At 45.6% G+C, this 524,856-nt stretch overlaps 3 protein-coding genes across 11 annotated transcripts in view; 1 reads left to right on the top strand and 2 right to left on the bottom strand.

Annotated features, from left to right (window-relative positions):
* Positions 1-38,518: 38,518 nt before the first annotated feature.
* On the top strand, positions 38,519-151,932 carry MAP3K4 (mitogen-activated protein kinase kinase kinase 4). Of its 5 annotated transcripts, none has more exons than XM_080805528.1 (27): positions 38,519-38,765; positions 76,070-76,260; positions 89,322-90,685; positions 106,892-107,134; positions 109,572-109,718; positions 115,418-115,575; positions 118,966-119,082; positions 120,459-120,558; positions 120,658-120,741; positions 122,261-122,527; positions 123,925-124,074; positions 126,005-126,166; positions 126,788-126,921; positions 127,543-127,621; positions 128,380-128,446; positions 132,663-132,759; positions 133,563-133,706; positions 137,118-137,218; positions 137,841-137,921; positions 140,980-141,171; positions 142,208-142,278; positions 144,401-144,517; positions 145,375-145,534; positions 147,254-147,376; positions 148,277-148,383; positions 149,785-149,964; positions 151,387-151,930. In XM_080805528.1, exons 1-27 carry the CDS (start codon positions 38,623-38,625, stop codon positions 151,405-151,407), a joined length of 4,800 nt encoding a protein of 1,599 aa, XP_080661654.1. In that variant the 5' UTR covers positions 38,519-38,622; the 3' UTR covers positions 151,408-151,930. The 5 variants fall into 5 exon arrangements, with proteins under 5 accessions (XP_080661654.1, XP_080661653.1, XP_080661656.1 ...); XM_080805527.1 differs by having other exon boundaries at positions 128,380-128,458; XM_080805529.1 differs by lacking the exon at positions 38,519-38,765 and adding an exon at positions 75,684-75,755 and having other exon boundaries at positions 128,380-128,458.
* A 6,848-nt stretch (positions 151,933-158,780) lies between these two features.
* On the bottom strand, positions 158,781-276,195 carry AGPAT4 (1-acylglycerol-3-phosphate O-acyltransferase 4). 2 transcript variants are annotated; one of them, XM_080807240.1, is made up of 9 exons: positions 275,871-276,195; positions 241,412-241,676; positions 186,750-186,919; positions 171,933-172,094; positions 171,199-171,352; positions 167,886-167,988; positions 165,411-165,486; positions 160,659-160,857; positions 158,781-159,373 (listed from the first exon to the last, which is right to left on the bottom strand). In XM_080807240.1, the coding sequence occupies exons 2-9, from the start codon at positions 241,587-241,589 to the stop codon at positions 159,279-159,281; spliced, it is 1,137 nt and encodes a 378-aa protein (XP_080663366.1). In that variant the 5' UTR covers positions 241,590-241,676; positions 275,871-276,195; the 3' UTR covers positions 158,781-159,278. The 2 variants fall into 2 exon arrangements, with proteins under 2 accessions (XP_080663366.1, XP_080663365.1); XM_080807239.1 differs by having other exon boundaries at positions 275,991-276,115.
* A 46,331-nt stretch (positions 276,196-322,526) lies between these two features.
* Positions 322,527-524,856, bottom strand: part of PRKN (parkin RBR E3 ubiquitin protein ligase) — a 1,287,019-nt gene continuing 1,084,689 nt past the window's right edge. For 2 of the 4 annotated variants that reach the window (XM_080807235.1, XM_080807236.1), the window contains exons 8-12: positions 517,336-517,397; positions 502,667-502,816; positions 363,011-363,094; positions 330,598-330,715; positions 323,399-325,782 (exon numbers count right to left, since the gene is read on the bottom strand). In XM_080807235.1, coding sequence (XP_080663361.1) covers positions 325,670-325,782; positions 330,598-330,715; positions 363,011-363,094; positions 502,667-502,816; positions 517,336-517,397 — 527 coding nt within the window. In that variant the 3' untranslated portion in view covers positions 323,399-325,669. Of the gene's footprint in view, positions 323,112-323,398; positions 325,783-330,597; positions 330,716-363,010; positions 363,095-501,820; positions 502,817-517,335; positions 517,398-524,856 lie in introns of those variants that run through there. The other 2 variants (XM_080807237.1, XM_080807238.1) reach the window with 2 other exon arrangements.

Genomic DNA, 524,856 nt, shown 5'->3' with positions numbered 1-524,856 from the left:
TACATAAACACACTGAAAAGGTGGAAAGCAGTCATTGAAACTAGTGATCAAGCATTCGTTATGTTACCATTATCAGCTGTCAGTAATTAAAATGCAGATAAATGCAAAAGACCGAATCCAGATACCCTTGCTGTCATACGTTGGAAATTGCTCTTTTGCACAGATTACTGGTATTTTTTATTTGTCTTTCCTACAAAAGTAGGAAACAAGTGTAAAAAATTGCACTTACGAAATGGAAATTTCACAGCATTCTGCTATAGAAGGTGATCAAAAAATGTTTCAGTGATAAGGACTGCATGGGCTGGACCAATCTTCCCTCCCTCCCTCTTGTAGATGACAGTCTTCCAGACATCTGCAGGCAGCTCCCAGACCAAGCATCCCCCAGGGTAACAGATCTCCCATGTTCCTTATCAACATCGCCTAAAGATGCACCTCCTTAAAGAAAACCGAAGCCTCTAGGCATGGTCTGGAGAACTAAGACAGAGCCCCAGGGGTCTTTATTATGGATCCCATAATTGGGATACCCAATTTCTATGAATTTTGCAGATATTTTTTAAAACGACCATTCATTTTAAACCAGTATCTCAGTTGTCCTGTGTGTGAACTGCCCTGAAGCTAGCTCTCCATCCCCAACTGCGTAGCTAATTACAGAGTTCATTGTAATATGTTAATTTAAGAAATGTTAACTATACCAAAGAGTACAGAATTTACCGATTTTCCCACAATCTAGAATGAACGACTGTGAACACTTCATCCTTTGAACATTATTTTAAAAAGCAAAAGATGAGATCCTCTCTGTTCTCCTACCCCATCTCTGGGCCCTGGGCCATGATCTCATCTTGTTCCTAATCCAAGCCCCACAGTGCTGTCAGAATGCAGTGTGTACCCAACCAATCTATTGTGGCATGAACATTTTTCTTTTAATTTGGTTTTTAAAAACTCAACTTTTGTATATGTACATAGTTTAGAGAATCAAAAAGTTCTGAAAGAAGGTCTGCATTCCCCTCTTTCCAAAGGCAACCCCTCTGAACTCCTTAAACGGATTCTATTGGCACTTACCTTCAGATGTCTAGGTAATATTCCAATCCCGGTACTTTTAGATTTTTTTTCAGTTTTGATCACTATCTGTTAACTTCCCACTTTGCAACATTAGGATTTAACTCACTTATCAATATCACAACACACCACAACACACACACACACACACACACACACGTGCGTGTATTTCTTTTTCCCATATACTCCCAATTATATAATTACATTGTAATTTTGGTTATATAAATCTTCAGTGTTTGTACCTTTTTTAAAAGATTTTATTTATTTGACAGAGAAGACACAGTGAGAGAGGGAACACAAGCAGGGGGAGTGGGAGGGGAGAAGCAGGCTTCCTGCTGAGCTGAAGGCAGACACTTAACGACTGAGCCGCCCAGGTAGGTGCCCCCGGTGTTAGTATCTTTAACCACTGAAAAAATGCTATTTTTAAGTGGGTCACGTAGGATACTTTTATGTTTCTCCCTAGAATTAATAATTGGCTTTCGGTAAATTTTTTGTGTATTTTCAATAATTCCACCCCAAATTCTCTACCAATTTTACAAATCTTTCCCATATACACCCAAATCGATTAGGCGGTCTAGTGACTTTCTCTCCCACCTGGACTGGTGGCTTGGGCCTGCTGCACACTTTTCCCTTGATCTCTGTATCTTGTCATCCAGCCCCTCCCTTTTCCTCCTTATTTGATCCCCTGTTTCCTGGACCCCGTATCTTCCTCTTTTTCTCTTTTAATTACTTCTTCGTTTTATTGGAGCAAACAAATCTTCCGGTATCATCCTTAGAAAAGATGCATGGAATTTTTTTTTTAATTGAGATAAAATTCACGTAACAAAATTGACCACCTTAAAGTGAAAACTTCATTGTCAGTTATTATATCATAGTGTATCTCTATTGCCGGGCAATCACACCCTCTGTCTGGCTGTAAAGCATTTCTGTCACCCCAAAATAAACTTCTGTATCCACTGAGCAGTCGCTCTCCATTTCCCCCTCCCCCGGCCTCAGCAGCCAGCAACCAGCAGCCACTTAGCATCATGTTTTCCAGGGTCAGCCATCTTGGAGGGTGTATCAGTGTTTTGTTCCTTTTTATGGCTTAATGATATTCTCTTGTGTCACAATTTGTTTATTGGATTATTTCCACCTTTTGGCTATTGCAATAGTGTTGCTATTAACATTTGTGCACAATTCCTTGTTTGAGTACCTGTTGTCATTTAGTTGGGGGATATACGTAAGGGTAGAATTGCTGAGCCATATGCTAATTCTATTTAACCTTTTGAGGGGCTGCCAAGCTTTTTTCATGGCAGCTGAACCATCTTACATTCCTACCAGCAATGAACAAGCGTTGTAACTTCTCTATCTTCTCACTAGCACTTGTTATTTTCCATTTTCTTAAGTTATAGGCATCCTCGTGGGTGTGAAGTGATAGTTCATCGTGATTTTGATTTGCGTTTCCTTCATGACTAATGATACAGAACATCATTTCATCTACTTGGTAGCTATTTGTGTATCTTCTTTGGAGAACCGTCTACTCAAATCCTGTGCCTAGTTTTAAATTGGGTTGTTTGTCTTTTTGTTGTTGAGTTGTAAAAATTCTTTTATTTTTTAAGATTTATTTATTTGTTTTTCGGTCAGAGAGAGAACGTACAAGCAGGGGGAGAAGCAGGCTCCCCTCTGAGCAAGGAACTCAATGAGGGACTTGATCCCAGGACCCCGAGATGATGACCTGAGCTGAGGGCAAACACTTAACAGACTGAGCCACCCAGGCGCCCCCCTCCCCCACTTTTAATGTTCTTTATATATTGTGGATACTAGGCCTTTATCAGATGTATGATTTGTAAATATTCTCTCTCTTCTGTTGGTTGCTTTTTACTTTGTGGATAATGTTCTTTGATGCACAACAGTTTTTAATTTTGAAGAAGTCCAACTTATCTATTTTTGGTTTGTTGTTTGTGCTTTTTAGTGTCCTATCTAAGAATCCCTTCTCAGATTCAAGACCATGAAGATTTACCTCTGTTTTCTTCTAAAAGCGTTATGTTTTTAGGTCTTGTGTTTAGATTGTCTGTTTTGAGTTAATTCTTGCATATGGCGTGAGGTAGGGGTCCATCTTCATGCTTTTGTACATAACGGCCAGTTGTTTCAGCACCATTTGTTGAAGAAACTGTCCTTTCCCAGTTGGATGTCTTGGAACCCTGGCTAAATATCAATTGAGACAGTAGATTTTAAATATCTTATATGTCTGAAAATGTCTTAACTCTATCTTTACACCTAACTGACAGTTTGGGTAAACATTTCATTTAGGAGATTAAGGGCTGAAGCCAGTGCCTATGTAGATTTCAGGAGAAAGTTCCCCCAAAGGGGTGAAAGGTAGAACCCATTCACTAGTTAATTCTGATGATTGAGTTTGTTAGTGATAATGACAATACATATTAGGCTGTGAAATGCCTCACTGAGCACTTAGAAGGAAATAGGTGATCCCTCTGAGAAAATCAGGCAAGCTGATCCTGATGAGCGGCAGGAAATAGTAGAGGGAGAACGGCTTTTGGTATCAGACTGTAATCTAAACCATGAAGCCATTTAGTTAACCGCTTTATAACTGGATCTTGAAGTTGAAAATGGAAATCAACGTCAAAACGGTCAGTTCCCTGGGTAGGTGTAGACCCTAACTTCCATTGTCCTTTGCTTGTTTGTTTTAACTTTGATTCGGGGTCTCATAAGGTTGTGCTTCCTTGTCGTGCTGTACTGGCCACCCACCACACTGCCCCTAACCCTTTCAAGGAGGGCTCCTTCGGGGTTGACCCAGGCCACCTCATGATTTTTCTCCCCATTGTTCGTTGCCTCCCTCTGCCTCATCCTTGTCTTCCAGGGCTCATCCCAGTGCTTCTCTTCGGAAGCAGGTCTTAGCATTTGTTCCATTAGAATGAAGAGGCGTAACACATTATGGCAGTTTACTTCTCTTCTTGCAATTTCTTCTTTAGAAAATCTTCCCATTTATTTCCTTCGAAATGATTTATGTGCTCTTGCTTTGTTCCACTCCCCTGGGACACCCTGGCTTGTTTATTTTGTCTTCTTTTGTCAAAATACTTTAAGCCGTTCCTCACGCTGACTCCTTATTTAGGTATGATTGACGCTTCTCTCTTCCCTGGACTACTTTTCCATGTGACCTTTTGACAGTCTTTCCGGAAAGATTTTCTTTTAATACATGCTTAATATGGTCTCTTTGTAGATTTTCTTTCTTTTTTTTTTTTTTTATTACTCCCTATTTTGATACATTTCCCCCTGTGCTATAGAAGGGAAGGTTTTGGTAATAAAAAGAGACCTTTAAAAATAAAATCAACAAGAGGACAGCCTTCCCCATTTCAATAAGAAAATTGAGGGCAGCAAATTCTTGGAAGGTGTATAGAAAATGCTACGGGGGAGTGGTTTATATACTTTTTTTTTTTTTTTTTTGAGTGAGAGAGAGAGAGAGAGAGGGAGAGCGCATGTGTGTGTGTGGAGAGGGGCATAGGGAGAGGGAGAGAGGGAATCAAGCAGGCTCTATGTCCAGCATGGAGCTCATCTCAGGGCTCGATCTTACCACTCTGACACCATGACCTGTGCTGAAATCAAGAGTCAGATGCTTAACCAACTTAGCCACCCAGGTACCCCATATGTACTTTTGATTAAAGAGATTTGAAGCCTTACTGCCATAAACTATTGACTATGGACTGCTTTGCCTTTTGGGGTCAATATAACTATCAGTATGTTTTGAATATGAGAATTTTCTGTGACCTTAAGTATGCATTGGAGCAAGTATTAAAACTGTATGTAATCCAAGGCTGTCAGAGAAAGATGAAAGCTGTATGATTTCACTCATACGTGCAATTTAGGAAACAAAACAAACGAGCAAAGAAAAAAAAGAGAGAGGCAAACCGAGACAGAGACTCTTCACTGTAGAGAATAAACTGATGGTTACCAGAGAGGAGGGAGGTGTGGGGATGGGTGAAATAAGTGATGCGGATGAAGGAGGTCACTTCTGGTGATGAGCCCGGGGTGTTGTATGGGAATGTTGGATCAATATATTGCAATTCACCTGAAATTAATATTAAACTATGTTAACTATACTGGAATTAAAATGAGAACAATTTAAAACATCAAACTGGAAAAATAATAAAATAAAATTGTTCTTGGACACTTAAAAGAGAAAAAAGAAAGAAAGAAAAAACCCAACAGCAAACCATATGTAATCTATTGGCTATTTCACAAATGCATTTCCCAAAGCAAAAGAAGAATTTTATTTCTAGTCTATGTTCAGATCTTGTCTTACTTTGCCTGGACCTACAGCTCAAAGATCACTTACAATGTCAATGTGCCAATATCCAGGGGAAAGGTCAACATCGTTATCAGTATTTCTAAACAATGACTGTTATAGATCAAATAGTAGGATTTTTTTTTCTTTCATATCCTTAATGAAACCAACTCCCCTTGTATCACCAAATTTGTGTCCAGTCAGAAAGAGAGGACTTGACATCACTTGTCAAAACTCTCTCAAAGGCTAATTTATTTGTTTTTAGGAATCTATGACATCTAAAAATTTCGGGTGACTTCCATTTCTTACTTTCATAGGTTGAATAGTTATTGCCCAGTAGTTATGGGATAAATAAGTATAGCTTCAATTTTTGTTCATTAACCAGGCTGTGAAAATGATCAGTTAAATCTGAGAGATATTTTTACAGCTGTTTTTTTTTATTAACATAAAATGTATTATTTGCTTCAGGGGTACAGGTCTGTTAATCATCAGTCTTAACACAATTCGCAGCACTCACACCCTCCCCAATGTCTATAACCCAGCCACCCTATCTCTCCCCTCTCACCCCCCAGCAACCCTCAGTTTGTTTCCTGAGATTAAGAGTTTCTTATGGTTTGTTTCTCTCCCCAGTCCCATCCTGTTTCATTTTTCCCTCCCTTTCCCCCATGACCCCCTGCCCTGCCTCTCAAATTCCTCATATCAGAGAGATCATATGATATCTTTCTCTGATTGACTTATTTTGCTTAGCATAATACCCTCTAGTTCCATCCATGTCATTGAAAATAGCAGGAGGTCAATTTTTGATGGCTGGATAGTAGTCCATTGTATATATATACCACATCTTCTTTATCCATTCATCTGTCAATGGACATCTGGGCTCTTTCCATAGTTCGGCTATTATGGACATTGCTGCTATAAACATTCAGGTGCATGTGCCCCTTGAGATCGCTACATTTGTATCTTTAGGGTAAATAACCAATAGTGCAGTTGCTGGGTCATAGGGTAGCTCTATTTTCAACTTTTTGAGGAACCTCCATACTGTTTTCCATGGTAGCTGTACCAGCTTGCATTCCCACCAACAGTGTAGGAGGGTTCCCCTTTTGCCTGCATCCTCGCCAACATCTGTCATTTCCTGACTTGTTAGTTTTAGCCATTCTGACTGGTGCGAGGTGGTATCTCACTGTGATTTTGATTTGTATTTCCCTGATGCTGAGTGACGTTAAGCCCTTTTTCATGTGTCTGTTGGCCATTTGGATGTCTTCTTTGCAGAAATGTCTGTTCATGTCTTCTGCCCATTTCTTTCTTTCTTTCTTTCTTTCTTTTTTTTAGATTTTATTTATTTATTTGACAGGCAGAGAGGCAGGCAGAGAGACAGAGAGGAGGAAGTAGGCTCCCTGTCAAGCAGAGAGCCCCATGCGGACTCGATCCCAAGACCCTGAGATCATGACCTGAGCTGAAGGCAGAGGCTTAATCCACTGAGCCACCCAGGCATCCCTTCTGCCCATTTCTTGATTGGATTATTTGTTCTTTGGGTGTTGAGTTTGATAAGTTCTTTATGGTGGTGGCCTTCTGGCTAAGTGCATTATTACTAAGTGGTATCTTAATTTGGGGAAGAATTTTAACTCACAGATATAAGGCTAACTAAACTGGAAAGACACATTTCTGGATCATCATGGTCTCTTTTTGTTCGATACACAAATCAAGATTTACATTACACTCTGGTTATACTGACAGTGGCATATCCCATCAGCCCTCCATGGATAATTTTTTACCTCTCAGATATTTTTGTATTTTGATTGAAAGAAAAATACTAACAAAATTATACAAAATATTTATTTCCATTATTTAATGATCCTAGCCAAAGTCACTAATAGACTCATTATAGCTAAAATCTACTGTAAATATTACTTCCCCAACTTACCTCATACCATTCCTAAAGCACATATATGTACCTGAGTCCTCCCCCCTCTCTTTCATTAACACAAAAGGGCCATCCTCAATTAATCTACAACAAAGGAGGCGGGACTATACAACAGGGAAAGAAGGTCCCGCCAATAAATGATCCTGGGAAAACTGGACAGCTACATGCAAAAGAATGAAACTAGATCCCTTCCTTCTACCACACACAAAAATAAATTCAAGATGGATTAAAGACCTAAACGTGAAACCATAAACCTGAAACCATAAAACTCCTAGAAGAAAACATAGGCAGTAATCTCTTTAACATCAGCCGTATCAACATTTTTCTAGTTAGGTCTCCTCAGGGAAGGGAAACAAAAGCAAATATAAACTATTAGGTCTGCACCCAAATAAATAGCTTTTGTGCAATGAGGGAAACCATCAATAAAAAGTCAGCCTGCTGAGTGGGAGAAGGTATTTGTAAATGATATATCCAATAGGGGTTAATATCCAAAATATATGAAGAACTTACACAGCTCAACACCAAAAAAACAAATAATCTGATTAAAAATGGGCAGAAGAGCTGAATAGACCTTTTTTTTCCCCCAAAGAAGACATGCAGATAACCAACAGATACATGAAAAGATGCTCAATACTACTAATAACCAGGGAAATGCAAATCAAAACCACAATCAGATATCACCTTATACCTGTCAGAATATCTAGTATCGAAAAGACAGGAAGGAACGAGTGTTGGCCAGGATGTGGAGAGAAATCAACCCTCATGCACTATTGGTGGGAATGTAAATTTGGACAACTATTGTGGAAACCAGTATGGAGTTTCCTTAAAAACTGAAAAATGGAAATATCATACCTTCCAGTAATTCCAGTATGGGATATTATACCCAAAGAAAAGGAAAACACTAATTCGGTAAGATATACATAGCATTATTCACAGTAGCCAAGATACGGAAGCAATTTAAATGTCCATCAATAGATGAATGGGTAAAGAAGATGTGGCATAGATGTGTATATATATTACTCAGCCGTAAAAAGGAATGAGACCTTGCCATTTCTGACAACATAGATGGACCTAGAAGGTTTTATGCTAAATAAGTCAGACAGAGAAAGATAAATACCATATGATTTCACTTATATGTGAGATCTAAAAAAAAAACAAACCACACACACACACACACACACACACACACACACCCAAAAGCAAAAAGCAGATACAGACCCCAAAATACAGAGAACAGACTGGTAGTTGCCAGAGGGGAGAGGATGTGGGAAAAATGGATGAAAGGACGTGGGAGGTAGAGACCTCCAGTTAGGGAATGAGTAAGTCATGGAGATGAAAGGTATTGGAATTGCCATTTATAATGACAGACGGGAGCTACATTTGCAATGAGCACAGCGTACCTGTGGAGTTGTCCAATCACTATGTTGTACACCTGAAGCTAGTCAACCATACTTCAGTGAAACAAATACAAAACGAAACAAAACCAAAAAGGACCAGCCCAGGGCAAAGTAAAATCCTGGACAGGTAGAAATGAAACAGCAAGGGAACATCTGCAAATCTGGTATTAGATGCCAGAGAGCACTAGATACCCATAACTTAAAAAGAACACAGATTTAGGTTTCTAGATACTAGATATTCTAGATACTGAAAGAATCAGATTCATTGTTCTTGATATTTTGTATATTTTTTGAAGTTTTACATTCATGTAACAAAATTAGTATTTACTATGTATACAATTTCTTGAAAACATTTCAACAACAATTTACATTTTAGTTTTTGTTGAAGAACTCACTAAAGCCTTCTTTTTTTTTTTTTTTTTTGAGCCAAAGTTATCATTTTCCAACCATGTGGTACAAAGTACGGGTAGGCAAGTATGAACCAAAACACAATCACACAGCCCTAATATTTAAGGGCAGAAAGCTTTTTTTTTCTTTTCTTTTCTTTTTTTTTTTTGCAAAGACCTATTTTTAGGTGAATTCTGCACCAAACTATACTATTTCATTTTTTTAAAGTTTAAAGCAATACTTCATTTAAAAGATGTTTTTTAATAGATGTTTGAGCCTTCTTGAGAATAATCCAACTGTTTAGCTGACTCCCTCCCCCCCCCCTTTTTTTCAAGGGAACTACAAGGAGTAGATTCAATTTGTCACATAAAGGATATACTTAGAGAAGACTGGAGTTACTTCTAGTTACCAAGTTCTTTGCTATTCAGGTAACAATTTATCACCATTTGACAAGATACACTTTTTAAATTTGGGCTTGAGAAGGAAGGTCAAAATAGCTCTGGGCAGAAAGGAAAGGCTCACTGTGGAAGCTTGTAACATCTTGCCATGTGATAATTTACTCCACGCCCGTATTATAAATAAACACCACTGGAGTATGGTATAAAAGTCCTCCAAACACCCACTGTGCTGAAACTCAAGCAAGTGTGCTGTATATATTAAGAGAAATGGTATACATGTTTGCATTTGTAGGGGTTGGCTGCTCATTTTTTCCCCATAGTGATTGTATAATTTGCAATTTGAAGTTCAGATTTACATCCAGTTGGAGAACAGTCACTTTTCATTTATAAAATGTGTAGATGACCATAGGTAGTTCACTCTCTCTGGTAATCATTTGAAAGTCTAGCTGGCCTCGGTTTTCTGCCTAAACGTTTTCTAAGGTTTCACTCCTTCCAGAGACTTCCCTCAATGTCCCAGCAGTGTTTACCAAATAGGAACTAATTTTGAAGATGGCGGAACCTACTCAGAGAAAGGAAGGTAAATGGGTGTTGTGTCGGTTATCTGCTGTTTTGGGGGGGTGACATCCCCAGGCAGTGTGTCATTTACGGAGCCGGGCCCAGGTGCCTGGCTCCTACATTTGTTGGACATTCGAGAAACAATGAGGCTGTGACGCGGGACTAGTGCTGTGTTAGTTTTTAGTGCTTAACATACTTCACCAGAGTACATACTGATTTTCTCTCTTTAATAATGAAACAGTTGTTTTCTGATAATATAGACAGCTTTAGGTGTTATGATCTTTCTAGCCAAACCCAGTAACTTTGAGGAAACTTAAATCAGCTATTCCACTTTGGGGAAACCAGAAACCTTTTCTTTTACTTCCACATATATCAGTCTGGACTGCCTGCCCCTGGGCTGAGCATTGCCCACATGTGATTTCTGCAACAATCATTCTTGCCTTAAGCAAACATGTATTGACATCCTGTTGTGTATCAGGACTGTGCTAGGTGCTGAGCATGCAAAGGTGAGCGAGGCAATCCTTGTCCTCCAGGAGGTAAAAAGCTAGGGACGGAAGCCATAGACAAATGACCATAATTCCATGTGGATGATGCTGGGTATTAGGGAACAGAGAGAAGCATTCCTAAGTTAGCTGCTGGGAAGAGGGAGCCAGGGAAGTTTTCCAGAGGAAAGATAACTGAATTGAGTCAAAGAGGATGAACATCAGCGTGTCTCCCACCAGGATGGGCGGAGGTGGGGGAGGGGAAGGGGCAGTGACAGCAGAGACAGCCCTGGTAAGTGACAGCAAAGATGCATTAAACTGCAGGCTGGGGGCCCCTGGGTGACTCAGTGGGTTAAAGCCTCTGCCTTCGGCTCAGGTCATGATCCCAGTGTCCTGGGATCGAGCCTCGCATCAAGCCCCGCATCGGGCTCTCTGCTCAGCAGGGAGCCTTCTTCCCCCACCCTCTCTCTGCCTGCCTCTCTGCCTACTTGTGATCTCTGTCAAATAAATAAATAAAATCTTTAAAAAAAAAAAACAAAACTGCAGGCTGGACTCCGAGGAGGTCAGAGCAGTAGGACCTTGTTGGTCTGTCGAGTGAAGGAGACGAAAGCTGGAAAGAAATTGGAAAAGTAGGCCAGGCTGACTCCTGGATGCTTTGGGGCCAAGTTGATAAGCTTGGACTTCATCCTTAGCTGGGCAACAGGGAGCTGGCAAAAGTTTTCAGAGTTGCATATTAGACAGATTAATGGACAGAAGACAGAACTGAAGAGAGCAAGACTGAACCCCAGGAAAAGTGCTTTGAGACTCTGCTAGAAATTGGGGTGAGACGTGGACTAGATGGTGTTAGGGATGGAGGAAGGAGACAGCCTCGAGAACGACAAGCATCCAATCTCCAGAACGTGAGGATTTCCTGGACGTGAAGGTGACAGAGCCAGAGAAGTCAAGGTGCCTCCCAGCATTCTAGCTCAGGAGTTCGGATGGATGGCAAGATTAGCAATAAAGTAAGGTCTGTTCTGAGGGCAGATGATGAGTGAGGCTTTGTCTACACCTGCCACCCACCTAAGCACATATGTGATTTTTAAATCTCCCACAGTGAGCACGATTTTTGCTTTCACGGGGTACCATGCTCCCCTACAGACATGTCATTGTACTTCATTTTTATTACTTGTTTAATTGTGATCTTCTTACTAGATGGCAGGAGCCTTGAGGATGGGGATCTTCACAATCATTCCCACAGTTAGCAGGCTGCCTGGCACATAGAGGCATATGTATAAAAAGAATGAGTTCAGTTTTTAGATCATAATTAAGTGTAAGCCATACATTTTCAGTTAGTTTTCTACAACCTTTTTCTTTTCTTTTTATTTTTTTTTTCAATGACAGCCCTACTATAGACGCCAGTCAGCCTGGTGTCCAGCCCCTGCTCTGCCCTTGCCAGCTTTGTGGTACTGGGCGAGGGATGTACCCTCTCCTGGGTGTTGTTTTTTCATGAAAATACTCAGGAATTTGGATAGGTATGATGGATGAAGTCGTCCCCAATCCTAATGTTTTACAAGAAAGGGAGACTTTTATTGAACTGGCTAAAAAGAGAAAAATAGTAATACATTAAACCTTTCATTGAGCAGGAAAAAAAGAAAAAAACAGGAAAACAGAAAGCCCATGCTGTGAGTACAGCTTACCATTAAATTGTTCACGCTTTTCCAATCTTCTTGATGTATGTGGACTTACTGAATGAAAGAAAGATCGACTCTATGATACTTGTTCTGTGTCTCCATGTGCTGTAGCTCTTGCCCTAAGGTCTTATGGTTCCAATGGTTGAACAGGTTAAGGAACAGTTTCGACGACACCATTGACGTTCATGGTGTGTCCGACTCTCCCCCCAGCATCGCTGGGTGTGCTGCAAACCCTCTTTGTCACCAATGTCTCTCTGTCCCTAAGAATCCCTGCATTGATTCCGCTTCTAAATGGTTTCCCCTTCTTGCCAAGCATCATTATACTCCGTAGGAAAGAATGCGAGCTCAGAGGCGTCTTTGTCCAAAAAAACTTTGAAGGCAAATTCCTTGAACTTTCGAGACATTCAGCAGACAGTAGCTCCTTTCCTCATGGACGCATGTGTTTGACTCTGGCAGGAACCTTTGACATATTTTTCCATAGTTCATTTATTGGGACTTCCTAGAGACATTTGACTTTTGAAAATTTAACTAGATAAGGAAGTATGGTTTTAAACCAGCTTGAAAAACCCTTTTGTCTTTACATTATATATTTGATGATAACCTTTTTTTTTTTTTTTTGATGATAACCTTAAGACAACCATGGGTATACCTTGTTTACATAAAAATGTGTGCCGAAGTGATGTGCACAGTTTCCGTGACTGGAAATTTACTAGGCAAGATGGTTGGTTGCAGGAAATTGTCATGCTGTTTTCTAAAGTGAAAATCTACTTTGGGGCACGTGGGTGGCTCAGTCGGTTAAGCATCTGACTTTGGCTCAGGTCATGATCTTGGGGTAGGGCTCCCCGCTCGGTGGGGAGTCTGCTTCTTCTGCCCTACCCCCTGCTCATGCACTCTCTCAAATAAATAAATAAATAAAATCTTCAGAAAATCTGCTTTAGAGGGAAGTCTCCTGACTTACCTGTTTACTAATCCTGTAGATAGATCGAGTAACTGCTTTTCTTGACCTTGACTCTGACCCTGGACATCTCTGTTTCTCCATCTGGATGACCATTATAACATCCTGACTGGCACTTTACTTCTGTCCTGGTTCCAAATCCAGCAGCTGGAACGATCCTTACATTGTCCCTACAATCCAGGAGCACTCATCTCTCTGAGCACACCAGGCACACTTCTCTCTCGGGGTCTCTGTGCTGGTGGGTCCTTCCACCTGGAGTCTCTTCCCAGACACCACTGCCCTTTGGTCCTTCAGGATTTCCCCCCTGTCTGACCGATATATTGAGGCTGATCGAGACCACCCGATTTAAAACCGAAGTCTTCAGTCCCACTCTGCACACTTCATGCTCTTTCCCCGCTCTGTTTTGGGCCTTACCACCTTCTGACATACCATATTTTTGCTTATTGATTGTGCTTATTGTTTTCATTAACAAACCATAAGCTAAATGAAAGCAAAATTTTGTGTGTTTTTGCTGGGTGCTCTATCTCCAGTGCCTTGCACAGTGCCAGCACATAGTAGGGGCTCTAACTATTTGTGGAATGAATGAATGAATGAATGAATGAATGAGTCAGTTGGGTGTTTTTCATGCTTGCTCTCAAGGGAGTCCATTTTTTATCTTCTGTTTAGTTTAAATCTGTGTGGTAAGGGTAAAATGAATCCACGTGTATGTTTTTAAAAGTATTTGTGACTAGCTTACAAGGACATTCTTTATGACATAAAGAATCACAAGGACGGGGGGGCGAACTCAGGGAGGCATAGAAGATTGTAGATGGAGAGCACAGACTTGGGCTTCGCCAGAGCATTTGCTCTCAGTGTTTGCCTCGGGGAAATGTGCACAGTGATGCTTGGCATTGTAGGAAGGATCAGAGATAATACATATCGAGTGCCAGGTCCATAGTGCTGCTGGCCACATAAGAGGAATCATCACAAGCTTCGTGTCTTCAGAGCATCCTGGAGATTGTCTCAGCTGTTCCAGCGACTTGAGGCTTCTCAGCACACAAACAGACAAGCCCATCTCCTGGCTGGAAGCCCTCAGTCCACCATGCCCCCGAGGGGGCCCCTCTGGGACGGAAGAAGAGCACAGCACAGAAGCTCTGCACCCACACTGCTCTTAACAGAAAATGAGTGAAGGAACAGCTGCTGGAGAAAGCCCAGGATAAAGCGGGAGCTTTATACGTTTTATACGCCTAGCATTTTCCAAGTGTGCAGTGCCTTTGATGTTTGCAAGATAAGGCAGCGACAGTCCCTCATCAGTGCGGAGTTCCCAGTAGCTTGCCTGTGGGTACAAGGTGTCCTCGATGCCAGAAAAGTGCTCTTTTTACCATTTATAGCTTTCCTCCATTTATGCAATGAATATTTGACTGCTTGACACGGTTCCCGGCCCTGGGAATACAGTGGGGTCTCTGTCCTTGTGGAGGGCACATTCTAGTGGAGGGGGGAGACCGTAAACAGACAGCAAGTAAACATGCAGCGTGCCAGGTAGAGATTGCTGCTCTGCAGAGGAATGAAGCAGGATGAGAGGCATCACTGTTATCTGATGTTGGACAACCACGGAAGGTGTCGCGGAGAAGGTGGCATTTGGGCAGAGGCTGCCTCGAGCTTGCAGACATCTGGAAAGTGTTGCAGGGAAGGAACAGCACACACATAGCCCCCAAAGCAGGTCCGGACATTGGAAGCGTGGCAAGGAGTCCAGAGAGGCTGGAGCAGGTGGGAGAGTGAGCAGAGGCCCAGGCCACCGTAGAAATTTCCAGGTTATTGCAGAACTCTGACTGGTACTCCAGGTGAGATGCAAGCAGTGAGGGTTTTGGGGAGAGGGGTTTATTCTGTTGCTGTGTTGAGAAGACTGAAGGGAGGCAGGGGGAGCCGGCGGATCAGCTGGCGGCGGGGCCCAGAGCCACGGAGGCGTGAAGAGTGGTTCAGTCTGGATGGAACTTGCAGGTAGAACTGCAAAAATCTGGCTGAAAGTTTGGAAGTGGGGTTCAAGGGAAATAGAGAATTCCAAGCTTTTAGCTCAAGCCACTGGAAGAATGGCGTTGCCATATACCCCAAAGGGAGAGATCGCGGATGGACCAGGGGTTTGTCGGTCTGAGTGCTCCTTTGAGGGACACAGGTGAAATCAGGAGTTCCATCTGGGGCTTGTGAAGTTTATCCGATATCCAGGCGGAGAGGTCCACTCATGCATTGACTGGTGTGACTCTGAGAGGAGCCAATGGCCTGTCTGGGTCAGAGACATGCATTCGGCTACATCAGCGTAGAGATGCTGTTTAAACCGGTGAAAGGAGATGGAACTCTCTGGAAAGAGGGTGTAAACAGGGAAGTGGCGATGGTCAGAGACCTGTAGCACTCCAACATTTGCCAGTTAGCGGATGGCAAGGAACCAGCAAAGGAGGAGAGAGCGTGACCGTGGGGAGGAGAGCAGGGAGAGAGAGTGTCCAGGAAGCCGGGGAGGAAAGTGGAGGGTAGTCAGACGCTGCCAGTAGGTCAAGTGTCCAGAGGTCTGAGATGTGAACAACTCTAGCAAAGTGGAAGTAACATCAGTGGGCGGACAGTCTGGTCTTTCTCTTTCTCAGTGTCAAAAGTCCTGTTAAAACACAGTAACAGCAGGAGCTTGATCTTTTTATTTTTGCATTGTACTTTTTAAAAAGTTTGACTTCTAGAAATATATGCTTCATGTGAGAGCAAAGAAGTATGAAAAGCAAAGGGAAAGAAAAAAAATTGCCCATAATGCAACCATTCATAGACAGTTTTTAATGCATTTTCCTCATATATTTGAGACCATACTATGAATATATATTTGTGAATATGTATGCTTTTCTTTTATAAGCTTAGTATTACATCATATATTCCCAGGTCATTGAGAGTGCTGTGTAAACATTATTTGCAGTGACTGGACTGCACAGTACCTTATTGTAGATCATAATTTAATTATTCTGCTACTTCTGGACATTTAAGTTCCCAAATTTTTTAATATTATAAATAACACAACGTCTTACGGGCTCAGTTGGTTAAATAAATGTCTGCCTTCAGCTCAGGTCATGATCCCAAGGTCCTGGGATTGAGCTCTGAGTCAGACTCCCTGCTCAGTGGGGAGCCCGCTTCTCCTCTCCCTCTGCCTCTTCTCCTGCTCATGCTCTCTCTCTCAAATAAATAAATAAAATCTTTAGAAAAAAGGAAAGAAAAGAACATCTTAGTTTTCATCGGAGGCTAATTCTTAGGCTAGCTAGCCAGAAATGATAGAAGTCAAGGGTGTAAACATTTGAGAACACTTGCTGAGTATTGCCAAGTTGCTTTTGAGAAAGTTTGTGGGAATATACACGCCCACCCAAAATAAGTGAGAGGTGCTTTTTTTCTACCACTTCCTTCTGGCAATGAGTACTATTAATTGTATTAGATTTTTTTTTCTAATTATTAAAGCAATGTCTTTTACTGAAGAAAACTTGAATCATCAGAAGTGAATAGAGAATTTTAAAACAAACAAACTAATAGAACATTGATACTTTTGGTGATGTCTTTATGCTTATTCATTTTTTTTTTCAAAATAAAACCAAGATGGTTTATTATCAAGGGGAATGATACAATATGTTTTTATATAAGATTAAGGGTAGATTGAATATACAAATAAAATACTGGGCAGACCCATACTACCATTTCCACATTTATGGGGATCACTTTTCCCCTGTCACCATTAGACCTACCCCCTAAATTCTCTCAAGCCAGCATTTCCTAACATCCTGAATTGCCCATCAGTAGGATGGGGGGCTTACTCAATTTTGACAAAATGTGTGTATATGTATGTTTTTGTCTTCTCAATTTGACATTACTTCATGAAGCATTTCCCGTCTCATTATTTCAAATTCTCGTCTGTGGAATCTGAAATTGGAAACAAACATCTGATTGCTAGGTGTTTGTATCAATTTTCGGTATCATAAATAATGCTTGTGTGGAAGTCATTGTGTGCATCTTTTGATACCTCAGGGTTAAGTTTCTAGAAACGGAGTTACAAGGCCAAGAGTGAATATGTATTACAAGTGTCCCTCTAGAAAGGCCAGACCAATTTTTGCTCCTCCTGGCTTTGTGAAAGAGGAATGCTCATTTTACCATGGCTTCACCAACATTGTGTCTTAGATGTCTTTCTTTTCTTTTCTCTTTTTTTGACCATAGAGTTAAAATTATCAATGATGTTTGCATTTTTTTCAGGAGTTTATAATGGCTTTGTATACCTTTTGTTCATGTCTTTTGTCAATTTACTTGTTAAAGTCTTACTTTTTGGTTAGTCACTTCACCAAACCACCAGGACAGTAAGATTTTGTCAGATCTTGTAAATATCTTCCTCTGCTGTCTGCATTTTGGTTTTATAATGACATTATATGACCAACAAAGTTGTAATATTTTACACAAATTGACCAATATTTTCCTTTTCTTTTAAATTTAGAAAGTTATTTGCTATCTGAAAGTAATACCTATCTGTAGATATATATATATATATATATATATATATAGTTTAACTCAAAATTTCTAAATTTTAAATGTTTTAAAGTTACTTATCTTTATGTGTAGTTAAAGGTAAGACCCTTAACTGTCTTTTTCCCCGGAAGCAACCCAATCTATTCACCCAGCTCAGGAATTCCAACTCTATGTCCTATATTCAGCCTCTCTTTAGATGCTTCCCGAACAAGGCAGCATGAATAGCAAATCGTCTGTCCCAGCAGTTCAAGTTGCCTAGGTTTTTTTGGTCCCAAATCTCCTTCCATGTAATTTCCACGTTAGCCAGGATAGGAGAGGATGTGCTGCAGGAATCTACAGCCCCTGGAAGGCATACCTGCCCCGCCCCCCGTATTGCATGGACCAGAGCTGGTCACGTGGTCCTCCCTAGCTGCGCCAGGTGAAGAAAGCCCAGAAGCAAATGGAATGCTCGGGGGACCCGCTCCTTCTGTCTCAGCTTCCTGCTGCATGTTCTAGTGTTGACCTCAAGGACACAGCATAAGACTTTCGTACACGTGCTTTCAAGCATTTGAAAAGAGCAGTCACATTACCCCACACATACATACCCCCCTATGCACACACCCTGTGCCCTTCACAGGTTCTTAGGAAAACAAAACCCTAATCTTCTGGTCATTCTTTCTATGACTTAAGTTCTTGCTGCCTTGTCAGCCCAGTTACCTTTTCTGGAGGCATCATGACCCATTAATGTCACTTATTAATACCCCGAATGTCTTGTCATTTATAGAGATGTGTGTAATAGTCTTGTATTCTTGAAAGCAGAACCACTGTCTTCTTCTTCTTGAGATCCTCTGTGTACACCTTCCTTCCCAGCCAGCGCAGGAGAGGCGTAGAGTCACCCGGATGGCTGACTACATAGTATGCTAATGGTTCCTGTTGACTCAAGACCGATTTGAGAAGTTGTGTCCCGGAGCCATGACCAAATAATCAGTTTCTCAGGATACTCTGTTTTATGATATAGTTTGCTCCAGCCGTGCAGTCACCGCCAATGTCTGTGTTTCTGCACTTCAGTGCTTTCTGCTGCCACATGCCTTCGCCTCGGCCAGGTGAACCATGGCTGCCAGGAACATCCCAGGGAAACAGTGTCACTGATCTGATAGTGGGTGTCAGATGGGTGAATGGGTGAAGACTGAAGTGTTCAGTCTCTGCGGGCTGAGAGTGGGGACCGGAACAGACCTCTGAAGGCTCTGTTCTCCAACTCCTTCCATGATGTTGAGATAGGAGAAGTTGCCTTCATGGGTCTTGTGCTTCTTGAACCTAAAAGCTTTCCTTTGTGCCACCTTTGCCCCACACCCAGAGGTTTCACTGTCCCCGAGAGGCAGCCGGTGACAGTGGGCCAGAGGGCTCTGCAGGACTTCTTTACAGTGCTTCTGATAAGAAGATTGACTGTGATGTCATATGAGAAGGTTTGCAGGACAATACAGAGTGGACTTCTGTATTACCTATTACCTGTGCCTTATCTGTCTTCACAAACTATTGAAAATGCTGCATAGAAATACCTATACCTGGGGTGCCTGGGTGGCTCAGTCTCTGCCTTCAGCTCAGGTCATGATCCCAGGGTTCTGGGATTGAGCCCCACATCGGGCTCTCTGCTCAGCAGGAAGCCTGCTTCTTCCTCTCTCTCTGCCTGCCTCTCTGCCTACTTGTGATCTCTGTCTGTCAAATAAATAAATAAAATCTTAAAAAAAAAAAAAAGAAATACCTATACCTTACAACCCGTTAAGTGCTATGTTAAAAATCTGTGTGATTGCTAATCTTGCGTATGACTGTTTGTCATACATGTGACAGCTAGTCACACATGTGATGGCTGGTCACACATGTGACAGCTTGTTATACACGTGATGCTAGTCATACATGTGATGACCAGCCATATATGTGATAATCATACATGTGACAGCTAGCCACACGTGATTCCTAGCGACACGTGTGATGGTCAGTCATATATGTGGTGTAGCTAGTCACACATGTGATCATGTGCTGGCTAGTCATACATGTGATGGCTACTCATACCTATATATTAAATCCTTGTCTGGACTCAGAGACTTGGTTTTTTCTAAGACATCTATGGGGACACTCAAGGATATTTGAGCCTAAACTTCATGTGTCTTTCAACATACCTAGTAGTTTCCAAATACACGTTCAGCCGCTGCCATCTCCTGCCTCCCTTTGCCTTTATAATCGAATAATAGGACTCTTTTTCTGGAGTGAGGATGCCATGAAGCCTCTCTTGAATCCAGTCAAGTCAGACCCATGTCAGACTATACTCATTAACTGCACGATGAGCAAATCTTACAAAGCCAACAACTCCATGTGTTCTCCTAAAGGTATTTTCAAACTATTTCCAAAACATGTTTTTATTCCAAGTAATGTGAGTAGGCCTCACAATTAACTAATTTCCAGCCAAGCCTGAAATATCCAAGGTTACTCCCCAGAGATGACCGGGCATTAAAGAGTGGGGACTCTTGTTTTAAAATTCAGCTGTGTTGATTTTACAATTTCAGGACTGGAAAATGGCCAAAAGACCGGATTAACCTTCTTTTCAATCTTTCCTAAGAATTCTCTTATATCTAGGATGCCAAGAATGCATGTTAATTCTGTTGTGCCTGAGGGAGGCCCGCTGCTCTCAGTAGAGTTAGCTGCAACGGGTAGGAGTTAGGGATGGGAAGAGCGAAAAAAAGTCAATGTTTAAACCCAAGGGTAACACATCGCAGTCAAGTTCAGGACTACCCAGGGGCTTGTGCGAGGCTCAAAAAAAGAGGAAGGAAGTTCCAAGACACATCTGCTGCTTGGGGCTTAGCCCCTGATCACTTGTGATTACTTCGTTTTCAGTCCATTCTCTCTCTCTTTCTTTTTTTCTTTTTTCTGAGAGAGTGCGCTCATATGCAAGTGGCGGTGGGGGACCAGAGGGAGAGGGAGAGACCATCTTAGGCAGGCTCCATGCCCAGTGTGGAGCCCGACGCAGGCCTTGATCTCACAACCATGAGATCATATCTGGAACCAAAACCAAGAGTCAGACACTTAACCGTCTGAGCCACCCAGGCTCCCCTGCAGCCCATTCTCCTGACTAAAATTCTAGTTCCTATTATCTTGGCCTTCAGATTTATAGGTTGGAATCCTAATAGCTGTAGCTTTGGTTCTCCATTCCCGTCTCTGGAACCTTCTCTCCTTGTGCCACAGGACTCTATCCCTCATCCATCCCAGCTCTGAGGAGGGGCTCTTCAGGGCTGCAGTCCCCAAGTTTAAAGTGCCTGCTCTTATCACTCAGAACATTGCCGAGAAAACTCAGATACAAGATCTGTCACTTGCTTTCTCTCTCTCTCTCTCCCTCTTATTTTTCCCCCTTTGCTCGTTTGTTTTGTCTAAAGTATTATCTATTCTTATGCTTAAACTTTGATATTGACTTCAAAGATCGTTTTGTATCTGCATATGCTTTTTTTTTAATCCCACAAACTTATTTGGCCAAAAGTGATACATTTCTACCTTGATCCGACAATGCCAGTTTTTAGCAGGCAGAAGAAAAGTTATCAACAACTGTGTGTATTCTCCCATCTCACTTCAAGAAAAAGTATGTGTTCCTCTTATGGTGTGCATCAGATCCACGGTGGGTGTCGTGCTACATTTTAGATTCACGGGGTTCTGAATCTTTAACGATTGGGTCTGAGTTTTAACAGTACTTTATTTCTCGGGGCGCCTGGGTGGCCCAGTGGGTTAACCACCTGACTTTGGCTCAGGTCATGATCTCAGGGTCCTGGGATCGAGCCCCATGTCGGGCTCCGTGCTCAGCAGAGGAGTCTGCTTCTCCCTCTGCCTCTCCCCCTGCTTTTTCTCTCTTGGATAAATAAATGAAATCTTTTAAAAAATGCGTTATTTTATATCTCGGAGAGCTTAACACAATGTCTTCCTGATATGATTAATAAGCTGATATTTGCATTAAGAAGAAATACAGAAATAAGCTATGAGAGCCCTTTCAGGACAAGGTATGACTGGGCAAGTACTTTGATTTAGTTCAGCTCAGCTGGAAAGACATAAGGGAAAGGATCTAGGATAGCAGATTGGCTCAGTGAGTTACCAGATTGCATTTTGTTGGTAGTGACAAGGATGGTGTATATGGTCGATTAAAATGAATTATTTTAAGGGCTTGGTCTTTTTCCAAGTAATAAGTGTTCACATTGTTATAACCCAGCAATTTGTTACATTTGTAATGCTGTCAAGTTGCCTCTGAGTTACTGTTGATTCATATCAATATGGGTCTGGTCTGCAAGGGAATAGCTGTATTTTATAATTTTTTTGCAGGTAGATCAGAATGATGCTAATACTTGTTAGTTCTTTCTCTACGTGTTTTGTAGTGGGAAGAACTTCAGAGTCAAGTTTACATGGGTTCAAATCCTGGCTCTACTACGTTGAGTCACATAGTGACATAGGTAATGTCTCCAAGCCTCAGTTCCTAACAAATGAAAATGGGTTAGGGACACTTATTTCCAGGATATTTGGAAGGCTTAGATGCAATAATGCATATAAAACGCTTACACCGTGCTGTGTGTAAAGTGGCTAACAAACACTAATTTCGGCAGCTAATGAAGCTGCATTTAATTTATTTGTCTTGTCCAATCGTCTTCTTCCTCTACTTCACACATGGGCTTTAATTCCTAGATCCTTCTGAGCTGACTAGCATATTTTGTGATTTCATTTGTCTGCACGGGGCAAGACAAACTTTGCAGTGTCATCCAGGACAACACCTTGTAGGGATTCCGCCCACTCACGGGTCCTTGCCAGCTAGACACACTTGCTGGCGGCACATCCTTCCCACCCTGCCCCGCCTCCAAGGCCATTACGGGTTGGACCAGAGTTGGGCATCCGACTCAAGGTAAACAAATCTGTGAGCTAGCCAGTGACATATAGTCTTAAAAGTTGGGTTGGGCCCAGACAGTCATCTCTGTAGGGCATGTGAGTTGCTGAATGCTGGGGTAGCGGCTGGAAGGATGTCATGGGCGAGGGTCAGGGCCGTGCAGTCTGAGGCTGTAAGTGAGAAAAGCTATGATTGTAGCAGAGGATGCTGGCCAGGAGACAGAGTGGCAGTAGACCACGGAGCCGCCAAGCTTCCGTGGGGTTGTGCATCAGCCCCTAGACCTGCCCTCTGTATCCCGTTCCACTCCATTTTCCTTATGTCCTTATGAGCCCCACTTTTCCTGAGTTGATTAAAGCATGCTTCTGTTCCTTGCAGCAACTCTCTGCGAGGCGTCCGGAAAATATACAGTCCTCCAGTGAAAATGACTTATCCGTGCCAGGTCTCCTGGGGAGGAATTCCTTCAAAATCACTGGCTTTGAGGGATGATTAAGGACACTATAGCATGAAGAGTCAGGTGTCATCTAAAGGCTAGGCTTAAGACTGTGATATTTTTAGAATCAGATATAACGTCAGAATAGAGAATAGGAAGGGGGTTGGAGTGTTGGTGACAGCTGTCCGGTTCTTGACGAATGAGCTTCCGTAAGCCATGTGTTTACTCATCTGCCTGTGTGGTCGCAGGGGTAGAGCATCAAGAACCCAGGCTGCACCGTGCCAGCTGAGTGACAGCATCCTCATTTGACGGGGCAATGAGTCGCGCACATTAATTTGTTATCAGTCTGTGTCAGGCCCAGGTGTTGGGGGAGAATGGGAAAATGAAGCACCAACCAAAACAAGAGTGCCTCCTGCTCGTGTGTTTGCCACCCGCCTGCGTGTCAAACTTGATAAAATGCATCGACAAGGGCCCTGCCAAACCTTAAAGAAGGCAGCTGTGAGGTCTCATCCGAGGAACTCGATCGGCCACCCGAGCAGGGTAGCTGATGGCACCGAGTATCAGTGTATGCTGAGACAGGGTGTGGGCTGTCTCCTTCCATGGGCACTTGGCCTTTTGGGTGGCTCACGGGCACACGCATAGAGATAGAGAGGGTGTACAGGGCATTTTAGGAGAAGCAGAAGGGTTGCCGTCCATGCTGACACATTCGTGCATCCACTTAGAGTTCTAAGTGATTTGAACTGTTTCTTCTCATTTATTTTACTCCTTTCATCTTTGCTAGATATGTTCATTTGCAAATATGGGCTTATTAGCACCTGCTATGCAAAGATCCAGCAGAGAATTTCAGATAGTATCGGTAACATACTGTTTGACTCTGCATTTCTTCCATTTGGAACTCCATAAGATCCCAGTTTTGTGTTTTCCACTTGTGAATCGCACCGTTGGAAGGCAGGGAGGGGAATGGCCTGTCTCATAAAAGGGACTCGAAATGTAGTTATTGAATGAATTACTTTGTGATGTGTTGGTCTTCAAAAGGGATTGGATCCTTTAAAGTTAGTTGTATGTAATTGAAGCAAAGAGCATTTAGAAAGTGAATGGACTAAGAATGCGAGTTCATATGCTTGCCTTCGTGTTGATTAGCTGGACCACGACCCGGGAGCTGACCTCTGAGCCTCCACCCTAACCTGAACAACGCAGGCAAGGTAACTGTCCCACAAGTTTCTCCTGAGGATCGAAGGAAGGAGTGTATGTGAGATCCCCACACAAACTGATACTCATGGTCATCGTTACAAGCATTACAAGAGCCAAGTGGCTGAGAATGAAGGCTTTGGAATCAGATCTCAGCTCTAGTCTCAGCTCGACCGTTGTCCTGCTGTGAGGCCTGTGGAAGTCAGAGGGTGCTCTGCCCAGCACACAGCGAGTGGGTGATAAATTGGTATTATTATGAACAATAAAAGGCAATTATCATTATGGCTGTTATTAGTATTAAATTACTTCTCTACAAAGACATACAAAACACAAATACTCAAATCCATTGAGAAGGGAGAGAAATTTTAGAGGAACTCGGGATGAGAAAATCTCTGTAATCGAGCACCAAATTTAGCTTTGGGTTTCCTGGCAACTAGTGCAACAAAAAGAAACAAACAGTTTATATAATTATTATTATCAGTTATAATTAGTCAGTCGGTGCTGTGGTGTCTAATATGGTAACCAGGAACCACATGAGGCGATGCTTGAGTGTAAAGATGGGCCCATCAGAATTGAGATGTTCGGTAAAAGTAAAAAACACTGGGTTTGGGGGCACCTGGGTGGCTCAGTGGGTTAAAACTTCTGCCTTCAGACAGGTGGTGGGCACCAAATATAGCTCAATAAATAGGTATTTGAATGAATGAATAAGGCCTCCCCCTTCCCTGTGACATCACCTCCTCCATGAGACACAGTTCTCTTAAGTCTCAGAACAGCAGAACATACAAAAATATGTGAAATTTGGGGATAAACTGTTACCTGAATCTGGGTTGTGTATGTGGTACGAAGTCTGCAGGAAGAACTTGGTCCAAGAATTGAAAATTGTCTGCTTTCCTAAGCCTGGGTGTGTCAAGGTAAACAGAGTTAAAATAACTAAAGAATTGGCTATTTCCTGTGGGTAAAAAGCATCTCTTAATTTTTTGGATATGCTTACGTATTTTGCAGAAAGGTATTACAGCTTGTTTTGAATCTGAGTACGTTTATTACAAAGAATAAATGTTTCTTGACAAGAGGTAGAAGCGTAAAAGAGCAAATGAATCTGATCTGTAACCCCCAATCTGATCTCCACAGCCTGCTGAGTCCGGGAGAGAGAAACTGCAATTTAGGAAGATAAAATTTAAAATTTAACTCCAAGACATAGAAAGATGTATCCATTGCAAAAAGGGCCAAGACCATGCTGTCTCTCTTGTAGGTTTCTCAACTTGCAGAGAGAGAGAAAACAGAAAGCATTCCAAGAGAGAATTAGAGGGCTGATGACAGGTTTGGGAAATAGGGCTAATGAGCAAAGAATGGGGTCATGTTTTCTGAGGCAAAGAGAGGAAGTCAGTAGTGCTTGAGGGTGGGAGGACATTACTGCGAAGCTTCTAGTACGTGGTAGGATTCCCTCTGTACGGATGCTGGGCAGAAGGCATGGTCTGATGCATCAGTTTCCCATTTAAGGCTCAAAGAATTTCTTCACAGTCTGAGCTATGACCGATGGTCTAGGCAGCAGGGGAATCGGACGCTTCATCCATGGCTCATTCTCAAAATACTAGTTGAGAAAAGGAGACAGAGAGGGTCAGACACTGGCTCTTGGTCACATAGGTAGACCCAGGGTCACAAAGAAAACCCCTCATGGCAGACCCAAGGCTTTCCTCAAGACTGTGAGACAGTTTGCAGAAATACGTTTTGGGTGTGAAGCTCTCTACATTGCAGTGTTTATATTCAGACTCAAAACACCTTATACCTACTCAGCATAAAATACGAGGCAGTGTTTCACGTGTCCCCGAGGCCACTTTTGAATAGTTGATGGAGGCCTAAGAAGGTCCTGAGTTGACTCCTGAGGTCTGCAGCCTGGATGACCCCAGGCCGTCCACACCCTCACGCCGCTCAGACCAGACCGTGAATCCTTCTGATCAGAGCAGCGAGATTCTGCAGCTTAAAAGCCACCGTACTTGGCTTCAGCGAACTACAGTACCTTATCCCGGCACAGACATCTCTGGAACACCACTGTTGCTCAGGATTGGAAACTGCAAGGGACTGACGTATTCGCCACCCAGACATTGGTGGTTTTTAATAGCTGCCTCTGTGCCGGCTTGGTAGAATTTAGAAATTCATTTCCAGCAGACCTACGGGGCTGCTCCCAGCACCTTCAGAGCCACGATGCGCTTTGATTCCTGAGTGTGGAAGTGGCTCTTAGGCACATTAAAGTGAGATAAAAATGGATTTTTTAGAAAGACATGTGGAATTAAGGCAAGAATGTTGTCAACATCAGAGAATGCAAAATAAATGTAAATCTTGGTCCCCCAAAAGATTGGGGGAGCCGCCCAGCTCGGGGACAGATGCACCACATACAGGACAATCGAGTCAAAAGTACAATCGAGTCAAAAGTAAAGGCTGTACACCAGGAAGTGACGGAATGAGCTATGAATATGGGAACCCAGGCCAGGAGAGATGGGCCACCTGGAGAGGCCGAGGACCTTGTCGCAGAGGAGGTGGGGCCTGGGCCAGATCTAGAAGGGTGGGCAGGGAGCAGAGCAGAGCTTACTGCCTGACATCGTTTCTTGAATGTTACCCACACTTGTTTGACCTCCCAACCAGATTGCACACTCCCGGGAAAGAGTGACCTTTCCCTCCATGACCAGCACGGAGCTGTGCATACAGTAGGTGAATAATAATCTCCCCTGGAATGAGTTGTCATGAAGGTGCTCAGAAATCCAGGGCGGAAGGTTAATTTGCAAGGACTGAAATGGTTACTGTTGCTAATAGGACATCGCTTTAAAAATCTTTAAAAGGATTTTGTGACTCTCCTGTAAACATTTCGATGACAGTCATCACGATAAAGCCAGAGGTTTCTTTCTAATGCTTATCTTAAATTATTATTTATTTTATGCTCTGATGTTGACAACGTTCTTTCTTAAACTCCACATGAGTATTTAAGAAAACCCACTTTATCCCCATCTCGAGTGCCTAAGAGCCACTTCTAGGGAGGCTGGTTTGCAAGACATGTCCTAGATAAATTGGCTGAAGAGCTTTTATAACCAAATTTTAATAATTAGGAGATGACATCATGGAATTTGGAAGCCTGATGGCTGTGGGCAGTGGCCTGTGGACCCCGGATAGGAGGAGTGGCCCAGGAGCGTGTGGAGATGTGTGCGTGGAGACAGAGTCGGCGAGTGACAGGCCTCCCTGTCCCGTCTACCTCTCTGCACTCAGGTGACAGAGGAGAGGCAGGGAAGGGGACCAAGGATCTGCAGAAGCTTGTATCCGCAGGACAAAGGTCCTCTTCACACTCATGCATTATTCCTACTTTTCACTAACTGGCTGCTTTTATCTCAGATTGCTAAGCACGCTGGTTTCAGTGTTTTCCAAAGAGGAAACGGGAGCAGACCCAGCGCGCAGATAAAGCAACCAGAACACTCTCCCACACATCTGGCCTCGTGCGCCTGAGGTGTTAGGCCCGTTCGTAAACACGCCATGGCCATGACCTAATAATAACAGAAACGCCAGTCCCTGGCAGGCGGCAGGGGACATGAGGACGTTTGGCCCGAAAGCCTCTGACGTGTCCGGGCCTCACGCTCTGGTTCTGCGTCCCCCAGTTCCCGAGCACCCAGCCGAGCGGGACCCGGGGAGGCTCTGACTGGGGCTCGGGTGTGAATGAATCACACCGCAGGCTGCCAGCTCGGAGAGAGATTTACAGTCTCCAGCCTGAAGGGCTCCGAGTTTCAGACGCGGGCGGGGGTGGGAGCCCCCCCCGACGTGGCGCGGGCCGCAGGCCCAGGCCGACCTCGTCCTGCGGGGCTGCTGCTAGGGTTACTGCGGCCACTTCCAAATGTGTTTTAATCTGTCCTCTCATTGGGATACTCTGTATTGTGCTCAGATTTTACAACTGAGACTCTATAAACTGCGAAGAATCACTCCAGGGCTGTGGTTTGCACACGAAGTACAGACTGACGTTTGAAATCCTGTACTTTCTACTCCCCAGCCAGGGGCCCTCCCTTACCACCACGTCCTCGTCTGGACTGCCTGGGCCCCAACCCTGCACGCACCTTGGCTCCCCGTCCTTCCCTGTCCCTCGATGCCCTGCACCCTCCTTTCTACCCATGGATCTACTCCAGGGCCACCTCCTGCCCCAGGCTGTCGCTCAGCAACTTCCTTCCAGAAAGGCCCACAGGTAGTGCTTTGTGACAGACGTGCCTGGTAGAATGGACACTTTGGCCAATCTAGATCTGCACTTGATCGGTCAACCTGAGGTCTTAAACTCGCTTTGTGGCACCAGGGAGATTTGTTTAAAATAAAGATGGCTGGGGCCTACCCCATGGGTTCTGAGTCACTGATTCCTGGATGGGGCCCTGTGATTTGCATTTCTGTTTAGCGCTTCCCGTGCTGGTGGTATAAAGATCCTGCTCAGAGAAACACACACCTAAGATGTGCCAACATGCCCCTACCTCCCCTCCCCTGCTTCCTTCTTTAGCCCTCTCTCAGTGCCAGACTTGGTGAGATTCCTATGTGATGGCTAGTTTTATGTGTCAGCTTTGCTGGGCTGCAGTAACCAGATAATGTGGTCGACATTATTTTGGATCTTTCTGTGAATGTGTTTGGGATGAGATTAATATTAAAATTAGTAAACTTTGAGTAAAGCAAATGGCCTTCCATACTGTGGGTGGGCCTCGTCTAATCAGTTGTCAGCATGCATAGACCAAAAGTCTGACCTCAGCTGAGCACGAAAGAATTCTGCCAGAAGGTGGCCTCTGGATTTTATCTGCAACATTTGCCCTCCCCTGGGTCTCCAGCCTTCTAGCCCATAGCCTGGATATGAGACTTGTCAGCCCCCCTAATCTTGGGAGCCAATTTCTTAAAATCTCTTAAAATCACATATGCAGGGGCGCCTGGGTGGCTCAGTGGGTTAAAGCCTCTGCCTTTGGCTCCGGTCATGATCCCAGGGTCCTGGGATCAAGCCCTGCATCAGGCTCTCCGCTCTGCGGGGAGCCTGCTTCCTCCTCTCTCTGCCTGCTTCTCTGCCTACTTGTGATCTGTCAAATAAATAAATAAAATCTTTAAAAAAAAAATCACACATGCAAACACACACACATGCATGCACACACACACATTTTTCCTATTGATTCTATTTCTCTGGAGAACCCTGACTAATATACCCTGTGAGAATGTGAACTCAGCTCCTCACTGCAAAGTCTATGCAGTCAAAGCCCAGACCAGTCTCGCCAGTGTGCAGAGAGCATGGCCTGAACCCATCAGAATGACCCAGGAGCCCTGGAAAATGCTCGTCCCCAGTCTGCATCCCCAGAGACTCTGTCCCAGCAGCGCTTGGTGGGCCCTGAAGTCTGGCTCGTGTTCAGTACATGACTCTAATTCATGTCTAAGTGTGCATTGCAGTGGTGTAGAGCATGGTCGAAGGCACAGAGGTACATACGAACCAATCCATCTGGCAGGGAGTTTGCAAGCCAAGTGGATTTTTAATGTGGAGTATTTTAGAGTGGCAGGGACCACACTGATCCATTGCACTGGGTTGAACAGCATCACCCTAAACTCTTGTCCTGGTGAGAACCTCAGTATATGACCCTATCAGTGATAGAGTTGTTGTCGATGTAATGAGTCAAGGTGAGGTCAGACTGGAGTAGGGTGGGCCCTTCATCCAGTGTGACTGGTGGTCCTTAGAAGAAGAGAAGAGACCACAGAGACAGAGAGAAGACAGCCTGCCTCTCTACAGAGAGAAGCCACGCCTACCTCAAGCTAAGGAATGCCGGGGATTGCTAGCCATGGCCAGAATCCAGGAGGGAGGCCTGGAACAGATTCTCCCCGTGAGGCCCCAGGAAGGAAGCAGCTCGGCAGACTTCTGGATTTTGGACACCTGGATCAGAGCTGGGACAGAATAAAGTTCTGTTGTCTTAAGCCACCCTGTTCGTTGTACTTTGTGAGGGTGGCCCTGGGATACTATAAACAAAGGAAAATGGGTCAAAATATATCAAGCCTCTGTTTGCAAACCTCGGACAAGTGGGAGCACAGGTCTGTGATCCATGGGGGAAGGCAAACACACGGGATGCGAACTCCCGACGCGGTCCGTCGAGGCTCAGCTGGAAAGTTCTGTTTGCGGTACCGGGGTCCCGGCCAGCAGCTGGATATCCAGCCCCTTTGCCCCCGGTATTCCCAGCTCTAGGCTACACAGTGTTGTTCACATTAGTCCCAAAGAACATCGTGTTTCCTAAGCCCATCCTGCAGTTGAAACTGCGGATCTACAGCAGCGGATCTGACCCTGGCTAGACGTTAGAGTCACCTGAGGAATTTCCTCCACCCATGGACGCTGGGGCCCTCTCCCAGACCAGTTAAACTTAGATGTAGAAGATGGGTGGGACCCGAGCATTAATGTGTTTTTCAAACTTCCCTGAGTGATTCTGCCATGGCTCTAAAGGGGAGACCCATTGATCGATACCTTACTTTCCAAACCTCTTTTACTATTCCTGCAAGAACCTAATGTAAACAGATTTTTTTCCCCACATAGGTGACTTATAAGTTGCTCGTCTGCTGTGATATAAATGCATTCTGCCCTGAATTATCCCAAGCGGGTGACATTCATCTCATGGCTATTATCCTGTTGGGTCCTCCCACCTATACCAGGCACTTGCCCTCAGCGGGCCACCACGCAGCTGCCTGGCGTTCCCACAGTGATTTCCTGGAGGGGCTGCGGGTTCTCCCAGTCACTGCGTGCCACCTCAGAGTATCAGTATCCGAGGGCTGTCCAGCAAAGTGCCATAAACCCAGTGGCTTCGAGGAACAGATGTTGATGCTGTCATAGTTCTGGAGGCCAGAAGTCCAAATCAAGGTGTCTATAGGGCCAGGGTCCCACGGAAGCCTCTAGGGGAGGATCCTTCCCTGCCTCATCCTAGCTTCTGACATTTGCCAGCAATCATGGATTGGCTTGTAGATATGTCACTCCAATCTCTGTCTCCACTGTCCTATTGCCTTCTGGCATTGAATTAAGGGCCCGCTGTATTCTGGTATGGCTTCAGCTTCAGCTTCATTTACATCTTAAATGCATCTGCCAAGATCCCATTTCCAAATAAGGTCACATTCACAGGTATTCACAGTTCAACCCACAATACCACGATCATCATATACTTGCTGTTTGCCCCTGACCAAGGGGCTTGGTTCTCTTTCCTTGAAATTAACACCTCCACCTCCACCTTTTCTTTCGGTCATTTCTTGTAAGCACAGTTCTGTGATTTATCCAAGCAGCCTTCTATATCCTTGCAGTTCCAAGCATGACCCACCTTCGGGCAGCATCCAGAGTGCTTGGGAGTTTGTTAAAGATGCAGACTCTCTGTTCCTGTTCTAAACCTACCGATTTGGCAATCTGCAATTTAACAAGCTCTCCTGGTGATGGGCATAGACTTCAAATTTTGAAAAGTGGTGGTCCAAATAACAAAAATTTTTCTTTTTGTTCACCTTCCTTTTACACTGGTGAATGGTCCTGGTGGCTGTGAACACACAATGTCCTTTGTTTAAATAGGAGAATTAACAATTACACGTTCTTTTCTTAAACATACTTTGATTATACTTCGTAATGCACATGAAGTGAAAATGTTCTGAAGTTATGATTTCAAATTCTGTGATTAGTTTAATCAAAACGATGCTAATCAAACCTGAATTGTCAAGTAAACCGCAGTAAGAGAACTCCTCCAGGGGAGTCATCTCCAGCATTATACTACCCAAGTCTGATGTGGAGGGGAGAGGATGATTAATCTGGAAAAAAATTTTTAGAGAAATTTTAGAAAAAATTTTAGAAGAATTTAGAAATTTTAGAAAAAAAATTTTTGTTGTTGTTGCCATTTTTGGGGAGATCCACAAAATAGTTCTTCTCAAATGCCAAACATTTATTTTGTGTTGTCTTAGAACATTGGGTAGACGTGTTAAGGAGGCAGGTTTGGAATTATTACAAACACTGATTTCCAAAAAATAAGAGTTGTCAAAATACAGACTAGACTGTCTTACGAAACCAGGAAATTCAAGCCTTGGATACTTCTGTGATTAATGAAGAGAAAAATCTTGTGCTGAGAAGATGGTTAGATTAGGCGACTTTGAAGAATGTTTTCTCTGATTTGGTTTTTTTTTTTTTTTTTGTGAAAGTGATGGGGGACGGGGAAATGAAGAGGGAGAGAGAGAATCTTTAGCAAGTTCTGTGTCCAGCGTGGAGCCGACAGCAAGGGGGGGAAGGGGGCGCTTGATCCCACAGCTGTGAGACCAGAACCTGAACTGAAGTCAAGAGTTGGATGCTTAACCAAATAAGCTACCCAGGGGGCCCTGAAGAATGTTTTTAATTCAAAGATTTCATGTTGTTGCAAAACTACTCTAAAAATGTAAACTTCAGAAGGATTGGTCTTTGGCTTTTTGGAACTTCTTTCTGGACTTGGTTATAAGTCCATCATCTCCAAATGTTTTTGATATGCATCAGAGTTATATATCAGTAAAAATTAGTGTTTTAAATTCCTTTTTAATATTTATCCATGACTACTGTTCTTTTACTTCAACCAAAAAAAAGTAAGAGCATTTTTCTTTCTTTTTTTTTTTTTTTTTTTTTTTTGGTGTGTAAGTCTGTATACCCAGACAACCAAAGGGGTCATTAAGAGTCTTCATAAGATTCAGTATAAGAATCCAGGTTATTTCTGTTCTAATTTTTTCGTGTGATTTAAAGCTTCACATAATATGAATTAACATTGCTTTTTACCCCCTGTACTGAATGTCTATTTATTATGTAACTTTTCTTCCTTACTGGGGTCCACCTTGATTGTCTCTGACCCTTTAGAACATCTGTTACACTTTTAAAAAAATCTGCCTTATGATGCTTCTTAGAGTCTTTGTGTACCCAAATAGATCCATCCATCTGTCCGTCTGTCCATATATTCATTTATCCATCCAGTTCATGTTTCCAACATTTTACTGAACATGTACTATATGCTGAAGAGACAGTATAGCAAGAAATAATGCTTGCTCTCCCTAGAAGGTCACAGGCGAGGAAGGACACATGTAATTAACCAATGCAGTTAGTTGCAGTTAGGGAGGAAGACAGTGCTGAAGTAAGGGTTCACCCAAGGTGTTAGGGGCCGATTGTCAGTTTAGGACAGACTGGTGGTGGAGCTCTGAAACGTCTTCCCAGAGTGGTTTGGGAGAACTTGAACTGCATTTGGAAGGACTGACTTTGGCATGAGTAAGTGAAGAGCAGAAGCCTCGGGCCAACCTTCTCGCTGGTTCAGACGTCCTTTCTGTGTACCTGGTTCCATGTCATGTGCAAAGTATGCACTTACGGATTGGAGGGATCAGAAAATCATTCAGGAACTGTAGCTTGTGGTTTCATAGTTCTCTAAAGCTCGCACCTGGACGTCTGAAAGAGGAACGGAAGGGAGAGGGTCAGGCAAGTTCTGGAGACATGTTAGTGGGGAAATGAGAGAAATTTTTGGCTAGCAAGAAGAGTTGGCTTCCGCAGGGATTTAATTGCTTAAAGCTATCATTGGCGGGACTCTGGAGAGGTGAATTGAGAAGTCAGAACAGGGATGAAGAAGTGTGGGCTCTCTTGACTTTTACTGCCTGCACTTCCAGAAGGAAAAGGACTGGCGTGCTCTTCAGGCTGGGGACATCTGGAGCTCCCCCCCCACCCACCCCGTTCTCTGGCCTAACTTTTCACTTGCTGGAGGACGCTGCCTTTTCCCCTGGTGGTCTCCTTCATACCTTTATAACCACTGAAAAAGAGAGAGAGTTTTTATCCTTTGTTTAATGATTCAGAGTCCTTGGGGGCTCATCTGAGACCCTTTGTTCCTAATGAGGAGAATGTCTGAAATAAGGGATGATTTGGGTCCTGGTGGAGAAATCACAAAAACAGGCAAATCACCCATCAGAAAAACCAGGAGAGATTTTACCTAACTTCTCACTACTCACCAAACAAGGGTGAAGCTTAAATGTTACAAGGACCATTTAAAAAGTACAGTAACTAATTATCTTTTGTATATATTCAGTATTTTTTGTGTTTTACTGGTCAGGTAGAAATTGATGTCATTGTATCATTACAGGAAAAAGTATCTATGTGCGTAATGCTCAGTTTACAGAGGAGTGAAGTTCTTACTGCTGTCTCAGTTGACTTTCTCGGTATGTGTGCTGGAGTGGAAATGAGTCAGCCCCCACTGGTCCCCAGCAGATTGGGATGTCTGCACCCTCGTCTTTCTGCCTCTGCGGAGCTGGGCAGAGCTGCCAAGGAGCCACTGGAGAGGACAGGGACTGGCTGGGGACGTCCGTCTGGGCTTCGCACAGGAATTCGGGTGGGAAGCTCATGAATACCACGGGGAGGGGAGGAACTCATGCTAAGTCAAGTGTAGCCCCATGCTCATAACAATTTGAAAAAGCTATAGCCTCAAAATCTCCTGGTTTTGTTTTTTTTAAACAAAGACATGACCCTATTTATAGCACAGCTTGGCATATAAATTTGGCTTGCAGCAGCTTTTTGAATCAGCTTGCAAAAAAACCCGTGAAATTGACTTTCTGCTCACATACCCACCTTGATAAGATGCTAAGGTGTTAAGAGTGGTGGTCTTTGAGACCCTGAGGTGCCACAGTGATGATGCCCTTTACATGGATCGTCTTTGTCATATCTTTGTTATAAAAAACAGAACCCCAAACTCTAGATATATGTATATCTTTAATAATAAATATTTATATAATATTTAATATATACATATATTTTATACATTATATATAAACTATATAAATATATATTTTATATACATATATACATATATATATATATTAGTTTGAGACTTCAAACTGGGCGTGAAACTCGTGGCAAGCAAGTTAAAAATGTTACATAGCTCAACGTAAACTGGATCTTTAGTAAAACTTTAATCTCGCTTTTGTAACCCATTTTAATAGAGGCATTTAATAAGGGCCACGGGGAGTCAGTCTTGAGGCCTGAGAGTGAGGGGCGATCCTCTGTGGATCCTCTCGTCACTGGTTTTGAGACCATGATGAAAGGCAAGGAGGCCAGTCATGTGACAAGAGTGATAAATTTAGAGACCAAAATCTGATTGCAATAGTAGTTCATTAGGGTTAAAAATAAAAACACCTACATCCTGAGCACAACAGTATTTACTGGCTTTGATGAGTTATGGAGCACAGTGCTGGACACCGGAGACAGCCAGATGAAAGCTCGGTCCCCTTCCCTCCAGCACTGTTCACTTGGTGATTCGGAGTCACCACGAGGGATCGCAGAAGAAGGATCCTAGCGTGAAGGAGCACACTCTCAAGTGGGAGAAGGCAAAAAAGGAATCTGAGGGCTGGAGGGGGTGGGTGCTGTGGGGGCCTGGGTTGGGGCAAGCCATTCCTGTGCTTATCTTGACCATTCAGCTTGTTACGTGTGGTTTGTATACAAGATGCCTTACACGACGGCTTATGTGTAAATTTGTCTGGTTCCTGTTGAATTAGAGAGTACTCTTAAGTGGGAAGTAAGATAGCCACAGGAAGTCACTCCCTGATTCATATTTGTGGAGTATTTTTGTGCCTTGGGTGTTCGAGTGTGTACAGTAGGTCCATCAAATTCAGTTGTCACGCTTGGTTGGAATACCAATGTCGAAGGATATATGGTACAGGGCTGTGTACAGGAGAAGGATTTATCTGTATAATATTTAAAACTTATAATGTGCCTTCCAAGAAGGGTTCTGGCCCAGAAACTTACAAAGAAGAGAACCAGAATTACAGAAAGCTGGGAAGTACTTTGTTGAGCTTTCTTCACACAATGGAAATGAATTAGTGACCATATATCTCCCTCTTGAACAAATACTTTTAAATTATGATTTGAATGGATGCCAATTCTCAGCCTGCCAGAGTATTGAGCTCTCACTCCCGCCCCCAGAATAGCCCCAGGCAGGTGGAAAGGACTGTGTGACAACATAGAAACTACTTGGACACAATCCTAGTCCCGAGACCAACTATGGAGCTTTTGAAGAACCCAGAAGTTTCTTTATGGACTTTATTCTGACAGCAGTGAGACGTCAATAAAATGAATTAGGTAAGAGGGTGACATGTTTGGATTGAGATTCGGAAAGATTAGTGTGACTGCCGAGTGAGGACAGATTGGGTTGGGAGGGGAGTGCTGGAGCAGGGCTGGGGGCGCCTGGAGGCTTGCAGTGATCTCCGGGAGACATGGAGGTGGTCCGAATTAGTGAAAGGAGACCAGTGTGTGGATTCCACAGGGGACATAGAATTTGACAGGATTTGGGACCCACCAGTCGGGGGGCTGAGGGAGTCATTGTTCAGAATTGCTGAAATGAGTTAGCACTGAATAGGAGAACACAAGTAACAAAAACAGGTGGATGCCTACCACCAAATTACCTTAAGCGAAGAAAAACTTCACTGCACTTAAGTTGAATATTTAGTAGAGTTAGGTGGGGTTTCTACATGTGATGCCTTCTGTGACTAGCGAAATGAAAATTTGTTTGGCTCACGCTAAAACAGGCAGCATCGTCAAATGGAAATTAAAACAACAAACCTGGGACGCCTGGGTGGCTCAGTGGGTTAAGCCTCTGCCTTTGGCTCAGGTCATAGTCTCAGGGTCCTGGGATCGAGCCCTACATCGGGCTCCCTGCTGAGCGGAGAGCCTGCTTCCTCCTCTCTCTCTCTGCCTGCCTCTCTGCCTACTTGTGATCTCTCTCTCTCTCTCTGTGTCAAACATATAAATAAAATCTTTAAAAAAAAATAAAACAACCCATGTCTCTCAAATGTTGGTGTGTATATCAAATATTGATTCACATGCTTGCAGGTCTGAAGATAGGCCACAGGCTTAGATAGTCCTCAGGAATTATTTGTGAACCATGACTTATCCAAAATATTAAAATACTTAGATGTGAGTTGATGAGGATAAAGTTAACTGGTTTGGTCACACAACTATTTCAAAAGAAAATCTGAAATTCAGTAAGTAAGAATAATTGTATAACCAAATCATTTAACCATCTTGACCAATCTTGGTAAAACATTTCCCTGACCAACTCCTTTCCCAGCTGAGGTCTTCACTGCAGGTAGATATCACTGGCTGATATGCTGTATGTTATTTGTTTGTTTTTCTTTTGTTTTCTTTCCCTTCCCCTTGATTAACTAGGAGGTTAGCTCTACCAGGACAAGATTTAGTCTGTTTGGCTCACTGCTGTAACCTCAGCATCTAGAACAGTCCCTGACACATATATGCATCTGATAAGTGTTTGTTGAACGGATGTTGTTGAATAAATAAAATGAATGTCAACACAGACTATCATGATACAAGAGATTGAAGCAGAAATTTCTGTAAGGTACTTTGAGGGCAATATAGCTAATTTCACAACGGGCCTTTAAATATAACCGTATTTCAAGTTTTGTCTTGACCGGTTTTCTTACCAACATTTATTCAAAACGTGTAGTTTACGTATTCAAACTCTACCGCATTGAGTTTAAAAAACCAGCACATTTGACTGACGAGAAATATACTTAATTTTAAATGATGCTATTTTTGAGTTAACTCTGGACTTGACTCTGGGGGAAAACCTGTAAATACGTGCAACTTAAAACCTGAAGCCTCCGGTCCTCTCTCAGGGCTCAGGACGCACTGGAATTTCAACAGCATCGCTGTAACTCTGGAGCAATCCTTAAAACTCTTCCCTCACCGTAGCGGCACCCCCGCCCGCGTTTCTGGAGGATCAAAACCACTTTGTGATACTGAGGTGAGGTGAGAGCAGTGCTCTTTCCAGCCCTGGCGGTAGGAGGGTAGCTCTCCTGTCCTGCGTTTCCGGAGACTTTGTTCGGTCTCCGAAATCCCGGTTTCTCGTGTCTGTCCAAGGCTGCACTTTCAGCAGCGCGCCCCGGAGCCCCCACGCCCGCGTGTGGCCGCGAGCGTCTGCGTTGCAGCCAACAGTATTTCTGAGGATGGCATCACCTCTGGCGGTGATCCATTTGCTTTTAAAGCTCACGGCCCACTTCCAAGCCTCTGATCGCCGCCTAACCCAGGCCGCGCGGCCCCTCCCGGGTCCTCCGCGCACGCCCACCGCCCGCCGCCCGGCAGACCCGGCGCACACAGACCAGCGCACACGCCTCGCGAGCGAGACGAGGCGACCGCGGCGCGACAGCGGCCCCCGGGTCAAGGGGCTCCGACGTGCCTCGCCGGCCGCCGCCTCGGTCGCCCACGCCCGCGGCCCCCGGTTCCCCGCGCCCCTCCCTTCGCCGGGTCCCCGCCTGTCCGCCGCCGCGCCCGCGGCCGCCGCCGCCCTCGGAGGCTTGTCCCTCGCCGCCCGCCGTAGCCCGGCGCTGGCCGGTCGCCGTTTCCAAGATGGCCGCGGCGCGAGCGGCTCCTGCGGCGGGCTAGAGGCGGAGGCGGAGCCGAGTCACTCCCGCACTTCGGAGCTCCGGTCCGCCGCGCCAGGCTGCAGCTTACTGCCCGCCGCGGCCATGCGAGGCCCCGTGCACGGATGAGAGAAGCCGCCGCTGCCGCCGAGCTGGTCCCCCCGCCCGCCTTCGCCGTCACCCCCGCCGCCGCCATGGAGGAGCCGCCGCCGCCGCCGCCGCCGGGACCCGAGCCTGAGCCCGAGCCCGAGCGCTACCGGGCGGCGAGGTGAGTGGGGCTGCCGCAGCGGCCCGGCGCAAAAAGCGGGTCCCGGCCTGGCCCAAGCTCGGTCGGAGGCCGAGGGGGCGTGGGGGCCTGCGCTTCCCGCCAGGTTTTGAGGGCTGCATCCAGGCTCCCGGGCCGGGCCAGAGGGGCGGGGTGCAACTCTGGACCGAGGGCACCGCGGCCGACTCGGCCGAGGGACCCCTGCCCGGGCACCGCGGGTCCGCCCGAGCGTCCAGCCTGCCGGCCCTCCCTGCAGCTTCACTGCCCGCCCCGAACGCGGCGGGGCGGAGAGCGAGGTGGGGTACCCCCGGTTCTGCGGGAACTGTGACCTCCTCCCCGCCTCGAGCTTCGGGCCAGGGGCCGTGCTGCAACTGCTTGCATCGTTGCTAAGCGAAAACGCTACCTCCTCTTTGCCCCAGTTCGAGTAAAGAAGTAGACGCTCGTGGAGCAGACACGCTCTGGCGGCTTCCCTGCGTTCTCCTCCTGCCCTCCTTTTGCACCCCCTTCCTTTGCCTGCTTTCTCTCCTGTGAGAAACTGCACTTCGTCTCTGCAAACAGGCAGGTTGGTTTCTCTTTCTGAGGGCCCTTTACCGCCTTTGGTACTAGCGATGTGCAGATTGTTGCTCACACGTGCACATGAAGTAAAGGACTGATTTCTCAAACTTTGCCACCGCCGGACGCTCTAAGATGGAACTTCGGTACGCAGAGCGTTTGTTGCATTCTGTTCCTTACAGACTGTAGTAATTAATTTTATGTCATTTTTTTTTCTGTCTGGAAAATCAGACTCACCGTAACTAAGAGTCTACCTCTTCTTATGTGCCTATGTTTGTATCTTCTAATGTCCTCTTACCCCGTCCTTTGCATCGTAGAGTAAACTTGCAAACTGCTGCCCCCTGTCCCTTATAATGAAAATACTTGCAGAGTTCCTCTTGCATCTTAACTGTCTTGCTCTGTACTTCCAGGAATAAGGCAGATAAGTGTCCTCTTTATTTTTCCTCCTTAAAACAATTTAAAACAAATTCTGTAGCTGTCGTTAGAACGGAACACGGGAACCATAGCCTTGCTTGCCGACCCAGTCAGTTCAAATGGGTTTGTTTTATTTTTATAAAACTTACTTTATAAGCTGTGAAAAACATCGTTCTTCATTTTCCTAACTTCGGAGATACTTCTGTGAACTTTTAAGGAAGAATTTCTCTAAATAATATGACACAGTGTAACGGAAATTCATTTTGTTCCTTTTGAGTACGTCTAACATTTTTAGAAGTTTTGTCAGGTAGCTTATTGTATAAATTTGTTAGTAGATTATCTTTGAGCATTTTGACTCATTTAAGTTCTTCTGTAAGGAATAACAGTGAACACTTCTTAACCACTTAAAATGTGCCATTTTCTTTGCTTCCTTAATTTGTACAACCATCCTATGAAGTAGGTCCTGTTACCTCTCTTTTACGAGTGAGTAAACTGAGGCATAAAGGTTAGGTGTTTTGTCTTAAGTTCTCACAGCTAGTCGAGCTCAAGTCTGGCTGCACATTGCACACCCTTAAACACCTTGGAGAAGAGGCATGATTTTATTACCCAAATGGGCAGATCAGAGGTTATAAATCTGTTTAGCGGAACTTTGGGAAAAAATAGATGTGAACCTTCTTAGGTAAAAGTGAAAAGCGCACAGAGACGTGGTAATGTGCCAAAAAATCACTTTTTCCAACGGTAAAAAGAAACCGTGATTTTTTTTCAGCCGGGTTTTTTCTGTCTTTGTTATGATAAAAATAGGTCAGGATAAATGGGCTTCATCCAACTTTAAGGGAACAGCAGTGTGTGGAACAAGAAGATCTTAGAAATATTTTTCTTAGCAACATTACAGTTAATTTTACAATAGCAAATCTGTAAAACAGATTACTTGACAATGCTGTGATTTTGTCTTATACACACCCTCACCCTCATTGTACCACCGCCTCTTCAATATGCAGCACTGACCCGTGACACACAGATAGACAACACATTTCAATGCCGGAGACCAATCAGGTGGTGATTTATGCTACCAGGTTAACTGGTTTTGGGACAGACAGAATAAACACTTTCTGCCGCCTTTGTTCGTGTACCTTACGTTACCGTGTCATTGATTAGGAAGGGTGCTCTAATGCCTGGGTCTTTTGTAGCGTGCAGGTCTGCACATGTTGGCCAGTGCACCGCTGTGGCAGGTGCCGGCCCAGCACATCTGCTTGGTGTGTGCTGACGTGAGAGTTATGCAATCACTGAGGAGGACAAAACAGGCTGAGAGGTGATCGTACTCTGTTATAGTGTGCTGCTCATTGTCAGTCATGGATACTTTTTGTCCTTATTTTTGGTAAAGAATCGGAAGGGTAGCAGTTGTTAGTGATTTAACTTAGTAGTAAACATTTCTTATAATTTCTTTTTCAGACTTCTGGGTCATTTGTAGGCGGATCCTGAGATTACAAGGAGAGCTGTTAAAACTAATTTGGAGCAATTTATTTCTGTGATTTCTTGAAGCTGCACTTAAACAGAACCTGGATATTAAGGCTGATAAAAAGCCGCTCCTATCTGTAACTTTTCATTTAGAATATTTCTGTTGAAATAGCCTCATTGTTCTCACTTATTCACCTCAAAAAGTACATGTTACATGAACTTATAAAATACCTTTTTTTCCCTAAACCAAGGTACTTTAATTTACTATTTATATAATACGGTTCTTGTAAGTTAATATGAAAAAAATGTGTTTCACTAGTCAAACGGTACTTGAATATTCTGTCAATCCTAGGCAATTTGATCTCTCTCTCAACCTGAATGTCCCCTTTGAGCCCACATGTTTCAGTCTTGACATTGGATGTCACCTATTCTCCCTAGCGAAATCCACCTTCTGGTGCCGCTGCAGACTGCCTGGGCGGCGTCAGGGATGGGCGTGGCTTGAGGCCATTACAGCGGGAGAGCCCATTGGCGGGGGCGGCAGAGGGCAGAGAAGGCCTGACCGTCTGGCAGCAGTAACAAAGGGCTCCAGTGATGGCAGAAGCTTTCTCGTGTTCTGAAGTGGGGACAGCTTGTCTCTCAAGAAGGACTTTGTGCTTCCCTTTCATTGTCATATTATTAGAAGTTGCTTCTACTTCCTTGATGTCTTCTCTCGGTGTCTTGTCAATCTTGTTCTGAGCTCACCTGAGATATGGGGGATATAAGGTCTTGACTGCTTACTGGATACATTTGCTCTAATAACTTCCTGTTACTTAATAATTCCTCATTCCTTGATGATTATCTTTTTACTCATAACATTCTGTTGTCTCAGCCTTCTTATTTGGGCGGTGTGTATTCATTTTAAAGACACCTGGGTGCTGCCGATCAGTGGGCCGTTGGACATAGTTTCTTCGAAGGAAAAACAGAAGAAATATCAGACAAGGAGTTTGGGCAGTGTCTGCTTTTTGACACTGACATTGCCTTGGCAGGATAAGATAAGCAAGGCCCAGGTCCTGTGCTTCACCTGCTTCTCAGCTCTGTCTGCACCTGGTGGGCCAGTGTATTCTGCTACAGAAAGCCAGAGTTTAGCTAAGAAATTGATCGGTGAACGTGACATCAAGGGAAATTAGTTGAATGATTTTTGCGACTAGTGTTAACAGACCAGGAAGGTTGGCTTGTATACCTATGAGATGTATCCCCTTCTAGTAGGAGAGGCGTGTGACAGACTCTTAGGCTTTCATTTCCTTAGACTTGAGAGGCTGCTTCAAACCTCCCCTCCCCTGCTCCTTGTCACTAACTTCCCTGTTAGTTGGGTTATAGTGTGTTTGTTTATAATCTTCAGTCTTGCTTTAATTAGGTTCGGCCATACCTTGCTCCTCTGTCCATTCTTTGAGGTATATTATATCTTTGTCCCTTAAAGACATTTGTTAAACCCTCAGTGCTAGATTTTTACTAGTGGTAAGTCACAGAAGGTCACCTAACTGTCTCCACCCACCCCATAATCCACCCTCTTGCCGCCACCCCCCATAAAGAATCCTGCGGCATAGTTTCTGAGAAAGGTGTGGCGGAGATGTCAGTGGTTGGTGCTTTCATAAAATGCTTTTTGACTCTTGTGAATATTATGTTCAAAAAAAGATCAGGATGGTATGTGGTTTTTCTGGATTTAAATCATTGAATTGAAAAAAATTTAGAACAATATTAGAATTCTGTGCAGCTATTAAAAACTATGTTTTTAAGGAATAGTCAGTGACATGGAAAAATGCTCATGACAGAAGTCCTTCTAGAAAAGTCTTTATAGGTCAGTGGGACCTCAGTATCCAGTTTTTAAAACACTGCGAGTGGTTCTAATGTCTATATACTCATCACTGCATTCAGTGAGAACAGATTATAAAACAGTATTTGCAGGACATGGGAGCCAAAACTCGAGGTGGCTGCTCAGATGGTATATATTTCTCCACCAGTTATGTCTGTCCTTCCTTTGTCCTCGCTCTCCCCCATTGCCATCCCTTTCTCTGTCGGCTCTAGCTCCCTGGTTCAGGTTGGACATGCCCTCTTTTTACGTGTTCCTGTCTGTAGGGGTGGACACCCAAGCCAGGCCATCAGGATTCTTTCCTAGGATTTTTAGAATTGGAGCTGGAGGAGAGCAATGCTCTTTTAATAACCAAAATACATATAATGTGGAGTTCTGAGCCTGGAGCTAGCTCCTGGAAGCTGTAGTCAAGCTCATGGAGAAGTAGTTTGGTCTCAGACAGTAACATTAACCCCAGAGAAAAGGCAGACAGGCCAGAAGAGCTCTTTGGCCAATTTTTAAATTCTAGATTCACCTCCATTTTTTTCTTGAATCGGTATGTGAGTTAATAGATTCTGTATTTTTGCTTAAACTCTGAATAATCTGAATTGGGCTTCTAAATCCCAGCAAATGCTCATTGTGATCTCATTTAAGAAAAGTGTATATGTGCACAGAAAAAAGATTGAAAGGATCCATACTAATTGTTTCCTAAAAACTTTTTGTGGTTAACGTGTTACATGTTCTTTTATAATCAAAAGCTAATTATAGAGCGTAAATTCTTAACTAGTACATTTATAATTTTAAGTGTCCTTTGAATTATTATTAAAATTGAAACTGATGAGATTCTACATTTTATAAAGAGAATATGGTTGCCAAATTTTAAATTAAATTATCTTAATTACTTAAGTTTTCTTTTTTCAAAAGTGTTTTTAGTATCTGTGAACTAACTGAGCTGACTATATTGAGGTGGTTTGCTTCAATTATTTAGTTCATCCTGGGTAACAGAATTTGTAGATTACAAGTAGTGTCAGCAATAAAACAAAGGGCTTGCTTTATGATGGTCTTTCATATTTGTAGTACTACAGTTTAGGATCTATGACTGTATCTTCATCATGTATGTTATATTAAAATGCTTTCCCCTTTTTAAGAGGCACATGCAAAGCCACTGTATTTTAAGAAGAAAGTAGGTGTGGTAGCTACATTCTTTTATATCCCACAGACCTCAGACTCATGTAATGGAGTGCAATTTGCCTTTAGATATTTATTCACTAACAGCATAGGCAAAATGGGAGTTTGTTTTTTGCTAGTAAGAATATTCATTTGTCGTATTTTGCAGAGATCAGTAGAAGTATTAGTCTCATGGATCATTTGGATGCCAAATGTTTATAAAGTAGCAGGGAAAGCTATTAAGAATATATTAGGTATTCTATCAAAAGCATTTCATAAGTGGATTTCGTTTCAGCATAATTTCAGAGGAAATAAACCTTCTGTGGAGAAAAGTGGATACTAAGCTTTAAAGCTGATCAGATTTGATGTTTTCATTGAAAGCCTTTTGTGCATGTGAGCAGGCTATTTGAGGATACTGCTGAACTGTAGAACGCTCTGAATAGGACTTACTAGAGGATAGCTAGTTTAGGGATGTAAAATTAATAGAAATTGTCAACCTTTTTACTCTCTCAGTGGGAATATTTTGGAAGAAAATTTAATACATGTATTTATTGTATCATTAGAAATCCTAAAGTCTTTTTTATGTAGGAACCTAAAAATGTAGGTGTAACTTGGGTTTCTTTAGTTCTTATTGAAATAAGGAATTAAGTGCTTACAGTGCAAGTCTTATGGCTGGGAGGATTGTTAGTGTTTATTTAGTCCAACCTCTCAGCCATTGCTTGTAGAATTACAAGAACTGGAGCTGGAAGGGAGTTTGGAACCCTGCTCTGTATTTTAGAGATGAGTAAAGCAATGTAGAGAGGCTGCTGCTTCTCCAAGGTCACAGCTTAGGATCCAGGTCTCCAGGCTCTTGCTTCCCTTTCTTTCATTGTCGCACTGTGCTCCCCTGGTTAGGTTCCAAAGCTAAAGGTGCTCTTCAGCCACCTGACTGCCTAGCTGAGCAGCCGCTCACGCCCACGTGGCTAGTTACTCGCCAACTGTGGAATACTGTATTTTCTGGACTAAGTAGACTGTACAGGATACAACAGTGATGAAAGATTCATTTTCAGAAAAAAAAATGCAACCCCCTCCCCTGCTGAAAAATTGTCCCAAGCTCATTGTATATACCTCTTTTTTTTTAAACCCACGAAACTTTCCCAGAGTGGAAAGGAGCCAATGGTGAAACCTTTTGGTTTATCTTGCTGTTCTTTTCTGTACTCAGTCTTTAGATTAAGCAGACAGTAAGATTGTAATTTCTGTTCTGTGGTAGTGATACTGAACTCTGGCTGCGACTGTGACCTACAGTAAGAAATAAATGTTACAACAGTATGTGTGTGCTATATAAGCGAAATAAAAATTTATCAAGTAATGTTTGACCTTTTAATCAGTGTATGATGCACTCTGATAATTCTTTTCTGTCCTGTTAAAAAAAATTGTCCACAATGATCCATTAAATTGATTTTATTACCCACAAATAGGTTGTGACCCTCACTTTGAAAAACATGGCTCTACCAAAAATAAAAACAGGCGCGGTTGAACTTTGTCCCTTGTCCCTTGAGATTGAGTCAGGAGAATGGCACAGTACTGATGCACTAAGTGATCCTTTTGAAGAAGCTGGGCAAGGTTATGATCTGAATATTTCTTTCTTGAAACAGCATTATTTCCCGAAGACAAGAATAATAAGAGTGCATCTTACCCTGGCGGCTCAGGGCTGTTCTCTTCGTTGCTTATCCTTAAAACACATTACTGTAGGGATGCCTATGTAGTTCAGTGGGTTAAGCATCTGCCTTTGACTCAGGTCATGATCCCAGAGTCTTGGGATCGAGTCCTGCATCAGGCTCCTTGTTCAGTGGGGAGCCTGCTTCTCCCTCTGCTTGCTGGGGTGCGGGGTGGGGGGGCTTGTGCTCATGCACACAGGCTGGCTCTCTCTCACAAATAAATAAATAAAACCTTAAAAAAACCCACAGGAACTGTAAAGATGAGTTTAGAATTTAGGATTAATTTTAAAGTAAAATTGGGATTGGAATATATGAATACCTTAGGCTGTGTGTTTTTCTCTAAAACACTGATTTGTATTTAAATTTTTTCAAATAGTGTGGACCCTAAGTGGGGGGAGCCCCATTTTCCTTGCTGTTTGTGTGTGTGTGCACGCGCGCACATGTATACAGCAGTTTTTAGTGCCGTGAAGTCTATTTTTAAGAGAAGACGACCTGGAGAGCTGTCTTTTGCCCTTCCTTCTTTACCCTGTTAATTATTCCTCCTGTGCTAGGTCTTCTCTTAAGCATTACTTAATTCAGTCAACCTTTCCTTGACCTCCTCCTCCTCTCCCCGGGATTAAAGGAGGTCCTTTTATTATAAGTCTGCATGGCCCTTGTGCTTTGCCACCCCAGAGTGTGTCACCATTTGTAATGCTGTATTTGTGTGAATGTTTGTTTGTTGTGCCTTGCCTTCAGTAGACATTCAGCTCCATGCAGGCAGGGACATTGTTTTGCTTATTTTTATGTCCCAGTTCCCGGTACAGTGTCTAACAGTTAGTAGGCTCTCGGCCGATACCTGTTGGGTATCGGAGGCGGTGACTATATTGGTTAGAGCATGGATTTGGTAGTACACAGATGGGCTTTGGATCTTACCTTTGGTTGTTAGCTGTGTGCATTTGGAACGTTACGTAGCCTCTCTCAGACTCAGTTCCTCATTTGAGAAATAGTAGAAATAGTAGCACCTACTTTTTAGGTTGTTAAGATTCGGTGAAATAATGGCCTTTTATATAAAGTACTCAGTCCTTACTAGTTATCGTGCTTATAGATCTCTTTTCTTCCTTTTTGGCTTAAAATGAAAAAAGGGGAAGTCTGTTATAATTAATTTTCTTAAAAAGCCATCATATGTGCTTAGAGACTAGCTACTTTTAAAAATAGCTGTAATCATCTGCATTATTCCTGAAATATTTGTTTTTTTCTATGTCTGCAGAAGTCATAGAAGGAAGAAAAAAGATTCAGGAACATGAGTTTTCCAAAATTCTTTCTTTTGCTTCAGTTACTTGATTTTTTTGCATATTATTCCTAAAGGGGTTTGGAATTCTGACTTGGCGGGTCATAAACCATGCTCTTAGAATCTGAAGTGTCCCACTACCAGTGAAGTGCCTTGTTTAGGTTAGTCGGCACAGCCCAGTCTTTTTTTTGGAGGGGGGGTTCTTTTAAGTTATTTAACTTGATGTATCTTTATAACTTAGGTCAGTACTGTTCATTTTTTAAAATGTTGCATGCTGTATTTAAGAGTAATATTTTTCAGATTGATCTAGCTGCTGCCTCAGAAAAGCAAATAAAATTTGATTAATAAAACTAACTTAATCAGCTAGAAATCTCTCAGATTATAAAAGCAATACATGTCTGTTGTGAAAAAATCTGAAAAATTTGGAAAGTACAAATAAGAAAATGACCAACCATAATCTTACCACCTAAATATAGTTACCATTAACATTTTGGCATATTTATTTTCTGGGTTTATCTATGCCTGCAATATATATATGTGTATATACACTCACATATGTATATACACATTTGTATATACATTTTTTCTCCATACAATTTATCTTCAAAAGCTACCATATCATAAGCACCTTCCTATGGGGTGAACATATTTACTGACAAACAGTATTCCTCTTTTTTAAAAAAAATACTTTATTTATTTGACAGACAGATCACAAGTAGGCAGAGAGGCAGGCAGAGAGGCAGGCAGAGAGAGAGAGAGGGAAACAGGCTCCCCGCAGAGCAGAGAGCCCCATGTAGGGCTTAATCCCAGGACCCTGGGATCGTGATCTGAGCTGAAGGCAGAGGCTTTAACCCACTGAGCCACCCAGGTGCCTCAAACAGTATTCCTCTTAATGTATATACCATAATTGAAGTGATTGTTCTTGAATTATTTTAATATACACATTTCCACTTCTTATTAACGATTTGATAAAAGTCTTTATATGAACTTTTCAGTAGTTTTGATTATTTCTTTAAGATGGATTATTAGGTTATAAGATATTTCAAGTTTTATGACTCTTTTTTTTTTTTTTTGAAGATTTTATTTATTTATTTAACAGAGATCACAAGTAGGCAGGGAGGCAGGGAGAGAGAGAGGGAAGCAGGCTCCATGCTGAGCAGAGAGCCTGATTCGGGGCTCAGTCCCAGAACCTTGAGATCATGACCTGAGCCGAAGGCAGAGGCTTAACTCACTGAGCCACCCAGGCGCCCCTAAGTTTTAAGTCTTGATACATTATGACATCTCTGTTTTGAAGGTACTAAGTTGTTTTACTCATACTAATGTGAAAGATAAGAATGCACTGATTAATCTCAATCACAGAAGTGTAGTTTACCAAATTGCTGTGAGCTTAAGAGAAAAGAGAAAGAAGTTCCTTATGTATTCAGAAAATAAAACATGAGTACAGCAGCAGTATTCCAAACAAAACCCACAGTCGTCCTTCATCAGTGCATTTGGTTGTAGGCAATTCTGGTTCTGTCCGATGTGCAGTTAGCAGTTTTATGAATCCACCTTCTTGACTAGAGTTTGAGAAATCCTGACTCAGCCCACTGGCATGGTCTCAAAGTTGTTTGAACATGCTATCCGAAGCCTACACCCAAAAGTACCTGGCATAGTCCTTTTCCCCGGGCTTTGGGACAACCTGTCTTTGTTGAAGGTGGACACTCTAGCCTAGAGATGATTGCCAAGTGTGCTTTCAGGGAAACAGCAGAGTTAAACAGAAACCTATCTGTGGGTGATGGAAAATGCAAAGTGAATCTGGTTAATTTATTACTGCTAATTTTCAAAAGTGTAAGATCCAGTAGGGATTCATGATGAGATTAAGGCATTTGATAAAATTTGGGTGTTTCTGTGACATACAAAACAAGATAAAAGTCCAAAATCTTTAGACAAAATATTTATAAACATAATGATTAACTCTGCTGTCAAGAAAGAGTGGATATTGTGTCTAATTTATGAAAATGGAAAACATATTTATAGAGAAAAATCGTCATGTACTTCACATACAATAGTCTTGATATAATATGCCAACATTGTACTAACCATGTATTTGGAATATACCAAGAATATATCAAGAGTATTAAGTAAAGAGATTCTGTAAATCTGGAGTAGGTCTTAAACATCTGTGTATGTGTAAAACTCCATGGGTAAGTGATAACAATTTCCATTTGAGAACCATTGGCCTAGAAGATCCTAGATTCAAATTAAAGCAGTTGTGACTAAGTGAACAACAATAGAGGAAACAACTGAATTAGGCCTGAGAGTATGTCTGTCGTCTAATATCCAGGGTAGCTCTAGCAGCCTGAGAAACAGAAGTGTGTCACAGACAGTGCCGGCATTGACAGTTCTCTGGGAACTTCTCATACAGCAAACCATTTTTCAAATATTTCTGATATTTTAACCTGGACACATTTAAGCATCTGCTCTGATTCAGTAACTCACCAATAGTAATGCATCAGGTAAGTCTATTTCTAGCCGCTCTTCTTTTACAAGATGAAAAAGCAAATCCTTTGTGATTTTCCAAGGCCCCTGTGGGAAATCTCAAAGACAGTTTAGGTATGAAAAAAAGTCCCATTTAGGGTTTAATTTTGGGAAGGCAGAATATCAAAAGTTGTCAGGAGTTTTGAACATTTTAGTTAAGATAGGATTATGGATTACCAAGAAGTGATGCTTGAAATATATATTTGACCAAAGTGACAGTGAAGATTTTAAAAGTAAAGAGAAAGGGTAGCATGATTGTAAAAGACCTTTCCTACAGGAGAAGCTTTGGCTTTCTTAAACGATGAAGGACATAGTATTCAGGCAGTTCAGGCAGTGTGGGAACATTCATTAATGGAGACTGTCTCAAAGAGGAGGGAGAAAACTTGTTTTATGAAACATGGAAATCAAGGAGAAGATAAGTTGGGGTCTTATTTCCTCCTATGTGAGGACACGGTGGCCCTTCTGGGTAGCCATTCTTGGAGCACAAACGAGTGGGGTTTCTTACTCTTTGCTCTCGTCCAGGAGCACAGGGCTCAGATAAGATCGAACAGTTACCACAGGTGATGTGTGTAAGGGCCCAGCTCGCTGTTGTGTTTTATTTATAACATTGAGTATCTTCATTTGCACTGAATAGTGTGAAGTAATTTACTGAATTGTGTATATCTGGACATAATTTTTATAGGCTCGAAAAATGCTAGTTTTTTCTCTTCTTAAAAATTTTCTTTGGTTCATATTTATTTTGGTGCTTTTGCTCTTGAATAGACTTCATTTTTATCTGCTTAATGTTTGTTCATTTAACTTCTTGAAATGAGCTTTGAAAGATTAGTGTTTCATCAAATATAGGATGTCCTTGATTGTAAGATGCACTATAATTTTATATCTCATGGAGGGAAAAAATATTGCAGTTGAACTATGACACAGTGCAGTTTTATATCAGTTGTAGGAAGCAGTGTGATATCAGAGATGTTAAAATGTAGGAAAATGTATGTTTTAAAATTAGTGAAATAGGAGGAGGTCTCTACTTTTGCCATTAAAAAAAAAAGTTTTTATTTGTTTGAGAGAGAGAGAGAGAGAAGGAATGCTCACGTGGGGTAGGGGGTGGGTCAGAAGGAGAGAACCTCAAGCAGACTCTGTAGTGAGTGCCAAGCCTGACATGGGGCTGGATCCCACAACCGGGAGAGCATCAAAATCAAGAGTCAGATGCCCAGCCAACTGAGCCACCCAGGCACCTGACTCTTGCTATTTTGAAACTTAATGTGTTATATATGGTAGTATATATACAGAGGAACCTGCTGGCTTCTACAAGATTCTGATAAATTCACAAAGAATAAAAAGAAAGTGGGATGGGATAGAAAGAAAGTGGAATGTAGGGACTTATTACGTAAAATTTGGCACAGTCTCAGTCTACCGGTAGGAACCTTTGCTGCGTAGCAAGCTCTGTGCTGACTCCCATTGAGTGTTTTCTAATGTTTCTATTCCAGGAAGCCCTTTGTGATCATAATTAATTTAACCAGTCCTTTGTTGGACTTTTAGGGTGTTTCCATTTCTTTTGCTATTATAAACAACAATGTTACGAGCATTCTTTTTAACTCAATCTTTATGTATATCCAGGATGTTTTATTAGGATAAAATTCTGAAAATGCGGTTGCTGTAAAAGAGTATGCATATATATATATATATATATATTTAGTTATAATCTGCTATTCTTTAAGTACAGAATTTTATACAGTCGATTTATTATAATAGAGGCAACTGTACAGGCTCTTGGCAGAATTTGATAATACAAAGATCAAAGAGAGGAGTTGACCAATTAGGCAGGACGTGGTAACTTCCTCAGGTTGTTTAGTTTTAAATTTTTGTATGCTGTTTCTTGTTGTATAATGTCACACAGATATTTGTGTGCATGTGCAATGTATAGCCTGACCAGTTATCCAGAAGTGAATGTGCCCTGCTGGCGATCGCCTGAGTGAGGAAGCAGACCGGGAGCGGCATCCTGGGAATCTGCTCTTGCCCCCACTCAGCCACTTTCCTGCCCCTTCTCGTTACCCAGACCCCTCCTCGTATTACAGCTTTCATGCCGTACACTGTGGGTGAGATTCGCCTGTGGTGTTTGTTTTGGGCAGCAGTGGTTCTTTTGTTCTCTTTGTAAAATGTTCATCCCTGTGGATGTATCGCAGTGTATTCATTCAGTGTTTTTTCAGCCATAGTAATCATTTTTTAAGTGTACAGTTTATTAGTGTTTTAAGTACATTCATTCACACTGTTAGGCATCAAGTCTCTAGAACTCTTGATCTTGGAAAAGTGAGACTGTGTGCTTAGGAAGTCACAACTCCCTATCCCCCCTCGCTACAGCCCGGGTGACACCCATGCTACTTTCAAGTCTACCTGCCTATTCTAGGCACCTTGTGTAACTGGAATCGGACAGTATTTCTTTTTGTGACTGGCTTATTTTACTTAGCAGAATGTCCTCGAGCTTCATCCATGCTGTGGCATGACAGAATTTCCTTTTTTAGGTCCAGTAATATTCCTTTGTATGTATATATCACATTCATCTGTCCGTGAACACTTGGGTTGCTACCATCTTTTGAAGTTTTTATAATTTTAGAGATCTTTGATTTATATTGCCGAATGCTCCTCAGGAAATTTGTGTTAATTTTCACCAGGAACATGCAAGTTTTTTCTTGCCATTACAGTGAGAATTTTTGTCTTTGCCAGTATTTTGATTACTTGTGAGGTTGAACACTCTTTTTTTTTTTTTAAAGATTTTATTTATTTATTTGACAGAGAGAGAGAGATCACAAGTGGGCAGAGAGGCAGGCAGATGGGGAGGGGGAAGCAGGCTCCCTGCAGAGCAGAGAGCCCGATGCGGGGCTCGATCTGGGATCATGACCTGAGCCGAAGGCAGAGGCTTAACCCACTGAGCCACCCAGGCGCCCCTCTTTTTTTTTTTTTTTTTTTTAAGATTTTATTTATTTATTTTAGAGAGAGAGAATGAGCACACATTAGTGGGGGAAGGAGAGGGGCAAGCAGACTCTGCTGAGTGCAGAGCCTGACACGGGAGGTTGGAGGGGGAGCCCTGAGATCATGACCTGAGCAGAAACCAAGAGTGGAGTGCTTAACCGAGCCACCAGGCACCCCTGAGCTGTCTTATGTCAATCGGTTACTTACATTTCTTCCTGTTGTATTTTAAAAATTGTTCATATATCTTTCTTCTTGACTGTGAATTACTTGAGGGTACTAGCTATCATCTTACACCTTCTTTTTATTCCTGAAGTGACTAGTACTATATCTGCTGCATGAGATGCAGGATGTGTTTAGTAGATGAATGAATACATTTGTATATGAATGTGTTGGGACCTCCTAAGACTGTATCCTGAGAGTACTTTTTGGTTTGTTATGACCTGTTATAAAAACATTTCTTAAACTAGTTGCATAGTAAATTGTCTCAAATAGTATTAATAACTAGACTCAAGATTTGATTAGAAATTTTCTCTATTTTAGGCTTTTTTTTTTTTTTTTTACATTTCTTAGGTTAAACCAATATGTATTTTTTTCTCAAATAGGCAGCTTTAAAAAGTTCACTTTAATTTTTTTTGAGAGAGAAAGAGAGGGGGGCATAGGGGGAAGGAGAGAAAATCTCAAGCACGCTCCATGCCCAGCATGGAGCTTGAGGTGGGACTCGATCTCACAACCCTGAGATCATGATCTGAGCTGAAATCAGAGTTGGGCTGCTTAACCAAATGAGCCACTCAGGTGCCCCTAAAAACTTCACTTTAAATAAAAGTCTTTTTGATCCATTAAATTTCTTTTTCCTACGTAGTCCGTAGTCCATCTAAGTTCATTGTGTAATTGCCTACCCCTTTATTTTCTTTTGAGTCCGATAAGCTTGACGGTACTATCGAGCCTAGGTTTAGGATTATGTCACTAATCACCTTGCTGTATTTGCTGTCATTAACTCTTGTAAAGTACTCAACCACTAACAGTTTAGTTATTTGCAAAGTTTAAGAAAGAATCTATCTTGCCACGTAGAGGTGTCTTGTAGGAAGCATTTTATTAAAGCAACTTTGAATTCTCTGCTCTGGAACTTCGGAGTTCTGTGCATTGAAGGCTGTGAGGTGGTTCTGTAGTGTGGTTGGATTATGCTGTTTGTGCCTCTTACTCCTGGTGTGTTTGGAGCGGATGATCCTCAGAGGCTCCTGAGGCGCCTCTGGAGTGGGAACTCTAACACTCTGATACATTTGCTTAGACGCTTCGTAGGCGTGTAATTCTAGGAGTGGTTGCAGGAGAGCGAGTACATGAGGAGAACCCCAAGGAGAAGGATGAGAGCTTTGGCCGCAAGAGGTAGAAATGCAAAGAAGGGAGACGAGGTGGGTAGAAATATGCTTCCTGACTCACAGTAGCAGTCCTTGTCCTGATAGACTTACAGAAGGAAAGTCTCATGAGGACTTGTAAAGTAAAATACTTTAAAGGAAAGTTTCTTTGGCAGCATATGCCAAATAAACTCCTTTAATGAGGGGTTCCCAGACAGGTGTTCAAGTTATCAACCTGCAGTGAATTGATAAAATGACAGGGTAGTATTTTCTTTAAAATTAAACTTATTTTTCAGAGCTAAATTGTATGTTTTGGAGATGATGGTGGCAATAGATTTTATGTATTTTCCAAATCTTTCCTTGGCAAAGCAAAATGGTGGCAGCCCCTTGGTTGGTTGCTTTTCCACCCCCCCACCGCCCACCCCCATTCGCACACTTCATTTTGGAAATCGTGTCTTGAACTAAAGTAATTTAGAAATTGGTTGATTGCACTCACGTGTCTGATGAAGTAGGATGCGGAAGTGAATTGGGGAAATACTTCAGGAAGCATCAGGAACATTTGCCATGAAGTTCGACTTTGGGGCTGACTTTTTACTTTGTGACAGAAGGCACTTGGCTCCTGGGATATCCAGGTGTTATTTAACAGGAATCCAAAAGGAGTATGTATGTACTGAGGGATGATTACTAAAAAGGGAGACTCATGAGCCTGAGTCTGTGAATGAAATTTAAAAACTCCACCTTCCCGTCGTGAATAGTAGTCAGTGGTGTAGTGTGTGGCTTCAGCTCGTCTTAACCTTCTCGTCTTGTACCGTATCTTCACTTCCCTTGAGACTAGCTCATAACTCAAGTACCTACCAGGTGTGAGGCCGGGGTGGCCAGGCCATGGGGGTGCAGTGATGGGTAGAATTAAGATATGATTTGATTTAGTGACTGGGCCCTCTAGGGCCTTCATTAGACCCAGAAGACTTTCTGAATTGGAGATCTCCCCGCCCGCAGATTTAGCTAGAATTAGTGAGGCCACAGGTTTCAGTTAAATCACATTTGTGAAGAGACCGTCCACTGCATCCCCACACAAATTTGCCATTCATCAGTAGCCGAATTTCAGTTTAAGCTGGAGGTGAAGGCCAAACAGACCTCCCGAACCCCTTGCCTCTTGGAAGTGAGAGTCTCCATTCACACTGACCGTCTTCCCAGTTCCTGGATGTGTTGTGTTCTTCCTCGGCTTCTTGTCTTTGCCTAGATTGGTTCCTGTGTGTCAGTCGCTGGTTCCTGCCTCTTCTGTTAGAGTCATTTCGAAAGGCACTCATCTTGTGAGTATACCCTGTTCCCCCAGGCAGGTAATACTTTCATTACACATAAGCATAATGTAAGACATGCCTTGCCTTCAAGGAACTTATAATCTAGTTAAGGAGAACAGATAAGGTAATGAACATTTGATAATTCGTAGTCTGGTGCAGAAATGGTAATAAATTTACATCTGTCATCTGCTTGTGTGCCATCATTCAAGTCGTGTCACGGGTTGTTTTATATAACGAGTACGACAAGCTTGTGAGGTCGATGTGCGATTTTCAGATGAGGAAAATGAGACTTTCAGAGACATATTGGTTCAGAATACCTGGAGCCGGGACTCATCCATATTTGTTATACCTTAGAGTCCGCGGTTCTCTATTTTATGTCCTGCCTCCGTGGGCGTAACTGTGAGAGGACGTGGTGAAGGCTCTCAATAATGGTTTGCATTAGTAATAAGAGATAGCACAAGAATGATTAATTGCCCAGTAAATTATGCAGGGGTGGGAAGAGGTCTCTTTAGGCTGAGGTGGGCATGTTATGTTATCCAATTGTATTGTGAACATTTGCCATTATCAGTAAAAATACTGAAACATTTTTAAATGGCTCCATCATACTCCCTTTGGTGGTTATCCCATAAACTGTGGAAGTTGTTACCAGTTTCTTACTGTTGTAGATAACACTGAATGAATTTCCTCGTACACAACTCTGCTCTTCTGGGTGCTTTTATAAAGTTATTTTCTGAATGTAGACTTCAGAAGGAGTTTGAACACTTTTAAGAGTTTTAATATCTGTTGTTAAACATTTGCTTCTGGAAAGATTGTACAAATGTACAATGTACTATAGGCCACCAGTAGTGTAGCTTTGAGTATTACAAAAAGTCTGCTAATTTAATAGTCCAGAAAATGTTATCTTTTAATTTGAGTGTCTGGTTGCTAGTGTAGGTGGAACTGTTTTCATATTTTATTGCTATTTAAATTTATTTTGTTAATCATCTTTTTGCCTTTTTTGCTTATTTTCCTGTTGGTGTCTTAGTGTTTTTCATGCCAGATTTAATGAGCCATTTATAAATTAAGGATAGTGTGTTTTTTTCTCCATCTTAGCTTTTAGTATGGCTTAGCTTTTTAAAAAAATATATATTGAAGTTTTAGATGTTCACAGTTAAATTTTTTTCTTTTCAATTTTCTTCTATTTCTGAAATCTAGAAAGTCTAACAGGCAATTAAGGGAAAAGAACTTCAGACCCATTTTCTGGAAAAATACCATAAAATATCATTTTCTGTAATATTTTCTGGAAAAATACCACAGCTTTCATGTACGGTAGGCTGTAAAGGAGCTTATAATGTGAGCTTTATGTATTTTTGCATCATTATAAATCTTATTCTAGTAGCCATGCCCATAGTAGATCCTGAGTATCTGTTGATGGAATGAATAAGAATTAATTCAATGAATTATCACTGACATGACTTTAATAATTTCACTGGCACCTTTTCCCCTGGATTCTCTGTATGCTCTTATTTTCTGAGAATTAGTGAACTAATAAAAGACAAAGGAGTGCCCTTTCTTTTGGGCTTCTTAAATAAGATTTCTGTTGCTTTTTGCCCCACTGGTACTACATCCTATGTACTTGGTAAGAGCTTTGTTCCTGGAGTTGGTATTTGAGTGCAAGTTAATGTAGAGCCTGTCACAAGATCCCTGTTTCCACTTGTTTTAGGGAGAAATAGATTGTGTTCCTTTCAGATCCTGCCACTTTGCTAGTGCTTTTTCATTATTTTTCCCAGAATTTGAATAATAGGTGACTAAAATGAGTTAATTTGGTTATATGGAGATCTGTACCATAAGTTGCCCAAATTTATTGCTATTCACAGTTTCTTCAAGAAATGAACAGGTGAGGCAGCTCTTTCTGCTCATGGGTCCTGTCCCTGTGCTTTAATAAAACCACCTTAAAAGAAAAAAATGAACAGGTGAGATAACCTTTCTTTGTATTAAGGTGCTGAAAGGTTGTACTAACCTGAAAGTATATATATTTGAATTCTGGACTATCGAGAACATTGTGTCTCTGTTATCAGAAAGGACTCTAACCAGGACTAGAATTTACATGGAGCATGAGAGAACTATAGGAGTAGGGATCTTGCTTTTATTGTTTTTTTAAAAAATAGCTTTCTGCACATCAGGAAGTTTCTGGTTCACATTCGGGTGTCATTGCCCCCCACCCCCACCCCAGCAAGAACAAAAGAAGCAGCAGCAGAAGAGATAAAGGAGCTTGATTGAGATATAATTCATATACCATATAATTTGCCCATTTGAAGTGTCTAGATCAATTGGTTTAAATACATTCACAGTTTAACAAATCTGTGAATTGTATGTAACCACCATCACAGTGAATTTTAGAGCATTTGAATCACCTCAAAAAGAAACCCTACACCCATTAGCTATTGCCACCTTCAAATCCCCATGCCTCCCAACCCCAAGTAACCATTAATCTTTCTGTCTCTGTATATTTGCCTATTCTGAAGATTTTATATAAACTGAATGATACAACATGTGGTCTTTTGTGACTCGCTTCTGTCACGTAGCATCACGTTTTCAAGTTTCATCTGTGTTGTACCATGTATCAGTCCTAATTGCTTTATGTGGCTGAAGCATATTCCCTGAAATGGGTGTACTACATTTTGTTTATCCGTTCATCATTCCGTAGACATTGATTGGTTTCCACCTTTTGGCCTTCATGAAATAATGCTGCCATAATCACTCATGTACAAGTGTTTGTGTGGACACGTTTTCGTTTTTCTTGGATATATACCTCGGATTGGAAATTCTCCATCAAATGTTTTCCAGTCTGACTGTGCCATTGGACGTTCCCACCAGCAATATATGAGAGTTCTGATTTCTTCACATCCTTGCCCACACTCGTAATTATCTGACTTGTTGATAAGAACCCTACTAATAATGGGTGTCAAGTGTTATCTTATGGTTTTGGTTTGCATTTTCCTAACGGTGGTGAGCATCTTTTCAGATGCTTGTTAGCCACTTATATATCTTCTTTGGAGAAGTGTCCATTGAGATCCTTTCTCCATTTTTAAATTGGGTTATCTTTTTTTTTTTTTTTTTTTTTAGTTAAAAAAAAAATAGTCATTTGAGACAGACAGAGAAAGAGAGTGAGCATGGGCATGAGCAGGGGAAAGAGGCAGAGGGAGAGAGAGAAGCAGCTTCCCTGTTGAGCCGGGAGCCCTGGCACAGGGCTGGATCCTAGGACCGGGAGATCATGACCTGAGCAGAAGGCAGGCACTTAAGGATCTGAGCCACCCAGGTGCCCTGGCTTATCCGTCTTTTTATTATTGGGTTATAAGAGTTCTTTGTATATTCTTGATATGTCCCTTATCCGATATATGATTGGCAAATATTTTCTCTCATTCTGTGGATTGTCTTTTTCACTTTCTTGATAGTGCCCTTTGATGCACATTTTAAATTTTGATGAGGTCTAACTTATTTTGTCCATTGTTGCTCATGCTTTTGAGTCACATCTAAGGATCTATTGCCAAATCTGAGGTCCTACAGATTTACCCCTATTTTTACTCAAGAGTTTTATAATTTTAGCTCTTACATTTAGGTCTTTGATCCATTTTGAATTGATTATTGTATGTAGTGTGAGTTAAGGGTCCAACTTCATTCTTTTGTGTGTGGCAACCTGGTTATGCCAGCATCAGTTGCTGTAAAGACTCTCTTTCCTCATTGAGTAGTCTAGCCCCCTTGTCCAAAGTCGTTTGACCCTAGGTCCAAGTGTATAGCTGGAGTCTCGGCTCTCTTCCATTGATCAGTCTATCTGTTGTGTGCCACAACCATACTGTCTTGATTGTTGTTAACCTTTACAGTAATTGGAACAGGAAATCAGGAAGGTGAGTCCTTCAACTTTAGTCTTTTCTAGGATTGTTTTGGTTGTCTTTATATTTTTAACCCCTTGTATCCCTGTGCCTAGGATAGTGTTTAGGATATAGTAACTTTTAGTAAGCATTTATTGCAGAGATGGTTTAAAGTAACTAATTCAGCTTCAATTTAAGTGTAAATTGATTATCTCTGAAAATAATTTTCCAGCTGTAGCTAATACTTTTTCAGCGTATTTTATAAAATACCTTAGTTCCTTATTATGTCTTTCTCTGTTAAGAAAAGTTTTTAGTCATGAAAAATATTATGGGAGTATGTAGCTTTCTGAAAGGTCCTGTATGCACTGAGAAAAGAATCATAGATGAGGAGAAAAAAAAATCAACAAAGATTTTAGTGTTACCAATACAATATTGAGCTATAAAGAAGTATTGAGACTCTGCATTTAAAATTGCTCTTGCAGAAGAGGAATATATTTGTATACCTAAATATAAGCTTTCAGCAATTGAGTGGCTTCTTGTCTTAATAAATTAATGTATTAGAAATTTTGTTTGGATGATTCTAGCTAAGTCACACAGATTTAGTGGCATTTTGTTTTTATTTATGATTTTTTTTCCCCCTCAGCAGGAGAACTTAAAGTAACAGAACTACTTACAGTTTTTCTGATGAACACCCATGAAAAACTGCCAAAAATGCTATATATTTGTTTGGTGTTCCGGTACCATCTCTAATTGAGAAGTATGTCATTTTTTGATAGATTTGTATATTAAGAGATACCAGTTTTGTCTTTTAAATCTTAAGTTTTAGATATTTTATATTCCTTTTTAAAAATTAGGTCTACCAAGAATCTTTCTGATCTTAAGTAAATTATAGAAACTGAGACCTAGAGCATTTTAATTACTACAAAATAAAGGGTTGGATTTGATTCTTTGTAAATGTTTTAACCTCCAAAAGAGATAGTGTTCGCCTTTCTATATTTATTTTTGTTTGTAAACAAAATTTTCCCTCTTTGTTTCCTAAAGTAACAGCTGTATGATTCTATCATAAAATACTTAGGTACATTATAGAGTTAGTCACTTTGAAAGTCAAGTATTGCTTTTCCTTATATATATTATGGAGTAGATGGTGTATCATTTCATTATAACACTAAAAACATCCACAGAGCAATTTTTAAATTAAAAATTTACAAATATATTGTCTTTTAGTGGTATATAATAAACTATTTCTATTGTATTTTAAATAAACTTAAATATGGAGCAAGTGTTTTCAGACGTTGGGACAATAAAACTGTATCCAATTGTCATCCCTGAGACAAGGGAAACAAATTAAGTGAGTCCTGTAATTACCTTGTTTTTCTGACAAGAGGTTGTTCCTGTCTGGTGCAGGCAGGAAAATCCCAGGCAAAGCACAGTGGTCTTCTTGAATTGAGGGAGCAGATTGGAGTTCAGGGAGACTGAGGCAGTTGGAAATTGAGAGCAGAGTTCTGGAGAGGAAGCGGTGATATTGAAGAGAGCTCCAGAAATCTGCGTCAGGCCCCTTTGAATACAAGATGCACTTGCATAGGGTAGAAACTACAAGATTAAGCAAAGAGCCATTGGGGAACTACGAGCTGAAAGGTTCCCAGAACTCACATGGGACTTGGAGGCGCTTGAATTCCCACTGGTCACAGTGGAGTTCATCTTGTGTTGATCACTTGGGACATGCAATAAGGATTTGGAGGATTCATGTCTTAGTAGTGGGGTGACTGTTCTAGAGTGAAGGCACATCTGGAATTACCCTAAGCAAGCTTGAAAACAGATCTTGAAAGGATAAAGTGGAATTGGAAATAATAGCTTGTTAAAAAAAAAAAAAAGGCCCAGTACTCTTTAAAGGAAGACAGAAAAATCCAGATACTCAATCACATAGAATTATGTGGTTATTATGTCTAATATCCAACCAGAAATTACTAGACATGCCAATAAGCCGTTAAAGATGACCCATAACCAGGAGAAGTATTCACCCAATAGAAACAACCCCAGAAATTTAAAAAGTGATAGAAGTAGAAGAAGGGATGTTAATATGGTTACAATTATATTCAGGTATTTAAAGGAGAACATGAACAATGGAGAAAAAAATAAAAGATACGAAAAATACCAAATGGAACTTGTGAAGGTAAAAAATATAATTTCTGAAGCGACAAATATACCAGATGGCATTTTCAACAGACTAGACACTGTAGGGGAAAAAGTACCGAACCTGTGAACCTAGCAATAGAAACCATGCAAAATGTAGTACAGAGAGAACAAAGACCAGAGAAAATGCACAGAACAACAGTGACTTGTGAGTGCATATTAAGCAGTTAGCATATGTGTAATTGGGGTTCCTGAAAGAAGAACGAGGGAAAACTGGAAAAAAATGAAGAAATAATGACTGTAAATGTTTCAGATTTGATGAATACTGTCAACCTATTGCTTGGAAAAAATCTGATGTGCCCCAGAGAGGATAAACATAAAGGTAGCCATCACTGGAAAAATCACTGCTTAAATCTCATGTTCTTCTATAGTTTCTGCCCTTGTCAGTCTTACAACTTTATTCTTGTACTTTTCTTCTGCTCTCGCATTTCTAGTATCATATCACATGAAACATCTCCTTTTCTCCTATTTACTGAACCATTGTATTCCATATTTACTTAAAATCTTCTTTTTTTCCCAAAAGGCTTTCCCTTTATTGTATTTAGTTATAGCTTTGATTATGAACCATTTAAGAATTAATTTATTCCTAAATTAATTGTGTTACTAAATCAAATGTTAATTTATTTTAATTAACCACTTTTGCAGGGAGTGTGGGCGATTGTGTTATCCTAAACCTAAAACAACAATGTGTCACAAAAGATTGAAAATCAGTTTCTCATTTGGTTCACTTCATGACATTTATGTGATTTTTAAGTCAGTTTTGTGTGAAGCCAGTATTTGTGGTTGGGAGGGGATTTGTCTGTTCTTGGCTACTGCAGAAGTGACCTTGCAGCTTGAATATTGATCTTGAATCAGTTACGCATCTAAAGCCTTTATCCTTTGAGTATCTAATACATGTCAGGATGAGATTTTTTTGAGAAGAGAACCCTGCTAGATGTGTAGTAAATATTGTCTAGGCCATTGCTTCTTTACATTTTTTGGGTCATAGATTGTGTTTGAGAATCTAATGATTAAACTGTGGACTTTTGACTCCTCTCAAAAATGCACATAATAAAAATTTACATTCAGTTTCAGGGGATTCATGCTCTGGTGATTGAGATATAAAGAAATATAGTTTTGATACGGTAACTTTTTGCATTTCCTATATTTTTTGTACATGTTGCATTTAATTGTATACTGTGAGACATTTCTTTCTGAAACTGTAGGTGGTGTTTATTTTTGGCATACACAGGACTTTTAGACTCCACATTTCCAGTAAATTTCACGTTGGCCTTATGTATCCAACCACAGTTACCAATTATGTTCTCTTGAGTGAAGAAAGCTATATAATTAAAATAGGAGTTTTTATTTTTTTCTTCTAAAATTGTTTTAGACCCATTTAAATTTTTGCCTAGTTTACATAGTTTTTAATTAAAAGAAAGTTATATTTTTCATGAGACACCTTTGTGTGTGTATACATCTTTAATTATATCTTTGGGGCTGGGTAGTGTTTTACTTCTTAGTTGTTAATGTGCCATTTCTAAGGATTTCATAGTCCCTTAGGGCATAGTTCTTGTCAGGTGAGCAATTCTTTTTCCTCTTTTGGTCTTGATTATTGAAATAGTATAGACAGAATAGCTGTTTAGGTTGATTTTAAGTCTGAATAATTGAGAAGCCTGTAGTTGAAAAAGTCTGCGTAGTGCTGGAAAATTGTGCCTGTTTGCACACCTCTCTAGTAGTGTCTGGTGATGTGGTAGATTCTTAAAGAGAAAGGCAGGTCTTCTCGTGTCTCTCCCCTACTTAATGTCCTTCTTGGCTGCACGTTTCTGTCAGGGCGAAGGGCATGGCGTGATCTGACAGCTGCCTGCTCCCGTGGGGGCTCCTGTCCACTCTGCCCACTGTGCCCCAGGTCGCCGTGGCCTTGCAGTTTCCCCAGTGAGCCCTGCACGCTCCTGCTCAGCTCCTTCTCCTCTCCCTCTTCCAGTCCGTGTCTTTAGAGCTTTCGAATCTCAGCTTCGGTGTTCCTTCTTTAGAGAGGTCGCCTTTGTTATTATCCTCGGTTCTCGAGGCTCGATCCTGTCTGCCAGTATGCTTTGTAATCTTCTCCAGTGTTATCGAGGACTGCACTTTCAGACTTGTGTGTGTGTCCTTAGGTGCTACATACCTAGTTCTTTGTATAGCCTGAAAGCTCTGGGAAGGCAGGAATGGTGACTCTCTGGTTCAGGGATGTATTTTTCCTCAACTCTTAGCACAGCACTTGTCCAGGACGGCTGTTGTTGAATGAGTGACATGGCTACTGTCCTGGAGGAGCTCAACACTTTGAGTTGCTGACACATCTGCACACACAGTGAAGTGTGAAACAGTTAATGTGTGTTTTGAACTCCATCTAAATAGACCAATCACTACAACAAAGACCCAAGAAACAAAAAACCCAAAGTGAATACAATAACATAATACACATTTACATTTTTATATTGACCTCTGTCTCCTCTCTTGCACAGAATTCTGTTCTGAATGAAAAAAAGTTGCTAATTTCTTTCTTTTTGTTTTTTTAAAAAGATTATTTATTTATTTATTTGACAGAGAGAGAAATCACAAGTGGGCAGAAGTAGGCAGAGAGGCAGGCAGAGAGAGAGGGAGAAGCAGGCTCCCTGCTGAGCAGAGAGCCTGATGTGGGGCTCGATCCCAGGACCCTGGAATCATGACCTGAGCCGAAGGCAGAGACTTAACCCACTGAGCCACCCAGGTGCCCCAAAATGTTGCTAATTTCAAATGCTTATTCTCTAATTTAAAAGGCTTGTTTTTCTGTTCCTTTAGGGAGCAGTTGTATGCTCTTTTTTAGACTTAAACACACACGGGTTTACACAGAACGGATGGAAACACTAGCCTGATCTGAAGAATGCTGTGTTAGAGGACTAGTGTATTGCTTTTTCACGGATTACTGAGGGTAATTCTTGGATGCGGTAGGGAAGGTAATTAGCTACCTGAGGATTTGAGTTCTACCTTTTATTTTAATTGCAGAAATAGGTAGGGCAAGCAAAACCCTCACTTTGTCTTTTTTCATTTAAGTTGTAGTCACACTGTGGGTCCGCAGCGGAGTTGAGACTCAGTATCTTAGCCAATGCCTTTATTTATATGCGAGGGAATTTAGATGGGGAGTGGTTAAAAGACTTCAGCAAAGATGTGAGTCCTACAGCTGAGCAGAGAGCCAGGTCTTTCAGCTTGTCCCCATGCTCTTTTCTCCAGCCAGTAGGAACCTCCTTCCGCAGGGGGTAACCCTCTTTGTCTGCCAGTGGGAGATGGCAGACATTCCAGGGACCAGGCTGGGGAGTGCGAAGGGTCTGGGCATGGGGTTAGACTGGGACTCCAGTTCTGGCCCAGACCCTTTCCAGTTGAGCACACAAGTTACCTTTGCAACTGATTTTCCTGTCCTGTAACATTAGGGATTGCTGTAGTACCCGGGGGTGGGGGGGGGGTTATAGGGAAGATTAAATGAGCTAGCATTTGTAAAGTACCTAATTGACTACCTAGTATGTAATAGGTATTTGATCATGAGTAACTCTCATAATCAATGAGAATTGGCTTTCTGGGCAAAGATTCTTTCTAAAATGGATCCGTAAGGCTCTGGCAAGGATTAAGTGAAATTATACATAATGGTTAGCATGTGCCTGGCAAATGGTCAGAATTCAGTACCCAGTGGTAGCAATTAAACAGTTAGAATGGAAATTGTTCATTGCTGTGTAACAAATTATATAGCTGATTAAAAGCATAAATAGAAATAGGATGCATTTCCCCATTTTGGAAGTTACTATTTTAGGTGGCATTTTTCACCTGTCATTTGAAATTTTTTTTACAACCACAATCATCAGTTATAGTGATAAAGAATTGCTTAATTTTATAATATTACATTTTTCCTTTAGCCCTGGTTCTTAGTTTTTTGTGCCTGTATAGTCACACCAAATTTATTCAGCATTGTCATGGAACTGGCCCATATTATGCTATTAAGGTAATTGATTAATTCTGAATTTTTATTATAGAATAGTTTAGATGTAGAGACAATTGCAAAGATTGTATAGAGGATTTCAGTATTTCCTGTGCCTCATGTCTTCTGTTGTTAAATCTTACTGTGTACAATTGTCACAACTAGTTAGCTGGTATCAACACAGTCTTCTTTTTTTGTTTTTTAAAGATTTTATTTATTTAGTTGACAGAGAGAGATCACAAGTAGGCAGAGAGGCAGGCAGAGAGGGAGGGGGAAGCCGGCTCCTCGCTGAGCAGAGAGCCCGATGCGGGGCTTGATCCCAGGACCCCGAGATCATGACCTGACTTGAAGGCAGGGGCTTAACCCACTGCGCCACGCAGGTGCCCCTCGACGCGTTATTTACTAAATTCTGTGCTTTATTCAGATTTTGTTCCTTTTCCCCTAATGTCCTTTTCCTGGGTCCCGACCCCATCCAGGGTGTCCCATTACATGTAGTCATGTCTCTTTAGCTGCCTCTTGGTAGTTACGGTTTCTCACTTTGTTTTTGGTGACTTTAACGGTTTTACGGAGTACTAATCTGGTGTTTTTTTTTTTTTTTTTAAAGATTCTATTTATTTATTTGACAGAGAGAGATCACAAGTAGGCAGAGAGGCAGGCAGAGAGGAGGAAGCAGGCTCCCTGCTGAGCAGAGAGCCCGTTGCGGGGCTCGATCCCAGGATCCTGGAATCATGACCTGAGCCGAAGGCAGAGGCTTTAACCCACCGAGCCATCCAGGCGCCCCTAATCTGGTGTTTTTTTTTATCATGGTTTGACTGGAGTTCTGGGTTTTGGGAGGATGACCACACAGATGAGGTGCCTTTCTCATCGTATCGGGGCACATGTTCTCAACATGACTGTTTAGTGTGTTGTTCACCTTGATCACCTGGCTGATGGCTGGAGTGTTTGTCAGGTTTCTCTACTGTACAGTTTGGTTTTTTCCTCTACTTTTCCATGTTCTGCTCCTTGGAAGTGAGTCACTAAAAGTGAAGCCCACACTTAAGTGGTGGGGGGTTAAACTCCACCTCCTTGAGAGGAGAGTGTCTACATAAATTATTCTCATTTTTTTCTGTATAGGAGATTGGTCTCTTCTTCCATTTCTTTTTTTTTTAGTAATTATTTATGTCAATATGGGCTCACGGATTCATGGTTGTAGTTGGCTGTAATTCTGTATCTTTATTTTGTGACTTGAATTTTTCCAGCTTTGGCCAATGGGAGCTCTGCTTCTGTGTCCTTCTAAAGTACTCCCATTTGGTTTGGTTTTTGTTTCTTGAGCACTTAGTCACTTTGTTTTGTTTTGTTTTTTGAGCACTTGCTGGCACTAAAAGGTTCTCCAGGCTCATATTACATCTCCCCCTTACCCCAGTCCTGGACCCAGACATTTCTCCACCTTTGGAGCATGGAGTTGGAAACCAAGATCTGGTCTCAGATAAATGAGCTTTTTCTTGTGCTGAAGTCAAAGCAGAGGTAAGAGATTTTATGTCCCAATTGTCCCAGTTGCTTTCCTCACTTTTCTTTGCATTTTACTTCACTGAAAACCCTGGGAGAATAGATCTGTCGTCCCCACAGGTGGAGTTCATCTTTTGAATGTGTGTATATGTCACAGGGCATATTTATAGTTAACTGTTTAAAAAAATCCAAATTAGAAAGAACCATAACTTGAGCTAAGGAGATTCAGATGGCTCCTCTGCTTCCTACAGTCAGGAGCTCTTCAGTTACTTGATTTCTAAGAATGACAGGGAGTAATTCTTTTTTTTTTTAAAGATTTTATTTATTTATTTGACAGACAGAGATCACAAGTAGGCAGAGAGGCAGGCAGAGAGAGAGGAGGAAGCAGGCTCCCTGCGAAGCAGAGAGCCCAATGTGGGGCTTGACCCCAGGACCCTGAGATCATGACCTGAGCGGAAGGCAGAGGCTTTAACCCACTGAGCCACCCAGGTGCCCCATCAGGGAGTAATTCTTGACAGGAAATGTTTTATTAATTTTTTTTCCATGAATTCAAATTAGAATAAGGGAATTAAAAAAAATGTTCTCAGTTATAAGAGTGGGTAGAGGGGCATCATAATTCTTTTGCTACCTTTGAAGTTTTAGACATTTTTCTTCTCTTTAAACTCTATAATGTTTTGCGTGCACTTGGCATAGGAGAGGACCCTTTGCTGATTTCCTCCCAGCTTTGATCCAGTTTTTCTTCTTCCAACTTTTCCTGTTTATGCCCCCTAGTTCTCTTTGGTTAAGCCTAAAACAACCTTTTGAATGTATTAGCACTTTTTTATTTTATGGTGCTTTCTTTTAATTTTTTTTTTTCATTGGGATTTCATCATTAAATGCGTTCACAGCAAGACTGATGTGTGCTTATTTTCACTCTTTGTATTGAAAGGGCATCCTCCCACCTGTGCTCCCTGCGTCATTCCCCCTGTAGAACCTGTTGTACTGCTGGAAGGCCCCAAATAGGTGCATCTCAGAAGGGTTTTTGTTCCATTTTGGTTGTCTCCTTGCTGATCTCTATACATAGTAACTAGTGTTGATTTGCAGAGTTTTGGAAAAATAATGTAGGTATAGATGTACTCAGCGTATTTTAGGAGCCACCAGAATTGGTAAAAATAAGAAAGCACTACTAAAATGGTCTTATTCTTTGCCCTCTTGTTTTTAAGTCTTCAACTCTTTGTAGCAAAATTGTAGAAATAACAGGAATAATCACATTCATCTTTTCATCTGTAACATGACTCCTGTGTGTTTAGATTTTTTTTTTAGTTTATTTATTGGACAGACAGAGATCACAAGTAGGCAGAGAGGCAGTCAGAGAGAGAGGAGGAGGCTGGCTCCCCGCTGAGCAGAGAGCCCAATGTGGGGCTCGATCCCAGGACCCTGAGATCATGACCTGAGCCGAAGGCAGACACTTTAACCCACTGAGCCACCAAGGTGCCCCACTCCTGTGTGTTTAAATACCTAGAGTTTCTGTCTTTCTCTTTGTCTTTCTTTCTTTTTTTTTCTTTCTCTGTCTGTCTCTCTCTTCTTTTGGTTCTAGTTCTTTTTGAGTAGTCTTCTGTTTAACCAGAAGGGAAAGATGATAATATGAAGTCTTTAAAGCATTTGTTGCATTTATTTGTGTGGTTTTATAAGACTTTATTTTATGAAAGCTTTCATATGAAAATATTTTTTAAACAGTGTATAACTATTTTTATTTCTTAATGATGAGCAGAATTTATCCGTGTGGAATAATTGTTCTTTATGTATATATTTGTTTTTAATCTTTATGTGTTGTTTTTTGTTCTACGTAGCTTAGGACTGATAAAATATGCCTTGTGTAAATCCGTGAATGACACAAAAGACTTTTGCTAGGAGATCTGAGTCAGGCAGACCTTATCCATGCAACTACCTAACCCTTTCCAAGACCTGACCCTATCCATTTCTTTTATAAAACATATTTATTAAAAAAACAACAGCAACCATATTTATTGATGCTCCCAGCATCATGAATGCTTATGGCTAATAGGCTACTCTGTAGAATACCCGTGACTTTCTGTTTCCACCAGTTGAAATATATGCTTATCAGTAGTTCCTTGTTTGTTCCTAAATCTGTTTAGGTCTGTTGTATGTTTTAATTGTTACTGCATAGTTTAGTAAACTCTTACACAAGTATATGAAATGCGAATGCAAAAGAGAATTGTGGTTTCTATATACATGGAATTGCAGTGCTTTGGAAAGTCTCAAGATAAGTCACAAAAAGAAAATTGCTATCAAATTTCTGTTAACATTTAGGAAGAAACATCATGAAAATCCAGAAAAACCGTCCCATGAAAGTCTTTAGATTCTTGTTCTGTTTTAAAGAAATAGAGAGTGTAGATCATAGGTACTGCACGCGGTTGTGGTGTGTGTGACTCATGCCTTCTCTCAGGAACCACACTTTGGGGCAAGGCTGTGACTCTCATCAAAGTGGTGATGGATTTAATCTCATTCATGGACTCAAAGTGAAAGTAAATGTTTAAGTTTTTAATGTGTGGTAGTTATCTAACAAGCCATACCGAAGCTTAATGGCTTAAAGTAAAAACCATTTATTATCTGTTACAGTACTGAGTAGTTCTGCTTCTCATGGTGTTGGCTTGGGTTCAGGGACAGCTGGAAGATCCAAAATAGCCTCACTCACAAGCTAGCAAGTTGGTGCTGGCTGTCAGCTGGAAGCTCATCGAGACTTTGACCTCCCTAGTTCTCCTTCGTGCAGCCTCTCTACCTGGCTGGGCTGGCCTTCGAAGACCGTGGTGGTCTCAGGGTAGCTGGGCTTCTTCCCTGGTGCCTAGCTTCCCCTGAAGTCCCCAGCTATAACTGGCCCAGCATCACTTGGACTACATCTCATTCGTTAACGCAGGCAGATATATAATATATAATATATAATATATAATATATAATATATAATATATAATATATAATATATAATATATATATTATATATATATATGTATATAATCACCTCCTCAGATCAAGAGGAGGTGATTATAGGAAGGTGGGAATACTGGGAGGTCATCAAAGTGACAGCCACCAGAGACGTTTCAGTTTTTTAAGTATGCATGTTTCATTTTTAATGCTTTCGATATGTATTTTTAAAATTAACTGGCTGACTGCAGGTCCCAGTGACATTTGATAAGAAGACTTCTAATAAATGAACGTGTTTGCAAGCAAACTTATTTATAGTAATTTGATTAAGACTTGTATGCTCACTAATTAGAGTGGGGACATAAGAATTTCAGCCCATGTGAATCTGATTACAAAACTATTATTCCTATGCTATACTCCATTGCAGCTGTTTTGGATAGTAGATAGTTATCTTGGCACCTAGGGTTATAGTATCACAATAACATTATTAGCAGAAATCAACCATTGTTTCATTCTTGCAGCCTTTAAAAAATTATATTCTTCAAATAATTATGATTGCATTTTAATAGAGTTTAGATAATGATTAAGTCTAATGTACCAAAGATAATATTACTTGCCTCACAAATTCACTTATTCAGCAGATAGTAATGGGCACATAGTGTGCACCAGGCACTGTTCTAGACAGTGGTAAAACGATAGATGAGGTCCCCACCCTCATAGAGCTTTGGGTCTAGTTGGGGGGGGGCATAGTTCTTGTTCATTTCCATGGGACATCTTTTTTTTTTTAATCTACTTCTGTTTAAAAAAAAAAAGATAAATTTTAGTTAAAAAGAAAATGTCTGTCTTGAAAACTAAGTAGGTTTTCAAGATCTTGTACTCTGAATCAGTGAAGAAGTGAACTGGCAAATGTCGGATGAGTTTGAGGTTTGACGACAGTTTACTTGGAGGTTAGCTATGAATGTTCAATGAGAGGCTACCAGTATATATCAGCTAACTTATTAATTGGCTCTTCCAATATGAACCAACCATGCAACCTCAAATTTAGCTTAGCTCCTTTTGATATATACCACGGGCCAAGCAAACTATACAAGCTCTTTAAAAAGGAAACCTAGAAAATCTACCGTCTCTGCCTCCTCCTCCTTCCCTCCTCTTCCCTCAGCAGCAGAGGTCTTCCTCTCATCATTATTTAATAGAGAATAGGTTAATGAGGAGGTGGATGGAAGTGACAGAGAGGACCTCACACAGGTGAGGACTGCACTTCATAAGTGACTAAAGTATCTTATTTCTAAGGACTTTGCTAAAGAACGTCTAATGAAGTATTTTTTTTTTCCTTAGGGCTTTTGCAAAAACCACGTATTTTTGAGCTCCTCTAATCCAGCTTCATTATTTCATAGATGAACTATTTCAGGCACCATGTGGCTTACCTACTGTGTCAGAGCAGAACTGTGTAACCCCAAGTTACTTGAATTTTTGTCTTGTCTTCCACACATTTTCCGTTGAAAAATGACACCAACCCTCCCCCCCCTTAGGTTGAGTTCAAGACATACTTTTGTTAGACCAGGTTCTATGTCAAGTGAATAGTACTTCAGTAAAGTTTTATGTTAAAAGAGTGAGACATTGTTTTATGTGACTGTCAGAAGTTTAGCACTAGAAAGAAATTTCACATTTCTGTGTTTTTCAGCACAAATAAGGCCAGTGTTTCAGGGCAATTGATGTAGACCTTGTACTACTTTCCTTATCTGAAATAATTGGTACCCTCATGGAAATATTCTGAACTAGTCAGCTGACCATATTAGCTCATCTCACATGAGCTAATACAAAAATGAGGTTTTAGATGGTTTTAGTTAATTGAAATGATGCAGGTTCTTTTGAACTTACCTCTAGTGCTTATATTCCTAGATTTTATGTATAATTTATTTTTTTTAATAGAAAAAAAGAGAAAGTTTTGCTTGATTTTCCTTCCCACTCCCTATTACATATTGCTTCTAGGTTAAGACTCCCCAAACTAAATTGTTTTCCTCTGGCTCCTTTTATGATTTTTCTCTTCATTATTGATTTTCAGCAATTTGATTATGATATGCAGTTTGTGGAGCTACTTGGATCTGTGAACTCTCAGTTTACTTCAGATTTGGAAAATTTTCAGCCCTTAATTTGTAGATCTTTTTCAGTGCCTCCCTTTTTTCATTTTGGATTCTAATAACATGTGTTACACTGCTTGATACTGTCCCATAGATAACTGATGTTTTGTTCTTCTTCTTTTTCTTTATTTTTTCCTTAATCTTTTCCTCATTCATATTGGATAGTTTCTGTTGCTGTGTCTTCAAGTTCATAGATCTTTTCTTCTGCTGTGTCTCATCTGCTTTTAAATCCCATCCAGAGTATTTTTCATTTCAGATACAGTTTTCATCTTTCCAAGCTCTGCTTGAGTAATTTCTGGTCTGCTTATTGATCTTTTTCCCTCGTTTGGGTCATAGTTTCCTTTCCTTGGTAATTTTTGATAGGTTGGCAGACATTGTGAGTGTTATTTATTGAATGCTAGACTTTATTTTACTTTCTTTAAATATTTTTGGGCTTTGTACTGACATGTGTTAAGTTACTAAGTTACTTGGATGGAATGTATTAACATTTCCAATAAGTGTGAATAGCATCTTGATGGAGTTAAGTAAAACTTAAGAAAGTATTAAATGCATAACTTCACCTTTATATAATGTCTGTTCTAAAATTTATTTTAATTTTGAGTTATATAGTATCTGACAGCCCCATATGGCATTTTTTCTGCCTTGTTTTCTATGTGGTATAATGATTAAAGAGTGAGGAGATATACTGTTTTCTCTTATTTTAATGCATTGTTTATGACAGTATTCCTCTTTGCTTCCATGTGATTCTTTATATTTGCTGTTAGGATAATTAAATAATTTGGAAATATTCTGAAATCAGTAGTGTTTATTGTATCTGTGTGAGGGTATAAAGACTTTGTTTTATGATGGGTGCAGGTTTAAAAACGAGATATTCAGCTTCTGTACAAGTATTACAGGGACTTAGTCTTCTACTTTTATTTGGAGAGTGCAGCCAAATGAAATTTTCCATGTGTAGAGAATAACTTGTCCATAGTTGGATGACAGCACAACAGAAATATTTTTTCTGTTTCCCCAAATTAAATTTTTCATAAAAGCTAACGTTTTTACTGTGTGTGCTGTTTTTGACTCGTTTTATCTCTTAAAGCACCAGACTTATTTCCATCATATGTAGATTAGACAGGGGTACTCACTTGAAAAATAAACGTCATGACTCTGACCTTAGTTTGGGGCCCTGCCATTGGAGACTTGGCTCACTTAAGTTTGGACCTCTTCAGTCCTCCTTCAAAAAATCCTCCTCCACTTTTCCTTGCATTTGATTAATTTATTCATCCACACACTACTGCTGGATACTAGTGAAACATACCATTTTATGTGCCTGTTTTATATTTTAATGTTTTCCACATAGCCATTTATTTCCATTGTTTTGTTTTGATTATTTTGAATATTCACAACTGAATTTCCTCAAGTATTTAGAATGTTGACTTTACAAATTAGATATTAGTCTTTTTCTTAGTTTTAGAAAGATTATGTCAGGTATGCAGTCACCTGTCTACTAAGGCTGTGACTTAGCCTTAGGTCTTCTGTCTGCTGAGTTCACTTTTCTCCTCACTGCAGAGAGCATGTTCTCAATGAGGTCTTGTTTGTTCCTTTATCTGACTCTGTTTTTCTGTTTAGCCTGGTATTCCATGCTGTCTGGCCTTGATGGATGGAACTGGCTAGATGTTTGCGTCTTAGGTTTTTTTTTTTTTTTTTTTTTAAGATTTTATTTATTTATCTGACACAGAGAGAGAGAGATCACAAGTAGGCAGGCAGGGAGAAAAGGAGGGGAAGCAGACTCCCTGCTGAGCTGAGAGCCCGGTGCGGGGTGTTGTGCGGCGAAGTGGGGCTCAGTGAGGGACAATGCGGGGCTCGATCCCAGGACTCTGAGATCATGAACTGAGCTGAAGGCAGAGGCTTAGCCCACTGAGCCACCCTTAGTTTTGTAGTGATTACCATTCTACTATATGAAATATATTATTGTGCTAAACAACATGGTTTAGAACCATGCTGAATGCGCATGGTTCCCTGCGCCTTAGTTTTGTAGTGATTACCATTCTACTATATGAAATATATTATTGTGCTAAACAACATGGTTTAGAACCATGCTGAATGGTTTTGAACACTATCCTAGAAACTTTGAGATACAAAAGTAATGAAATACATTGTCCTTCCTTACCATGGTCTTTATCCTTGTGGGGAAGAAAAAAGTTATAGAATTTAATTTGAAAGAATTTAAAAGATGCTATAAAATGTTAAAATGGTCTCCAGTCCTATACAATGCTGAACTCAAAGATATACTTCTCTCTCTCTGTTTTTTAAAGATTTTAATTTCAATTTTAATTTAATTTTTTTTTTAAAGATTTTTGTTTTTAAGTAAGCTCTGAGCCCAACGTGGGGCTTGAACTCACAATGAGATCAAAGAGTCAAATGCTCTACTGACTAAGCTGGCCTGGTACCCCCACTCTTAATGTTAAGCAGATGAGTAAGGAACTCAGGTGCTTTAGTGGGTTGCAGATGGGTCTGGTGACTTCCAAGGCTTAGAATAGGAAGAATAGCAATCATTGAGTGAACCCCCAGTCTATATTACCGTTTTGTTAAGCCTGCATTATTGAATTTAATCCTCATTGGAATCTAAGTATTACCCTTGCTTTGTAAATGTGCAATGTGAAGATTTTAAATAATTTGGCTAAGGTCCGCATAACTAATAGCCAGCACAGTCAGGATTTGAACCGAAGTCCCTCAGACCACAAAATCTGCAGTAATCATTCCAAAACTGTGCTAGTAAGCACTACAACCTGGGGAGATGAGATTAGCGACCTTGTCCTGCATAGCCATGCCTTCTCATCAGCTGAATCAACTGTTTCACAGTGAGTGTGAAAGAAGTGGACGTAGGGAAATTCAAGTTCATCTGGAAGTTGTATTATTTGTTGTATGACTCTGTGATACTTCAGTTATGTGGTTAGCCTAAGGGAATACATGTATTTAAAACTTACTTTAACTTTGCTCACAGTTTTGTTTGTTGTAGTTAGCTTTCAGGGTATGTCATTTGTATGTCTTAATGTGTGCACATATGTGTGGACGCACAGTACTCAGTGGCTGGAGTAGTCTTATCTGGTTAAATCAGTTTTGACCTGTCCGAGGAATTCTTTATGGATTTCAGTGCTGGAAATTTATATAATTCTGCAGCATTTTTATTTTTTGAAAGTTCGTTTTCTAAAGTTTTGTCAGTGTAATTCAATAAAATGGTGTCATCTATTTTAGAGTGGTTTTTCTTTTTCCATCTTGATTTTTATAATAACTTTGATTTTTAAATCAGGATATAAGTTGCCAGGAAGAACACTGGTGATAGCTTGGATATAGTTTGGAGTTACGTTTGTAAAATATGAAGTGTATTTTAGAAAGAATATTCAGAATGGGCCAGACTGTGATATATATATTTAAAAGGAACTTCATGATTGATTCCTTCTAGTTTGCCAGGATTGTATATGTTCTGTTTGTATCAATAAGTTTTTGTTGTTGTTAGCTTTGCAAAGATAGAACTATATCAGAATAGTGATATTATTTGAGAAGTTGGCTGGGGATAGAGGATTGGAAAGAAGCATTGCCAGAGAACAAGTTGAGGAGGAGTTGCGTTTTGAAGGTGAAGACAGACTAATTCCTTTCTCTTATTCTACCGAGTCCTTCTCTCCTCCCCCGTCCCCGCACCCCCTCCTCCCCGCCGAGCTCTGCACTGTAGTGGTTCACAGAGAACATAGAAACACTGACCTGCCCTAAGTTGTCAGAAGCCCCTGCAGGGGAGCGCCCCATGCTTCCTGTTGTGTGTGCTTTGAAGAGAGGAAGTGCGGCCCTGCGGTCCAGGGCAGGGCTGAACTTGCCCACTCATCCCCGAGCCTCCGGGGGCCAGCACACAGCTACATGCTTCGGTCTCTCCCAGTTGTGTCTTCTGGTCCTACTCTCCTTTTCCTCAGTCTGTAAGTTTTTAGGTTTAAACTCATTTCTGTCAGAATCCTGTGAACACCAGGAGCTGCACACCAGCTCTGCCCGTGTGACACTCGGATGGTCTGGGGTCAGAGCAGAAGCTGTCACAGACGTCCCTGCCTTTGGGCGAAAAAGTTCTCCTGTGAGTTCCACAAGTACCGATAGAGGAGAAAGACCACATTGCTGAGGACGAAACGTAGCCACAGAAAAGTTTTACAAGGAGTTCTTAAAAGAAGCTTCAGGAAGTTTAAATTTGAGTTCACGTACAGCATTACTGAATATTTTCTCTGCTTTCTGTCTTTCATAGGCCAGAGTGCACACCGGGAGATTCAGCTTGCAAGAATTCTGAGTCTGATGCAGAGGACTTTTCAGATGAAACCAACACGGAGAACCTTTATGGCACCTCTCCCCCCAGCACACCTCGGCAGATGAAACGCATGTCCGCCAAGCACCAGAGGAATAGCGTGGGGAAGCCTGCCAGTCGATCTGGTGTGAAAGGTGAGTCTGGTACTTACAAAGATACACAGGCCTGGCCCTTGCAGTGCATAATCTGTGTAACACGTAACTACTGATTGATCCTTTCCATGATAATGTTTTTCTTTTTATATTACATTTGATTTTAATGCTGCTTTTAAATTTTACTTCTTAATTTTGGAATTACTGCCATTAGCAGTGTTGTTAATAAAGGAGAAAATCATCCACCAGAGATAGAAAGGTTTGTCCTGTGTAATTGCTAAAGCTGGTGGTGGGAGGCATTTGTATTCCATTTGGTCAGTAGAAGAGACCAAGCGTGCCTGAATCTGTGCACTCATCTAAGACGGCTGCTGATACATGAGTGAGGTGGCTTTTTTTAATTCTTTGCATCTCTAGCTTTTGTCTTCCAGATGTGACGTACTGGGCAGTTTGGGAGAGGCAGGGCCGGGCTTCCCTAACCGGCCTGTGACCTGTGCTCTCTGGCAGTAACCCTGAAGCTGCCCTAAGTGTGCACAGCCCACTGCTTGCTAACAGTACCTGGATGGTACCGCGCACCCCATCACCACGGACAGAACCTGTGTTCTACTTTTCTCTTTGTTTGACGTCTCAGAGTCCAGATAACGTTCTGTTCCTAGAAGCTGGGAGTGTTTTCTGTTTTCATTTCATACTTCCTCCAACATGTCACAGCTGTTCTTTTCTGAGGTACATAAATCAAATCATGCTGACCTGCTGCCTCCTTGTTCCCTCCTGTCTGGCTTAGATCCTCAGGTCACTGAGGCCTGATGGTTTTAGGATTCCCCTATTAATTTCAGCAAGCCACTTGTCCTGAAACTGATCTCAGAGCTTTTTGGAATTCATTCATCTCTTTCTGCATAAAATACAGATTTTATTCTTTATCTTATCTGAGAAGTTTCCCCTATCACAGGCTCTCCCTTCCTGACATCAAGTTCATGCCCATTTCTCCCTTCCCTTGGCCCATGTTCTCCCTTTCTGTTTGGTCACGGTCCCCTTCCCACACGTATCTTCCACACGTTGGCCTCTTGTGGTCGTAAGGTGGGCAAGTTCACTCTGTGTCCCTGTTGTAGCCCTTCCTCAAGAAAGAAGGCAGGCAAGAGAAATCGATTCTATTATATTTATTTGCTTGGGTGAAATCTTGACCCAGGAAGAATTCCTAAGCAGTAGTAGTCTTTCTTTTCCACAGGGAAGGTGATTTTTTTTTTTGCCTTCTTTTTTTATTTTAAGGAGTTTTAAAATTTTCAGGTTAGTTAATTGTTTATTATTAAAGATTTTATTTATTTTAGAGAGAGAGTGCATGCACAGGTGGGGGAGGAGCAGATGGAGAGAGACAAACAGACTCCGTGCTGAGTGTGGAGCCCACTGTGGGGCCCGGTTCCAGTGTCCTGCGATCATGACCTGAGCCAAAGTCAAGAGTCAGGTGCTTGACCAACTGAGCCACCCAGGTGCCCCAGGATTTTTTTAATTTTTATGTAATCTCTGTACCCAGTGTGGGGCTCGAATTTACAATCCCAAGATCAAGAGTCACATTCTCTACTGACTGAGGCAGCCAGGTGCCCTAATTCTTTACTTTATTTGCACTAGGATATTAACCTATGACCTGTACTTATTACCCTGAGAAATTAATAGCTTTCCATTGCAATTTATCATCTTTAAAATCAGTCTTTATTCATTTTCTCAAGGATGTCTGTAGTAGCTCCTTATCTAAAACTAGTGTCACTGAAGTAGCATCTACAGAATCACTGTTAGTTAATACAGATTCACTTCAAGCTGGTAAAACTGAGACGATGCCAGTAGCATATCTGCTTTTTTCTTTACTTGATGGCCCATACTATTTTAGAATAGGAGTTGAGGGCATAATTCTCACATTTTATAGATTGAGAAACTGAGGTCTAGGGTTTTTAAAGCAACTTGAGGCCAGAAGGCTTGAGATGCGGACAGGACTATTTTTAGAAATAGTTCTCCTGGAGCTTGATTTGGACTTTTTCCCAGTATAAGCAGCAGATACTAAGCTTACCTGAAGGCAGTACTTGAGTTAACTGTACTGTCTCTTACTAATCAGAAACCCAGTCACTAGATTTTTTAAAAAATACTTATTTATTTCTGGGACGCCTGGGTGGCTCAGTTGGTTAAGCTGCTGCCTTCGGCTCAGGTCATGATCCCAGGGTTCTGGGATCAAGTCCCACATCGGGCTCTCTGCTCAGCAGGGAGCCTGCTTCTCTCGCTGCCTCTGCCTGCTACTCTACCTGCTTATGTGTACTCTCTCTGTCTGTCAAAAAAATAAATAAAATCTTTAAAAAATATATTTATTTATTTGAGAGAAAGAGAGAGAGCGCGCACGCACGTGCATGCATGGGGGTGGAGAGGGTCAGAGGGAGAGGGAGAGAGAAATGTAAGCAGACGCTGTGCTGAGTGCAGAGCCTGATGTGAGGCTTCATCTTAGGACCCCGAGATCACTACTGAGCTGAAAGCAAGAGGTGGGACCCTTAACTGAGTGTGTTACCCACGTGCCCCCAGTCACTAGCCATTTGTTGAGCTCCTACTGTCCTTCCAGGGTGTGTGGGAAATGGAAGATGGAAGTGTGTCTCTTCACCTTCAATCTCTTCCAACTGTTTATTTCATAAAATTACAGACTTTGAGGTCCGGAGGGGGTCTTGCAGACCGCTTGTTCCAGTTCCTGCTGTTTTTCAGGTGAAGAAATGGATGGCCATATGTCTTCTGACTTGTACCTGTCTAACGGCAGACCTGAGAAACCAAAATCCTTAAAAACGTACTCTTTTTTCTTACTGTAAAAGATTATGTGTTATGGGAAACTTAGAAACTACAGACAAAAAGAAATAAAAATACCTATAAACCCAACACACGGAAATACTAACTCTCACCATCTATGGTGAAAGCCCCATCTCGCGTGGGAAGCGTGCAGGTAGACAGCAGCGCAGGCTCAGGCGGTCGAGTTGGGGTGAAGGGTGGTGAGGAGAGGCTGCCATTGGTGTCCCCGGGAGGGAGTGGGAGGAGGGAGCGGGGAGCCCTGGGGCTGGAAGACTGCTGAACAAGTGACATTTGTGCTGTGACCTGAAGGCTGAGGCCAGGAGACCCATGTTTCAAACTAGTGGGTGATTCATGATAATATATTGGTCCCTCAGTATTTTCTAGAGCTTTTAGAATTAGTTAGGTTGGTCAGATTTATTTTAAAAGCTTTCCAAGGGAATATGAACTGGTGCATTCTTTCTTTCTCACTGCCACAAGCCAGGGCTCTCTGAATCATACTATTCACTTTAGAACTGTAGTCCAAGTTGGACTCATCATTTTAATAAATGTCACCAATAATATTTGCATTTTCCTGGTTATCTATTGCTGTGTAACAAACCACCCCACAACTTAGTGGCATGAAAGAACAACCATTTTATTGTGCTCATGATTCTGTGGCCCACATATTTAGGCAGGTCACAGCTTGTCTCAAACCCATCATGTCTAGAGCCTTAGCTGGAATGGCTCAGTTGGCTGCAGATATTGTCATGGCCCTAAGTGTGAGCTTGAGTTCTTCTCCACATGGTCCAAGATGGCTCCTTTACTCACATGTCTGGCATCTGGGTGGAGAGCTGGCTGGCATTGTTTTTTTTCCCCACGTGACCTTCCACATGGCTATTCTGGGATTCTTCACAGCATGCTTGTTCTGGGTAATTAGGATTCTTATGTGGCAGTTAGCTTTCCCTTAGAGCAAGGGTCATGAGAGATCAAGGTGAAAGTTGTAAGGGTTCTTAGCTTAGGAAGTCATACAGCACCACTTCTGCTGTGTGCTTTGGCCACACAGGGCCACCAAAAGTCAGTGTGGAAGGGGACCACACAGGGCATTTCAGCAGCAGGAGGTGTGGTTGTGGGCTGTAAGGAACCAGCTCCTACCTGCATTTGATATAAAGCTTTGGGGAATTAGTTTCTGGTCATCATACTGTCTTTGTGCTTCCAGCCCCTCTCCCTTGTAAATGGAGACAACATCATAAGCATTCCTGAAGGACTAGAAGGACCCAGAAAGGTAACTGAGGGCACTATGTTGCAAGGAGGTGAGAGTAACCATTAATTTTTTTTTAAAACAATGGTAGCCATTGGGGCACCTGGGTGGCTCAGTGGGTTAAAGCCTCTGCCTTCGGCTCAGGTCATGATCCCAGGGTCCTGGGGTCGAGCCCCACGTCGGGCTCTCTGCTGGGCAGGGAGCCTGCTGCCCTTCCTCTCTCTGCCTACTTGTGATCTTTCTCTCTATCAAATAAATAAATAAAATCTTAAAAAAAAAAAAAAACAATGGTAGCCATTGTCGTGAACTGATTATATGGATATGATTCTTTAAATATTTTTATTATTATAGGCTCAGAATAGTTACTACTAATCTACAGTAGTAACTAACTACCATAGATTGATTTTTTGTAATTGGAAATTCAGCCCCAGGCCACTTTCTAACCAGCTGGCTGTAAATGGAGAGTTCCCATGAGACCCTTTTTAGGTTCCATAATTTGCTAGAACTGTTCACAGAACTCAAAATACACTTTACTTGTGTTTGTAGTTTATTATAAAGGATTCAGGAATAGCCAAATGGAAGAGATGTATAGGACAAGGTGTAGGGGGGACTTGGGCTTTCCAGGTCCCGCTGGCATTAGCCTGTCACTGCCTGGATGTATTCACCAGCGTGGAAACTCATTACATTTCCTTGTTAAAGAGTTTTTAGAGAGCTTACTCTCCAGACTGCGCCCTCCGGCCCCTTTCTGGGAGGTTAGGGTGGTGGATGGGGGGTGCTGCATGTTCCAGCCCACTAATTATTAGTTCCTAGGACCAGCCCCATCCTGAGGCTACTCTCTAGGAGCACCCCTTAGCATAAATACAGATGTGATTGAAAGGGGCTCCTTTTGAATAATTACTCAGGGGATTCCAAGAGTTTTTAGCAGTTCTGTGCCAGGAATCTGGACAAAACCCAAATATATTTCTTATTATACCTTGGTGAGCAGCTACTAGCAAAGGTATGAGGAGATGGCAGCTTTGATACAAGGCTAATGGGAATGTAAATGTCTTAATCCTTGTGGGAAAGTAATTTTGTTAACTCAGTCAAGTGGTGGTTGGTTATGTCCTTGACCCTGCATATCCACCACTGGGAGTAGACTCTAGAGAAGTTCTGCAAATGGATACAAATCCTGTACGAAGATTTCACTGTGTCATTCATCGTTTGTAATTTCCAAGCATAATATGCAGTTGGGTAACCACCAAGCAGGGTAACTCAAAACAAGTGTCTGTCTTAGTGATTATCTGAGCTGCCAGGGGACCGAGGAGAGAGGAGACCCTGGCAGGGAGGTGAAGGACATAGGTGAGGTCGCCATTGTTGGTATGGGATGGAAAGGGGGTTTGTGTGTGAAGGATGAAAGAGGTGAGGTTGCCATTGTTGGGGCAGGATGGTGGTGTGTGAAGGACGAAGCAAAGTCGCCATTGCCCAGGTGGGATGGGGCTATGAAGAATGAAGGCGAGGTTGTCATTGTTGCCGTGATTTCTTCCTTGATGTTGGTGGACTCTCAAATGATTGCCAGTTTAGAAGTGTGCAAAAAAATATTTTCTCCAATTTTGGCATTTCCCTGGGAATGTTAAAGACATTTTTGTTTTTGAAACATGAACTTCTGCTTTTAGAAGCTGTGATAAATATGATAGCAATGTTATGATGTCTAGGTATGAATGGTTAGTTCCTTATTACCTAAGAAAAGTCAGTTGTGTGACATCCTGACTGACGTAACCTACCAGTTAAGCTCTTGAATTAGCTCACTGACCAGGCGTAATTTCATACTTTGATGAGTAACAGAATTTAATTGAGGTGGGTAATGATAAATAACTGCCAAACCATAGCAATTAAGATCTTAATTTTGTACAGTAATTAGTCATATACAGCTATTCTTAAGATCGGTTTAAGGGAGAGATGGTCATACTATCTCATCCTTAAATTTTGTGCCTTTTAACATAGCAGAAGGAAGTAAATGTAGTTCATCTCACAGTTTAAATAGGTAAAATAAGAGTTAAAACACTCAAGCCACATCCTTTTCAGAGTGAATCTGCCTGTAATCCATATCAGCTCTATTTTGCCAGCAGTATTATAACATACTGCAGTAGCCAGGCTATAGAGAGAGAATGATTATCTCAAGATATTTATATCGGAATTTGAACCTATGTGCACATATGCATATACACATACTGATTTCCCTATCATAAACAAGTACCTCAAAGTATGTATGTACGTGTGTGTGTGTAAAAGTCTTGTATTTTCGCTAACAGTAGTAGGATTAGCGACTTGTTTTTGAGTGTAATACTACTGTAAAATTGAGCTGATTCGGTCCGTAGAGTTGACCCTTGAACAATGCTGGGCCAGGGGTTGGAGGCCAACCCCAAGCAGAGTCAAAATTTGGTGTATAACTTGTGACTCCCCAACAACTTAACTTGTAATAGCCTACTGTTGACCGGAAGCCTTACCATGACATAAATAGTTGAATAACATATTTTTTGTATGTATTATGTACTATATTCTTACAATGCAGTGAGCTAGAGAAAATAAATTTTTACTTTTTTTATTATTATTTTTTAGAGAGGGTGGGGGAGGGGCAGAGGGTTAGAGAATCTTAAGCAGGCTCCAGGCCTAGTGTGGAGTCCAGTGGAGGGATCGATCTCACAGCCCTGAGATCATGACCACATCTAAATCAAGAGTCAGACGCTTCACTGACTGAGCTACCCAGACAATCTGAAAATGAAATTTTTTTTTTAAAGATTTTATTTATTTGAGAGAGAGAGAGAGAGAGAGAGAGAGAATGAGAGCGTGAGAGGGGAGGTCAGAGGGAGAAACAGACTCCCTATGGAGCTGGGAGACCGAGATGGGACTCCATCCCAGCACTCCGGGATCATGACCTGAGCTGAAGGTAGCGGCTTAACCAACTGAGCCACCCAGGTGCCCAAAAAGGAAATATATATATATTTTTTTTTTAAAGATTTTATTTATTTATTTGTCAGAGAGAGAGGGAGAGAGAGCGAACGAGCACAGGCAGGCAGAGTGGCAGGTAGAGGCAAAGGGAGAAGCAGGCTCCCTGCTGAGCAAGGAGCCCGATGCGGGACTCGATCCCAGGACGCTGGGATCATGACCTGAGCCGAAGGCAGCTGCTTAACCAACTGAGCCACCCAGGCGTCCCAAAAAGGAAATATTTTTAAGAAAATCTAAGAAAAAGTACATTTACTGTATATGTAAAAAAAAAAAAATCTGTGTATAAGTGGACCATGCAGTTCAAACCCTTGTTGTTCAAGGGGTCAACTGTATGGTCAGTCACATGATAGTTCATTGTTAACATTAACCAGAGTGGACTTAAATCTCTGTTTCAGCTCTTTAGTCTAAACTCAGCATCACAGTCAAAGTACTGTTTCAGGCTCTCCATATACAGACTCACTGTTGCAGCCACTCGCTTGTTTTTGCCTTTGTGTCTCTTCATGCTCTTCTTCTCTGGCTTAAAAGATACTCTTGTCTTTCTTGCTACCTTCGTTTGAGGTTCATACATTCTCCAAAGCCCCCAGTCAAGTACGTGGTGTTATTTAAAGCCTTTACAGATGAGTTACCCTCTGTAATCTGTCCTTTATGCCACTCAGTGTCTAACCTTTCCTTGGGCGGTTAGTACTGGTCTGTGAGCTCCGTGACAGGTATTAAGAGTGCTGTGACGATACGAACATGGCTTAGGATCCCTGTCCTAATAGTTACCATCTGTTGACGTTTCATGGTAGTCTTCACAGTGTTGTGAAGATTATGATAGTCTCTGTGCAGCTTCTACTTGAAAATGAGGGGGTTAAGGAAAGCGTTTCCCAAAATACGCCATTCTAGCCTGGTTGAATCAGACACTGGGAGTGGGCCCAGGAGTCTGCATTTTAGCAAGAACCTAAGTGCTTCTTAATGTTGACTGATATTTGAGAACAATGAATTCGGTCTCTAAGCCCCTGCAGATTGCTGACATTGTTTGATAATCCAGGACATCATTGCTCTAATGATCATCTCCCACTTAGAGGTAAAGAGCAGCTATCGGTTTATGCTTACTCATTTGAGAACTTGAGGAAGGCGGGTGTGTTGAGTGTGGATAGTACTCATAGGGGAGAGCAGAAGTATTTCAAAGACTTGGTAAAAATATATTTTATTCATATTCTAAGGAGCCAGTTCTAGATATGGATGGTGGGAAAATTCAGTTGAATGTCTCATGTCTGTTTAAACAAGTGAACCATATTCCTTGTCATTGGTTGCTTTTGGTTTCATTATAAATTTTTTTTTTCTTTTCCTTTTCATGTTCTGATTAGGCGGGAATTATTGATGATTGGCCAAAGGAAAAAGTAACTACTTTGGAAGATCGCTGTAACTGCACTAACCAAATCACACCACTTAATTTATAGCCACTCAGATCAGTTATTCCATTAGTCTTACTGAAGTTATTATGAACTAGTTTTGTAACACTATAATAGGACTTGTCATGTAATACATTCTGTATACTTTTAATTTATTGTCCTTTTCAGAAGCTGTTTATGGTTGACTTTTTATTAATTGCAAAGGGATTTAGTATTAAAAGAAAACTAGATATAGAAACAAGCTTGTCCATTTTTAATGGCCTTTCAAGTTATTATTAAAAGTTTTATACTCATGTCAGTTTGGGTAGAGACAGAATATAAAGTGCTTGGGAATAAAAACTGTGTCTTAGTTTATAGATTTCTTTTTACCCCCAATACCATAGTACTTTTCAGTCTCCCTTAACTGATAGGTCCCTTGGGTTTCATAGAGGACTACCTGGTCCCTGAATGCTAGGAAATACTCTTGTCTTCCGTTGTCCATCACAAATCTATTATTTGAAAAGTATAGCTACTGATAAAATAAATAGATTAATTTTTTCTTTCCCATAGTAGTTAGACTAGAGGTTAGGTCTATTTTAAGTATAAATTACATCATTTTAAAACACAATATGTCAATTTCCATTTGTGAATTTTTTTTTCCAAAACCAACTTGGTTTTTTGTTTTGAAAAAAAAAAAAAACACAAAAAACACAAAAAGACTCTTATGTTCCATCTTGTGCCTTTCCTGATTTGCTTTTCTTTACACACATTGTAAACCCAAATAAGCCATTGCTTTATATAAACACAAAATTTTAAAACATTGTATAATACACCATTTTGTATGCTGTGAGGTAAGCTTAACAAGATTTATATGTAATCTGCAAAAATTAGTTTCTTAGGCTACTAAAACTTGATTCTTCTTACCCAGAAAAATGGGACCATGGCATTTTTTCCCTCATCTTAAATCCTTTTATTTATTTATTTATTTATTTATTTATTTATTTATTTATTTATTAAAAGATTTTATTTTATTTATTTGTCAGAGAGAAAGAGCACAGGCAGACAGAGAGGCAGGCAGAGGCAGAGGGAGAAGCAGGCTCCCCGCCGAGCAAGGAGCCTGATGTGGGACTCTATCCCAGGACCCTGGGATCATGACCCCAGCCGAAGGCAGCCGCTTAACCAACTGAGCCACCCAGGCATCCATCTTAAATCCTTTTAATTGAAGTGTAAAGATCAAGGTGGAGAAGTTTTATTTTTTAATACTTTCATGCTTTGAATATTAGTTTCCTAGAAAATGTAGCATAGGTTTGGGCATAATGTTAATAGCCCAATCTTCTGACGTTATGAAAAACTATCCCAGCTACTCTCAGCAGCTTTGTTTTCCTTAGAATCTTTAAATCATGGATTAGAAGAATATTTATGAATTATATAGGCCAAGTAATACATTTGCACTGTTTACTGTTACTTTCAAATTATAAACAGTATGCAGACATTCTCTGGCCATTATCAGTAATGGTATTCTGTATTGTTTTATTAGGATCCTAAATCCTAAACTAAAAAAAAAAAAAAACAAAAAACCTGTTATTTGTTACATAAATATTTGATTTCTTTGATTCAAAACCATTTATTTGTATGTGTGTACCAATACAACCTTCTCTTCTAGGTCTGCATTCCCTCTCTTCTGTACACGTTTCTTGGATGTTCTTAGGTATTTTCCTGGTATTAAATAACATGTGTATATACTGATGACTTCAAATCTGTGTCTTTGGATTTCTCTCCTGAGCTCAAGACCCACATTACTTACCTACAAACATCACCAATATAGCTTTCCATAGGCACCTCCAACTTCACGTACTAAAAACTAAACTCATTATCTTTACCTCTAGCCTTAAACAGTGATACCACATATGTCATTTTGTGTTTCACTGTGACAAAGTATAGTATAAATTCCTGCCTTGAAAAATAAAATATTGTGGAATTAAATTTGGAAGAACTTGTTAGCTTTGCTTTCAAATAACCATTGTTTCACCAAGTAGAGATGAATAGTGTGTATGTGCTATGTCAATAAAGGTATAAAGAACACAATTAAAACATCAAAGAGGACACAAAGTCCAGGCTTAGGCAAATTTTTTATGAATGAATATTGATAGGCATTTGTAGCTAGAAACAAAATTGTGAAGAAATTTCTTGAATGGATTGCATAAAAAATTTTAAGACCTTAGAAGTAAGGTAGATTAAAACTACAGATAACAATTCTATCATTTAAAAATACTGGTAATTAAAAAGTAATAACCATTTTTATATTAAAATATAGCAAAAATCCCAGTAGACAGATAAAATCCTTTTTGATGGGCCATAAAGGAAATTAGTGCACATGCGTGCCTGTCGAGTAGGGGGAAAGGCAGGGGGAGAGGGAGACACAGAATCCTAGGCAGGGTCTATGCCCAGAGTGGGACCCCAATATGGGTCTCAGTCTCATGACCCTAAGATCATGACCTGAGCAGAAATCAAGAGTCATATGCTTAGCTGACTTGAGCTACCCTGGTGCCCCTAAAATTCTTTTAAAACTATTTTGATTTAGGGGCACCTGGGTGGCTCAGTGGGTTAAAGCCTCTAACTTTGGCTCAGGTCATGATCCCAGGGTCCTGGGATGGAGCCCCGCATCGATCTCTCTGCTCAACAGGGAGCCTGCTTCCTCCCCTCTCTCTGCCTGCCTCTGTGTCTGCTTGTGATTTCTGCCTGTCAAATAAATAAATAAAATCTTAAAAAAAAAAACAACTATTTTGATTTAAATTGATTAGAAGGTAAACTGGTTTAAACAGGTTTTCTTTAGTGAATTGATTCTGGGTTTATTAGTTTGTAACCCCTGTAAATATAACCTATTTCACCAAATCTAAGGCATACTATAATATGTTTTAAGAAGAAAAATGCTTACAATTGATGACACAGTGTGTTTATTTTAAAAATTTTTTTCAATTTTTTATTATTTATTTGAGATAGAGTGAGAGAGAGAGCACAAGCAGGGCAGGAGAGAGGAAGAAGCAGGCTCCCTAACCCACTGAGCCACCCAGGTGCCCCGACACAGTGTGTTTTTATACTTAGAATTTTTATTTTTTATTTAGTGAAAGAACCCTTTTTATACTTCTTGATATTTAGATACAGGTTTTAAAAAAAACTATTATTTATGTTGTGTGTGTGTGTGATTTTATATATATATATGTACATACAATATGTACTGTGATATTATATATAAAATAAATATATAAACATATTAAATATATAAAATAAGATGTAAATGAAACCTATTAGTGAATACGTTTCTAAAACTATTCATATCATCAATTATAAAACATATTTTAATTTTGGAGATGTTAAAATACAAAATGTGTGCCCTAGATTCAGGGACATGAAGTATATCTTGGGTGTGGAGGGGAGACCAGAATGGGGTTTTAGGTTTGGGCATTACCAGTATACGAAGTAGAAGTGAAGATTACCCAGGGAGGGGGAGAGTAAGGCAGAAGAGATCGAAGAGTGAAACTGAGAACAGCATTTTCTGGAGTGAGCCAGGTTCCAAGGAGGGAATTTGTAAAGGAGTGATGGGAAGTAGAAAAGAACCCAGAGACTGTTGCATCTAGAAAGCAAGGGGCTGAAGGAATTTCAGTAAGGTAGAGGTGGTTAATAGTGGCAGAAATGCCAAACAGGAGGGAAGGGGGTGTGTATGTTCATTCCAAAGCTTGGGATTAAATTAATAGCACTTTTTTATAATTGTTTGATGAGAAAATGTGATGTTTACTTTCTTTGCATTAATTTTGAATGATTTCATATGCCAGTTGAGGCAAATGATACTGAATTAGTCTGTATGTCTTCAATTCTGTTAATGCTAAATTTAAAATGTTATTGTTCATTTGTGGGAAAGAAACCGAGCAGTAGAATAAATTAACATTTTTACCTATTATCTGTCTTTGATTTTTTTATGAGGATAATCTGAAAGTGCCTTAAAGATTCTTTGCTCAGTCTACTTCATTCTACAAATGAGAGAAGTGACCCAGGAAACTTACGTGGTCTGCTCCAAATTAATACATTGAGTTCACAGCAGAGGCGGGGATGGGATGGGTTTTCTTTTTTTTTTTTTTTTAAAGATTTTACTTATTTATTTGACAGACAGAACACAAGTAGGCAGAGAGGCAGGCAGAGAGAGAGAGAGGAGGAAGCAGGCTCCCCGCCGAGCAGAGAGCCCGATGCGGGTCTCGATCCCAGGACCCCAGGATGATGACCTGAGCCGAAGGCAGAGGCCCAACCCACTGAGCCACACAGGCGCCCCTGGGGTGGGTTTCTAAACCATGTTTCTGTCAAATCTACTGTGCTCTTTGTCCCTTCCTAAGTTGAAGGCGGTCAACTTGTGGCGATTTCACTCTGTGGTTAACTGCACTTTTAGTGTAGAGAAATGGCTTGTTTTAGATTTGTAATGGAAGATATTAGAGAGCATAGCAAGTATAAATAAGCAGGGAAAGGTGGATAGAACTTTTTAGAAATTAAGAGAGAAATGTATATATTTTGAATCTTTTACTTTTCAGCATATAGTTACGATTTTTTTCTCCAGTAACAGCCTGAAAAATAAGTACATGTGAATATGAGTTTTCTTGAAGATGTTGAGGGTAGTTTCATGTCTTAGAGTTAACACGATGATCTGTTTATTTTCTTTTCAATAGAAAAAACGAATGCACCAAACCAGCCTCCACACAAAGACACTGGAAAAACGGTGGAGAACGTGGAAGAATACAGCTATAAGCAGGAGAAAAAGATCCGAGCAGCTCTTAGGACAACAGAGCGCGATCATAAGAAAAATGTGCAGTGCTCGTTCATGTTGGACTCAGTGGGTGGGTCTTTGCCCAAAAAATCAATTCCAGATGTGGATCTTAATAAGCCTTACCTCAGTCTTGGCTGCAGCAACGCTAAGCTTCCGGTATCCGTGCCCATGCCTATAGCCAGAACTGCACGCCAGACTTCTAGGACTGACTGTCCAGCAGATCGCTTAAAGTTTTTTGAGACTTTGCGACTCCTGCTAAAGCTTACCTCAGTCTCAAAGAAGAAGGACAGGGAGCAAAGAGGACAGGAAAATACATCTGCTTTCTGGTTTAACCGATCTAATGAACTGATCTGGTTAGAGCTACAAGCCTGGCATGCAGGACGGACCATTAATGACCAGGATCTCTTTTTATATACAGCCCGTCAAGCCATCCCAGATATTATCAATGAAATCCTTACTTTCAAAGTTAATTATGGGAGCTTTGCCTTTGTTAGAAATGGAGCTAGTTTTAATGGTACTTCAGTAGAAGGGCAGTGCAGAGCCCCTCATGGAACAAAGATGGTGGGTTACTCGACGTACCACGAGCATCTCCAACGCCAGAGGGTGTCATTTGAGCAGGTAAAGCGGATAATGGAGCTGCTGGAGTACATAGAAGCACTTTACCCATCGTTGCAGGCTCTTCAAAAGGACTACGAAAAATATGCTGCGAAAGACTTCCAGGACAGGGTGCAGGCGCTCTGTCTGTGGTTAAACATCACAAAAGACTTAAATCAGAAGTTAAGGATTATGGGCACTGTTTTGGGCGTCAAGAATTTATCAGACATTGGCTGGCCAGTGTTTGAAATCCCTTCTCCTCGATCATCCAAAGGCAATGAGCCAGAAGATGAGGGTGATGACACAGAAGGGGACTTGAGAGAGCTGGCAAGTAGCGCGGATGAGAGTGATGAAGAACAGCTCTCAGGTCCGAGGGCCCCGGAGCCCACACAACCCGCTGACAACAGTTGCAGCATCCATTCGCAGGACTGCGTGCAGAAGAAGCTTGAGAGGCTTGAGTCTGAGGACGAGTCCGTTGGCTGGGGAGTGGCAGACTGCAGCGCAGAAGCAGGCTTTAGCAGACATTGTCTGACTTCTATTTATAGACCATTTGTAGACAAAGCACTGAAGCAAATGGGGTTAAGAAAGTTAATCTTAAGACTTCACAAGCTGATGGACGGTTCCTTGCAAAGGGCACGTATAGCACTGGTAAAGAGTGACCATCCAGTGGAGGTAGGTTTCTGGTAGGCATTAGTATGATCTTGGCCTTAGTTCCATCCTTACAGTGTGCTGTGTTGATTATTATGTACTTCCGTAGTCTTGATATTTTTAAGGTGTAAGTGGTAGTTACTGTAACTTGCAGATTTAAACATTTCTATAAGGCACTGTGATAAATGTGGAAAGGGATCTGTGAAAACTGTATGAAATTTAGTGAATTAAGTGTAAGGTGGTGTGGGGAGGAAAAAAAATCCAGCTATATAAATATAGGATGGAGAAAGACAGACTAGGTATAAATAAAGAGGGAAGAAAGCCACAATCATGGGTGACCACAGGCTGAATATGAGTCAGTAAAAAAGTCCACATGATGCTAAAATATTTTTAAATGAATACGGCATCCAAGGTCATGGATTTGGTTCTTTCTCGAGTCTTTGCAGTAGCTTATTCCCTTTTTGAGTAGCAGGTCCAGTTTTTGGCCACTGTATTTTAAACTGATAAGAACAGATAGTACACATGATTTTAGCCAAAGGAGATGTGAGTTGTAGAGAAATGTCAGAATGATCAAAAGGAAAAAAAAAGTTTACATATTTGGCACAGCTAGCAGTTAGCATAGATGATAGAAGTTTAAGGGAAGCCTTAATTATCAAATCCACATTTTGACAAGTGAAGATTCTTGTGAGAGGAATATGCCTCCTAGAAAAAGCAGTTTGAAGACAGTGCAGATTTTGTTTTGATAGCTTGATCTCTCAAATTCTTTACTGTTAAGGGTGGTCAAACTAGAAAGGGGCATGCTGTTGGATACTGTTCTTGAGAGGAAGAAGAGCAATTTTTCTCTTGTGGTGAGTTTGCATATTCATCTGGCTAAAAGCAAAAGCACCCAGATCTTTGAGATCCTTTATACCTGTCTCTGGTTGCTATTCTCAATTTTAGTAGCTATGTACATATGTATGTATGCACCTTTTATTTTTATTTTTTAAACTACAGTTTAGTACATAATCTGGCTTGCTTTGGCGTGAGAGGTGATACAACAGAGGGCATTTTTTTTTTTTATAATGGGAAACATTGGAAGAGAACATCAGTTTATAAGATTTTTATTTTTCATGAACTAGACCATGAACCCCTAGGGGAAGGGGTCAGACATTCATATAATAGAGCTGATGTTTGCAAAAGGAATCTGTACTTTGTAGCTATAAGAAGTTAGTTTATTTTGAGTATTTTTTTAATTTGAGTATTATTTGAGTATTATTTTACTTTGAGTATTATTTTAATTATAAGTTTTAAGTGAATTTATATATGAGATCTTTTTTTTTTTTTAAAGATTTTATTTATTTACCAGAGAGAGAGAGAGAGAGAGCGCGCGAGCGCATGTATACGGGCACGCGTGAGCACATGAGCAGAGAGAGGGTGGGACAGAGGGAGAGAGAGAAGCAGAGTCCCTGCTGAGCAGGGAGCCTGATGCAGGACTTGATCTCAGGACCCTGGGATTAATGAGATCTTCTTCGAATAGTATTTTAACTTTGAATGATTTTTTATGTACATCTTTTTATTAGAGCAAATGACTGTTTCCCCCCTTTTAGTCCAAAATAACTATTTTATACGATTTTATTATAGTGCAGGTTTCAAAATCAGTAGAACAAAACTAGTTATGGAATAAGGATTTGCCATATACTTCAGATGGTGAATGACTTACTTGGTTTAGGTTTTTCGCTGGAGTGGTTCAGTTCCAATGAGGACACATGTGGGCAAGACAGGATTGATGATTAATTTTTATTGTGAAACACTGTTTTTGAAGTAGTATGAGCCAATCATCTCTGATTCAGTGGATCTCATGAGAGAGAGGGACTCATGGTAGGGGCCCTGGGAGGCATGTGGGGGCTTCTTAAAACTGCTTTAAACTCTGACCCCCAATTTGTCTCCCTCTTCCCTGGGAACCCTCTATGATAGCGAACTGTCACTACTAATGGGAGAGCTTTGCATCCCTTAGATGTGTTGGAACAAGAAAAAGATTGGGATGAGTGCACGATATTTTCTATTAGAACTCAAGTTGAGAACAATGGTAGATCACCCATAGTTTTGAATTCCTCTCAACGTTGTATTCCTTCAGTTTGACCAGTTGAGATTTAACTGAAAAGGTTATCCTTATAGAGCATACCAATTCACAGCTCATAAGTGTGTGATTTAAAGACTGTTAGAATTATTTGCAGATTGTTTGCTTTTCAAAACAAAAATGAAGTACAGAAGGCCCTATTTTAAGTTTTGTTTTATAAAATATTGTGTTTGTCAGATAACAAAAGAGTAACCAATAGCTGAAGTAGAAATTCCATCCAAACTAATAAAGATGAGGCTTCAAGGTTATAATGAACTCAGTGGTAAAGTAAGACTTATTTTTATTTCCATTTCAGGAACATAATCTCTGGAAGGGGAGGGCTGTGTGTGTGTGTGTGTGTGTGTGTGTGTGTATGTGTATGAATGTATGTAGTTTGGGTTTGTCTTAGTCTTTGTATGTCTTAGTATGTTGGAGAAAGAGCCACAGTTTTTAAAATCAGGTAACTGGATTCCATTCCTTGGCGTTGGTGTGGGTCTTCTCACCACATGACTTTGTAAATGACTTAGTCTTTCTGACCCTAAGTCATTGCAACTGTAAAATGGCTATAATACTTTCCTACCTACCTCACAGGGTTGTTGTGAGGCTTTAAAAAGGTATTTGTATAAATGGTAAAATGCTATAGAAGCCAGATATAAACTCTTAATTTTTAGAAGCTTTGTTAATTTTTTTTTTCTTTTGAAGCTAACTGTTAAGTCAGTATGGGCCAGACTATTCTATATTTTTATTTTTTAAATGTATTTAACCTTTTAATCTCTGTCAAGTACTCCTACATTTGAAGGGCCTGCGTTTTCAGCAGCGTATCGGCTTTAGGTTTAAGGACAATTTTATTTTCCTTCTGGGTAGAAGCATATTGACCAGCGGGCACCACACATTGCACCTGATACCTGTCCTACTGTTTTGCACTGTTGTTTTGGCTTGTGTGTTAATAGCAATGAGTACAGGTGAAGGATTTCTTATCTGTGTCTTTATATTTTTATTCTTTATGATTAAGTTACTTGCGATTCATGTTTATAAATAACATATGATCTTATATTTAATTCCCCTTGGCTTATAAACATGCTTTATAAAGTGATTTTTCTCTAAAATCTTATTATATTTCAAGATCTTTAAATTTAAAAACTTGGAATCTTGGGATAGCTCTAGATTTATGGAACACTTGCAGAGATAGTACGGAATTTTCATATGTTCTTTATTCATCTTCCTCTAATATTGGCATCTTACTTAACTTTGCTATATTCGTCAAAATTAGTATATTGACGTTGGTATAAGATACTGTTGACTAGTGTGCGGATGTTATCTGGGTTTCTGTTACTGTGCTAATGTCTCCTTTCTGTTCCAGGACCCAGGCAAGGACGCCACCTTGCACTTAGGCACGTCTTTTCGGTCTCCTCTGATCTGTCGTAGTTGTTCAGTCTTCCCTTGGTTTCACAGTCTAGACGGCTGGTACAACCGTCCCTGAATTTGGGTTTGTCTGGCGTTTTCTTAGGCTTGGGCCGGAATGCCGCCGAGTTGAAGAGCCCTCGTGGCATTGTACTGTCCCTGGTGATTTTAACCTGGGTCCCTCAGTGAAGGTATTGTCTGCTGGGTCCTTCCACAAGTTACCAGTTTTCCCTTTCCCTGCTGTACTCTCTGATGTGAGTCACCAATGAGCCACATTAAAGGGGACGGCAATGAATCTCTCCCTCTAGTAGGGAGTTTCTACATGTCTTATTTGGAATTCTTCTGTGTGAAAGATTTACCTCTTCCCTCCCTTTATTTATCTCAGTGGGAAGTCATAAATATTTATTTTTTCTTTGGGTTATAATCCAGTAGTATTGCTCTTTATTTTGTTGCTCAAATTGTTCCTTTTTTAGCCGCTGGAACTCTTTCAGTTGGCTTCTGTGTCCTTTTGACGTGCCTGCATCTTTTTTTGTATGGCTTTGCTCCTTTTTTTTTTTTTTTAATTTTATTTATTTATTTAACAGAGAGAGACACAGGGAGAGAGGGAACACAAGCAGGGGGACTAGGAGAGGGAAAGCAGGCTTCCCGTGGAGCAGGGAGCCCGATGCGGGGCTCCATCCCAGGATCCTGGGATCACAACCTGAGCCGAAGGCAGATGCTTAACGACGGAGCCATCCAGATGCCCGTGGTTTTGCTTTCTGAGCAGTTTCTTACTCTATGGCATCGTCCTTTATTTTTCCTCTTGGGGTCCTGAAATCAGCCATTTTCCCAAGGAGCTCTGGTTCCTTTTATTGGAGGACGGCATTTAGAAATGAAGATCTGGGCACTGGATATTACTGTTGGGGTGTCACTGCTTCCAGGCCCACTCAGGTAGAGTTAGAAAATAGAGGAGTGTCTCTCACCCCTTGTGTGCACAGCTTGATGGTTGCTTCTCTGTCGATTGGTCAGCTGGCTGACTGATCAGGTGATCTCCTTGCAGACAGACTACCTGTCCGTCTACCTGAAAAATAAACAGAAGTTCACACTGACGTCTCAGACCTAATCCGGCATCACCAGTTCATCCTAACTTTCCTCTCCTTAGTTGTAATTTCTTCTCTTGTGGCGAGAAACTGGCCCACATTAGTACCGGTTTTCACGTATCTGTGCCCCTAGGGCATACATGTAAAGTAGTTTCAGAATTGCTAACCAGGACCCCCGTGAGGAATAAACTTGCCAACCAGAGTCCAGCCTTTCAGTACAGTTCTTTTTGTCTTTAGTCTTTAAAAGTCACTGCAGAATTTTCCAGAGTTAGCTAGGTCAGCACCTTTTTCTTCACCCTCTTCAGTAAGGTCATATCATACATCTGTACTATAGTTAGGTTCACTTAATCTCAGTCTGCATTCTGTCCAGGGATTCCCCAGTGTTCTAGTTGATTTTTTTAAGTTTGCCGTGAAGTTTACTTTTTGCGTTGTACAGTCCTTTGGGTTTTGTGCATTTAAAATGTTAAATACCCGTAAAATATTTGAGCCATAGATTATGATATGGTTATTTTATGCTCCTTCCTTTTTGCTTTACCTTATGAAATTTATACATTTTCAGAAGAAGAGACAGATAAAATTTTTACTTAATGTAGTGTTTAAAAAAATTTAGTTTCCTGATTGCATGTTACCATGCATATTACCTCAAATCCTAAGGAAGAGTTTTGGGTATTTTATAAATTACTTTCCTTTGAATTAAAAATGATGTGATTATTACAAGTTTAGTGGCCAATAAAATATTGTTTGTTTTATGATCCAAGAATAATTAAGCTAACTTTTTCCTATGAACACAACAGGTTGCCTTCTATATTTAGAGTGGACAAGGCCTGTAGAAACTAGGATATAAAACAACAGTCACCCTTTATCAAGTCTTCCACGTGTTAGGCACAACAACCGAATAAAGTGGTGGTGTTCATTCTCTGTCTTACAAATAGGGAGAGTAGATAACTTGCCCCAGATCACGGGAGCTGTAGATTGTCAGAGGGATTCAAATCCAGGATTCTGGGATACCAGACTTTAAACTCTGCTAATGGTGTCCAAACCTGGCTGCATGCCAGCATTATCCAGGGAGCTTTTGAAAATTCACGTGTCTAATACCCTCTCTGGATGCAGGGCAAATCAGAATCTCATGGGGTGGGACATGAGTGCTGCGATTCTTGACAGACCTCCAGCGTGCTTCCTATGTAGCTGGACCGGACCAGCACCAGTGCAATTCTGAGTAAGCCCACTGAAAATACTAAGTAGGCTACAGTACTCATCTACCACCGCCTTCCAGATCAGTGTTCATTAGTACAGTTATTATAGTTAATTGTTTTATTTGCTTCACATGTCTGATTTCAATAGTAAAGTTACACGGACTTTGTAGTTGAGTTAGTGGCAAGCTGATAAGCACATACTTGCTCATTTGCCGATAGGTTTCTGTTTCCAGAAGAAGCACACTTACTTGAGGGGAAATGGGAAGTTGTTCTATGTTATTTTTGACTGCAGTGAGCCAGAGGAGTCACACCTGACGTCAGATGGAGAAGAGCAGAGGACAGAACGCTCAGGTCACAGCGGAGGACTGCATCCTATGAAGACAACACACCAGTAGCAACAAGACTAGTGGCTAGCATTAACTGAATGCTTGCTATGTGGAGGCGGGTTGGTCAAGTGACTTGGTTGAGGTCGTATATAGCCTATATGACAGAGCCAGGATGTGAACCCCGAACTGGTTGTGAAGCTATGCTTTTAGCCATTACAGTATATGCCTCCTGAGTTATATTTCGTCCCACCTAGTGCTTTAAGTATTTTTTGACGTAGTGGTTAGCATCTGAATATAAGATTTCATGTGAAAATCTGGATTTTTTTTTTTTTTTGCTTTCCTTAAAGTACTAGGAGGAGGTCTATCGACCCTGGGCCCATATTCGCACATGATAGCATCTGGCAGGCTGCGGTTGACCACAGTGCCCATCGTTTCTTATTCTCTGTCACCCTTCCCTAGTCCCCCATTGACATCACCCACCTGGCCCTGTAAGCATTTCAGTTAGTGATATGACCGCTGGTGTAGAACCATAGAAACTTTTGAAGGGCAACAAAAAGTTGATCCTTAAACCACACGGGGGTTGGGTGTGCTGATCCCTTGCACAGTTGAAAATATGTGTATGATGTTTGACTTCCCCAAAACTTAACTGCTAATAGCCTGCTGTTGACCGGAAGCCTTGCTGATAACCTTAGCAGTCGATGAGCATGTATTTTATATGTCATGTATACCATATATTGTATTCTTACAATAAGGTAAACTAGAGAAAAAATGTTAAGAAAATCATAAGAGAAGATACATTTACTGTACTGTATCAAAAAATAACCACATGTAAGTGGACCCACAAAGTTCAAACTCATGCTGTTCAAGGGTCAACTGTATTTTGATCTGTTCCTGTATTTTATAAAACAATTCACTTTCTATTGTTTTACTTATTGAATGTGTATATAAAGAAACAGTTGCTGCTTATCTTGTACTCTGGCTCAGAGTAGTAATTCTCTGGCTTGCATCTTTTACTTTTTGTGCTTATATAAATATATATCTTTGTTATATAATGCAGGTAATTTTTAAAAAGTTTTTATTTAAATTCCAGTTAACATACAGCGTAATGTTAATTTCAGGTCCACACCCAGTGCTCATCATGACAAGTGCTTTCTTTTTTAAAAGCAATAATGCTGTATTCTATGATTTTCTTCTTTGGGGTCGTCCGCATATTTGTATATGTAGCTCTACTTCAGTTCCAGTTAACTACTACACATTACGCCGTCATCGGAATGAATCATTTGACTCTGTTCTTTAAATTCCACTGTCTGCCTTTGGCACCATCAGTCTGTTCTTTGTATCTCTGAGTTCAGTTTTGTTTTGTTTTTAGATTTCTCCTCCAAGTCGTATCATATGGTAATTTTGTTTCTCTGTTTGACTCATTTCAACTTAGCAAAATGTCCTCAAGATCCATCCTTGTCACGAATGGCGGGATTTCTTTCTTTTTTGGGTAACTAAATAAGATTCCTTTTTGTATATATAAAATCTCACACCATTGATAGGCACTTAGGTTTTTCCATATATTGGCTACTGTATATAATGCTGCAGTGAACACAATGGGTGCAGATTTCTTTTTGCGTCAGTGTTGTCATTTTCTTTGGATAAATACACTGAAGTGGGATTGCTAGATCATATAGTAGGTCTGTTTCTAATACTTGAGGAATGTCTGTCCTGTTTTCCATGGTGGCTGCATCAGTTCATATTCCCACCAGCAGTGCACAAATGTTTTCTTTTCTCCACATCTTTACCGACATTTGTTAACTTATCTTTTTGATAATAGCCATTCATTAAGTGTGAGGTGGTCTCTTTGTGTGTGTTTTAGGATTTGTTTGTTTGTTTATCTTGAGAGTATGCGCAGGCAGGAACTGGAAGGACAGAGGGAGAGGGAGAGAGATTCTCACGCAGGCTGTGCTTGGGGTCCTATCTCAGAACCCTGACATCATGATCTGAGGCGAAACCAAGAGTCAGATACTCAACTGATAGTGCCACCCAGGTGCCCTTCTTACTGTGGTTTTGATTTGCATTTCCCTGATGAGTATAACCATTTCACTCTTAATAGACACTTTTTTTTTTAACTTTATAAGTGGTGTAGCCACAAATACTGTGTACATTCCCGTTTATGAACTTACTCCACTGTTTTGTAAGAACGGTTAATCAAAATGAAATTACGGAGTCATTGGGTATACATATTTAAGTCTTTGATAGATATTGGGAAGTTGGTCTTCAAAATGGCTGTACTAATGTATACTTTGCCCAGTAGTGTAGGAGAAATCCCATTTGTCCTCATTTTTGCAACCTTTATCAGTAAAAACTACAATTTTGTTTTAATCTTAATTCTTTTCATTTTTAGTGACATTGAGCCTGTTGGCAAGTTTATAGGCCACATGCGTGTTGTCTTTGACTTTTCTTTTATTCATTTCGTTCATTTTCTATTGTTTTTTAAAATTATAATCTTGACCTGTTGGAGCCGTTTTTATTTTATGGATATTATTTGTTTTTTATTATGGCTGTAAACTGTTTTTAACTTATTTATGAAGTTTTTCACTAGATGTAAATTTAAAATTTTTATTCTAGTTTTGAACACTTTATTTTGTGTGTAGTAAGAGATTATAAAACATTGTGTATTTTCCCCTTATTTTTACATAGTTCAAACGTTTTTGTTATGGAAAGTATTAAACCCATGCAAAAGTAGACAGAATAATATTATGAGTCCCTTTGAATCTGTATTCCAGCACACTGGTTATCAATTCATGGCCTGTACCTCTAGCCACTTGACACCTTCTCCCATCACTTTGAAGAAAATCTTGGGTGTCATATTTTATCCTTAAATAGTTCAGTATGTTTCTCTGAAGGATGAGGGCTTGTTCTAGAAGTGTACCACAGTACCGTTATCATGCCTAAAACATAGCATTAACTCCCTTGATCATCAGAGATCAAATTAGTGTTCATATTTTGATTGTGTCATAGTTATCTTGGTTTTCTTTAAAAAATATTGTACAATTTAAGTCAGTTTTCAAATAATCATACAACATAACAGTTCACTATATTTTTTCCAAAGATTTTATATATTTATTTGAGAGAGAGAGAGAGAGTTTGTGAGCGGTGGGGAGGGGCAGCGGGTGAGGGAGAGGGGATCTTAAGCAGACTCTGTTGATCACAGAGCCTGATATGGGGCTTGGTCCCACAACCTGAGATCATGACCTTAGCTAAAACCGTGAGTTGGATGCTTAACTGAGCCACCCAGGTGCCCCCAGTTCATTATATTTTTTAAGTCTTTTTAAATCTGTAGCTCCCCCTCCCTATTTTTGGCCTTATGTATATTGAAGAACCTGGACTTTTCATCCTATAGCGGTTTTCCTACCGTCTGAATTTTGGTGATTGCGTATACAGTTGTCCTTTTTTGTGTTTCCTTCTTCTCTGTGTTCTGTGTAAACTGACTGTAAGAACTAGTGGCTTGATTAGATCCAGGATTTCTTGATTGATTGGTTGAAGGATGGTGTTAATACTGCTTCATGGGGACATATGTATGACTGTCTCTTTGAGACATCAGCAGTTAACGATCATTGTCTAGATCGCTTACTTCAATAAGGATTGAAAAGTGATATTTCTAATTCTCTTTTCTTCTTATTAGCGTAATTATCAGCTGCATTAAGTAAAATATTGCTACAATTTCTTAGTCATTTCCTCAGTCATTATTTGGTTACCCAGTGGAATAATTGAACAGAAGTGGCAGGGTAAATATGCTTGAATTTTTCCCTTTTATTTACCTTTTATCAGAAAAATGAGTTGGCTTATTGGTGACCAGTTAGTGCTTTTTTATTAATATGATTTTGAACTCATGAATTTAAACCCATTTGATATGTTTCAACCCATCGAAATCATTATTATAATCCATTAAAGTAATTGTAATAATTGATGTTCACATTGTTCCATTTTGGACAGTGGGAACATATTCAAGTTGGCTGAAGTCCTTTTATCACAGCCCAGGTGAGGAGTGTTTCATAACTTCTTTGATAGCTGATGTAAGAAGCTATTTTAAGCTTATGTTATACATCTGCTTGAGATTGGGAATCTGATTTATCTTCAGGGAATTCTTGTTCCTTTTGTTGGGAAGTGCTATTCTAGGACTATAGTACTGGCATTGCTCATTGTAACAGAAGTTGTTGATCATTGTTTTAGTTCTCTTCAAAAATACTTCCCAATTTCATACTATTTTGAATTTTTTACGTAATCTCTCTTGACTTTTCTTCTACAGTGAAAATCTCAATTTGTGGTGGTAATAGAAATGATGGCAATAGAGTCTCAGAGTAGTAGATTATTAGAATATGATGACTATATTCCACAATACATATACAATAATCTCAGAGTAGTACCAGCAGCAGTATGATTACTGAAAAAGTGTAGGCCCCCCCCATCCTTAGGGCTATACCCTTTGGGGGTATACCACCAAATTACTGTGTTTTCAAGATAATTCAATAATTCTTATGATTCTGCCACTAACTAGACGTAGAATTTCTTCTTTCTTTGGTTGTATATTTAAAATAACAGCTTTATTGAGACAGAATTCACATACCATGAAATTCACCATTTTGAAGTGTTCACTTCAGTGGTTTCTACTATATTCAGAGTTGGATAACCAACCACCACTGGCTACTTTTAGAACATTTCCGTCTCCTTCAGCTGCCACCTCCACAGTCCTTCTGCTCATCACCCCAGCCCTGAGCAACCACTTACCTGCTTTCTGTCTCTCTATATTTGCCTGTTTTGTGCAGTTCATATAAATGGAATCATATATGTAGTCTTTTGTGACTGGCTGCTTTCACCTGGCATCTTGTTCTCAAGGCTCACCCATGTTGTAGTATGTAGCAGTACTTCATTCCTCTTTATGGCTGCATAATATTCCATCGTGTGGATGGGCCACACGATCTTATTTCTCCATTCATAGATCTTTGATTTGTTATTTTTAGGTATTGCTTTTTAAACTTAATTTTGTAGGAATTATGAAAAATACTTGGTTTTAAGAGAGAATCTGTGGAATAATTTTCAAGGGAATCTGGTTTCCCTGATAATGATAAGCTTAAAAAAAAAAAGCTGTTATATTCTTCCTTTTTTTTTATATAAGCTGTGTATGCAATTTTCTTTACTTTTAATATATGACCAGTTTATTTTTACCCCTTAAGGTTATACTTATATTAATTTCCTTATTGCTCTCCCCTGCCCCAACATTTTTTGATTGGTATTCGTTCGTTCTCAACCATTAGGATATTGGAATTAATCCTTTTCTTTTACCTGGGCTTTCATTTGAAGTGATTTGCTCTTACTTCCAGTGAAATGCTACGACATTGCATATGCCCTCCCCTTTCTCCTGGGGTTTGATGGGTGTGGCGTATCTGCAATATGGCCATTGTGGACTGAACTTTCTCCCTTATGTTCTCACCTCCTCTTTGCCCCACAGGAGTGTGTGTGTATGTTTCCATTGATGGACATAGAGACAGAGATAAGAGATTTAGATTTAGGTTCATTGTTTTTTACTTTTTTTTTTTTTAAGGCTCTTGTTTTGGTTTTGTATACAGCCTCCTGAGTCATTTTGTTTGTAGTAGAGTCCTTGATAAGGGCTCATAAGACCATTGTTTTCTGAGTTCTTGGCTTTTCCTAACAGTTTGCAGCATTGACTTTTGCAAGTTTGTTTAGCCATAACATCTTTGGCTTGTATTTTCTCTCCTTGAAAAGTTTAATATATATTATTCATTGTCTTCTGGCATGCAGCATTGAGGTTGCAAAGTCTCATGGAAATATGATTTTTTTTGTTTCTGCTTATAAGTAGAGACTTGTTGGTCTGTTTAATTAATTTATAACCTGGATGTCCAAAGGATTGTCTTTTTTCTTTTTCTTTAAACTCCAGTAGTTTACCTGGTGTTGGTTTTTCCACATTGGTGTTTTTGACTACATAGTGCCCTTTTAGTATATGATTTCAGGTTTTGTTTGCTTTCTATGTTTTTGTTTGTTTTAATTTCAAGTGCTTAATGTTTTAACTCTTTTCTGTTTCATTAGTTTGGTTTTCTTCTCCGGGAACCACTGCTGTATGTGTTTTGGATCTACTTTGCCTCTCTGTTAGTGGACATGTCTTTCCGGCAGGCTTTCGCTGTTTCTAGGGTTATTCTGCTCCTTATTTCTCTGCTCAGTAACCCTGTACTGGATTCTGCCACAGTCTTTTTGTTGCTCATTTTTAAACACATTTGTTTTCATGAACTTTAAGGAAAGAGAGAGGTTAGAAAGTGCTAGGGTTTGTAGCTTTGAGCTCCTTCTTCTGAATTGCCAAAACACGTGTTCTCTTTTTTCGAGATCTTCTGGTGCGTTGCCCGCCTACTTCTGGCCCTTCTTGTTCTTTACCTCTACTCTGCTTCCCTGGTCAGTTGGATTTCAGTCTAGCAGGTTCGTCCTGGAAGGGGATTTTAGCTGATAGTTGTAAGAGTTTGGGAGGCCTAAACCACTTCAGCCCTTTCAGACCTATGGCAACCCCTTGACCTCACTCATGACTTTGTGCGCAAATCACTGTTTCCCTCAAGTCCTCAAATAGAAGTAGTGAACTTTCTATTGAATAGTCATTAGTGATTGTGGCACTTGTCCCTTTGGGCCCATCAGATACCCTATTAATCCCCCGTGTTTCCCTTGCACAAGTGCTGATACTACAGGGTCTGGCACGATTCACTTCCCCCCATCTCTTGTACTTTGTAGTTCATGGAGATGCCATTGGACATGTGTCTCAAGGAGTTTTGACTTTGTTGTCCTCATTCTCTCTGTTCTTATGGGGGAACTAAGGGAAATCAAACTCCTGCTGCCACCACTGTCTTTCCAGAATTTCTGTTTCTGTGTTGACCCTGTACTAAATTGCCAATATTTGGTTATTTTTGACTGACTAAAACGGCAGTTTTATATGGCTTAATCTAATATATGGGGCACCTGGGTGGCTCAGTCAGTTAAGCGTCTATCTTTAGCTCAGGTCATGATCTCAGGGTCCTGGGATCGAGCCCCACATCAGGCTCCTTACTCAGCAGGGAGCTTGCTTCTGCCTTCTCTCTGCCTGCCTCTCTGCCTACTTGTGATCTCTCTCTCTGTCAAATAAAATCTTAAAAGAAATAATGTATAGCTCTCTGTTTAGGTTATTAAACCTGTATTAACATTTGGAGTCCTTCCATATGTATATGTTCAAACATATTTTTGTATTTACATTAATACATACTCTAGTTTCTCATATCATTAAGAATTTCTCATATTCATTAAGAATTTCTAAAATAGATGTATAACTAAGAAATTATGACTATAGTTATAGGGGGAGATAAGATGTAATTATTTTTCAGTTTTCTTTAACATTGGGTTATCCATTTTACAACTTCTTCAACTGCTGTATACTTTTTTGTGTATTGATTAGAGATAATTTGATACGTTTCTCTGCTGATCTGTTTACAGTGCTTCTCTGTTTTAAATAAAGTAGGTTTATTAGTAACTTTTGTCATCATTTAGGGCAGTTCTTCCCTTTTATTCTTTTAAAAAAATTTCTGGGCTGTGTTTACTTTTGCATGTTACTTTCTTCTACATTAATTTCATTGAATGAATTTATTAACCTCCCCAAAGTGCCAGCGGGGTTATGATGTAATTACATTGCGTTTTTATTGATGTCTCGATTATTGAGTTAGCCCAGGTTTCCTGAGTTGATCACAGATTTTATACCATATTTAATCCTGTATTTCTCACTGGAAATAATAATAAACAGATGACATAATAGCAAATAATGCCATTCTTGTACTTTATTGACCCTTTCCTCTCTTCTTGTGTTTTTTTTTGAAATAATCGGGAATTTAATACTCGGGTTTTTTTCTTATAGTATGCTTTAAAAAAAAAATACGCCTTTCTAGAACTTGATTATAGTCTTCCACCAAGTTATCATCATGGAGTTGTATCTGCCTGTGTAACTTCTGCTAATTTTGTGGCTTCTCACTTCTTTGGGTATTTTTGTCTTGGGATCTTTATTCTGATTTAAGTTTCATTTGACCAGACCCTGCTGTACTTCCTCAGTAGTTTTTAGTGAAGTTCTTCAGTGAAGATAAGTGAATTGTACTTTGAGTTCTTCCCTGTCCAAAGAGGTATCTTCTTTCTTCTTCGCATGTTAGTGGTATCTTGACTGTGCACAAAGCTCTCCTGTAGCTCCTCCTCCTGTTCTTTCTGGCCTCCTGTTTTATCCTCCCGTGAAGCTCTTAGATCTGACTTCCCTGTGTCTATTTTTCCCTCAAAACTTCCATTCCTTTTTCTTTCGCTCTTTGTCGTGGTGATAATTCCTGTAGTTAATGTCTAAGTTATTAATTTTTACCACATTCATTCTGTTTTCACTGCCTTTATTGAACTTGTTTTGGGAATCTTGGTTTGTTAAATGTTTTCCAGAGGACTTCAGTGCGATTGTGCAGTAGAGTATTTTATGTGTCTCTCCTGTTTCCTCCATTCATGAGTGTTGCTGTTCCGATGCTTTGCCTTGGTTCCCTTAGTTAAAACTGCTTTTGCCTCTTCAGTGCTCAGTAGTTTTTTAATGTTTAATGTCTGTTCCTCATTGGACACGGATTGACCCATCGGGCACCGCCAGTGGGAACACGTTTCCTCCGTGGCAGCGTGGATCTGGCTGTTGGGTCTCCCACGCAGTGTTGTCAAGTAGGGATTGTTCTCTTTCCCAGTGAGCCTGTAGCAGATGGGCGAACAGGCTGGAACACCAGAGAATGCCAAAAAAATTCTTTAGAATTTTATCAGAGAAAGTTTGCAGAATTTTGTAGAGCTTTGAAGAAGGCTTTGACCTGAGATCATTCTGTACACCAGAGGAAAACAAGCGTTTATTATTGCCTAAAGCTTTTAAACAGACTGTCTTAACCCTAACCACGTTGACCACATTTAAAAAATGATGTATCATTTAAAAAATTCCTGGCTGCTGCGGGAAACTGAAGTATGCATTAATTTAAATGCAGAAGTATGTGTTGAGCATAAAAGGATATGAGCAGAGGAGACCAGTTAAGAATTCACTCCATGAGAGAGAGCATAGATAGGAAGGACATGGAGGCAGAATAGCTATAATTGGTGATGTTTTAAACTGAAGAGAAGTTGAAGGGCATCTGGATGGCTCAGTTGGTTAAGGGTCCGACTCCTGGTTTTGGCTCAGGTCATGATGTCAGGGTCCTGAGATCAAGCTCTGTGTTGGGCTCCGCCCTCAGTGCTGAGTCTGTTTGTCCCTCCCCCTGCTCTCTCTCTCCCTCTCTCTCAATCTCTCTCTCTGGGATGGATAGATAAAATCTTAAAAAAAAAAAAAATTGACGAGAAGTTGAGGTTTTTGAATTTGTTGGCCTCTATTTTCTCAATAAAAAGAGAAGGGAAGGTCTTTGGATATGATTGGTCAGGATGATGTTGCCAGGGGTCTAAGGACAGTGGGGAAAGCTCCACATCCCCTGTCTTAAAAGGAAAAACACAAGGCATTTGAAGAGGGTAACTGGAAGGAGGGATGAGCAACTCCGAGATTCCCGGGAACATTGAATATCAGATATTTGAGTGGGACCAGCCAGGTCAGTTTTGTGAGTTTTTTTCTATCAGCATCATTTGGTGTAGCTCAGGAGAGCAATGGACTAGAAGAGTTGGTTGAACCAAGTAGTTTTTGTGTTTATGTAAACGGCTCCCTGGTTTTGTAATCTTTTCTCCAATTTCAATAATTTCTGGTTTTCTCAGTCTGAAGATAATTATGGCTAATAATGTACATAACCTAAAAAATAAAGTGTTCTAATCATTTTAAGTGTGATGATAAAATGTTTGATGCAAATGATGAACTTGATTCTTTTTCTGCTATGATTTTTTGAGAAAAATATGATAATTTGGTGTCCTTGTTATGATTTCCTATTACTTTTAGAACTTCTTGGGTCTGTGTTGAAAATGTTGAATTATTCTAAAGAATATTTTCCTGCAAAATTGTGATTTTATAGATCGTCCGCAAGCTAGAGAATAATACTTGATAACCGCAGCCTTAGGACGTGGTTTTGTATGCTCTCTTAACCTTTGTTGAATTTTTGTTCTAGTTTTCCGAATTTCCACACCCCATGTGGGGTTCCGATTATGTGCAGTTATCCAGGAAGCCACCTTCCTCGGAGCAGAAGTGCAGCACTGTGTCGTGGGATGAGCTGAAGTCCATGGACTTACCTTCCTTTGAGCCTGCCTTCCTGGTGCTCTGTCGAGTCCTTCTGAATGTGATACACGAGTGTCTGAAGTTAAGACTAGAACAGAGACCAGCTGGGGAACCATCTCTCTTGAGTATTAAGCAGGTCTGTTTCAAGCACTCCTTAAAAATATTTAGTGATTACTGTGCTATTCTGTAGGCTTGTAGTTTTTATTTTGGATTGAGGATTTTTTTTTAATTGTTGCAAATAATGAAAATGTTCTTTGTGTGGAGTCCTCAGAGATAAGATTGTGCTTCAACCTTTCTGCCATCACTTCCTTATTCCAAAAGGATTTAAAAGTACGGTGATGAAATGACATAGTCTGTAAACATCAGTCTTTGGAGGCTGGAAACTTAAAAGTCACCTGTTAGAAGTAGTTTAAGTTCCTTAAGTTTATTTATTTTTTGTTCTATTTAAGCTGTGTGGAAACAGATAAATGTCTTTAGAGTATGCAATGGGGAGATGTTTGGACTTTTTGCTTGCTTAGACAGTTGCATGGTTTAAATAGTAATGACAGCTGCTGCTTTCTTGTTTTCATTCATTTTGGATGGGATTCTCTAGGGAGTTTGATACTCCAGAGGTAACAGGAGTGGCTGGAAGCTGTTGTAACTAGCCCAGTGAATGCTGCAGAATGTTTTTTTTATGATATTACCATATCCACTATGCAGAATAAACATGTCAGATTTCGGCAAAAAAAAAAGGAAAGAAAAAGGTATGTTTTTGTCGATTGTGCATGTCCGTCCTCTCATGATGGAAGGGCTAGGAGCTCATCGGTGATGACCGATGGCATCTGGGGACAAGCACAGGCCATATGATAGGCACAGAATAGCACTTGAATTTGTTGGTTTAGCTGGGAGGCAGTGACTTGCGGACCTCATTGTCCTCGCTTCAAGTTTCCGTCCAGCACCGACCAGAGCGCGAGCGCACCACTTCCTCACTCGCTCTGCTGCTCAGCACCTTGCTTCTGGCTATTGTCCTGCCGTCCCCGCTGGCCATGCTTCTCACTTGTCCACCTGACTGCAGTGGTAACTTAGGAAGTTTGGGTAAAATACTTCCCTTCCTCACAAAATGAATACTTGAGGAATGTAACCTGGTAAGACAAGGCAGAGTTTACCTTTTGCTGATGGGGCTATTGTGAGGATGAAACAGCACTTTATGTTAAAATATTTTAAAAAATAAAAATAATACTTAGATGAACGTAGCTTTACTAGGATCAAAATAAAACAAATTTTGGCTAAAATCATTCATAGATTCGGTTATAAGCGAATGTCACCTAAGTGACATCTTTTTTTTTTTTAAAGAGTTTATTTATTTATTTGACAGAGAGAGAGAGATTACAAGTAGGCAGAGAAGCAGGCAGAGAGAGAGGAGGAAGCAGGCTCCCTGCTGAGCAGAGAGCCTGATGTGGGGCTTGATCCCAGGACCCTGAGATCAGGACCTGAGCCTAAGGCAGAGGCTTTAACCCACTGAGCCACCCAGGCGCCCCTAAGTGACATCTTTAACGGAGAAATTTACATCTGAACAGAACAGCTTTTAATAAATTTAACTCTAGCCGTGGATCTCTTATGTGGGTAATTATTTTTAGAACCTTTTAAGGGGGGAAATTATGTTTATAAAAATGATCCATATTTATTTTAGAATATTTGAAAAGAACAGAAAATGATATAGACAAAAATGAAAATTATCCTATTATGCTGCCACTCAGAGATAACCACTGTAACTATTTTGGTATATTTTTCTCCAACTGTTTTTTCTACAGAAGTCAAAGAAAAAAATACATATATATGAATTTTTGCCCTTAAATATTTTTAAAAAATAAGATTTTAATGTCTGCAGGAGTGCTCTGTTACATAGGTTCATCATAATTTATTTATCCCCATCATTTTAAATAATATTATGATAATACATGATAACTATTATGATGAAAAGACTTTAAGGGCAGTCATCCCATGTCAGCCTCCCATTCCTTTCCAGCATTTCCTGCTGGGCCTGCCATGCTGGCACTCAGCTCTTTGTTTAGATTTGTTTTCCCTTGGCTTCCATCTCATTTCAGCAATCGATCCTAGGTTTGATGGTGATTAGAGGCTTTTGATGGTAAAGGTCACAAATCACAGAAGTTGCTATGCTGAATTATTACAAAGATTGTCGTGCTCTGTGGCACGTATGTATATTTGAATCTCTATTATGTTTTCAGACAAAAATCATCAGTTTCGTTTGGGGATTTTTCTCTCCTACCCTTGTCTTATAGAATGCAAACTAGTACAAAAATAGATCTTTTTCTGTGCTTTATTTTCTACACAGATGTATTAGTGGGGGCATATGTTTTCACAAATCGGTGTTTGCCCGTATGATAGCTTCTCTGTGTATTCATGCTATATTAACTACTTTTCTTTTCAGTATTCAGTTCTTGATCAAGACAACTAAGATAGTTACATAAACAGAACTGATAAGGAATTGGAAAGCGTGTTAGGGCTTTCCGAGGTTGCGAGGCTGAGGGGGATGCGCTGAGGGCTCGTGCAGTGACCGACTTTGTGCCCCGCAGCTGGTGAGGGAGTGTAAAGAGGTGCTCAAGGGCGGCCTGCTGATGAAGCAGTACTACCAGTTCATGCTGCACGAGGTGCTCGACCACCTGGAGGGGACGGACTGCAACATGGACGCCTTCGAGGAGGACCTGCATAAAATGCTGATGGTGAGACCCCCGGGGGTGTGGGGAGCAGGGATGCAGGGACGTGTGAATGTGTGTGTGAGAGAGAGAGCAGAGCGCGAGCACGTGAGAGTGAACACGGGGGCGGGGGGGGGGCAGTCTCCAACCTGACCTTGTCATGTAGTATTGGATTAAGTTTGTTTCACCTAAATCCACATTTTAACAAATCCTCAGTGGTTTTTGCATTAGAATTTTTGATGAAGTTTACCTTAGTTCACTGTTTATCGTTAAGAGTCTTCATCTTACAGCAGAATGGCCCAAAATGGAATCATAGTCCGGTCCTGTTGTATGACAACAGGACATCAGCAAATTGATTGTTGTATCACAAATGGCATCAGCCATTTCTGTGTCGCTGCCCGCGCTAGGGCTGGGGAGGCCGGAGTGGACAGTAAGAGGCTTGTCGTCTGCTGGCACCAGGGCATGGGGGGTACTTGCACCCTGAATGCTAGGTGCCAGGGTGGAATCCTGCTGAGGTGCAGGGACGACTTGGAGACGGGTCCTCCCAGCTGGCCTGGGGACATCTGGGAGCTCTCAGCTGAGTCAAGACTTAGCGGAGGAACCACGCACATCTGGGGAATTGTAAATACTGGAATTTGGCGGTCGCAGGCTTACTCTGATTTCTTCCCAAGAGGAGTTCCCCAGGCTTCTCACACCACAGGTGTTGTACTTCCTGGTGCTTTCTAACCTCTGTCCTTTCGCTCCTATTAGTCCCTCCTGGTAGACATGTCCCGTTTCCTTATCTACCCGCTTAAGACTTACTTGCAAGTTTTACTTTTCTCTAGAAAGCTTTATCTGGCACCTTCAGCCTTTAATGTGCATTTTCCCTCCCCGCACTCTCACGGCAGCTGTAATCGGGCCTGTGCTCTTGGCGCTCGGTGATCTGCTGCTCTGCTCCCAGCTTCCCCAGCTAGCCGGGAAGCTTCGTAAGCCAGGGCTCGACGTGGCCCAGAGTGCCGCTGCCCCGCAGAGTGGTAGTACGTAACGACAGGCTGGCGGCATGAGAGATGATTCTGCCATGTGGTGGGTCAATGACACAATGTAAAAATGACAGTGGTTAAGGGCGTATTGTGTTTGGAATGTTTTTTTTGTTTTAAATTTTATTTATTTATCTGAAAAACAGAGATCACAAGTTGGCAGAGAGGCAGGCAGAGAGAGAGAGAGAGAGAGGAGGAAGCAGACTCCCTGTTGAGCAGAGAGCCCGATGCGGGGCTTGATCCCAGGACCCTGGGATCATGACCTGAGCCGAAGGCAGAGGCTTTAACCCACTGAACCACCCAGGTGGAATGTTTTAAAGACCTGTTTTGTGTTATGTCTCACTTATCCTGCCTTGGGATGGCTCCAGCACACCCAGATACCACCCCTACTTCTAGGCTAGAGGAAAGAAAAGAGCAGAAGGAAGAAAGTATCCTCGCCAGCTCAGTCCAGAGCAGTGACGCTCTCTCAGGAGCCACCGCTCATAGTTCCCCTGTGTCGTGTTGGCCAAACCTATTGCCTGCCTCTTGACTGTCGTGGAGGCTAGGGATGCAGATACTTAGCTTTCCAGCCTCTATCGTGGAAGGATAAAAAGAAGAACGAGGGTACGAAGGGGATTTACAATATCTGGCATATCACAAGAAATAGTTTTGAGTTTGAAATTATTTCCTGTTTGAGGGAGCATCTGTAAAAGACCAGAGTGTGTAAAATGTGGCTACATTTTGAAATACTATTTATTTCTTAGGTCAGAAAAGTCTTTTGTCATTGAAAAGTCATGGTAAAAGCAAAAGCAAATTATTTTCTCTCTCTCTTTCTCTCACAGTGGATGGTTAAAGTAGGAGTTGAAAAAGCCAAAAAATGCTTTGCTTTCTGAACTGTCTTTGGTGGTTTTACAAAGGCACCCACAGCACCCTTTTGCATGCGGTCACTGGGGCAGGAGGGAAAGGAATGGGGCAGGTGAACTGTGCAGGTGAACTGTGCCCTCCAGGTCCTTCAGCTTCAGTGTCCGTGGTGAACCTGGGGGCCATCTGAAGTGTAGGGGAAGGAAGTAACTCCTTAGAGCCTCAAGTGCTTAGGATTTAGTCTTGGTTTTGCTGCCAATGAGCCATGTGGGGCAAGATCTGCCTTTGTTTAATCTAACTAATTTCACAGATGAAGAGCTAGAAATTACCAGTGACTTTAAAATTGTGTCTCAAAGTATGCTCAGTGGCTAGTGGCAGGTGCATATTTTGAAAACTGGGGGAACCCAAACAAAATTGGTGTTTTCGTTAGGAGGGAGGGAGAGAATGGCCTTTGAATGATCAGTTACATTATGTGTACCACAACACCCTTCTCTGGAGCCTTACCAAAAAAAAACAGCAAAAAGAATGAAGAGTAAAGAATGAAATTCCATGTTTAGTAAAGGAGGAAATTAACTACACTGCTCTCCTCTCCTTACCTCCAGAAAACTCTTAAAATTATTTGCCTTGAAATTTGGGCTAAAATGAGGGTGGGCCCAAGCTCTAAATATCTCATAGCCCAGCCAGGGATTCATTAGAGCTGGGATATCTGGGGTGTGAATGGTCAGGAGAGAAGCAGGAGGAGTCCCCATGGAGGACTTGTCAGGGGCAGATCTGCAAGACAGGGGAGCAGAAGTGGAGACACTTCCCAGAGCCGCCAGAGCATGTCCTGCTGGCTTAGGAGGAGTGTGAGCTTCCCAGGGTGAGGGGAAGCGGAGGTCAGCAGGTCGCCATGCGGAATCTCTGTGACTTCGGGGGATTTACTTTGTGTTACATCATCACCCTGACTGTGTGCAGGTCTGGGGACGTACCTTGGTGAGCGTTCGCTTGAGGCAACAAGCCATATTGAAGCTGTCCGCTGTCTTAGCTCATTTCTCTGGGCCTGGCCTTCAAAAGAACCAAGACAGTAAACACGATAGAGATGTAGGAACATGTGAGCGATCGAAGGAAGCCACGTTAAAAGAGCCGAAGAGGAATGAAAATGTGACACTGATGGATAAGATGTGGCAGTTGCGGAAGTCGCAGGAGGGAGGGCCGGGACACACGCAGCTGGGGTTCCTGCTGAGGCCTGGCTCTTGAAGTGGGGTTCGTAGTGAAGGCTGCGGGTCCAGGGAGAGTTTTTAAATTGATGTTACCAGAGACCATGTGAAAGCCTTTGGGACTGATTTTGTTAAGGGAAAGAAATGAACAGAATTATGGGCATATCAAAGAAGAGGGAAATCTCTAGTGCGAGGTTCCTCGGACGCCGTGAGGAGGTGGGTCTCCAAACACAGGTGTCGAGATCGGGAGGAAGCTTCGCTTGGCCACTGCTAGGAAGGAGAGGACGGCATGTCACATGTGGCTGTGCGTTTTTGGTATTGAGAAGATGAGAAGTTTCTATCTCGTGCCTTTTTCCTTCGCTAGGAGGGGTGAGATGGGTGAGGGTGGGCACCGGCTCTTCGAGAAAAATGGTGGAGTTTCAAACTGTCCTTATAGGAAGGAGGAGAGTGGGTGGAAGGGGGCACGTAAATGTTACCAGAAACGTACACCCTGTGGTTGGGATTGTGACAGGTAGAGCAGTGGCTCGTCCCTGGCCCGTGACACTCATGTCCTCAGCTTCCTGAGTGTGGGCGTGGGGCATGGGCTCGTCAGGCTCATCGTGCTTTGGGGGTTTGGCAGGCAGGTGAGCTGAAAAGAATGGGCGAGGTGGCAGCGTGGGGGGTGGCAGCAGCAGGGGCATGGGAAGGGTGACCGTGTGGGTTCTAAGCTGAATAAGGAGGAAGCGGGTAGAGCAGGGGGTAGTAACCTGGAGAGAGAAGAGAAACCTGCGGCCTGGAGTTCAGGTAAGGCTTAAATTTAAGAGAACAGTCGCAGAGGTGATAGTTGGACAGAAACCTGGGAGGAGGACAGGAGGTTTTATTATTTTTATTTTTTATTTTTTATTTTTTAAGATTTTATTTATTTATTTGACGGACAGTGATCACAAGTAGGCACAGAGGCAGGCAGAGAGAGAGGGAGGAAGCAGGCTCCCTGCTGAGCAGAGAGCCCAATGCGAGGCTCCATCCCAGGACCCTGGGATCCTGACCTGAGCCGAGAGCAGAGGCTTTAACCCGCTGAGCCACCCAGACGCCCCAAGGAGAGGAGGTTTTAGAGTCAGCGTGTTTGGATTGATGATTTGAGGCCTAGAGGTGATTCTGTAATGACAGGTCTGGGGTGAAGGACAGTGTGGTGGCTGAGCCTGGGACGGAGAGAAGATGATGTGAGATGTCGGATGTGATGACGGAGGACGGACAGCTGGAAGTCAGTAGGTGACAGTATGCAGAAAGGATTCAGTGGTGTATCTGGTGACGTAAATCTTAGAGGGGCAGTTATTTCTTTTGTTTTGGTTTTAAATAAGACCGTAAGAGCAGTGGTTCGAAAGGCACCGCGGTGCACAGGACGATGCCAGCTGCTAGCAGCCCGTGAAGTCCGTGGTCATACGGGCGCCCCGTGGCAGGGCTGTACGAGACGAGGGCTGTCTTCAGGAGACAGCCAGATTTCAGGGAGGCCAGGGATAGGAAGCAGCACTCCCGAGAAGCCAGAGGAGCGTCCTGGTCTCATATTTAAGAGATTTATTTTATTTGGTGAAGATGGTGGTAGACCCATAAATTGTAGGTTCCACGTGTGCGGACACCGGCATTCTGAAGTGTTCATAAAGGACCCCAGGCTGCGGATTCCCACCGTGCAGTGGCTGCTGGAGGCCCAGAAGACCGTTTTCTTAAAATAAAGACCTGAAGTTTGCCTACTGAAACTTAGTACTGGATTTCAGAAAGCATTCATTCCAGCAAACTCTGAGAGGTAGCCTGGTGAGATAGCTGAGGTCTGAGACTAAATACAGAGCCCTGGGAGCCTCCGGGCAGAGGAGAAGCAAGGCAGCTCCGGGTGGGAGGGGAGCGGGGGCAGCAGGAGATGAGGCCGGCATCAGGGCTCGCCGTTTGAACAACACGCAGCGTTCGACGGTGGTGGAAGAGTGATACGTTCAGTGTCCCGGGACAGGGAGTGTGTGGCTAAGGTACTGCATGCTCAGCAAGTTGTCCTTTCGGTAGAAGAATCCAGTGGCAGTGAGGATTTGTAATCTAGCAGCTGTGACCCTGCCTCGAGAAAAGCTGATGGAGAGAAACCCCAGTATGCAGCGGATACATCAAAATAAGGAGTTAGGAACGGGAAGGCTGTTAGGAACTGGGTATTTTGATTAGAAATCATAATTTATATGTCATAAATCTTGAAAAAACACTGTCGTAGAAATCTGGGCGTCAGGACGGGATGGTGGGGAAAAGTGTGTTCATTCCCTCTCAACACAGAAGATACTGTCTAACGTTAAAATAAGGAGTTAAACAAGTAACAATCCCAACCTCTTAAAGGAATAATGTTCACAATATATTAATAATGAATGTTTTGGGGTGCTATTATTTTGATTCTTTTTTTTTCACTTCTGTGTAGATTGTGAACATTTTATTTTGTTGGTGATCTGTAGAGATTGGAAATAATGTGCTGAGTTGCCGGGCAGTTGCATTGTGCAGTTTAAGAGACATCCCCATTTAGACGGCAGTTCTGCCGTCTCTTCTCTCTGTGCTCCGTGCTCGGCGACCTCCTCACCCGGCTCTTCTGATCTGTAGCTTCCAGGTTAACAGAGGTGAAAGTCGGAGCTGCTGAGTTCCATTCTCAAGTATCTCCTTTATGTTTTTGTATTTTAAGGTGTATTTTGATTACATGAGAAGCTGGATCCAAATGCTGCAGCAGTTACCTCAAGCATCCCATAGTCTAAAAAACCTGTTAGAAGAAGAATGGAATTTCACCAAAGAAATAACCCATTACATCCGGGGAGGAGAAGCACAGGCTGGAAAGCTTTTCTGGTAGGAACCCTTGTGCTCCTGCGTGCGCCTGCTGGCCTGTTTGCCTGTTCAATTATGTGCACGTGACAACCCGTCCTGTGTGTGTGTGCGCCTCTTCCCTGGGTTTTGGGGTCCTTCGAGTGGGGATGCTCAGCTGGGGGCGAGTTGCCCCATGAGGACATTTGGCAACGTCCGGAAACAATTTTGACTGTGGTGATGGAAGGTCGGACTGATGAGAGGCCGCAGACACGGCTAAACATCGTGCAGTGCATGGGGGAGCCCCCCAGACCAAGCATATTCCACCCAAAATGTCAGTTCTGAAGTTGTGGAGCCCTGCCTTAGCGTAAACCCTCTTAGGCCTCTGAAGAGTAGCACAGGACTGTAGACCTGCATGCATCAGTCTCGGTGGGGACACGGGGAACCCAAGGTATGCATTTCCCGAGACTGTTCTAGGATGTTCTAGTAAACACAGAATCTCCTTATGAGGCACGGGTTAGACATGTAAGCAGAGGAAAACCCTGAGGGAGGGGGTGTGGTTGCAGGTGTGTGTTTGGAAACGGAACGTCTCTTGTCCAGGAGTGGACGGCTGATGGTGGGGTGCACCTCAGTGGCCCTTGCCGGCCCCCCCCCCCCCCCCCCCCCGCTGCCGGCCCCCTCGGCTCTAGACTCGGCCGTTGTCGGTGTGTGCCGCCTCGTCCGCCGTTGTAGTGCTGCTGTCTCCTTTCCGTGCGTCCCTGGCACCCAGCCTGGAGTAGTTTCCCCTCCTTGCTGTGTGTCCTCCGTGGCCTCGGCTCGCCCGGCTCTCTTCCCGCTGCGGAGGCGCAGTGTCCTTGACTCCGCCATCTCTGTGCCCTGCTCAGGACCTTGGCTCCCCCTTCTGCCCTCCCATCTGTTCGGTTCACATCCTCCTCACATCCTCTCCGTCTGTATTTCCAGGGAGCCGCGAGCTTGCTGTTTTCCAGAGCTCTCCAGCCCCTCAGGCCCTGACTCCCCGGGCATCTGCCTTTCCTGTCCATGTTGCATCCCAGAGTCAGTCTTCTGAGGAGGCGCCTTCCCTGTCCATTGCAGCATCTCACCTTCTCTCAGCCGCCTGTTGTCTGGCTCAGCCTGCCGTTTCTTCTGTGTGCACTTTCTGTCCCCAGGCTGGGCCGCCTGCAGAAGAGATTGTTTTAAAGGTCACTGTTTATTTGCGCTACAGATTCAAGCGATGGGATTTCCCTGCCTCCCCATTGCCTCCTGTGAGTCTCCTTGTTTCTTTCTGTGCGGTGGGGGCTCTGGCCTTGGCCTGCACCAGCCTTGCTCCGAGCAGCTCACAAGCTTTCCAGGCCCCCGTGAGGGTCTGCTCCCGGGCACGGTCGTCCTCGCTCGGCCCAGCCTGCGGTGTCACCCCGGCGCCCATCTCCTTTACGTGCGGTTTCGCCCAGGCTCCGACAGTCTCCCAGCCATCCTGACTGCTCTCTTTGTCTCACACGCCACCGCTGATCCTTCAGGAAAGCTCCAGAATCTGACCCCTCCGCACCACTTCCCGTTGCCACTCTTGCCACGCTGTTCCTTCTCACGTGCCCGCAGGCGCTCTCCAGGAGTCTCTGTGCTCAGCTCTTCGTCCCTTTGGTCTGCTCTCAACACCACAGCCAGGGGGCTGGCTCACACGCACCTCAGACCATTTTCCCCTGTTCCAAAGACTCCCTGGCTTCCCTGCTTCCTCAGTGAGACGGGGAGTGCCAGACGCGGCCGTGTCTCTGGGCCGCTGTCGTCCCCCCCTCCCTGGCTCTCCTGGGCTGCTGTACAGCCGCCGTGGCTTCTGGATCGTGTTCCCAGGCGGGGCATGCTCCTGCCTCGGGTCCTTTGCACTTGGTGCTCCCTCTGCGTGGACTGCTCTTCCCCCACTTCCTTTAATGACCCATTTTGTACTCCCTTTGGGCCTTTGTCTTAATGTCATCTTCCCCGTGTTTAACATGGCAGTTCCTTCTCACCAGCACTTCTGAGTTCTCTGCCCTGGTTTATTTCTCTCCGTAGCACTTGGCAGTATCTGAACTATATCTTTCTCTTTTGTATTTCTTGTTTTATCCTCTGTTCACTGGAGGGATTTTTATCTGTTCTGCTCCCTGCTGCTTAGTACATAACCGATGCTCAGTGTTTGTGGGGTAAACCCGTCATGGATATCCCTGTATACTGTCGTTCTTGACAGTGGGCTTGTGATCGGTCACTTTCCCACCGGGTTACTTTTAAAGCCCGGCCTCTTTGCCCACCAAATAAAGGTCGAGTTAGCGTGACACACGAGGCCTTGCCCGTGTGGCCCCAGTGGACTTTCTTGGTCTTACTCTACCACCTCTCTGCTCCTTTCACATCGTGCAATTTCTTTTTACAGCCAGGTCTCTTGCTTAACACAGCTTCATGCCTTTTGTTCATATTCATTCTTCTTCCTGGACTTTCCTTCCTCTCCTCCATTCCCTTCCTGACCGAGCTCCTCTTCCCACTGCTGATGTCCGGTTTCCGTTCTGCATTGCCTGCGGGCCCGGTGCAGCCAGGCCTGCTCCTGGGTTCGGTCTCCTCTGATGAGTCCTCTGACCCTGTTTCAGTGTCTTTCTACTAGCCAGGAATTCCTTTCCTTGAGTGAAGAGGTCAGTAAGCTGCTGGTGAATCTTTACTCTACTGATTTAGTTTTGTTTTATACACTCAGGCTCACATCTTAACCCTAGCATTTAGATTGTGTACTCGACAAGAAGCATCGGCAGTAGGGAACATTTCACGCTGATGGACGATGGAAAGCTAATTGTGAGGGAAATTTGTAAAAACAGGTGCATTTAAGAAATTCACTTTGTTTTCTTGTGCTATCCTTTAGTTTATTAAGCTTTTAAAAACAGCTTGCCTTAGATCTATATTTGAGACTATTTTATACCATTTTGGACGTTTAAGATGAGAATTACACTTGTATAATAATTATATAGCTGCTCTGAATATAATTTAAGGTGTTTTTTTTTTAATTTTATTTATTTATTTGACAGACAGAGATCACAAGTAGGCAGAGAGGCAGGCAGAGAGAGGAGGGGGAAGCAGGCTCCCCGCTGAGCAGAGAGCCCGATGCAGGGCTTGATCCCAGGACCCTGAGATCATGACCTGAGCCGAAGGCAGAGGCTTTAACCCACTGAGCCACCCAGGCTCCCCTATAATTTAAGGTTTTAAGGTTTATGATAAAACCATAGAAATAGAACAAATGTAGATACTTGCCCATAAGTGGGAGAGCTCCTCTTTTTCACATGCATCACGATTTTATGTAGAGGAAAATTCTTACTGTTGTTGATTGTCAAACTGTTTAAACAGTAGGTGACCCTCTCAGTGTCTTTTTCAAGAATTAGAATGAGCGAGGACAGGTTTTCTTCCCTGGTTTACTTTCGTGTCCTTGTTTCCTAGTGACATCGCGGGAATGCTGCTCAAGTCGACAGGAAGTTTTTTAGAGGTCGGCTTGCAGGAGAGCTGCGCGGAGTTCTGGACCAGCGCGGACGACAGCAATGCCTCTGATGAAATCAGGTGCGGCCCCGCTCCTTCCCTTCCCATCCCTTACTTCATGGAGTTCTGCTTGTGGTGATGAGTCTAGAACGGGCCCCATTCAAACCCAACCATGTTGGACCTGAGGCGTTTCCATAGGAGACCTAAGGATTTCTATTGATTACTGTTTTATCTTTTCATGGGCTTGCTTAGGATTTTCCTTGAAATTTTCTTGGAAGATGAACTTAGAATTTAGTTAGCCTAATGAAAATAGTGACTTTAGAGAAAGGGAGAGACAGTGTAAGTTGACTAAAAATGTTTAGAGCGAATTCATCCCTGTGTCCTAGAATGTCTCTAATTCAATAATTATGTTTCTGTCTCCCCCCACCTTTGTAGCAGTCCACTAATACATTTAATGGGCACTTGGCACGTTTCTGTTTTTATGCATGGCTTCTTCCTTCTGTTGGACTTTAAGCTTGAGTACATGAAACCATGCCTTACACATCTGTTGCATTTCCTCCAGTGTCATGAGATAGTATTCAGGTTGGATCAGGTTCAGTTGCTGTTTCTTTGGGGTTGTCAGCCATACAGCTTTTCTGTGACCAATTACGAGCTGTATTGTATGATTCAACCTTAGGAAACGCTCAGGGGGAGCTGACTTCTCTAGAGCTGAAATGTTTGCTCTCGTCATCCAAAATTTGATGAGAAACACATTTTGGGTTTCAGAACACCTGAGATGTCATCATGCTAGGGTTAAAGCAGGAAGTGTCCACACAGATTCTTAACCTGGGACAGTGCTGAAGAGCCGAGAATCAGAATGAGTCAGTTTCTAGAAGGTCCTGCAGTTTTGACAGCAAACACGGTGAATTCTGAATAAGCAGGGAAAATTGGAGATCAGAGATGGTGAAGTAGAGAATGGCTCTGATGGTGCTCTGGTTGTTTCCGCGCAGTGTGCAGTGGTTGATGGGGCTGACTCTTCACCACAGAAGTCCCCGAACACCATATAAGAGAGTTCTTTGAGGGAAGTTCTTTGAGGGAAGCCAGTTGTTAAATGTTCACCAGCCTGCCACAGCGTGTATATATTCCTTTTTAGTAAGATCCTGAGCTGGGAGTCAATGTAAGAACTTTTTCTCAAACTCCAAGAAATTATTGTAAGGAAATCTTTTGAAAATTAAGCTTACAGTTAATTGAAGGTTATTGTGTGTGCCTTATTTATTTGAAGAATATAAGTACTTTCTAGAAAACCACAAGAGAGCAAGCTTCTGAATATTTCAAGTACATTCTCAATAATCGCTTGCTCCCATTTATCCAAATCTTCACTCTTTATTAATGTGATTTAGAATTTGCTTCATCTTTATTGCTGTCTATTTCCTAATGTACTCTAATGTACTCTAACTGGATTTTAATCAACTTGGCAGGAGATCGGTTATAGAGATTAGTCGAGCACTGAAGGAGCTCTTTCACGAAGCTAGAGAAAGAGCCTCCAAGGCACTTGGATTTGCTAAAATGTTGAGAAAGGTGAGTTAACTATCCCAATTGATTTTTTAAAATTGTTCTTTTACCTTATTTTTTTAACAAGCTAACCCTAAAGAAGTTTCTTTGTTACTGTGATCCTAGGACCTGGAAATAGCAGCAGAGTTCACATTTTCAGCCCCAGTTAGAGACCTTCTGGACGTTCTGAAATCAAAACAGTATGTTAAGGTAAATATTAAAGATGGTATAATTGGAATATTTTGCCTTTCCTGTTTTTTTCTAAAGCAGGAAAACCTTCTCTTCATGGTCCGTGTAGTAAATATTTTAGGCTTTGCTGGCTATATATCGATCCCAGTAATAAGACTTTCTCATAATTTTTCAATGAAATAATCAGAAAAACAAAGTTTTTCGTATTTACTAACTTACTATTAGAATAAAGTAACCAAATATTTATCATACTATATTAAAATTAGTTGGGATGCCTGGGTGGCTCAGTCATTAAGCATCTGCCTTCTGCTCAGGTCACAATCCCAGGGTCCTGGGATTGAGCCCGGTGTTGGGCTCCTGCTCTGTGGGAAGCCTGCTTCTCCCTCTCCCACTCCCCATGCTTGTGTTCTCTCTCTCGCTGTCTTTCTCTCTGTCAAATAAATAAAATCTTTTTTTTTTTTTTAAAGATTTTATTTATTTGACAGAGATCACAAGTAGGCAGAGAGGCAGGCAGAGAGAGAGGAGAAAGCAGGTTCTCCGCTGAGCAGAGAGCCTGATGCGGGGCTCGATCCCAGGACCCTGGGATCATGACCTGAGCCGAAGGCAGAGGCTTAACCCACTGAGCCACCCAGGTGCCCCCAGATAATTGATTTTTTTAAAAGATTTTATTCATTTATTTGAGAGAGAGGGAGAGAACATGCACATGTCGGTGTGTGTACCTGGGGGGGAGGGACAGAGAGGGGGGGAAGCAGACTCTCCACTGAGCAGGGAGCCCGATATGGGGCTCGATCCCAGACCTGAGTCGAAGGCAGATGCTTAACTGACTGAACCACCCAGGCGCCCCTAATAATTGATTTTTAAGTCGTTGTTTTGTTTTTACCCTCACATTTTCTGAAACATTTCAGAGTTTTTACAGGGACTTCGGCCATCAGTGCCCCACTCATCACTAGAGCCCCTTTCTGAGTCCTCATCTTTGCTACCATTTGTTTGAGACTTAGTACTTACAGATTCTGTGTATGATATTATTCCTGGAAATTTGATCCCAGGCCCACAGTTTTATCCTCCCTGCAGTTATTGTGATTTGCACAACAGTGTCATGTATGTGTTCTTTATTAAAGTGATCTTTAAAAGGCTTCTTAGGATGTCCCCACCAAGAATGATTAGTGACTCCGTACTAACCTTTTTTGCCTTTTTGCTTAGTCAGATGACCTTCTGTAAGCATCACAAAGTAGCACTGACAGGTTGTTTTAGGCTGGCGTTCCTCCCCTGATGGGTGTTTTCTTGCTTCTTGAAAATAAAGCAGTTAGAGGATGCTCAGTGAGTGGAGAAGCCTTCCCAGGCCTCCAGCACAGCACTCCTGTGCTCCACCCCAGCCTGCCCCAGTCCTGCTCCAGTCACAGGGGACTGGGGCTCCCTGCAGTGTCCTCAGCGCTGGCCTCCCCACACCCGCATGTCTTTGTTTAGTTCTGTGTATTTCAAATAACATTTTTATAACATGTGACATTCCCTAGTCTAAGACGTGGGATCATTTCTTCTGCAGGTACAGATTCCTGGCTTAGAAAACTTGCAGGTGTTTGTTCCAGGCAATCTTGCCACAGAGAAGAGCATTATTTTGCAATTCCTCAATGCAGCCGCGGGAAAGGATTGCTCCAAGGAGTCAGATGACGTCCTGATTGATGCCCATCTCCTGCTCACCAAGCACAGCGAGCGCGCTCTGGATCCGCAAGACAGCTGGGCCACGTGGGAAGCACCGCCGGTCAAAATCGTGCCTCAGGTGGAGACTGTCGATACTCTGAGAAGCATGCAGGTGTGTGTCACTGCCAGTCCCATATCCGCTACTCCCACCCCTACCTCTGAAAATATTTTAGGGAAGATAAGTTTTTAGCAGGTCCTGAGGGATTGGTTTAACTGCCATAGTCATCTCAAGTGTAGACTTCCCCAAAATATGCCTCAATGTTTTAAAAATTTTGTATCACAACTTGTAGTAAAACATTCCTTCAAATTCTGTATGTTAAATTGTATTGGATTATTGGAAATATTTATATCTTTACTTAGTTCAGCCGTGATCTGTATGCTCATGATCTAAAAGAAATTCTCTCCCTCATTTAATTTGCAATTCAGAAATTCTGCTTCGTCACGTACTCTGGTTTACTTGTTATTAGTTAACATTCTTGTAGTAAAGGCTCTTACCTACCCACCCAACAGGGATCCCATGGTGATCTGTAAAACTCATTGATTAAAACCCAGAGGAAGGCTCTCATGTTGTCTGTGTTCCCCTCGGGACAGTGGTGCTGAGTGCTCGAGTGAGCCTCAGACTGGCCTGACCAGCGTTGAGCACCCTGGCTTACTGTCCTCTCGACTTTACACCATCTCTCGCTTGTTCTCCACGTGTCATCAGATGGTGCTCTGGCCACTCAGTTGTTGAAGCCAGAATGTGACAGTTAATATAGACTCATCTTTTTACCCTGCCCGTTCATCACCAGCCCTAACACACGCAAAGCGTTTCCTGTCAATGACACTTTCTCTGCAGCCAGAGCCATTGCCATGATCAGACTTTGTCATCCCGGTCCTGACCCAGTCCGGTGTTTCACTTTCAGTTCCCTGCTTCCAGCCTCACTTTCCCTCCTCCAGGTCTGTGTGTGTGTGTGCACCATGTGCACACGTGTGTTTTGGTACTCTGAGATGATCATTATAATATGTAACTCTGATCACATCACCCACACTTCTATGCAAGATACTGCAGTGACTGTCACTTAGAAGGAAAAGATAACGAAGTGTCGATTTTGTCTGTCTCACGGAAGGTGACTCATCTCACCCTCTCTTATTCCTGCATTTTCCAGCTTCACAGGCCACGCTCCAACCCACCCACGCACATACACGAACACATGCACTCACACATGCACACACACACACCGCTGCAGGGGTCTGAGTTACTCGCAGTTCTAGGATGTTTGAGAGGCGCCATGCCTGCACGGTTCCACGGGATTCTTCCACATTATGGGAAGACCTCAGACGGCAGTGCCCACTGCAGCGCATGGCTCCCACGGCAGGGAGTAGCTGTGCTTGCAAACTCCTTTCGGACCCCGGGGCTCCTGGCCTGGCCGCCCTGACGAGCTTGGCGTTGTTTTCGGACTAGGGATTGACCTAGAGAGGGAAACCGTAAGTGGGTCTGTTTTTAAGCCCTGTGCTTGATTCTCCTCACAGGTGGATGATCTTTTACTAGTGGTCATGCAGTCTGCCCAACTCACCAGCCAGAGAAAAACTTTCCAGCAGTCCATCGAGGGACTCATGACTCTCCGCCAGGAGCAGACATCCAGTCAGCCGGTCATTGCCAGAGCTTTGCAGCAGCTAAAGGTATGTCACCACCACTCCGCCTGAGCTCCTTGATTCGAGTGCGACAGTGTCATCCACCCAAGGGACCTGAAGTCTTATGTGGTTGTTAACCATTCTCCCTCTTCCGGTACACATTGTCCCGTGTCTTCACTACAACCTCCCAGATCTCTGTTGGAATTGTAGAGTGTTGGAATTGGAAGGGATAGAATTTTGACCAGTTATGTGACTTCTGAATGGCCACATGGTTGGTTAGTAGCCAAGCTGATACTGGAATTGAGGTCTCCTCACTCCTAATGCAGGTTTCTTTCTTCTTTAGCAGTCGGGAGTGTTTGCTAGAGGTACTCCAAATCTGTAATGTGTGACCTAGGAGAAGATTTGTTTCTTTTATTTAACTGATAATCCAGCCAAATTAAATGTAGTAGAGTAAGATGCTTGTAGACAGGCACTAGGCGTTCAGAGTTCAGGGCAAGCCGGAGCCTCACCTGCTTTCCTCATTATTTCCTGTTTCTGCCATGTCTGCCTTGTTTTCTGTTCATCGGTCTTGTTCTGAACCACACGTACCACAGCCCATCAGTTATGCCAACTTCGTCATGTTAGGGCTTGACTTCTTGAAGAAGAAGCACTTCTTGAAACCATCAGTGGTTTGATAAGCGATTGTTTCTTCTGCTAGGCTGACTTGTCTCATTTACCTAGAAGCACGGTCTCTCCATTGCCATCCCACTTGAATGCCAGTGCAGGGGACTTTTGTCTTTTCTTTTAGTTTAAGTCCATGGACTCTGGAGAGTGCAGAATGCTGTAAGATACTGATTATTCTTGGGCATAAGGAATTTGGTGAATTCAGTGTGACCTGAACTAGCACACTGAAGTACTGAACGGGGAGACATTAGATCCTCGTGGTCGCATCTGGGAGTTGACACCATGGGGGCATTTCACTTTGGAGGATTTCAGAAGATAAAAACTGGGAAGGAACACTTGGGCATCGGCGTCCCTGGGTCAGGGTACTGGGAATGCTCGCTGACTATCCAGTAGTCTGATCTGACTAGATCTTTTGTGTATGGTGGAAAGTCATGGGAGATAAGGCTGATAAAATCAGGTGGGCAAAAATCAGGCTATTGAGAGCTTTGGGATTTTATTTTTTCTAAGCCTCAAAGAGTATTTGAATGTTTAGGAAGAATATTTCGGAAAAGCCTGTAGGGGGATTGCCCAGTGGAGACCATGTGTCTGTATGTGTGTGTTTAAGGGTGAGTGGAAGGGGGTCCAGTTTGGGGTGATTATAGTCCTGCTTAAGGGAGACAGCACAGCCTGAACTAGGACAGGGTTTTCCACCCTCTGCAATATTGATGTTTCGGGTCAATAATTCTTTGATTTGGGGAGTCGTCCTATTTCGTAGGATGTTTAGCAGCATCTCTGATCTCTACATGCTAGTTGCCAGTAGATTTCTCACCCCATCTCCCCAAGTTTTGACAACCAAAATAGGATTGCCCATGTCCCCTTGCGTAAGATTGACCCCAACTGAGACCCCAACTGAGAACCCCTAAACTAAGGAGTGGCAGGGAGACATGAAGGGCGATACAGTGTTCCTGTTGGATTGAAATCCTGTTCAGTTGAAATCATACTTCAGCAACTGCCCAGGGGAAAAAGCAGCTGGTGGTTGATAGGCAAAATATTAAAGATGAAAGCATCTATTCGAAGACCACAATGAGGCATTATCATTTCAAATGGATATTTTTCCTCTTTTATTTCATAAGGTGTTAAAGAATACATAATACAAATAAAAATGAAATAAATAAAAAATATATTTCCCTTGTTTTTGAATGACCAGAATAAATATGGTCAAAATATATCATGGTGGTTAATGTCTATGATGATGAAAGAAATCTTCCTCTAAAATACAGTTAAGTACCAGGTTGATTTGCTTTGTTTGGATTAATTATGGTTTGGGACTCTTTAGAATGATGCACTAGAGCTTTGCAACAGAATAAGCGATGCCATTGACCGAGTAGACCACATGTTCACTTCAGAATTCGATGCTGAAGTCGATGAGTCTGAGTCCGTCACGTTGCAGCAGTACTACCGGGAAGCAATGATTCAGGGCTACAACTTTGGGTTCGAGGTAGGTACAAAATTAAGAGGAAAAGCACAGTGTAATTTCACAGTTGCTCTGTAACTTACTGAAAGCGGGAGGAATCTTGTACAGCAAATCAGATTACTGGTTGTAATCCCAGCTTGTCAGGAATGTCATCCTATCCATTGCTGAGTATTGCAAATGTTGGTTTCCTTTTAAGTTGTCAGCAGTTTCCCAGTTTTTATTTCATGCTATTGTGTGTAAGCTCTCTACTTACATTTTAAAAACCTTCTTGAAGAGATGTTTAATATCATGAAAGTACATTCGTAATTTAAACTTAAGGGTAAAACATTGGTGAAACTGCATTTTAAGACATAATATCTATAACTCTTCATACTCTTTTTAAAAAAATTATTATGATGTCCAATTAGCCAACATACAGTACCTCATTTGTTTTTGACAGAGTGTTCAATGAAGAGCACTGGCTGTTATACCCAACTAATCAATTGTTGAACTTTTCATACTCTTGAAAATATTTGAGTTTTAATTGGTTTTTGCTTTTTGTTTTTAGAAAAATGACATTTTATTAAACATGTGGCATTGTAGTGTTTAGATATTTGTATTTGCATCGTCATTACTTCTTTTGATATATACAAAATCTTCTTACAGTATCATAAAGAAGTTGTTCGTTTGATGTCTGGAGAGTTTAGACAGAAGATAGGAGACAAATATATAAGCTTTGCCCGGAAATGGATGAACTATGTCCTAACTAAATGTGAGAGTGGTCGAGGTACAAGACCCAGGTAATGACCTAGTAGATGTTTCCTAGAACTGCAAGTAAGTCAGTACTTCTGCTGCAGAGAGAGAGAGTGTGTGTGAATCTTGGAGCAGCTTGTGAAGCTGGAAAATGCGGGAATAAGAGGGATGTGGGCATGGTAGCATTTCATATGTATATTTTATGTGAGATTTCTGAATAGATGACACAAAAAGGAGCACTTTGAAATCTTAGATGATAGGATTTTGCTTTGTTTTGTTTTTAAATGAAACTGTTACCACAGAAAGCCCCATAATATTTGGATAACTTAAAAAAATTTGTTCCATAATGAGTTAATTTTTAAGGGAGTTCACATTCTCCCTGGACAGGTCTTCTGATTGCTATTTTTTTTTTCCCTTCCCTCATGAAATTTAAGCCTTTTTTGAATGTAAATGGAAACAAATCGGTAACCAGTGCCTTTATTAAGAAGCCTTTTGTCCTTTTTTTCTCAACACATGCTATAAATTTACTCAACCCCAGGCATTTACATAAAGTCAAAAAATGTGTTTTTTCTTAGATAATTTTCCAGATTACTTTTCAGTATTGTATGGACTAAAACTACTACAGTGTTTTCTTGATTTTGTGACTGTTGAACTTCCTCATGTAACAGGTGGGCAACCCAAGGTTTTGACTTTCTACAAGCCATTGAACCTGCCTTTATTTCAGCTTTGCCAGAAGATGACTTCTTGGTATGGAATATTCTGGAGTTTTATTATTATTATTATTATCATTATTATTGAAATAAGTTGATCACTGTTCCTGATTGTGTATTTTTGTATAGTTGTCCTTAAATATTTTTTTTTCTAACTGTAATGATAATGCTGGAAGGTAAAGTACTTGTAACAACATAGTAAAATATTCCATGTTCTTTTCTTTTATAACAACATTGGTCAACCAGCTGAGTCAGAGGATAGCTGTGAAGCCTGGCACTTCTAAAATATTTGTCAGTTTCACATTTTATAAAATGCTGACTTGTTAGTTGGTGCTTTTTAGCAGTTTAATGAAGAACAAGGATTAGCTGTTTCATTTCGGCATGCTTCATTTGAGAGCATGCCAGATGTTAAATATTACCACTGTTATTCCAGTACATTCCATCAGCTGAAAAAGACAATGGTCAACATGTGAATTCAATCCTGTTAGCCTCCAAATAGTAGAAATGATTATAGGAGAAGTCCCTTGCTCGTGCATATTATTGCCTTATGGGAAGTTGAATGCTAACTTGCTTTTATTAATAAAAAGTGAGTGGCGTATATTATTATTACTATTTTAAATTATGTACAGTTTATGTTTAATTTTTATTTAGACCTGTTGTCTTCCAAATGAACTTTGAAAGTATTTACTAAGGATAGCACAGCATATTTCTTTTAATAGATGGAAAGCTTAATTGTGTTGCTTGCATCATTGAGAGAATGTACATTCTTTCCTTTGTCCTCTCCCACTTTCCTAGAGTCTTCAAGCCCTGATGAATGAGTGCATTGGCCATGTGATAGGAAAGCCACACAGTCCTGTTACAGGTTTGTACCTTGGTAAGACGGCCGTTAGAACATTTCCTCTAGTACCTCCTGGTTTGGGCAGACCGATCATCTTACAGGTGCAGCCCTTCACGCTGCGTCGAGAAGTTCTTTAACAGTATCGAAGAAGATGACAGTGACTAGGCATGAGGTGTGTATTTGGGGAACTCTGAACAGTTCTGAGTCCAGCAGGAATATGAAAATGCCAGCAGAGGATATGCACTGCCCACAGCGGTGTTAGCTACACAGTTTAATTAATAACTAATATTTTGCACACCAACAATGATTCTGTTCGCCCCCTTAAAATCTCTTCTTCTGGGAAGGAAAGACTTGGAGAGATAGCTGTCTGTTGGGGAGCAAGGGCCTTTCCTGCTGCAGGTGAGTGAATGTAATTGCTCAGCCCCTTCTGCGCCTCAGCAGAATGAGTTTTTCTCCTCCACAGCTAAGAATTTCCCCACTAACAGGGTAAATTTTTAATTGGTTTTACTTAAAAAAAAACAAACAACACAAGTTGAAGTTATGCTATGATATACTTTCATTATAGTTTTCAGTGACAATTTAGCGTCCAGTTTTATGGAGTATGTTGAAACTTTTAAACAAAATATATCCGAAAAAGACTGTGCCTCCCCCCATTCTTGAGATAGTAAGTAAAAGCAAAACTATTTATATCCAATAAACATCCAGAAATGAAAGCATAGAAATTTTGAAGCAGTTTAAATTATATAAAGTAATTCATAAATGGTAAACTTACCGAGCAGGAACTATATATTAAAGGGTGCTTGCTAGCTTCAGAAAATTTCGGAGACCAGTGTTAGTGCTTGGTTTCTCTATCTTTAAAATTCGCTTAGTTACTCATTTTATACCTTTTTTTCCTCCTGTCTGTTATGAAATGAAAATTATCATTTGCACAACTCTTTGAACATTCTATATAATGTTATAATTTTATAGCATTCTATATTTTTTTTTTAAGATTTTTATTTTTTTTATTTATCTGACAGACAGAGATCACAAGTAGGCCGAGAGAGAGAGGGGGAAGCAGGCTCCCTGCTGAGTGGAGAGCCCGATGTGGGCCTCGAACCCAGGGCCCTGGGATCATGACCTGAGCTGAAGGCAGAGGCTTTAACCCACTGAGCCACCCAGGCGCCCAGCATTCTATATTCTTATGGAACTTTTGATTAATCATATTATCCTAAAAACTTTGGTTTTCTGATCTCCTAAAATATTTCACTAAGAATATATACATGATCAATAATTCAGTAAAAATCACCTTTTTTAAAAAGATTTTATTTATTTATATGAGAGAGAGTGAGAGAGAGCATGAAAAGGGAAAAGGTTAGAGGGAGAAGCAGAGTCTCCACAGAGCTAGGAGCCCTATGTGGGACTCGATTCCAAGACTCTGGGATCATGAGCTGAAGGCAGTCACTTAACCAGCTGAACCACTCAGGTGCTCTAAAAATCACTTATTTAAAATTCTTAACTATCATTACTTTAAAATTATTTATCATTTATCATTTTATCATTATTTATCATTTACCACATTTATCAATTTATCATTACATTACTTTAAAATACTTAACTATCATTACTAATATAATGATATAATAACATTAATAATATTATTATAATATACTTACTAATCATTTTCATGGTAGCAAAATTGCAACATAGAGGGGTGCCCGGGTGGCTCACTCGGTTAAGCGTCTGCCTGCAGTTCAGGTCATGATCTTGGGGTCCTGGTTTGAGCCCGGCATCAGACTCCCTGCTCAGCGGAGAGCCTGCTTCTCGCTTTCCCCCTTCCCACCCCTTGCTCTCTCTATCTCAAATAAATCAATAAAATCTTAAAAAAAAATTACAAGGTAGAAAGAGTATGTAGAGAATGTATATGTAGAAAAATTTCAAGGTAGAAAAATACTACGGAGGAAAGCAAAAAGCAGTCGTGCTCCCAGGGTTGAAGGGTAATCACTGCTAAGGCGGGATCACTCATTACTCGTGTGCCTCTCCCCCAGCTGCTGGCGGGATGGCTGGTTACCGCGCTCTCTGGCGGCCAGAGGTGCTCCCTGTCTTCTGGGCCACGTGGCTTGGTGGAAGGAGCACCGGCTGAGAGTCAGATTGCCAGACGGCCTGGTGGCCTGGGGCTGCGCATGTGACATCCATCGCTGAGCCTCGTCCGCAGGTGCTCCTTCAGATGCTAATGAGGGCTCCGCCAGTGTTCTGTGCGCGGGGGCAGTCTGCCTCCGGTTTCGTGCTGTTTCCTCAGCAGGGCACTTAGTGAAAGGGAGAGCAGCCAGCTGTCCTTCCCGCTGCCTGCTGTCCTTCTCTCCCTCAGCGCTACCCTCGGAAGCCCCAGCAGCAGCCTGGTGGGCAGCCTTCCCGGGGTTCCGCGCGCTCCTGTGGTTGTGCAGGTGCGTGCGGCCCTGCCTCCTTTATGCTCCCGGCGCCACGCGGGCGTAGACAGGGCCGCCGCTTCTACTGCATGAGAGTTGGCTCCTGTTGGATATTCGTGTCTTGCTTTCCTTACCTGACGACTGTAGAAGTTTCTGTCTGTCGATGGCTGGAGATCCGTCTCGTTCTCCTTACTGGCTGCCTTGTGTCCGTTAAGGGTGTGTTACTAGTTCTTTGCACCGTTTCCTTGTGAACATTCGTTTGGTTCGTTTTTGCCATGAGAAACATCTCTATAGTAAATATCACTAGTGAAATTAGAGCGTCTGTTTTATGTTTATTGACCGTTCGGATTTTCTTTTGGTGAAATGTCACAGTTTTGCAGCAGTTTGTTACAGATACTCTGAGAAGAAATTCTCTCTCTCATACATGAGGAATGGGAAATTTGCGTGCTTGTGTTCTAGCAGCGCGTGTTTCTTTTACACCTCAAGGGGGAAATTTTGTAGTGATTTTTGACTCCAAAGTTCCCACTATGTTTGCTGAATTAAAGACATCACCTTCCTTCCGTAAACATTTTTATTGTTTTTTTTCTCTTTTTACCTTTGTTATTGGAGTTCTTTCATTTACTATTATAATTGTTGGTATAGTGAGCCAGAGACACAAATTGCCTGAATTTTTTCTTAATAATGGCTTGATTTTTGCTTGCAAGTTTTCTTTTCAGATCTCTCCATTTTGGGGACTTCAGTCATTCCTGTGTTATGTTATTGACAACAAACTAACTAGAACCATGAAGAAGGAAGTATTTCCATTTAGGATAAAGCATATATAGATGAAATAAAACATATGGAGTGAAATCATTCACATGAAGAGAAGAGACGACTCTTTAAAAATTAAGGAGGGTTAAGACCTGAGTCAAAAGTAAGAGGACACTTGTAGGAGCAAAACAGACAAATTGTAACACGTGTGCTACGCCAGTGGTGTCTAGTTCCGGGAAAGAATTACCAGCGTTTCTGTAATCAGTAGGCAAGGGCCTTTTAAATTTTTTTTTTTTTTTAAGATTTTATTTATTTGACACAGAGAGAGACAGAGAGAGATCACAAGTCGGCAGAGAGGCAGGCTGAGAGAGAGAGAGGGGGAAGCAGGCTCCCCGCTGAGCAGAGAGCCCGATGCGGGGCTTGTTCCCAGGACCCTGAGATCATGACCTGAGCCGAAGGCAGAGGCTTAACCCACTGAGCTACCCAGGCACCCCTTTAAATTTTTTATTTTAAATTTTATCTAGTCTTTAAATTTTTATTTTAAATTTTATCTAGTCTTTACCAGAATATTTAAACAAAAAAGAGAAGAAAACCTGTTCTAAAGAAAGAATAACCCATTTAAACTGTGTCTGATCCTCCTTATTTGGTTTAAAGGAATTAAATAAAACTCTGTGTATTCAGGAAGTTGCCTGTGGCCCTCCCTGACTCGGAACCCAAGTGAAGTGTCAGCACGGGCCAGAATCTCTCTAAGAATGTAGCCAGCATCAGATTCTTTATTAGAGAGATGCCTCGTCTCAGTCTCCAGCTGGGTCACATTGTTTCGCGTCCATTGTGTGCTTTCTCTCCAGGATTTCAGAAATGTTTTTGATGGCTCAGAGTTTGAACGTATAATATACCTTTTATTAGTTCTTAAAAAGTGCCATATTCCACCATGTTTGTCTACGTGATAATGACTCTCTCACAGAACGGGTTTATTTTGGCCACCAGCGAAGTTAAGTCCCATCCTGTTTACGTGTAGTGACCTGCTTTGGCTTTTCCCATTGACCATTTTAACAAGTTGCCTTTGTCACTGTTGTCACTGGCAGCTATTCATCGGAACAGCCCCCGTCCCGTGAAGGTGCCGCGGTGCCACAGCGACCCTCCTAACCCGCATCTGATCATCCCGACTCCAGAGGGATTCAGGTATTTGGCGCCTGCCTAGCCATTCACAGTCTGGATTCTTCTCTGAGGCGCATGCTCCCGCTCTGACAGCTTCTGGACGCTTGCTCTGACCACTGAGCGGGTTTTCTGTGTTCTCATTCATACTGTTTTAAATGCTCTGAGTTGCATTTTCTCGAAGATAGACCACAGGGCCTTACTTTGCAAGAGAAAAAGACATGCAACTGTACCACAGACCTGTGCCTTTCCAGGTGCCCTAGGTTCTCAGCTTGTTCGTAACCTTAAGCTACTAAATGCTGGCCAGCTTTGGAATAATTCTTTCTTTCTCTTTCTTTGAAAATGACCTTACGAAAACAGATTTGAGTGTGCATAGCATAATAAACGTTTGAAAAACAATCCTAAACGTCAGTGTAGAAGTGAAGAAAAACTGGAATGATCTTTCCAGTCTTGACTCTCACGTGTGTCTGTAATCTCGAAGCGACTTAAATACAAAAGCGAGTTCTGAAACTCCAGTACAAAGTATTTCCCTTGAATGTGGTGGCATTTCTGCATCTGGAGGGAGTGAGCCTTTTCTCTCCCCTGTAGAATCACTTTTTAAACGTTAATTTTATTTGGCAGTATTTGCTAGGAAAAGACCACAATGATTTTTCAAGGTAATTAGTTTTTTTCTTTTTTACACCTAGACCTGAATCTCAAAGGAAAATTTGCATTTTATATTTTTAAGTATTTTTTCACTTCCTCACCCTATTTTATTCTTAACTGAAAATCACTGGAGAGTCCAGTCCCTTTTCTCGGCTGTGTTCCTGAAGCTTCTCTTCTCATCTCAGCACTCGGAGCGTGCCTTCGGACGCACGGAGCCACGGCAGCCTCGCTGCTGCTTCTGTCACTGCGGCCGCCGCCGCCGCTCGCCCCGGCCCCTCGGGCAGCGACTCTGCACCACCCAAACCCGCCAGCAGTGCCCATGATACCAGGTAGTCACCCCCCGCCGGCGGCATGCCTCCTCGGCCCCCTCCTGTGCACTTCCGCAGTGGGGGAAAGTGTCACCCCCCGCAGGCTCGAGCACCCAGCAGCACGAGTAGATAATTTGCCTGATTAATATTTCCTCGGAGCTAATATTAACCAAAATGACCGGACTCCCTGCCAGTAACAACTCTTCGGAGAGAGTGTCAGACCAAAGAACCTGCTCCCCACCAAAGGGAACATGAGACTTTGGGCAAGTAGTGCCTTGAGGGGTCAGTCCCAAGGTAGCTCAGAGAAGGCTTCTAGTTAACACCATTAGGCGGGGATTTTTTAGAAGGATCACTTTTCTAACCAGATTTTCTAATTTATAGAATTATTGATTAGATATAATTTATGAAAATGGAAAACTGAGTTCACAGGGTTTGTATCTTATATGGAGGACATAGCCTTACTGGACAGAACTATCAGACACTTGGCAAGCACCAGAAAGTGTCTCGCTTGAGTCTTCGGTATAGGTAAGGAGTGAGTTGCACTTCTTCCCATTCTAGTTAGTTTTGACAGAGGATTTTGTTTAGGTCTCATATTCTTTTTTTTTTTTTTTTTAAGATTCTATTTATTTATTTGACAGAGATCACAAGTAGGCAGAGAGGCAGGTGGGGGGTGGGGGAAGCAGGCTCCCTGCTGAGCAGAGAGCCCAATGCAGGGCTCGATCCCAGGACCCTGAGATGATGACCTGAGCCGAAGGCAGAGGCTTCAACCCACTGAGCCACCCAGTCGCCCCAAGGTCTCATATTCTTAATGGAGAAAGGACAGTCGGTCACTCGTAACTCTCCCCTTGTGTCTGGCAGAGGGGACACACCATAACTCTTCTCATCTTCCGCGAGAGTCAAATAAAAATGTGCAAGTTAAGGGTAATCAGAGAAGAAAAGATGAAACTGCGATGAGACTCAGTGCCCTGTATCTTGCTCCAAAGAAAAAACATTAGTATGTTGTTGGCAGAAAGATGACATACAGCTTTAGAATTGAAAGAAACACTAAAATGTTGTTAGACTGACTTTATAACAGTATAAAATTTCTACAAACATTTCCATTCTGCTCTGTTAAAAAAACAACTGTTCCTAATTTGTAGTGATGAATGTTTATAACCTAAGAAAAGTCAACGCATTTTACAGCTGTCAACCAAAACAATGAACAGTTACCATTAAACAGGTTCCCATTTATCTTCTTCATTTTACTGTTGAGAGCATTTCCTGGCAAATGTTTCCACATATGCCCTCCTGTCTCTGAGGGAGGCACCGAAGCAATCTTTTTGTACGTGTCACACGGGGCGAAGGGAAGCCACTTCCCATCATGTGCAGACGCCGGGGAGGAGAGCGCTTCCCCGTGACCTGCTGCGTCCGCGTTTGCACACCATTCCTGTAAAACTAGAACGGGGAGGAATGCCCCCTGCTTTTTTCGAGGTTCTTGAACTATGGCTCAAGGCATTTGTGAGCTGGAGGTGTATGGTATGGTAAGTGTATAAAAGTATAAAAGTGAAGTATGCGTGTGGTCGGCCTTCGTGTGCATTTTGTCTTCGGCTTTGTGGAGGTGGTTTTCAGTCCGTAGTGAGTAGCATTTCGTAAGTGTTCCTCGTCTTTAGGATGATTCTGGACGCATAGAAATTTTACCACCACCCTTGTGTGCCATCTTGAAGGCCATTTTTTACAAAGGAGTCAAGTTCTCCTGACTGTCCGGTGGTGTGTCTGTGACGGTGGGCTGAGGACGGCAACGCCACGTGGAGATGCACGTAGCCGATGGTGGTTTGCCTCAGTCCCGTGTTCGAGCCCGACTCCTGTTCAGTTTGATTTTGGGCCTCGGCCCCTTTGTGGGGGGCCTGTGCAGCGGCCCCCGAGGTGGATGGCACGTGTCCCGCCGACGTCCTGGTACAGCCCGGGGTTTGTGAGTGTGCTGTGGGGGAAGCCGGATGATGGCCGGGACTCCCTGCGGCCCCTGTGCGGCCCTTCCTGTCGTGGAGACCCGTCAGCCCCGGCAGGTCTTCCTCCGCCCCCCAGCGTCGTCCCGTGAATGGTTTGATTTGATTTGGTTTGACTTGGGAAATTGTTCGGGCTTCAGTGATCTTACCAGGGTTGATAAAACTTTTTTATGGTGTTTGGCTTGTTGGAGCTGGCTCTTGCTGCTTTGTGAGACTGGTTGGCAATTTTTCAGAAATCTTGCAAGCCGGTTGTTACACCGCTGCAATTGTGGAACTCCAGCACACTGTTCCCTTTAAGTATATATTTACCCTGGCAAAAATCTCTAAGGATGTGGGCTTGGCTCATGTTGTGTCTGGGAAATCAGGAAAATAGAGGTGTCGAGTGACCTCTGCTTGGCACCGCAGTCTTTGGCGTGGCGTGAGGAGTCGCTTGTCTCTTCATTTCAACATCCGTGACTTTTCCATGAAGTGGCCTTAAGACTTTCTGATGAACTCCGTGGCAATAGAGGATGTCCCCCTCTCTTCAGACTTAACAAGTATTATGCCAGATTTGAGAGTTTAGGGAAATAGAAAAGCATTGCATACTTCGTAATTTGTGAACGTCTGTTCAGTAGAACCCTGTCGTCTTAAATCTATTTAGCATCTGATGGAAGAGAGCATAAATGCTACAATAGTTCATATTATCAGTTATACACACAGAACACACGAAACTTGTTACCAAACTCAGGCCATACTTCTCTTGGTTTACTTGAACTATAATTTTAACACTTCCCTCATTTAATTCTGGGTTTTACTCTTTACGGATTCATTCTGGATTTCTAAACACTCTTAACTTTATTCTGGAAAAGCAGCAAATTAACTTTGCTTTCTACATGCTAAGCTTCCTGCTCTTCTGCACCTTTGCTTGGCGACCGCTTGAAAAATCATGAGGGGTGCCCTTGCATATTCCTATGAAGAGATTTGTAATCTTTTGAATCATGTAATAATTTTAACACTGTAAATAGAATTAAGTACATAAATCCATAGTATGATCAGAATTGTAAATATTAGCCCTGTTTGGCTAATAATTTTGATCCATCCTGGGCTTAAATGTGGAGCTTTCCACATATGCCAGTAGCGCCTGACTATAAATCTTGTTTGTACTTTTGTTGTTTTTAACTTAAAACAGAGCATTACTCAGTCAGGTTCTTGTGTGTCAGCAGCAGAGGATAAAAATCTGACTGTCCTGCCAGCTCCAGAGAAGGGTTTCTCAGTAGCAGCGCATTCACTGTGGGAGCATAATTCTGTATGTGGGGGCTGCCCTTCGCATTGTCCTGTGCTCACTAGATGCCAGGTGTCCCCAGTGGGCAGAATTGCCCCTAGCTGAGAATTACCCCTCTAGAAGAATCTCAGGTCTTTCCTTTTAAGTTCCATTGAATTGACTGCTCAATTTTTAAAAATCCCGAAACAGGGGTTCCAGTGTCCCTGAGAATGACCGGTTGGCTTCTATAGCCGCCGAGTTACAGTTTCGGTCCCTGAGCCGCCACTCAAGCCCCACCGAGGAGCGCGACGGTGAGTAGTGAGCTGCAGACTCCGGTCTCGACCAGCTGAATCCTCTGCCTCAGTTTACCACTTTCTATGGGTTATGCCTTAGAAAGAAATGAAGAGTGAGAAAGAGGTGACAGAGTTCCCAGAGAACATTTGATGTTCAACATGTTGGCTTTTTACTCTAAATGCCTTTTTAACTGTACTTGCATTTTCTAGGTCTACTTTTGTTGCTTTTTTGAAAAAAATTATTTCTGATACTTTAATTGCCAAGCACTCTTATTTTCTTCCAAAATACAAACCTGCAATAGGTTTGTTGGTGATCCGCTGAGGCTTTACTATAATGCTGGGCCTCTTGAGTGGGGTCCCCAGAGAATCTGATTTCTGCTCTATATTCTGATGTCTTGTTATTTGTGGAAAGTTTAATGTGGCTAAAATCATGTAATGCCACTGACAACTTCTTACTTTGGTGTAGTTTCATAGAAGTGATTGTCAAGACAGCGTCTCACACTCACATCAAATAGAAATTAATTACCAAAAAGGACAGGTTGATGGTAACTAATCATTGTTGTGTACCATTTCAGTCTTGTTCTCGATTATGTAAGATTCCATAAATGTTAATTTGTGTGAAAAACACACATCTTTGCAGAACCAGCTTATCCAAAAGGTGATTCAAGTGGGTCAGCTCGAAGAAGCTGGGAACTTCGGACACTGATCAGCCAGTCGAAGGGTAAGGGAGAGAATGTTGGACTTAAAATGCTTAAGGATAAAGTGAGAAGTGTCAGTTAAAATATGCTTTAGATTTTGAATTATTAGTCCTTCTATGTTAACATTTTGTGATCTCTTTTATATGTGTGACATTACTTCGTGTGTGTACTGTGTTTGTAAGTATTTCCTATCTCTTTTAATAAATTATAAGCTCCTTTGGATCAGAACATGTTTTATTCATCTTTGTATTCTTCAGGCAGTCGTGGTGGTTAACCCGTACGTCACCTTGGGTGGGCCCTTAGCATAGTTCTTTGTGCATGGGGGGAATATAATTAATATTTGTGAAATGAAGAAGTGGTCATGTCTTAATGCTGTATGATAACATGTTTGAGAAGCCACGTAGTTTGGCTAAGATGGTAACTGACAGAGCACTGACAGATATCCAACAGAGCTGGGACCCAGCACACACTGCCTCTGTCTCCAAGTCTGGTGCTCTTACCAACAGTCACCCCTTGGAAGTATGTTGTCCATCAAAGTCGGGAATAGTCGGGGGATGTCATGGAGGGGTGAGGCTTGAGCTGACTCTTGAAGGAGAAACTGGTCTGCATCAAGCCTGGAGGAAAAGTACAGAATAAAAACACATCTGGAGGGAGGCCCAGTGACTGTGTAGCTGTAAATGGAGGTGAACTTGAAGGGGCTGGGGGAAGACGCACCATGACCAGTCTTCAGTGACAGCTAAGTGATTAAGGCCTATCCCACAGTCCTGCAGCCTCTTGAGCACCTGGTGTGTTCAGGGAGTGGGAAGGAGGAGCTGGGAAGACCCCGGGGTGGAGGAAGCTGCTAGCCTCGAGTGGGGAGGAGGTGGGGAGGTGGGCTAGTGAATCACTCAGTTATGCAGAGTCAGATACCAGACTAAGGTGGGATGTTCAAAAAAGGAAGACATCAAGAAATGACTGCCAGGACCGGGGCAGGTGAGATGTGTACGGAGGGTTAAGGGCACAGAGATCCATGTGCTGGAGCCTGGGTGACAGGCAGGAGAGTTCTCCAGTGGCTCCCACATTGCCAGTAGTTCCCCCGCATGCCAGGTCTTTGTGATAATTTCCAAATCAAATACTTTGTGGTCAAGAGAACTTGGGAACTCTCGGGATAGTTATAATTCACATTAACAAAGGTGGAGAAATCTTGAAAAATTTTTACTGTTTAAAAATTTTTTGAAAAGCCCCTCCCAGAAATATTTGACAGTGGAGTGCATGGGCTCATAGCTGTAAAGTCTTGTTGTGCCCAGGAGACCTGATACATTCTATACTGAGGTAAAGAAAAGAGCGATTCATGTTTTTAGGAAATGGTTGTAGTAGGAAATTACAATTACAGTTAGAACATTCTAAATCTTGGGGAATTTCTCTTCTCAAATCAACCTCCCAGCCATCCTTGTCCTCTGTGATCTCTTTGTTGGCCAGAAAATTCAGGCTCTTAGATAGCAAGGGTACAGAATGAGGAGTATGTCATTGGGACATGTCTGAGGCAGTGCTGCTCACAGGACGGGTGTGACCCATCGGTGGGTTGTAAAGTCTGCATTAAAAAAAAATAGGACCGAGTCTCAGTCACGTGTGTAAGAGGAATGTCGTTTCATGAAACTCTTGTTTAGATCTCTGTGTGTGTAAGAGTTATTTTTCACTGTAAGTCATGATAAAATAAATCAGAGACTTATCTTCTGGAGATGTGGAGCCTGAGAAGGTAAGGAATAGTAGTAACAGTAGCGAGACCTTACTGAGTATTGCTGTGTCCTGGCCATGGGGCTTAGCGCTTTACGTGCGGGGTGTCACGGAACGCTCACAGTAGCGCTTGTGCCGGAGATACTGCCCTCATTCTGCAGAGCAGGAATTTGATGCATGAAGAAGTCAGATCACTTGTCCATTGTCAAACACCTAGAAAATGGCAAAGTGAGGATTTTCCCCGGGCGTTCTGGTTCCAGAGGCTTTGCTCTGGACTCTTTCCAGAAAGGGACAACTGAATTCCCTTCTCATCAGAGATGGCTTCTGTGGGAAGGTTTGGCATTTCAGCGGAGCTGTGACGCGTGAGATGTACTCCCCAGGCACGGTGTGGGAAGATAGCATCTTGGCCAGGAAGGTGTGAACACAAGCTCCAAGTGAGAAACGGCTTGGGGTGTTCTGTACGAGCCTTTTCCGTTTGGTTCTTCTGGGGCCTGCGGTAGGAGAAGAGAAGGACAGTATGAACTGGGAAAGATAAACTGGGTCCAGAGTCTGCAGGGCCGTGAGTCCTATAAACAGGGCTTAGATTTTTGGTAAATGGGTTGTTGAGAACCGTGAAATAATTTAAGTAGGAAAGGGGCATGGGCAGGTTGTCCCTGTTAGTAAGACAATTCTGGCCAACAAGAGCGTATTGGAGGGCGCCTGGGTGGCTCAATGGGTTGGGTCTCTGCCTTCAGCTTGGGTTGTGATCTCAGGGTCCTGGGATCGAGTCCCAAGTTGGGCTCTCTGCTCGGTGGGGAGCCTGCTTCCTCCTCTCTCTGTCTGCCTGCCTCTCTGCCTGCTTGTGATCTCTGCTTGTCAAATAAATTAAAAATAAAAAAGTTATTTAAAAAAAAAGAGTGAGCTTTGCACAGTGGCAGTATCGTAGCCAATGAGGTTTATCCGAGGCGCGATTATTGCTAATTGAAAAAAAAAAGAGTGTATTAGACACAGAATAGCCTGGAGGCAAATGGGAGGTCCCTGCAGTGTCTGTCTGAGCAGCTGTCTTGGGGGAGGAAGTCATTGGCTCTGACGGACTAGCCTGGATTTTGTGTGTGCGTGTGTGTGTGGGGTGGGTGGTGTCCTCTGCAGCTGTGTGGTTGGAATGGACTGGAACGCACCTGCTGGGTGTGCGTGTATGTGTATGTTGTCGCATCCTCTGCAGCTGTGCGGTTGGAATGGACTGGAACGCACCTGCTGGTATCTGACTGGAGGATGCTCGGCCTCGCCGTGCTGAGTGCTCACGTGTGTTGCTCCGTTCCTGTTGTTATTTGCGGGCCTTTGACTCGCTGCTGGTGACCAGAACTACTGAGTCTGTGATTCTCCCTCCAGACAGTGCTTCCAAACAAGGACCCATAGAAGCGATCCAGAAGTCAGTCCGATTGTTTGAAGAAAAGAGGTATCGAGAGATGAGGAGAAAGAATATCATCGGTCAAGTTTGTGATACCCCTAAATCTTATGATAACGTCATGCACGTAGGCTTGAGGAAGGTGACCTTCAAGTGGCAAAGAGGAAACAAAATTGGTAAGGAGATTGAGGAACCTCGATTGAAAATGGCAGTAGTTACACGTCTTTAGGCTAAACCGTAGAATTGATCCTTTTCTCTTGTGACATGGCATGTCTTTTGCAGAGGTTCTGTTCTTTAGTTTGTGTAAATAATGTGTCTGTAAAATGTGTTCTAAGAGCAGTACAAGAGGAGATTTTGTAAAGATTTTTTTAAATGGTTCATTAAATTGAATCATTTTGCTTGATAACTCCAGAAGTTGCCAGTGGAGAACTATGTAAATTTTACCCGTTAGCTCCCATTGACGTTCTTGCGGCCTTACTCCTGCCAGCGCATTTTGAAGAGAGACCGGGTACAAATAGAGACGGTCTTTCCTAAAACACTGCCCGTTCATGATTTCCAGGCCAAGTGCCTCTTGTGAAATAACGCCGGAGGATTGTGTGACAGAAGGAGCCTGACCATGTTTCAGACCCTCCCGGCTTTTCATTGCGTCTCTCCGGGGAGTGTTTAGGTCTGAAGAGGCCAACACAGTTGTAACAAGAGGACTCTGTGAGCCCCTGGAAACCCTCAAGGGTCTGTAGAGCTGTCAGGGCAGAAAATACTGAAAAAAATCAAGTGCTTTATAAATTTTATCAATTCTTGTTACCCGTCTTAGCCATATATCCTCTGAATGTCCCCAAAGATGTGTTAGTCGGATCCGTTCCCACACATCCCTGGCCGTGCAGCGATGAGGTGTGGTTAGCGGTGGCTGCGCTTCCTCCTGACCCCCAGCCCTGACCTCCCTGAGGGCCGGAAGTGCGCAGAAGTGTGCACCTTCACGCCCCTTCCAGGGTTTGCCAAAGTCACTTGTACTCTAGATTTTTACAGGTAAGGCACAGCCCAGAGATTGCCTTCAGTCATCGGGGAACACTCAGAAACATTTTGGGTCTTGCAGTAGTAGATAATTGCAGGTCATGTAAACATAGATCCAGACCTGGGAAAGATTATTGTACATCCGAGTGACTTAAAATGGCCTCGCTTTGGTGACTGAGAACAGCGTGTATGTTCTGTTCGCAGGGGAGGGGCAGTACGGGAAGGTCTACACCTGCATCAGTGTCGACACCGGCGAGCTGATGGCTATGAAGGAGGTGAGTGGCCTGGCCTTGTGGGGGCCTTTTGGTGTGGCAGTGATTTGGGGAAGATGTTTGTCTTCTAGGCTCTTGGCACCTAGAGCCAGCTTGGTGTCTCCGTGTTGAGTCGTGAGGCAGATGCCCTGCGACGCCAGAGTATCTGGGCATCTGACTCCAGGAGGGAGCCAGTGAGGATGCTCAGACCAGGGGCACAGGTAATTCTGCCACCACACAGCTGTGCCAAGTGCCGCACAGAGCGAGGTGAGCAGAGTTAGCCAAAGGCCGAGAAGACCCTTGTAACAGCGTCTTAGCAGGGAGCTGGGGAGAAGATACCATTTGTGATCAGCTTCAGAAATGAGTAGCGTCTCTTGGGGCGCCTGGGTGGCTCAGTGGGTTAAAGCCTCTGCTTTCAGCTCAGGTCATGATCCCAGGGTCCTGGAGTTGAGCCCCACATCGGGCTCTCTGCTCAACAGGGAGCCTACTCCCTCCTCTGTCTCCCTGCCTGCCTCTTTTGCCTACATGTAATCTCTGTCTGTCAAATAAATAAACAAAATCTTAAAAAAAAAAAAAAATGAGTAGCGTCGCGACAGCTGGAGGGAGGATGGGGGCGAGCAGGGGAACCTGAGGAGGCCTGTCAGGGAGACAAATACTATTGAGGAGACCCTCTGGGCCTCAGGGCAGAGGAGCTCGTGGGGCAAGAGGCCTGAGCCACCATGGCCCTCTCTCTCTGAGCTCCTGTGGTGTTTCTTGTCTTCCCTGCGTGGAGAGACACTCACCCACTCTGCCCCTACCACCTGGCTCCTGCTGGGCTGTCAACTTCTTCTAATTCTTCTTCTTCTTCTTCTTCTTCTTCTTTTTAAGGTTTTATTTAGGGCCCTTGGGTGGCTCAGTGGGTGAAGCATCTGTGTTCAACTCAGGACATGATCCCAGGGTCCGGAGATCGAGTCCTGCTTAGCGGGGAGCCTGCATCTCCTTTTCCCTCTGCCCCTCCCCACCACCCCTGCTTGTGTGTGTGTTCTCTCTCTCAAATAAACACATCTTTTTTTTTTTTTTTTAATTTATTTATTTGTTAGAGAGAGCGAGCGAGCACAGGCAGACAGAGTGGTAGGCAGAGGGAGAAGCAGGCTCCCTGCCGAGCAAGGAGCCGATGTGGGACTCGATCCCAGGATGCTGGGATCATGACCTGAGCCGAAGGCAGACACTTAACTGGCTGAGCCACCCAGGCGCCCCAGTCATAAACTTCTTTTCTTTTCTAATTTAAATTCAATTAATTAACATATAATGCATTATTAGTTTCAGAGGTAGAGGTCAGTGACTCATCAGTCTTACATAACACCCAGTGCTCATCACATCACATGCTCTCCTTCATGCCCATCACCAAGTCACCCCATCCACCCACTCTCCTCCCCTCTAGCAACGCTCAGTTTGTTTCCTGTGATTAAGAGCCTCTTATGGGCTGTCTCCCTCGCTCATTTCACCTTGTTTTATTGTTTCCTCTCTTCCCCTATGCTTCTGTTTTGTTTCTTAAATTCCACATATGGGTGAGATCATATAATTGTCTTTCTCTGACTGACTTAATTCACTTAGCATAATACCTTCTGTTTCCATCCACATTGTTGCAAATGGCAAGATTTCATTTTCTGATGGCTGTGTAATATTCCATTGCGTGTGTGTGTGCACGCACGTGCGTGTGTATACATCACATCTTTATCCATTCATCTAGTCGAAGGACATCTGGGCTCCTCCCATAGCTTGGCTATTATGGACATCGCCGCTATAAACATTGGGGTATAGGTGCCCCTTTGTAAACTTCTTAAGGGCACAATCATATCACAGCTTTTTATCTTCCAGAACCTATATGCTTGTGCTCACTTATTGAATGCTTAATGTTTTTGTGAATTCAGTTTGCAGTTACGAAAATGATCCCGTTAGCTGTTCTCTCACCAAATATTCTAAAGCAGGCGTGTTTCATTCATGTAGAAGGACAAGGCAAAGAAAGACTTGAAGTCAGGTTACAGGCGCACTGACCGTAGTCCTGGGGGTCCGGATGATGGAGCTGTCTGGACACCCCCGTGGTTAGAGGTGCCTTGTTTCTGGTTGGTGACGGGACTGACGCTGATCAGCAGTTTTCTCTTTACAGATTCGATTTCAACCGAACGACCATAAAACTATCAAGGAAACTGCAGACGAATTGAAAATCTTTGAGGGCATCAAACACCCCAACCTGGTTCGGTATTTTGGTGTGGAGCTTCATAGAGTAAGCCAACTTTGATGACACGGTTTTGTGTGAGCAATCAGTAAGGGCACAGTCGGAGTCCTGTTCTACATCGCAGGTCTTCTCATTTCAGAGCACAGTAACTTTGCCTAATTATCAGGAAATCTCCATGAGTTACATCATTTCTGCCTTCTCTCTGAAACTAGAGGAGTTCTTCCTAAAATGTAAGTTGTAGACTGTAGTCGTTAACCCGACATTATAAAGCACTGAAACCCATCCTGCCGATGAGAAGGTTCTCCTAAAATGCCCCTTACGCAGCGTGTTACTTTTTCCCCCCCATTTTTCACTGATCATGCTGATTTTTCTTTTACGTGTACTAAGGAACTGTTGTGAAATGAGGAAGTTAAAACTTCAATTCGTTTCCCCCCTTGTGTTTAGAAATAAATCCTTGGAGGGGAAAGAGGATAACTTGGAGCATCTCGGTGGAGTCTGAACTTCCAGGGGAAGTTGAATAGTGGTGATTTTAATGTTTTCACAAATAAATTTGTACCTGAAAAGGATGTGTTTCAGTACTTAATAATACATTGGTAGGGACAGCCCTGTTGGTCCCTGTCTGAGATTATATAGCAGACTTAATTTTAGAGGATTATAGACAATTTATCACCTATGACTTGGAGAAGACACTCTTATCCCAACCAGCTGTATAATTCCAGACAGGAGGCAGGCAGACACCTCTGTGTAGGCGTGAGGAATGACCGTTACGACACAAGTTCAGTGTTGAGGATGATGAGTGTAGCGTACCAGGAGAAAGATTCCTTTGGGGCGTGACCGGTGACGTTGTCCAAACTCTTCCCTTTGGTGTACGTGTGAACACAGACTGCGTCTTCTTCCTCCCACAGGAAGAAATGTACATCTTCATGGAGTACTGTGACGAGGGGACATTAGAAGAGGTGTCCAGGCTGGGGCTTCAGGAGCATGTCATCAGGCTGTATTCAAAGCAGATCACCGTCGCCATCAATGTCCTCCATGAGCACGGCATAGTTCACCGTGACATCAAAGGTAATCCTCCCCTCACCTGGCTGCCGCGGAGCCTGGATTGCTTGCCTCCCCACAGAGTAGATGCTGCCAGGACACTCGATCCCACTCCCACATGCCATTTCTCTACAAAGAAGTACTGTTACTGTGAATGTGCTTCCATAAAGAACCCAGTGTGGACAGGCCGTGTAGGACACATGTCCCCATCCATGAGCAAATGACCCTGTCTTTCTGCATAACAGTGTTTTCAGTGAGGTCTGTTTCTCAAGAAGGAGATTTGCTCTTCCTATAGGCTGATTTAGCCAACCATGCATTTACTAGGCCGTCCGATCGGAGCATCCTTGTCTCCGGGTTAAGACTCTGATGCATTCCCATGTGAAGTCTGAAGTGCTCTTCTCTTCTGGCATGAGAGGAGTAGTCACGCTCGTCTCACAGCTGTCCCTCTGGCATTTGTCCCGACCTTTGTATTTTGGGAAACGGGGGATAATCAGAGGGACAAATTATTTGTTTCTGATGCGCCCTAGACGGTAGGGTTCAACTCTGTCACGCAGTCCGAGGCCGGCCTAGACACATTCACTCTAGAATTGGCTGGCTTCCAGCCAGGCACTAGACCCAGGGCAGGGCTGGATCACAGCGGAGCCGGCTTTGGTCTGAGTGTAAGGCTCGGCTGTCCTCCCTCCAGTGGACCCCCCTGAGTCCCCCACACCCACCAGCCTCGTTGCCTCCCCGCCTGCCCGGCTACCGCATTGCTCTGCTGCCTGGGATCATTCTGAGCATTTGTTTGATTGGCTCTTTATCAGGCCCCGGCATGGCCTGTTTCCAGGTGTTCTGCCACAGACACCCGTACTCAGTCTCTGAGCCCTATCACGAAATGGCACCTTCCTGTGTCATCGGCCATGGCCATAAAGGGAATTCGTCAGGGTCCTCGAATCGAGTCCATTCACTTGTGTCCTTGTGGTATTTTTTACGATTCAGTATGGCAAGTGTGCATGTGTGGACTACCTCCAGAGCCATGACGTTCGCACCGCCCAGCCGACGGTGGGGACCGTCTCCTCTGGGAGCACTCAGGCGTTGAGCACTATCCATCAGATGTCAGCTCACTGTGGGGCTGTCTGTCTAACTCGAGTGGCTCTAATGCTTTCTGAGAATGGTGCCTTCGGATACATGGTGCCAGAGATGTGTGGTTCCGTCAGGGTGACAATATCTTACAGCCTGGAGCTGCCTGGAGCCGTGAGCAGTGACCCGAGATGCCAGCTAGAGTCTGGGGGATGCATGCGCAGTGCTTTGAGACATAAGGGGGCTCCGGGGCATCTCTGCTCTCGCGGCGCGAAGTCAGCCCAGGGCGGCCGCAGCCAGGCCCGCAGAGGATGGCTGTGTGTGCCCTGCTCTCACTGCACGTTGCTTCCCGTCCTAGGAGCCGCTTGCGTGTTCGCGACACTGGCCTTCAGACGCGGCCGCCGCAGCGGTTGTAGCTTCCGTGTACTTCCTGCAGAAGGGTCCCCTGCGCTTTCCGCGTTAGAGTCTGTTCAGAGCTAGCCGTACTGATGCGAAAATGTCTTTGCCTTGTATTCACGTTCGTGAACAAGGCTTACAGGCTTTCTGTGGCTGTGCTTTGTAAGTCAGCTCTTATAAATCTTTACGTTACTTAGTTTGCGACTCCTGTTCCTGGGAACCGGGGCTGCCGTGTATTAGAAACGCCCTCCGCGTGTCCCCGAGCCCGACGAGCGCCCGTTTGTTTGTTAGGTGCCAACATCTTCCTCACCTCCTCCGGACTCATCAAGCTGGGCGACTTCGGGTGCTCAGTCAAGCTCAAGAACAACGCGCAGACCATGCCGGGCGAAGTGAACAGCACGCTGGGGACAGCAGGTGCGGACTGGCTTGATGTGTCTTTGCCGAGGTGACTCACTGCAGCGCGCCTGCCGCCTGGCTTTCCCGGCAGCTCTGTGGCCAGCGCGGCCCCGGGAGGAGGGAGGGCTTCTGAGCGAGGGCACTTAGCCCTCCCGCCGCCAGCACGTGTGACGTGCACACTCGCCTCTCCCGCTAAAGTGCGAGGAGGGAGGAAAGGCCTCTGTTTCTCCCCAGAAGACCTATTTCTGTTGTTCACATGGGGTTTATTAAAACAGTTCTAGTCAAAACATAAGAGTATGTTAAATACAACAGTATGGGTTGGTTTTTTTGAGAACATAACCCTTTCGTTGTCCAACACTTGTGACAATTCATGTTTCTCTGGAGGAGGCAGGAAGTTCAGAGCATTGTTGGCACTTTTAAAGGAAAAGGAGTGGGTGGGCACGCCCAGAAGTCAGTGAGCGTCTCAGCACATGGGACCACGCTGCCCGTGCAGCCGAGCCCGCGCCTGGCAGGCCCCCGCCACTCTGCTTTATTGTGCCTTTGAAAAGGGACAAGTCCACGTGGCGATGATTTGTTTCGATTGTTCAGTGTCATAGAATTTTACATCTTCTTTTGCACATTAAATTTCTTATTTTATTGTGAATACAGTTTATCTGAAGATTTGCCATTCAAAGAATTGTCCTTTAGATAATAATTCAGTCCCTGAAATGTCCATTCAGAAAATTGATTTGAAAAATGTCTGTTAGTTTCAATGTTTCCTTTTATGTAACCCAGAGAAGGTCCTCTCTGTTCCCTGCAACAAAGCAATTGTTTCATTTATGTGGAGTGTCACACAATATGAATTTCTTGCTTGGCCCTATGACTGTGGGGTGCCGTGTTTATAACCCATTCCTATCACTGTGTCTGTGACTTTTAAAGCATACATGGCTCCTGAGGTCATCACTCGAGCAAAAGGAGAAGGCCATGGGCGTGCCGCAGACATCTGGAGTCTGGGGTGTGTCGTCATAGAGATGGTGACCGGCAAGGTAAGCAGAGCTTCCTTGGAGGAGAAACCACGGAGGGCACTTCACGTGAACAGAGCTGTAACCGTGGTTTTGTTAGCTATTATAAGCATACCATGGACACACTTTCTGCTAATTAGAGAACGAGACTAAATATGAAAGATGTGACCTGTCAATAGATAGAGTAACGTGAAGACAAGTGACAAACTAGGAACCAAATATTTGTGAGATTTATGACTTAGAGAACTTTTAGGCGAGTGAGTAAAAAAAGTTGGAAGCTCAAGTGAAAACACGGAGAAGCGAGGAGCTACAGAAAGAAATGGGAGACTAGAAACTTCTGTCCCCAAAAACACTAGCATGTGAGTGCGATGTCACTCAAGGTTGCCAGACTTGGGGGCAGCCGAGCTGTCCTCCTGCGAGTGCACGGATGAGCGGAGTGCTGATCCGGACGGTGGGGCTTCTGCGGCGATGAGGTGAGCCGTCCAGCCAGAGGATGATGTGGGGGAGCTGTAAACGCACACCACCGGCGACAGTGGCTCCTCTGAAGCCCCACACACGTGAAGTGTGACTCCAAGCATGTGACGTTCTGGGCAGGGCAGAGGAGGACCGGCTGCTGCCAGCGGCCCTGGGAGAGGGAGGAAAGGATGGCTGGACAGAGCTCAAGGACGCTCAGGGCAGCGAGACTGTTCTGTGTGCTTGCGTATCTGAAAATAGAAAAATGTGTCTTCCGATGAAAGTACTGCTAAGGAACAACTGTATACAGATATCTAAAGAGGCCTGTGTGTGTGTGTGTGTATGTGTGTGTGTAGTGTGTGTAGTGGCATCATTTATAAAGCAGAAAATGTCAGAAACCTCTCAAGTGTTATTAGTAGGAAAATGTATTCTACCTTGAGGCTGCTGAACAAAGTAGCATTTTATTCTTAGGTTTTATGAAATATAAAGTAACCAGAGCTTTGCAGTATTAGGATTTGATGTTCGTTATTCAACAAGGTGGCATAGTGATGTCCCTAGGAAAGAACTGTGGAGTTTCATATGTTTTGTTGACGGTTTTATATCATTTTACATATTACATATTTTACTTGCTTGACGGTGGCTTCTAGATAATTCTGGACTAATAGAACATCCAGATGGGGTCGGCAGACTGTGCTGAGCAGCTGGCATTGTAAATAAGGTTTTACTGGCGCTCACTCACACTCATTCCTTCATGTATCTTCTGTGGCTGCGGTCAGGCTGCAGTGGGAGAACTGAGGCACTGTGGCAGAGATCGGGCGGCCCGCAAGCCTAAAATACTTACGAACTGGCCCTATAAGTAAAAGCTTGCTGGCCTCTGGGTATTAACACTGCGATGCTTGAAAAGATTGGGCAGTTTCATTTTTTTATGGCCGTGTAATAGTAAATCTGCTTTCCCCTCCCCCCCCTTTTTAGAGGCCTTGGCATGAATATGAACACAATTTTCAGATTATGTATAAAGTGGGAATGGGGCACAAGCCACCGATCCCTGAAAGATTAAGCCCGGAAGGAAAGGACTTCCTCTCTCACTGCCTTGAGAGTGAGCCCAGGATGAGGTGGACGGCCAGCCAGCTCCTCGACCATTCCTTCGTCAAGGTTGGGCAGATCCCTGTACCTTTTTCATGTTCGAATGTTTGAGTTCTGTTTGTATCTGGCACCAAAGGAAATTTGGAAACTTAGATATAAAATATCTGCATGTATATCTGAAATGGAAAAGAGCTAAATGTATTATGCCAGGGAATTTTGTGTATCTTTTTTTCCCAGAAAATGTTCATTGAGGTTCTCTGCTTGATCCGTCCTGGTGTGTTTATGGTACACGTGGGACTGTGACGTGGAATTTGAAATGGGACTGGGTGAAAGCCATAGTTTCTGCTCCTCAAAGCATAGGGCTTAGTAGTGACGAAGCGTTGTGCTCCAAGCTGGGCCGAGGGTGTATACGCCATGCTGTCGGGCCACTGAGAAGAGCGATCTCATCCGGCCAGGCAGTCTCAGCTGTCGTGGCTTGTTCTGGAATGAGGTGTCTGAGCTGTTCGGGAGGGCGTGGGGAGGCCAGGCAGGGAGGTGTGGGTACGGCAGGCTAACGAGGGTAAGACGGTTGAACTGTGTAGAGATGGGTCACAGGTTGTGGAAGATGGTCAAAGGCTGCGGAAGTGACCAGGAGCCCCGTGAAGGAGTTGTAGTGCCACGATAAGCGTGACACGATTAACTGGGGTTTTAGAGGCAGAGTCGTCAGAAAGGCACTGATATGGCTAGTGGGCTGGGCAGGGGAGGTCAGGGGCGAGTTATCGGTGGTATCTGGGGGCTCCAGTGGCCACAGACTGAAGAGCTGATGGGATGAGAAAGGCGAGTGAGGGGAGGGGTCTAGGACGACTCCCAGGCCCCCGCTTGGGTCCCCATAGAGAGCCCGGCGGCCCAGCAGGGTGCAGAGGCAGCTGGCTGAGGGCCGGGTCAGGGAGGCGGGGGCGTCCTCTTCGGTAGATAACGGTTGAGGCATGTTTGGAACGTCTGCTTCGGGCGGGATTCCAGACCCACGTGTAGGTGACGTGGGCTCACGCCTGGGATTGAGCGGGGCTCGGATGCGGATTCAGGAGACGGATCATTGCCGGGAGAGCACTTCCAGGAGAAGCGGCTGAGAATGGAACCCTGGGGCGAGCAACGCTGGAAGGGCGCTGCCGGGGAGCCCCTGCCGGAGGGCGGGGAGGTGCAGGAGAGCGGGGGGGGGGGGGGGTTGTGGAGTTCAGTTAAGGGACAAGTAACTGGATTTGCTACGTAGATATTAGGGACTGGTGGTTAAAAACACACTCATTTCTTTGTCGAGACAGTTTGTGTCGGTCGGTAGTGTACAGGTGCATTCTGCAGAGTGCTCTCAGGGTCCGGTTGGCAGACGTCCCAGGGTGCGCTAGTGGAGCCTCCCGTCCCGGCCGGCTCCGAGCCGGGGTCCTCGTGGCGGTGGTGGCTTGCCTGTGAGCCACGTGCCTGCCACGGATTGGCTTCAGCTCTCTCCTGCCTCTCTCGCAGGTCTGCACAGATGAAGAATGAAGCTAATCGGTCTGCGGCCTGGTAGTGTGTGTGCTCGGAGAATTCTCGTAATCACTACTGTATGTAATATTTACATAAAGACTGTGCTGAGAAGCAGTATAAGCCTTTTTAACCTTCCAAGACTGAAGACTGCACAGGTGACAAGCGTCACTTCTCCTGCTGCTCCTGTTTGTTTGACGTGGCCCGGGCCCCTTCCGAGTGACGGTGTCTGCGAGGTAAAGACGCTGCATGTTAAGTGCCATGACTACTGTACACGGACCATCGCCCCTGTCACCTGCTTCTCGTGGGACCGAGAATCGTGACATCAGTGTAGGATTTTGACCTTCCTGGGTTCAAAAGCAGCTGTAGTATTATCAGGTGTCCCGGGCCTTGTTGTTAAACTCTTGTTTGTCGAGTGCACTGACTGTGAAACCTTACCTTTTTTTTGTTGTTGGCAAGCCACAGGTTTGTTATGCAAAGGCTGATTAATGAAATTTAAGAAAAAGGTTCTTTTTTCAATAAATGGTTTATTTTAGGAAAGCTCAGTTATGTTGTCTTTTACTGGTTATCAGCTTCAGAGCCAACACGTTATCTGAGACCAAGGTCTGTCCCTTTTCTTCGTGTGTTCTTGTATAGTGGGGGGTGCGACCGGACGTGCTAGAGGTGAGCCCTGGGTTCCCTGGTTGGGAGCCCTGCAGGATCTGGGGTCTCCTCACTGAGAAGCCGAAGGGCGAAAGGAAATGCCACCGCGGATGCCAGAGGCCCCTTTAGATTCTCTTACGATCCCCAGGCAGTGGAGGTCCAAGGCGAGTGAAGGCCTTGTTACCGTGCACTGAAGGCTCTGGACCTTTAAACCAAGATGTGTCAGTGCACGGTCAGTGTCAAGTGCTGCTGAATGACGTCTTGACAAGAAAGCATCTTTTTCAGAACGTCAACATTTCAGCAGTTTTCCAGAATAGCCCGAAGTACATGTCATTGATGGTTTCTTCATCTTCTTTTCACGATTACATTTTTAAAAGATTGACCTTACGGCTTCCCAACCTCTTCTGAGAAGCTTCCAGCCTCACTCCTGACCCCTAGCAGCTGCCTCAAGGCAAGGAATCTCTCGGGCACGACGCGCTCACCTTCCCTCCAGGACACTAGATCCTCTCCGAGAGGTGAAGAATTGTGTAGACACTGAGAATTTGGTTAAGGTCTCTGTCCTTTCAAGCAGCTTTTCGAGGTGTGATGCGCACGGTCTTGGATGCGTGCAGTTTGGTGATCGTCAGCGTAGCTGTGCAGCCGTGCTTCCCGGTCTGCCTGAGAGCATCCCGCCAGAGGGAAGCCCCGTTTCCTTCTGCAGTCAGTCCCCACCCCTGCCCCTGGCCTCAGGCAACCCCTGAGCCACCTCTGTCTCTCTAGATTCGGCTGTTGTGCACATTTCATCTAAGTAGAATTTTACCGTATGTGGTCTCTGCTGTCCGGCATCTTTCACTCCGTGCGGTGTTTCTGAGGTCTGTCCGCGTAGGAGCACGCGTCCGGACTTGATTCCTTTGTGTTGCCGACTGCGCCAGCGTGCAGAGATGCTACATATTTTATTTCTTCATTTCCTAGTTCTGTTTTTTGTTTATGACGAATCGTGCTGCTCTGAGCATTCTTATGCAAGGTCTGCAGACAGACATTTCGTCTCTCTCGGGAGTGGGACTTCTGGGTCACAGGGCAAATCCACGTTCAGTATTTTAAGAACCTGCCAAACGGTTTCCAGTGGCTGCGCAGTCCTGCATTCCCAGCAGCGCCGTGTGAGGGCTCTTTCCCTCGTGTGGTCCCCCCCGGGACGTACTTCTGCCTTTTTGATGATGGCCACCCTATGGGCAATGGTAGTTCTCTGTGGTTCTGGTCTGCCTTTCGCTCGTGATGGTGAGCATCGTTTCTTGTGTGTGTTGGCCATTCTTTGTTTGGTGAGATGTCTGTTCCAGTCTGTTGCCCATCTTTTAATTGGGTTATTTGTCTTCTTACTGAATTATGAGAGACTTGTATATGTTTTGGATACAAGTCCTTTACCAGAGATACGAGCTACAGCAGTTTTGTCTCTCAGTCTGTGTTTTGTCCTTTCACTTTCTTAAGGGTGTCTTTCGAAGCACAGAAAGTTTTTATTTTAATTTTGAAGTCTTGCTTATTAACTTTTTCTTTACCGCATATGCTCTTGAGATCATATCTAAGAAGTCATTACCAGACCCAAGGTCATGAAGATTTACACTTGGGTTTCTTTATCAGCTCTTACATTTAGATTCATCATCTATTTTTAGTTAATTTTTGTGTACGAGCTCGGTAGGGTTCACTGTGCACTTCAAGTAACTCATTCCCTAACTTCAGTTGTGAACAAGACAAAGTGTGAGTTGCTGTGCCAACCCCGACTGTCCCCGTCACCGGCGGGCGGCTTATGGAGCCTTTGCCTTTTTGCCTCAGGTACGCTTAGCTAGTGCGTTATTGACGCCGGCCCACTGCGGCGGGGGATGGGGTTCTGCAGTTTTGGGATGTTATTTTGTAGAAACTTTAAAAGTCTGTGCCACCCTGTGCTAGTTCATCTACTATGTCAATATTCTCCACTGCTTTCCTTCCTCCTCATTTGCAGACACAGAGATGGAATGGCACCCTGAAGCTCCATTGGTGACTTTTCCTAATTCCCTGAAATGTTTGGGAATGATCTGGCTAAAGACTACAGACTTTAAGAAAGAGTGTAATTGGTGTCGTTTAATTTACTTTTCAAATTCAAAGGGATTATTACTCAGGAATCCTAACTTTGTACTGTTTCTTTCCTTAAAATTCAGAAATTTCAAAAATACCTAGTTCCTTCAACATGTAAATCAAGACTATGCTTTTGTTTAAAAAAAAAAAAAGTTAAAGGTAAAAATTATATGAGTCTTTCTCAGTGGAATACTTTACTCACATAGGCCTAGGAAATTTTTCTAGATACTGAAAAGATCTAGGGTGCTTAATAAATGCTTTTCAAACAATTCAGAACCTTCCTGTTAAAACAGGACAAGCTCTGCAGGGGCTGTGGACTGCCTGGTTTGGAACTGCTTATCCTTCCCAGAGAAAAGCTTTGCTTTTGTCACGGCTAACTCTGGAACTTGGACATACTGACCGTGTACAGCGTTCTGACCAGCTGCCAATGTTCAATGCCTCATTGCACTTAAGAAAGGGTCTTATTTGTACTTTAGGAAAGGGCATCAAGAGAAGACAGGGGCAGCCCAGTTATTAAAGCACCCGAGTCGGTGCTCGGTTCCCGGTGCCCCGTGCCCAGCCCTGCCCTGTGGCCACGCCACTCAGAGGAGGAGACACATGCTGACCACGGAGGAGAAGTTTCTGATACTCTTTGCTGATGCAGTACCTGTAAGAGACAGTGGCTGCGAGTGGTTTATCATGTCGTGGGTCGAGGGAAATGGGAATAAGTGCTTGGTCCTCCCCCATCCCCTTGAGTCCGAAGCGCCTCTGTGTGAGGACTGTGAGCCTTGACACATCGGAAGGGGTGGCTTTCGTGTACGTTCGTGGGAACTCTGGAGGCAGGGCTGCGGGAGCGTTAGAGATCGGGATACTCGTTCGTGCCTGGGTGACGGGTCAGGCTCGGGGCCACCCGGGCGCCTCTTGGAGGACAGAGGGGCTGGCCCTGAACAGGGGCTTGCCCTTGGGTCTACCATGTTGACCAGGGAAGTGAGTTGAGCCTCATTCATCCTGGCCAAAAAAAAAAAAAAAAAGTTTTAAAAACGTTTTCTGATGAAATATCTGAAGACAGTTTTAGGCAATCACCTGACTCTGGCGCAGCCCGCTGCGCATCTGCACAGCCACCGGGTCTTTCTGTGGCTGCGAACGAGTCCGCACACGAGGGAGCTTCCGCAGCCGGCGTGCCCGAGGGACTCCCTGGCAAAGGCCGCGCACGGCCGTGAGTCTTGACCCCGGGGGAAAGGGCTGCTCCGTGGGCCATTGTGTCAACGCGGAGTCACTTGTCTGAAGAGCCACTGACCTGTCTCCCCATTTCACAAAGGCAGCAGCTACCGGCCGTCTCGCACAGGCGGAGAGGAAGGACGGCCTCGTGTCCCGGCGCGGAGCCCACGGGGGAGCGCCGGCTCTCGCCGCCAAACCTGGGCGTCCTTCCCCCTCCGTGTCTCATTCCAGCTGGAGACCGTCGAACCGTGTCGTTCAGGGGAAGAGCGTTTATTAGAACGAGGGGCAGGACTGTGAACCCGCTGGCGCTGCGCTGTGGGATGTGGGCAGCGCCTGTCAGCGTCACAACGGACACCTCGAGTCATTCTCCACGAGCAGAGCGTGAGCCTTGGTTCGACCAAGGCCGAGACACGCTTGCTGAAGGGGGAAGCACGGCCGCCTAACGGGACGGCCTGCGGGCCCGCGGGCCCGCGGCCCCTTGAACCGAGACTCACCCCGCCCAGCCCGCCGCAGACACGGGCCGCAGACACGGCCCCGGCCCCCACGGTCTTTCCAACACAAGCTACGCTCACGCGGCACCAATACTCGGCCCACACTGGCTCGGGAAACCGACGGGCCCCGGGCTGTTTGTTCTTCACGCTTGAGCCCAGCAGATACATGGACGGTCTGCCCAGTGCTCTGGGGCAGGCTGGATGCAGCCTTGTTGAGCAGAGAACAGGTGCCCTGCAGAATTTTCACGTTGGTCGGTGTTTACGAGTAAGTTCTAAAGCCTCTGTCAAGCCCAGTCTGTCCTGCACGGGGGCTAGTCGGACCACGGTTTGGCTCCGCCAGGAGGGAACCCAGAAGCCGACAGGGTCCCTTCTGGTGATGGGCACGCCATCCCTTCCTTCGTCACCCTTCCCGGCTGATTATGGTTGGATCTTACATCTGAATCACTGCTGTTCAGGCCCACTGACAGGTCTGTTAGAAAAAGATGGATGTGCTTAATTTTTAAACGCCAGCAGCTACTTGTACAGAGTTTCGCATGCATTTATTTAGAGAACAGAGCGGTCGAGAGATAACTGTAGTCCTACTGTGTGATCATAGGAGAAAGGTAGTGTTCTCTCGGGAAAAAACTCGGCAACATGCGAGACCAACTGACAGAGTGCGTTAGTTCGTCCTCCGCAGTCTCTCCTGCTCGCTCAGCAGTCACCGAATCGGTCTGCTTCCCCAGGGGCCAGCTGCATTTAGGATGCCCGGTGTTTTTAGTAAAGAAGGTCACGCTGGGGGCTTAGTTTCCTGGAAGTGCCTCAGACTCCCTGTATCAAAGCTGCAGGGAAGTCTGGAGAGTGGCCATCGCTGTCCAGAGTGCAGGAAAACTACTTTTCCCTGCTACGTTGGAGCTCAGAGCGGGCTCTGAGCAGGGCTGCCCCAAGCTACCAGGAGATGACAGTGTGAGGACACGAAGCTCTCCGTCCATGACGCACCGCTAGGGACTAGCACTCACTAAAGGTGGCTTAACCTCCGTGGGGTTTTAACTCTGTGAGGCCTGCGCCCACGTTCAGGGGTCCAGGGCTGGGTCTTTCTGGGGCACCATGCTCATCTCTGCCATTAGAGCAGCAGGGCAGAAGGAAAGCCAGCTCCCCGTGACTCCTAACAAAAGGCTTCTTCGTGGGAAGGCCAAGTAGCTGAGAAGATGACCGGATCTGTCCCCAGACTACCACATTCTCCTGCTACCCGAGGCCCGGGTGAAAAGGAGTGCAGAGGAGTTCTTTCCCAGGGCAGTATTTTGCCTGTGTTCCTCGGCCCTGGCCCCATAGCGCTGGTCAGCGGCCTGCCTCTGCTCGCATGTTCTGTTCTAGGGCAAAGGCAGTATATGTTACTAGCACTCAATCACTACATTCATGGGGCGAGGACAGAAGAAGGACATGTTTTTGGACACCTCGGGGTCGTTTCTGAGCATTTTGCAAAGTAGCAAGGCGGAGGCAGCTTTCTAATGTCTCCTCCCTTCTTGTGTTTAGTGCTTTCGGATTCTTAACGTGTGTTCACATATATGGCCTCATTTTTACCCTTGAAACAACCCAGGAGGCAGGTATGATCACCCTCACTTTACACATGGGGAAACGGACTCGAGGTAGGATGGCTCACCCAAGGTCAAGTGCCAGGAGGGGGGCCCGCACCGCTGTGGGCAGGACTGACCCCTGACCGCCTTACTCAGCTCTGCTGTGGAGCGAGGAGCCCCCGGGTAGAGCGGCCCCCACCTCCGGGTACAGGTGGGCACACGGGGACGTGAATACAGACGCCTGAGCTGCACCCACGGCCTGAAGCAGGGTGAGCAAATGCAGGGGCTCATCAGCCCTGCTCTCGCGGGGGCTTGCAAATGTCAGCTCGGGCTCTGGCCTCACCGGAACTCCCTTCTGAAGGGTGAATCTCAGCCGGAATACATTTCTCTCTTCGTTTCAGCAGCCTGAGAGCGAGGGTGCTTCTCTCCGTTTCTGCAGTTCCTGACAACGAGGGTGCTTCTCTTGGGTGCTCTCCTAACTCCTTGGATTACCTAGTTCCGTTGTGCTTGGTAAACACTTGGTGAGTAAGGGAGTAAACCTTGAAAAACAGGATTCGGAATAGATTATGCCCCTCTGTTGGGTGGAACCGTCTCTCCCTTCTTCTGTAAGCGCAGCGAGCAAGAGCTCTGTTCCAGCCGCGTGCGGCTGTGCATGGGGGAGAGCCTTCTGCTTACCTCGTGCTCCGAAATCCCCACCTCTGTGAGCACCATCAGCGCGTGGCCTGGGAGGACAGAGCGTCCCATGGCTAAATGCTCTTCGCCGGAGATGTCACTGCTGGTCTTGCACGTTGTGCACGTGGCCTCTGAGGACTGGCAGCAGTTCGCAGAGGTCGTGCGTGTGGCCGTGACTCCAGAGAACACCTGGCGCGTCAAGGGGCGGCCCTCCCTCGTGGTGTGAGAGTCTGGGCTTCCGGAAGAAAAGCGGACGCCCAGGGGATCCTCGTACCCCGGGGTTTGCTGCAGTCGACCCTTGGCTCCTGCACGGTGTTTTCAAAACGTGCTCCTGGACTGGTTTCTGCCTGCTGACTGAGGTGAGCTGTGCACGTGAGGTCATTTCTCAAACGGCTGCCAGCGGCCCACGCTCTGTTTTTCCGCTCAGCTTCTTCAGACTTGGCCGCCTCTTCAAGACGCGGGCCAGGGAGACCCCGTTGCAGGCAGATCGGAAGACCCAAGGCTGCCTTACAGGGCCTCTCACTGTGTCCCCCAGATGCGCTCAGCTCGTCCCCCAGCACCTGCCGTCCCCTTTAACCACCACCCCGCCCGGTGCCTGCACCTGTGTCGGCGGCCAGGAGGGCCCCCTCTAGCTGCCCCCTGCGTGCTGAGTCCATCCCGCTACCCCCCGGGCAGTGCTGTTGGGTCACTGCCGTCTGGAACCCCAGAACCACGGCAGAGGGTGGAGTGTGGGCACGGAGCAGTCTGTGGGAACACATAGCACAGGGAGCCAAACACTTTAATGGTTTTTTGGAGGCATAATTTAGTCATCTTACCTAAAGCGCCTTTCACTCTTTTGCAATCCAGTACAGAAAACTCAGCACCGAAGAATGAAGGGGAACTCTCCGTTCCCCGTCCCTGCCCTCCCCCTGTGCCTCAGATCCCCTCTGAATGATGATAGAATAAGGTTCACACTCAGCCGCACACCATTCTCACTTATATGTATCCTCTCCCTTACACTCACTCGCATACACTCACACACACACACACACACACACACACACACACACACGCTCACACGAAAAGAAAATCAAAACCCACTAAAGCATTATGGGGGGACAAAAGATTTAAGAACATCTTCCTCCCCATCTGGCATCGAGACAAAACGCCCTGCCTTCCCAGCAGGGGCTCACCCCGCTTCGTCCCTGGGTCCCACTAAGGATGGCTGGCAGCGTCCACCAGTCCCCAAGGGCCCCTCCGGGCGCTAATGTGTCTGGGGTCAGTCGCTCCGTTTCTGCTTGCTGTCGATGTTGCCATAGGCAGAGCCCTTGTCGATTTCGGTCACACCAATCATCCATCGGACTCCCATAGAAGCTGCAGAAATGAGAAGAAATGGGAAGCACAGGGGTTAGGAGGAGCCCACGGGCGACCCCAGAGTGATCTGCGGGAAGAACGCTGAGATGCCAGCTGTCTGCAGACCCCCAGCAGCAGCCGAGATCTTGCCGGCTAATTTGGGGGCCCCTGCATGATCCCACTGTAGTTCTCCTGGAGCGCGGGTGTCGGACTACGTGACATTAAAACAAACAGAGTGAGGCTGTTCTGCTGGTGGGTTAATCCCTCCACACATCAAGGATGCTAAGCCTCCACCGCACTGAGGCTTACCGAATTCCTCTGCTTGCCACGCTGGCCTCCAAGACAAAGGCTTCTTTTGCGAACGCAGGGCAGGAACTTAGAAAACACCCTGCGGCAAAGCTGGGTAACCGACCAGGAGCATGGAGCGTGCAAGAGCCCGGACGTCTCCTTAGGGCCTGGCTCTGCTCTCGGGATAAAAATCAGAGCAGTGAACGGGGAAAAGCCCCTGCCTTCAGGTGGGATTGGCCCAAACAGAGAGCACGAGAGACCCTCGTGAGTGCCCAGCGGAGCCACCAGGAAGCTGGACAGCAGAGCCACGGCCACACGCTGCAGTCAGAGATGGCACACTTGGTGAGCTCCTTCAGGGCAGGGAGCACGTCCGAGCCCCCTGAGGAGCCCAGCACCGAGCACATATCACACATTTCAGAGCGCGTGAACGGCTGAGATGGAGCCATTCCAGCGGGGCCGGCCGTGAAGTGGGCTGCCTCCCCCGGGGGTCCTACCAAGTTTGCCTCTGGCTGCCGCACCTCAAAGACCAGCGACAGTGCGCAGGGAACCCTGGGACGATGAAGAAATCAGAGGAGTTTGAAACCCCGGGCCGATGAAGCCAGTGTGGGTTAACGGGAAAGTGCTCCCGGGCCGCTTTATTCGATGTCGGTGCGTGTGGCAGCCAACTTCTAGAAGCGCACGCTCTTCCCCAGAGGGGCCGGGACCTGCTCTGAATGGCCAGGGGCCTTTGCCCCTTGCTGCTGGGCCCCAGGAAGGTTTTCCTGGGGAGGAGGAAGGAATGAGGACAGTGAGCAGCACTGTCCGCAGCGCTCCCTTTCGGGTGGCGGGGGGGCTCTGGGTGTGTTTGACCGTGAGGCCTGCAAGCCAGTTTTCCCAGTGAATCTGTAGGCTGTGCCTTCTGTTCCTAGGGGCTGCGACAGCTGAGATGGGTTTACCCCCGGTTCTGCCTCCAGCTGTCCCCCCATCAGATGCTCCTCTCGGCAGCATGGCTGGCGTGGGTCCCCTGCTCTCTACTCACCCACAAAGAAGACGAGGACGAAGCTGGCCAGCGTGAGGGAGGACCCGCTGCTGACCATGTTGATGAGGAACCGGAAGAAAGGGTAGAGCAGGAGGGAGGCCCAGAACAACCAGTTGACGAGTGTCCAGGGCCGCCGGGGGGGCACCATGGGGGTCTCCGGGAAGGTGCCCGTCCTGTAGTACTCCTCCTGGAAGGCATCCTGCGGACAGAGAGGCGACCCTGAGGCGTTCTGCTTGTGCGTGACCCCACGTTCGTGCAGGCCCTTCTGGAGGCACCGGGGCGGGGGGAGGCAACGTGAGCTGAGCAGAACCAGGGGGTCCATCACAGGTGCTGATGTGCCTTCCCAATACCGAAATTGGCGGTCCCCTCCCCACAGTGACACGGCCCTGTCACTAGACCCGGCGTGGCAGCTTGAGCTTCGGTGCCAGGCCAGCCCAGTCCCATCCTGGTCTGCTCCTCGGTGCTCACCTGCCTCCGGCCGGGTGGCTGGCCTCTGAGGCCCAGCTCCGGTCGCCCAGATGCAGTACTGCCTGCCGCCCGCAACGGCCGGTGGAGAACGAACGGAGACACCGAGCCTGCCCTCGGTGAACGCCCACAGAACATGCTAGAACCCGGAGCCTCGGCCAGAGCCATGGGCTTGCCTCCTGCACCAAAGCCACGACAGCGCAGCCTGCCCAGCGGCTCTGTGCAGTACTGCCGAGACCCCTGGCCTGTCTCCTCCGGTGCCCGACCTGAGGCGGAATACAGAAGCCCCCTTGGCGGCGGGTTCCGGGGCCCCCGGGGACGCCTGCGCCTGCGATGACCACGTGCGAGGTTTCATTCCTCGATGAGGTGCCGCAACAGCTGAGCACGGACACAGGGCGCAGCTAACAAAATACCGGGACCGAGGGCGTGTGAACGTGGCCCCCCTCCCGGCAACGGGATGGAGGAGTGAGGGGAGGGGTCTCGGCGCCTCGAGGCTGCCCGTGACCTGACACCTGGACCGCCCGTGGCCACAGCTAACTGAGCCCACGGATGAGGGGACCACTGGTCCCCGAGTGTGTGTGTGTGTGTGTGTGTGTGTGTGTGTATGTGACCGATGAGCCTGCAGGGGTCTCGGGGGAGCACGGGGTGCACCAGGGAGCCCCAAGGCCGGGCCTATGCAGCGAGCGCCGTCCAGCTGCTCTCGGGAGACCCCAGGCGCTGCCTGGCGGCCGTGGGAGAGAGTGACACTGTGGGGCCGGGCGGCGGGCAACGGGGGCAGAGGGACCCGTCCCCCGGCACCGTGTGGACACGAGGGGCAGCGACTGGCAGCCACGGGGAGTCTGCGCGCTTCTAAATAACAGCAACGGACTAAAATATCCTGACAGCATCCTGGGGGCAGACGGCGTGCGTGCGGAGCAAAACCCATCTCTGGGGCACGCGGGGCCCCCGTCGGAGCCTGCTGATGTCCCAGCTGTCCCCAGAATCAGGTTTCCTGGAAAAGGAGCTTCTGTCTATCTGGAACTTACACCCGAGGTGCCGAACTCCCTTTAACAGCCTGAGAGCGATCTCGAAAATACACCATACTTCTCCTTCCCCCAGTCAGCAGGTACCGAGAAAGACGCTTTTTTTCTCCACTGAGGGTCATTATTAAAATGAGTCCCAGAGCGAGGGCCCTAACTCTGTCGAGGCCTCCCGTTTTTACCTCCCTGCCATGAACCTGGGTGGTTTTTCTCATCCCAGGCTGGGGCCACAGGAGCCCGACAACTCGATGACAGGGCCGCTTTGGACTCCCGGATTCTCCACGTGGAAGCCTAATCCCCCGTGGGCTGGGCTCGGAGGCGGGGCCTCTCGCGAGGACGGAGCCCTCATGACTGGGGGTTGTGCCCTTGTCACAGGGACCTCAGGGAGCCCCCTTGCCCCATCCACCACAGCAGCCCTGGTGGGGACCCCCCCTTCAGGCCCCTGATCGCCTGGCCTCTGGAGTGGTGAGAAGGAAATGCCCTTGGTATTGTGCGAAAGCCATCATGAGCGTGGAAAACCCTTCATTCTTGCGCTTGAAGAATTTCCTGCCGGCTGCGGCACCCCGCACAGCAGCGCCCCGCCGTGGCCCCCGTGAGCCCCACACACCCACAGGACAGCTGGGCCACTGCTTCCTTCACCAGCTTTTCCGTGGGTACCGTTAATGGCGAATTCCTCATCCCTTCAGCAGACTTCAGACGGCCCGCCGGCGGGTAAGTACGTAACTTGAATCGGGGATGAAATTCAGACTTGCTTCAAACCACATGATGGGGTAACCATGATGGCTCTGGGAAAAAGTGACCGGGGCGCTGCCGTTGTCCCCAAGGGATCACACGAGGGCATGGATGGTTTCCCACCCCGACAGCCAGCAGCCGTCCCGGGTGCTGACAAGTCATCAACGTTGCGTCTTTTCCAGACGCTATGTCTGTTCTACGTCAAGGTTGGCCCGGTTGTCGGAGCAGATGCCCTTCCTGTTTGAGACCGTCAAAATGGCCGTGGTCGATAGTGGATCTTTTTTATGTCCCTGCCTGAACAGAATGAAACGTTGCTATGTCCCTGTTGGGGCGCCCAGCACCTCTCCTGCATTTTGCTGACACTTGTCCGTGAAAGCAACACTGGAGAATTGGTACCTTGAAGTCCCAAGCTCAATGTCAGCCGAACTGTCTTCCCACACCATGTGTCTGAAAGATGATGCCCAACACAGAAGTCCACGTGATGGGGCGCCGGGATTTCCGGTGCGTAAAGCCCCAGGCCCGTCGAGGCTCCTGAGGGGACAGGGCTGCCCCAGGAACGACAGGATGCTGGAGTTTCTTCCCGTCTGTCCGCAGTTCCTCTTGGAGGCACCGCTGCCCCTTCCCAGGAGCTGCTCAGGGTGGTCCCTCCGGGATAAAGGCCAGCCTCCCAGGTCTGCTCACGACACAGTCCGCGGGAGCGAGACAGGGCCTGGCCTCCAGCACCTGGCTTTAGCTGCAATCTGGGCAAACCACGTCATTCTCTGGGCCTCAGTTTCCCTCTCACGGGCATAAGGGCTCTGCCCCAGATGGTCGTTTCAGGAACCCCTTCCAAACTGAACCCTATCATTTTAGTGCATACATAGTTTAGAGGGAAACCTCTGGAGAGACTTTATCAGGAAGGAGAGGTGCCTCTTCGCCGAACGCCCGAGTGGTTCGGGTCACACGATGGTCACACTCTCCTGCCTGAACCCAGCAGAGAACGGGCCCGCGGAGAAAAACCTGCCTTGCTTTGCTTTGGTGGGTTTGAGGCCCGCGTTTGTCAGATTTGTTCGTGTGCTTCTTTACGCAGGCTTTCCTTTCTGAGGCCTTAATGCATTTTTCTGCTTGCTAATAGTGCGACGTGTCGTATGCCGCCCGGATGATTAAACCAGAGAACAGCACAAGGGAAAATGCCGCCTCGTGCGTGAAACCAGAAGAAAATATATATTGTTTGCGTGTTTCCAGCAGGCCCAGGCTTGCGGCAGCACAGAACCTTCCTAACTGGTAACCTGGTTTAAAAGCAGCCGCCGTGCGTTTCCAAGCCTGCAGGCCGTGGGTCAGAGGCGGCCTCCTAGGAATACGCATTTCTAGGCCCCCTCAGACTTACGGGGTGAACCTGTGAGGCTGAGGGACCTGCATGGTCCCTGCTTGGTGACAGATAGCCCAGTCCCCGTGTACTCTTTAGAAGAGGAGACTGGATGCCTATCCCTGCAACCCGTCCAGAAAAGGCCCCCAGATGGCCAGTAATTCGAATGGGCTCTTACAGGAACCGTCGGAAAATCACCTCCTCGGGAACATGGGAGCCGCTTCCTGCTGCGAGAGTGTCAGGATCTTGATCCCCCAAACCGAGCACATTTGTGAGAAGCCTCTACTTCGTCCGATGGGGGTCATCTGGAAGTCTCCGGGGCCAAGACACGTTCTCAAAGTAAGGCTTAAAATGCTTCTCCGACTGGAGCAGACGCCCACAGAGCTCTAGTGACGATCCTCTCTAGGGGAGTGGGGAGAGGCAGACCCCCCGGTCGTACCGATGGAATTTGGCAACAGGAAATCCGCATCCCACTCAATGTGTGCTCGACTCGAGGCCGGTTTGGCCTCAAAACATAGGACGAATCAGAAATAAGTCTCTGTGGGCAGCAAGACGCGGTCATAAAAACGCCTTCCTCACTAGCTGGACACGGACCTTTTCTCCTTCCTGAGACGAAGCAGTGAGGGTCGTAAGCATGCGACCCCCTCTGCCCTGCCCCTGCCCCTGCCTGTGCGGCTGAGGAGAGGAGCCAGTGGAGGTGGGGCCCTGCTCAGAGGAAGGAAAGAAGGTGGGGTGGGGGCTGACCTCAGCCGAGGCGGAGTCTTGCAAGCCTCCGTCTTGCCTGGGGAGGGGGCGGTTTGAGACCCTTCAGGCAGTCACCTTGTAGGCCCGGCAGCCATCGGGATCATACACGCTTCCTGAAAGAACCCTCCAGCCCTCAAGACCCAGAGGCTACTTTTCCTAAGTAGACCCGGGCTGTTGGGCGGCCTCGCTTCTTTTTCTGTCCGCTACACCCTTCTCCCTTGCCGTGAAGCCCCCTGAAACCCATTTTGCTCTATTCTTCTCCCCCCCCCCCCCCCCCGCCAAGCGGAGTGTCAGCCCCAGGGCGGTAACTAACCGGAGTGTGGGGTCTCACACGGAGGGAGAAAGGCTCGTCGCCACTACCAGCTCCCAGAGGCCCCCGCGGTGCACCCACCTCGAACGGGTCCTTGGCTCGCGCAGAGCCCCCCGCCCCCACCTCGCTGCACTGACCTTCTCCTGGTAGAGCTTGTGGAGCCAGGCGGAACACTCGTCCTCGTCTTCTGGGACTTCTTCTAGAGGAATCCGCCTGCAAAGCAGAGAACAGCTAGCAGGGAGGAGACAGACTGGGGCCAGACGCCCAACCATGGCTTCAAAATAACAATACTTAGGGGGCGCCTGGGTGGCTCAGTGGGTTGAAGCCTCTGCCTTCGGCTCAGGTCATGATCCCAGGGTCCTGGGACCGAGCCCCACATCGGGCTCTCTGCTCCGCGGGGAGCCTGCTTCCTCCTCTCTCTCTGCCTGCCTCTCTGCCTACTTGTGATCTCTGCCTGTCACATAAATAAATAAAATCTTAAAAAATAATAATAATAATATACTTGACACCTCCGGGCTCTGTTTCGGGAGCCTGGGTCACGTGGGGGGTGCGGGGGCACAATTCAGGCGGCAGACGGGGAAATCCATACCCATGGTGGGGAGCTCCGGGCCCAGGTGCAGTGCGGGTCCCTGAAAGGTCAGCCTGCTCCTTTGCTCACCTTTGCTTTCTGTTCACCAGAGGGGGAGTGTGAGGGTGGCTCCGGGGCTGGGGGCCCAGCCACTTGCCAACAGCCCCCCTGAGCAAGGGGGAGTCACTGGACCACATTTCCTGGTCCCTGTTGCAGATCTAGTTCTGTGTGTCCGCCCGTGGGGTGCTGGCTTTCATGAGCTCTGGCCTTTTTCTTCACCCCGATGCCGTGCGCAGGAAATCCTGTGTCCCCCGTGACTGCCAGGGCTGGCTTCATGCCTCTCTCTGGCTTGGGACTACCTTAGCAACGAGGTCCATTTCTAGAACCTACCCATCACACCACGGCCTGCTGAGGGAATGTGGGCGTCCATCTCATAACAGACGTGGTATCGCATGGGGCTAAGTTTTCACACGATGAAATATGACCCCGTCAACTCCCACAGGTCCTCCCACAAATGCCCAGCTCCTTCGCTCTTTCTGGCTCACTGGGGAAACCAGATATCTAACTGCATTTCTCGAAAAAGGATGGGGAGCCTGCCTACCCTTTATTTGGATGGTGGGTGTTTACGGCCCTTTTGCTCTTTTCAAGAACGTCCTTGACATTCCTGCCCTTCCTGCTTTAATGCTTCGCATCGAGGCAAAGCACGAGAAAGGCCGTAGCGCTTTGCAGGGGAACCTGCACTGGGAGAAGCATGGGGAGCGGCACGGCCCTCCCGGCTGTGAGGGCGCCGGCTTCCGTGGCCCCCGTGGTGTGGTTTTGGCTCTTCACGCCCCATTCTTGTGTGTGCTCCAGGGAAGAAGTTACCAGAGAGGCGGCCCCGGGGGCACGATCATCTCCCACGCTCCAGGCTTCCCCCAAATACCTGGGGCCCAGCTGGCCACTGAGTAGAGCTCCTGCCAGGTGTCTAAGTGCTCAGGGGGCAACGCCTCCTCTACCTCTGGGAGAAGGCCTCCCTCGGGAAGGCTGGTTTTCCCGCCCTCATGTGCCTTCGACTGCAGAATAAGGTGGACTGTCGACTGCAGCTTTAGGAAACAGGGATAATTAGGACGCTTCTCCCCTATTCGAAAGCGGGAACCGGGGTCCTCTCTGGCTAGAAAGCTGTTTAATTCAGGCTGTCAGTCCACCGAAACATCTCTCCTGGAAGGGCTGAGCCTTTCCTGCAGCCCCATGGTGATGATCAGCCCCTGAATTGACATCGTCCTGTGTTGTACTTTCGTATCTGTGAAGTCTTTTGAAAAAGTAATCAGAATGTTCTAGAACACTTGGCTGGTTCCCCAAGAGCAGCCATGTCAGATCATCTTTGTTAGCCTTCTGGGAAGACAACCTAGTGCACAGGAAACCAGGACCGTCCCTCAGCCCTCGCGCTGGGTTTTATGCTCGAGTCCCCGCTGCGTTTGGCGGATGGCAGCATCTTTCAATCGTTTCCCACTCTTCTCGATGGCATTGCAGAAGCCCAGGGTGAGGCCCGTTCTATAAGCTGATACAACGGGCTAAGAGAACGCGTGTGTCTAATACTGTGGGAAGTCTTTTCAATAATAGCTTGGGGTATAACACAGAAGTAAGATATCACTGAAACGCTTTCCATTTGTTCCTAGACCTCCCTATAAGTTATGCATGTTCTTGTCTGTGTATATCTGTATATCGCAGACACATCCTCCAAGAAGAAGGGTCAGTATAATAATCTCTTCATACTCAGTCTCAAAATAACTATAAAATGCTGTCTTCTGTCTGTCCAACCTGAGCTCTATGATGAGTATGAATTGGTCCGAGAGAATCAGAAATTAGAGGCTTCCCCGATTACTGACATGAGCGCTGTGTGTCTTGAGTTCCTAATATAAATACAGTCTGTGAAGTTCACTTCATGACAGATTATAGACAAGAAAATACTAAACAGACTTTCCTGGAAAGAGGTCTGTAGGCCGTTTGTGATTTAATTACTTTGATGGGCTCTCTCTGTTTTGGAAAGGAAATGGAACCAACTTACCTGACATATAAATCGGCATGATATTTCTTCCCATTTAGGACCCCCAACAGTGTTGGATTTTCATTATTTCTGAAATTGAGTGTACAGTCATATACAGCTGAAACTAAAAAAAAAATAAAACAAATACAAAGCAATATATAGCGTGTGAACCCAATTTTGTTTTGCAGATACACATTGAAAACAACAATGAGATTTACTAACTGGTTATCTCAGGATGGTGGGATGACGGGCTTCTTTCCTTTTTCATGCTTTTCTATACTGTCCAAATGCCCTACATTGAACACACATCACCTTTTGTAACCAGAAAAACACTATAACTCAGTAACTGAGACGAGTTATTACTGAGGTCGGAACAGCTTAAAGCAATACTGCAGTGTCCCGTCTAGAAGTTCTCCAACAAGTACCAACATTTAGACAGGGTCAGACATGAGATTGGCCAGTCTAGAGAATACTCTCTGAGAATGTGCCTGAGTGGATGGTGGCATAAGCATTTTATAAGCAATTTCTCCCCCTAGAGATGTAAGATAGCTACAAAATTAGAATAAGACGCTGGAGACATCTTAAGGACTTGAACCAGAGTCCACTGAAACAGAGCTGAGAAACAAAGAAGAACATGTGAGGTCAGTGCCTCTGCCCGACGGTGAGCTGACCCGTCGGCATGAGTTATGTCGGCGTGTACCGCAGGGCCGCAGGGCCTGGCCCGGGCTCCAGAAACGCTCAGTGGGTAGAGGGTGGGAGTGTGTGAATGACCATGAGTGGACAGAAATACAGCGTGGAGATGGGATGACAGGACGGGACAGTGGAAAGAACACGAGTTATGAAGCCAGCCTGGTGCCTGTGGGATCCTCTCTCGGACGTGCCGCTCAGCCGCCCTGAGCCTAGCTCCCCCGGAGAAGGGGACCCATGATGCCTTCCTCGCACGCCGGCTGAGCTGGCAGGAGTCTGCGTGTCCCACGGGGCCTGGCCCTCCGTGATAATAGATTGTGAGCCCGATACTTCACGGAGAGCTTTGCCTATGTGCGGTTACTATTCATAAAGCGGGTGGGAGGGTGACAGCAGGGTCCTCTTGGTCTAGTTGGGGATATGAAGAACCAAGATTCAAAAACCAGCCAGAAAACCACCATCCATTTTCTTCGACCTGCTGCCTGGCCCCAGGTGGGGTCTGCAGGAGGCCCGCTGCCAGCTCGTTAGTCCTAGCTGAGGAGAGGCGGGGGTCTCCCTTGCTGGCTCGCAGGAATGCTGGGGGTAGCCCCCAACCCCCGGCAAGCCAGACCACGGCCCCTTCCTCTCCTGGGACTGGAGGCTGGCTGTTTCCCGGTGGGGGAGGTGTCACTCTCCACGGACAGAGTGGGGCTGGTGGAGAGCAGGCTCTGTGTTCACCACATTCTGTGGGCATTACAGGAAAAGGCACTTAGGCTGTATGCGGGGTGGCCGTGGGGTCACAGGTCTGAGAGTAAGGAGTTTCCAACTCCTCCCTCCAGACTGGCTCTTACACAGGAGCCTGATGTACACTATAGAAGGGGCCTACTTGGCCAATCAAGGACGGGTTGGGGGGGGCAGCGACAAGGGGTCCCCAGACAACCGCCTAGCAACTAATGATTTGCACAATTTCCTCCTTTGCCAGAGGGGCAACCTCAAGAGCGGAGATAAAACGGCCCAGCGCTAAATCCACCTGCCTGCAAAGCCCTTGAGGAGGGGAGCCCGAGCCCCAGCCTCCGTGTCCTAGCCCAGCCACTCGGAACAAGTTCCTTAAATTCTCTCCAAGCCCCAACTTCCTCGTCTGTATACTGGAAATAAGCAGTTTCCTTCATTAGATTTGGCCAGGCCCTATGCAGCGAGCTTGCATTGGGGGCGAATCAGAAGTGCCCTTGGAGGGCAGGTCCTTATTTCGGGGCAGGGGACACAGCCTGCCCTGCTGCCTGGACTGCTGCAGCCTGGGGCCAAGCTCAGCGAGGGCCCGAAGCCCACGGGGTTACAGGCCAGGCCTCAGGCTGAGTCCTCTGCCCGTTTTCTCACTGAACCCTTCTTAGAGCTCTTACAAGTGTCCGAGGTGGTGCGCCCAGGGTCCTGCAGCCCGCGGAGTGGGGAGCCAGCTCTGACCTGCTGGGCGGTGCAGGATGCAAGCGGCTGGAGGAGGGACAGGCGACAGACAGGTGACCTCCGCCCGGGGTTGCTAGGGCCGCAGGGAGCTCAGTGACGGGCAGGTTCTATCTTTGGGGTGAATCCAGAGGGTGCATCCGGGGCTCTGCAGACAGACAGCTGGGAGGCCGAGCGGAGAGAGGGAGCGGCCTCATTGCCGCAAGCCGCCGCAGGGGTGCGGGGGTGCGGAGGACTAGCGGGGAGATGTCTGGGCAGGAGACAACCGGGTCAGCTCGGGGATGGCGGGGCGGGGGTGTGGACCGCGGGCAGGGGTGGGGGTGTCTCGGCGCACCTGCCCTGCTACCCAGCGGCTTCACGGCCACGGGCTCGGGCACCCAGAGGAGGCGGATTTGCACGCGGTCGCCCGGCCGGGCAGCGCCGCAGGAGACCCCTCGCCCGCCACTCAGATCCCTTGGCTCACAACAGGGAGAGGAGACCTGGGGGCCCGAAGACAGACGACCGCGCGCAAAGAGAGGCTGCTTGACCATCCCGGGACTCCCGCCAAGGCGGCGCCTGGCCCGGGGGGTGGGGACGACATGGGGACACCCGTGTGACCTCGGAGCTGCCTCGAACCCAAGGCCCGCCGCCCTGCCGGCCTCGCCTCGCCTCGCAGGGCCGGAGGAGGAGGGCGGGTCTCTGGGAGGCGGGCGGGCTGCCGGGGGAGCGAGGAGCAAAGCGGGGGCGGCCAGCCGGGAGAGCCTGCTCCCCGACTCTCACCCCCGGGACTCGGGGTCGGCCCGCGCAGACGGTAAGGTCACAGAGTTCGTCAGCTGGAGGCAGCTGGTGCCAACAGATGGGCAAGAAATGCCAGACAAAGCAAAAGGACGCCCAAACCCTGGGCTAACGAGGTGTGGGGTCAGGCGGAACCCAGGTGTGGACCCCGGTGAAGAGGGACCCAGGGATTCCCCAAGGTCACCACAGCCTTGCAGTTCCGGTGCTGAGCAGTAGAGGGCAGTGTTTGCTCAGTGTGCTGGCGGGGGGGGGGGGTGCCCCCGGGGGTGGGGGGAGAGACGGAGAGAGAGAGAGCAGGCAGCAGCCTGGATCCTAGCTAACCATCCTCTGTCCCCTGTCTGCCTCCCAGCTACCGGCCACCATCCTCGGGTGAGCGCTGCCCGGGGTGCTGGGGTTGGGTCTCCTCGCTGCGGGGGGCGGGGGACACCGGGATCTTCCTTACCTACATTTCTCAAACTCCTCACGGTGATGGCGAAGCCTTTGGTGCGAGGCAGCAGGTGGTACTTGAGGCTGGGCAGCCCCTTGGCTTGGGCCACCTGCATGCTGATCTGGTGCTTCTTCTCCGTGAACCGAGTGCCCTCACAGTGAATCAGGAACTGGAAGGAACAGCGCAAAGGTCACGCACAGCCCTCAGTCCCCGCCGCGGCCCTGGGTCACGCTCAGTCCTCCATCATCCACCCCAGTCACACGTGGTCCCACAGGAGCCCTTATGGCCAGAGGAGGGCTGGCGCCCGCAGCTACGGCGGCCCCCGACCTCGGCGTGGGGCCCGGAGGCTGGGCCTCCTCTCTGAGCCTGCAGGAGCTGTGGGGACAAAAGCTGACCGTGGAGGATCGTAGAGGAGAGAGCGCAGGTGTGCGTGAGCATGAGAAGAGCCTCTGAGTGTGAGTGTGACAAGAGCACGCTGAGCGTGTCTGCGGCGAGAGCATCCCCAATGTGTGCGAGCAGGACAAGAGCATCTGCAGTCCGAGTGTGACAAGAGCATCCTGAGTGCGTGTGCAACAAGCGTGTTCTGAGGACTGTTTTTGCCCCCGTTAGTTCAAAGAGCCGGAGCGGGTCGCGTGGGACGGCGCGGCCAGCCAGCAGGGCAGGTTGGCAGGACGGGCGTGGGGCCTGTCCGGCTGCTCACACAGGAGTGCTTTGGGGCTGGGGGCGTGGCTGCTCGGGGTGTGACGTACAAAATACTTCTCAGGGTAATCCCGGAGGTGCAGCAAACTCTGTGAGACGGTCTTGCGGTCCTGCTCCCACTTGCGTGTGCAGAAGACCATCTCCGTGAAGTACCACATCCAGCCAATGATCGGGACGTAGGCCAGCTCCTTCTTGGCCAGGACTTTGGAGCCCTGAAACAGAGATGGGGGCCCAGGGTGATTCATGGAGATGTTACTAGAAAAAGAGCAGCGAACATGCTCTCCAGAGGCCTAGCGGGATGGTTCCAGAGCACCAGGAAGCAAGAAGCCACAGACCCTGAAGCCTCCGCCCTGGTCAACCAGAGGCCAAGGTTGTGCGAAGTCTGCACAGCAGGGAGGAGGGGAGAGGGACTTCGTGGGGGGTGGGTAGGCATCGGGGCGGCGTTGGGAACAACGAGGGACACTGAAGGATCTCGGGGATGCTCAGGTCATTTTCCAAGCCGGTCTGGCTGTTTTAACACCGAACTCTCTCTGGCTCTCACTCAGTCCTCGGCCACACTGGATCTCGCCAGCAGGGCGGACACCATTCTCCTTTCACAGACTAGCAAATGGGGTCTGGAGGGTTCTCTGGGTCGTGGCGCTGCAAAATGGGGGAGCCTGGTTGAGCTGAGGCCCCCAGATCATGGTGGGGGTCTCCACGTGTCCCCTTCCTGGCTCATCTCTAAGGCTGGCAGTGGGGCTGGGACGCCCACCTGAGACTGCCCCAGGCTGACTCACGACGCAAGGAACTGGCCCACCCAAGGGCTGGCCCCTGGGGCTGCTCGGCGCAGGCCACCACCCAGCTGGGCCAGGCTTCATGGTCTGCGCCGGCCTGGAGGAGACCAGGCATCCGGGGCGTTGGGGCAGGGGGTGGCGGTGGGGAAAAGGAAAAACTGCTTTTCATCTAGTGGGTTGGGTTCTGTATTTTTCACCCTTAATTTTGGAATTGGCCAAGATACTTTCTGAGATGGCTGTCATTGATCGACGGCACAGGTGACAGGGGCAGTGATCTGGACGGTCAGGCAGGCTTAGCGGTGCTCTTGGTGACAACTGTCTAGTTTTGCCCTGAACCTAGGAGGCCTGTCACGTCTGCAGCCACAACGCAGCTGCAGCTCGGTGAAGAGTGATGGGCAGGAGCCCGCCACCCACCTGCGCGGACTGGGGAAGCCATAAACAGCCGCTCGCTCCCTCTATGTTACAAACCCAACGGTAAACACCTTCCCCCACGGCGGGAAAGACAAAGCATAGACACCTTTCAGTTAGTGTCTCGGAGTCTGGATGGGTTTTGTTTTTATTAGTCCCACAGACCCAACATGCAAATTCTCTCTCGAAGAGAACCAAGCCATCAAAGCCGGGGCCTGTCCCCAGAGGACCTCGAGGCCAGTCCCCGCGGGTCCGAGAACTCGCTGGCGGTACCGGGCGGGGGGTGGGGGGGGCTTCCTGAGTGCCAGGCATGGGCAATGCATGTATAGAAATCCTATTCCATTTGATATCCAAAGGCATAGACCCCCCCCCCCCATTTTATAGAAAATCAAGCCGAAGCTCCGAGACATTCAGTAACTTGCCCGGAACCACGGAGCCGACAGCTGGGGAAGCGGAGACTTTAGGCCACGTGGCCTGCCGCGGGGCACAGTCCGTGAGAAACGGACACGGAGAGCCGCCTACCCCACGGCCACTGTCGCCTCCTCTTTCGTCTACAGCCTCGGTTCGGCTCCAAAGGCAACATGTTCAGGCCGTGGGCGTGACCATGAGGGACGTCACCTCAGCCTGCTGTCCCCCGGGCCCCGTAGCTGAGTGTGGGCCTCTGACCCAGTGTTCCTGAGGTGGCTCAGGGCTCTGCTGCGGTGCAGGTGTTCTGGGGCTTCTGGGAAGACTTTGCTCCACGACAGACAGAGAGACGGCCAGGAGGCCCGGCCATTTTCTCTGTCATGAACATGGTGGCGGAGTGTGTCACGGCTTTGACATCGCGTGGTGACCCTGAGAGAACAGGCTAGAAATGCCGAGGCCGTTGGAGCTGCTGCGCCAACCCGGGAGGCGTCGGGCTACAGCCCGGCCAGGGGTCCAAGGGAGTCGAACGTCTTCATGGCCAAACCATGGGGTTCCTGCACATCTTGAGCGGACGAGGGCCTGTGACAGAGATCAGTCACGTCACGGGTAAAAATCTTTCCTACAGTCGGCTTTTTTCTTCTCAACATGGAGTTACTTTAAATCCTAAAAGCATGAACTAATTATCCTGACTGGTGCTTTCTTGCGCTATAAATGGGAAGGAAGTGCCTGTCACTCAGAGCACAAAACCAGACTGCCTTGGGAATCCCCACTCTGCCCAGAGGAGCCATTTAAAAGCCGATCAGCGTGTGTCCACCGCCAGGTTTCAGGTCGTGGGAGGCCCCGGCGGCCTTCCCTCGCGCCCCTCCTCTTGTCGGCGGGGATGTTCTCAGGCTCTCTGCGTCCATGCCTCCGTGAACTCCCTACTCTCGGCCCGTGAGATGAAAACAAGATAGAAAATCCTCACCGGTGAACTAAACTTACCTCCTTGGCTGGTTAGGACTGTGTACAAAAATTACATATTCCTGAACTCGTTCCAAAAATACTTTGCAATGACACGAAGGGATTCTAAAAGATGATCTGTTCTATAGCCAAGAAGGGGATCGGATCCTATAAGGTCGCAGCCACGGGTCTAGGAAGGTTGAGTGGCCTCATGTGGTCCTTCCTAGCTGTCTGGTGGGGAAAGCACTCTCAGGGGGTATTTCCTATTAATGGAACAATCCCACCAGACCCCAGTGGGTCTTAGTGGTTGGCCTTTGATAACCCACCGCTAAGAGGAAATGGAACTTTGACAGTGATGTGGGATCTATGTGTGGACCAAAGAGATGAGCTCAGGAGTCTTCGATGTCCGTCGCTGTCTGACTGTGTGGGAGAGAGCGCTGCAGATCACCTAAGTGCCCCACGGTAGAAGAGCTCACTGAATTATGTACAGTCTGAATGGCAGACTGTACGTACAGTGTATATGTGATATTACAGAGCCGTTAGTGTATCCCGTGAGCCAAAGCAGCTCCCCCACCTGTTTTTATAAATAAAGTTTTATTGGAACACAACCACACTCTCTCTTGTGTACCCACTGCCCATGGCTGCTTTCACGCCGCAACAGCTGAGTCGAACAGTTGTGACAGAGGCAATACGGCCCACCAAGCCGAAAATATTCACTACCCTGCCCATTACAAAGTTTGTCAACCTTTGATTTAGAGCCACTAAAATTTATTTCCAACGAATATTTAATTGCTGGGGAAATGCTTATTATATAATACTAAATTTTTAAAAGGTCTGGAATCAAAGCTGAGTCTAGAGTCTGATTATGACTACATGAAAACAGGAAAATAACGGTAGCTATAGGTGAGCGGTCAAATCAGAAGGGATTTTTTTGTTGTTTTATTAGATTTTCCTGTTTTTCATCAACAAAATGTTTTGCAGTGTTCCTCTAACAATGCCCCTTTTAAGAAGTAGTTGACATCGCACATTTCAACCATTTGCTTCTGGAACGTAAGTGAGACTAGATCAAAACAGCCCATTTGATGATGATCAAAAGGAACAGAGGAGATATTCCTGTTTTTATGTTGAATGAATACATCTTTCCACCTTAAAGTTCGGGATGTTCTCATTAGGCCTGACCCTTGATGTCGACTATGTTTATTTGTTATAAGATATGTTTTAAAATATTAAGGTAGAAACTTCTGCCTTTTGAATCAAAGGTCATTTGTTTGATCTCCTTTCCTCAGCGGGGATAACAGGATTTGGAAAGCTTTGGCATCACTCCTTATTTTGATCAGGCTCTACCATGGCCCAGCTGTGTGACTTTGGTCCAGAGACTTAACCTTCCTGGGCCTCAATTTTGCACAGCTGTAATATGAGGAAAGGAATTCTTACCTCCAAGCGTTGCTGTGAAGATTTAATAACATATGGAAACATATACAAAGGTGTTCAGTTGAGGACCTGACAACAGGTGTTCGATGTATAGCTGTTATTACCACCACAGTAAGCACAGAGGCTAAACGTCCCTCTCAATTCAACCCATTTCCTAACCCACGTGTCAGCATATGGTAGAAATCTGTAGGAATCCCAGCACTCCCTGATAGGCGGTGTGCCGACAGATTCACAGGGGTTCCCTCATTTAAGACCAACAAACTAGAAACTTACTACTCCAATATGCTTACATTCCTCCAGGAAACTCAATATGCCATCGAGAGCATGACCCTCCCAGGCTAAGCAAAGGTTTCTATGTGTGGACGGCAATGCCTTCAGGAAAGAATGTATAAAAATAATTATCAGTTTCATTTATTCTGGATTTATTTTGAGGGTAGATCTGAGAGGATTTTCTGAGAAGATGTGTTTTCATTAGTCCCACAGACCCAAAATGCAAATTCTGGATTTATTCTGAGGGTAGATCTTAAGAGAGTTTGATTTACCACAGGCCCATCTGGACATTAGCATGTCTGGAAAATAAAAAATGTTCATAGGAAATACAACTTCCTATGAGGAATCCACAACAGCAAGAGCCTGGCCATTTCTGGTAGTTGAAGGGCATCACTGACATGATATCACTTTTGTGTGTGTGTGTGTGTGCGTGTGAGGTGTGTGTGTTTCTGAGAGAGAGAGTGGGTGTGTATGAGAGATTGTGTGAGAGAATGAGTATGTGTGGGTGAGAGGGGTGTGTGTATGAGAGAGATTGTGTGAGAAAGAGTGAGTGTGTGTGAGACAGACTTGTATGTGTAGAGAGTGTGTGAGTGATTGTGTATGAGTGTGTGTGAGAGAGAGACTGTGCGAGAGAGTGTGTAGGAGAGAGTGTGTATAAGTAGGTGTATGAGAGAGAGACTATGTGTTTGTAGAGCATGTATGAGAGTGTTTATGTGAGAGAGTGTGTGTGTGAGGGAGAGTGAGTGTGTGTGTGAGAGAGACTGTGGAGAGAGAGAGTATGTGTGTGAGAGTGAGTATGTGTGAAAGAGATTGTGTGTGTGTAGAGAGAGACTATGTGAGAGAGCATGTGTGAGATAGTGTGTGTGGGGGAGTGTGTATGTGTGAGACTGTGTGTGTAGAAAGACCATGTGTGTAGAGAGACTGTGTGTGTGTGTGGAGAGATGGTGTGTGAGAGTGAGTGTGTGTGAGAGAGAGAGAGAGGGAGAGAGCAGTCTTACACAGCTGTCCAGTCAATCTAGCTGAGCAGCCCATAACTGCAGTTGGGACCACCCAGTTGCTCAGGGGAACAGCAAACGCCGTGACCCCTCCAACACCCCATGAACCTCTTCAATGCCTCCAGCCAACTGGTCAACCCCTGTGCAGAGACCGCGTGGTGCTAGAAAGAACTGTGAACTGTGCTGAAGATGCACTGAGATCCAGTGATTCCGACCCTGAGATGATGCGGCTCGCGCCTCGCTTGTGTCAGCTCCACAGCCTCCATGATGAAAAATGAGCAGAACTGGGACTTTCTAGTTAAGGTTTTTCTCTAATAGGCCCCCTGCCAGCTACTAAGATGAAAACGTTTAGTGTTGATGCTGAGTTCGTAGGACGGCTGGAGCTGGTAGGGCGTCCTGCTCAGCCACCTTCCCGTGATGCTCCCGCCTCCTCTGACCGCTCCGGAGGTGCCGGCAGAAAACACGGTTAGGGACTAACATTCACCGGTAGGATGATCCCTGGTCGACACGCTGCTGGCACAAATATCTCCTTCTGGCTTCCGATCACGTGGCCATTCCTGAAGGTTTACGGGTACGGTCACAGTTCGTCATCTGGATTCACCCAAGGTCATTGATTTCTACTAAATATAAAATGGCTGCTTGGGGTCTTTTAGTGGCACTAGGAAAGCAGACTAAAACATCCACACTTTAACCCTTTGAATTCTTCTCCACCATGAGCTGGGCCCCATCCCTGCCGAGGACTAGCAAGTCAGCCAACGGTTCAGCCTCTTTTTTGATGTGTGATATGTGAACTTTAACCTCAAAACGGTTCTGCCCACGCGACAAGTGTCTGTTAAATACCTCCTTTGTGCCGGGCCCTGGGCCAGGTGGGGACGCCAAGATGAAGGTGATTATTCATGGCCTTGAGATGCTCAAAGTCTAGTGGGAGGAGAGAAACAGAAAGCTACCAATGCCTGTGTTACTTCTGCCCCTGAAACCTGTAAGCTGTTGAGCAGACATGGTCTGTGGCCAAGGAGGTGGGTCCAAGCCTGGAAAAGACGGGGCTGGAGCGTGTCTCTGAAATGGAGTCCCTCACCACAGTAGAAGGCAGGGGATAAGACCGGAGCTCAGAATCACGAGCCAGGCGTGCGCACGTGTGTGCGCGCACGCCATCTGTGCCCACGAGAGTAACATACAGGTGGCCTAATTCTGCTTGTGTCACTCTCTCACTGTCTGTCTCCCTTCTCTGATGCCAAAAAAGAAAATGCTGGGGACCTTATGCTCCCAGAGAAACCTCCAGAGTATCAGAAAACAAAACGAGCGCAGTGCCGCAATTAGTCCCGGCCACGGGGGACATGCATAAGACAAGCGTGAAACAAAACCGCTCTCTGAGGATTCATCTCTGTCTGCCTGGGAACGAACGTGGACCGTTTATCGAGGTGGAGCAGAGCCCTCCCAGCTCCCCGGCCCTTGATAGCCACTTCCCCCACCCAAGTCTCCATCCCCTGACCAAACCCCAAATGCCTCTTAATTTGCCTGGTGTGCAGATCTGGAGAGGGGAAAGGGCATCTGGGGACAAAGGAAACTCTTGAACGTTGGGTACTTGTCACACTTGACTCTGCTCAGCACGATCAGAGCTTCTGATAAAACCAGTGAGAAAGGAGGCAACGTCCACTTCCCCCTTCCTGAGACAGATCCTCGCGTCCCCTTCCCAGCTTCTGTTCCGAATGGCCAGCCTGAGTCCTTCCCGGGGTGGCCTTAGGCCTGGGCAGAGGGAGAGACAGAGCAGAAGGGAATTCCAGGGGCGCGGCTGGGAGACCAGGGCCCTGCAAGGGCAGAAGGTAACAGAGCTCCCGCCGGCACCTTGTGGCCGGCAGGTGTTTGCTAAGCCGTGGAAGGAAGCCCAGGGAGACAGGGAAGTGGGAGCGCCCTGGGCACGTTAGCAGATGGGTTGTGACAAAGAGGGAGCAGTTACAGGGGACCCTGCAGAGTCAGAGCTGGTTCCAGGCTCTGAAGGTCTGCTGCGGCTCGTGTGAAGAGTAGGGAGGAAGCCCAATGCTATTGCTGCTTGAAGCAAGTCTGGATGTACAGTCCGTTGGTGTAATCCAACCCCGGTTTGCTAAAGACTTTGCCAGAAGATCCTGCTTCATGAAAAGGACCAGGGCACCTGGGTGGCTTAGTCAGTTAAGCGTCCAACTTTTGATTTCAGCTCAGGTCGGAATCTCAGGGTCCTGGGATGGAGCCCCACACTGGGAGGGAGTCTGATGGTTCCTTTCCCTCTGCTCCTTCTTGCACACTTTCTCTCGCAAATAAATAAATAAAAGCTTAAAAAAAAATTAAAAAAACACCTTGGTGTGTCTAACTCAGCACTACACTTTAAAAACTAGAGTGCACACCAGCATTTCCAGGGATCTGTTCAGTTACGAACTCAGGACGCCGCTGTACTTGCATTGAGCTACTGACCTCTTTCCTTGGCCGGTGCTGCACCTGGCTGCCGGATCTGTAAGGCATCTCACGCCCTCACCCTTCTCTGGGCTTCCTTATCCGCCTCACGCCAGGTCCCAGCATGCCTGGCGGGTGACTACTTGGCGGCCCACAGTGGCGTCCCCGGCCACTATCAGTGTAGCGGGGGGTGCCGGAGTGCAATACGGATGCTGCTGGTTAAGCCACGGAGGGTGGGGTGGGGGCCAGGTTTCCACGCACTCATAGGATCCTGGCATCGAGGGTGAGGCAAACCCACCGTAATGGAGCAGAGGAACCAGAGCCGCGGGTGTATGTGATGGAAAAGAAAACACAAGACATTTCCCCACATCTCGGGGTGCCTGGGGGGCTCAGTTCATTAAGTGTCTGCCTTCCGCTCCGGTTGTGAGCCCAGGGTGATGGGATCGAGCCCCACCTCAGGGCTCCCTGCCCAGTGGGGAGTCTGCTTCTCCCTCTGCCTCTGCCCTCCCACCCCCCACGCTTACTCTCTCTCTCTCTCTCAAATAAATAAATGAAATCTTTAAAAAAAGAAAAACACTTCTCCACATCTAAAAACCTCTCATGTCTCTGTAGCCAACAGGAACTTGACAAACGTGTGTGAAGGAACGGCGACAGAACGAGTGTAAGCTCACTTTGCTTTGCATAAGAAGGATGCGGGATAATACTCCATAGTGTATATGGACCGCATCTTCCTTATCCATTCGTCCGTTGAAGGGCATCTTGGTTCTTTCCACAGTTTGGCGACCGTGGCCATTGCTGCTATAAACACTGGGGTACAGATGGCCTTTCTTTTCACTACATCTGTATCTTTGGGGTAAATACCCAGTAGTGCAATTGCAGGGTCATAGGGAAGCTCTATTTTTAATTTCTTGAGAGGATGAATACCCAACTTTTGTAGCAACATGGACAGGACTGGAAGAGATTATGCTAAGTGAAATAAGTCAAGCAGAGAGAGTCAAGTATCATATGGTTTCACTTATTTGTGGAGCATAGCAAATAACATGGAGGACAAGGGGAGATGGAGAGGAGAAGGGAGTTGAGGGAAATTGGAAGGGGAGGTGAACCATGAGAGACTATGGACTCTGAAAAACAACCTGAGGGTTTTGAAGGGGTGGGGTGGGAGGGTGGGGGAACCAGGTGGTGGGTATTAGGGAGGGCACGGATTGCATGGAGCACTGGGTGTGGTGCAAAAACACTGAATACCGTTACGCTGAAAATAAAAAAAAAAAAGGATGGGGGACGCCAGTCGCACGGGAATCTAGCTCGGTTAAATCCCGTTTAGTAAAACATTTGCTCTCTCTTCGGTCTTCCGCACCTTATCCTCTTTTTCATTGTAAGAAAACACTCAGGGAAGGGAAACTCATGAGGGTCAAGGAAACTAAGCATTATTGCACACCTGCTTTGTGCAAGGCACCTGAACTAGGATTATATTCATTAAACAATTACATATATTCAGTAAGCCCTGTCTATTCACTAAACCCTTATAACAGCGAAACGGGAATTATGAATCGAGGTTCAGAAAAGTCAGATAACCTCCCCAAGGTCACACAAATGCAGAAGCCAGGGTTCAAGTCCACATCTGTGGGACGCTAAGACATTGGGGTTTTTTGCCTACACATCTCTCCCTCCCCTGCCACCCTTAGGAGATAATTGTTCTGGAGTAAGCAGAGGGGGAACGAAAGAATTGCTCTCGATATCTGAGCCAGAACGCACCGTTTCGTCTTTCAGACTGTCTGCTTTTCTGCTAAGTTTTACATGTTCGAGAACAAGACAGAGGAAACCCACGGTTTGGGAGGATGTTACAACTGATGGCGGTTTATAGGAAATCACATTCGTGTAGCCTTTCTGAACAATTCTGCGTTAACATTTTTCCTGCGAAAAACCTTTAGGGAGAAAAGGGATCCTTCCACGATCAAAACTGAAGAAATGCTGGTTTTTGGAAACGCGTCACCTTTCACAGAACGTACCATGTTTAACGTCAAGGACCGGAAGCGTCTTGGCAAAATTAACTCGGAACCCCAGCGGCTGGGGTGCTGTTCTCGTTTCAGCTCCTGGGAGCTTTTCTGGGGTTTTAGGGTATCTGCAGGTCATTTTACTGAGAACCCAGGAGAGTTCGGCAAAACAGCAGCAGCCCACAGCCCTCAATAAGTCTGAAACCAGCCCACAGTGCCCTTGAGCGGGGGCCAGTGAAGTGAGCGGGACCGCTAACGTGCGTGCTTGGCCGGGCCCAGACGGGAGGAGCCTGTCCGTGCGGCCCAGGAACACGGCGCCCGCCTGCTTGCTCATGATGGGCCGTGTCACCCATGGTCTCCCCACCTCCGTCCGGTGCCTCATCATCATCCCTTCACCTCAGTCTCCCGCTGATTCTAATATCATGCCCTCAAGGACTTGTTCCAACGTTATCACCTTCTGGAAGTTTCCCATGTCTCTGGCGGCCAAAAGTCCATGGGCTCCTAAGCACCAGAACATGACACCAGTTGTGAAACTATCGAACTTCCTCCCCACAGTCTGGTGAACAGAGCTGCCCCCAACACCAAAACTCGCCCCCCAATCTTCCACCTTCACCACAGTGACCCCAGCTCATCCCCCAGCCCTCCAGGCCCTCCTCACCTGACAAAGAGGGGGGACATTGGGAATGACAGGGGTCCCCAGGATGGTGCCCTAGGGCCGACTGGTCTGTGGTTAAGTACGCTGGTGTTGCCCCAAGTGAGCACGGTCAACCCAATGTCATTGCTCCCTTCAACCCCCTGTGTCCTGTGACAGGCACTTATGTCCCTTCTTCACTTCTCCTTAGATATTATAAAGTCACTGAAGGCAAGGACTGTATTTTCACACCCATCTTCGTATCTTACAGCGTCTCGCAGTGTTTTCCACAGAAAACACACACACACACACACACACACACACACTCAGGGCTCTGGCAACAAACACAGGGATGGGTGTGGAGGCAGGTGGCCGGCCCGGTGAGCCTTCTGAGGAGGCCACCACCCCAGCCGGCGGCTTGAGGGCGACCTCACGGGGGACCCTTGCCAGGACCCGCCGCTGAGCTGTGCCTGAATCCCAGAGCACGCAACCTGCGGTAAGACCCGTTGCCTTCGGCGGCTCTGTTTGGTGGCTTGTCACGCTGCCATAGATATGACATATCCGGCCTCTTGAACGATCTGAAGAGAAATATTGCAGTTGGCCCCCAGGTCAACCTCCAGGCCGCACCCCCACCCCCAGCAGGTGATTGTCGACCGTCGGGGCCGCTGTGTACCGAGCGCTCGCCGGGGGCCGGTGCTGCTCGAAGACCCCACAGACGCGATCGTGGGGAGCCTCCCGGAAGCCGCAACCGCAGTGAAGCGACGCAGATGTGTTTCACCTGCCGCGATACACCGATACGCCGGAAGCTTCGGAAACCCTGAGGCTCAGCACCGCACGCCACAGTTTAGAGGAACGGACTCTCGACTGTCCGCAGGCCGTGCCCCTCCCCAGGGAGGAAAGAGTCGGCGTGTTCTGCGAAGGTCACCACCAGAGCCTTTGGCGCCCGGGCCCAGGCCACAGAAGGCCAGTTCCGAGGAGAACCAGGGCCTCTGGGAATGACTGTGTGGGGCCTCAGATGCTTGTAAAACTTCTAAAGACCTTTTTCTCCCTTTTAAGAAAACCCTATCACTTTTCCCCTTAAAAGTAATTTCATATTGAATTACCCGATTCTCAAGAGTTTTGGCAAAATTTCACTTGTTTCAGTTTAAACTCACTTCCTCTTGGGCTGTTGCGTGTGTGGGCGGAAACTGCCCCGTGAGGAACCTTCTCCTTGGCCCTTCTCCCCTGAGAAGCAAGGCCCGCAGGGTCCGGAGAGATCTCAACGTCGCGCGCTAGTTTTAAAAAGGGATCAATCAGGTGCCTTTCCTGAGAGGGTGATGGAAGACCAAGGGGACCGCTGAACGACGATGAAACAAGCTGCGGTTCCGTGTCCTCCTAAGAGCGGCGGGAACGGACCGGCCACCTTGGAAAGGGCCCGAGCCGCTCACCCGGCATCACGGCCCGTCGCTGGACCGCGGCTGCTCCAGCAGCGCGCGGGGACGGAAACTGTGCCCTGCCGCGGGCACAGCGCATTCCCCTGGGAGGAGGGTCTGGCGGCTTCCCCCTGACTTGGCCCAGCCCCCAACGCTGACAGAGGTCACCGATGTCCCCTTCGTCCCGTCCGGGCAGCCTCTCCTTGGCCAGCGTGAAGCGTCCTCAGAACGTGTAGCCACAGCACGGGCTGGTGCACGGAGCTTGGCGGAAAGGGGAAGGTGGCCGCCTCCTGTCCCTGTCTTGACCCTCCCTCCAGTCCTGGCCGGGACTCCGGGGCTCCAGGGAGCACATTAGCAAGAATCCAGAAAATCTGAAGCCCCACTGGGTAGGGCTCCCCAGGGGAACACCTTTCACCCCCATCTGAGGCTTCAACCTGTCTACCTCGCAGCCTGGCGGTCTCCTAAACCTCCAAACGTCTAGAACAGTCTCAGACGACAGTGCTCACACCCCTCCACCGGCAACCCTGGCTGCTCGGTTTTCAATAGTAAGAAAGGCAGTCGGGTGACCGTGGTGCTCACTTACGGAACCAGAGCTGGAAGGGAAACGTCTCTGTGCTGTTGGCCAGACGGCTGTCCCGCTAACCACCGTGTGGCCCTCCACAGTCTCGGCGCTGTGCTCAAGCTGTGACTCCATCAAGGACTCGGAAGTCTCTGACCTGAGACCCTAAGTGGCACAGAGGTAGCGTTCCCGCTCCCTGAAAGCTTCTCCATCTCTGGCCTGTGTCCCCTCTCCTGGCCTGGGACCTTCTCTCAGACCTGGGTCCCCTCTCCTGGCCTGGGACCCTCTCTCAGACCTGGGTCCCCTCTCCTGGCCTGGAACCCTCTCCTGGCCTGGGACCCTCTCCTGGCCTGGGAACCTCTCTCTCTCTCAGACCTGGGTCTCCTCTCCTGGCCTGGGACCCTCTCCCTCTCTCAGACCTGGGTCCCCTCTCCACGTTACTCGTCCCGTGAGCACGAGGCAGGAGGGCACTCTTTCCATCTGTCTGTGCCCGTTTCCCCACGGCCGCGGGCCTCTGTGAGCTGCTCTGTTCTGCCTTCACTCTGTAAGTTCCTGCCGGGTCCCTCCCTGACCCAGCGAGGGTACTGACCGCTCTCACTCCTCAGAACGAGCCCGTGACGACCACAAGCCGGGAGGGAACCGGAGGCCTGCTCCCCGTCCCAGCTGGCCCTGGTCATTTCGGATGTAAAGGGCCCCGCAGTTTTTCCTCCTGACGCCTCTCGGGGTAAGGAGCAGAGCTCTGAAATGAGACTTACTAGTTGCTATCCTGGAACCAATGATTTAGGAGTTTATTGATGAAGCGTAAACAGTAATAACGCGGCAAGAATTCAGAATGGGGTAAACGCAGTGAACGGCGCCCAGCAACAGCTCACGGTCATCGAGCTACCAAGGCAACGTGGACGGGCCGCCCACAGGGCCTCCTGCCCCGGGCCGGGTGTGCGTTCACACTCGGAGTCCGGGTACCTCTCAAAGCCACGTGGGAAGCCCGGGAAACACCGCCTGTCCCTCAAGCACCCAGGGAGAACCAGGGCTGTGGGACGCCAGCGCGCCGGGAAGTCCACTCTAAGGCAGGAGAACCGACGAGCTAGCAGTCAGGGTGCAAAGACATGAGGTGCCCGGTCACAGTCACCCGCATCCGCGATGGGGTTCGGGTGGTGACATTTTAGGGGGATGTCTCCTCTCGCACAGAATAAAACCACAAAACTCTACTTGAGCTCTCTGCCCAGGGTCTCTAAAATAGAGAAAGGCAGATGCTAGAATGTTCCGTCTTGTTCCTGAAAATACACGTAGCGCACATGCGCGCACAGATACCGAGTTGGAACTGGAAGAATAAATAGGGAAACAAAGAACAGTGTTGGCAGGAGGGCCTGCTGCTTTCCTAGAAACCCTTTCAGTGATTCACCCACAGGCCATGCGGCTTTCTAGAAGTCTCCAGGCAGTAAACAGCGATGGAACTCACTGCTTCCATTTCTTGAAAAACGGCTAAAGACCTCCCTTGCCTTTTGATAGTTTAACAGCATCATAAGGACTAGCCTTGGTCCCAAAGATGTGAATGGGACTCGGTTCTAAGCACGTTTCCTTCTCTCTCCTTTTGCCCCCAATTTAAAAGTGCCTCAGTGTTTAAAAGCAGATACAAAATGTGCCCCAAGCTATACAGTCCTCCTTCATCAAGGGTCTCTTTGGCCGAGTCAAAGGGGCCCCCCATGCCACTGGCCACTCTGAGACTCCACAGGCTCATCGGGGACTGGGCCCACGGAGCCTCCCCACTGGGTCAGACCCGGGGACTCCGTCACCCCAGCTCGTCTGCTGGTCTTCTTCCTCCTCCACTCTGAACACCTGACGTGGCCCACCTGGCCCACCAAAAACGTGACATGAGCAGACGCCACAGCTGTCCGCAGGGGTGGCTCCCCGTGCAAAACATGATCCCCAAGTTCAGGTGCGAGCTGCCCCCACCCCACGTTGTAAGCCCCGTTGCAACAGCTCCCCACTGAGACAGCTTCGGTTCGGCTATCTGATCCAGGTGTGACCAGTACACACCTCGACGTTTCCGAGGTGACAAAAGTCCACTAAGGAAGCCCAGCCCCAAAAGCGTGCGAGAAGTCCAACTAGTTGGAGGACACAGAATTTCATATTTATTCTGAATTCTGCCATTGAAACTCTGTGGCTTGGGGGTTCCACGTTCTTAAGCCCACAAAGAGGGAAAGGCAGGGGTGAGCACTGTCCCTTAGCAGAGATGAAGGACACGGAGTGGCCTCGAACCATGAGTCCGATCCAAACCTACTTCTACCGTGGGACCTCGAGCAGATGGTTTAAACCCTCTGTAACTCAGTTTTTTTTTTTTTTTAAAAGGGGGTCTATATAGCATCTATTCATAAAAGTGTCTGCAAGGAGTCAATAAACGGATTGCGTGTAACATATCTAGCACGTGATAATCGCCGAATCAGTATCATTATTGCTCATTAGAAGACGTTCATCTTGATTCCAAGTGGGAATGCAAAGCCATGGGTGCAGAGCATTCTGTCCGGTAGAAACCGTGAATGCCTCTGTAATCCTGAATGACGGAGAGCAAAAAGGCAAGTCATAGCGGTGAACAGGGGAAATGCGCGAGGGGGGAAACGGGAATCCGACTTACCCCTAACACCCCAAAGCGTTCGGCCAGGCTCCAACCACAGAGAAAGTCAATCTCAAACTTGTGGTTCAGAACCACGATGGCATTTTCCTTTCCATACTTGGGGTAGGCCTGGGGGTCTGTGTGGATGACGCACTCCGTGCCCGACCACCACTCCAGCAACATCACCAGCTCTGGAACAAACCACAACAACAGACAGACGTTTATTTCGCGCATGCGTGGTGAGCAAAGCTCGGTTCTGCTGGGCTGGGCTGGAGTCAGGCTCTCCCCTCCCGGCTGGGGCAGAAAGCAACTTCTACGGGTCAAGGTCTGCATCCTTGCCACCCAGGCGCCCATCCTTGACATGGTTTAGAAGCAGAAGGGGAATGAGAAAGACTCCACTGCGGGATCCACGGAAGGAGAGGAAGCTTGGAGAAGCCAAAGGACTTGCATTCCTTGATTAAGTGCCTTGGGGAGAAGTCAGTGAGGAAGCCCGACTCCATCAAGAGCTCGTGCCCTCGTGTTTACGGCGCTCTGAGAGGTGGCATGAGGCGATGCCCAGAATTCTGAAGATCCTGGGAAATGACTAATCAGGATACTTACAAACTCCATCAGAGAATACTAAATAACTAATTTCTCTCTCTCGTTCATGATGCTCGTGTGCACCCAAAATAATGAAGACCCAGAGTGTGGGGAAGCAAGGCTCCCTTAGAGCCGTTATACTGCGGGCCTGAATGAAACTTAAAAATACTCTGTGTAGGAACTTGGAAAACAGCAGTGCTCTCTTCAGGCAATAACGACCAACTGGACTTTATTCTTCAGTGATGGCTTAGAGTCCCGGTGACCCATTCCCAGCCTGGTCGCTTCAGGAAATGCCTATCTATATGGTATAAATTGCCCAGAAAAAGAGTTGTACATTGGGTAAAAACTGTTATCTACATAGAAGTTTTAAGGAGAATTTGGAAAGCTGAAGGTGTTCAACAGGGGGATGGGTGGGTGTGAGTTCTCTGCCAAGGTCGTAGCCTTGTTGATCCCTGATTAGCGGGGTACACATTTAGCAGAGGACTCACTCACCCCCCACCCTGTCCACACACGCGCGCGCACACACACACACATGCACACGCACACAGACAAGCAGGTGCAATCCTGACTCCAGGCAAACCTATGTTTTAAAACCTTTCTCCTTGAGGTTGGAGACGGATACTTTCTAACAGGTGCACTAGAACTCTCTAGAAGGCATCACGGGCTAGTTTCTAGGCAGTCCTAATCTTTAGAATGGATCACTTCACGGGTTCTGCGAGGATTCAGGTAGACGACACAGTGGGGACAGAACACACAAAGCATAGAGGAAAGTCCCAGCAAGTCAGCCATTCGGGATCCAGCATCATCATTCAAAACGAACCAACACCCTCCCCTTACTGGACCATAAAGTAAGTGTCTGCCTGTTCCTTGGAGAAAATGCCAAGTCCGCAGTCAGTTGTCCCCCAGGTGGTGACATCAGTGGGACCTCACGTGGTAAGGTAAGTGCGTAGGGAGGGCGGGAGGGGCAGGCAGCACCGCTGGCCAGGACTAAGGGACAGTTTGTTACCACCCGGCAGAAGGACACTACTATTGCTGCGCTGATCTCCTCTAAGAGACAGGATGGGCAGGACCAACCTACTCCACTACTAGCCACAGAGCACTGATAAACCCCAAAAGCAGAACAACACGGGAGTCCGCCAGATAAGGGTGACCATCCCTGTGAATCACATCCCACTGTCGTTCTGCAAGTAGCTCCCGGATGCCTCTCTGGGCCCCACCGCTCCCCACCAGCGGCGAGGCGGGGCCGATGCACACCTGCCCCAGCACCATCCCCGGGACCTCAAGCAGCTTGTGGTCCAGCGTGAGATCAGCTCCCGGATGACGAAGCACAAACCCTGGGTGCAAGGACTGCGTCGTCTGGTTCTTCTGACGCTGGCCTGAGTCCAGAACCCAGCACAGCGCCAGCATATCGATGCTTGCGTAACAAACCCCAGTGACCTACTGTGTGCAAGCACCACGCCACGTGGAGGTGTGGCTTGGATGCCTACCCTCCTGGAGCCGACCGCCTGGGGTGGGGTGGGGGGGGCAGTTTTCCATTCATAAGGTGGAAAGGAAAGACTTGTTCATAGGACAGATGGTTGCTGAATGTCGTATTCATGCATCTGGGGGTCAGACACACCAGGCTCCAATCCTGGGGCTTTGCCACTCACCACTGGCTCATTTCTCAATGTCCCCTAAGCCTCCCTGTCCTTGTCTGCAAAATAGGGATATGAAAAGCTTTTAGACTTTCTGCCAAGCTGAGGTTATTAAATCAGATGATGCCGTCAAGGCAGCCAGCATAATGCTGCACATAGTAGGGAATCGGTAAGTGGCCAGCCTATTACTAGGATACACAAGGCTCTGCAACCATGAAAGGCAAGAGGGAAGGGGTGGGGGAGGAGAGCCAGCCAGAGCCAGACTGAGAGAGAGGCAGAGGGAGAACATTACAGCGGCTTCTGGACTGGAGTGGGGAGCGATGATTTATGGCTTCATAATGAAGGCAATGGGAAGCCGCTGGAGCATTTTTAAACAGGCGCACAGCAGCATCTAATTTGCATTTTGAAAAGCTCGCTCTGGCTGAAGTGGGAACAGATTGAAGAGCCGGGAAGAAGCAGGTGGGGGTGGGTGCTGGGGCCCAGGGATGGTGCCAAGGCCCCCCAGCTAACAGTGGAGAAGGAGGTTCTCAGGGCACTATTAGCCATATAACTGAGCACTAAATCTCACCGGGAAGAAGAGTTTTCTTTCCTTTCACCAAAGGCTTTCAATTTCTTTGTTATTCACAATAAATAACATTTATAGAGTCACATTGTGAAAGAATTTAAACATCCAGAAGTATATAGAGGAAAAGGTGAAATTCCCTTCGATGGCTTTGTGACGTGTCAATTAGGTTAGGCTGGACTACATTTCCCAGACTCCTTTTTGGTTTGTTTGTTTGTTTCCAGTTACGGGGGGCCATGAGGGACAATCCTGGGAGGTTTGACAGGTGCAAGGAAAGTGTAAGTCACTCCCGTTGCTGCTGATGGGCTGATTCACCTCCTCAGCTCAAAGCGGCAGCCGAGCGGGGGCCCTGCATGTGCCCTCCCCTCCCTGACACCCCCTCCTGCAGCCTCCCTGACTCCTGGGCCAGGTGTGTGTCTGCTGGCCCGTGCAGGACCCTCATGCCATCAACACCAGACACAATGACAACTGACCTGGGATTCAGTCTGTCCTCGAAGGGTTTCAGAGGGTGCTCGGGGTTCCAACCACTCGATCTCCTCGTCTTACATCCATCACACCTTCCTGCCTGCCTTCCTCGGGGCTTCAGGCTCCAACATGAGCTGCAGAGACCACACCCCCAGCTGCAGACACAGCCTGGCCAGCCCTGTGGTTGAATAAGGACCAGTCCCTGCAACCCGTCGCTGCACAGGCAGCCACGGAGCTCCCAGCATTTCTGCCCCCCGTGGAACCCTGATGAGGCAGGTCCTCCTCCCTGCCCCCAACCCGCTCCCTTGTCCAGGGTTAACCATTAGAAAGAGTCTGGAAGGAAGCCTCCTAGTCCTGCTCCTAGGCATTTACACAAAGATGCACACACACACACACACACACACACACGCACTCATGTGTTTCCCACCCACAAATGGGTTCATACTTTATCGACCTTTGTAAAATATACATATAGTGATTTTCTCCAAATGGTATATTCTGGATCTTTCCCTGCTGACACATATTCATGGTGATATTAGCAAATATTGGCTGGGCTCCAGCCGCGTGCTGGGGACTGCTCCAAGGGCTTTGCACGTGGTATTGTGTGAAATCCTCACGTTAACCCTCTGAGGCTGGGAAGCACTATTATTATCCCTGTTTTAAAGATAAAGAAACAGAGGCACAGAGACTTCTGTTCAATATATGAAACTGTCGTTTTGGTTTTGTTTTGTTTTGTTTTTTTAGGTCAAAAAGAGCCAGAATGACGGCATCATAAAGGGTAACACAGGGGCTGCAAGGCTGTTGATGCTGCAGACATACCATGATTAATTTGGCCATTCTGCCACTGATTAGCATTTTCCCCCTTGCTTTTTTACTGTTATAAACACTGCAATAAACACCCTTGAAAATGCACGTTTCCGACAAAAATATCTGTGAAAGTATTTCTCCAGCATAGGTATACACAAAAGTAGAATTATGGATTGAAGAGTACACATATTTAAAAATTTTACAGATATTTCTAGATTGCCCTCCGAAAAGATCTACTGATCTACGCTTGAACCAACAGTGCAGGAGAGGGTCTGTGTGCTGCCGCCTGGACTGATACTAAGCTCCTTGCAGGCTGGGGCCACACGTGTCCTTCAATAAGTATCCCACATGGAGCAGGTGGTAATGCCAATGACCTTGTGACATCCTGCAGGCAGCACCTGGGTCTCCTCCTCTCCGAGTCTCAGGCACCCTGGTCCCAACACCCAACATGGTAGATACTCAGAAAGCTTTTATCTTTAGTTGAATGACTTCCCAGCTGATGCTTTCGTTGGATGTTCTTATATAGGGAATGACACATGACTTATAAATATCACCATGAATTAAGGTTTTCTTTACCCTGTGGTATGGCTGCTCCCATCTTCCTAGCTGAAGGGCACCTGCCTGGTAAGGCTAGTCCCATGTGAGGGGGACATCTGTCATTTGAGTGAGATGCACCCCGCATCATGGCGCCCGGGCTTGGGGTGGGCACGGCACCCCTGGTCCTCACACATGGGGTTCTGCGGGGTCTGCCAGCAGCAGCCTCTACAGCCCACCTTGCCTGCTCCCACCACCTGCCCATGGTGGCAGCAGATCCCAGGAGGGCTCCGACCCTCTCCCTCCGTAGAAACGGGAGGCCCATCTCCTTACACTCAGGAACCTCCAACTCAACTGAGGAAGTTGCCAAAGGGCACCGTGCAAATGATTCTGATCAGGACTTTGGGCAGGTGACTGTCGTCAAGGACGCCCACGAGGAAGGAGCATTCTTCCCTTGTGGATTCGGGGGAAAATCGCTTGCCAGCCGCTGTGGATTGCACACCTCTCAGCTGGCATTTCAATGCTGGGAGTCAACGACAAACGCTACCAGAGCAAATAGGAGAGAAGCAAAATAAGGTCTTTGCCCCCAAAGCATTTGCCGTCTCATCCGTGTACCCAAACCAGCCCTCGTGAAGCAACCAGGAAAAAGCAATAGGAGCTGTGAGCCACCAAGAACGGGGGCCGGTCGTTGAGCAGTTAATTAAAGATAGCACAGCTAGGAATGAAAACAATGCGCCCGAGGAAAATGGAAGCAGAGGCAGGGGGGCGGGGGGCGCCTTCTGACAGCGGCAGACGAGGGCCCGGAGGCTGCTGTGCTAACGTGAGGGCGTTCTCCGTGAGCTGGCGACGTTCGCGGGGGCTCCCCGGGCCTGGCTCAGACCACCGTGACGCGGCAGTCCTGTCTTGGCTATTAGGGTCTTGGTGGACATGGCCCCTTAGGGCCCATCCCCTCATGTCCCCAAGCACGGGGAGGGTGTTCTGTCCGGGCCCCGGAGCCCCAGACTGTAGGAAGCCACAGGAGATGGGAGAGCTGAGGCCCCTGCCCAGGAAGATTGCTTGGGAAAGTGGCTGGGATTTGACTCCTCCAGGTCAGGTGCTGTCAGGTAAAGAAAACATGCAGACCTCCAGGTTCCCAGGCCTGGCCCTACTGTGTGCGGTGACTGTTTGGTGAGCCAAGGAACCTGTCGCCCCGAGGCTGAGTGGCCCATGGGGAACGAATGGCCATGAGACAGAAAAGGCAAAGAATGGCAGAAAACTCTGGAGCGTGAAGAAGCCACTCTTGCCCCTCAGGAATGTCCTCATGGAGCACCTCATTACCGAGAGCATCTGGGGGATGCCTCCCATTTTTCCTTGATCAGACTGTTCCTGCTCTCCAAGAAAGCAAGTGGTGACTGGGTCCACATGGGATGGATGACGGCTGCAGGGGCGTCATGCACAGACCACAAGGCGTCCCCACCTGGCACCCTCAGACCCTGGAGTCCCCTCTCACCTGCTTGCTGGTTGGGCACATATGGCTATAGGTTAGAATCAGCCTTTATTGGTGGCAATGAAAAAACTTTGGTCCCTGACCTCAGAGGGGCCCCAGGGGGTGCCCTTCCTTCTTCTTTGCTGCCTCTGTCCCAACCAAGAGTCCTTTCCATTCTGACCTGGAAATCCTTTTATCCAGGGGCACTGCCTCAGGTTAGGGACTTAGCATGCTTTTTGTTTGGCCTCTGCAGTGGCCCAGACGCCATGGTGACAGCGGGCTCTGCACTCCTGGGGCCGCTGGTGGCTCTGCAGTGGCCCAGCCAGGAGCCCCCACTGGGCCCTGAGCCCCTCTCAGCTTCCTCACCTCGCTGGCCGAGTGGGGTGACACCCAGGAGTTCAGTCACTTCGGGACTCACATTCTGTTCGGGTCCTCGAGAACATTCCCATATCACCATGATGACAGACAGGGCTGCCCCAGCCCTCAAGCCCTTTTACTTTGACCTCAGAATAGATCTAGATGGAAAGATATGCATGTGTTCAAAGAGGGAGGAGATGCATTGGACACAGGAAAAAGGGAGGCATCCCCCACACAGAGTGAAATCCTGTTTCTAAAGGTAGGCGGAGAGCGCGCCGGGGTGGCTCAGCTGGTTGAGCGTCTGCCTTCGGCTGGGGTCATGATCCCTGGATCCTGGGATTGAGCCCCTGCTTTGGGCTCCCTGCTCAGCGGGGAGCCTGTTTCTCCCTCTGACTGCTGCTTCCCTGCTTGTGTGCACTCTCTCTCTCTCTCTCTCTCTCTTTCTGTGTCAAATAAATAGGTGGCATCGTAAAAACAAAACAAACAAACAAACAAAAAAAGTAGGCAGGGAAGCTGGTTTCCTCTGGTTTCCTCTGGTCCCCAGCGCCTTGCTACCTTATCACTAAAACTGGCTTCCGTCCCATCCTCCCTCCCCTCCCCTCCCCTCCCCTCCAGTCCCCACCTGAGCTAGTGCGAGCCCTTCCCTCCACCCCGGGCAGCCTCAGCCTGCACGTTCCTTCCTGGCAGGAGGGAAGGGACACCCCGTTCACCTGGTCCTCCAGGGCTGCCAAGTGAGCCAGCAGGGCCTTCGGGGGCTGTCAGAAACTCTCAACAGACAAGATTAACGACCAAGCTTTCTACAATATGATGCAGCACTTTTTGATATTTTTGTCCTATTTAAAAACTTTCAGATCGCCCAGTTTTGCGGTCTTCATTTTTTCCTGTAGCGACTCCCTGCGGCCTCAGCCAGTCCTGAATTCTACACCAGGGGCCACACCTGGCTCCGCCTGTTTTTCAGACTCCACTTGGGGGAGGGGTGTGTGGTGCAGAAAGTGACTTGCACTGCGAACGCCCCATCTGTGGCCTTGATTTCTGGGGCCCGAGGGACGACCAGAGCCCGGCAGGCGGCTATAGGGGCCCTGGGTCTGGAGCCCAGAGTTGTTTCTGTTGTCTCTGTTCAGCTTAATCACAGATCGGAAACGAGAGGGAAAGTGTGGAGGGAGGCAGAGAACCTATTTGGCTGTTTATAAGAACAAGGAAGAGGAGGAAAATGGGGGGTCTGGGAGGGGACATGCTCCTTTTCACCCGTCCTGCACCTCTCACCTGGGGGACATCCGTCAAGTCACAGGCACCCACCCGGCACTCTCTAGGCTCTGGGCAAAAACTGGAATAAAAATATGAAACTGAATAATTTGGGGAGCTGAGAAAACAGGAAGGTCTGTTCTCAGCTGTGGACCCCAGGGGGTCTTGCTACGGGCACGGAGCAGACACACACTATAAAAAGGAACAGACTTAAGTGACCGAACGCACCTTTCATGTTATGAAATGCTGGGATTTCTGATCGGAGACCAGATCTAGGTACTGGTCCCCGTCTGTCCACCTCCAGACCCTACTGGGCAGCTGCCTCCTCCGCACGCCCCACTCACCGCATCCCTAACCAGCTGCAAACGTGGCTGGAGCCGGTTCCTCCTGCTTCACACTTCCTTCTTCCCCACTTTCTGTCTTCCCACCACTTCTTATCCAGCCTTCCAAGGCTCAGCACAGGCCCCTGTTTCCAAGAAATCTCAGATCCCAGGCCACAGACCCAGGTCTTCCAAACTTCCTGATGCTAAGTGTGCACCACTCATTGGGGCACCTGCTCGGACTTCCTTCTGTCTGCACCATTTCCAGGTAGCGTGCCAGCATGTGCCTTCCTGCCGTAGGCAGCTTTCGGGGCTCCCTACAGGCCACACCAGATGGGGAGCCTGGTGTGCTCGCTCCACTTCAGTCCACAACCTGGGGGCATTCCAGCTTTCCCACTTCCATGCCCAGACCATCAGATGATGCTGAAGCAAGACGCCCATATGCAGACACACAGTACACCTGTGCTGTCAACGTTCGTGGAAAACAATGTCTATAAAGGCTCCGCAGAATGGGGGAGGAGGAGGGAAATTTGGGAAGCCAGGCAGCAGGGCTCTGACCGAAACTGATCTGTTAGGAGAAAGCAGCATGCAAAGCCATCTCTGTCATCCCTGTCCCCCGCCCGGCCCCCACGAAGTGCCTGTTTCTAGGCAGGCTTTGCCCTTAGCAGGGTACGGAGGGAATGGACTTGAAGCTCAAATTGTAAAAAGGTAATGTTGCTACATCATAACTTTCCCCTGAAACCTTGAGCACGTGGCAACAAGAGGCCAAAAAAACAGACGCCTGAAGGAGGCAGGGCGAGGGTTGGGGGGCTGCCGCCCCTCCCTTCCCCATCACACACACGTCCTTCCAAATGAAGGCGAGGGGAATTGGGCAGTGGATTTTGAGCCAGGGGTGGATGGAGAACAGGCAGTAAAACGCTCCAAGACTTTAAAGTACGAACAATGAGTAAATAAACGTCAGGGGTGGAAAATCAGCTTTCTATCAAGCGGAGTCAGACTCTGCTTCCAATTGGGTCCACCTTTAGGCAAGTCCAAACGTCAAGAAATACAACCATCTTGAGTGAAGAGTATAAAAGCCAGGAGAAGCCCTATGCTTGCCACCCCCAATCAAAACCTTCGGGGGGGTGGGGGGAGAGGGGAAGGAAGGGTCTAGAACCCAAGTCCCACTGCTCCACTCTGATGCCCTGACGCCTGGCTCCTGGAAATTCCCTTCAGGTGAGCTGCTCAGAGATCACTGAGCTGAGGCACTGGTGTCACCTGATTTCCCAGTCCTGGAAATGTGACTGACCTTACTTATCCAGTCTTCAAATGCTGAGCCCACTGGGTGCCCAGAACAGTTGGAGGTGCCTGAATGGGGCAGGGAGCAAGCAAATTCCAGCAGCGGAGACACACACGCAGGTAGAGAAACATATAACCTGGAAGATGGCTGTCAGGTCTGTGGGCGGCAGGAGGGGAAGGGGGCCAGAGCGAGGTGGGAAGCCGATCTCTCAGGAGGGCTCCGAGGAGGACTTCCGGGCTGTCCCAGCAGTTTAGTGCAATCATGCCGTGATCTAACTGCATACGGCCTGTGCCAGACAAGGGCTGGTTTTGTACACGGGGATGTTTCCAGTGCCTGGAACTGGGAACACACTTAAGAGGTGACTGGCAGCCACGGGGGGATAACGTCAGCGGGTTCAGGGTGGGGACCAGGGACAGCGAGTGGGCTGTGTGATTAGCCAGGGAGAGGGCAGAGAGTGTGGGCATGTGGAGGGTGAGTTGGGTTCTGGCAAGTGGAACAGAGAGGGCCTGCGGGAGGCTGGATGGGGTACGGGAGAAGAGAAGGTTAGGGAGAGAGTCTAAGGTTCCTGCCCTGAGCAGCTGGTCTGGCCCTCCTGGGGACAGAGCTGAGACACAAGGGTCGGGGAGGGAGGGGCCAGTGGTGGGGACACGGGGGCTGGGGTTGGGACACATCAGTCAAGCGAGGGGATCCTGCAGTCCTGGCTAGGACTGGTGTAGTGGTAACAGGGCTATCCTACCCTGGCCTTTGAGCCTCCCCCTGGCACGGCACACCCTTGGGTCGCTCCATCCCCATTCCTTGCCCCAACTCTTCTCCCCCAAACCTGCCTGTCATTCCCCTTCAAACGCTTTCCCACTCAGTCACCAAAGGAGGTTCCGACCCCTTCCAGGTGCTGGGCAAGAGGAGAAATCGAACTTCAGCAGGTCGGGAAGCCGCGGTAGCTCGGGATCAGCAAACACCATTAGCAACCAGATTTTGTTCTCTAAAACCTATGCTCCACTGTGAGGAGGCACACGGCCCGCAGTGAGGAAAGGCACTGCTGTGCGAACTCCTCTTGGAGGACCACCGAGTCCGGATCTATCCAGCATTCCCCTCTAAGCCCCAGGCTCCCACGGAGGGAGGGAGGAGCGGGTGACGCCCCACCCTGTGAGCACTCATGCAGCCAGAATGCGGGACCTTCCGCAGGACAGAGGCAAGGAGGGGAAAAAAGAAAAAAGAAAAAGACATAACAAGTGGGAGGACCCTATTTAAATCCTGACTTGAACACTCCAAATGTTAAAAACAAAAACAAGACGGCTCGGAAATCACTGGAGAGACCTGAATCCGGATGGCACCGCGTGATGCCGAGACGTGTTAATTTTGCTAGTGGAGATGATGTTGGTTTTTTTTATTTTTTTATTTTTTTTTTTTTACAGTGTCCTTATTCTTTATAAAACACACCTTGTGGTAATTCGGAGTGGCATTTCAGGACACACAATGTCTGGCATTCACCTGAAAAACCACAGTCTCTAAGATGAAATACTTAAAGTCACATCGAGGTGCCATGAATATGGGGCTTCCTCCCATTCCTCTCTACTCATATTTATTTATGTGTTCTGTAATTTTAAAAAAAGCGAAAGGAAACATGTTCCCTCTCCCACACAAGAATACGAGGAGGAGGCAATGAGTGCAGGGTCAAGGGTGTTCCCCAAAACACTCTAGTCCTGCCTCAAGCATTCATGCCACTGCTCTAGAGGCAGCGAGGAGAGAGAGACAAAGACAAACATCTTAGCAAGACATCCACGTGTGAGGTGCAGAGCAAGCCCACAAACGGATTTCCATTTTTTCATTTTAATTTTGGAGAGGGATGAAGAGTAAATTACAATCTGAGAATACTTTGCACTTCAATTCCGTTCTATTAAGCGATTTAAAGGAAGGTCTAATGTTCTCTGAGTGAAAGCCTCCATCTCTCTGCTCCCCCTTTGCTCCCTCCATGGAGTGGAAACGAGCTCTCATGATACGCTGCTCCTCCCCTGTCCACGCTGTCAACACGTCAAGTCCAGGCCGCAGAGGCTGGGCCCCTGAGCCTCACCCTGTCCCACAGAGTGACTTTGGGGAGCTCCAGTGCCCCATCTCACCCTCCTGATGTCTAAAGTGGGGACAATGGCACCACTAGCTTGTGGTGACGCTCCTGTGTCCGTGCTTGGTAAATAAAAGCTAGGTGACTGCTTGGTGACAGTTATTGGCTGTGGACCATGTTTCTGACCTTGATCGAGTGACTCCGTACTCGCTAAGCGTTTTTTCTGCCAGGTCCCTGTAAGTCATGGGGAGGAACGGGCAGAAATCTTCCAAACTCTCTTACAGAAGGGAGGTCAGTAACACCCAAGTGAAATGGGGATTTACCAACACTTTTCGAAGGGTCTGGCTGACAGCCAACTCTTAAGGGAAAAGACCCTTACCCCTCTGCTTCCTCTAACCCCTCACACACAGACCCCTCCCTATTTCTCTGATTCAAGCCCTAGTGCCCTTCAAGACCAGATCAAATCCCTGTGACCCCAAATTCTGAAGTGCCCGTGACTCATGAAGGGGTCTCTGTGTCTTCTGCTTGGTGAGATGGCAAGTTCATGGGCTTCTGGTCTCTTCTGCCACCTTGAGCTATGACCAAAATGGGCCATTTATGTTTCCAGAGGTGTCTGGAAGCTTAGACTTCTACTACCTGTTCCTAAGGTCTCCATCACAATGGGTCTCCCAGAATTACTTGCTAAGTTGTTTTAAGGAAAGAAGGCTTTCTTAAAACCAAGAAGTTTGAAGGCTGTGGTCATACTGAAGTGTTTACCTTCCCATACACACAAAGATGTTTTACCCTCGTTAAGCCTCAGGACCGGATGTTCTCCCTAAAGACAAGGGGCCTTTCCCTCCAACCTTGAATGGAAGTCACAATTCCCAAGCTGGGTGTACACTATGTGCGCGTGGGCAGAACCCACCCTCCACACTGAGTTTCTGCCAAAGAACCGGGAAATAAGGCAACAAGATGGCATTCTCCGCATAAACCTATAAAGACAAATGTTAAGGACAGTGCAGAGGTGAACAGAAGTCACCTTAAAGAGAACAAAGGGTCTCCTGGCCAACGCTCAGACCCCAGCTTTGGGTAAAGAAATGGACACAGCTGCAGAAAGAGTGAATCGACCAGAAGACATGCTGGTCACGCAGAAGCCAGGCCTGCCCACGGGGCTGATACCCCCCTACCACTGCATACCCATGGAGTCCCTTTGCTGAGATGGCAGATGTACCCATCTGCCTCCTGAATGTGGTCTGAATTCCAGTGTACACCAGCCTTCAGGGCAAAAACGTCCTGATCAGCAAACGTGAACATCCGCTTCATCTTACTGTCTCCACTAAGAAATAGACTATCAGCTGCATTCTTATTTTCATACGTAAGTGTAGCATAAGATGGCTTAATATTAGTTCATTGGAGCCTGATTAAAATAATAATAAATCAAATGTCATAGCCCGAAACACTGAGGATCAGACTCTGGAATGTGGTAAGTCTTCCAAGTACAACCAGCCTACGGGGAGGTCCATCCCTCCTCCTGCTATCTCTAGGGCTCCTCTACAAACAAACATTTATTTATGGCCAGGAATTTTAACTTATGGCGCACTCATGGGCCATCTGGTCAACCCACGACTGTCCTCCCTGCCATCCACTGTCATTGCCCTGGTCTCCTGTCCTACCTCACCCATGTCTGCTGCTATCCAACCTCTTTTCCATTCTCAGTGGTGCCCTGTCTCTCTCCCGATGGCCTTCTATCTGGTCTGTCTGCCTCCAGCGTCACAGTCTCCTCTCATCCAGTCTGTGCCCAATGCCCGCTTAACCTTGTCAACATGCTTGTTGGGTCCCCTCCATCCACAGAGGCAGTGAGACTCCTTAGCTGAGTCCTACTGCTTGGTCCACCCTGGCTCTTCCTCTACATCCTACCACACACCTTGAGCTAAAGTCAAGTTCCTGGAACCACCTAGAACTCTATACCTACCCCCAAGGTCTGGCCTCTTCCTCAAGCTCATCTCATGGCACGTTAAAAGCTTCTCTGTCGACCGGGTCTCAGCTCAAAGGAGATCTACCTGGGAAGTTTCTCCTCACACCCCCCAGCCCCTTCCATTACAAGTAACTTGTCTCTTCCAAATTCCCCTATTTAGGGACTCTGTTCTAAAGTACACTGAAGTCCCACAGACCTGCCTTGAAATCTCATTCCATCGCTTTCCAGCTTTGTAACATCTGCCTATTACTTAACCTCTCTGGCTTTCAGATCTCTCTGTGAAAAAGGAATGATATACTGTCACTCGAAAAACTGCAGTGAACATTAAATAAGAAGAATGTTTGCCAAAGAACCTCCAGGTAGTCGTGGTGATGGTCAGCTCGATTCTCTTCTTTCTCACATTCCGGAGGCTTCCCTGGTAAGTATTTATCCCCCCAGAGAGTACGTGTTCCCTTGGGGGAGGGTTGAGCCTTGCCCATTTGGTTGCTTTGTTACCTGAAGCACACAGAACAGGGCTTGCGCAGACAAATATTTGTCACTCGCCATCCTGGGTAAGGTTGAGTTTCAGGTAAGAGGAAATTCACGAAGATCCAGATTATGTCAAAAAATCAGTCGAGGGTGGTAGGGTCCTCTAGCGCAGTACATTTTTTTTAAAGTAACATTAAGAAATTACTAATCACGTTAAGAGCATTTAAAGCAAATTTTAGAATCTACTTGAGATAAATACCTGCTCTTAATTTTCATCTATTTGCTGCCTCCTCTCACCTCCCCTCATCGAGATATAATTAGGCTTATTTTCATAACTCCGATTCATCATCCACAGAAAAATACATAAATCGTAGTTTTGAAAAGGATACAAAAAAAATTAAGATGCTAAAATATACACAATTCTCAAAATAATTTGTAGGGCCATGTGAAGAAGAAACCATTCTGGAATTGTTTTTTTAAAACACCTTCTTTTCGGGCACCCAGCTGGCTCAGCGGGAGGGGCAGGCGACTCTGGATCTTGGGGTATTAAGTTCGAGCCCCACCTTTGGTGCAGAGATTAAAAAAATAAACTAAAAAAAACCCCAAAAAAACCCCAAAAACCTTTCTTCACATGAGACACTCCTCTCAGCCTAGGAGGCCACAGGGTACTTAAGTTTGCCTTTTCTAGTATAGGACCAACTTCAGTGGGGCAAATTTTAATTATTGAGAATAACATATAAATCGGGTATTCTTTTCTCAAAAGGGATAAATGAGGCTACCAGATAGTTCGGAATCTGTCCTAACATCCGTTTCAAGTGAAACATCTCACTGTGATTTCAACGAGGTAAGTCTGTCCCTGTTAAGGTTGTCGGACAGAACACAAAGCGCCCAGCGCAACTGAATTTCAGATAAACTACAAGTTATTGTTCGGCATAAGTAGGTCTCGCGTGATAGTAAAGCAAAGACACACTTCTAGTAAAGTACGAGCCATGGATTATCTGGGGCGTACTCATGTGAGAAAATTCTTTGTTGTTTATCTGAAATTCAAATTTCACTGGGCAGCCTGAATTTTTGTTTGCTAAATCTGGCAGTCTGAGTCCTTACCACCGTCGCCATGGCAACGAGCACTGAGGAGGGTCTGGGAAGGCGGCTCTGGATGGACTAGAAGTCGTCGGGGCGGACCGGCCTCCACGGTCCCCCAGGCTCTCGTGAACCTCACCTCGTGGGACCCTGGTAGCCATCTGGGAGATGGGCCCGACTCCCTCATGCTACAGATGACAAGACGGAAGGGACAGGGCTCCCCAAGCTCACGACCGACTCGGGGGGAGCAGGAGTCCTGCTGCCACTGGGGATTCCTGGCGGTTGGTGGCAGCGTTTTCTCACCTGTCTGGCCTCATGAATATGCAGAACACGTGTTTCGGAGAATCTTAGCAGTTGTTAAATAATAAACTTGTGCTTCAATCATATCCCGATATTTCAAAGGTCCCTGAGAAATCATTTTCCTGGGGTTTGGTTGAGCTTTACCTAATCAAGGTTTAAAGCCAGTGAGTGGGCACGAGGACCCGTTACCGAGCCCTAATTGCCCAACAGCCCTGGGAACACCAAGGCCAAGAAGTAAGAGGCTTTGGCGCCTGCGAGCGTCCCCGGTGGTCCCCAGCAGCTCGGCTGTGACGGCTCATTGTTGCAGCCGGCAGGGCCCAAGGCCAAGTGAGGCAGGGGCTCCAGCATCCTGGACTCAGGAGAACGGAGATGAGGTAACCCCAGTCCAGGCTGACCTGGGGGGTGGTGTGTAGGGATTGGGGGGACAGAGGAAGGACGCAAGGGATGGAGCAGGGGATAAGAGGGGAGTCGAGGGAGGAGGGAGGAGGGGAGAGCACACAGCAGGTGCAGGCAGTGAGTTGGGCTTGTCACATACCCTACCTTGTTTCTTAGCCCCAGGCCACCTGTCAGGGTTTGTATTCTCCACGTGATGCTGAGACGGAGGCTCACGTCTATAACCTGCCCGGGGTCTCTGGTTTGTTCACTTCCAGGACCAAGGCCGGGGGGCTGGTGGGCGCAGCCTGGAGCTCCCTCCCTCGGCTCCCTCCCGCCCACGATCCCCTTCCAACCCATTCAAGGTCCCCTAAGCAGAGGCCAAATGGCAACCTTGGCACTGCCCTCCAGAGTCTCAGTACGCGGGCAGGCCTGGGCTCTGTGTCCCATTTTGTCATTTGATCCGTGCTGAGATGCGTGTTTGTCCTCATCGTAGCACGTCTGGGAACAGCGCCTGGAAACAGGCAGCAGGGAGGGGGAAGGGTGCACAGGTGGAACACAGGGGAGTCTTAGGGCAGTGAAACTGTTGTGTATGATAGTGTCTTGTACCACACTAATGTGAGATGCTAATGGTCAGGGAACTCTGTGTGTGGTGTGTGCGTGTGCGTGTGCGTGTGTGTGTGTGTGTGTGTGGCGGGTAGCAGAGGGTTACATAGGAGCTAACTGTACTTTCTGTTTTCCCATAAACCTAAACCACTCTTAAAAAATTAAAAAAATTTTAAAAGGGCATGGTGTGTTGATCCTTTTCTATTTCTTGCGTAAAAGAATGTTCTAGAAGACACATAAGCTACCGTTTGTGTTTCTGCCCTTGGCATGTTCTCTCCTGCCTTTCAGCTGGTGTCAGTCCTCGATGGCCCATCCACAGAGTCACTGAGACACTTTGCCAGGAAGAAAGCAAACCGAGGTTCTGTCAGACGCCTGGTCTTACGATGCTGACCAAGACGGTAGAAGGAATCCCACTCCACCCGCACCTCCAAACACCTCAAATCTCACTGCAACTGTGGGGGCGAGAAGGGAAAGATCAGCAGCTGCCAAGCCCTAGTAGGTCCAGCAGGAAAAGGAATGATATCAGCATGACCTGAAATACCCATCTCTGGGGGAAAGGCAGGCAGAAAGAAAGCCATTATTAGGAGAGTCAATGGCATTGGCTCTTGAGCCGTAATTTGATCTGTTTTATCCAATAGACTCCAATCTAAGGCTGTAATGGTAGTCAAGGCTTGTTCTTTGCTCTTGACAAATATATTCAGAGGCAAACAGTCTTCTCAATCTAGATTTCCCACAAATAGAACTCAGTTAGACTCGCTGTTACTCTTGGGTTTAAAACTCCCCAGCATCACTACGTTGATTTCTGAATCCTTGAAGGACACAATATTAACAAGGCTAATGCCTGGATTCCAGATATCATAGCATATTGATTAAGTGCTCATTATGGGCTACGCATAGCGGCAATGTTGACAAACATTATCTTATTGAACGAGGCAGTTATAGTAGACCCTTTTTACATACGAGAACACTGAAGTATAGAGGACTTGAGTAGACAGCTAGGGTCACAGAGCCAGACTCAACCTAGGCCCAGTGGACTCCAAACCCCACACTCTTAACCACTTTGTTGTATGCAGATTAAGGGGAAGAAATAGGTAGAACAGTAGAAATGTGGTACTTAGGAGCTGAACAAAACTGGGACAATTACACCATCATAGTATAAACTCGAGTGTAGAGAAGCAAGACTCTGATCAAAGGGGCCAAGCCTCCAGACCACGGAAGTTAGGATGCCAAGCGGCAGAGAGAGAAGGGGACAAACATCTCAGGTACGCGTGGAGAGGTTTTCCACTCCCAGCAGCTCTGAAGGCTGGTGAAGCCAGAGCCAGACAAGATTAAAGATGTATATATACATTTCCCACCTGTCACAGTCCTGGAGACATCGATTGAGTCATTAGGGTAAGGACACAGTCAAGGTTAAATTGCATTTGACTTTTGTCGATGGACGTTTGAAATATCAATAACCGAGATTTCGTCCGATACAGGTTACGTGAGCTGACAGATTGCATCTGCGTCATCCCAGAGGGTCAAGATGTTGTTGCAGAAGAAAGTTTCAGTTAATGTGGACACCATTAGGCCCCAAGGAGGTTACTGTTCCCTCAGTAAGTTCAAACTCAGGAGTTAGCACAGACTGGGCTGGATCACTGACTCGACCTCTTCTAGGGGATGACCTCTTCAGTCTTGAAGGCAGAAATGGTGCTTCTGCCTTGAGGCCCACAGCCTGCACCATTGGGACCAGAGCTGTACTGTGTATGGGGTGGCGCACTGCTCTCCTTCCCGGACTTCTAGTGACCATCCTGTTTTATGCACTCTGCTCACCCCACGTTTCCAAGGTGACTTTCTTCTCTCTCCTTTCTCACCTTCAAAATGACCAGAACTCTCCTGGCTCCTTTCTTCCTTTAGATGTTGCCTGGTATGCCCTGCTACCTTGATAGCACTTTGCTACTTTGAAGAAGATTTTCAAAAATACTTTTTATTCAGTATTTTTAGTTGGTTTTAATTTTTAGTTTAGGTTTTAGTTTAATTTTTCATTTTAGTTTAATCTTTATTCTCGCAGAGCAAGAGTGGGCAAAGTAACCTTAGCAGCCATATTGAAAACGGGTTTGTTCTCTTCAAGGCGGTTCAAGGTCTCCATATGTAAAACGGGGTTAATAATCAGTGTCTATAGCTGTGCCATCCAGTGTTTTATATGGTAACATTTTGAAATGATAATTTGAATGTATTATGGTAATAAGATATATTATTAAAATGAATTTCACCTGTTTCTTTTAGTTTTTCAATGTGGCTACCAGAAAATTAAAGACTGCATATGTGGTTCTCATTATACTTCGTACAGTATTATACTTCTGTATATTATATATGTGTATATATATATACACATATATAATATGTATATTATATATATATACTTCTGTATATTATATATAGTATAGTATATACTATACTATTATACTTCTCATTATACTTCGTACATTATACTAACGTACAGCACTAATCTGAAAGATAAAGTTAGAGCTCCTTAGTGTGTTATAAAGAACCTTCATGCGTGGTTCCCATGTCCTAGATCAGCCTCACTCCCAAGCTTTGTCACCATTCCTGTGTGTGTGTGTGTGTGTGTATGTGAGAGAGAGAGAGAGAGAGAGAGAGAGAGTTCTCCACAAGACTATTATTATTTGAGTAAAGAAACATTTTTTCATCTTTATGTCATCAGACTTGGTGCCTATTACAGAGTAGAGGTCCAGTGAACATTTGAGTAATGAACGAATGACAGACTTTCCACGGTAAGTGATCTGATACTCTCCCCTTTCAGATGGGAGCCTCTCTTCACTTCTCGTTTCTCTATGCAAACACCTGCCCTCCTAACACCTGTTTACTCACCTGACCTAGGAGAAGTGGGGTAATCCATGACTGGTGAGTTTAGGGAGGTTAAGCAGGAATTCTTGACTTGGCTCTACACTCCGCCCTCAAGTGAGCATTCCAACACTCTCTGGGCACCGCTGTCTTTGATCTTAGGAGGCTGCCCTGGGCCAGCACTGCCTGCCCAATTCTGGGACTTGGTCAGCGGGCCCATTTGGATTTTACAAAGCTAGAGCTTCCAACAGGCTCCATCAGGGACAGAGGAAACATTCTGGCCACCACCCTCCACGTCTTTGCTTAAGTTCTTCGGATTATTCAGGAAAGGAACTGAGAAGGATACTATGTATTGGGGCCTCTTGGAGATCTCAACATTATCTATGACCAAAATGACCTAAATTCTTTTCTTCACAAGAATAAAATATAGTTTAATTTGACCTTGCTGGAAACATTTGGAATTTAAAGCAAACTTCCCATTTAACTCCAAATCAAGTTGAAGAGGAACTCAGGATGAGAAGCTGGCTACTATTTTCAGGGTAGGATTCTAGCTCTTTCCAATGGCAGTCTTCCCCCCGAAAGGGGAAAAAGTCATTATCCAGAGAAGACAAGCATGCCAGGACAACAACTAGGCTGGACGGCAAATTGGAACAGACACTTTCCAAACAAACATTCATTGTGGTGTGTCCCGCAATGAATACATAGTCATCCCTACCTCTAGAACCATCTAGAATTACAGGGATTTCATGATCGTTAGAATTAGCATCTCGTCCAGTAACCAGTCATCTTTAAAAGGCCAAAGGGGATTTGTAGACGCACTTGATGTCAGTTCCCTCAGTGTATTCCCGGTCTATGCAGCGGAAACATACTTGCTAGAACCGCATGAAGTAGTTAGAGACCCAGAGGAAGACAAGAAACGCTGGGATATCTAATGTATCTGGCTGTGCCATGCCTCAGTTGTCTTTGACTGTTGTGAATAAGCAATAATTCTAGGAAAGCCACCCTCTATCTCTCAGATCTGAAACTTCACACGCATAGAAACTTCAGACCTAGGGAAGGTCACCACTCCCGACAGGCTCATTCAACACTCGTGGTCACCCCCAACGGCCTTCTCATGGCAGGTGCAGTGGGCAGTGAGCGGGTCAAGTCTCTCCCATCAGGCATCAAGGCAAGTCTTGAATGTGATGCTGCTCAAGGTTGAGTCCAATCGCATTTACCCCGAAGCATTTTGATCATGATAAGGCTCTGCCCACTCTTGCATGGGGACCCAGGCACCCCTCCCTCTCTTACAAGGTTTCATAATTCATATGCTGCGACACATCCTGATAACCAAGACTGCCTCCAGGTATCAGAGTTTTAGGACTAGCGCATCTTAACAGGTCTCAAGGAAACCACAGTCACAAAACAGAAGGAAAGTCCTGACTTCCTTCCTGAGTGGTTGCGTTCACCATCTTCAAACACTCTCTTTCGAGGAGCTGGAGAAATGCAACAGAGGGGGACATGGTAAGGTACACTGTGCACACCGAGCGCTGAATATTTAAAGCAACATTAAGAAAAATCCAGGAGCTGGTGCATCTGGGGGGTTGGAGGAAAATTGGGAGAAGTAAGAGAAGGGAAAGTCTGAAAAGGTGGAAGAAAGGGGTCTGTGCCAAGTACAGCAGGGAAAGCATATCAAATATCACAGGGCGATTGTGTGGGGGACACTGGCTCTGAGCACCCGGACGTGGAGTGCAGGACCTGTGTCCCCAGGCAGGTCTGAAGCAGCAGGGGTAGGGCAGAATACCAGAGTAGAGGGTCAGAGTTCAACTTCACGTGTTAAATCCTAGAAGCCAGGAGAAGGGACACTGGAAAGGTGACGGGCTGGGAGAGTTCCACCGGGACACAGTCCCTGAGCAAACATTTGAGGGGCCCTCCCTGGGTGGCCAACCGTGCTCCAGGCCCTCGGAAATTCCTCCGTGAAGAAGAAAAATAAATAACCGTCCTCTTAGAGCTTGTCCACGAGGGAGGAAACACTGAGGGAGCAGGAGTGGTGTGCACACTCCGGGAAAATATGGTAGGCTAAGGCGGTGGGGGGGATGGCAGGAGGGAGTGGCCAGGGAAGGCATCAGGAGGCAATGCCTTGCGAACCTATGTCAGTAGCTGGGGAAGGGTCTACAGCAGAGTGGACCAAAAAGGGGAATATTGCCGGGGTCGGGGGAGGGGGTTTGAAATGGGGGCGGGGGGAGTGCCCGATGCATACAGGGGTCCCAGCAGGAGGGTACAGAGCCTGGAGCAGAAGGTGTGAGATGGGAGCGGTAGGAAGTGAGTCAGTGGACGTGGCCAGGCCAGGCCAGACTCGGAAACCACAAGAACTCTGGGTTTTACTATAAATGAGATGGCAGGCCGCTGGGGGGTTTCAGCCCAGGAAGGACTTAAGCTGACATGATTTTAAAGATGGTGTGAGGTTGGGAAGGAGGAAATGGAGAGGTTGAGTTTGCAATAAGAAAATGACTCCGTGTTTCTTCAAATGGGAGAGACAAAGAGTCAAGGTTGGGGCTTGGAGGGGGGGTGTCTGTGGGACGCAGCCCTCTGGGCAGTCCTGGCACACCAGCGGGCCTGTGTGGTCACAAGCCTCTTCCAGAAAAGCTAATCACAACTGGTGCCATGTGTGCAGACTTTACCTACACCCAAAGGCATGTTCCCATACTCTGCTCCACGGAACCCCAATTCAGTAACACTAAGGGGTGACATTAACAAGCGTTTGGGGAGGTGGGTCATTCGGAAAAAAAGAGACATATCGGTGTCTTCACCACAGCCCTGTCAGGATGGCACACTTAATGCGCTGATGAGACCTTTCAGAGAGGGGTCTCGGCACTGAACTCCTGTCCTCACGCGAGAGGGCTGCAAAAGAACACGTGTTCCCGGGCATCATGAGTAATTCCTGATGAAGGTGAGTACACCTGTTTATCTCGATTTCCTAATGTTTTATTCCATGTAGTCTTGGTAAAAATTCCCAAGGTCTGAACCTGGTCGCCCTCTCTCGAAAAATCCCTCAGAGCACCAGGCCCGCTCCCTCCTGCCTCGGGGGGCCGGCCGGAGGGGGTCCCGACCCTGCCTGACCCGGGCTCCTGTTTTTATCTCGACACCAGATCAGGAGTTTCCCTGCGCCTCTTGGCTGAGAGCGGTCATCTTGCAGAAGCTCCTGGAAAGACTGGGAGAGTGGAGGGGAGGAGGGCGAGGAGAGTGTCTGACGACCCGGCCCTTCCTCCCGGTGGAGGGTCCCGGCAGAAGGCGCCGGCCGGACGGTTAAAGCCTGCAGGCGTCAAGTTCTGGGAATGCAGTGACTTACCTGGGCTCGCCATCAGTCAATATTCATTAGCGATTGACTGAAATTTGGTCCTGGCCTCCCTGTCAACCAAAGTGAACAACCGCGCAGAGTTCACCGAAATTCAGGCGAGCGCCTTGTTCCCTCCGTTTTAATGTTTTCTCTGTCCAGGGGAGGGTGTCTTCTCCACTTCTGTATTTACTGCTGCTCTTCCTCGGTTTTCCGCTTCTTTCTTCCTCACTCGCTGTGTATTTTGTATCTTTACCATTTCCCTCCCCCCTCCCACGACAAAGAACTGAGTATGTTTCCATTGCATTTACCGATTTGCTGGGGGAGAAGTTTGTGTTCCGTCTTCTTCATTTTAAAGGCGGCTCAGTTAGTTGAGAGTCCGACCCTTGATTTGGGCTCAGGTCATGATCTCTGGGCCATGGGATCGAGCCTCGCTTGGGGCTCCATGCTCAGCACGGAGTCTGCTCAAGAACTTGGGGCAGCCCCTAGAGCACCGGATCCCTGGTGCTTTCTCCCTCTCCTTTGGCAGAGTGTGTGTGTGTGAACAGGAGAAATGAGCCAGAGCTCCTAGACGTCTTCAAATGAATAGGGATGATATAGCTTGTTAAGGGAAAGATAGCTTATAGTGTCCAAGAGTCTATATTTTAAACTCTAGAAGATTCTCAGACTAAGATCTTCAGAATTATGGCTAATATTAATTCATGCTCTGCAGCCCTGAAAGTTGTTTTTGAAATCCACAGGGCAGTAGGCCTCGGGAACAGATTGTCTACATTCTCAACATGGTTCACTGGCTTAGTACAGAACATCTGGATATGGCATGCCTAACAATGCAGGTTTTAAAAAGATTCCAGTTTGGTAATTGCAGAGAAATTTCAAAAAAAACATTAATTGGTGTCTCTTCTGCATAAATAACACATTACAAGACTAGGCATCAGATTTGCAGAAACACATCAAGCCCTTTCCATCAGATGGCAAACGGCTCCAGCAGGCAGGCGTTTGGCTGCATTTGCTCCATGCGTCTTCTTGGCGTGCCCACACCTCCTGTTGCTCTCGCCCTGCTCGGGGCACGGGGCTGCGGAGATCAAAGTGAAGGCCCCAGCCCCACGTGGACACCGTGTCTTAAGGTTCCAGCCGTGGTGGTTGGGAGAGCAGGTTTAAGTGTTCACTTGTCCTGGCTGTAGTACCCAGTTCTGGAATCAAACCCTCACCTAAAGTTAGGTGTTTCCATGGAGGTTCTTTGTTGATGTGGACATTGACAATTTCTTTTCGAGGGAACCTGGCTGGCCCCTTACTGGACACAGCAGCTGGCCAAGAGCAGCAGAGGGACGGCCATGCTCGTCACCATGACTGCAGAAACTGCCTGGGGTTATGCCCCCCTGCACCATGCGAATTCTTGCATGAAGAATATATGTCTCTTGGCCTCCGAGAACACCAGCTTGCCCCTTCAAATCTTGGAGAGCCGCCAGCCTCGAACACGGGCAGAGTGATATGGGGACGGAGAAAAAGGCAAAGTACCGCAGAGTGTTTCTGGGAAACCCAACCTTGAACTGGGATGAATCTAGGCATAAGGGGAGAAAGAGGAAGGAAGGAAAGAAGGAAAGAAGGAGGGAAGGAGAGAGAGAGAGAGAAGGAAAGAGAAGGAACAAAAGAGACAAAGAGAGAAAGAACAAAAGAAAGCGAGAAAGGAAGGAGGGAAGGAAGGAAAAGACAATCTTCAGCTCTGGAATTAGAACCTGGCAGGAGACTGTGGAAGTGTGCTTCATTTCTATCAGAAAATCGCAGCAGAATAATGCTACTAATATTAGAGATAACACTGGTAAATTTACCACTCCTATAGAAGACATTCAATAAGTATTATTGAATTTTTAATTAAGCTCTGTGTACTGAGCACTGTAGTAAAGGATTTACAGGCCAGTAAAGAATGGGGTGGCTGATTCAGAGAGTCGTATCTTAAATAGTACGCCCTCTCATCCCCCAAATAACTGTAGTAAAATTCTAATTATCTGAGAAGACTTGCATTCTCTTCCTTTCCTCCCATCTCTGCCCAGTGTCTTATCACACTGGGACTGGACGAGGAGAGAAAAGAAAATGTGGGTCTTTAAGCCTATGTCACAGTGCAACATAATCTCATTCTTTGATTGCTCAAGAATACTCTGAATTTATCTGTGCCTCTTGTCCTCCTCAGTAATCACGTTTATTATGCTGACTGAGTATACAAGAGGTCACATCTTTCCTAGCAAGGGATCAGGGACAAATTCTTCCAAAAAACACAAGAGGAAGGAACTCTTCCAAAATCATTTTATGAGGCCAGCATTACTCTGATAGCAAAACCAGACAAGAATGTCCCGTGGAAAAAAAAATTATAGACCAATATCCTTGATGAATATAGATGCAAAAATTCTCAACAAAATATTAGCAAACCAACTCAGTAATACATTAAAAGGATCATAACACCATGAATCAAATGGGATTTACTTCAGGGATGCAGGCTTGGTCCAACATTACCAAATCAATCAATGCGATACACCACATTAACAAAATGAAGGATAAAAATCATATGATCATCTCAGTAGATGCAAAAAAAAAAAAAAAGCACCTGACGTAATTCAATATCTATTTATGATTAAAAAAAACTCTCAAGAAAGTGGGCATAAAAGGAAAAGAGCTCGACATAAGAAAGGCCACATATGACAAGCCCATAGCTAACATCATACTCAATGCTGAGAAGCTAAAAGCTTTCCTCTGAGATCAGGAACAAGACACTCTCACCACTTTTATTCAATAGTATTGGAAGTGCTAGACAGAGTAATTAGGCCAGAAGTAAAAGGGATCCAATTGGAATGGAAGAAGTAAAAAAGAGGTGACATGATAGTATATTTAGAAAACCCTAAAGACTCCATCAAAAACCTGTTAGAACTAATAAACGAATCTCGTAAAGTTAAGACTACAAAATCAATACACAACTCTGATGCATTTCTTTATACTAATATTGAACTATCAGAAAGAGAAATTATGAAAACAATCTCAGTCACAATTGTATCAAAAAGAATAAAAAACCTAGGAATAAATTTAACCAAGGAAGTGAGAAACCTGTATATTGAAAACTATAAGACAGTAATGAAAGAAATTGAAGAAGACACATATAAATAGAAAGCTATTCCATGTTCATGGATTGGAAGAATTAATATTGTTAAAATGTCCATGCTACGCCCAACCAATCTACAGAGTCAATGAATCCCTACCAAAATTCCAACAACATTTTTTTTTCACAGAACTAGAACAAACAATCCTGAAATGTGTGTGGAACCACAAAAGACCCCAAATAGCCAAAGAAATCTTGAAAAAGAAGAACAAAGCATCATGTTCCCTTTTTCAAACTATATCACAAAGCTATAGTAATTAAAACAGTATAGGATTGGCAAACGAATAGACATAGGTCAGTGGAGCAGAACAGACAGAGCCCAGAAGTAAACCCACACAGATACAGCCAATTAATCCAGGACAAAGGAGCCAAGACTATACAATGTGGGAAAGGGCAGTCTCTTCAGTAAATAGTGCTGGGAAAACTGGGCAGCCAGATGCAAAATAATGAAACTGGATCATTTTCTTACACAACACATAAATTACTCAGTATGGATTAAAGACTTTTGAAAGTGAGACCTGAAATCTATACCCCAATGTTCATAGCAGCAATGGCCACGGTTGCCAAACTGTGGAAAGAACCAAGATGCCCTTCAGTGGACAAATGGATAAGGAAGATGTGGTCCATACACACTATGGAGTATGATGCCTCCATCAGAAAGGATGAATACCCAACTTTTGTAGCAACATGGACGGGACTGGAAGAGATGATGCTGAGTGAAATAAGTCAAGCAGAGAGAGTCAAGTATCATATGGTTTCACTTACTTGTGGAGATAAGGAATAACATGGAGGGCATTGGGCGATGGAGAGAACTGAGCTGGGGGAAACTGGAGGGGGAGATGAAGCATGAGAGACTGTGGACTCTGAGAAACAAACAGGGTTTTGGAGGGGAGGGGGGTGAGGGGATGGGTGAGCCTGGTGGAGGGTATTAAGGAGGGCACGTACTGCATGGAGCACTGGGTGTGGTACATAAATGATGAATCCTGGAACACTGAAAAGAAATTTTTAAAAATGCCCCCCCCCAAAAAAAATCCTAGAGGAAAACATAGGTGGTAAGCTTCTTGACATTGGTTTTGGCAATGATTCTTTGACGCCAAAAGCGCAAAAAACAACAAAAGCATAAACAACCAAGCGGAACTACATCAAACTAAAAAGCCTCTGTACAACAAAGGAAACCATCAGTAAAATGAAAAGGCAGCCCACCCCGACTGAGAGACAGTATTTCAATAAATAATTTATATATCTGATAGGGTCTATCTAAATATACAAAGAACTCCTGTATCTCTAGAGCAAAAGAAACAAACAAAATCTGATTTAAAAATGGGCAGAAGAGGGTGCCTGGGTGGCTCAGCTGGTTGAGCAACAGCCTTCCTACAGGTCATGATCCTGGAGTCCCGGGATCGAATCCCGCATTGGGCTCCCTGCTTGGTGGGGAAACTACTTCTCCCTCTGACCCTCCCTCCTCTCATGATCATTCTCTCTCTCAAATAAATAAAATCTAAAAAATAAATAATAAATAAATAAAAATGGGGAGAAGATCTGAATAGACATTTTCCCAAAAAAGACGTACAGATGACCGAGAGGCACATGAAATGATGCTCTACATCATTCATCATCGGGAAGCTGCAAATCAAAACCACAGGGAGCTACCACCCCACACCTGTTAGAATGGCTACTTTCAAAAAGACTAGATGTAGCAGGTGTTGGTGAGGATGGGGAGAAAAGGAAATTCTTGGGCACTGTTGGTGGGAATGTAAATTGGTGCTGCCAACTTGGGAAAACGGTACGGGGGATCCTCAAAAAATTGAAAATAGACCTACCGTACGACCTAGCAATTTCACTTCTGGGTATTTACCCAAAGGAAAACGAAAGCACTATATGTACACGCATGTTCTGTGCAGCATTATTTACAGTAGCCGAAATAGGGAAGCAACCTAAGTGTCCATTAATAGGTGAATGGGTAAAGAAGATGTGAGGGGGGGGTGTGTGTGTGTGTGTATTTTTTATAATTTACATATACTTACAGTAGGTACTGTAAATATACATATATTTACATTTTTACAATACAATCACTTATGCATATTTACAATACATATTGTAAAATATTACTCGCCAATAGCAAAGCACGAACTCCTACCATTCGCAACACAGATGGGCCTCCAGGTCATAGGCTAAGACAGAGAAAGGCAAATATCATGTAGAATCTAAAAATAAATAAATATAAGCTCCTAAGTACAGGGAACAGACTGGTGGTGGCCAGAAGTAGAGGGTCAGAGGTGGGAAAAACAGGTGAACAGTTTGAGTTTGCTTGTTTTTTAGTTTAAGTATCCTGAATTTTAAAAATGAGTAAAAGAAGAAGAAGAAGAATCGGGGACAAACAAATGACATGTGTGAATTCCAGAGGGATCCACGTGCCCCTGGACTGTTTGGTGCGCCGCCATCCCATGGCTCTCCTCCCCGAGAAGGCCATTCCGTTCGGCCATCCTTCCTGATCCATCCAGATTCATCCACGTGGAGATCACTGACCGCCTTGCTGGAGAATGACGCGTCCCTGTCACAGCCGGGATGACACATCCAGCCCGCAGACTGGTGAGCCCAAGGCGAGACAACCTTCCGGAGCCAGAGACGGGAGAGCGGCAGCTCCCAGCAGAGCCTGTCCCCGGCAGCGTGCCGCCAGGGGACCGGCTGAGCGGAAGAAGTCATCAGACACGGAGCAGTGATACAAAGGAAACCTTGTCCCGTGGATCTACCCGGCCTCCTGCGCGCTATCGATCCTCCAGGTCTTCCTGGAGAAAATCAGCCGGCGGAGACGTGGGTCCTGGAGGCTTTTCAAGGCAGACTTAATTCGCCGCCTAATCAGATAAGGCGAAGGTTAGGAAGTCATTAAGGAAAAATGACGATTTGCCTTGGGACTAGATTAATGAGCACTGTGGTCCTAAGGGAGATGTCAAAGTACCAAAAGAAGAGGAAATTACAGAAACTAATTTCCTTTTTTTTTTTTTAGTTTTATTTTTATTCAACGAGGACCTCAGGTTAAAAATAGAACATAGAAGTAAGAAAGTCGTATGTCACCACCAGGCAACATGGTTTTCTGTTCCTTTTACGAGTCCCTGGTTCCCCAGGCTGCTGTCTATATCTCCCCTGCCATGAGTTCTTCCTATGAGGTGCCGGGGGCCCTGGAGCGGGGACCCCATGTCTGTCCCCTGCAGGGGGGCTTCCCAAACTTTCACAGGCCATTGGTACCATCTACAGATGGTGACCTGGCCTAGAGTCTTAGGTCTGGGGCACGGGCAGGCTTGGAGCTGCCCTTCTACCAACTCCAGGGTGGGGTGATGCTGAGGCTGACCTGGGGGAGACGGGGGGTGGTGAACACTGCACCCCAACTAAGCCCAGGTCCCAGTCTGCCCCTTAGAATATATTAGCTCTCTTCGGTCTCCGAGTGGTCCATGAGGAAGGCCCCATCAGGCAGACAATTAGTTAGACTTGGGTCACTATCCCCCATAACTCTTTCCCTACTTCCGTTGTTCCTCTGTGGTACATCCAGGTTTCTATGCCGTAGCCTGCCGTTCCCAGCCTGGGCCTTTGAAGACTCAGCCCATATGCTTCCTCCACCAGGAAGCCTTCCTGGTCCAGCAAGCCTAGACAAGGTGGCTCTCCTATAAGCACCAAAACATACTCCTCTAGATGCATTGGTTATCTACTGTTTTGGAACAAGTGTACCTCCAAACCGAATGGCTCAGAACAAGAAATATTTATTATGTCGGACAGCTTCTGGAGTCAGGAATCTAGGGCCGACAAGACTGAGGGATTTGGGCTGGAGTCTCTGGGGAGGTTGGAGACAAGATGTCAGCTGTGGCTTGACTGCTCACGCGGCCGACAGCAGCGGCAGTCCCAGTTCCTCTCACGGGCCTGTCTCAGGACAGCTTGCGTGTCCTCAAGGTATGGTGTCTGGCCTCCCCAGAATGGGAGTGGGGGTGGGGGTGAGGGTGGGTTGGTGGGAGGGGGGGAGAGGGAGAGATGGAGAGAAGGGGCTGGCAGAAGATATACTTTTTTTTAGGACTCGAAAGTCACAGAAGCTCGTTTCCACCACTCTGTTTGCTAGAAGAGAGTCACTAAGGCCAGCCCCCACCGGCCAGGTGGGCACCGGGTCGCACTTGTTGCAGAACGGATTGTCAAAGACATATTTAAAAATTACTAGCCTGCGACCGGTCGAGTTTTCCACAGAGAGCTGTAACAATGTCTCCTATGCCCCATGCTCTTCTAGAACGGGGTCGTTCCACCACCGAGAGGGAGAGTCCAATTCCCCGGGCCCCCAGTTCTGAGAGGGCTGCTAGTGTGCCTGTGACCAGCAGAACGTGGTGGAAGTAAGGAAGGACTCTCAAGGCCAGCTCATAAAAGGCAGAGCACCTTTTGCCCTGGGAGCTAGGATACACATTCTGGAGCCTTGAGTGACCAGCTCAGAAATCCTACCACCTTGAGGCTGCTTTGCCACAGGGGAGGCCAGATGACCTAGAGAGAGCGCTCAGCGGACAGCCCCAGCTGAGGTCTTGGCCAGCAGCCGACGTAAGCCCGAGATGAGTGAGTAGGACACCCCCAGCTCTGGAGTCTTCTCACCGAGAGCCAGCCCCCCTGGACCAGAGTACAGCCATTCCCACTGAGTGTTGTGCAGAGTCATGGCCTGTAGCATCGGTAAGTGTTAATGGAATGGTGGTTTTAAACAGCTACATTTTTGGGGTTCTGTGTTATACAGCGTTTAGTAACCAGAACTTGTTTTGCATCGTAGTTGTCGATGCTCTCTCTCCCTCTCCCCTGATGAGACTGTTAGACTGAAAGCTTTTCTAGGGCACAGAGCTGTGTCTTACTCTTTCTTATAAAGCACCCAGCATAGTGCTTGGCATGTCATAGACACTCAACAAATGTTTGTTAAATGAATAATGAAAGGCTGGAAAGTCATGGACTTGTGCTGGCTGGAATTCAGGGGACCCACGGCCCCACGTCCTGTAGGAGACGTCCCACGAGCTGCCTGCCCAGCTCGCTGCCCAGCTCCCTGCTCCCACCAGGTTGCGTTCTTCTGTTGTATTTTCATCCCACCCTTCTTCTGACCTTCGAAATTCACCACAAAACTATTTAATCAAGTCCTCCTTCGACGGCTGTGCAAAGACTTGCATACCATTAACATAAATAAGCAGTAATCAGGGCTCATAAAAGCGGTTGTGGCCTCCAAGTCAAAGATATTTCCATTTAATTTTGATTCTAGGTTCCATGACTGGAAAACAATTTTGGACTTTTAATTCTCAATTCCAAATATATGGGCTGGGATGATGTGTTTTGAAAAATTAAATTTTTCCTCAGTTGTAGTCAGAGGAGTTGAACGAATTTGATCTCCACATTAATACATTTATACAAAAGGGATTGTGTATTTATTAACATTTGTTAATATGTATTATGTAATACATAATGTATGTAATATGTATTTTGTATAGTATGTAATAGCATATAATGTGTAATAGTATGTAATAAGTATTATGTAATATATAATGTATGTAATATGTATTATGTATAGAATGTTTTTTAACATTCCATACATATATGTATATATATATTCTCTATTGATCTTTCTACATCAATATAGAATATATATACACATATATGTATAGAATATATATATGTCTCTCCATATATATTTGTTAAAGATTTTACTTATTTATTTGAGAGAGAAAGAGAGAGCTCATGCCAGCAGGGGCAGGGCAGAGGCAGAGGAGACAAGCCCCTTCTCTGCTGAGCACAGAGCCCCTCGCAAGGCTTCAGCCCACAACCCTCGGATCGTGACCGGAGCAGAAACCAAGAGTCAGAAGCTTAACAGACGGAGCCACCCAGCGCCTCTTGAATATATTTTAAACATGTCTGTTAGTTGAGAAAATGCTCTTTAAGTTGGCCTGGGTAGAAGGCTCTGATTATTGCGTTCTCAAACTGCCCTTCGTTGACCCACTGCCTTTATTTATTATTTTATTGGATTTGATAACGACGAATGCCTTCCATCTGATATTCACACAACCACGTTTGCAAGTGGCTCGGGGCTGGAAGGGAAACACTTCAGTTACTTCTTCACCCTACCCAAACTTTCCTTTTCCTTCTGTATTTACGCTGCCATCAAGGACAATCACCTAGGAACAGCACTCGGTTCTCATTATCCCATTATGGCGTGATTAAGTTTGACTCTCCTCAATTTTACAAATGCTAATTCAATCTAAAAAAGCAAACAAAATGTCAGTCAAAACTGATCTACAGTTGTTTGTCACCAGCAGCTGTTTTAAGAAAAAAAAAGTAGTGCCCTCAAATTCAAAGAATTTGTGTGCTATGGTGTCAAGTATAGTAGACACACACACACACACACACACACACACACACACATATATATATTCTGATGTAGTTGATAGAAGAAGGAAGATTTTTTTTCCCCCAGAATTAAGCACACACTTGCAGTGAAGTAAAGGTGTGAAGAACTTCTCATTCCTTCCCTCTCCCCTGCCCTTCACTATGCGTGACTACTACAGAATCAGCTATAGAAATGAGTGAGTTGTAGTTAAAAGGAAAAAAGAAAACAGGATCCCCCCGCCATACCTGAAAGATTATCAAGTTTAAAAGTCTAGCCAGTTTGAATGCCTACACAGCACTATTGATTAGAAAGTGCTGGAGGGAGACCAAGGATGGCACTGGCCCTGACCTCAGCCTGTCGACTGAGCAAGAAGAATCTGACACGGGGGCAGAGAAAGGATGACGGCTCTTCACGGAAGGGTGTGTGCAGAAAAGTTTTAGCTGTGGACACTCTGTATTGTGAGGCAAGTGTGAACGGCACAGCAGTGTGGACCTGCCCAGGGTCAAACAAGTCATGATCCACGGGCATGACGGTTCCTAAAACATACACCTTCCACCTGCCTCCCTCCAGGCTGCCCAACTTCAGACAGTGGGCACGTATGTGCCATTGACCTCTAGGTCCTGGACCAAGCTGCTCTCCAGGTTCAGCCAGAGAACCTGAGGCGGTGAGGTCAAATGGCCAGAGCCAGCCAAAAGAGGAAGCAAGGGCAGTCCTGTGTCTCCTGGAGCAAGGGCAGTCATGAGTCTCCTTCCAGTTTCCTGATGCTGATGTGACAGCATCCTCTTCCTGCATCAGCTGCGGTCAATCAGTCAGGCACTCTCAAAAATGACCAAAAGGGACACGTGAAAGTCAGACACTTGAAAGAGCAAACACGCCCCAGACAGAGGAACAGAGGCCTTGAAGCACATCTTATCAATGGCAATGAACCATGCATCCCGCTTATTTCTACTCAAGACATCCGACTTATTATGGAAGATCAGTTCGACGGGTACCTAGCGTCTGAAGCAGGAAGCAGTAACGGTTTTCAGGGGAGGGAAGAGGCAGCATGAATCTTCCTATTGGCAGATCACACACACACAAAAAACCCAAAACAAAACAGAGGAAGTCAAATCAATTTTGAGGAATAGCCTGGGGGGCGGGCACTGTAAGAGTTAAAATTATGACAACACAACAACAAGCACGCCAGTGTGAAACGCTCTATTCTTCGCTGGTCTCCTTTTCAAAGTTGTTTCTCCTAAGACAGAGCATTTAAACAGTCCTTCCAGACTTGTAGTTCTGGGACGAGGTAGAAGAGACACACTTCTTCCAGTTCGGCTAACTGCAGGTCAACATACAGAGGCTCTGAAAGGTGGAGAGAGGAGGGCAGGGGCCTTCTTGGGATCAGAGGGAGAACATGATGGCCAGTTCCCTGGTGTTTATATGGTTTTTTTCACATGTCCCAGACTGGGTGCTGTAGATGTTGGCAACGTGGAAATGCTAATGGGGTGTAGATGAAAAAAGCACCCCACCCCGGCCTCCTTTTTCTAGCTAAGGGGCCAGGGAATAGGCAGTCTGTAAGGCAGAACACTGTCCAAGCACACGTGGAAAAACCATAGCCCCACCCTGATTCACATCAGCAAAGACCTGGGTAGGGATGGGGACCACTTTCTGGCTATAACAGAGTTTTCCTCCCTAACTCCCCCGCCCGCTGGGTGGTGTCTGGGAAGGCTGACTGGGGAGTGGGGACGTTCACCATCCTCCCTTGGGAATGAGCCTCTGAGGCCCCCACGCGAGAAGGCACTCCTCCCCCTCCCAGCCCAGGTGCTGTCGGGGAGGCCTGGTGGGAAGTCTGACCCCCCTCCTCTGCTCCGCACCAGCAAGGCACCCTTCCAGCGTTCGGGGCATCCGTGGGACTACGGGGAGGACCCGGCACTTACCCTCGAGAGCAGGTGCAAGATGGCAGCCCTTCCCCCAGTAACACGGTGTCAGGGGACACCTGCTGAAACGGGTCTACAAGAAGATGCAGGGTCTAAAACATGATGCCCCAAATGTGCAGGATACAACTAGAAATCACTACATGTTCCAAGAACCCAGAGTGTCTCAGCTTTCACGAGGAAGGACAACCGACACCCGTGAGCACCGAGATGCCACCGACATTTGGCTTCTCTGACCCGAGTTTTAAAATGGCCATCCTGAACCCGGGTCCTGAGCAAGGATCCTGAACAACACCCTCAACAAGGAACCGTGAATGCACTCGAAGGAAAGAAGAGCAGAGTCTCGACAAGTACATAGAAGACACAAAGAAGAATCAGATGGAAATTCTGGAATTGAAAAAGCAGCAACAAAATAACGAAGTCAGTGGGTGGGCCGAGCGGAACAGAAGCAGAGGAAACGAACACACCAGGTCAAAGACAGAACAACGGAAATTCCACTCAGAACAAGAGAGAGAAAATGGGCTGAAAGGTAGTCTTTCCAGTTACGCGGTGGAACATTCCAAGGAAATCCCACTTCCCTAGAAAGTATAAAGCTATTATCCAGACACCGTTTCGAACGCAGACGTGAATTAGGCTCATGTTTCCACAAAATCTATGCAGACTGAGTTGATCTGATCTCTCTTCGGCAAAGAAAAGCGAGCAATCAATTAGTGATTCTAGAAATCTCCTGGAGGTAAAATGGCTCAAATGTCTTTGGCTGCTTAGCAATGTCAATGGAATCAGTCCCAGGAGAGATAAAAGCCCCTCTTGCTCCGGGGTGCCCTGGCTACGCCCGTTTGTTCGCCAGTGGGTACCAGGACCCTGCCCAACTCGGGGCAGATCTGAGCGAGAAAACAAAACAGCACAGAACAGAACAGAACAGAACAAAAACCTCCCAGGTCACGTGATCAGCCTCCAGGCTGTTTTGGTACCAACTGTCATTCAGGACACTGGGCTTTGCTCTGAAGGGCTGTAAAGCTGGGTAAACACATTCTCTAAGAAGATAGCACAAGTATAATGCCATGAATCGTTTCTTTCAACAAGTATTTATCAGTGCTGCTAGGTGCAAAGCACTGCTCCCTGCGGCTGGAACACGTGCCCGAACTCCAGACAGAGGTCCCTGTGAGGAGCTCAAATGCCAGAGACGGACGTGAGGGGCAGGCTGGGTGCAGACGGACACCATCAGCAATCGACGTAAAAAATAAATTAGTTATTTCAGAAAGTTCTATTCCTCTGGTTAAAAAAGAAAGAAAGAGAGAAATGGTAGACTAGGATAAGGGGGATGGAGAGGGAGAGGGCGCTGGACATGGGCGAGGGGGACGGAAGTCACTGGGAACAAAAATGGTGGCCTGAGGACAGAACAAGGAAAGCCGAGGGACAGGCAGCTGGGGGCCGGGGTGGGGGGATTCTGAGCAGCACCCGGAGCCTGGGGTGAGAGTGCTGCCACCGGCCAGGAGGGGGAAATGCCGTCTTGGCTTGTGTAGGAGCTGGCGCCTGGGAGACGGGGGTTTAGACTCAGCCAAGGGATGCCCTGAGCTGTTTGACTTTACATATGCTACAAGAGGTAGAAGCACGAGAACCGAAAGCCGCGGCAGCCACCGCTTCTTCGCCTCTCAATTCCCCTACACACAGCCCTGGTCGCTCGTTCAAACCCAGGGGAGGCCGAGTTCCCACCCCAATAAGGCAGGAGCTGCCAGTGTAAAAAACGGGTGTTCTGGAAGCCAAGCGCCCATGTTCCATTTCAGTCTTTCTTGTTTGATATGAACATCAGCCGCCAAGGAAGTCACCGCGGGACTAGAAGGGAAGCGGCCGCGTTCGCACAAACCTCTCTGCGTGTTTCCCGCGTGGCCCTTCCCTCCCGGGCGCGCCGCCCTCGTGCATTTCTCCATCTCTGCGACTTGGGTGACGCTCCTCCTTCTTCCGACCTTGGCCTCCCTCGCTGTCCACAGGGGGGGACGCCACACGCACTCCGGTCTACAAAGGCACGCACACACACACACACACACACACACACACACTCACGCCAGACGGCGCTGACACCGCTGAGCTGAGCTGGTTTTTCGGGATCTAAGATGAAACCCAGTAAGGGCGCACGGCAATCCCTCTCCGCCGACCGCATCGGCGCTCACTCAGACCCACCAATGCCCACGGTGAGCTGCTGGGGTGCAAAAGGAACTACAGCTCATCATGCAGACTTTCAAGAGTCGTAGCTACAGGAAAAAAAATGCGAAGAAATGGAAAATAATGATACGGACTCAAAGGGAAACTCTTTGTGGTTGGTTGGCTTAAATAAAGAATTCTCCTCCAGGTAGTTACATAGGGTGCAAAAGTCAGTATGAAGTCCATGAATTTGGAATTTGGAACCATCAGACAGCGGCCGGGGCGAAGTGGGGAGCTTCTCACAGCCCGACCGCAAGGAGCAGGTCACAAGCAGACGAGACGTGTGATGGGCCCTGCCACCGGGAATGTCATCGGAGTGGGAGAGCAGCGCTAAAGGGTTCCCCGCAAAGAGGGGACAGTGTGTCCATTACTGGGAGCGTGTGCACGCACCCCACGGGGAAGGCTGGCTCTGTCAAGGAAACAGAAACGCAAGCTGGATGGAAAAAGTTCGGCTGTCCCTAAATCAGCCGGAAGCCTGCTGGTAAGAGGTCAGAGGGGTGCTTTCCTGAGGTGCGACCCCCATGGGGGTGGAAACCTGCGGTGTAGACAGCGCTCGCTCTCCACGGAAAGGCACAAGCAGAAATCCCGAGTCGGCCCCGGAGCCCGGCCCAGAGGGGATCGTCCGCTTCCTCCTTGGCTGCCTGACTTGAATTCATCCAAGAGCCCACATCCATCTCTCTAACGTCGGGGCAGCAAAGGGTTTAGAGACTGCTCATTTGCAAGGAAGATGTCGCTAAGCCCCTAGAAAAAGTCTTCACAAATTTAGCAATAAAATATTCTAACGATGTTAACAAAGGCAGAAAGAGGAGGGAATCATTCTTTCAGTTTCCTTTAGTGCCCATCTTGATAGTCTGTGTCCGGTCCAACAAGGGGAGTCTGAGAGCACAGGCTGGGAGAGACCTGGGACTAGACCCACACGCGGACAGGGCAGGGTGCGGTCAGAGAGGGGGCTGAGGTCGGGGGGCCACTCAGGCAGCAAGAGGCTGTCAGAGGCTAGGCGACTCCTGGAGGGTCAGCAGCCATGCTCATGGGGGGATGGGGAGGGAGCTCCAAGGGAGAGGGAAGGTGTCCTCCGTCGTCTGCCCCCACTCCTAGGACAGTGAGCGGCACGAGCAAGCGCTCAGCAAATGTTTGTTGAGTGAATCAATGAGGTCAGTCGAGGCCCAGATACAGAAGAGGGATTGGAGACCCCACGAGGATGTGCTGAAGAACAGAAAAGCCAGAAGCAGAACAGGCTGAGTGGGGTGTTCAGATCCCAAGGCGACAGTTGGGATGGAAGGAGACAGGCGGAAGCCTGGAGACGAGGTGAGGCAAGGACTGGGGGGGGGTCTGGGGTCATTCAGCCCTGGGGCTTCTGAGCCGTCATCTGGCTGCAGAAACCGAACCCCCCTGGCTGGCCTGGGTCCTGCGGGTCAGTGGGTGCACCTGCCCTTGGGGAGCGGGGTATGGGGGGACGTCACTTCTCTGGCCTGCTCTCCGTGACCCTCTTTATGCCCCATTTCTGGCTGGCCACACCCCAGAGGAGCTGCCAGACTGTTCAGTCCTGGGGCCAGCAGTGTGAGCCTGGGGCCTGCCCTCGGCCACCAGAATCCTTGCCGGGGAAGGACTCGCAAGAGTACATTTCGAGCTGTGCTGGATCGGATTGCAAGCTGGAGTCTTCCAAAACTAGGCTTTTGGAGACTCCCAAACCTGTTCTCTAGCTTCCTCAGGTAGGACTCAGATAAAGGCAACAGGGCCAGCTAACTGCAGCCTCAAAAAAATCGAAAAAGCGGTTCACATTCAGCTTCCCAGGGACAATCGGTCCTTTAGCGAGGCTACAGCCGTGGCCTTTATATAGGATTTTAAATACTGACTTAAATCCCCAAAAGGGAATATCTACAGACACTTCTCATTTCTACAGACCTAAATACAATTTAATACTAATATGGAAGGCGTCTTCACGGTTAGGCACGACACACTAATCCTGTTTAGCTTAGGAGCCCTCCCCTGCATACCCCCGAGCACTGCTCTTCAAATCTGCCGCTTTGGTTGTCAATGACTCCCCAGAGCTGAGTTTCTGTATATCTAGGGGTTGGAATGTCTGTCCGACCCAGTGGGCAGATCTGTGCTGGATCTCAGGCTCCTGGAGGTCACAGCTCATTCCTTCTCTGCTGCTTTGCACACTCCTGGATCTACACAATATACGTAAATCCCCAGTGACTGTGGTTCAGCCCAGGCCCTCCTGGGAATCACACAGAAATATCCTGGTTCCTTAGCATGAGTGCGGCTCTCAAGTCTGGCCTTCTGACACAGAGAGCTATGGAGGGCCACTGGATTCCACCCCACAATAACTTCTTTCTGAGCCTTCAACGTCCTTGGCTTTTAAGTTCTGGCGTGGAGCACACACACGCGGTACAGAGACGTTTGCCAGAGAGAAAAGGCCCACTCACTTGAACCACCAGGTAGAACCATCTCTCTCATCTCAACCACAATAAAAATCCCAAGGGTCCTCCTGGTGGCTCAAACTCTTCAAGTCTCCATATACGGTCACCTGCCCACGACGATGTCCCCTTTGTAGGTGCATGTACCCGTTTTTTTTCTATGGATACAGCATTACCGCTGAATATACGCATCAGAGCGGAGGGAGGAGACAAAATCAGTTAATGTGTGTCCGTAGGAAAACCTCGGCGCGCACCCTTGCATGAAGGGCTGTCAACCCTTCTCTGCCCCCAGAGCTGAGAAGCTGATCCAGCTCAGACGAGCTTGCCTCTCTCTGCCGCTCCTCACCCTGTTGACAGGGATTACAGAAAACAAACAGACAATGACATTCAACGAGAGCCAAATCCACGAGGCTGCCAAGAGCGCGCTTGCCTCCGATCGGACAAGGCTCTCTCGCAGCCTGACGGAGACTGTAACATGCTTGCCCCAAAGCCTAGACGGCGATACCGGTTTCAAAGTCTTCCGGCCCCACGTCGGGATGGTGGGCTTGGGTGAGAATAAACTAACACCCAAGGGAAGCAAAGCGCGACACTTTCAGGGCTCTTGGAAGAAAGCGATGAGCCGGAGAGGCCACCCGAGCCCCGTCTCTCTGTCCTTGGGGAACCGTGTGAAGCACACAGCCCTCTTACCCCAGGAGGGCAGACAACCCCTGCCCGCCAGCGAGAATGCTCAGGCTTCCACGCACGTAGTCAAACGGCTTTCGCACAACCCCTCATTCCCCGCAAACCCGCCTAGCTCCACTCAAGAAAGCTCCAGGAATGCTCGGGCAGCATCTGGGACCCCGGCTCTCTCTTTTAAGGTGATTTCTTCAGTGACAGCACCTCCTGCCTTAAGTAGCGTGGGCTCCCCTCCTGCACCTGCCGCACCGTCCTCAGGATGCGCTGTGCTGGGCTCCCTGGCCTTCCCATCAGCCTGGCTCGGGCCTGACTCTCAACATTTCTGAGCGACGAGCGGATGGAACGAGGAGGCAGGCCAGGGGCCAGAGTACAGCAGGCAGAGGTGTGGAGTCGTGCAAAGACACGAGTACCCAGGAAAGCGCGGTCCTTCTGTTGGGAAGCCAAGGCATGGCGCTGAGGGGGGGGATACGCAGCAGAGGACAGAGATAGGGCACAAGGCACCTTGGGTCAGAACCTGGGTCGCAGTCCTCTGCGTGCCCAGCACCTAGAGCACAATGCCTGGGAGGTGCTAACAGTAGGTACTCAATAGATGTTTACCAGATGGACTCGAAGGGCCTTCCATTGTTTGCACGTTTGCTTTTCAAAGACGTATGGGGTGTCAGGTGGGGTATGCGCTGGTGGGGGGCTGAGATGGAGGCCTGTGTTCAAGGCTCATTGCAATGGTGCCGACAATATCCCAGTCCAGGATGAAAGCCTTTCCCTCGTCTATCCAAAGGGCCAAGCGTGTGTGTGCTAACCCAACGGGAAGGTGCTTGACTTCATCTCACCACTTCTCCACCAATCCTGCCCCTAGTCGGAGATACCTCTAGTCGGAGATCTAGTCGGAGATCTGCCCCTGTCTGCTTGAAGCTATTCTGCGTGAAGCGTTGCACATGAACAATCACGTATTTATGAGCATCCCACCACCCTGGGGAAAGCGACGGCCTGGCAGGGACACCTGCTCCATTTGGCCCCAGAAGATTTCCAGTGAGAAACGACCCACAGTCTTGGAACAGGGCAGCTTTGGTCCCTCTGCCTAGCCCTCCCTGTCTAGGTGTGGACAGCACTGCCCGCTCCCTGCCCCACCCCGGGCCCCCCCTGCATGGGTCATCTGGGGTCCCTGGTGCACAGACCTCTCTCCCCGCGAGGTTGCACCTGGGTTTCAGGGTGAGTCCCCTTTTCATCTTGGTTCCCCCTCCCTGCTCACGTCTGGGCCTGTGCTATGCCGTCCCCTGCCAAGGCCCTCTGTCGACTCGTCCACCCCTAGAAGCCCACTGTGACGGCTGGTGTCTTTGACCAGGTGGGTCCTCCTTTCTTTGAGTAACAGAAGCCCATACTCAGTGGGGGGCACGTGACTTGCCCAAGGTCACTTCCGTACTCCTCCCTGTCCAGAGTGATGGTGCAGACAGAGGTGTGCTGGAAAATGTTTCCCAACCAGCTCTCCAGGGGAAAGACAAGAGCCCAGTGTACAGCTTTGCTGCCTCCGTGGTGTAAATCACCACCAGAAGAGACGTAATAGCAAAATGCAATACACTAATTAGGGAGCGGCGAGATTTGAGTACTTATTACCTTTGTCTCATAATATGATACACTGTAAGTTTGTGCTGCTGTGGTCATAACTGACTTGGAGTATCTTAGCAGCTGGCACCGGGGACTGTAGGCTCTACTGGTTACAGAGATGGGCTCATGACTCGGATTGGGCCAGGCCCGTAGCTGGGGCGAGGGGGGGCTCTCTCCTCCTCGGTAGCAGAAGCAATTAGAATGAGAGTTTGAAGCTCCTGGCAGCCATGCTGGGGGAAGAAAACCCATCTACCAAGAATCAGGGCGCCCAGCATAGAGGAGCTAAGGGAGCTGAGTCTGGTGGCCGGTGGATGCCGATCCCAGCACCCCACTGGCAGCTGGGCACCATGAGCTAGTAAAGTCCGGACAGCTGCTGCAGCCCTAAGCAAGTGGGAGTCTGGGCACATGTACCTTCTGCCTCTCTCCTCACCCCAGGTTCCTATTCTCTGAGGTCTGGCTGGTGTCATTCCCTTTCTAGAGCCTTCCCCGACTCGTCCAGATGAGAGTAACTGAAATCCTACAATACTCAGGTCTCTTCCGTATTACTCAAGAGTGAGTAACATGGTCTTCTGTTCCCTCCTGTGTGTTATATGAGATTAGTACTCCAGAGACAGGTTTGGGCTCATTCAGTAATTATGACTTAGAGACAGTGAAATGCAATGAGTCCAGCTGGGTCCTCCAACCCCCACAACTGCAGGTGACACGAACATACTTTCAGGATCAAGTGGGGCGTTCCATGTGCACAGTGGCTCATTCCAGGCCAGGGCGGTCCCCTAACTTATCCACACGACCGTCACAGGGAGGGCTCTTGCTCTGTGCCAGGAGGGGGACAGCCGCTGGGACGACTCCCAATCCAACGTCACTGCCCCTGGGGAGCTCACATTCCCGACAGCAATAAGGTAAGTCAAGACTGAGAGAAGTGCCAGGGAGCCCCACGGAAGGAAGTGACTCACCTTTCCAGGGTTTGAGGGAAGAGCCAGCACGGGCTTCACAAATGGTGGGTCTGAGACAGAGCTGCCTAGTGAAGACCTGAGGTCCTCAGTCACACACTAACCAGTGCTCTGCACCTGCACCTGCCCAGTGCCTTTGCTGGAAGGCATCGTCTTATTCTTCACATGTGGCATTCCCCTCTTTGGTTCCAAGAAAACAGTCCTGAGCTCCACACACATTATTTTGGTGAAAATGACATGAAAGATGACTTTCCACTTGCCCATCTCAGCCAGGAACTGCCCCACCCAGTCAAGCCCTGGCTTAAATGATCATGAGAAGACCAAGAAAAGGACCTCCCGTTGCAACGTCGGCCAGACACAGTCAACCTCGAAATGAAAGTCTCCCGTTAAAATAATTCCTGTTGAATGCACACAGCTCCTTCATCCCCACCGAGAAAGGACCACGAGGGGAAGCAGGGCGCACGAAGGCCCGTGTTTACAAAACCCGGGACGATCAGCCGTGGTGTTTGCACAGAGGACGTGTGAACTGAAATGTCACCGTAGAGGGTCTGTCAAAAGATAGCCCTTTGGGGGCACCTGGGTGGCTCAGTGGGTTAAAGCCTCTGCCTTCAGCTCAGGTCATGATCCCAGGAGGGTCCTGGGATTGAGCCCCGCATCGGGCTCTCTGCTCCTCGGGGAGCCTGCTTCCTCCTCTCTGCCTGCCTCTCTGCCTACTTGTGATTTCTCTCTGTCAAATAAATAAATAAAATCTTTAAAAAAAAAAAAAAAGATAGCCCTTTTGCAATGAGAGGTGGCGAATTCACATGATAAAAGGCAGGTTAAGTAAAAAATTAGTGCCTGGGAGTGCACACAGCTATAGTGTTTCTTGTCTTAGGCCTAAGATCACCCACAAGGAGCAGACAGTGAACATTAGCTCATTTCTTAGTTCTGGAGACAGGTTTAGGTCCGGGTTCCTGCCCTTGACCAAAGTTATGGAGATGACCTTGTCAGTTTGCCTGGGGTTGTCCTGACTATAAAGCTGGAAGTCCCACAGCCTGGGGACCCTGCCAGTTGGAGGCAAACTTGAAAGGCTGGTCACCCTCAAACCCTCAGGGCAGATAAGGACCCACACAGGGGAGGAGGAGGCAGAGGGAGGAGCCCTCCCCTCCGTGCCCATCATGTTCCTCCCGGGAGCCATTATCAGGCAAAGTGGTCACCCAAGTCGGCCTCCTTTTTAAGGACGTTCCTCCTCCTGCCCAGGGAACTGATGCCACTCCAGCCTCCCCCTCCTTTAGGGGGTAAACATGCCTTGAACGTCCAGCATCTCTCCATCTGGTCCACTTTCTCTGAAACAGGGCCCCGTACGCCCATGTTAAACTCAGAGGCCTGCCTCATTAGAAAGCCTTCGACGCTCTCTCTCAGCACCCAGGCCTAGGCAGGCGCCCTGCAGCCCCGTCTACGGGGTAAATGTTCCTGACTCAGGTTCTTGACGCTGGGAGGGACTCGAAAGGTCATCTGAACAACAACTCCATGCACACATTGCCCTGCGACACATTGCCCCCTGAAGGGAAGCTCTCCCAGGCTCCTCGGGGCTCACAGGAGGGGCTCAGCGTTTCCCACCTGCCTTGCTGGTCCCAGACAGCTCCTGTCCTCACAGGTCTTTGACCGTGTTGTGGGCACCTTTCTGCACATGCCCGACTCCTTCCTCCTAAGGCTGTGGGCCACATCCAGTCCCTCCTCTACATAGCGTCCTGCAAGAAATGACATAGCGATGGCGCCTCCCAGGCGGGTCTTCCTTGGCCCCTAGCGTGTCCCCTCCCACGTCCCTCCACCACCCCAACCACGTGGTCCTCCTCCCCCATTCCAGGTTATCAGAGCTCTTTGGAGGACACACTCCACACCGTCTGGCCCACGCCTGCTGACTAAGTGCGTCCTAACAGCAAGAATGCCTTCACCCTACATTTTTATAGCATGTGAAATTCTCTTTCTCTCTTTTACAAGTGGAAAAACAAAGAACCTGTCACCAAGGGGGTTAGGCCAGCACACAGGAATCCAGGACACACAGTTCCCAGTGCAGCTTCCTTTCGGGAACGCCAGAGCAGGTCACTCCTGCCCCCACCCCTTCCCATGGCCCGAGACACAAGTCATGCAAATAAATCTACCCGAAAACAGCTACACAGGGACTATGAAGGCAGCCTGAGAATGGGAGAGAAAACCACTCAACTCAATGCTTTCCACGGGATGGCCTCTCTACACCGCGACAGATGGGGGTTTCGTATGTATTTTATGAATTACGATAAAACACCGAGGCATTTCTAGGATTTTTTATTCCTTCAAAACAAAATGTGGAGGTGGGCGAATACTTTTAATTCCTTTCTGAAGACCTGGGAGAGACTGGCCTGAGAAGGGATGCCTCAAACTGTTTGGAAATGCTTCCTCTCCCCTCTGGACCCAAGATCAACTGAAGTAGAGGAAATGAGGGGCTTTGCCGCTCTTCTTTCCTTTGCTTTGGAACTTATGTCTATGCAGCCCGTTTCTCCCTTGCCTCAAACTCTGTGCTACTTAAATTCTATCTCCAGTATGCTGGGACCGAAACCCATAGGCTCAGGCAGTGGTCTTCAAATGCTTTGTGATTATTTAAGTAAAAAATTAAATATGCACCATTAGCACATGCAAATGTTATGTTTAATAAAATTCATAACATATTTTAAGTGTCTTTTATCTTATTCCTGTATAATGATAAAGGAAACATCAATCAAAAACATGAATTTCTCTCTATACCCTAACGGCCTGTCTTGTTTACCTCCTAGGGAAGACCCACCCCACTTTGGAGACCGCGCACCATCGTCTTATGAAGTTACGAGACACCAAAGTCAAACTTATAACCTAATTTGAAAGCTGTAACTTAAGTCACAGGTGAAATTTAATGCTTATGAAAACAAATGGGAACCTTGGCTGAGGAGTAATTTATTTATAAACCACATCAACAGCTAAGATGCCTTGCTCAAGGACGAACATCTGCTCAGACAATCCAGGACCACATGTGTATTACCCAATTTGCTGTTTCTTTACTACCCTTACTTGAAATTTGAGCTCTACGTAAAATATAAAGTAATTTCTTATACAAAGGATTATATATGTATGTGGGTGTGGGCATACTTATATATCCCTCTACTATGCGTAAAACACATATGCACACACATGTACCCAAACATACATTTAAGATAACAGAAATGATGTTACTCAAGTTAAACACGGCATCCTCTAACGCAGTGACATTACTCTTAGATACTTTAAGGAAACAGTCAACAAAACCAAAAGACAGCTGACAGAATGGGAGAAGATATTTGCAAACGACATATCAGATAAAGGGCTAGTGTCCAAAATCTATAAGGAGCTTAGCAAACTCAACATCCAAAGAACAAATAATCCAATCAAGAAATGGACAGAGGACATGAACAGACATTTCTGCAAAGAAGACATCCAGATGGCCAACAGACACATGAAAAAGTGCTCCACATCACTCGGCATCAGGGAAATATAAATCAAAACCACAATGAGATACCACCTCACACCGGTCAGAATGGCTAAAATTAACAAGTCAGGAAGCGACAGATGTTGGCGAGGATGCGGAGAAAGGGGGACCCTCCTACACTCTAGGTGGGAATGCAAGCTGGTGCAGCCACTCTGGAAAACGGCATGGAGGTTCCTCAAAAAGTTGAAAATAGAGCTGCGCTATGACCCGGCAATGGCACTACTGGGTATTTACCCTAAAGATACAAATATAGCCATCCAAAGGGGCACATGCACCCGAATGTTTATAGCAGCAATGTCCACAATAGCCAAACTATGGGAAGAACCTAGATGTCCATCAACAGATGGATGGATAAAGAAGATGTGGTGTGTGTGTGTATGTATGTATGTATATGTATGTATGTATATATATATATATATATATATATATATATATATATCTCCTATGCAGCCATCAAAAAACCCGAAATCTTGCCATTTGCAATGACGTGGATGAACTGGAGGGTATTATGCTAAGCGAGATAAGTCAATCAGAGAAAGACAATTATCACATGATTTCTCTGATATGAAGAATTTGAAAGGCAGAGCAGGGGGTCATGCGGGAAAGGGAGGGGAAAATGACACAAGATGGGACTGGGGAGAGAAACAACCCAAAAGAGACTCTTAATCTCAAGAAATAAACTGAGGGTTGCTGGGGGGGTAGGGGGTAGGGAGAGGGTAGTTGGGTGATGGACACTGGGGAAGGTATGTGCTATGGTGAGTGCTCTGAAATGTGTAAGCCTGATGGTTCACAGACCTGTACCCCTGAAACAAATAATACATTACATGTTAATAATAATAATAATAATAATAATAAAAAGTTCAGTGTTGCCTATCAAACTCCATTTCCTGAATCAGTTACGTGAGGTAAGACCATTGGGATAGTGGAGGCGCTTCCCATCTCCAGGAGCATGAACAAGATAGCGGTGCTATTTCTTGACGAATGGAGCTGATAATACGCCACTGTGGTCAGATCACAGACCCAATCCTTTTTTCCCCCTAAATAAACACAACGGTGCTGGTACAAAGAGCTAATTTGGCAACAAGCTTTGCGTGGGAAAGGTCCGCAAAGTAAAAGCCCAGTTCTAAATAAGATGGTTTCCGCAGCAGTGGCTGGCTGTGGGGGAGCGTCACACTAATTAGGAAGAGAAGACGCTGTATCTGAGCGAAGCTGGGCGGGCACCGTCCTTGATCCTTGAGACCACAAAAGCCAGGCACATGGGAGCCAGGACAGAATGCCTCCCTGAGATTGTTTCATTTGCTATGACTTCCTTACGCAAGGCAAAGAGAAGGCGGAGAAGACGGACTGCCCCCTTTAATAGCCAGAGCGATGGTTACTAAGACAGACCCAAGTATTGCATCATGTGTAAGCAATTCCCTTTCCCTGACTTCTGAGACCTTTCTCCAGGTTTGAAGGGCCGTTTAATTCTATTTTTCCCAGGCAGATGGCTTTGGTGGTTAGCCAAAGCGGTTCTGGACCTGAATAGTGTATTCAAAGTGATAAAAATAAACACCAGTTGGAAATACAAGACAGACAGGATCAAAGAAGAGAGCAGCCCCCATCTCCATTCACTGGCAGATCCGCATGTCAATCATGGCTGGACGCGCGTGGGCCCACCCCGTCCCGGCGAGCTTGTCCCTGTCCTCGTCATCTGCTGTTACCAGCCCCACCTGACTCATGGGAGGTCCCTGACTTTGAGAGGTGGGAAGAGGGATTCCTGGGATTGGTCCATGAATGAGAGCAGGGCAGTCTATCTGCATCCTCTCTGTTTCCTGCGCTACCGGTAAAGCAAGCCCGGGTGGGTGAGCAGAAGCCCGGTGAAGGCGAGGAGGGCGAGGAAAAATCCCGGGGTCCGCACATCCTCGCGCCGCAGTTTCCCTCCACCCGTAAGCTCACAGACAAGCCCAACCGGAAGAGACTTAGAAAAGGAAAGTGTACTGGTTTTCCCAGGCTGTTGCAACAAAGTATCCCAAACTGGGGTGCTTACCACCCACAACACTGCCTCCCAGTTCTGGAGGCCAGAAGCCGGAGATCGAGGTGTAGACAGGTCGGCTCCCCGCGCGGCTGCCGTGCAGAATCGGCCCCAGACTGCCCCCTCGGGTCCTCTCCCCGTGTCTTCACATCGTTTTGCTCTGTGCACGTCTGCAACTGTGACCCAATTTCCCCTTTTATAAAGACACAATCCTAGTGGATTAACGCCCACCCCACTGATCGCATCTTAAGTTTTTTATCTTCAAAGACCCTGGTTCTAAATCAAGCCACTTTGCCAGGCCCAGTGGGTGACAATTCAACCCGTAACCCCAGCATGTGGCTCTGGGGTCACGCTTCCGTCTTACTTCCTTTCTATGGACTCACTACTGTATTCGCGATGGGGTTCACTATGTTGTACGCAGGTCTGAAAAATAAGAGAGCAGGGCGTGAGAATCCTCACCCTGGTCCCCAGGACTCCGGCCAAACCCCATCTGTATTGCAAAGGGCTCCTTAATATCTTCCCCCTCTACTCCTTCCCATAAGCCATTCTCTGTTTAGTTCTTTTGGGTGTTTGGGTTTTCCTTGTTTTCGTTTCTTTATAAGGCACGCTCGTTGTATGAAATACAAGACATTCAGAAAATATAAATGCAATAAAAAAAATCATCCTTAATTATAATTCCTAAAAATGGCACTCCGATAAACTGATTTCCCGTCTATATTTGTAAGGTTGGTATTTGACTCTATACTTTGGCACCATGCTATTTTTACTTCATATTATATCCTTGGGGTGTAACATGGTTCAAAGAAATAATGACCCAGCTGGGTATCTGTCTATAGAAGATTATGTGTGAACAGATTTTTCAAAAGGAACAAATTAACAATTTCTCAAGGCACATTTTGAACAATGCCGCTCAGAGCAAGACAAAAATAAATCCTGACGTAAACTAATGTTCACAGTGCTTGGAATCCCCCAAGCACAAATACTTGGAGTTCGTCTATGGTACTGGGGGCTTCAAGTCCACTGCTCACCTGTCCTCCTGTCCTCCCAGCCCAGTGAGGCTGCTGTGGCCTTGTCCCTTTGGGCCCCGGTCTGTGGATACAGGCTGGTCTCAACATTTGGTAGGTGCCTCTCCTTTTAACACGGGATGGCCTGAATAAACCAGCTTCCTCCCTTGGTGTTGCTAAAACACGCTTTTCCCTCAGGCTAGACCTCTTTTCCTCTTCTTGCCGAGATATTGCAAAACCTCCTCCTTCTGTCACCCCTGGCCTGTGACGTTGCTTCAGTAGAACATGGACCCTTTCACAGGATGGACTGTCCCTTCCTCTGTGTTCCCTGTGTACCTCTGTTCTAGCTTTTATCTCCTGCTCCACAATGGTTTGGGTCCCACGTCTTCCCCACGAGGCTGGATCCCTCTGAGGGCAACCATTGGGTCCCCTTCATTCCTCCTGGGGATGCGTCGGACCCCCAGAATGAACGCCAATGCATGTGTGTGGAAGAACACTTGGCTGAGCGTGACAGGTGCCTGAGTGGGTCACCTGGGACCAAGAAAGTGATTCACATGCCCAGGGGTAATCCTAGCAGATGTTTGCTGGACATTAGCCGTGGGTGTTAAAAACTCTTGTCACGTACTCTCTTTGCTGTAGAATACGGTAGAAAAAAATGCATTTGGGGACCTCAGCTCTCCTAATTACTAGCTGTACTTATGACCTTAGACCAGTCACCTGACCTCTCTGAGGTTCAGTTAATTGAGCCACAAAATGGGGGATTGCCTGCTCAGGGTGATTATGGGCTTAAACCATGTAATGGATACGGAAGATTTAGCGTGATGCCTAATACATTATCAACCCCAGAGACTGCAGTGACTGCAATGATTAGGAATGAAAATAACTTCCTCTTGTGATTGCATTTCTCTTTTCCTTCCTCCGTAGCACCAGGGAACGTCACTTACTATAGCCCCCAGGGGGACATTTGGCCTCAGCTCGGGAGCCGGGCTCCTCAACCCCCCGGCCACACCAGGTAGCACTGCACTTAGGGGTCCCAGATTGAACCACAGCCCCTCTACCTCCTGTGTTATCCTGGGCCAGGAACCTCTCTGCCCTGCACATGGTAGGGGCTCAATACTTGTTGGAAAAATCGCCAGGGGAGGGGAAAAGCTACTTAGCGGAGGATCTCTCTTGCTTGATCCTTCTCCTCTCGTGGATCCAGTCTTGGACTCTGTTGTCATCACCTGGGTTGACAAGGAGGTATCGTCCTTACAAACAGAAATTAGGAGGACAAGATGCTCTTTGCCCATTCCGGAAAGCACTCGGTAAACATCACTGCGGACGTTTTGAAATCTGCGGGTCAGGCCGTCAGAGGGCGACTGCGGGCCAAGCCAGTGGTGTTTTCGCCCGTGAGAGCTGGGGGTGGGGAGACCAACACATTTCGGGTGACAGTGAGGAGGGGAAGGGCTCTCCTGAGAGAAATTCGGCCTCCCTCCCCACCCCCCGCCCCGCCCCGGCTCTGTTCAGGGATCTGGGCTTTGCCTTCGGGTCAGATTGCTAACCTCCAGGCAGCGCTGCGGCACTCATCACCAGTCTTCAAAAGCCCTTCCCTCTGACTGTTCATCAAAGCCACCATCGGATCACACAGCGGCAGGGAAGCGCAGAGCGCCAACTGCACGCTTTTCCGCTTACGTGGCCCTGTACCGCCAGTTATCTATGCGCTCCGGGAGGCGCCCACCCCCTGCCACCTTCTAAGGCCTCGCCAGAAGACCTTTGACGTCGGCGTCCAGATTTCGGGTCGTGGCTCCCAGCAGAGCTATCGGCAGCTCCTACCTGGACCCACCTGTCAGCAGGAGCCCAGACTGCATGAGTGGGAGCAGGACAAGGGGCTCTGGGATTATCTAACCAAGACGCTTGCTGATGTCCCGGAGAAGGAACTATTGCAGCAAGTGAAGGAGTTAAACCTCTCCAGGACGGAAGAGACTGAAAAGTCAGTTTGGATTAAATGAGAAAGGCAGCCTTGCCATTAATCAGGCTGGGAAGAGAGACAGGGATCCAGCCAGCTGCCGAGGTAACAGGACACAGCGTTTCTCCCAAGGTCATGTTGGAAAAGGTCACAGCGACCCTTTTTCTGATGGATCACTCGCCTACCAATGACACTTGCTGGCTGGGTCAAGAATGTGCTTTGACTCAGGAGGACGGAGCTGCCTCCCTCCCTATCTCCAGGGTCTTCAACTCCATCCACGTCCCGGGAATCCCGTGGCTTGGGACGGACCGTTCCTTGGGCATCTTGCACCTTCCAACCTGCCTGCACGCACGTCCCTTGGCTGAGGCTGTTCTGAGAAGTTACTGAGCTCATATCCTTCCAGAGAGGATCATAGACCGACTTCTGCCAAGCGCACCATACGGCTGAGCCCCGCTTCTCGGGTCACAGCTCCGAAGTGGCTCAGATATCCCGGAGTCCACTGCTAATGCCTATTATTATTACAGCAGGAAAACCAATGTCTGGTTCAAGGTAGGACACACGGGTGGTGGTGCAGGCGGTGATGACGAGCTCACTTCTCTCTTCCTGCTCGATTACTGGCAACTACTAGTAAAGTGGCCGATAACCAAGTCAGGGGGAGCACCAGGGGTGCTGAAGACGGAGGAAACATTTTCCCAAGTGCAAAAACAAAACATCTAGACCCATTATCAGAAAAATCTTGGAATCCTGGGCCATTGCACCCCATCCCGTTTATTCAAATGTAGTTCATGTTTTGAAGTTACCTATCCAAGGAGTTACCTGCCCTAATGGGAAGAAAGAAGAGGCAGGCTGTAAGCAGGAAGGCAGACGTTTTCTTTTGCATCCTGGCACTCCACATGCCCACTGCCCCCTCGCCACCACGCAGCCTTGCCCCTGGAGCTGTGCGTCGGACAGACACTGAAAACGATGAGTATAGCAGCCCGGAGGAATCCAACAGGGCAGCTCAGCCACACAGCGAGTCAGCAGCAACAGGCAACTTGGCAGCAAAGCACCGGGGTTGGGGCGGGGACGGTGGGGGGGGAGGGGGTAGGCAGTTTCTCCACTTTGTGTTACCAGCAGCCCTTTCCTGGCTGGATCCCTAAGGTCATCGGCAGTCCTCCCTGACCTCCACCCCAGCTCCTTTTAAAATCTCTGCCATTAATAGGTTCTTTTCATCTTTCTGGTTTGTTTTTTAACCTGCAGTGTCAGAGGGGAAGAAAAACAAGCCAGCCGGTCTTGGCCATCTTTTACTAAAAGGCACATCCTGTGCAAAGGAAAGGTAATTCAATTCTGCTCCTTGCTGGGCTTCCCAACGTCCCTTTCTTCCGGCTCCTCCCCTTGCCAGGCTGGCTCTGCCCTGCCCGTCCTCACTCAGCTGTCCTGCTGTCCTTGCCTCTCCTGCCTCCAAATCTATGCGGAAGTAAAGTAAAGCAACCACCCCAAACCCAGCCATCCAGATTAAATACGCTTTCCAAGTGGGATGCCTGATGTTAGTCCCGGTGTCCAGAACGAAATGCTCTGTGCTGTGTGTCTTGCTGGTAAATGAGCCGTCTTGGCTGCATTTTGTCTCTGTGTGTCACTCACATCAGTGTGGCCTTTCCCAGGCCGGCTTCACCACACCAGGGCTGCTGACTGCTTCGGATTTACCTGGTATAACAGCAAGCTCTTAACAAACATTTGAAGAGAACGGGATGATGATAGAGCCCTATTGGTAAAATGTGAATGGGAAGGGCGGTCCGAGTCTCCAGGAAACAACTTATTCTGCCTTTTTTCTTAAAATATCAGTGGCAAATGATGGCTGCTGCTGATTTTCTAAGCTTTAGAGTGATTCATACACCAGAAGACACAATTAAACCCCACGAACAGTTTTCATCTCAAGTGAGAGAGGAGGAGGAGGGAGAAGCCATGGAAGGAGCCTGGCCATCTCTTTGTCCAGGCTGCCGAGGAGCCCGCGACCCATAGCCTGTGACCATCACCGGTCAGCAGTCTGTCTGTTACATGTCCTCTGTCGTCGTCCTCGCGAAGCACTCAGGTATAAGGAAATCTACCAACCACAGACGGCACGTGAAAGGGGAAAGAGGAGAGTAGCTTTGCTGTGTAGCACATTTAGGGCAACAGGGAAAGAGACTCTGGGAATAGGATGAGCCCTGAATTTGTATGGGACTCACTACAATGAGGTGCCCACAAGCCGAGCCCAGGTGGCATCACCCTGCCCTTCTACCACCCGCTGTCTTCCCAGGAGCCGGGACCGCTCCTTCCCTTCTCTGTTCCCAAGGCTATAAAATGGCTCCGTGTCTGCTCAGACGGCCCGTGGAAGCTCTGCTCTGGGGCTGTGGGCACAGACCACTGCGGGTGTACCCGAGGGAGCTGCCAGGCCTTCCCATGAGGCTGCCCATCCTCCCGGGCCCCCTGTGTGGGGACGTGCTGGCAGTCTTGGATGCTTCGTTCCCAAGTTTCATTTGGAATTATTTTAAAATAACTTTATCAGTTTGTGCTGGATAAAAATCCATTTTGCTTTCTGATTCTGTTGCCCATCTGAATTTCCACCAGAGGCAAGTAGGCTAAAGCAGCCTCAGAAGAACTGGACATGATCCTGCCCGTAACCTTGGTGTGGCCTCACTATCCACTACAAGCAAAATTCTTGGGAACTCGCATCCCGAATTCTACCTCTCCCTCTTACTCCTTGACTCCAAATGAGAAACCCAATTCTGAGCCACCTGGTTGAAACTCGGTTGGGGTTAGGACAGAGCTAACAGACTTGATTTCAAATTGCAAACTGACAGATTTTGGAATCTCATAGGTGTGTACAAATCACATAATTATGGGTTTCGGTGAAAAGTACAATCAGCTTTGCTTTGTTAAATTTTGTTTAAGTAGATACCTATTTGCTAGAGTATAAAAAGCCACTCGAAATTGAAAGGTATGGGACACCTGGGTGGCTCAGTTGGTTAAGCATCTGCCTTTAGCTCAGGTCATGATCCCAGGGTCCTGTGATCGAGTCCCACATGGGGCTCCTTGCTCAGCAGGGAGCCTGCTTCTCCCTCTGCCCCTGCCCCCCACCCCTGCTTGTGCTCTCTCTGTCTCTCTCTCTCTGGCAAATAAATAAATGAAATCTTAAAAAAAAATAGGAAGGTAAATGTCAGACAATCACCACCTTCCCTTGACTATGCAAACTCTTCTCTCTTCACACAGCTACAATTTAGGCTCAGGCCACCTCCTACGGCCTCTGTCCTGCTCTGACAATTGTCCCTTTTCCAGATGCCTAAGTATCGCAGACCCATGTGAGAGTACGATGTATGACAAAGAAACTTGCATTATGTACTCTTGCCTTGAATGGCCGTGCACCTGATATGCATAGACACGTGGAAGAAAGATTCCTTTTTCAGTTATAACTTGCCTCTATGATCTTAGGAATATTTTCAAGACATATTTGTGTAAAACACACTAACATAAGGGGTCAGCACTGACACCACATCAAGTTCTGAGTTGGTGAGAGAAATCATGAGTAAGGATGTTTCTATCATTTTTTTTTTTCTCACAAGTTAGTATCTCGAAGTTTAAAAAATAACTGATTGGATCAGTAGTAATCCATTCGGATAATCGTATGCAGCTTGTATTGTTGTGATTCAAATTCAAATTTGATTGTTTCATTTAAAGGGCTTCAGAAAGATACCAATAATTTTGGACTCTTGGCATAATGTCACAGAGCTGAGATTTTTAAATTGCTTGATTTGAAAGATCTCGTATTTTTTAATACATTCATACCTACATCTATAATTGGTAATGACGTACTGCATTCTCTACTGTTGAGACTAGGTGAAAGTTGAGGTCAATCCACAACAAAATTCATCTCTAGGCATTCCCAATATTCTGATTTATCCCTTTTCATTTCAGTTTTAAAATTCAGGCCAGGGGAATGAGTCATGTTTAAAATAGTCTAGCGTAATCACACACACACACACACACACACACACACACATCCATGTATATAAAAATGGAAACATCTAAATCAGGCTGGTGGACTGTGTCACTGTTGGTTTTCTTGTTGGGACGTCATCCTGGTGAGATGCAAGGGGTTCCCTCCCCCTGGGGACAGCTGGCCGAACGCTATACCGCAGCTCCCTGTGTTGTTTCTTACAATCCCACACCCATCTACAGTTCTCTCAAAATAAAGAGGTAAAGAAAAGATGCAAGAAAGAGAACACTATGTTCCATTGTCATTTCGTTTTAAAGAATATGAGTATGTATCATGGGTCTAGACAGACACTCAGAGACCCGCCTGCATTCGTGTCCACGTAAGAGCCACACATACGTAGCCATCCCCTTACACACACGCATGCTATTTCCGAGAGAGTAACTAAGAAATCGTTCACGCTCATTGCTTCTGAGGGGGAGGACTACAAACCCAGAGGCAGAAGGCCCGTGTACTTTCCACGGGAGAACACCCCTCCGTGCCCAAACAGAGTGGTGGGCTACTGACATGACGCGCTGAGAAAATAATCTGGCTCAGAGTGAGGACGAGACAGTCATCTCCCGAAGCAAACGAGAAAAGAACGAGAAGCAGCTGAGGACGCAGGGCAAGGCCGGGGGGGGGCCCTTGAAGCCCCACGTCTGACCCCGCACCAGGGAGGGCGCAAACAGAGAACACGCAAAAGCTCTTACGGCTGGAGACGCAGTAGGACAGTCTGCAGTTGATCTTCCTGAAGAGCTGCTTGTTGACCGGCCAGAGGAGGAGAGTGAAGAGCTGGATGGTGTTTATTATGAGCCCCGAGGCGATGAACACGTAACAGAAGACGAGATGGCACAGGAACTGAGACTTCAGCAACCCGATGAGGTCCATGGCGCGCGGTTGCTTTTATCCCGACAAATAAATACTCGCAGGAGAATCTTTCCAGAGGGGAAAAAGGCCCAGCACTCGGGAAATTGTCTAGAATACAAACCAACGATACATGTTACGAAAAACCGTCTGTGCTTTTAGAGTCAGGGAAAAAAAAAAACAAAACCGACTCTTAAAAAGATGCTCTGAAAAAAAAAAAAAAAAAAAAAGATGCTCTGAAGATTCAACATCTTGTATGCGAGCTGGTTTATTTGTATTCAGGATTTACATAGAGCTCACTCACGTCGGGCCCAGTGTCAACTCTTAAAAATGAATAGTTCCTTTAATCGCCCTGATGCCCCGCGAGGTAGTTGCTGCTGTTAGAGGGGGGGACTGAGATCCTAGAGGTCAAGCCACTTGGCCGGGGTTCCTCAGCTTCCCCGGAGTCCTCCTGCTCAGCCACTGGGCCAGCCCCTGTCCCTGGGGCTCCCGGCAGCGCCTGTGTTTCTGGGCCTTCCCTCCTGCTGCCATCTCTGCTTGAACACCCTCTCCCCACCCGCTTCCGCTTCTCAGCCTCTAGATCCCGCGCCCACCACGTCTCTTCTCCTGGCAAGCCTGGCCTGCGTGAGATCGGGCTGGTCCCTGGCGTGGGCTCTCCCTCCCAAAGTCCCTGTGCTAGCATGCCATGGGGTGTCCTCTCCTGGCACTTGTCCAGTTGTTTGCCTTCCCGCACTGCACTGTCACTTCACCCGGGGACACAATTACCTTGAAAATCATCATTTTCTCCCCAACCATTGGAACAGTCATAGGCATATAGTTGGAGCTTAATTTGAAAAAATATATAAATATAAATATATATATATGTATATGCAGGTGGAACACTTTAATGAAGGTGGGCAAGGAAGGGACTCTGAGATATGCGCAAACACAAATAACCAACGATGCAGGCAAGAGAACCGCCCCCACTGCACCCCTGACACACACATGCACACACACACACATACACTCACACACACAGGCGTGTGAACACACACACGTGCACATATTCTAAAATCAGAAAGAAACTCAAAACACGCAAAGCAACCAGACTCACAGTCTCCAACCCCAAAATGGCATAATGATATGACTTCACGGTGTGGCGAATCAAGCCTGGGGGCAAGCGTAAAGGCAGGACGTGCGAATACTCTGATGGGAAAATAAATAAAGCTGAGGCGGTCAGGCATCGCAGCCTTGTGCCCCTGCAAGCAGAATCTCACCGCAAACTTGCCCGGAAATGAGCTCAAGGTTTAGGATGAACCCCCTGCGGTCACAGCTGGGAGACCCTGGACTTCCCTGCGGTCTTTATTAATAACACAAAAGAATCTGTGTAACGGTTTCACATCTACTTCACCATTTTAAGCCTCCCATGAATCCCATGAATAATGAATATTATTATTATCCCATTTTTCAGAATAAGAAACTGAGATGACTCAGGGGTTGGGTGATTTGCCTACAGTTGTTACAGACCATAACTAACCGTAGCTCTCAGTTTTACTCCTAAGTTCTTTCTTGTGCACCTGTTTGGGCTGCTTTGCTCCTGGGGTGTGAACCGGGGGGTGGGGGGTGTCCTCTTGGGCTGTACAGAGCAGCCCGGAGATGACCCCAAACACAAAAATTAGCGCAGCCTTCCCTGAAGTTCAGAATCACAAGCGAGGCTCCAAGTGCGGAATGGGGCTTGTGTCTGGCCACCCAGACCGGTTTTGAAGATAGTCTTGGGCAGGAGAACAGACATAAGGTACATTCTTCCAGAACATTTACACTTGCTTAGACAATCTGGAAGGTACACAGTCCTCATGCATAGTTTCCATACATTTCTGATGGGGGGAAATGAAAATTAACCTTAGGCCTGCCTTCTTTGGAGTCAGCGGACACACCCCACCCTCCTAGAAGGCCTGCTCTCGGGCACAAAGCCAGGCTCCTGCAGAGACCGATGCACCACATCCCTGACCCCTCTCAGGCAGCATGTCCCACAGACATCTCCAGGTTGTCCAGCTCTTTAAGACACACCCGGTTCTAACACACCCTGCCTCTCGCTAACGAGTGGGCATTAAGCCGGCAGCCCACTCTCCACGCGCTTGACTCCGAGGAGCCACAGAAGGAGGAGTGATGTACATCGGCTTACAGTTTGGCAGCAGCGATAGGATGATGTTGAATATTCATGTGCTTTATTCACTGTCCCTACATTAGCTACTAAAAGCTTCCACACAATCTGGCCAGAAGAAGGATGGGTCTTCACTAGGATTCTGGGATCTAGGATTTGTGGAATATTCGGCAAATCCTCTGCTATGCTGACTTAACACTAAGAAAAGGAAGTCAATGGGCAGTGGAAATGCAGGGGGTAAAATGCAGTCTTCCTCGGTTTCCAGGCAGGAGTAGGGTGTTAAAAAGGAAACGTATTTTTGCCTTATAAAATTTTTGCCTTATAAAAGACAAGGGACCACCATGCCACTGAGTAAAACCCTTACTCGTATCACATGGAGTGGGGCTCTAACGCCATACCGGTGATGGTTCAGGGGAATCACAGGCAGGTGGGTTTCGGGTGGTTTGGTTCTGCCCACACTTCCTCAAACTCCCTTCCTAGATTGGCGTGGTGGCGGCTGAGTGTGGGTTCAGCTGTCTGGGTTTGAAGTTCTGCCATACCTCTTACTGGTCATGTATCTTCAGGTAAAATCACCCCTCTGAGTCTCTCTTTCTCTGTCGATAAAGAGGGACCAAGATTCCAGGGAGGTGGGACCCTGGGGGGCTCAGTCAGGTAAGCATCTGCCTTCAGCTCAGGTCATGATGCCAGGGTCCTGGGATGGAGTCCTGCATGGGGCCCCTAGCTCAGCGGGGAGCCTGCTTCTCCCTCTGCCCCTCCCCCTGCTTATCCACACTCCCTCTCTCTCTGACAAATAAATGAAATCTTAAAAAAAAAAAAGGATTCCAAGGAAACTATTGCTTTTCTTTTTTTTTTTTTTTAACTTAAACTAATTCTCAATTGTATAGGCGAGAGCAAAATACAGGACTAGCCAAGGAATTGCCTAAGAAAGGAAAGGTTAGCAGTGCCATGAGGTTATTAAACAATTTTACTGACTTTGTCCTAGGACTGATTAGCAAAAGAGACATGAGGCTAAATTATTTAAGGAGGCGTCTACTGGGTGAATATGTATCATGCGTCTTAAGTTTATTCCAGATGGAAGTCTGGGGGACCACCCTACCTGTATTGAATAAAAGAGCTTTTTCTGGAATGTGGTAATCAGCCAATTTAGTGCCATATGGGGAGAAGATGGCATAAAGATTTTTCCAGTGGCGAACGAAAGTAGAGTGAAAATATTTTAAAATATTTTGCCTCTTTCCCTCTCAGATTGGTGACTACCTAGAATGTTAGGGGGAGAACCTTTCCAGCAAATTCACTTCTGTCGTTTATGTGAAGTAAGGAAATGACAAAGAATTTTATTTTTTAGACAATGAGAGCAGTAATCGATGGAGTTTACAAACCAACAAATAACCATGAAGCAGTTGCCCTGTCCTGTTTCTGTGAACAGAGATATTTCTCATCATCAAGGGCAGCCGTGAGGAAGCCATGTGCCCGTTATCTGTCGTGGGTTCTTACACAATGAAGAGTCTGACTCGGCTCTCCCCGGTACTCACCCGCCAGCCCTGAGCGCCGGCTCCAGGCACGTCAGGTGCAGAATTCAAGCCCAACCCTACCGGGCATTCCCTTCCCACCTGTGCACAAGTGAAATCCAGCTGCAAGTGACCAACACAGGTCAGGTGTGAGGAGGGGACAGAGGGAAGAAGCGATGTGATTGGGGCTTGAAGCACAAGCTGGTTGTGGGTGAGAACAGAAAGGGGGGGGCGGTACTTGCCAGATATTAAAGCTATGGCCAATCACAGTCCGGTGAGTGCGGGGGACATCGAGGAGGAACTGCTGACACACGAAGACATTTTAAAGGAAAGCATAGAGAACAGGGGAAAGAAATGCCAGGAAACCAATCTGTATACATTATTTGAATTTTTCCGAAGGTCAAGTCTGACCCATGAGCTTAATACACATCATCTGAAAATTACCGAACCAGCGTTTTAAATATAGATTAAAAGCTCCCGTTACCGGGGTTCGTAATAGGTTCAAGGAGAATAGGTCACTCCAAATTACCTTTACTTCCCAGCCACTGAGGGTTTAGCAGATTTGGAATTTAACTCATCATTTGACAAAGTCTCTGGCAGTCCTTGAGGGCACGTGGTTACCCATGAGTCAATGTTAAATTGGTTCCCAGCTGCTTGAAACATCTGTCATTAATGTTGGAGGAGGCTCCTTATTCAGTAGAAGGAGTCTCCCTGTGTACCACCAGGACCTAAAACCTAAAAAGGTCGTTCATACAAGGATGGGAGAGACCTAGGGGTTACGCATAGGGGATGCTGAATGACCATGAATCACTGCACAGCAGACACGTTAAACCAGCGAGTACAGGCCTTTGAAGAAAGTAAGAATATACTGAGTGAAAATGGCTAACAAAGAAGCATGATTCAGGTTTGTAAAATAATAATGTGTATTTTATATCATTCACATCTCCATCTATTTCTATAGTCATAGCCATCTATTAATAGTGGCTCGTTTCTGGCAGAAGAATGATGGTGGTTTCTTTTTTCTCCTCTGCTCTATTATTCTTTTCGCTAATGAGAAGGAGATCTTCCCCTTCCCGGGGCCAGAGAGGTGGATGGACCCCCTTCCCAGCCTGCCTTGCGGTTAGATGTGGTCAGATGATGGACACAGGTGGTGCACGAGGGGAGAAACCACAGGTGGCTGGTGGAGAACAAGTACATCGCTCGCAGACTCGAGGAGAAAGGACAGGAGTGTTGGCAGCCCCTGGCAGGGGAGCACAGAGGTGATAATCCAGCCCAAGAGCCACAGACAAGAGAAATTCTGCAACATGGAGGCCACCGGGGGCCACCTTGCATGCAGGCACAGGTGCTTGGGAAAGGCCATACAGCACAACCGTTAGAGACCAGGAAAGGCTAAGGGGACCTTTCGAGTCAGGCAGCTCCGGCTGGAAATCCAGGCTCAGCCCCTTGACGGCTCTAGAAATCACTCCCTCGTCGGTGAAATCAACGCAAGGTTGCTGTGATGATCAAAGCTAATCAAGAAATGTAAATACTGAGCAAACAAACCCAAACCTATTTTTTACATTCCAAACGAACGTCAAACCCTTAGCAGAGTGCCTGGAACATAGGGAGCGCCCAAATAACGGGAGAATTTTTCCATGGTTGCAAGAAAATAAGGAGGCCAGGGGGAGCAGCTAAGATGTATCACTCTGGCATTTCTGGGAAAGCAGTGAGAGATAAATCGACTTAGTTTTTCTCTCACTACATTTCCAGAGCCTGACATTTTCTTTAATTTACCTTCAAGTGTGTTAAAACATTTCCTCCCCCAGCTGTTTTAATTCTAACCTCTCCTTTTCCTCGAGTGACTCAGACACGGGAAACGATGCGTTCACAAAAGCTCCCGTAGTCTTTACCTTCTTAACTCTGGAACAATCTTTGCCGGCGTGGGGATGAAGAAGCGGACCTCAGAACAAGAGAAAGTGCAAGCCACAGAGTGCTCGCGGCTGTCTCTAGCCGGGAAGTGAGCGGACGCACAGCCGCAGCCCTGCTCACAGCAGCCTAGCTCCGCTCCCAGGGACTCCCGAAGCGAGTTCTGTGTGGTCAAGCAGATGGTGCCATATGCCGCTGACCTCCTCCAGTGGAAACATAAGCAAATAAAGAAAGCTCGGAATGTCCCCAGGAGAGAATTCAAACTGCATCGTCCTCCAAATAGACACAGAGAGCTTCCGCGTAAAGCGCTCACTTAGGCGACAAACAGGAGACCCTTGGTTAAGACGGACAGAGTCGGCCTTCGTCGATATTCCGAAACTATGAAATAAACACGACCTTCATTCACACTCGGGAAGAGAGAAAGGGGATTAGCTCCTGCGCTCGCGTGTGTCTGAAGGGCTGGCCTGTTTGCTGCGTGTACATTACCGCACGGAACCAGGTCGGGGTTTTAGAAGAAGCCGGACTTTCTTCTAAAGAAATCAGTCCAAGTGAATTGCTACAATAATACCCATGACCAACTTAGCATCATCACCGAAATCAAAACAACGCCTTATTTAGGCTCTTTTAACTCCAAACACCGGAACAGGTCACAAAACAGAAAAGAGAGGAAAGATTTTGTAAATACTAAGCCAACAAACCAAAACCTATTTTTTACATTCCAAAGGAAAATACTAAGACTCCACGCTGAAACAGCGGAGGTCACGTGGGGCTCCTAGCCTCAGTGTGAGAACCACCACGCGGGCTTTTTAGAGCAACCTTACACATCTTCACACCGCTTTATCTAGTAACGCGGCTTCTGAGAAAATGCTCTTAAGGACAAAATTAACTTTTAGAAAAATTCTCTCTGCCTGAAGATCTTCAGCAAGCATGATTTATAAGCACCTAAAATTAGAAACTGCTTACATTTCCAACATGAGGAAACAATAAAGTGAATTATGGGAAATGCACACGGTTGAATAAGTATCACTATAATAGGTTTGTAGTAAAATGAGTGTATTTTCAATATGCTATTATGAGTTAAAGGACCCAAAATTTATATATATATATATATATATATATATATATATATATATATTTCACAACTTTAAAATCAAGTATAGAACAAGTGGAAGCAAAGAAAACCTTAGGAAAACACTAACAGCAGTGGTTTTATGTATACGCCCCCCCCCCCCACATCCAACACACACACCCCCACACACACTCAGACAAGTCAGCCAACCTGGAGTCTGGGCTTGGCCTGACTCTTTCAACATCTTCCTCCTTAGGAAGAAATTGAGTATGTGAGCTCTGAGATCCTTTACAGATCGAACTGTCTCTGGTTCTCATACAGAAAACCGATACCCTCACCCACCCGAGTTTCCTGTTATTTCAATGAGGTCTCCTCATTCAGGGGATCCGGCTCCTTCCCTCTTCCTGAGCTCCTGCACAGAGGGGGCTCTCAAAGGGGCTCGGCTGACCAGATGAAAAGAAGAGGAAAACTACAGGGATTGGCAGAGAGCAGCGTGGACTAAGCAAACATGGGGTGAGCTGGTGAGTTCGTCTCTGCACCAGCATTTTCGGTCGGCAAGGCAGAGAATGCCCGGGGCCACCGGCGGCCCCGGAGAGGGGCATGGATGCAGTCCCCGGGAAAATGAGCGAGGTGTGTTCTGCTCTTGGAACCGTCAGATTCCACCTTCTCCGTGAGGCTGAATGAATTTCGCAGAGCTCTCCAAGAGGGCAGCGACTAACTTGTGGAAGTCTGAGGCAGACACTGAGCACTTGGTCCTGACAAACAAGGATAAATTTAGTTTCTGGATTCCTGAGACTTAGACTGGCTCAAGGCCCAAAACACGACAGGAGAGAAAGTGTTCTAGACCAAATGTAACTGTCTCTGGGACCATCTCTAACTAAAATAGCGCTCAGCTAAAGAAATCATCCTCATCACATGGTTTGGCGGAAGCCTATTACAATTAGCTTCCGTTAAAATTTGATGGCCCAGTCCTCTGTCCAACATCCCTGTCCCGTTCAGGATGTCCGTTAAACCAAACCAAGCTCCAAAGAAGTCGTCAATCACGCTCAACGCTTTCCTTACATCCTCTGAGTGATAACCCAAAGCCTCTGTCCCCGAAGTCTAATTTTAGGATGATAAAAACTTAAGTCTATAGGAAATCGAGGCATCTAAGTTTATATTTCATAGTTGGTTCTGAGTAGCTTATATGAGAAAAAGACATTTTGAAGAGCTTTTCTGTCTAATCCAAGAAGACCAAGACTCAGGGGCAAACACCGATGGAGAACGTAGGCAACTTTTTCTGTCTGGAGAACAGAGATGGGAGGAAATTAAATTAGATACTCTCTAAGGCCTTTTGGAGCTGTAACAAGTACGAGATGAAAACGCCCAGAGGCAAACAGGAGATTTTCTGAGTAGTAACCGCTGCAACGGGACCCGCACACCAATGTTCTACACACATGACGTCATTCCCTGGGACACAAGCCTACAGGGGAGGCGCTGTTCCCCCATTTTACAGATGAGGAACCGGTGTTAGTTAGACTAGGGAGTGTGTAAAGGTCAAAGAGTAAGTAAATGTCTGAGACCCAGGCTCGGGCTCCGACCGCTACCATGCTGCTTTGGACCCAGGAAGCCCGAGGTAGCGAGGCTTCCCATGAACTTGGGCCTTCAGAACACCACGCCATATTCAAATTCACGGTCCCATTTTGGGTGTTGGGGTGACCCTGAGGTGTGAGCGACCTCCCTGCTGGTCGGTCCCCCCACAGCTTCAGTCACACCTTCTTTCCGGAGCCGTGTCTGCCCTTTCGAAACCTCAGTCCAGCTCTCCTGTGGTCACAGGGCCGCGGGGGGCTCTGACCTCAAGGATACATGCCGTCTCAGGGAGCCACCCGGCTGGCCGCACTCCTGACAGCCCAGAGGGTGCGAACTGTTTTGCTGGGGACTCAGTGGAAAATGCGTTGTTACATGATGGTCAGTTTCTGGAAGTTTCCCGAACGTCCAGTACCATGAAACCAAAAACGGAGGTGAAATGAGGGCAAGTGATCTTCCAAACGGGGAAGCATTGACATTCCTGCTTTAAATAAGAATATTCCAATTAATAAGCAAAGCTTTTCAAATAGAGAAGGGAAGCAGGACGGATGTTTGCATGGAAATTGGTGTCTCTCTTCCGCGGTTGCCGCTGCGGGGTGGCGGCTGCCGGTCAGTGACACACCCGTGACGGGGGACACGTGTGGAGATGTGTGGAAGCTGAGGATATCCCGGGCACGTAGCCCCTCAGGCCTCTCCGAGCGGGGAAACGGCCCGAGACCAGCTTCTGGGCCTACAGAAGCAGGCGTGAGGCAGATGCAGCACCAGCTGGCACCAAAACACAAAAAGGAGAGCTTTATTCGGTATATAAACCACCTCCTACTCCAGTCCTCCCGTCACCAAGGCAACGTGGTCAGGCCTGCGGTCTCACGGTGCCCACTTCTCTCCTTCCCACGCGGGCCGTGACAAGCGGCGTGGCCAAGCCAGCCACGGAGCCGCTCTGTGGGCAGACGCTGGGTTTAAATCCCCACTTACTGACTGCGTGACCTTGGGCTTCTCATCTCGGCCTCAGTTTGTGTGTCTGTGTGATGGAGGTAATAATCCCGTCCTTACAGGAGTGGTGAGATGGTTACATGCAGAACGCACAGAAAGAGAGCACCCAGCTCCGCCGGCAGGAAGGAGCTCCTTAGTTCAAGCCGGCCGGTGCTCCCAGGTTGCCTGGCGTGTCTCCTTCCCCTTCAGCTGCTTTGTCCATGACCCCAAACTATCTACCATCTCGTCTTACTAATCTTTCCACTGTGGTTCTCGAAGTTTCTTCTGCTGGTTTTAAGCAATCTCTACACCCAACATGGGGCTTGAACTTACACACCCCGAGATCAAGAGCTGCCCGCTCTACCACTGAGCCAGCCAGTCCCCCCACTTCTGTTTGTTTTAATAGGAGTCCTTGTCAGGACCTTTTCTGTCATCCACACAATCCGGGATGACCCTGAGGTGAAGTGAGTCGTAAGACCCCCCCAAAGTCGACTCACGAGTTTTAACTGATTTTGTCCCCTCCTGTCCTCAAGTAAGATTGTTCAAAATCATTGATTCTGAGGCCCTCTTTAGTTCATTAGCTCTCTCAACTGTATGGGAGAAAGAAGTTGAACTCATGATACGGATTTTTGCCTTTACGTCGCTGAAGAGAAATAAAAAGCGGTGTTAACAAGATCAAGACCACGATCGTCCCGGTGCCCTCTGAACATACCAGTACTTCCCCGGCGATATGGAATAAGTTAAGAATAAGCAGATAAAAGGTATGTCTGTATCCACCAGGAAGCAGTTTGCAGGGGGCTGACTTCTGAGCAGGATGAGGTTGGGGCCAACTTACGGTGCAACTTAGGTCACCAGCGAATCATGGTGCCTAAATTTTTTTCATAAAATCTGATCTTTAGTATTTCAAAATCAATCAAAAACAAATAACAAAAAGTCTTTAAAAGAAGACTTACAGCCAAATTTAAAACTTCGTTGGAAATTTCCTTACACGTATTTTATAATTTAATGTTTTCATTCTCGATACCCATTGGGGGAGGGGGTACAACCCTCATCTCTTCAGTATTTAGGAGCTCTCACCTTTAAGCAGGCTCCAGTTTGGCCAAACAACCCCACATGGTCTGGAAGTGGCCAGGCCACAAGACCGTGGGGATAGGGGTATTGACCCTCCAGAGATAGCCGAGCCCATTGTCTGGCATTGATTTTCCAGTAAAGTTGATAAGATCACATGAATCTCTCTTTACTTATTCTGGCCTAGCCCACCTAGTCTGTCTGGGTCGATGGCTCCATCAAGAGTGCCCATTAGGCACAGAACAACATTGTCTGGGGCCATGGGAACAGGGCCTGTAACCAACAGCGGTCACCAGCCTCTGACAAATGGCCCAACTGCCCTTCCTGGGGAAGCTCCAAGCATTAGATATGAAGTGATAAGGCCGGGAAGTTGTGAGGTGGTAGTAGCCGAAGCCCGAAGGCTACAGAACAAAACCACATGGACGTAGGATTCTCTTCCACACAACAGCTCACCTAGTCTGTTTGCACCCAGACGAGGGAGCGCTATGTTGATTGGGAGCTTCTCTTGCATCGGCTTGTATCAGCTGGAATAGAGCCCTCATGAGTTCAGCGGCGGTCAAAGATGAAAGTAGAGAGAGGGAAGCACCAGTGTTGACTTGGGTCTGCGTTGGACTCTGGGCCATCCACGTGTCCTCCTCGGCGTGGCCGCTCGGCCTCCAACAGTGCCAGCTTCCCCATCTGTTGGTGGGATATGACCACTGACCACAGATAAGGGCGGTGGGAGAGTTCAGTGAGGTAAGGCATGTGCACAGGCTCTGTCGCGCTCGTTTGTGGCTCAGAAAATGGGAAATGGGGCTGCTTCGCCCTATTGCATCAACCATGGTGCTTGGGATTCGTAGAAACGGCCATGGCGTTAATACCCTGGGGTTTTGACCAGGGAGTAGGGCTTAGAGGAGGCAGTCCGCTGGCTCTGTCATTATCACTGGGGCTCATTGTGTGTATTGGGGGAGGGTTCCATGAGGGTCCACTTGGGGGAACCAATTTTGGGTGAAATAAGCAAGTGGCCTTTTTCTTCTGTGCCTCGGGCACCAGTGAGTGGGCTCCTTACTCTGCTGGATCCCTCTCTGTCCTCCTCACGGTTCTTTACACACCCTTGATCCTTGGGTTCTCAGAGGCCCTGTTGCTGCCAACTCTTCCTTTTCTGGTAAAGAGCATGTGGAAGGTGGGAGATCAATAAGGCTAGATTTTAAATCTTGCATTTCTTTGATTTTCATAAAGGGATGCCAATGAACCCAGGCAATTTCCCTGACTTGATTCATGCGTAATGGACCTGAAGAGAGACTTATTAGAAAAGAAATGCACTCAAATGCTTTCCTGACATGAATCATTTATTGAAGACAGAACTGCTGGCTGTGAGGGCCCAAAATAAGTTGACTTACAGTATCCTTGTTGCTAGAGAGGTCTGAAATATGACCACAGAATATTGAAGTATTCAGACAGGAACAACGCTTTTGGGGTCATTACGGACGGACTATTCCTCGAAAAGTTTCATTAAATAACAGCAGCGATAAACCGCGAAACACAGCCTCTTCTCTGTCTTTTTCTTTCTCTGCTTGGTGAGAGCAGTGAAGTTCTTTTCAACTTCCATGAGGTAGAATCCGGGACAGGTATTCTTGGATCTGAGCAAACATTCATTAACCCATTGATAGCTTTATTCATTCATTAGGTTGCCCATGAAGCTACTCATTCATCCATTCAGTTGAAGATTCACTGACTCATATGTCTTGTTCTAACTTTATACCATTGCGTTAGGCTTCTGAAGGTAAGGACAGGGGATTCTCTCAGGCCCCCTCTCTGTGTCCTTTTTTTTTTTAATAAAGATTTTTATTTATTTATTTGACAGACAGAGATCATAAGTAGGCAGAGAGGCAGGCAGAGAGAGAAAAAGGAGGAAGCAGATTCCCCGCTGAGCAGAGAGCCCGATGCGGGGCTCCATCCCAGGACCCTGGGATCATGACCTGAGCCGAAGGCAGAGGCTTAACCAACTGAGCCACCCAGGCACGCACCCCCCCTCTCTGTGTCTTATGTGGGTCAGAACTATGCTCGACAAACTACAGCACATACTGAGTAAGATTTCCCGGCCCAGGATGAACCCTCACCCCACCCATTTCTTACAGAATAAATAGATGCTCAATAAATGTTGGTCCAGTCTGCATCTCTAGATGACCTAATGTAATTTGATCTTCATAGCAATAACTCTGAATCGTCAAAAGCAAAATGCAAAAGCGACAGTATGAACTGACACTGTCCTAGGTTTCTTTCCCATTACAGAAAGCACAGGGCAGGTGACCTAACAATTTATTCTCCTTGCAAAAGCCATGCAGATAACCCCCATGATTCCTCCCTAAGCCATCACGTTGTGTAATGAGCATGGAATCCTCTTCTACAAATGCTAAAATTGCATGAGGCCATATATCAAACTGACATGAAAACAACTAAAATGAAAGCAAATTACCTGCTTAAACCTCCTCAGGGGAGCTCAGATATTGGTTGGGACCAGAGTGGACTGTTTTTTTGTTTGTTTGTTTTTTTGGTTAGTTAGGTTTGGTTTTAAACAAAGACTCTTTAATTAAAATACAAATCTAAAAAAAAATAAGAATACAAATATAAATTAAAACACAAACCTGGTAAAAGTAAAGGAAATTATACTATGTAAGTCACTGAGTCATAGTCATGGAATATTTTTAAAGATAATCTCCCCCCCATCATAACAGTAATTCACATTCATTATAGAAAATTAGTAAAATTCTAAAATGTAGAAATTTTAGCACCTATAACCGTCAAAGACGGTGTCTTTGGTGAATGCACAGACTTTTTTTTTTTCTTTGCTAGGTACAACCACTGCAGAAGCCTTTTTGTTTTCAAACACAGTTGAACTCTTAGGTTGAATCAATTTCATATGTCCTTTTCTTCCGCTTTAGTGAGATAATTTTCAATGTCCATTTATCCCAGGATAACTCTTCAGTTATTTATTATCTTACTGCCTCATTGTTGTCTGTTTAGACTTCTTTTTGCCTTTTTAATAATAAATAAAGCAATGATTAATAATTTGGGGAGTAACTTTTCTTCTGTTTTTTCAGTTATTTCCTTGGCATGGGTAGGATTTCTGGGTTCAAGGAGCAGTTTAAGGTATCTGGTAAATATCACCAAATCCATTTCCAAAAGGTTTGTAGTCATTTACATTCTTCCAGCAAAATACAAAAATACCCATTTCCTCACGTGTCTGTCAAAATAAGAATTCTCACGTAAGAACGAGGAAAACAAGACTCACTCTTCATTAAATGTGTGTCTCATTGTTTTAATTTGCATTTTTCAGGGTGATAAGTAAAGTTGGATATTTTTAACATTCATTAAACTATTGCTTTTTCTTCCTGACTTTCCTTTTTATCTACTACCCATTTATCTCTTGCATATTGATTTTCATGAGCTCTTCATATATTAAATAGAATAATGTCTTTCTTAGTCCATTTAGAATGACCATTTTTCCCAGTTTGCCTGCTCTTATTTTTAGCTCATTGGAGCTTTAAATTATTATGAACAACTATGATTTCTTTCATGAAGTTCGAGTTGAAAATGCATCCTTCTATCCTTAGTTTCCACCCTGCAGAAAACCTAGGTCATTGTTTTTCCATAACTAATTTTTATTCTTCAGTATCTGATCTGACATTTATTTTTGGCTATGATAATCCATGAAGATCTAAACAGACTTATTACCAAATATCGAACCAGTTGGATCCAAGGCATTTAGTGAAAGATCCTCCCTATTCCTTAAATTCACACTATAATTCCAACCCTTAAATACCAATCAACAGAGAAGAAAGGAACTATAGGGGTCAACTCCAACTGCTCATCGTAGAGGTCAGACACGGGCCATCGACAGAGTCAGGTGACTGGCCCCATCGCGCACCAGCGTAGGGACAAAGCTCGGAGCACTCCTTCTTCCCTGGCCCTCGACCAGGTGCTATTTTCTCTCTCAGAGGCAGCAAATCTTACTATGTATCACAGGCCAGCCTTTACCAATCACTCCTTACGATTCCATAGGAAACTGGGAAGCTCTACCTTGGAGCTACATTCATGCCAACATAATCTCAGACGGGGATGAGAGAAACCAAGACGGAGGCTGAAGTCACTGCCTGGGCCTTACTTGTCCCATTCCAAGGTCCCAGAATTACTCTCAGTGCTTCTAAGGGTCCTGCTAGCTCAGTATTGCGCTTATCTATCTAGAGGATGTTTCTGCAACAAGGAAAATAGTTCAAATTTGTAAAAGGACGTGTTACCCACTAGAGATTAGGGAATGGAAACCCTAGCACAGCACGGAGCTTTAATTGTCTTAACTGGTGCATCTCAAGAATCCAGAACAGGAATGCACCCAAGACCGGAGGGGACAGCAAAGCCTCACAAGGCCCCTGGGCCACTTTCGGCTGAAGCACCAACAACCTCGGGCACAGGGAACACTAAAGGGAGTCCAGGGACACAGGGAACCGCGGGGCCTCCTGGGACACAGGCAAACCGCAAGGCACCCTGGGACACAGGCAAACCATAGGGCCTCCTGGGACACAGGCAAACCGCAAGGCACCCTGGGACACAGGCAAACCATAGGGCCTCCTGGGACACAGGCAAAGCGCAAGGCATCCTGGGACACAGGGAACCCTAGGGCCTCCTTGGACAAGGCAAGTTTGCAGGGCATCCTGGGGCACGGGAAAAATTGAAGGGAGTCATGGGCATCAGCCAGTGACTGAATTAGGTCCACCAGGATGGGAGAATCCTCTTTCCAACTGACGCTTGTTTGATGGTTATTTTTGGAAATTGTAAGTTAAAGTTCCACATTGTGAATGCCCAGATTTGAGGAATTGCTTAAAAAACTCAATAGATTCTTTGTGCCCTGATTAAACCAGACTTTAATTTTACCTCTGCTTTTAGGTTATGAGCTCCTTCAGTGTCAGGAACCAAATATATCGGAAGAGAATGAGAAATCACTTTGAATTACGAATGAATAAATAGAAAATAATTGTAAAATATTAAGAGGAAGCGCCAGCCGTTTTGTGTCCTCTAAAAATTCTTCTCTGAGCAAGTAATTACATTGTAACAGAAAGACTTAGGAGGGCCAGGAAGAACACTGAGAAAGTATATTGAGTGACAAAAAGATGTTTATAATATGCACAATCAACAAAAATATGTATGGCAGGAAACAAATTGTATAAGACAAGAAGAGTGTCTCTCTATGCTTAGGCAATAGTCTGGATGATAAGCCACCAAACGTTTTAAAATTTCTGAAATATTTTAAAAATACAAAACATACAAAATGTTTTTACCTTATTGATGTTTAGTCATGTTTGCTTTGTGGGTTTTTTAAAAGATTTTATTTATTTATTTGACAAAGAGAGTGAACCAGAGAGCACAAGTCAGAGGAATGGCAGAGGGAGAGGGAGAAGCAGGTTCTCCACCGAGCAGGGAGCCCGACGCGGGGCTGGATCCCAGGACCCTGAGATCATGACCTGAGCCAAAGGCAGATGCTTAACTGACTGAGCCACCCAAGTGCCCTGCTGTGTGTGTGTGTGTGTGTGTTTTAAGGAATAACCTATTACAGATATTGAAGTCACTTCTCCAATCTGAGGTTGAAATTCGTGTGTTTTCTTCTGTGTCTATTTTTCTAGTGTATGTATCTGTATTCACAGACAATATGTAAGTCTTTAGTTGTAAAGATGTATATAAATAATATTTGAATCCTTTTATGATTTCCTTTCTACACTCACCATTTTTTGAAATTTTATGCATCCAGTTGTTCTAAGTGCAGAAAAGTATTCTTTTGTATGACTTAAAGAGTATTAATGACCACTGGCATTGGAATTGCTACATTAGTCTAACAGCACACCTCTAGCTTTCCCAGATATTAACAAATTGCTTTACAAAATGGTCGGACAATTAACACCCCAGAGGATGTTCTCAGTTAGAGATAATGGAAAACAGTAATTTTCTTCTTTATGCCGGTAAATACTCCTGGTAGAAGAGTGTCGGGGTAAATCATTACTGTACTTGGGTATTGTATTTTAGTTAAAAAAACAAAACAAAACAAACAAAAAACCTCAAACTTTTGCATCACACTTTTCAGACTTAAGTATGTTGCACATTACTTGGTATTGACAATGCTCTCTGATTTATCAGTGTACCCATTTTATAGATAAGGAAATGGAGGCTCAAGGAAGTTCTATGATTTGTCTAGTTTGGGCTTCCAGTTTCCTTTTCTATCATTCCCAGCAACCTACTCCACAAAACTATTGGGGGTGAAAAATAAGACAACTGGTTTTAAATTCTACAAAATATTAAAAGGTAATTTATATATACGTACAATTCATTGGTTATCCTTTTTCATGGTTATGTCCCTCCTCTGTACAGAGTAAGAAATAATTAAATATCAGGGAATATGGGGGGGAAAACATTCTTACAAAACTTCAAGGTACCATTTCAACAGGCCCTTCCCACAGACAGAAGTTTAGTTTAGCAATGGTTTATTGCTGGAGACTTACTCCTTTAATCCTTGATCTAAGCTTTATTCAAACAGTAATTTAATTCTTAAAGATCGGTAAATACTGACTCAAATGAGAGAATAAAAAATGGATTCAATACAGAAAGCAAGTGCTTCTTGGTTTCGGATAATGCTCTTCACAGGACTTCCTACTTTCTAAGAAAACAAATCCTGGCAGAGTGGAGAGTTCTGGAAATACAATGCCTGAACCAAAAAAGCTGGTGTCTTAAAACTGTTCAGAGAAAGGTACACACTGGGGCACCTGGCTGGCTCAGTCCACAGAGCATGCAACCCTTAATCTCAGGGTCATGAGTTCAAACCCCATGCTGGGCGTGGAGCTGACTTGGAATTAAAAAAAAAAAAAAAAAGAAAAAGAAAAGTAAATAAAAGTAAAATAAAAAAGAAAGTAAAAAAAAAAGTAAAATAAAAAAGAAAGCAAAAGAAAAAGGCATACACTGCTGAACACACCCAACAATTTTTACTATCCTGAGAGCAGTACAGAAGTACATCAGGTTGGACAGGACACAGCCCTGATTCCCCATCATAAAACCCCACGTAATCACCACTACCTGAGCTGTACCAACAGCCTTTCTGACAGTTTCTTCTTCATTCCTCCTCTGTGGTATCTCATGCATAACATTCTCCTGCATCAAGTCTCTGATAACATTTTGAGATAGGCCTGAATAGCAAAGGGACTTGGCTTTGAAGGTCTGAGACATCTATGCAAAATATCCTTGTTTCCTTAGACTCCCAAAGATTTTAGGAAGTGAATGAAAAGCACTGGCTCTGGTTTCCCAGATGTTCAGTGGAGTTCCCATATGATCCCCAAAATCCAGTCCTAGTATGTACCCCAAAGAAATGAAAACATGAAGTCCACCCAAAACCTGTATGAATGTTCATAGCAGTATTGTTCATAATAGCTCAAAGATGGAAACAGCTCTAATGTCCGTCCACTGTTGCATGGACAAACAAAATGGTTGTATCCACACAATGGAACATTACTCAGCCACGAAAAAGAATGAAGGACTGATACATGTGATAATATGGGTGAACCTCAAAAACATTATAGCAGGTGAAGAAACCAGTCACAGAAGACTACACACTGTATGGTGCTGTGTATATGGGAGATCCAGAACCGGCAAATCCACAGAGACAAAAGGTGCACTAGGGCTGGAAAGGAGGAGAATGGGGAGTGACTGCCCCTGGGTATGGTGTCTTTATTTTTTAAAATTTTTTATTTTTTTTGAGATGATGAAATGTTCTAAAAGTAGATCGTGGTGATGACTGCACAACTCTGAATAGATCACAAACCACTGAATTGTTCACTTGAATGGGTGAGCTTTATGGTATGAATTCTATCTCATACAGTTGTTTTAAAAAGCAAAACAAACTCCTGGCCCTACAGATGACAAAACATAAACATAGTCAGTTTCACTCTACTTGTGATATAATCACACATGTCCTGACATTGTGGGGGAAAAAAGGAATGGGTAAGTCCTTAGAGGGGAATTTCAGCCTGCAGAAAAAAAGGCATCCTCCCCTCACCCAGGGAACAGAGCAAGATGGCGGTGGCCAGGTCTGTGGGTGTGATGGGAGTGCCCACCAGAACACTGCAAGGATGTGGATTGTATCTTCCTAAGCTGGATGATGTCTGTGACCCTAGACCATAAATAAAGGTAGGATGGGACTTCACCTTTGATCCTAAGAGAAGCCTGTGGGCAAAGGCTGTAAGGATATTTACTACCCCTAAGTCTTCCAGTCAGTCTCAAAGAGCAGAAGCAATCAACCGTAGGCATGCAGGCCAAGAGAAGCTATTGCCACCAAATAGGGTAATTAGGCTCTATGCTTAAGATCCAGAGAAAACCTTCAGTAGGTCAAGGGTTCTAAATACCCGACATTGAAAACTCTGCTTATGTTCCTTACTATCAATGCGACCCACTAAAGTACATAATAGGCTATATTTGCTAGGGCAGACTCACTGTGATTAAATTCTGACGAAATTTCAGGGCTCAAATATGTGAAAGAGATTTTACTGGAGCTATAAAGTCAGCCGCCCTTCAACAGCCAAACGGAGCAGAAGCTAACAATGCTTCCCAGGAGCAGCATTCCCTGAGGCAGGGCTGGTGTCTCGTGGCTTACCCCATCCCCCAGGAGCCAGCACGGGGCTGTGCGTGGTAGACACTTAAGGAAAGAGCTTGTGAACGAAATCTGGTGAGTTGCCAAAAGTTTCACTTAGTTAGGGAAACCAGTGGGGAGATAAGTAATTGAGTAGAAAAAATGGGCTCATTAATGGGCAACATTGAAATTTTTACATTTTTTTGGCTGGAAGACAAATGAGTCAGGACAGAAGTCAGGAATGTATGTCCCCTATTGTCTAGTTTTAGGTGGGAGAGACTTGCTGTTTCCCCAGAGTCAGAGCTGTTAACTCGATCAAACTACAGCGTCCAATTCCAAACACCTGCTGCACTATTCTGAGAGAGAGAGAGAGAGAGAGAGAGAGGTTGAAGGCCGGGGCGGGTGGAGGCAGCTCACCTCTGGCTTCCTCCAAGCCCTTCCTATGCATGTTCGTGTTTCTCCAGTGGGATTCTGGGGGTAGGGATGACATAGCGAGGAAAAAGTGACTTATTTCTAACCCGTACTTTGGATCAGGAATAAAAGTGGTAAATTTAAAACTGGATGGATGCTGAAAACCACATATCCCTCACCAGGTGAATGAATAAATGAGACGTGGTCTAGCTGCACAATGGAGTAATGCTCAGCAAAACAAAGGAACAGACTACAGGGCCGTGCAACACATGGACAGGCCTCAGAAAACCCTGCTCGATGACAGAAGCTAGACAGAAAACACTAGACAGTGAATTATTCCATCGATATGCAGCTCCCGTTAAAGGAGAAACTACAGAAACAGAAAATGGGTTGCTGATCACAGGGGCTACAGGGACAAGTGAGAAGCATGCGCGAAGGGACGGGAACTCGCTGGGGGTAAACAAAGTCTCTATGCTGGATTTTGGTGGCCATTGCACAACTGTATAAACGTCCCAACTCATTGAACCGTACACTTAAAACGGGTGAATTTTATGATATTAAAGGAGATCTCAAAAAGTCATCCAAAAATTAGATGAATGAATGGAAAAAAGAAATTTAAAAAAAATGGTTGAATTCCCAACAATGAAAAAGAATGACAGGCCAACCCTTTGAATATGAGGAACTGATTCAAATTAATTTTCTTCATGAAAATTAAAAAGGAATGTGGGCAGGAATGAATGAGAAGGAGATATAAAATAGAAAAAAAGAAAGACAGCCTGAGTTCCGTCTTCTATTTCATAGTGGAAATAAAAACAAGCCTGTTTTGTTGTCCCATTAGTTATTGAGTCCAGCTGGTCTCCCAAACCCCAGCTTCACTATCATATGCACAAAGATGTTAGCATACATTCTGTTATATTTTTACTTAAATAAAAATAACACCTTTGCACCACCATTTTCCCAACTGACTCACCCAGTAATGGTAACAACGGAATGAGTTAAGTCAACTCAGCATAATACAGCTTCAGTGGCTGCAGGCTGGCTCCATGTGATTATTTATTAGTTACTAAATTGAAACATTTGGGACAAGTCCTACATACCAGAATAAAGGCTCTAGTACTTACATCTCCCCACTTATGGAAATAGGGAATTTTACTTGTCTCCAGTCTTATGATACTTTTCCAATTTCCCCACGAGATTGCCAAGATCGAGAATGAGAATTCAGAGATGGAAACCGTAAATTCACTGCATTCCTTAAAAAGTGATTTGTCTTGACGGAGATAACTGAATTAACATGGCAGCAACTTCACTGTTGTATTTCTATATGCTTCCCCATTGGAAAACAAATTTCCTACAAACAGGGTTGGCAGAATGTCCACGAATACCTGAAAGTGTCTAAGTATCAATTTTTAGAATTTTGTTACTTAAAAAGCTACCTTCTACTGAATATAAAATTGATGTTTTTGGTAGAAAACATGAAACATCCATTTTTTTTCATGTCTTGAGTCAGAAAGGCAAACCAACCTATAGAAAACATACACACACACATCAACGGACACAGCAGACCAAGAACCTTTCACGATCACCAGAAATGATTTCTCTTATTTGAGGCAACTTCAGTCTTGGACTTCGGCACCTTCATATGTTGGAAGATGGTTCTATTTTCCTCCCAAAAAACCATGGAAACGCCATCCACAGAGAGCCATTCTTCAGACTGGGTTTTAGTAAGATTCAGTTTAAGGCTTAATCACATGGCCAGAGGTCAAGAACTTGGGGACAGCATCAGCACAAGCTTTGCTAAGCAACAACCATCCGTCCTATACCGAGATGACCTGACATGACAGTGGCCATAGCCATCGCCCCTCCGCTCTGGGCTGCTGGTGATCACGGATTTACTTTTCTGTGGCCATCTTGTCTCACGTGGTCCTGCCTTTGAAAAGCTGCCCAGATTTAGGGCAGAACTGTCCTTGTCCCATTCTACCTGGCATTCACCAACACCCAATAAACCTCCCTAGACTCAAAGCCACACGGACGAGATCATTCGGGGGCCCAGGGCAAAATGAGAATGGAGGGCCCCTTGTTCAAAACATACTAAGAATTTCAAGACGTGACTGCAGAATCTCACACCAAGTGCAAGTCCCTGTGTGACCTTGCCGGTCACACACCCACGAGGCCATGCCCACTCGGTGGCACCCTGACCGTCCCAACGGCAGCTCCTCAAATCCGCCCAACTCAGGAAGGCATTTAAGCATTGCCAGAAAGTAAACAAAAATCTCCAGGAAAGGGGTTCATTTAAAAAAATACGTCAGTAGCTGACTCCATAGCTTAGAGCTGCAAGCTACCAGCCAGAGCCCAGCACCTGAGCTCACAGAGCCGTTACACTTGACTCCCACCCTGTTCTCCAAACTGCACGGGCGGGTGGGCCACCATCAAGAACACCCACAGCCACCTGACACCGTACGTGTGTGGGACTGGTACTGAACCACATCGCACGCTAGCAGAAACCTCTCCTGGGGAGGGAGGGTCAGTGGCTTCTTTTACAAAAGCCCCACCGGCGTGGCCGCTTGCAGCTGGGACGCTGTTCAGGATCAGGGGTGACAGTCCCTCTCACTGGAAGGGCCCCCTCCTCAGAGGATGCCTTTTGTTCCTCCAACAAATATTTACCGAGGCACCACCCCTGGCAGAGGCCTCAAGGAGCTTGCTACAGGGTAGGGAACAATGAGGAGAGAATTTTAAATGCGAACAGCCAGTCTCCGGGAATTGCAGTGTGTTTTTAGAAGGGAAAGTGAGGGCAGGCCAGGCGGTGAGGTCAGCACAGTCTCCCCTGAGGGCACACCTTCTCTCCCTTCTCTTCGGTCCCCTCTACCTGATGCCCTCCCTTCCCCCCTCCTCCCGGCCTGTGTTCACTCTTCCAAACCCTGCCCGAGACTGTACCATCCCACTGCTTCCCCTTAAACTCGAGACGCCTTTTTCCCTGTCTTCTCATGGCCCCTTCTATCTTCACTGTGAAGTCCATGGTTAAAGGACTTAACCACTGCGTGGTAATTGTCCCTTACCGCATGAGTAAATGATGTAAAAGATTCAGCACAGTACCAAGGCCGTGGAATATCGGTAAATGTTTTCCTGTGCGTATCTGTCTGCCTTCCTACGAGCCTGAATGCCTTAGGAACTTGTGTTTTCATCTGGGATCCACAGTGTCCACATGTGGACCTGGCCATGGCAGGGGGGTAATAAATATTCATAACACGAGTGACCTGAATGGCCAGTCACACCCACCACACCGTTATAGACAAACACCCAGCTTATGGTGTATTAATAAGTCGACCATAGAGTCAGGGGAGCGTAGCTGCCATACCACACCCAGATTAAGGCATCATCATTAACAAAGTGGCATCCCCTACAGTCAGGTGGGATGTTTTACTTGCCCAAAATCCAGCTAAAAATGGAATGCTACCACGCTGTATTTGATGTGGGACACCTCAATAACTTAACTTGACCTCTATTCTAGGAGTCTGTGTTGGTCAGAGATAACAGAACCTACCAGACTCTCGCTACTATAGTTACACAGAGACCATTTGCCCCTTGCTACACTCCTCTAGCATGGAACCTTCTGTACTGAGGATCTGAAGAGGCTGAGTCCTGCCAAGTGTTAACCTTCACACCCGAGCAGGGACACAAGAGCCAAAGAGCTGGTTTGCCTTTATGGGCTATGCGACCCTGGGCAAATGACTTAACCTCAGTCTCCTCATCTGTAAAATGGAGATGATAGGTCCTACTTCATGGGGTCATGGTAAGGATTCGTCGTTTCTGGAACTCTGCCTGGCACATGAGAACCTTATACGTAGCTAGCCAGCATCATCATCCTCATCGCCTTTGTCCTGGCTCTGGATTTCCTCCAGAGTCACTGTCTTCCTAGCCACCGTTTTTCTGTCAGATGGTTCCAATTCTCCCAGCCCATCAAAATCACCTAAAAAACATTTTTTAAAAATCGAGGAACCAGAGACTCGATCTGCAGGTCCAAGGTGGGCAATTCTAACAGACAGGCAAGGTTGAGAACATGGGTGAGACTCTGCCACGGAGACCCTGAGACCACACTGAAGTGATGGAGACACAGCCCCTTGTTCACAGCAGCGTGATACTCCCTCCGCACCCTCTGCACTGCATGCCCGGCTCTGCATCCGAGACTAAGGACGCGTGCTAGCTCAGGATGCCCTCCCCCAGCCAGCTCCATGGTGGCTTGCTCCTTCCTTTGATTTACCTCCCCTTTCCTTCTGTCATAGCCTGGGGTAAGAGCCAAACAGGACACTCCATCTGGCACCTGGAGCTCAGAGCCCAGCTTCCCCGGGGGAGGGCTGTGGCCAGGAGCAAGCAGCTGGCCACCTCAATGTTATCTGTCGCCATTTCCTTCCTCACCCATTTCAGCCAGGGGCCAACTTGTTCTGAATGAAATAATCTTCTGGAAAGTTAAAATTTAGAATGAAATTGCCCAAAAAGAAAGTGGACAAGACCATTCTTTGCTTCTGGTGGCCATCTTTCCAGCGTCCTCTGGATTGTCCTGCTTTCGTAAACAGAGGACGTCGGATGCCACACCAAGGGCTCAGGACCCCGTGTCTACTGGACATGAGTGACTCTCAACCACTGACAGTTTTTTTAGCTGACTCTTCTTTCGTTTCCTACCCTGCTATCGATTAGTGTTTTGTCACCATTTGCCTAGGCCAACAGGTAACCGAGCCTGTCAAGCTAGTCACTTGAGGATTATACTTGCTGTGTGAGTAGGTTCAGGGGAAAATCAGATTAAGTCTCACCAAGTACACAGGCTTTCAATCATAATTTTTCCCACCACGCACTGCAGATGTGGGGCTATCCGCCATGTGGTCCAATCTGTCACCAACTAGAAATTCCACCATCTCTTAAATGCAGTGTGCTTTGGCAGACTTGCTGGTTTAGGCTGCATTAGACAATAAACTCCCCGTGGTCACAGAGTACATTTTCCCTTTCAGCCCTGCCCCGCGTCACACGAATATTCAAGTGGGAATTTCACCGGGATGTATTGTAGTGCTCCTTATGCGCACACACCATTGGACCCTAAGACTCTGACGGCATGATTTCCATTTTCAGTGAAACATTGGGTCAAGTGATAACAGCATATCCACACTTGATAACATGGTTTTATTTGTTCAAGTAATCTCTATACCCAGCAGGGGCTTGAACTCCTAACCTCGAGATCAAGAGTTGCGTGCTCTCTTGATTGAGCCGGCCAGGTGGCCCAAAAACGTGGTTTTAAAAAGATCATGCACACACACACACACACACACACAGGAGAAGCCTACCCGTCTTCCTTATTATTCTCAAATATATCTAATAAAACTTGGTTTGCTTGTGCCTGGGCAAAGTACACAGTTCAGATTTTTTTTCCTCCACCACCACCGTCTTGTTGTAAAGAGAAATAAAGTGGTTTATTGGGGGTAGTTAGATTCTGGGCTCTCCTCTTTCCCTCTATTGTAACAAGGTCTGCCTACGTCCGGGCTTCTTATTTAAGGCAGGAGGTTTGGGTTGGCTTATTCTTCAACCCCTAGAAGGCATGGGACCCTTAAAGTGATGGGTACCTTGAGGACAGCTTGGAACATTTGAATCGGCAAATTTCACAGGCCTGACTGTTCTGTTCAAATTTCAGAAGATAACCCCAGTGAGAGAAATCCTTATGAGAACAGGAGGTAATGTATCATAAACTGGTGATAAGATAAAAGATATCTATAAGCAGTAGGAGTTAAAGCAACTCCTTGGAGAGACTGTCAAGGCAATGGGAGAGAAAGAGAGATTAGAAAGAACAGAATGGGAGTTGGGCTAATCCAGAGAAGGGGTTATTCCAGTAAAAGGGAAGAAAGTCCAGAAGGGTGGGTGACCAGAGCCAAAAAAGAGAGGGACTCAAGCAACCCTCCATCAATGATACCATCAGGAACAGAGAGACAAGGAAGAGTCAAGGCAAGCCACTCCCCATGGGTGACTCATGGCCTGCCCCATCCCATCCCATCCCCAAGACTCTGTTTAGTGACAACAGTAAAGAGGAGAGGCAGTGGAAGGGGCAGCATGATAAATCCACGGCTCCTTCCCACAAATTCACTGAGAGATCATCCAGCTCAGTTTTCCTCTAAAAACTTTGCGCAGGGATGTTCCCTTCAGCCGAGGAAGCCAACGGAAGAATCGGGCGCAATGGCCTAACGTCATCCAAACCACCAAGCGTGTTTTGCCCTAAAAGTTCATGTAAATGTTTTGTGTTATAACATGGCATATTCACGTTCATTTTTTTTTAAATTAAAATATATCTTGGATCTTTCAGCAGAACAGATGCTTGGGTGACACGGACCCGGTTTATCCTGCGGCTCTGCACATGTGTTCACACACCCCCAACATGGCCCCACCATGCTGGTGGTTGAAGATGTTGGCCTCTACCCCAGCCTCCTCCCTGACCAGTTTGGGAAATGAGGACAGAAAGGCCATGCAAGGCTACCTCCCAGTGTTGGGGCCAGTGCAGACCCAGAAACAGCCCCTGGTCTCAAGGAGGCCAGGGTCCCACAGAAAGTAAGCAGGTGGACAGGGTTGGGGACCCAACCCAGGCTTTGCCACCCCACACTGGTCCTCCCTTCTGCCATGCTGCTTCTCATGGCCCCTGAAAAGGCCCCCATCTCTGTGGCCCAGCAGAAAGTTTCTAGAGAGGGAGGCCTGGCCATCTCCAGATTCTGGCTAATGCAACGCTCCTGTGGCCTTCGATAATGGAAGGCCACCTAGAAGGCCAGTCTGCTAATCCTCTCCCTGCCCAGAGAGGCAGGCAGGGTCGAGTCACATGGCGTACCCATTCTTAGGAAACTGCAGCTCACGGCTTGCCCAACACCCAAAGGACACAACTAGATCCCAGCCTGGCAGAGCACATGTTCCAGAAAGGCACATCTTCTCTGGGGAGCCAAGCCAGAGCAAAGCTGTTAAGACCAGACTGTCTTAAAGACAAATCACAGTTCAGTCATTTGAGAGGACAGAAGGAGTGGGGTGGGAGGGATGAAGTCCCAATTTGGCTAAAATTGGACCCAATATAAATAATTAAAACAATCAGGCACATTTAAAATATCTCTGCGGTCCTCTCTCCCTGTTTCCCCTACTTAAACTTTAACCCCACTCTCCCACCAGAAATGGAGGCCAAAGGAGGAATTCAGTGACACTGCAAAACTTTCATTATATCACTGGGTCTTAAGAAGCTTCTTAAATTTCCACATGATGCTGGGGTTCAGGGTAGAATTTCTGCTCATTTATGTGAAGCTACAGAAGGTCCTTTAACCCTGACAGAAGGTCCGGGGAAGTTGTGGGAAAGAACGCATCATGCGAGTATATGCACTATTTTTTAAATTCCTGTCTTATCGTGTAGGCAGCCCTCCTGTCTGGTTGATGTTTGTACCCACAGCGCTTGGCCCACGGAGGGCTGGATACAAGGGTTCAGTAAGGAGTGCTGTAGAGGGCTCCGGAATCACATGCAAGTCTGGAAGGGCAGACTCACCCGCGCTGTGACCACCCTCCCTCCCCAAGCCCATTTTTGGGTCCTGAAAGGGTGACAAAGGAAGGGACAGGGGCCCAGGTTTCCAAGCACTGGGCTGGGGAGCCGGGCCTTACCTGAAGCAGAGGCTGGTTCCAGGACACGCCGGAAAGGGCCCTCCAGCCTAAGTGAGAAGGCGGCGCGACTTGAAAGGCCTTCACAATTGGGAGGGGAGGGAGTTAAGAGGCAAATAAATAACCAGTGAGACTGGGGTGTGGAGCTCCCTGGTTGGTCCAGAAACTGGAATGAATCAGGAAATCCCGGCAGACAGACCTGAAGCCGGTTAAGGGAAGCGCTCTCACAATTCTTTCTGGAGATATGTTAATCCATCCGCCCAGGGGGTTGTCCTGCCCGCCTGGGGAGTTGAGGCCCCCCAGGCTGAGAGGGGCTGGGACCACAGGAGCAGAAGGCCATGGACTGGGCCAGACTGGAGTACTTCATGGTTACACGTCTGCCCCTCATTAATTTTCTTAAAATTTTTCAATTCTTAGCTGTCAGTTTAAATGAACAAATTGCCCCTTGGGTGGGGGCGGTCCTTGTGAACCTGGTGAGTGCAAGTCAGTCCTGAGAGATGGGCTTGCTTGGACCCTGGAGCCCGCTGACCCGGTTTCTGAAGGTCAGATGTCCAGAGTTCCCCGAAGTTCTCAAGAGCAGGTGATCTGCCCCACCAGGGGACGTCTGGCAATGTCTGGAATGCTTCTGGCTGTCACTCCTGGCATGGGGAGGGGGGGGGGGGTTTCCACTGATAGACTCAGAGATGTGGGCAAACATCCCGCAGGGCCCAGCATGGCCCCACAACAAAGCATTACTTGGCCCCAAATGTCAACAGCGCCCAGATCAAGAATGTGTCCTAAGGAATGTCAGCCTGGGAGGACCTGGCCGGGGTGGGGGTGGGGCTCAGATGAGGCAAATCTGACCCCTGGCTCCCTGTCCCACCTTTCCAGAGGCTACAACACCCATTCCGTGCCAGGTACTCCGTTCCGTGCTAGTAACAGTGCACTTAGGAAGCCCCCGCCACCAGTAAGCACCCAGGCGGTCCTTAGGATCGAACCAGAAAGAGCAAACTGCCATTTAAGGCATAGCGGCTGGAGTGACGTTTCATGAAGGACGGTGATGGGATGGAGGACGAAGGTCGTGAAAACAGAGGCCAGAGGTTGGGAGATAGGCACAAAGGGTGGTGCACGTCTGGGGAAGGAAGCCGCTCACCACCTTAGGTCCGTGCAACGTGCCCTTCCTCGGAGAGCAGAAGAGAGAAAAAAGGAGCACAGAGCTGGGCTCAGGAGGAAGGCGCAGATGGCACCGACGGCGTGCTGGTGGCCGCGGCATCGTGGGAAGAGGCACCTGGGCCGGACAGGCTCTCGAAAATGTCATCAGCCCGGGTGAACCCTTGCCCACAGCAAGGTGACAGACAGCTCGTGAGCGGGCCGACGGAGATGGGGGAAAGACCCAATTTTCCTCCCAGTCCATTCATTTTGCCGGTGCTCGGTTCACCGTTTGCCGGAGAGAAGCACAGGCAGTGTCTTTCCAGCTCAAACTCTGCCTTTACAGGCGAGGATAGATCTGTGGACAAGCGACGACAGAAAAGGAAGTCTGCCTCTCCACTCATGGCCGTCGGAGCCATTCAAGCCGCCAGCACAGGTGCCCTCCAGAGCAAGTGCTCAGCAGGGTTCAGTCCGTGGTTAAAAATTAGTTTTGAGGGGCACCTGGGTGGCCCCGTTGGCTAAGCATCTGACTCTTGGTTTTGGCTCCGGACATGATGTCAGGATCCTGAGATCAAGCCCCACACCTCGCTCAGTGCAAAGTGGGCTTAAGATTCTCTCTCCCTCGCCCTCTGCCCCTCCCGCTCTTGCTCTCTCTCTGGCAAACAAACAGATGAGTCTTAAAAAACAACTCATTTTGAGAACAGTTCATATTTAATTTGATGTTGTGTCCTGCACTGCCCTTCGGCTCCCTCTGAACCACAGGGCCCGTGCCCTTCCCCACCAGACCTCGTCTCTGGCTAAACCGGAACAACCAAGCTCCCTGAAAAACCACAGCAGCTGGTCTTCCAGGCTCTGCTCCCAGCTGTTCCCCAAGTTCAAAACCATTACCGTCTCTTCCAGTCTTTCTGCAGCTCCCAAACACTAGGATGAAAGGAGTGCAGGGGAAGGTCTGCATGGTAGAGACCTGATCAGGTCAGAAATGACTGCTGCACGTCTGCTCAGTCCGCGGCACCGTGCTGGCCCTGGGCACAGATGGACGAATGTAGCACCAACGGCACGGAGTGGGCAGTGGTACTCCGCTGAACAGTCTTGGTTCAAATCTCGCCTCTGTTCCTTAATAGGAAACAGGTGAATAACTCACTAATCCTTACTTTCTGCATCCATAAAATGAAAGTGGTAATAGTTCTACCTGCTTGATTTGTTATGAGGCTAATGTGAATGGAGATGGGAGGTCTCTGGACTAGACGAGCACGCAGAAGTCCTCATTAAAGAGGGCTGTTACCGTTCTCAGAGGACCTACAGGTTGGCTGTGTTCCCCTGAGCATCTCCGATGGCTTCCGCAGGTGGCCTGCCATCCCCCCAGCCCGAGAACTGATCTTCTGCAGGAATTTCAGGGATCAGCTTCAGACTCCTCTGAAGCCCAAAATGTGCCTCTTTCCCTGGAGGAACCAACATAGAAATAACCATGGTATAGCGGCTCGGTATAACCCAAATTCAGAAGGGAGAGATCTGTGCCAGCCAGAGTTATCTGGAACGGCTTCATGCTGCGGGGAGAAGCTGACCTCATCAGAGATCAAACTACCAAACAAGAAGGGGGACTTGCTAAATGTTTTCTCTGAAGCTCAGACAAGCAGTGGGGGTGAACTTGGGTATGTTGGCCGTATGATTTCCATGCTGAAGGCAGAAATCAAGTGAGAGCAGAGTGTCATGACATCAGGAAATACGAACAGGATCAGTACTCCAACAAGGTTTTAACATTCTTTATTTTGGCTATTTTGATTTGAGGTGTTGAAACCTACTTGGCTTTGTCATAAGAAGACAGGGACTTGCAATGCACTATGGGAAATCTAGCTCTAAATGACAAGAGGCTGTCTAGCAAACCCATGGGCATGTAATTTTGAGAACGGAGGGAGTTTCTCTTTTAAAAATGCTGTACTTGGGGGCGCCTGGGTGGCTCAGTGGGTTAAAGCCTCTGCCTTCGGCTCGGGTCATGATCCCAGGATCCTGGGATCGAGCCCCGCATCGCATCGGGCTCTCTGCTCAGCAGGGAGCCTGCTTCCTCTTCCCTCTCTGCCTGCCTCTCTGCCTACTTGTGATCTCTGTCTGTCAAATAAATAAATAAAATCTTTAAAAAAAAATGCTGTACTTGAAGTCCATCTGGAGGGAGCTATAGTCCCATGGAAGTCTATAAGTAAGTCGCTATGAGGGAACTTTGAGAGATTAAGGCTCAAGTTATGTTTCCAGAAAGACAACGGGTAAGTCCTCTGGACTCTATTCCCCTATAGCTCCAAGGTGAGAAATCCCACCTCTTCCCGTCTCACTAATCGACAAACATTTCCTGACACCAGCCATAAACTCAACCAGTGCGAAAGATACAAGAAAGTCAAAAGAGGGACAATGGTCAAACAACTAACCACTCTTCCCTTCTCCGCCCAGCACAATCTATATATAAAATTGTTCAATGAAAGAAGCATGCAGGGCCATTAGCCAAAAAATGCCTCTCTCAAAAATAACCGTCCCCGGTTTGAGGGACTGTTTCCACATTTGTCTCCCTGTTCGTTTCTCAGCTTCTTTAGGAAAGAACTGGTTTCCTATTTATTGCTATATCCGTAATTTATAGTGCCTGACACATGATAGTCAATATCATTTGTTAAGTGAATGAATAAAGGGATGGATGATGTAAGCGCGTATATATATGAATGAATGAAGGGTGACCGGAAAGTAGGATTTAGGATCACAGGACAAAGTAGAACAAACCAGACTGGAATACCAAAGTGAAGACAAAATCGAAAACAGGTAGAAAATCTTTGGTGAGGCAAGAGTACATCTTGGAAAACAGAGGAGACAGGTTAGATAGATCGTTCCATGATAAGGTTCACTAAAAATTGCTTTTACAATCTTTTTCCTTACTCCGTCATTAGAAGCATCTCCCTAAAAAACCCTTTAGATATTTGAAAACTGTAGCTATTTACTCTGTATCCCAGTTTTGCTCATAGTTGTGTCCATGGCCCTTGGCAGATACAAGAACACAGTGATACAATGATACAACGAATACTGTTAAAAGACTACAAGATACAATGAATGTTGTTAAAATAATGAGTTCCTGATGTGAGCTCGCTTTCCACAGCCTTAACTGTGGCTGTCCCTGGTCCATACCAGGAAGCCAACTTTCAGAGCCCTAGCACTTGCTTTCCAAATGGATTCTGTCTTGGACAAAGACTGGAATTAGAGTTGCCCAGGCTCTGGGTGGTGTTGGGTGATTATTAAGCCAGGCTTGATCACATAGGTCTCCCAAAACACATGAGCCTCAAAAACCATTCAGAACTGTGACTGCAGTCTTCACATAACCCGTTAGACCTCCTTTTGAGAATAGAGCAGTTTGCACAAAATGTCGCAAACTGGCCACACGTTCATCTGAGCAGCCGCAATTCAAGGTGAGGGCGACGGTAGGTATCATCAGGATGATGTTGTAGGGGCAAGTGGGGTTCCCTTTCCTGGATTTCTTACTTGTTTAAGGTCTGATTTAAATCAGAAGTCTGGCCTTCACCTCAAAAAGAACTGGATCAGGTAGGATTCTACCACCTACTCACATCTTCTTTCTTCTTCTGGTTTAAACAGAATTCTGTCCCCGAATCTATATTCGCCAGCACCGAAGATACCAGCCCTATTTCCACACTAAAGACACATTTCTTCCCACTTTGGACAAGAGCGGAGAAGCCTCCTCCATCTCTCAGCCCCCCCCCCCACCCCGTTAGCTGGGACAACTCTGCCTTCTCCCCTTTGACTTGTCCATCTCCTCTCCCCCCAATGGTCATGTTCTTCTCAGACCCACCGCGTCTGCTCTCCCGTCTCCCTCCTGCCTGGCCGCCTGCTCTCCAGCACCTGTCGTCACCCCGGTTTGGTGGCTCTTTAACCTGGGGTCTCGAACCAGAGCCTTGCAGACAGTGAGGTCCCAGCCCATGGCAACTGACTCCAACTTCACAAGTCCCTTCTTTGGCGTCACATCTACTCAGCCTCCTTCCTGGGACCCTGAATTTGCCTCGCGTCTCCAGCTCCGCCGACCTTCCCCACGTCAAGGCTGCCGGTTATGTTCTTAACCTCCGCTCAGGGTCCGGTGACAGGACGGCATTTATTTATTTATTTCTAGCTGCGCTGCCCAAACGATTCCTGCCCTTTGAACTCCATTCTGTAAGGCTTTTTTGTTGTGAAAGTGCTAGGTCTGGAAACTCCATCACACACTTTGACCCACACACTGGCCATCTGCTCTGCAGGGTCATGGGGTAAATCTACATCCTTGAGGACCCTTTTCAAGCTAGAAAAACAGTAAGTTAGCAAGACTGCTTTCCGAGCTCTTTGCCAACATCGAAAGCCTACAATTCATGAAAGCCTACAATGCCATGTGTACTGGCATGCGTTTTCAAAGCGAGAGTCATACGCTTTTTAAGGACACCTCTCTACACTTTAGCTCCTTTAACTAATTCTCTGGGCTTTAACTCTGTTTGGTTCCAGTTAGTCTCGTGCCATGCTGGGCAGTTCCCATCTTCAGATAAGCTTTGTATCTATAATACTTGAGATCTCTTGCCCTGTAGTTAAGTTTGGTAAGTCCTAGATCATAGCATGTTTAGGTAAGGATCTCTGCCCAGAACCTCATTAAAACCACCCTTTCTTCCTGTTTCCATGCTGAGGGGTTCCTCTGAGGTTTCTAAGTAATGCTTTTGGCTCCAGTAGCAGGAAGGCACTACGAGGGCTGAGCGACCTTCACATATCTTTATTCAAAATTAGAGATAATTTTAAGAATCGAGGATGAGATGACTATCGATCTGTCTCATAAAGGCTAATTTGTAACTCGGGAGCCCGAATCAGGGCAATGGTGTCCATTATTAAATATTTCCTCAGATACACTGAATAAAAGCCTCAGTTCGACTCCAACCTGTTAACGGGCCCATCTGGAGTGTGTCTTTCTAGCAGATGGGTCACTGATTCCAATCCTGCTTCACTTTGCTCCTTCCTGGGTAGATGGTACTCTTCTCTCATGCTGTATGTTTTTCCTGAAAACCAATTCTTTCTCTCCCCACAGAGGAAAGTAAGATTTGGTGGTTTTAACTTAGGACTTTGACTTGTGCCTGTTGTCCCTGCCCACACACACACACACACACACACACTCTCTCTCTCTCTCCCTCTCTCTCCTTCTCAAGATACTCTTTCCAAACTGCAGATACCTGAGGAATAATCACAGCTGGGTTAATGCTTTCCGAATTTTGAAAAAGAGAAGGTCTACAGAGCCTCACCTTCATGAGAGCCAATCGCGTAGGGGACCGTATCTGGGCACGACACGCAAGCCACTGAGAATCCTGCTGCTGGTTACCTTTTGTTACTCACTCATACTTGTTGAACTTAGATTTTTATGCCCAGTAAGTGCCGGCTAGAGCAAAGAACCCTCTTGAATATTTAGACCACGAGGCAAACCTGGGAGGCAGATAATCACGCATCTATCAGGGCTGATGGCCAGACCTCCTCTGAAACTTTTGTCAAGGATCTCAGCTCCTCTACAGAAGTGAGTGCTCCGCCGGGCTTAGTCTGGTTACAGCATTAAAATCGCATCTAGAGAACTGTCCTGGTTTTCTAGAACAGACCAGAATTGGGGACTCGCGCAAACACCAAATCATTCCTTCTCTAATTCCTAGAGAGGGTGGAGAAATTCAGAGGCCAAAAATTAAGTAAATAAAGAGGTAATTACAAATGCCCGTTTCCTTGACAACACCCCTCCCCCCCCCTCCTGCCATAGGGAAAAACCAAAATGAAAGTGACGAGGGGTAACCGCACAGCCACGCTGGGTCTCAGCAAGCCCAGGCAATCAGCGGCCGGAAAGCAGCCGGCTCGGACCGAAATACGAATAAATCCGTTTATATCGGGGCTGCCTTTTGTGTAGTATTATTTTTGTGGTTGCCATAGAAACGCCAGGGACGGAAGAACGTGTTGCATGACACAGGAGACCGAGCTGTAACAGGAACCTTTCTCCCCACCTTCGTCTATTGCAGAGAGAACGCTCTCCCCCCAGGGGAGGGGGCCGCAGGGGTTGGGGGGGACCTCAGCCCAGAACAGCAGCTCGAAATCCCACCGTGGACAGGCACGCTCACCCCGCGGAGCACAAAGAACGGGTGCGGACCCCTCTGCCTTCCAGGCTCTGCGCCCTCCACGTCCCCACTGTCGCCTCACTTCCTTCTCCACCTCCCACTCTGCCTCGTCCTGTACCTACCCCTTCCAGAGGTTTAGTGAGGTCCAGCCGAGGAGAGGAGAGCAGTGATAGAGAAAGAGACACAGACATCCGCCACGCCCAGAGGTGAAGTCGCCTGGAAACAGCACGAACAGCACATACCTCCTTTCTGGCGGCCCCTGGCACATGGGCTTAGAAATCAGAAACTGAAAGGGAGCAGGCTGGGGTGCAGAAATTGCCACTAGTTTATGGGAGCTGTAAGTCAGCCAACACTGGAAAGAAAAAGCGAGACTCCACCCATGGGGTGGACCCTTCAGGGGGAGAAAAAAAAGTGGTCCTCAGCTGACGTCTCTCCCCACCCCATGTCACTTCCTTTTAAAGCTACAATTTAGCAGTTACGGGGAGGGAAGATACGGGCTGGTGTAACATGAGTCACTCCCTTCCCCTTCCAATTAGTGCGAGGAAGTGCTCCGGGTGGCTCTGCGTTTGAAATCTGTGGCTCGGGAACCTGCCCGAACCAGAAACAAAGCCCGCTAGGCGGCCCTTTCTCCTCCTGCCCGCGGCTCCCCAAATCCTGTTGCATCCCCGGGCCGAAATGGCTTCTCCAGCCTCAGCCCGGACGGACTCGGGCCCGGGCTGCGTGGCGACCTGGAAATCGTCCTCAGCTGGCTCGGTTTTAATTCAGCAAGTCTGCGATCGCTTTGTTTTGGAGGATGCCCGCACTCTGCCATCCCCCCTCACCTCTCGCCGCCGCGCCGTGCTGGGAAGGAGGTTGCTCTCCGCCCAGGAGGGCTCCAGAGCACCTTCAAGGAAATAAAATGCTGAAGACTCAGGGGATCGGAGAGACGTTAAGAACCGGCAGAAAGAAGCTCTGAAGTCCGTGTAGTCTCTCCCTGCAGAGCAGCCCCCCAGGATCGATCACCCCTGCACACAGGCTCGTGCTCGCGCGCGCGCGCGCGCACACACACACACACAGGCACACTCGGGCACACTCAGGCATGCACGTGCACGTGGCATTTACATGTAGTGTGTTGGGGAGGGTCTGGGCAGACCTTGATGATGAAACAGTGTCATCCCAACTTTAAGAGAGGGCGGGCTGTTCAAACTCCAGAAATGCCAGGTCTCTAACCTTCCCACAACATTATTTCAACCTCCAAATAGCTAAAAGGTATGCCCTTCAAATGTTCACCGTTGGAACTGTAGTCGCCAATAATATTTGAGTTTTTAGGTATGACTCCTGCGTTCATTCCCAGTCTTTGGATGTTTACGATCTACAGGGAAAAATCAAATGCTCATGTATAACTAGACCACATTGCAGAATTACTCAGACCTACCAATTGCTAAAAGCAAAACAAAGCAGTATGCCATCAGAACAGAGAAGATGGAAAAGTTTTTCAGTTATGGTGGGGGGGGGGGAGAGGGCATTCATAATTGAGGAAAGGGGGTTAGGACTGGGTCCTATAGGGTATGTGGGATGTTGATGGTGTGTGGTGGGAGGGAGGGAGATGGGGCGTGGTTGCGGCAGAGGATGAAGTACATCAAAGACATTACAAAGGAGTCTGGAAGGGGATCTGAAGAGAAAACCCATTTGTGACAATGGTTTATTTTAATATCCACGTGAAAATTAATTTGGCCATAGAGAAATGCTTATAAAAGATGTTTGCAAGACCTTTCTTACAGCCAATGCAATTTTGAAGAGTTGTCATACCTTTTCAAATTATGTTTTAAAACCCATTTATTTCGGGGTGCCTGCGTGGTTGTCGGTTAAGCAGTGACTCTTGATTTTGGCTCAGGTCTTGATCTCAGGGTCCTGGGGTGGAGCCCTGAATCCAGGTCCATGCTCAGCAGAAAGTCTGCTTGAGGATTCTTAGGGCACTGCAAACTGTAAGGGGTGAGAACAAGAGGCAAGTTCAATCAGCAAGACTGTAAGAAATTAATGCTGATCAGTGGAGAAACTTAAAAAGGCATAAAAGATACTGCGGCACCTGGGTGGCTCAGTTGGTTAAATGTCTAACTCTTGAATTCAGCTCAGGCCTCCATCTCAGCTTTGGGAGTTCAAACCCCAGGCTGGGCTCCATGCTGGGCGTGGAGCCCACTTTAAACAAACAAACAAATACAAGGACATAAAAGATGTAAACTATAACATACCAAAAAAAGATACACAACTAGCCAAGAACCATCAACAAGGACAAATACGCAACCTCACATAAAAATATAAGAAGTGCTCTCATTTCTTGGCCTTTCCACTTGTCAAGCATTCAAAAAATTAACCTGCAAGTAAAGATGATGCCATATGATGGGCTCTCTCCTTTCTCTCACTGGTGACAGTGAGTTGGTACATTTTCTTTGGAACTCAATAAACAAGATCTATGGTCAGACTCTTTATCCAATAATTAAACTCACAAGAATTTATGCTAAGGAAATAAGCAGAGATGACCTCAAAGATTTAGACACATGTAGATCCATCAGAGCCATTTATGATAGTGAAGACTGGGAATGATTTGAATGTCTGAAGTAGCATGTTAGGGACATAAATGATGTGACTGACATTCATGCACTAGAACATACTACCTAAATTTAAAATGCTGCATTCGAGAGACATGAGGAAACTTTCACAACATGGTCAGTGAAGAGGGAACTAAGCTATATATAAAACATAAACTCTTCTTTAAAATTATACAAATATCTATTGCATGGCCTATAACGGATCGGTTAGTGTCCCCCCAAAATTCATGTCCATCTGGAACCTCAGATGGTGATTTTATTTGGAAACAGGGTCTTTGAGAATGTAATTAGTCAAGATGAGTTCATACTGGATTAGGACAAGCCCTAACTCCAATGACTGGTGTTCCTGTAAGAAGAGGAGAGGATGGAGAGAAATATACCCAGAGAATGAGGTCATGGGATGGCTTGGAGGCAGAGCTTGGAGCAGTGTGTCTGCAAGGCAATGAATGCCAAGGCTTGTGTTCTGGCAACTGCTAGAAGCTGGGAGAAAGACATGGAACAGATTCTCCCGCAAGCCTCTAGAAGGAACCAACCCTGCTGCCACTTTCGTTTCAGACTCCTGGCCTCCTGAATTGTGGAGAACAAATTTCTGTTCAGTATGTGGTCACTTGTCATGCAAGCCTGTGGAGGCTCATGGGGTGTGCGAAAAAGTCATTAAACTGTTAATGATTATTTCTCAGACTGTGAGGCTGAGGGTGATTATTTTTGTTTCTTTATATTTTATTGCATTTTGAAAAAATTTCAACAATGAACATTTATAACTTTTTTAGAAGATTTTAGAAGATTCAAGGTTTTCAAAGCCATAGTGTTAGAATAAGATTATTCTTATTAGTTTTAATAATTGTCATAAGAATTGACGACTTAGAACAGAAGCAAAGAATCATCGATGATGATTTAATGCATTGTAGCCCAAAGATTAAAATATTTTCAGAACCCTCTGTTAAAGAGGGAATGCTATGTGTTTCAGAAAAGTTTTTTTAACCTAAATTTTGGTACTTAAGATGGTAAATATCATTTATCTAAAACGCTAACTTACATACTGTATATTTAACTGCCAAACTAGATGGTTGAGTTATGAAACTGAAAAAATATGAGTATTTCAAACAGCCTGTTCTCTTAACACCTGTTAGCTGAACGCTGACACTTTTGCTTTATTTTGTTTGCCTGGTATTATGATTACAGATATAAGTAAATCCATATAAATATATAAACACTTCGAAAATTTCCTCAAATTATAAAATATGAACATATCATAGATTTGCAATTATAATTACCTCACTGTCTTTTAAATTAGGAGTTGTGGCTGTTCCAAGTAGACAAAGAAAAATGTGTAAATAGCAAAGTCAATTTGATGTTTGGAATCTTTAATCTGATGTTTAATAGTTGTATATTTCAATCAACTCTAATTGAGCCTTGCAAATGTCTCATATATTGTCTGTAATGACCAACAAGCTCTTAAGGCTTTGTTATTATTGCAATCATTTTAAGTACATTCAAATAGCTTTAATGTGAACATTTAACGTTCAAATAACATTAACTATTATGAAGGAGGGTGCCAAGGAATGAGGCAAGATTTCCTCCTCCATCAATGGTGATTATGTCCTAAGTCATTCCCCAAACATTAACGTGGATGCAGGACCCCACGTCCAACAGCTCTAATGATCTTAACTGGGAATTGGGTTTTAAGTCTCTTAAAAATTATTCTCACTATTCAGGCATCTCTTTTTTCTTCTAGATATCTTCAGGTCCATTCAATCTGGCAGGGATGATTAGAAAATCTTTCCCTCTTCCTAGATCTGGGCAACGAGCAGCTGGAAATCCTATGATTGGGGAGCAAATCTACTGCACGAGGAGGAACTCAGTTCAAATCAGTGAACTCCCAGTGGCCAGGCAGCAAAATAAAAAGGTACCAGCTTCATGATCTGATTTGAAGAGACGAAGTAATACAAAGTATTTGTATTTGTATTTGTAATACAAAGTAATACAAAGGAATACTGGAACTTAGCATCTGTGTTCTTCACGCCGCAGTGAAAAGAGAGCACACTATTTTGAGTGGTACATTTAACCCTGGATGATTCTCCACAGTTGCATTTTTAAAAATTGCATGATTTTAAAAAAAATTGATAAACATGAATTGCTTTTATAAACAGAAAACTCAAGCATTTTCATTTTTTAAAAATAAAGTATTTATTGTTATTGTGACATACGATTTTCTTGATTCGACAACCATTTAAGCTTGTAGCCTAATGACATCTCAGAGGGTAATTTAATTCAAGTGTGCTTGTGGACCCTTGCAGGGGCATCACCTGGGAGCATGGCCCCACCCCAGACCTCCCGAATCAGAAACTGCATCTTAATGACATAGGTGGGACCGGCATCTGCACATCAAAGACAGAGAAGTACTTGTTTTAGTCCACCTCTCTCATTTCGTAGACAGTCGCATTTCAGAGTCCGGGAAGGCTAGGTCCATTTGACCTGAGTTACGTAGAAAACACAGCTAACAAGAGGCAGCTAAAGCCAAGACTCCCTTTTTAATGATTCCACCTCAAAATTCTTTCCACTGTCTTCCCCAGGCTTCCGGATGAAAAGCCTGTCTGAAAGAAACGCCACTGGCATAAAAATGCTAAAAAGAGAATTTTTACTTAAACTCATGTTCGTTATTCTAAGTGTAGTTATTAAAAGTCTGTCTATGTGCCATACATTTGAGTTTATACACAGAGAGTCAGTTTTACCCGAAGAAAGTCTTGGAGTCCTGGGCCAAAGCTGGCAAAAAGCATGTGACATCTTTTCTCCACGATCACTCATTTTATCTTGGTTGCAAGCCAAAGCCATGGCCAGTTCAGAAACTTAGCTTCATGACTGATTTCCAAGAGGCTATAAAAAAGAAAATGGTCTCCATGGGCCTCCTTGTTCTGCCCTCACCATTTTCCAATCTGCTTGCTCCTTACCCGGCAGGCAGCCTGTGCAAAATAAAAATAAGGAATGTGGTTTCCCCCTCTCTCATCTCTGGCTTTGGGTGCCACCACAGTCCCCTGTAGAATAAGTTTCCTCATTAAGCTAGCTTTGTCACTTGCAACAAAGGGTCCTACTTCTTTTTATTTTTTATTATTTTATTTTTTAGAGAGGGAGAGAGAGTTGGGGGGTGGGGAGAAGGGAGGGTCAGAGAGAAGAGAGGAAGAGAGAATATTAAGCAGATGGTGGGGCTCGATCTCACGACCCTGAGATCATGACCTGAACCAAAATCAAGAGTCAGATGTTGCACTGACAGAGCAATCCAAGCGCCCCGAAGGATCCCAATTCTCATGTAAGTTTTCAGAGCCTCAGCTTCATTCCAAAAATTCATGATGAGACAGTAGATGGAAACACCTGAAATAGTGTAGAACCTCAAAAAATGATCACTCTTGGGAAGCCTGGGTGGCTCAGTCATTAGGCATCTGCCTTCGGCTCAGGTCATGATCCCGGGGTCCTGGGATCGGGCCCCGCATCAGGCTCCCTGTTCTGTGGGAAGCCTGCTTCTCCCTCTCCCACTCCCCCTGGTTGTGTTCCCTCTCTCACTGTCATCTCTCTCTCTGTCAAATAAATACATAAAATCTTTTTTTAAAAAATCATTCTTGGGGCGCCTGGGTGGCTCAGTGGGTTAAGCCTCTGCCTTCAGCTCAGGTCATGATCTCAGTGTCCTGGGATCGAGCCCCGCATCTGGGCTCTCTGCTCAGCGGGGAGCCTACTTCCCCCTCTCTCTCTGCCCCGCCCCCTGCCTACTTGTAATCTCTCTCTCTGTGTCAAATAAATAAAATCTTTAAAAAAAAAAATCATTCTTGTCTCCTCTCCTCAACCCACTCATTAAAGGAAAGATGACTTACAGACCTCTGCTTCTGGTTGGCATCTCGCTCCTAGCCCCGGACACATTTACCCCATAACCCGATGAACGTCTTCACGGACAAACGCTCACTGCGTCCCAAATTAACTAAGTCCCCTGGCGATCTCTGGCCCCAACCCCGCCTGAGCTGCCCCAGGCTGTCTCACACGCACACACACGCGTCTGGTCCCCTGCATTTGTGGGTGGTAATTTCTGAGTCCCCTTGAGGCTCCCTCCTCCTGCAGCATCTACTCCTCCCCACACTGTGCCGGTGATTCTCTTCTCCAAGGTGCCTGTGAGCAGCCTCTCCTCCCGCCAGCTCTACTGCTGGCAGAGGTGGCCGCAGCGTCCTCCTCACAGCTGACCGCAGGAACCTCTTCTTCAACTTTGTGTAATAAACACATTTAAGGAAAAGTTTCAACTCCCCGTAAAATCACCTTCTTCATTTTCATGTATACTGTGTTCTTTCCCTGTCCTTGCTCACGTGCGTGCATATTTTGTCTACAATCATCTAGAAGATGCCATCGTATTTTTATGTCGTATGTCCTAAAGGATTTGCTCATCAGGATTTTCATAATTATCTTCTTACGGCTTTCCGAATTATCTACCTACTCAGTATACAACAGTTTTCCTAACTATTCTCCTGTGGGATATCGCCTGCTTCCTGCTTTCCTTTCCTGTGGACTATTCCTTGCTGCCACTGCTGGGCTGTAAGCACTTTGTACAGAAGCCCCTTTTCCACTGTTTTGTAAACGAGGAAACTGAAGCCGAGCTGGGTGACACCCCTTCCTCAAGGTTACACAGCTGGTGAGCAAAGGCAGGACTGCCTCTCAGGGGCGCCGAACCCAAAAGACCATATTCTTGACCTCTGTAGTGTCCCACCATTACCGCAAACAAGCTTTTCTCCTTTGGGGTGATGCCCTAAGAGAGGGTCTCCAAAGAAGCCCGTTTTGTGATTTGTTCACACGTGACCTCGTGCATTAATCTATTGCCACTCGTCACCACCTCACTATCATTTGTTAATTTCTTCCCGATGTTTCTCAAATTTCACAGTCTTAATACCAATTTTAATTCTTGTGCCCTGCGTGTGAAGCGCACGCTGTACTCACCCCGACCGTTTGCGGGTATTTTCCGGTGAGACCCAGTCCTAAGCCTTGACCTTTGCGCCTCGGGCTGGGTGTTGAGCATTTGCCTGTGAACTGTAATTTGTTGATCTGTTCCCTCTACCATCTCACCTGCTTCGGTTCATGATTCTGGTTTCGACTCCTTGGCCCGTCCTTCCGTAGTTCAGGTCTTAGTTCGAGTTCATCTGCTGTGTGTGGTGTAAGCAGTTTAAGATGATTAGTAAGTTGCCATCCTGTCCTGCCCCTTATGAAATAAATCTGCTCTTGTTTGGGGCACACCGACATAGAAAGAATGTTTCTGGAGAAAGCAGGTGTGGGGGAGGAGCCTGGCTGAGGATATCGGTCCTGTTGGAGTTGGGGGTGGTTTTTCCCAAGGTGGGGTGCACACTCTCCATCCAAGGCGGGGTGCACACTCTCCATTCCTCCCCTGCGGGACTCAGAGATGTGGGCTGGAGAGAGAGACTGAAGCCTTCCCTGCCCCATCCCCCACACCCTCCCATGTCCCTGCCACAGCGCAACCCTGTCTAGAGGACTTGAGTCTTTGGTCCAGTTGAAGCTGCCGGGCACAGGAAGGCCCACCAGCCGGCTCCCAGAGGACCTCGGGTGGCCCGAGGCAATGGATTTTGCCCGTCAGGAGAGGCAGACTTGGAGCAGCTGGCTGGATGTTTTAACAACCAACGTCTGGCTAAATTGTGAAATAAACGCTTGCAAGCCAATTCTACAGTTGAGCCTAGAGGAGGGGGAAATGAATGAGGAGGCTATGAATATTCTTTTGTGGAAGAAAATATACCCTTCTTACCCCATCCCCCTTACTATCTACCACTCCCCCCCCCATCCTTTCTTTGTAATCTTAGCACTGTCTGGGTCATTTTTATAGAATATTTTTCAAAATAGTCATATCAGGATTGGAGGGAAAGCAAGTTTAACTGCATGACAGAATCACTGGCGGGACAACGAAGAAACCAGTAACTGTGAAAGAAGTAAAAAGTATGAAGATTGGGAAAAAAGATATAAAATCCATTACTTGCAATGACATGTTTTTATAAACAAAATTCCCAAAGAACCTATGGATAATTTATTAGAATTAATAAGTGAGTTTGGCAGGTCCCTGCACTGGCATCAGTGACAAATTGTATTTTCCAAAGATGTTCCTGGCAATGTCTGCCATCCCATCCCACCTGCTGCTCTGCACTATAAGTTATCACTCCCTCATCAAGAGATGCGGTTCCCTTCCCCTTCCCTTCTATCTGGGTGGCCCTCGGACTTGACAGGAACTGATAGAAGGTGATAGAAATGATGCTGTGGGATTCCCGGGGCTGGGTCAGAAAAGGCTGGGCAGCTTCCTCCTGGCTCTTGGAACATACATGGGCTCTGCAGGGTTGCTCCCGGTGTCAGCGTTCTCAGATCCTAGCAGCTCAGCTGTGAGACGCCCAAGCACATGGGAGGTCACATGAAGGGCTTCTGTGGATAGTCCCAGAGGAAACCCAGAGGAAACCAGGCTGTGAGTCAGTCCAGCCCCAGTGCCCCCAGAGGAACAAAGAAGCCGTTGCCATGTGAGTCACCGCCAGTTGTTCAAGTCTTCTCAGCGGAGCCCCGGGACATGTTGGAGCAGAAGGAAGTCCTTCTTGTGGTCCCTTGCTTGGCTCATCCACAGACGCTAAGAGCGGAATAGAATGGTGGTGATTTCACAACACGGAGCGTGGGGGAGTTTGCCACACAGCTTTGCATCACCTGAACATACACCCCTAATGGACAATTAGGGGAAAAAATGAAATTTAAAAAATGAAAATATTTACAATAGCATCAAAAAATTCAAATACCTGAGAATGAATCTACTGAAAGATGTGTAAGATCTTTAGGTAAGAAACTGTAAAGCTCTACTAAGAGAAATTAAAGAAGATTTAAATCAATGGAAGAATATGGACACAAACTCAAATATTCAAGTCAAGGTGTAAATTTTCCCTAAGCTGATCTATTGTTTCGATGCAATCCACTCAAACCCAGCAGATGTGTAAGTTGATTCTAACATTGGCATGGAAGCATAAAAAGCCGAACAGAACAAGGAGGGAGGGACCCACCGTTTCAGATCCAAGAGCTATGGGTGTGTATTACAAAGCTACACTGATTAAGACAGTGCAGCCAAAAACAACAGGTCAATGGGACGGAACCGGAAGCCCAGAAATAGACCTATGATTTATGACGATGGTAGCACTCTAGGACAGTTGGGAAGGAATACTTAGTAAAACAAACAAGCAAGCAAACAAATAAATAAAGTGTTCCTGATTCATTTGGATAGCCACACAGAAAAAATAAAACTTGACGGCTTCCTCGTACCGTACAGAAGTCATTCCCAGGTGCACTGCAGATTTCAACGTGAAAGACAAAGCAGTAAGGCATCGTGAAGACAAAATAGAAACCTATCTTCATGGCTTTGGGATTTGAAAATGGGATTCAAAAGGCATTAACCACAGAGGAAAAGACTGACAAATTGGATCACTCCACAAGGCAGAAGTTCTGCTCATCAAAATACAGCATTACGAGGCAAAAGGCAAGCTACCCAGAGTGGGAAGATCTTCGTTATGTGAATGACTAAGGGTCCTTATCTGGAATGTATTAAAGTATCCTTCAAATCAGGAAGAAAAAGTCAACCCCATAGAAAATGTGAAAAATCTGAGTAGGCACTTCACAAAAGGAGAGTATCCAACTCATCAACACACATTCGGAAAGATGACCAACTTCACTGCTCCCCCTCCTTCAGAATAGCCAACATCCAAATGAAATGTACCAGGCGTTGCCGAGACGGCGGGGTGCTTGGAACAACCCCCTGCAGGCAGATAAAGGATGGGGCACTCCGGATAGCCATGTAATGTGTCCTGATAAAGTGGAACTTATGCATCCCCCATGACCTAGCAATTCTACATTCAGGCATACACCCAACAGGAAACTCAAGTAAATGCAACAACACAAAAAATATCGCAGGGGTGCTTGGGTGGCGTAGTAGGTTGAGCCACTGACTCTTGGTTTCTGCTCAGGTCATGATCTCAGGGTCTTGGGCTCAAGCCTTGAGTCGGGTCCCACACTCACCAGGGAGTCTGGAGATTCTCTCCCTCTCCCTCTACCCCTCCCTCCCTCCCTCTCTCTCTCTCTAAAATAAGTCTTTATTTTATTATCATTTTTTTAAACTATGCTTTTTTTTAAAAAAATATTTTATTTTTTTGACAGAGAGAGACACACAGAGAGGGAACACAAGCAGGGGGAGTGGCAGAGGGAGAAGCAGACTCCCCACTGAGCAGGGAGCCCGATGCTGGGCTTGATCCAAGGACCCGGGGATCATGACCTGAGCCAAAAGCCGACACTTCGTGACTGAGCCACCCAGGTGCCCCTAAAATAAATTAAAAAAAAAAATCACAAATATAATTTTGACGCAAAGAAGCTAGACTCCAGAGATAACCCATTCTATGATTCCACTGATGAGTTCAAAACCCAGAGAAGTAGCCCGTGGGTTATATGTTACAAGCCTGTGTGGTTACCTTTGGAGATGTGTGAGGGCAGCAAATGGTAAAGGATAAGGAGAGATACTGGTAATGTTCTATTTCTTGTTTTAATGGTCAGATCGACTTTGTATGGGTGGATTTGCGCTGGGGACCGTCATTGTTACATATGTTGTTCCCATAAATAAAGCTGAAAGGAGAAAATTTCACTCCAATTTCTCCACTTGTTATCCAGGAAAAAACTCTAGATCTCTTCTCAAAAACAACAGATTTGAGGCTTTCCCAGCCCAATATTAACAGGAAAGTAAATTTCTCTTTGCTCAGACCACCCAGGATGGAACTGAGCCTTGCTTTGGTTTGTGAAAAGGGCTTCAGGAAGAATATTGTAGGTAAGATGGCCTGATGTGATCAGTAGAAACTGAAATAGTTTGCATTTTTTCAGAGAATCTTTGTGCGATTGTTTTTTGTGTGTGTTTTTCCATAGGGGTCTATTTTCATTTTTTTTCTTTTATTTTAAGGCTGTATCTTATAGTTTAGTCTTCTTTATAATGAAAAATAATCTAGTTTATCATGCTTCCACTACTTAATACCAACCCTCTGGAGACACGATAGATAAATATTGCCAGGAACTAGTTACATATACATAGTTGACTTAAGAGTTGTTTTAAGATTACAGGCTTCCTATGTTATCACCATAGGAACAGCTAAGTGTCTGGCCAGGACAGAGAAGTAAACTCTTACCTGACTTGCAAATATTCACTGAAGCAAAACCACACTCTTACGGGAAATGAGTTTCACTTTTTTGGGGAAAATTTAGTACTAAATTGTTTTCTTTGAACCCAGCAGCCAGCATCTGTCACTTACTTCCCCCCAAATGGAAATACTTAGTTTATCTTGTGCTGGTTACACTCAAGGCACTATGCTAAGTAATTACATTCGTATTTCATTTGTGTTTAACAATACCTCTTTGGCATAGAATCCCTATTTTATAAAAAAAAAAAAGGAAACTGAGGCTCAGGGGGGCTGAAAGCATCCCAAAAGGGCACTAGAGACGGACCTTCCTCCAAGTCACTTAGCTTGAAGCTTGTGCCCTGAAACCATGTCACCTTTCCCAGGATCACACGCTTGCCAAGTGCAGGGAGTCCTGGGGCTGCTGGAGAGAGTGGCGTCAGGAATGAGTCCCAACCCGGTTCTCTCGTGTCTTATTTTTTCAAGATGAATAAGTCCCTTCAGCAAACAACTTGGATCAGTTCTTCTCTTATGTCACCCCCAAAAAGTGACATTCTCAGGACCCTCCAGAACTTTTTTTAAAGAAGATTTTATTTATTTATTTGAGAGAGCGTGCAGAGCGAGAGAGAGAGCATGAGCAGGGGCAGCGCAGAGGGGCAGAGAAGAGGGAGACGCCAACTCTCTCCTGAGCAGGGAACCCCATGTGGGACTTGATGCCAGAACGCTGGGATCATGACCTGAATTGAAGGCAGACGCTTCACCGACTGAGCCACCCAGGTATCCCTTCTCCAGAACTTAAATTGACAACTTCACCCAGGAAAAAAAAAAAAAAAACTATGAATAACCAAGTGATAGTGCTTTTTGCCCCAATTGCAGTGAAATTCATTCATTCCACTGGTGTCATGGGACTCCTTCTGGGTCTGTTAACTCCCCAGAGACGAATACAGAGCTACAGCGCACAAGAACAAACAGCGCTTTGCTGGCCAGCAAGTTAATGATTGGCCTCGGGAAGGCTTATCTCTGGAAACTGCCCAGGTGGCTGTGTGGTGAGCTGACACACTTCCCTGGGACTCCACCCAACTGGAGAAACAGGGCAACCTCTTCCTGCGTTGAACCCGCCTGCATTTAATTTCAAGGGATAGAAAGGGGTGGGAAGGAAGGAATCGAAGGGAGATTTATGTTCTGCAAGTAATTTCTCTTCTGTTCCACCCACTGTGCCCTGGGGAAATAATGATTCCGACCCGAGGCGGCATTTCCCGCAGTCATCTCTGGTCCCCCAAGCTGCACGCTTCATTCCCTTAGTCATCCTACAAATATTCATGCCCACCATGAGGCAGCCCTCTTCTGGGTGCCTGGTGCACTTGGGGGAACCAAGCAAAGATTCCTGGTGGCTGAGGGCCTTTCTGGTGGGAAGAGCCTGGAAAGGAATGATGATTTCATGAGTCTGGTTATAGTACCGTAGAAGCTGCTGTCTCTGGAAAAATGGCAAGTGTCAGGAAAGGGGTGTCCGGGGTGCCCGGGGTGGTAAGTAGGTTAGAATGTGACTGAGGTGGTCAGTAGCCACTCTGAGAAGGGTTATTTATTTATGTATGTATTTATTTGAAAGAGAGAGTGAGTGAGAGACAGCATGAGCCAGAGGAGGGGCAGAGGGAGAGGGAGAAACAGGCTCCATTTTGAGCAGGGGGCCCAATGTGGGACTTGATCCCAGGACCCTGGGATCGTGACCTGAGCTGAAAGAAGACGCTTCACTGACTGAATCACCCAGGGGCCCTGAGAAGGTGAGATCTGAGCAAAGATTTGGGGAGGGGCAGGACTTCTCCAGGCCGAGGGGTATCTGAGCAAAGGGCATTCCAGGAGGGCGGATGGGGTGCCAGAACCAAGCGTCTGGAACATGCTGGCCTGTTGGAGGAACAAGGAGGCAGCAGGAGCAGATAACGTGTGAGGGGACCCAGTGTTCTGGGTTCTGGGGGTTTTACAGGATGATGTAAGGACCCGGGGCTTTTAGGCTGAGTGGCATGGGGAGCCTGGTGGGGGGATGGGCTGAAAAGTGACACCACATGACTGATGTTTCCAAAGAATCTTGCTGGTATGTTAAGAAAAAAACTGTGTGGGATCCAGGATGAAGCAGAAGATGAGTAGGGGGTGTTTGGAGGGATCCAGCAAGAGACACTGGGACCAAAGCATGAGAAAAGAGAAGAATCATAAGTTCAGGGATTTGGCTAAGCAGATAAGAACAAAATTGCCTGTGAGTAGAGCAAGTATTTGAGGTAAAGATGAGACTTGTTTTGGATGTGTTGAGGTGGAGATATCCATTAATTATCCGTGTGGCAATGAGGCGTAGGCAGCAGGAGTGTGAAGTCCAGGAAAGGGAGATCCAGGCTGACGATAAGCATTTAAGGAGGAGTCAGGATCTAGGTGGCATAAAAGCCCCGAAACTGGATGAGATCATTTTAAGGTTGGCAGATAAAACCCAGGACACCTAATTCAATTTGAATTCAGATAAAGAATTTTTACCTTAAGTCTGTTTCATGCGATATTTACTTGTCAACCAAGTAAAGTAAATATTTGGCACTGTGCAATAAGGGGGACACATTTATATTACAAAGTTATTAGTTGTTTGTGTGAAATTCTAATGTAACAGGGCCTGCTGTATTCCTCCTCAGAAAGTGTGGCAATGCTACATGGGGACTGAGTGCCAGGAAGGCGGAGGGCTGAAGTGTGGGGCTGCCCCAGTGGGGGGTTGGGCAAGAGAGAGAGAAGGAGCAGGTGAAGGGGATAGAGCGATTATGAGGTGGGAGGAAGACAGTCAAAGGGTACAGGGTCCTGGAGCCCAGAGGGAGAAAGCAGTAAGGAGGAGGAGGTGACTCGTGGCTCTCCCAGAGCACAGGGACTACAGCTGACTCTGGGACCTGGCTGCTGGTGGGAGAGCTAGAAAAAACATGGCTGTATTTCTTTGAACTTGAACCTCAGTGTTGCTTCTCTATCTCAGTTAAAGAAAGCATACCTCACGATGCCCAGAGTCCTTGGGGAAGACCCTTTCCTGTGCCCTGGGTGGTGGACAGGACTGTCACCCCCCAGCTACATGACCATCCTGCAGGGCTGAGTGTGATGAGAGCTCTTCCTCCTCCTCCTGGGGCCTGACAGGCAGATCCTGAGCTCACTGGTGCTGGATGGATGAAAGGGGTCAGGATGACTTTCACCCTTGTGCTCAGGTAGACACCTTCTACGTTGAAGATGCCCTAGAAGGAACACAATCAGTAGGGTTTTAACTAAGTTCCTGGACACCCCCATCAGGAGACAACCGTGCATACAGATGCAGAATAAAAGTAGGGGAACGTGATGTTTGTTGACAGGGAGGCTGGCTTACAAGGGAAGAACTGAGGGTCTTCTGATGCCCTGAGCCTCATTTCCCAGGAGCACAGGAAACAGGAAGTTCCTCCAGGCGGCAGCCATGACCATCCCAGGGCTGGAAGGGCCCACACACTCCAGTATACTTTGCCTTTTTCCAGTTGTGAGTACTTTTTTTCCCCCTGGGGCTGGGGTGGGGGGGCGGGCAGCAGTGGTACCACTTAAATCCTTCAATTCTTTTAAAATGTGATTGTTACCATTAAGAACCTTAATTCAGGAAAAAACACGATGTTCTTTCTTCACTTGAAAGCAATGGGGTATAGGTCGGTTGTGTCAAGCCCCCTGAGCAAAACTGACTTTGTAGAGTTAAAAAGGAAACAAAACTAACAAAAGCAAACACATAGCTTGGCCTTTGCTACATTGAAATATAAAAACTGTCCTGGATGTGGGGGGTGAGGTGATTGTCCCAGGGTACAATACCACCCCAGACACAGAACATTCTCTTACTCTGAGAACAAGCCAGGGCAGCAACTCAGAAGAATATTCTGTCTCACAGTTGATAACACAGAGCTCATCTTTGTCTCCTATCCAAAGAATATCATGACTGGAAACCTTAGTCAGCCTTTTTGTACTAGAAAATGAGCTAGAGAAGATGAATGTACATACCTGCAAATTGTTAGGGGGATTACATTTGTCTTTAAAGGAAAAAATAATAATAATATTTACTCCTATAACATTGTGGCTACGTGTATCATCTATCTACTTAAATCTAAACATGTTTTGTTTTTACAGGTTATCCCCCTAAAATAACTCAGTGATATGGCCTTTGTAAAATAATTTGCAACGATCTCTCTGCAACTGAATTATAACATGACTCATCTACCTGTGAAAGCTTTTTGCATCTTTTGCATTTAATCAGTTAGAGATGTCTGGTTACCTATAGCACTGTTCTTTTAAAAAAATCAAAATTATTTAACTGCATTAAAATAAATGGAAGGCATTACATATTTGTAAACTGGGGAAATTTATTTTCTTTGGTGCAGCCTGGTTACCAAATCAAATGAGTCTAATCTGCTTCTCCTAGCGTCTAGTTATTCTTGAGTAAGTGCTATTCATGTTTGTCATCTTTCCCGGCGGTGAAGTGGTGAGGCCCTACCAGAGCCCACCAACTCAATATTCTATCTGTATCAGAGCAGTGGTTCTCAAACTTAGAGACACTCCCAGATCACCTGTAGGGCTGGTCAAACCACAGAGCTTCTGGGCCCCACCCTGGTGCCAGGGTTTCTCATTTAGTAGGTCTGGGTGGGGCCTGAGAAGTTGCCTTTCTGACAAGTTCCCGGGTGGGGCAGATGCTGCTGGTCAGGGGACCACACCCTACTTGGAGAAGGGCAATCAGAGAGCTTATCTACAAAGAAGTTCTCCACACTGAATTGGGGGGGGGGAGAAGCCTCTGACCCCAGCTCCTTATTTTATAGATGGGAAACCACAATGCAGGGGATTAAATGTCAGTATCCTTCCAGGACCAGAGCCCGGGGTCCATGTCCAGTCTCCCAGAATTCCAGAGTGGCTCATTGCCATGTCCATCCACTGACGTTTCGCTCCTGTCTTTTCAGGACAGAGAGGAACTAATTCTTCTTTCCCTCTTTAAGTCAAAAGGGAGCCTATTTCTATGTGGCTTAAATTATGCACATTCTTTCCTCCTTTTGATGACAGGCAGAAAGGGGCCTGAGTTGGAGCTAGAGGGATGACATCGCCATTGTGAACCTCAAGAACATTCACATTTCTGGTTATACTTCCTTGAACTTGAACCTCAGTGTTGCCTCTCTGCCTCGATGAGAAAAAGCATGCCTCATGGTGCCCATAGTCCTTTGGGAAGACCCTTTCCACAGGGCCCTGTGAACCCTGACAGAATCCTTGATGGTATCACACATGGATGCTCATGTTCTAGCCCATAGGACTTTGCTCCTCCTGATGCCCTACTCTGCCCCCTCAAGCATCCCCACTCAAAGGGCCCATGTTCTTGTAGTTAGGGGAAATCTGGGAGGGCTCCCTGCCCCCAGAAGTGAGGCTTACTCTCATTTCCTTGATGCTTGGATGTCCATATCTTTGATGTGGGGGTTCTGCTGTCCCTGGTCAGGGCTTGCCTGGTGACTGATGCATTGGGCAGTAAGCCCTTTACCGCCCCCCCACCCCCCCACCCCCACCCCCGGCCTCCTGTCTAGGGAGGGAAGCAGTCTTTTACATTATAACAAATTCACTAAACTCTTGTTTGTGGCATAAACTCTGAGCTTTGGAAATTCTAAACCTCACTCCCTTCAACTATTACCTTGGTTTATTCTGAATATCAAAAGCTAAGCCAGAATCACTAATGGTAGCCAAAAGCTGGAAACAACTCAGATATCCACCCATAGCTGGATAGATAAACAAACTGTGGTACATTCATACAATGAAATATTTTCAACCTTAACAAGGAATGTTCTGATACATGGTACAACAAATTTAACCTTGACAACATTACGTTAAGTGAAGCAAGTCGGACTCAAAAGGACAAAGATTGCATGATTCCACTTACAGACGGTAAGTAGAATCTGCACATCCATAGTGATGGAAAGGAGAATGGTAAAATAAAATAAAATTTAAAAAAATTGGAACACCGAAAAAAATAAAATTAAATAAAAAAAAAGAATCTTAGAATACTGAGAAAATAAAAAAAAAAAGAAAGAAGAATGGTGTAGTCAGAGGATGGGGGTACAGGGAGATGGGGGGTTGTCTAACAAGGACAGACTTTTCCGTTGTTCCAGGGGAGTTCTGGGGATTGGTTACAGCACGATATGAACATAGTTCCCACTGCATGAGTAAGATGACAAATCTGATGTTACATGTATTTCATGACAGTTAAACACTTTTAAAAAGTTAAAAAAAATTACGGAAAAAGGAATGAAATCTGACATGTGCTACAACACAGACAGACCTTGAAATCATAATGCTAAGTGAAATAAGCCAGACGCAAAGGACAAATCCTGTGTGATCCCACTTACATGAGGTACCTGCAATAGACAAGTTCATAGACAGCATCACAGAGATTGCCAGGGGCAGTGGGGAGGGAGGCAGGGGCAGGTCTCTTTTAATGGGGACAGAGTTTCCGTTAGAGATGATGAAAATTTCTGGACGTGGATGGAGCTGATGGTTGCGCCTCATGAATGTACTTAATGCCATAAACTGTCCGTTGAAAACTAAGTGCACAATTTTATGTTGTGTCTTATCAATAAAAAAATGAAAACAAAGTCAAAAGCTAAGGAGTGACTCTTTTAGTCTCCTGTTCTGTGGACCATCCCGGCTCCGTGGGCTGGAGGAGAATCCCAGGCTAAGGGAAGGGGCGTATTGGCCACACTGCAGAAATGCAAAGCTGTGTCCTTGTGCAAAGGCTCTGGGCCCTGGGCTGTGGGAAGCGCTTGCTCTGTGGGGGGCTGAGTGGTGAGGGGTGGTCCTCCTCGGTAGGAGCAGCGCTGTGCCCTTCCCCTCCACTCCTGGACCGCAGCCAGCAGAGACGGAGGTCACCCCCAGTGTCTCAGGCCAGGACCTAGGCGACTGGATTCCAGTCCCACCTGCAAGTCCACAACCTCCACATTGGGCAAGTCACTTGGCTCAGAGCCTTGGTTTTTTGGCTGCAAACTGAAGGCGCTGGTCCCGATTATTTTGAAAATTCCTTGTAACTCCAATACTCTGTGAATCCACCTAAACCCCACAGGCCTCCCACTGAAGAGGGGGTCCTCTTCAGGGCAAGGAGGGGCCTCAGCATCGGCTCCTGTCAACAGGGGTCTGGGAACATCACGTCACTCCAGGAAATCACAGAGCGAAGTCAGTGGTTCCAATGTTCCACACACTCCATACTAAGAGAATTATTCTTTCTCTTTATTTATTTTTTAAATTTTATTTTTTGTTTTAAAAGATTTTATTTATTTATTTGACAGAGAGAGACACAGTGAGAGAGGGAACACAGCGGGGGTAGTGGGAGAGGGAGAAGCAGGCTTCCTACCAAGCAGGGAACCCAATGCGGGGCTCCATCCCAGGACCCCGGGATCATGACCTGAGCTGAAGGCAGAGGCTTTAACCCACTGAGCCACCCAGGTGCCTCTCTTTCTCTTTAAAAGGCTTATCTTAGAATGAAAATGAACCAGTGAAATATATGAAAGAAGGACCTAGAGTCCAGAAAGGTCCTGGTATGGGAAGTGAAGCCAGTAGGCCCTGAGCAGAGAGGGACTTTCTTTCGACACTTCTCTCCAACACGTTCCATAGTCTGCCCTGCGCTCCACGCCGGGCGTCAAGCAGGCGGACACCTGCCGGTCCTGCCACCCTGTTCTTACCTTATTCGAGGGGTAAATAAACAAAAGGAAATGAATGCATTTTTACCTAAGAGGCAAGGGACAGAGATACAATCTTCATATCCTTTGGTTTTAATGTTGAAATAATCACAATTTTAGAATAATGTAAAGACAGATAAGAGTATCTACCAATTCTCGGTATTTGGAAACCATCGACTGCTTCAGAAGGAAGGTGCTAACCGCATTGTAAATACATAGGTTTTGTTTTCTTGGACAGTCCCGCTTTGGAAAGAAAGCCGGGATGGTTTAGCTATGATATGTCAACTTTCCATGCTGCTATGCGTACTGAAATAACGTGCAGTTTCAACCCGTGGAAATTCCTGACCTTGAAAATGCACGCTACGTAGTCTTCTTAATGCTGCACAGACATGCACAGTTCATCCCCACGGAGCACCAATAGCGATAAGAGTTCCCACTAAAATTCCTGCCCGGGATCTGAACCTTACCTCTGTAAACAACAAAGTGGTTCTCAAATTCTCTTAACTCTGATGGAAACGGTTCTACTGTAGGGTACCTATTTGCCTGTTTTCTTAACTGGAATCATCAGAACATAATTTAACCTTTTTCTTGTTGACTCACTCTGAATCATCATTATGAATCAAAACCATAGCATTTTCGTACAAAAAGGGCCCTTACAGAGCAGCTAGCTGTGTTTCTAGAGGCACAAACGGGGGCGTGATTGGAGTGGAAAGCTAGGTTCGAAGGGAGATAGCCCAGAAGCCACGGTTGCCTTTCTTGATCCAAGATCGGGACCGCCCTACCCCTGTCCCCTGCTTCCCGACTTGCGAGGGGCAAGGGGTTCTTACGATGCTGGACCTGCTGGTTTCCCATTTGCAAAATGGGCTCAGGCTCTTGATGCATTTTGCGTTTTTGCGTTTGCTATGATGGTTTTTCTTTTGGGTTCTCACCTAGAGTTGTGACTCCGTGGATGTGTGGGGAGTGAGAGTGTCATCTCCTTCTAAATGCAACCCTAGTCTCCTCAGTGGGGGCTTCTGTTTTGCTCTCAAATGTCAGAGGTGGGGTCCCGCTGCAGTCCTTCTGTGGGGGGCCTCGGGGTCACTTTCCTGGGCATGGACCCACTTCCTTTCCTCTTTGCACTGCCTCCTGCCCCTGCCCTGCCCTTCCTGCTCCAAGGATGACTAGAAAATCTGAGTCACCTTTTTTGGGGGGAGTTACCCTTGCAGTTGGGGGTTTAGACCCTATATTTGTTTGCTGGGGCTGCCGTAATAAAGTACCAGAGATTGGAGGGCCTTAAAAAGGGTCATTTTCTCCCAGGCCTGGAGGCTGCAAGGCCAGCAGCAAGGTGTCAACAGGGTCGGCTTCTCCTTGGCCTGTAGACAGCGGTCTTCTCCCTACGTCTTCAGGTGACTGTCCTCTGTGTGTGCATCCTCATCACCTCCACTAATAAAGCCACCAGTCGGTGGACTGGGGCCACCCTAGTGACCTCACTTTAACTTCATCACCCATTTAATGGCCCTGTCTCCAAATGCAGTCACATTCTGAGGTCCTGCGGGTTATGACTTCAACATATGAATTTGGAGGGCTGACACCATACCCTCCTCCATAACAGATCTTTTTCACTTTCAAACCACCATGAGCCACTCTGAGAATGAAGACAATTAGAATGGGTCTAGAGTTTCATATGGCTCTCATAGGTAAGGTCCTTGAATAATATTTGCAGATTTACTCCAAGCTGATAACTGGAATGAAGAATAATTGATAGATTCATTCTTCTTGAAAGGATCTGTTCCCACGTCATTCCAACAAATGCAGTGATTGATACCACAAACTTGGGCCTGGGAGACTGTTCCATGCCCTGCATTGGAGGGAGGTGGGGGAAGGGCAGCTAGCTGGCTTCTTCTGGGCTGCAGAGCATGGGGGGCACCCAGAGAGAGCTGCAGGACCCAAAGCCCAGGCCATGCAGAAATGGTGGGAGTAGGGGCTGGGAGGAAGCTTGGGGTTCCTGGGACTGGCAGATTAGCACCACTGGTCCAATCCCCTCTTAGTCCTGAACCTTTCCCCTTCACTGAGAATAGGCTAAGAAAACACGCCAGAAAAAGCATCAGTCACCTGAGTGCTGGGAAGCGATTAAAAACAAACTGGACAAGAGATACAGTCCATCTTATGAAAACAAAAAGTTTTTTGTAGGTACAGAGGACTCAGAACTTGACATCTGGCCTCCAGAATAGTCTACTAAATGTTCAGTCCCCATAGCTACTTCCTAAGTCTGGCCCAGAAGCCTGACTGCTTTATAGAGACCCTAGAACTCAGTCTACCTACTTGTCTGTCCTCTTTAATGCCAGGTGAACTCTCTAGGGCTCAGTGTGTCTCTATCTCCCCTCCTTGCCCCACCACAGGGCTGGCTGTGGAGGGAAGGATGCATCTACTCCTCCACCCAACAACCACCCAACATGCATCCACTCCTCCACCCAACATCCACCCAACACCCATGTACTCCTCTACCCAACAACCACCCAACATGCATCCACTCCTCCACCCAACATCCACCCAACACCCATGTACTCCTCTACCCAACAACCACCCAACATGCATCCACTCCTCCACCCAACATCCACCCAATATCCATCCACTCTGCCAACATCCATCCTTTTAACCCTTAACACAAGCAGGGCACCCTGTGTCACTCTTTTTCGTTCTAATTTTTTTCCCTGAAGATGAATACCTGAGAAACCTGACAAGCAAGTGTCAGAGGAAACTGAGATCGAAAAGTGTTCCACAAACGTGGTGTAACTAACCTGCCTGAACTTCAAGAATGATCTGGGTAATGGTATTAGCTTTTCTCGGACTTCCTCTCTCCTGGGTCCTGTACAGGTGAAGTGTTTTTGCTTAAGAAGGATGTTACTTAAAAAGATGAAAGCCAGTGGGGAGGGACAGAATCAATTGATATCTTTTTAGAAATCACTCGAAGGAAGAGATACTGAGGAAAACAAGCATTAAGAAATTTAAATGACCCCATAGACAAGGCCCTGGTCATGTATGGGTTAGAAGGAAACTTTGCAATATGAGAAAGATCTTCTAGTCCACAAGCATCTGTGAATTTGGACTTTTTACAAGTCTAAGTATCTGTGAATTTGGACTTTTACACTGGCCATTGTCTAGCAAATTGCCTCTTTGTTTCCACACTCCACAACAAAGTTTCAGCTGGGAATCGGCCATTAAGTTCTCTGGGGAGCAGGGAGGCCTACACCAGTCTTCCCAAATTAATTTGACTCTTATCTTGTAAATTTAATCTGCATAAAGGCATCAGCTCTTGTTCATCTTAAGACCAGTCTCTGGCCAGAATCTCATTCAGAAGAACTTTAGTAAGCAAAAGGAACTTGACCCTTTACTGCCATGTCTCGGAAGGAGTAGGTTCCTAACACATTCTACTTTCTCTTAAAAATCCTCTTTCCCTATTCCTTCCTGCTCTCAGACTCTCACTCTGCTCCTGCGGCAATGTTTCCTACCCCTTGTCTCTCCTCAGACCCCCAAAGTCCAAGACTTCAGGTTTACGAGTGCTCATCCTCTTATCTGGCTGTCCTCCACTCTCCCCCTTCTAGATCGCTGCTTCTTTTTCCCGTGACAAGTTGCTCAGCCCTTAGGGGCAGTCCGGTCCAGTTTGCCTTTCCAGTTTTGCCATTTTTTTCATCTATCCTTGTCCCGTGGCTCCAACGGCTTTAGCCAACATCTCAACTCCCCCGTAGTGACTGCTTAGCCATGGGGAAAGATACTCGTGGGTTCTTCAGTTTGTTCTTATCACTTAATGTTAGTTGTCAACTCCTCATCCACAGTCTGGCCGAAGAAGGATAAAAGAAAATAATTTAAAATTGTTTTGAAATAGTCTAATAGAGTTGTGCTTATCATTCTGGGCAAACCATAGCTGCTTCTAAATGTTGAAAATGTCTAAATCATAAGAAGGTATTTAATTGCCTTAAGAAATTAGCACCCTTGTATAAAAATAGGGGAAAAAAAAGAAAAAGCCATTTACTTTATTTTAATCATTTAATATGATTACATATGCATTAAAATTCTGTTCAATCAATTAGACGGTACTTTTGTACTTGTGTGTGGGCATTTGAAAGCATAAATACCCAACAGATCACCTCCAGCTAAAGGGTGTGAAGGAGGAAAACGTGAAGAGAGACAGCTCTTACTGAACACAAGTGCTGGTTCTGGTGTGGGCTCTCCAGGTCCCATTCTCAGAGGTATCTCTGACTCGTTTATTCTCTCTGAACCCAAGGCCCCCATTCTGACACCAGGGGCATTTCCTCCATCTTTTATCATAGAAACACTGGGTTGTGTTTGCCAAGAGCTTTGATTTTCCTGTCTTGGTCCACAGGACAGAGCAGGCAGTTTTCTAGAATAGGGGAGGAGAGAGGCTCTTATCTGTAGCTCCAACAGAAAGACTCTGTCTGTGAAGACAGAAGAGGCGTGTGTCCCTGGCCTGTTCTGACCTTGAACAAGAACCTCGAGCTTGGACAACCAAACTGAATATCCTCTAAGTGTTTTTAAAGTCACAAAACACTACTTCCACGAGCCAACAATTATCATTGTGAGAATGCCCAGCAACCACTGCCTGTTAAGAACGTCATAGGATAGGTTGGTGGGGAGAAGCATGAGGTCAGAAAGTCTAGGTAGATGCTTGATGGTAGTGACAGTGAGAACAGGAAGGTGATGACAAACTCAAGAGGCACCATAGAAGTTGAGAAAGGAAGTCATCCAAGGCAGATATGAAATGGTGGTGTTATTAAAAGAAACCCAGAAATGAGAGGAGACTGCTTTGGTCAAATACATGTGCTGAGCTCTGCTCATGTGTTGAGGGGTGACAAAACACTATGGCCTGTGTAGAGTCAGGCTCCCTGACCCCACTGCCCGTGACATCCCACAGGAAGGGGTGTAGGAGCAAGGAAAAGGGAACAGCACACCTCAGATCATCTCAAGAGGTGAGGTTAGAAGCATGGAAGCCATTTGCCTCCAGTATGTTCCACACTGGGAGGTACAGCATGTTGGCAGAAGAACTGGAAAACAGACCCATCCTAGGTCAGGACTCAAAGGTCAATGACCTTCAGGTTGTACTGGAGAGCCATGCTTCTGGGACAGGATCTGATTGGAAGGCTTCTCTTAGTCACAACTTGGGTCTAGCCACCTCATACACTATTGGCTTCTCTGCTGTCCAGCTGGGGGAAGTTGCCTTTGGGTTGAACACCCATCCCTGGTATAGGCGGTCATATCCAAGGTCCGGGCTGGCTTCCCTGGAAGCACATGGTACAAGTCCTAGAGTCTTTCTGTCCCTAAAACTTTCTATGGCCACTTATCTTGGTGGCCGGAAGTGCTTTGGGTTTTGTGGTCTGTGAGGAGTGTGGGGGAGAGACTGGAGATGCTGGCTGGGAACAGGGAGCCCCAAAAGGGAGTGATCCAAAAAATCTCCAAAAAATGGGGGAAAATAATTAAAACAAGATCTCAGAGATGTAGGAAGGGATCAAAAAGCACAGATGGAGGAGGGGTTAGCTTTGTCAAAGCAAAAAAAAAATTCTTTCTGAAAAACAGGAGCAAGTGGGGTGGACTCAGTTGATGTAAGGATTAAAGAGTTAATAGAAGCTCCAGTCAAGTGATTTTTATAACTAAAGGAGACCCTGTAGGTGATCTGCACAGTAGCTGGGACTCAAAATGCATAAGAAGGTATTTCAAGCCAGACCAAGGCCCCCATTGGAATTTCCGAGCTGATGATCTTATGATGGAACACATCTAACCAAACAGAAATCTGGGCCCGGAAGCCCAGATGACAAACAGGGTAGAGGTCAGGGCAGGGACCACGTATGGGGGCATGGTTCAGATGAGGTAAGGTGACCCTAGATCAAAAGCATTATAAGGTCAAAAGCTCTAAGTAGGGGACATTAGAAAGTCCAGCAAATGTGTTGACATCACTGCACAGGACTGGGTAGAGAGAAACCTTTGATTCCAGGTCTGATGGTGAGGCAGCATCCTGCGGTTTGGGGAAATCACGGCCACACAGCACAAAAGGACTCGGGCTTTGTGGTCAAACATCTGAACTCTGAGTCCTGCATTCGTAATTGGCTAGTGATGGGGAGAGAATTACAGCTCCTGTCAAGGTGGAGAAAACTTCCTCCAAGTCCATCATGGCTCTTCTCCACTCCCGAGAGTGCCTTCCTGACTTCAGATACTGTTATTTACGATGGAGGGGGGTGGACCTTGCTAACCATGAATGGGGCCACCTCCTTGTAGCAGTAATGTAGTGGGGACAGAAGGAGGATTATGCCTCGTAGCTTTGCAGGTGGCCCTTTGTCCTTGGGGAGACGGCTTGGCCCTCATCCCGTCCCGGGTGACTCAGGGGTCGCAGGACGACCTCAGCTTTCTGGGCCAAGTCAACACCAGGCTGGGGGTGAGGTCATCGGACCCTCCTGTGCCTTGTTCTCACCTCTGCCGTCCCCCGCCCGTCCCCAACAGACCCCACTGCTGCTCTTCTCTTGTCTACCTCTTGTGTTACCAACACCAACACAGAAGCTCAGGCTTCCAGCCTCACAGCACACCCAAACCTGCCACAGCCGCCGGGAAGAGCCCCCTCAACCCCTGGTCCAGTCAGGCCTGGCTGGCCGACTGCGCAGCTTCATCTGCTTCCATTAGCTTCTGGGAAGTCCTCCTGAACAGAGACAAAGCAGAGGCGTTCGCTCCATCTTCCTTCTTTTGGTTTTTAAAGATTTATCTATCTATATCTACATCTATATCTATATCATCTCTATCTATCTATCTATCCATTTATTTTAGAGAGAGAAAGAGCGTGCATGCACACAGGCAGGGGAGGGGCAGCGGGAGAGGGAGAGACTCTCAGGCAGGCTCTGACTCCCTGCTGAGCACGGAGCCTGATGCGGGGCTTGAGCTCACCACCCTGAGATCATGACCTGAGCAGAAATCCAGAGCTGGCAGCTTGACCAACTGAGCCACCAGGCGCCCTGCTCCACCTCCCTTCTGATTCATGCTCCTCAACATCCTCTCTACTTTCCCCGTTACTAAACATCCATTCCAGTGTTATCGGGCCATCGCTCAGTGACTGGAAGCACCTGTAGCGTGAAGGTTGTGGCCTGGCTCTGGCCAGGGGATGGTTATTGCCATCTCTGAGGAACGAGGCCACAGCAGGCCACCCCCTCCAGCGGCTGGACGGCGAGGGAGGCTGGTCTCCAGGAACCTTGCAGTGTCTGTTTCCTGGGAGCAACCACTGTGGGCTTTGCTGGACCCAAGTGCATCTGCCATGGGCCTTCCTTGTTTCTAGTTGAGTTTGTGTGTGCGGCTGATACCAGCCACCAAGACCTCCTTGCCAAAGATTTCCAGCTTGATCGAATAGTTCCGACATCTTTCCAAAGACTTCTGATCCTCCATTTTTAAATTAAGTCTTTCCCTCTCTCCCTTTTTTATTAGAAAAAAAATTCTGATCTCTAGATAGTAAGCTCCTTGAAGTCAGAGATGACAAATATTCCTCCCATTTTGTACTGTGAAAAATTAAAAAATGCAGATAAGGTACAAGATAAATATAATGAACACCCCTAATCCCTGGCCCTGGAAGCACCAATGATTGCTATTTTATAACATTTGATCTTTTTGTATAGATACATATACATGCATAATATATTTTCTACAGAAAAAATATATACTCTATATACACATGTATCTATACAGGAAGCACACACATACATATATACTTCTTGACAAACTTTCTGATAATTGTACACATCATGACACTTAACCCCTAAGTATATACCTCTTAAGAACAAAGACGTTTTCCTACATTATGATATAATTATAACCTTCAGGGATTTAACATTGCTTCAATTACGATCTAATACAATGTTTCTGTAGCTCTTTCTTTTTTTTTTTTCCCCCCAGAGGTGATGTAATTGTCAACCTTGAAACCAGTCTTTGACCCCTCCCTGCTTAACTAGCCCAACTCAGGATCTGGCACAAGGGAAGTCCCTTCAGGACAGAAGTCCCGAAATAAATGTTAGACAAATGAACGAATGGATGGCTGAGTGAATGAAAAATGCTTTCCGATGTGTCTTCACATTTGAAAAGCCATGTGACTGCATACAGTTCATGAACTCCATGTGGGGTTTACACGACCTTCAAGCTCTTCTCATTGATCTTGGCAGAAACCTTACACCTGACAGGATATATATTTTGCAACTGTGGCTTTTTGTTATTGGGGAGGTGATATTTATGTTACCAGCGGTGAGGAGAACAGTCAAGAAGTTGGCAAACCTGTTCCAAGGGAAGCGTATGGGAGTTACTGTTAATTGTATCTCCTATCTTAGGCGCTCCCAGGCTACGGACCACTTTAAACTATTGGGAATGCAAACCGGTATTACAAGCAAGAAAGCAGGAAGAGGCTGGGGTTCTGCGTTGCAGGATTTCACACCCATCAACAAAGAGGGATACAGCTTCTGCTGCGATGGCTTTTATTGCGTCAGGCCTGTCACAAAGAGGCTTTTGTGGTAATGGACAGCACACTCATCGCCATCAGGGCACACTGTTCTGTAAGGCGGAATTTCTCCACTCATATTTGAGAGGAAAGGTTTCCTCTCCTATTTGGTACCAAATAGTGCCGGCAGAAAATCCTACTTAAAGAATCCCCTTTAAAGGAGATCATGGGTGCAAGGTGTGGGGCTGGCCAACAGCAGGTGCGCACAGCAGGTCCCCTCTCCGACTAGTGTGTGGAGCGGCGGGATCCTCACTCTATGGCAAAACATTTAGAAGGTTAGACCACAAAAGAGATACATTTCACAATCATGATGACTTTTTAAAATCAGAACTTAAGGCAGTCAAAATTCCGTTTTTTCCTCCCTTCTGACAGTTGATGATTTCCCTCTCTTTTCTTCAACATTTCCTGCGCTTTCTGTCAAGGCTTTATGCATCCCAAGTTCTAGCATAAATACATCAGCAGCGAGTTACTGTCAAATAAGTTGTAAGGGCACATCAAACAATGATCTTAAAGTGTCCCAGGGAAGCAAGGTTACTTTCTTTCTAACTGCATACAGACTTGAAGTGAGTAGTGCTCTACTTTAGGGATACAAAGTTACAGAGAATTTTCTTTTCTCTTTCTTTCTTTCTTTCCTCTTTTCTTTTCTTTTCTTTCTTTCTTTTCTTTTCTTTCCTTCCTTCCTTCCTTCCTTCCTTCCTTCCTTCCTTCCTTCCTTCTTCTTTCTTTCTTTCTTTCTTTCTTTCTTCTTTCGTCTTTCTTTCTTTCATTTCTTTCTTTCTCCCCTCATTTCGGCCTCTTTCTCTCCTCACCAATTTGTCTGAAAGACTGAAATTTGACTCCCAAGTTTGGAGGGTAACTTTTTAAATCCTTTCCCAACTCCCAAGACCCCTTCCACCCTGCACCCAATGCCTCCCTTCTTCACGTTCTACCTAGCACTGTTTATGTGACATGTTCATGTCCTGATGAAAATCTCACTGTTCCCATATACGGATCAGTCTCTTGGTGCACGACTGAGAGACCTGGTTGCCATGCTCTATTCTAGGAACAAACTGGCCCCTAGCTTGACAATCACTCACTGTGCAGGCAGAGTCTGCTTTCTTTTCCTGAAAAACACGTTCCAGAGTACATATGGTGTGAGGTGATCACTGTTTGTTAAATCGGGGGAAGGAAATTGGGCAGCTTTGGGTAGGTGCCCTACAACATGCACCAAATTCTCTTGGTTTTGCAAACTACAGATTTTCTTTGCTCTGTGTTTCCTTTATCCCCAATGAATCCATAGCGCCTTTTGCACAATGGTTCCTCAAATATTACCCAAACAGTGAAGAGCAGGGCTTTCAAAAACAAATAATTCTATCTTATTTTATTTGACTAATTTCCTACAGGATATAAAAGACACTGATAACGAGAATATCAGCATCTATTGTTTAGGTAACGGTGTTACTGTTAAAAGACTGTATTTAGGGACATGCTTCAGTTATTTTATAAACTGCATTACCTTATATTTTATCTTTTAAAGCAAATGATATATTTCTTAAAGGACATAATAAAACATTAGTTAGGATATTGGATAAACAAAAGAGCAACCAATAGAATTGCCGACGACTCGGGTGAAAAGAGCATTGTATTTTTCCTGCTGTGAAGGGACGATGCTGACCTTGGATTAAAAACCAGGGAACTGTAATTGTTGACACAATCAGCTGGCGTATTTATGAAACCGTCTTCAATCACATATCACTCAGTCACTGATGTTTTCCAATGACACCACCTGTTTGCTTTGGTGCACCCATGGGGAGTCAGAAAGTCTGACGCTGATGTGTTTTAAAAAATCCAAATTAGTCAATTGACTGCGCTTGATGGGTTGGGTGAGTAATAGTCCTGTAACGCCCACTGTTCTCTACTGATATGGCATGTTCATTTTGAGAGTAAAAATGCAGGTGGAACCGTCTCTGCGTTGGTGGTCCCTGTCCCCAAATGATGTGTGGCAGAGCAAGGAGGTTACAACCCAGAGCTCAGCCTCCATGGAGGCAGGTGAGGTCACTTCCCACCTGGGTGACCTTGAGCAAGTCGATGTCTTCAAGGGTCTCTCTCTTCTCGGGGCCGGATGACGTAAACTCTCTCTGGGGGCTCTGAAAGAGAAGGCAAATGAAATCCTATGTGTGAAATTCCTAGCACAGTGTCTGGCACATAAGTATTTGATAAGTGATTATGATTGTCATTAACTCTAACAAGATGTTGGGTTCTTTCTTTAAACAAGGGATTCAGGGCAACAGGGTGGCTCAGTCGGTTAAGTGTCTGCCTTTCGCTCAGGTCATGATCTCAGGGTCCTGGGATCAAGTCCCACATTGGACTCCCTGCTCAGCAGGGAGTCTGCTTCTCCCTCTCCCTCTGCCCACCCCTACCCCTGCTTGTGCTTTCTCTCTGTGCCTCTGTCTCTCTCAAATAAATAAATAAAAGTCTTGAAAAAAATTAAAAAAAACAAACAAACAAGAGATTCACTCACAAAGGTGTGTTTAAATCTTTCCATCAATAGCAATGACCAAAAGAAGTACACACGTGAAGATCTTGATGCCTCCCTCCTCAGAGTGAAGCTAACTCATTTCTTTGTCCTATTATCTCTGTGTCCTGTAGTTTGAAAGCTGGGCCTTAGAGCTCATGAATTTTGTTCTGTTTGTAGCCGGCCTAAGTTAGAATGAGCCTCAAGGATAGAAGGACAAGCCTGAAGGTACACAGATATTTATTTTATGTATTCAGGGGGGAATGTACTCATTCACTCTTCATTTAAGATACACTTTGGTAAAGATTTTATTTATTTATTTCCTTCTTACTTACTTGCTTACTGTTCCAGGGGAGGGGCAGGGCTAGAGAGAAAAGGAGGGAGAGCATCTCAAGCAGACTCCATGCTGACAACGGAGCCCAAGGCAGGATTCCCCACGGGGCTCAATCTCACGTCCCCAGGATCACGACTTGAGCCAAAATCAAGGGTCACATGCTCAACCAACTGAGCAACCCAGGTGCTCCTCAAAATACATTTTTGTAAGTGCCTAACAGGTGAGAAGTTTGAACATACTACTAATGAGATATTTTTCTCTCAGAAAGGATTTCTTACGTTTCTAATTGACGAACCTTGTTTTAACATTTATTTGTGTCTTGCAAATTTCCATGGTACTTTCTGGCTGGAGCAACATGCCTCATATCAGAAAGAAAAGCCTGTTACTGCACTAATTTGTTGTCGAGTCAAAATTACAGAATACCCAATAACTGTGAACACCTTTAAAAGGTTTATACAGTGGTGCATTTTATGCCAGCATCCATTCCATTTCTGTGCAATTGCCTTTTTTAACATGGAAAGTTCTAGAATGTCTATCTTTGACCTTAGATTCTATGGATTAGTGGATCTTATGTATTGTCCTTGGGCTTCAAGCTGCAAACAGATCTCCTTTGCATCCTCAGAACCTGCAAAGTACCTGGAGAACAGCAGGCTAAAGCTGAATTAAGGAAATAAAGAGGAAGGGAAAAATAGAAAGCAGATAAGAGATGGTGTAACCCGAGGAGGAGAGGAAGAAGGGAGTGGCTGTTGTAACAAGCTGTTAGATTAGAGGAAATACAGAACATGGGCGGGGTGCGGGGGTGACAGTTCTCCTTTTTATGGATTTCACAGGAAGAAGTCAAATGAAACGCTTGGAGTTTCCCAACACAGAAGAGGAATGCGGTGAACGCGAATATGGTCCAGTAAGAAGCTTACTGGGCCTCTTCTAAGGAGTCAGCCAAGAGTGGCATCGTCTGCCTGGGAATAGGGGAACAACCAAAGCATCGGCACTTACACCTGCTTAAATTCCCAGTCCAGCGAATGTCCCAAAAATCAGTGTATCAATAATGTGACTCTTAAAAATCGCTTAGGAAATGATGGCCATTTTGGAGACCAATACATTTCTCAATAAATTCAACATAATCACTTTTCTTCCAGGGCTGAAACAAATTATTTCTCAGGCTGAGGACCAGCTGCATTTGTGTTTGTAGGGCTGCGCTGTATAAAAATAATACAACGGGTTCATAGCCATGGAGACCAGAAACGAGAATGACCAAAGGAATGGCAGATTTGCCACTGGTGCCTCGGGCTGGCTGACTCCCGTATGTCCATGTATCTTCTGAGTGAAGGGGCCGACGGGAGGGCGTGCAGTGTGTGTGTGTGTGTGTGTGTGTGTGTGTGAGTGTGTGTCTTTTCCTGTTTTATAGCCAAGTGTAAATAGCTGATTTTGTCTCAGTTAAAAGTACCAATGGTAAAACTCCACTGTACTAATCATCTCCTCATTGCCCACCATAAGAATCTTTGGAGAGGAAGCATTGCTTTCTCCAGCAAACTGAGGTTTTATTTCAACAGTTCAACTGGAGGGGAAGACACAGCTCTTTAAGAAGAGGTAGTGACAAGAGGAAATTAAATTCTGGAGGTATTTGCCAAGTATGTAAATACGGCGCACTTTCCAATAATAGAAACTGCAGTCGAGCTGGTATTGTGAAATAACGGAGGAGGAAGTCAGGCAGACCCACCTTGTACACGATACATTATTTTGTACCTGGGAACCTGACCTGGTATAGAAATGCTGAAGTACCTGAGAGCGTGTTTTTAAGCGCGCAAGTCATGGACGACGTCATTTGTTCCCTGCACAGAACCTTCATAGCGATTAGAAGCTTCCCAGGGAAACTGAAAGCTCTGGCGGGGAAAGCAGAAACCTAGATTTGGTTATTTTGCTTCTGAGAAATTGGGTTTTCATGTTAATTGAATTCAAGCATTCTCAACAGGTACGAGAAAGGAATCGAGGCTCCTCAGGACAGTCCCTATTTATCCACGGGCAAAGTGCAGCATGTGGGGTTCAAGATTTTCCCGAATTGCCTTAATTATACATTTTACCTCTCTCAGAGACCGTCTCTTCTGCGGCTCAGAACCATTTACAATTTACTGCCACGATAACCTGGGACTGTCTCCAAAAGCGGTCATTCCCGAGCACATCTTCTCCTAGGAATTACACTGCTGTTACCAGATAATTTTAGCCAGACGAGAAAGGAGCTGGCAGACATGCATTTAGGTAGAAACTCTCCCGGTGTAGATACACGGGGAATCCACAAGGCAGATGGTCTAATGAAAGGGCATTATCTCAGCCCAGGACAGTCAAAAGACAGGAGGTTAGTGGTTCTCAATGCGGAGTGGCGTTGCCCCCCAGAGGATGTTGGGCAATGTCTAGAGGCATTCTGGGTTGTTACAACTGGGGGTAAGCAGGGAGGGGACTGCTGCTGTCATCTAACGGGGAGAGGCCAGGGAAGCCACCAAACAGTCTGCGATGCCCCAGACAGCCCCCGAACCAGAGAATTCTCCAGCCCCAAATGTCAACGGTGCCCTGGTGTCCTCCTTGCTGCTGGAGCCCCCTCGTGGCCCCAGTCCCTGGAACAGATGCTTGCTGGAGGTAAGGAAGCAGTCCTCAGGCGTGAGCTCTTGTCCCTGTAAACATGTGGTTCCAGAAGGTATCAGTGACAGGGCGCACCGTGCATTCTCACTTTTTCCCTGAGACTGTAGAACAGGCTTCTACAACTGTCTTGACTATTTACGAAGCCTCGTTGTGTTTTCTTAACCCAATGAAGACGTGGGAGGTATCACTGTCCTTATTTTAGAGACGATAAAACTCAGACACAGAGGGGGATGACCTGCCCAAGCTCAGGCTGGCAAGCGTCCGTTCTAACTGCCGCTGCTCACGGTGATGGTCCCCGTATTAGTGCTTCTTGTGGGCAGACACTGCGCTGAATTATTCGTATGTAAGTTCTCGTCTTATCCTTCCATGCTCCCCACAGGTGGATACCACCATCCTCCTCATGGGGTTTGGTTGAGGCACCGGGGCCCAGAGACGTTCTGGTTTCCCAGCTGGCGAAGGGCAAACCTGGGATGGGAGCCAGTCCCCGACTTTCCAGGACCCGCCCCTTCCCCCAGGCCTCCCCCACCCCCCACACAAAGGCAGAGTTCTTACCCAGGTAAGTAGGAAGGTTCCATCAAACATATATAGAAGAGCTTTTTTATTTGAACGGGATTGCACACTTCAATCATGGAAATGGTATAATTTCCATTCATATTTTTTTCAAAACATACTTTCTCATTTATCTTTGCTAAATGGTGGAGATACATAGCAGTCAGTCAGATAAGGGCCCTAAACCTGATTCATGCATCCACGCCCTCACTCATGAAATATTAAGCACCTACTGTGTACCAGGGATATTTCTAGGCTCTAAGTGAGGCGGGTGGTAATCAAGATTATTAACTTTCAGTGCTTCCTCTTCATGTGGTCCCTACCTAGCGCGGGAGGCGAGGAGCCATACTAACAGACTGAAAATGGTATGATTCAGAAGAGAAGTGTCTGACGTCTGTGACGTTTCAGGGACAGGGAAGAACCCAAGCCTGGTTGAGCAGAAACGGCCAGTTTACCTGGAGCCTCTGGTGTGTGGGAGTATGAGAAGGGGACGTACCTGGGAAGGGGTTTCCATAGATCTTATAGAACCTGGACACTCTATGGAGCAGTTTGGTTCATACTCAGGAACAGATGAGCTGCTATCTTTGTCTCCTCGCCTTTCTGGGTTTTGTCAGTGGCATCTGCGCCCGTAACCCAGGGGCCATCTTTGTTGCTCATGTCTCTTTGGTTACCAAGTTCTGCCATATTTTTTTTTCCCAAATGGCTTCCACATAGGATGGCCTATCTCTGTGAAATCGTTTCTCTTCATTTGTAAAATGGGAGTCCTATGTGTGCATTGTTGAGAAGGATACATGGGAACACACACAGAGCACCAGGACTCGGTGGTGTGGAGATGCGTGCTCTGGCCTCGGCGCTCCCCTCTTTACTTCCTCTCCATCCTCTTAACCCCCTTATTCAGCCACTTACTGTCCCACCACACCACAACCTGGGTGACCTCCTGCTTTGTTCCTTCTCTGCGAATCCAAACATTTCTGCCCCTACTCTCTGGTATGAACTCTTTCATCCTGGGGGTTTAAGCAAGTGAGATTGTTGAACTAGAAATAATTTATTCACTTGATTACTTATGAGCTCATTGTTTTCCAACTCATTAAAAATGGTTCAAAAGACTTATTTCATTGATCTTGACATCCCAAATCTAGAGTTTAGTGCGGGAAGACCTTTTTCCACTTGCAACCATCTGGGCTTTGTAAGTGTGCAGGAAGAACAGTGATGTCATCATGTTCAAGTAGAAACTCCACCACCTGGCTGAATGAGAGAACATTAGCAAGTATACGTAGACCACGTTTTCTTCCTCAGACCCAGTGAATTAAAGCCAAGGAATATTTATTGAACCCCTAATGGGCAAAGACAAGCTGTTCTGACTTCAACCTTTGGGCGTCCCCAGTTTTTTTTTATTTTAAGATTTTATTTATTTATTTGAGAGAGAGAGAGTGAGAGGGAGAGCATGCGAGGGGATAAGGTCAGAGGGAGAAGCAGACTCCCCGTGGAGCTGGGAGCCCGATGCAGGACTCAATCCTCAGACTCCAGGCTCATGACCTGAGCTGAAGGCAGTTGCTCAACCAACTGAGCCACCCAAGCACCCAGGTGTCCCTAGTTTTAACCCTGAATTCCCACTGATTGCAGGAAAGCGTTAGGAGATTCGTGATTTCTATTTCTGTTGAATGTGTATTATTGGAGTTAATTGTTAGGAAATTATTTTAAGCAGGATTGTTTAACTAGTGCAAAAATGAAAACTGTTTCAACTTGTAGCAGAAATCCAGGCTCCTTTGATGTTTCTACATATCTGATAAAAGCAAAAGACTGAATCGTAACAGTTATCCATGAGGCCAGAAATGTATGTAACATGCAAGCGACTGATTTGCCAGTTGTGCCTCCTCATGTGAACATCTGTTTGGTGGTTACTAACTACCTACCACAAATACCTACAGAATTGAACTAAAACCTGGGTCCAAAGCCCCGTTTCCTGCTTTCCTCCCTCTCTCCGGGGAGGACTAGGGTGCAGGGAGGCTTCCAGCAGGGTCCGCGGAGGCAGCCCTGCTCCGTCCGAGGCCTGGGCCCACTCTCGGCCTCCCGGTTGAATTTCTCAGTGGGGCGTGGTCTCTCCCAGTCAGTGCAGCCCCTGAGCCTCTTGGGGAGTGTCCTCTGAGCAGGCCTCAGGCGCGGACTCCGCTTGGGTCTGCCCTCACTTGGGCAGCAAGATTGGCCTCATTCCAAAGACGCACTGCTTTTCCTAGAAGGAGGCAAGATCACAGGAGCTTTGCAGTCCGAGGCCCCCTGCAGCCGTCTCGCTTGGGGCTAGTCCCATCAGATCTGCCATCAGATCTCTCTTCTAGAACGTTCGGTCACAATTCTGTCCTTTCAACTTCTCTCCAGGCACTGACTCTCGCCCCACAGTCATGATCCTATCTTGAAACAAATGCCTTACCTTGATGTTTAATCTCTCCCCTTCCACCAAGGGCCTGTTAAGTCCCTCGGAAGACCAAGGTCGTACTTGTTCTACTTCTCCATCTTCCTCTTATTCTTTTTTGGTAGCAGATTTAATCTGCCTGTCAAGCAATTCACCCATTCCGTTGTATAATTCAACAACTCTCTGTAAATCCATCGTTGTGCCTTTATCACCAAAACCAACCTTAGGCTATTTCCGTCACCCCAAAAAGAAAGTCTGTACCCATTGGTGGTGGCTCCCCATTCCCTCCCCCGCCGCCCCAGCCCTCAGCAGTCACTGCTCTACTTTCTGCGTCTACGGAATTGTCCAGTCCGGACAGCTGAAATAAAAGGAATCCTACAATATGTGGGCTTTCGTGTCTGGCTTTTTTCACTCAGCATTGCTTTTAAGGTTCATCCACGTTGTAATATCTCCCAGCACTTCATTCCTTTTCATGGACAAATAACCTTCCAGTCTATGGACATATCACAGAATTTATCTATTTATTGGCCGATGGACATCGGATTGTTTCTTCCCTTTTGCATAAAGCTTCCCTGAATATTCCTGCACAAGATTTTGTCTGGATATCTGTTTTTAACTTCTCTGGGGTGGGATTGGTCACCTTCCCCTGTAGCATGTGGCTGAATAGGAAAGGAGGAGGAAACAGAACCAAATCGAGGTCTGTCAGGCAAAGAGGGGGAAGAGGTGATGGTTGAGGCCGATCAGTCACTATGATGTTTCTTACTGTTAAATAGGGTTAAATTCAATGATCACACTATAGGTTTCACCTTTTCTTTGAGTCATTTTCTGTACCAAGCTTAGAAACATCCTTCAATTTCTAGTTTTTTAAATGTCTGTTGTTTGATAAGAATGTGTACTTTTACCAAATATCCTTTTGCCATCAAATGAGATTATTTTGTTTGCCTATGTCGTGAAATCCTATCTTTATAGATCTTTGTTATTAATATAACATTAAATTCATAGGACTAAAATTTGCTTGTAGTGAGCAGTTCTTTTTTAAATTTATTTTATTTTTTCAGTGTTCCAAGATTCATTGTTTATGCAGTTCTTTTAATATATTGTGAAAATGTCTTCACAGTTCTGTATGTAAAATGCTCAGATTTGGGGCCCCTGGGTGGCTCAGTCAGTTTAGTGTCTGTCTTTGGCTCGGGTCATGATCCCAGGGTTCTGGGATCAAGCCCCATGGGAATCTCTGCTCAGCCGGGAGTTTGCTTCTCCCTCTCCCTCTGCCACTCCCCCCCTGCTTGTGATCTGTCTCTCTCTGTCAAATGAATAAATAAAATGTTTAAATAATTTTAAAATAAAATGCTCATAAATAAATTGTAATATATAGGTAGGGATTCAGTTTTCTGGACCATAGGCAAACAGTGTCGCTTATGCATATATATTTGTGGCAGGTAAGGAAAAAATTAGGAGAACAGGGAAGGGAGGTCAGAAAATGAATGAGTGCTTCTCACCTGGTTTTTTCAGAGCAGAGTCAATCTAGATTATCCAACTTTGGGGAAACATGGCAAAAAGAATAGAGTCTTGACCCCTCGGTGTTTCTTGCAATTTCTTAACATTAGAGGCAACTTTGGGAACTAATGTAGGATCTGAAAAAATATTTATATAAGTTTATCTGTCCATTCTGTTTCACTTCATTTTCTTTTCTTTCCATTAAGTTCACATGATCTGAAAATTAATATTTTAGAGACGAGAGAGCATGTCTCATATGCTTCCCTTGTTACTAATAAGAATAGTAAAGGAGTATTAATGGCAGGGATGTGGTAAGACAGATGGGAAAAAATATTCAGCAGTTGAAGGAGATTTTGTGGCCTGAAAGTCTACGGAGAATTGCCCCATCCAAGAGGGCTCCCTAAGAAGCCCCCAGGGACCTGGCCTGTATGGTGACCCTCCCCACCTCCATCGGGACAGATGCCCTGGCAACAGTTAATTCACTACTCAGACCGGTTTGGACACATTCAGGCCAACAGATGGACTTTCAACTTTAATAGGACACTTTGAACATCCTGGAATGCCGTCAACTTCTCTACCTTAAGGCTCTCCCCATGTGGGGACCATAACATGGCCGTGGTCTCCACATGAACTCCATGAAGAACCCCCAACACATTCACAAGTAAGGCTGGCCTTCTCACTTTTAAGTAATGAATTGTATTTTTTCTCTGCAGATGACGCCTCTGTGTTATTAAAAATTCAAGTACTATAGGAAAACACAAAGAGCAAAAAAAAAAAAAATCACCCCAAATCTCATCACCCCCCAAAAGGCCAGCATTACTTTTGGTAAGAGTCATTCCAACCATCAAATTCTGCCAAGTGTACAGAGGGAAGGGTCAATGAACAGTGGAGAGAAGCAGAGGCGAGTGTGGCTTCATTTTATAACGAGGGAAGCATATGAGACATGCTCTCTCGTCTCTAAAATATTAATTTTCAGATCATGTGAACTTAATGGAAAGAAAAGAAAATGAAGTGAAACAGAATGGACAGATAAACTTATGTAAATATTTTTTCAGATCCTACATTAGTTCCCAAAGTTGCCTCTAATGTTAAGAAATTGCAAGAAACACCGAGGGGTCAAGACGCTATTCTTTTTGTCATGTTTCCCCAAAGTTGGATAATCTAGATTGACTCTGCTCTGAAAAACCAGGTGAGAAGCACTCATTCATTTTCTGACCTCCCTTCCCTGTTCTCCTAATTTTTTCCTTACCTGCCACAAACGTAATTCCCCTGGGGGGTTGCTTGTTTGCGTTTTCATAATTCTTCCTTTGAATTGACCCTATGGGAATCAACACTCACTGCTTAGCTTTGAGCCCTGGGTTCTCCTTTATTACCCAAATGACACATTTGCTTCTGATCAAATTACTGATCTGGAAGGAGAAAGTTCAGTCTGAAATATTGCATCACAAACAGCCAGAGATGAACCTCTCCTCTTGGACATGAACGTTAACATAGCTTAGGTTACCTTTGGTCATTTCTTTACCAATTTAAGGTATCATGTAAAATTATTATTTTGAAGCATCTATGGATTAAAAATGACTTATTTGTAACACAAAGGGTTACAATGAAACATATTTCTAGGACAGACGTGACCCCTCCGCCCCCCCCGCCCCCGTGTTCTCACCAGCCGCACAGCCCCCTGGGAGAAGCCCGGGTTCCCATTAGCACCTTGCGTAATCACAGCACGACTTATTCAAGCTAAGAAATTAACGTTGGTACAATGCTTGTTGACCGGCCTCCAGACTTTATTTGGATGGGGGTTCTGTTTTCTGCTCACTCCCTGTTTCTGCTCCTGGATCCAATAGGCAGTGATTTCGAGACCTCTATACATATCAAAGGCCTCTTTGTGGCCACTGCCCTGCCTCGGTTCTGGCCCCAAGCTCCTCTCATCCCACCCTGGAGAAAGCCTTCAAATGGTCTCTTTTCTCCGGTCCTACGCCCAGTGGAATGAATTTTCTAAAACAACAACTGGATAGAGTCCTTTCCCTTCTTTAACTCTGTTAATAGTGTCCCATCGTCCAGCAGACAGAGTAGAAACTTGTTGGTGGACTCCATTTGGATCCGTTTCATACCTGCTCCTCTGGCCTCGTCTCCTTTGGTCATTCGAGCTCTGAGACCCACACAGGAAGGCGACGGTGGGATCTGATGCTGTTGGCGCACAGTTTCCTCTCCCTGCCGCACGTGCTCCCGTTCCCTCTGAGTCTGAGCCTGGGATGTGTCCCTTCATCCTTTGCCTCGCCAGACCTTGACCTGGTACAACGTCTGTGAGAGCATCAATCCCACTGCCCTGTTGTTATGTATCTGCCTTTCTGCTGGTTTGTCAGGATTTTGAGCAGAGCGATCTTGTCATTATTTTTGTGACCCCGACACCCAAAGTATTCAGTACTCAATTATTTGTTGAATAGATAACACAAATTTGAAAAAAAAATTAATGTTTCTCCTTAATGTGTCTTCATATTTGAATCTGTAATACTATTTTTCAGTTTCGATGAGAGGCACCCAACTGTATTTCACATTTTAATCGGACACAACCATAGATTTCCGTTTGTATGTTGTCTGAGTGGCTGTCGCCCCACAGAAGCACAGCTGAGTAGTGGCATCAGAGATTTATGGCCGCAAAACCTAAAATGCAGTTGATGCTGGAACCACGTGGGGGTGGGGCGCTAACCCCCCACCCCACAAAAATCAAAGATCTGCACATAACTTTGACCTCCTAAATCTTAATGACTAATAGCCTGCTTTTTTGAAAAAAATATTTATTTATTTGAGAGACAGACAGAGCCAGCGAGCGAGCATGGGGGGAGGGGCAGAGGGAGAGGATCTCGAGCAGACTCTGCGCTGAGCACAGAGCCCGATGCGGGGCTCGATCTCATGATCCCGAGATCAAGACCTGAGCTGAAATCAACAGGCGGACGCTTAACTGACTGAGCCACCCAGGCACCCCAACTAATAGCCTACTTTTGACAACAGAAACCCATATTTGTATGTTACATGTATTGGATACTACAGTCTTACCATCAGGTTAGCTACAGAAAAACATGTCGAGAGAATTGTAAGGAAGAGGAAATACATTTATAGTACTGTACTATTTTATTGGGGAAAAAAAATCTGCCTATCAGTGAACCCGTGCTGTTCAAACTCATGTTGTTCAAGCAACAACTGGATTTACGATCTGACACTTTACAGAAAAAACTTGCGGACCCGATGTCCCCCTGTCGGATGTGCTTGAGCTCTGCTCTCCCCACTGTAATGATGGTGTTACAGGGGCACCTGTGCAGACCAGCCTGGCCACCTTGCATGGTCCCAGCCAGCACTGTGCTTGTCATTGCCGTAAGAGCTTTCTTTCCCATCAGCGTGACAATCAGGGGCAGGAATAAACAAACACAGGCAAGCAGTTCAAACAGTTTTCTGTAGCTGCAGAGCAGGTGTGAGGATCAAGACCCCATCTCCAGCCCTTGTAACTCTGTCCCAGGTGCCCTCCATGACTCTGCCAGGCATACAGGCTTCTCCCACGGTGGCTCCAACAGGACCGGCGGACGCTGCTGACGCTGGATCTCTGACGGTTATCCACGGCAGGGAACAGCTCTAGGTGCTGCTCGCTGGGAGGAGAATCAGGGTAGGAATTGCCTACGTTCAGAGTTCCTTGACCACAGATGATAGCGCGACCAGGGTGTCCTTCTCGGATGCCTCTGGAGGACAGCTTCACCAAAGAACGTCAGAAACCGAAGCATGGTTCCGTGTTGATGTTCTTACTGTTGAAAGTATGTGGCGCTAGGGCGTGTTTGTTCAGAGGACGTCTGATGGAAGCTCAGTCATAGAAATGATGAATCAGGACGATTGTGAGACTCTGTCCGTAATCAACTAGGAGACCTATTTCATGAAAATTGTGAAATGAAAATGAACCAGAAAACATGGTGATGGAAAATCTTCATCTGGAACGTGAAACAAGAAAGGCGAGAGAATGAAAACAAATTGTGACTTTTCAATACAGCCAAATTAAAAGAACAATAGCAGTGTTTTTTTTTCAAAGATTTTATTTATTTATTTGAGAGAGAGGGAGAGCGCATGAGAGAGCACAAGTGGGGGGAAGGGCAGAGGGAGAAGCAGGCTCCCTGCTGAGCCAGGAGCCAAAAGAGGGGCTCGATCCCAGGACCCTGAGATCACAACCAGAGCTGGAGGCAGACACTTAACCGACTGAGCCACCCGGGTGTCCCAACGGCAATGTTTCTAAATAACAGTTCGTGCAACGGCACTTGGTGTTTCTGACTCTACTCCCCGAGGAGTTAACTGTTTCTATCAGGTGGTTTTGGCATAGATTGGAGGCAGGTGGGCCACAGGCAGGTGGATGGGCGTGAGTCCCTTGGTGGGTGACTGTTGATGGCTATTCTTTAACTGTCATTTACAAGAGAAGTTGCATCGATGAGCTGCCCTCACGGGGCTCCCATTCTGATAGGGGAGACAGGGAGAGATCCCACAAACAGGCAAATGCATGGTAGGTTCAGATACAGGTGAGTGATATGGAGAAACACAAGCCAGGATGGGGGACAGAGCATGTGGAGAAGGGACAGTGAGTGAGCTCCAGCAGGGAGCGGGGACGGAGCAGGCCATGTGGTTCCGGAAAGAGGGTGTTGGACTCGGACACCGGCTGGAGGTCACTGCAGGGTTCAGGGCGCAGAGAGCGGGGACAGTGCACAGAATGCGTGTGAGGTCATGAAATCTGAATGTCTCCGTGACAAATGGCCTGAGGAGAAAGCTCGCTGCTTGGGGGGAGAGAGAGAGAGAGAGAGAGAGTGCAGAATTTAGGGATTCTCGAATAGCGCTCCACGGTCCCTCGTGAGCAGCAAGGGTTGGGGTGGTTTCCAGAGGCCCTATTTTTAGTGGGATAAGCTCCTTCGGGAGGCTTCAGTATCCAAGATGTTGGCCTCTTGATTGGTTTGGCTTGCGGGTGGATCGGGGCAGCTCTGCCGGGGCAGGCGCCCAGAGGGAGCAGCAGGTGCGGGGGAGTGGTTGGCCCGTGGGAGGCGGTAGCCCCTGGTGCCATCCCCGCCCGCCCTCAGCGTGTGGCCTCTGCCCCACACTGTCTCGGTGTTAAAACTTATTAAAAGAAACTGAAACTGAAATGGCAGTATTCAATTTATCCGATTTACTTCACAAGAGGGAGAAGTCGGTTTCTATTTCCCATCCCTCATGAACAAAACAAGGTCATCACCGCTCGTGTGACATTGATTTGATCTTGGCTCACGTCTCTCTCACACACTCTGTCAGCTGCAGCTGGGTCATGCTAGCTTCCTGAATCGATCGAGTTTGCATTGGGAAAGATGCTTTTTGAGGGAGAAATCAGAAGCATAAAACCGATTTTCTTTGATATTAATGAGAGAGAAGTGGCCACTTAAGTTGACATGTTAACCTTCTACTTCCTCGCTTTCTTAGGGAACAAGGGTCTTTCCAGGAGCCAGGAACCCTCCCGGCCCCACCACCTCTTCCCTCTGCAGAGCAGGTGCCCGAGAAGCAGGAGAACGACATGCTGCTCTCACGCTCGCTCTGCTGGCAAGCAGTCCCGTGCCTTCCCAGGGCCAACTCTTCTCCCAGCCCACCGCTCCCGAATTTGTTTGGTAGAACTCTTTTGGAAGAAGCAGTAGAGTGTCTCTAATCTAGTTTTGTTATTCTAGTAAAAGTTCAGGTAATTCAAGAGCAGAATTATTTGAAAAATTTTAAAGATCTTATTTATTTGAGAGAGAGAAAGAGCAGGAGCGTGGGGGTTGGGGAACAGAAGGAGAAGCAGACTTCCGCTGAGCAGGGAGCCCGATGTGGTTCCCAACCCCAGACCCTGGGATCACGACCAGAGCCAAAGGCAGATGCTTAACTGACTGAGCCACCCAGGCTCCCCGAGAGCAGAATTATTGATGGGACAATCACTCTTCAACTGCAAGCAGTCTGAGCTACTTTCACTGTCATGGGATATTAAAAAACTATTATTTTCAATTGAAGTGATATTTTCACACTGCCAAAAAACACAGAAAGTAGAGACGAGTAAAAAAAAATCACGTATAATTTTATCACCATAGCAAACTACACTTTTTTTTTTTAAGATTTTATTTATTTATTTGACAGATAGAGATCGCAAGTAGGCAGAGAGGCAGGCCGAGAGAGAGGAGGAAGCAGGCTCCCTGCTGAGCAGAGAGCCCGATGCGGGACTTGATCCCAGTACCCTGGGATCATGACCTGAGCTGAAAGCAGAGGCTTTAACCCACTGAGCCACTCAGGTTCCCGCAAACTACACTTTAATGTATGTTCTTCAATCATTTCTTCTTCAGAATTTTCTAAAATAGTTTTAGTGACAGTACACATACACTTTTGGTAAACTCCTTTTGCCTAACATCATGCTGCAAATATATTTTCAGGCTGCATAACACTTTCAATATCCAGACTGTTTAATGACTACATTTAAAAAAAACCCACACTTTTGAATTAGATCTGGAAGCCTAAAAAATACACTTGTTAACTTAATTAGTATATACACAGGAGACCACAATGCGGTCCTCGAAAATTGTCCATATAGAAATCTATTGACGTAGGTAGAGGCTCATCCTCTGTTTTTAAATGGAAATATGTAAGACGCAAAATAATTATTTCTAGATGGTGGTTTTTCTTTTTTCGCCTTCTTTATAACAGGCACATAATAATGGAATAACTATATTTGCAGTAATAATAAATGCACAAGGAAAACTTTGTAGGGAAAGGATACTGAGTGGAGATTTGATGCTGAATGTATCCTTCAAAGCTGTCATTGTAGTCCCTCTGAAGTTGAAATTCAAAATCCAAGAACCATGGGTGAATCACACCACATACAGAAAGGAAGTACAGTGGGGCGAGCCTTTGCTAGGGCGGCGGGGGTCTTCGGGATCACCCAATGTACAGGTGAGCTCACCCGGGGCAGGGAGAGGGAAGGGGGCAGGGCAGTCATAATAGGGAGTTCAAAAGTACAACCTTTGACCACACAGCTCAGAAACTCTTTGAGGTGAGGTGACCTGACCTGAGACCAGGAGGACCTAGCCTGTGTCGGATGTACATTTGTAATGGAAAACGATACATCTGTGCTGGGGTTACTCGTCCACACACCGAGCAGCTAAGTCACTGAGCGCTGAGCCTAGGCTCAGCAAGGATGCTTTCCACTGTAGTTTGATTTTCCATGTGGATTTTCTCAGAATTCCAAAATGCAGTTCCGTAGCGCTGGAGCCTGGTCTGTGGCAAGCCGAGTGCTAGGTATTATGGATACAAAGGTGAGCGCCAGAGTTATGTTCTTACCTGCTCTTAGGAGGATAGATGAGTAAAGTTTTGTACAATAAATGCTATGTATGGAGCGCCCAGGTGGCTTGGTCGGTTAAGCGTGGGACTCTTGATTCTGGAACAGGTCATGATCTAAGGGTTGTGAGATCGAGCCCCACGAACAACACCTCCGTGCTCCACACAGAGCCTGCTTAACATCCTTTCTCCCTCTGCCCCTCCCCTCTTTACCCTCTCAAAAAAAAATTATATATATATATGCAAATAAGTTATAATAAAAATAAATATAATACCTATGTATTTTGCTTCTGGCACATAGCTCCCCGAAGTTTTGGAATCTCTGGAGTGATGAGTGTCTTTTGTATGCTAATGAGTTATCTGTGGTTGTGGGGCCTCAGGTAGCTTCGGGATGGGGGGTGGTTGCCAGAAAAACCAAGGCATGATTAGAGGGCTGGAACTTTCCGTCCCAGTCCCTCACCATCTCCAGAAGGACAGAGATGGAGTTAATTACTAATCACTAATGGCCAATGATATTACCCATCGTGCCTACTTAATGAAACCTCTGTAGAAACCCTTAAACAACGTGTTTCAGAGGGCTTCCCAGTTTTTGTTCAGAAGGTGGGGCCCGATGCCCCTGTAGGGGTCACAGAAACTCTGTGTACACACCCCACCCCACCCCACCCCACCCCATCCCATCCCACCCCACCCCACCCTTCCCTATGCAATTCTCCATTTGGCAATCCTTGAGTTTGCTTTCTTTATCACAAGCCAATAATAGTACGTAAAATGCTATCCTGAGTTTTGTGAGTCATTCTAGTGAGGTACTGAGCCTGAGGAGGGAGTCATGGGGACCCCAGACTCACAGCCAGTCAATGAGAAGTACAGTGGGCAACCGGGAACTTGGGCCATGTCTGACATGGGGATGGTCTGGTGAAACTGAGCTCTTACCTGTGGGGCCTGACCTTTGAGGTAGTGTGAGAATTGAATTGACTTGTAGGACACCCAGTTGCTGTGTGGAGAGGTGGAGAATTTGCTGGTAATTGGGAAAAACACCACACAGCTCTGGGAAGTCGTGCGGCCCTGGGAACATTCAGGAAGGACCTTCAGTTGAAGGCCAGGATGGCCACAGAAGGGTGTCTGGGGGAGTTGGTTAAATGGAGATCTGAGGCTGGCTGGCCGAAGTGGGGAGGAGAGGGTGTTGAAGGAAGAGGTTGGAAAGATTCTAGGCAGATGGAAAATCATGTGTGATGATCAGGACATGAGCTTCTCATGGTAAATATACATTTACTTGATGTTCCAGATTTTATGCTTTGTTCTCTTATGAGTTGGACTAATGTGAGTCTGTCTTCTGGGGTCCAGTTACCTTCTGATGCTGACAAAATTGATTCTCTCAGTCCACACGTCAGAAGACGACAACTGGGAACACTGTGGGCTCTCCAAGGCAAAGCCACGCATCTGTGCGCCGAATGTCTTCCCAGACAATACTTCTCACCCTTTTTTGCGTGATTATCCAAACTGCAGAGAGAATTTTTTTTTTCTTTTTGGTGCAAAATGGTGGTTTATTAAGGCACAGGGACGGAACCTGTGGGCAGAGGAAATTTTTAAATATCTGGGGTCGGACAGTTCATTCACAGCAGGTAACTGGAAGACGGGTTCAGTGTCGTTTTGAAATAGGATTTTCTTCTAAAAATCGACATTGATCCCTTCCATGGTACCAGGAATGGCCGAGCAAGGACGGTGGTAGACGCGGAACACCACCCAACCAACGATGCTGGCTTTTCCCCACCGCTGCTGTTCCTTTCAAGTGAGCACTCCGCATCTGTGCTTACTCGTTTGCCTTCCCAGTGCCAGGTCTCTAACTCACACCCTGGAGATGAGTGTCAGTGCCGGGTCATCATTCCTGGAAGCTTCGTGTTTCTTTAGAGCACCTCCCTATGCTGCTTGTCACCAACGGGCCCTCATGGTGTGCGCCTTGCTTGTTGTATGCATAGGAGCTCTCCAAGAATGTTCCAGTCCAGCTTGCTCAAACACAGGCTCATTGTCACTCATTCCAGCCACGGCAACGGTTTTAAAGAAATGCAGTATCAACACACCCACGGTCACAGCAATGCACAGTCACCGAGCTTTTCTGCAAGACATTACACAGAGAATCCTTGTGGTTTTTTCCTGACTCAGACTTCTGTTTGAAACAGTGAGTAGAGAAGTTTGCTGATAGAGCAGGAAAGTCACCGTTAGATTTTAAGACGGTTTGCTTTTTAGATAAAAAACGGCCGTTGCCCTGCCAGGCGGTCCCTTTCGGCCCCGAGGGAGGCTCCTGAGCAAGGTGTCCGGGGCTGCCCTCCCCTCCCCTCCCCTCCCCGCGCCTCCGGCATCTACCAAATAACTCTCTTCAGAGATGGACTCAAAAGCTCTTTTGATGCTTTTATTGATAATTTGAGTACAACCTTAGACATAGTTGTCAAATATCCCTTTACAAGTTTCAGAGAAAAATAAAGAGTCTTCTGCAAAGATTTTATTTCTATTCTTTTGATCTAGTCACATTTGATTACACATTTCATGGTCAAGCATGTTCATTTATAGTGGTTTGTGATTTCCATTCCTTTACAGAGGCTGTTTTTTCCCTTTAACTTGTCTCCATGTTCTATTCTGGGGTGGGGGTGGGGGGAGAGAAAAGACCACCACCAGGAAAGGAGCAGAGCCCTAGAAACTTCTACCTACTGTGCCTGAAGCCATGAGAGCAAACCCTGTTCGGGCTTTGCACACCCAACACAACACGCACATTTGGAAGGCAGCGATCAGGACAGTGTCACTAAACCCAAAAGCTATAGTGGATATAAAATACTGGGTGCTCCACATGAGAGAGGGGGCCACCTGATTTGTCCTGCTGGGTCGGTGTGAGAAGCTACTTGCTGGGATTGTCAGTAATGTGCCGTCACTGATACCAGCCCCTGGAACATGCGAGCTCGTGCCTCGTGACCTTCCTTTTTCTCCTGCCTACAGATACCAGCTCTCTGTTCCCTCGCTATGATCTTTAAGGCTTTGTGACATGAGTCTGACAGCTTTGGGGTCACACTGGGGAGGCTGGATTTTCTGACAGAGTGAAGGCTGATTAAAACCAAACGAGGCCGATTAAAACCCAACGAGGCTGATTAAAACCCCTGTGCTTGCCACACCCCGTCTTGTCCCGGGACCAGCCTCTGAGGGAAAAGGGAGATCAGGCAGGACTGTCCCTGGGAGGATGGTTAGGGACAGAGGGACAGATGTTCTTGGGAAATGTTCTGAGGTCATTCCTTCTCTCCTGCAGCAAGGATTTCTGGTGCTATGTCTACAAAGAGAAGCCCTGAGAAGACAGATGATGAGAACCAAAGACAGTGGTTGTAGTTTTTCATCTATTTACTGTGGTGTAGAAAATGAGGTCTGTGGTATTTCGCGTAAACACATCTCTTTTTGATGTGTCGTGAACGCCTCAAAAAAAAAAAAAAAAAGAGGAAAACTTGATCAACACTCCACTTTGATCCATGTTAACATGAAGAAATCTTTTGTATGACTCCACTGTCCTAGAGAAGAGCTCTCCTTGGAGCAACCCATTCAGGGGGCTGAACCCCTGGGGCATGCAGCGGAGGGACCCAGCACCTGCAGAAAGACCATAAACCTTTGCGGTGCAGAATCAGTCTTGGTTCCATGCTGTCAGCCCTGGAAATGCTCCTCCTTTAAAGATTTCTGCCTCAACACCCTGAACTTTTGTTAACATTGAGAATCATTATAAAACCACTTCTAAAAATGTTTCCTGTAAAGGTACCCTACCCATTAAATTTAGAGTGAGGCCAAATGTACTAGCTTATTCCGCAAGCTGCAAAATGAATGTTTAAAATCAAATTACAGACTTCGTAGTATTCTCAGAAAAACAGTCTCTTTCTAGGTTCTCAAATAATTAAATGGAATGAAAAGTACATGAAGTTTTGATCTCTTTCCTATAATGTCAAATTCAAGTTAACTTTCAAAATTTCTCGCTAGTTGACAAGCTGATTTATGCATAGTTGATATCCCATCAGTGCGATATATAAAGATAGAATTCTTAGGGATAAACACCGACTTTTGACTATTGCCTGTGGTTCTTTGGGGATAGATGCTCTCTGAAAATTTAAATAGGACCATTGCTCTTGAAGCCGAGAATATAGTTCTCCCAATCGACCCGCGGTCTTACGGAGAACCACTGACAATGGTCCCTCCAAACTATCTCCTCGCCAGTGGCTTCTTCCCAATCTTTGCAGAAGGTACAATGCAGGAAATTAAACCTGAGAAATCTCTCTCTTTCTGCTGCTTAAATCCAGCCCAACTTGAATTCCCGGGAGAATGACGATCCGTGCAAAAGGCGGGATGCACTTTCCTCTGGGCTCTGGGGTGTGTGTAGTGCTGAGGCCTGAGAATGCTTCCCGCTGTTGCTCGTGGGATCCCAGGAGCTTCTCCCGTAACTTTGTTTTCGTGGTTTTGGAAGAAACTTGAGGGGTTGTGCGTGTCTGTGTGTGTGCGTGTGTGTGCGTGCGTGTGTGTGTGCGCGCGCGCGTGCGTGCAAGAGAGAGAGAGAGAGAGAGAGTTGGGGGGGGAGTGGAGAAGGAGCCCCGAAGGGCGGGAGCCTTGGTACGTTCCCAGGCTGGACGGCAGGAGGCGCTCGCTGGCGGGCTGCGGCTACACGTCGAACCAGTGGTCCCCCATGCAGGCGCGGTTCCACTCACAGCTGCAGGCCCAGCACCACTCCAGCCCGCACTGGGGCTGCGGGCACTTCATGTGCATGCAGCCTCCTGCGGGCAGACAAAGACACAGGCAAACACCTGCACAACACTCCTTCCCGCACCCACACCACACACGGCGCCCCAAAGGACTCTCTAAGGGGACGTCCCAAGCCGGCCCAGGACGTCCGGACGGTAGGACATTGGTTAGGAAAGGAGTGAGGGTGTCGCACGCCACTCCCATCGAGGACAAATGCCATTTGTGAATTTCAGTTTATTTACTTCCCTGAAATGGGATTTAGAGACAAAGGCTTTGTGTTTCACGGATGGGGCCCATTCCTTATAGAACTGTATATTGTTTCATGTTTTAAATAGATGTTAACATACTAAGTGATTTAACATAGAACGTATAATATTAGTTGGCATGGCAAGATTCATGGAACAGGAGTTGGGAAAGCAGCATGAGAAGGATTTAATGGAGGAGCGCCTGGTGGCTCAGTCAGTTAAGCGTCTGCCTTCAGCTCAGGTCATGATCCCAGGGTCCCAGGATCGAGCCCCGCCTTGGGCTCCCAGCTCAGGGGAAAGCCTGCTTCTCCCTCTCCCTCTGCCTGTTGCTCCCCCTACTTATGCTCTCTGTCAAAAAAGTAAATAAAATCTTTTAAAAAAATATTTAACAGAGAATTCATTCCTTAATGCTATTCAAAATTGTATTTAAGATGAGTGGACGAGGGATACTGGGTACTCTACATGGATTACCTCATTCCTCCTCAAAAGTGCCTGGTGAGTAGGAATGTTACTCTGTTGTAGAATTCTCTCAAGGTCCAGTACTTCTAAGTGGCAAAGCCTGAGATTTAACCAGGATTTGTCCTTCTTTCATAGAACAGGGCATTCACAGCATGAGATGAACACTTGCTCATTCTGGGACTTATTTTGGGATTCTTCCCCATCACACATTTGTTAATTCACTTCTGATTTGCTTCTGGGGCTCAGACATCCAGTCTGCAGTGGAGTGCAGAGTTACTTGTATGAAGTTAGATGCAGAGAACAGTTTGTGACTGAGTTTCCTAGACAATTCAGGCAAAAGCAGCTCTTTGCTTGAATCTGACATAACATTGGATGCGCTCTATTATTCAGTTTCACCAATTATCCTCTTAAGTCATTTTTCCTTGCCAAATTTTCCAGGTAATTGCTTCCGTACTATCTCATTTTTATTATTAGAAATGTGGCATGAGACCCTCCACTGATTTAAATATTTATGAATATGTAACTGAAGGAATCTGTTGTAGGATAATTTAAGGGCATTTAAGAATCCCCTACTTTGCTACTTGTTTTCGGTTTGTTTTCAAGAGCATTTAAAGCTTAAAAATATGCAGAAAATAAAGGGAAGACTCACCTATGATACTTTTATCTTAATATTTCCCATTTAGGGTTACACGATTGCAGGACTGTCTAATTTTAAATACGTATTTAACGATTATATGCTCATGATGTAAATAACAAAATGTCTTCCTACAATACCAAAATCTTTGAAAATACTAATATTACAAATAACATTTTATTATAGAAACAAGAATCATGATGGCTCCACAGGATAAGAAGAAAGGAAACGGGAAGAGAAAGAATTCATGTTATTAACTTTCTTTAAGCCCCCCGGTGCTTAATAGATGCAAGGCCATAGGCTCCCACAATACAGAAAAGCACCAGGGACTCTGATTCTAAAAGCTTTGCCAGCACAAAAGTAACTGTAAGCAAGACGCTGCCGACAATGTCCCCTGACTCTGTGGTCATTTAAACGAAGAAAACACGGCTTCCCTCCTAGAGAATTCTGTCCACGGGCTGAGGCACCTGTTCCCATCAGCACCGTGGCCGGGGCCAGCGACTCTTTCATTAGGTTTAAGGAAGGAGTAGAAGTTCTGGAACAACCTGAAGGGAGATTTAACCGGCAACAGGCACTTGTCGATCAGGGAATGGAAACGGCGTCTCCTCGGTCTGGGCTTGGAAGGGAAGGAAGACGCTTTCCCAGACTGAGGCTGGCAGGAGGAAGCAATGAGGCTTCGCCTGGGTTCGACATGGGAATGAGCCTCATGTCGTTTGTGGCTTTGGGGCAGGAAGAACTCCTTTCTGGGATTCGGGTGACTATGACAGAGGCCATGAATTTACTTTGAGAATGAGATCATGAAACCAGCTTTTCTTGCGCACAGAGCTCACACCTATCTCTGCTGTATGCTTTAAAAATAATACTTTACTTTAGACGAATAATACTTATTATTAATAAGCTTAAAGTTTCATGGGTTAAAAATCTATCAGTGAAAAATCAGGGCTTTCCATTTATAGCAAATCCTGATACTTCAAAGCAATCGGAGATGGGGGGCAGTTGATTTAGCAGCTAAGCGTCTGCCTTCGGCTCAGGTCCTGATCCTGGGGTCCTGGGATGGAGCCCCGGATCAGGCTCCCTTCTCAGTGGGGAGCCTGCTTCTCCCTCTGTCTTCTGCTCCTCCTGCTTGTGCTCTTTCTCTCTCTCTCTCTCTCTAATAAATAAAATCTTAAAAAATATATCTGTTTATGTGTTACCACTTTAACTAGCTACTTTTTAATTCAGTGAGTATTTGTCAGGTGCTCTTCTGGGCCCAGGAAAGAGACAGGCAAGGTTCCTGCCCTTTGGTAATAGCAACATGGTTTCTTACTATTAATGTGCATTCTTGAAATAGGTGTGAACTGGAGCACTAGCCTGTGTTTATCAGCACTGCGTCCCCTCCCTGGTGAAGGCTTTTTGCATCTTTTCTTTTCTTTTTTTTAATGTTTTATTTATTTATTTGAGGGAGAGCCAGACTGAGAGAGAGAGCATGGCAGGGGAGGGAGAGAGGGAGAGGGAGAAGCAGACTCCCCGCTGAGCAGAGAGCCTGACTCGAGACTCGATCCCAGGATTCCAGGATCATCACCCAAGCTGGTGGCAGTCGCCGAACCAGCTGAGCCACCCAGGCGGCCCTGCACCTTTTCCGACTTCCACTTGCCTACACGGCACCCTGGAGCAGTGAGGACTGCAAGAGTTCCTGCCCCGGCTCCACTGACGTCCTCTCTTCACGCGTGATGCCAGCCCACCTTCCAGGCACGTCCCAGCGCACGGAGGGACGCGAGGACTCATGACGCACATTTATGTCTTTATTTCCAGGAGACCATTGTCTCCGAGCCAGGGGCTTGGCCTGAGCTGAGCCCATTCCTGCCGCTCTAGGCTGTGCCGGCGCTCTCGTTTGCATCAGTGAAGACCATCTGAGGGACACAACTGGGGAAACTGGCTTGCGGGCCTGTCCTGAGACCGTTGGGTTCCGCTCCCCAGCGAGCCAGCGGTCACCTCTCACACTTGGAACGGGCTCTGGGCACTGGACTGTGATGGCTTTACGCTGGTTGGCACATCCCGGACGGATGGCAGCCGGGGCCCTGGTTGGTGCGAGGTATCAGAATCACCGTGAACGGGGCAGCCCAGAGCCAAACAGACCAGCGCCGCCGAGCAGGGAGGATGCACGCCCACGGCCGCAGGCCACATGACCCTGCTGCCGTCATCCCAGCTCTGGGAAGCTCAAGGGGAGAAGAAGTGCAGCCACTGGCACAGATGCACCATCGTGGAGCTGAGCGGGCCTCCCCCCCGTGTCCTTCGGTGGGTTACAGGGGCTCCTTGCCCATGAGGACAGGAGCAGGAAGGACGGTCCTGCCATCTGCAAGCCCCGCGGGTCCCCACAGCCACGGGGCTCCGGCAGTTACTGAGTGCGTCGGGGCTGGGGGGTCCCAGCCCTTCTTGGGATTGGAGGGTCGTTAAGAAGAGAAGCGTTCAGATACGGATCTCGCGTGTCTATGCCCGTGAACCCACCCAGAGCAGGGCCTACGGGGGGACTCCTAAATGACCGGCGGCAGGTGAGGGTGAACCCCAGACGCATCTCCCCACGGTCACTTCACCTTCTCAAAACTGAGAGAGTAGTTGGTAAAAGGCTAAAGGAATAGGTTTATGGAGAGACAGATTTTAACAAAGCAGGCAAGTAGCATAATAATACGAAGCACTAAATCTCCTGCAACAAGGATGGACAAGCCAAAGCCCAAGTGCACGCTGCTCTCCAAAGGTCTATAAGGTGGTGTGATAGGAAAAAAAAAAAAAAAAAAAAAAGAATTCATGGCTCCCAAATTTGGGAACCAGGAAATTAAACAAAATTAAACCAATTTCTTTACAAAAGGATTCTGAGTTGCTAATGCATATTGAGAATGGGAATATATTGTGATTTCTGCAAGCATTAAATCATCTGACATTTGTAGGGAACTTAGGCCAAACACCCAGTAAATGCTCAATATGAGTTAATTGTTTGTGTGGTTGTTATGATGTAAGAGGGACATCCTATAGGAATGACCTGGCAACTCTTTCCCTACCGAGGAGCTCTAGACATCAGAACACTGAGAAATACGGGGCTGGGAAGCTTCTGTAATATATATACATATATATATATATATATATATATATATAGCTATACTAGTGGACCGCTTACCTGATACAAAGTGTCTAATATTATTAATAATTAATAATTATGAGGGCAATTAGGTTTACTGATTGTCTAAACCAGGCACTTGGCTGTGTATCTGCCGTGCGCGACAGCTCCTGATTCTCCTGGTGTGAGACAGCTTCTGTTTTCATCTCTCTTTGACAGAGGAGGATCTCAGCCTTAGGCAGTTTAAAAACTTGGCCAGGGAGAGCGGAGACTGGTGCTCTGGCCAACGGCTCCAAATTCCCAGAGTGCTGAGCTCGTCAGTTACATGTCCTCTTACAGTTCCTGACTGTTACAGCCACGCGGCTCCCGCTCTCCAAGGAGAGCTCCCCCTCCCCCAATCCTCACTTTTTCCCGGACTCACCATTTTTCTCAACGGGCACGTGGCAGCGGGGACAGGGCTTGGTGGTTTTCTTGATCGTCTCTTTGGAGGCCTCTTCCCACCGAGCTTGCTCCGCGGCCTTCTGGTCAACTCGGTAAGCCTGCGGAACGAAGACAGAAGGGGCTGCGACTCAGAGCTTTATGTGGGGGTTGATGTGTCGGTTGTTTGAGACACAGGTCCAGAAAATTCTTAGAGCTGGGTGTGCCCTCAAGGAAGAGGCTCAAGCATAAACACATTTGACAGGTGTGGGACAAGGCCCGACATGCACGGAACACGGTTTCCTCTGCCTGCGGCCTTTGCTTACATGCTGAGAAAACACGGCTTAATTTTATAGTGCGAGATCCCTTCTTCGGTTGTTTTGGATAATGGTCATGAATGACGTCTATCAGGTGTGAACCGTGCAGGAGAGGTGAGAATGCTCTACAGACACAGCCTTCGATGCTTTGTCAGGCGAGTGTACTCATGTTTCTTTCCCACCGAGGAGGAGGTGGGCTCAACACTTGCCCAGAGCTGGTAAGGGGGATGTTTCAAGATTCCTTTACATCTCGTTATCCTTCATTCTTGCACCTGGAGAATGGGGAGCTCCAAATGTTGTCACAGAAGGGACAGGAGCCGGAAGAAGGAAACGGAGTTGACGTGACATGGAAGGAGGAGGGGGTTGGGAAGAGCCGGGGGAGAAGACTGGGAGTCTGGGGACAGCTGCCCGGGCTCCAACCCCAGCCTCATCCAGGTGAGGGACTGTAAGACACACCGTCACCTCTCCGAAAGTTCTCAACTCTTAGAGGGAAACAAGGAATGCCTAAGGCGCTGGGCTATCAGGGGTTGAGTGAATTTCTTGAAAGGCTTAGAACTGGTATCTGATGCACGTTGTTAAGTGATACTATGAATTACCTCAGGCTCTCTCACATGGCGAGCTCTCAGAAATGTTTGTTAATATTGTTATTGTCACAGGACTGAGTTTTTCCCGACTCTTAGGACAAAGAGGAAGGGAGGTTTCATTCTGCTCCCGTCCAACCACTCAGACACTGCAATCTCTCACACTTCCTTCAGTACTGGATGAAGTGTGCAGAAAAAGAATGGGCATATTTTTGGATTCAGTACAAGAACCTTGTGGTCTAGGTCTATATTTAAATATATTCCAACATCTTCATCCGAACAGAACCCCTCCATTTTGGCCTCTATCGTATTCAAAACATTTGTTTCTTCTATACTTTAAAATTAATATGAGCGTGCAAGCCATTTTACTAACCTGTAATAACTAATTAAAAATATCTCCAGAGCTATTTTTATATCAACAAACTACTAAAGCTAACTTCAAATATAAATTAGTGAAGAAATCAAATAACAAAAAAGTGCTCTAATACTCTGATATTAGTCTAATAATACTAATAATACTTTGCAAATTTATAACATTATTTTTTACACTTTGACTTCTATTTTTTAGTTGTTCCTCCCAATAGCCTAGAGAAAACGGTGGGGTTTCTAATAAGATATCAAACTTATTTTTCAAGTGAGGCCTCTGAGTAATTAATAAAGGTCAAGTGCCAGGTTCAGAAATGCTTACATCAGCGTATATGGCAGCATCGGTGCCCATCAAATGTAAAAATTTGGAAAACATGGGGGTGCCGGGTGGCTCAGCTGGTTAAGCATCTGCCTTCGGCTCAGGTCATGATTCCAGGGTCCTCAGATCAAGTCCCACATCGGGCTCCCTGCTCAGCAGGGAGTCTGCTTCTCCCACTAACTCTACCCCTGCTCATGTTCATGCTCTCTCTTTCTCTCAAGGAAAGAAATAAAATCTCTCTCTCTCTCTCTCTTTTTTTTTTTGAAATCCTGAAGGATGGAAACCCAAACCAAAGATGCTCACCTACAGGTTTCTAACACATAATATTGTGCTTTGAGAATCAAACTCTGTCCAGCACCACTGTGCTTAGCAGGTTTTCTAAGTGGTGAGAGTGATGCGGCCTTAGTATGTAGTCATCATCTGGTCACCCCAGTGCGGTGAGTTACCTTAAGATGCCAAATCTGGTGAGTAGAAACCTCCACCCCGCGTATGAATCCAGCTTTTAACATCTCACCATCAGGTTCTAAATACTTAAAAAATGTTAAAGTTTTCAGTCGTAAAGACACCAAAAGCAAAGTCAACCAAAGCAAAAATAAACAAATGGGACTCCATCCGACTAACAAGCTTCTGCACAGCAACAGAAACCATCAGTAACACTAAAAGGCAACTTGCTGATTGGGGGAAGATACTCGAAAATCTTCTGTTAAGAGGTTAGTATCCAAAATATAAATAGAACTCAGAAAATGCAATGGCAATAAAACCAAGCAATCTGATAAAAAAAACAATGGGCAGAGGATCTGAGCAGACATTTTTCCAAAGAAGGCATACAAATGGCCTACAGGTACATAAAAAGTGCCTGCAGCGCTCCTCATCGGGGAAATGCAAATCAAAGCCACTATGAGATTTCTCCTCATGTCTGTTAGAGTGGATATTGCAAAGAGACAAGAGAGAACAGTGGCAGATGCGGAGAAGAGGGAGCTCTTGTGCATTGCTGGGGGGGCGTAAACTGGATAGACACCGTGGAAGACGGTATCCTGCCCTTTGTGACAACACGGATAGAGCTTGAGGGCATTATGCAAAGTGAAGTAACTTAGAGAGAAAGACAGATACTATATGGTCTCGCTTATATGTAGAATCTAAGCCTGAACTCAGAGATACAGAGAACAGATTGATGGTGGCTAGAGGTGGGTTTGGGGAAAAAGTAGTTAACAATACTGTATTATGTATTTGAAAGTTGCAAAGAGAGTAGACCTTAGAAGTTCTTATGAGAAGAAAAAAGGTTGTATTTATATGTGGTGAGGGATGTTAACTAAACTTGTGGTCATCATTTCAATATATATATATATATATATAATATGTAATATATATTATACATGTGATTATATATATAATCGCTATGTCGTACATCTAAATCTAACATAATGTCACATATCAATCATATCTCAAAAAGAGAGCAGTATATTATAAAGCAAATAACTGTTTTTTAAATTTTAATTCCAGTATAGTTAACATACAATATATTTTAGTTTCAGTGTGCAATATAGTGATTCAACACTTCCCTATATCACCCGGGGCTCATCATGACATAAATCACTGTGTTTGTACCTCACTTGCAGTATTTAGTGGGTTTTGTTGTAATTAGTGTTTATATTTCTATTATTTCTAATAGAAAGTGAATTTGTCCGGAGCCAAGATCACGTTTGTGTCCTCCTCACATCTCCAGTGTCTGGTCTAGTGCCAGGTACCTGGGAGGCACTCTGTATTTTAGCTTAGTGAATGAAGAAATGGCACAACACACCAAGACACGAACCTGCTAATCATCTGGGAGTAAGATCCGAAGAACCAGGTGGGGCAATGGGGTGCATCCTCGTCATGGTCCTTGCAGTGAAGAAGCAAATTTCTTTCTGTTACATCATAAAGGAAACTTCCTTTATAACTCAGAGGGTGTCCTCTGATTTGTTAATACTTGGTTAGGATGTAACAGAGTAAGTTTAATGGCTAAGAACAACCACAGGTACTGAGAACTTCCTTCGGCCCCAGTTTACAGGCCACTCGTGGCTGAGAGTGCAGGGGGATAAAGGTGTGGTTAAGGAGAGCGGTTGCAAGATTTAGTAAGTAGGTTTTGGTCTGAACTACACATCTTCCAGGCAGCTCAGATTCACACGTGGGCCTAACCCTCAGGGATACACAGCAAATGCCCCCCCCCCCCAACATATGTTCCAAGATTTTCTTTTTAAGGCCCAGGAGCTTGTAACTCTAAAGTGAGGCATTAGACAAACAATAAACATTGTTTATTGGGGCATCTAGAGCAGAGAAATATATAATTTTACTTACTAAAAACTAATTTCAAAATGTAGCTTTTCAGCAATATGGCACACTGTGCACTGAGTGCAATTCTCCCTGGTCTCCACATCTAAAAATGATGGATGGAATATGGAAGATAAGTCTTTGCTTAATGCATGGCTGATCTGGTAGAGAAGGAAAGGAAATCCCTGATGCCTAGAAAGGGAAAGAGAAAATGCTCCTGGTTAAGGGAAGGAGGAATCTGGGGCTTGTGTTGTATTTTCCTGGTCTCAGGCTGCCCAGAGTCTGGCTCTTTGCAGAGCCAGAGAGAGTACAGAGAGAAAACCTGGGCCAGAGCAGGGTGGAAGGTGGAATCAAATTTTCCCATTACACACAGACAACCTAGACTCCCGAGGGGTGACCTGCACAGCTGGTGGACTAGGGAAAAAAGTCTTCCCCGAAGAGAGAATGGATTAAGAATTAATAAAGCTTTGTGCTGGTTCCAGCCTTATGGTGAGGAAGGTTGGGGAGACAAAGCCTCTCTGAGAATTCCTAACCATTAAGCCCCATATGCAAGGTTTTTGTGAAAAGAATTCATTACTGGTAGTGAAAAGAATTCACCACTCATTAGCTGAATAAAGAACCCGAGCCAAAAAGTTAATTTGAAATACTCTGGTAGCATACCCAGGAACCTGGCTGAAGCAAAACTATTTTCCATATAGTAGTACACTTAAAAAAGCCAAACTTCAAAAAAAAAAAAAAAAAGTCACACAAATAAAATTCCAAAGAGCACAAGATCACAATAGAGAAGTTACCTAGTACAGGAGGAAAGAAGCTATCATAAGTGAAAGTGGCAGAAATACAAAACTCAAGAATCCGACCAGCAAATGTTGTAGATACTGGAATGATCAGATACAGAGTACAAAATAAATATGTTTGATATGCTCCAAGAAATAAAAGTATGAGAAGTTTGGTAAAGGTATATGAGGTTATTATAATGAACCAGGCAGATTTGAAAAAGAAAACCTATTTCTTTTGCACATTTTTCTGAATGCAAAGAAACCAATGATTAAAATTAGAAACCCAGTTGAAGAATTACATAGCAAATTAGATACAAATGATGGAGAATTTGTAAACTGGAAGATGAAGCTGGAGAAATTATACAAACTGCAGATCAGAGAGCAAACAGTAAAAAGTATGAAAAGGAGAGTACAAGTTAGTGGGGAGAGAGTGAGAAAGTACACTTCTCTAGGGTTCCAGACCAAGATAACAGAGGTCATGCAGGGGAAACAGTACTGAAGACAGAGGCAAAGAAAACAAATTAACTACAAAGAGGCTACAATTATTTTGACGGCAGATTTCTTTAACCCATGGGCGCTAGCAGACAGTAGTATAAGATCCACAAAGTACTAAGGAGAACCAGTCTACTTAGAATTATAGATAAGCAAAATTAATTTTCAAAATAAGTATTAATAAAAACACTTTCAGACATCAGATACAGGGTATTTCTCATCAACAGACCTTCACTAAAGGAAAATCCCAATAGGATAAAGTCCAAAGGAAGACCTGAGTCACAAAAAGCAACTGTGGGCAAATAAAATGGTTCTGTGCGGGTACAACAAAGCAAATGTTGACTATATAAGACTATCAAAATCATGTACACTTTATCGGTTTAAAAGTATCAAGGTCGAACTAAAACGCTGGACAAGAACTGCATATAAGTAACAGAATTCAGTGACTCTGAGGTGCTTATATTATTTAGGCTGAGGGTCATTGACCTTGTCACATTAAGATGTTTACATTTCTAGTGTAAACCTTAAAAGAAAAAAAGTATTTTGCTTCTGAATAAGGAAAAAATAGAATTAATGGAAAAAGCAAACAAAAAGTCAAAAAGAAAGCAAGACATGGAAGTATAGAAATATAGAAAGATATCAAAAGTATCAAGCGGCAGAAATGATGGCAAATAGCTCAGTACTCCCAGTAGGTGTGAAGTGGATGGTAATCTAGTGAAAGGGTTGGTAAAGGATGGCCCATCGGCCAAATCCGGTTTGCCACTATGCTGTAAATAAAGTTTTATTGAAACAGTCATGTTCATTCATTTACGTATTGCCTATTGTAGAATTCAGCTGCTGGCAGCTGCAGACTGAGGGTTTGTTTCCTGGCTGGCCGTCACCTGGGGGTCATTCTCAGCTTCTAGAGGCTGCTTGCATTCCCTTGGTCTTGGCTCCCTTCACCAACAATCGCAAAGGGGGAGGAGGAGTCCTTCTCGTGCTTGAATATCTCCTGCCTCTTCTTCTGCCCCACCTCTCTGAGTTCATCTAGAAAAGGTTCCCTCCTTTTGGGGGATCATGCAATTAGGTGCAACCCAGTTGGATCACCTAGGAATCACCCCCAATCCCATTTGCAAAGCCCCTTCTGCTAGGTAAGGTACCATATTCCCAGGGGTCAGTGAGTAGGGTGCAGGCATCTAACTACTAAGGGCCATGACTGGACCTACCATACCTGCCCTTGGTCTAGAGTGGGGTTCTAAACTTTTCTTTTTGGTGCCATGGTTCCCTTTGGCAGTCTTTGGACTTCTCAGGAAGTTTTAAATTGCAAAATGTAAAATTCAAAGGAGCCAGCTATCTTGAAATATGGTTATTAAATAATAGATTTTTTTGGGCATAGTACTGTATGTGTTTTGTTGTTGTTAACACATTAGTTAGCAGGATCCAGTGGCTGATGTAAAATTACCATTATTTTGAGGCTGTGATGAGCATAAGTGATGTTTTAGGACATCTGTAGAAACTATAACTTGATATGACAATGTAAGTAACTTCTATTGGATTAAGCCACAGATAGTGCTAAAATTACTCTAAAATTACTCTAGTTTATGGTCAATGTTGATATTGAGGGAAATGTTGAATTTTAGTAAGGGGCTAATGGAAATACCATTGCAATTTTTCCCATCCAGGTTAATGGACCCTTGAATTCTATTCATGAACCTTGCACCCCAGATTAAGGGTCCCTGCTTCAGCAGATAGGTGGTCACAAGGATATTTATAGCATCCTGGCTAGAACAGCAAGCAATTATAAACAGCCCATGTGTTCACCTACAGTTGGCTGGAAATATAAATTGTGGCATCTTTATAACCATGAAATACTACACAGCCTTCAAAACGAACGGACTCAGGAATACACATCAGCACACTGAATGTCAGAAAACATAATGGTGGAGGAATACAGAGCAAGTTGCCAAAACAACATACAATATGACTTCTTTTATGTAAAGCCGAAACACAGATTTGTGATAAAAGTATAGGTGCTTTCAAAAAACACTCATTAGATAGCAAGAAAATGCAAATGCATGTTAAAAACCCGAAGACATACGGAAGGTGATTCATGTATAATGTAAGGCAGTGGTCTCCCTGGGCAAAAGGGAGGCGGGCTGGCTAAGGGCTCACGGTCAGATGTCAGAGGTCGGCTCGAAGCTCTGCTACTTACAGTGGGTGGTGTGCAGGTGTGTTCACTTTACTTCTTGAAAATCATTATTCCTTTGCTTAATATACTGCTTTATAGTATATTATGTATGCACATATCTAATGTGTTTTTCATATTAAAACCCAAATCTTATTTTAAATATGTATGTGGAAATTACAGTAAAATAAGTTTCAAATGCTCTCATTTTTGGTACTATTATGTGATTGCAATCACTATTTAAAGGTAGATATATTTCAAAAATCTCATTTCAAAATGTACATATTCATTAAGAAAATTTTGAGAGATGAAGAAAAGGATTAAAGGACGATAAAAATCACCTGCAGCCCCTCACCAGATATAACCACTGTCTACATTTTTATGCCTATATTTTCAGTCTTTTAAAAATTTTACATATACTATACATATTATTTTTGTAATCCATTTTTTTCCCTTCAAAACACATCATGAACCTTTCCCCATATCATTTATAGAGGCATATGTGTGTGTGTGTGTGTGTGTGTGTGTGTACAGAACTTTAGTTTGCATTGTTTTCCGGGGTCTGAATGCATCCAGTTTCCTTAATCTCAAAATGTGGGCGGCTTCTTATCAGTCTAAACAACCTTGAGATATATGTTCTTATAGAGGAGTCTGTACTTCTCATGACAATTTCTCAGCAGAATTCCCCTGGGTGGAAGTTTCTGCCTCCGGACATGTGGGTATGTTGCCAAATTAAAAGCATTTTCAGGGGCGCCTGGGTGGCTTAGTCTGTTAAGCGTCAGCCTTCTGCTAGGGTCATCATCCTGTGGTCTTGGAATTTAGCCTTGAATCAGGCTTCCTGCCCAGCTGGGAGTCTGCTTCTCTCTCTCCTTCTGCCTCCCTCCCCATCCCCCCTTCCCGACTCATGCTCTCTCTCTCTCTCTCTCAAATAAATAAAATTGTTAAAAATAAAAAAAGCATTTTCAGCTGGGTGAATAAAATGTTTATTTTGACAAAGGATATTATGCTCTCCCCAAGAAAAAGATTCAGAGAGTGACTTCAAGAAGCTTCAGAGACTATCAGCAGCACATTACTGAAAGTTTATCAAGAACCAGAGGGGCGTCTGGGTGGCTCAGTGGGTTAAGCCTCTGACTTTGGCTCAGGCCAGGATCTCAGGGTCCTGGGATGGAGCCTGGCACCGGGCTCCCTGCTCAGTGGGGAGCCTGCTTCCCCCCGCCTGCCTCTCTGCCTACTTGTGGTCTCTGTCAAATAAGTAAGTAAAATCTTTTAAAAAAGGAATCAGGAAACTGGATTTCTATTGATATGCTTGATCTTTCAGAGAAGGATAAAAATCATGGCATGCAAAGAGAAATAATTTCCTGTCAAAACACCAGCTTTCTCTGTCTTCTTTCCTGATCCCCAGAGCATGGAGGACAAGAACAGGGTTAGTGGGGTTGCACGAGGATTGCTCCCCAATGGCTGTGCACCTGGCATCCCCAGCTCAAGGTCCCTCAGGATAGGGTATGGACAACTCCACACCTGGGAGGAGTAACAAAACACTTCTTGTGTAACCACTTGCACACTGGAGTGAACGGAAATGGTTCGGCCAGTCGGCCTGCAGTATCTCGGTGGAGTGGGAGGTAGCTAAGGAGGTTTTGATTCATGGTAGAAGAGAGGAAAGGAACATGCTAGAGCAGCAATTTCTGTTTTCACCTTCAAGGTTTTGCTTTGTCAGCATTTCCTGTCTAGACTTCGGGTTTCGAAGACTTTTGCGTAGGGGAGAAAGCACACCTCTTCTTTATTTTAAATGCATGGACAGTTTCTACAGGATTAGAAACTCTGAAGCTCCTATTACTCATTCTAGAGGCCAGCCAGGATCTGGAGCCTTGGGTCGGCACCTCCTGGGCTGAGCATGGACTGCTGCAAAGGGATCCGGGGCTTTCCCAGGATGCTGACGGGGAGAAGAGCCCCGGGTGGGCCAGTGGGGCGGGGTGTGGTCCTGAGAGAGGTGGCGGGAGGGGGCACAGGGGACATGCTTCTCGTGTTGATAGGGTGACCACGCGTCTTGGTTTGCTGTATGTCTGAGACATTGTTTTATGCTGATGCTTTGACATGTGGGGCACCCTGGACACCAGAGGGACCGCCCCCCCAAGGGACAGTAAACAACTCTAGCATGACCTTCATGGGCAAACCAACCAATCCAGAGTCCGTACCCAGCCACCTCCTCTAATGGGCTCCTACACTCCCGACCACCATTCCCCTGTCCTAATCACACCTGGGCCAGGTACCAGACGACGAAGGACAGCTCCTGTACCCCAGAGCGCACTGAAATTGTTCAGACCAGCTGATCCAAAGCCCGCTCGCCCTGCCTTGCCCATTCCTTCCCACGGAGACCACAGCAAAGGTTCTTGTCCCTGTCTTCCCTGCTGCCTCTGACTCCTGACCAGCCCCAGAGCTTCTCCGAGGGGCCCTGCAGGGTGTCACCTGCCCCTTCTCTCGGGATCTGGGAGGAACATACTATTCTTTTCCACGTCAGTCATTTCCTAATCTGCTGGGCTTTGGACACCCAAGGGAAAAAAAAAGACAACTATGTTTTAAAACACCTAGGATCTCTACCTATTGTCCCAACGAAATTATTGAAATGCCCTCAGTCTCAGAGGATCCTGGCCGGGAGGATAGATCCCTGGGTGTTGTGCTCATTAGCCTTCCCATCTAGGGCTTACAGCAGGGCTGGGGTCCTGAGCTCTGCCCGATACACAGCGAGCACTCAGTAAAGGCTCATTGGCAGGCTGACCCTTCCCTCCGCAGAGGATCACCACACATTTCCGGACTGCTGTAGCTCCCTACTTTCTGTCCGCTCTCGTTACTGGGGAACAAGCCCTACCATATTGTATCTGGAGGCGAAGAACAAGAGAGGCAAAATGGACTGGCCAAGGAGCAGGGCTGAGCGAATCTGAGAAGAGCCTTGGCTAGCCAGGGACCTAGTTCTAGGCTCTGCTGGTGAGCGGTGCATCAGGACACTGATCAGCTCAAGAAGATGGCTAGAGTATCATCACATTTTATACATGTAGGGGATGACATAGTTAATCTCTCAATTAATAGAGGCTAATGGTAGCCCCAACCACATACGAACATACACACGACTGTGTGACAAACTCTGGACACCGAATCTGACCAACAAGGAGAGAGTTTAACGAACTGCTCAAGTGCCAGGTTCCGGCTCGAGCGCTTCACGGTTCAATATTTAGGTGTCGTGGCCGCCTAAGTCGCAAGATTAGATTTCAGACAAGTCAGGGGACAGAACGAGTATCAAGTCATTCTATCTGAAATCATAACAGCAGGTCTAAGCCCACAGGGCTGCAAAGGTGAAAACAGGAAGACACGAGTGCTGTGGTTTCAGACCCAACGTTCAGAGCAGACACATTCAAAACAGGCCAAAGAAAATGCTGCCCAACACGCATCCCTGGGCATCCTTTTCCAGCCCCTAGTGCCGGCTGAGCTCACAACGGGCGCTCCAAGCCTCGGGACGGACTGGGCCAATGACTACGGCGCTCGGCCGCGAGGCTCATTGGAAAAACGGGGCTTCTCGTCTCAGAATGTGAAAACCCAGTGGTGTGGATAAGACACAACGTGTGATGTGCCTCCTTATGAGAGCAGCCGGGGTTGGGGAGCAATACTGGGGAAGGAGACGTCGAGTCTCCTGGGAGAGGCTGCACGGAGGATTCTGGAAGGGTGGAGAGACTCAAAGGAAGTGAGTATCCGAGCAGGTGCTTTCACAAGTGGTGGGCAGAATCTGAATAGATAAATGGGGCCACTTTAGACAGAGGGAATGGCCTGACGACATACTAGGGGAATGACAAATGTTAAGTAAACCATGGTGAGTGCACAGGGCAGGAAACGGAAGGAAAGCCCCTGCTCAGGAGGGCTCCAGGGGTCGTGTGCAAACTAGCAAGAGAGTCAGAGAAGCCCGACGTGTTAGGGGACACAGACATTATTCTATATGTGAGACACAGAAGGTTGTAGGCATACTGCACACGGTCTTAAACAGGTTGTTTTTATTAGAATAAGAGGTGCCATTTACTGAGAACCTACTATGTGCCAAACACACTACATCTATCACCTTTAATCCTTGTAATAACCCACACATGAAATCATGCTATCGTTGTTTTGCAGATGCAGAAAATGAGCCTGGAGAGGTTGTATCACCCCCCAAGGAGATGTCGCTGGAAAGGCACACATAGCTCTTGTCTGCTTCCTAAGCCTCAGCGTTCCCACTGCACTGTGCTCCTTCCAGAGCCTGTGTGGAACCACAGGCAGGCCTGGAGCGTGGGGAGGGCATTCGGTCTAAGGCCTGGAGCAGCATGAGGGCAGGCTCTCACTGACACTGGCCGGTCCCCCTGCACCACAGTGGAGACAACTTACCAAATTAAGGAGTGACGCATGGGAAGATGTCGTATGGGGAAAGGATGAGCTGCTGGCACACGGTGCCCTGGTTGAGCAGTCCGGTGTAGACATCCCTGCGGCAGCTGAAGGTGTGGGTATCAACCCTGGGTACCCGAGGTCGGGGTCGAGAGAGCTCAGTGCCCACTCTGCAGAGAGATGCCTAAAGCTTCGGAGGGCTTAGGAGCCCACGTGAGACAAGAAGCCAAGGACACGGGTGGAGATGCCCATGTGTAATCACCAGAGACAAGAGAGGAGAAAGCCTGGGGCAGGTGAAATCCCCCAGCACCTCAGGAACAGGGCAGAATGGTGACTGTGCGAAATGCTTTCTAGTTTCATGCGGTAGGAGTCTCTGTCTCCTGGGACAGGTCACTCTTACTACCTACAACTGATTAGGGCCCAGGTGTTCTAGAGCCTTGAAAAATTAGAAGTTAACTCATAGAAAATTGCTAAGGTATGATTTTTTTTTATTTTTTTTGGTGGCAGAGGTGACTGCCTCCCCTGCCCCCATCCCCACAGGCATGAAGCAGTTCTGTGCATAACTCAGAAGCCGTATTGCAGAACCCTTTCCCAATAATGAGAGGGCCTTCCACTTCTCAGATGCTCATGGAATCGGCCGTCTTGCCCTTTGGCCTGTTTTCCCGCTGAGTCCATGAATCCTTCAGTGTGGGCTGACACAAAGGCACAAAGGTGTGTGTCTAGGCACCGAGCTGCGACCCCTGCGAGGGCGCGGTTTACAGCCTGCAGCGCGCAGGTGCTGAGCGGGGTGGAGGGGAGGCTGGCGGCTCCAGGATCTTGGAGCCTGGAGGGGAAGGGTTTGAGGAACAAACGGTGGTACTGTTTCTCTTATACTAGGAAGGGTGCTCTCCCTGTCAGGGGCTTTATGGCGATCTTTGATTTAGCAACTGTAGCCTCCCTGGAAGGCGGGTCTGGCTGTCGACCGTTTCTGCCGCCAGGGCTTCAAGAGACGACTGGACTGGGCCAAGGTCGCAGTCTGAGCAGCAGAATCAGAATGGAACCCCGAGCTCTCCGATTGCGTATCCACGCTCTTGCCACTACCGTGTGTTTCTTTTGCTAGATGTCACATGGTACGAAGAGGACTAAGGGACTCAAGGGCATGACAAGGTCACGGGCAGCCAGGAGGGGAGACGGAGAAACCTTTCACTTCCCAGGCCGGCGCCACGGGGCCCCTCATGCTCCCGCTATTGCGGTCTGGCTCTCACTTCCGCGTGGCCTCTTGAAACCGTTCTAGAAAGGACACGAGTGAGAGCCCAACTGCCAAAGCCCATGCCTTCTCTTTGTCCTTATTATCTCTGAGGGTCCCCTTGCACCTTACACCTCAGGCCTGCCTTCCTCTTGGGCAGGACAGAGCCACCAAGGAAGCCCTCGAGGGGCCACAGCACCACATCAAAGTTACCCTTACTGCTTCCTGGCTTCTTCTGTTGGATCCACATGGAAGGAGACGATGGAGCACCATCATCTCTGGCTGAGACCCACATCACTGCTACAGCTCTAACCGACACCGGGGAACCGAGAAACACAGCCCCGGAACATCCTTCTAGTGGGCTGTGGGTGCCCAAGTGACAGTTTGTGTTAGACCTTTGATTAACAATTCCAGGGAAAAGGGCTGTTATCAAGCTCTTTCCAAGGACATGAGCGTGTCTTAGCCTAGCATCCTTTTGGAGTGCCTTCGATACTGCTGTTCAAATCCCTCTGGAATGACTGTAAGCAACGGCCAGATGCCCACGGCTTCAGGACCATGGAAAGGTGTTTTGTTTTGTTTTGCTTTAAATAAATACAGATTCTTGTGCTCACACCCTGGGGATCTGGATTCAGTAGGTCTGGATTTGAATCTTTAAGAACAGCTGGGGGGTTGTGAGTTCCTGGGAGGTTTGGGGCCACCTCCCTCCCTTGGCTGGATAAACTTTTTCTCTGCTAGGCTTCAGTCTTGAGCTACAAAGCAGGGCCTTGTTACTGTGTTGCCAGCAGTGAAGGTCTTGGGTGATTCAGCATTCTCGCCCTCCCATGCGATTGGCTGTGTCTCATATAGGGCAGTGTAACAATTAGGTTAACTTCATGGGCCTCTGTGCCTGCTTACTGTTGGCCCATCAAGAGATGGGATGGTGTGTGCTGTGGGGGTGGGAGTGGGATGGGACAATTCCCTCTTCTCACCTATTAGATGGCTGAAAACAGTAGTTTCCTGCATTGTCCTATATAACTTCAAAATTGCTTTAGCCGAGGAAAATGTTGGCCTGACAGCCAATCTATGGCTAAAAGAGGGGACCACGGTTTTTGCTTATATGGCGGGGAAAGAAATTATTTATTTATTTATTTGACAGAGAAAGACACAGTGAGAGGGAACACAAGCAGGGAGAGTAGGAGGAGAAGCAGGGAGCAGGGAGCCCCACACCAGGCTTGATCCCAGAACCCGGGATCATGACCTGAGCCGAAGGCAGACACTTAATGATGAGCCACGCAGGCGCCCCTGGAAAAATTGTTTTAAAGATTTTAATTATTTGCGAGAGAGAGTGCACAAGCAGAGGGAGCAGCAGGCAGAGGGAGAGGGAGCAGCAGGCTCTCCGCTGAGCAGGAACTGAAATCATCACCCCTGAGGTAAGTCCCAGCTTCACTCTGTCCCTGCTGTGTAACTGGATGGGTGGCCGGACTCAGGCTCGGCTCATCTGTGAGTGGGATGAACGTGGTAGATACTTCCAGGGCTGGTGTGAGTCGTTAAGACAAACGGGCAGAGGAGGTAGTACAAAGCCTGGTACACCTGAATGCTAACTTCCTGCTTCCTGCGACCATAATCATTATTATTTTATTGTCATCACCATCATCGCTTTCATCATCACCTTCATCATCACCTTCATCATGATCAGTCACCACCTTCATCACCATCATCTCTGGCTGAGTGAGAGGGGAATATCAGACTATGTGCGTTCGTACAAAATCAAAAAGACAGCTGCAAGTCTGGACTGGCCTTCACTGTCTTTTGGACAATACAGGTAAATCAAGGGGTCCTCAGGCACATTTTAAAATTTGTGCCTGGAGCTTGTTGCTAATATATATGTAAGTTAGACTATGGAGAGACTGTTCACACACGTGTTGTCTTTCAGGCTTGAAGCAACTTATTTGTGACATCTGTTTAGACAACATTCGGAAAAGTAAATCCTAATTCCGAAAGTCAAGTTCAAATCTATTTTCCAAAAAGGGTGTGATTGCCATTAATCGCTGAAGATATGGTCGGCTTAATTCAGATGTGAATGCTTTCGGGCGAATGCCAGCTTGGAAGGGTCACCCGTCTCATCAAAACTGAATGCCCAGATAACATCACTTCTACGGAATTACTGCCAACTCCCACCTCTGCAGACCGTAGGCAGCCTTCTCAACTTTCCCAGAACCCCAGCAAATCTAACAGGTGTTCTAGTGGAAGGCCACTTCTTGTGAGCAGTCTGCCCCCTGCCGGCGAGTCGGAGCATTGCCTTACCTCTCAGGGCTAAAGGTGACAACAGATTTTGTTCTCACATTTTATTTCATTTTTCTGATCTTCTTTATTGTTCTCACATTTTAAAAACGATTACTGTCTCTTTTGGGGTAATATATATACATTATTATTAATAATATATAATTTAAAATAGGAATATATATTAGTAATTTCTATGTATTATATATCTATAGATATAGACACAGAACATATATAGGTATTTAAGAACTCATTGGAGCACTAGTATGTGATAGAGCGTCTGGCTGAGGCCCGTGCTAGGCTACAATCTCACCGCTGAGTTCCAAACTTCATGGGCCACACTCTCAAATGAAATTTAGAAGAACATTTTTGATGACGATACCAATGGCGATTTCTGCAGGTGTGCAATGTGTACCCCGAGCACTGCTGGGTTGGACGTCTACAGTCCCGCCCAGTGGGACCTTAAGTGCTTCACAGAGGGAAAGGAAAACAAAGAATGTCTATTAGTCTATTCTGAGACTGATGGAGAAATGGAACAGCATAAATATTAAGTAGCAAGATTATTAATAGCTATCATTTATCAGGCTTTTTAAAAAAGATTTTATTTATTTATTTGACAGAGAGACAGATCACAAGCAGGCAGAAAGGCAGGCAGAGAGAGAGAGGAGGAAGCAGGCTCCCTGCCGAGCTGAGAGCCCGATGCGGGGCTCGATCCCAGGACCCTGAGATCCTGACCTGAGCCGAAGGCAGAGGCTTAACCCACTGCGCCAACCAGGTGCCCCTACTGGGCGTTTTAAAGTGCTTTGTGTTCCAACTATTATTACAAGTTGACATATAGGGAATCATCTACACTTGATCAAGGAAGATAAGCTAATTTGGATTTTTGGTAACAAAGATCTCTAGTTCATGGCTTGCTTAGCAAAGTAATTAACTAAAATTTCAACATAGATGGGGGATTTTGAATATGGAAGCACCACTCATGCGAAAAGGAAGCCAGAGCAGAGAACACAGCCTTGTCCTCTGTGTCAAGTGAGGCTGTCCTAGTACAAAGCAGACTATTATTTTTGTTGTAGCTGACACTGAATTCTATTCATTCCATAAGCAAGTGTCGGGCACCTGTGATGTGCTAGACACTGTCCTAGGTACTAGGGATGCATTAGCAAACAAAAGGGATGACAAACAATCAAACAACAAACCCAAACATCCCTGTCTTGTGGCACTTCCATTAGCAGAAGGGGGCTTCTCAGACCGGGCGGGTATCAACATCAGCTGTAGGGGTCCGGCCCAAGAGCTTGTGGTGTAAGTACACGGGGGTGGGATGGATGAGGACAGATCTGCCTCATCCCGCACACACTCTGATTTGTCAGGCTCCAAGCTAGGCGTTATGTGTGCATCATTTCAATAAATCTGCCTGGTTTTACAGTATCACATTACAGACGAGGAAAGCATGGCATTGAGAGGTTACATGAGTCACTTAATAATGACTACAACTAACGTATGGGTCAAGATTCTCCAGGGAGACCTAACCAACAGGATATATATATATATATATATATGTATGTATAAAATATACAGAATCATTTTAAGGGATTGGCTCCTGGGATTGTTGGAGCTGGCAAGTCCAGTATTTGTAGGGCAGGTGGGCAGAGTTCCTGCTACAGTCTTGAGGCAGAATTCTTTCTTCTCTGGAAAACCTCCATGTTTGCTCTTAAGAGTCTCAACTGATTGGTTGAGGCCCACCCACATTATGGGTACCTCTTTTACTTAAAGAAATGAACACCTGGAAATGTAATGTTGGCCAAATCTAAAAAAGCGTTCACATCAACAACTAGACTAGCGTTGGACAGACCCACTGGGCTCCACTGCCTAGCTCAGGGTCACAGAAAGTAACCACGACGGCTTGTCGGGGCTGAAACTCATTTTCAAGACCAGATCTGTTGGACTTCAAAACCCTTCTGCCTTGCCTTGGATTCCTCACAGAATAAGGCCGGGCCGACGAGAGATGCCCAGGCAGTTCTCGCTGAGAGAAATGAAACGAAAATTTGGAAAACAGAAGTGAGCAATTTAAACGTGCAAGCCCTTTGGGCTTGTGTTGGGCGAGGGCTTCATTTGTTAGGAGGTAATCACATAGAACAGAAGAACCATTTTCCCCACAAATGGCCAACGAGCCCTCCTGCGTGTGACAATACGTATTCTCCCCGCACCGCCCCCCCCATTGTTAATCTATCAATGAGTGAAGGATTTACAGCAGCCAGTGGCCAGCTTAGTTCTTCATACCTGCCCTTCGCTCGGGAATGCTGCTCCTGTGAAAACAGTCCTTTGATTCTCCTGTCCCTGTGGTCAGTCCAAAGTGGTAAATGATCCTTGTCCCCCCCACCCCCGCCCCCATTTCATTTTGGCCGCTGGTTCTTGCCAAGTATCTTTTCCCTTAAGGATTTGGCGCCATCTGGTGAAGGAGCGGGTGCTCTGCAGCCATGTGTCCCCTCTTCCCGCAGGCTTCCCGCAGAATGTCCTCCTTGGGTGGAGATAAAAGTCTCTGGTGTGGGGTGTGTTTGTGGGGGGCATAGGGGGTGGGGGGGGTGCATGTGTGTATGTGTGTGTGTGTGTGTGTGTGTGTGTGTGAGGTTCTGTCTGTTACACAGGATACAGACCAGCAAATAAGGGAGAGGAGTCTACATCTGGCCCTTCTCTAGCAGGTTCCCCGGGATCCCTACTCCCCTCCTGGATCCAGAAGCCACAGAGGCAGCCCCTGCCCAGGAGCCTGCCCCTGCCTGGGGAGGTGCTCAGAGCCGGGCTGCTGAGGATGGGGGGCTCTGGGAAGTTGTCTGGGAGGAGGGCCAATCTCTGGCTGGGGCTGAGGTAAGGGGGCTCCGGCCGCCCGGCCGTTGTGCTCCCCAGCGTGAACACCAGGCTGGGGAGGCTTCCAGAGAGAGGGGGGAGGCCCCCCGGGAGAGGCTGGGCCCCAGGAAGTGCTGCAGCCGGCGGCTCAGCGCGGGCTCTTCCCGGAGTGAAGGAACAAGGGAGCCGTCTGAAGGGCAGGAGGGTCCCTGGAGAGACAGAGACCTGGTCTGTGTGGTCAGGGTCTGCCTCTGAGGGCCGCTCCGTGTGTCAGAGTGCACGTGCATGTGCGTGTGTGTGCGCGTGTGCCCGCACACCTTCCTTTGTCCTTTGGTGTCATCTTTCATTTTCTCTCTCTGTCATGCCTGGCATTTTTAGCATTCAGCCTTAAAAACACCCGAAGCCCAGGTTTTACCATTTTGCTGTACTTTACAACCTATGAAATGATTCACATGCCTGCTCGTTTCATTATTTATAGCTCAGGAGATCTTACTGGCCCCATGTGGCAGGGGAGGAACAACGGCTGCTAGAATCTGAGGGACTGGCTTGCAAGTGGGGAAAATCGGAACCGGGTCCGGTGAGTGAGTACCAGCCCCGCTCCCCTCGCAGGCTAAGTGCTTGGGAAATGGGCGACAGAGGGTGTGGGGGTCCAGGCACTCACTCGGCTCCTTGGCACTGAGCCACGTACTGGGACACACCCGTAGGGGTGCATCACCACCACCGGCGTCCGCGCCCCCACCAGGCTGAGGGCAGCCCTGAAGGCTTCAGGGAAGTGGTTACCACTAAAGCTGCTTTACTTAAACCAACAGATGATTCCGGAACTACACACCTAAATAACCGGGACCTGCACTTCTGGGAGAATAAAGTTCACCCGGCTCCCAGTTCTGGAAGGCGCATGGGCGGAGCACAGAAAACGGCCAAGAGATAACGGGGATGAGATACGGAGGCAAAACAGATCCAGGTATGCAGCCTCGTCCGAGCATCCCGGTCTCGTTCTCCTTCCTGGGGAGGCACCTCTCCTGGTCTCTGGCTGAACACCCGAGGAGGGGGAGGCTGGGGTAGGGACCACAGGGAGGAGGGAGGGGGAGCAACTGGACTATCTCCTTGGCTCCAGCCTGGGCATCCCCGCGCAGGTGCCCTGTGCACCCCTCCCTTCACCCACCGAACACCTGCTCTCCGAGGTCCAAAGCGAGCCGGCGCTCCCTGCACACCCTGCTTTTGCCGCAGAGTTTCTTCTTCCAGGGAAGGGCACCACCATCCGCCCGAGTCAGAAGTCCGAGCACCGACTTGAACTTCCGCTTCTCTCATCCTGTGCTCTCGCTCATTGACAGGGTCTGCAGCCCCGACGTCCAACCGCACCTCTCAGTCGTCCTGGCTGCCCTCACCAGTGCACCGGGCATCTCTCTGGGCTTGCCTCTGGGGGTGGGCGGCTGCCACATCGGGCCCCACAGCAGCTGCTGGGAACTTTGGCTGCTGCTGGTTCTCCACTGAGATGCTATCCAGCACCTTCCCTCAAAGAGCACTCCTGGATGTGGGGACAGGCCACCTCCAGTGACACAGATTCATGCTAACCTCTGGTCCCCCTGCCTCAGAGCAGACGACTCTCGAGAGCCACCTGACTTCCCAGCTCCACCCCACCTTCCGTTCAGATGGAGTCACCACCTCTGTCTGCTCAGTCCTGCCTCCTGCTGCTCCTCTGCTGCTGCCCCGGACAGCGTTTCCCAAGACCCCCCTGTGTGCAAGTCTCAGAGGCTGTTTCCCTGGGAACCTGACCTATGGGAGTTGGTAGCAGGAGTGGTCCTAGGACACAAACTCTAAAAGGGGGGGTGGAGGTAGAGACCCACCGGCTGGTGGCCATAAAAGAGGCTGTTACTGGTGGCCGGCGAGCACCGGCAGCCTCGAGGGGGTCCAGAGCTGCAAAGCGCCGTGCAGAGGGCCGGGCTGCCCTGAGAGCATCCTGTCTCTGGCCATGCACCCATGGTGTTCAATGTCTGTGCTGGGAAAAGACCACAGGGAGCCTGTTGCAAGCCAGAGGAGAGTCACGATGATGGTATCTGGGGCTCTGCCGCTGAGAGTTAGGCACCATTTGGAATAAAGCTCCTGGCGTGCTTCGGAGCCCTGCGGGGCCGGAGCGCTCACGCAGCAGTCCTTGTGATAGCAAATGGTCATGTTCAGTAGTCACGGCTTCAGTATGGCACACGACCCTGGGTTTGGACCATTGGGGATGATAGGGATGCAAAAGCCTGGCCCCTGTGATGCAGAGGGACTCGGAAGGACCGTTCCTGCTCCAGAGCTCCTTACAGGACTGTCGTATCTGCCCCACCACTCAACCCTGCTCCCGCCGCTCTGCACGGGGCTCCCCAGAGCGCCCTCTGCACACCTGCTCTCAAACCCCTGGTCACAGGGTCTGCTTCCTGAAAACTATTACAGTTCCCTACTGTTTCTCCTACTGCAGCTGGTGATTCTTTTTTTTTTTTCTTTTTTGAAAATGATTTATTTATTTTTAGAGGGAGAGAGAGAGGGAGGCATGAGCAGGGGGAGGGGCAGAGGGAGAGGGAGACAGAGGATCCCAAGCAGCCTCCCTACTGAGTGCAGAGCCCGGTCACCCTGAGATCATGACCTTAGTGGAAACCAAGAGTCAGATCCTCAACCAACTGTGCCACCCGGGCACCCTCTGGCGATCTTTCAAAAACACCCATCTGACGGTGTTGAACTTCTTCGAATCCTTCAATGCCTTCCCAGGGCCCTTAGTTCCCACTTCCTCGGCATGGCTCATAGAAGCCTTTGTTGGCTACCCTCTGCCTGTTTCTCCAGCTCGGTCTGTTGGTACTGCCGCCAACGCCTTAGGCCGTGATCGCACTGAGCTGCTCTCGCTTCTCTGAATATGCCATTCTCCATCTCTAGAACTCTGCGTACTTCGTCTCTGCCTAGAGCATCCTTAAGTCCTGTCCTTATCTGGATAGCTCATCTTCTCAGTCTCAGACTTCATTTCTTGTGACCAATTCCTTGAACGTCTTAGGAAACTAGGTGTCATAGCATCCTCAACTTCCCTGATTGTGCCTCTCAGCAAATAGTTTTTAATTATTTGCTTATTTGTTTTTCTATGTCACTAGATTATAAACCTCATATATTACTCTGTGTGTGTGTGTGTGTGAGAGAGAGAGAGAGAGAGAGAGAGAGAACCCTTCAGTTCTACTCAATTATACAATACAGAGTCATCACTTACAGTCACCGGGTTATACATGTGATCCCTGGAACTTACATTTTATAGCTGAAAGTTTGTACCCTTTTACCAACCTCTCCCTATTTTTCTCATCCTCTAACCCTGGCAACTACTTTTCTACTCCCTGTTTCTATGAGTTTGAGTTTTGTTCTTTTTTTATTCCACATATATGTGATACCATGTAGGATTTGTCTTTCTCTCTCTGGCTTATAATGCCCTCCAGTTTCATTCGTGTTGTTGCGAATGACATAATTTTAAAACAGTGAATAATATCTCATTGCATATATATATATATATTTTTTCTTGAACCTTTCATCTGTTTGCAGATACTTAGGTTGTGTCTGTGCCTTGGCTCCTGTGAATAATGCTGCTATGAACATGGGAATGCAAATATCTCCTTGAGATGATTTTCCTTCCTTTGAATATAGACTCAGAAGTGGATATGCTGGGTCATGCAGTAGTTCTAATTTGAATTGCTTGGGGGCCTCCATTCTGTTTTTCATAGTTCCTTTTCTCCACACCCTTGCTAGCATTTGTTATCTCTTGTCTTTTTGATACTCTGTGGTTTTGATTTGCATTTCCCTGATGTTTCATGATGTTGAACAGCTTTTCATGTACCTGTTGGCCATTTGTATGTGATTTTTGCATACCGATACCCAGCAACTTTCCTGAAGTCATTTATTAGTTCTAACAGGTTTTTGCTGAATCTTTTGGGTTTTCTGTATATAAAATCTTACCATCTGCATCTGCAAATAGAGATCCTACTTTTTCCTTTCTTATTTGGATGCCTTTTATTTATTTTTCTTGGTTAATTGCTCTCAATGGGACTTCCAGTACTATGTTGAATAAAAATGATGGACATCCTTGTCATGTTCCTGATCTTAGAGGAAAAACTTTCTGTTTTTCACCATTGAGTATGATGTTATCTGTGAGTTTGTCCTAGATGGCCTTTGTTATGCTGAGCTATGTTCTCTATACACAGTTTGTTGAGTGTTGTTATCAGGAATGGATGCTAAATTTTGTCAAGTGCTTTTTCTCCATCTATCGAGAAGCTCATATGATTTTTATCCTTCGTTTTGATAATGTATTATATTGACTGGTGAATGTTGAACCATACTTGCATTCCTGGAATAAATCCCACTTGATCATGGTGTATGATCGTCTTGCTGTATTGTAGAATTGGATTTGCTAATATTTTGTTGAGGATTAATGGATCTATGCTCATCACGGATATTGACCTGTAATTTCCGTTTTGGTAATTCCCTCATCTGGATTTGGCATTAGGGTAAAGTTGACCCCGTAAAATGAGTTTGGAAGTATTCCCTTTCTATTTTTTGGAAGTCTTTGAGAAGAACTGGTGGCAATTCTTTACACATTTGCTTGAAGTCACCAGTGAAGCCATCCTGATCCTGGACTTTTGTTTGTTGGGAGGTATTTTTTGTTTGTTTATTTTTAAGATTTTAACTATTTATTTGACAGAGAAAGAATGAGTGGGGGTGGGGACAGAGGCAGAGGGAGAGGAAGAAGCAGACTCCCTGCTGAGCAAGGAGCCTAATTAGGGCCTCCATCCCTGGACCACAAGATTATGACCTGAGCCTAAGGCAGAGGCTTAACTGATTGACCACCCAGGGGCTCTTCTTGGGAGGTTTTTGTTACTGATTCAGTCTTCTTACTGGTAATTGGTCCATTCAGATTTTTTATTTCTTCATGATTCAATCTTGTATAATTGAATTGTATGATTGAATTGTATGTTTTTTCTTCTTTTCTTCTAGGTTGTCCAGATCCAGGTGAATACTTGTTCATAGTAGTTTCATGATCTTTTGTATTCCTGTGGTATCAGTTGTATGGTCTCCTTTCATTTCTGATTATATTTATTTCAGACCTTTATTTCTTGGCAAGTCTAGTAAAGGTTTGCTAATTTTGTTTATCTTTAAAAAAAAACAGCTTTAATTTTACTGTTGTTTTCTGTGATCTTTTTGATCTCTAGGTTATTTATTTATTTATTTATTTAAAGATTTATTTGACAGAGAAAGAGCAGGAGAGCACAAGCAGGGGGAGTAGCAGGGGGAGAGGGAGAAGCAGGATCCCCATTGAGCAGTCAGCCTGAGAGAGGGCTCGATCCCAGTACCTTGGGATCATGACCCAAGCTGAAGGCAGTTGCTTAACCAACTGAGCCACCCAGGGTGCCCTCTGGGGTATTTATTCTGCTCTGATCTTTGTTATTACCTTCCCTCTATTCATGTTGGGCTTAGTTTGTTCTTAATTTTGTTGCTCCATGATGTGTCAAGTTAGATTGTTTATTTGAGATTTTTGTTGTTGTTTCTTGAGGTAGGCATTTCATTTCAGTTTGAAGAACTCCCTTTAACATTTTTTTCTAAGGCCAGTCTAATGGGCATGAACTTCATCAGCTTTTGATTTTCTGGAAAACTCTCTCTTTCAGTCCTAAAGGACAACTTTGCTGTGTAGAGAATCCTTGGTTGGCAGTTTTTTTTTCTTTCAGTACTTTGAATATATCACCTTACTCCCTTCTGGCTGGCAAAGTTTCTGCCGAAAAATCTGCTGACGGTCCTCTGGGAATTCCCTTGTACATAAAAAGTTGCCTTTCTCTTGCTGCTTTTAGGATTCTCTTCTTGTCTTTAACTTTTGACAATTTACAATATGTCTTTTTTTTTTTAAGATTTTATTTATTTATTTGACAGACAGAGATCACAAGTAGGCAGAGAGGCAGGCAGAGAGAGAGAGAGGAGAAAGCAGGCTCTCCACGGAGCAGAAAGCCCAATGCGGGGCTCGATCCCAGGACCCTGGGATCATGACCTGAGCCGAAGGCAGAGGCTTTAACCCACTGAGCCACCCAGGTGCCCCTACAACGTGTCTTGATAGGGATTTCTTTAGATCTTATTTAGTACATTTTGAACTTCCTGGATGTGGATATTTGTTTCTTTCACCAGGTTAGGGAAGTTTTCAGCCATTATTTCTTTGAATAAGCTTTCTGACTTTCTCTCTTCTCCCAGTAGGACCCCTAAAATCTGGATATTGGTCTCCTTGATGATGTCCCATAAGTCCTTCAGGCTATCTTCATTTTTAAAATTCTTTTTTTCTTTTCTTTCTTTCTTTTTTTTAAAGATTTTATTTATTTATTTGACAACGAGAGAAAGCTCACAAGCAGGGGGAGAGGCAGAGAGAGAGAGAGAAGCAGGCTTCCCACTGAGCAGGGAGTCTCATGTGAAGCTTGATCCTGGGACCCCGAGATCATGCCCTGAGCCAAAGGCAGATGCTTAACCGGCTGAACCACCCAGGTGCCCCTGAAATTCTTTTTCCTTTCTGCTGCCCTGGTTGGATGAGTTCCACTTGCCTGTCTTTGAGCTAACTGATCCTTTCTTCTATTTCATCTAGCCTGCTGTTGAACCCCTCTAGTGTATTTCTCAGATCAGTTATTGTATTTTTCAGAGTTGTGACTTCTGTTTGGTGTTCTTTCTTTTCTACCTCTCTGTTGGAATTCACAGTTTATTCATGCTTTGCTTTCCTGACATTGGCGAGCATCTTGATTACTGTTATTTTGAACTCTCTATTGGCTAAATCACTTATCTCTGTTTCACTAAGATTTGTTTCTGGAAATTTATCTTGTTCTTTTGTTTGGTACATATTCCTCCATTTCTTTATTTTCCTCGACTCTCTGTGTTGGTTTTTGTGCATTAGATAAAACAGCCACCTCTCTCAGTCTTAATAACGTGGTCTTATGTAGGAGACAAGTCTTGTCAATTAACCCGGCTCTAGTTCCTAGCTGTCTCTCAAAACTTTGTGATTGTTCAAGCCTCCTTCTTTGTTCTTCATGGCTTCTCTCATAGTTGAGGGTGTGTCAAGACCTGTCAGATACCAAAGAGGAGGACTGCACTCAGCACCTAGATGCAGGCTGATTAGAAGTGGAACCTTTAGGCAGCAGTGGGAGAGTATGCAGTTAAGCCCCTTCCAGGAGAAACTGGGAGGTGGATGTTTCTGCTTGTTACCTCTGTGCTGAGCTCGATATACAACCAGAGTGGTGGTGGTGCTCTTCCACCTGTTATGAACTGTTTCTTTGTTTGCCACAGTCTTTTGGGAATGGTGATCACAAATCCCCTTGGCTGTTAAAGCCAGGTGATCAATCCAGGTGCCTGGACTTTAGGTAGAAGCTGTGAAAACTGGGGTGCCAGATGTGTGTACAAGCTCCTTCCAAGGAGATACTGGCCACTTCCTTCATTTATTGATAGGCAAAAGGGAGGTGGGAAAGGTATCTGCTGACTTCCATTGTCTCTGGGGAAGATTGCAGTTAGCCCTATGCTATCTGTTAAATTGGAAGCCTTGCTCTCAGATGGCAGCTTTTAAAGTATTTTGATAAACCCCTTTTAAGGAAGATGGGAGACAGTATTTTTTCCTGCTTCTTCTGTGCTGAGTCCTGGGGAGAGAGCTAGTTAAGAACTGCTTCTTTGTACATCATCAATCCTCAGTTTGTTTTCTGAGATTAAGAGTCTCTTATGGTTTGTCTCTGTCTCTGGTTTCATCTTGTTTCATTTTTTCCCTCCCTTCCCCCATGATCTTCTGCCTTGTTTCTCAAATTCCTCATATCAGAGGGATCATATGATATGAGACCATATGATATATCATATCGTATAATAATTGTCTTTCTCTGATTGACTTCTTTTGCTTAGCATAATACCCTCTAGTTCTATCCACATAGTTGCAAAAGGCAATATTTCATTTTTGATGGCTGTATAATATTCCATTGTATATATGTATGTATGTATGTATGTATGTGTGTATATATATATATATATATATACACACACACACACCCCATATCTTCTTTATCCATTCATCTGTATGGACATCTAGGCTCTTTCCATAGTTTGGCTATTGTGGACATTGCTGCTATATGGGGTACACGTGCCCCTTCTGATCACTGCATTTGTATCTTTGGGGTAAATTCCCAGTAGTGCAATTGCTGGGTCATAGGGTAGCTCTATTTTCAACTTTTTGAGGAAACTCCATACTGTTTTCCAGAGTGGCTGCACCAGCTTGCATTCCCACCAACAGTGTAGTAGTGTTCCCCTTTTTCCGCATCTTGCCAACATCTGTCGCTTCCACACTTGTTGATTTCAGACATTCTTACTGGTGTGAGGTGGTATCACATTCTGGTTTTTGATATGTATTTCCCTGATGCCAAGTGATGTTGAGCATTTTTTCATGTGTCTGTTGGACATCTGGATGTCTTCCTTGCAGAAATGTCTGTTCATGTTTTCTGCCCATTTCTTGATTGGATTATTTGTTCATTGGATGTTGAGTTTGATAACTTCTTTGTAGATTTTGGATACTAGCCTTTTATCTGATATGTCATTTGCAAATATCTTCTCCCATTCTGTCCATTGTCTTTTGGTTTTGCTGACTCTTTCCTTTGCTGCGCAAAAGCTTTTTATCTTGATGAAGTCCCAACAGTTCATTTTTGCTTTTGTTTCCCTTAACTTTGGAGACATGTCTAGCAGAAGTTGCTCCAGCTGAGGTCGAAGAGGTTGCTGCCTGTGTTCTCCTCAAGAATTTTGATGGAGTTCTGTCTCACATTGAGGTCTTTCATCCATTTTGAGTCTATTTTTGTGTGTGGTGTAAGGAAATGGTCCAGTTTCATTCTTCTGCATGTGGCTGGCTTATACCCCTTAAACAAATAATACATTAAAAAAAGGGAATTGTTTCTTTGTTTGCTACAGTTCTGTGGACTCATGGATGGCAGTCTCTCTGGCTGTCAGAGCTAGGGATCAGAAAACCATCCCTTGGGTAAGTGCCACAGAAGTTGGGGTGCAGATTTGTGCACAAGATCCTTCCAAGAGGACACCGGCAGCTTCTGGTGGATTAGAGGGAGAAGGCGAGAGAGGAATCCTCCTGTTTCCTTGGTCTTTGAGGAGGCTCACAGCCAATGCTTAGTGCCTGCTACATTAGAAGCCTGACCTGGAGGCAGCAGCTTTCAAAGCATGCAGATAAATCTCCTTCATGGACAGACTGGAAGATGGGAGGCTTTACCTGCTCCCTCTGTGCTGAGACATATGAGGATAAATGTGGTGACTGCGGTGTGCCCCACAGGAATTGCTTCTATGTTTGCTAGAGTCCTGTGGGGGGTCTCACAGTCACAAACTTTGTTGGTTTTCAGGGCTAGGGGTTTGGCACCCAGTTTTAACAGTTGGGGTGCTAGATGTAGGGTCCAAACCCTTCACCCTTCTGGGAGAAGCTGGGCATTGGGGGTTCTGTCCTGATTGTACGGCACAGTGCCAGGAGTGGGGTTTATGGTAAGAGTGTGTCTCAACCTTTCCTACCCATTTTGATGTGGGTATTTTCTCATTCATCCAGTATGTAGGAATCACTCAGCTAGTTTCTGGATCTCTTTCAAAGGGCACTGCCCCATGTGTAGCTGTAGGTTTGATGCATCTGTGAGGGCAGGAAGCTCAGGAGCCTCCTATGTCACCATTTTGGATGACTCCTCTCCGCCATTCTTGGAGAGTGCTTTCCTGGCTTCATAGTAAGAAGGGAGGGTTGGGGATGAAGGAAAGAGTTGTCTTCTTTCAGAAAGCTCTTAACGAGTACCTACTATGCCCTAGGCATCCTAGGCACTGGGGGTTATAAAGACAAAAGTGAAGAGACAGGGAAACAATATTTCAGTGTGATGGATGTAGAACAGAAGCATATACAGGTGTCTGAGAGCTTCAAGGAGGTACTGGGGTGGGCAGATGGCTTCATGCAGGAAATGACATATGATCTGAGTCTTGAAGGTCAAGTAGGAGCTTGGCAGGCAGGGATGGGCACATTCCCTTTAGACACTGTAGATTTATTACTCAGAGAGAGCAGCCACTGTCCCCAAACTACTTTAATCAGGTACTGCCACTGGAAATGATTTCCTTTGTGGCTTTGGACAATGCCATTAAAAATCCAGAAGTCTCAGTTTGCCTTCCAGTTGGATAGGGAGAGTAACATCTACTCCTTGAAACCACTGGGAAAATGAATCAATTTATGTGGTTTGCAAGAGCAAGTGTTTACTTATTAGAAAGCCTCCAGAGGGAATATATGGAAGGAAACAGAGCATGGGGAGGAGAGCAACCAGGCAAGAACAAGGGGACGCAAATGGGACTGGACTCTCATTAGCCTGTGATGGATTGATCTTCTGTCACTGATTTCCCAGACTCCTGGCAGGCTCAACCTAAAGCTTGTTCAATATTTTAAAACCAATTTAAAACCAATTTTTGAGTTTGCTTTTTTAAAAAAAATATTGCATTAATCAAAAAATGCATTAAGTTTAAGATCAAGCAGCCCAACTGTTGGAAAAAAGCTGATTGGGCCCCAGGAGGCATGGACTAGCTTGGCTGGATAATGTAATATCAAAGACCAGAAACTACTCAGCTTTTAAGGGTGAACAATGGAGAGTAGCCACAAATACTAAAAGGGAAATCCTTACAGGTGAATTGAATTGAAAGGAAATGGGAAAAGGGTTCATGAGGGTATTTTGTTAGCGTGAGCAAAATTCAGACATGAGGCTACATCCAAAGCCTTCAGTTCCAAGGGGTGGGGTTGCAATTAGCTTTGTATTGTGGGATGTGTAGTGTCCTCCTGTCAAAGATTTCATATCAGTGGAATTGCAGAGGTCCTCTGCCTGGAGATCACTGCTATTTGAGAGAAATACAAGGAACAGAAAACAAACCTGCCCTATGAAAATAAGAGTCCTTTCTCTTACTGAATGGAATGGGGTCTTCTAGTTTGATGAAGTAGTTCATGTGGCTCATCCCTTTCCATGTCCAAGAGTAGCTACGATTGAAATCAGGAGGCTTGGGGGACTTGGTAAATCAGATCATCAAGAATACACTGGCTATTCTGCATTCTTCCCCACCCTGGCCTGCCCCTGGAAGGCTGACTCCCAAAGGCTGTGTCGCTAGGACGCTTTCAGGTTGGCTTTTCGTTGGATGTGGAGACATAAGCAAGAGATCAGAGGGCGGGAGAGAGAAGTCGAGATGTCCATCTTCATTCCCTTCCTGCTTCGGGCCCACTTCTGGTGATGCTGGACCCTCTGTGGTTACACCTCCTGTCAAGAGGCCCCACCTCCATGGTTCCAGCCCCCAGGGTTATTCTCTGTGTGACACCATTTCCTTTCGTCCCTTCAGGCCTCAGGAGGTCATGGCTCCCGATGCTGCCCTCGGAGGCCCTCCACATCGTGTTGGGTTCTTGTGACTCTTCCTCACCACTGTAGGTCATCCATGACCTTTTAGTTAAAACCTCTTCATGTATGCATCGGAGTTGGATTCTGTTTCCTGTAGGAGCCTAATAAATCAGAGACATGGGGAGAAGAGGGCAGCAACAGCCCCAAGAAGTTGCCTTCCGTTCTCAGGCCACGGTGGACAGACTCCTCCAGTTCAGTTGGTCAGTTTGTTTTGTTTCAAATAAGAGGAGTATGAGGTTGGTCCAGCAGCTTGAGTGAGGTGGGAGGAGCCTCATTTCAGGGAGGTCTTACGACGGGGCTGCCTTTTCCTGAATTCCTCCCGGAGGCATCTCTGTCCTGAATTAACTATTCTTTTTCTGAATTCCTAGTATACTGATAGTGTGGGCCTTGTGGCATCTAATAAAGTCATATAAAGTCTGTGAGAGCAGCTACTTCAACCCCAGAGCCTAGAACAAAGCCTAATGGATTATAGGTGTTTAACACATATTTGATGCATGAATAAAATAATGTCTTTTTCTTCATAGATACAATGATCACTCAAAAGACATCTGTTAAATATCTGTGCACCAGACAAGATATTTGCCTCTGCATCCTTGTCCATGCAGTATTTTCTGCTGGAATGGTTTGTTGTTTTTTGTTTTTTGTTTTTTTTTTATCATCCTTAACCCACTGTCCTTTTGACAGACTCTGATCAACCTTCTGGGACTTTTTTGGGGAAGGGTTATACAAAGCTATAGATTTCTTAAACTTTGTTTTAGCGTATTACTCTTGTTCTATATTTTTTCTCTAAGTCTCCTCTGTGACACATTCATGTGACTCTGAAGAAAAACATATCTGCAGAAGCACCTGGGTGGCACAGTGGGTTAAATATCTGACACTTGGTGTTGGCTCAGGTCATGATCTCATGGTTGTGGGATTGAACCTGGTGTCAGGCTCTGCACTCAGCAGGGCGTCTGTTTGAGATTCTCTCTCTCCGCCTCTCTCTACCCCTCCCCTTGCTCACTCTCTCTCTAAAATAAATCAATAAATCTTAAAAAAAATTCCTTATCTGCAGTTTTCCAGCAGAAAGTCTGGTGGTCGGGGCACCTGGGTGGCTCAGTGGGTTAAGCCTCTGCCTTTGGCTCAGGTCATGATCTCAGGGTCCTGGGACCAAGCCCTGCATCGGGATCCCTGATCCCCAGGAAGCCTGCTTCCCCTCCTCTCTCTGTTGCCTCTGCCTACTTGGGATCTCTCTCTCTCTCTTTGTCAAATAAATAAATAAAATCTTTAAAAAAAAGAAAGTCTGGTGGATACAAATGCTTGATATATATATATATATATATATATATATATATATATATATATATATAATGCTTGATATATATATGTTTATGTAGACAAATGTTTGTTTGGCAATTGGTGGTCTTTGCAGAAACAAGCGCCTGGATCCTGGTCACCTCTGCTTAAGGCCAGCTCTAACTTTCTTTCTCCTACTTTCCTGAGTTGAACAATAAGGTTTTAATAGCTTCAAAAAATTCTGGGGAGTTACCTCAATCTTTAACACCGAGGTTGGTTAGTTCTTTTTGAATAAATAAGGAGGGGGATTATCAGGTAGGTTAGGCACTTGGACAACTTCAAGGTTAAGCAATTTTCTCCTTCACCTCATGGCTACTGTTTTCAAATAGACATTAAAGTATCACTTCTTGGAAGCCTTTGCCCATGTTTGTGGTCCTAAGAGTGTACGGATGTAAGTTGCTAGACCAGCTTCATTTCTCGGTGCCTTGGTCTAGCCTAAGCCCTTCTGGGCTACAGTGGTCCTGAGGCAGGGGCATCTCGGGGTTAATGTTATTCCTGACATCAGCAGCATGCAGTGAGCTTGTATTTGAATGCCACTGGGATAAAATAAAATCACCAGAAAGAGCATTTGCTGCCTCTGTTGCAGAAATGGTAATTCCGATCTGTCTCCCAATACACTCATGGCCAACATCTTAGAAGCTGATGAGAAGACCTGAATTCACTAGTTATGTTTGTTTGGTTATGTTAATATTAGTAAATAAGTCCACAGAGTATCTTAAAAAGATATACTTCTTTATGCTCTGCTTTTAGAACATTCAGATATACTAAATTCTCTACTGTAAAATTAAAATGTTCTGAAATTTCTATGTCTATTTATGAGGCTCCTGTCAATAAAGTTAACTAAAAGATTTATCTGGGTAGACTGGATATTTAAAACCTTGTTAACATCTCTATCAGGGAAAAATAATGAGCAAATTCATCAACTGTGCTGAAATTTTTACTCCTTTCCTCTAAGGTTTGGTTGATCATAATTAATAAATAAAAGAAAATGTATTTGCATTTCCCTAAGCCTGATGTAGTACATTGGAGAGTAAGGTTCAGTAAACAGCTCTTTACCTAATCAAGACTGAAATACAATTTAGCATACTTGATGATTTTGCTAAAGAACAGTAATATCCTCGCATCACATAATACTTCTATGCACATCATTCATGGAGGAAGTTTTGCCAATGATTGTATACAAAGCACTTTCAAAAAAACTATACATGTGGGGTTAAAATTGATTACCTGATTCAGAAATTGTTACATTATTTTCTCTCTCCTCTAAAGACTCCTCTGCTCATGCTATGTTCCTTTTCCCTGTCCATATACCCCTGGAGAAAGCATGGGCATAATCCAGTGGCCATCTACTGCCCTACCCTGAGGAGGTGGGTCATTCTGGGAGGATCATGAGGGTGGGACAGCCGGAGCCCCATTCCCTGGGGCTGTAGCCTACTAGGCTGATTTTGTCTTTTTTGGTGTTTTTTTTTTTTGTTTTGTTTTGTTTTGTTTGGATTTTTTTTGTTTTTTAGATTGGAACCCTTTGAATTCAGGAAACAGCTCTTGTCTCGCACCCACATCCCGAGCCCTGTTTTGTGGAGGGAGGGGGCACTCTACCTGAGTAACTGCTCCTGAGGCTTCAAAGAGGGTGTCGCATTCACCTTCATGGTACGCCTCCTTACAGTCCCGGCAGAAGACGAACTGCGGAAGAACACACACGCGTCAAGGATGGGTCTGGTGGATGCGCCTGGACCTCACGTGTTTTAGCTTCTCGAAGCTCACTACAGCCATTCCTCCGACTTGTGTGATGTTTTCTGTGCCAAAGGACTTTTTGCAAAGAGAAACGAAGTTATATTTCAATGGCATTGTTCGCTCTTTACTAAATAATGTTCCAAACCCTACAGCAGGGTTTCAAAGATGGCTGAGTCATATTTCCTATCTTTATGATGTTTCCAATCTGGCAGGAGAGACAGTCGTAGAGTGTTACTGGTGTTAGGATATGAGGAAAACAATGTTATTCAAGGATTTCACATCCTAAATCTGTTTATACACTCAGAGGATTTATAAGTTCGTGTTAATAGACTTAGTTTTTCACAGAAAGCCTATTACGGGAAGCAGAAATCAATTCTGTCCCCTGCGCATTCATATGGCGAAGTCTTGACCCCCAGTACCTCAGGATGAGAGTGCATTTGGAAATAGGGTCTTTGATGAGGTAAGTACGGTAAAATGAAGTCATGAGAGTCGGCCCTGATCCTACGTGGCCAGTGTCTTTATGAGAGGAGAGGGACTGAGAGATGACCGTGTGGGGACACAGCGGAGAAGGCGGCCATCTGCAAGTCAGGAGGGAGACCTCAGGGGAAACCAGCCCTGCTGACACCTTGCTTCTGGGCCTTTAGCTTGCGGGACTGTGAGAAAGTAATTGTTGTTGGCGCTCCCAGTCTGTGGTACTTTGTTATGGCGGCCGGGGGTAGCTGATACGTGGCCCGGAGTGGGTCTGCTCAGCTGGGGATGATGCCCCTGTCAAAATTCACACACCACACAATGGGAGAGACCTGGGGAGCAACTCACTGCTCTCCACCCTCCATCTTCAGGGAAGAAAGCTCCAAAGTGACTGTTGGAAAAGGAAGCTCTCCTCCCACCGTCGGGAACCTGGAGGCCCCTCTAGGCTGACTCCGTCACCACCAGCCATGCTCCAGAGGGTGTGGCTAAGGGTGTGTGCCCTTCAGCAGACACATGGGATTGAAGTCATCATTCTGTCCCTGCCCTCTGACACCCCTCAGGAAAGGCGGGTTCTAGGTCTCTTCTGCTTAAATATGGACGTGTTCACTACCTGGCCAACAGCACATGGTGGAGGTGATGGTAGGCCGCGATCTAGGCCCAGGCCTGAGGAAAGGGACAGCTTCCGTTCTGGCCAGTGGCTCCTGAGGGGCTGGTGTACAGGGAACCCGAGCTGCGGGCCAAGAGGCCTGGCTGAGCTACCAGCAGGCAGCCGGCACCAACATGGCAGCCCAGCATCTAAGCCACATTTCCAGGGGATCTTCCAGCCCCTGGATGAGTTGCCCCAGATGACCCCAGGTGGAACAGAGATAAACTCGGCTTTACAGGAGCTTGCCACAATTACAGCCTTGTCGGGAAAAAAGAAAATAAAGCAAAACAAGAACAAGACACTTGTTGTTTAAAATTACTAAGTTTTGGGGTGTTTTTTACACCGCCATCGGTAATGGATAGAGTAATGGTAGCGAGAATCCGGAAGACGCAAAATAGTTGCAGAGGCTCGAGGTTCTCAAATGAATATTCTCCAGCACGAGCCAGGAAGTTAGTGCAGTTTTGCTTCAGATAAGACTGGTGGGAACTGACAAATACAACCCCAGACAAACGGGGTCCAGAAAAGTCCAGCTTTATCCCCCAACGCATCACCACCCTTCCTTGCCTCCGAGACAACAGCCCGTCCCAGGTGGTTTTCCTTCCTGCTGTCTTCACCCCAGAAGCAGGTCTCCCTCCTTCCCCACGTCCAGTTTCTAGTTTCAACAGCTCGTCTGAGAGTCGTCTTAATCTCTGAGCAGACCAAGCAAGACAGGCAGGTATTTGATACAGAGAAGGCCTCTGTCGGTAGGAGGCCATCTACCTTCTACGTAGCCGTTATTTTCGGGATGCTGTAGTCTTATTTCTTCTCACAGCAAAGAGACTGGCCCCCATTTTGTGGGGTTTACACTTTATTTAAATATTCAGGTTGGTGGGAGACGGGCGTGTGTCAGGTTGTCTTTACACAATCCGCCAACGCCACCGGGTTTTAATTTCTGGCACTTTTTATTTTCCCGGAGCCGAAAGCTAACCCAGTGAACAGCGAATGGAGTGGGTCTTAGGGCTTCCTCTTAAGATGAGAAACAATTAAAAAAAATTAATGTGTCCGCTCATCTTTGCGTTTGCCCCAGAGCCATTGCTCAGCTCTCACGCGCTGTGTTGGAAAAACGCAGCCTGGACGGTTCAGTCACTGAGAGGCGCTCACTGGGTGACTTCAGCCTAGCGCCTTCCTCAGAAGCAAGTCTGATCTCTCGGCGTGACAGGGAAAACGCTTCACATCTTATTAGCTAGTGGATGAGATATAAAATCAGTTTCATGGTAGAGGAACACCCTGGAGGTTGATCAGTTTGTCAGAATAAATAGGCCTTTCCTGACACAAAGACATTAAATCCCTTTCACACTGGGACTACGAGGAATGGACCAAAAACGTAACAGAAAAGGAAGAGCGCACAAAGATGGAAAGCCTCCCCGTTTCAGCAGGGCAAAAGGCACGCGGAAGCTGGGCGAATCCTCTGGTGGTAATTTCACATGAGTGTACTTGTTCATCTGCTTCCATTCCGAGAGTCTGACTTCAATGTAGAGCGATCATGCTGTGGGCTTCCTGGTTAAGCAATTTGCATCTTTCTCATACAAAATGGGGAAATATCTAGAAGGTCTGATCTTGAAAACGTTCAGGTTTTGTTTTGTTTTGTTTTGACAGTGGGGGAGAGACAGAAGGAGTGGGAGAGAGAGAGAGAAAGAATTGAAGCGGGTCCTTGCCCAGTGTGTGAGCCCCATGCAGGGCTCGATCTCACGACCCAGAGGTCATGACCTGAGCCGAAATCAAGTGTCGGACGCTTCCCCAACTGAGCCACCCAGGTGCCCTGAAAATGTGCAGGTTTTTAATTATGTTATTCAGAATTCAACCAGGTGCTTGTACAAATGCTTAGGCTCTTCAGTTCCCAAACTGTGCGCCGAGGCACTCCGGGGTGCCACAAGAAGCTCATGAAGGTGCAATGGGATATTTTAAAGTTCTGAATAAGACACGGTTGACACTACCTGTTGGACACTGTGAATTACTAACTCAAGGCGGTTCATGGTGTTACCGTGGATTGTGTTCCCCTGCTGATGACCTATCTTTGCAGAGCTGGGTTTTTGGTTACTGTGATAGGAAAACAACCACCATGGGAGCATCTGTGTGAAGCAGGAGATGTAGTTATTTAAGAATGAAATAAAATTATTTTTTTCTATTAAATTTACGTCATCTATCTTTTCAAATGACTATTGTGTTACTAAGACATTAATTCTTATTTATGGTACTTGGACTTAAGTATTCAATAAACAAAACTGTTTGGACTTAAGCATTTGGTAAACAAAACTACATCTCCTTTGGCTTAGGAACACCAGAAAATACTTACTGAGTCGCCAGGGGCAGGGCAGACAGAGGAAGGTTGGGGAACTCTAGCTTAGGCATACACAAAACTCCTTGAGGTAAAGTTTTGGGCCACTTTTCAAACACTGCCAATGGCTCAGATATTTCTAGAGAAAGACCTTGAGAAGACAGATCCGGCTCCCACATTTTCACACTCAGTGTGCTGACATTGCCTGTCTCTCATGGGCACGTGGATCTTGTTCTAACTAATAACGCAAAAGGCTGCAATTTACCTGGGACTTGCTATGAACTAACTGTGGTCTCACATTTGCTAAAGATATCTTACAAGTAAATACTAATTGAATGGAAGGGACTACCAAACAGTTATGCAGTATACTTTTCCCGGATTGTTTTCTCTTGAGATAGATCTGATAAATGCCACCAATTTCTGTAGTTAAAAAAAAAAAAATTAAAGACTTTTAAGGGGCACCTGGGTGGTTCAGTCAGTTAAGCATCTCCCTTCGTTTCAGGTTATGATCTTAGGGTCCTGGGATCCAGCCCCATGTTGGGTTCCCTGCCCAGTGGGGAGTCTGTTTCTCCCTCTACCTCTCCCCCCTGGCTTGTGCTCTCTCTCTCTCAAATAAATAAATGAATAAATAAAATCTTCTAAAAAAAGGCTTTTAAAAATTATAAACATAATGCGTACTTATAATGTTGGCTCTCTAAACTCTATCCCTTGTTAGATTTGACGAGAAAGCAATATATGTGGACTCTATGATCTTAGCTCCTACCACGTTGACTTTCCATGTCAACTTGGCTAGACTGCAACTCCCAGTTATTCGATCAAGCGCTAATCTGGGTGTTTCTGTGAAGGTATTTTGTAGGCCTATAACATCTACACTCATTTTGCTTTAAGGAGGAGAGATGATCCTAGATAATCTGGGTGTGCCTGATTCAATCTGCTGAAAGGTTTTAAGAGCAGAACTGAGGTTTTCCCCAGAAGGAGAGGGTCTGTCTGGGGACAACAGCTTCTGGCTTGTCAGCCTGCCCTTCTTGAAGACCTGCTTGTGAAGTCAGGGACAGAGATATGAATATGCTGATATATAGATAGATTTATTCATGTATCTATGGATCTATGGGGACAGCTGAGCATATTTTTATATCTACATCCACCTCCCACTGGTTCTGCCTCTCTTTTGGCTGGCTGGCACAGCTCAGCTGCTATAGAAAAAATTTTACTAGGTCATTTAATTCTTTTGCAAATGGACTGATATAAAAAAACAAGTACTTGCATTTTCTATGTTATTTGCAAAATGGTAGTTTGAATCTCTTTTTGTGTGTGTCTTCCATCCCAAGTACCACTTGACAACTGCTCTTAGAAGTCAACACAGTAAAGGAAACAGTCAACAAAACAAAGAGGCAACCCACAGAATGGGAGAAGATATTTGCAAATGATACCACAGACAAAGGGCTGATATCCAAGATCTATAAAGAACTCTTCAAACTCAACACTCAAAAAATAGATAATCACGTCAAAAAATGGGCAGGAGACATGAACAGACACTTCTCCAAAGAAGACATACAAATGGCTAATAGACACATGATAAAATGTTCATCATCATGAGCCATCAGGGAGTTTCAAATCAAAACCACATTGAGATACCACCTTACACCAGTTAGAATGGCCAAAAATTTTTTAAAAGATTTTATTTATTTATTTGACAGACAGAGGTCACAAGTAGGCAGAGAGGCAGGCAGAGAGAGAGAGAGGAGGAAGCAGGCTCCTCGCGGAGCAGAGAGCCTGATGTGGGACTCGATCCCAGGACACTGGGATCATGACCTGAGCCAAAGGCAGAGGCTTAACCCACTGAGCCACCCAGGTGCCCCACAGAATGGCCAAAATTAACAGGACAGTAAACAACAAGTGTTGGAGAGGATGTGGAGAAAGAGGAACCCTCTTACACTGTTGATGGGAATGCAAGTTGGTGCAGCCACTTCGGAAAATAGTGTGGAGATTCCTTGAAAAATTAAAAGTAGAGCTACCCTATGACCCGGCAATTGCACTACTGGGTATTTATCCCAAAGATATTGATGCAGTGAAGAGAAGGGCCATCTGTACCCCAATGTTCATAGCAGCAATGGCCACAGTCGCCAAACTGTGGAAAGAGCCAAGATGCCCTTCAACAGATGAATGGAAAAAGAAGATACGGCGCATATACACTATGGAGTATTATGCCTCCATCAGAAAGGATGAATACCCAACTTTTGTATCAACGCAGACAGGACTGGAAGAGATTATGCTGAGTGAAATAAGTCAAGCAGAGAGAGTCAATTATCATATAGTTTCACTTACTTGTGGAACATAAGGAATAACATGGAGGACATTGGGTGAAGGAGAGAAGTGAGTTGGGGGAAATTGGAGGGGGAGATGAACCATGAGAGACTGTGGACTCTGAGAAACAAACTGAGGGTTTTGTAGGGGAGTAAGGCTGGGGGTTAGGAGAGTCTGGTGGTGGGTATTACGGAGGACACACATGGCATGGAGCTCTGGGTGCGGTGCCTAAACAATGAATCTTGGAACACTAAAAAAAAAAAAAAAAGGTTAAAAAAAAAAGTTGACAACTCAAAAAAAAAAAAAAAAGAAGTCAACACCAGTGATGAATCCCTGAACTCTACCTCTGAAATTAATAATAACACTATATGTTAATTAACTGAATATAAATTAAATTAAATTAAAAAAAATGAAGTCAATACCAGGAACAACATAATCACTATTAATAGCAGACTCTGTCTCTTTACTTGACAATGAATATGCTAATCCAATTCATTTTTCTCTTGGATTAGCTGCCTGGGAGGTTCATGCCCAAACTCTTCACCTAACTGTAGGAACTAGCTCATCCCAAGTGCCTAAAATGAGGCAGACAACTTCAAAACAACTATTTACTAAGTGGGAAGTTCAGCAAGAAAAACTTTTTTTCTAAGAAGCAATAGCGAAACCATTTTTACCATCCATGTCATATTTTTTTCCTTGCAATTAACATGTGTTGACTGTTCACCCTAAGGATGGATGAACTCTTGAACCTGGACCACACTTGAGAATCACACCTTGTAATACACAAAATCACACAGTAGGTATTTATAGTTTTAAAAATCAGATATATTTTGATATTTCAAAGTAAACCTTTTGAAGTCAGACAGACCTGGAGACGGAGGCCTATCTCTTCTATTCATTACCCTGCGTGATCCTAATATCTCTTTCCTTTATTTGTTTTTTGGTCAAGATGGGATAATAAGGTAATGAGTATTTCACACAGTCTCAGACACAGTAAACGCAATGAATAGTTTTCCCATAGAGCTAGGGTGCTTTAAAGGCAATAAAATTTGATGGAAATGTAAGGTGACAGTGAAGCCCCTTGTTAATTAAAGCGATTCCCACTACTCTGGTGATAACTATTGTTATGTGAAAGTCCTGCACGAGACCGGGAACTCCTGAGCAGCGCCAGACTTGTCGACCCTCCTAACTGCTGTATGGAGAGGGATGCTGGCCTTACTTTGCTCGTCTACATGCAGGGGCACCTACACTGCCAGTCCCCTAGACCACCCTGTGCTACCATGGAGCCATACAGATTGTCTGTCATATTTAACGTTCAATATCCTGTCAGTAGAGAAGTCAGTTGATTGATGGTTGAGTTTGATTTCCCATAAGCCCATCATGGAGACATTCAACAAGAGATGTATGTATATTTTCTCTTTGGAAACATGAAAAGGAATTAAATGAACAGCTTCCAATGCGGAACATTCAGCGTGTGCTGATCAATACAGCTGAGAGCCAGTTGGTACCTACAAGAGATGACCCTCAAAATAAGGGTTTGATCCTTCAAGTTGAGTGATCTGTACATGAAAGCCCACGTTCCTTCCTGCCCGTTTTCAATCCTGACAGCATCTATTAGAAAGGCATTTTATTATGTGCCGTTCATTCCTTTCCATAGCTCTGAAGTTCTGCGTTAAAAGAACGAGAGAGAATCAAATCGTGTTTCAGGACCCCTGACTATAGTCAAGGGAAACATCAAAGCCCGAGGCACACATCTGTGCTTCTTTGGGAGCAGATGAAATAGTTTTCTTCCAGGTGTAGGACTTTCCAGAAGATGGCAGCAGTGATATATACGATCAAGCCTCAGTGTGTTAAAAACAGAGTTTCCAAAGAGTCAGGCTCCCCATGGGTGACCAGCCGCTGATTCGTGCAAAACTGATCTGACAAGACAGTGCAACACAACGGAAGTGGTATTAGACTGTAATGCACTAAAACACAATCTTGAGAAGAAGAAAGTCAGGTTATTTCCTTTCAAGCGCACAGCATCTTAAAATCACAGAATCTCATGGTGGGAAGCAATCTGAAACGATGCCACGCTCTAAATGTAAACAGACTAAGACGATCTTTTACATGCAACCTCCAAGTGGCTAAAAAGAAATAATTTTAAGGAAGTTGAATAGAGCTCAGTAGCTGAATTCCTTTGTATCTATCTTCCTCCCTCCCTCCCTCCCATCCTTCCTTTTTAAGATTTTATTTATTTATTTGACAAAGAGAGAAAGTGAGTGAGAGAGAGCTAGCACAAGCCAAGGGGTGGGGGTGGGGGCAGGGAGAGCAGTGGGGAGCCCGATGCAGGACTAGATCCCAGGACCCTGGGATCATGACCTAGCTGAAGGCAGAAACTTAAACGGCTGAGCCATGCAGGCGCTGCTGTATTTTTCAAATTCTATATGAACCATCGAGGACGGTTGAACAGTGTCATCTAGATTCCCACAGAATACTGTGACAGTGACCCCTCCCATACTCCAAATTATTATTTTTTTAGGGTTGCTACGCTGAAAGGCTCTTACTTCCCTTGGTTTCATTTTTATTCACGGGGAGCTCTTAACAGAACTCCGAAAAATTCTCTTTTCTGACATTATCGCGATCTCATCAGGCACCGTATGTACCCAACTTTCCGGCACATGGTACCTTAATTTATACAGCCACGGTGAGTATGATCTAGTGAAATTTTTTTACCATCTGTCTTGGGGGACCCACCAGAGATGATGAGCTCGCACAACGAAGAGACTCGTCCGCTAGCTGACCTTCGACAGGGCTGACCTCCAAACCTCCAGTCAAGAGGGGCCTCTAGTTAATGCTCCAGACGGTAAGCGTGGTTCCTGGACAGTGACCTGTCTGACATGTAACTATAGACAAAGATATTTAAACTTATTTCCTCCTTCAAAATGTTTATACTTTTTTTTAGACCTAAAAATCCTTATTGGCCATTTATTTTGCCTTTTCTTTAATAGCTTTATAGAGATAACTCACATACTCACGGGTTTTAAAAAGGAGTTTATGTATTTTTTGAGCGGATAACCCACGCGCCCAGCACAAGCTAGAAAGGTGCAAAGCGTATATGGTGAAACAGAAGCCCCCTTTCTCCTTCGTCCCCTGCATTGCTTCTGGGGGATAATCGCTGTCATCTGTTTGTATCTTTCCAGAATTTTTTTGTGCATTGTATTTTAAGACAAAAATGGCATCTAAGATATGGCATTCTGCCTTGTGCTTGTGTCTTGCTTCCTCATTTTACTGTATTCACAGCCTGCCCGCTGACCAGCAGCTACGCAGCATTCCAGCGGACAGATGCGCTTCACTGGGTCTAACCAGGCGCCCCCCACCCATGGCCATGTGGGTCTTTCCCAGTATTTTGCCACTGGAAACAAAGCCGCAGGGAACGCCCTCTCCGCAGGTCACTCTGCATGTGAAGGAAATCCGTAGCAGAAAGTTCTAGAAGTGAAACAGCTGGGTCAAAGGGCACGTGGAGTGTACATTTTGATTGCATTTGCACACCTGCGCCAGTAGAAGAGGGGGCAGGTGGTCCACGCCCAGCGGCAAGGCGTGCGAAGGCCCGCTCTCCTCTCCCAGCCTGCCGTGTTCCCACTGACGAGCTTCGTCAGACGATGAGCCTGGAAAGAATCTCAAATAAACACAGCGTTTTTGCTAGGACCCTCTCGAACCACGTGGCACCAGCCCAGGGACAGGCTGCCGGCCAGCTCAGTAACTCTGAGTCACTCTGGAGTCTTGTCCATTTGGCTGAATGGGGGTGAGCGGGGGCCTGTGGTCGGTCCCACCTGCCGTTTTCCTGCTCCTCGGGCCCAGGCCCTGAGACAGGGTGCACGGAGCCCGACTTCTTCTTGTTCCGTCTGTCTGACGTTGGCCTGCTTGCCCGCAAAGGACGTTAAGTGAATTTTAGCTTGGTGGCTTTAGACACAAGTGGCCAGCAGACTGGAGGTCCAGGCCAGAGAGAAGGAAACAGGAGACAAGCAAGCATCAGGCTCTGTAGCCAGGGCTACGTCCCGGGCCTTCACGCTGAGCAGAACTGGCCCTCAGAGAGGCTCGCCAGGCATCCCTAACAGCGGTAGTGGGGCGATGTCCTCCCGAACCCCTCCACTTCCTCTCTCTGCTTTAACCGTTTTAAAGAACCACTCCTGGGCCCCGGTCCTCACCCGCCTCTGCGGCCTCCCAGCATTGGCCTTCACTTCCTGCCTCCCCGTTCCCGAAGGTTAAAGTAGGATGTGGCTGCCAGCTGGGACAACGTTCACACCATCCACGGTCACCTAAAGAAACCTCTTGGTGGGCAGATTTCTCCATCTGACTGAAAATTCCCTTTAGCATCTTGCAAGGCCGGCTCAATTTTGCTGTAAAACCAGCATTTCCCAGACCTTATGGAGCATTTGGCTCCTTCCCGAAATGGAGCACTGGTCACAGAGTATCAAATTCAACACCACTTTCAAATATTGCCATTCATTAGTGGACCCGTTCAAATATTGCCATTAATTAGTGAACATGTTTGAATATGGCCATTCATTAGTAAAATGCACAGCATATGTCTTCTAACATTTTTAACTGGTCTCTAATCCTCGTGACCTTATCATTTACAATCTGTAACAAGGCACTAGACTTTGTAAAAATGATTACACTAGGCCAGTCAAAACGTGAAATCCAAGCCATATGGCGGTTGGAGCCCAATTTGTCCCCTGCGCCTGTGGGCATCCTTCTGTGCTCTTAGTGTAGCAGGAAGCCTGAACGCTTTCCTCCAACACCTGGGCCCAACCCCCCGGCAAGCCCGGGCAGGGTCAGTTTTGGAAAGGAGCCAACCAATTTGGTGAGACCCTTGCTGGCATATTTCAGAGGCTTTTGTCTTTGCCGATTTTGCAGCTTAAACGAATAATCAACCAGGCATCAAGCAGCTTCGGAGGTATATGGGGAGCCTCCCTGTTCCTGCCTCTCTCCTCGCAGCCTCAGCCAAAAAGTCCGGGTATTTCTCTCCCAAGCACTGTCTCTTTCTTATACCTCCTCTAGGAAATGCTTGCCCCTCTAGAAGAAAGTGTTCTCGCTTGTCTACCTGGTCTACACTGACAGGATGTGTGTCCTGCTCATCTCATTTTCCCAGGATCCAGCGTCTGGAACACAGGAGGTGACCAATGTCTGCTCTGCGCATGCCAGGATGCCGGGTACCCAGCTGGGGGTGCTCACAGCCACACTGGCGGGGGCGGGCGGGGGGCGGGGAGCAACGCTCATGCGAAATAAGAGAGGGGAGAAGAGTATCGTAAGATCCACAATCCTGTGCTGAGCCATCTGCAGGAACTCTGGGACTTCGAGTGGGTTGTGGGGGGCTGGGGTCGGTGAAAAGGCATTTGCTTTCCTGCTCTTTGAGCTCCATTCCCTCCTGGGCCAGCGGCTCCAGCATCAGTCCTCTTCTCCCACCCGTCTGCCGACAGCCTCTCAAAGTCTCTCCCTGCACCGCCCAGTCCCGCCCCTGCCTCCCTCCTAACTGCTGGAGAACGAGAGCACTGGCATCAAAGGGCAGAAATTCAGAGCCGAGCGGGCAAGAGTCAGGACCAAGGAGGAGGGAGCCCCCATGTCGCTTCTAGAACAGTCTCTGGTGCCCACGTGCCAGGCCTCTCCAGAGCCACCTCTCCTCTTTCCCAGCTGTCTCTGCTTGGACATCACCCCGACATCCTCACATTCTCCCCGACCGGGTTTGGGCGGAGGCCTCTCCCCGCCCCCACAGCGCTCGCCTGTGTCCTGGTCACGGCGTGTCCTATGAACCACTTCTCTGCACATCTTTCTCACGAGGCTGGGCGCCCCAGGAGGGCAGAACGCCTCAGCCCTATTTCTGCAGCCGGGGGCCTAACAGAGGCGTTGTCACGTGCGCAGGCATGGGCCGATGTGTGCAGAAGTCACGAGCAGGAGGCGCTAGAAAGGTCTACACTTCCTAGAAGCATGAGCGTGGGGTGGTGTCAGGAGTGCCCGGTCCTGAGAACGAGGAGGTGGGCCCGGGGGGACTGGAGGAAGGAGACCGACACGTTCCATGAGGGGAGTTCTTTCCTGACCTCGGAGCCCACACCTTTGGTGCACGGATGCCGTTCTCAGGCAACTCCAGAGGCCAAGCTCACAGGGATGGTGGAGTGCAGGCTTCACTGAGGAGGCATCTGATTGGGATGTGAAAACAGAAGGACAATGAAAAGAAAGAATGAGCTGCTAGAAAGAGAGGGGCTGGCGGTGGGAGGAAAGCCCTGGAGAAAGTCAAGGCCGGGGAGACCCAGACACTGCAGAGGACCGTGGCTGAAAGGGAGACGGCTGGCTCTGCAGGCTCGCGGGAAGGCGAAATCCCTGTGCGATGCCAGCTATGAACCTTCTGGAATCGAGGGGCGGGGGGATCGCGCAGACCTGGCATAGTCATTGTCATGGGGAGATGACACAGGAGTTGGGAGAGGCCCAGCCAGGCTGAGGGCCCAGCTGCTGTAACAGCGCCGCCCTCCGGTTCCCTGCCGGACCCGCAGCAGCGGCCGCACCAACCGTGGCCCCGGAGGGCTGACTTGGATCCGCATTCTATCTAGCACAAGCCCCGGTGACGTGTGCGCGCAGAGGAGGCGAGAAGCACTGCCCTAGCTCGTTCTCTCCATGCACACTTACTGAGCACGCACCCCGTGTGCCAGGCAGCCTGCGTGTACACAGAGGAGTAGACGACGTAATTCCCAGGCTCCTGCGAGTCACTGTTCACCCTCCCTCTTATCCTTGGTCCAGCCCTCCCTCCACTGTTGATGGAGAACGTGTGCCGCTGTGCTAGGCAGGGCAGATGGTAAACGCCAACGTGGTGGTCATTGTCCTTGACCTCCTTGAGTTCCTTTCACTGCGTCCTCATCGTGGTGGTGGGCATGGTTCTGGGGGACCACAGGGTGTGAGCGCCCACTACCCTGGGCAGTCATGCTAGGTCACCAGGAGGAAGGGGAGGGGAAACTGAGGTCCGGTTGGTCCTCAATGGTAGGCCCCTAAGTAGTGCCAAATCCAAGTGTTTGGACAGTGCAAGCGTTGGGTCTGCGAGCGGAAGGGTGGGTCTTCTTACTGGGCACCACTGAGTGGGAGCTGCTGAGAGGTAGGGGAGGTGGACCCAGGCAGGGGGCGGGACCGGGATGAGAGGGAGGGTGAGGGCTGGAGGGGCGGCTCTGTGGGAGGCTGCAGGATTCCGGGCTGGTGGCCCTGGTGGAAGGAGGGGCTGTCGTGAGCAGGCGCAACCAGCAGCCAGACAGAGCCAGACTGGGGGCGCCGAGGACCTGGAAAGCCTCTAGCACCCACAGCACAGCTATTTAGAGAGTCAGCCACGGGGTGGTGGGAAAAAAACCACTCATTTAGAAAATCAATTTTTGATACTGGGAATGCATTACCAATAAAACCCAGCGGGGATGGACTCTCTTAGAGTAATTCTGTAGCATTTTTGTCTCTTTGATTCTGAAACCACTGGCAAAAGGACACAGTTTGAAACGGCACTGTCCATTAGAAAGAGGGGTAATTTTAAAATGTGCTAGTAGCCACACAAAAAAGTAAAAAAGAAACAGGTGATATAACTATTTAACCCAATATATCCCAGATAGTATTTTCAACCGGAATCAATACAAGTGTTTTTGTTTTCTTTTTTTTTTTTTTTTAATTTATTTATCTATTTATTTAAGAGAGACCGGGGCAGGGCAGGGGTGTGTGTGGAGAGTCAGGCTCCCTTCCCAGGACCCTGAGATCATGACCTGAGCCAAAGGCAGACGCTTAACGACTGAGCCACCCAGGGGCCCCGATGATGTTGTTATTTTACTTTCTTCTTTTTCCATGAATTCTTTGGCACCTGGTGGGTATTCTACGATCATGGCACATCTCACCGTGGACCAGCTGCCGTCCAGGTGCTCCGCTGCTGCCGGTGGGTGGCGGCTACCATGCCTGACACGGAAGCTCAAAAAGAACTCCCAAGTCTGAAGGCCGCTTGGGTGTTGGAGATGCTCAGTTTCGGAATAACAGACCAAAAAAAAGCAGAACACCTTCAACTAGTATAAGTAAGCAGGGCAAGGTGAGGGGGGGGGGCCCAGAGAAGGTAAGATAAAGAAGAGCGTTCACGGAAAGAAATTCGTATGTTTTTTTCCTAAGGAGGGATGCTCTTTATTTTTGGCCTCGGAAGACTGGCTTTGCACTGTGATGGACGACAGACCCGCAGGACACAGAAAATCAGTCAAATTAAAGAAAATGAGAGTAACTGTCTGCAGTGAGAATTTCCCTGTCACACGGTGTGAGTTCTTTGTTGAAAGAAAGCCCGAAAATCAGTACTGACCCGAGTTATCGCTAACTCCCTGGTGTCACAGGCGCCTGATTTACCTGCGCGCTCACTTTGTCAGATCGCGGACCCCGGGCAGATAGTGTCCTGGCCATTAATCATGACAGAGACTGTGGATTCGAGTTGGGCACAAGAAAACCATTTCTGATGACTGCGACACTGTCCTGCATTTCAGTGATAACCAGAGCATGAACTGAATAAAAAGCCCCAGAAATCCACAATTCAGGTCCCGCTGGTTTGACCCGGCACCACTGACGTCTGGTGAGTCAGCCAACCACGGGGCTCCGGTGAAGGACGTTTGCTTTTTCGTGTCAAGGATCGAGCCGGAGCCCTGCACTGAGAAGACTTAGACCTGCTCTATTTGACCAAGAGGACTTCCATTCGCCAAGTGTAGACGGATCCCTGTGGCACTTCCCAGTGAGCGAAGGGCCACGGACACCACAGCACCGAAGAATTCATTTTGGGCACAAGCTTCTGGGTATAAATTCAAGAAGCCACAGGGCTGTAATGCACAATGCGGGGTCTGGAGGTAATAATATGGTAGTAGATCTTACAAGTCCTCGTCAGTAGGAAAAACAATTTTTTTCATCAGTAGGGGGTTATGCTGTATCCCTGAAACTAACATAACGTTATATGTCAATTAATCTGAATAAAAAAAAAAAAGCTTTCATTTAAAAAGTTAGAACCAGGACCTGAATTTCGTCCTTGAAGTCAAGCACCCATGAACGACCGGGGTTGGAACAAACCTCAGAACCGTCTCTGGGCCTCTCCACGGGCGTGACGTCGCCACACACGGCGATTGTGGGCGCGGGGCATTTGGAGCCCCCCCAGAGTTCGGCTGGCCCTCTGCTATTTCCAGCCCCAGAGCTCGAGGCCGAAGAGAAGAGACAGAGAAGAAGGGTCTGGATGTTCACTCACACGCCCGTCTCCGTGGCGCTGAACCACTTAACGCACCTGCTTCTGCTCTCAACACTTCTTCAAGAAAGTTCACGGCTTGGGGCGCAGGCTCGTGGCGGGAGCATTTCCCACATTATCCTCCCCTGACCGGCACCTGTGCCCTGAGTCACAGACAAGGGTGAAAGCCCACAAGACTTAGAGAGCCAGGCCCCCCCCGAGGCCCGGCCCGCGGCCCCCCACTTTCCGCCTCGGCGGTGCAAAGACTCCTGCCGCCGCCGAGCGTGTTCGCAGAAGATAACGCCAGCCTGGGGTGGGGGGGGGGGCGGTGAGCGACAGTCCCAGCCCAGCGCCTGGGGCGACCCGGGAAATGTTATCTCCCAGCAACACACACCTCACGGTGTCCGACGGAAGGGTGAAATAAAACCCAGGCTTACAGGCCTCTCTCCCGCCCAAGTTTTTTTTTTTTTTTTTCCTCCTGATTTTATTGCTTTGCGAAGGAAGCAGAAAGAAGCTAATTAGGCTCAGCTGAAGAGCAAGTGCCTGGACCCCGAGTCTCAGCTGCTAAGATAACGGCGGGTCGCAGGGGACAGAAATGAAATGTCATCTTCGTCGCTGCCTCTTCACCGGTACCTTTTTGTCGCAAAACACAGGAGATGCTCATTAAGCCAAATGACGATGAACAGAGAAGCCTAAACGGTTCGCGTTTTGGCGGTTTGGCGTCGCAGAGAGTTAGGGCCGGGGGACCCGGGAGAGAGGGTCGGTCATCTTTGGGGGGTGGAGGGGGAAAGCCATCCCGTTTCCTCTGCCGTTCTCACGCCTGTTGGAGCAGACTATTATTCTGTATTTTTAAAAAATTGCCCAACACTTTGGATTATGCCAGGCGTGATGGGCATTTAGAGAGTATTTTTAAGGATAATTATAATGATCTAACACCTTATTATTTGAAATTCTTGTTCTGTCTGTGTCTAGAATCAAATTTTCAAAAGGCTAACAGCTCACACAGGAACCTTTGCTGAGGTCCTGCGGAGGGGTGGCAGATGCTCCCGGGGTGGGCGGGTGGTTCGCGGGCAACCACTCGTCCCTTGCATGAGCGTTCGCTGAGAGGCTGTGCCGCTGGGCAGTGCGGGGCCCGGGCCGGGGCCCAGAGGAAGGGGCCCGCGGGCCTCTGGGAGGCTGGGTCCCTGCCCAGCCATAGCCTGTCCTGGTCAGTGTCCCTGCTGGTCCTCCTCGGCCCGGCCAACCCACAACAGTGGTACTTCGATTTTCAACTAGGAACTTGCTTTGGGCAGACTTCTCTGACCCCAAGCCTGGGCTCGCCGCTCTCCCGGCGTGCTCACCAGCCCGTCCCTAACGCTCACCTCAGCCCCCATCACCTGTGCCGGGGGTGTCCTTACCCATCATCCCCTCCAGACCTAAGTTTCTTGAGGGTGGGGACATGGCAAAGCCCACCCGTGTGTCCCGAGCGCTGCTCTCTCCAGCACTTGGCCCTCAGTGTGTTCATGATTCAGAGGAGCCAAGAAGGAAATGGAGACCCGCTCAGACAATTACACCCTAGCCCGAGTGCTACAACCGGGGTCCGGCCGGTCACAGACGAGGGACTGCTTTGCTCCCTCCAGGAAGTCTGGCCAAATTCCCCAGCCCTGGTGACCCTTCCAGGCTCAAAGGGGAACCTGGATTACGTAAGATGAGAATCGGACAGTCCGACAAACTAGGCTTGAACATGGTTTCCTGTCTCAGTGAGCCCGGCAGCGTCAGCCCATTCCAGTCAGTTAAGATCCCAGATTAAGATAACAGAATGTATCAGGATGTCTCCCTGTTTACCTGACCTGTAATCAGACATTTCTATGACTCTGCGTTCAGACAGGCTTTTCTGTAGGAAAAGGTATCATGGTGTGTGTCATGCCCTGCAAATGACGTGAGTCACAGCGACCTTTCTTCATCAGAAAGCTCTGTGTCTAGGCGGTGAGATGCTTATTCCAAACAAGCCACAAAACTCTGCAGATGGCCACCCTTTCCCCTTCACCGCTACAGAAAACCTGACACCTCCCCTCTTTCAAATCGGGAGCAACGTACTTCTGAAAAATGTTCAGAGTGCAGAGTTGCACCTACTAGGTTGTCTTTCCAGCAGAAAAGTAGAATCTCCTCCGATTCTGTTTTTTTTTTTTTTTTAAAAGAATGGATGCTTCTATGAGGTGGTCTGACATAGGTTTATTATTTTTTATTTTCATTGAAGGCAGGAAGATTGACTAAATGATAAAGTTGCTTCTTACCAGCTCCTGCAGCTTGAAGACTCTTTGACCTGAATACTGATTTATGTCCCCAAGCAGCTCTCTCAGACCTTTACTTTAGTACAGGCCGAGAACAAACTGCAGAGCGTGAAACAGGCTTTGTCACACAGTGACAAGATTTACAATGGGATTTGAGGGGAAAGGCCATTAATTGCCATTTGTTGTCATATGATCATGTACCTCTTTTTCAGGATTGCTGCTTGTTTGTGGCAGGAGCTGCTGCCCACTGAGCTCCTTTCCTGAGAAGTGGGTCCCCCACAATCAGTATTTATGGTCGGGTTCTAGGGGATGTGAATAGGAACCCGGGGTCCTCGAGGGTGCACAGCCAGGCAGGCTCATGTTGCGAGTTTCCCAGTCTGGGGGGTAATTTACGAAGGGGACCAGGAGTGGGATGAGCTGCAACTCTGCATCTGTGGCTTTCGATATGGCTGTTACAGTAGTGGATTTTTTAGGGTGCCTGGGTGGCTCAGTGGGTTAAGCCTCTGCCTTCGGCTCAGGGTCCTGGGATCGAGTCCTGCATCGGGCTTTCTGCTTGGCAGAGAGCCTGCTTCCTCCTCTCTCTCTCTGCCTATTTCTCTGCCTACTTGTGATCTCTGTCTGTCAAATAAATAAATAAAATCTTAAAAGAAAATAGTGCATTTTTAAAAAGAGGATTTTTGCTCCTATCACTATACAGTTATTTGCTGCTTCTTGGAATGAAGAAATGTTCGTATGCACAGCCTTAAAAGCATGCACATACTTTGACCCTCAAATTTCCTCTTCTAGGAATTCTTTCTATACACTTTATTTGCTGAAGGGGAACGTTAAATTAGTCTCAAGAATTGAAAGGTGGTTGGGGCGCCTGGATGGCTCAGTCAGTGAAGCTTCTGCCTTTAGCTCAGGTCATGATCTCAGGGTCCTGGGATCGAGTCCTGCATCAGGTTCCCTGCTCAGTGGGGAGTCTGCTTCTCCCTCTCCCTCTGCCTCTCCCCATGCTTGTGTTTTGTCTCTCTCAAATGAATAAATAAAATCTTTAAAAAAGGAATTAAAATAAGGTTCAGTTGGTAATAAACCCACTAACTAATGGGCAGTCAGCGGACAGGAATAACCCTGAGGACCCCCTGGGTTCATTTTCTTCCCTATAAATATTGGCGATTTGTTATCATTCTTGCATTTACAGTTAAATCTTCCCACTTAATGTCTAATTTTCTGATGCTATATAGTTTAGTTTGGTGCTCTCTGAAAGGGAGCGTCCCATTCTCAAATCCATCAAAAACGTACGATGGGCGGTTCCAAGTTCTCCTTTTGAAGTGACATGTCAGATTTAATGCTTCAATCACCAAGACTCAGGGAACGCTTGAGTCTGTTCTTCTGATCCATGACCTGAGTCATGCTTCGAGTGCAATGCCTTCCAGGTCATGACAAAGTGGTTTCTCTGTCGGTACTAGCTCACACAAGATGCTCATTAGGCTAATGGCAATAAACTGACTTTCAATAAGCGATTTCTGAACTCCTTTGTCCCCAGTAATTTCCATCCCGCTCGCGTGGAATGGATTCTTCTCTCTACATGTTCAGGGATCAGCAATGTTGAAATGGAAGTACGACTTATTTCTGTCAATCTGTGGTCCTTACCAAGTCACACTCCATGCTGTCGCCACAATCTAGGATCTGTAAATCTGCAATCATTCCACATGCCATGAATTACAGTGTCAACACAACTACATCAGCCCTGAAGAATGTGGAAATGCAGCTGGAATTAGGAAGGATGTTCGGGCACCGGTGTTACAGGTAAGGGCAAAACTCCCCACTGCACTGGAGACATTATGCATACTGGCCAACCGAAGCTTTAGGACTGTTGATATTTTTAATACACTAGAACTTGTGAGGAATTTAAGATTTAATTTTAACTTAACTTTAAAATTAATCTAATATAGTATTATATTAACCTCAAAGCCTCTATAATGAGTATGCGCTGTCATTAAAATTTCTTTGTTTTTATAAATTTGATTCACAGTTTTTTGCAGGGAAAGTCATGCCAAAATTGTCCCAGTTATTCTAGTTATTCCAAGCTATGATCATGGAATCCGACTAGTGGATTAGGATTCATTAGTGAATTGCACAGAAATGTGCGGACGTGATGAACAAGAAATAACAATGCTCATCCCCTGGCAAAGGTGAGAGAGGAGGGATTGGGGAAGACACCAGCCCCTCTGTTGGCAGGAGGACCACTCATGGTACATCTGTTTTCGGGGAGGCAACTTCACCTACTAAATGACTTAATTCCACAATGATGATAATCGTACAAAGCACCTTCCATTTTGTAACAGAATATCATAAACAATGGCATCAATTTAAAACATTAGCCTGATTTCAGAAATGTGAAAACACATAAAAATGTGCTTCTTGGAATGAAGAAATGTTCGTATGCACAGCCTTAAAAGCACGCACATGCTTTGACCCCCAAATTTCCTCTTCTAGGAATTCTTTCTAGAAAGAAATATGAAATGTCGCAAAATTCGGCCCCAGGAAGAGTATCACCATTGTCTAGGATAAATACTTCCATGAACCACGGCGCTGCCTCTGGAATGGATGTCAGGTCACCGGGAAGCAGGGTGTGCTGGAGAAATGCAGATGTTTGCGACGCATAGTCAAAGGCAAGAACTGCTGACATAGCACATCCACGGGAACCTCTTTCGGTTAAAACATTGTGTGTGTGTGTGTGTGTGTGTGTGTGTGTGTGTGCATTTAAAGAACATCCAAGAAGCTTTGCAGCAGTGAGTCAAAAATCCCACCTCTAACCGCACAGGGTTAGGATTGCTTTCTTCTCTCCCCCCCTTTAGTCTTTCTATAATTATCTGACATGTTATGATGAGCACACACTGCTTTTGTAATATTGGAGATCCTTCCGTTTTCATTTGACAAAGGTATTTTGGATGAGTTCATGGGGTGGGTTCATGGACCAACATTGCTGAGGGCTGACGAGCACAGACGCACTCCCCTGGCCAGAGGGTCAGCGGCAGTGTGGACGGAAGCATGTTGTGGACGGGAAGGATCTAAAGCCGGGGATAGAGCTGTGCGTGTGCTGTCAGCATAAATGACGGCAGGGTCCTTTTTTATTTTTGTGCCCATGTCATATCATCACATCACTTGAGTCATCATCCATGGAGGTCAAAAAGCATCCAGGGGCATAATTCACAATGACAACTCCTCCTTGCTTTATTGAAATCTAGTATTAGGAAATAGCTAAGGAAATCCTCTCCAAAATGGAGAGGCCCATTTACGTACTATTCCCACAACAGTTCACATGCATCCAGCAGTCTTGAGGATGCTGTATTGGAAACGTTAATTTTTCAACCACTGAGGTTGTGTGGTTGAGCATGGCCTTCAATACTACAAGCATTTTGGACAAAAAATCTCTCAGGCGAGTAGACCATTATGTGTTCTCTCATGTGCCAGGTTATAATGGCCATATGGCTCCCGGAGTGGGATCTTCAAGAATAAATTGCCAAATGGCACTTAACACATTAATAAATACATCCGAGCGGGGAAGGACCCAGTCTTTTCTCCCTGGCACCTTTCCGGGAGCAGAGACGGTGGCTTTCGAACTGAAAGCACTTCTCAGTTCAAAGGGAAGTTGTGTGCTTGCTGGATATTTTTAGATTGCCAGAAGGTTCAGAGGAATCACATAAGGCTGTCCCTGTAAAAATGAAAGCAAGCCCCAATCTTGGGTTGATACTTTGCAATAAACAGCGAACCGGGGAACAAGAATTTAACACCCTGTTGAAACCACGTGTTGCCAAGCCAGTTCTCTCTCACGGTCTGATCCGCGTTAGCCTCCCCCCTGCACACCCGCCGCAGTTCACCTTCTCCCTTTCCACCGAGTTTCTTGCCGCTCCCTCCGATCAACCGAACTGCTATGTGTCTGTATAGATCCGAGCGGCAGATCCATGCTCATAAAATGTTTACCCTTGCCTGGCTTTTCAGCTGAGAAGCAGAACTGAAAAACATTTCAGCAAGTGCTGAAACAGGACGCGTACAACCTGTCTTCGAGTATCACGAATGGAAGCGCTGAGCTGGGCACCGGAGGTCTTTTCTGTTCCCGCATCAGGATGAAGACGATCCTGGGTGTCGGCCCGGAGCCCCCCGTGCACCTGCTGGGTCAGCAGCTTGGCGCTTTACGTGCCCGCTGCCCTTGAAGAGGCGGACGGAGAAGACTCCCGGTACCGGGAGTGGCAAGGGTCTGCGGCAGGCAGGTGGGCAGGAATCTGAGAGTGAGCGTGAGTGGGCGTGGGGATATCAGTGAGTGAGCCTTGCTTGGGTGCCGTGAGTGCATTTGCATGGAGACACGGCTGCCCCAAAGGCTCGTGTAAGGAGCATAGGCCACGTGGCCGCTGGTGGCCCTGGTCCCCGAGGAGGTGGCCTGCCGTGTCCCCTCTGGGCCAGTGTCTGGGAGTGGTGGGTGGAGTCGCTGCTGCTCCAGGCTTGGCTTTCACCTGTAAGACCCGGTTCTTGGTCAGCCCTGTCCGGGCCTGGAGGAGGCACATCTGATTCCCGTGCTACGAGCAGCTGCGCCCGGCCTTTCCGTGAGACCAGGGTCCCCAGGACCAACTGTAACTGGGCTGCAGGCTGGAGCTGTCAAGCCTGCACAGAGCTGGTGGCTGCCTAAGGCCGTGCTCCTGGGCTGATGCTCCGAGCCCAGGATTCGAGCCGGCCAGGCGCTGGGCAACAGGGTGGGAAGAGTGTGTGGTTTCCTACACTCTGCTCTCTGGCTCTCATCGGGGCCAGACGACTGGGGGAGTGGGGCCGGGAGGAGGAGGCCTTGGTCATTGTGAAGACCAGGAAGACATGCCCTTTGAACAATACAACATCTCGCTGCACAAACCTGGTCTGCAAAGGGTCTAGATGCCGAAAGCACTAAGCACAGAAAATTAATCTAGAAGCAGATGGAGGTTTCATCCTCAGAAGGACTGGAGACTCCCCAGACCAAAACACACGAAGCACCTTATCTATGCCCCACTTGTAAGAAAGACAGGAAGGGCCGCGGGCCGGCTCGATGCAGGACGCAAACTCCGGAGCCCGGCAGTGGGGGCCTCTGCGTCTGAAGTCACTTCCTCCCACGGGAAGAAGGCGGTGCACACACATCGCCTCCCCTCAGCTGATTTTATGGTGCAGATCAATGATACTGTAAGCACTAATATAAACCATTGCTGTTTTCCAAGGACACTTGTAAGCTCTCGTTTCATTGTGAGGCAAGATTTATTACCTTGGTTTTGCTGATGAGACCCTAGAGACCCTCTTTCAGAGAGTCTGGGTACCATGGCGACAAGCATAACCGAGAGGTGAATGTCGGGGCTGTCTGCGAAAGCTTCATGTGGCCTCGCTGGTGGCCTGGGAACGGCTCCGTCCCTTCCTTCCTTGCTTCGTTCATTCATTTGTTCATTCATTTGTTCATTCATCCACTGCGTGCTCACCGTGTCACCTCTGTGTTGCACTGAAGATGGAACGTGACCATGGGCGTGCCCTGAGCCAGCCTCACCCTCTTCTGGTCCCCTGGGCTAGAACACCCGACACAGCACTCACACATACACCGGGGCTACAGAATCTTAGGGTCAAGCTTTACTCTGGCTCCTGCAGAAACATCGGGAGGGTCAGGTTCTGAGGAGGGCCCAGGAGAGGACGGGGTCGTAGGGCAACATTGCCCTTTCCGTTTGGAAACCAGCCGCACCTCCTCCTCGGGAGCCTCCAAAGCAAGATCTGGAGGGTCTGCGCCGGACCCGCCGTCAGACACACGTTCTCTGTCCCACCGACAGGGCCCTGCCCTCCTCCCCTTCCCCTTTCTCTGCTTGAGTCCCCTTTTCAGGAGAAAGGCCACTAGAGATTCGTATTTACATGTCATAGAGAAGGGAATGATGGTGTTAGCAATTCATCCGCACAGCGAGACAGACTCACTGAAAGCATCACAGAAGGCTGGGGTGCGGCCAGCTGGGGGTGGGGCCCGAGGTGGGGGTCTTCCGGGGGGAGTTGCGGAGAAGGTGGGAACCGGGGGGGCTCAGAGAGGTGGGCTGGGGGCCTGGGAAACACGTGGCCAGTGGGGCCGGCAAGAAGGGGCTGGGCAAGGGAAGCCCACAGTAGAAGCGGGCTGTGCCGGTCCCCATGTGGGCTGGCCACAGAGGGCAGTGGCTTTTCTGTCCATTGTACTCCACATTAGTCAGGCTGAGGAGGGAGCCCTGTGGTCATTCCTGGGGACAAGGATAATGCCAGACAAATGAGCTGTCCAATCACCCCAGCTCTGAGGAAGCCAATTCCAGAGCGTAATTTTTAATTAAAAGGCAAACCGCCCTGAGAAGGAAGGCATTTGCGCATGAAGCAGGCAGGTGGGGAGAGGCAGCCCCTCTCTTTCCTCCCTCTCCTGCTGTCTTCAGAGGAGTCTGGGAAGCACTGATGAGGCAGAGGGAGGAAAAGGAGGCAGAGCACGAAAGCAAGAGAGGAGGAGAGGCAAAGGGAACTCCTTTGCAGCGTTTTCCCCCAGGGCAGGTGGGGGGGACAAGTGAGGGCAGGGCACTGTGAGATGTCCCTCCGCAGGGCACCCGTTCTTTGCCCCAGATGCCTCTCTGCAGCACACAGTGTTCGTTTGGCTTCAGAATGCCATGGAAGTAGGTGGGTGGGGGCCTGGTAGCAGGTTCTGGATCTCTGAACAGTTAACAAAAGAGCTTTCTCTCCAGAACTCTCTCCAGAACGTCACAGCCAGACACCCAGGGTGCGCACGCGTCTCCCCGAGGCTGGGACCGCCTGGCCCGCCATCGCCAGGGTTCTGTCTCTGCGAGGGCGTAGCTAGCTGCTCTACCTTTACCGAGATCCCCAGATTCTGTGTCAGTTGACCTGAGTCCCGTTCAAGTGCGCTGACTGCCTGACAGTGCTGGGTGGCTGTCATAGCTTCTGCCCTAACACCCCGAAATGCAAAACAGTTCTCTGACATGGTCTCCAAACTCCTATTTGTGGCAAATAAGAAAAATCTTATTAAAATAAGAAAATCTTATTAAAATACTAGCTGTATAATTATATATTAACTTCTGGCTTTTCGGCTAAAAAGTCCAAGTCCGGTATTTGGGGTTTTGCTTGCTACATGGGGCTCTCCTCCATATTTCCTACCTGCTCCGCCTGGCGTGAATATGATTTTTGTTACGGAGCGGGCAAACTTCCTGATCAAGCGCAAGGCGCAGCAGGTCTGAGGGGTCTGTCGCTGTCGCCCAGGAGGACGGTCCCCGTGCCGCAGGACCGCGGTGGAGCCCAGCTGCGCGGCCAGGCCTCCGGCGGCGGAGACGACAGGATGCTTGGACTGTAAACGGACAGGTTTTCATTCGGGGTACTAACTCTTATCATCCACAGGCAATTAAGCTTGTTTTGAAAAGGACTTGGCACGTGAGCAATTCGCTTTCTTCTACCTAAACATAGCTGGCAGCTTGTCTGAGGGAGGGATGCAGAGCCCGCCGTGGTGCGGAGGCACGAAGTCCCTGTCACCAACGCACCTGTTTCCTACATCACGGCAGGCACAGCGACGCTTACTCTGAATGAGCCGCGGCCCAGCTCCATGGGAAGGGGAGGCTCTGGGGTCCAACTGCTGGACCTGCGGCTCGCGGGAGACCTCGGGAGGGACACGGCTGCGCAGCTCAGCAGGACGAGGCCTGAAGGGGACCCCAAGCGGCCGTGCTAATAGGAGTCCCGCTCGGCACCCGGAGAATCTTCCCGAATCCTCACTGAAACCGTGCGCGTAGGTAGGCTCCCTCGTTTTCTTCTTAAACTCATTTTCCCGGTGTGGGGAATAGAGGCTCAGAGATTTTGGGCCCTTTGAAGAGCTACAGCTTCGACTCACAGCGGGTTTGAGAGACTCGGGGGCAATGAGCGTGATGACGATGCTACTGGGTCCTGGGCTGGGACCGGGCAGCCAGCGTGAGCTCACGCAGGGGGTCCTCAAAGCTTGTTCTCTCCAGTGGCAGGCGAGGACCCTCGAGACCCTGGGGCTGCGTGAGTTGGTCCTTCACCCCCCCCCCAACTTGCTCCTTCAGGAGATGCTGCTTCCCCTGGGCTCTAGGCCACGGTCACTCCTGCCCGCTGCTGGGACAGTGCCCCGGCCCCGTTAGGCACAGACCCAGACCGCAGCCGGAGCGGCTTCTCTTCAAACGCCGTCCGACCCGCCACTTCTGCTCACACCCTGCATGCCTCTCAGTAACAGCCGAACAGCCTGAGTCGGTGCCCCTGCCTGTTTCCCTTCTCCCTGCGTTGTCTACTTGCGCCACATCGCCCTTCTTGCTATTCTAGAGGATTCCGCGGGCATCGGTCCAGCTGTTCCCCTGGCTTGAATGCCCTGGAACCCTCGGACACCCACTTGGTTACATCCTTCCCTGTCCTATCTTTGCTCAAATCGTACCTCCTCAGTGAGGTTCACTCTGATCACCCGACTCCGTGCTGAAACCACCTTCCCACCCCAGGTGTCGCCGGCCTGTTTCCCAGTATCCCACCATTTCCCTTCCCACAGGAAGAAAGAGAGAAAAAAATTATGATCTGGTTCTTACAGAAAAAGTTTGCCAATGCTACTCTAACATCTGGATAATTTAATAATTTATTGAGCTTATTGTTTTTGGACGGAGTCCCCCGAAGAACGTTAACTCCCGAGGGCAATGATCTTTGTTTCTTTTGATCACTGTTGTGTCCCCAATACCCAGAACACAGATGGCCCCCGATACACATTTGTGTGTGCGTGAATGAGGCCAGAGTCATTAAACACTCACCCGCAGTCACTCTAGTGATCGGCCAGCAGCTCTTGGTGTCCCAATTCAAACCCAGACACACCGACTCAAATTGAAACCTGCTCCTAAATCGGCACCCCTCCCTCTCTAGCCCCACCCACCACTGCCTGGTGCCTCGCGAGAGAGGGGCTTTCCTTAGTAGCTCATAACCATCAACAGGAAAAAGTACGTGCTGCCTGCTAGTTCTCAATCCCATAAGAAGCATAAGCAAGAAAGAACCAGCCATATTTCCAACTAGAAGGAGGAGAAACTGCTTCTAGACAAGGGTTGGAGATGGAGAGCTCCTCTTAGCGTCTGGCTGGAGAGAGTCAAGGCTTCACATGGTCTGGCTGAGCGCTTGGATCTATGTTTTTATGTCCTGACTACTCTGATGGGTCCACACTGTCATCCTACGCAACCACACCCATCCCTCCTGCCCAGGGGCCTTTCCTCTTTGAGGAGCTCCCTGCCTGGAGGTCCAGTAGACTCTGAAAGTGGAGGGCTGAAGGCTTTGCAGAGAGGTCAGGACAGAAGCTTTGGTGTGGGAAGCCATCTGCATGGAAGCAGTTAACGCTTCGGGATAAGGTGAGCAAGGAAGGGACGGAGGAAGACAGAGGGGCCAGGAGAGGGGGTCAAGCAAGAAGAGTGAGGTGTGGTTCACTCCTCTGAGCCTAGAGGGCAGACAGCCCATTGCTCTTTCTAAAACCCTGGTCTAGAGCAAGGAGAGGACTTGCCTGTGAGTCCAGTTTGGTTCCTGATGGCCTACAAGCCATCTAATGACTTTATGGCCATACCTCACTTATTTAATCTCTGACTTAAAGTGTGCACATTTACCTCCCACACAACTCTGAGAAAGAGATCTGTGTCTTACAAGGAGGAAGAGACTGGGAGCCCGTGTTTGCTACTCCTCAGGTTCTGGGCTGGGGGTCACATACCTCCTCTCTCCTGTAATCATAACCACCTCGCAAGTCAGACATTTTTACAGATGTGAAAACTCAGGTTAAATAGCTTTCCCAACATGGTGTTAGAGATTTGGGCTGTCCATTACTCATCTCTCGTGACTGCCTCGTTGTTAATCCCTAGGTAGAGGGAACCAAATTGGGCAAACATAGAGGCTTTGGTAAAACAACAGTGTCCAGCAAGTCCCCAAGGATAGGGTCCCAGGCAAAGCTGAGCTCGGGGAACGGACACAGACCCACATTCCACTCCAAACCCAGCCTGGACTTGCTTTAGACCTGGAGTCGGTGTCTCACCGCCGGCGTCAGTGACTCACCCCCAGCATCAGTGACCTAGGGACCCATAGATCTGCCTCACTTGGTTCCTCAGGGGGATTTGGACCCCATGAGTCTGAGCCCCTGGGCTGTGCTTTCTCTCTGCCTGCCCCGTGGTCGCCAGCATGATGCAGTGTGACCCCTCTACAGCCAGCCCGGTGCTTCCTCTCTGGACTTGACGCTTCTGCCAGCAACGTCCAGGATAAGCTGCAGGTCAAGCTGAAAACACCATCGTTTTGCAACAGGCATCGTTGCATATCAACAAAAATATTTAAAGAACAAAGTTACAGAAAGGGAAAATGCACTTTGGAAATATTAATATGTAATGAGCTAGACAAATAGTGTGTTTGGAGCCGTCTCTGCCAATCTGTTTAATTGACGTAGAGGAGAAAAACAGGTGACTCAAGCCAACATTTTTACTTGGCACTTGAACCAAATCACTTGGAGCAGTTCTGATGAGCCTATTTTTATGGGAAAAGAGCACAACAATTTTGGGAGAGAAAAGAGCAATCTTCATACCAGAAAGTGAATTTGTCTGTGTTAATGTATCTGTCTCTACATGGTTTGATTTTTGCTTTGAACTCTGGTGTTGGCTCCCTGACATCAAAACATTGGGCATTATTCTGGGGGTTGTACACAGCGAACTGAGCACGGTAGCTTTTCTCAGTAAACAAATGTTACCGCCCCCAACCAGTAGGTGTCACTGTTCATTTACCATAAACCATCCCAGAAAGCCAAGCAATTGCTTCAGCTAAAATAACAAGCATGTTTTCTGGAAATAAAATAACCAGTAAGTACTGGGAAAGGATTATTTTCTTTCACAGGTGTCTCCAAATCAAAGCTGAAGTGTGAACAACAATTCACTCTTTCTATGGCCTCCCACGTAGTATTTGCTTCTAGAACTTTAGCGCCCTTGTAAGAATTCCTTCTAACCCGTATCTGTGGCTCAGAATCTAACTTCCTGACCCTATAAGCATTTGGTGATGGATTTTGCTTATAAAGTACATTGGCATTTGCAGATATAGGCAATGGAATGTTCTAGTATTTCAGCCCAAACCAGACAATGATGCCTCCCGCTGCCTGGATAGAAATACACAAATCATGGATACTTAAAAAAATAAAACATCATTAAAGCAAGTCTCTAAAAATATGTTGAATGCAAACACATCATTTTCACCATGGATATAGGATTATATATTCACATAGTAACCGCTCAATAAATGAGTATATGTAATGAAAATGATGGCATCGATCCCTTATGGAGCATAATGCATCAGACGCGGAGTTAATGTGCTTTGCAGACCGATCTCACTTATCTCCCTTCTGCCATGCCCATTTTACATACGGTGAAATGGAGGCTTGAGAAGGACATGATGTCCTGAGCCATGCTGGTAGGCAGGGATTGACCCTGGGCTGACCCAGATGACGTCAACCCCAGAGCCCGAGTTCCTCACCACCACACAGATGACCTCTCCTCTGACTTTTGTAAGGAAAAGAACTTGATTCAGTTTGCACCCAAACCAGGAAACTGCGAAGTGGACCCGAGTTCCAGTTCTAGCTCCCGCACTTAGGGTTCCCGGCCCTGGGGGGTTTGCTCCTCCTTCCCCGATTTCCACCGACTCCAGCGTCACCTGGGAGAGTGGTGCCTACCAGAGGGACTGCTCTAGGGATTAGAAATGATGTCTTTACAAAAGTTCCTAGCACAGGGCCTGGTCTCTAAGAGACAGGATGCGTTTTAAAACAAAGTCAGTAATATTGCAGTGTATGTATGGACCACATCTTTATCCGTTTGTCTGTTGAAGGGCATTTTGGCTCTTTCCACAGTTTGGCTATTGTGAACATTGCTGCTATGAACGTGGGGTGCACATGCCCCTTCTTTTCACTATGCCAGTATCTTTGGGATAAATACTTAGTATTTATTCAGCCATCAGAAAGGATGAACACCCACCATTCGCATCGGCATGGACGGAACTGGATGGGATTAGGCTGAGTGAAGTAAGTCAAGCAGAGAAAGGCAATTATCATATGGTTTCATTTATATGTGGAACATAAGGAATAGCACAGAGGACATGAGGAGAAAGGAGGGAAAAATGAAGGGGGCAAAAGAAGAGGGGGAGAAGAACCATGAGGCGCTATGGACTCTGGGAAACAAACTGAGGGTTTCAGAGGGTGGGGGGTGGGGGCTGGGTGAGCCCAGTGATGGGCATTAAGGAGGGCACGGATTGCTTGGAGCCCCAGGTGTTATAAGCAAACAACGAATCATGGAACACTACACCAAAAACTAATGATGTCCTGTACGGTGACTAACATAACATAATAAAATTAAAAAAATAAAATTGGTAAATAAGTAATACTAGGTGTGCAGCAGACAGCCTTCTCTCAGATGTATAGTGAGAAGCTGGTGTTCGTCTCCAGAAGTTCTCGAAGACGGAAACGCTCAGCTTCCACCACTGACACTAAGGAGCATTTAGGGAAACCTTCGCTACTTGATGACGGTGTCTGTTTGAGTCTGTAAAGACCTAAGGGGGTTTTAGAAATCTGAAGTTTGGGGCAGAAAAGAGATAGAAAAAAATGACCTTCCCTCGGACCGTGGGGGTGGCTTAGCAATATTAGTCTAAGTCCAAAGAGCAGAGAGGAGACTCTATGCACCACCAAGGAACGTGACCACAGAAACCTGGAAGGGAAAAGAGCTTCACCCCTGCACTAAACCAAGAGGACAGCTACCATTGTTGCACACTGTGCTACCTGCTTTATGCACATTTCTTTTAACCTTCACATTTCTATAAAGGTAGCTAAAGAAGCACCTCTATGTGTGGATAGGTTAGTTTCTGGAAAGTTCTAAGGGTGCTTTGTTTACATATTTAAAGTCACAGTATACAAATTACTACGAATGTCAATTGTTGGTGCTAGGCAGAGCTGATGGGGCTTTTGATATGATGAGTGGTTTTATTTTTGAAATTAATATCTTGATTTTTACAAAAGAGGGAACTAAAACTCAGAGAGATTAAGTTACATGGCCATGGTAATGTACCTGAAGAGAGAATGTGAACCCAGATATGTTGATATGTTAGGTTTTACGTTTTTTTTATTTTGCCACATTAAATAATGTGCTATAGAATTCATGATTTTTCAACACTAGAGTTATAAATCCACTCACTGAAACTGTCACTTTTCTGAAATTTGTTTTCCCTGCTAACTTTAATTTTATACCCGAGACCTTGAAGACAGGAAGGACCAAAGGACAGTCATTGGGAAGAATATATATAGAGAACAGAAGGTCTCCTTTTCCTGGTGCTTTTGGGTGATGTTAGAAGATAACCTGGATTTCGTCTGGATGAGCCTTTCCCCCCTGCAGCTTCGGGGAAGCCAGGCGCCCCCGGCACCACAGACAGGAGGAGTCCAGGCATTACTTCTTGCTATTTTGAATGAACACATATGCTGGGCACTTAAGTATTATTTCAAACATACTAACTTTTCAGCATATATGGAGGTACTCAGGATACTCTGAATAGCACAAATCAGTCCTTTCTAAACAACTAACTAGGGCGCCTGGGTGGCTCAGTCGGTTAAGCATGTGCCTTTGGCTCAGGTCATGATCCCAGGGTCCTGGGATCGAGCCCCATGTCAGGCTCCTGGCTCAGCGCAGAGCCTGATTCTCCCTCTCCCTCTGACCCCACTTGTGTTCCTCTCTCGCCGTTTCTCTCTCTGTCAAATAAATAAATAAAATCTTTTAAAAAACCATCAACAATAACAAAAAAAACCCACAAAAAGAAAAAAGAACAATTAACTAGTAGGTGCAGAATTTCCTTCCAAAAGTCGAGGAGAAGTGGTCAGGAGGGAATGGAGTATTGGCAGTTACGCCCGGAGTTGAACGACTTGCTGGGTTGTAACCGATGCCCTGAGCCCATGCAGCGACGGCAATTAATCACTAAAAATTAAGAAGGCTCAGCATGGGGGTTGCTTAGAGAATATGTCGTAACTTCCACTGATGACATTTCTTTTTCCCTGCAGAGGGAGGCAGGAGGCCCCTGACACCACAAGACAGAGATAGACCAGAACATTAAATTTACCTCGTGGTCCTGTTTCCTTCCATCCCTGGTTGTTGCATACTGTTCTAAAGGGACCACATTAGATATTTGGGGAGAAATTAAAGCATGCATAAAGTTAGCGTAAGACCTTACACAGGGTCTACACAGAACAAACCATGTAAGGAGTAAAGAAGTGAAAAATTTAAGTGCATTTCTTTTTTTCTTTTTTAAAGATTTTATTTATTTATTTGACAGACAGAGATCACAAGTAGGCAGAGAGGCAGGCAGTGAGAGGAGGAAGCAGGCTCCCTGCCAAGCAGAGAGCCCGATGCGGGGCTCGATCCCAGGACCCTGGGATCGTGACCCGAGCTGAAGGCAGAGGCTTCAACCCACTGAGCCACCCAGGCGCCCCGCATTTCTTGAAATTATAGATGATCTGGCTTATTCTGTATACAGTATAGGCAGAGATCTACTATCTGGGGTGTTGAAAAGATTCACTTATATTCTCAGCCCCCAGAGTGGTTATGATGTGGGACAAAGACTTTAGAATTTAGTGAACTTGAGAAGTACAGAATTTTGATAAAGAGGAGCAACTTTGACTCTTTTGGACTTTCCACAGAGGGTTTCTGTTAAAAGATCATCACTGTAGAAACATAGACAGTAAAGGAAAATATTTTTCAGGTTTTATTCCAAAGACTAGTTGAGGTAACTAGTGGGGGGTCCACATCAATGACACTAACCAATTATTTCATCTTAGTTCACCAGTTGAAGGCAAAACAACAACAATCCGAGCCAAATAAACAAAAAACCAAGAGAACAAAAATAAAAATAGAATCCCAAGGAAATTAACTTTATGCCCTTCTCCTCTCTTTGACGAATGCCTATATTCCTCTATATACCTTTTTCTGTTTATTCCCCATTGTCTTGTTTCTTTACTACTCTCCTTTGCTCTATACTGAGAAAACTATGGAAAAGGAATAAATTGAAGAAGGAAGAAAGGAAGGGAGGGAGGGTGGGAGGAAGGGAAAAAATGTCCAGTAGGCAAATGCCATATATATTTTTAAAGATTTTATTTATTTATTTGACAGGGAGTTAGCACAAAGAGGCAGAGTGGCAGGCGGAGGGAGAGGGAGAAGCAGGCTCTCTGTTGAGCAGGGAGCCTGATGCGGGGCTCGATCCCATGACCCTGGGATCATGACCTAAGCCGAAGACAGCAGCTTAACAGACCGAGCCCCCCAGGTGCCCCAAATGACGTATGTTTTTAAAGCTACTTCCAGGCTGGCAACTTCCAGATGAGAAGTCATGTGCTGGCCTTGCATTCCAGACGCCCATAAATCCGCAGGGACGATGCCAATGATCGCGATGCCAGCGACAGCCCCTTCTAGTGCAGCTGACGTCAACTGCCACATCACTCACAGCACACGGACCACAATATGAGACAAGCCGGGCATGCATTCAGACATTTTATTTGTGGCTTTTAGGAAGCATTTATATTTCCAATAAATCCACTCCCATCTCCGTATCATATTAGGTGAGAAATGCTCTGACAACAGAGGGCCTTGATTCATCAAGAGCAGTGGCGCTCTCAGAACAGACCTGACAGGGGCAATGGGTTTGGGGATATCTGCTTCTTTAATTTATGACATCCTTGCATGGGTTTGGTCTGACGTCCTCACCTGAGAAAAACCTGCCCCCCAAATGAACAGTGGGGCATTCGAGTCCATTTTTCTTCTCTGGAATCTAAGGGTTATCATCCTGCTTTTACCTCGCTTGCCCGTGTACCAGGTGTCGGCAGCAAGTGGATAACGGCTGATGGATATTTTGTAACTTTCAGCTTCCGCGGGAATAACAGGGAGGTGAGCGCTGTGATTCAGTTACGCCTTGTAACCCTCTGAATCTTATCTGGGAAACCTTGTACACTTATCCATGCATGAAGAACACTTATTTGGGTTCAGAATAGTCTGCGTCTGTCAAGCTCCGGAATGTGGATGACAAAATCTTAAAATCCCTTGATTTGGGGCTAGTGACAAGCAAAACATTTGCAGGTTTAGATTCCTCGCCAGTCCTGGGCTGGATTCATGAAGTTTGCTGGTCTCAGGTTAAAGGTGCCTCTTTGGAGAGGGCTTCTCTGAGCTCCCTTGTGAGAGCACCCTCCCTGTCTCCCCGCCACCCCACCAATCCCATCCCTTAGAGGATGTTCCTTGTCACCACCATCGGGCTGGAGGAAGGCAGGGGCTTTGGGTTTTATTATTGTGTATCTATTGACTAGAAAAGTACCCGATACAGGCAGTGCTGAGTAAATATCAGTTGAATGAATGAATGAATACAATACAATTTTTATTATTAAATTTCTGTTTTGCTATGGAAGTACTATATGCTGGCTAATTGAACATAATAAGCATAAATAAATTTATTTCTGTTTTTCTGTTTGAAAGTTTATAGACCAGAAGCACACAAACCAGACATGTGCACCGAGGAAACATGACGGTGCCGTGCAGACTGGGGTACAGCTCAGAGGACCTGCCAGGACTCCGCTTACTCCCCGGAGCGTCATCCCAGCGCTCGGGCCACGTCTGGTACCACAATGGGGAGTGCAGGGTTTGGGGAGGATTTAGACAGACCGACTGGGAATCGCCAAAGTCACGCAGGACTTCCAGGACCTAGGAATGAATACGACTCATTCCGGAGTAGCTGGAGGGGCTGCTCTGCATCTAAATTTTGAAGCAACAATTGTGAAGTGATGGGAAGAACTTCCTTGTTAAAAATGCTCTGAAAAGTGGGACCAGGCGATGGAGGGCGATTATGGACATTCCTTTGTCTCTAAGTATTTAAGAAAGCAGTGGCGAATTCCCATATTTATGTCACGCCTAGGGGTTTCCTCTATTTCTGTGAATCTTCGTGGAGAAGCCACATTCACTGAACATCTATCTACTGAAGTACGGACTCCTCTGTCACGCGCTCACTCGCACTCACACCTACACACACTCACACACACACACACACACACACGCACAGACATGCGTGCATGCGTGCGCACTCACCCCCCCCCCCCCATTAAAGACAAGAAGAGGCTGCATCCCAGAGAGCTTAACAACACAACTGTTTGCCCTGCTGGTGGGTGGCAGAGGTGGGACTCAGACACAAGCTGGTTTGATTACAGGGTCCAGTGTTCTTACAACACTGTGGTTCTCCATTTCATGCCTCTGCTTTATCCCACATCAAAACGCGGCCTCTGAAATGTTACCATTGCATACATTAAAATATTATGTGAAATTCTATAGTCCTTCTTATTCTTGCCTATCATCATCCTTCATAAAAAGAACCCAATGGCTTACTTGAGAGGCTCTGGGATGAGCTGAAGGGAAGAGACGGCTTAGGTCTATGGTTCAGTCTATACCCAAGGATAGTCTCAAAGTCTCTTGACTGCCCTCATCTTTTGAGATCAGAGTCCACACACTGATTCAGCTGACTCCTTTTTCACTTTTGACAGACCAGACCAAAGACTGGTGGGCACGGCCACTCCCTTGTCAGACACAGCAAGGTGTCTCATCGCCTTCTGAAGGAAGTGAACATCGCAACCACATTTGGGACAGATGTGTTCATAAAGAATTATGAGGAGACTAATTTGTCCAAACACTCTAGGTTTTGTGCTTTATAAAATACAGTCTGATGATATATAATATAAATTAGACCCATTAGCTGCATTAATCTCCTCATATTTACATGATGCCCCTGCTCCTCAGGAGATGAGGAATTTTTAAACCCATCCTGGTGGGCACACAGGATATCTGTGGGCTGCAGTGCTCTGCCCCACCATCTTTCTGGAGACAAGTCCCCAGTGTCACAAGTGGGTAGGGATGACAGTAATGTGTTCCCAAGTGGATGCTAAGGGGGAGTTAATGAGAAGTGTTATCTATCCAGGTAATTAATGAAGAGTCTGAAAACAAGTTGTTGGGGTCTAAAAGTCATGTGAGACAGGAGGGGAACATTAAAAAAACAAAACAAATGTTTTCTGACAGAGGAAGACAAGACAAAGGGATTATTAAAAATGAAGAGAGAAAAATGAAATGTCCACTGCCTCTAAGTATCCAAGGGGGGGGCGGGGTTTAGAAGTTGAATAAGCTACCCAAGGTCACCAGCAGACAGAAGATGCAGTTGGGAGAGAATTTGGATAGGACTGATTCAGCAAACCTCTTTTTTTTTTTTTTTTTAAATATCCTCCAAATTCCTGAAAAAGCCACAGAATTTATGAGGCAATATCGTAAGTCTATTTCTTGTCTAAGTTGCTAATAATTAGTAATTATTCCATGAAATCTGACATGTGAAACATAATTACAAGATATTTTGAGATACGGATGTAAGCTATCCATTGTCTATGTATCTATCCCTCAGTCATCTATCACTTCTCGGTCTGAAGGAGAAAGTCGCGTAGCTTCCTCCATTCTCTACATCTAGGTGCTTGGTGAAACTGGAGGTATTCAAACTGGCATGTAAAGTCCTCCATCATAATCACATTAACAATGTCATCGAAGAATAAACTGTAAGGCTTTCAACAAATCCCACATCTCATTTGCAGTGCTCGGATTTTGCATCATCTGTGAGCAGTTTGTGTTGCCCTCTCCGGCACGTCAAGCAAACCACAGATGTCCAGGCACTCTTTCAGACCAAGATAAATGCCATCAGTCCATCCGAAAGCTCACCGCTGGAGAGAAGTTCTGGGTTTGGGAAAGAGCTCGGAGGTCCCAGCGGAGGGTGACCCGTCCCCATCATCGCAGAAGGGGATTTGCTGGCAGCCTGAGGGGCCTCCAGAGAGCTCGGGAGGAAAGGCTCTGCGATCATTACACTCTGGTACTTGTACTATGGGGCGCATTTCCTCAAAATTGTAAGTCTCCATCCCAGGGCAACATAGGCAAAGTTCTTCCCTTCCTAATACTCTGAATGAAATACACCAATAATTGCCTTTTTAGAAGGATCCAGCCCTTTATCAAAGGACTCCAGCATTTCCCCTAACGGAGAATGCTGTCATCACGGAATCTCCTGCTGGGGGCAGAGGTGTCACCCTCCTGCTGTGATGGGCAGGGAGGGACAGAGGGGCTGTGCTGGCCCCAGCGTCGGGGGAAGGGACGGAGCCCTGTGAATCACAGGGCTCTGCTGCCTTCATCAGCCGCACCAGCATCAAAGGAAGACAGATGGCAACTGCAGGTGACCCCTTTCTGGACAGCAGCCAGAGAGGTCACTGAGCCTTCTTCTGTGTCTAAGTGTGCTGCACTGTGTCTGTGTTGGGTCACTTGGAGGGTCTGCTGTGTTCTGTGTTTTCCCGCGCATCTGAAGGGTGATTCTTTATCAGTGGTTCCTGCCTTGCTCAGGAGTCTGCGGGTCACACATACGAAGGCTCACGATAAAATGCACATTTGCACTTTTTGCTCTCTTTTATTTTCCTGCCCGAGTACGTCCACCTTTGAAAACTCTCCGTCATTTTGTGTGTATTCACACACGTGTACATGCACATATGTAAACCCATGTTTTTTTACAGGCAGATGACCGTGTAAGCCCTTCTGCTAACCAGGCTCCAAGCAAGAGCTGACCCATGGTTAGGGGTGCCTGGCTTCTCCCCACCTTCTTCCTCATGGCCAGACCTACATGTTTGCCCCAAGACCAGAAGGACGGCGGATCCGTTCAGCTGATTGGGGGTGGAGGCGCTTTGCTCATGATCAGGTGATCATTTAACATGCGCCTTAAGTGATACTTCTCTCGGGCAGGACACCTGCAGATGGCACCTTTGCTGACCTCAAACATGCCTTGAGATACACACCTTCCCCTTAGTACTCTGATCACCAACATCACACTGCGTAGGCTACACGCATTTGTATAGCCTTGTATGACATTTGTAGTGTTGCTCATTTGCTAATTCGCTCATTTACAAATCCACCCACCCGATATTTATGAAGGGCGGATATGTCCCCGGTGCTGGGCGAGGTGCTGGGATACAGCAGAAACAAGACGAGCAAGGCTCCTGCCCTCAGGGAGCTGACCGCCGGGTGCTGGCAAGTTAACGGGTCGTTACAATAAAACGGTGTGGGGAGTGCTGCTGTTGTGTGGGGGTAGGAAGCAGGATGCAGTGGGGGCACACAAGGACGAGAGACGGACGGAGTGTGCCAATGTGGAGAGGCGGGGCTGATTCCTGGCCCCGAGATGTAAGGGTGAGCCCAGTGTCAGCACAGAGCTGCCCGTAGGCTCTGGTGGCTTGTGGGAGGATGGTGGGAGGGTTGTGGCTACATCTCCTGACAGGAGGCTACTGAGATGTTTCAGGTGGGAGATGCTCAGCAGAGTAGGGATGGAGGAGACAGGGCGCAGGCAAGAAAATGACCTGTGTGATGAAATTGGGAGAGCGTCAATGTGGAGGGTGAGGATCGGGAGGCAGCCGCAGTCCCTGCCAGGTCTCAGCTCTGGGCAACAGTTGTCTCATAGGGAAAGGGGGTCCAGGAGGAGCCACTGGCCTGCGGGTATGTGGGAGGAAGGTGAGTTCTGGACTTACACGGTGGGTCTCTTCTTCAGGAATGCAGAACTGTCCCCTAGCAAGGACAGGTATTTGAGTAACTGGAAATGTCCATGGCTCCAGGCAGCTATCAGCAGAAAGCTGCACCTTCATTCCTGTCAAGAACTGTGAGGGGTCTGAAGTTTGGCCCTCCTTGGAAACTAACAAATTAGCCTACCCCAGTTGCACGGATCACAGCAGAAGAGAAGAGACTCCCGGGTCAGAGACAAAGGACCATGGATTCTTCACAGTGGTACCTTTTTTCTTGTGCTGATCCCCCCGGTCCCGATTCTCCCCAGGTGCTATGAGGTAGGCCAGGTGGCACCTACCTGGGCAGTGGGTTGTTACATGGGCAGTGGGGGAAAACCCTAAGCTCAGAGAATCCAAAGTCTTTAATAATAGGCAGTGAGCGGGCCTGCTCTTGACTCCAGAGGGAGATGTGATCTTTATTATAAGCAAACTTACCGTTTGCTCTGGAGGGGGCAGTATAACTTCCAAGGCTGGTCCCTGTACCAATATCCTTGGAAAGCTAGTCTACGACAGGAGTTGCCACTGCCTCTTCTTGCAAATTATGCAGAAATGTGGCAGATTTGGAGATTTCTTGGAGATTTCTGTCCCCGGGCCCTTATTCCCTTCTACCTGTGTATTCTAGCTTCCTTTGCAGTAGGAGGGTAGACCAGAAGACCAGTAAGAACTCTCCTTCTCTTTTCAGAACGGGTTGCTCAGGCCTGCTGGGAGGGACTGATGGTGGGAGAGAAAGAGTAGCCTTTTGTTGCCATGTGGAGGGCCCGGGGCCTTCTCCCGGCAGCTCAAGGATCGGTTATTCACAGTTCCGGCTCTGTCTGCTCCTGTTCAGAGTCTGTATTCCCCCAACCCCTTTCCTACAAATGACCATCAGCTAAATCAGGACCTATCGGAGACTGTGGCTGATTGGTCATCCTGCTCCACATGGTGCTGGCCTTAGCTTTGATATCTGAAATATGTAGGGGACCCACAGCAAAAAAGAAAAAAAAAAAAGAAAAAAAAGAAAAGAAAAAGAAGTTTTGGGAAATCCTGAAACAATTATAGTAAAGCATTCCCCAAACACATATGGCGTAGTATACAATAAAAAAGGGAGGATAGCAAAATCTATGTATATCTTCTTTTCCCTCAGAATGCTCCTGATAAGCTTCAGAGCCTGGGTTAGTAATTTAGGTGAAGTAGTTAAAGTCCGAGGTCCCTCTGGGATTTTCCTGTGGGCCCCATCAGTTAGGAGCTGATTGGAAATTAGAGCCCAAATGCTGGGAGCAGGGGGCTTCTTTGCCAGACGACTCTCATCTTTAGTGTCATCCATCAGCAACCCAGAATCCAGACAGCACGCTGAGGAGGGTGCCCCAGATGGGGTTCTCACTCTGGCTGGCATGTCACTGAGCCCCCAGGCCTCTGATCCCTCATCTCTTAAATCAGTGATCTATTCCAGAGGATGTCTAGCGTCCCTTCCAGCTGTGACTCTGAATCAATGAGAAGCAGCTGGGTGAAACCATGACAATGACATTACTGATACCAGGCAGTGATGGCCTGAGGATGCTGTGGACTTGGACAGGCACCTGAGTTGTCCACCTCTGGTCTCCCACAGGTACCTGTGACCCTCATTGGGTCAAAAGCACCACTGCCAAGGGCCCTTACACAAGTGACCTTGGATCTGGGGCATGGCGGGGAGACTTTCAAGGGGTTCCCAAGTGCAACGAGTTTCAGAGCCTCCCTTTCTGTGTCTACTGGATCCTGGCCTCATGCGGGGTTTCCTTTTCCACATTACTCCTTTAGAAGTAGCCTTTCTTCTACTTTACACAAGCAAGACACCCTTCACCCTCCGCAGTCTCACTAGTCGGTGAGAAAAATCTTCCAGGCACCAAGCAGGGATGATTCTAAAATCTATTTTGGGCAAAGCTTCCTTGAGGAAATAATCAAGCAGGAAAGACCCACCTTTGGATTTGAGGTCTTCTAGAAACTGCAGTTCAATATGAAGTAGGTGACATATACGGGGAATTTTGTCCCTCATTAGGATATTCTACAATCAGATACATTGTAGAATGTGGGCAGTGGGAATGATAGCAGGTTTTGCTCAATTTTTGTTTAATGGTTGAAACTTTTCTTTCTCCTGTTGTTAGTAAGTGTACTGCTCTTGAGGAAGGACCTACGTGCAAAGAGAAAATGGCTCACAGGCACGAAAGCTGAAGTGATATCCTTCCTTGTATTGAATGTAAGCAATTATGACTGGCCAGCCCCAATACTCATTCCTAGGGTGTAACATTAGCTGGAAAGACAGAAATTTTGAACAGCTGGAACAGCTCATTCTTTTAAATGTAACTTAAATATATTCAGAGGCCATCAAATTTTTTACATGTTGTACTCAATCAAATCTGCAGATAAAAATTTCACTTGGTTTAACATACTTTCTCTAATAAGGTAGTTAAAACCCATATTATTTTAAATCGTACCATGAAATATTTATCCCAAGTACAGTCAATACTCATTGTATTTCATATTATGGTGCTTACTATTTCCACCTCCTATTCACAAAAAATTAAAATTATATGCTGGCTGCTGAATCAGAAGTATACATATTTTTATATATGCATAACCACATACACACATACCTATGTGCCTTTCAACCTCTTTAAATATGTAGAATAAGTATGATTATTAATGGAGTCCTTTCTGAATTATTGTACGTGACTCTTAATTATTCACAGATGCTTAACACCAGAATGTATTTAATATATGCACATGTAGGCAATATCAGAGGACTCCAGGCCATCTCTGTTTCATAAATAACATGATTTCAGCTACTTGCAATATTCCTTTATTACAAATTAAGTAAAGAACAGATACTGGTTTTTTTGTTTTGTTTTTTGTTTTTTTTTTTTATTTTAAGATTTGAGAGATCACGAGTAGGCAGAGAGAGAGAGAGAGGGAGAAACAGGCTCCCTGCTGAGGAGAGAGTCCAATTCGGGGCTTAATCCCAGGACCTTGAGATCATGACCTGAGCCGAAGGCAGAGGCTTAACCCACTGAGCTACCCAGGTGCCCCAAGAACAGATAGTTTACTCCTATTTTTTAAGCATTATGAAATGGTCAAATCAACAAACTCTGTCATTCTGATCCTGAGTTTCATATGGATATCTGTTTCTTAGTGACATTCACAGTGTTCTCTGGAATTCATATCAGTCTGTTTATTTATATCAAAAAATAAATCCACTTGGCCTGAGTTTGTTGACTGGTTTGATGACAAGGACTGAGTCTGCCAAATATTCCCATCAAAAGATTTTATTGGCAAAGGTATATTAAAAATAACAATATTTAGCTTTTTTCAATCCTCTTTGAATACATTAAAGTAAACAAAGATTTCTAAATTTACAAAATAAAGGTATAATTAATAGTTACTTGTTAGAGCTTCATAAAGCCTTTTTGAAATACTTCTCAGGAACTGAGAAAGTGAGCTGTTATGCTGGCTGGATAATGAATTCTTTTGTTTCTAATTGTTTACTTCCAAAAATTTGAAAATTAAAAATAGTTTTTGATGATAGACCACTATGTAGTTTCTTGGCATATACTTGCAAATGAGCTTTTAAAAAATGGAATGATACTGCTAGAAAATGACTTCTTCTATTATAATCTACCCAGAGGAACATAGTTCTTTGGTGCACAGTGATAAAAATTAAATATAGAAAAATAATTTGTACTGAACTCTCCCTCATCCTAGTAGCTGGTAACATTCATTCACGTCACTCAAATGTACATTCCCATTCCCATTTTACTTTTTGTCTAATGAGTGTCCATCAAAAGGAATGTATTTGTGTTGTTTTGATGAATTGCGTAGTACTAGTCATTTTAATGATAACTGAACTAGGAAAGAGAAGAATACTTAGAACCTCATGTCTTTTAAGAAATTTTAAAAATTTAGGGACATCTGAGCAGGTCAATTGGTTAAGAATCTGCCTTTGGCTCAGGTCATGGTCCTGGATTGAGCTCCACATTGGGCTCCTTGCTCAGTGGGGAGCCTGCTTTTCCTTCTGCCTGCTGTTCCCCTTCTGTGCGCTCGCTCTCTCTCTCTCTCTCTCTGATAAATAAATAAAAAAGTAAAAAATATTAAAAAAAAGGAATTAAAAAAATTTAAAAATGTTGCCCATATTCTGGTAACACAGATACAGACCAGGTGATCCATAAAATATTTTCAAACATGTTGGGCATGTCGGGGACTGAGGAACATGGAAGGGAATGCCGGGAGTGAAAGGTATGATACTCATCTCCCACTGGTAGAGAAGAACTTGTGCACATACTTATAAAATGGGAGATGTGGGTCCTGAGTTCCTATAGCATGTGGATTCTGCTTCAGTTATCTAAAGGAGCACTATTTTACTTCTTGAAAAGAAAAGGTTAGTATATATATTTCAGAGATTTCATTTTTTTTTAAAACCTAAGAAAAAAATTTGTAGATTAACTTAGATGCTTATGAGGAGGTACACAGCTGTCAAAATTTTGTATGGGGTTACACAGGGAAAGTAGTTTGAGGACCACTGCTTTGTCATTCCATTAGCAAATACTCTTTTCATTTGCTCTTTTGCTCAAGAGGTTGTGCGAGTCTGTTACTACAGCTCAGCATTGCCATAAATCACCGGGGAAAGATGACTTACTTAGAAGTTCACCTGAATTTCCCCTTGTGCTCCTTCCCCTCTGCTATTATCCCAGGCAAACGCCTGCTGTGCGGGGTTGAGGGGCTGGCCCCTGCTTGCCTCTTGTTACACTGGTTACAGTGTCCCCCGCTTTTCTGCTTCTCACCTAGACTCTTCTTGATGTCAGAACGACCTGACCTGCAGGAACTGGGCCTCAGTCCCTCCAGACAGCATCCTCTAATAACTCAACAGTAACACAGACCGTTCTAGAATCAACACACACTGGGGCTTCTATTTTACTATATGTAACTGCAGAACAAGTCATCCGTCTCCCTGGACTTCAATATTCTCATCTGTAAAGCGAGGATTTACATAACACCTTTAGCCTATCTCTTGAGGGGTAGGGGCTGAAATAGGAAAAGAAAACTCTTTGAAAACTTGAATGCATAATTATACAAGAGCTCTCTAGGCTCCTCTTAAATTGCTTGGCATGCTGAAGTAAATTCAGTAGCATTTTCTGTTGCAGATACATCTTTAAAAATAACAAAACAAAACAAAACAGAACACGAATCTGGCAAGCACCCCACCAAGGGTAATGGTGTGCACATTTCTGGGAGAGAGGGGGAGGGCAGGCTGAAGAATATTAGGAAGAAGCTCACATTCTGGCTCTAATTTGCAGAAAGCCCTCATCTGGCATGTTCTCCCGCTCTCTTGTGCTCACGACAAAGAAATATAACCTTTGGCCAATTGCATTTTTGTTCCACTGGTAAGTAGGTTAATGTGACCTGACAGGGCTGGAGGAGACAGTGCGGGAAGAAATACTATCTGTTCTTTTGTGCAGCTTGATATAACAAAGGTAAACTAGGTTGAGTATAAAGGTTTAAGCATAAAGTATAAAGAGATGATTTCACTACAAGGGATGTTGCAGGATCATATTTTATAAGCAACCTTTTTTGATATACATTATGGGTGGTTACATGCTCACTGCCAGAAAAATTGCCCAGAATACTTGTACCTGGTTTTAATCAACCCACACTTTTTACCCTTCCTGTCTGGTATACGATAGTCCTGAACACGGGTCAGTGTGAAGGTAAATGAGGTAATTTTCTTAATGTTGTCTCATCAAAAGCATTGAGGTCTGACTTTTTACAAAAAGTTTTGCAAATATTAATATTTATAAATATGTATTTATTCTCCTTATGATAGAGAAGGGGTCTGTATCTTGTCTCCAGGGGTCTGCTCGGCACAGCAAGCAGTTCCAGCAGCCCTTGGGCTCACTGGGCACGAGCAAGAGGTCCCTGAGCTTGGTGGCAGTGCTAATCAAATACAGGAGTGGTGCTTGTGTTACTGACAGTGGCTTATACAATCATGGTGGCTGAGTGAACACTCCACGGGGACCTTAACCCTGAGCTGCAGGGTGGGTCTCCTGGAGAGAGGCTCCCTTTGACTTTTAACATGGTTAAGATCGAAAAATGCAAGCTCAGCTGAGTTGGGATGGACCATATGTGAAAAAGAAGCATCATAATTCTGACAATCATGTATGTATGCATTAATAAGATGAAAATAATGCCTGACTCAAAACATTAATGTTATCCTGTATCTACTACCGTCACCTCAAGTGAGGTAGCATATACAATATGCTTATCAGACAGCCTATTTCAGAAGTAGTGAGTGATTAGTGATGATTAGTGAGTACATGATGTTTTTTCTGCAAATAGGAACACCAGTGTGACCACCACTTGTACGTTGCTTTGACTATTTGATGGATAACCGTTCAATTATTCCTCCCGTAACAGATACAGTTATTAGGTGGGTCTAAGTCTGTCCATATACTTCTAAATACAGAACTTATATGAAGATGCATGGAGTCAGGGCAAGTATAGCTAGGGTAGAGATGTGACATTCCTTGAGTTAGGGTACAGCCAAGTAAATGTAATACATCATCTGAAAAGTCCACACAGGGGGTTGGTCTGTCTCCAAAGTCTGTTGTCATATGGAATAGGCCATGTGTCAGCTTTCTCACAAACCTGTCTACGTGGGAAGTCACACTAAGCTTTACATACAGCATGTAGGGGGAGGGCCCGCTTGGTATACACAGGGTTGCTTGCTGTCATTCCCGCAGGAAGGGAGACAGACGAGTGCCCGTAAGGGAAACAGGAAACTTCTCGATGAGGGCTTGTTGGAATCAGAGAGAAAAGAAAATAGAAAAATAAACCATGGATTTTTCTTTTTCTCAGGATTAGTACATTGGAAAGTGCCATGTAGATATTAGCTATCGGTATGATCATCACACATACGGTTCTTTGGAGTAATGCTGTCTATGTGTTAGCCTCGGAAAATGAACAATGTACATTTCATTCAACTCACTGATGGACATTTTACAGAAAGCAGGACACACGTGGCCGTCTTGTTTAAGAGACAGAAGCACATGAAAGGCCAGGGTCTGCATGGTCTCAGCATTATGGCGAAATTCTTTATGGAATTTTTTGTTGTTTCAGTAATTTCAGATCAGGCTACAGTGGTTGATTGCTATAGACTTTTTTTTTTTTTTTAAGTTGTGCTTCTTTCAGAGACAGAAGGAAGGTCAATCTCACTTTGTGAAAGAGAAAGAAAGGTGACTCTTGTCATTATAACAAAATGTAGCGGGTCCCCAGGTGTAATCTGGAGGAAAAGGAGACAAGGTCCTGTGTAATGTCGCAGCTGAGAGGGAGCTGCCGCCAACGAGCTTCTCAGAAGAACAATGACTCATTACGCCCGGGCTCTGTAACAGATGCACGTCCCCCAACAACTGGCTTCCCTCCAAAACCGGAGAAGGAATAAAGAGGGCAGAGCCGGGAGGAGGCTGCCAGAGCCTCGCCTGATGGGGAGCCCTTCTAGTAGGCGTAGAGCAATCAGAAAAGTGCTCTGGAATCACAAAATCAAAAAACAAGTGTCAGCTGTGGGAGACGTAGAAATGCAAATAAGTACGAATGCAAATAGGACGGATAAATGAAAGTGTGCAATCACCCAGAGCTATGTTTACAACCCGAAGGCAACTCCATCTGTAATTATCTGGGTACCATTAACTGCGTGGGAGCAGCTATCAAGGGGCACATAAAAGATACCACCTGAAGTTAAACATCTTCCCTTTCCGATGATAAAGAAAGATCTCTAAGAGTATTAAATCTACCCTGAACTAAATCAGTTTGTGCGGAAGGGCTGGAAGTGTGCCTCCGGTGAAATAAAGAAGCCGGATTTTCATTATTTACTGCACATCTTAACATAATCCTAACCATTAACTAAAAAATAGATGATGGGAGATTTGGCCCCCCGGACACGTACTGAAACCTCCCACATTGTCTGCTTGGATGCTCACAGCCCCTTCCTGAGGCGGGGTCACGAGCTCTCACGGACTTGGTCAGGGCTGCCCAACCAAAGGTACTCAAGCCGGGGTCTGAGCATCGGTATTCTGACCCTAAATTTTCCACGGCACCACTAGCTCCCCATCCACGGCGATTTTGCCCACCAGGGGACACGTGACCGTGTTTGGAGACATATTTGGTTCTCAGCTAGGAGTTGCTACTGGTTTCTAGAGGGTAGAGGCCAGGGGTGCTGGGAATCATTCTCCAGGTCAGAGGCTGCTCCCACAGTGAAGAACCATCTTGGCCAGAATGTCGGCAGTGCCTGAGCCCAAGGTGGAGAAGCTGGCATTACACTAGGGCTGCCACTGTGTAGGTAAAACCTCAAGACGGATAGAGGTGTTCGGGGAAGAGGCAGCCGCAGACCCAGAGTCCTTTCCAAGGGTCTGGCCATTGCTGGAAGTAGTAAGAAAGTTCCTGGTTCTACCTCACAGTCTGGGAGGCAGGGGAGAGGTGAGGCACTGAAAATTCATAACATATCTGTCAGAAACACATTCTGAGACTGCTTGGATCTAAATTGCCCTTTCAAAACCCAAGAGAACTTTCCAGCGCCGCCCAAAGCTCTTGATGGCTCCCTGACACCATTCTGCACTGAAGTTAGAAAGTAGAATTGGTCTGGGTTTTCCGTGGGTTCTTTATTTGTCTTCTGGAATATTAAAGACCGTCACTTCACAGAATACAAATCAGAGGCTAATGTGATAAGAGGCTGAATGGATGGCGTCTCCAGAAAATTTAAGACGGAAATGTCAGATGAAAGACAAAAAGAAAGATGGGATCACTTCTGAGAAATCGCGTTGGTAAAGATGTAGAGGATTTTCCTAACAAAAGTGTTCTGAACTAAAAGCATCTCAGAGGGATTCTGAATTGAAACCAGCTAAACAGCATCGGGGGTTCTGGGGTGAAGGTTAGTCAAGCAAAGTCAGGAAGGGCATGAAGCCGGTAGAGCAGCCTCATAACTGGACCACCCCTGGAAGGTGCTAGATGGAGCTCCACGGAGGACGGGGCTGGGGTTGCAGCTCAGCAACCCCGGAGAGTCCCGGGGCTGAGTCATGAACTGCAGGGACTCCGGGGCCAGGAAGTGCTGAGAAGGTGGCAGCAGAGCGCCTGAGGGTTGACCTGAGGGTTGACCGGCCCTGGGGCTCCCCATCTCACTTCCGGGCCTGTTGTCCCCAGCTCTCTGAGGAGAGCTCACAGGGAGGAATGACCTCTCAGGGGAGTGGGTGAGACAGCAGACAGCCCCGGCAGGGTCTCAGACGGGAAGCCACGCCGATGAGTTTCTCATCTTCGACGGCGGCGTTGACGGAGACGTCTGTCTAGTCCCGTGAGATAAGGCGGGCGCGCCCATCAGTTTCATTTCCGTCGCAACCTTAATACACATAACATGTGCCCGACTAGCCCTGAATTATCTGAAATTACCGCAGTCAGAAGAGAGGCCTTCTCAAAGTCTGTCAGAAGGATTTTTAATCATCTTTAAGTAAACTTCAATTTCTCTGAAATTGAAGGGGAATTATTTCTCCACTTCAAAATTCAGTACAGATTCATTGAAGGGACGATTACTGATAATAACAGATAGCCTTTCCTCAAAACCACTCCTCTGGAGGATTTAAAGTATCCTGGGCTCCGTCTTCTTTGCGAACCCATACAGCCACGTCGGTCCTAGTAGGTGAGTCCAGTAAGGCCCTGAAGAGAATGCCAGGCTCCCCGTTGCCTGCTTGCAGGGGTGGGGGGTGAGCGTGGGAGACTTACCCCCACCATGGGCCGGAGCTGTGGGGGCCACTGCCTGTTTACAGGGTGGTGGTCCCCGGGAGCAGGCGTGGCTTTTGCTGGCTTGGACGGGGCCTGTGACCGAGCGGCTCCTTCCGTGGTTTCACTTCTATACAAACACCGTTTGTGCCCATGGGACGAGGCCCCTGACATGCGGTCGGCGGAGAGCAGCGCTTAAGGGGAACAGCTGAGAAGGAGGAAAAGGGGCTTTGTCCCTGTTAAATCTGGAGACAATACACGCGTGTCTACCTCTCTGCGGTCCCTTTAACAGGAGCTCCCTCTCATTTGATGCCAGGGGCCACCCTGCTAATGGGTTATTAATGTGTCTATTTTAGAGATGGGGAAATCGGGGCTCAGAATGTTTAACTGACCTGCTCAAGGTTGAGAAGATGAGGGTTTGGATCAGGGAGCTGAAGTCCTCTGATACCCGAGGTCCTTCCTGCACTAATGTGCCCCCGCCTGCAGGGGCACTGGCTAAATTTAAGAAGCAGTTAGTGGCACCAGAACGTGGAACAGGGGGAGTGGCCGTCGGGAAGCTCGTTATTAAATGCCCCCTTGCAGGTAAAGCTCATTATCTTACTAGATTCATAACGTCCTAATGAAGGAAGCTGACAGCAGGTTTGCGAATCACACCGTACGGTTATTAGCCATAAACACTCGGCTCAGAGAGTGGTGGGTTCACAGTTATTTACAAGATCAACCAGTTTTCAAAGTGGTCATTCCCACTCCCCTCACTGCCCCCAAAGAAGTCCGGCACCGAGGGCACAGCAACGTTCATTCAATACTGTCTTCGGTCAAAGTAAACGTGCTGTGGTCCCTGACATTCCGGGAGGCGGCGTCAAGCATAAACAGGCAGAGTGGAGGAATCCGAGGGTCTTGTGGGTACCGATGCCTCTCCCGGTGGTCTCCGGCTCCCGCGATGAGCACATGGCTGACTGCAGTCACCAAGGGTTCCGTGACGTCACAGCACAGAGGTAAAGATGCTAGTGTGAGTTATCCGTTAATATCCGATTTACACGGAACTCGGTGTGCAGTAATGAACCACAAGGTTCACGGGCTTTAGATGCGCCTGCGGGTGGCCGGCTGTGGGTCAGGGCGCGGTCGGGCTCCCAGAACCGGGCAGCCCAGGTCCCAGGTCCCAGGGAAGCGCCCAGCTCTGACCCCTCTCCTCGCTGAGCTTCCTCAGGAAACTCTCACACCTGGAGAGACCCCCAGCGCCTGCCAATGAGTCTCCAGCCCTGAAGAGACGATTAAGATTCTCAACCACAAAGACACACTCTCTGATGAACAAGAACATTTACGAGGTGTTTAGCCCAACAGCCCAGGCACCTTCCTCCAGGAATGCACCTGTGCCTCAACCCTCCAGTTCACTGGACCGGGTGCACTTGTTGACAACGTGTCTGTCTCCGTGCCTTGTGTTTCCGTTCAGACCCCGAGCCAGTGGCTCCTGGGTCGCTCGCCTGTGCTCTGAAGTCCCTGCAGGACCCGGTTAGTGGTACAGATACAGCAGGCATTCCATCCACAAGTATTAATTGATGTGGTGAGGTTGTGCTCTGAGAAGCTGAATTCCTCCTGAGAGGCTAATTCACTGTGCTCAGCCTGTCTGCGGGTAGCAAGGGCTTCTGAGCAAAAGCGAGCTTTGGACAAGAGCTACTGTGTGGTGGTGGAGACATTTGTTCTGGTGATGGATGAAATGACACTCCTGACGTGCTGTATGGGCAGAATCTTTACATGTAATTTATTTTGCATTTCAATTACCTTGGAAAAAGCCTTCCTGGGGTTTTGGCCAGAGGTGTGTGTAAGTTATCAGTTTAATGGATTTATTCCTGTTTTGCTAAGGTAAGTAATATTTATTAAAAACCCCACAAGGCCCCAAACTCTCTAGCCTACATTTTCATTAACTCTTAGCATGGTCTTTTCTAGTCAAGGTCTCTGGCCCACTGTCTGGTTTTTATTTCCTAGTCATCGTCACTGCCTGTATTGTACTCTGGCTTGCCGGCACACTTATCACGGGCTGGCATTTCACTCATCCTTCACCCAGAACCCCTGAAATCTGATGGGCTTGGCCTCACAGAGAGCCGGAGCAGGCCACACGTCTCCCCTTGTACCTGTCCCACACTGACCAGATAAGGGAGAAGGAGGCAGAAACCAAACCTTATAACCATTTGGAGGCTGCCTGACCCAGGGGCCAAGAGGACCCATGAAACACCCCCAGTGACAACTTTTGGTGCTCAGAGGGAGGGCACCTGGGTGAGGGCACCACTGTGAGCTCAAGCATGGTAGGTAGAGGCTTTGTGACCTTAGATGACTGGGATCTTAGGGCTACCTTCCCCTTTCCCCTGTAAATGGACACGTCTGAGTGGGAATAAAGGCACACTGCCCATCCCCAAAGTTTAAAGGCCCCTGTGCCCATTTCCTGGACTTGAAAGCATGTAGAAGTTCACTGACTGCATTCCCAGGGGCTGGGAGCAGAGTGATAGGGCAGAACCACCTGTGCTGCCCGGCCCAGCTGTTCTCTGGTCGCATCTGATGAGTGTAGCACCCTTAAGGCTAAATGGCCGAAGCGTAATTCCGGGCCTATGAACAGTCTCCCTTTGGGTAGGCCTGTGGCACCCATCACTCAGTGAGAAGCTGGCCGGGCCCAACCTCTTCCCATGGGCCCACCAGCTTCCCCAACCCCTCTCTAGAGCAGCCTCGATTCTGGGAGTGGGTTCCTTTTCCTCAGGGAGAGGTCAGAGGCTGGTGTTGGAGATGGGGCATGGGAAGGAGCCCTTCTCAGTGACAGCCAGACAGGAAGCAGGGAGTAGGCAGAAGGCACCTGCTCAAACGAAAGGGAGATTTGGGAATGGAAGCTTCCAGCCTCTGCCATCATCCAGGACATGGAGGCCGCAGGAGCTATGGTGAGGCTCCGCAGGGAGCACCTTGGTCGTGGGTCTTCGGGGGGGTTTTGGAAGCCAGGTGTGACTGGGGAGGCACAGCCCAGCCACGGTGGCCCAGAGAGGTCCGGCTTGGGGCTCTGACCAGCCACAGGAGGGTGAAGCCCAGGAAGGACCCAGATTCTGGTGCCCTGGAGTGCGGCGGCTGAGCCAGCTTTGACTTCGCTTAGAAGCATACGAGGGATAGGAGGGTTCCGAGTGTCACAGAAGGAATTCACACCTGTGCCTAGAGCAGCCTATTTTTACCCTTATGAACCTGAACTGTACTTTAAAATTTAAACAAAACGGAATCTCTTTTCTCTCTGTGATTCATGAGGCCTCCCCTTTCTATCAAATTAAAGCTCTGCACAGATGAAATAATTTATCTCGTTGAGAACCCCCCCCCCCGCCCCCATGGATGAAGAGCCAAGAGAGGGGGCGCGGTGTGGGGGAGGTTCCGACCGCCAAACAGACAGCTCTTTGCATTTCTTTCTGTTCTCATGTAATTGCAGGATCAATGCCTTTTCCTGCTACATACATACCAAACAACAGCAGCAAAAACCTACTAAATATTCCTAAATGTGCTCAGAAACCGCTCTGCAAGTCCTGGCCACAGCGGCAGCCGCATCTCTCCCTCCCGGGCGTGAAGGTGAGCTTTCTCTCCTAAGGCTAAACAGATTCTTTTATTCCGGTGCAGGGCAGGTGACTTTTTAATGATTTTTTAAGGAAAGACCCAATAGACGGAAAAGATCCTTTTTTAATCCCATTTTCCTTCTCACCCCACACCGAGCTGTTTCTATAGCAACATCCTACCTGCTCCCAGGACAGCTGAGCATCCCCAAGAAGGCTACCTCGCCTGCCTTTTCACTCACAGAAGGGACTGCTGTTCATTGACCAGTTTTTCCCTGGGTGGCTAAATTCTTCAGTTCTCTAGGACATGTTCCATCAAGGGTTTCCTGTGGCTAAAACCTAAAATTCACTTCTAACCTCCCAACGGTATAATCCTCCAAACCTTTCAAAACTGAACTCCACAGAATTTACATTTGGTTTTCAACATGAGTAACTTCCCTTCTGTGCATCAGCTCACGTTTAGGAAAGTAAAACAGTTTGGGGGAAAATCCTCCATACCCCTCAGGAACCCCTTCTCTTTTTCTCTTTCACATCTTTGGATATATAATATGTCTACAGACTATGAAGTATTTCCAATATACAGAAAATACAGGGACAAAGGCAATAAGCACTCAGGTTTCGACCTCTCAGGCTTATCAAATGCTGACTTTGCAGGGGGCACTTTTATGCTTCACATTTGTAAGAAGTAAAAGGTTGCAGAAGTAGCATCTGAGGTTCACATGTATATTTTCCATCCAAGTCTTTGCACTTGTATTACATATTTATGTGCGAGACTTTGGGGGGCAGCTTCTCCTAACTGAGGGAGGGGTTCTAGACATCTCTGGCCACAGTGCTATTCTCTATACTTCTGGGAAGCTACGAGCCCTGGGCTCATTAGCTGTTCCTATACCATGTCACCTAGTTGCTGGGTAATTCTTATAAGCCGGGGCCCAAGTTAACCCCCCTGAGTGAGCAGGCATACTATTTTAAAATAAAAACGCTCAACTCAGAGGCTGATTTGCCATCCCGTCCAACATAGGAAGCCCTATGTTTTCTTCCCAAGGTCATGCTAAAAAGGCAGTGGGTCTGAGCTCTTGTCTATTCACAATAAAATGATAAAGGGTCAATATAGAGAAGATAGTCATCACCCTGGGGCAGATGGCTTGCTTATGGGCATTATGAATGAGGCTATCAGGGCTCAGGTAAGAACATTATCTTGGATAAATGGTTTGTGGTTATCGATCTGGACCAACCTGACAGAAGAGAAGCTCTATGTATTATTGCTACAATTACGTGATTTATACTTGCAATTTAGAATTTGTATGCTCAGTCAATTCTGTCAATATCAAAAAGTAACACTCTAGTTTCAAAATCTGACATTTGGATCTTGTCCCATGATTTAGTATGTCCTCTAAGCAAAATAACTCTCAATCCAGGCCACTTGCCTTCAACGACAACTTGAAACACAAGTAATCAGGGGGCAAACCAGCCAATGATCAAACATAAAGAAACTCAAATTGGGTGTCAGAGTTTACAAAAATTAAAAAAAAAAAAAGACTTTTTTTTCATTTGTCATGTGTACTGCACCATTGCTCAACACGTGCCCCAGGAATGGTCACTTTCTTGGAAGGAGGTAACTTGGAAACACTTCAGGCCACGACCTGCTGATTGTCTGTTCTGTCTTCTCTATTCACTTTCCATGGAAGTCTAAGTCACAGCAAAAATAAGACAAGCTGGCCAAGAAGCACACAGAGTGAAGAGGATGACCAGGAAAAATTGGTGTCTAGACCTCAAAGGAGTCAGAAGCCGGGGCACGAGAGGTTTATCCTCTGAGCGGCAACAGGTGAGGCCTGGGGGTGGGGCCGGAGCATGGGCAGGGGTAGGGCGTACTGATAGTACGCTCTGGGACCAATGGTACTTTCCAAGTTAAAGGCTTCATGCTTATGCTGCCATCCTACGGGGACAGGTGTAGGGAATCAAAGAGTAAGGTGTTTTTAATTTTTTGAGGAATCTCCACACTATTTTCCAAAGTGACTTTACCAAAGTGTATACAATGGAATATTACTCAGCCTTCAGAAAGGATGAATACCCAACTTTTGCATCAACATGGATGGGACTGGGGAAGATTATGTTGAGTGAAATAAGTCAAGCAGAGAAAGTCAGTTATCATATGGTTTCACTTACTTGTAGAACATAAGGAATAACGTGGAGGACATTAGGAGAAGGAAAGGAAAAGTGCATTGGAGTAAATCAGAGGGGGAGACAAAGCATGAGAGACTGTGGACTCCGGGAAACAAACTGAGGGTTTTGGAGGGGGGGTGGGGGGAGGATGACTGAGCCTGGTGGTGGGTACTAAGGAGGGCATGTATTGCATGGAGCACTGGGTGTGGTGCATAAACAATGATTCTTGGAACACTGAAAAATAAAATATAAAATAAAATAAAATAAAATAAAAGAGTAAGAACTCTGGAGTCAGACTCTCTGGCCTTAAAGTCTTGGCTTTATGAATTTCCTACTCTTAACCATTATACTATAGAAATTCTCACAAGCTATGTGTGATGCGTGTGAAAGTACCAAGTTATTTAACCAAACACCAGCCTAGGTGTTGCCGTGCAAGTATTTTATAAAAGAATTTAAGATCTGTAAGTAGTTGACTTTAGCTAAAGAAAATTACCCTCAATAATATGGGTGAGCCTCATCCAGTTGAAAGGCCTTAACTGAAATTTTTCCTAGGAAAAAGAAATGCTGTCTTAAAGACTATAATATTAGCTTTGGCCCAGTTTCCAAACTGCTGGCCCATCCTACAAAATTCAGACTTGCCAGCCCCACGGTCACATGTAAGCCAATTCTTTGAAACAGAGGGAACCCTGACTAATACACGGTGATTTCCCTTTTCTTGTACTTTCTTTCTTTCTCTTCCTCCCTCCCTCTCTCCCTTCTTTCTTCGCTCAAATTCAAAAGAGTGAACTTCATGACCATCCTTTCTGGACGTGCTAGTAGGTGCTACACATCACGCTACCAATGACAAATCAGTAATGTGGCAACTGGTAGCTGAATTCTCCTCCAGAGAGGAAGATTAATATCTATTTTCTGTTTAGTGAAATGAGGTACTGTAAGTGTATTACTCTCCTTTACTACAATCTATACTAGAAGTGTTTGCTTGGTGTCTGCAATGTTAATTCTGTTGTCAACAGATACATACATTAAGAAACTGGCTTGTCAAGGAGAGATCACATAGGGTTTCTTTTTATTTCTCTTGGAGGAGATGGAAAGAAACTTAAAAATAAAAATTCAAATAAATGTTGCTAGGGGTGTCAGCAGTGTTTTGGTGACGTCCCCATGGGTCACAGAAAGGCAGCATGGACTGTATTATGACTGACCACATGTAGCCCTATTCCTTTTGAGCTCACTTCCCATGTCACCCTGGGTCCTGTGCAGGACAGGAGAGAACCTTAGCTCATGTTAGCTTACGGGAAGGACAGTTCTTCATACTCTGAACTTCTTGGTGAGATGAACTCGTTAGGATTGGAATGGCTTTGAGGAAAAAAAGTCACCATTCAAGAAATCCTTTCCCATACTTTCTTTGAGCAGACAGAAGTAGAAACAAGCCGCTCATGATCATGTGTCCAGTTTCCAGAATTCTGGGCTTGGTCTGTCTTTTCTTGTGTGTTCCCTATTGAATGATAATGATAGCCCAGAACTTTCCTAATAACTGAACTTTTGAGCTTGTTAGCACCTGTAGGATGCCCACCCTTATGGTAGGGGCAACTTGCAGCAGCTTTGACGTTACCCTGAAGCTCAGGACGTGTGAGTCAGAAAGCACCTGAGATGGCATGTAAAATCCAAAGCCAAGATCTGGGCTGCTGAACTCTCTTAGCTCAACTCTGTTGTCTGCAGGTCAGTTTCCCTTCACCGGGATTTCTGAGTGACTTGGTCTGCTGCACGGACTCACTGGGGTCTCTGCTCATGCGCTGCCTCCCTGGTGAGACCACTTAGGCTGTCTAAACCTACCCTATTTCTTCCCTCCCTCAATGGCCTCAAGCTCTCTGTAGTTTCTACCCACCAGGCTCTCTCTCTCTCTCTCTCTCTTTTTTTTTCTCCCAGACACAGGTTCTTTTAGGGGCACCTGGGTGGTGCATCTGGTTAAACATTGGGCTGTTGGTTCCAACTCAGTTCATGATGACAGGGTCATGAGATCGAGCCCCATGACCAGCACCATGCTCAGTGGGGGGGGGGGGTCTGCTTGAGATTCTCTCTCCCTTTCCCTCCGCCCCTCCTGCTTATGTCCCCTCTCAAAAAAAAAAAAAAAAATCTTTCTTAAAAAGTTACTGGTTCTTTTAGACATTATATTATATATCACTTCATTATTTTCTGTCTCTCTTACCAGAATATAGACTTCCAAGATGTGGCCTTGGTCACTGTGGTCTCATTCTCCACGCTGTGTTCTGAGCACCTGGCATAGTGCCCAGCACACAGTAGATACTCAGTGAATATTTGCTGAATGAAAAACTGGCTGTTTCTATCTGCCCACTAATTGCCAGCAGTGAGTAGAAAAACTTCAAATGAAAATGAACCAAGATGCCCTTCAATGGACGAATGGATAAGGAAGATGTGGTCCCTATACACTATGGAGTATTATGCCTCCATCAGAAAGGATGAATACCCAACTTTTGTATCCACATGGACGAGACTGGAAGAGATTATGCTGAGTGAAATAAGTCAAGCAGAGAGAGTCAATTATCATATGGTTTCACTTACTTGTGGAGCATAAGGAATAACACAGAGGACATTAGGAGAAGGAAAGGAAAAGTGCATTGGAGTAAATCAGAGGGGGAGACAAAGCATGAGAGACTATGGACTCTGAAAAACAATCTAAGGGTTTTGAAGGGGTGGGGGTGGGAGGTTGGGGGAGGCTGGTGGTGGGTATTAGGGAGGGCACGTATTGCATGGAGCACTGGGTGTGGTACATAAACAATGAGTTCTGTTACACTGAAAAGAATTAAATAAAAAAAAAAGAAAATATCCCCATCATTTCTATTTTATAGAGGCCCACATGTGTGGGTGTGGGCACTGTTCTAACTGAATAAGTCATATCCAGTTCCCGGGCTCATGGAAGTTCTAGAAATATTAGGTAAATAGAAATAAAGGCATGTAATTTGCCTTGTATCAACATATAGCAGAGAAACAAATACGGAAAACATTTCTGGTTTGGTCATGTGTGCTCATAGTTTCTTCCACTTCAAAATTAACATTTCAAAAACATTTTTTTTTTCCCCAGGAAAATGCTGACATCTAGGGGAAGTGAAGGGCTCCCCCATTCTCCTGCTTCAATGGCTCCAAACCTGCCCCAGTACAAACAGGATCCAGGGGAAGACATTATCACACCCGAAGAGAGTTATTTGGGGTTTGAGTGTACCACCACGGGTCTGCTCTGCAAGAGGGGTCACACGGTTAAAGGGTCTGAAGCACATGTGTGTTATCCTTTTTCCATTTTTGCCCACGTGGCCAGAGAACTCAGGGGCTCCCTCAGAAGACCTGGTCTCTTTGCTTAGAAACTTTTTTTTCTTCTGCAAACCCAGGTATATGGTGGCGGCCTTAGGAGGCCTGCGGTGGTGTTTGGACTTGAAAACCAAGTCCTTATCCTCTCAGAGCCTTTTCCTCCTCAGTGAGCAGGGGTGGTGAGGGTCCTATGGGAGTGCTGAGTCCTGGGACTTGGCAATTTGAGAGCAAGGCAGAATGGTTCTGTTAGCTCATTTAACAAATATTCTCGAAGCATCATCTTTTATGTGCAAGACTGTCTCCCAGGTCTCTTCCTCCTGGTGTTTGGGAATTTGGGAGTTTTCCACTTGGTCCAGCCTAGTTTATTGGTATGCTCCAATGGGGCTTGGAGATAGAGCTCTCGCTAATAATAAACTATTCCTTTACTTTTCATGCACATATATTTCCCTCAGACACTTCACAGGGAAGATGGGCGGCTACGCCAATACAGCATTCATACTCCAGGCTTCTCTGCTTAAAAAAAATATATTAATATCAAATCTTAATGCATCTCCACTGAACACAGATCTCTAACAATCTCTACCACAAATGTTAAAGGACTCAATGCTGTTAGTAATTCAGTAAGTTTTGCCTTTTCTAATTGCCTTTTGATGACCCAAGTGTATTCTCAAAGGGTACATGGGTGACATGCAAATAATTCGAAAGCCGTGTTTGTATCTACATATAGTGCCTAGGAGAGTGAGACCACATGACTACGGAGGTATGGATGAACAGGCAGGTGGGTAAATGGATGGACAGACAAATTAACGGATGCTCTGTGGTCGGAGGGAGGTAGATGTGTCACATACAGAAAGCTCCAAAAGAAGGGCGGACAGCGCAATCAAGAAATAGAAAAAATCTATTGTTAGGTACAAATGTGTTTCTGGAGGAGAGATTGGGTCTGAAAATGCATAGATTGGAAATCACCAACTACATGCGTGCTTTATCATACTATTCAAACTTCCATGATCAGGAGGCTAATGCTTTGTAGAAAACCAGATACAAAAGTTTTAATAAAAAAGGCAGTCTTCTTTTGTCCTTCCTTTGTAGCTATTTGGGAAAAAGGATGATAATAATCAAAAGACCTGTAAAAAGTGCGATTTGGGATTTCAAAGGTTGTGGGCTATCATGTGACATGAGCTGAACTATCATGCAGAAAATGACTACTCTCTGAATTACTTGGGATGCTCAAAACTCGGGAGAGAAAAATTGAATACCACTGTCTGTTATAGGAACATTAGAAGAAGAAAAAGAGAAATACTGCTTTCCTCCATTCATATTTTCTTTGCTTAAAAAAAAGCAGACTCCTTTAAGGAAACCTCTGGGGATAGACGATAAATAAATCCCAGTGCCACTGCTTATCTGTCTAAAGAAGGCCTCCATCTGTAACGCCACTTACAGATTTTAAAAACGTGGTGTCATTCTTTAATCATGGTCATTATTGGAGGATATGATTGAAATTTTAATTATTGAGTAGGAAGAACTGGAAAGCACTTTGATCGGGCGTTTTGGTGTGCCTGAAGTGATAGGCCATCAGCCCAGCTGATGGGAACCTGGAAGCATGTTATCACAGCCCTGTGACCCCTGCCGAGATGGAGGCAGCGGTCTGTCTACCTCCTACCGGCTGCCTGTCTCTGAAAATGTCTGCACGCTGTTTACTGCCGAGCCAGTGTTGAGACCAAATGCTCAGTAATGTGAAAACATCAATTACTTCCTTCCTATATTTAAATGGAGTATGATCACCCCTGATTTAATAGCAAAGGAGCATTTCCAAAGCACAAAAACATTTCCACCATTAAGCACTAAGGTGATTCTTAAATACATGTTTGATTTCTTCTTCTTCTGCGGAGTGATGGAGAGTAAGTTCATTGTTAGCGTCACGCTCATCCTGCCAGGAACTCCACATCCGCGGCGCTCTGCGCAGGCTGTCCTGCAGTAGGCTGGGCATGCAGGCTTGTCAAGGGAGAAACGTTTTGGCCAGAAATTCATAGACGAGGACAAAGGGAGGAGCACATGGTTACCATGACTCACTAGTACTTTTGTCAGAACCTGATAATCACCAGATGCCATTTTTGGTACCTTTAGAAAACTACGGTGACTCTTTATTATTTGGAGAGTCTTAAATCCCTTCTGTGTATCTGAAGGAGGGTCAGGAATAAGAACAAGAACCACAACAGCTACACCAGGAGTGATTTTCAGGCCAGGCTGTGTTCTCTGAATCTGACAAGTCCCTTCTTCACTCAGAGAGGGTCACCTACGGTCCCGGGTCCTGCTAGGGGTGTGCAGGCCAAAGGAAGCCACTTTCGGATGTGGTGTGTCTGCTCTTACCCCAGGTGACCCCCATGCTGCAGGTAAGATTTTTCTTTTTTTTACTTTAAAAAAAATGTATTTATTTGACCGAGAGAGAGAGAGAAAGTACAGGCAGTGGGGAGCAGCAGGCAGAGGGAGAGGGATAAGCAGGCTGCCCCTTCTTGGCCCAATGTGGGGCTCCATCCCAGGACCCTGAAATCATGACCTGAGCTGAAGGCAGAGGCTTTAACCCACGGAGCCACCCAGGTGCCCCTGCAGGTAAGGTTTGCACCCCCGCTGAATGACGTTGGAAACCCCATGAAACTCGACAGTAGGTGAGTTGTGGGGTGCTCTTCCTGCCAGTCTGCAACCTGAAGGGAAGGCTGCGTTCTCCCTCTACATCAGGAGAACACTTTGAGAAATGTGCTGGAGGTGATTGTTAGCACCAGAACACGGTGTGAAGTACACGATCCATTTGGTTGTAGTTCATTTTTGAGAAACTGCAAGCTATGCCCTTGTTGGGATGAATCAGCGGTCTGTCTGCAAATGCAGCCAGCCTTTCTTTCCTATTGGTGGGGTGTAAGTTGCTGGTTCTGAGCAAAGGTGTGAGAAGGGTGGACTTTCCTAAATCCTTGATCTGTAGGAGAGTCTGGAACTTCCGGCCTCCAGGGCACCAGGAATTTCTCAGAGATCTACCCCTGCTTACCTGACTGCAACTCCCTCACAGACAAGATTTTTTCCCCCTGATTTTCTCACTTCTGTTTAGAAGTTCCTATTTAGAGGTCGAGTTCCTTAAGGTTCAGGAAACTAGCTAATGTGGTATTTGCCTCTTTCTCCTTCACAGTTTAACAAGGACTTTCAGTGACTTACCCCCCAGTGGGAGATTGTAGGTCCAGAATTTGGTCAGCAGAAATAATTACATTGCAAACAGGTTTCTGGGTGCTGCTTACAATATCCTGTTTAGATAGGATGATGGCTGTTGACTTTTTGTGAAGGACACATTTACCTACCAAATTTTTTTCCTTCAATTCAACCATCATCCATCCAATCATTCAACCTTTGTTGTGTGCCCATGGGGTGTAACAGACACAGTATAGAAGCAGTAGAAACATATATGAGTACGATTGATCCTGCCCTCAGGGAACTTTCTGCTTAGCTTTGGAGGTAGCACTACCAAAACTCATGTAAGACTGTGATCTGTGTTATTTTGTGAAGTTACAGTAGTAGCAATGAAATTATTATTTCTCCCTGGGTGAGAAGGGCTTGATGGGCGTTGTGTGTTTAAGAGGAGGTGACTTTGTCCAAGATCTTGAAGAATGAGTTATCCATGGTTTGGTGCAATGTGCCTCTTGGGCCAACTGGATTTAGATTCATGAGATTATAATAGGTCACACTTAGCACTGGATTCACTAGAAGGATAGAGGACAGAAAGCTTAGCATGCCAGTAGAGAGTGTCAGAAAAATGTTTCCTTGGATCTCAATGACCACTCAGGTTTGGGGAACAAGATCATGTTGGTGGGTAGCCAAGCTGGGATAGAAGCCCCAGATGGGCTGGTAAAAGCATCCCATGGACATAAGTTCAAGGTTTGGAAGGCACTGCTTCTAGGTCCAAAGTATGACTTCTAGGGACGTCCACAGCTGTGACTTCTCCATTCAGTCCTAGCTGTCAAGGGTCAATGTAACAATCAGCAGTCATGTTTTCTTAGTATTACTTATCAATTACTAACTCAATAAACATTTCACCTTCATCAGGTCTCCCAGGAACAGAACTGAGGGTTAAATTTGTTCTCAGAGAAGGAGAAAGGGTTTTGCTAAACAGTGACACAGAGGGATCAGCAGTATATGCATGGGTCTGGGAGTCTGAAAGAGCACAGAGAGTTCCAGAACTGGAAATGGCTTGGCATGAGTTAAGTACAAGGTGCCGATAGAGATGACGGGAATGGTGGAAGAACAGGAGAGATGAAGATGAGGCCAGGTGGTAGAGGGCTCAGGACACAAACTAGGCCGTACTTGGCAGTTCAGAGTTTTAGCCAATTGGGAATCACTGAATGGGGTGTGTTATGATCATATCTGAATGGTAGTGATACAAAGGACAGAGTAGTGGGAAAACACACTGCAGGGAGAAATAGAGTAGGCTGTTACAGAAGTTGAGGCAAAGGATAGGAGGACCCTGAGTTAATAGGAAAGAGGAGATAGATGTAAGAAACATTTCCTAGCTGGAATCAGTGAGTGATCAATCCCCTCCTGGGAATAAGAGCCTAGAACATGCCTGTGGATGATCACAGGGGCCACACGCTGCAAAGACTGAGAATGGACGAGGTAGGGCAGGTTTGCATGTGCTTGATGGAAAAGATAGAAAAATGAACTCAAACATTGAGATTTTGCATGGATGTGCTTAAGAAAATTCCAAGTGGTGATATCCAGTAGGTAACTGGAAGTGTTATCCTGGGGCTCTGGAGAGTGGTCTCACCAGAGAGATAGGGGTATATCAGTGATAGACAGGAATCAGAGCCACAGAAATAAATATGAATGTGATGGCTTGGAGGAGGGCTTGGTTTGAGAAGAGTGAAAAATCAAGGGTGGTCCCCTTGAAAACACCAACAGTTAAAGGGCAGGTAGAAGATGGACTTGGGGATATAGACTGTGAAGATGCAGTTGGAAGGGACTTGGGGAGGCAAATGAGAAGGGGATCACAGGAGCTGGTGGAGGAGGGAGCATTCAACAATATCAGGCATGGCTTCAAGGAGGTGGGGACTCATACACTAAGGACCTCCATATATATGATTTATTTTCTTCTATGCACAACATTTGCATCTGTAGACTGTCTCCCAGTATAATCAGAGTCAATACTACCTTGAAAGATCAGATTAAAAGTGAGCCTGGGATCATTTGTGTATAACAACTTCTACAACACAGCATTTAAAAAATTCTAATCGCAATGTCTAGAGAAGACCTGTGTTTCCAGCTATCTGCAATTTGTAAGCCAGCATCTTTTTGTCCACAGAAGGAGGTATTTTAGGGCCTGATTTGGTATTCAGTTAATATTGTAGCACATGCTCTTCCATTACCTAGAAGCTAATGACTATCTAAATTAGTTATATGGCCCAAAGCAAAGATAAGGTGGTTAGTATGTTTGACCAGTCATTAAAGTATGTCTTTCTGGAAAAATATCCTCTCGAGTGAATTGACACCATGATGTTCTATCAGCAGTATAGCTAACCCTTATTAAAAGGTCTACTTTGAATGTCTCCCCAGGGTAATCATATAAAAAAAGAATCAGAATGTAATATGTCGTTAGCAGAGGTTGACTTGCTGAAAAATAAGCTGAATTAGTTGAGAATTGCTACTAAAACATTTTGTAGCTTGTGAATATTACTCTGATTCTCCAGAGAATGGTAGCAATGAAAAACATGTGGAGTATGTTTTGCATCCTTAAGTTGGCATTCTTGAAATAATCAGTGATTTTTGTTCAAAACGAGTTTAATATCTCTTGTACATAAAGACCATAGCCTGAGGCCAATAAAATGTTCCATTTCGTCAGAGTTGCTTTGCTCAATTTGTTTATTAGGTAGAGCACTTGCTATAAACAAGGCGATACAAAGATGTTAGAAATCCCGTGTAGAGCAAGTGACAACAGACTAGAGGTATCAGGAAAGGCACAGAGGTAAGTAGTGACATAAACACTACATGAAGAAAGAAGCACCTATGAGTAGTTCTGGGTAACTGAGCACCGAAGAGTTTCAAGGTCAGAGTGGGCACTTCTGGCTGGGATGGTCAGTGAAATATTATCGGAGAAGGTGGCCGGCTGTGCTCAGCAGAATTCTTCTGGAAGGGGACTGCCAGTCAGTGCCCTCTTCAGCTGGTGTGTTTCCCAATGTCTCCTCTCCCACCTCCCCCTTAGAAAGGATGCCAATACTTTCTGAGCTTTCAGAATTCTTATTGTCCAGTTGGACCTGCCCTATGCATCCTGACCACAGCCCTCCTTCGCCTGCTGTAGAATCCTGTTTTCTAGATGTCAACTCAGTTCAAATGGATTTCAGCAATCTTAAAGTGACCATGTAATCCTGCCTCTCCTTAATCTTGGATAGACTGCATCTGGGGTCTGTTAACACTTTCTGAAGATAACAAATACCAAGGTCTGAAGGACCTTTAGATCAACCTGAATTACACCTATTAAATGCTTTTTTCTGACCATTTTGCTATTCAGATAAAGAATATTCCAATTCCTCAGACCCTATGGACTGGAACTTTGCAGTCAAAGGCCAAATATTTGTGATCCCTTAGAAAGTCCTTCAAATCATCCACTCGACCACCTCATATGGCAGACAGTGGCAGCAATAGAGACCACAATTTTAGATTAGTCCTCATTCATGTAGGTAGGCTTGCTTCAGTGGGATGTGCTTCAGGCTGTGCTGTCTCAGGGCTCTGGGGACCATGCTTCCAGTTGCATTTGTTTAGTGTGGTGGGCTCATCTTGAGACTCACATGCCTTCTGGCCTGCTTCTCCGGGTAATGATGACTTCTTGAGATTAGGATTTTCCTTTTTATTCTCTCACATCTGATCTACATGTTCACAGTTTCTCATGCTAGTCTACTAAAGATGAATTGCCGGCTTTTGCCTATCTGAAAACATTATTTTGGACTTTATTTTGAGGAAACTTTTTTTTTTTTTTGGAATATAGAATTTTAGTATGGCATTTTTTTTTTCTTTCTATACCTAAAGTGTTGTTCCATTGTTTCCTGACCTCCATTATTTTTGATGGGGAAGTCATCCCTCATTTTCATCACTGTTCCTTGTGTGTAATGTATCTTTTTCCCCCTGGCAGCTCTTAAAATTCCTCTCTTTATCTTGAGTTTTCAGCATTTTGACAATGATTTGTTTATGTATGGTTTCCTTTGTATTGATCTGTTTGAGATCTGTTAGGGTTTTTGGATCTTTGATTTGGAGTTCTCATCAATTTTGGAAAATTTCTCATCACTATGTTTTCAAGTATTTCTTCTATCCCATTCTCTTTTTCATTTCCTCCTTGGATTCTTGACTCTTAGTATGTTAGACCCTGATGTCGTCCTACAGATCCTAGATGCTCTTCTTGATTTTCATCACTTTTTCCACGTTGTGTTTCTGTCTGAATAGTTTATATTCACCTCTACTCACGATCACGGATACTTTTCTCTGCTCTTTAGTCTTCTGTTAACCTATGGAAAGAGTCAATCCTGAAAACACATTTTTTATTTCTTGCACTTCCAATTAGTTCTCTTTCATGGTTTCCATCTCTCTGCTGAAAATTCCTATTAAATAAAGCTTCCACCACTTAAAATATATGTTTCAGCATATTTCTCAGAGTTATTTTTAAATAGTTGTCTAATAATCCTCATTCCTGTGGTTGGTTCTACTTCTATTGACTATTTCTTCTCTTGACCATGGATTGTATTTTCTTGCCTTTTTGCACTTTGCATAATTTTTCAAATTGTATGCCAGGGGCGCCTGGGTGGCTTAGTGGGTTAATCCTCTGCCTTCGGCTCGGGTCATGATCCCAGGGTCCTGGGATGGAGCCCCGCATCGGGCTCTCTGCTCAGCAGGGAGCCTGCTTCCTCCTTCTCTCTCTGCCTGCCTCTCTGCCTACTTGTGATTTCTGTCTGTCAAATAAATAAATAAAAGATTTTAAAAAAGTAAAAAAAAAAATGTATTCCAGACACTGTTTGTAGAAGAACAGTAGAGACAAAATTAGGCAACATATATTTTAACTCCCAGGACATGGCATGCCTCTTTTGCCTTTGAACTGTTGAAGTAATGCATAATTGAGGTGGATCTGTAATTTGTTGCAGCTTCAGCAAGACTCAGTTCATCATATGGTTTTACATATTTTGAGGGAAGGATCAGTTCCCTTCAGGAGGGCTTTTGATCTGTTTATGGCCAGACTGCAGAGATTGCCTTATTCTTTATAGCCCAGGCTTCCACTTTTCTAGCAGAGATCTAGGAGATCTCTGCCTGCTTTAAGCCTGGGTGTGTTTTTCATTACTATATAGAATTCTCTTTGCTCAGCTGCACTGTTCCTGGCTTTGCATGCCATGGAAGATCTATATCCATCCTCCCACCTGGCCCATCCTCTGAGAGGCTTCTGCAGTGCCCTCAGTGAAGGCCTAGACCTATGCATAGGTATTTCTCTCAGCAGCCCTGCTCTGCCCCTGACCTTTGGAAGTCATTGATTTGCATTCTGTGAAGGCAAGGTGTGTCCGTGAGGGATGTCTCTTAGTCCTCCCACTTGGTCCCCAGGCTTTGGCAGACTCATTCCTTAAGGACTCCAACTCATTTTTTGGCTGGGGCATCTTAAGATTCTACCTTGTCACTTTAGACCACATGTATCTATTAAATGTCCTTTAACAGTCCAGCTGGTCTCTCCTTCCTCTGCGGCAGATTTCTCCTTTTCCTGTTGCCCCGCCAGCTTTGAAAGTAGCTGTGAGTCTTTTCTCCTCTCAGAAAAGCTTGTCACTTTTAGTAAGTTTTTTTCATTTAGTTTTCTTTCCATTCTCAGATCTCTGATGGGTTAAAAAAAACCCTGAAAATGTGTATCCTATCTGACTTTTTCTTTTGTTACAGTGGAAATCTAGAAAATATTTTTAAGTTTTTCTCCTTTACTGGTTCTCATTTCTGCACTCATCCACTCGAATCTGTTTAGGCAGAAGCTTAAATGATTCTACTTACTCAATAACCTGGAAGCTGTGTGTATTAGGATTTGGAAGTACAGTGTGCATATCAAAAGATAAGCTAGTATATCTCTGAGATGTGCCTTCCTTTCTGGAGTGATACATGCTCGGTGTAAGATGAGGGCTTAACCTTAAATATATATGTAGCCATACATAGTGCTACAGCAGACACGTACATATAGACACACGGAAATGCAAAGTCACCCAATGGACAGGCTTTCTAGCAAGTGACTGATAGAGTTATTTCAAAGCCATCAAGTACAGAATGAGACTGAGAGAAATCTCAGTCTCCTCTCAGTGAAGAGGATGTGGTTCCCAGTCTTATGTACAAGCTTATTCCTTTCTGGGACACTCAGGCAAAATCAGAGAGTGCTGGATTCTTATTCTCCTGTTTCTGGTGTCAGAAGTAAAGCATTCTTTTTAGGGTAAAGAAATGGAATCTAGTCAAGAGACAAAGATCTGGAGCTCCTGTCTGGATTAGAGACCCCGTATACACGCTGGCCTTCTTTCAGCCGTCTCTTCTACAGTCTAGAAACTAGACCTGTTTGTCACTGATTTCACTTTTTTTCCCTCAATGTTGCCTCTGGATTAAGAAGCCTCTCTCATTACTGCTCATCAGTGTCCTGCTGCTGAGGGAACCATTAGTGCTGATGAAGAGCTGTCTCTTTAAATATTCTGGGTAAGCGGCAATTTGAGAGAGATTTCTTCCATCTACACCCTTTAGTCTTGGTTATAATTCATTGATTCATTCATCAACAAATGTCATTAAAGGTAGGTTATGTGCCTGGCACCGCGCTAGGCATTTGGTACACATGTATATAATATGCGCACAATTCCAGCCCATAAAGGAGCTTATAAATTATGAACTTCAGATGAATTCGGTTTAACATACATTTATCAAGTTCTCATATGTGCTAGGCATATGGCCTAATGATTACTCGGACAGGCTCCTCTCTATAATCTTATCATCCAATAGAGAAGACATAAAAATAATTTCACTAAAACGCTTTAAAGTGCAGATTGCTCTGAGAATGCAGACTGCAAAGTGCTGAGCCTAATCTGGGGCATACGGGTAAGGCTTTCTGGAGATGACGATGCTTGAGATAGGTCTTGAAGGAGCCAGCCAAGAGTAACCCAGACCACTAACACTTACTGATATCCACGCTCTTCTCCTTCCTCATGAACAAAACTTCAGTGATGTGCCTGGAAAAGGACTACTTTTCCCAGCCTTACTTGCCAGCCATGAGCTATAAGCAAAAGGCTTTGGTGGGGCTTCCAGAAAGCTACATGCTCAGAGATGGTTTAGAAATAAAGGGCCCAGGTCCCTGGTGATAATGAAGGTCTAATACTGTGCCAGAATTTCATACTTTCAGTCTTCCTTTATGTGAGAGGGAATGAACTTCTGTCTCTTTCTAACCTCCCTACCCTCCACTTCTTTTTATTTTTTAACAGTCAAACCTAATCATAAAGCAAAAACTGATATAACAGGTGAAGTGAAGCTGAAAAACAGAGAAGATGGCAGGTCTGGAAGGCAGTCTGTGAAGAAGTTTCTGGAGGAGCCAAGGCACAGAGCCATGACAAGTGAAGCAGGACCTGTTGAGTACAGTGTGGAAGCTAGAGCATGGTGGGTCATGAGGCTGGAGCAGTGGTAGAAGGCCTCCCAGACCACACTAGGGAACACGGGCTTTATGCTGTAGACAGGTAGAGGTGGTCTCCACATCAGTTTCAATCTGAGAAAATCAGTGTGGGAAGAGTAGAGAGAATGGATTTAGAAGGGATTTGGTGTTCATAGGAAACATACAAAAACAAGACGTACAAACCCTTATAAGATAAGTAAGTCCTGGGATGTAATGTATAGCAGGGTGACTACAGTTAATAATACTGGATTGCATATTTGAAAGTTGCTAAGAGAGTAGGTCTTAAAAGTCCTCAACACAAGAAAAAGAAGGTTTGGAACTATTTATGGTGACATGTTCACTGGACTTATTGATCATTTTGCAATACACACAAATATAGAATCATTATGTTGTACATCTGGAACTAATAGAATGTTTTATGTCAATTCTACCTCAAAAAAAAAAAAAAAGGAAAAGGACAGAGACCAATTAAAATACATGCAATGATGCGGTTGAATATTCCAGAAATTATGGTGAGCAAAAAGAAATAGACAAAAAAGAGTATATATGATTTCTTTTTAAAGAAGTTCAAAGCCACTGAAAACTAATCAGCAGTGATGGAAGTCAGAATAATGGTTACATCTGGCTGGGAAGACACATGAAGGAGCCTTCTGGGATGTTGTTAATGCTCAATTATTAGATATAATGTACCTAGTTCATAAGATATTTACATTCTTGTAGGAAGAGATTGGGTGGGAGAGCAGGGCACTGCCAGTCAACAGGCCCTAGTTCAACTGTTCTCCACCCTGTGCACTTGTATACTTGTACCCCACCTGTAACGATAGATGAGGTAATGGAACTATTAGTGTTAGAATAAACAAGACCCTCACAGAAATCTTTAATCCATTTCATCTCCCCTCCAAAACCGAAAGAGGCAAGGAAAGAATTATCAAGCTGGAAAACTGGGAAAAAAACCATAAATAAATAAATTTTAAAAAATGAATTATGTACTGTGGTTTTGTCAAGAAGGGAAACTGCAGCAGAATAAGCTCTGGCTGAGAACCCAGGGATCTGAACTGACTCTCAGAGAGCCGGGTAGACTGAGATAAATGGAGGAATGAGTGGACCCCCGGGTAGAGGTTGAGCACCAACATAGGAACAAGCAAAGACTGGCTCCGAAGTTGGCCTCCACAGGTGCTGTATTTAAGTAACTTAATTATAGGGGTATATGTTATACATTGCCTTTGTTGGCTGTCATTAACTATGGCCACCACCAAAGAGGACAGGCTAGACTGGTATTGCTGTCTTGGGAACTCTGGGTAGGTTGATAGAGACCAGAGGAGAGAAGAGGCTTCGTTCCAAAGAATGAATACCTCCAGGCCCAGGGGTAGGTAGCATCAGGAAGACATTTTCCCACTGTGAACACCTGCTTAGCACTCCCTGTGGTCTGCAGAGACTAAGCCCTAAATAACAATGCTGGGGGCTTACATAACCTTGAACTGTCAACCACGATAAATACATAAAGTTCCCTTTAAATAGCAATGGTACCTCAATTCATGATAATTATATTCCTAAGATCTATGAGGAAGCATGAAAAAGTAATTAGAACATTTTTAATACTGTATGAGTTAGTATTTTAAATATTAGAGATACTCCTTCAAGACTCCTTGCATACATGAGGAATCTTCAGGCAACCTAAATAACTACTCTCCAATTTAGCTTTTTGACTTCATTTACTTTATTTTGTCTCTTCCTGATTTTATTATGTTTGTGTTTGTTGTCACCAGACTTGAGTCCTTTGTCTATGTATTTATTTATTTTTTGAGAGAGAGAGAGAGACAGAGAGATAGAGAAAATCTTAAGCAGGCTTCACTCCCAGCATGGAGTCCAACACAAGGCTCAATCCTACAACTCAGATCATGACCTGAAGTGAAATCAAGAGTCAGATGCTTAACTGACAGCCACTGCACCAAGAATGTGCCACCCCCAAGCTTGAGTGGTAGCCCAGGAGCTGCTGTGTGCTGGGGATGTAGATATGGCAGAGCTGGACAAAGGGAGGGACTGGATTGGGGGAAGGGCTAACTCTTCCAGTTCCACAAAGTTCTGGTGAAGAATTCTGGTGGGTGGAGAATTCTAAACTAGAATCTCACCCAGCAGGTCCTTAGGAAGGTGCATTTCCCAAGGTAAAGAGGATACAATGTGTTTTGTTTACAGTTTGCTAGTTTGCTTTGTAATTTTTATTTATTTATTTTTGCTTTATAATTTTTAAATATTCACATGTGGATATGTGGACCTGCATTTGCTCTCTCAGTCCGGGTCCTCCAAATGTTAGGACTGGACTTAACCATTCCCTCTCATTAGAGGTAGAGGCACAGGAGGACCAGGAGACAGGGAAAGAGAGTGAATAGAAAAGTGTCCTCTAAAAAAAGTCAGGAAAGAAATATAGCCAAACATTAGCAGAGTTTACAATTTCCAGGTTTTTGGCTTACTGGAGGACTTTTTCTTTTACTCACACACACACACAGATATATATATTATATATATATATATATAAAAATATATATATATTTATATATATATTTACTCACACACACACAGATATATATATATATTTATATATATATTTACTCACACACACAGAGATATATATATATTATATATATCTGTGTGTGTGTGTGTGTGTGTGTATAATGGGTTTGCAATCAGAAAAATGTTTGTTCATGAATTCAAAGTTACAAATGACTAGCACAGTATAAGCAGTTGCCTAGACACTGTGAGGATACAAAAACCTAACCAAACCAACCAAACAACAAACCCTCAATACGTGAAAGAGTTAACAGTGGAGACCCAGGGAGTGGGTGAGAAGGAACATATCCCTACTAAGCATTTTTATTAACAGCTGGAAAATAGATATTGGTGGAATGATAAACTAATTTCTATATGATCTTGAATTGGAAGGTATATCAAACACAGAATCGGGATTTAAAAGCACCTTCAGCAGTCTGAAATCAAGGGCTAATACAACAAGATTAACAGAGCTAACCTTTAAAGAGTAGTATAAATCCCACCAGAATGTACGTAATAGCTAAACTGGCTGTTGGAGCCTTCACTTAAGAACAGCGGGTGTGATAAAGAGAAATAATAGTACAACGTGGCTACAGAAAATTAATCTCAGGTAACATTAATGGAAAGATAAAGCACAGGATAGAGCAGTGGATAGTTTTCCTTGCTATGCTGTAGCACGACTTCACCTGGGTTCCATTTAATTTTAACACAGACTTTGGGAGACATTAAAAAATACTGCAGCATATGGAGAAGTTCCCTCTCATGAGAAATATTTGGAAAACCTAATCTAATGTTTTTAGCATGTTAAAAAGAATGTACATCTTTCTGTTTGGATGAGTCTTTTTGGCCCAGTTGGTAATGTTCTGTGGATGATAATGGATGCCATGAGGTGCAAATGCTTATTTTCATAGTAGCACTAGGATTTTCTGAGAACTCCAGAACAAGAGGAAGGTTGAGTTTAGCTTGATATAAAGAAATACACCGTAATTACTAACATTGTTTAAATGGAACAAACACCTCTAGAGGAGAATGAGTCGTACTCGCCAAAGGTGTTGGGGTTTAAAGAACCTCAGTAAATGGTAACCTCTGTCCTCTTCTGAGTTTGAAAAGAAAATAGGGGGAGGTAGGGTGTCACTTATATATATGATATAGTGAAGTTGGAGGACATGTTTTATATGCAAGGACTAGTGGTTTACTGAATTCCAGAGCTGAATTCCCCACCTAAACATAGGAAGATCTAGATTTCCTGGAAAAATCTTAGAACCTGAGAACTGCTCCCAAGACAGAAAAGGGGGTGGTACATTGTCAGTTGACTTTTTTCTGAAGTTACCAGTAAGTAATTCTACCTGTCCTGTAGAAGGGATTTGAATTATGGCTGTATCATTGACTTGTACAATGTAACCTCTGGCATTCAAGTGAGGAATAAATGGGTCACTCCATGGATGTGTCTAGCACAGTGCATGGTATGTGGCCAAGACCCAATGACCCTTAGGTTGTTGGATACCTGGTGGTTATTCTCTCTCACCCTATCCTTCCTACCCCAACCACAGATTGTCGTATTTCCCATAGTGTTGAGGGCTATTCCTGGGATTCCTTGGAGTCTGTGAATTTGGATAGGAAAAAGTTACATATTTATGTTCACTACTACCTAAAATCGAGCATTTAAAAAAAATTACAAATGTAGAAAAAATGTCAGTAGTGTTAGTGGTATCTGTGACTTTGTCATAAATAAGAGTCACAGATATTTTTATATCATTTTAGAGTTGCTGCAGATAGCTTGAAATATCATTTATGTTCATTATTCTTCAATTTGCAATAGATTGCATGTGATCAATGTTCTACTTGTATAATGTAGCTGTGAACTATAGGAGAACACAGGAGTCTCTTCTTGTGCTGGTGACCCAGACACATGGTGCTGTCCAGTGTTCTCATCTACAATTGTTTCTTGACCATTATGGGGAAGGAAGTGATCAAAGACTGTAATGTTCTCACTCTGACCAAGCAGGAAAGCTCTTTGGACTGACATGTCTTTAAATGATAAGGTTTAATTTTAATTTTCCTATATTTTAAATGTATTGACTTGTTATTTAATGCACAAGAAGCACATATTACAAATCACAAATTTAATGATTTTGATAACTGGATTTCTTTTGAATTTTATGTATTTCATTGTATACCACTTAGAGATTATTATTCTATGGTAATGCCCAAAGTTTTCATCAAATTGCCAAAGGGGTCTGTGGCACAAAATCGCTAAGAACACTTTACTAGTAGTTTGATATTTTATACTGAGAAAATAATGAGATTCTAAGGACAAGTTGATGCTTTTGACACATCTGTGGAAAAGCAGAATTTTAAGAATTTAGTTGTATTTAGTAATTTTCTCTTCTAAGGTCTTATTTGTCAAATCACTATTATGGAAAGAACAAAGATGCCCTTCAACGGACGAATGGATAAAGAAGATACGGTCCATATATACTCTGGGGTATTATGCCTCCATCAGAAAGGATGAATACCCAACTTTTGTATCAACATGGATGGGACTGGAAGAGATTATGCTGAATGAAATAAGTCAAGCAGAGAGAGTCAATTATCATATGGATTTGCTTATTTGTGGAGCATAAGGAATAACATGGAGGACATGGGGAGGTGGAGAGAAGTGAGTTGGGGGAAATTGGAGGGGGAGACAAACCATGAGAGACTATGGACTCTGAGAAACAAACTGAGGGTTTTGGAGGGGAGGGGGTATGGGGTTGGGTGAGCCTGGTGGTGGGCATTAAGGAGGGCACGTATTGCATGGAGTACTGGGTGTGGTACATAAACAATGAATTCTGGAACATTGAAAAGAAATTAAAAAAAAAAAAGGGAAAAAAATAAAAGAGAACTCAGCTCAAAGATAGAACCCAAACATTTAAAATGCCTTTCCCTGAGAAAATCCAAATATCAGTTGCCAGCTCATGTTAAACATTTTTTTAAAGCATAAGATGTTCCTGAGGGCTCCCTACCATTGATGATGGTGATTAAAAAGGCCATTATAAATGGCTTCCAGGGAAAGGACAGTTGTGGGGAAGTCAGAGCTGCCAGGAGGCAGAAGAACCCACCGACTGTCCCCTTGGCACTAGTGGTTCCATCACACAGCGATCAATTTCTGAGTGCACCGGAGACATGCTGGAAGGAGCGGGAAATTTCCACATTCTGGCTCTAACTGGGACATTCCATAATTACCATGGAATGAGACCATGCTTCACTATCTCACACTCTCTGTGAGGAAGTTATCTAGCATGAAAAGGAGGGGATGGAGATCGGGAGCCAGCTCATAGGAACTGCTAACAGAGTCACTGGTGGGTGAGTGGAGGTGAAACGGCTTTGATGCAAACCAACACATGCAGTTCTAATTAGGCAGTAAGACCGGCAAGGAAGTGAGCATTATGTCTGTTAATTAACTTGGATGATGCTGAATAGCGAGCTATCCTGAGGAAAAGCCAAGAGCACTTACCTCACCAGTGTGGTTAATTATCAGAGAACACTGTTCTTGTGGAATTTCTTACCTCGCACTTTAACAAGAGATTATTTTGCTTTAAAAGTGTTAAAAACATGAAGTGATACTTCTTGCAGGCTATTGGCAACTTTGCGTTGGTGATGAAAAAGTGGCTGGGAATTTTATTTAGTGCAAGGTTAATGAAGAATGGTTATGAAAATGGTCTTCCCTTCACTCAGTGGCGGCTCAGAAAAACAAATTTGTTTTACGTAACTTTATTTGGGGGATGGTCATAGAAAAGGTGAAAGTTTAAATTGTTTGGTGTTTTTATATAGATACTTTAAAAATAATTTTTATTTTTCTGTATGATGGATGAAAAAATATGAACATTAGAAAAAATAAATAGATAAGTCATATTATTACCATAAGCACTAGTGATAACCAGAACTACCCTGATCAGGGCAGCAAATTCTCTGAGAATGTTTATGCAACTCCTTTCTTGCTCCCTAGTACAATCTGGGAGGGAACAGTCTCCCCTGGATTTAATGTAGAGGCAGAAGATGGAGACCAGTTTCTAAAATGAGAAAGAATGATATGAAAAGTAGCCTTCAATGGGAGGATCTGTGGGAGGTATAAACAAATAATTGTATGCATCCCAGTGAATTGAACTCACAAAAATAAATTTTGTCTTAGCTCTTCTGAGGACAGGGAAATGACACTAGGCATGGGCAGATTAAGGATATCTTTTCCAAGGTTTGGGCATTATTAATTTACTCACAAGCAGGATGACCATACGATTTACTGTTTAACCGCACAATTTAGAGAGTGAAGGGAAGAGTATTAGCAGGTACTCCAAGACAAATAGGCATGGCCCAGCCTGTCTTGGGCAGAACAAGATGTGTGGTTGTCATCACTTTTCATCCTGTAGTTCCATGATTGCATGATGCTAATTCATGCACATTATACCTCTATTTATAGTACCACTTCCACTGGAATGTGAAACTAATGTATGGCAGGTATATATTTTCTTATTATTACTTAGTCACAAAATAATGTAAGTAGATAGTCCATACTATAAAATAAATAACATTAATCATTACTATTGACCATTATTATACTTACACATGTATTAATAATTTATGAAATACTTTTTTTTTTTTTAGGGGAGAGGGAGAGAAAGAATCTTAAGCAGGTCCATGCCCAGCACAGAGCCCGATGTGGGGCTTTATCTCACAACACTGAGATCATGATCTTAGCTGAAATTAAGAGTCAAATGCTTAACCTGCTGAGCCACCGAAGGCACCCCTACAAAATACTTTTGAAAGGATTATTTCATATACTCCTCAAAATGGCTGGTAAGTGGCCTCTTCAAAAATTTCTGAATGAATTATCAAATAAGCAACTAATAAGCTTTATGTAGATATACAGATACATGAATACAATGATACAGATATAGCCATTAGGTATTATAAAAATTTAGAATAATCTTTAATAATCAGCAACAGGATTTTACTCCTGTAAATGTATTCTAAGAGAATAACCAGGTAATCTCTAAGAGTTTTAGGCAAAAAAATATTTTTTGCTTATAATATATAATATATAATGCTTATAATAGCAAAATTCGGTAGAATTAAAAATTTGGGTAGAAAATTAAAAATACATGTATTTGCATATGTATGTGCAGAGCAATTCTGGAATGAGAACAACCACGGGGTGGTTACCTATAGAATCTGTAACTGGAGACTGGAGGAAAAGGGTAACAAATCCTCATATATACCATATGATTGCATATCAGGTGATTATCACAATGATAAAATTCAAAAATAATATTATTATAACTATATGTATTACACATATGTGCATGAAACAGCATTTAATAAAACCACAATGTACAAATTAATATGTATAATAATACGAATATTTAAAAGTTTTTCAAGTGTGGGTGTGTATCCTAAAATGTGCAGAAAGACAAAAAAAGTAGTAGCGAGTAGTGGGATTACTACTTTGTATGTTAACATCATACCTTTTCACCTCGTCTGAATGTGTTACACAGTTATATTTTACCATCACAAAACAAACAGCAATGCCATTTCAATTTTGAGAAAATGTAATGAAGGAATCGGCAGTGCTGGTTTAAGTATTTTAATTCGGAGAGGAAGGATTTAATCCTGATGCTGCAACATTAACTTTCTCAGCATATGCTCCATCCCCAGGGAGGATGACAATCAAAGAATCTTGTGCTGGTTGGAAAATAAGAGAATTAGGATTTCTCTTAAAAGAAAAATTATCTTACTTTCAGGCAATTTGGTTTGGGCTGGTTTTAGGAGAAATCTGAAATCTTAAAATGTACCACTCTCGAGGGTGGGTTGCGAACAGCAGGTGTTGGTGGGCACTCCGTTGTCCCGTCATAGTGTTGGTTCTGTTTACCAACTACTCCAGCTCAGCTGTCCAGGTGCATAGAAGGAAAGCATTTCCCACTCCCTTAACATTAGACAGGCCGTGTGATTTGCTCTGGACAAACAAGTGTGGACAAAGAAGTAGGAACTTCAAGGACTGGTGCACAATTCTCTTTGTGCTTTTTCCTTTGGTGCAGTGGTTCAAGTCAAAATGCGACTCCTTGTATCTGTGTCTCTGAATGATGAGGATGTGTGAAGCATCCTTGGGATGCGTGCTGGACAGGTAGCATGAGTAAGAAAAACTTTGGTTATGTTAAGCCACCGAGATTTGGGGGAATTTATCGTTACTGCAGCATAGCCTAGCTTATCCTAACTATTCTTCGCAGAGCCCAATGCAGAGCCCTAGTTTGAAAATTACTTAGCATTTCAAGATGGTGACAACCATGTGGGAGCCCAGCAGGGTCACATGCCCATGAAGCTAGCCTGATGTTCCCATTTTACCTCATAATAATCCTGAAAAACTGGGTCCTAATTCCTTTATTTCACATATGAGGACATTGAAAGCCTAAGCACTTTATTAGCAATCACAGAGTTGGTAAATATCAGAAGCAGAATTTGATTACACTGGTATTATGAACACTGCTATAATGGGTCTCTTGCAGCTTGGTGGATCTGGGATTTCGGGCAGAAGAAAACCAACATACCATTCCAGGAAGCAGATGAGACTTAGGGCATATTGAATCCTTTGTAGAAAACCACATAACCAAGAGTCTTCAATAGAAGGTAAGAAAAGAGTTAAAACCAAACTCATTACATACTAAGTGAACGCTTTCTTTTGCCAGAAAGTATAATTAGTAATTTCAATCCTTTATCTGAAAGAGTATCAATAAAGAAAAGCAGGCACAGCTTTTAATTTCATTGCTATAACTAATTAGCATTAGAGAAACCATTTTCATAAGCAATGCACTAACAACCACTTGGTAACTGGAAACAAACTGATGGTGCAGCTTTCTCCATGGTAACCAGACATGGGAATGAGCAATCCAGAACAACTAAGTGGGGGTCCTGGGGGAAGGGACGGAGCCTACTTGCTCATAGCAGCAGTGTGAAGAAGCAGGTCATCACTGCCCTTCTACTTGATAAACCACAAAGAATATTTGAATATTCAAGTCAAGGCAGTGTCTTGAACAAATGCATTCATACTACTACTGAAAGATTTCGAATGTATTCCTTAAAAGCTATACAAAAGGGGTAAAAGCCATTGTCAAGAAAGGCTCATCCAATGAAAATCACAACATTTTTCTTTGAGAATTCCTATCCCCTTTCTACCTCATAGTTCCTTCTACTTGACCCCCTGGGAAGGGAGCATTCATGGGGTGACAGAAGCTTCAGGAAAGGGATAAGAAAATCTGGGCTCAAAACAGTATAGGCAGTGGATTAGGTTTTTACAAAAGGCAGCTGTCACTTAACTATGGGTTTTAGGATCTGAAATCTATCATTCTATTTGATCTCTTTATTATTGTTCTTCATTGGTTATACCCTAGAACACATGAGTGAAATAGCTCAAATCCTATGCTGTTTTCTTCTCTTTTCATAAAAACATAGTTTGGGTCACTTTTCAAAGAAGGGAACCAAGGAAGGGGGAAAAGAAGGAAAAAGGACACAGTTTGTTACAGTTCCTTTAGAAAATTAGTGGGACTCTGGTAAATTAATATGTTCATTTTGGAAGAAAGTGCAACAATATCATAATTTACCAGGGATGGATTCAGCAGGCACTTAAAATGGAAAAGGTAGGTGATTTTCTTTTTCTTTTTTTTTGTTTTTTTGTTTTAAAGATTTTATGTATTTATTTGACAGGCAGAGAGAGAAGAAGGGAAGCAGGCTCCCTGCTGAGCAGAGAGCCCAATGCGGGGCTCAATCCCAGGACCCTGGGACCATGACCTGACCTGAAGGCAGAGGCTTTAACCCACTGAGCCACCCAGGCACCCCAGAAAAGGTAGGTGATTTTCAAAGAAATACTTTACCCCAATTAAAACGAATAAACACACCCATTTTTGTAAACTGTATAGTCAAAGAGATAATAACGTGAAACAAAAACAAGCATTTAACTCATGTTTCCCAACTAGATTCATGTCAAATTATAAATTAAAGTTTCATGGCTCAAGTAGTCATTTTAGGAAGTTTATGACATAAGATTTCCTAACTAGTGCCTAATGCTGACTGTTTAAAGAATATTCGTCAGGATGCTAATATAGTAGGTTATGTCAGGATCAAAATCATTTCCTTCAAGAAGCTCATAGAGGAATCTGACCTTGTCCCTTCTTTTTAGGTCAAGGAAACAATAGTTACTGATACAAACATGAGTATATAAGTGAATAATATGGATGAGTATTTTAAGAGAGAAAGCTAGCCATCAGAGAGATTAGCTAGCATGAGAACTGGCTTTTAAATACCTGTTTTCTTTATCTAATTTTGGATATCTTAGGAAAAAATTTGGATAGGATACAACTGCACATCACAGAGGCAGGGAAGCATGAAGAATGCCTTCTGTGGTACCATCAATTCCCTGCAAGTTAGTCTGATTGTAGAGTATTTGACTTATTTTGAGTACTTGGCTCTCCTTGACCATGAGGCCAGGATGGGGATAATGTTCCTCGTTCTGGCAGTGTTTCTGGCTTCTTTTTTCCCCCACAAAGGTTAATTGAATTTTCGTAAGCGTTTCGCAGACGGCTTCCACAACTTTTTGGTATTAAAACAAAAGGCGATCTTACAACAGCTTTATAATATGACTTTCATAAGCACCTTCAGTATTTGAGCTTAGATTTCCAGTAAGTGGCATATTTAATGTTTTATAGTTTCTGAGAATTTCCAGAGGCGTCCGCAGCACCTTCACTGAATTTAATCAGAGTCTGGCATTTCAGCATCGTTTGTTCTCCTTCGGCTTCTTCGAAACTTTGAGAGTGAATCTGGTTTCATGAGGGAATGCTAGAGACCAACAACGTTCACGGGGTTGTCAGCAGTTTCTACATGTTCAGCAGGTAAACGGTATTTCTGATTCGTGACAATCAATAATTTGGTTTTCAACAAAACGAAACCAAACCAAACCCAGACGCTGAGAGTTATGTGACATAGAGGTATTTTCAGAGTTGCGCATTAATTGCCTGGACTGGCTTTGTTTTTAAGATCTCCTCCGAAGCACTTGTTAATAGTTGTACAAATGTTTCCGAGGGCTCCATTCCAGCCTCCCCTGAAAACCATGCTAAAGATCGAGCGTGGTTGAAAGATTTGTCATGCCTAAGTACTAATTAGCCCCAGGGTGCTTGCCTCAGCATCCTGTCAGGCTCCTTCTAGAAGGTTAGGGAAGGGGTAACAGCCAATAGCATACGGACCTGCATTAATTTTCAGCACAGAAACCCGTGGAACGTCCACGGAATCCCCTAATCTTTAACAAGCTACAATTCTATCCTCCCCTCAAACATCACACCCCTGAAGGTGACATGCACTTTAATGTTTCTCTCCCCTCCCATAGATGGCACATTAGTAGTTCAAATAGGCTCTTACCCATTGTGACCTCTTTTACTCACCCCGTAGGGCTTGGGAGTGGCATATTAAGGTCACAGCAGGATTTTAGTGAAGACAAGTTTTCCGGCTCTGGCACATGGCCGTTTTCTGAATGCCTGTAATCGGCTTCCAAACTACAATCCCATTGCGATGCTGAAAACACCGTAAAGCTCCAGCTCTTCGGCGGATCTGCAGAATGGCTTCGTCCTTGTTATTTGGATCATTCTTATCGTCGCCGATACCGAGAGGCACCGAGCATATTCCACGTCAAGCTGTAAGCATCCTGAAGGCTCAAGGAGACACCGGTCAGTCTGCCGGAACAACCCTGGCGTGGGAGATGCTCTTGGGGTTTGCTCCTCTTAGAGATGAAGTGACCGGGCTCCGTGAAGCTCAGGCAGCTTTCCCAAACAAGCCGGTGGGACAGAGAGAGTCAGACCAGGACGCAGGAGGCCCGACCCAGGGCTTCTCAACTTTGGCACCAGTGATGCTTGCGGTAGGACAGGTCTTCTCTGTGGGAGCTGTCCTGTACATGGCAAAGAGGTTCAGCAGCATCCCTGGCCTCTACCCGCTAGATTCCAGCAGCATCCCTGCACATGTCCTCTGGGAGACAAAACGGCCACAACCGAGAACCACTGGTCTGACACAAGGCTCTCTGCTCTTGGCCACCTGGTTCCATGGCCGACCAGTTTCTTGGATCTGACTGGTTCTTTCTCTCCTTGAGGGAAAACTCAGGCCATACCAGCACAAGTGGGAAAAGAACCCACTAGACCGGGTTATGGGTAATTTCACCAGGCCACGCACATTTGCCAAATCCGGGCTTTAAGAATAAATTTGCATAGGTGACTATGACATTTTCAGTAGATCAACCTTTATGCTGTATAACAAATCTGTTAATGTTTTTGGAAGTCTATTATGAACTGAGTTAGCCACTCAAATGACTACAGCCTCAGGTCTTTTCATGAAATAAATTTGACTAAGTTCAGTAGGCTAGGAGAGGTAGGCAGAGAGCACTTTTTATTTCCTGGTTATACTAGTGGTTGGTGGATGATAAAAGCTGTGTAAAGGTATCTTCATCAGCTAATTCTTGTAATTTCCCCATTAATTCTTTCTTTAAAATAAAACCTATGTCCTTTTCCCTATTTCCCTCTTTCTAATTAATTTCTGCTCTCGTGTGCATTCTATAATGGACAACACGAACACTCACACCAGGCTGGTTTCCTAATATAATAGTTGTAAACAGTAACAAATGCAGTCATAAATGAGACTATTTCTATGTATCATAATTAAAATACATTTGTTTAAAATTCACGGGCCAACTTGCATTTCCCCCCAAGCCACCATAATGTACACAGGGCGGGGTCAATGTTTCGAGGAAGATGGGGCCTTCTAAATTTCTGATGCAGGATATGTGAGACAGAGATTCCTACCTGTGATGAATTAGTTAGAAAGCAATACTTCTCTCGCTTGATACAATAACCCTCCCAGGACCCTGAGATCATGACCTGAGCTGAAGACGGATGCTTAACTATCTGAGCCACCCAGGCGCCCCAGAATAGTAGAGTTCTTTTAAAGGACTCATTTTGCAATTTCAGGATGCTCTTCATGAAACCAAAACGTAAGTCCAAGTTTACACAACATCATTCATTTTAGCTTCTGTAATGTGTGTGTACGTTGTTTCTGTTATACTTTATAAATAATTCAAACTACATTTGAAAATGAAGTAGAACTGCATCCATGCAGCCCTGAGAATTTAGGAACACATTCTGACCATCTTTAAGTGAATACAACTTTTCGCATACAAGATGAGCTAGAGGACACAGAGTAGAGAAGTCGTGGCCCAGAGCCACACGTTGGCAGGACAAGAATCAAGATGTAGGTCTCTGCCTTTCAAACTCGTGCCCTTTTGGGTTCACACTGCCTCTGTTATTAAAGTACTTAATTTATGGGCACAAAAAGCGAAACCTCAGGGATGCTATTAGCAATTTACTATTTCCAGTTCTTTTGGGAATCTGTTAATTGCCCTTTCATAAATGCTGCTCATTATGATTAAGACTTTGATTAAATGTAGGAGTCTAGAATTTATGTAACATTACCGACATATTTCATATGAATTTAAAGCACCAAGCAGCACAAACTGTGCCTTCAAATTTTTCAACATTAGAATACGCACGTCTCATCAATCAAAGGATTTTTGGAGAAACTGCACTCTGCTACCATGACCTGATTTTCCCCTCGAGAACTTATCGTTGGATTAAGGAGAGCTCATATTTAAAACAGTAAACATCAGTGTGTAAGTAACAGTTCAGAGGAGGTGGAGGTCAGCTTCATGGGGGCCCGGGGCACTGGTGACGAAGGGGTGCAGATAAGTAAGTGACAGGGAAGGAGGAGGATATTCTGGGTGGGAGGCAAAGGCAGGAAGAAGGGCTGACGTTTATGGACCGTTGGCTGTGACAAGCGTGTGTGAAGGGCTGTACGTGGGGAATGTTTAATCCTCAAAGCACTTCTGAGTTAAGGACTGTTGCTTGGCTCTTTCACAGAGGAAGACGGTGGGGCGTAGAGCACCAGTGATACAGCTGCCGAATGAAGGGCTGGGGACCCTCACCCACGTCTGCCTGATGTCAGAACCCACTGGCCATCTACTCTTCCCTGCTGCCGCCCAGTCACCCCGAGCCAACCAGACAACAGATGATCATGGGAAAGGAAGCTTCGGGAACAAAGGGCATGTGCTGAGAAGGTACTGACACAGGCCCGGAAGGCCAGCAAAAGGATTTTAGACTATATTCTGAGGTTCTATGATTTTATAGTGCATCTTACTCAGGTTTTGATGGTTACTTAGGTAAAACAATGCTTTAGGCTCACAACTACAAACAAAGGTTAGTTGAATAATATTAAGTATTGACTGCTAATGTGATATATATATAAAATTTACTTATGGGGTAGGGACTAGGCCTATGTCTCATTCATTCAAAAAAAGTATGTCTTGAAGCCTGAAACCTGAATCCAGCATGGCAGCTGGTGTTAGGAGGGGTCCGCGTGTGAATGCTCAATAAATGAATGAGTAATATTGCCCCCTTCCTACCCTCCCCTCCTTCTCATCGCCCTCCTATCTTCCCTCATCTCCATCCTTTAAGCAAGTATTTACTGAATGCCTACTGACCTTCCATGAATAAAACAGATGAGTTCCCTGTTTCCAGGAAATAGTGGGAAGGGAAGACAATAAGGCAATTTGATACACAATCTAGTTCTAGTTGGTTACAAATCTGATGAAGCAAATTGGACTGGATATGGGCTGGGCTGTGTCACCATGGGGGAAGGGACAGTCCTATGGGGGAAGGGAGGCAACGCATGCACAGAGAGTCAGAGGGGAGAGAGATATAGGAGGAAACTGGATGTTGAAGGGACGCTGGGGTGGATGGACACGGAAGGCAGTCCCTCAGCGAGGAAGAGGCCATTAGTTAGCTCTGGGTGATCACCTGAGTCCTCGCAAAGACGGAGTCCCAGTGTGAGGGCTCCGGAAGAGAGACACGAAGGAGAAAGAAAAGGGGCTGAGGGCTTTACAAATTAACACACTATCCAAAAAGGATCTTAAAAATCAAAACCAGTTTTGGTACACTCGTTTCCAACACGTATTTTATTGTCCTTTATTGCTTCCTTCTTTCTCACCTTCCTTTAAGAAAAGGAACTTAGGTTATTTATACTTTTTGTACTTTAGTTTGTCAGTAAAGTGACTATAGTCATACAAAAAAAAAAATCAGGGCAGCGTAATCATAAAAAAATAAATGGCTCTATTTTAAAATGGGCTATATAATAGTAACTAGGTTTATTACACTTATATATATTTTTTATCCTTGTAGGTATCAAATCTATGAATTATTCATGCAGAGATTCCTAGACTGTCGTTATTATGACATTTCTGGCATATTTCCTTGTTGAATTGTCAAGATTTGGTTTATTAGCCCAAGGATGACAGTGTTTTAAAGGGACAGAAAAGCTTTTAAAACCCAAACTATTCCATGCAGGCTTCCCTCCAGGCTCTGCAGGAACTCCCCACTTCTTTGCTTGATGCTGATTACGCTAACACCAAGTTCTGGATTCACTCGAGTTCCAATGGCTCCTGCCATACTGCTTCCAATTACTTTAAGCTGGGCATCCAATTCCCTCAGAACCTCCTCAGTTCTGTTCGCCCATCTGTTACTGTGGTGGCATTAAGCCCCAGAAAGAAGGTAGCTGTTCAAAATTCCAACTTAATGTAGCATCAAGAGAAACAGAGGCCAGCAATTACCATACAATGACAAAAATATTTACTTCCTCTAGTCAGGTTGAAGGGAGGAGAGAAACAGACAGAAATAAGGAGTGTCCCTGGCCATGAAGACTATGGAGATGTGTGGCAGATCGGAGAGAACTACATTTGGGGTGGTTTCTTGGTACAAAGAACTCACATTGCAGGAATCTGCCGGTCTATTCATCTATGTAGATCTCTTCACTTTTGAGAGTTGTCATCGGCTATGTTTAGGTGTTGTTATTGAGTCAAACACTGAGAGGTACGTGGCCCGTTACTAAGCCTGTGAAATGATTTGGTCCTTTTAGTTTTCCGTGCATGTTGGATGGGGCGACTCCAGGACTTGGCCAGGCGACACATGCACATCCTTGCCCCAGGCTTTCAGGAGAGCTCTGTGAACCAGATACAGGACACGGGAGAACATCAAGGGGTCATTCTGGGCTGACTCTACTAGACCCGGTTGGACACTGTTGGAAGAATGGTTTCCATCACTGCAAAGGGGGCAGGGTTCCAACTGTTGGTGTGAATTTGAGAAACAGATGCTCTCGGGGAACAGTGCACTAGGGTGAAGACTTGGGACATCCTTCAGTCTCTGTGCCTCCGTGTCCTCCCCTAGCAGGACTGGAGCACCGGCTGAAGACTCGGACTTCAAGGCGGCCCAGTGAGGTTGGTCCGATTGTTATCCCCTTCGACCAATGAAACCACCCGTCCTCAGAGAGGGTTAAGCGATTTGCCCCGCATCAGGCATCTAGCAAGTGGCGGAGCTGCAGTTCAAGCTCCGGAAAAAGTCTGGCCCCGGAGCCCGAGTTCCTCACCGTCAACATATTGTGCCTCCCCCGAGAGAAGCCACTCGCTCCGTAGCTCAGTGTTTCCTCACTTGATAATAGATAGACAGACAAGCAGAAGGACCGAGGAGGAAGGCAGGACAGAGTAGTGTATTACAGTGAAGAAGGAGGCGGTAGGTCCTCTCTCTAGAGGACATGCAGAAAGGGCTGAGGAGGGACGCTGATAACTTCGTCGCACGTCTTTTTTGGGGTTGACTCTGCCTGCAACGTCTTGGGGTGAGGCCGAGCGATGCACGTTCACGGAGAAGCAAAAGCGTGTGGTCTCCACCTCCTCCTTCGCAGAGGAGACAGTTTCTGTCAGAATGATTAGTTAGAAGCCAGCAGTAAAGTCCCTCAATTAGCATGCCTTCAAAATGCCATATGTAAGTGACTAATGAAGTGACGGCCCGAAGGCAAGAACACAGGGCTCACTTGGAAGACAAGACAAGAGCCTGGGGAGGCAGAGCCACTCAATCAACTGTTTGTAGCGCGGTAAAAGGGTCCACCCACAGAACCAAACAAATGCTTTTCCCCCGATCATGGAGACAGAGATGGAAAAATAATTTTTGACAGCAGTGTCTGATTTAGTGGATGTTTGCCGACGCAGCCTATACTTAGTTTTATACCAGATTTAATAGAAAATTTTAAACTTTCATAACCACTTTGCAGTTTGCAGAAAGGCGTGCATGCACGCACACACAGACACAGACACAGTAAAAGCCACCCGGGTGGCAGAGAAAATGCACTCAGAGATTCACGGGAGAGACTGTGGAAAGGAAAGTCCTCTGCTGGGACTGGGTCACAGTCTGTCAACTCTCCCCTCAACTCTTCGCCCAGCCACTCCGCCCGGCGGGGTCAGGGTTCATGGTCTTGCTTAACTCCCTCTTCACCAAGCACCTGGGCTGTCTGCATGCTTCACTTTGAAAGGAGCCGATCCAGTGTAGCCAACTTCAGTCCCTCATCCATCTGCATATTAACTCGACCAACCCTGGTTAATGGTTCAATCCCTGTTTTGCACAGAGGACCTGAATGAGAACTGCTCTCAGGACCTTTGTCATCTGTCCCTCTTTGTCCTCTTCGAAACAAAATTCAGATTTCAACCTTAATCTGTGTGTCCTGAATTGCCATTCTAATTACCCAAATAAAAGCCTGTTTGCTTTAGTTTCCAGTGAATTCTTTCTTGGTCAACAATCAAAACATTTGACATCTGTTTGTACATGGAGGCATCAGGTTGAGCTGAATTTCTAGGTTTTTCGTCTACTGGTTCATCATTCAGTAATGAGATGGGATCATAACGTGCCGACATCGTGTTAGGGCTCTACACGTATCATCCGATTTAAGCGATACGAGGATGCTCTGAAATAGGCACGCTCATTCCCATCTTATGGGAGAGGAAACGGGCTGGAGAGCTTCCAGGAACACGCACGAGAAAGCTGAGATGTATTTGAAGAACGTTCAGCTTCTGGTGGACTTGGAGGATCTGTGTCTAGGCTCTGCCCCAGCCACTTCCCTCCCTCCCCGTACTACCCTGCTTCACTTTCTCTGCTCACTCTCTTTCTACTCTGTGGACTCTCTTCTTTCCTCATTTGCATCTGAAAGCAATTCTTACAGTTTTAGCATCCGGGGTTGAAGCAGGAGGTGACCCTTCCCCAGAGTCCTTGGCTCTTTCTCCTCCTTGCCCCACTCTGAACTCTGTTTACATTCATCTCCCTTGCTACACTGTAAGATTCTAGAGCAGTGCTGTCCAATAAGAAAGAAAAGGAGAGCCACATAGGTCACTTAGAATGTTCTAGTACCCAGAGGAGGAAAGTAAAAAAGCAGCAGATGAAACTAATTTTGGTAATAAATTGTATTCACTCCAGTATATAAAAATATGAATTGACACTCAGTCTTTGTAATTGGTTTGTGCTCTGTATTGACGACTCATTTCCATTTGGATCAGCTACATTTTAGATGTTCAGGAGCTACACACAGCCAGGGGCTACTGTGAGAGCACAGTCTCTCACAGAGGGAAGGAATCTTTGGTTGCTCTCCTGTCTGAGAGCATGGTATGGCTGCTGGCTGTCCTCCTGATACTTATTCTTTGCTTTTGTTCAATATTAGAAGCCCTAATTGGATGCACGGTGGTCAGGTTAGAGACTGCATTCCGGGCCTCCCCTGGAGCTCATGTACCCTGTGACTGGAGCTGGTCATTGGGATATAAGCAAAAGTGAAGCAATTTCTGGGTTTTTCCCTTAAAAGGAAAGGGGTGTGCCCGCTCTTTCTCTTTCTTTCTTCCTCAGGCTGATGCGTAGATGTGCTGGAAGCTTTCTTTATCCCTGTGAAGGGGGGTACATTTGAGGGAGAGCTGAGTAACAAAACCCAAGGTTCTGTGTTTCTTTCAATACAGAGCCATGGGGAGTCCCGTATCTCTTATGGGGACTGTCACCCAAGAGAGAAAGAAGCATCTCTTCCTCTTTTTTTAAAAAAGATTGTACTTATTTCTTTGAGAGAAAGAGAGAATGAATGGGGGGAGGAGCAGAGGGAGAGGGACAAGTAGACTCTGCGCTGGGTGTAAGCCCAACATGGGGCTCAAACCTGCAACTGAGATCATGACCTGACTGGAAAGCAAGCGTTGGATGCTTCACTGACTGAGCCACCTGAATGCCCCAAAGAAGTATCTCTTTTGTTTACACATTGAATTTTATTTTTGACAGTTATTTTAATTTACTTGCATCATTTCTAAAACAGGATTCCCTGCCTCTTAGTGGGACTACAGCTAACTCTTCCTTCAGGTCTCAGCCCAAGCTCACTTACCAGGGTGGCCTTTTCTAGCTGTCCTAAGATGCAGCGACATCCCCATTCCATGCCTCCAGGATACCCTGAGCTCTCCCTTTCTTAGCATTCATGCATGGGCTTACTGAATGAAACTGTCCCACCTAGGCTGTAAGTACCATGAAGGCAGGGACCACTTGGAGCTTGGTGCAGAAAAGTGTTCCATATTTCTGTGGAAAGGATAAACGTTAATCAACAGGATTAACATGTAACTGAAATGCTCTTGCTTTTCAGGGTTCGATGGAAATGTCTGATCTTGTTCAATTTTGTCCGGTCCTACTGGAGAGCAGCAGAATGATGTTGGCACGCAGGGGAAGGGTTGGGTCATGGGTCTAGCTACCCAAATTTGATGTGCATTAAATTATGTCCCTCAAAAAAATATGTTGATGTTCTAAATTCTAGTAGCTCAGAATGTGATCTTATTTGGAAATAGGGTGGTTGCAGATATAACGAGGTAAGTTAAGAAACATCATACTGGAGTAAGGTGGGCCCTAAATCCAATATGGCTGGCGTCCTCGTAAGAAGAAGAGAGAGAAACACAGGGAGAAGCTGACCCTTTGATGATGAAGGCAGAGATTGGAGCGATGCATCTGCATATCAAGAAATGCCCAGAATCAGGGTGCCTGGGTGGTTCGGTTGGTGAAGCATTTGCCTTTGGCTCAGGTCATGATGCCAGGGTCCTGGGACTGAGCCCTGCATTGGCCTCCCTGCTCAGTGGGGAGTCTGCTTCTCCCTCTGCCCCTCACCCTGCTTGTGTTCTCTCTCTTTGAAATAAATAACTGGAATCTTAAAAAAAAGAAAAGAAAAAAAAATGCGCAGAATCACCAGCAAACACCGGAAGCTAGGACAGGCAAGGAAGGATTCTCCCCAGGGGTTTTAGAAGATGCATGGCTGTTGGTACTTTGATTTTGGACCTCTATGGGCCTCAAGAACTCTGAGACAATAAATGTTTGTTGTTTGAAGCCCCCCAGTTTGTGGTATGTTGTTACAGCATCTTAACAGCATCTTAACAGACCTGTTCTGCACACCTTTCCCTCCTAGGGACGTGTAGAGCCTCTGGCTGGGGTCAGCTCACGTTCTGAGGCAAGAGGGCATTTCTGGCCGGTGGCCTGTAGGATGGACACTTGCCAGGTCTCCACCACCGCCAAAGTGGATCTTCAGACAGGTAAGGAAATACTCCTTTGCCTAGGGGTTAAAGGTATTTGTACCCCTAAAGGCATGTTCTATGGGGAAGGGGGAACAGAGAACAGGGTGTCCCCACTACAGGGAGCAGGAGGGACAGAACCATTCAGCTCACACGGGTGCACACAGATTTCTCTTTCATGAAAGACCTTTCTGGCAAAGGCTCTGCTCTCGAAGAAAAAAAAAATATTCTTGCTCTTTAGTCTTGAACAGAGAATAAATTAGGAGAGGTAACAGAGGTGTATTACTTTTCTTTGAAGCTCTGTATTCGCAATGAAAAGAATCAAGGCTACAGTTCTCAAGTCTGCATTTGTCTGCAGTGGGTATTTATCTGTTTTTTTTTTTTTTTTTTTTTAAGTAAAGTATTTCTCCTTCACAGGCTGCATACTTTGCACCACAAAGTATTTCTGGCTGCTGCTGCTCTCCCTCCTCTCTCAATTTGGAAGGCTAACTCAATGACCCCTTTCTATTTGACAGAATTCACATCAAAAGCAAATGATACGAGGCCGGGATTTCGCTTTCCCTGTTGCCACAGTGGGAGGGGACACAGCAGCAGTGGTAAGTAGCTGCGACTGCCCCAACCTTTGCCAAGGTGAACCTTCCCCTCACGCCTCAGATCTAAATGCTTGTGTCTGATGCTTTTCGATTATTTTCCCTTAAAAGAAATACTTTAATATACTTAGTTCAAATTGTGTGATGATAATTAGGCTTCTAAATCTGATTTAGAGCCATGATGGAGGAAACCTTTGTTTCCACGAGGAGCTATTTATCGTTCAATAGCTGGGTCTAATTTTCCATAGTAGGAGGATTCCTATTAGAAACATCGAGACTGCCTCCTTTCATTAGTTATTTATAAGGCTCTTATTAGACTGGTTAAATTCACACAGGAGAAAGAGATAAGTTATTGTTAATCAATTTCAAATCTAATCTATCCATTTCCTAGCTGATAAAGAACTACGTTCACCAAGGAGATTTTGATTCAGGTTGCAAATCTCGGTCATGTCATGGAGGACACTAATTGATAAATGGAATGTTTAACTTTTTAAAAAATTAGTATTTGTGTTTATCATATTTGTTCCGGTGTTCCTTTCCTCAAAAATCCCATAATAATCCCTCACTCCATAGCTGATACAAAATAATCAGTGGAAAAAACACACAAAAAAAGATTAGTGGCTTCGAGTTCAAGTCGCCCCGCCCACAACCACACGTGACCAGCTCTGGCGGATGCTAACCCCGCTCAGCAGTGTTTTCGGCTTTGGGCTCTAGCAAAGCTCATGGGAGGGTGGCTCTGTCTCGCCCCTTTCAAGTCAGGTGGGGCCACGTGACAGGTTTGGCCTAGGAAACGAGTGAGTGGAACGGATCTAGGTGGCCTGCAGGCCAGAGCCTTTGATGGCTGGTGTTCATCTCCCCGTCCCTCCTTCGCTCCTGCTCCAAGGCTGAGACACTCCGGGTGCTGTGGTTGCCCCCAGCGGACCCCTGACGGGGAACGAGGTGCGGTAGGGCTCCCTGCCGACCCGCATGGACGTGTCTCACGAGTGAGGAAGAAACCTTTGCTGTTCCAAGCCACTACAATTTTGAGGTTGTTTGTTACAGCGACAGACTTTAGTCTATACTAAGATATCAAGAAATCTTTTTTTTTTTTTCTTTTGAAATTTCAGCAGACAAATTCTATTTTAGTCCAAAGGTCCCAACTGGATCTCGACCGGCGCATATGTTTTGCTTTCTTTTGGCCCAAAGAGTGTTTTAAAAGAATAGAATGCAACATTTACAAATTAGGAGACTACACACAAAATTCTGAATTTCCCTCGATACAGTAAAGAAGTAGGAAACTCCAGCCCCATTATTTCACCACAAGGGGGTCATTGGTCGCCATTCGTCATGATACATACACGTCTGTTTCACTTAGAGAAAGATTTCTCTGTCACATGTCCCTATCAAAAGTGGGAAAATATAGACAGAGAGGACTTTTTTTTCCTAAAAGTAAAGGAACGTGTGTTTCTTGGTGGAATGCATAATATTCCTAAGTGTTGAAATAAAAACCAGGTTGAACTGATGTTTTATAACCCTTATCTTACTCACTTCTGTTACTTGTTGCTTTCTCTAAGCTCTAGAAACTGTGACACCTCTTTAGTCCCTTTCGCATACTTCTATGGATTGGTTTCTAAAGATGTGGTCCCCGAACCAGCTGGACCCAAGTTAGCTGGCAGGCTCTGAGACGTGCAGATTGTGCATACCATTTCAGACCTACCGAATCAGAGTTCACGGCAGGGGTCCCAATAATCTGTGGTTTTCATAAGTATCTCCTTCTCTAGGACAACTCTTAGGTACATCAAAGTTGGGGAATTGTAGTAGCGTCCTTATCTGTGGAAGAAACGTTCCAAGACCTCCCAAATCCAAATGCCTGAAATTGTCGTGGGTGGTACAAACCCTGCATATACTACATTTTTTTCTAGGCATACATACCTATGATAAGTTTAATTTATAAACTGGGCATAGTAAGAGATTACCAGCAATAACTAATAACAAAGTAGAGCACTTGTAACAATGTATTGTAACATAGGTTCCATGAATGTGGTCTCTTATACACAGAACTTATCATACTGTCCTCCTCCTCTTGTGATGATGTGAGATGATAACATGTCCGAGTGAGGAAACGAAGGGAGTGGAATGACGCATCTGTCGTGATCTAGTTGTTAGGCGCTATGGACCTTCCAACATGACATCATTTATCGGAACTGATAAAGAATTTTTATTCTCTTCTAGATTTAAGAAACCATTCAGGCAGTAGAATTTCAATGCCAAAATACTATGATTTCTGAAACGGTGGATAGGAACCCTGAAACATACAGGGACAGTGAAACAAAGTATTTGAAACTGCAACTCGAGATAAAGATGAGCTGAGCATCAAGTTATCTTCTGAATGCTACCGTCATTTCGCTTTCACTCTTGCTCATGCTGCGTCGTCTGCCAAAAGTCCTTTCTCCATATCCTTTTATTGAAATCTTACCCATCTTTAATATGAAAATTAGCAATGATCACTTACTATCATCTAAAACTGTCTTTTTTCCTTTTAATTTTTTAATAGATTTTGTTTTTCAGAGCAGCTTTATGTCCACAGCAAAACTGCCCAGAATGTACAGAGTTCCATAAACCCCCTGTCCGTATACACACAAAGCCTCCCCTGCCATCTACATTCCCCACCAGAGTGGGGAATTTGGTACAAATGATGAGCCTCTACTGACACATCACGGTCAGCTGAAGTCCACACTTTACATTAGGATCCACACTTCATGTTGGGTGTTCTGTGGGTTTTGACAAATGTATAAAGACATGTATCTCCTGTTAGTAGCATCATACGGAGAAGTTTCACTGTCCTCAAAATTCTCTGTGTTCTGCCTATTCACCCCTCCTCCAAACCCCCACGACTCTCCATAGTTTGGTCTTTTCCAGCACATCCTACGGTTGGAATCACGTAGGATGCAGGCTTTTCGGATGGGCTTCTTTCCTTAGTGACATGCATTTAAGATCCCTCTCCTCTTCCTGGCTTGAGAGCTCATTCCTTTTCAGTGCTTGATACTCCCTTTTCTGTGCACGGATTACGGATCCCTTCACTTACTGAAGGACGTGTTGGTTGCCTCCACGTGTTGGCAGTTCTGAGTAAAGCTGCTCTAAACACCTGTGTGCATGTGTAGGATTTTGTGTGACTCTAAGTTTTCAACTAATCTGAGTCGATACCACAGAGGGTGGTGGCTGGATTGTATGGTGAGAGTATGTTGAGTTTGGTGAGACGCGGCCAAAGGGCCTTGCGGAGCAGCCGCGCCATGTTGCATGCCCCCCGCGGGGAATGAGGGCCCCTGCGGCTGCACACCCTCCAGACATTTCGTGTCGTCAGGGTTCCAGGTTTTGGATGTGCTAGTAGGCCAGTGGTGGCATCTCACTGTTTCTTCAATGGGCAGTTCCTGGGGGAACACTCGATAAGCAGAATCTTTTCATGTGCTTATTTGCCATCTGTACGTTGTCTCCTTTGCTGGGGAGTCCATGAAGGGCTTTGGCCCATTTTTTAATCAGGTTGTTCCTTCTCCTGTTGTTAAGTTTTAAGAATACTTTGTATATTTTGCGTAACAGTCCTTCATCATTTGTGTCTTCGGCAAATGTTTTCTCCCGGTCTGTGGAAAGCTGTCTTTTTATGGTTGGTTGGTTTCCATCAGGAAGCAGGTTCCCAACGAGGTCCAGATGTTCATATGGTTGTTTGTCTCAAGTCTCTTTAATTTGTAACTGTCTCCTTCCCCTTCAGTGTTCCAGTGCCTCGGGCGTGCTGCAGAGACTGGTCATTTGTCCTGTCTATTGTCTCACCTGCTGAACTTGTCCAAGGACCCAGGAGCTTCTTGAGTGCCGCCCTGTGGGTCGCTGAGGGTCTGTAAACCAAGGTCACAGGCAGACCGTGGAAGAGGTTCCTTAAAGCATCATGGGCTCCTAGTGGCATGATCTTCCGTCAGGTCCTTCCAGAGGACACAGAGCATGTTTGCAAGCTGTCCCTGCTCTGGGGAAATGCTTGTCAGGGACCCGAGAGACTCTGCATGCTTTAGTTGTGAGCCGAGGGAGAGAACAATACCCTGATTATTGAATCCTCTGGACATGAAACTTACCTTTTACGAGTTATGCTAAAAGCCACTTAGAGATGATAGGAAGCAATGTTGAAGTGTTATCGTCATCCTCGCTGTGGACTATGCCCACTGTGCGTCATGCCTTGTTCAAATGTTCCTCAGATGTCAGTTTACTGAATCCTCACCCCCTGAAACAGTGGTCACTACTCTCCCCATTTTATAGCGGAGGAAACCGAGGCAGAAGGAGACTAAGTAACTATAAAACAAGTCAATATTTCCTTAAATGAAATGAAGACTTTGTGTAGAAAACCAGCAGCAAGGAAAGGGCAGCTTCTTTTATTTACTTACTGATTTGTTTTTGTTTTTGTTTTTTTTGGTTGTTGCTGTTGTTTTTTAAGATTTTATTTATTCATTTGACAGAGAGAGAAATCACAAGTAGGCAGAGAGGCAGGCAGAGGGAAAGGGGGAAGCAGGCTCCCTGCTGAGCAGAGAGCCCATTGTGGGGCTCGATCCCAGGACCCTGGGACCATGACCTGAGCCAAAGGCAGAGGCTTAACCCACCGAGCCACCCAGGCGCCCTACGTATTTATTTATTTATTTTCTTTTTAAAGATTTTATTTATTTATTTGACAGACAGAGACACAGCGAGAGAGGGAACACAAGCAGGAGGAGTGGGAGAGGGAGAAGCAGGCTCTCCACTGAGCAGGAAGCCCGATGCGGGGCTCCATCCCAGGACCCTGGGATCACAACCCGGGCTGAAGGCAGACGCCTAATGACTGAGCCACCCTGGTGCCCCGAAAGGGCAGTTTCTTCAAGCCTGCATAATTGGTAGTGAAGGAACCAGTCTAACCAAAGTAAGGAATAAGGGAAGCTCTTCAGTACCCTAAGTTGCTTGGTTTCTGCTGCGTTTCCTCCAAAGCAGCACCCCAGACTCTAGAATCTTTCCTGACATTTAAAGACATGGGATAATCTGACGTGTTATTTCTATGTGTTGCTCTGTGGGGGTGGGAACAGTAAGAGTTCCCCGAGTGGAGAGGTGGGGAATCAACAGGGAGAGAGACACAGGGGTTTGGGGGCATTGTCCCAAAGGCACCTGTGCGTTTATAGAAAGGAAAGTTATGACATAGTGTGTACTGGGTACTGGCTGCTGCTAGGAGGATAGAAAAGTATTGGTAAGGGCTTTGGTGGCCCTGATCCACCCAGCGGTGAGCTGGGGGACGACGTTGTGGAACACGCATGAGCAGCTGGTCCAGAGCAGATAGACCCGCTTCGAGACCCGACTCCATACTTAGTAGTGTACGACACCTGGGATGTCATTTATTGCTTCAAGCCACATTTTTTTTTTTTAATTTTTGTTTTTGGGAAATAGTACCTATTACCGCACGAGTTGGTGGGGAGGATTAAGTTAGATAATATATGTCAAACCACTCAGTCGGTGGACAATCCTATTATTTTATGGCTGTTGAAAGAAGTATCCCCGTGACTGTCAGGGTGTGTCTTCCTGACTGAAGCCAACACCCGGTGTGTATTATGAAGTGCAAACTGATTTTCCTTCCAGAGAAAGAAAATGGGATCGAGGGAAATCTGGACATCACTTGCAATATGAGATGGGTTAAAAGCGGGTAGAATAGGGTGGGGTGAATGGCTTGCTGTTAGAGCACAGAGGACTGTGCAATTTACTGACATCATCGTGGAGCTGTCTGATCTTTTTAGAACAGGTTATAAAAAAAGTCTCTTGTAGAAAAGCCAACACTCATGGACTCGATTGTTTTCTAGACACCCTGTTCTTTATATACGTTATCGAGTTCATTCTCACGACACATGGCTTAAGTACCATTTTTATCCTAATAACCTCTGCCATCACTGCACTAAGCCTTTTATATGTCTTAACTCATTTACCCACTACAATGACCTCAGGAGGTGCAGACTTTATCCCCACTTAATGGAAGGGTATGGAGGTTAGCAGACTGGCCGGAGTCTGGGGCTACTACATGGCTGAGCTGGGTTCTAAGGCAGGTGCTCTGCCTCCAGGGACAGCTCTGAGAGCCACCACACCTATGGGGCAGTTCACAACAGAAGCAATCCAGGCCAGTACAATAGCTGTTATTTTCTTAAAAATAGAATGTAAACATTATTCACTGCGATCTCGGGTGGCCATAATGCAAAGTCAAATGTGAGAGTTCTTTTAGAATCCACTGTTAGGAAAGCTTGCTTCCCCTAAGGAACTAGTATGCTTTTAATCTGATGTTGGTAACTGTGTCACTGGCCATGCCTCCTTTCTGTCTTGACTATCAAGATGCCCCATGCTCAATTTTACCATCACAGGAGGCCTTTGTGGTGGACATAACTCTTGCTTTACCCATCATCTAGATTTTCAACCTTGATTTACGATGTATTGTTCTATTATCATGGTTATTCCTAGAGCATGAGAAAAGACATCAATACATGTTCAAGGTCATATCAATGACATGGATGGAGAAACAGGAGATGTGATTTTTCATGTTTTAAGATGCCAAAAGCTACAATATGATCAGTAAATTAGATGCCCGAAGAAAGAGCCAAAGACTCCGAGGAGTTTTGGGCAGACACTAACTGCATCAATTAACTGACTGTGATTTAAACTCACGAACACAAAAGTTACCTGCATGGCAGAGCAGTGGAAGGCCGCTGCCCCAAGGGAGAGCCCGGGGAGGGCGGAGTTGCCATGGGAACCACTCAGAGGCTCTTCCACAGGAGAGCCCCCTGCCAGGCATACCTTTCTCCAACTCCAAGAATCACTATAATAAGCAGCGACCCAGGTAGGAGCGGTCAGAGGCCTCAGGTGGGCAGGGAGAGAAAAGGAAGGAGGACCCTGCATTCATCCTACATCCGTGGACTGAGTTGCCGTCGTAAGTCAGGAGCTGACGCAGGAGCAAACGGAGTGAGCGTCGTGGCGTTTCCATTTAACAGTAAACTCAAGAGAGGCCCAAAGTGAGTTGCTTAATTAATGACTTCGCCAGCAAATGGTTATTGAACGACTGCTCAGTGCCAGTCTCTGGCACTAACCGGACAGTGGCGAGAGGGACAAGTGCGAGGGAAGGACAATGCGGCTGGTGAAACCAGGACCCAGGGCGTGCCGGGGAGGTGCCCCTAGTGAGTCTGGTTGGGAGGTGCCCAGCACACGCCCAGAGCACTGACTGAATATGTGCAGTACTAACTTGTTACAAACTTAAACCTTTTTAGGTGAGTATGTTAAGGCCGTCCCAAATGCTAACACCAACACGCCATGCCGACGGTCTCGTGTGCAGCGAGACGTCAGCCTGGGGAGCCGCGTTTTGAGAGCCATCCACAAAGCGGAACCCCGTCCAGCAGGAGAGCCCTCAGGAGCCGGGAGCCACAGCCTAGGAAGCCAAGGCAGGGCAGAGGTAAAGGCTCCAGAGACAAGAGACCTGAGGGGAGGACTTCACGGACAGATCTGCTCAGCTAACTCACGAAGCTTCCAGGCGCACATCTTGGACCGAGGAATAGAAGTTTCAGGGAGGAAATTTTGGCCTCTTGCCAGGAAAAACTTATTATTTTTTATCCATCTCTTAAAATCATGATTCCTTCTAAATGACTAGAACGTCTTGTCAGTTTGTTGGACGCCTGCCTGTGCAGGGAGGTGTGCGGAGCTGAGGCGGTAACCGTGTGGGAGGTCGGATGAGGCCTCTGAGTTCCTTTTCAACCCAAGACTCTGTGGCACTAGGGAGAGGCCCTGTTCAGATGCAAAGGAATGTGTCAGGTATCTGCCGGGCGTGGCTTTGGAAAACCTGTTCACCTCTGCGGGACGGAATCACCTGTCCACCATCAGATGGTGATGGAGGTGACCACCATCACCAATTAGGACGTCCCCTCTTCCGGCAGCCGGCATCCCACTGGTCAGGTCACCAGCACAAGTTTCGGGGAGCTGCTGGGTGCGACCGGGCTTCCCCTGGGACCAAGAACCCTCCCCGTCAAGCGCGCGGCTTTTGGGAAGGAATTCTTTCTTCTCTCACACTCCTCCCACACCCTCTCTTCTCTTCCTGCCTTCCTCTCTCGTCTCTTCTCTGCCCCTAACAGTAAATGCACAGTTGACATTCCTGACTGCTGTAGGCGGTGTTTCCCCTGTTCGTACCTCCATCTTTGTACTCAATGCAACCTCCTTCCTCACTCAGCGAACCGGATTTTGATAATAGGTTTCCACGTGGGGCTGGCGCAGCACCTCCCGCTCCTACCTGGGGACTGAGCTCCCTTTTCACCTTTGTAGGCTCTGGGCTAAACACAGATTCTGCGGCGTAAATAGGTGCTCGATGCATAACAGGAGAGGAAACGAGGGACCTACCTTTTCTGACAGATGAGAATGCTTGTCTATATTCTTATTTTTGGTAGTGAAGGTTCTGACAGAGCGTATCCATGGAAACAATTCTCTAACAGAAGTATTACATGTTAGGCATAAAAGTGGCACCCTTTTATAAGTTGCGCGGCACACTAATAACTGTCAGTTTGCAATCACAGACTACAAAAGAAATGATTGCATGAATATCTGAGAGTCCAGGTGTTAATTCAATAGCAAAAAACGTGTGTGTCCTTGTAGTTTGGTTTCTGATGACAGGAGCTGATGTGTCCTTGATGGGAATACATGAAAATCAGATTCAAGACCTTCTATAATTCCATAGACTCAAAGGAATAAATAATGCCCCCCAAGGTCATCTGGCACAAATTCCTGCCCCTAGGCAGAACAGGATATGAAACTACTTATCGACTCTCTATCCTTAAAAACTCTGTCTCAAGGAGAATGATAGATGCGAGCGCTCTTTCTACCTCAGAAATGCTTCTCCTAAGGGGCAGCCCTTATGGCCCTGACATTCCCCACTTTACATGATTAGAAATTCTCCCCTGTCATCTTGCAAGACCATTTCCAGCGGTTCTGTCCTCAGCAGTCGGTCAGTGTTGTCCACATAATGTCCCTTAAAGCACCGAGTAAATCCACCTGGGCTTTCCTGTCCTCAGACTTAATAAGTCCAGGTCCTCGAGCCTAGCCACACTGATCAATTTTACAACGCTTTAATCATTTTAATCGCTTTTGTCATTCTCAGATGAATCATTTCCAATCCCTCTATGCCCCATTTATTTTGGGGGGCCCAAATTAATCACTGGGGTGATGTGCAAGGGACCGGAGCTAAGAGCAGGAGGCTGGGTTGGCAGTTCCCGGAGGTTATGACTCCACGATAACATCACAGAAACAGCTGGCATTTTCCTTTTGGTGAGAACGCCCGAGTGCTAGCTCAGCAGCTACTCCTTGGCAACTCGGCATTCTGGATCTTTCTCCGCAGTGCTTGAGAGAAAGTCTTTAGTCCCAATATTAGCTGTTCACGTGTCCATTCAGAAGGAAAATGACCTGTTAGGACACCATGAAGAATGGCAGAGCCTCAAAAAGAGAGGTCGCCAACTTAAGGAACTCTGGAGCCTGAGGGTCGGGAGGGCAGCAGGCTGGGAAGGTGGCACATCCCACACCTGCACGGCTTCAGGGAGGAGGTGCCACGTCACCTTTAGTGGATTTTTTTTTTAAAGATTTTATTTATTTATTTGAGTGAGAGAGAGCGAGCAAGAGGGTGAGAGCAAGAGCGAGAGCACAAGCCGGCAGAGGGGAGAGGCAGAGGGAGAAGCAGACTCCCCACTGAGTGGGGAGCCGCATGTGGGACTCGATCCCAGGACCCTGGGATCATGACCTGAGCTGAAGGCAGAGGCTTAACCAACTGAGTAACCCAGGCGTCCTGATTTTATTTTATTTTTTTTACATGAGAACGTCCTTCCACTGTAGCAAGAGTCTCTCCTTCTTCTCCTTCTAAGGAGAAGCTAGAAACTCATATTTTAAAGTTAAATATTCCAATTAAAAATGAAAATGATTTAAAAAAGATAGAAGCCACCGTGCAGCCCAAACCCGTGTGGACCAGTCTGCAGGCCTGTGTGTGTTGGGAAAAAACAGAGATGTTTTTGTTGGGAAAAACAGTTGATGTCTCTCAATAGACATTCCCTTGCTGGGACAGGAATCCTCTTCCGTCCTTATTATTTCTGTAGTCAATTTGTGAAGACAGATGCATCACCAAGAGACAAAGTCTTCACACATAAATACTTTCATAAAAGAGCGTTTTAAAAGAAGACTTTCAGGGAAAGGAACTTAAACTTTTCACTCTCTGGTGATGGAATTCTAGGTGTGGTGGCAGCGAAAAATGATAAAAATCTGTGGAGATGAGCCTTCTTTATGCTTGGTGATAAATCAACTGTCCTTGCACGTTGCGATATTATGGGGTGTGCAGCCGCGTCGGAGATCTTAGATTTAAGTTGTTCTTTCAAGTTAATCAAATGTGAGGCCAACACACCAAAGGCAAAGCTTATTGAAGAAATGTACCCATTTGCATTTAGCACCCTAATTTTCAAACCCAGCAGGTTCCATTTGTTTACAAAGGTTGGTCTAAGATAGAATTCTCGGTGTAGAAAAGCAATTTAACCAAAATGCTTTCCCCTAATTACACAGCACAGCTATTTGCATAAGTAACAGGCCTGGGGTTTCAGGGACCCAGAGTTAATGTCATTAAAGCACCAGTTATATTTTTGATAACTCTCAAGAAAATACCAGCAAGTCAAGGCTTGACGTGTTTTACTTCTCTAAAAGCAAATGATGGAAGGTGTAATGCCACGTCACTGGGATCACATGTCTCAGGGAGAGATGCCTCTCCGTGGGGAAGGGGGCTGAAGGGGGGTCCCTTCCCCTGTGGCCACTGTCACGGGGAGGGTGCGGGCAGTGCCGGTGCCAAGTCTGGATAAACGAGAGAGCTCTGTTACGTCAAAGAAGCCAGTACAGACACGATTTTCCTCCATTAACAGGGAAAATGCTATTTTAAAAGAGGCCACTGATCTTTTGTTTGCTGTGGAAAATGAAGCATTCGCGGAGGATAATGGACTCCAACAATAACAAAGGACAGTTTATCTGAAAATTTGATAAGACGTTTCTCACATACTGATAAACAGTGACATGGCTTACTGGGAAGGAAAATGAATGTTCTTTGTAGAGTTGTTAAAGACCAGATGAGATGATCCCTCAAAGAGACTGGCCCGCGAGGCTGGAATCACTTTGCTTTGAAGGAGCAGTTCAGCTGGTTGGATTGGAACCATCATGTCAGTTTAAAAACAGAGGCGGTGGAAACAGACGAGACTCCTTTTTCCCCTCAATGTGTCTAGTTCAGATGATTTACATTTGGACAACAGGACGATGCTTGGCATTGATCAAGGTTCCCTTCCAGTAGAATATAAGTCCCACGGTCTTGGGATTGTTGATGCAAACTGGAGATGAGGTCCTTTATCTCTGGATTCCCAGGTAAGAGCCAGAATGAGGCTAGAGGAAATCAGCATCAGGAAGGAGGAGCAGGAGATGAATGCGTCTTTCACAGACCTCTGTAGCTGTATCTGACATGCTTGCTATTCCCGGGACGGCTTTCAGTCCATGACAACTGACGGGACACATTAGGAAGTACAGTGAGACTGTCACCCATCTGTTCAAGAACACCAAGCCTTTGTGACATGAGCAAAGAACAGTGCAGACCTGCCCAAGTGCCCTGACAATTCTGCAGAAGAACATCACTACACTGCAGCTTGCCCCGGCCAGCGGTCAGGCTGAGAAAAGCCCAACCTGGGCAGCAAGTTGCCAGGTTACTGTGGGATGCAAGTGGCAGATGGGTTGATATTGGGGGAAAAAAAATCTGCCAACTGGCGTGGAAAACAGTCTGGGAGAAGAATGTCTCACTTTTGGGAAGACAGCTCCTGCGGTTCCATTCATTACATCCCAGAAAGCCGGGGTTTGCTATGCGAGCTCGGTGGTGGCTTCTGTCCCTGTTTTTCCCAACACGCACATATGTGTGCACACACCTCTGCACGCACTCACCCATCTGGGGCCAATGGGCCAGAATAACATCAGAGCTTGATGGGAATAAGAAAACTCGGGTACTCAATTTACTCAAGGTCACTCTAAAAATGGAAAGATATCCATGAAGGATAATATTAATAAATAGTATTAAGGGTGGTTTAATTACTTTAATTGTTTAAAAAAAAAACCCCAAAGAGCCCTCTGAATGCTGCAAACACGATAAACTTGCACATTCCAAACCTAGATAAATTGTTTAAACCAACTGGAAGAAAGCGACCAGTCACCAAAACTGACCTCCACGGAAGTCAAATGAAAGCGGAAACACACTTGGACCAGAAGGGAGGTGCTGAGGAACAGCAACAATACCATGTGTTGCTGCCAAAATATCAGGAAATGCGTGCCAGGAAAGAGAAGTACGTGACAAGCCACCTGCGGGGCCATCTAGTGGTAAGGACAACACGTTTACTGTGCACATGTCTCACGGTGGTCATGATAGGCTTCCTTGGGTTCACCATCTTGAGTGGAATTTCCACGGTTATCATCCGAAGAACAAGGATTCCCTGGTGGACAGGAGCCTCACCACCCACCGGAGGTGCCCTGTGCTCCTTCCAGATGGGGGAACTTGCTGCTTCGGGGGCCTCCTAAGTTGGGCTCTGTCCCTTCCCTCCTGACGGGATCCCGTGGAGTCCATGGAGTCTCATGAACTGCTTGAGTCACTTTTGGTTTATTTTGGCACAACCTAAGCAAACCTTTATTTCACCTCTGGAAGGGAGAGGACTCCGTGAACTGTGATCTCAAAAGTACAAAGCTTGTTCTTCTGTAACCCTAGTATCGAGGACATTCTTTGGCATATTAGGATCTTGGGGACTGTGAACAAATGACTGGAAGAATGAACGAGCGAGTGAAGGGAATCAATGAAAGAAGAGTAAAAGACCCTCCTTTCTGCTGTGTCTGCAAACCAGAGGTATTTACTCAGTCGGACAAGGACTCTTTGGGCTTGGGCAAGCACATGCTGGACGCTGAATGTGGCCATAATCCCAGGCACTAGTTTAAATAGTTGAAATGCACAACAGAGTCAGACTATGTGAGGCTAGGAATGTGACTATGATCAGGTTTTGGGGGCCAGAGTCTTTTTAGGGGAAGAGAAGGGTTATGGGTATTAGGGTTAGGAGGGGGAAGGTATGAAAACAGTAACACTGGGGTAGGTTATTTTGGGGAGGAACTTGAGCAGATACAAATGCAAGGGACAAAGATGAGAATAAGTGAGAGGCGAACCCGCGTTCTAAGAAGGATCTGCATCTCTGAACGGACCATCTAAGCAGACCAGAGTGGGTAGGCAACTCTCTCCGTGATGCTTAGAGCTGGTAGTAGGGACACTCATTTGAAAAGCATGGGAGAAAGGGCCAGGAGAAAGGGCCTCAGCTACTAAAGACTAGAGAAACCTCTGTCACTGGGGGAACTGGGAGGCCAGGAGGGATCTGGTTATGGGAGAGTGGGTTGGCCGGGACTTACACATTAGGGAATAGGCCGCACACCACAGGGGTCAAGACCATGAGGCTCCTTCAGGCCCCCTCGTACATGAGGCCTCGAGGGGCCAGGGGTACCGTGCAGGTAAGCTTTGAGGTAAGAGGTCGAGGCCCAGCTGCCAGGTCAAGATGGACCAGGGAAAACACCATCAACACAGAAGCCATTCTACACGTGTCTACTCCCTCACAAAAGCATTGAACAAATGTGCCGTGTCTCCGCCCTGTTTTGTAAATTGTGCTGTGAAAACACAAACTGACTTTATTGATAAGTCCCCTTTTGATTGTTATACTTTGATCCAACTTCATTTACTGAACCTCTATCACACACACGGTACCGAGGAGACAAACGTGCACCCGTCTGATTTCCTTCTGCATTTTATAAGGGAAGACTCTACTGTATCATAGACTGTTAGTAACACGAGGAGCAAAAATGCCTAGAGTAACACCGTATTAACTCAATCACTTTCCTTACTCTGGATTTCCTGTGAGTTTTTAATCCATGTGCATACATTTGAATAGAGTTATATTCTTAGTATGATCTTGTAGGGTTTCTTCTTTTATGGACACATTGCCTTTAGAGATGATTCCTACTTTCCATGCATTAATTCATTCACTTATTTGGTCTAAGATTTTATTTTTTTATTAGAGAGAGGGATCATGTGCACAGAGGGAGAGGGAGAAGCAGACTCTCCTCTGAGCAGGGAGCCTGATGCGGGGCTTGATACTAGGACCCCACGATCATGACCTGAGCCAAAGGCAGACATCCAACTGACTGAGCCACCCAAGCGCCCCCCGACTTTCCATGCACTGAGTTGGGGAAATGCCTAGGCCACGAGAGTCAGGATTTCAACATTTAAAGAGGAATCCTTTAAAATGAGAAGCAAATTGTATTATTTCATTAATGTTTCATCGGAAGCGGTATTTCATTGGGCTGCCATAATAAGTAAAGGGAATTCTCTCTAGCGCTGAACTGAGTATGGGATAAATAGAGATGAAATTAGAAGATCACGTTGCCATTTGGAGAATTTCGAGACTTCTGCATACTCATCCACTGCTTATAAATCTGGTGGCACCTACTTACTAATTGGTTAGTCTTCACCTTGACAGGACTTGAAGTTCTCCTAATGTAATTTTGCCCAATGAAAATTACTGCTGCTTAAGTACCATCTCCTGGTAGAGCTAGGTATTTAAGGAAAAGAAAAAAAAGGCTAATGGCTTTTCACACACGCACTGAAAAAAATTAATAACCTGATAATCTCTGGCAAAGGAGATAATTTTTTTCTCCCTCTAAGACTGTGAAGTTCAACATTGTGATTTATCTCAATGACCTGCAAGTACTGCATGTAATTATTAAAAATAACCATCAACTGAGCTTTTCAGAAGGTTCATTTAGATACTGCTAATGCAATGCCAAACTCAGGCCGCTTTCCTCCACGCAGTGAGACTGGGTCATTACCAGCATTTCAAAGATGTGACTCAAAGAAGGGAAGTGCAGAAACCTGACTCTTGAAAACGCTGCCATTTCAACGGACTCGTTTATTATGAAAATCGAGTTGATGCTTTGAGGGAGTTATTCTCATTTTATGCCTCATTCCAAAAAGTCACATTTAATCCACAGGTTGAATGACTGATTTCTTTCTCATTAATGAAAAACACCTAATATTACGGAGTTCATAGTAAGAGCGTTGATTTCAACCGGAGAGATGTGGAGCAGACAGGTTTTGCCAGAGCCTGCCTTGGGAAAGGGCTGCTCAGAACACGCATCTGTCAGCAACATGTGAGCAAAACGGTCACTGCCTTCTTTTATTCGTGGAGCACATTCTCAGTCACCGACTTGTGACTTCAGGCAGAACGGGGGCAGCGTTCCATGGGGTTGACACATGTACTTAGTCCATTTGTTCCGGCCAGTCTTCATGGATCTGAGAGCGCCAGCTGACCTAGGATCGCCAGGTTTTGTTACTCATCAGGTGCACACGCTGAATCCTTCCGTCTCGTGGAATTTGCTTTGGTGAGCCCCCGGCCGCACCGTGGTAAGTGGAGTCAAGGGCTGAGGTGGCAGTTACACAGATCCACACGCGTCACCCGATGGCACAGCACCACACACCCACGTGCTAACGAGGTCGGTTTCACGGTTTGGATATCGTACCATAGTTATGAAAGATGTAGGTGCTGCTGGGCGCTCCCGGTGTTATCCTTACAACACCCTGTGTACCTACGATTATTTCCAAATATGTGAGATCTAGACGATGATTCTTTCCCAAGGAAGGGTGAACCTGACGGAAGTTGGTAGCTCTGTGGCTTCGAGCTGGAGGGAGACTTGGCTGCGTGAGTCGGGATCTCAGGACGCCATAGAGGCGTCAAACAGGGTTGGGGCCATTGAGCCCCGCTGACCTGGCCATGAGGGGAGGACCACCCTAGCACCCGCACAGGGCCTGCCAGTCCTCCTCCAGGGAGTCGGCTGAGCTGAAGCGGGGTTCAGGTCGCGTGGCTGTGAGGACCTCGTGTGGGCAGAGAAGCAGCAGTGCTCTTTCCCGGAGAGTAGTGGGTCGGGCAGGGCAGCTGCGACCCTGGGAGTGTCACTTGGGTTCCCATCTCACCTAGAGCACGCGGCCCGCCCAAGTGGAGATGGCACCTCACACGCTGGAGGCTGCACCGGGCCTCCCCGTCCAGTCACTGAGGCCACACGCCAGCTGTTTCTGGGCCCTTCTCCTGCGCTGCATGAATCCGTCTCCTCCACGGGCAGTGGGGCTGAATGGCCCCAACCCTGTTTGAGGGTGGCCAGACCGGTGGGGCAGGGGCCAGCCTCACGTTCGTGCTCCTCTAGGGCCATCTCCGCCCCAGTGCTCAGCTGCCAGAGAGCGAGGCAGTGACTGTCCCCACGTCCACCCCAGCCCCAGGCCCGTGGCTTTCCTCTGTGGTGTCCTGAGATCCCGACTCACACAGCCAAGTCTCCCTCCAGCTGGAAGCCCTCTCCGCCCCGGCGCTCAGCCTCCTGCACGGCAGGCGCTGTGCCCCCTTGCTCTCCCGGCACCTGCCTCCATCGACAGCCCCGGCAGGTGTCTTGCACAGAACAGGCCCCCAGGAAGGCCCGCTGAACGGAATCAGATGGGAAGCAGCCCTCCAGGCAGCCGCCACACCACGGGGGGGCCGGCTACAAGAAATCTCTGTCCGCACAGATGCCCGAGCACACACACTCTGAGGACCACACTCGGGGCCAGATGCGAGTAAAGGGAAAACCCCTCCTCCGGAGACCTGAGAGACTTGAACGTGTACAGTCAATCTACTCTCAGAATACAAGGGCAACAAGCCCCACGCCGTGTTTTTGCTTGGCGACTGCAGACTGATGGAGGGAGGCGGCACTGGTAGTGGAGAGCACAGACTGGCGAAGACGCAGTGGACGGCGGTTTGCCGCTCCACGCTGGGAGGGAAGGAGGGTCTTGCGGAGGAAGATGGGGGTGCATGTTGTGGCTCTGGGCAGCATCTGGAAAGGGGATGGGAGTTTGCATGGGGATGTGTTCTACTGGGGAAGGACGAAGGCGTGGCCTCGCTCACTGAGATATATGTTACCTGCATGAAATTGGGCTTAGAAGGACAAGAGATGCCTGACTACTGGGGACTGGGCCGTCCTGCCCCTTGGGTCCACGTCAGGCCTGACATCATGTGGGCTGCAGGGTTAAGGGTGCTCATATGCAACACACCTGGTGACGTATGGGGTGCTGTTGGAGAGTCACCCAAATCCTGCTCACCCCCCAGCCTGATGGGGCCATCTCCCTTTCCCATCTAGAAGAAAAGATTATTAGGATGTCTCTGAATGATGAGAGATGATGCAGATACACGTGACTCCGAAGGAATGGTACTAAGTGTGTCCTCCAGACCTCACCTATTGGTCTAGTAACATTGACGGAGTATCAGAATAGTATTGGCAACTTTGGAACGCCCAGAATGGAAGGATGTGCTGACAGTTTGGGTGGGGTGGGTATGATGAGACCCGGGTGGGCTGACCCCAGGTGGGCTGACCCAGACAGGACCCAGGAGAGCAGCAGATCTGACACAGCCGAGTGAGGAGGTGCTTGAGGGAGCACGCTTACAGGGAAGGGATTCAAAAAGGTATGTGTGTATCTTTCATAGGTTCTTTACAATTTTACACAAGGTGAGCTGCCGTGGTGTACTCAAACAGATTCCACACACGGCAGAGTGGATGAGCTCGTTCTCCCAGTGCCTTGGAGAATCTAGAGCATGTCACCCTTCAGTGAGGTCTCAGTCTTAGTCTCCTGCCCTCACCCGGGACTGGAAAAAGAACAGGGTGTCGATCCATCTGAAACCAGCTTGAAGAAAATGGGGTTTGGTACCGACGGGGGGAGATTTAGTAAAGGGAATATTTACCCAGATTGACTTGATTTCTTTCTAAGGTGGAGTGACAGGCAAGGACAAAAGGCAGAAGTGGACGGAAGTAGGACAGTGGGGAGAGAACGGTCAAGGAGAAGCTTTGTCAAGTAAGAGTCTCACAGAGAGACTGGCCATGACTCATGGGCTGTTGCTCTAGGCAGGTAGATAGGTAGGTAGGTAGGTACACAGTTTATAGGCCATATCTAGGGGCCTCCAAAACAAATTTTTAATGGTGGGTTGAAACCCTTATGAGCTTTCTTCACTTTCCTGCTTCTCTAGTCATGCAAATCTTTAAGAAAATATCAATTCTTTATTGTAACATATTCTATGAAGAGAAAAAGAAAACCTGACCATACCTAAGGTTTATTAATTAGCTAAACATCAACAGAGAAGGTTATGGCTAAGGTTGCCCTACAGTTCTGGGTCTTATTTAATTGGTGACTTGGAAAACATCTTTGAAAGCAGGCTCATGAATTTAAAATACCCTGATTACTTCAAAATACCCTGATTACTGTAAAAAGAGGAAACCAATGTTTAACGTCAGTTAAACTTATGAGAAAATTGGTCTTCACCAAAATACAAAGGTAGTGAAGACATTTAACTCTTCACAATCATCCTTGTATTGCTAATACAAAGCCTAGTATCAATGGTTGGTCAGACAGTCTAGTATCTGACACAGGGTTTCTACCTAGAAATGCTTGTCAAAATTGACTGCAAGGTACAGTCAGACACAAAAAAGATGATTGGGCTTATTGAACAGTGTTTACCTGTCTCTTTTACTATGTGTGCAATAGCTTATTAAACCTTGGGCCAAAATGAACTAGTACTCTGTAGGATCTCAAAGTGACGAGAGCCCTAGGCACCCATGCTTACAAGGCAGTCTAGAGGTGGGGGTGAGTCTTGGTTGGTTTGACAAAGCAGGAGGCCAACGGTTCTGGACAGAAAGACGAGTCAGAGGACAATAAACAGTGGCTGCGTGTGCTCAGTTTATTACCCATTTTGCCTAAACATGTTCCTTTTGTACCATGGAAGAACGTACTTTCCATCTCGAAGAATTTGTTACTCATCCATCTTTAAGGTCTGACAAATTTTGTAATAAAGTCCCATAAAAATCATCCAGAAATTCAACTGCACAAAAGAGTGTGTTAAAGACACAGGAGCCGTCCTGGGGAAGCTCTCTTTCTTCTCGAGTACTAAACACGCCATTTTTACGTTTGAACAAGAAATGAAATAACCTGCCTTCAGAGACACGGACATTACTTCGAACTGTGTGCCTTGTGCAACATCACTGCCATGTTTTAAAGAATGCTGGATTTTCCATGAATGTTGAGACTACAATGCTTTATCATACACGTTTCTAACATGCACGCTCTGAGGGCAGGCAGTGGGGGCCGATGCCACCATGGCCCATTTGGGAGGTCTGTTCCATTTCTGGATCAGCAGGCCTCTCAGTCTGCTTACTGGGGCCACAGAGATCCTTCCCATCGGAGCCAAGGTGAGCATTCCTTGTTCATCAGACACTACAAGATGAGACTCCTTGACACACAGTGAACATGAACTTGGGGTCTGGTCATTGCTCCTGACATCTGGCTGGGAGTTTGTCACTGAACATACACTCCAGCAGAACAGCCACGCAAGCGGGCATCTTGAATTTCATGAGCTTCCTTCAAGAAAAGAACTTTGTCAGGTTTGGGTGGTGAGGCAGGAGGGATGTGGGGAGCACGTTATCGACATGGTGTGTGTATGGAAGTTCTCCTTGGGGAGGTGCTTTGGAGAAAACCTGAGTTGAGTTCAAGTGTGATGTTTAACTGGATGACTCCAAATTGTGCTGCCTCCCCAAGGAATTAAAAAAAATCCATTAATAATGTGTTTATTGTGGTCAGAATGTCTATCACGAAGCCCAGGCTGTGTGGAGGGCTGACTCTACGGGACAGCAATGCCAGGCCCGTGGGGACAAAAAGGAGAGGGCTGAAGATGGATATGTGCTGCCTTGTTGGCAAGTGGTGAGGACAAGTGAGGCGATGGATCAGTAAGATTTTCCATTAAATCAAGAAAAACACAACTTGCCCCTAACATCACCTCTGATGGCTTCTTAGACCAGCTGCTTCCCTGACGTCCTACTGAGGAACAAATTGCTTTCCTAGCAGGACATTTGGACACTCCTGCATTAATAGATATGGATCCCAGCATGCCGAGCCAAGCGAGAAGGCAATTTAATATGAGCAACACTGTCATCCCAATTTAGGACAACAGCTAGGATGCCCTCCAGGGCACCGAAATAGCTTCTGGAAGTACACCACGTAAGATGTGCTCACTGTCTTAAGGCTACAGAAAGCTGGTATTTCCAGCAAACAGTCAGACCAAGGATAATGGGAAACGTAAGGCAAAGATGACAGCAGCAGGGTGCTCTCTCTGACATCGGTCCCAATCCAGGTGGCTGTCACTCCCGCCGCAGACAGAGTACACCATGCGCCCCCCAATCTCATCACATCAACACAGGCAGAAGGCCCCAGGATCCCAAATGAATAAAGGAGCGGGTGACGCTAGATGGCAGATGGCACAGAGTCAGGTCTGAGGGCATTTCAAAGTAGCAGAGGTAACCCCATGTTCCAGTCCTCAGCTTACTTATCTACCCCTGATGCGCGGCAGACGAAACCAAATGGAGACCCTTGTAAACGCATCCTGGAACTCCAGGCTGAGGGCAGGAGAGGACGTTTTGCTGCTTTTGTTTTCATGCTCTAAACACATGATGAATTGGTGCATACTTTAATAATGGCTTCTACTTCATTTTCACCACAAGAAGGATGTGGCTGAATCCAGTGTATACATTATGCCACGATTACATCTGTGGTAAGAATTATCATAATACATTAGCTGCATGTACAACTTTCAAAAGCTGGAGACAACCAAGGTTTTATGATCTTCTAGCAATATCCACTGATAATGCAGTTTATTGTGAGTCAGTGTCATTGGTGACTAATCAAATCAAGGAGGATCCGTATATAAATTTAGAAGAAAATGTATTCACAAGTTACAGAAATAGAAATCCATCTCCTTCTATGGGGTCTTATCTCGACAGAGACAAAAGTGACCACACTTGAGCTCCCTCATGCAGCCCAAGAGTTACATCAACTGCAATGCTTTCCGAAGTGTCATTTTGCATTAGACACATCACAAAGTAACACAACTGGTCATTACTGCAGATGTCCACCCCAGAACTAGCTGTGTGGCAGGTCAGAAGTCATCATTACCACGTTACGCATGGCCCTATTGCTAACATTGATTGTGTAGTGGAGAACGTCTTTCTCTAGTTTCACATGCCTTCAATGAGGCAACAGTGTTATTATCTTTCAAAGATTTTACTTATTTATTTGTCAGAGAGAGAGAGAGCACAGCAGGGGGAGTGGCAGACGGAGGCAGAAGCACGTTCTCTGCTGAGCAAGGAGCCCCATGTGGGACTCGATCCCAGCACCCTGGGATCCTGACCTGAGCCAGAAGGCAGACGCTTAACCAACTGAGCCACCCAGGTGCCCCAGCTGCAACATTATTTTAAAATAATTTCAGAGGGATTTCTCTTATTACTGCTGGTATTCTCCTCCTCCTCCTTCATTGCAAACCTTCACTACATGCAGATACTAATCCTCTCCAACAATCAAACTGAGAAAAATCCCCAAATATGGGGAGAACCGGTGTCTGGCCAGGAGCCTCAGAAAACTTAGGAAGCAACATTTCTGTCACCTGGGAATTGGGGGGGGGGGGAATGAACACAAATGTTTGTGGATTTTAAAAAATGATTCCTTTTGAGGAAATTCTCATTAATTTTTTATCATTAAATATTTTTAAACATAGAAAACCCTTCACTTATTTCCATGACCGCCCATCTGAGTGCAAAGGTGAGAGAACAATAACGCAGCTTTCCATGCGTGGGTCTGTCATAGCACTTACCAAAGTGTGTTGGGATCTGGTGGCCTGTGGAGGACTGGAGGTAGGGATGCTGGTCCAGTCCCCTGCTGCCAGCACCTACTGGAATGTCTAGCCTATAACAGGCTCTATTCACACTGGATAGAAGCGATCTGAACGAAATATTCCCAAAGAGAAAAACAAAAACCATTTTGTGTACTGATAGTGAGAACCAAAACTAGGTTAAATTGAAAGTTTTGAGTCCCAGAAGCATTGTGGTCTTTAGAATTGAATTTCCTCAAATAACAGCAATCTCATCTGTTTGCATAGGGGAGCGGCACCGGCCCCTTGGAGGTGAAGAAATACTTCTTTAAGGGAGTTTAAACATGAAAAGTTCTCAAAATTATACTTTCACCTACTACCCATACACAGAATGAGAAGAGTTTTCTCTCGGAGTGAAATGTTCATCAGCTTTCCTTTAGATGAGGAAGCATGAACAGAACAGATCCTACCACAAAGTGGGGCTGGCTGTTGTCTCTTTATTCCTTTGACGTGGAGGACCACAGGAAGCTTGATGAGAAATTCTAAAGCCTGTTCTTCTTCTTCTTCTTCTTTTTTTTAACACATTTCAAAACATCAATTATGTTTATTTTAGCTTATTTCTATCTCTATTCCTCCAAAGCAAGTGATATTCAATCCTTGAATGTGAAAACAAGAAGACTTCAGAGTCATAACATTCACTGATTGTCCACACTGTGTGTGCATATGAGCAGGGTTTTGTGTGACACAGGCAGGGGCTGGGGGGGAGGCCATAGGCATGGGTCATATGAGGTCATCCCTTACAAGACAAGAGATGAAACCTTGCACATAAAATTCACTATGCAGAGCTGCAAGCCCGAGCCAGTTTAGGGCCCATCCTGCTTCTCTCTGGGGAGGAAAGTCCCCCTCTTCCAGGCCCTGTGGGCATCTTTCCTGTTGCCTGGCCTGCCAGCGAGTAGGCTGCTTCGAACCCTTCTCCGTGTACATACAACCTGTTCTCAGCCTTGCTCTCTAATAACCAGAATACAAGGGTCAACGGGGCAGCGGGCTGGGAGCGCGAGACTTGTACCGACCAATGGCTCCCTTTCCATAGTCAGTCCTAGTGGGAGAAGTCAATAATCCCCAAAATCCCACTGTTTTTTTTTTTTTCCTTTGCCCCAAAAGACTTACAAGAAGGAAACCAGGTTAAAATATACGAGAAGGGAGCCTTGGTCTGCTTAATGCAGGCAGAAGGGAGAGGGAAGCGAGACTCTCCTCTTGGCCTGGTGATGATAAGCCAACAACAGGGCATTGTTCGCTCACGTTCATGAGTGATTTCCTGGATCAAATTCCTGTTTAGCAAAGGAATCCTCTGGAAATGCCCTCTTCTATAGGAAATGGAGAATGAAAAGAAGGGCTAAGTGATTTATTACAGATGATTGTCACCTGGGAGAGTTAGAAATACACCAGCTTTGGTAACCTTGGTACCTTTATGTCTGTGCCAGCTGAGTTTATCCTTCTTGTGCCCGGGACAGATGCCCTCATCTGTCAGCAAAACGGGTGGAAGAAAGGAGCCAAGTCTTGGGATTTCCCCAGAGCCCATCCCCCCATTATCGATCAAGGCTTCGTAGTCCCAGACAGTGTACTGGGGCTATGCGTTGTGTTCTTTGGGCCTGGAAATCACCCCATTATGCTGGTGTTATCGTTATTACTGTTACACTTCCTATTTTACAGATGGGCTCAGATGGGTGACACGACTTGCCCATGTACACAGAGATAGAAAATGGTAGAGTTTTAAAATAATGTTGATTAATTGTGTGTGTGTGTGTTTTCTCTCACACAACGCCGCCAAACCTAGAAAATCAGTCCAACAGGCAACTGTTTCAGTATATACTGCCTGAAGACTTCGCCTTGAGAAGCTAATTCTTTACCAACTTTATAGGTTGGAAACTTTGTTTATTTTCAGTACAACTCATTCTAAAAAGGATTAGAGATGGTCAAATTGCCTACAGTTATAAAGGTAAACAGAAAATGATATCAGGGTAATGGAAAAATCAATCGGGATCGTGAAATGAAGCCACATTTAGAGTTTGCACCCAGAAATCCTACCCTGTTGCTGATTTGTCTCTGAGAGTTCTGGAATTCTCAAACAAGAAATTTCTCAAACAAGAAATATGGTGAATTACAAAATTTTATTATTCCTCAGACAAAACCTTTCTTTCTGTAATCTTTTACTACCCACCAGGTGCCTGGTGCTAGCACAGGTGCTAGAAGATACGCTCAACAAACACCAAATATCCATATACCAGGGAGTCTTTCTTCCAAAGACCAACCTGGCCCACCCTTATTTCGCGTCCGAGGTGAGGTGCAATCATGTGGCCATAACCACACCAGGGACCCAGGGGCAGTTTGTCTTTGTATTTAGGTTTGACAGAAATTTCTACTCCGATTCTCAAAAGGTGGCATAAATTCATATGAAGACGCGGAGTGCCTGTGAGTCGGCTAACTGCAGGAGGAGTCCCGTTCTCCACCCTTCCAGCATCCGTATCTTTACCAACTCTAGGTTCCCTTCTTTCCACACTCCTTGGGGCTGGACTGGCCTTGTGATTTGTTTTGGCCAAAAGGATGGGGGTGAAAGTGACAATGTCTAGTCATCATCCTGAGCCCAGGCCTTGAGAGGCCTTGCACACACCTGCTCTCTTGCGGACCCCCGGCTCTGCCGTGTGAGCGAGGCAGACTGGCCAGCTGGAGACTGAGGAACCAGCAGGTGGAAGCCAGCTCACCTGTCCCAGCGAGATCCCTCCAGCAACCTGCCAAGTGACTGCAGACACTGAGGAGGCCCAGCCAAGATCAGCAGACTGGCCAAGGTCAGCAGAACTGGCCAACCGAACCATAGATTTAGAAGCAAACATATGCATCTGCAGCACAGGCCACTGCTTGTTGCACGGAATTACTGTGACAGCAGATACTGGCTATAACCTTTTGGGGTGGAACCCCGATGCAACACTGACTTACATTTGTCTAGGGAGGAGGAGAGCAGTGGGGAGCACGAGGGTCAGCGTTCTGTGTAGCGTGATTCAGAGTTAAATGACAGGAGCCCCCAGGGTCGATATTCTTGATGCCCGTCTTTATGATATCAGCCCAGAATAGCAGCCCCTCAAAAGTTACCTGTGTCCTAATCCCCAGAACCTGAGAGTATTTTAGTTTCCATGGCAAGTGAGATTAGGGTTAGGTCATGGGGAGACTGTTGCAGATTATCTTGGCGGATCTACTGAAATGATCAAATCCTTACGATCAGAAAACCTTCCTTGCCTGTAGTGGGAGGGACGTGTGAGTATGGACGAAAGGTCAGGGAGAGGCAGCACTGCTTGTTTGGATTCGGGAGGGAGTGGCCATGACCCAGGAAACGTGGGTCCCTCTAAAAGCTGGAAGAGGCAAGGAAACAGACCCCCCCCCCCCACAGCGAGCCTCCAGATAGGAACGCAGTCCCGCTGATACCTTGATTTTAGCCACGGAGACTGGTATCAGCCTTCTGACCTCGAAGACTATAAAATAATAAATTTGTGTTGTTCTAAGTCACCAGATTTGTGAAAATTTATTACAGCAGCAATAGAAAACTAAAACAAATTTTATTTTTGAGAACTAGACTTCTGACTTTTAAAGTGGATGGAAAAATCTAAGGTCATATTCAATGGTAAAAAAAAACCAAAACAGAACTTGTTTTCACAATATGCTAATGCAGCTCAGTAAGGACAGGTACATTTATTACCAACACTTGATCAGTGGATGGTAGTGGACTAAAATGTTTGCAGATTGAATGTAAATAAAAACATGCAGTATCATGCTTCAGTGATGACAAACACCACCAGCTGGAACATCCCGGTGACAGAGCTCTGAGTGGCCTGATCACTGAACGTCAGATGCAAAAGGAACAAAAACTTGAGATTGTTGGACGGTTAGAAAACTGGGCAACTGAATGTCTTTCTCTGGAATATGTGACAAATGGATTCACAAAAAAAGTCAACTGTAGTCATTTTGAGTGGTTCTGGTGGAACAGGAAGTGTCTCCGTAAGCGTCTGATGTAGTTTATATTATTACTGTTCTGCTGCTGTGACCATGCATTGCTTCAGCCACACCTGGGAGAAACGTGACTCACTGTACAAATACAAACAGCGACTCCCCATTTTGGTTGCTTCCGGTGTTGGTGAGGTAATTATCATTACTGAATTTTGTCTTCAATTTCATTTGGTTTAGGCCTATTTTTTTAAATTTTTTCCTGCTAGAATACCTCTCCAACTTTATGTCGGAGGTTGGTCAGTGAATTGGATTCCTGAGGTATTCGAAAGCTTCCTTTCCAGGCTGATTTTCCAAAGTATTCTGTGTGTGTTTCAGACAGTGTGGGACACTTGTGCGCTTTATTGCTTTCGTAAACTCAGTGTGAATCTGGTGTATTGTAAACTGCGGCAGACACTGGTTTCGTTGGAGAACTGGCGAGCTACTGTGTGCTGGGGCTCTCCATGAGAGCGTTCCTGCTCAACAAGGGCGGCCTTGCAACGGATAGTCCTAAGTAGACAATAAAATCGGGGATGGCACCAGGAGGTAAAATAAATAGGAAAACTGCATTCCTCAAAGACTTCTTAAATGAATTCCAGCCCCACAAACCTTACTAATTGTTCTCATTCTTCACAACTCTGTATATACTTTGTCATACAGTTGCTGCAATTTAAATTACCTGGATGCATCTCAGAGAGATTACAGAGATATAATAAAGATTAAATAAAGAATTCTTTAGTGAACGGATGCTTTAGAAAGGGAACAATGTGAAAATACTACAGTAATATTGTCCCAAGTAGACAATGAATTTCAGAGATGCTTTATTATAAAATCAGATGAGGGAAATGATCAAAAAGCAAAAGAGGAAAAGCTTCGACTATCAGGGGCATGAGAGGCATGATTCCCAAGCTCTAAGTACTAAAAGATGGGCAGAGACAAGGGTACCTACCTGCCAGAGTTGGTATATCTAGATACCTGGAATCTTGGGTGGTGTATATATATATATATATATATTTAAATATTTATTTATTTGACAGAGAAAGAGATCACAAGTAGGCGGAGAGGCAGGCAGAGAGAGAGAGGAGGAAGCAGGCTCCCCGCTGAGCAGAGAGCCTGATGCAGGGATCAATCCCAGGACCCTGGGATCATGACCTGAGCCGAAGGCAGAGGCTTAACCCACTGAGCCACCCAGGCGCCCCTCGGATGGCATATTTAATTACACTCTTATAGTTAATGAATTGCACCAGGAAAGGGTGTGTGTTAACTTGGAGATATGTGTTCTAATTGCAAATGCTGAAAATCTTTGTGTGTAATTTTGCTATTGAATAGCCTACAGATAAAATTATAAGATAATGATTTAAAGTCATGTTTGGCAAGCAGTATGATATTCTAGATGTTGTTATTAATACACGTAGCAAATTTTTAAATCTAATTATGCTGATAGCCCAAATATATAACACATTCAAAATACAGAAGGTTAACTGAAAGGTAGGTTTATGTTGCCTGCACCCAAAGTTGTCTCTATGGACTGCTTGGGTCTCTACGGACCCCAGCTTGAATATAACAAAGTGATCACACACATGCTGGGCAGGTGCTAGTAAACCAGCCCCCATCCCACTCTCTTGAAAGAACTTAGTGCTGTAAATGATACCAGTGTGGTCAGTTTCAAGCTAGAAAGTCACTGAACACAGAGTCAGAAAGAAATATGCATAATTAGCTCTTGTGAACTGGTCCTACCAGCCCCACCTCTGTAGATCATTACACACATGCATGCACACATACACATGCACACACACAGAGACTTGTTCAATATATTTCAGTTGCTTATAATACTGTATGTGGTTCAGACGACGACATCTAACTCACTATGCAATGTATGTAGGCCAGAACAATGGGTACAGATTCTCTTAACTAAAGACAAACTCAACTATTAAAACTAGTAAGTTATCATTCCTACTGCCACGTTCTTCTCCCTGTCCCCGTCCACTCTCCTTTTTTTCTTTTTTAAGTCCTGTCCTGTTCATCCTTTCTTCTTTACCTGCTGTGAACCATTAGAAATTCTCTAACATCCTTAAACAAAACATAAATGCTGTGGCAATTGCCACTTGGCAGGGGTGGGAGGCAGGCTCTGATGTAATTTTATGTTACTGAACATTCATTCATTCATTCATTCATTCATAGACATTTATTAAGCACCAAGCACATGGCTGGAGCCAGGGCCTCCATGTACAGTGGTACAATTTGTGTACTGCACAAAGGTTTGGGCCAGATGAGCTTGGAAACAGAGGGCATTGGCCTTGGTCTCCCAGGACCTTGTAACTTGAAGGAGCCTTGCCCACATGGAGAAGAAATATCTTTTAATTCACAGCAAGATGCCATCTGGGGGCCAGTTCTGTGACTTCTGTCTGTCTGAGGGAGTGCGGGTGGGCACCTTTTAAAATCTGCTTTGGGGAAGCTCAGATGACACAGACTTTAGAGCACACTGTGCGACCTTTCCCAAAGCTCCCTGTTATTCCTGGGATGAGAGTTTAACCTTGCTTTTATACCCTGACAGTCCCAGCAGATGAAGCTCCCCATCTCTTTTATGAACTTGGCCTCCAGGAAGCCAAACTCTCTTTTCTGACTGTGCCACCCACTGAACTAACTGGCTGCAGAGCCCTTGGTGAGACTGGAAGGTTCTTTACAGGAAGCCATTTGTCCAGGTAAGCTCAGGTGCCAGGAAGGCCCCAGGCATCACTGTCCCTTTAACATAATACTGCTTTTCAACATTTCTTTTCTCTTATTTAGTCCCCAAAGATTTAGCATTAACTTGAATAAATTCTCCTAATCTGAGACAGTGTTTTTGAAATCTTTTTATCCCTCCAAGTACTTCACACATACTAACGGCTTAACACACATTTGTGAAATGGAAGAATTTACATGGACGTATGCATAAAATACATATTAAGTATTAAAGTAATCCTCAGCATCAAGATTTTTCATTTATGACTTTACTCAGCAAAGTATTTAATTGTAAGATGGGATTTTATTCTAATTGATATGTTCTGCTTTCTTCTTTTTATTTATTCATAAATATTAGCAGACTTACTAGTAGGAGGGACAGGTATCTCCTGACGTATAAAGAAGCAGAGTTTTCTGGGGCTTTCATGAGCGTACAGCTGTGGGAATGGAATGGGGCCTGTTGTCCCCTCCGAGAACTATTACTCCTTGATTCCTTTAAGAGAGTTAGATTCCTGGGCCCCTCTGGAAAACAGTATGGAGGTTCTTCAAAACATTAACAATAGAACTACGCTACAACCCAGCAATTGCACTACTAGGTATTCACCCAAAGGACACAAAAATACTGATTGGAAGGCAGACATGCACCCCAGTGTTTATAGCAGCATTATCTACAATAGCCAAATTATGGCAACAGCCCAAGTGTCCATCAGCTGATGAATGGATGAAGAAGACGTGGTATAGATGGACTATTACTCAGTCGTCAAAAAGAATGAAATCTTGCCATTTGCAACAACATTGATGGAACCAGAGAGCATAATGCTAAGTGAAATAAGTCAGTCACAGAAAGGCAAATGCCATATGATTTCACTCATATGTGGAGTTTAAGAAACAAAACAAATGAACATAGGGGGGAAAAGAGAGAGGCTAACCAAGAAACAGAGTCTTAATTATAGAGAAGGAACTGAGGGTTACTGAAGGGGAGGCAAGTGGGGGGATGGGGTAAATGCATGATGGGGATTAAGGAGGGCACTTTCTGTGACGACCACTGCATGTTATATGGAAGTGATGAATCACTAAGTTCTACTCCCAAAACTACTATTACACTAACATTACACTCTATGTTAACTAACCAGAATTTAAATAAAAACTATAAAGGAAAAAAAAAGAAAGGTGGGTTCTTTAACTCTTTAGAAGTGAGTGTTCTTGAAGCCGCTGATAGTATCCACGAACATCCCAGCGCTAACGGGAAATAAGATGAGAAGCCCCCGGAGTTCCCACTGAGGAGAGACCCTGGAGACTGGCTTGTGGGGCTCCCTGTCCTCTGAGGCCCCCAGTGGATTCTGGGTCCCATCACATAACACACAGCTGACTCGGGGCCTGCCACCATGTTGATGTCTCTACATCCGGGAGTCTTCAAGAACATGATATGAAAAGATGCCATAAGACACATGGGCTGTAGACTCTAGAAAGAAAGGTCTGAGCTTAGATACTGAGTAACTTCTTGTCCCTAGTGGTAATTAAATGCTGCTTCAGGAGATGGTCTAATTATCTCCTAAGAAGAGGTGAGTCTTCATCTTGAACAATTAGGTAAAGGTCTATGTGAGGGTAGAAGGCTGGACAATGATTCTTGGAAAGTAAACCAAAACTGAAGGAAAAAAAAAAGCCCAATAAATAAAGCTTTCCTTAAAGCCTTACTCTGTGTTCTAAGCAAGAGTGAAGTCAATTTCGCTCCGCACATGGTTTTACCTTAGAAGGCAGAAACCCTGCCTCGCTTTACTTGAATCAGTATTTCTATGTTAACAACAGTCATCTTTTTTGAATAATATTAATTTAGGAGTCTGTTATTCAAAACAGCTGTTGTGTATCAACGTGGCCCACAGACCACAACCATGGATTTCGTTTTGGGTCCCTCCTTACAGTCAAGTATGTATTCCTGTTCAAATTCAACGTTTTTGAAGCAAGGGTCTCATTCTCCAACATCTGACTTGAGGAGTGGTAGTGTACGGTGGATACCGGAGGAATGGGAAGAGAATGGGGTGGTGCCCCAGGGCTGTGGTTGTGTCCCTCCAGGAGCCTAACCCGGTAGCGCTGTGGTTCCTTTGCTATCATGAGGCAAGTCACACGCTTGCCATCTGCTTTGGTGACAACAGAGCATGCAAAGAAGCTCAGAGCCTCAGGCGTGGACGAGACCTTTCTGCAGCAGAGCAAACAGGTACAGGGAAGAGTAAGCAGCTAACCCACCAACTCACAGCCCTGGTTTTGAATAATAAAACACCTAAATCTCCATATTTGAGCTAAATATGGTCTATCTATTTACATAATGGGGGCAATTCAGCCTCAGTGAGGTTACTTTGAAAGAGTCTGTTCTGCAAGTCATCGTCTGCAAAACATTTTCGAAACCAAGACACATTTATGAAAATTCTCATCTCCAGCCAGAACTCTGCAAGAGTTAAATATCCTTTAATATATCTGTCACGTGTGGGAAGTGGTGATTTAATTGCTCACATTCTGATAACGAAGGGAAAGATCATTTGATAATAATTAATGCCAATCCTCCTGGGACCCTTTCCATGTACACAGAGTGTCAACAAAATAATATAGGAACATTAACTTGTTTCTTAGAGCAGGGAAAGCTTCTTAAATATATTTTAAGAACACAAGAACAGCAAAGAACATTTTAGGTAGGAAGACTTCCTTAAAGCCTTCCTCCGTTTCACACACATTTCTTAGTGAGTTTTGACTGAGCGTGAGTTTCTTGCCATCCCTCAAATTAACACTCGCAAGCTCCTCCCGAGAGGTGCTCCCGGACAGCAGGGGAAAGAGTGCGCGTGCTCTGCTGTGTCTTGCGGTCACTGTCCAAAATACAGGTGGTAATTTAGAAATTCTCTGAAGATGCACATTCTTGGTTCAGTGGAAAAGTATGATTCCTCACCCAGACCCACCCACAACTGTCCAGGGAAACACATCCTCCCTCCCGTGGGACTGTATCATAGTCCATACCAGATGCCCTGGTTTGCGCATCACACACCTGGAAGACAGCTCTTTTGATCTTTCTTAAGTCCCCTCCCTGAGACCAGCAGGGGTTGAACAACCTCAGTTTGTCCATAATAAGTCGTCCAAGTCCTCTTACTTCTTTGCAGAAAAAAAGAAAAGACTCTTACATTGCTCTCCTTCAAAGAGCAAACCAATTCCTCGAGAGCTTTGACTATTACCTTTCTACCGATAACTCTGAAATCTTCAAAATGACCCTAATACATCAACTTTCAATTTCATGTTTCCAGCTACCTGCAGGATATGTTATCACTTCAGACAGAACATAGCACTCATCACCATTTGATACACTGTTTCTTGTACCTGAATGTAAGTTCTGTAGGTGACACTATCTGCCCTGGCCTTAGAAAGGATCCTGCAAACCCCGAGCTGGGCGTGCGGAGGGACTCCCCGCGCTCACATATTCTAATGACGCGGTGATGAAAGAAATCAACTGTATGAGCCTGAAAGGGCCCCCAGGTAGGGAGTCCTGTAAGACCACCAATAAAAGGAGGAACCTGGTGGAATCAAAAGTAGGTACCAAAGGAGAGGATTTTGCACTTGTTTCCGGCTGGGGGGTGTGCACGGGAGGCTTGGGGCACTGTGGGTCTGTGTCTCCCCACCAGACTTGGATCGTATCACCTGACTGTATTAAATCACGCGACTGCCAGTGAATTTGCCTCACCTCTTGCGCCGATAGCAGCACTCCCTGGAGGAAAGCCTGGGCTGAGACAGAGCTGCGACCTCCCGTGGAGTCCCAGGTGAGCCCGCTGGGGCTCGGAGCAACCAGGGCCGGCAACTGGCAACTACCTCCCACCAGCCTCATGCTCTACACCAGAGGAAGTCCACCTAGGGTGGTGTGGAGGGGGAGTCCAGCAGAAGGAGGAGCTGAGAGTTGCTGGGGGAGTGCGCCCCATGCCCGCACAGGTCTGGGGATGCCGATCTGCGGCCAGTGCCCGGTGTCACAGAGAGCCACTTTGTGTTGCTGTGGGGAGCTGGAAGGAGACTTTGCCAAGGGCAGAGGAGGAGCCTTAGGGGAGCGTGCAGACGGTGGAAAAGCCTGCAGGCAGACGCCCAAGCCTAGGGAGACCTTCTGTTGTCAGGTTTAGCCAAGGCCAGGAAGGGGGGAGAATGGGAACCGACGTGAAAGCCAGAAATGCTTTCTGTGACCCTTCTGTTCCTGGTGCCTGGTGCCCCCGGGAGCCGGAGGGGAGCACCTCAAAAGAGCTGGCACCCCTCTGCAGGGGAGGTGTCTACCTGCCCAGCTCGAGAGACTTGGGAAACAAGAGGAAGATCCAGGCTCCTGCCCGCTCCGAGGTGCGGGTGACTGGTCACCCCCCCACTCACACCTCCTGCTTGCCCCCGTCTGTACCACAGCACCCACCCCTGGGGAGAGGCCGGGTCCCAGGAAACCGGAACTTCTAAACCCAAATAGCAGACTTGCTGGTACATGACCTGGGTCCTGTTTTGTAGGCTTAGGAAACTGAGTAGTTCACAGATGAGAAAAAGGATAAGACTAGAAAAGAACAGCTTTAAGAAATGTTCTGGAACTTTTACAGTGTGTCCTACTTTTAGGAGTAAGTAAAAGTCTTTGTAACCAATCAAGAGATCTAGAAAGTGCACCAAGGGAATGAAATAGATTCCAGAAGTTTTTTTACTAAAGAAGGGGTTTTGGCAAGAATGTCTAAAGAGTTTCACTTTTTAGGAAGAGTATGACTCTTCCTTCTGGTATGAACGTGGTGTGGTTTGTGTGTGTGTGATGGTGTGTGTTTGCATGTGGTATGATGTATGTGTGGTGTGAGTGCAGTATGGCCTGTGTGGTGTGTGTGTGCGGTTGTGTGTCACGTGAGTGTGGTGTGTGTGTGGTGTGAGTGTGATATGGTATAGTATGTGTGCTGTGTACGTGTGATTTGGGTTTGTGCGTGCGAGGTGTGCTGTCTGCTCAGGCAATAGTTCCAGGATGGACCATGGTTCCCAATATCCTAGTGTCAAATGGTTTTGAGACATTTAAAATATCTAGGGTTGTCATAAATCAGTTTGTGATTCTTACTTTTGAATAGCTTTGTTTAGGAAAACTCGATCTTGCTAAACAGAAAGTCGTGGGGATCAGAGAAGGGAGACGTTCACGTGGCGATGTGCATGCAATCCCACGACGAAGCTCTCCAGCTCCCAAAGCTTAGAAAGCGTCGCGCAACACGTCTTTCACTTTATCCTGTTCACTGGGTGTGCGGATGCGGAGAGAGCCACACAGAGAGAGTGGCTGGCACAGTTCACCCGCGCCACCTGCCATTCCTCAAATACTATTAAAACTTCTACAATTACCAGTTGGAGATGTTTTTTGCTTGAGGGACTTTTAAATAGGAAGTCCTCTTACACATTTTATGTGGTTGGACCCCATCGTAGGTGCTGAGGTAACAAAGAGGGATAATTAATCTTGAAGACTCTTAAATAGCAAGCCCTTATTTTTATTTACTTCTTATAATTTTTAAAGATTTTATTTATGTATTTTGGAGAGAGAGAGAGAGAAAGAGAGGGCATGGGGTGGGTGGAGAGAGCCAGAGGGAGAAGGAGAGAGAGAATCTCAAGCAGACTCCACGCTGAGCTTGGAGTCCAACGTGGGGCTCGATCTCACGACACTGATATCTTTTTTTTTTTTTTTTTTTTTTTTTAAAGATTTTATTTATTATTTATTTGACAGAGAGAGATCCCAGTAGACAGAGGCAGGCAGAGGCAGACAGAGAGAGAGGGAAGCAGGCTCCCTGCCGAGCAGAGAGCCTGATGCGGGACTTGATCCCAGGACTCTGAGATCATGACCTGAGCCGAAGGCAGCGGCTTAACCCACTGAGCCACCCAGGTGCCCACGACACTGATATCTTAACCTGAGCTGAAACCAAGACTCGGGTGCTCGACCAACTGCACCATCCAGGCACCCCAGCACTTTTGTTAGATAAAAGAATAAAAGGCAGTAAGTTGTATAGCATAATAAAGATAGGTGAGTAAACATTACATAGTGCATACTGAATCACTGTTGCACATTATCTTTTAAACATTACACAGGACGTGGCTGTGAATTCCAACCATTCCTAAGTGACCTCCAAACTACAAGAGGGATCTCAACCTCCACAGCCTTAAAGGCATCAACCTGAAGTGAAATTAATGTTGCAAAACTAGAATCCCTAAAATGTCTGAAAAACTTGTGTAAAAAAAAAAAAAGAGAGATAAATGGTAATCTGTGTTTTGCAAGGTTGTTAGGAGGGTTATACTAATTGGAGATAACATCGGTCAAAATGGCCCTAGAAGCATTGGGTGGACTGAGCTAATGCCTTGGCTGCCCACAGAAGCAAGCCCTAACCAAAGCCAGAGCCCCTGGACCCAAACCAGAGAGGAGACCACTTTAGGCAGCCCATCATCCACAGCCGATGGGCTTCCCCAAACAAGGCAACTGTTCGAGCTGCAGCTAATCAAATGACCGCCTTACTTTGCTTCTGAGCCTCCTCTACAAAAACCCTCCCAGCCCCTACCAGCATCAGCTTCTGATCACTTTTAGCGTGGTGCCACCTGGTTTGAACCCAGGTATCCTCCAGGAAACTCTTGGGAAAAAAAAATAATGTGCCCCAGTTTGCCTTTTAACAGTGACTTCGTTAATTTCCCCTTTCCATCCATACTCCACACTGGCACTGAATTGCTTTCCAGAAGCTCTGGTCATGTTTCCTCTCCGAGGTCTGAGGAGAAAGTCCCGAATCCTACACGTGGCCCATGAGAGCCCGATGAGCCTCACCCTTGGTCGGTCACTTTCTCCTTACTCCCCGCTCCAGTTTTGGGAGTCCCCATCTTCTGGGCCTTCCCCCTGGTGTGGAGTCTGATGCCCAGACTATTTCCAGTACCTGCTAGGTGACATTTCTTCATCCTTCCAGGCCCTTAATGAAGCTCCCACCTTTGATAGTGCAGAACCTTCTCCTCTCATTGGATAATTCAATGTCCAGCTACGTGTACATGCTGGAAACCCCCGTTGGACACGGAGGATATGCAAATGAATAGACGCAGCACTACTCACCCCACCAGGGGCCACCAGTGAACTGGGGTAAGTGGTTTGTGAACGAGCAATGTGGCAAGTGTTAAAACGGACCCTGTTCCAGGTGATGTGGGAGTTGCAGAAGCATGCCCTTAATAATTCTGATTTTCTGCCGCACATCATTTGCCATGATTCCGTACTGTCGTATGGGTATGCTGTTTTGTGCATGTGTGTCTCGTGTTCTCATTGGCTTACGTGCTCCCGGAGCAGGGCACTGTTTCATTCCGTCCAGGGGCCCGCAGTTCCCAGCACAGCATCACATATGTAGTGGCCAGTCCTTTAATGCCTGCTGAATACCGAAATGATTTTCCCTTCCAAGTATTACTGACTCATTTTAAATAGAAGGAAGGGTCTATTGAATATTTTTCTCCCCCATGAATGTTTCTTATTAAAATAACTTAGTTGCTGAAAACAGCATGATTTCTAGTGATTGCAGTAGAAGAAGAAAAGCTGAAACTCCTAGGACTACTGCTGCAAATGTCAATCAGATGCTGATATTACTCCAAGTGCGACATGAAGTCTCGTATTCCCTTTTTAACTCCAAAGGCTTTAATCGGTGGTATGTGTGGTTCTACATGGTTAAGCAGTATATTTGTACGGAAGACTAGAACAAAAAGATCAGTGGGTGAAAACTCCAGTCCACCCAGGGAATTTTCCAGAATTGTACCTCTACTCTCAGTGTGTGGTAGTACTGAACACTTACTCTATTTATCTGCATAAATTCAGAGAGTTATTGTGGCAACACTATCTAATTTTAGGGGTTGGAAGCCATTTTATGGGTATTGTTGAGCGATGGAGGTCTAATTTTCATGCCTTTGAATGGAGAAAGTGAAAGACATGTATTGTTTAAAGAAAAGATTACAAAGCAAGCACTCAGTCCTGTCAGAAATAAAAAGGAAGTAGCATTATGCTCAGATTTTTTTTTTTCTGCATGAAAATGCAAAACTCTGAGAATGAGTATAGGAGGATGGTGTCTGAGTGAGGATGACAGGATGGAGAGGACTTATGGCCGATATGCGAGAGACTAACCTCTACCCCCCACTATCCATTTGCCCTTTCCTGTCTCATAATAATGTGGCTGGACACATGACACCCACTGCCTTTGGGGCTGGCCACGTGGCCACGGAACTAGCTCCTCCCCGGGGGAATGAGCTGTGTGCCACTTCTGGGTCTGGCTCTGAGGACTGGAATGTCCTCCTCTTCCCTGACTCTTTGGCACCACCTATGAGGGCAACTAAGTACTTCGTGGGGGCAGAGCCACTATCCGGGCTTGAGATTTTTATTAGAGAGAAAGAAACTTCCATCTAATGAAGCCACTGCTCTTTTGGGTTTTGGTCCCACACCATGGAACTGATGACTGACTAATATAAGGGAGTGCGTGACAATCCATTTAGCCCGAAGGAATGAGAAGAAATGTTTTATTGCTTATTTCAGATACTATGGACACACAAAAATATTATGGGATATGATCTGAAGGATATAATGTTTGCTACTATAGAAAGGCCTTATCAGGTACCATTTACTGTTGTTATCTGCCCAAAGTTCTTAGTGAATGAGTGTCTTTGGTCATTTTTAAGATAATGCCCATGTACCAGTAAAGAGATTTGGGCTAAAAAAACAGCCCATTCAACGGACTTAAATAGAAAGGAAATGTATTCTCTCCCAAAACACATGGCCCAGTGACAGAGTGGCTTTTGAACTACTTAGCTGAGTAGCACAGTCAAGAGCAGAAAGACCTGATTTCTCCCCAAACCATGAGGAGGAAGGGTCATGGCAATAGCAGGCCCACGTTAGGTGACTCAGGATTTTCTACTGACTTGGGTGCGAGGGCACCTCCTGAAGGGGAGGCTACTTGAAGAAAACTCAGTGTTCTGTTAGCAAGAACAAGAGAGGGATGGATGTCAGGAGGGAAACCCCGCTGCAACCCGTCTGCACACGCAGATTCCAACCACGACCCTCCAGGAGTTTGCCCCCACTGGCTGGTGGCCAGGCGCTCGGGGGTCGTCTCCATGGGCGAGCAGTCTTGTTTGTGGGGGGAAGGTAAACAGCCTGTTGAGCAAGCATCTTGCCGATTCCTTTCTTATTTTCTCGGGGTAATTTGTGTTCACTGCCCGTTTATGATTATATATCAATAGCATTTACAATGGTGCTCAGAATATTGAAGGCACGCCTGGCCAGTGTTTTATCTCCATCATGTTTATTATTGGACTGCAATGGTCTTCTGAGATGGCACTCAAATAATCTTTGGTTTCCTTAGAACAACAAACTGAAACTGTGCACAGCAATGTAGACTCCAAACAACCAATTTCCAGACCTTTCAAAAACCTGTTACGTTCATAATGGGAAGCAGTTTTTACCCAGCTCACTAGGGGAAGTACAAGGTCTATCAAAGATCTTATCTCCTTAATCCCGTCCTTCTAGTTCACCTTTTCTTACTGATCAAGCAGCTCCTGCACTTTTCAATAATACAGTATCAGCTACAACAACAGCCAGGCCAGGCCATGTCTTCCTGAAAAGCAGTCTTCCAGAAGCTTCCTTTGATGTGCATTTACTTCTTCCCAAATAGCAACCGTCTTTTGAATATAGCTCTGCTTCCCACTCCCTCCTTACGTGGAAAATGATTTATGTGAACCGTCTATAAAGGAGGTGGACAAGTAAGTGGTTGATTTCTCTCCGAGGAGGCGCCCGTTCCAAGCGCTTCCTATTCTTCAAACATCCCGCAAGTGCACTTCCATCCTATTCCTGCAAAAGACTAATTTAGAACTTGACTGGACTCAGTATCTCTTCTTTTGTCACTTCCTCCAAATAACTGGGCAGGGCCAATTTGCAGGCTGGACTATGTGAAGAGCTTGAAGTTCATAGAGAGAAGAGATCGTAACAGACCCTGTCTCCGGGCATCTGCTCAAGAATTCTTTAGGCATAGGTGACATTCCGTGAGTGGAGTGGGTTCTCCCTGGGGAAGAAGCCACAGGAATAACTAATTCAGCCTTCCTTTGAATTATGGACCTGTCGGGCTAACACTGATACCTTGAGAGGAGCGGGGGGGAAAAAAAGAAATCACTCGACATTAAATTCCCAACTGTCACCACATGCTGGACCATAACCAACAAGGCTTTGAGAAGAAGAATGTATGTCAGGAACAATATTGTTTCTTTCTAAAATAGAGTGATGAGCAGTGTGGTTGGGGTTAGAAACAGGCATCCTGGGCCTGCTTCTACAGAAAGGAGGAAGAAAATTGCTTTCTTTTTGGAAGTAAGCGCAGTAATAGGCCCAGTTGACAAATCACTTCCTAGAGCGCATCGGATGCTGTTATCTCCTCTGAAAGGATTCCTTCTTGTTTTTATCCTTCTTCTGACCCTGGTTTAGAAAGATGGGCAGATGTGCAAAGCTTTTACATTTGGCCTATGCCTTATCCATGGGCTTCTAGTTTATTTTTTCCTTCTCCTCAAAAAAAAGTCCTTAAATAAAATCAGCATGAAATGAATCTTATATTCTGGTCACAATATGAACTTTTAAATGGACGGATGGATGAAAGCCCGTGTAGCAGGCCTGGGTAGCCCTGCGAGATATCCTTCCTATGGGCCTCCAATCTGTGGAGAAGATGGGAATCAAGAACACGCTGGACCAGGTCAGGTTTACCTGGGGGACCCTTCAAGGTTCTCTCCTTGGGCTTCGTTCATTCTGCACTGAAGAGGCATAAGATGGTGAGGCCCGTGCCTGGCAGAATCCTTGGGCCCAGTGAATGCAAAGCAGGGAGAGAGGAAGGCTGGGATCCAGGCAACACTTAGCTTCTGGATCCGTTATAGACCCTTGGGGACCACTGACAATACCAGTGACTTGTCTTTACCCGGGAAAAGCTCTGTTTCCTCACAGGAGCTTTCGGATAACCAATATAATAATTCATAGACACAGCCTTTCCAGTGGAATGTGTGACCAATGGTGACAAAGACATTACTCTAGCTCTAAGTGCCTGTCTCGTTTGGGCCACATTATACTCTGTCCTGATATTAAGGAAAAGAGGTATAAACAAAAATAGGAAGATACACAAAAAATGAGAAAATGGGCTACAAGGATTTAATTTCTAGAATACAGATATATGCAAGGTGCCATCAGACAGTATTTTCCTATAATTTAGGAACTACTTCAACTATTTTAAAGCTCCACAAAAATTAAAATCCACTTATTTGCATGACTGTTCAATACATCCGCCGACATGTTTCATAGAACTTATTTTGAGAACATAAATTAAATTTTCGAGCAGACTTCAACTTCCATTTTTCTTAAATATGTCATTCAACTAAATCAGTGTGACAGGAGAGTGTGTTCTACACAAATTAATGCTTGAAAGGTGCCAAACTGGACCACCTGCATCTCTAGCTCCTTCGCGTGAGTGGTAGCAAGTGTTCACAATTTGGTTTTTCTGCCCTTGATCTCTGCAGATGGAAGCCACATTTCTCCCTTCCTAGGCTAAGCCCAAAGAAACACTGTGTCTGAAACACTGTCAAATTCTACCTAATTCAGTTATTGATTACCTTGCTTTTATTTTTAACAAATAGCATTACTATCTTTTTTTAAAATATAAGTTTAAAAAACAAAGAAGTAATTCATAGACAAAGAAATCCTTCATGTTATAAAAAGTTAACAGTAATATATCTACATGTTTAGGAACTTCAAACATTATAGAAAGTTATAAACTAAAAACAAAAGCCTCCTTCCCTGTATCTCTACTTTCTCTATCGAAAGGCAACCACTCTTAATGGTTTCTCCAATTCTTTCCAGAAAATACTTTGTATATTTATGAGCACTGAGCACCTTTTTCTTGCTCTTTTCACTCAATTCTACATATTAACAATGGTTCCATATAAACACACAGATTGCCCTTATTCTTTTTAAACAGGATATTATGTTTGATTATGTAGATATGTCAAAAAATATATTTAGCCACTGTGATATTTATTACCAAAAATCTGCTTGTTTCCACATTTTTGTCTATGACAAAACAGTGCTACAAAAAATATCTTCCACAGATATCTTGACGAATGTCTGTGATTATGTCCATATGGTCATTTCCAGCAGGTCTACTGCTCGCGCACATCACTGTGACACCCAGAGGAGCAGGGGCTGGGGCGCTGCCACCCAAGTTAGGACAGAACACTTTGATCTGCAAGGATGATTCTGTGATGGGGATGAAACACTGTAGGTACGACTGTAGGCGAAACAATTTTATTTTATTCGAGGCAAACTAGTTTTAAGCACTGGAATGAAAAACCTGGATATGGCCCTCGCTGAAGCGGACACTTGCCAGGTCTCTGGATGTCCTTAGCTTCAACCGGCATCTGAAGACGCATAAAGAGTCGGTGCCACAAGGAGGACTCCAGGAACGCCCAGAGCAACTGAATGAGCTACATCAGTCCCTTTGGGGTTCCGTACCACGTACACATAGATGTGATGTAAAGGGCTGGGCTTCACGGGGCAGGAGGAGAAGATTTAATGTTAAACCACATTTTTTTTTGGGGGGGGGAGGCATTTTTAATGAATTGACAGAATGATAGCAAATGGAAGTGACTCTAGGGCCCTTATTACTTACGAGTGATATTCTTACTACTTACTCGAAGTCAGAGAGCCTGCCTGGCTTTTGTTCCGGGGGAGGAAGGGTTACTCCAGCTGCACACGTTTCAAAACAAAACGGGAGGAACAAAACGTGGTGTATCCATACCAAGGCATATGATTCGTCGACACAAAGGAAGGAGACGCGACACCTGCTACAACATGGAGGAACCACGAGAGCTTTGCACTAAGTGAAGTGAGCCAGACCCAAAAGGACAAACATTCTGATTCCGCTTACTGTGAACTATCTAGAACAGGTGGGTTCGTCGAGATAGAAAGCCGATTAGAGATTACCAGTGACTCGGGCATATATACTAAGGAGTCTAGAGTTTCTGTTTGAGGTGATGAGAAGTTCTGGAAATCGACAGAGGTGATGGTTACACAACATTACGAATGTACTTAATGCCACTGAATTGTATGCTCGCAAATGGTTATATATGGCAGATTTTATGTTGTTATATATTTTACCACAATAAAAATTAGTATTAAAAAAAGGTAAAATGAAAGAACAAAGAACACTGCTTTGATGATTATAACCGCATAATTCTGGTAAATGTCACCATGAAAGTTGAAGTGAGAACCAGAAAGTATAACAAAGCAACTGGAATGAACGATATCAGATCCCCGAGGCTGTTCTTTAAAGGCAGCGTGAAGGGGAATCAAGAAACCCAGTGCACAGGGAAGAATGATGGTGGCCAGGCCCTAGATCAGTATGTCAGAGGAACTAGCTTGTGCAGGGACCGCTGTCCAGGAGAACCCATAAAGAGGAAGGAGCTGGAGGCAAATCAGAAAGAGGAGGACATCATGTGTCTCTCTGAGGCTTCTACCATCAGATGACAGAAGCCTGAGAAATAGCGGGGGGTAAAAATAATTAGTAAAATGAGGTGAAGCATAACTCTCTGTCCCCAAGATCTACTGATGGCCTCTGGGAAGGCAGGGGAGAGAGGCCCACCATGCAGAAGGCCAGGGAGGGGAACTCTGTCCGGCCACCTTGTGAGAGTGGCCCAAGTCCCGCATCATCATGATTGCTCTTGTCAGTGTGCTGAAGCCATTCCTGGCTGTGCAGAAGAGGAGAACAAAACCCAAACCCCACAGTTCCTTTGTCATCACCGTATTGTCCTATACAGTTAACGTTTTATGAGATTGACATATGTTAACATCTACTATGTGAAAATAGTTTATTTACCATAGTATCACTTATTCTATGAAGTTTAAAAATCTTTGTGTCCACTGAGTAGGAATCATTGAAGATAGTGATCACCCACTATCATAACATTTCCTCCTCTCTTCTCCATGGATCTTATACCCATAGAATTATATACCAATAGCTGCTTAAGAAAACAAAAAAGATTTCACTATAAAAATATGCAGTGTCAAAAATACACCCACAACAAATATGGTATACAATTTTTTTTTTTTTGAATTACACTTTGTTAGTTCTTTCCAAACAGGACAATGTTGTAGCTCTAAGGGTCTTATCCTTTGATCTCATTAGCTCATGTGACTGTGGTATGCTTGCTACTCAGAACCGTCCATTTAAAAAATAAAGCAAATGCTTTCATCCCCGAGTTGTTCCATGAAACACCTATCCTTTAAAATGCACCACACAAAACAAAGTTCTTGCTCTGAAGAGCTTAGGAAATGCTGCTTGTGGTATTCTACCTGTTCAGGCAAAATGCATGTTTGCATACTGAAAGCTTTAAGTCCTAAGGAAAGAAATCCCTCTGTTTAACCTAGCTTAACACGTGTTTCCAAGCTGTTTAATGTTGGACCTCTGCCCAGCCTCTCTGCCTCCACTCCAACTTTCCTCCCAGTAACATCCCCTGGAACCTGATGAATGAACCTCACTTTGGAAAATGCTGTTCTACATTTTTGTACTTAGGACATTCCTTTAATTTCTGGAAAGAATTTTCTTCTTAACCAGAATGGAAGAGCTCAAAGTGTTTGTACCTGAGACACAGGAAATTTCTGTTTGCAAAAGCGACTCTTTGGATGATATTCTATTCTTTCTCTAGACTGATGCTGTCCGTTAGAACTTTCTGGGGTGATGGTGATACCAGGCTCTATTTGCATAGGCTAGTCCAGCAGCAGGAAGCCACGTGTGGCTGTTGAGCACTTGAAATGTGGCTAATGTGACTGAGGAAACAAATGTTAAATTTTATTCAATTTTAATTTAAATAGCCATTTTTGGCTAGTGGCTACCAGACTGGACAGCAGAGCCCTAGACTGAGGTGAGAGCAGGATCGAAAGAAATGCATAGATACTATATTATCATTAGGAGGAGTCTGTTTTCTAGAATGTTCTGAACTCTCCAGTAACTGGTAGAGCTAAAGAAGGCTTCTCCACTTGCCACAAAATTGATTTCCTAATGTTATTCGATGAGATGGAGCTTACCACTTTGAAAGAGTATAATTATTCTGGATTTCCCTTTATTTTAACAACAACAACAACAACAAAAAGCTAAAGACACATGGAGTGGTCAATGGTCTGTGTTGGATTAGAAAATATGTATTTCTATTTCAAACAAAAGAATACTTTCTAGGAAGATTTTCCAACTGATAAATGTTTTTCAGAGGAATGGTATAGAGAAGTTGCTTGTACATTTGTGAACAATTTCTTTAATTAAAATAAATACTCTCCAAAACTTTCTATCTTTGCAGTCCAAGCTGTCTCTCACAGAGAAAGTCTAGCAACACTTGTTTCCAATCTGCACATGAGCCAATCTTGGAGTTTAAATTAGATTTTTGGACACATGTCAAATAAACACGGAATGCATATTTTTGACATTTCATAACATTAACTTTCTTTTAAAAATACTTTTCGATAAAGAACATCTTGTATATAAAAGAATAATATGTCAACAAGATATGATTCCATTCTCCATGGGCCAGGTGGTTGAGGCAAGCGAGGTATGATCACAGCTGGCACTTCATGGTTATAAACTCACATTTAGGTACAAAGGAAAATACCTGGCCTTTCTGGTGTCTCCTTGAAAGCATCACAATATAAACCATGTATATTTGGAGTCTAGATTTTACTGTCTAGACTTCTTTTTAAAAAGGGAGACTACAATATAGTTTTCAAAATTCTTCACATAATTTAATTAAATTTGGTATATTTATAAAATTAAACTATCTTTAAGGAATAGGAAAAGCAACCATCCTTTTATTGTTAAATATCAACCATCTGCTTGCTTTTTATTTCTGGACTCCATGTATTGAAAAAAAGATGCCCCATCTATTCATTAAGTTGTTTTTATTATGTTAACTATATCGTACTTAAAGGGTCGATCCAACAAGAAAATCTAGTAAGTGTAAATATCTATGACCCCAACATGGGAGCAACCAACTACGTAGGTCAACCATTAACCAAAATAAAGAATCATACTGACAATAATACATTAATAGTAGGAGACCTCAACACCCCACCCTCAGCAATGGATCATCTAAGCAGAAGATCAACAAAGAAACAAGAGCTTTGAATGACACACTGGACCAGATGGACTTTGTAGATATATACAGAACGTTCCACCCTAAAACAACAGAATACTTATTCTTCTCAAGTGCACACAGCTTTCTCCAGAATAGAACACATACTGGTCATAAATCAGGTCTTGACTGATAACAAAAGACTGAGATTATTATCTGGATGTTATCAGACCATGGAACTGAACTCAATCACAGGAAAAAAGATGGAAGGAATTCAAACACTCGGAAGTTAAAGAGCATCCTGCTAAAGAATGATTGGGTCAAGCAGGAAATTAAAGAAGAACTTAAACAACTCAGGGAAACCAATGAAAATGAAAACACACCGGTCCCAAAGCCATGGGATACTGCAAAGGTGGTCCTAAGGGGGAAATACAGAGCCATCCAAGCCTCTCTCAAAAAAGATAATTCCCAAACACACAAGCTAAACTTATACCTAAAGGAGATGGAGAGAAAAAAGCAAATAAAACCTAAACCAAGTAGGAGAAGAGAAAAAATGAAGATTAGAGCAGAGATCAGTGAAACAGAAACCAGAAAAACAGTAGAACAAATCAACGAAACTAGAAGCTGGTTCTCTGAAAGAATTAGTAAGATCGATAAACCTCTGACCAGACTCATCCAAAAGAGAAGATAAAGGACCCAAATTAATAAAGTCATGAATGAAAGGGGAGAGATCATGACTAACACCATGTAAATAGAAACAATTATTAGAAATTATTACCAGCAACTATATGACAAGAAATTAACTTAGGTTTTTTTTTTTTTTTTAAAGATTTTATTTATCAGATAGAGATCACAAGTAGGCAGAGAGGCAGGCAGAGAGAGAGAGAGAGGAAGGGAAGCAGGCTCCCTGCTGAGCAGAGAGCCCGATGCAGGGCTCGATCCCAGGACCCTGAGATCATGACCCGAGCCAAAGGCAGAGGCTTTAACCCACTGAGCCACCCAGGTGCCCATAACTTAGGTTTTTAAACTCAACATCTGATATTTGAGTGGAAGACTAGGTATCTCCGTTTGCTTTCATTGACTCCTTTCCTAGGTAAGAACTGAAAATGAGGCTTGAACCCTGATCTAAGTAAAATCCACTACTGTCAGAGAGTAGTTCAAAATCACTACTTTCAACAAAAATTTCTTTGCACATACCAGCTCGGACCCCACACTTGCACAGATCTAGATTTCGATTTGATGGAGCCCTTCCATCTTTAAGTCCTACGATCTTTGAGGCCCTCTTCAAGGGAAATGCACGAAGAGAACTTAGGTAAAAACAAGGGGTCTGTGCAAGCAGGGAGCCCAAGACGAATGCTTCACTCGCGTCTTGAGAGATCGGCCTCAGCAACACGGCGCTCTCTCTTAAAGGAAGGAGTGTCTACCAGGTGCCTGAAGAAATTCTATCTTATCTCCTTAACAAATGGTCAGTAATATGATCTTTTTAAAATCTTTTTTTCCCCAGTTGTTATCTTATCCCTGGATTTCTAATTTAAAACAGAAAACTCTTCATCTAATTCCTAGTATTATCCTAGATAAGAAAGTCTCTCTCAGACATGTAATATCCCAAAACAACCCCGAATAAGATAATGATGTTTTATTTATGGAAAACTCACAAGGTTTGATTGCCTTAGCTTTCTGTATTCCCAGGTCAGTGAGTATTAATGTATTCCATATTTTCTTGCTGTTTTCCAGTATTAAACATGTCAACATTTTACACTGGAGTCATAAAAGTTAGTGAGATAGTTCTGATGAATAGCAATAAGCCAGAGTAAAGAATAATGCATAACATGAATTCCTTAGGAAATCAATTAATATTTTTATAAGTAGTAGTAAAAATATGATCAAGGGTTAGCAGAGAGTGAGGTCAGCCTATTTGATCCCCAAATATATTCTTTGTTGAGTTGCATCTATCAATGTAAAAATATTCTGTGCTGGGTCAAAACTGAAATCTCAGTGCCCCTAAGACTAAGACATTTTATACATCAGGACGTACAAAACTCTAGTTTGGCTGCATAGCCTTTGACAGGGTACATAAACTGTGATTCTTGAAGTACTTCCTGGTTCCTGATTGACTTTTTTGTGGATCCCTGAACCTAGTCTATTTTGTTCTGAATTATGTACTTTGTGTGCAAGTAAAACACTGTATATTGTGAATTTCTTGATGAGGTTCTTGCAAGCAACTCTAATACCAGGGTAAATGATGATTAATATTTGAAAATAAAAGTGCTAGTGTATTCATATTACTTCTACATAGTTTTCATTCATCCCTCCATCCATCCGTCCATCCATTTAATGAATGTTGAACTCCAAATACATGGATTTACTGAGGACAATAATGTCAAGATTAAGGATGGGAATATAAAGGCATGAAACAAGTGTAACACTTCAACTTGAATCCCGGTATATGGGACTTAAGCTCAAACAATTCTTTATAATGGTAATAAATTTGCTGGAACCATCACACATCTATCAGGCCTTTCTGAGATAGACTGACATTATTATCATTTAAATAGAAATCCTTGTCTGTATGTATTAGCTAATGTGCACTGCTCTCCAGGTAACAGTTAAGTGTAGGGATACAGTAGAGCGAAGAATCAGGTAATCTGATTTTCTGATGGACGGTACTATATGTTTGAATAAGAGAGTCATAAATACTAACTGAAGCACCTATTTTAAGAAGCTGAAGATAATCAAAATACTGAAATCTGTTTCTTTAGATGCAAACCACATACGACAGGAATCATGAGTGTATGAAGGACCATCTAGGCGTGTCGCGGTGAGCTGACTGACAGGAAGATAACACATGCAGCTGTGTCTCAGCTCTGAGAATGGGTGTCCATGGGCACATCACAAGGTACTTCTAAGGCCTAGTTTTATAACATCAAGCATTTCTTGGTTACCTAGAAAATAAGAGTTGCGCTTTTTGAATCTGTTGGTAGTTGAGAAAAAATTAGCACAGGTAGACTCACAGATATCTTACTTTAAACCTGTAAACTACAACCTAGGAAGCACCAAGGTTAGTAAGGTCTAGAGTGTCTTCACATCTGAGACTCTATGATTCGTCCATAGCTTTGTTGTCAGTGACTTTCCTTAAATACCGTGTAGGGTGAGGTGCTTAGTACTTCCCGCGGCAGCCCATTTTGCTGTTGGTTGTTCATGGTGTAAGGGCAAATATTAAGCAGAGATTCATCATTCTCAAACTTCTACTTATTGGGTCCTGTTCTCTCTGAACAACATGAACTAATCATGATTTCTACCACACAATGGCTTTCCATTACCACTCTTTTATCCAGAAAAGATTGGCAGCTTATGAGAATGAACAAATCATGGCAGAACTGTATACATCAGAAAAAGGGGAAGAGAAAAAAGGAAAAGCGAGCTTCCAAATCTGTTGTAATAATGGTTTACTTATATGCGACAGCTAATACACAAATGTGACTCTCGGTTACTAACCAGTCTCAGAGGGACACTTTATTACTTGCATAATTTACAGTGCCCTCAAGGACAACATTCCTCAGAACGAGCATACGTGCTCCTGTTGCAAAGGTCAGTGTGGAAGAGCCACCATGTTATCTCATAGAAAAGTCCATTGGGATGTTCTGAACCGCAAGCATCAAATTTCCTGTATAATGACCACAATGAAAATGAATGGCAGTCTGTCAAAGGACTATGTGGGAGAAGCAATTCTTTGAATGGCTAAAATAGTGATGCCTAGATACATAATTCCCTGCTGTAGATCTGGCTTGATCATATGAATGATCCATTTTGGAAATGGATCTTCCAGCCCCAGTCAAGCCTTCAGATAACTGAAGCAACCCTGCTCGACTGTGGCATCATGAGACCCCGAGCCAGAGCCAGAGCTACCCAGTTAAGATGCTTATGGACTCCTGATGCCCACTCTGTGGGATAATGTTTAATTAACTAAATGGTTAAAATTTGGGGTGATTTGTTATGCAGTAATAGAGATGTAACATACAAACTGACAAGCCTACCCCCCAAAACAACAAAACCGGACAAATAAAAATAAAATAAAACCCATCACTTTGAATTTCAAAAGGACAAAAAAACATCCGGAAGACAGGTCTCCTCATTAAGGTAAGGTTTGCCCCCAAACTCTTCAACCCTAAGGTACGAAAGCAATTCAATTCACTCCCAAAGTAATTTTCCATGATTTGGAGCTTAAATGTGTACGTAACTTACTTACAATGTCACATTGAATGAGAAAAAGGAAGACACAGCTGTTCAAAACTTAAAATTACATAAAACCCTCAAACTTCTTTAAAGCAAGGTAAGCAACGGAATGCAGAAGGTGGACCAAAGAATCTCTTCTCCTCACAGAGAAAGTTAAGACCTTAAAATCCAACTTTTGAGAATGGAACAACAGTTGGCAATTAGCAGGCAGAAGCATACAATTTAGTCATTAGTTAAAAACTGCTGTAACTCATTTTAAAAGAAGGCATTCCCCAGCATTCTGATCTCCCAGAATTTGGCAGCTGGCTCAGGCCACACACAATCGGTGCAGATTACACGGTACGTGATGAAGATCTGGCTGGAAAGTATAGGTTGACTTTTGTGATTCCTAAAGCTAGCACACGTGACTTGTTCCCATTCTAATGCAGTCATGATTATTAATCCAGAGGCATTTTTTCTCTGAGTAGGCATCACAGTATCTCATGGCTTTTCCACGTCTACTTCCTCTACTTTATGGCTCAGCCCAGGGCTTTGCAACCCCACAGATGGCTTTACTGAGGACCACAGACACCAACCTCTGCAAAGGTGACTTAGAGCTCTCAGCCTAAAATTAGGCCCCGGCAGTAAGCCTCTGCCAACAGCACTCCTTCTACCAAGCTCCTCATGAAGTTGCAATTTTTAAAAAAATGTTTTCCCATCAAAATTCAACAGCATTTTATAGGCACATATACTTTCTTCCTTTTCTGGCCTGCATGAAATCTAATATCAGGATTATTAGCCATTTGTCACTTCAACCTATAATTTAGCAAGAATTTTTGTGTTTGAGTTATGCTTCTCTCACACCTCCCCTGTCAGCTTGCAGCCGTAGATTCATTCAAGAAACCATCTGGGTCATATTGGTTGACCCTGTAGAACAAACATTTTCCATGTTTCTTATTCTGCTTCCCTAAGAGGCACCATTAGTTTTGCTCCTCTCTATGTAAAATGACTTTTATGACACAATAACATTTCAAGTTTTCTATATTAATCTTCATTTTATTTCTTGAAATACTTAGGCAAACAATTCCGCTAAGACATCACCGATGGGAAATTCCTTTTCTCCTTTACTCTGTCTCCTTAAAGCCAACTCTAAAAAAGTAATAAATGTTTTCTCTGAATCAGCTGAGCACTGGAAAAAAATGTTTAAAAGTCTGGTCTAGTAATTCACAACGTCTTAGAGAAAACACGGTGACAAACAATGAAAGCAGAAACTCCTAGTAGGACCTTCTCCCCATCAGTGAATATATATGGGCATATCTGGGATCCTGTATCAGAATTTAAAAGTCTATTTTCTTTTCTTTTTTAAGGATGTTATTTTAAAGTAATCTCTACACCCAATGTGGGGCTCAGACATACAACTGCGAGGTCAAGAGTCGCATACTCTTCTGACGGAACCAGTCAGGCACCCCTAAAGGTCTGTTTTGTTAAACAACAGTTCAAAGATGTCTGAGTGCAAAGGAAAAATGACAATAAAACAAATATATCATCATTGCCAATCTGCTAAAAGGAAACACACAAACAATGAACACCCAGAGGTGTAGGTGGCACTTACCCCACAGCCGAGACCGCTGCCCCCTTCACAAGTGACCTTCCTCATGCCCGGCTCAGGGAGCAGCCCTGCCCCGCAGCCAGGGCTAGGGCACAGCACTCCCCCCATCTGTAGCACACACTCTTCAGCACCATATTGCTGGTACCGGTTGTACTGTTTAAAAAAACAAAAAACAAAAAACAAAACCAACATGAGTTTTTAAAAGTCCTAATACTAAGACGGGCTGTTTTAGCCAAAACGTTAATGGTTGGTGGTGTGTGGATCTTCTTGTTCACGTGTTTTGGTAAAGAAAGGGGATGGGTGGGTGGATGAGGTATGATCCAACATAAAGAAAGCCTTCCCTGGGTGCCTGGGTGGCTCAGTGGGTTAAGCCGCTGCCTTTGGCTCAGGTCATGATCTCAGGGTCCTGGGATCGAGTCCCACATCGGGCTCTCTGCTCAGCAGGGAGCCTGCTTCCCTCTCTCTCTCTCTGCCTGCCTCTCTGTCTACTTGTAATCTCTGTCTGTAAAATAAATAAATAAAATCTTAAAAAAAAAAAGCCTTCCCAACTGCAACTGGCAAAACAGATAACTGTATTTTTAGGAAACTGGCCCTAAATTTCCCACCCCACCCCCAAAGTTTGTTCTTTTAATATTACTACCATCAACTGCATGTAATAGTCTTATTTCATACAAATTTTAGGAAATACAGCTATATTTTAAGTTATGGACACACAATACATCATTATCAAGCTCATCAAGTAGTAATTTTCATGCCTCTCTTCAGGAGTCTATGGGCTTTTAAAACCATCTTGAAAATAGGTCCCAATATTCCATCCTGTGCTAACTGTGGGCAGCCCAAATGATATCTAAGCATGTCTGAGCAATACTGAGCACATTCAGCTTGAAGAAGAAGAGATTCTTTCCCCTTCATTATTATTCTCTTACTTACAGCATGTTTCTTTTATCCCTGAGCTCATCACGCTGTTGCGTGGCTCAACGCCCTCCCTGGTTTCCCCAGCCTGCAAAACAGAACTACACAGGGCAGTGTCCAGGGTCTTCCTGTTGCGGCCCTGTTACTGTTCTCCTCGTGTAATCTGATCATATTCGCTTCTAAACTCAGATCAAGTCAAGTGAATTTGCTCAACTGTGAATTATTTTATGCAACATTCGGTGACCATCTACTATGTATGTGTCAGACCCTACTGTGGGCGCTGGGGATACAGCAGTGAACAAAACAGACACCTCTGCTCTCGTCCCCATGCCTCTAAAAATAAATGCTGAAAGGTTATATTTCAGTGGAAGGAGAATAAAAACCAGAGAAGAAGCAGAGTTTGGAGACAATGGGGACTATAATTTTGAAGAGGTGATTAGGGGTTAGGGGATGCCTTATGAAGAGGGTACATGGAAGCAAACATCTAAGGGACATTAGAAAAGCAAACCACGTGGCTACCTGTGGGAATGGGCTTTCAGGTCAAGGACAGAGCAGCACCAAGAACTAGAAGCCAGAATGCACTTGGTGCTCTGAGGTACAGCAGAGGCCAGTGTGGCTGAGTGACAGCAGACAGGGAAATGGCAGAAGATGCGTCGGAGAGTTCTTGGGGATCTGGGCTGTGTAGGTCCCTGAAGGCCACTAGGAGAAGTCTGGCTGCTATTCTGAGAGATATAGGAACCACGGGAGACTCTGGAGCTGTGGGGTGACATCATTTGACTAATCTTTTAAAGGCAGCCATCTGGCTGAAATACTCAGAATTGACTCTCACAGGCAAGGATGGAAGGAGGAAGCAGAGGAGCAGCAGGAGGTTTTCAGCAATCCACATGAGAGATGGCGACGGCCCGAACCAGCAAGCGAGCGGTGGGGGTGGGGGGTCAGCTGGATATATTTTGAAGGCAAACATTTTTAGGCAAACTGGATACATGGCATGAGGAAAAAAAGCATGAACGTAATGTTTTTGCCTGAGAAGGCAGAAGGACAGACAGACAGACAGACACACACACACACACACACACACACACACACACAGAGAGAGAGAAAGAGAGACAGAGAATGAACTACAGAGAGATGGGAAGACTTAAGAAAAAATGGGTGTGTCTGCATATGTGTGAGTGTGCATGAGCATGTGTGTGTGTAGGTTGGGAGTTGGGAAAAGGAGTCATAATTTCTACTGTGCTCATCTGCAGTTTGATAAACTGCTACATGGTGAGATGCTGAGCAGCTGAGTTTGGAGTTTAGGAGAAAGAGTGGGTTGTAGATACAAATTTTGAAATCATATGTGCATGGAAGGCTGGGAGGAAAAGGGTTAGCATCAGACCTCCCATGCATTTTCTCATTATTCTGGCCCCAGGAAAGAAAGAAAGATGACTTGGTCAAATCCTTTTGTAAACATGCTAATGGCGCATCCATACAATGGCATTTATCAGAAAATACTTCTTAACTAGGGGATACATTAAGCAAGAAATGCTTCCATGATGAATGATTCCTCGAGTGATGAATGATGAGACAGTTTATATAATTGAGAGATTTCATGTTAATGATCATCGATGAACTTCTGAGACCTCATTTATTAAGTCTGGCCTAGAGTACACACCGTAAAATGCTGAGAAACGACCCAGGACCATGCTAAATGACCCGCCCTTCTCTGTGTTTTGTGTGTGCCTCATTATTACCCGCATCCTTGAAGTTATTAGTAAAGCTTGATACAAGGTTACATCTATGATTCCTGTGAGACTGATTTGACAATCCAACTCTGTGTTATCTCAGTAGTCATGAGGCTGGCTGAGACTATCTAACCTTTGTAGCGGAGAAGAGAAGGAGCCAGAAGAGGGAACTGAGAAGCAGCAGCTTAGGAGGCAGGTGGAAAATGAAAAGGATGTAGGTGTCCTGGAAGCCGAGGGAACAAAATTCTTCAAGGAGGGTGTCATGATACATTGTCTCGAGAGCTGCACAGAAGGCAATTACTGAAAACTGGTTGGGGTTGGAAATGCAGATGTCATTGTGATCGGGACAAGAGCCATTTCAGGGGAGTCATGGAGCCAAAAAGCCCTAGTGGAGTCAAATGGAGTAAAGACAGAATTGGAGAAAAGAAATTTTAAGAGCTGAGACTGGGTCCTTCTTCCTGTAGCAGTCTGGCTGAAAAGGAGAACAGGAGCATGGGCTAGCAGCGGAAGGGGGGCAGTGGGACTCAAAGGATTTTTTGAAATTGGAAAAATGACAAGCTTGTATGTTGAAGGGAATGATGGGAAGAGAGGAGAGGACTGATGATGTCAGCTAGGAAACGAGCTCTGTCCTTGGGCAGGTGGAGGAGTGGGATCTCAAGGGTGAGTAGAATGGTTGGCTTGAAGAGGGAAGGCTGCCATCCTTAGCAAAGGAAGGAAGGCAGAGGATCTGGGCCCAGGTGCAGAGAGACAAAGGAGGTGTTGGAAAATTGAGAAGAGAAGAAACGTGTCAATGATCGGGGAGAGGGAATGGATGGAGGGAGCTAGCATGATTGCAACCCATTTGTAGGCAGAGATTATGAACTGAAAAAAGAAAAAAACCTAGTCAGTAGAATTTTATGTTTTTCTCCAACATCTGGCTGCAAAATACAGAGTAGGCAGGAAATTGGATTTAAGCCAGGTGGGAATTTGGTCAGACTTACATGAGAGACCAAGACACTCTTCAGTCCCTTCCAATGCCTATGTGCATCCCCTCATGCAACTGTGAATGATTTCAATAAATATGTATCAAACCCCACTGAGGTGCTCAGCTTGGTGCTGTACCACTGGACTGTTCAACCTTCATGCCTTGGCCTATCCAAAATGGGTACAAAGTTTTAGTTTTGCAAGATGAGTAAGTTCTGGAGATCTAATGTACAAAATGGTAATATAGTGAATAATATCATACACTTGAAATTTGCTAAGAAGGTAGGTATTTCAGAACTACAAGGCTTTTACTTAACATTTGCTATTTCACATCTGCATCTCCCTTCTTCTACATTGCTTCTTAAGAACACAGAGGATGATGGAAGAAAAAAATATTCCACACTAGCTCATTTGCTTGATCTCACACATATACAAAGATATTAGAATAATACTATATCATTATGAATATGATTACTAAAAACCTCACATATTTTCACTTGCTATACCATTTCTTCTGTCAAAATTTTCTAATAACTAGATTGCATCTATATTGTTGAAACATATGGCCATTCTATATGGTGCTTTTTTTCTTCTTAATTTTTATGTTTTCTTGGGTCTAAACACACACACACACACACACACACACACACACACACACACACACACACACCCTTCATGTTCACCACCAGTCCTTGTGTTGATGTCTCTCCACTAATTTTGGTTGTCAGAAGTGCATTCTCCAGTAAATTCCTCAGAAGGAGTGCATGGGGAAAATACTCATTGAGGTCTTACATATGGGTGACAGTTCCTTTGGGGCCTTTATTCTTGAAAATAAATTTGGCTGGATATAAAGTTATGGGCTCACAGTTTTTCCTCCTTGAGCACATTTACTGTCTCATTCCATGTGCTTCTGGTATAAGGAGTTATGGACAAGCCTGATGACAATCTGTTCTCTTTTTTTCCCTTTACAAATTGAATTGATAATCTTTTTACCCAGATGCCCAAAGGATTTATTTATTTATTTATTTATTTTTAGAATCTGGTAGTTTTGTTAGAATATATCTTGATGCTAGCCATTATTTGATCAATGTTCATGATTTAAGGAAGCTGTATTGAATTTAATTTTCAGCATTTGCTGTATTTTCTTGCTTCAATGTGTTTCTTACAGGATTTCTGGTATACTTATATTGGATCTTCTTTACTCACCTTCTCCATCTGTCAACTTCTCTGGACTCTGTCATCTCACTTTAGTTTCATGTTTTAGAAGTTTCTTCTTTTTCACTTCCTATTTCTCTTAAGACAACATCTGTTATTTATTTTTATTTGTATAATTTCTTAATCATGTTTTTCCTTTTGAAATGGTTGCTCTAGTTCCCACCTGACGGACACAGTTTTCTTGTGTCTCAGGACGTCATTCTGTTTTCCATTCCCTGTAACCTCTTCACAACTTTGTATGGGATTTAACCTTGCTTCTTCCTCTTGCACAGTTATATGTGAAATCAATTCTCCTGCAACTTTAGAAAAAAGTAGGATCCAGCATAGCTCTTGGTGGCTCTAGATCTTCCTCTTCTGGTGTGTGGAGCTCCTTTCTATGATCTCCAAGCTCTGCTGCCTCACTTTTAACTGGATTTTCTCTTTCCTCATACCCTTTTCTATTCCAAGCACATTTCTGCTCAGTGTGAGGCCCTGACTCGAAAGAGATCTTTTTTGTTGTTGTTGTTGTAGGATGAATTAACGAAATCTAACTCCTATGAGCACCAATTAATTAAATACTTCTAACAAAATAATCCATGGCAATGGGAATTAATAACAGTGATGGAGGATGGATTTCTATTTTAAATAAATGGCTCTCAAGCAATTGGCTATTTTCTGTTTTAACGAAATACCCCTATCTATTTAATTTAGTGAAGCTATTTCACTACTATGAGGATAGCTTTTATCTACAAAGACATTAACCTATGGACAAAGTCCAATAACGCTTTAGAAATTCTTGCTGACTGCATTCATAGTGGCTTCAAATACTGACAAAATGTGGAATTATGTTATTCTTTCCATTCATTAGCTGAGGAATTTATTTAAAAATGACTTTATTATAGTCATTCCATTTGCAATACACTTAAGAGAATTTGAAAATGCAATTTCTTTTCTAAAGGAAGACAAATATTTTAACTTATATACCTGGTAATTTCTGGTAATTAAAAAGTACACATATCTGAAATAAAACCTATGCTTACTGAGTGCATTACTTTTTTTTTTTAACCATGAAATTTATAAGAACAAACATTTGACCTGAAGACAGTAATGAGTTAGTAGTCACAGAAAGCTTCATGCCATAAGGAAAGAAATTAGACATGTAATTATCTGTAAGTCATTAGAGATACTTATTTGATTCCCTTCAAGATAGGGCCCACATTTCCATGGATTCCTTTCAGCCACTTACTGGCACGATGTTGAAAATGCGTTGAAAGAACCCGACTATATATTTACTAGAGAGTTGTGACAAATCAGCACTAAGTAGAGCAGAATATCTATATTCATCTAAGTGCAAAATACACACAATTGGTAAAGTGATAAATGGGCCCCAATCAGGGAAAGTGAACAGATACTGATCAGTTCGTACTACTTGTGTCTTATTTAAAGGCTTTCTTCACGTGTCAATAATGGAGAGCATTTTATGAACAGAACTGAAGGAATGTGATTAATTTGTAATGTGTATTAAGTCTGTGCAGAATCTACTCTCAGGTGAGCTCAAAAGAAACAAATCTCTAAAAATCCCTTATTTATTGTTTGCCTTTGGATTCACAGTGAGTGACTGTGTGCGCACCTGTGTATGTGTAGACATATTCATCCTAACCTGTCAACTAATGCTGTTTAAGCTATTAAAACTAGTTTGTCAATTTATAGATATATTTTCATAAAATGGATAATCCACAGACAGATGACTGAGATAATTTAGAGTCATAACATGATGTTCACAAACATTTTTGAAAATAAATATTAATATTAACAAAAGGCATACTACTTTGCCCCTAAGGAAAAAAATTTTGAACATTTCTTCTATTTCATCAGATTACAGTGAAAATGCATTCCATTAGTATGACCTATCTAGGTAAAAATCTCAACTCATCGCTATGGCTTATGTTTTATTTATTTGAAGAGTAAATTACTCAGTCTTTGTGTGTATGCTCATGGATTCTCCTAAGAATGGAAAATGTTTTTTTTTTAAAGTACAAAGTTCATAGAAGTTTCCATAAACTGCTATTTTAGGAATCTGAATAATGAATCATGGGAGAGTATAATCGAGGAGAGGTTGTAGTTTGGTGGTCTGTAGGTAGGTAGAAGAGTTGAGTTGGGTGGAATATTGTTCTGTAATGAAGCAAGAGTCACAGGTTCAAATCCCACATGAGCCAGCTAGCTTTCTCTTTCTTACTGGCCATTGACTACTTGCTAAAGACTGGTGGTCACTCGAGGGGTCGGGCCGGGAAGGACCTGCGCCTGACTATCCTGCACCACTGGAAAACCACCCGAAAGACCTGTGTGGGAAGACACGGATCTCTTCGTCGTGATATTGGACTTGCATGCTTTCCTAAGAAAATAAAGCAAAAAACAATGAAAACTGTTACGCTGAAAAGAAATAAAAAAATAAAAAAATATATATAAAAAAAAAGAAAGAAAGAAAATAAAGCAAAAAGGAACCTGAATTTTAAAAACTGCAGAAAATCTGAAGAAAGGAATACTAGGTAAATCTAAAATCTGAGAAAACTGGCAAATGTTCTGTCAAAATGAGTCACAGCTTGTCAGCAGTCCAGGAGATCTGTGGCAGCTTTTCAAATCCTCTGAGCAGGGAAGGAGGCTGTTTTTGTTCTGCCGTGGAATTTTCCAGAGCGTCCTTTTGGGGGCACTCAGGTACAGCTACAAAACTAACCCCTATACAGGCTGGGGCCTGTCTTGCTTTCTGCTCCCTAAATTCTGGCTTCTGTGAAGTCTTAGCCACAAGCACCCAGGGATTCCCTCCCTGGGTCCTCTCTCTGAAACCCGCGTGGAGGAGAGAAAACCCCATCAGAAATACCATTCGCTGAACTACTACTCTGTGCCAAACGACTGTGCCAACACTTTGCCTGTGCAGCTCATTCTCTGTCTACTCTGGAGACTAAAAGAAGAGGCCACTGAGTTACACAGAAGTTCAGTCCTTTGCTGACCTTCACACAGGCAGGACAACCCCAATTCCAAATCAGAAATCAGGGCTATGGCTCCAAAGAACACCCTTTCCCCAATACCGAGCTATGTCCACTTTTTTCTCTTTTTCCCTTTTTATTAAAAAACAAAAAACAAAAAACAAAAACAAAACAAAAAAACCCACAACCTTTTTTTCTTTCCAGCTCACTCTCATTCATCTTTTAGAAAATAATGAAAAACAGTTTATTATAGAATTTCCTCTTTGGATAAAAAAAATCTCAAATAACTTTATAGAGAAACACACATTTATCATGAATCCATTTCTCCTTGCTATGCAGAGGATGCCCTATTTTCTGTACATATTAGAATTTAAAAAACAAAAACAACAACAACGCTTGTTAAATTCTCAGTAACCTTAATCTTATTTTTCCTCATTTGCAGGTAGTTAGCCCTGGGGGAGTTGGTGACAGCCTCTGTGGGCGTGCCTGCCACATTGCTGTTTGTAGTCTCTGTTCCGTAGCTAATAATGTTTTCTTTATCCCTGGACATCTGTCATCGACTGATGAAGTAAATTGGCTAGAGAAAGGGCTGGACCCTGTTCACTGCATAGAGAAAACAATCATTAGGATGGCTGAAATCGGATATAAGGGAAACCAGATCAAACAACACCTGCAATATAATTGGAGCGATGGACTGTATCCTGGATTGCAATTTATGAGGTTTTTTTTTTCTTTCTTAAAACATTTTTAATTTATTCTATTTTTTCAAGGTAATTTCTACGCTCAACGTGGGGCTCAAACTCATGACTCTCAGACCAAGAGTTGCGCGTCCCACCGCCTGAGCCATTCTGGGGCCATGAAGTTTTTGCTTTTTCAGATGTTCCTGATGACATGATGTCAGGAAATATTTCATCCAGTGGTTGTGGAATCTTCCAGATAGGAGGTCAGAACCAATAGGCTGCTTCATCCCTTTTCTCTTCTGTGGCCTTGGCAGTGCCCCAGGAGGGTGAGGCTAAGAAGGTGGGTTCCCATGGACTGTTTTCCTCACAGGAGTTTTTTCAGTGAATGGGATTCCAGAGACTTCTGGAGGTTTTGCAAACAGGACGGCTAAGCACAGGCTGTTGATAAGGACAGTCAGCAGAGAGCAGGGGGGCCTGTGGACACATGTTACTTACCCTTTACTACAGTCCCTGAGAAGCGGGCTTGCGCAGTACGACTGCTGGCCTCCAAGCTCAAGCACCTCCCCTTCAGAGGAAGGGGACTTGTCTCTGACCTCAAGAGGCACCTCGGTGCTCATCTCCTCCCCGCCCCCTCCCTGTCTCTTCCTGGGCTTTCCTTTCCACAAACACATTTTCAAATATTGGGGCTCCTTAGGGTTCACATGGTTCCTGGTCTTTTATCTCCATTTGGCAACTCCCATGGATTTAAAATACCAGCTGCCCAGGGTGCCTGGCTGGCTCAGCGGGAACAGCATATGACTCTTAATCTCAGGGTCATGAGTTCAAGCCCCATGCTGGGTGTAGGGATCATGTAAATAAATAAACTTAAACAAATAAAAATAAATAAAATAAAATACCGTCTGGCGTCAGAGACGCCACATCTATCCCTCTATCTCTGACCCCTGACCTCCGTCTCCTCTGAACTCCAAATCACACATCCAAATCCCAACTTGCCTCCTCAATGCTTCAGGCCTATCACATCTGCTCAGACTTGGGCCCTGGATTCCTCACCTCTGTCTTGCCCTTCCTACCATCTTATGCATCTTGGCCAGATAAAACTGGAGGACTCCTTCATTTCCCTGACCCACAGCTAATCAACCCCTGAGACCTTTCATCCGACCTCTGAATGGTCACTCCCTTCTCTTTCCTCTGACAACGGTCTTGATCCAGATGCTATCCATATTGGACTGACATTCTTGAAATGTAATTTGGTTAATGCCCGCCCCCTGCTTAAACTTAAATTCAAGAATTTCCCATTGAACATAGAATTAAATTCAGATCTTGAGCATGGCCTACATGGTGTGGATGGTCTTCATTTTTTATCACTGTCCCCCTTGATCATTATCTCCTGGCCGCATTGCTTTCATTTAGTGGCTTGAACAGAGCAATCTCTTCACCTCTTGGGGGTCACTGAACATATGCTTCCCTCTATTCTGAATGTTCTTCTATCCCATACTGAGATCCCAGCTCAGCGAACAGTGGTGCCATCTCAACCTTGAAGGTTCACGGTCCCTTGGCTCCTTATTCAAAATAGGTTAAATCTCAATCACGGTTTTCATCTTAGCCTTTATCATGATTTGTTTGTGTGAGTTCCTTGTTTACCATTTTATCTAACACTAGCATAGCAATAGAACAAAAAAGGTATTCACGAAATGTTTGTTGAATAAATGAACTTTGTTTCCTGAAAATTCTGGTGATTGAACCTGAGGTGGGGGAAGCTGGTATAAATACAGGTACTTCTGAAACTTAGTTCTTCTGAAGGCTCTCGTGGTCCTATGGACTGATGACAGATATCACGTCTGGTGGGCCTTTTTTTTCTTTTAAGGCTCACCTTGAACTCTGGAGTCGCTTATGACCTACTATGTGATAACATCTTTGCCAAGTAGGTTGGACTTGGGGGCATGAAAGGTACTTTGTGAACATGAATTATAAAGACAAGTCACAGGGCCAAGAAGCTAAAGTAAATGGGTTATGCTAAACTCCAAGGAGTTTTCACTGTATTTTTATTTTAGGAAGGCAAGTTATTTATAGTGTGTAATGATTTATTTTTAATCTAGATCCCCCAAATCAAATGCCTATTAGGGACTGATGAAAATGGAAAGGAATCTACATATGAAGAAATTAGATGACCGATAAGCATCTCCACCATCCAGCAATGGATTCAGTAATTAACCAGTAACTGTGTTCATCTTATCAGTTCACTTTAAGGTGTACATCACACTCATTTTATTGCCTACCTTGTTGTTACTAGTTCAGTCTACTAATTGAATAGAAATAATGTCAATAGTATTTACATCAGAAACATTATGGTATAGCACTTACTGTTTGCAACTCACTTTGCAATCCTATTTATTTCCAAAAACTCTAAGAGATGACTGACCATTTCTCTTCCTTTTCTACAAATGGGAAAGTCACATTAGTGAGGGAAGGAAATGATGTGTCCAAGGGCACTTGTAACACACATTAATATAAAGTTTCTTTTCATCGAGTGATAAAAGTTGCCTCCAGCATCCAGAGAGAGCCTTGGACGTTTCATCTGCTCCAGAGAGGGAGAGGCCACCCTACTCCAACCTGCAGGAGCTGGACTGCTCGGCTTTCTCTCCTGAAACTCAGCTACCATCTGCCCTGAGGCCACCAGCTTCTGTCATGTATCATCAGGACAGAAATGTCCCAGACTGGCACATCTGATTTGTATCAGTCCCTGAAGCAGTCCCTGGCTCCCCTGTCCTTCTCCCGTCTGATGCCCACCCCACCCCCCAACATGGCTCTGTGCATCCCTTTGCCCTACTTTGTCCTCGAGCTGCCCAACTCCTGCCCCTGTGCTGGGGGAGCCAGGGCTGCCATTAACTGGCATCCACTCCCAAGGTGCTCTCCTGTTCTCCCCTCACTGAAACTGGCTCCTGCCCTGGGACACCCCTTCGCTGGCCGCTCCCACACATGTTTTCTGCACACTTTGTACCACCAAACATTGCTCAGCAACGCTCCAGTTGAACAGTTCTCTTCTCTCCTGAAACCAGCCCTCCAGCCGTGAACTTCAAACCATCAGTCTCCACTGGGCGCTCTTCCTCCAGGCAGCTCCTGAGTCCCGCCCCCCAGTCTCTCTCACCCCATTTCTCGAAGCTTCAGTTGGTGACTCACCAGAACTCTCTCCAAGTCAGCTCTGGTGACAATTCTGGAGTGTCTCAGTGTCCACACGGGCCACACTTCTAGCACTCTGGCTTCCCCAGTTCATGACCTCAATTTCTGCAGTCAACTTCTTCTCCATCCTGAGTCGGCCATCAGCACTCCCGGCCTCCTCTGATCCCGCCATTGCCAGTCCCTGAATCCCTCCATGGACTAGACATCGAGGATCTCATTCTTTGGCCAACACCTACTTTCCCAGCTAAAGCTTCCTAGTCCTTAAACTCCAAAAACACTTTGGACCCACTGGGACCTGGAACCAACGGACCAACTACCTTTGCCAACCCTCCCTCTTCTCATCCCACCTCTCCGCTCTCCTAGTAGAGAACCAAACTCTGAGTTAAACCCAACTCTGTGTTCTCTGCCCCTGTGTCTACACAGTTGAATGTGACAGAAAGACACCGGGCTGATGGATCTCACTCCAAACTCATTTAGTTCCTGTTTACTTACTCCCCACCCTCCTAAATGACACTTTCACTATCCTTTCCTCTCCCGGGAAAGCTCCCACCTCCACTCTCAGCTGCCAACTTTGCTTCCTGTTTCACTAAGAGGAGCAACAGCAGCAGTCACCCTGCCTCTTCGGCGGTCCCCACTGCCACCAAGCTGAGCTGTCCATCCTTGTGTCTCAGCAGAGCCTCCACTCAGTGGTTGTGAGCCAGGACATTGTTCCTGATGGCCTCTCCTCTCCCCTGCATCACCAGCCCCCTACTCCTCTACAGAGTCATCCAATCGACCCGTAAACATGCCTCAGCTTTTCCTATAAAAAAAGAAAATGATCTTAATTCCACATCCCCCCACCCCAGGTGCCTCATTTCTTGGCTTTCCTTTACAGCCGAATTCCTCAAAAAAGAAGTTCCCAATATTCGCTCTCTCCCATTCCTCTTCCTCCTCTCACATGAACCCAACTCAAGCAGCTTTCACCCCCGCCATTTCCTGGTCAAGGTCACCGATGACCTCCAAGTTTCAAATTCCAGTGTTTCTTTCTCACCCGGCTCCTGCTTGGTCTCACAGAGCACGGACGATCAGTCTTCCTCCCAGAAGTACTTCCTGCCTTTGTCTTTTGGGGCGCGCTTTCCTGGATTTCCTCCCACCTTACTCTGACCACACCTCGTAGTGTATAATGCTTTTTATGTGAAATGAGCCTTCTAGAGCCTCACTTCAGAAATTCTGTCCTTGCTTTATTCTCTCTCTGGAAAGCTCCTTTCCCAGACATCACCAGATGCTCTCCTGCACGCCCTTCAGTCCTCACCCACAAATCACCTGTTCAGTGAGGTTCTTCCTGACCACCTCATATAAAATCTCAGCTCTTCCCCCTGCTACCACTACCCCCTTTTTGGTTTTATTTTTCTCCATGGCCATAAGAACCACCCAGCATAATGTATATCGAACATGTCTGTGTGTATATAGCATAGCAGTTTTCCACTGATAGGTATCTCTTTTCACTCCTATACCCCTGTAACCAAGAATGGTTTATAGCACCTGAGTAGGTGCTCAGTAAGTATCTGCTGAACGAAAGGAAAGAAGAAGGGAAGGAAATGTGGTTTTTTTCAGGAAGTAAAGATCAATATTGCTGTGATATACCATATCTCCATGTTGCACAACTAATCAGAGTAGTATTGATTTTGATTACGGCTCGATTACATTTCTAGGAGAATGCAAAGTGGCCTGACTTGTATGCAAATCTGAGATGATTACAGTTGGCTTCTTTCCCTACTAATCACCAATGACTCTAACACAAATAGGGAAATAATTTGCAAATATTAGTACAAGTTAGAAGAGAAGGCTCCATTATCTGAGCAGAAATGTCAGGGCGACAATCAGTAATCCTCACTGTAGGAAATCTCTCAGGCTTCCACAGAAAAATGGCTGGGGGACGCATGTGTTTTCCTAAATAGGTGTGTCTGAGGGAGTCCATTATTAACTCTTACCTGCAATGGAGGATAACTGATTTTGCCTATATTTGAATAAACACTTAATGCCTGCTGAATTCTGCAATTTATGTAATGAAAATACTAAGGAGACATCCTAAAACCTGTTAAATCAAGGAATTGGAAATAATTCTAGTTTTTTATCCTCCCAATTAACTCCTTTCTGGTTTTAATCTAATATTGGACGCGGGCATCCAACTTTGTAACATACATATACCACATGGACCACAAACTCATCAACAAAACTCATCTTCCTTTGTGCATCCTCTGGTCAAATGTGGCAAAGATGACCTTTGGGGGTAAAAAGCAGTAGGAGAGGGCAAAGTAGGTCACACCCCAAGTCGTCAACTATTTGGTGTGAATATTTCAAGAATAACTTGACATCAAAATTTAATAAAATACTGCAGAAGCTGTAATTCTACACAAAGATTAAGAAATTTATTTGTACACAGCCGAAGTGTGTGTTGTGGGTGCCCATGCGGGTGTGTGTGTGTGTGTGTGTGTGTTTAATTTGGCCCCCTGAATTATTTACTTAGCACATCTATTTAAAATCTGACATCTCACTGGGCACCACAGTACTTAAGCAGTTTACTTTCAATGGGCCACCCTGAGTATTTATGTAAGTTACACGTTCGCATCCGTAGAGAAAGCTGTTGCAGCGAAATACGGAGAACGTACACCAAGTGCAAAGCTCTGGTGAGAGGGGCCGCCTGGCACCCTCACCCACAGCCCTCACATCGGGGCCGTCTGTGACGACGGGTCTCTCAGGCCTCACACATATGGACACTAACTTGTTCGCTTCTCTGTCACCACCCTGTGCCTGCTTACTGCCAGCAACCTAAGCTGCAATGCTCTGGCAGATAGCAGATGTACCAATTAATAACCCGTCAGGTCTGACGGATAGAAGAGGGAGAGGGTGTCCTCACACGTACCCGCGGCGTGGCTTTCTTCCCCATTTTAGGGCGCCAAGGGTCAGGAGACACACTCTCCCTCCCTGGAGAGAGCCCACACTGTCTCATTAGTGTCCATCTTTCACGACACGCCGGCGCTGCCTTTGAGAGGCTGACTCACCTGCTCTTCTCCAAGAATCCTGAAGTGATGCAGCTCTTGAATCAAGGAGTTGGGGCAGCCGGCTGTCGGAGAGAAGAATGAAAATCACAAACACGTGATTCCTATTCTGTGTGGCAACGTGTCCTCACATGCAGTTATGACTAAGCCACCAGTGTTACTGGGGAGGACACAGGGGCCCATCCGCACAACACATTCTAACCAACCATGCAAAAGCCACGCCTCGGAGGGAGCTGTGGCTGCTGTCTGCTCCCCCACTGCGACGCCGGAGCTGCGGGTGAGTGTGGCCAAGCCTTTTCTCCCTCCTGATGGTGACCTGGCCTTTGTGGGGCTTTAGGCCACCCTGTCATTTCTCCCCAGCACGTCACTTGTTCCTTATAGAGAGCCAGGATTCTGTGGGGCTGGAGGGGTGGAGCTGGTGAGCGTAGGTTCATTGTGCTTATTTTATCACATCTTGTTGCCTCGCTCTGCGGTGGGTAAGGGGAGTGGGCTGCACACAGAGAGGTAAGAGGGAAGATGGGGCAGCTGGATACCACATTTTTTTTTAATGATTTTATTTATTTATTTGACAGAGAGACAGCAAGAGAGGGAACACAAGCAGGGGGAGTGGGAGAGGGAGAAGCAGGCTTCCCTCTGAGCAGAGAGCCCGATGCGGGGCTCGATCACAAGACCCTGGGATCAGGACCTAAGCTGAAGGCAGTCGCTTAACGACTGAGCCACGCAGGCACCCCTGGATACCACAACTTCATGGGATTTGGTTGTAGTTTAGAGCCTTGCCTAGTTCTTCCAGGAGACTCTGTCAAGACCAAAAGGGTCCTGTCTTTCGGTCTAGAAAGGGGCTCTTACGTAAAGGACCTGGGAAGAGAGGCAGGATAGTCGGGATGCCCATTACCTTCCACTCCACCCAGTCAGTAAGAGCCTCTTCAGGCTTTCCCAGTTTCTTTCTCCAGTTGTGAAAAGAAATAAGCCAATAAGTTATATATATGCATGCCAGCACATGCTTAGTTATTTAATTATGGTCCATCCCTGTCCTTTTAATTGAATAATTGTACATATTAGTTTGTAGTCATTTATAATATTAACTCGAGTAACAAAAATTGATATAAAAGCTCATTTCTTAGATTCAATCTAGGGACTGCACAATCTGTTGAAGCTTCTACTAAGGAATTGGGTTATATGCAAAATGCCCCAAGGCAGTCACTGTGCTATTGTTCATGTTACTCCGCACTGGGATGTAAGAATGACGGGAAGTACCTAGAATGTCTGTCTGGGGAGAGCAGGCTGAGGAAGGAGGGAGTTGCCATCTTCGCTGGGATGAAGGAGTTATCCTTTGCAAAAGATATTATATTTGTGGTTTATTCTAGAACGTAGGGTTAAAACTAAGAGGCAAAAATGACGGCAGTAGACCTTGGTTCGACATAAAGAAATTTCTAACTTAAAAATGGAATACATTGCCTGATGAGCTAGTGACTGTAGGTTTTCAGACACAGGCCCTAATGACTATTTCTGCAGGATATCGTAGAGATGAACTTGACCAAGTCCGTTCCAATTCAGAAATTCTGTGGTTATGTAAAATGGTGAAACACAGTTTCGGTGTTTGATGTTCTATTCGACACAGTCTTTGATATTATAACATTTCATACTTTGTGAGAGTGGTTTACAAATGCTCACCAAAGTAGTACAATAAAGAATTTAAAAAATATAAAATCTAAAGAGCCAATATCACCACCTGATAGTAGACCAGGAAAATAAATGAAAAATCTGAGATGAATATTTTGGTGAAAAACACAGTATGCTAATTGCTTGCGGCATGTTCAATGTTATAAAGAAGGGAAGCTAGACCCTTGACATTAGGACTGTGTTTGTCCAACTGGATGCCATGGACATGTGGTCTGAAGGTTCTTTTTGAGATGTTCGTATCAGAACTACTATTCTGATAATTACCTAAACAATTAGGAAAAGTCATGCTGGATCATTACTTGGCCACGATTCAACTAAAAACTTTGGCGGAAGTTCAGCCTCATCTCAGTTCTAGAGTTTAGATCATCTTGGTAACTAGAGGTTCAGTGAAACTCATAAGGAAAGAGCAGAGGCAGAATTCCAGAGATGCATTCCCAACAAGCTGGGGGTCCATGGTCTGACGCCAAGTGTAGGAGGTTCACATGGGAGCAGCCCCGTGGGAACATCGGGATGGGCACATGCAGATCGGGGGAACCTGGCCAACCAGCCAGGGCCTTGGTTGCATCCCAGGGAAGAATTTAGTTTCAGTAAAATGCCAGCATCTATGATATGAAATTCACAGAGTTAACTGGAATACTTTGGTTTTGTTCTTTTACTTATATTTAATTTACTAATTTTCATTTGGGCCTTCTAGTTGTATAAGCATAGAATGTTTAAATCTAGACATTTTTAAGAGAGATTATTTTACAAAATTAATTTTCTTCAACCTTGGAAGTTTTAGAGGATTTTTTAAAACACTGTCCTTCAAACCCCTCAAACTTGAGGAAAACTGATGTAACTTTCATGCCAGGTAAAATAAGAACCAGAATTTAAAGTTAGCCCGTCTTTGGGATTTGTATTCTAACATTCTCCTAAGACGTAACTACAAGGATTGATGTCAATGAGAGTTCCAATATAAACATCTCTCACAGAAGACTAGATAATTACCCGGAACACCTGGTAGGTGGAATAAAATATAATAAACAAGGACAGATATGGCATTAGTTAGAAGGGAAGACATGTGAGGGGGTCAAGATATTGAAGGGGCCACGGGAGGGGCATCTGTAACTGTGTTCACCGCAGAACAGCAGTGTGGGAAATGGACAGACACAAACTTCCTGTGAAGGCGCGATTCAAAATCACAAAACTAGAAACACAAGACACACAGAGAATTCAGTCGTGTGAGGAGGGTAGAGGCGCCAGGAGGAAGAAAGACCCTGGCAAAGAAGGATTACACACGGCGAGTGCTGTGAATGGTGGTGCCGCACTCTTGGTTCCTGCAAATTCCTCACACAGAGCCTGCAGGCGCATGGCAGTGGGTCACCCTCCGGAGCCGTGGTTGTCTCCCTGGCCCAGTCAAATCCTCACGGTGCCCGGCATCCTCTGCCTTTGGGACCCGAGGGGAGATCTTTCCTCGAGATGATGGAGAAAAGGCTCCTATTAAAATGTGCATATGGTGGGACACCCGGGTGGCATAGTCTGTTGAGTCTCCCAACTCTTGGTTTTGGCTCAGGTCATGACCTCAGGGCAGTGAGATGGAGTCCCGGGTCAGGCTCCACGCTTAGCACGGAGTCTGCTTGAAATTCTCTCTCCCTCCTCCCCTGCCTCTCCTGCTCCTGTTCTCTCTCTCAAATCAATCAATCAATCTTAAAAAAATAATGTGCATGTGGTACATCATGCCGCCCTTCCTTGGGGTTTCTGTCCCACTAAGAAGGTAGTGGCCTTTGATGTCCTCTGTCGCTGGCCCCGCACTGTCTCTGAGCCCTCTGTCTCCCTGCGCATCGCACTGAGACCACTGAGACCATGATTGCCCGCCGCTTCGACCACCCAGCAAGCTGCTGTCTTCAGCCGTTTGCACTTGCCGCTCCCTCTGTCCGGAGAGCTCTTGGCCCCGACATCTGTATGGAGGGCTCCCTGCCCACTTCAAGTCCTTTCTCAAATGTCACCTTCTCAGCGAGAATGTCTGGGGCAGCCTGCATAAAACCGCAGCCTGTTTTCACCCCCACGCACTCCTCCCACTGTATTTTCTCCAGAACGAAACCATCTTCTAATGCACCCTATACCTCGTGTCCTTTAGTTTCTGTCACCGGCTGCTGAAATGTGAAGGTGATGAAAAAATTAGAAAGTGGATGTATTGTTAATAATATTAATGGCATTTCTACATCTAATGATGGCTGCTGTTACTTCTTATAAAAATTTCCTGCATTTAAAAGGGAAGCAGAGAAAGACAATTATCATATGGTTTCACTCATCTGTGGAACATAAGAAATAGCGTGGAGAACCATAGGGGAAGGGAGGGAAAACTGAACGGGACGAAATCAGAGAGGGAGACACACCGTGAGAGGCTCTGGACTCTGGGAACCAAACTGACTGTTACAGAGGGGAGAAGGGTTGGGGGGGGGGGATGGTGTAACCGGGTGATGGGCATTAAGAAGGGCACATGTTGTGATGAGCACTGGGTATTAAAGGCAACTAATGAATCGTTGAACACTACATCAAAAACTAATGATGTACTATAGGATGGCTAATTAAACATAATAATAATAATAATAATAATAATAAAATTAAATTAAAAAAAAGGGAAGTGAGTACTTGAAACATTTGCTACATGACTACTGTCTTAAGAAATAAAAGTCAGGACTTCTTTTTTCCAGTTCTGATGTGTGAAGGGCTTGGGAGTCATGACTCCTACCCTTACCATAAGGAAAATCTGGGCAAACTGAAAACCAGCAACTTTTCTTAGACCCATCAGGGAACTGATGTCACCCTGGAATCTCGAGAGGCAGGCAAATCCCCCTGTGACAGTTAGGTCTGCCGATGTGGAGCGTAAGCCACTGGAACTGCAAACTGGTGGGTACCTTCAGATGCCCATTTCGATGAACTACAGATTACACGGAGGGATTGTCGAAGGGGTCAAAAACAGAGAGAATGAGACATGAAGGTTAGATGCTGAGCCATTTCCCTTATCAGAAGAAATTCTAGTATGTTGGCTTTAGCAGGTGATGGACCAAGTAAAAGTCCCAAGAGTCTCAGAGGGCGGGTTTTTCAGTTGATGTGATGGGGACCCGATCACTTTCTCTGGTCTTGGCAGATCAGAAGGTAAAAACCAGGACTTGTTTTGGGAGGGCACGTGTGAAGCTCTAACTTGCTTGGAAAACATCTTAGACAATGGTTTAGAGGGAGAAACACCAATAGTAGAAGACGCATGACACCAGGCATTTAAATCCGTCGTTGTCATCTTTCCTTGAGAAAGAATTGCCGAGGAAATGAACTAAGTGGCAGTGTTGCATCCACAACTATTTTGGGTGTCATACAGAAGGAAGGAAGTGTCATATTGTTTGTGAAGATGGCAAATCTAGCTGGGTTGAAAGAACGACTAAACGGTCACACTTCTGTGAATGAGGAGCGTGTGTAAAATCAAGAATGTGTGCTGTGTGGGCATGCACATCGGGACGCGGGGTCCTTCCCGAACATCCCTGGAGGAGAGCAACTGGTGTGCAGACAAGAGGTGTTTCCCTGGTTGTCACTGTCCTGTCGTTCCCCTCTGCCACCTCCCCCGGGGGTGGACTCTACAGTCTATTTACCCCATGTATGGGGGTGGGGGTGGCACTCTCCATCCCAACCTGTCCCTTTCCCCTCACTCCCATGTCCCTGGTCCAGGAAGAAATGAGAAGTAATGATGAAGCAAGAACAGGAGAAGGAAACGAAGTGACTGTTCATCTCCACCACTAACGAGCCGTGCAACCTCGGGTCACAGATACTGTGCGAGCTTTAAAGTCTTCAGTTCTCACTTGTAAGAATGGGAGTAAGAATATTTAACTTATGGGGTTGCTGTCGGCAATGTGAGCAGGTATCTACGTGTTTGTATATCTATCAGCTTGCAGAGCTCCTTGTACACGGTGGGCTCTTGGTGAATGGTGGATGCTGCTTTGAGAGTCTCCGAAGGGCAGGGGTGCTTGTCCGACGGGGCTTGAGATGGGTGTTCTGTTGCCCTCCCAGAAATCCCTTGTTGCCTGAACCCTCATTATTTAGTGGCCGATTTTGCTAAAGGCACCCAGGATCCAATGACATGTTTGAGATTATCAGGGCAATATGCTGAAAAACAAAAGATTGTCAATTACGTGTATGTGTGTATGTTTATAAAGTGCATGTATATACACACATGTATGTTCACATGTATGATCACACATGCTTAGAAAAGCATGATTAGTATAAATGTAAGGCCTTAAGTCTGTTTCCTTTTATTAATTCATTTATTCATTTACTCACTCCAATAATCTCAAGTGATTAATGAGCAACTTGATATAAAACTTTACGACATTTTTACCTCTGAACTCGCTGGAAGATATTTTTTATCTCACTGGCCAATTCAAATGGCATCATTTACATAACTATATTTACAAAGCAAGTGAATAGAGGCAATCAGGAAAAATAACTGAAGTCCCTGATCTCCAGGCACATCCAATTATCCAAATATGCAAAAGGGAAACTGACTCAAATTTTTGACAAAAGGGACAGTTAGCAACTGCTTAATGTACCTTCTGTTTAGCCTTCTGAGTCAGCCGTAACACACAGTAAGGGCATCACTTGCGTATGCAGTCAACAGATGGATGATTATGGCAAACAAGCTGTGGTTTAAAAACAAATATCCCACAAAGATGTCAAAGAAGAGAGCTGACAACTCATAATTCTGTTGAACCAGAGCTGATCTGGTTTTGTTGTTGTTGTTGTTGTTGTGGGAGGCGGAGGGAGCTCTGTTTTCTACTTGTGACTGCTTTGTAGTATCTTTTTTTAAATTTTATTTTATTTTCTCACTGTTCCAAGATTCATTGTTTATGCACAAGGCTACTCGCCTTTTGTCACCCAGGTTGTGAATGAAGCAAATGACAGAGCTGAGTAATTGACAATTCTACCTTGAAATTCTAACTCTAAATCCCAGACTCTATGCATTGCAAACTACTTTCTGCCCTGTCATGACGGTTTAACAAAAATGAGTATTAGATTTTGCATATAAATATGCTGTAAATTCCGAAGTTCATAAACCGCACTATTTTAATCCTCAAACTTATAATAAGATTAGTCTGTTTAACTTGAACACACTTCTTGTGTTTCGGGGACAGAATATGCTACCATAAGACACCAAAAATCTATGCACAACAGAAATACAAAAGCAATATGAAATTGTAGAGGTTAAAAGTGTTCATCATGGAGTGAATAGAAAAATGAACAAAAGGGAGTAGGACCACGGGCAGTACAACACTGTCTTTCCAAAAAAGACAATGGATTCAATGTGAACGTGTTGCTGCACAAAGCTTCTATCAATGGCAACTAATTAAATTGAATTGAAAAGCACTTTTAGGGGAGCCTGGTTAAGCTGATTAAGCATCTGATTCTTGGTTTTGGCTGAGGTCATGATCTTGGGGTTGTGAGATCAAGCCCCATGTTAAGATTCTCTCTCTGCTTCTTCTGCCTTCCCTCTCTTAAAAAAAAAGAACAAGAAAAAAAATTTTTTTCAGGCTTATATGTGTAGTGCCTATCACAATTTTTGTTGCCTTTAAATTATTTGTTAATAACTGCTTTTCTCACCCTGAATGCAGACTCCATGAGAACGGGGACTTGCTCACAGCCTCATCTAGGACCTGGAAACTGTGTCCAGCACAAGGGTAATACTTAATAAATATGCGCTGACAGATTAAATAAATTAAGGGGGGAAAGCCCTTGCCTTCTGGTTCTCACAAACAAGAGCACTGGAAAACAGGTAACTTTACAAGCCTGCGCAGAGTTCATTTAAAGACCTATGAGATA

This window comes from Martes martes (genome assembly GCF_963455335.1).
Source record: "Martes martes genome assembly, chromosome: 6".
Taxonomy (NCBI): Eukaryota; Metazoa; Chordata; class Mammalia; order Carnivora; family Mustelidae; genus Martes; species Martes martes.
The sequence above is the reverse complement of the archived record's forward strand: the minus strand, read 5'-3'. Positions and strand labels throughout refer to the sequence as shown.

Bases quoted from the DNA above. Each gene is read 5' to 3' on its own strand.
- MAP3K4 (XM_080805527.1), top strand. From the start codon at position 38,623: ATGAGAGAAGCCGCCGCTGCCGCCGAGCTGGTCCCCCCGCCCGCCTTC. The intron at 126,167-126,787 runs GTAGGTACAAAA...ATCTTCTTACAG, and splicing joins GCTACAACTTTGGGTTCGAG to TATCATAAAGAAGTTGTTCG. The intron at 137,922-140,979 runs GTAAGGGAGAGA...TTCTCCCTCCAG, and splicing joins ACTGATCAGCCAGTCGAAGG to ACAGTGCTTCCAAACAAGGA.
- AGPAT4 (XM_080807240.1), bottom strand. From the start codon at position 241,589: ATGGACCTCATCGGGTTGCTGAAGTCTCAGTTCCTGTGCCATCTCGTC. The intron at 171,353-171,932 runs GTACGTCACACC...TGTTCCTTCCAG, and splicing joins ATTACCCTGAGAAGTATTTT to TTCCTGATTCACTGTGAGGG. The intron at 165,487-167,885 runs GTAAGTTGGTTC...TCTGCTTTGCAG, and splicing joins CATGCCGATTTATATGTCAG to GCGGATTCCTCTAGAAGAAG.